This window comes from Rhinolophus hipposideros (genome assembly GCF_964194185.1).
Source record: "Rhinolophus hipposideros genome assembly, chromosome: 9".
Classification (NCBI taxonomy): domain Eukaryota; kingdom Metazoa; phylum Chordata; class Mammalia; order Chiroptera; family Rhinolophidae; genus Rhinolophus; species Rhinolophus hipposideros.
In genome coordinates this window covers 10163329-10740044 of record NC_138055.1, presented here as the reverse complement: position 1 = coordinate 10740044, position 576716 = coordinate 10163329, and the positions used below count along the sequence as shown (strand labels likewise).

General features: G+C 45.4%; 7 protein-coding genes and 1 long non-coding RNA gene across 62 annotated transcripts in view; 3 read left to right on the top strand and 5 right to left on the bottom strand.

Moving 5' to 3' along the window:
• Positions 1–23855: 23855 nt before the first annotated feature.
• On the bottom strand, positions 23856–39358 carry MB (myoglobin). 3 transcript variants are annotated; one of them, XM_081060709.1, is made up of 5 exons: positions 39215–39259; positions 36346–36490; positions 34724–34826; positions 29383–29605; positions 23856–25847 (listed from the first exon to the last, which is right to left on the bottom strand). In XM_081060709.1, exons 2-5 carry the CDS (start codon positions 36467–36469, stop codon positions 25701–25703), a joined length of 597 nt encoding a protein of 198 aa, XP_080916835.1. In that variant the 5' UTR covers positions 36470–36490; positions 39215–39259; the 3' UTR covers positions 23856–25700. The 3 variants fall into 3 exon arrangements, with proteins under 3 accessions (XP_080916835.1, XP_080916836.1, XP_080916837.1); XM_081060710.1 differs by lacking the exon at positions 36346–36490 and having other exon boundaries at positions 39215–39358; XM_081060711.1 differs by lacking the exons at positions 36346–36490; positions 39215–39259 and adding an exon at positions 34921–35057.
• Positions 39359–57015: 17657 nt separating this feature from the next.
• Positions 57016–78595, top strand: APOL6 (apolipoprotein L6). Of its 2 annotated transcripts, none has more exons than XM_081060708.1 (4): positions 57016–57197; positions 65195–65288; positions 67389–68211; positions 77195–78595. In XM_081060708.1, the coding sequence occupies exons 2-4, from the start codon at positions 65233–65235 to the stop codon at positions 77339–77341; spliced, it is 1026 nt and encodes a 341-aa protein (XP_080916834.1). In that variant the 5' UTR covers positions 57016–57197; positions 65195–65232; the 3' UTR covers positions 77342–78595. The 2 variants fall into 2 exon arrangements, with proteins under 2 accessions (XP_080916834.1, XP_080916833.1); XM_081060707.1 differs by lacking the exon at positions 57016–57197 and adding an exon at positions 57439–57569.
• Positions 78596–79346: 751 nt separating this feature from the next.
• APOL5 (apolipoprotein L5) lies at positions 79347–91442 on the top strand (the record flags this gene model as incomplete). Its single annotated transcript, XM_081060508.1, is given in 7 exon segments — positions 79347–79498; positions 82683–82848; positions 84289–84395; positions 89243–89538; positions 90568–91070; positions 91073–91336; positions 91338–91442. Coding segments are annotated over 7 exon segments (1593 nt in total).
• Positions 91443–103985: 12543 nt separating this feature from the next.
• RBFOX2 (RNA binding fox-1 homolog 2) lies at positions 103986–361113 on the bottom strand. Of its 50 annotated transcripts, none has more exons than XM_081060025.1 (15): positions 360825–361113; positions 279423–279473; positions 160278–160502; positions 144427–144573; positions 141575–141628; positions 132285–132377; positions 129432–129492; positions 126350–126403; positions 126139–126231; positions 125002–125146; positions 121237–121276; positions 120915–120956; positions 111719–111807; positions 111211–111283; positions 103986–109518 (listed from the first exon to the last, which is right to left on the bottom strand). In XM_081060025.1, exons 1-15 carry the CDS (start codon positions 361011–361013, stop codon positions 109474–109476), a joined length of 1401 nt encoding a protein of 466 aa, XP_080916151.1. In that variant the 5' UTR covers positions 361014–361113; the 3' UTR covers positions 103986–109473. The 50 variants fall into 50 exon arrangements, 48 of the variants coding, with proteins under 48 accessions (XP_080916151.1, XP_080916140.1, XP_080916109.1 ...); XM_081060014.1 differs by lacking the exon at positions 120915–120956 and adding an exon at positions 115706–115737; XM_081059983.1 differs by lacking the exon at positions 120915–120956 and adding an exon at positions 115463–115539.
• A 52103-nt stretch (positions 361114–413216) lies between these two features.
• LOC308502461 (apolipoprotein L3-like) lies at positions 413217–423164 on the top strand. 3 transcript variants are annotated; one of them, XM_081060298.1, is made up of 4 exons: positions 413217–413495; positions 417223–417549; positions 419681–419795; positions 421038–423164. In XM_081060298.1, exons 2-4 carry the CDS (start codon positions 417519–417521, stop codon positions 421900–421902), a joined length of 1011 nt encoding a protein of 336 aa, XP_080916424.1. In that variant the 5' UTR covers positions 413217–413495; positions 417223–417518; the 3' UTR covers positions 421903–423164. The 3 variants fall into 3 exon arrangements, with proteins under 3 accessions (XP_080916424.1, XP_080916426.1, XP_080916425.1); XM_081060300.1 differs by having other exon boundaries at positions 413409–413495; positions 420944–423164; XM_081060299.1 differs by lacking the exon at positions 413217–413495 and adding an exon at positions 416034–416218.
• A 17832-nt stretch (positions 423165–440996) lies between these two features.
• LOC308501983 (apolipoprotein L3-like) lies at positions 440997–446898 on the bottom strand. Its single transcript, XM_081059075.1, has 3 exons — positions 446572–446898; positions 444366–444480; positions 440997–443123 (listed from the first exon to the last, which is right to left on the bottom strand). Exons 1-3 carry the CDS (start codon positions 446600–446602, stop codon positions 442259–442261), a joined length of 1011 nt encoding a protein of 336 aa, XP_080915201.1. The 5' UTR covers positions 446603–446898; the 3' UTR covers positions 440997–442258.
• A 7898-nt stretch (positions 446899–454796) lies between these two features.
• On the bottom strand, positions 454797–544133 carry MYH9 (myosin heavy chain 9). The gene is made up of 41 exons (XM_081059069.1): positions 543919–544133; positions 513593–513944; positions 508767–508923; positions 495421–495448; positions 494569–494662; positions 490533–490625; positions 489968–490031; positions 489298–489396; positions 488761–488904; positions 487905–488000; positions 486976–487094; positions 485423–485575; positions 484297–484470; positions 482777–482950; positions 480562–480676; positions 478306–478499; positions 477825–477946; positions 476884–476953; positions 474945–475105; positions 474094–474202; positions 472925–473056; positions 472282–472488; positions 471667–471804; positions 470517–470640; positions 468387–468558; positions 467456–467668; positions 466916–467060; positions 465446–465652; positions 465115–465219; positions 464707–464859; positions 463367–463615; positions 462076–462288; positions 461744–461956; positions 461274–461435; positions 460067–460195; positions 458973–459061; positions 458736–458859; positions 458258–458466; positions 457545–457653; positions 457267–457439; positions 454797–456318 (listed from the first exon to the last, which is right to left on the bottom strand). The coding sequence occupies exons 2-41, from the start codon at positions 513923–513925 to the stop codon at positions 456201–456203; spliced, it is 5883 nt and encodes a 1960-aa protein (XP_080915195.1). The 5' UTR covers positions 513926–513944; positions 543919–544133; the 3' UTR covers positions 454797–456200.
• A 29468-nt stretch (positions 544134–573601) lies between these two features.
• Positions 573602–576716, bottom strand: part of LOC308501988 — a 17578-nt gene continuing 14463 nt past the window's right edge. The window contains exons 4-5 of the long non-coding RNA XR_013993978.1: positions 575526–575665; positions 573602–575353 (exon numbers count right to left, since the gene is read on the bottom strand). This is a non-coding gene — a long non-coding RNA (uncharacterized lncRNA). The remainder of the gene's footprint in view (positions 575354–575525; positions 575666–576716) is intronic.

The window sequence follows — 576716 nt, the reverse complement described above, 5'->3', positions numbered from 1 at the left end:
GGTTGCCTTGGGAAGGCACAGCTTCCACCAGACGTGGCAGCAGCTCCACAGCCTAGAAGGGACTCTTAGCTGGAGAGGACTTGGCAAAGCAAACCAGAACGTGCCCCTGGGGACTCCTTGGATTTAACTGTAAGAACAAAATGTCCCGTTCATCATCGGAGGGCTCTGCAGCAGGATGGACCTGATATGGGGGAACTTGGGGGGGGGTCTTGGGGTGAATTGCTGCCCCTGCCACTGAGGTGCTAAGTGGTCTTGGACAAGCCCCACCCCCTCCAGCCTCCTTTTCTCACCTGTAATTGAAGCCAAATCACCTCCAAGTTCCCTGTTAGTGTTGACACCTTATAACAATCCCAGATTTCCAGGAGCATCATAGGGAGGGGCGGGGCCATGGAGAGGAGCTGAGGAGTGGCCATAACCTCCTCAGATGGTGACCCAAGGTCGAAGGGCCTATTTCAGGCTTCAGGGCTTTAGTTGACAATGACGACACCTTGGGATGACTCCCCACTTCACATGAGTGAAAGCCGAAGTCCATCCAGTGGCCGCCGTCACCTTTGGCTCTGCCTTAACCCCACCACCTCTCTGCTTTCTCCTCCTGTCACTGCGCCGACGCTCATGCTACTCGGATCACACTGGTCTCTCAGTGTTACTGGAACATGCAGAGCAGGCCCCATGTCGGACTGCCTGGCACACCCCGTGGGGACAGAGTCCCAGAGAGCAGTTTGCAGGCTCTCGGCCTCATGTGGAAAGGTGCTGGCCCGGGTAATAGATGGCCATCAGTTGTAACCAGTTAGCCATTGGCCACTAATATAACTGCCATGGCTGAGCCAGCAAGCGGATTGCAGTTCGCAGGGGGTTGGTTGGTTGGCAGGCAGGCAGGTAGGCAGAGAAGCGGATGGTGGATTGTGGCTAGCAAGTGGGTTGGTTGGTTGGTTGGCAAAGAAGCGGATGGTGGATTGCGCATTGTGTGGCTCCTGCTCCCTCTGTCTCCAACCCTGCCGCCAGCGAGACTATAGTGGTATGAACCCCCTATCCATGGCTCCGTGGGTGTTCCTTTTTGGCCTCGCCATATCCTGCGTTCCTATGCAGGGAGCGGGACCAGAGACTGCGTGACACATGGCTCAGTGAGCAGGGTACGGCACCGGCCAGAATCCCCAAAGGGGTAATGGAGCAGTTTACATGCGTGAAAGCTTAGCTTCTGGAGGCCTGTGAGGAGCGGCACCGGGAATGGGAGGTGCGTTCTGCCTGGGAGACTCGAGCCTCTGGATGGCACACCACCCTCTCGGCCATGGAAGGTGCCGCCTTCCTTTTGGTGGTCCGCTGCTGCCTGGGGCTCCTAGAGTCATGGACATCTTACACTGAGGCCGCCACCCATTCGGACACCTGGTGCGGTGAGCAGGATTCCGGCCAGGTAGGAATGATGTCTGATGCTGGGCAGAAGGACATGTAGCCCCCACACAACGTGTGGTGCCCAGTTGCCACTGTTCTCAGGAGTTGGACGCCTGAGAAGAGGTGGCAGGACATGAATGGTTCTCCGACCGGCGTGGAGGGGGCTGTGCAGCTGCCGGAGAGCTGGACCCCCATGGAGGGGTGGGAATACGTGGGCAGTTCCCCAACCAGCATAGGCCAGAGAAAGCGAAGGTCATTGCGGTCCTGTGGGCTGGGAAGTGCTTGCTGAGCCAGCCCAGATGTGGGACTTGTAGTCCCAGAGTCCCAGGAGGAAACACTTGCTGAGTCCTCGGTTGAGGATGCGGGTGAGGTCAAGGTCATCCCTCACCCCCAGGTTGGGGAGGACTTGGAGCCCTCGCCCTGAGGAGAGGGCACTCGTTGTAGAGCCGGCGCACAGCCCTGGAGAATGACTGTGGACTATGGGGAATTGCCTTCCATCCCTGATTTGATGGACCATTTGACTGTTTGCTTGGGAACGTGCCGCCGTGTGGTGGAACTGGCGGATGTTTGCTTCCTGTGTCTCGCCGGGCCGTTAGCAAGACTGTGATGAAGGAACACATTTTGTTGGGGTACAAGCGGATGTTTACTTTCTGTGTCTTGACCGGCCGCCGTCGAGAATATGTAAGCACCTTGGCTGTGAGCCACTGTTGTTCCAGCATGGTGCCCTGAAAAACCCTGGCTGTGCCCAGAAATTAGGTGGACATTGAGGGACACCTCCGGGGACATTGCCTGAACTGGACTGGAATTTTTTCTTGTGAGCTGGGTTCCTGACACAGGGCTCCTCGCAGAAGACGCTTGTCACGTAGATTGTGAGGCGAGACCCTGTAGGGGTGGAGTGTGGGGTCAGAGCCCCAGAGAGCAGTTTCTAGGCTCTCGGCCTCATGTGGAAAGGTGCTGGATCGGGGAGTAGGTGGCCGTCAGCTGTAACCAGTTAGCCATTGGCCACTGATATGACTGCTGGGAGTGAGCTAGCAAGGGGATTGCAGTTTGCAGCAAGAGTTGATTGTTGGTTGATTGGAAGAGAAGCGGACGACAGGCTGCAGACCGTGTGGCTCCTGCTTCCCGTGTCTCCAACCCAGCCGCCAGCGAGAATATAGTGGTATGACTCCCCTATCTATGGCTCCGTGGGTGTTCCTTTTTGGCCTCACCATATCCTGTGTTCTTATGTGGGGAGCGGGAGCTGAGACCCTGCATGACACCCCGCATGACATACCCCTAGCCCAGGGAACCACGTGGTCCGTCCCTTAGGTCCTGTATGACCTGCTTAAATCGCACCCCCTGCTCCCCACCCTAGCATGCCCTATCCCCATGGCACTTTGTCCTTTTTAACACATCCTTTAATGTACTTATTTTGTTTATAGTCTGTCTTCCCAGGACCAGAATGTCAGTTCTGAGGGCATGGACTTTTGTGTTGGGTTATGTGAAAATTAATAAAGGAAACCTCAACTAAGATTTGTGCAGGAAAACCAATAGAGGGAGCTCTCATGTCTTACTACTCCTGGTCAATTACCTGCACTAGGAAGAGACAGACTTTGCATCTGCTTTACTAGCCGGTAAACTTGGCAGGTGCAAGAAAACCAGCCAATAAGAAATGCCACAACTCAGCCAATGGGAAGCCATCATCACTCTGAACTCTTACTTTCCTCCAATGAACTTTCTTTTATTTCTGTTTTTTGCTAACGACTTCCTTGTTCCACCCTCTTTTCCATAAAAATCTTCCATTTTCTGTAACTCAGTGTTTCTCTGTTTGCTAGATGAGATGCTCCCCAATTCATAAATTATTTAATAAAGCCAATTAGATTTTCAAATTTACTGAGCTGAATTTTGTTTTTTTAATAGTTCCTAGGCACAGTGTGGCATAGTATCTGAGGTTATCCGATAACTGTAGTGTGATCGTGATGAGGGCAAGGAGAAATGGAGTGTTTACCATGTGCCAGGCACAGGACGCGCTCGTAGATTCCTCATGGCACCTCCACGAGGTACACACTGTTATTATCTCCTAGTTTACGGAGGAGAGAGCAGAGGCTCGGAGAAGGAGTTTGCTCACGTCCCATTGCAAGGCTGGGACCAGAACATGCCAGAGTCAGGTCCAGGATCATTCCACAAAAGCTCACGGAATTAGCGGAGTCCCAGTACTGCCACCATGGGACCTTGATCTTGGATAAGGCCCTTTTTCTCGCTGAGCCTTGGTTTCTACATCTGTAAAATGGGACAGTAGCACCTCGCTTTTGCACGGCTGTTGTGAGGACTGAGGATGCCAATGGATGTGAATGCTTTGTGTAAGAACCGTGCATGTGTCACTGGGTGTTATGGTATCACTGTGCCCCCACGTGCATGGGCAGGGAGAGCTAGTGGTCCTCTAGATCGACCCAGAACCCCAGGATTGGTTTATGGTAATCCAGGATAATGCACTCACTGCTGGCTTAGGATCAAAGATCAAGTCCCTCCTTTCTAGGCAGTTCTTTCCTCCCAGCTCCACTACACAGTCCCTCCAGGGGACTTCTCACAGCTGTCAGGACAGGGCCATTGGGAGGAGCAAGGGGGGCAGGGACAGGAAGACCTCAGTGCTTTCCCAGGCTGAAGGCCACCAAGGAGTTGCTCTTGAATTCCTCCACCACAGCTGGCTGTTCCCGAAGTGGCTTTCCCAGACCCTGCTGGCCCCAGTCTGCTGGGTATAAACATGGAAGAGCCCCGCTCCCGACGGGGAGGAGAGAGCCTTGTGAAAAGGAGGGCTCTGGGGATTCAGGGCCCGCACACTCTCAGCATGAGATCAGGTTGCAATTCTCTTGGACAACTCCAGGTCTCAGTTTCCTCACCTAGAAAATGGGTTTGGACTAGATGATTTCACCCAAGAAGCCCCAGGACTGGAGTCCAGAAGAACAGAGAAAGCAGCCCCAGGACCTGCCCAGGAGACAGCGCCCTTCCCCCACTGACCTCTCTGAGATGGGGGCAAATTGTTCTCTAACTCTGGCCTCAGGCTCCACATCTGTAAAATGGGCTAGTTGAGCTGGAAGATCCTACAAATCCATTCTTGTTCTGCCATTCTTTTGTTATATATCTTTTATATCTAGTTATGGCTGGGAAGGAAAGAGAATTTAGTAAACAACTGTATGCCAGCTGCTTTTTGGACATTACCGCATTTGTCTGTGTATTAGTTTCCCATTGCTGCTGTAACAAATCACCACCATCTTGGTGGCTTAAAACAACACATATTTATTACCTTTGTTGACTGGCAAAAATAAATCTCCAGATAAATCCACAAGAAAAACAGTTTATTCAGGGAAAAAAGGAAAAAGAAACAAAAAAACCCACCAATGCACACCTCCAACGCAGGGCTCCCACATGAAGGAAAATAATGGCCCGGTTCTAAGATGGCTATTCTATTTATTAGCATCTCTCCCCCTGAAGTTACCACAAAGTTCAACTGGAAGTCAGGGCTAGAGAATCAACGGGCGGGGGGGGGGGGCAGCTCCACCCCACAGTCCTCCCAGCTCCATGGTTAAGCCTTCTGAGATGTCAGTTCGCTTTTATCACCTTACACTTCTGGTGGTCAGAAGTCCAAAACCCATTTCACTGGGTGAAAGGTGTCAGTAGGGCTCGTTCTTTCTGGAGGCTCTAGGGGTGAATCCTTTTCCTTCCTTTTATAGAATGGATAACGTCTTCAGTCCTGCATCGCATGGCCTTTTCCTCTTCTGCTTCCTCTGTCCCACATCTCCTTCTGCCCACTCTGAACTTCCTGCCTCCCTATCAAAAGGATCTTTGCAGTTACACTGGGCTCATTGGATAATCCAGGATAAAGTTCCTATCTCAAGACCCTTAACTTAATCACATCTGCAAAGTTCTCTTTGCCAAGTATTTTTGGGATTAGGATTTGATATCTTTGGAGGACCGTGATTCAACCTGCTACATCTGTCAACACAAATCTGTCCTGGAGCTCCGTTTCGAATCCCAGCTTCTGACAATTTGTAGCTGTGTGATCTAGGGTCTGGACCTAACTTCTCTAGAGCCGTTTCCTCATCTGTAAAATAGAGACAGTTGACTGAGGATTATTAGAGATAATACAGGGAAAGCTCTGAACACAGCGCCTGCTACCATCGTTGAGTGGACGTATATGGCAATTGAAATGGTGATGATGCTAGCTCCTCTTGTTTACTGAGGACTTACTATGTGCCAGATACTGAACTGAGTATTGAGTTTCTGTAGGTGAGCTAAATAGATGTGATCCAGGCACTCATGGGAATACCAGACTTAGAACAAATAATCACAAATAATTAGGTAATTGCCATAGAGGCTCAAAGAGGCCCAAGGTCACACAGCTGGGAAGAGGAGAAGTGGGTGGGATTCACACCCAAGTCGGTCTGATTCCCAAACCCTTGTTGTTCCATGCCACTCCCAGTCTCTCAACCTGACTGAGGCCAGCAGAGGACCCGCGATGGGAAAGAACTTACCAAATGCAGACCCAGGGCCCTGGGCATCTGCCCAAGGTTCTTCCCAGAGGAGACTTGGAGGTGTGAGGTAGTAATGACTAGTGCCAGACAGTGCTCATTGAGTCGCACTCTGGGCCAGGAGGTCGTTCGGACATTTTACATGTCACTGCGTTTCCATGATGCCCAGGAGAAGAAACGTGTTATCCTGTTTTACAGACAAAGAACCTGAAGTTTTAGGTTGTGTGACATGCTCAGGGTCACCTGGAGAGTTAATTGCCCAGCAGAGACACAGGAAACCCACTAAGAGAAGGGCCTGGCGTGGAACCTCCAAGTTCAAGTTTGCCTGCCCCTAAAATCTGTCTTTAACCCTGGCATCCCCTGCCTCTGCCAGCTGGTGGGTCTGCAGTGGGAGGCTGTGGTCCTGAGCGGTTAATGCCAGGCTGGAATTCCTCCTGCGAACAGCCTTCAGGGAAATGGGTGACCTGCTGGTGCCACCTAGTGGTCTTTAGGAAACATGCCGCTTCCCCAGCGGTTTCAAGGACCCAGAGACACTAGGAAAGATATTAATATTAACAGAACTTCCTCGTCCTCCGTCCAGCTGGATTGTTGTAGCAGATCGACAAGGCTGAGCTAAAAGTGATCAACATGACCATCCTCATTTTGCTGTTTAGGAAACTGAGGCCCAGACAGAGAACGACACACCTAGCCAGGCAGGGGCAGGCCCAGGTGGCCGCACGGACTGGCAGGGAGGTAAGGCTTGCCCTGAACATGTCCAGCCTCTGGAGCCTTTGAGGAGGGTGTGAACAATGAGTCCCAGAGTGGGAGAGACCTGCCCAGGCTCCTATGCCAGATGCCAGGCTAGGACCCCAGGTGGCCTGTCCCCTGCCCCTGCTCTATGCCAACACAGGAGCTCCGGGTCTGTTTGTGGGTAGGCCATGGGACACCAGAGTGAGAGGATGTGTTATTCCAGATGAGGTCTAGGAGGGCCTACTCCAGGGCTAAGAGGAACATGTGACTGGTAGGTGCTGGTTATGGTGGGATTTCTGAGGACAGAAGGCAGGCTGGGAATAGAGATGGACGGTCTCAGCTGAAGTAGTAACCAAATCTCCTCCCGTAGAGCTATTTCATGATTCTTAAGGACAAACATGGCTAGAGAAATCCCTTCCTTCTTAGGGACAGTCTTGGTTGGAGAAATCCCATGATTCTAAGGGATAAACACGGCTGGAGACATCCTGTGATTCTTACAGACAAACATGGTCCTTGCCCTTGAAGGTGCTTGATATCTTCTTCATTCATTCAACAAACACTCACTGACCACCTACTCTGTGCCTGCCCATGAGGGGCTCTGCGACTTCCCACAGCCCAGTGGGGCAGACAAAGAGATAACAAACCATGAGAACTGGACAAGGTGAATCGGCGAGGTCTCCAGCAGGGGCACGGGCTCTGCAGCCAGCCAGATCTAGCTGATGATACTAGCAAAAATCTGGAGTGACCAGTATGTGCTAGGTACTGGTGTAATCACTTTCTGTATATTAGCGAATGTAATGAAATCCTGACTCTCTCTTACTAGCTGTGAGACTTTGGGTAAATTATGTAACCTCTCTGATCCTCGATATTCCCATCTGCAGAATGGGAGCCATAATATCTACGTTGCTAGGTTATTGTGGGTTTTAGATGAGATGGCACACTCGCGCGCGTGCGAATGTGTGTGTGTGCTGTGCCTGGAATGCAGTAGGGACTCTATAAATGGTAGCCACCATTGAAATAATGAGTGCTATCATGGAGGGATGCTGAAAAGGCCCCACAATCTCATACTTATCTAAGTTTTATCTTAGGGTTGGGGACAGTTGTGCCTAAGGTCGGGAGAGGATGAGAGGGAACAGATTAGGATAGACCCCTGGAAAGGAGAGGAGACTTGGCCAGGGCCTGAAAAGGGGGAGGGGTCCTGCCCTCTCTTCCTCATCCTCTTCTCCTCCTTGGCTCCTCCTGCAGCTCTGGGATTCACTCCCTACCCTCCATTCCCACACCTGCTGCCCTGGGCCAGACCTCACCATCTCCTTCCTGGACCTGCATTTCCACTGGCCTCGCTGCCCCTACCCCCTCCTCCCTGCACCAAGAGGGAACTTGTAGAGCACAAATCAGTCTGTCCCTATCTCTCTCCTGCTCTTGATCTCTACCCCACAGGGAAGCCCATTCAAATGTGACGTTTAAGGCCCACCCTCCCTCCTGGCACTGGCCTGTTTCCTTACCTCCTTCCTTGTGTCCACAGAGACCCAGAATTTTAGCTACCTGAAGCTATATCCAGCTACCTGCCATTTCCTAACAGATCCTGCGGGCTCCCTCCTAGAGGGGGTCGTCTGCCTAGGATGACCGCCGCTCTTGGTTCCCTTGTCTCATCTTTCCAGATGCCCTTCCTGTGTGCCCTTCCTGAGGGAAGCCTTCCCTGCACCCCTCCCCCATGGTTTCAGGGACATCACCCCCCACACTCCAGCTTTGCTCTGACACCCCCAGGCCACAGGGTACCCATGCTGGCTTACTAGTCCATCTCCCTTACTAGAAGATTACATTAAATGAAGTGAGATCATCATTATGAAATGCTTAGGCATTATGGTTTCAACTGGGACCAGGTCTTTGTCATCGTCGTATGCCACTGTCATGTAATGGTCACAACCCTCTCATTCCCGAGCACTTACTCAGGGCCAGCACTTACTAAGGGCTTCATTTGTACTAACGCCCCCTGGAAGATAGCAACTATTATCCCATTTTATAGCTGAGGAAACTGAAGCCAACAAGGGAAGGAAATGAACATTAGAGCCAGGTAGGCCAACCTCAGTGGCCACCACACTGTTTCCTCTCAGGGCACACAGAGGCACACTGCCTCGAACACCTTTCCTGCTTGTCCTTCCTATGGCAGCTGGTTTCACCCTCAGGCCTCAATCCCAACATCTCCTGAAGAGGCCGTCCATCTGACCACTCTGCTAGAGGCCACCATGCCACCCTGTTTGTTTTACACACAGACACACACGTACACACACAGTCATTCTCAACTGTGAGAGCAAGAACTGTGATTTTGCTCACTATTCCAGGCTAGCCAGTCTCCAAGATGGTTCCCCAGAGATGCCTGCCTCCTGGTATTCACACCTTTGTGTCTTCCCCTCCCACACTGGGCAGGTGGACCTGTATCACAAATAGGATATTGTGTAAGTTATGGAGTGTGATTTCCAGGGCTTCATCATAAAAGACATTGTCGCTTCCACCTTGCTCTTGTGGGTCAGTGGCTCTGGAGGAAGCCAGCTGCCATGTCGTGAGGACACTCAAGTGGCCCTGTGGAGAGGTCCCCATGGGGAAGAACGGAGGCCTCCCGCCAACAGCCAGCATACACTTGCCCACCATGGGAGGGAGCCACCTTGGAAGAAGGTGTTCCTGCCCCAGGTGACTGCAGCCCAGCTGACATCCTGACTATGGCCTCGTGAGAGACCCGAGCCAGAACCACTCAGCTAAGCCATTCCTAAATTCCAGACCCACTAGAACTGTGTGAGGTAATATCTATTATTGTTTTAAGTTGCTATGTTTTGGAGTACTTTGTTATGAAGCCGTAGATATCGGACTCAACACTCAGCAGATACGTGTATAAATAGGTGGCTGGATGGGTGGTACGTGATAATTACAGCTCCCACTCACCTGTGGGCCCTGTGACTGAGCTGGGCACTGTGCCAAGTGATTTACAGTTGCTGACTCATAGTAAATCATCACAGCAACCTACAAGATGGCCGCTACCCTGTGCCCATTTTACGGATGAGCAACTCTGTGTGGCGAGGTTAAATAACTCTCAACATCACACTGGCAGAGCTTGAGCTTCTAGCCTGGCAGTTTGGAGCCATAGGTTTCACTGCTACACCACAATACCTGGGTGGTTCCTGTCCCAGCCCAAGCCCCCTCACCAGGAAGGGGTCCCTCCCGAAGGCCGTGTGGTCCTGCAGAGGCTGACCCTGAAGCTGAGTGGACATGGATGGCAGAGCTGGGAATGGCAGAGCTCACGGCCCGGAGCCGGGTCCTCTTGTCCAGCTGCTGGGAACACTGCCCTGTCCCCTACCTGTGTGTCCCAGTTGGATGGAACAGGAGACAGAGGGCAGCTTCTGTCGAGTCACTCCGAGTGGAACTGAGTCTCTGTGGGGGTGGGGGTGGGAGGCAGAGAGCTCGGATTCCGTCAGCTTGTCATCACCATGCTCCTTAGCCAAACAGCTGAGGTTACCCACTCCAGGGTGCTGGCTGGGCTCACCAAGGACCTCAGAGTATTCGTTCTCTGGATCCTAAACAATATGGTGGGGGCAGCACTAAAAGTAACAGTGCAATTAGGAATAGAGACAGTGGAAATGTAATGGCTGGGTGCGACGTCAGAGGGATGGCGGATGGGGGAGGGGGGTTGACACAGTGTGAGGGATAGAAATGATACATGTCTAACTAGTACATTGTTTTGTGCACCTGGAACTAATAAAAACAAAAATAAAAAACAATGCAAGATTACTAGCCCCTCTTACCCTCTAAGAAAAGGAGTCTAAAAGGGCCTGCAGGCTTCTGGGGAGCATGGAGTGCTCATGCCCACACTGTCCTAGAAAAAAGGACTGGATGGTGCAGAGCCGGGCCCGTGGGAGCGGGGAGGGGTCCCAGGGTCCTGGGCACAAGCAGCCTGGGTCTAGGTCAGGCCTACCTGTCACACTCACTCTGTGACCTCAGGTCAGTTCCTTAACCTTCCTGTGCCTCTGAAGAATTCATCTGAAAACATTGGGGTGACACCAGAACCTGCTCCCCAAGAATGAAAGAGCCTGGTGTGAGATGCGTGCTCATGAGCACCAGAATCTTCAGTTAAACTGTAGTCTTTCCAAGGACCTCTGTGCCACACAGAGCTAGTAAGAGGTAGAAACTGTCAGGGTTCAGACCTGAACACTGTCCTCGCCTCTGTGTCACTTTGCCCCTATGCGTCGTTGAGCCTTTAGTGCCTGCCACTGGGTGTGGCACCCATGAGATGCAGTCCCTGTTGTCAAGCAAATGAATAGAATGGGTTGTGGGAGCTTGATAGTGAGCTCCCCGTCGCTCCAGAGGTATGCAAGCTCAGCCTGGGAGGGGTAGGGGTCCTCGAGTGTTGGATTGGGGGTTGAACTCAGTGCATTTAAGGTCCCTTCCTGCCCCTAGATGCTAGGGTCCGTCATTGTCCTTCCCTAGAAGACAAAGAGGATGCAGGGATGATTTGATTTGTTTATAGTGGGGGAAACTGAGGCCCAGAGCCAGGATTTACTCAGTGTCACTCATCCAGCCCAAGGTGAATCTGGTTTGGGACCTCAGTCAAGGTCAGGCCCAGCTGAGTGACCTCAGCTGAGCTCACTCTACACCCCACCAGGCCCAGGGGGAGACAAAGCAGGAAGGTGAGCTCCTGCCTCTCAGTGTTGAGAGAAGGCAGATGGGTGGGAAAGAAGACACAGGACTTCGGACAGGCCTGAGGAACCCTAAGGCCAAGGGCGGTGCTCCCGGGCGGTGCTCCCAGGGCGTGCAGAAGGGATGCGGACCTGAGACTTTTCTGGTTCAATCTCCTCATCGGACAGAAGAATAAATGAGGACCCAGAGAGGAGAGTCTCATGGCCCAGATCTGCAATGTAATTTAAGGCACAGGACTGCCAAGAAAGTCAGAGGAGGGGGACCTGAGGGGCTGGGCGGCGAAGCCCAAAGCTCCAGCAAAGGGGGATAATTCACCCGGGAAGAACAGGACTGGGGTCAGGGCCTCCTGGTCTCACTCCTGGCCCTTCCCACCAGACAATAGAAATAGCCATTATTCTTCAAGCAGCCGGGATTTGCTAAGCCCTGCCCCAGAGGTTCTGCACAGATTACCTTGTGAGGTAAGGATGAGGAATATCATCACCTCCATGTCTTCAGAAGAGGAAACTGCAGCCAGAGGGTTTAAGTAACTTCCCCGATGCCACAGAGCAAGTGAGAAACAGATCTGGGAGCTAAACTCTGGTAGTGGCTGGGGAGTCCCAAGTCTTTGCTCCCACGTCACCCTGGCTCTGGTGGCCTTTTGGGGTAGAGGATGGGCCCACCTTCCTTTCCCTCCAAGGTCATCTCATCTGACCTTCAGGGTGGGACTATCTTAACTTCAGCTCCACCCTCTGGAAAATGAATCATGCTCTGGCCAAGAAGCCGCAGCCCATGCCCAGTGGGGCAGGTGGCAAAGCAGCCAGCAGGGTTGGCTCTGTGAGCCTTGAGCACCCACGTGTGCCAGCCACCCAACAGGCACCTCCTTTTTATTACAAGCTTTCTGGAGATAGAACTCACATTCCCAACACTACACCCATTTAAAGTGCACAGTTCAGTGGTTTCTGTACATTCAGAGTTGAACAACTGTCACCATGATCCATTTTAGCACCATCGCCCCCCAAAAAAACCCTGCACCCCTTAGCAGTCACTCTCTTCCCCACCCTTCCTGCTGCCCTAGACAACGAACTAATCTGCTTTCTCTCTCTATGGATTTGCCTCTTCTGGACATTTCTATAAGTGGAATCACACGACCCGTGGCACCTCTTTTTGAAGCTTAGGAGTACAATCACCTTTTGCAGTAAGATGGTATTCTCTCAATTTTGTAGGTGAGGGAACTGCAGGTCACAGTGGTCAAGTAACTTCCCAAGGTCATGCAACTCAGAAATGGTGGACAGATTTGGATTATGTCTGTCTGGATCCAGAGACCTCAGGCCACCCTCTTAGGCCTGAAGCCCCAAGTTGTCTGACAGCTTCAAGGGCATGGGGGTCCAGGTGAAGGGATAGGAGGAAGGCTGAGAGGTGGGGGAGTTCGTGGGTGCTGAGGGTCCAGGGGAGGCACTGGGTTCACCCACCAGATACCAGGGTTACAGGAAGGAAAGGAAATGGGCAGGGTAGGTAGTGGGGGCAGGTGGCAGAGGCAGGTGGTGATGACAGGTAGACGGGGGAAGGGGTGGTTGACCTTCCCCTCAGTGCAGCAATCCCAGACTCCGCCCTTCCCTGGTGACTGGCCCAATCACATCCCCTGGGGGATTTCCCCGCTGCTGCCTCCTCTCCCTCTGGAAGCAGCCCTCTCCCCTCTCTCCCCAGACCCTGGCCTGGCAGGACGACTCAGCCTGAGCCCTGGAGCTGCTCGCCCTGCTGCCTCCCCCTGCCCACACCTGTCCCTATCTGGTGTGTGATACGTAATTATCACCAACACCCAGAGGGCTGTGCCAGGACTGCCCGGGCCAGCATCCCAGGGCGAGCAGCTGTGCCCCCACGGCCTCTGGGCCAGTCTTTCAGTTAGGGCGCACTGCTCACCCCTTATTGGCAAGTCCCCTTTGGGTAAACAGAAGAACCTCACGTCCTCCTTTAATGCTCTTTATATTTTTTTAAATGATTTCCATATCTTGACCAAAAGAAGTCAATTTTTAGAATATGCTCTTTCAGGCTATTCTCAGCTTTGGACCCTCTGTCTGATCCATCCCACCAGCTCCTTGGGAACCATTGACTAAATAAACCCCTGAAGCTCAGAAAGGGAAAGGGACTTCCCCAAGGTCACTGGGCTGGGAAGTGACAGGCTTGAAGTGTGAATGTGTCCGTGCTCCCAGCACAATTGTCCCATGAAAATGGAATTCTGAGGGTGTGGTTATGGGCCCAGCCTGCCAGTGTGGGGCGGGGGGCCCTGTGACCCTTGGTGACCCAAGTGAAATGATAGCAGCAGCTGCTTACTAGGCTTGAACACCAAAACTTTATTCACTTCCTCATGTGGTAATTCACTTAGAGCCAGAGAGTCTGCGATGGAATATCAGCTCCACCAAACTTAGTGTTCTGTGACTTTGGGCAAGTCAGTTAACCACACTGAGCCTCAGTCTCCTCACCTATAAAATGGGTATGATAATAATAGCCCCCTCCTTTATAGGGCTACAGTGAAGATTAAATGAGTTAATATGTGTCCTGTGCTTAGAAAGTGCCTGGCGCATGTTGAGTGCTTGATGAATGTGAGCTAATATATATTGGTACAACAATTCCTGGTGATTGCATTATGTGGGCACAGCCCAATCCCACTCCTCCCCCGGCCTCAAGGAGCTCACAGGGAAGTGCAAGAGACAGTCAAGAAAATAGGCCTGTTATGATCCAGCGAGGTGAGGGCTGGGATGAAGTTTCTGTATAATGGGGACCTGGCCCAGACTGGGGGCCCCTCGGGAGGTCCACGGTGCTGTGGAGGGTGCCAGCTGGGAGGCCGAGGCCAGTTCTGCTGCCCACCTGTCACTTGCCTGCTCTGAGCTACAGGTTCTTGCTCTGTACGGTGGAGGTGCTGGACTGTCTCTCCAAAGACACAGGCAGCCAGACATCCAGGAGGCCACCACAGCTACCCGGGCTATTTTTACCCTGACTATGGGCAGTCCCAGCACTCTTCTTAGAATCAGAACCAGGAGGTGTGCAAAGAGCCAAAAGGTCGTGCAGCCCGACCCGTCCTGTGTCTGAGTCTGGGCTGGCTCCCTCAGCAGCCTCCTTCCCAGTCTTAGCCCGCCTGTGAAACATGAGGTGGGAGCATAGCGGGACGCCATTCTCTAAGCACCTGGCCTCAGTACATGCGGTCATACAACCGTCCTCAGCCCCACTCCGTGCTTGTAAACATTTTTATTTTTATTTTCAGCTGTTTACAAGCCACAGAAAAGTTAGAGGATTGGAGATGGAGAAAGAAGGAGGGATAGAGACTGCTCCTGAGTGACAGAAATAGAGAGAGATGGAGACAGGAAGAGCGAGAACAGAGACACAGAAACAGAGTGGCAGAGACAAAGATAGCAGTGGAAAGCGAGATCTATAGTCAAACAGAAAGAGACAGAGAGAGAAAAATAGAAAAGGATTGAAAGAGAGAGAGAAAAGACAGACACAGAGAAACAATAACAAGAGAGAACGCAAGATGGAGGAGACAGAGAAAGACAGCGGGCAGAGGTGGCTTCCCCAGCACAGAGCCCTCTGGCAAAAGGGGCCAGGCTTGGGGGCCCAACCAAGGTTTATCTTCTCTGGGCTTCAGTTTTCTCATTTGTAAACCCAAATCTGAGCTACGTGACTCCCAAGGGCTCCCTGGACTCTGGTGTTCAGACCCTGTGGTGTGAGGCATCTTGAGAAGGAGTTGGGGTGACGCGTCCCAGGGCTGCTGAGTGCAGTGGGCAGGCCTTCTGCACCCACCTTCTGCTTGCTTGTGTCTTTAGACCCACACCTGACTCTCCCCACAAGGTCCGTGGGCCCTCTCTCTGCACAGGGCAGGGCAGAAACATGTACTTCTCAACCAGGCTCCTTTATGCCCCGTTCTTAGTAAGAATCTGCAGTCTGGGACCCCTTCACTAAGGAAATAAATGAGTTCAGGGAGAAAGGGGTCCAGTTCCTGGAGCCACCCACCAGCGAGGCTGCCCTCCGTAACTCCTGTGTCATGGCTGATGGGAAAGAACAGGCAGAAACAGCAGGTGCGATTCCAGGTGCTGGGTGTGTGTTGATTCAGCTAATCCTCCCGAAGGCCTTTTGGAGTAAGTAATAAGAAATTATTATCTTCATTTCACAGCTGAGGAAACTGAGGCACCGAGTGGTGGAATAACTTGCCCCTGGGGAAGAGCCAGGGCTGGTGTGAGAGCCTGGGTTTGTGATGACCAAGGGTTGTGTCCCACTGTCTGCAGTCACACCTCCGTCTGTCCCAGTGTGGCAGCTCATCCTCACTGAGAGTCCCCACATCCCAGCACTGGGCTAAGTGTTTAGCGTGTATCACATTGTTTCATCATCATGGTGAACACTGTTACTTCCCCGACCAAAAGCCCTCCCCTCAACTCCACCCCATGTTCCTTGCCTCAAAGGTCTCATGTTGGTTTGGGGATTGACCCCACCCTGGTGCTCAGAGAAGGTAACTCCAGCCCTGGCATCTGAGGTAAGTTACAGTTGTTCTCAGACCATCATGGTGGTCTTGCCCATGATTGGCTTAGGCCTGGGCATGTGATCGAGTCCTGGAAAATGGTAGCTGGGAGGGAATCTGTCAGAGTGGAGGGAGTGGGGCTCCTCGGAAGTTTTCCTTGCTTTCAAAAGGCAACATGAAGCAGAGACTTGCCTTTTCCTGCTTTTGGATATTGGGTAAGGAAGTGATGTCAGGAGCTGTGGCAGCCATCTTGTGACCTTGACGGGAAGGCGAATTATAGAGAAGCAGACCTAGAGCTGTGTGCATGACCCTGAGCCAGAGTCCTGTCAACCCCAAGAGACATGAGAGGCAGTAATGAAATGTTGAACTGCTATGTTTTAAATCTTAGCGTCTGGAGTGATTTATTATGCAACAATAGAAATCAGAATAGTAAGTGCTTTACATATATTTGGTGAATTAAAGGTACTGGGTACATGATTAGGTGAATTTTATTTTGTATTTTTTAAGAAGCGGCCATGTACAAAAATCTAAGAGTTTCCACTGGGTGGCGGTGACTGCAGGTCCCCTGGAGTGGTTCCCCTCTGCTCCAGAGAGTCCCTCAGTGGCCTGTCGTAGACACTACCACGTAAGGTGAGAGGTGAGATATGAGTGACCCGGATCTGGCCAACCCAGTAGCCTTTGGAACATCATCCATGGCTTAGGATCCTTGCCAGTCCAGCCTGTAGACACTTAGCGGAGTATTTGGTCACTTGTCTTCAACTGACAGATTAACGGGTCTTGCCTAGAGAATGTCATCGAATGTCATCAGCCTGCCTCAGGCTGCCCGTGGGATGGAAGGCAGGTTTTAGGACACAGGTCGCCGGACAAGGAAGTGTCAGCCCACCCTAAATGCGTAATCAAGATCACCACAGGGGGACAGATCAGGCCTCCCAGTCCGCTTCCCACCCACATTTGCAGCTTGGTTGGCCCTGTTGGGAATGAGTTAGCCCCTGGATACCTTTACCCTGAAGGTAAAGCAGGTTTCCCGCTAATTTGAAAGTGGAGGCTCAAGCTGGTTTTACTTTGAAAAATGTGGGAGTTGGGGGACGGACTATGTATGTGTCCCCAAGCTGATGAGGCATGCCATGATGCTTACATGAAATCTGTACGTCCCTTGAGGCAGGGAGCAGTTAAGAGGGCAGCCCCTGAGTGTAATCCCAACTCCACCACTTCTCAGTTGGGTGCTCATAGGCAGGTGGCTTAAACTCTCTCTGTCTTCGTTTCCCCATCTGTAAAACAGGGATGGTGATTATAATGGTCAGGGCCCTCCAGAGAAACAGAACCAAGAGGATGGATATACAGAGATATATTATAAGGAATTGGCTCACACAGTTATGGGGGCTGCCTGGTCTAAGACAGGAAGGGCAGATCCCCATGCCAACCTCATCCCCACTGCCTGCACCCCTCTATCTACCTAGTGCTTAAAATCTCTTCTCGACTCCCAGGCATCTTAGCCTGGCACAGAAGATACTTGACACCTCAGAGTTATCTGCAAAACCACCCCTCATTTCTCCTTCACACTGTGGGCTCCGGCTCCCCTCGGCTGGCTCCAGATGAGACCTGGTCCATCCCAGCTATGCATCCCTGCACATGCTCTTTCGTCCCCCGTTTCCCCACTTGTAGGGATGATGAACTCCTGCCCAGCCTTCAAGACCCAGCATTCACTGATCCCTTCTAGGCATGATTGATCAGGTCTCTCCTTTCTACTTGCCCCCATCCCCTGTAGACACTGTGTTCTCTCTCCCTCTCCCTCTAGAGCGCAAATTGCCTGGAGATTTTGTCTTCGTCATCTTTTTGTTTCTCCTCGTCTAGCTGTGCCTGGCACAGAGGCGTTTGATAAATGTTGCTAAATGAGTTGAACGGTCCCAGCCAGTGGTCATGCAGCCCGTTCTTGTTTATTTCTCGTGATCGGGAGCTCACTTCTCCCCAGGCAGCCAGTTCCATTTTCAGAGGTCCTCACCCACTGTGATGGTGCAAAAAAGATGACTGTGGGACATCTACAGGACCTCCCTCTCCCAGACCTGGCCGAAAACCATTGTTTGATTATTTGTCCATTTTTTTCTCCCTCCTTCTCGTCTTCCTAAAGAGGAAGGCCACTTTTTAGTTGCTGGAAGAGAAGCTAATTTGATGTATATAATACAGTCGTGGGGGATGGAGAGGAAGAGGGGGAAATTCTCATTGACAAGGAGTTTTAAGAAGAGAGGACCTGCTACAGCAGCCATGAGGCCCGAGGGAAGTAGACAAGAAAGGAAAGGCAATTCTAGTAAGTACTGATGTGGCTTATGTACTGGGGTCTCTTTAAATGTCCTTCCAGAAAGTCAAGAATGGAATTTGTCCTTAATTATGTTGGGTTGTTGAACTGTCTTATTTAAACATGGCCCTGAGCCATGTGACTGTCTAAGTTTACTAGGGTGAGGCATTCTGTACCCAGTTATCGCTAGGTTAATTTGTGCTCAGATATAGGTTTCTCTTTGACGTTGTGACCTTTATTTGAGTGAATGCAGGATCCCATTGATGAGCATTTAGCTTAAAACCAGCCCAAGCATTGTTTAAAGTTTAATTATTATCTGTCATGTGACTTCCATGAATATTCTCCCCGACACCTCCTCCTCCAGCCCCCTATGCTGTTTGAATACCAGAACAGGAGCCAGGCCCAAAGCAGAAGCTTCTAGATCAGTGGTCATCAACCACATGCCCTCTTTATAACAAATACTTGCTAACACCCCCCTTTACTATCCTGAAATGAAGCTCATTGATACTATAAAGTACCGACATCCAATTTTAAAAATTCAAAATCATGTCCTAACTACAATATGTGTAAAGATTAAAAAAACTTTCTAATAAAATAAAATATTCTTCAGTATTTAAGTGCTTTAGCATGATGGCATAACAGGCCACGAAGCGGTAGATGCTCCAAGAATGGCCGTGTATGCAATGCTGACCTGCGCACGGGTGTTGGGTCAATGACTGCATAGTTGGGACAGGCTGGGTTTTGCTGCAATAACAAACACCCCGAGCATCTCAAAACTCCATGAGTGTGTTTCTCACTCACATCTCACGTTCTGTGTAGTGTGGGCAGGGGCTCTGCTCTTCCTGTAGAGACCCAGCTGGACAACAGAGACTCCATCTAGACAAGCACAGTCCCAATGGCTATGACAGGGGAGGGGTGTAGAGAGCGTTCACCGGCTCTTAAAACTTCCACCGGAAATGACACATATCCATTTACATTTCATTGGCCCACACACGCCATATGGCCGAACTTAACTTCAGAGGTTCCTGGCGAATGCTACTCTACCATGTACCTGAAAGGAGAGGGTACCCAGAGTACTTACAGACTTCCATGACTGCCAGAGCCGCCCAAATCCCATGGTGGCACCACCATGGGTGTGGGTGGGTGCAATTTTCTGAAATGGTGAACAAGTCTTGAGAAGTTCCCAATAAAATCTTTTTTTTTTTAAATTTACACAGTAGTTGTATTCTTGAAAGATTCTGTGTGTGTGTGTGTGTGTGTGTGTGTGTGTTTTAACAATTCAGAGATATAATGTATATATAAGTAAAATTTGTAAGTTCTAGAGTTAGGGTCTAGAATATGGGATAAATCTTCATTATGTATTTTTTTCTGCACATTCTAAAACACCCAGTATCCCTTCCTCTCTCTCCCCTCACTAAATGTCAGTATCATCACTGCAACAAAATACAAACATCCAAAAGTCCTCAGAGAGGACAAAGTGAGCCCCACTGAGAGCCACCAACCTAAGCTAATGGTTGTAGCAAGCCATTTCCAGTAGAATAGCCCCATTTGGCTTATTTCTACTAAAATATGCAGAATCCCAACATACACATTGGAACCCCATTCTACCTAATCCTTCCTCCCCCATATCTCACCCTCTGAGTCTCCAATGCTCAAAACCTGAGGCTCCAAATAACCCAGTTTCATAATTCACTAGACCCACAAAATCACACCTGTTCTCTAAGACATGTGGCGGGGGGAAGGGTGGGGGGCAGGCTGTCCTCTGAGTGTTTGAATGTGATAAATTGTGTGAACACTTTTGATGACGTGGTTGAAATCTACATTGACCATCATGTGGAAAAGGCCACTGGACAGAATATGAGAAGCTAGTGTCTCAGACAAGATATTCGTTTTCTGTGAGGAAACAACATCCTTTAACGAGAAAAATATTTTCAGCAAAGACCCTGCTCTTCTAAATGTGTTAACATAGGGTCAATATTTTGTTTCTATTTTTGTGCGAAATGCCATCACGGAAAGAATTTTTATATTCGAGAGTAATCTGTGGTCGGACAAAAGCAGCAGAACTGAAGTGGGTGAAGGTTTTGTGGCTATTTTTGTAAAAAAAGGATATACCTTTCACTTGTTTGGGAACACAAAATGAGTGGTGTGTGTGTGTGTGTGTGTGTGTGTGTGTGTGTGTGTGAAAGAGAGAGAGAGACACCACACAATGTAATATAAAATGTGAAACCGAACTTAAATTATCGATCAAACAACAAACTTGTCTGTCTGTTGTGTGGTGTACTTCACGAAGCATTTGCTATCATGTTTTTTACGTCACCTGATACCTCCTGCTCTGCTTAGCGAAAAGCCCTGCCAGGTCAAGAGCTCAAGAGGGCCCTCCCACAGCTCTTCACAATTCACTGCTTACGCACTGCCAGACCTTTCGTGTCCTCTCTGACTTCTCAGCCTGGCTCCACCCGGGAAGCCACAGTCCCAGGCAGAGTCACTGGAGCTGGCTTGGAGAGCCCATGGAGAGGTCACCGCAGCTGTCCCGGGGGCATGACTCCAATGGATTTCAGAACAACCAATAAATGGACCGAAAGCCAAGATCAGACCTAACCGTGCAGCAGTTAATGTGAACACACTCAGTGTCACACAGATGCACACACACCCGGCATCTTCGTAGAGACACTGCACTCACGGCAATGGACACACACACACACACACACACACACACACACACACACGGCTCAACTTCAGGAAACAGATATTCAGAACCAGGCTCCCCTGGTGCCTCCCACTACAGTTTACAACATGCTGTATGTCCACATGAGACACAGCTCAGTGTAGCTCGTATATTCAGCCAACACTAATTGAGCTGGTGTGATGGAGTGGGCATTGGGTCAGGGGCTAGGTATGTAATGCTGAGCAAGACAGAGGGGACCCCTGCTCTCTCTGTTCAATAGGGGAGAAACAAACAAACAAACAATCCAAACAGGTTAACAACAACAACAACAACAACCTAAGATTATAAGTATAAATTGTGATAAAGATTTCCATTTTTGAAAATATAGCAGACAAGATAATGTAAATATCTGCAGTCCTAATACCATAATAATTCTTGATTAAAAAGAAAACATTTTAGGGGTGGCTGGATGGCTCAGTTGGTTAGAACGCGAGCTCTTAACAACAAGGTTGCTGGTTCAATTCCCACATGGGATGGTGGGCTGCGCCCCCTGCAACTAAGATTGAAAACAGCGAGTGGACTTAGTTCTGAGCTGCGCCCTCCACAACTAGACTGAAGGACAACAACCTGGAGCTGATGGGCCCTGGAGAAACACACTGTTCCCCAATAAAAAATTTAAAAAAAAAAGATTTAAAAACAACACATTTTAAAAACTTTAAAAATGTACAACTGTGCTAGAAAGCAAATAAGAGAAATCCTTACTCAGAATGCAAAATGGCAAAGAGATGCAAAATAGAAAAGAGTCATGGAGAATGGTGTGAGTCAGTCCAAAGCACATCTCACAGGAATTCCAGAAGGAGATAACAGAGTAATGCAGGAAAGGAAACATTTGAAGAAATAGTATATATATATATGTATATACATATATATATATATGTATATGTATATGTATATATATACATATATATGGTATTATATGTTATAAATAATATATATTGTAAATAGTACATATATAAATAGTGTGTGTATATGTTTGTATATATATGTATATATTTACATATATATACATACACACACACACACACACACACACACACACCAGGGATGCCAAAAACATGTATATACATTTTAAGAGATGTTAACACTTTGGTCAGCGCTGCTCAAGCAGGAGTTCGCCACAATCAGAAGGGTCTGGATGCTGATGGGAACCACTTGAGCACCTCTTGTGATTGCAGGAGTCAAACGTGACTTGTATTCATCCTTTGCTATCGATATATATTAATACAGTTGTTCCCTTTCTTAAAATGTGTATACATTTTTTGGCACTATATATATATATATATATATATATATATATACACACATACATACATACATACATACAGATAGATAGATAGATAGATAGATAGACAGATAGATAGATAGATAATTACAATTTTAAATACAGTTTTTTCCTTTCTAAAAATGTGTGTACATTTTTTGGCTCTTACTCTCTGTCTCTCTCTCTCTCTCTCTCTCTCTCTCTGTCTCTCTCTCTATATATATATATATACATACATATAGTATATATATATATACATATAGTATATATATATATTACTTGTTCAAATTTAACATTTCCTATATATTTATAAAATATATATTATATATAAAAATAAATCCTATATGTTGTGTTTCTCTGGAGAGCCCTGACTAATACACCACCATTTTTGTGACTTCAGGACACAGTGACTGGGCCCCCATCTCCCCTGACCCATCAGGATTCAACCTTACCCACCCGCATACTTCCAGAACCCTCTGCCTTGTGAGCTCCCCGAAGGCAGGGGCCAGGCCTACTTCACGATGGCACCTCAGAGCTGAGCCCAGGGCCTGGCAGATCAGGCCTCAGTCAATATTTGCCTGACAAAAGCGTGAATGCGCCACGGAGTGGATTAATTTTGAGAGCCTCTCCTGATACAGTTCCCTACACATGAAACTGTCTCTTCTCTTTTGACTACTTGTCAAAATGCCCTGCTGTCCTGAGGCCTAGCACGGACGTTCCTCCTCATTCCCATACTGCAGAAGTTTTCTGAGGGTGGACACCCTTGTCCCAATCTGGGGCCTGGAACATAATGTTTGCTCCATAAATATTTGTTAAATCAGTGCAGAATAAAAGCTATTGCATAATCATATTTTTAAACACATTGGCCTGTATTTTCTCCTGGGATTTTCTTTCCTCCTTTGCTTTTTCCTCTTCAGACAGCAGGTATTTCTGTGCCCAAGGCTCAGCAAAGGATATGACCACTGAAATCAGAAAAAACAAAACAGATCTCTTGCCTGGATTTGCAGATTCAAAAGTTTAGGCCCTGAGAAGGCCAGAAAGAACATTCAAAGGGGAAAAAGATTTGGGGGAAAATCATGAGGTGTTCTTGCTTGCCAGGCTGGAAAATGATTTTCTGTACTGTCAGAAGGAAGAGAGTTGGTTCCCAGAAAAAGTGGTTCTTCCCTTGCTCAAGGCCATCCTGGCTCAGAGAGCATTCTTGTGTGAACTCAGAAAAGGCTCCCTTTCTGGGCACACAGCTTGGCCACCGGGGCACAGACTAGATCCGGCCCTTCCTAGCTCCCTTGGCCTGGCACAACCTATACACCCCTACAGGGCAGCCCTGCACAAGGCCTACTGAGCCTTACAGGGGGCGGTGAAAGCTCAGACAGGCCCGTGGAGTCTGAACACAGCTGCAACCTGTGCCTCACGTCCCAGGTGGAGCCCGCAGGCTGAAGGAGCCTTGGGCAGCCCCAGAGTTTTCTCGAGTGCCTGATGAGGACAATAAGTGAAGACCGGGTGTGGTGTAGTAACTGTGAGGACACTACCGGGGACAGATGACAGCAACGGCCAGATTGCCACCTGCCCATCCATACTCGCCACAACTGGGCAGACAGAAGCTCCTTGGTATTAGCCCACACCCCAAGGAAATGCGGAAGTGAGGTGAAACCTCAGGAAGGCTGAGATTTAAGTCTCTGCCACCCAGCCACCATGAGGATTCTACATAGAAATTCCGCTGAGTTAGAGAAAAAAAGAGTGGTATTTTGTGTGCATTGATGGCGTAAACTGAGATTTTTTTTTCTTTTATTACCTGCTGTGCTCAACAAATATTGCTTGAATGAGTGGAGAATAAATGACAAATGGCTGATACTTCTCTGCAACCCTAATCTTATTCTGCTCTGATTTCATTATCAGAGCACATGGGTCTGCCTGACTAGATTGTCAATGGCTTGAGGGCAGGGACCTGCTTACTCAATTTTAAATCCTGCACACGTATCTCTATGCAGAAGTGCTCAGGACCTGGGCGTTCCACTGAATTACTATAAACGCATGGAATTTTTTTTCCAGGTTCCAAGATCAAAAAGTACTCCTCGTCTGTACTCCCATCCTCTTCTCTCCCACCTTCTCAGAGAGCATAGAATTCCCAAAGCCTGGTGCAGAAGCAGTTGAAGGAGATGGACCCATTATTGCTGTTGTCTGATTCTGCAGACAGCACGGCCTGAAAAATGAGCCTGTTAGGATTTGAGACATGTCTACAGTCGGGAGATGAACTCTGCCCTGTTCAACGGCCATGAACTTTGGCGTGGTCTGAAGTTTAGGGCAGTGAGGTTGGGCTCATTATAGAGGGGCTGAGCCCTGGTATGGACACTCGAGGGCAGGGACTAGGAGCCCCTGGAAATTTATGGGGCCAAGTACCTGGAGCTTCCCAGAGTTGGTGCTTTGAGTCTTGAGTCTTCAGTGTTATTTGAGGTCCTTATGGCTTGAGCACCTGGGCAGACCCAGACCACCAGACCCTTTCCAGCGGCCCCTGCCCATGGCCTCTGCTCGAGCCTGCTTCCTGGATGCCACGGTCACATGCCAAAGTTTTATTCTGGGTCCTTGCCAGAATACTTACACATTCCGTGGGTGCACTTGGCCTTTGTAGATACAGATTTTGTGTCCTGGCCTGTGTTTGTAAGCTATTCCCCTGTGTTTGTCCTTTCTCTGTGGCCAGAAGGTCAGCACCTATCACTGGCTGGCCGCCTAGCTGTCTCCCCAGCTGGAGTCCCCAATGCCTTCTAGGCCACCATTTGAACCCAGCTCTGCTACTTACTTGGCATGTTACTTAGGTCATGGTGACCACTTGGCCATCTCCCCCGGCTTCTGTGCCCCTGCTCCTGCACCGATCACTCCCTATGGCAAAGGTCTGTTGACCTGTCCACTTCCCACACCAGACAAGGCTCTCTCCTCCATTCCCTGTGCCCAGCATTGTCCCTGCCACTGAGTAGTGGCCTAAGGAAGGCGGTCCTCCCCCTCCTCCTCCCACAAGTCTCTGCACACTCAGTTCCATTGTCTGCTTTCCCACCTTTCTCTTGTGGAGTCTCCCTCACTTGCTCTAGGGGATGAAACCCGCCAGACAGAAACTGTGATGTTGCAGTCTTTTATTAAAACCAGGTGAGTCACTCCATTGTCCAAGGAGGCACATTTCTCTTCCAGACACCCATCCCTCCCTCGGGCTGGCTATGGCTGTACCACCCTGCCCAGACCTCCTTCTCGTTGCAAAGGGACATTCTGCTACCCTCAAGGAGTGGCGTGATGGATCAGAGAATTCTCACGGCTGGGGCTTAGTTTATGGCTTGGATTTGGGGTTAAAGGTGAGGGTGCAGGTGTGGGTCAGTTTGGAGGTTGGAAGGATTTAGGTGAGAGGAGAATTAAGGGCGACCCAAACTCTGCAGGCCACAGTGCGCTAAGGGCCATGTGTCTCCCTGTTCGCAAGGTGACGACCCTCCACAGGGAGCGAAGCCACTGTGAACGTCCCAGTCCCCAGCCCCTCTGCCTCTCCCACCCACCTCATAAACAAGCAGACACTCAGAAGCACACTCTACATTCATGGCTACGTGAGATTCAGTCCCCGCCCTCCTCTGGCCGGAGCCCAGTGGGTGGGGCTGGGGGGGGGTGGCTTAGCCCTGGAAGCCCAGCTCCTTGTACTTGGCAGCGATGTCATTCCGGAACAGCTCCAGGGCCTTCTTCATGGCTTCCTGAGCATCTGCACCGAAGTCCCCGGGGTGCTTGCTCTGCAGAACCTGGATGATGGCATCCGAGATGAACTGCAGGGCGGGGCGAGAGGGGTGCAGGTCACTGGGCTGGGTCAAGCCAGGAGCCAATTGAGACTCAAGCCGCATCCCATCTTATCTTTCTTCCCGGGCTATTTATTGAGCACGGACTATACACTAGGCACTTCTGAGTGGTCTCCATAGATTAACTCTTCTAATCCCTCTGACCCCAGAGACAGATGGGGAACAGATGGGGAAACCAAGGCCCACCTTGGTTCAGATAGGAAAGGTTAAGCTGTGTAGGTCCCGAAGCCAGGTGGGCCAGCTCACCCACTACCCTTCTCAGCTAGTGCTGAGCACAAGGGCCCCACTGCAGCCAGGCAAGCGCTCTGGGCACTGCCACCATATGGGTGGTGGTAGAAATGCTCACATTTCAGTGATTTTATCCAGGATTTTGCAGTCAGGAAATCCAGAAATAAACGATTTCCATCTGTGTGTATTTAATTTTCGCATTTAATGGCTCAGTGTGACCGTTGCTCTAAGTCGTCTGTGGAGGAGCAGAGTGTCCTATTTCTGTGCCAAGCACAGCATTGGTGCTCAGAAATATTGGTGAAGGGAAGGAGAGAGAGGAGGAGAAAAGGGACCAGGCCTGCGGCTCACCCCCCAGGATAGTAACGTCTCACACTGGCCTTGCCATCCCCGGTGGGTTATCATCACATCCACAAGGTCATTCCCAGGAACATGGAGGTAGGAAAGTCTATAGCAAGGGGCTGCTTTAGGTCTGGGAGAGCTCATGGATGTAAAATGCGACGACTGCGCTTTGTCGACAGTTAATCAAAATTTGGTGCCGGCCACAACGCTGGTCGGTGGGTCAAGTGGTGTCGTTTACAGGCCCAGATGGAAGTGGCCAGACTGAGTTCACCTGGCAGGCGGACAGCAGAGGTGGAGTTTTGCACCCAGGGGATTGTGTAAAACCGACTGCCAGAACCAGGGACAGAGCCACTGCCTGTCCCATTTTCTCAGGGTGCCCAGGGGTGCAAGAGACCGAAAGCAGCGGGGGTGGGAGACAGCGTGCTGAGGGAGTGTCAACACCCAGTCAACACCATTTGGCTCAGAAACCACAAACACCTACCTTTGGGCCTCGATGTGGGGACATATCGTAAGCTCACCTTTAATGTCATAAAGGCAATGAAACAAAGGGGGGGTACAGGTGCTGTGGAGCAAGTCCTGTCCTTGGAGAACTTGGGAGACCCGAGCCCCAGGCCCCACGTGTGACTTCCCCTGTACAACAGGGGCTTCAACGACCTTATTGGGCACCCCAGCTCAGCCTTTCCTGAGTCTATGGCAGAGCCACCAGTATCGAGAAAACTGGAATGACGCAGCTGGATGAATGAGAAAAGACAGTTGCCCTTAGTACCCAGCACCCTCGGCGGCCCCTCACTCCCACATGAGAAGGAGGAGTTTCTTATGACGAGCACAGAAGGAGGTTTCTCGGTGAGAGGAAGAGCAGACACGAGGCTCTGTCTTAATTGTTTGCAGTCAATTACATTTGTTTGTGTAGACCCGGGTTCTAGTCCCCTGGCTGGTGGTGTTACCTTCGCTTCACCGTTTTCTCTCACTCAGCCTGTTTCCTTGTCCCCAGAGAGGGGACCGGTCATTCCAGTTGTATTCTGAGCCCACCCCTTGCCACTAGGGCTCAGCAATGGGAGAGAGCCAGGGTCTGCCCTTGAAGAGCTCACGTCCCACCAGTTGACAGCTGGGCAAACAGATAAATTATAACATAGCCGGGCAGGTGTCATGACAGAATGAGGATCAAGTACCATTGCTGGGAGGACAGGGCTGGCGGATGGAGCAGCTGACTGCCTCATGCAGAGGAGGTGGCTTCTAAGCTGGGCCTTGGAGGATGAATAGGGATTTGCCAAGAGAAATGGGGAGGGCAGTGACTGCGGTATGTGCAGGATCTTAAAGTCAGGACTGGCTTCTCATGTCTGTGATGCTGAGTGGGCTGGGCAAGCAGGACTGTTCGTATGTGATTGAGGTGGGGTGGGGGCAGGTGGGGGTGCAGGGAGGTGAGGCCGAAGAGGGTCGTGTAAATGGCTGTTGGTGGGAGATACTGGGTCACAAGGGATTGAGAGCTTGGGTTCCAGAGTATCATAGAACAAATGGTACCTCCTGGCTTATTAGCTGTGTGACCTTGGGCAAGCTGCTTAACCTCTCTAAGGCCTCAGTTTCCAAATCTGTAAAATGGAGATTAAAAAAAGCAACTTCCTAGGGCAGAGGTTGTTCATTGCCTACCCAATGGCCATTTTCTCCTTCTTCCCTGGTAACAGAATACTAATTGTATTTAGAATGGCAATAGACTACATTTTCCAGTTTCCCATACAGAGAAGTGTGGTTTTGTAACTAACTTCTAGCCAACAAGATGTAAACAAAATTGTTGAATAAGATTTCTGAGACACCTTAAACTCCTTAAAAGAGAGCCTTACTCTCTTCCTCCTGCTTCCTGTTAGGAATATGGACCAGAAGGCTGTAGCTGTAGCAGCCTTCTTGGACCATGAGTCAACTTCAAGATGGACACCCCGTGCCAAGAATGGTAGCACAGAAAGAGCCTGCAATCCTGGTGACTATGGGACTCCCCACACCAGCTCTGGACTGACTCCCTACCTCTTAACTTCTTTCATGTGAGAGGAAAAGAAGACACAATGCATTTCTAATCTCCTGGAGTAATTGCGAGAATTCCACGCAGTGATCCAGGCAAATGCTTACCATGGACCATCCTAACTGGTAGCTATCACCATTATCCCTCTCATGATTGCTGCACCAGCCTGCCTGCTGCTCCCAACCCTAGGGGTTGTACCTATCCATACAGCCCTTTATACCCCTGATGCCTAGGGCTCCCTGTCTCCACATTCCCCCTCCCACTGGTTATAAAGACAGGATCTGAAGCTCAGGCTCTCCCCAGCCCACACAACTTCTCAGCCCATCATAGGAAGTTCTAGCTAATTGCTTATGCCGAGGACACCTAAAGCTCTGTCTCTTCATCTGTAAAGACGTTGGAACCAATAGAGCCAGCCTGCTGGCCACTCCTACCCCAGAATTGAGCCCCAGCTGCTGAGCTCCTGCCACACGAGTCCTGCATGTCTCAGTCTCCCAATGGCACAGTGGTTAGGAGCTGGGGTTCTTCAGGAATAGAGATCTCATCTGAATCCTGGCTCTGCCATTTGCTACCTCTGTGACCATGGACAAGCTACTCACGCTCTCTGTGCCTCAGTTTCCTCGTCTGTTGAATGGGTGTGATAATAGTACCTACCCATGGAGAGAATCCAAGTTGCGCATCCAATGTCTAGTCTCCCCTTCTTCCTTGGTAACAACATACTAATTTGGGGGAGAAATATATTTAATCTTAATGACCCTAGGAGAAAGGCAAAGCGGGTGACAGCCCACATTACAGATGAGGACATTCAGGCACAAAGAGCAGTGACATAGGTCATCCACCAAATTAGAGGCTGAGCTGGGACTTGAATCCAAATCTCATCCTTTCTGGGCCTCTCCTTCCATCCTCCCACCCGTCCCTGGCCCTGCCTCCCACCTCCAGGTACTTGACAGGGATCTTGTGCTTGGTGGCGTGCGACTGGGCCAGGGGCTTCAGCTCTGCCTCATGCTGCCCCTTCTTCTTGAGGATGCCGCCCAGGGCGGTGAGCACGGTGGCGCCATGCTTCTTCAGGTCCTCGGAGGCCTTCATCTCGTCCTCGGACTTCAGGTTCTTGAACTTCTCGAACTTCTCCAGGGTCTCAGGGTGACCCTTAAAGAGACTGCGGGCACAGACAGGGCAGAGTCAGACGCAGGAATGCATGGTGGGATCTGGAAGTGGCCAGACTCCTGTTCAAGTCCGGGCTCCCCCACGTCCCAGCTGTGTGACCTTGAGCAATGCACTTCACCTGTCCGTGTGTCAGCGTCCTCATTCAAGGAACCGGGATAACTAGTCCCGACCTACGGAAGTGCTGTGAGGATTAACTAGATCACGCATGCGGAGTACAACACAGCAAATGTACAAATGCTTGCGACTGATATTTTTATCATCTCTTCATTGTTGAGAGAGGCAGGAAGGAAAGACATCTCTGCATTACACGCTGGCCTCGCCCTAATTTTGCCTCAGCTGTTTGGAAAGGAGCATCAAGGCTGGAGCAGAGATGGGGGCCAACGCACCTGGATTGGTTGAATACCCGCCATGTGCTGGGCCCCATGCTAAGCTCTGTACCTGCACCTCCCGAAGAGTCATATTATCCACACATTACAGATGAAGGAACAGAGAGGCTCAGAGGTATGCAGTCCTAGCTCAATACTACAGGGCTGGTGTGCAGACTGAAATCAGGTCTGAGTGACTCAACATGTCGCCCATGCCGGGGACCATCTGTGCAGCTTCCTGCCTAGGGGTCATCCTTGGCTGCTTGAATACCTCCAGCTGCAGGAGCCTCACTACTACCTATGAGAGCCATTCCACTCCAGAGCAGCTCTCGGGCTCTGATAGCTCTTCCTTACTTTGTGCCCAGGCTCTGACTTCCTGCACCTCCCAGGCGCCTCACAGTACAGGTGGGGAGGGGCCCTGGGGGGAGCCACCTGCCAAAGACCAGGTCTCTGCTCCTGCCCAGACCCTGTGAGCTGGCTGCAGAGGGACGCTGCTCATAATCCTGAGTGACCATCTCCAGCCTTAGACCTCAGTCTTTCCCGCTGTAAAAAGATAGGTGTTAGTTACAGGGAGTCATACCTGGCCCCTGGGTGGGCGTTATTTTCCCTATTTCACTCTTGGGCCAACAGAAGACCACAGCGGTAGGTGACTAGTCCTGGCTCACAACGCCGGTGAGTGACAGAGCCCAGACCTAAACCCAGCATTGGACAGTTCCATAACTCACACTATATCCCTTGGGTTGCACTTCATGGCTTTCTAATGGCTTCTGTACCTTAAAACGTTCCTCTTTTGCAGCTTCCTGGCTCTGCAACACCCTTAAACCTGACTGTGTTCACACTCCAATTTGTGTAAGTATCTTGCAACTCACTGCTGCACTCATATGCACGCACACTCAGACACACACGCGCACACACACACACACACACAAGCATACACCACATAGTATGGACAGGGAACCCCCTTCGCCCAGGAGTGTATCCCCTCTGCTTCCCCAGAACACCCAGGGCTGTCCATAGCCAGGCTCAGGGTCACCACCTCACCCTGAGTCCCTGGCCAAGCCTTGTGTGTCTCTGACAGCTTATCTCTGGCACCTTTCACCCAAGGGTCCCTGAGCTGCTGGCTATTATTATCTGGTGACAATGATCCTTGAACTCCTGCCTGACAGATGTGAGACCCAGCACCCACAGGGGAAGGCCTGAGGTCGGGACTTCTGGGAAGGAATTGGACGGAGACCATCTGGGCAGAATGGTGCCAAGGACCTGGGACCCAAGGGAGCCAGGGATCTCAGACATTTGGGGAGTCCCCAGATGTCTGGGAGAAAAAAACATGGGACTGAGAATCACAGAAGCTGAGTTCTGGCCCCAGCTCTGTCTCCAATGTGCTGTGTGACATTAAAGAAGCCACTCAACCTCTCTGGGTCTTGGTTCACCCATCTGTAAACCCAAAGGGTTGGTCTAGATGATTTCTCAGCCTCCAAATTCTAAGGCTTAACTCCCACCTCACCCTCTACTGTAAGCATAAGTCAGCCACAGAGGAACCCCAGATTTATTTTAAACAACGTAGGAAAGTTGGGCTAATAAGTGCCCCCCAGATCATTCTGCATCACGCAGCTGCCTTCCTCTCTAGGCCTCAAGTTCTATAGCTGGGTGTCCCCAGCATAGCCACAGAAGGCCATACCCAGATTTTCTCAACAGTAGCAACCCCCCAAAGGAGCTGGCAAAGCCCATCACACTGCAGAAATGGTTGGAAGCATTTTCTCTAGTGTTTTGGAAATGCCCCCTTGCCTTGTGGTTTCATCTTCAATCCTACTGTCAACTTGCCTACTTTATCACAGGTCTACAGGCAAGTCAGAGAGAAAGGAGGCCATTTCCCAGCTGTCCTCTGAACTGACACCAATCGGACACCGACAGAGAAGACTGAGGACTCTCAGAACTGCAAAAATCCTTCTCTGCTCTAGAACCAAAGAACCAGAGTGAGTATGGGAACTCATCACTAATGTACCAAGATCCTGGAGCAATATAGCACAGGGGGCAAGAGCAGATGTGCTGGATCCAAGCTGCCTGGATTTGAATTCCAGCTGTGTGACTTCGGGCCAGTTACTTGAACTCTCTGTTAAATGTGATAATGAGAATATCTACCCTATCGGGTTGTCACGAGGCTTAAATGACTTAATACATGTGAAGTATTTGATGCAGGGCCTGGCAGTCAGGGTGTACTGCATAAATATTTGCCGTCCTCCTCCTCCTCATAAGAATTTCTACCACGGTTGTCATTTCCATCATCATCCTCACAATTATAATCATCCTCATTATCACCTCCATCCTCATCATCATCACCTCTGTCATCATCCTCATCATCTCCACCAGCACCACCTCCATCAACACCATCTCCATCAGCAGCAAAATCATTAGAATCCGGAATTTTCGATTCTGCCTGTAGCTACCTTTGGCTGGCTGAGACTCTTGGACCATGTTTCCTCCCTGTACCATGAGAAGTACTGGCCACCAGCAGTGATTTTCAAATTTTTCATGGCCTTGAAATCCTTTGTTCAAATGTAAAAATAAACGAAGCAGAACAATTGGGGCAAGAGAAGGAAAGGCGGAGGCCTGGAGCCCACTCAGCAGCCCCCGCCCTCCTGAGCCCTCACTCCTGGAACCAGATTCTCCAACTGCCCTTCCAGCTTTTATTTTCTAGAGCTTTATGATCATGCGCTTGCAGCGAAGCCCTCAGCATTTTATTTACAGACTCAGCTGAACCGCACTGCCCTCTTTTACAATCAGAAGCAAGGGGGAAAATGACCTTTCCAAGGTCAGTAAGAAAGCCCAAGTTCATCGTCTGGAGCAGAACCAAGAGGCCAGATCCCACGCAGGCATTGGCAGCCCTGGGCGTTAGTAGCCTCTCCCCTGCTCCTCCCCACACCCCCAACACTGAGAAGGCAGAATCAGTTGTTATGGTCTCTGCATGACCTACAATCTAAGACGTGCTAGGGCATAGGGTTCTCTGAGGCCTGAAGGGGCCAGCAGCCTTAGGCATCACGTCTTGTCCCTGGCACCTGGCCCTTGGCAGTAGTCTCTGGTCTACCCTGGGACATGAGGAAATGTTTCTTTGATGACACAATACCCCGAGTCTCCTTCAAGACATCCAACCACTGCTTTAGGGCTGGCAGCCCCCAGATCACCTTGGAAAGACTCCCGTTCTACAAACCCGCCTCCTTCCCTGACCGCCCTGCCTCCTCTCCAAAAGCAGGGGAGGATCATGGATCTGGAGAATGTCGGGGCACTGAGAGCAAGAAGGACCCCAGACACCAAGGAAGACCATCCCTTCACTCAGCCAATAGGCAAATAGAGAGGAGTAGTGACTTGTCCAAGGTCACACAGCAAATTGGTGGCTGAGTAGTTGATGTCAACCTGGGGGGAACCTTTTGTCCAATAGAGCAGGACCTGTTGCGGACCCAGCAGCCAAATGACAGAGACAGGAGGAGAAACACATAAGAAAACACCCCCGAGGTGCCAGTTAGAGTCAACAGAGAATTTGACTGTCCTTCCTGAAGTATTTCTAGTGTGGACCACCAAAGGCTCCAACTTCAGACATCACAGCTTCCAGGACTGACTGTTCTCCACATGGGAGCTGGAAGCAGGTGAAGCCCAAGGGAGATGGAAAGGGCATTTGAGTGGGAGAGGAAAACCTGCTCAGAAGGAAGGAGAAATTCACCTGTAAGTTCAAGTGCAAAGGACATTCACTGGGTCTGTGGCAGCCTGCGGACCTTTTCTCCCAGGTGCAGCAATACTGATTTACACCCCATTATATTTGACCTTCCCTGGCCCCGAGCATGAGAGAAGCGGCCGGAGAAGAGAGTGGATCACCATTTGCGGTGGAGGGCAATGAGAAAATAAGATTCTACTTACAAGCTGCAAACCATCCTCTAGTTACAAAACTTTCTTTTCTTTGGTTTATTCTGGAACCCCTTGCAATAGAAGGCAAAATGTGTTTGGAGACCACACCATCTGGAGCTCTCAGATGCAAGACATACTCAACATCAAAAGTCACTAATGGGCCTGTGTCACCTGTTTTCTAATTATGATCTTTTAAAGGTCCCTAGGCTGGGCTTCATCGATACCAATTACTAATATTTTCTAGAACTCACTATATGCCAGAAACTGTGCCGAACCCCTTACATGCATCATCTTATTTAATTCTCACTTCTACTCTATGATGTATATATTAGAATTTCCCCCCATTGTATAGGGGAGGAAATTGAGGCCCAAAGGTCACACGGCTGCTCAGTGGCAAAGCCAGGTGTAGAGCTACCTGCCTCATCTGGAAGGTCAGGTCTTAGCCTTGACACTGGACAGATTTTAATGAACTTATACCTCTGGGGATGTCCCTCCCCTCTCAGTTCCTTTATGTTCTCATCCAATAAGTGAGGCAGCTGGGTCATGTCTCTCAGGGCCTTTGTGAACTCTGACCGTCTATAATTCCTCTTGGTGGGCTCTAGGCATTCAGGTTTGTTCATCAAGCTTCTCCCAACTGCTGACAGAGGTGTGAGATGGCTCCCCTTTCTTTTCCCGACTCTAATCCTTAACACTTAAAAGCAAAAGATAACCAAGTGAGGATATTAACAAACTCACCTAACACAGTCAACTGGTCAACCCCGGGGCGGTGGGGGGATAAGCTCCACCTTGCAGGCAAACACCCTTGATCTTTGGGAAGTAGGTGATAGGGAAATGGAATCTCTTCCTTTTACCTGATGAGGACCTCTTGTCCATGGGTCGGGATGTCAGCTTCCACCTTCCCCCAGACTTTCAGCACCAACTGCCATTCCCCGTCGCTGAGCCCCATGGCGTAGTCTGAAGAAGACAGAAAGAGCAAGTGTGGGTTGACTGGGCGTCCTGACCCTGACAGCTGGGGTTTGAGCTGCCTGGTCCCAAAGCGGTTTTATACCTTCCCTGATGCTTGAACCAGATCACTTGACAGCTTGCTCACTCTCCCCCCTCCCCCCCCCGCCCTTCATGCAGGGGTCTAATCTTTTCCTTTCTCTAGCCCTCACATGGATGCTATTTTGGGGCAGGTGCCATTGTGGGGAGGCAGGACAACTCAGGCCACAGGGAGGTGGGTGGGGGTGGTTGTGTGTGTGGAAAGAGTGAGGAGGAGGTTGGGCCACGGTTTGGAGTCAAAAAGGCCAATAGAAAGGGCACTACAGAGGCCGTTGCCAGCAGCCTGAAACCCAATTCTCCTGCCGCCGTCAGCCATCCCTCCAGAGGAACTGTCATGTTTCTAAGCTTGGGCAGCAGGTGCCCTGGGCTGGCCCTGGGGCAGTCCTAGCCCTTAGCAGTCTCCTTACCTGCATTCTGCCCACTCTGTTAGAGAGCCCCTCACCTGCCAGAAATGGTGGGAAAGAGCTTAGATGATTTCCTGCCGACAGCTGGGTGAACCCAGGCACATCCATAACCTCTTTGAGTCTGAATTTTTCCCACTCTACCCAGACAACTCCTGGCTCTGTGGCCTTGCTCAAATATTTCCCTCTGAATAGCTTTACTTGGTGTACCCCCTCAAGGCACAATTAATTGCTTCCTCCTTCCATTTACTTGTACATGGTCCTGTTGCATTGCTTATCTCACTGCACTATATTTCTTTGATTCCATTCCGGCTCCTCCATTAGTACAATTAGTATAATGCAGCCAAAACTCACAGAGACTTTGCTGGATGCCAGCCCCTATTCCAAGCCCTTGACATTTGGTAACTCATTGAATTTTCCCAACAGCCCTATGTGAGATACAGACATTATCCCCATTTAATCGAGGGGAAGTTAGGGAAAGTTGCCATGGTTGCACAAGTAATCTATGGAAGAGCTGGAATTTGAGCCCAGAAAGTCGGGCCCCCTGAATCCACTCCCCTGAATACCTAATGTTGATATTCATGTCGGCAGGGAGTCTGTTTTAGTCATTTGTGTGTATCTTGGACCTCACATGGCACCCTGTACCAGGTCTGAATTGAATAAATGTTTATTGAATGAAAAGATGGATGGCCTTGCAAGGAAGGCAAGTGAAGATGATTGGCCTTCTTTTACATCCATCCATCATCCATCCATCCATCCATGATCCCACTCTCCATCCTTCCACCTACTCATCCATCCATCATCCATCCATCCATCCATCCATCCACTCACCCACCCACCTGTCCATTCATCCTTCTACCATCTGTCCATTCATTCATCCAACACACAAGTTAGAGAGTACCTACTGTGTGTCAGAAACTGTACTACCTGCTGAGGACAACCTAACCAAATAAAACACATCTCTGTGTTCAAGAAACTCCCAGTTTCCTTGGAGAGATAAGTAAGAGGAATAACATTACGGTATAGTTTACCTAGTCCTATGACGCAGGTATACACAGGCCCTTCCTTCCATCGACACGGGATGTTACAATTTACAAAGTGCCTCCTTTGGGCAGGATTACAGCTAATCTTCATCGAATGGTCCTGTGAGCTCATGAGCGTCACCCCATTGGATAGCTGTGGACAATGAGACTCAGAAAGAATAAGTAAGTGTCCTGACTGTCCTGGGTCTGTATTAGACATGTCAGTTATGGCTACCCCATACATATAGCTCTTTCTAAAAGTAACTGCCCTGCCCCATCTCCTGCTAACGTACTGCCAGACGCAGCTGATTGGACCAGGGCTGGCACCCAGCCTGAGTCAAGCCAAGGGCAGGGCTCTGTGCAACAACCAGTGTCTATTAGCAACTCCAGTCAGATCCCGTCTTCAAAATGTGACAAAGAATGTTTGAGAAGAATTGACTAGGGGGTAGGAAATGCAGAGTCCAAGAGAGTCAGTGTCATGAGCAGCACTGAGTAAGAACCCCCAAACCCAGAGCCTCTCAGGACAACCCTGGGTCTAGAATGCCGTCCCTTCTGATGTAAAGCCCAATTACCATTTGAGGATTACCATGAGTGGCCACTTGCTATGTGACCCCTTGTGTATCCTTTCAAAGAACTCTATTTATTTGACTCAGCTGGCTCCTTGACCAAAAAGGTCAGGCTCCCGTCCCTGACAAAGTGCTCCAGAAGTCACAGATGAGTCTTAATTCAGGTCGCCAAACCCATCCACTTCAACAGTGGGAGACGCCGTAGCAAAATGAGTAGCTAAAAATGTCATAGGGATTTTCCCGGGGGCCTGCCTTCCTTCCTTCCTTCCTTCCTTCCTTCCTTCCTTCCTTCCTTCTTTCCTTCCTTCCTTCCTTCCTTCCTTCCTTCCTTTATTCGTTAACAGCCTGGAACTGAGGGTCCACTCTGTGCCAGGCCCAGCACCAAAAGGCACAGCAACTCTGAGAGGGTTTGCTCAGACCCTCAGCAGCTTCCGCCCCGGACACTTGCTGGAGGGTGAGCCCAGCTGTGTGGCAGGGCAGGGCAGGGCAGGGCAGGGCAGGGCAGGGCAGGGCAGGGCAGGGCTGATTATTATCCCACCCGGCAGTAAGGAAACAACGGTTTTGGAGATTGGAAAGCAGCAAAGCTGGAACCCAAACCCGAATCTACGGCTCTTCTCCCATGTCCAGCCCTCTGAGTTGTCTGGGGAGGATAGCCTGAATATTTAAAATCTCATCAACTCGTTACTGATGCTGAAGTGTTTAATATGAAGCTGTAACCCCTTGGCAGGCACCCACATTAACTGGCACGCTCATGGAAACCTGTGGCTGTGAAGTTGATGAACCTTTTAAGTTTTACCTTTTAAGCTAATAGGAAGGAACCGACATCTGTTTGTACTAACACATCTCTACAACAGAACAGGAATTACCTAACAGTTGCTATGGCTACCTGGAGCCGCCAGTTCTGTTTGGGGGCTATAATTATCCCTGTGAGAGCCTTCAAAGGCCTGGGGCAAGGAAGCTGGAGATGCATGAACTAGGAAAGCCAAGCTGCCTCTGTGTAGCCTTGTGCACTCCCGTAACACACTCACATGCACGCAGACACAGAGGGGGGTTAGTTTGACACCCAAGGGGACAAAACTGAATCCCACCAAAGCAGACCTGGCGAGTCCTCTTTCTCCCTTTCATATCAAGATTCCTTTGAATGCGAAAATCTGAGATTTGTGGAATCACCTTCAAGTCTTCAAATTCTGGAGTGTTGAGATCCCAGAATCAGAATTCTAGAGTGCCAAGGTCTTCAATTTTCACCACTCTGGGGACTGGGGCTCTAAATATCAGAATCATGGAAATGGAGAAATGGAGAAGTCTAGAACTACAGGCCATACGTAGTATCTTGAAGCTAACATAGGCCTTCAGGGGTATCTTGTCCAGGTTCCCACTAAGTGTAGGAATTCTTCCTGTGGCTCATCATGCAGGCTCTGCTTGAGTACTCCTTGGCGCAGTGAGCTCACTCCCTAAAACTTTAAAGGATCTTCTTTACATTGTAACAACATATGCCTTTCTGTCATGTTCACTTGCTTTTCCTTGCTCTGCTGGCTCCTTGGGGATTAGAGGACAAGCAGAGTCTCTTACACGAGGGAAGCTGCAGGCTCACCTTAGGCTTTTCTTGTTCAGACTAAACATCCCCAGAACTTTTAACTGAGTTCCCTCCCCTGGCAGGGTAAGGTAGGAGCCTGTGTGGGGAAAAAGACTGGTTCTGTGCTCTTCAGCGTCTGGCGACCCTCACCTCTTGTCACGCACACGCGCGCGGGCGCACACAGACACACACACACACACACACACACACACACACAGCCCTCCCTCGCTAGGGGCTTCCAGAACCCACTGCACGGGTTCGAGTCCCCAGGCAGCTAGCGGTGCACTGGGTCCCTCTCTTTCAAGGGGCTCAAGTACAGGCTAGTTGATCTAGGAATTGCTAGCCCTCAGGCAGCCCACTCCCCCCAGTGAATCAGGGGGATCATGCTTTAACATGCCATTGAGGGGGCCCAAAGTTGAAAAGAACGAGAGCATCTTGGCTCTTGAAAGCCAGGGATCCCCTCAACCTTAACCATCTCTCTTCCTCCTCCTCCTGGCAGCCACCCCTTTGGAGGCCAGCCTGGGCAGTGCCTCCCTCCTGCCCCCAGCTCAACTTGCTCCTTCCTGGCAGAGTCTGCCCTCCTGGACCAGGCCAGGCCAGACTCAGAGCAGGGCTGGGCGTGGAGCCTGTAGGACTCTCCCAAGGACCTTGACAGGGTGGCGGGACCCCAAGCTTGCCCCAGGCCCCACTCAGGCCCACCACCCACTCCCACCAGCCCCCTAGCAGCCACCATACTGACCACTTTTCCCCTTCTCCCCAGTTGTCCTTGTGGAGCCTCCAGCCACGCAGCAGGGCTGGGGGCGGGGAGAGGTGTCTTATAGCAGCTGGGGAGAGGCACAGGGAACTAAAAATACAGTTCTACAGCAAGGCTCCTCCTCTCCCTGGAGGCCCAGAGGGGCTTATTGGAGGAAGGCTGGCAGGGACACACAAGGATCCCAATATCCCAGTCAACATGTGTAGCCTGGGGACACAGCCTGCCTTCTGCTCTTCTGCTCCTTTTTCCTCCCCTCTTTCTTCCAGCCCCACCTTCACAACCCATCCTCCTCAATGTGTTCCCCCCTGCCTTCCTTGCCCATCTCACAGAAATAGCTCCCCCTCCAGAAATCTCCCCCTCCACTCCACCCTCTTCCCAGAAGGTGTGCCCTCTTCCCTCTCTGTGCTCCTACATGAGTGCAACCCTTTTACGTCTCTCTACTTTGGGGTATAGCTCCCCATTGCTACCTTCTGATCTTCCTAAGAGACAGGAATATAAAAGCCAGACACTCACTCTACTTACAGCACTCAGGGGGCACTGCCCTACTCAGCAGCCATTTTCAATCGACATTTTTATAAGCCTCATTTTACACAGGAGGAGACCGAGGCACAGAGAGGTTAAGTAACTCACCCAAGGTCACACAGCTAGGAAATACTGAGCACAAAATTCAAACCCAGACAAGTTTAGTTTCAGAATTTGTGCTTCACAGCTAGGAACTGGTCTAACTTTTGGATCCTTCCTCTCCCTCCTCTCACCTGTCTGACAGCACCTAACAAAGAGTCGGGTCAGTAAGCTCTTTGAATGTTCATTTTATTGAACTGAATCATTCAGGGTCTTGGCTTCCTGGAGGTGAAAGCAGACAGTTGGAAGGCTGACAATCGGTAGGCCCTGCTGCCATCTAGTGGAGGCAAGGAGAAAAGCATCTATCTCTCGCTCAGGGCCTCTTCCACTGGGTTCCTTTGCTTACCCATCCACCTCCCCAGCCAGCCAGGGTGGGGTCTGTTTCCATCTGTAGGAGTATACACATGGCACCGACCAGGGATCGTTTTCCAAATTATTAAAAGATTAATAATCCATGGTCCGTCCTCTCAAGGAACTCAAGGTCGAATAGAGGAAACACCCCAAGGGGATTCGGAAAGCAACAGGGATTTGAGCAACGGGCTATAGGAGGGTGAGAAGGCAGCTGAAGTCTACATGGAGAAGTCCTGTTGGCCGAGGTGACAACTGAGCTGGCTCTTAAAGTATTAGGGAACGCCCTGAAGGTTCTTCTAAACAGGTAACAAACTGAGCCAAAGCTCAAGGGATGCAGGGATGCCTGGGGACAGGAGTGCTATAGGCGGTGAGACCTCCCAGGACGGTCCTCAGTGTCAGAACCAGGACGAGGGGACTTAGAATGGACAGTTCAGTTCCACAAACATGTGCTCACCTGGTGCCAGGCTCCGTGCTGGGCTCTGGGCAGCCAAGGCGAATGCCACACAGTCCGCGAGCTTTGGGGGATGATAGGAGGGAGTGAGGTGTAAAGAGATGCTGACAGCACTTTATGATGAGGTCAGTAAGAGAGGCAGTTTCACAGAGGGTGAAAGGCTTTGGAATCAGACACGTGGATTTGATGCTTGGCTCTATCATGTATAACTTTTGTGCTCCAGGGAAAGCATCATAACTTTCCAGAGCTTTTGTCTTCTTATCTGTAAAATGGGGACTTTGAAAATAATTACCTATTTACCTCAAACGTCATCATGAGGATTAAAAGAGGTAGTGCATGTACTGTGCCCAGTACACAATAAGTGCTCAATAATTGCTCACTGTGATATGAGGTACAAAAGAATCATAAAGGAGAAAATGATTCATTCCGTCAAGGAACACGTAATAGAGAAGGTGACGCTTGGGTATGAATCTGAAGGGTCAATAGGGCTTTGTTTGCTAGGAATGAAGTGAGGAAGGGATACTCACTCCAAGCACAAGGACAAAAACATTTAAGGACAGGGAAGACGGTGTGTTAAGACCAGGTTTGGTGGTGGATGACAGAAAATCCAAAATACTGTGGCTTCCACAAGAGAATATTTATTTCTCTTTCATCTAGAAGACCAGAGGTGGGGACCCAGGGCCTGTGTGGCACACAGCAGTGTCAGGGACCCAGCCTCAGTCTACTTTAGTGCTCCGCCATATCAGACACATGGCCTCCACCTCTGGATCCAAGATGATTGCTTGAGCTCCAGCCATCATGTCAGCATCCAATCAGCAGGAAGGCAAAAAGGGTGAAGAAGGTTGTGTCCCGTTACTTTTAGGGACACTTTCAGGAAGTTGTAATCCATACTTCCTCTCACTGCATAGCACATGGCCGCACCTTTATGCAAGGGGGGATGGGAAATGTGGTTTTTATTTCCACATGGCCATATCCCCAGAAAAAAATCGGGAGTTCTAACCAAAACAAAAACAAACTAATATATACAGACAACAGAGAGGGAGGCAAGAGGGGGAGGTTGAAATGGGTAAAGGGGGTCAAATATATGGTGAAAGATGGAAACCAGACTTTTGGTGGTGAGGACACTATGATATATACAGAGGTCGAATTATAATGTTGTATGCCCGAAGCTTATACCATGTTGTTAACCAATGTTATCTCAACAAAAATAAAATACATTTTAGTAAAAGAAATTGAAACTGAAAAAAATGGGAGATCAGTTACTGAGAAAGAAGGGAAGAAGTTATAGTGAATGTAAGTATAGTAGAAATTTCTGCTACAGGAGTTGTAAGAAGCATGGCACGGGCAGGGAAGTACAAATATTTTGGTGTTTTTGTGGTGGAAATAGCAAGGGAGGGAGTGATGGAAGAAGCAGCTAAAGAAATAAACAGAGGCCAAGATGGACAGCCTTGTGGCGGTAAGGGCACAGAAGTTGAGATTCCTTCCAGGAGCCACTGAAGGGTTTCAAGCAGGGGAAGGCCGTGGTCTGATTTGCTGTCCACATTCGTTGCAAATGGGAATAATGTAACGAAGGGGACAAGTCTGGAGGCAGGAGACATCTCTCCCCAATATCGTGTACAAATTTCCATCCATGCAGCAAAGTTGAAAGACTTTCCCACCACCTAAATTCTCCACTGACATTTTACTGGTCTTATCTACCACATGTCTATCCATCCCTCCATGCATCCATCAATCTTTCTTATTTTTATTGCATTTCAAAGTAAATTGCAGACTTCCGCCGGCCACTTCTCCCTCAATATGACGTCCTTCAAGAGAATTCAATATTTGCATTTTTTTTCTTTTGATGAAGAATTTCCATCCAATGAAACGCACTTGTCTGAAGTGTATATTTGCTGAGTTTTGACAGATTCATACGCTTGTGTAACCCAACCCCCTATTAAGATACAGAACATTCTCATCACCCCCAAAAGTTGCCACGTGCCCCTTCCTGGTCCATCCCTGCGGCCACCACCTCCCAGAGGACACCACTGTCCTGCTGTTTTGTTTTGTCAACCACAGATGGGTTTGGAGAAGGGAGCCCTTTAAGAGCCTGCTGTGGAGCCCTTGTCTGGGGTGGGGCAGGGGCCCTGAGCTATGGGAGAGGCAGGGCAAAGGGAAAACGAAGGAAGGGGACCAGCTGTGCAGGGAAGGCAGGGGAACGGGGACTTGAGTTTCTGGTTGAGTGACTGGGCAGATGGTGGCGCCCTTTACTAAGGTGGGCAGGGCCCCCAGGAGGAGCCCAGTCTCGCTTGGGACAGTAGCATCTGAAGTGTCTGTGGGACAGCTGTCGAGCAGGCCTAAGGACACACATGCGTTCCAAAGCTTTCGCTGTGCTCTGGCGAGGTGGCATCGGGAACGTGGCCACGTTTCTCCAGCTTCTATATCCTCCCCAGCCCCGGAGCCACAGCGCTCCTGCCACCAGGAAAGGCGGAGGGGCCCTTCTCTGCTGCCCCGAAGCCACGCCCCCGTTTTCCCTAAGGGCTGCGTGTATGTGGAAATGGCACGGGGTGTGGCTACGTCTGGTCGGCAGGGCTCAGAGAGAAGCTCTCGCTCCCAGGGGGAGCAGGGCTTGCAGCGCCCCCCTTGCGGCTCCTCCTCCCCCCCCCTCCCCCCCCCCCCCCCCCCCCCCCGGCTTTCATCCTACAGCTACCTAAATATCCTTCCCTCTCCTCACACCTCCGATCCCTTTCCTAATATCTCCCCGCTTTCCTTTAAAATCAATCAAAACCCAGGTCTTAGCTACCAAAAACCCCTCTGAGGCGTCACCTCTGCAGGGGAGGGACATCAGCTCTGCACATACACCCCCACCCCAGCCCCTAGGGGACAGTGGAAGCAGTGACACAAAGTGGGAAGGGAACCCACAGCCCAGACTGCGGTTGGGTTTTTCTCTAGTCTGTCTAAAATCACACACAACTCACCCCAGCCCAGGCATTTCTTTCTCAAAACCTATGTGGTCCTCAGGAGGTATTCCTAGTCTTCCCATTCGCAGGACTTGGACGTATTCCTTGGGAATGACTGCTCTGAGCTGATTCAGCTGAAAGAACTTGCCCCAGCCCCAGCCCTAGCCCCACGGCCACCTGGAGTGGTAGCACAGAAGACCCTGAATTTATCTGGCAATCTGGAGAAGCCTCCGTTTACCCCACCCGCACAGGGCCAGGGCACCAGTTAGTGCAGAGGAAGTAACAGAATCCCCCGAGAGAGGACATTGAGGGAAGAAGAGAAGGACCCTTGGGAGCACCCTGACATTTAAGGATTGGGAAGGGGAAGAGGAGCAGGAGAAGGAAAGCTCCAAGGACAATGGGGAGCCCTGACAGAAGGTAAGGAGGTCGGTGACGGGTCAGGTCTGCACGTGGAGGGTTGGAGGTGAGGATGAATATGAGGGACTCCTGCGTACTAGGCGTGGGTGAGGGAGGAGGCACACAGAGACTTGCATGTATGGGTTAAAGCACCAGCTGCTGTGAGCACCAACCCCCAGGTCTAGAGGGGGGTGCGGGGCGGGGGTGCGGTTGTTTTTAACAGCGGCCCCATAGGTTGGGTTCCCATTTACCTCATAATCCATTGCAAATTCAGGACAGGGCTCAGTCCACAGTGATTGAGGGACCCAGCTCCGTCCCCTAGGACTTCAAAGACCTGTGATCCTTCTGCATCGAGTAGTCTCATGAGAGGAGAGAGAAATGAGTGTGAATGAAATGTTTTATCATCTCGCGGACAGATGAGAAAGAGGAGCTGGGAATCCAACATTCGTCTAAACAATGTCTTCCCGCAGAGCACACACACGCGCAATAGTTGTTAAAGCCCTTCAGACTGTCATCTTTCAGGTGAGCTGAGTTTTATCACCACCGCTAGGCAGGTGGGGACAAGGGCCAGAGGAAAGGGCTGGGGGAGGGCGACCCACCTGCTGAGGATTAGAAAGGCATCCTGCAAAGCGGGTGCTGGCATCGGGACTTGAAAGATGGTCACAGAGAGTTAGGGAAGGAGGAACGGATATGGAATATTCAGGAACACCCGAGAAGACCCGTTTGGCCAGGTCAGGAATTTTGTGACGCTGGTCGTGGCTGAGGTTAGAAGGTTAGAATGCAGGCTGTGGACTTAAGAATTTGGGGCCCTGAGGAGTGTCTGTGGTTTGGCTTTGGGCTGGGTATAGGAGAGGGGAGTCTCAGCCTTCTGGGGTGTCAGCAGGGTCAAAGTTCATCACCTCAGCCCAGCTCTGAAAGGCCGAAGGCCGTTGTGCTTCTCTGAGGAAACTTTGACTTTCCTATTTTGGATTGAGGGGGTTCAGAACTGGAGCTGGTGCCCCGCTGCGGGATCCTGGGACCGCACTTCCAGGTTTCTGACCTTGCAGCAGGAGGGGTGGGGGCAGTTTGACCCAACTGCCCGGTTAGCCTCTCCTGGCCTAGAGTGGTTTCCCCTCCACCTTGCCAGCCCTTCCTTCATGGAGGCCTTCTTTACCTAGACCAGGTAATAGACTCTTTTACTCCGTCTATGAGACAATATTCACAATTGTAATTGCTAACTGAATAATGGTTGTAAATTTTAAAAATCATGTAGTATTTAGCAGGCCCTATCCCAGGCCCCCTCTGCCACCTCCCCTCTCCTCCCATACACACAGGCACCATCTTGGAGAGGAGAAAGTGCAGTGGTGGTAGGGGCGGCGGGGTGGGGGTGGGACCCTGAGATACTAAGCACTTACCAGGAAAGACTCTGGTCCTCTGAATTGACTCATCTAAGTTGCTCCCCCCTACCCCACATAACAGTGAAGGGTGCTTGTAAACAAGAGACAATAGTACAGTAGCTTCTGGAGCCAGATTGCTGGGTTTGAATTCTGGCTTCATTGCTTGCTAGCTGTGTGACTTTGGGCAAGTTACTTAACCTCTCTGTGCCTCAGTTTCCTCATCTGCCAAATGGCAATTGTAACAGTACCTGCCTCATAGGGTGTTGTGAAATTTAAACTAGGTGAAAATACCTAAAACTATGCATGGCACAGAGTAAGCAAGCAATACACGTGTGGGCTATTGCTCTCAGTTATAGCTAACAAAGAAACCACATTTTAAAAGAAGAACCCACCTTTTTTTCAAACATCTAAGATGAAATGGTTAGGATTTTGCCTCTGTTATACAATTAGTGAGTACAGTCCCTCTCCCTGATGGACCATGAGGGCCATAAAAGCAGGTCCCATATCAGTCTTGTTACTTTCATTGCCTGGTTCAAGGCCAAGTTCATGCTGGTAATACAGCTGTACCACCCCCACTCAGCACCACACCACAAGCACCCACTATTGGCCTGGGCCCACTTAGAGCCCAGGCACAATGGCCACATTGGAGAATCCCGACTCAGAAACAGAAGGAGCTGGATGGAGGCGTCATCCTTAGGGACAAGGTCACGCCCGGCAGCAGTGACCAAACTGAACCCCATTCCCTCTGTTCTGTCACAGCCCCTCACTAGCCAGTCCATTCTCTCTGTCCCCTCTGAACCTCTCCCAGGCTTCTCACTCCTTCCATCTCCAGGCCCCGTAAGCCTGCCCTCCTGCCTCAAAATATGCTTCTTTCAAGGATTGAGCCTAGTGTTCTCCTGCCTGCTGTGCTCACGGAGAACAGGCCAGTCCATTGCCGGACCCACCCCATCCTTTCTGAGTTCTGGTGCAGAACATTTTTCCATCTCATTAGGCTGGAATTACATGTAGTGTGAGCTGTGGGATTTAGGTCACTTTGGGCTAACGAAGGTTCGCTGTGCTAGGAGCTAATTGCTAAGAAAAAAGATGACAAAGGTACAGACCTTGCCCTGGTGTCACCTAGCGATGGGTATAAAAACGGGAGAGCTCACGGATACGGCGGGAATCTTACCTCCGCTGAAGTTGAAGTTCATGTAAAAGTGTCCTCCCCTTAGACAAGGCTGGGGCCTCATGTGAGAGCCAGGGGGAGACCTAACATATTTTCTGTGGATGGCCTTCCTGGGTGCAAGGGGCAGTCTGAAACAAACAAATCCATGGCGCTGGGGAGACTAAGGCTTGGATCAAAGCAGCAGTCAAGGGTGCAAAATAATCAAGGTTGTTCAATTCTCATGATCTCAGAATCCATAGAATGTTAGAACTAAGACCATAGAATCAGCCAAGAGAAGGACCCTAGCTCACCTAACGGATTATAGATGTGGGCAGGAATCTGGTGGTTCCAGGGGGAGCCTACCACCTTCCATACTCATTCCTGAAGGCTGGGGCTCCTCCCGGTGGAAGTCAATCCCTGAGGTCCCAGGGGACCCCCGCCAGCCAGCTAGAGTCCGACTGCCCACCCATGTGAGGGAAGTAGCATGTCCACACCCACTGCAGGAAGGGAGCTGAGCTGGGACCCTGGCCAAGCTCGGGTGGCCTCTGGCCCCGTTAGTTCCTGGAGCCACCCCACCAGTTCCTTGGATACATAAACACCACCCCCAGTGGAGCAAGAAGGGCGAGTTCGGATGTCAGAGGGACCAACTCTCTGTGAATGACATGGAAAGATGCCCACTGGTCATTTTTTTCCCCAAATCACAAGTCCAGAGAGCTTAGCAGACATCCTGAAATGGATTCTTCTGTTGAAGCAGAGTGGGCGGCTCAGCCACGGTTTTGCAGGTCCATGGGGCACCCAGATGCCCCCAACCATGGAGAGTCAACTGCTTGGGAAAGAAGCCACTTTGAAATATGCTATCCAGATTGTCCCTGGGCCAAATGAGCAGCAGCCAGCTCCTTGACACCTGAGCCCTTTGTAGAGGACAGTGATTGATTGATTTGTCTAAAAGAGCACCCTCTATTTGGGCCTCATTTCTGCCTCCCTCCAACTTCCTGGTTCTGGTGAGAACCTCCAGAAACAGGTCACCACTTTTGCCATAGGAAAAGGAATGGGACCTAGGCTGAGGAACCACATTCCCCTGGCCACAGGGAGCAGTGGGACATGGGCCACAGATTAGCCCAGGGACATCTTCCCATGGAATCTTCTTACTAGATTTGGAGGGGGAGACACTTTTATAGCTACAATCCAGGAAACAGGGACATGAATTGGATTAGGCTTGAAGCTCTGCTCTCTCTGTTATGGAAAAAGCCCACCTGTACGGGGACTGAATGACGCTGGTACCCTGTGAGAAGCATGGAGTTTGGGGAAAAGGAGAGAGAAAGGGAGAGGGAGAAGAAGGAGAAGCAAAGGAGAGAGAAAGAGAGGGACGGGGAGAGGGATATGGAGAGGCAGAGAGAGAAAGGGAAAGAGAAAGGGAAGGAGAAAGGGAGAGAGACAGACCTCTGACCTCTGACCTCTGATGGGGTCCCTAATCTCCGGACCTGAAATTCCCAGAGCTCCTGACACCCTGTAGATCTCACTCTGGTTCCATGAGCCACATCAATAGCTCTCAAACGTTCTATCTATGACCAATTTCACATTGCAACCCGGGCCAGGGACACACACACAGACACATATGCACAGTATGATTATGATTGTATACATATGAAATTTTCATGAAATGATACTTACATCCTTACTATGTATGATACGTTCTAATACTTTCCGTTCTGTTTTCTTTTACTAGGAGTTGAGACCCACTAAGCTGAATTCATGACCCACTCAAGGGCTGCGACCTGCGATATAAAAACAGCTGAGCTGGATATAGCCTTCAAATAAATCCCTGCTTTTGCTGCTAGTTCAAGGTGGGTTTGTCACTTGCAACCCAAGAAAATGCTAACTAGGTAACTAAATTCTCCCCTCGCACCCATTAGCCTCCCGTTCCAGGCCCTGCTTACCCATCACAGGGCCAGACTACCAAGAGGAGTTCAGTTTGCAAACTCACTTATTTCTTGGTCCACGGAAGTGCGCTGAGGGTTTCTGAGATGTGCTTCAGTGGGAGAACTGGGAGTGGGATGGAGCGTGGTTCTCACCCAACCCTAGCACTTAGTAGTGGGGTCAGACTCTGCACCTCAGGTGTGGTACTCAAATCCACATGCCCCTGTCTTGGCAACTATAAATTGAGCCTGTGCTCCCTGCCTCTTAGAAGGACTGTGTGGATGAAACGAGACCATACATGAAATGCTCTGTGATATTGTGGTTTAGAATAAGAAACACATTTTCGGTCTTCAACGCCGTTCCTGGCACAGAGCTCCTAAAAAAAAATCCTTGGAATTTCCTAAGTGATGAGAGCGATAAACGTTATCTTGTGACCTTAATAAGGTCACTTCTGGAATGTTCCTACGACACCTGAGTGTAGGGACTGGTTGCCAGTGGAGCCAACCATGTGATTAGAGGGTTGGAGATTTCAGTCTCCCCAGGGATGGGGAGGGGCTATAGCTTTGAGTTCAATTGCTAAAGGCCAATGATATCATCAGTCATGCCCAGGTAATGGAGCCTCAATAAGAACCCAAAAGGATGGGGTTCAGAGGGCTTCCAGGGTGGTGAACACGCGGAGGTGCTGGGAGAGGGGCGCCCCGGGAAAGGGCGTGGAAGCTTTGCACCCTTTCCTCACACCTGGCCCAGTACATCTCCTCCATCTGGCTGTTCCTGGGTGATATTCTCTTATAATGAGCTGGTCATCTAGGAAGTAAACTAGTTTCCTGAGTTCTGTGAGCCAGTCTAGCAACTTAATCGAACCCAAGGAGGAGGTCACAGAAACCTCTGACCCACAGCCAGTTGGTCAGAAGCACAGGGGACAGCCCCGTCTGCAGTGTGGGAGGGGCCGGGGGAGTCGTGTGGGGCTGAGCCCGGAACCTATGGGATGGGATGTCATCTCTGGGTAGATAGTGTCAGCATTGAGTTAAACTGTAGGACACCCAGATGATGTCAAAGAATTCCTTGGTGGGGTGAGGGAAAAACTTAACATTGGAATTGGGTGCAGAATTGTACGCTCCCAGCACACCGCTCCATGTGCAATGTTTGACACTTGGCAGTTCCCGTCCCTACAACCCCACAATCACGAAAATCTGCACTTTTAATGTGGCGGGGCGGGGGGCAGAGAAGGAAGGGGAGCATTCTACTCAAGAGTCCCTCAAATCTTCCATGAGAGGCAAGTCCTGGGTGTACAAAGATGGTCAACGATGATGACCAGAGTACCTGATGACAATCTTTATTACCGGCAAGAAAAACCATTCAATCTTCACAAGAGCTCTGGGAAGTGGCTGAAATGGTGCTGGAGGGTTGTTAGGACACACAGCAAGGGCCCGGGACCCAGCGGACCAGGGGCCAAGTTCAGTGTTCCTTTCCCCTGTGACCTCTGCTTACTCTCCACTCTGGACTGGGCTGTCGGATTCTGGGGCTGCTTCCAGATGAAGTTATGGGGCAAGGGTTGGACTTTAGTATTTAGCAAATTGTGCTGTCTGGGAAGCTCTTGCTCAAACTATCCTTAAATGCCATAGGGAAGAGATTGTGGGAACCCAAGAATTTCAGGGTCAGTGCTCCTGAAGGCCCCTCCTCCACCCTCCCTGACTGCCCCGTTGGAGTTGGGTTTCTGCGATGGAGCTGCCAAAGGGTCCCTGGGCCGAGAATATCGCAGCTGTGGCTTAGGGTTATGGTAACCTTGGGCCTACAGCGCCGAGCTCTGACTCACCAGCTGGCCGAGCTGTGTGGACTTTCCTGCTGCCAGCTGCCACCGTGGAGTCAGGTCAGAGCAGCCAGTCAGCAGCGTGGCTGTCTTCCAGGTTGCAATCCCAACCTCCCCAGCAGCGCTGGGGGGGAGGGAGCGCCTGTGGGCCACGCAGCCCTTACCTAACAAGGGACCTCACGGAGCAAAGAGTGGCATGCCATAGGGGAAAGCCACATAAAAGGTAGCATCGTTACCATGTTTAAGTGCACCGTCAGTGGCTTTAAGTACGGTCACATTGTTGTGCTGCCATCACCAGCATTCATCTCCAGAACGCTTTTCATCTTGTAAAACGGAAACTCTGTAACTATTAAATAATAGCTCCCCATTCCCCCCGCCCCTCACAGCCCCTGACAATCACTATTCTATTTCCTGTATTTATTCTTTTGGGTCTGGCTTCTTTCACTTAGCATAATGTCCTCAAGGCGCATCTGTGTCGTAGCATGTGCCAGAATAATTCCCTTCCTTGTTCAGGTCAAGTAACATTCCAATGTACTACGCAGGGGCCACATTTTGTCGAGGACACTTGGGTTTCTTTAACCTCCTGGCTATTGTGAATAATGCTTCTAGGAACATGAGGATACAAACATCTCTAAGATCCAGCTTTCACTTCTTTTGGGTACATACCCAGAAGTGGAATTGCTGGGTCAAATGGTATTTTAATTTTTAATTTTTTGAGGAACTGCTAGACTATTTTCCACAGCAGCTGCCCATTTTAGATTCCCATCAACAAACCGTGCACAAGGGTTCCCATTTCTCCACACCCTCACCAACGCTTGTCATGTTCTGTATATTTTTATAATTACCACCCTAATGGCTGTGAGGTGTTGGGGGAAGCGTCACGTAGGTGACAGGGCAGCTCTCGCCCTGCTCATCCTTAGGACCTGAGATCCTAGTGGGTCCAGACATCCTACGCTGTCTTGTAGGGTCCTGTACGAGCAGTAATCCATATGCCATTTCTTCCAATAACCAGGATACATGAGTCCAGAAACCAACAGGGAGGGGAGGGAGTGATACCTCTTACAATTACACCACTTGCCCCAAAATTTTGCTTCCCATTATATGACTTGAGGCTCTACTCATCAAGAAGGTTTAGCTTAGCACCTAAAAAAGGAATATTTCCACCAGTTCACCTAGTAATGATTAAATTGGAAACTGAAAGTGTGAACTAGCTTAAAAAAAAAAAAACAACCAAGACACAGTTTTATTGAAATATAATTTGGTACCATACCATTCTCCCATAAATGTATAAGTTGATGGGTTTTAGTATATTCACAGAGTTGTGCAGCCAGCTATATAATTCCAGAACATTTTCATCACCCTCAAAGAAACCCCATGTCTTGTAGCAGTCACTCCCCTTTCTTCCCTCCCCCCATGCCCTGGCAACCACTAACCTATTTTCTGTCTCTATATATTTGCCTATTCTGGACATTTCATATAAATGAAATCATACAATATGGGACCTTTCATGTCTGGTTTCTTTCACTTTGCATAATGTCTTTGAGGTTCATCCACATGGTCGCATGTACTGGTAATTTATTCCTTTTTATGGCTGAATCATATTCCATTGTATGTACATATGCCATGCTTTATTTATCCATTCATCATTGACGATACATTTAACATTTTGAGGAATTGCCAGACTGTTTCTTAAAGTGGCTGTGTCATCTTACTTTGAGCTGGCTTTTTAAAAATTATGGTAAAATACATATAACATAAAATTTATCCCCTTAGCCAAGTGTACAGTTCAGTAGCGTTAAGTATATTCGCATTGTTGGTGAGCCACCTTTTTGAGCTCCTGAGCCATGAGGCAAATAGGTAAAAAGAGGATTATGTTGTTGGCCAACATGGCTCGCCATATTCATCGATGGGAAGTAGCCACTATGCACCGGGTGCAGGGCCAGCGATCCATGCCTGCTCGCCCTGCCATGGCCGGGGGAAAGGCAGCTGGAAGGCTACCACCACCTCGTTCAGGAAGACAGGAAGGTTAGGGTCTTCCCTTTGTGAAAAGGGCTCCAAGCTGCTGAGGAACTGGCTGAAGGCACAGGTAATAGAGGAGGGAAGTCGTGAATACCCCCCATGACCTTGAGGTTAGAACTCCTTTTTTGTCCACAAGCAGTCTGAATGAAGTAAGACACACTCCACAGTGCAGGGCTGGGCATGTGATCTCAGCTCGGCCAATCAGATTCTCTCCCTGAGTATGAAACTTGTGTGGACAGGAAGGGACCTGTGGCTGAGTCACCTGATGGAAGCAACCTCATGCGTTGTTCCCTGAGCTCCTGTTAGGCTTGCTCCCTGTTTGTTCCCAGGCATGGTCATCCAGCTGTAACGTTGAGGCTGGAGCTGTCCCCGGGGCCGTCCAAAAATTCTTAAGTTTAAATTAGCCTGAATCAATCGTACCTCTTGTCTTCAAAGAACTTAGAATTACAACTCCAGGTAGCCCACAGATTTCAGATAGTCAGCCTGCTGACAGCACCATTGACTGTGACCAGGCCCCAAGGTAGAGGAGGAGTGACAAGGACTCTCTGACATCTGGCCCTCAGAGTGGTTGACCTGTTAGGTACTCCATTTAGGTTACAAAAGTGAACGTGTTGTTTGTTTGTTAACAGCAGAAATTCTCTAAACTGTATCTTTTTGGTGTTGTTTTTTTTTTTGGATACAGCTGGTCGTTCACAGAATGTGAAAGCATTCACGAGATTCAGAAAAGTAGGAAAGCGAGAAAAGGTTTATTGGAAGTTGGACGACGAGGGTGCCTACTGCAGTGTCTGGAGAAGACAGATGGTCTGATGAGAGGAGTGTGGGCAGTTTTCCAGGACTGGGAGGTGTCTTGGTGTAGAATCAACCGCTGGTCGTTTGCAGAATGTAAAAGCTTTTATGAGATTCTACAAGAGTAAGCAGAGATTTATGGGAAGTCAAAAAGAGAAAGATAGTTCTGTTTGGAACTGGCAGAAGTTTAGCCAGGGCAGAGTCTGATGGAGACAGCTGAGCTGATGAGCAAAAATGCTGGGGTTTTACATTTTTCCATGCAGGATGTAGGGTGCTTGTCAGCTTGCAGGGAGGCTGTCATTACAAGTGTCTTCTCCTGGGAGCTGTCCTGTTCCCATCTATGATGGATGTCAGCTTGCAGGGGGTTGCTGTTGCAATTGAGAACTGCTCTGTCCCCACCTATGGGGTCTGACAATTAAGTTCGCGAATTTGTTGCCGTGATGTTGCTAACGTTTTTTGATATCAGAGGAATTATTCACTATGAATTTGTACCAACTGGACAAACAGTTAACCAAGTTTACTATTTGGAAATGGTGAAAAGGCTGCATGAAAAGTTAGACGACCTGAACTTTTCACCAACAATTCATGGTTCTTGCATCACGACAATGCACCAGCTCACAAGGGAGTGTCTGTGAGGGAGGTTTTAGCCAGTAAACAAATAACTGTATCAGAACACCCTCCCTACTCACCTGCTCTGGCCCCCAGTGACTTCTTTCTTTACCTGAAGATAAAGGAAATATTGAAAGGAAGACATTTAGATGACATTCAGGACATCAAGGGTAATATGACGACAGCTCTGATGGCCATTCCAGAAGAAGAGTTCCAGAATTGCTTTGAAGGGAACTGGCAGCCCAGTTGCTCAGAGCTCGAGCTCTAACCAACTGAGCCACCCTTCCACCCCCTGTTAACTCTTTACCTGTCTCATCGGGAAGGAAACAGGCAGAGGGAGGGACAAGAGCAAAAGGTCAGAGGGTTCCAACAGCAGTTCCTGCCCATCATGACCAAAGGTGGTATAAAAACTCCCAGCAGAAGAAGGCAGCTACCTGCAGGAACAGAGAGGATTTGGGCCGAAGCAGGAGGCCTTATGGTTGTTTAGGTAGAGAGAGGGGCTGACACACTACCATCCTGTGGATGAAAAAAGGGGGAAAGGATTCTAAGGAAAGTACCCTCTCAGGGCGATCTGATCATAAATTCCTAACTGGGCAGTCATGGTGGGTACTCACGCCCCAGGCACATAACTTCTTTATTAAAAGACTTATCTTTGCCTTAAGCAGCCCTGCCCATTGTTTCTGTGCATCTAGGTTCACACAACTTTGAAATAAGCCTAACCACCCTCAAGAGAGAACATCATCTTGTTAACTGTCCTGTAATCCAATCCACGCCTTGCTTTCTTCCACCTTCATATAATCTTCCTTTCATGCCCTTCTTAATCTCAAATGCATAAAAGAAGCAGCAAAATGGTTAGTCTCCAGAGCACTTGAAATCTAGCTCCCCAGCTAGCTCCCCAGCAGATGTCATCAGTTTTGGCTCAAATGAACTCTTATACAAAGTTCTTTAGAGGTGTGGATGTTTTTTGTGTCCATATCCCTCCTCTGCCTTGTCATGTCCACCACCCCTGTCCCCCCACCCCCCGCTGCTCCCCAGGGCCTGGGCAAGGCATGGGAGAAGGGCTGGGGACCGAGGTCTCAGGGGACCTCAGAGCATCTGCTCCCAGGGCTGATGGGATGCAGGTGTGGCTGAAAGCAGAGCACCTGCATCTCCTCAGAGCGGAGGCGGCCCCGAGCCAGCTGAGTGGACCTCAAGCCAGCAGTGGGAGGGTGGGACAAAGGAGGCCTCCGTGCAGGCCAGTGAGACCCCGGGGGACAGCCAGGCCCCCACAGCCATTTTGGGGCACAACAAACTTTTCAGGGAAGAGCAAAGGCCCTGAGAGAAGATTTGAACCTGAATTTGCCTAGACCTTCACCCCCAAGTGACTGACTTTACCTGAAAGAGTGTTTTAAATCGCAGGAGACTGAGCTACCTTTGTTATAGGAGGGTCAGTTCTTCTGCTGAGGAAGTGAAGGATCACAGGTCAGCAAGCTGGTTAATATGCAAGCAGGGTTTTTCAGTGATATGTTCTCAGGGAAGAGAATGGGCCTAGCCGAGGAGGGGGAGAGGAGAGAGAGAGAGAGAGAGAGAGAGAGAGAGAGAGAGAGAGAGAGAGAGAGAGAGAGAGAGAGAGAGAGAGAGAGAGAGAGCTTGAGGACAAATGGTTTGTTGGATGGGGTGAGGAAGTTACATTTGATTTGGTGGGAAAAGATGGTGCGCACTCTTCCATGGGAGGGTGTGACCTCCTAGGATGGGCAGGGTCTGTTCATTCATATCCTCACCTTGCTCCAGCCCACCTCTTGTCATCTGTTCTTGTAAAAACAGATCCCTGGCTGGAGGCAGTTAATCAAAGCTAGTTATGTACCAGCTTTTCTGTAGGCACTGTGGCCCCCCTCCTACCCCTCCTTTTACCACATTTTCTAACTGCTGCCTAACACCTTAAAGCAAGTTTGTTTCTTTTCAGCAGGTTGAGGGTCCTGTGGAAGCTTCAGTGAGTTTTAGGAAATAAAGCACCTCCATCTTTCTGCTCACCTGAGTGAGAGGATGCAGGTTAGTTTTCTGTCTCACCACATAAGCAGCATTTCCCTCATGTGACATGTTATTTTGCTTACCCAGCATCTCCTGGGGCTACTGCACAAGAACAGCTGTGGTAAAACCACCCCTGGTCCAACATCTGGGGCTGCTGCCAGGGAAACAGCAGGGAGGCCCGGAGAGCAGCTGTCCCCGCTGGCCCGCTCCATCTCAAGGACAGCCTCTGTTCAGAGTCCCTACGTTCCCATGGCACAGAGGCCACGGCACAGGGCTGGAAAGGCTCAGTGGCCCACCAGCCTCTCATTTCTGCTCCTGGGGCTCAGGGGACATCAGTCACTCCCCACCCCAAAGACTGGGTGGGTGGCCCAAACCTGCAAAGCAGCAGCCCCCAGTGTGGCCTCAGGTCAAGAGAGGGAGAGGATGCGGGGATATCTGGGCGTGTAAATGTGAGCAAGCCACACAGCCCGCAATCCCAGCTTGCACACACACGGAGACACACAAATCTCAGTCTAGGACGGCACTATGGTCTCATTCCCACAGACACGGAATCTAGAACTGGTTCTGCTATTTCTTAGCTGTGTGACCGTGGGCAAGCCATGAACCCTCTTGAGGTCTCAGTGTCCTCATCTGCAAAATGGGACCGTTGGAACCACAATCCTGTATCTCAAATCGTTGGGGCCGGATGTGTTTCAGAGTTTCCATTGTTTTTGTTTGTTTGTTTTTGGAAAGGTGTCTATACTGTACATCACGCAACATCCCAGCTGCTCTCCTTAGTCAAACCCTGTTCATATTTCTGCGGCGAAACAATGAATATTCAAATAAAGTGAGATACATAAAAACTATAAGCTTCAGGTCAAGTTTTACCACCCACTGAATTATGGAAAAACCTTTCAGTTTTCAGATCATTTTACGTTTTCACCTTTCAGGTAAGAGTTGTTAGAGCTTTAACGTCGCCCACCTCAGAGAGTAGGACAGTGATGTGACAACAATCATTGAAGACGCCCATGATGTGTTTGTGGGTGCTCGGCCACACTGGGCGTTGCGTGGCTGGCTCATGGCTCCTCACAAGGGCTCTGTGCCACAGGAGCTATTCTAATACCCATTTCACAGATAGGAAGTCGAGGCCAAGGCAGTTGAGGAACTGGATCACGGTGACACAGCTCCAACTGGTTGGCTTGACTTCAGAGTCCTTGTGTCACCACTCATCTGTTTTCACAGGTAGGAAGTGGAGAGGAAAAACAGCCTCTGGCTTTGATTTGTCCATTTCACTTCACTGAGTATTTATTAGAAAACGAAAGTGAAAGGGCAAGGCCTTTCTCAGCAAGCCCCAGCCTTCCCAGAAGAGTTGCTGTGAGCGTTCACATTTTTGGAATCGCAACAGTTAACCTAACCCAGTTTTAGAATCCTTCCTCAGAATAAGCCAGCAACACGCCACCCCCACTCCAGCCCTTAACAAAACTAGCCAGAGACTGTACTTTCGCCTTTTTCCTCCTGCAGCCCAGTCGCTCACAGTCCCCTCTCAAACTTGAGAGCCCCAGAGAGGTGAGTCCTATTTTCCCTCAGGACAGGCAGAGGTGGGAGGGGTGGGGGTGCTTCAGGGCCCCGGAAAGGACATTGTGCTCAAGGGGTTGGATACAGAAAAAGAGGTCTTGTCAGGGCCACCAAGATTCAAATTCCTGTCCTGCTAGTTACTAACTTTGAAAGCTTGGGAAGGTCTGAAGGTTAAATTCTTTACTGATTAATCAGGACAGGAATCTCTCCCTTACTGTCCCATTTGAAGTTCAAATGAAAATGTGATTAAGAGAGAGAGATGAACCACCAAGTTGCATCTTCGCCTCCTTTGCTTGGGGACCCCAGAGCCCTACATGGAGAAGGCCTGGCCCCCAGAATGTGGGAGGCCTTCTTCTGCCACAGGTATTTCCCTAGAAGTTCTCTGCAGCAGCGCTTTAGGGGATGTTGTCTTTGTAGAAGAAAGATACTGAGTGAATTGTCTCGAAACAGCAAAGCCAATCCCCAGTGTTTCCTGGATTGTAGGTTTATTGGGGGTAGTTGGGGGCAAGAAGGGGGGAGATGGTGATAAAGATTAAGGGGAACATCTTCAGTCTGTGTTTTCAGAATAAGTCACCTTTTCTTACTTAGATCGGAGGTTTGAGGGAGCTGGTCTGCAGGTGGAGGAAATGTTGGAGAACATGGTGGAGCTGAAGGGTCCCCAAGCAGGCAAACAAAGGCTGTCAGAAATAGGAGCTCTCAAATGAAACCATGTCGCTAATCCTCTCCCATCATTCCATCACTCTCCCAATATCACCTTCCTCTCACATCCACCCAGGTCAGGAGGGAGGGGATAGGACCTGATGGGACCAGAGAACTCCCTGACGTTGTTACTGGGAACGACATTTTTCCTCTGTACTTGTCCTCTTGAAAGAAACGCTTCAGTCAAGAGACACAGTTAAGCAAGTTGCAGAAAGCAAAGGTTATTAACAAGCCAGTACACTCTGAAATGTGGAGCAGGCTGACCCGAGGGTGGGGAGCAGCCTCTCCTTACATTGTGTGAGGCTTTTTATCCCTATGGGTAGAATGGTCTTCCTGGCCCCTTTCCACTATCTTCCTCTTGTTCTGCGGATGTGTCCCGCCCTCCCTTCTTGTTTCCCAGGGCTTAAGTGTGAGCCCATCAATTTCCCATAACTCATTGGAAAGCCCACTAAAGGGAGCAAAACCACAGTGCGTAGCCGTGGGCATCCAGGTAAGCGGATATAAATGCTGAGATGCAAATTGGCCAAAGGCAGGGGCCTCGGGTGGCCCCTAATGCTGGTTTGAGCAGGGCGAGTCCCTCCTCCTCTTGCTCATTTCTACCTTTCTACCTACCCTACCCTGGTCACCTCTGCCCTGCATGTGATAGGACTGGGGACTAATATGAAAAATGGGGAGTTATCACAGGGTGATGGTAAAGAGTGGGGCTCTAGACCAGGGTTTCTTAGCCCCAGACCACTGATGTTTTGGACGGGATCCTTTTTGGTTGTGGGGGCTGTGCTGTGCAGTGTGGGGGTTTAGCAGCGTTGCTGACCTCTATCCACTAGATGCCAATAACAGCTCTCTCTCTCTCTCTCTCTCTCTCTCTCTCTCTCTCTCTCTCTCTCTCTTTCTCCCTCCCCCAATATCTACAGACATTACAAATACGCCCTGGGGAGAAAACTCAACCCTGATTGAAATCTATTGTTCTAGACTCGTATTGTTTCCTAGCTGGAATCACACTGGGCTCTCCCACTTACCAATCGCATGATATTAGCCTCCCTGTGCCTCAGTTTCCTCATCTGTAAAATGGGGATAATATTAGCATCTGTTTCAGGAGGTCATTGAGAAGACTAAAGATGTATAAAAATGTCGGGCACAAGTAAACACAAAAACGTGACTCATTTTATAGGCTATGGTCACCTTGGAGCCAAACTCCCCCAAACAGCCTTATACACCAGAGAGAAGACACTATTTTCTACCTCGAAAACTATCCCAAAGAAATAACCAAACACGTAGACCAACAGTTATATAAAGATCAAAGATTATTTATGAAACAAAAAATATAAGAACAAAGCAAAACAAAAACTGAAACTGAAAACAACCCAAAGTTTCAACAGCAGGGGAGTTATTAAATACGTAATAATACATCCATATAATGAAATGTTACACGGCCTTTAAATATCCTTCCGGCAATTGTTTAATAATATAATGTTAAGTGACAAAAATTCACACAAAACTGTAGGAGCAGCATGAGGCTACTTTTTTTTTTTTGCCTGTAAAGTAAAACATTGACATTGTTTCTTTCTGTGAAGTGGGAGTACAAATTTCATTCTTTATTTCTAAATTTTCTATAGTAAATCTGTATTTATTAAAGTAATTAGCAAAAGGGGGTTTAAAAGGATTTTTGCGCCTTCAAAATATGTGTGGAAGGGTTTTTTTTCCCCCCTAAGTTTTTTAGAAGTAGAACCGGGAGAGGAAAAGGGAAAGGAAGATGATCATCAGAAAGAAGGCGTATTTAGGAAATACCATTTCTGCCCTAAGCTCTGGGACTAAGTGCCAAATACAGGCGAAGGGTGGAAAGAAGGCTGCCATAACCGAAGTACCATGTTTCCCCAAAAATAAGATCGGGTCTTATATTAAGTTTTGCTCCAAAAGATGCATTAGGGCTTATGTACAGGGGATGTCATCCTGAAAAATCATGCTAGGGCTTCTTTTCCAGTTAGGTCTTATTTTCAGGGAAGCACAGTACCACAAACCGGACAAACTAAAACCACAGAAATTTATTCTCTTAGTTCTGGAGGCCCGAAGTCCCAGATCAAGGTGTCAGAAGCGCCCTACGTCCCTTGAAGTGTCTGCAGAAGAATTTCCCCTTCCTTGCCTCTGGCATATTCTGGTGGCCCAGGGCAATCCTTGGCTCGTGACAGTCTGGCTTCGATCTCTGCTTCTCTGCTATCACATAACCTTCTCCTCTGTGTCTCTCTGTGTCTTCTGCTCTTTTTATAAGGACACCAGTCATTGGATTTGGGGCCCAGTCTAAGCCTAGGATGATCTCATCTCAAGATCCTTATTTCCAAATAAGGTCACATTCTGAGGTCCCAGGTGGAGATGAATTTGAGGGTCACATCATTAGACCCACTACCGGAGATAAAGTCTTTGAAAAATTTTGGTATCACAGGCAAGCACGTGGCAAAAATCACGGATACAAGACGTATAAAAGGGTATTCAGTGAAAAGCAAGCTTTCCTCTCATCTCTGACCCTTAACAATCAGTGTTAACTTTCTTGTTCATACAAATATGTGTATCTGTTTTTCTACACAAATGAAAGCATCTATACTGTGTTTGTACCCTGACTTTTTATTTACCAAGGTATAGTAGAGATCCTTCCACATCTGTTCATATAAATTTGCCTCAGTTGGTTTAATGGCTGCATACTTTCATTGCTAGATAAACCATAGTTTATTTAATCCGTCCACTTTAAATGAAATCTGGGTGGCTTTTAGATTTTTTCCCCCCTTAAAACGATGCATAATGGTGCAATGTTTCTTTTTTGTATCCGCATGCAATGGCTTTTTTTTTTTAAAATAAACTTTTTTAGAGCAGTTTTAGGTTCACAGCAAAATTGAGGGGAAGGTACAGAGATTTCCCATATAACTCCTGCCCCCACACACGCAGTTTCCCCCATCACAAACATCCCCTACTGAACCTACAAAGACACACGATTATCACCAAAAGTCCATAGTTTGTATTTGGGTTCACTCTTAGTGTTGTACGTTTCACGGGTTTGGACAAGTATATAATGACACACATCCACCATTAGAGTATCATACAGACTAGTCTCACTGCCCTTCAAATCCTCTGAGCTCTGCCTATTCATCCCTTCCTCCCCTCAACTCCTGGCAGCCACTGATCTTTTTACTGTCTCCAAAGTTTTGCCTTTTCCATAATGTCAGTGTTGGAACCATACAGTATGTAGCCTTTTCAGACTGGCTTCTTTCCCTTAGTCATATGCATTTAAGTTTCCTCCATGTCTTTTCACGCCTTGACAGCTCATTTCCTTTCAGCATGGAATAACATTCCATTGTCTGGATGCCCCATAGTTTATGTATCCATTCACCCACTGAAGGACACCTTGGTGGCTTCTAAGAATTGGCCATTATGACTAAAGCTGCTGGAAACATCCCTGTGCAGGTTTTGTGTGGACCTAAGTTTTCAACTCCTTTGGGGAAATATCAAGGAGCAAGATTGCTGGATCGTATGGTCAGAGCACGTTTAGTTTTGTAAGACATGGATAAACTGTCCTCCCAAGTGTCTGCACCGTGCAGTCACCACCAGCAATGAATGAGAGTTCCTGTTGCTCCACCTCCTCACCAGCATTTGGTGGTGTCAGTGTGCTGGATTTGGGCCGTTCTGATAGGTGTGTGCTATTTTTTTTGTTTTGTTTTAATTTTGAGATAATTGTAGATTCACAGGCCGTGGTAAGAAATATACAGAGAGATCCCATGTACCCCCTTTACCCTGTTTCCCCACCAATAACATTTTACAAAATTATAGTATAAATCACAACCAGGAAATTGAGTTAGATACAAACAACCGACCTTATTCAGATTTCACCGGCTTTACTTGCACTTGTATGTGAGTGTGTGTGTGTGTAAATAATTCTAAGTAATTTTTCACATGGTGTCCATCTGTGTGATTGCTTCCACACCCTGTGAAGACACAGGGACCCCTTGGGCTACCTTTTAGAAACACAGACACCTCCCTGGCTTGCTGTTACTTTGCTCATTCTTTTATTTTCAACTTTTCTGAGTCACTATGTTTCAGATGTAGCTCTTGTAAGAAGTGTGTATAGCTAGGTTGTGCTTTCTGACCCAATCTAAGAGTCTTTTCCTTTTAAAAGAGGATTTTTATTCTGTTTATAATTATGAAAAATGCAGAAACTACTGTTCTCCAACATAAATGGAGATAAGCACTTCACTCGCTATTCACAAGGAAGGAAAGAGAAACAGCTGTGAGTGAATTTTCTTGAAATCACAGTACCGGTTAAGTGTCAGAGAGAGCTTTGGATCCACTTTCCCACACTGCCTCTATACTAATTCTAAGGTGTTTTCTCCAGCAGGTAAAACAACTCTTCTTAGTCAGACTCCCTGTCATTCTGAATATAGAAATGAGCAGAGACACCCCTTTGAAAGTTGCAACAACAGACATTTTTCAAATCTGCCAAAGTAAGCTCCTCCACCCCAGCCGTTTCCACTGGAGGGTAAAGCAGAATCCAGTGCTTTCTAAGAGAACGAATGCAGAAGGGCCTGGAACACGTAAAGATACAAGGATACACAAAGGGCCGCCACGCACAAGCATTTCACTCGGATTCCAAAATGTCATTGCTGGTTCTCCTGTATGTAGCTGCTCTTTCTCCATCTCTTGCTCTCTTTTCTTCTTCCTGGCTTCACTTTTGGGAGCTCAGGGCTCCATCTTGACCACCCTTGGCCTCTATTACTGTGTTTCCCCCAAAATAACACCTAACTGGAAAATAAGCCGTAGCATGAGTTTTCAGGACGCTCGTAATATAAAATAAGCCCTAATTCATCTTTTGGAGCAAAAATTAATATAAGACCTGGTCTGATTTTCGGGGAAATATGGTAGGGCTTATTTTATATTACGAGCATCCTGAAAAATCAGGCTACGGCTTATTTTCCAGTTAGGTCTTATTTTGGGTGAAACACGGTTGTCATGCGGGGCGTCTGGCGGGGTCTCAGCTCCTGTTCCCCACATAAGAACGCAGGATATGGTGAGGCCAAAAAGGAACACCCACGGAGCCATAGATAGGGGAGTCAAACCAATATATTCTCGCTGGCGGCTGGGCCTGAGACATAGGAAGCAGGAGCTACATAATCTGCAACCCGCCGTTCTAACAGCAGTCTGCGCTTGCCAGCCACCATCTTCTTGCTAGCCCGATTCTCTTCTGCTAGCGTAGCCACAGCAGTTATATCAGTGGCCAATGGCTTACGGGTTACAGCTGATGGCCAACTAGCCACAGCTGATGGCCATCTGATCACAGTTGATGGCCATTTACTACCCGAGCCAGCACCTTTCTATGTGAGGCCGAGAGCCTGGACACTGCTTCTTGGGGCTTTGTCCCCACAATGGTATTACTGTTTCCCTAGGGTTCACATGCAATTTCGTGGCTTTAACTACTTTCTACACTGACGGCTTCCAAATTGAATCTCCCACCCAGAACAAAACTCATCTATCCACTGCTTATTCGACATCACTTGGCTATCTCAAACGTAACCTGCCCAAATTGAACCCTATGACCCACCCAGAAAACCTTCCGCCCTTCCCATCTCAGTAGATGGACTCTTCACTGTAACAGTCCTTCAGACCCCAAACCTGACTCAGCCTGAAGTCAGCCTCAACGCTGCTCTCTCCCATCTCACCTCCATGGGAAAATCCCATCCTGTGGGATTTTCAAATGCAATCATTCAAATGCAATCATTCTTCAAATTTCTACCCACCTGGTCCAAGCAGCTGCCACCTGTTGCTTCGACTACAGCAGCAGCTTCCTAATTGGTCTCCCTGTCCTCGCGTGCAAACCCAGCGTCTGTTTTCCAGCTTGAGTGTTCATTGTAGCATGAAAGTTAGGTCAGGGCCACTGCTCGCCCAGATGGTGCTTTAGGGCTTATTGGATAAAGCCCACCCACAGGTGGATAGACCTCTGTGGGCACATCGCTCTACAAACGGATGGCAACTCTGAGCAATCAATCAATCAATCAATCAGCCAGTCAATCAATCAATCAATCACCCCTTCCTCCAGATAGACACAGCACCTCCTTCCATCCCTGGCCCCCAGGTCTCACCACTTGGCAAGTTGATTCTGGGATGGATTTCAGAACCCACCTGCCTGCTCAGACAGGGCCTTTTGCAGTTCTCGTAACAGTGTTATTACGTCCTTGGGAATATTATTTGTACAAAGGGGCCTTATACATTGTTGCCTTGTCCTGTAAAGATGAGATTTTAATCATTATAATCAATTTGTTCATCATAGCCAATGGCTGGAAACAGCTCAAACATATCCACTGATAGAAGAATAAACAAATGGTAGTGTATTTATACAATGAAATACTGCATAGCAATCACTTTTAAAAACCGTTGGTGCCCACAACAACATGACTGTCGTGCAGGCAGTCACGCGGGGTCTCCTGTCCTGCTCCCCACATAAGAACGCAGGACATGGTGAGGCCAAAAAGGAACACCCACGGAGCCATAGGTAGGGGAGTCATACCACTATGGTCTCACCGGTGGCTGGGTTGGAGACACAGGAAACAGGAGCGACACTATCCACAACCTGCCGTCCACTCTCTCTCCGCCAACCAACCTCACTTGCTAGCTGCACTCCGCCGTGCTAACTGCAATCCGCGCTTGCCAGCCACCATCTTCTTGCTGGCCCCCCATTTCTGCTAGCGTAGCCACAGCAGTTATATTAGTGGCCAATGGCTCACTGGTTACAGCTGACGGCCAACTAGCTGCAGCTGATGGCCATCCAATCACAGTTGATGGCCATTTACTACCTGAGCCAGCACCTTTCCACGTGAGGCCGAGAGCCTGGAAACTGCACTCCTGGCTCTGTCCCCACAGTGAATGAATTTCACAGACATTATATTGTGTGAAAGAAAGCAAACCAAATGACTATCTGTACAAAGTTCCAGAATAGGCAAGCTAATCAGAAGAGTGGTTACCTCTGGGGTGGGGTGAGTATTGGCTGGGAGTGGTTACAGGAAACCTTCTGTTCTGTATAGTGATCTGGGTGGTGCTTACTCAGATATGTGTGTAATACCAACAGTTATTGAGATGAGGACTTCAGTGTGTGTACTTATCATATATAAGCTATATCTCAATATAAAATGCAAATATTTAGCCCATTAGAAGTGTTTCATTATTAATTTTATTCCACATAATCTAAAATCCCTCCACACTTGAATTTCATAAGGTTTTGTGGCACCTGCAGTGATTTTGTTATCTGTGTTTCCAACCAGAAAATCATTTGACTCCTGGGAACACCTGTACTTCTCCCATGGACAAAATGAGCACAGATGTGGCCCTACTGAGTGTACTGCAGAACAAGGCAGGGTAAGAATGCAAGGCTGGGCTTGGTCTGCAAAGGGAACCCAGAGGGATTTGTCCCTGGGAAAAGACTTTCTGCTGAAATGTCCAGACGTCCTCATGACAATAGTATTATTCATAACTCAGGCCCTGCCTTCCCATTGGTCTCCACTACACGTAGGAAGACATAGCCTCCCAGGGGGGAAGAAAAGTAGTCCACAGGATAAACTAAATACTTTGCAGAGCGAGTCAATATCTAGTCACATACACGCCATGGGGCAATGGGACGCTCAGGGAATCAATTGTCCCACTTGGGGGCCTCACCACTGTGAGACCCGGGAGGCAGGAACTCAGTGTGTTGGGCCCCCATGTCACCAAGAAGGCCCTTAGTGTTGCTGCATTGATGAATTTAAGCCCCGTCATCTGCTAGCCAGCCAACAGAGTGTCACCAGACTCCAGCACAATGTGGACCATTGGCAAATGTGTGCCGAGTGAATTAGGTGAGCTGTGCGTGTTGTGCTTCATAGAACCAGATTGCAATTTGACACAGGCTGATGCGCTGCAGCTGAAGTGTCATTTGGTTTCAGGAATTTGGTTTAATTCAAATACATAAGGCGCCAATCTGCCATTAGTTAACCACCATGTGAAAGACACAACTTTCGACAACACGCAAAGTGGTGTTGTCAATGTGTGCAGCTACATATCTATTTCTTGTTTCTCTTTATCCATGCCAACCTGACGACACACAGGGGTCGGGGGGGCTGGAGGGCGGCATCTGTAAAGTTTGGGGTTCCTCAGGAGGGTAATCCTCTGCCCCTTCATCCTGCAAGCCCCTGGCCACCTTCTGTGCTGGAAACTCATTTACAACTGCTGATTAATTGGTAACTGGGCTTAAATTCATTAATTCATTAACACTCAAGGGTTTCCTTGGTAGTATATTTGATTTTTAACCTTTTCCAGGAGGTGTGTGTATGTGTGCGTGCGTGTGCATGTGTGTGTTTGTGTGCATGTGTGTGTGTGTGGAGAGAGAGGGAGAGAAAGACATATTCAAGGGTATACACCTCAGTGGGGAATTCCTGACTGAGGAATAGCTGAAAATATGGACGCTCTTGGAACTCTGCACCCCATTCAAAGCTCCATTTCTACCCCATGTGTCCCTTTGGGCGAGTCCCCTTTCCTCTCTGAGCTTCCGCTCCCTCCGCTGAGAAGTAAAGGAGGCAGCTCAGGTCCTCTCCAGGTCCCTTCCAACTCTGAGCCTCTTCTCTGAGCCGGGGAATCTGTGTTATCACCAGGCCCACAGATCTGGCTCTGAAGAGAATGCGCCAATGGCACTTGGTATGAGGAAAGTACCTGAGGGAGTGGGCTTTGCTTCCCCTGACGCTGCTCTCCCACGAAGGATACACTCAGTTGGGCTGGGCAAGGTCCCTTAACACTTCATACTATGAGAAACAGGGGGAGGAGAGGCCTGGGCCCCTCTAGCCCTGACTTCTTTCACGAAGGACCAATTCCATCTGCTTGAGGGGTCACGTACAGCTGGCCACGTGCCAAGGAGAATGTTCAGAACATTACTGATCACTTACCTTGGCCTTCTCAGTGTGCGACTCCTGACAGAAGCAAAGACACACCATAGGGGCCACACTCAAGGGCACCGAGTGCAGGCTGCATTCCACAGTACGGCGCCTCCTGCCTCTGACTCACCTCTACATAAACAGAGCTCCCAAACTCCCACCCAACACCTGCTTTCCTCTTTCTCCTACTTTTCCTGAACCTCTCCCACCATTAGCCCCACTAGGATAGTGACATTTCTTCACTGCGTCTCTCTGAACAAGGCTGAAAATGTCCCTCAGGACTAACCACGTTTTCCACCTCTTTGGCCAAGGCTGCATTTCTCCCATTTGTCCCTCCAGACGCCCCTTTTATGTGTTTCTTCTCTTCATGGAACCAGCAGCTCCCAACAACACTCCAGGACTTTTCAGGGTCAGGTCAGAGGTGACGGAGGTGTTAGGGAGATGCAGGCAGGGTTCAAAACTGGGAGGAGCAAGAACAGCTGGAAACCAGAAGGGCCCAAGAATTTGGCTTTCCCTTCTGGGAGAATGAAGCAAAACTCTTCATTTCACCCATCCACAGGGACGAGGACGCCATTTTTCTGTGTGAAGATGAGGAGCAACGAGACAGAGATGTGTCATCTGAAGATAGTATATTTTTGCAAGAGTTTCCCACCATTAAAAGAAAACTGGAAGTGGCCGTCCAAGAGAACCTCGCCCTTGCAGACAACATCGACAGAGCCCACGAAACATTCACCAAGACCCATGTGGTGACCAGCTCCATTGCTGTCATGTCAAGTGTGATGAGCTTCCTGGGTTTAGCCCTGGCTCCAGTGACAGTGGGAGGAAGCCTGGTGCTTTCTGCTGTTGGCACAGGGGTGGGGACAGTAGCCGGGGCCACCAGCATACTGACCAAGATTTTGGAACATCGTCACAATGAAAAAGTCCAAGCTCAGGTCAGCAGCCAAGTGTCCACCTGTGACCAAGAGGTAGGGAAGCCTGTAGACAAGCTAGCCTCCTATGTTCTGACTCTCTGTAACCAAGGAAAAAACATCAAGAGCATCAAGAAGAACATCGATGCCTTGCAGCTAGCCAGAGCCCACCCACGCCTGGCCACCATTGCCAAGCGTCTCCTAACCACTGGCCAAGTCTCAGCCCGCAGTACCAGACAGGTGCAAAAGGCCTTTGCGGGTACAACGCTGGTGCTGAAGAGAAGTACTTACATGCTGGGTAGTGCGACGGCTGTCTTAGGCCTCAGCACAGAGCTGCACTCTCTCCTGAATGAGTGGAATCACCTGAAAGAGGGAGCAAAGGCAGAGTATGCGGAAGTGCTGAGGGCCCATGCCTCGGAGCAGAAAAGAAAGCTGGCACAACTCACCCAGCATTATGAGAGCCTGAGGCAGAAGGTAAGGCTGTGATTTCCCTCTTGGGTGGGGCTGGAAGGAGGAGGGAGATTTAACTGGGGCTGATGGGCGAGCTTTACAGGAGGGTGTTAAGGAAGCCAGTGCATGTGTGAAGTTTGCATGCTATTCCTGAGGACATGGGGCGAATGGTGGCCCTGGACGTCCAAAGGGTATCCGTACTCTTGGACATAATGGGGCCTGTCCTGCACAGACCTGGTCGTGCCTTCTGTGTCTCCCTTGATGTTCCTAGAGGTCCCTGTGCTGGGAATACGGTCTTTCAAGTTGTACAGAAGAGGGCACTGAGCTGCAGAGAGTGTTAGGGATTGAAATGTGTCTCCCTAACATTCCTACGTTGAAGCTCTAAGCCCCAGTGTGACTATTTGGAGATGGGGTTTTTGGGGGGGTAACTGGGGTTCAATGAGGTCACAGGGGTGCAGCCATAATCCTTCTAAGAAGAGGAGGGAACACGAGAGTGATCTCTCTCTGCTTGCACCAGCACAGAGGAAAAGCCATGTGACAATACAGTGAGACATCCGCAGGAGAGAGGCCTGCCCAGGAACTGAGCTGGCTGTCACCTTGATGTTGGATCTGTAGCCTCCAGAACTATGAGGAAATACGTTCCTACGGCTTAAGTCACCCCACCTGTGATATTCTGTTATGGTAGCCCGAGCTAAGACAGGGGACTTACAAACTTGCCAAGTTTTCCCAGCTAGGTGGAGGCAGTCAGGATGACAAAGCTGGGAGGCTGATTCAGAGCCTAGGTTTGGGTCTGCACCACACGGTGCTTGGGAACCCTCTGTAGCTTTCCTGTGATTGATGTTTTTGTTTCTTTACGAAAACTCTTGCAAGAGGAAAGGCTGTTGCAGGAAGAAAGGCTCTTGCAGGAAAAAGAAAGGTTATTGCAGGAAGAAGAAAGGCTCTTGCAGGCAGAAGAAAGGCTCTTGCAGGCAGAAGAAAGGCTCTTGCAGGCAGAAAGGCTCAGGAGCTCTGCCTTAGCCCTCAGCCAGGCCTGGGGGAAGCAGGATCCCAGGTGTCAGGTAAGGATGAAGAAGACAAGCTGAGCCCTGAGGCCTCTGAAAGGGACAGGGTGGGGTGGGCAGGGTTGGCAGAGGAAACGCCTGGAGTCTAATTGGGAGGGCCAGCTGGGTCCTGCGCTGTCAGCTAGTGAGTACTGGGAAGGTCAGTCTGTCCCCTCCTTCATTCTCCTCTGTTTCTTCATTCATTCCTTCACTTTGGTGCTAAGTCAGTCACTTTATTCTTTAGTCCCCATTCACTCTCTCCTGCATCGTGCATGTTAAACATGTATTGTTTCATGCTGGGCTCTGAATCCATACTGAGTACTGATGATTACACAGTAGGGTGTCTGATGTGAAGGGTGCTAATCTGAAAATAAAAACGCCCCCTCCCCCCCCTTTTTAAAGGCCTTTCAAAGTGAGAGTTCAATAAGAATACCTATTCTAGAATCATTAGTTCAGGCAGAAGCCAAATAATGTTCCAATTAGGATTCAAAGGCAAGGGGTGTTTATGAGAAAGGGAAGGGGACCAGTTACTGGTACATCAATAGAAGGAAGGCATTTCTACTTGTGCAGACAACAGAACATAGAGGTGTTAATTCTAAACAATGGTTTTAATGTTGTCATCAGTCCAGTAGCCATAATAACTGTCTTGTTATCTTTGTAAACAGTTTTTCAGGGGTGCAAGTTTGCTTAGGTCCAGTTCAAAGGTTATTTTGCCCTGTTTTAACATTGCAAAAGTTTGAGGCATAAGACGTTCCAGGCAGTTCCTCTGGGATGGCAGCTCCAGGTCCATTTTAAAGTGGTCCCATTTATCTTATTGTTTATGAGAGTATGTTGTATGTTCTATATCAACTCCCCTTCTTTTTTTTAATACTGATATTAAAAAAAAGGAAAGGTCTCTTGCACGACTAGTGTCCAAGCTATCTCTGCCCCTCTACCTCCCCCCCAGGAACAGGAACATAAGGAAATCAGCTTACGTTGGCCTTGGGGATCAACTCCCCTTCTGTTACTTCTCTGCTCTCTTCCTCTCCCACCTGGGCAGCAATGGCTGGATAAGATCCTTCTTATCCAGTCATTTGCTGGTAAAGTTTGCATACAAAAGGCTGTCACCAGAACCTGTTCAACCAGATTCCATTATGAAGGAGAGAGGCCATGTTGTCCCCCCAACCCAAGTTCTTGGAACTCCCTCTTCAGGATATTGAAACCTGTAGGAACATTCTAGGCTTCCCAGTTCACCAATCTTTTTTTCTTTTTCTAATTAATTAATTAATTAATTTATTTATTTTAAGTTTTTTATTCGTTTTAGGTGCACAAAACAATGTAATAGCTAGACATTTATCATTTATATCCCTCACTCTGTACTCTGCTTCTTATATATATATAAAATTGTAGTTGGCATTCATTATTGTTCAGCTTCAGGTGTACATTGCAGTGATCAGGCATCTACATCTTCCCTGAGGTGGTCTCCCTAACAACACAAGTGTCCATTGGACACCCTACAAAATCTTTACAACATTATTGATTACATTCCCCAAATTGATTTTCGTAACCCTGTAGCAATCTTGTGGTTACTGACTGTGCTTTCCAATCCCTTCACCTATCCTTTTATCCCTATCCCCCCTCCCATCTAGCAATCCTCAGGTTTTCCTCTATGTCTCTGAGACAGTTTCTGATTAGTTCATTCATTTTTCTTTAGATTCCACATATAAGTGACATCATATGGTATTTGTCTTTCTCTGTCTGACTTATTTCACTTAACATAATGTTCTCTAGGTCCATTCATGTTGCAAATGGTAAGATTTCTTTCTTCTTTATGGCTGCGTAATACCCCATTGTATAAATGTACCACAGTTTCCTAATCCAGTCATCTACTGGATTTCGATCGGCTTTTCGGTTGTTTCCATGTCTTGGCTATTGTGTATAGTGCTGCAATAAACATAGGGGTGCATAAATTTTTTTCAAGTAGAGTTTTGGATTTCTCCAGATAGATACCTAGGAGTGGAACTGCTGGGTCATAGGGTAGTTCCATTTTCAGATTTTTGAGATACTTCCACACTTTTTTCCGTAGAGGCTGCACCAATCTGCAATCCCACCAACAGTGCACAAGCGTTCCCTTTTCTCCACATCCGTGCCAGCACTCGTTGTCTGTTGATTTATTGATGATAGCCATTTTGACGGGGGTGAGGTGGTATCTCTTTGTGGTTTTTATTTGCATTTCTCTAATGGTTAGTGAGATGGAGCATTTTTTCATATGTCTGTTTGCCATCTGTATGTCCTTTTTAGAAAAATGTCTTTTCATGTCCTCTGCCCATTTTTTAATTGGATTGTTTGTTTTTTGGAGTTGAGTTGAGTGAGTTTTTTATAAATTTGGGATATTATCCCCTTATCGGATATATCATTGGCAAATATCTTTTCCCATTCAGTAGGATCACTTTTTGTCTTATTGATGGTTTCCTTTGCTGTGAAAAAACTTTTTAGTTTGATGTAATGCCACATGTTTATTTTTTCTCTTACTTCCCTTGCCCGAGGGGATATATCAGTGAAAATCTTACTCCGGGTAATGTCTATAAAGTTTCTTCTTATATTTTTTTCTAGGAATTATATGGTTTCAGGTCTTATATTTAAGTCTTTAAGCCATTTTGAATTTATTCTTATATATGGTGAAAGGTGGTGGTCCAGCTTCATTTTTTTGCATGTGTCTGTCCAGGTTTCCCAGCACCATTTATTGAATAGACTGTCTTTACCCCACCGTAAATTCTTGCTTCCATTGTCATAGATTAAATGACCATATAGGCATGGATTTATTTCTGGGCTCGCTATTCTGTTCCATTGATCTATGTGTCTGTTTTCATGCGAGAACCATGCTGTTTTAATTACTGTAGCCTTGTAGTATAATTTGATGTCAGGTATCGTTATACCTGCCACTTTGTTCTTATTTCTCAAGATTGCCGAGGCTATCCGGGGTCTTTTATGGTTCCATATGTTCCATATAAATTTTAGGATTATATGTTCTATTTCTGTGGAAAACGTCCTTGGTAGTTTGATAGGAATTGTGTTGAATATATATATTGACTTAGGCAGTATGGACATTTTAACTATATTAATTCTTCCTACCCATGAACATGGTATGTGTTTCCATCTATTTGTATCTTCTTTAATTTCTCTCTTCAGTATCTTATAATTTTCTGAGTACAGAACTTTTACTTCATTGGTTTAATTTATTCCCAGATATTTTATAGTCTTTGAAGCAATTGTAAATGGGATTGTTTTTTAAATTTCTCCTTCTGATGTTTTATTATTGGTATATACAAATGCAACTGATTTCTGAATATTAATTTTGTATCCTGCTACTTTACTAAATTCATCTATCAGCTCTAATAGTTTCTTAGTGGAGTCTTTAGGGTTCTCTCTATATAGTATCATGTCATCTGCATATAATGACAATTTACTTCCTCCTTACCAATTTGGATGCCTTTTATTTCTTTTTCTTGTCTGATTGCTGTGGCTAGAACTGCAGCACTATGTTGAATAGAAGTGGAGATAGTGGGCAAACTTGCCTTGTTCCTGATCTTAAGGGGAATGGTTTTAGCTTTGCCCCATTGAGTATGATGTTAGCTGTGGGTTTATGATATATGGCCGTTATTATGTTGAGATATGATCCCTCTGTTCCCACTTTCTTAAGGGTTTTTATCATAAATGGCTGCTGGATTTTGTCAAATGCTTTTTCTGCATCTATTGATATGATCATATGATTTTTATTTTTCATTTTGTTAATGTGGTGTATCACATTAATTGATTTGCAGATGTTGAACCACCTTTGCATACCAGGAATGAATCCCACTTGATCATGGTGTATGATCCTTTTAATGTATTGCTGAATTCTGTTTGCTAATATTTTGCTGAGGATTTTTGCATCTATGTTCATTAGAGATGTCGGCCTGTAGTTTTATTTTTTTGTAGTGTCTTTGTCTGATTTGGGGATCAGGGTGATAGTGGCCTTGTAAAAAGTGTTTGGGAGCCTTCCCTCCTTCTGGATTTTTTTGGAAGAGCTTGAGGAGAATAGGTGATAATTCTTTTTTGAATGTTTTGTAAAATTCACCTGTAAAGCCATCTGGTCCAGGGCTTTTGTTTGCTGGAAGACTGTTGATTACTGGTTCAATTTCCTTGGTGGTAATCAGTCTATTCAGGTTTTCCGTTTCTTCTTGAGTTAGCCTTGGAAGGTTGTATACTTCTAGAAAATTGTCCATTTCTTCCAGATTGACTAATTTGTTGGCATATAGTTGCTCATAGTAATTTTTTTTAAATTTTTGTATTTCTGTAGTGTCTATTGTCACTTCTCTTTCATTTCTGATTTTATTAATTTGGGTCCTCTCTCTCTTTTTTTGATGAGTCTGGCTAAAGGTTTGTTGATTTTGTTTATCTTCTCCAAAAACCAACTCTTGGATTCATTGATCTTTTGTATTGTTTTTCCGGTTTCTATTTCTATTTTATTTCTGCTCTGATCTTTATTATCTCCTTCCTTGTACTCCCTTTGGGCTTATTTTGCTGTTCTTTTTCCAGATCCCTTAAGTGTGAAGATAAACTGTTGATTTGTGATTTTTCTTGTTTCTTTAGGTAGGCCTGCAGTGCTATGAACTTCCCTCTTAGGACTGCTTTCGCAGCATCCCATAGATTTTGGGTCGTTGTGTTTTCATTTTCGTTTGTCTTAAGATATCTTTTGATTTCTTCCTTGATCTCATGGTTGACCCATTCATTATTTAGTAACATGTTATTCAGCCTCCATGAATTGGTGTGTCTTCCAGGTTTTTCCTGTAGTTGATTTCTAATTTCATAGCACTGTGGTCAGAGAAGACAGTTGGTATGATTTCAATTTTCTTAAATTTATCAAGGCTTGTTTTGTGTCCTAACATATGATCTATCTTGGAAAATGTTCCACGTGTGCTTGAGAAGAATGTGTATCCTGCAGCTTTGGGGTGAAATGCTCTGAAAATATCAATTAAATCCAAGTGGTCCAATGTGTCATTTAAGGCCATTGTTTCCATATTGATTTTCTGTCTGGAAGACCTGTCCCTTGTTGTCAGAGGTGTGTTGAAGTCCCCTGATATGATAGTGTTACTGTTGATCTCTGTCTATATGTCAGTCAATATCTGTTTATATATTTAGGTGCTCCTAAGTTGGGTGCATAGATGTTTACTAGGGTTATGTCCTCTTGTTGGATCGATCCCTTTATTATTAAATAGTGCCCATCTTTGTCTTTTAATATATTCTTCATCTTAAAGTCTATTTTTGTCAGATATAAGTATTGCAACTCCAGCTTTTTTCTCATTTCCATTTGCATGAAATATCTTACTCCAACCCTTCACTTTCAGCCTGTGTGTGTCTTTTGATCTGAAATGAGTCTCTTGTATACAGCATATACAAGGGTCTTGCTTCCTTATCCACTCAGCCACCCTATGTCTCTTGATTGGAGCATTTAATCCATTTACATTTAAAGTGATTATTGATAGGCACATAGTTATTGCCATTTTTTAATTTGTAGTTAGATTGTTTTCATCTTTCTTCTATTTACAGAAGTCCTTTTAGTATTTCCTGCAATGCTGGCTTGGTGGTGATAAATTCCTTTAGCTTATTCTTTTCTGGGAAGCTCTTTATCTCTCCTTCAATGTTAAATGATAACCTTGCTGGATAAAGCAATCTAGGTTGTAGGCCTTTGTTTTCCATCACTTTGAGTATCTCCTGTCACTCCCTCCTGACCTGCAATGTTCTATAGAAAAATCATTTGATAGTCTTATAGGAGTTCCCTTGTATGTAACCTGCTGTCTTTCTCTTGCTGCTTTTAGGATTCTCTCTTTGTCTTTAAGCTTTGCCATTTTAACTATAATGTGTCTTGGTGTGGACCTGTTTGGGTTTATCCTGGTTGGAACTCTCTGCACTTCCTGGGCTTGTATGTTGGTTTCCTTCACCAGATTAGGGAAGTTTTCGGTCATTATTACTTCAAATATGTTCTCGATCCCTTGCTCCCTCTCTTCACCTTCTGGTATTCCTATGATGTGCATGTTGTTGTGCTTGATGTTATCCCAGAGGTGTCTTAAACCATTCTCATTGTTTTTTATTCTTTTTTGTTGTTGTTGTTCCGTTTGGGTGATCTCTGCTAACTTGTCTTCTAAGTCGCTGATTCAATCCTGTGCTTCATCTACCCTGCTGTTAATTCCTTCAAGTGTGTTCTTTATTTCAATTATTGTAGTCTTTAGTTCTAACTGGTTGTTCATTATGATTTCTCTATCCTTCTTTATGTCGTCACTAAGCTCCTTAAACATTCTTATCATCAGTGTTCTGAACTCTCACTCTGATAGGTTGGTTACCTCTGTTTCATTTGGTTCCAATTCTGGAGGTTTCTTCTGTTCTTTTATTTGGGACATGTTTCTTTGTTTCCCCATTCTGGCTGACTCTCTGTGTTTGCTTCGATGTATAAGGTAGATGCCCTAGAGTTCTTAGTTCTTGCTGGGTTATCTTATGTAGTATGTGTCCTTTATATTTGACTTGCACTACTTCGTTCTTCTCCTCTGCGTGTGCTCCAAAGGTGACTCTTGTGTTGTGTATATTGTCCTGTTAAAGTTGATCTTTAATTGCTTTTAGCTTGTGAGTAGGAGGGATTGACTCCTAGACTTGGCTCTGCCCACAGCAGGATGTTCTGCTGCGTGAGGGTTGACCACTTAAATGAGGTTTGGCCTCTATGGGCTCTTGTGCCTGTAGAGAATTCCCTCTGGATGTGTCACTTGTAGGTCAAACCCAGTAATACTCTGGTTTGGTCTGGAGTTGGCCTCTGGGTATGTTGAATCTTGTGCCTCTTGAGCTGGGCCCTGGTAGAGCAAATCACCAAGCACAACAGCAACAACAAAGAAAAAACCAAATACATTCACATGTAAACAACTGATAACCCACACTCAACACAGGCAAAAATATCAAAGATACAAAACCGAAACAAGAAAAGCAGCGCTTTTGGGCTTAAGCCCACCAAGTAATCTCCAGGTTGCCCTCCGCTGTACCAAAGAGTCCTCTGCATTTTGTGCAGGCAGAGCCCCTCACCTGGTGCCCAGTGTGACCTTGGGACTGTAGTTGTAGATGAGTGGGGCTATTGGGTCTGGATGGTAGTTTTTACAAAGTCAGTGCAGTTTCTACTCTTGCCTGCACATACGCGCACTGAGAGTAACACAACCAGCCCTGTGCCCAGGTCTCCTGAGTCTTAGGGCACTTCTTCCTTGTGTGTGTGTCTGTGTGTGTGTGTATGTGTATGTGGAGGATGGGAGATTTCTGAGATGCTGAAAGCCCAGAGCTGCGTATGCCACCTACTGCTGATCCCTGGGAGTGCCTCTGCAGTTGTAACTGCCCTGCCCTAGGCAGGCCAGAAAGGGTGGGGGCTGGGGATGGAGGGGTCTTCTCTCTCCCAGCCAGCCCAGCAGAATCACACACTTCCCAGCCTCTTCCCTGAGTCAGAGCTGCAAGCCGTGTCTTCCCAGATCCTGAGCGCTATAGCTCCTCTGTAATCTGACACTACTTCTCAATTCAGGGCCAGCTTGAGTCTCTGGAAGGGCTGGGGTAGGATTGGGAGAGTGGGGTGAGGGGCCCAGGTATGGCGTTTATATCCTTTGTCTGACCTAGCGCCCAGCTGAAAGTCTCAGCTGAGGTTTCTGCCCCAAATGGTGGATATGCTGCCCCCTCAGCAGGAGAGATCAGCTGTGGGACGCAGGGAAAGAGCCCATCTCCTGGCTTTTGGGGTCTCTGTTCCATCCTGGGATCCCCTGCGTCTCCGCAGCCGCAGATGCGTGCGGCGTCTCCACTTCACTCCCTTCCCTCTTCCCCTGCTCACCCAATTTGCCCACCTTCAAGTAATCCTCGTTCGAGTCTCTTAGCTGTTCTGTGTGATGAGCAGAGAGTCCTTTGGTGGGTTACAGATGTTCCTTTTGTTGTAGGTTCTGGAGAAGTCAAGAAGACCGCTTTGCTGCCGCCATTCCTCCCTGTTCACCAATCTTAAACGCATGGTTTTTTTGTTTGTTTTTTCAGTTGCTATTTTGAAAGTAATGTATTTTACTTTAAATCTTTCTTTTTTTTTACTTTAAATGCTTTTTTTTATTTTTTCAAATTCAGGAAAGTGAAAAATAGAGGAGAGAAATAATGCACCAGCTAGGGTGACAACTGTTGGTAATTTAGCATAGAATTTTTTCCCTTCACTTTCCTTGCTTTGGGTGTTAAAGTACTGACTTTAAATAGTTGTCATTAGATTGCCAGCTGGGGACCGTGCATTATAAAGTAGATTTTTTTTCCTGCAACCTACTGAGTTTCCTTCTCATGCTTAATGCCCTCATTTGCCTACAGATCTATAATTTTTCCCTTTGGCTGTTTTTTTCACGTAGCAATATTTTCTACCATTCAATGTTCTACTTCATTTTTATAGACATTGTTTTTTCAAGTTGTAAAATATTCTTGACTGTACGTACAATCTTTTAATTAGACACATATCAGTCATCACTCTCATAGCCACCTCAAACTGGCTTATGCAGAAAAAGGAACTTACTGTCTCATATACTTAAAAAGCTTAGGGGTACAAGTGGGCTTCAGGTGTGTCTGGAGCTAGAGGCTAAAAGTGATGTCATCAGGCCTCTGTCTTTTCATTTCTCAGACAGGCTTCCGCCACATGCAGGAAAGATGTCCCCAACACCCCCCAGGTGTGCCCCCTCCCAGCTGGAAAGGGACGGGGCAAATCCCAGGAACCCACTCTGATTGGTCAGGACTGGGACACTTGCCTATGCCTGCCTGTTGGTTGCTAGGAAACTATATGGTCTGTGGACAGAGAAAGAAGCTAAATGAAAAACAACACTGGATGTCCCTCCCCTTTCTGAAACATTTAGATCATTTCAAATTTCTTACTATACATAGTGGTAAAATAAATATCCGTGTGTCAAAATCTTGCTGGGTTATTATTAAAATTCTTTTCTTAAAATAGAGTCCCTAAAGTGGGATACCCAAAATCAAGAATGACCTCATGAAGAAAAAACAGGAGTCTATTCCCCCTACATTACAATAGTAAAACAGGAAGTTTGGGAAAGAGATAAAAAGTGGAGGGGAAAGAGCGCCACTATTAACCTTTTGAACGACAGCCTGCTAGTCTTTGTTTTATAAATCTTACGATGTAGGGGTTTTAAATAGTTGTAATCCCATGCCTGGGCCATGTGTTTCCTGCTTTTGTTGCTCTCCTTTCCTGTTTTAATTTTTTCATGAGCACAACTGTAAATAAATAGCTTTTTCCACATTTAATATTGTTCTCTTGGTATATGAGCATCCACGAAGTTCTGAATAAACATTTTCAATAATGATGCTTGGCACAAAATAGTCATTACGCTCGGAGTTTTGTTTGTTTTGTGGACCGTCTGGGAAAAAAAGAAGGATGAATCAGAGAATGGAGATTTGAGACTTATCTCTGATGCTTATTTGCCTGGTCCCCTTTCTGAGTTGTGGTTTCTTCACCCATGAAATACGTGTAACCTGAGTTTTCACTCTGTGCCACTCCACCTGGGCGCAGAGCTGTAGTGCCCTGCTCACAGAAATGGAAGTCTGGGAGAAAACACCCTTGACAGAAATTCAAATCCTTAATAAAGTGTTTGAGCCAATATCGTCCCTGGTTGTCTGCTCTTCTCATTCTCAGACTTTCTTCCATCAGGACAGACGCTCCCAAACTGTTATTTCCTTGCCCCCCATGTTCTGGCCCCTTACTCCCTTTCTGAATCATAGCCGAAGCAGCTCTTCTGCCCTCTCCCTCCCTGCAATGCCTTCAACTCCAAGCTGCTCTCTGGTCTTCCCCGAAGCACCATCTCCTACACCACCTGGAATTCTGGTGAGCGAATGCCTTCAGCTCCTTATAGCTCCCCACTAGTTCAATCTGTGCACTCCTTGCCAAGTGAAGCCCCTGAACTCTCATGCTAATTGGGGCAACCCAACCCCCACCACTGCTCTCCTCTCCCTTTTGGGTTGAGTGGGACTCTTCATGGCTGCCCCTGAGGTGGTGCGGTCCCCTCCACATGGTGAGCCAGACCAGGAGTTCTGAGATGTAATCTGGATTTTATGAAGATGAGGAGGCTGCACATATTCACGTGTCCCATTGAAAATGGAGCTATCAGCTCTCAGATGCCCCTTGATATCACAACCAACACAAGGCGAAGGCTTTTCCTAAGTGTCGGGCCTTCCAAAGCAGCCAGTGAATTTGTCCTGCCCGTGCTGAGGTCTGTGACAATAGCAAACAGGTGGTCACAGTCCTGCTCATGACCTGCCCTCCCATACCGAAATTAGGGACCTCAATCATCACGCTGGATCCCAGGATGACTTGGGATGGGGGGATAAACCCCAGTGAAGCCTAGGGATCTCAGATCTATTAGCACCTGACTAGCTGTGGGTGGTCTCCAGGGGCCGACCTGTGTCATTCTGGCTCGTCCGGGGCCACCCTCACCAACCATGAGATCCAGGTGGCCCATGAATTTGTGATGAAATGCAAGCTGTTGTCACCCATAACTCACACTCCTTTGGGTCTAAAAGCTAACTTTCAACAGAAAGAAAACCAAAAGCTCATTGTGTTTCAGTCAATACACAATGTTACATTCAAAGAAGGAACCATCTGGGGGACAGTATATTGGAAAGCAATTTGAACCCTTTCTTGGTCTCTCAAGAAAATGAAAAAGGTGTATGTTGAGGGGACGGGGAAGAAGGAAGAGATAGCCTTAATTCATAGTTCTAATTCAGCTCCACAGAATTACAGTGGACACCAGACTTCCTTTCTTTGACAGGCAAGAACACGTAGACCAGTACTGTTCAATATAACAGCCACCATTTGAAATGTGGTGAATCCGATTTACGATGTGCTGTAAGTATAAAATACACACTAGATTTCAAAGACTTAGTAGGAACCAACATATAAAATAGCTAATAATTTTAATTGATCACATGTTGAAATGATAATATTTTGGACACATTGCATTAAACAAAATATAATGTGACTAGAAAATCATGGTTCTACTGGACAACATTAATGGAGAGAATAAAATTTAAAAAAGGAAGATAATTTCAATGATAAGTGGGAGGCGAGGGGCTAATCAATAACACCTCTTTTCTCCCACCCAAGTTCAAAGCCAATGAAGAAAGGGACCGGGAAGCAGGCAGGTGGAGATGAAAGTATCACCTTGAATAAGGTTGTTAGAGGAGGTGGCTTTGGATTGGTTGATCAAGTTGACTTGCTAATACTTCACTCCTGAATTAGATGGTTTTAGCCTCCTGCCACGTGCAGTACTGGACAACGTCAGGCCAGCCCTGTGAAGCTTAGGAACACAGCATCCCGAGTACTCTCAGAAGGCCAGCAATTCCCAAATTAATGTCAGCTCCTTCCTGCCAACTTGCCTGCCATGAAACTTGCTCATGCTTCCTTGGAGCTAGTAAGCAAGAGAATGGAGTGAGGTCAGGAGTGTTGCTTGGATGGAATTCCTCCCTACGGAAAGAGGAGTAGGGAAAGAGGAGCAGGGGTCCTTCTAATACTTCCTAACCTTTCTTAAATAATGCATTGAACTTCACCATTAAGTCAGCACGTGGCAATCAACCATCTAGCAAAATGGCCCTGCTCTCAGGTTCACCCAGATGCTCGCTCAGTACTGGTCACGTCTGCTGTCTGAGTCGTCCTGGGTCTACTGTTGGGCAGTGTAAAGTTTGACATCAAGAGGTTCTGGAACAGGTCAGACCAAAACATGAACCCCAGAGTTGAAAGTTTACTTTCTTCTCCCATTCCCCATCCCAAATTATATCAAGCCATGTCCAACATAGCTCTTCAGAGATTCTGCAATCAGATCAAGATTTAGCATCACGGCAGTCCCAATAGTAAAAGGCCAGTGAGAAGCAACCCTCTGTTCCGTATAAACTCCCTTCCGTTGCCAATTTCCCCGGGAGACATACTGAAATTCGATCTCCTTGCAAATCAAAGTTTAAAGGAATTAATCTGAAATCAAATCATGCTGCCCTCATGAGTTAAAAGTTCAAAGAACTCAAAATCTTTTAAAGGCCAAAAGCATCAAATTCTCTTTTTAGAGTCCAGTGTAATTTTTAGTCTGAAAAATCATCCTCCCCAAAAGACTTATTTTGTCCAGTTCCAGCTACAGGGGTCCTTTTATTTAAGTTTTTTTAACTTAGGAAAAATCCCAAACATACAGAAGAGTTCCGGACTAGTATAAAGAACCCCCGTTTTCCTTCACCCGGATTCACAACTGTCGTGCGAGACCCTGCTCCCTGCACCATTTGTCCTGCAGGGCGGCCTGCGGGGTCTCAGCTCCCACTCCCCACATAAGAACACAGGATGTGGCGAGGCCAAAAGGGAACACCCACGGAGCCATAGGTAGGGGAGTCATACCACTATATTCTCACCGGACGCTGTGCGAGACACACGCAGTAGTAGCTACACAATCCGCAGTCTGCAATTCACTCCTCTGCCTGCCAACCAACCAACCAATCAACGCAGCCCCGCGAGCCAGCCCTTCCCCACGTGAGGCCCAGAGCCTGGAACCTGCTCCCTGGGACTCTGTCCCCACAACAATCATCCAGATTTTGTCCCTGTGTCAGTTAGGAAGTTACCGCGTCTCAGCCTCAAAGCCACCCTGGAGGGCATGGCGGGCGATTTTGGAGCTGGACTCTCCTGGCGATTCTCCCTTGCCAGCTGGCTGCATGTTAAGCTGTGTCAGTGGAGGTGTGCAGAGCATTCATTATGAATACAAAATGGACTCCAGTCATTCCGACAGCGATGTCAGTCCCAAACGGACAGTGATGCCAGAGCATCCAGTGAAAGGCGGACCCAGTCAGCGGCCTAACCAGATAACTTCACACGCAGGGTGGACGTGACCATCTGGATGGCTTTATGGGACTGCAGATGGGTGCACCCCCCCACCCCCCCAGTCTTGAGCCTAAAGTCAGAGCTCTCTGACGGCTCATTGCTCAAGCCTCAGCTGATCCCAGACACAGCGCTTGAAGCCTCGCCTCCTGACCGTCTCACCCTGGCCTGACGCCCGACCCTCACATACCCCAGCACCGAGGGGACGCTCGCCGAACACCGGACTCTCTCTCTCATCCTTCTTTTATAAGACTCTGTTTGCCTTGCCTAACCCTATTGCTTACAAATCTGTGTGACCCTCTTGAGTGAAACCGCTCTACGTCGACTATTGGAGGCTATGCTCTGGCCGGAGCCTTGGTTAATGCCTGTGGGAAACTGAGTCAGCAGGTCTAGATACATGGCTTTATTCTGATAAATATTGTCTGACATTGTGGAAAGACACAAACGTGTGTGACTGCAACTTTGACAGCCAGTCCCGCTCAGGAGGGCACCTTGCAGCAAGAGGAGGTTTAGGTGTGAACTCCTTTCCTCCTTCTTACCCTGCTCAGCCATCAGGTGGCACACCAGAGGAGATCACCTCCTGCGAGTTCCATCATCCCAGAGGCACTTGCGGGTGAGTACCATGGGAACTCCATGGGGAAGCCGAGGCTTTCCCCCAACGAGGCTTCTGCCCATTGGATGCCCAGTGAGGTCAGCAGCAGCCCCCTCCACCTGGTGAGTTTTGCACCCCAGTGGGCAGCTTCCTGTTTACAGCTTTGGCCTGGAACCCCACAGCAAACATCTCTGCCTCCAATCCTCTTTAAAAATTATTGTTTACAAAATCTACCACCCTTACCTAGACGAAGCCACAGTTTGGGTATCTGGATTCCAAAACCATGGGAGAGCTTATGTGAGGCACACATCCAGCTCAGAGGACCCAAGGACAAACAGGCCAAAGTAGCATGCCAAAAAATATCCTGGGACGTGAAAACGACCAACTTGTCATACACACATACCACAGATGCTCTGAAGATCGCTCTCCTTACAGGTTTTGTAGGTGTTGCTTCAATCTTGTTTCTGTTCATATTTTTCATTTTTCTCCCTTGGGGATTCCAACTAGTATACATTGGCACGTTTTATTCCATGTATTTTTGCCAATTTTTTTTAGCACTTTGTTTTCATTTCATTTTGCTCACTTTCTTCATTTCCATCTTCAGTGTTGTTGTTTTTAAAAATAGTGTCTCTTTTCGCTTGTATGAATTCCAATAAGCATTTATTGTTGTGCCAGCTTTATTTTTCTCGTCTTGTTTCCTAAGCTTCACCAGTTTCCATTTCATTTCCTCCTGCTGTCTTGCCATGTCTTCCTTGAGCCCTCAGATTTGTTTTACGATCTTCACTGACTTTTAAAAAATTAATTGTCAAATAATTGTTCATAATTTTCATCAACTTTTTGGCAATGCTTTTCAGGTGACTGTTCTTTGTCTGCCATTTGTTTTTCTTGTTGTTACCGTCTTCCTTTTTGTCTGGTGAAAATATATATATATATATATATACATATACATACATACATATATATGTGTGTGTATATATATATATATATATATATATATATATATATATATACACATATATATATAATTTGTTTTTTTATTTGTTTTTTTAAGGAGGGCGCAGCTCACAGTGGCCCATGGAGATAGAACTGGCAACCTTGGTGTTATTAGCACCACGCTCTAACCAGATGAGCTAACTGTCCACCCCCAGTGATATACATTTTTTAATGTGGGAAAATACATATAACATAACATTGACCTTTTTAGCCACTTCTAAGTGTCCAGGGCAGTGGCATCATGCACGTTCCCATTGTTGGGCCACCATCACCACCACGCATCTGCAGAAGTTTTTCATCTTCCTGAACTGAGACTGTACCCATTAAACACTAACTCCCCAAGCCCCTCAGCTCCGGGGAACCACCCGCCTACTTTCGGTGTCTATGAATCTGACTCCTCCAGGTAGGTACCACATGTAAGTGGAATCACACAGTATTTGTCTTTTGTGACTGGCTTATCTCACTTAGTTATGTTGAAACAACTTTCCTGGACCAAGATAGAACTCATTCTGACCCAGGTGCTGTGTCAAGAAACCGAAAATCAGATAACTTTCGTGTTCCTGTAAAAGCTTTGCTTGGCCAGAAATGCAGTGTACCCGGTCAGTGAGCTCCCAAACGCAGGGCGAGCTCTGGGCCTCCTCATCCCACATGACGTCGTGTGGTCCCAGCTAATCAGGTTTGTTCTATTTGTTTCTTCTTTGTTCTTTGTTTGTTTACCCTATTAAAGTATCTTGCCTTTCACCTAATTCTGCAGTTCTCCGAATGGAGAGACTGTTCACTTCATGGAGTGTTGTAAAGTTTGTCTGGTATCACCTAAACTGTCTTCTTCAATTGTCTTCTTCGATATTTGTTTTTAACAGTTAGTATAATGTCTTCACGGTTCATCCATGTTGTAGCATTGTCAGAATTTCATTCTTTCTTAAGGCTAAATAATATTTCATTGTATGCATATGCCACCTTTTATGTAGCCATTCATCCATAATGGACACCTGGGCTGTTTTCACCTTTTAGCTATTGTGAATAATGCTTTGAACGTGGATGTACAAATGTCTGTTCTAGACCCTATTTTCAATTCTTTTGGGCACACAACCAAGAGTGGAATTGCTGGATCATACGGTAGTTCCATTTTCAATTTTTTTAGTAACTGCCATACGGTTGGCAGTGGCTGCACCATTTTCCATGCCCACCAACAATGCACAAGGGTTTCAATTTCTCCACAACCTCAGCAACACCTGGGATTTTTTCTGGGATTTTTTTATTTGTTTGTGTTTTGGTAATAGCCATCCTAGTAGGTATGAGGTGATATCTCATTGTGGTTTGGATTTGCAATTCTGTAATGTGGGGCACCTTTTCAGATGCTTATTGGCCATTTGTATATCTTCTTTGGAGAAATGCTGATTCAAGTCCTTTGCCCATTTTTTTTCATTTGGGTCGGTTGTGTTTTCTGTCGTTGTTATTTTTTGTGTAGACCTTGTGTTGGTTGCTTTCTTGCATGGATTAGCTTTTTGTGGGAGATTCAAATAAGGAAGAAGCCTGGGCTGTGTTCTGGGCAAGCACAACTTTTCCTCCTACTCTGGGACCTTCTACTTCAGGGTTTAGCCTTTACCTCCGTAGGCAAAGCGATTTGCCGGCTTTCAGACTGTTTAGAGGCAGATTCTTTCTCCTCTGTCTCAAGGACAAACTGCTTCCTACAAACAGGGCTTGTCTCACTAGGTTTCCTCACGGAATCGTGTCTCCACTGCTTCTTGGAACCAACCCAGATGTAGGGCCAATGGTACACCTTATTCTGACTATTTATTTTTATTTTTTTTACTCTATTTTCAAACAGGGATTTTAGCTTTGTACTTTGTGAATGCCCCTCCCCTTGAAGAGGGGCATTTTTTCCCCTGAAATCTGTAGTCATCGCTTACTTTTTCTGAAATCTGCAATTACCAGCATCCTTTCCACTTTTCCTCACTAAAGCTCACCCCCCACTGCCTTTGACATCCTTTTAATCTATTTTACCCAGTTTCTAATAGATGGTGCTTGTATCATTTTGAATTGCTCTTGGATAATTGCCAGGAGAAGAGAAACTGATAACTTGATCCATTGATCTTCACATCAGAAGTCCACACAGAAAGTTCCCAGCATCAGCCTATTATAATGCAGATAGGGACCAGACTTGACATCAGAAGAAAGGGACTTTTAATTTCCTCTCTCTGCTTCTCCTCCCTCATGGGGAACTTCCTCTGACAGTCTTTAAAGGATTCCGTTTATACCTCAATTTCCTACATACTGTTGGCATTTCCCAGGGTTCCATCCTCAGCTGTCTTCCCTCTTCTAAGCTCATCATTTCCCATGGGTTACACAGGATTACGAATTCCCAGGTCTGAGTCTCTATGTCTCAGCTCTAGATGAAGCCACTGCCTCTTTGAATGACTGTGGAGGTCTGTTCATTTTTTTTTTTTTTTTTTTAAGGAGGTGAAGCTGCACCTCTTCTGGCCCAGGAGCCATTGTCACCTGTAGAGACAGAAGAGCCAACGAGCCCCAGAGGCACCATGATCACAGCACCAACTGGAACCAACTCCTCTTTCCTTGGCAAATTCTTTTGACCACCATGCACTGTCTCGACCTACAGTGGGTTACACTGGAGATTGAGAAGTGACTCAGGGCCTTGAACGTGGGTGATCCCAGTTCCTAAAGTGAAGGTGAAGGTCTTAAGTCCCACTCCTGCCCTATTTCCCATGAGACCCTGTTCACACTCCTCCTACAATTAGAGGTATCTCATTCTGGGTCCCTTAGCTACAGGAACCACATTTTATGAACCCCACATCAGAACATCTATTCAGATCAAGATACAACATCTGTGGTACAACCTCTGGGCCCTGCCACTCTCGGGCTTTTGTGGCCAGTTAGGAGTTCATCATTTGTACTATCAGGATGCCCAGAATACCTGAACTTGGCCTTGGTCCAGCCACACTCAGTGGTCTTTGACGGAGACATTAGCGCAAGAGACAACACAACAGGAAAGCAGGACAGTGTCTCTCCTTTTCCTGGCTTGAGCCTGGATCTCCAGAGCAGAGTCCTCTGGCAAAATGGATTTAATAATGTGGTTTAATCCGAGAGAGCCTCTCCCTCCCTCTAAACAAAACCCAAATCTCAGGAGCACTCTGGCTTCCAGCAGACACATGAGAGTGTCTAACTGAGGACAGATGAGGGGGCAAGATGGACGAGCGCAGGCCAGTTCATCACTTCTCACGTGCGGAGAAAGGACACAGAGAGAGGAGGGGGGTACATGCATTTGCGTACAATCCTTGGACAGACGGTGACCAGCCTGTACTAGATGTGTCCCCTCAGTGTCAGGGAGTCTAAACCAATCAGATGAGTGGGATGCTGTCTTTGGGAAAAGTGAGGCAAAGCGAGGCAAGAAGGACGGTTCTTTCTTCTTCCTAGATAGTGTGATATTCTGAGCTTTCTCAACAGAAGATACATTCTTATCTACAGAAATGTGATGGAATATGAAACACGATGATTAGTGAAGTGATAAAACACAAGTCAGCGTTCTATTTTACCTCTAATGCTAGGTATAAATCACAAAAGTCTCCGAGAGTATTTACTAAAACCGGATGGAAGCGAAGAACCCATCTCATGGAGATCCAGCACTACTGCGCATGTGCCGGGTCCCCCCCACCCCACACCACCACCCCATCTCACTCTGCTTTGTTGTGCCTTAGTCCTGTTCACTCATCCCTTAACCCCGCCCGCAAAATGAAGTAGAGTCATCTCCCCAAGATGTATTCCAGGCCAGGTAGGGGAGACAGTCAGCCATGATTTTAAACATAAAAAGCTTAGTATCAGGAACTATGAGCCCTATTCTAATGTGTCCCCAGTACCTGTCATTTATCTACAGTACAGATAAGAAAGCAAAGACGTTTCTACCTTCGAGGAACTATGCCGAGCACCACTCTACACCACTTACCATGTCACCTATTCATTATGCCAGTCTGCGTAGGATATAAAAAGAGAGCAAAGAAATAAAAAAGCAGAATTCCTAAGAGAATGTGACTCAAATCAAAGTGGAACAATGATATCAATAAATAATAATAATTAATATTAAGAGCATCCCTAAGTAAAGAGTATCAACTAGGATAAAAATCAGATTTGAATAATTTTCTGCATACAACAGATATCCTGAAATAAAAATAATGCAAAGGGCCAAAATAACAGGTTAGAAAAACTCGTCACATGTAAATTTTTAAAAGATGACAGTATTCATATTTAACGACATTAATTTACCTGACTTTGCTTGTCTTTCTATGTGCTCGGCAGTGTACCTTGCACTGCATGCCTTACTGTCCACGTTGGAGATTTTATCAGGATAAAAGAATGAGAAATGAAGATGCTTCATTATTAAGTTGTTTTCATTTGATTGGTTTTTATTGTGAAAGTAGCACGTTTGCTGTACCTCCTTCCAGAATTTTTCCTTGGCCCTATATCACATAGCAATACTTTTGAGAAATCAAGAGGAGATTCTTCAACTTTTTGCCTTGAGATGCCAACTCTGGGACTTGGCTTTTCTCCACCTTTGCCTGGGCATTCCAGGCTCGCCAACGGAGCTCAGCTGAGGCATTCTACTCATGATAGAGTCTGCTGCTGGACATAAGCTGTACTTATTCTTGCCAAAGTATCTAGAAGTTTCCGTAAAATGAGTTTCAGTGCTACCCCAAACTCTCAAATGATAAAATCTGCAGAAGTCATGCCAATCGGAGTTTCCTGCCCTTTCAGGTCAGGAGCAAGCCATTCTCTGTGCCCATGTCCTTGGCTCAGCCCTCTCTCCACTGTGACCCGGCCTTCTTCCCTCTTTAGGCCCCGCCCCACAGCTCCCGTTAATCCCGTTAATCCCGAGACAGCGCAAAACAACATCCTTCACAGTTGCTGCTGGCTGATGAACTGACACTTGAACTGAGTCAGGTCCCTTCCCGTGAGCCTGTGCACGTTCCCTCCTTTGCTGAAGGCAGAGAGATGGTGCTTCCTTTCTCGGGGGGTGAGGTGGACTAGAGGCTTCTGGGAAGCTGGAGTCCTAGGTTCTCTCCCGAATGCCATCACTAACTGGATTGTAATCTAGGGGTAAGTCACGTGGCCCTTGGGGCCAGCTTTCTCCTCTGTGAAAGGGGGCAGGACTCCATGGTGACAATGTGGCAGACTCCCGCATCTTCTGTGCTGGGCCTACAGAAAACATGAGGTCAATTGCAACATTTTTTCTGAAAGGGCCCAGATGTAGCCTCTCAACTCTTCTTGCGACAATGCTCTAGACACTTTTCCCAACAATGGCAGGGGGGTTGGCACCCCTTTGCCCTCTATGTACCGGAAGATCTTGGCGAGCCTTCCAGGCCTAACATCCCACAACTCTAAGAGTTAGGTTGGAGGGAGGCTGAACTCCAAGGTGTACGGAGATGTCCCAAAGAAAACTCAGACTAAGCTTTTCTTAAAAGAGTGACTTGACGACAGGGAAGGATGTCAGAAGGCCCCTCCTGCTTCCCTTAGGAGGGGTCAGCTGGCGGGTCTACCCGAGGCTGCTCCTGGCTTTGCCCAGAGAACAGAAGACTCCAAAGCTGCTGTCAACAGCTCCTTTGAGGCCTTGGGGTTGCTCGGTATCGATAGAGTTTTCCTACGAGCCTCACTCTCCAATACCCTTAAACCCATGCCCAGTTCATTGCAGATGCTCAGTTTGGAAGACAGGGACAAAGGGGCATACAAGTCAGACCCTGTTTCGTGCTGTAGGAAGCTGACTGCAGCATCCACACAATCCAATGGAGTTGACTTTGGAAACCCCAGGCCCTGTAAGACAAATTTACTTAAAACAGTGATTCTCAAACACAGACCTGGTAGAACTCTGGTGTTCCAGGAGTGGGACCAAATTGATTCCATAAGAAAATTAAGTAATGGTGGTCTTTTTCTCCAAAATACATGGAAAACTTGAGTTAATGGAGAGAATTTTCTCAGTTGTGCATTTTTTCTTCTTTGTCACCTTTTCTCAAGACTATACATTACTCCTACTTGCCTGTTAAAACTGAACAGAGTAGAACCTATTGTTTCTAAGCCTGACCATCCTTTTGTTAGAAATCTACTTGCAGTTTCCAAAATACACAACACTGTCAAACTAAATAACAAACAATGAATCCTGCCTTATCCGAGAGATGATATTTGGGTGTCTCATTGGAGGCCCCCCACCTTTTTCTTTAGAAGTATAGCTTATTTTATTAATTTTGTGCGTGTGTGGCGGGGAATCTAACACAAGCACATGATACAAAACTTAGGAACAAAGGGGCAAACAGTAAACAGTATGTCTCCCTGACACCTTTTCCCCCAGCTCTCCTGCTTCCTTCCCCAGAAGCAAACACTGTTTCCAGGTAGATTCCCCTTTAAACATGAAAACTGAGGCATGTTCTCGCTAGGCTCTTAGTACTTTATCTTCCAGAACAGAATTGCTCACAATCCGTTATATATGTACAAATTATGTATAAGGTATATATTTACTGAGAAAAGATTGGGTGACAAAAGTCAGTAATGCGTTTCAGTTGGGTTTTATTCATCATTTTGGTATCCACATACAGTGAGTGGACTAGGAAGCCAATCTGACGAGCAGAGGGGCTGCTTTTGCTGTGCTCCGGCCATGAACACACGGCTACCTAGGGGTACAGGCCCGGCAAGTGACCCTCTACCATGCTGCTCCCCACTTGTACCTCCATTCCCAGGGCCCTGTTCCCTGAATGTGTTCAAGAACTCAGATGACATAGAAGTTTTTAGCCTCACTGGTGAGCCTGCCCCGGAGCTGCAAAAAACGATCATGTGATGTGGATTTTCCCCAGGTCTCAGGCTGGACAACATCCTGTTTGAAGAGCTGATGGAATGGGAGAAAGAGTTCATGCTGGAGGAAAATCTGTCCAAGGATGAACCATTTCTCTTATATTTTCTCTTGCATAAGTACAAGCTGAAAAAGACTATCAAAGAACTTAATACCATCGCAGACCAAGTTGACAAAACCCACAAGCTGCTCACCAAGGCCAGCCTGGTGGCCAGCTGCTCAGGTGTTGTGTCTGCGGTCATGACCGTTGTGGGTTTCGCCCTGGCACCTGTGACAGGAGGAGGGAGTCTGATGCTCTTAGCAGCTGGGCAGGACCTGGGGGCAGCAGCTGCTGTCACCAACATTTTGACGAATGTCTTGGAAAATAGAAGCAATTCGGCAGCAAGAGAGAGAGCTGGCAGACTGGTGGCTATTCCAGCAACACTGGAGTCTGAAGCTGTTGGAGGAACAAACTTGCCTGAGGTCGGAGTTCCTAGGGTTTGTGTTCAGGGTGCTGACGTTTCAGGAGAATCAGGCAACTTCATGCCGACAGGATGGCCCAAGCCAACTCTGGCTTCATGGCGACGGTCAGGAATTTTGTGATCACAGGCCCCGTGACCTTCTGGAGAGCCAGAGGGGTGCAGAGAGCTGTTGAGGGCCCAGCTCTGACCATGACCACCAGTGCCCGGATGATGGGAGCTGCTGGGGCAAGCTTCTTACTTGTGCAAGATGTGAATAGTTTCCTGCGGAACTGGACGTACTTGGAGGAAGGGGCGAGGGTGGAGACCGCGGAGGGAACTTAGGATGCTCGCCTGGGAACTGGAGGAGGAGCTGGGCCAGCTGACTGAGCTCCACGAGCTGGCCACCCTGAGGCACGGCCTCAGAGGAGACCATTACTGAACCAGGAGGTAGGAAGGGGGCAGGACAGATGGGGCGTGGTCTTCACAAAGCTGCCCTGGGGACCACGGGGGTGATCACCAGGCAGGCACTGATGCACTTTTTCGGAGGGCACTTCCCCACACCCCTCACTTAAATTCCGTCCTTCCTGTTATTTCCTGCATCCTGTGCTTTTCTCTCAACGTGCTGACCACACATTTTTGAAATTACGTGTTGGTTTGTGCGGGTGTTACTGTCTGTCTTCCTGGAGATGGCAGCCTCTGGGCGGGCAGGGACGTGTCCCCAGCATCTAGCAGTGCTTGGCACGTAGCAGGTGTGCCAGAAATATGTGTTGAATGATGTGAGTGTGCCATTTCATGACAAAGTTGACATTTCAAAGGAGTTGGGAAAAGATTTGTATTTGAAAAATAGTTTCTGTTTCTAGACTGTCTTATTGAGAGACATTAAATATCAAGATGTAAAAAATGAAATGAAAACGACTACCAGGAAAATGAAGGAGAATTTCAAAATCCCTCCTTAATTCTACAGAGGTGGTAGGATGGCACTGGGTAGCACGGCTACTGCCTGAGACCCTGGAAAGGGACAGAAGACTTTGTGAGGCTCTGAAATTCATTCATTCATTCATTTCATTCATTCATTGGACAGATTTTAATGAAGTGAGGCCTGTAACAGGGGCCAAGGGTTAAGGAAGTTTCCAAACATGTCTGTACGTGTTTAAATTCGGGAACTCATCCGAGAAAAATTAAATTCGGGAACTCATCCGAGAAAAAGTGCTACACACCTCATTGCTGAATACACTATAGTCACCTTCAAAGTAGTCCCCTTGGGAAGCTATGCACCGAAGAGAGCACCTAGTCTATCCTTCAAAGCAATTTTGGAACTCTTTTTCTGGAATGGCCATCAGAGCTGTCGTCGTATTACCCTTGATGTCCTGAATGTCATCAAAATGTCTTCCTTTTAATATTTCCTTTGTCTTCAGGTAAAGAAAGAAGTCACCGGGGGCCAGATCAGGTGAGTAGGGAGGGTGTTCCAATACAGTTATTTGTTTACTGGCTAAAAACTCCCCCACAGACAGCGCCGTGTGAGCTGGTGCATTGTCGTGATGCAAGAGCCATGAATTGTTGGCGAAAAGTTCTGGCCGTCTAACTTTTTCACACAGCCTTTTTAGCACTTCCAAATAGTAAACTTGGTTAACTGTTTGTCCAGTTGGTATAAATTCATAATGAACAATCCCTCTGATATCAACAAAAGGTTAGCAACATCGCTGCAACAAGTTTACAAACTTAACTGTCAGACCTGTATGTTGGAATCATCTGCGAAGCTAAAAAACACACTGATGAGGGGGTGGGTCCTACCTCCAGGAACAGTGATTTCATTGACCTGGGGTAGGACCCGGACTTCAGGAGTTTTAAAGGATCTCCAAGTAATTCTGTTGTGCAGCTGGATTTGGGAACACTGCTTTAAGGTGTGAGGGGCTCTCTTTTTACTCCACTGCAGCAATGTGCTTTTATACTTTGGGCACATATTCTAGCTTCTTAGTAACCAGGGGCAGATTTTGGGGGTTGTGGGGGGATAAGCTATGAGACACTAAGGTTCTTATTCTAAAAGGTCTCGCCTGCGTTTTCCTTTGCCTGTCTTGGAGCACAGGCTTAGGCCAGGCTCCTGCAGGGAACTGAGGACATGGTGAGAAAAAGAGTCTAATGGCACTTGGGGACCAACAAGGGGCCAGACTCCCATAAGTCATTAACAAGGAGGAGAGGTAAATGGTATGACATGCAGAGGACAGGGTGCTGTGGGAGCACCTAACAGGTGCACTTACTCCTGGGGTGGGCAGGCTGTGGGGGGAGGGGAGGGAGCCCCTGCTGGTGCCCCCATTTCTGCCCCCCTGACTGGACATGCTTTCCGAGCTTGTGCCCTTACCGTCACCTCCCCGGTCGGTCCCTCTGTATGTTGCCTGAGTGCATTTCCAGCCAGAGGGGCCGTTTAGCAAGTTAGTCAGTGCACAAGTATTACTGGTCACCTCTGTGCCAGGCGTCAGGCCAGGCCAAGATGTGAACCAGATGGGCTGAGTGTATAGAGTGAGAGAACTACCTCACCCAGCCCTGTGATAGCTGGGTGCTCAAGCGAACCCGCTCTGAGATCCCAATTACGCCACAGAAGGGAGTAAACTACTTCCTTTTCCTTTTGTCCTAGTTGGTCAAGCTGTCTCTGTGGAACCTTGGTTTAGCAGAGGCAGAATGCAAGTCTTCAACTAAGAAAACTCGGGGTAGGAACACTTCTGCTTGCAACAATGCACCAGACATGATGATAGAAGGAGACCTGCGGTCGTTCGCGATAACCCCTGGGACTCCAGACATACCCGGGACGGGACCAGATTTGCAAGAGACAGAGTTTCGGTGTGGATAGATGGGGCTACATTACAAAATGACCTAAATATTCATGTCAATTTAAACTGAGGCCTGGGACACGTTTAGAACACGTATGTTTTCCAAATTGCATATAACGACATAATACATTTATAATTAAAATGAGGAAAAAAAGAAACCCTTTACTTTAAAATAAGCTATGCTCTGCTACCCCTCCACACCCCTTCTCACCTGGCCCCCCGCACCTCTGGTTATAGTCACACTGTGCACGGGAGTTCATTGCTGAAGCTTGTGGTTACTTTTCCCTTCTTCTTTCTGCCTTTCTGTATTTTCAGGTGAATTACTGTCTTATAAAATGGAAAGAATAGATAATAGATATTTACATCAAAATTAAAGAGCTTTTTAAAAAGAGAACCAACTCAGTCTGCTGGTCTTTGTTTAGCTTCTTAATCACTGGAATGAATAGTCTCCCCCTCACCAATGAATGAAGCCACAGTGAGAGAAGGATGAGGGTGTGTTCACAAAAGACCATTCCCGTGATGTTAGCAATGGCTGACAACCAAGGAAGCCTAGTCTTTTGTCCTGGACCCAATTCTAATGTGTGTGTGTGTGTGTGTGTGTCTCCACACCAAGGAATTCTTTAGCACCAAGAAGGTGTCTGAGAATACAACTCAACTCAGACACTGTCTACCCAGACATAGCGTCATATTCCACCAATTAAGCATTTCATCCTACAAGACAGCTCCACTCCAGACACCAACCACAAGTCCAGTTTGTGAACTGTGCTTCTCACCAACTGGCTACAAATCAGAGGAAATCATGGGAATGACCCCCTCTTTAGATCTGATCAATTTCCTAGAACAGCTTACTAGAACCACTTACTCACTAGATGACTGATTTATTACAAAAGATATTGAAGGACACGAATCAATAGCCAGGGAAGAGCTCCACAGAGTGAGTTCCTAAACAAAGGAGCGTTTGTTCTCACGGAGCTTGGGACTGGCCTCGTGGCACGTGGGAGCATGCTGGTTCCCCCATCTGGCAGCTCACCAAACCCCTCTTTTTGGTTTTTTTTTAGGAAGGCTTCATGACCTAGGCATGATTGACGAACTCATTGGCCATTGGAGATTGATTCAACCTTCGGCCCCTCTACCCTACGTTAGATGATGTCACTCCTCTGCTTGACATCTACCCATGTTTTCCCATCTCAGTCAGAGTAAAAGCCAAAATCCTGCCATAGCCTGTAAATAGGATCATCAGGAAAAGTCTCTGAGAGCCTCATAGCTGAGCAAAGATGTGAAGGTGGTGAGGGGGCCAGTCAGGATGTCTGGAAGAGCATTCCAGACAGAGGGCTGGCAAAGGCGACAAAGCTTGGCCTGTTTAGGGAGCTGCAGGGAGGCTGGTGTGCCAGGAGAGGGGTAATGGCTTGGGGACCCCGAAGGGAGCATAAGAGATGAAGCCAGAGAGGCAACTGAAGGCCAAAATGTGCAGGGTCGTACAGGCTATGGCAGGATTTTGGCTTTTACTCTGACTGAGATGGGAAAACATGGGTAGATGTCAAGCAGAGGAGTGACATCATCTAACGTAGATTTTAACAGCATCACTGTTGTGTTGAGAAGAGAGTATAGGGGCAAAGCTATCACAGGGATACCGCTTAGCAAGTTACTGAAACAATCTTTGGAGAGAGGATAGTGTCTTGCACCAATGTGGTAACGGTGGAGGTGATGAGAAAGGGTCAGATTCTGGATACATTCTGGAGGTAGAGCCAAAGATTTGCTCACGGACTGGAAGTGTGGTGTGAGAGAAAAAGAAGAGCCAGGATAATGCCAAGGTTTTAGCCGAAACAACTGACCCAGTCAAGTTGCCATTACCTGAAATGGACAGGTTTGGGGTATCGGGGTGGGGGGGGGATAGGAGGACATCACAAGGCGCTCAGTTTGGACAGATGCCCATCACACATGCAAGTGGAGATGTTGAGTAGATGGTGAAATAGATAAATCTAGATTCAAGATGTTGGGTCTCCAACAACACATGGGTGAGAGATACAAATTTGTAAATAGATGACATATAAAATCATAAGATTGGACAGGATTATCAAAGAAGTGAGCCTAGGCACAAAAGAGTAAATGTACAAGGTCAGCAGCACCCTGGCTTGAAGAGGATGGGGAGACGTGGAGGAAACATCAAAGGAGACCGAGGAGGAGCAGCCACCGAGGTTGGAGGGGACTCAGGGGTGTCCCGGAAGCCAAGTGAAGAGACTCAAGGACAAGAGGTCAATGACGATGAGATTTGAGCGTTGACCTGATTTAGCAATATGGAGGCCACCAGTGACCTTGACGAGAGCAGTTATGGTGGAGTGGTCGAGGACAAGAAGCTTGACTGGGGAGGGGTTAAGAGAGAAAAGAAAGAAATTGGAGACTTAGTACAGGTAAAGCTTTTGAGGAGTTTTCCTGAAGAGACTTCCAGAAAAATGGGGCAGCAGGTGGAAGGGGCCATGGAGTGAGGTCAAGAAAGGAAAAAAACAATAAGAGAAGAAACACTGTGATGATGGGGATGACCCAACAATGAAGAGAGAGTGGTGGCAGTGCCCCGGGTCTGCCCCTACTTTTCAGTGCCCGGTGCCCAGGTTGCATGGCAAGCTGAACTGGAAGTCCACCTCTAGACTTCACATACCTGCCTGTACCTCTGGGTCAACTCCATCCTATTTGCCCACACCCTGGTGACACGGTTTTTAGAAACGTATCAATTTAGCAATTAAAATCTGATCTACGACATTCTACAGGTAACTTCTCCTTCTTCACACGTATAATTAAGGAAGGACAGTCCTGGGGAATCTCCTGTGCTATTCCCTATCAGCAATAAGGTTCATTCCAACCTTCCCAATCTGAGGAATCCTTGACACATCCAGAAACTCCCTGCTCCCTGCCCACCCCACCCCCCATAAAGGGAAGAACTAGTCACTGATGGTTACGATGCACTAGGAACTCTGCTAAATGCATTACCAACTTTATCAAATAACAATGGCACGTAAGTATTACTTAGCACTTTTCTAGACACTGTGTGAAGTGCTCTACACGTATTGTCCTATTTCACTCTCGCAATTTGCTACGTATTATCTCCATTTTATAGGTGAGGAATCTAAGGCATAAAGACATTAATTGTTCAAGGTCAACCAGTTAGCAGGTGGTAGCACAGGGACTGAACTTGGAATCCTCTGACTCCTGACTCCTTGCTCTTAACCACTACCTTTCACTGCCTTGGTTAATTGTCCCAGTTAGGAAACGGGGGTCCAAGAGGCTAGTAACTTTCTCAAGGTCGTACCACCAGGGAGGGGTAGGGCTGGAATTTGTCTATGTCTGTGTTTGTAGGCCTAAAGCAGGTATGTTAACTTTGCATAAGTGAGCCGATTCTGGCATCGTTTACTTTAAAAAAATTATTGGGAGATTTAGTATTTTTCACACTTGCACATGTATACCAAAATTAGTTGTCACATTTAGTCTGGAGGATTTTTCTCACGAGCATTGACCTAAACTCTTCTAGAGATTTCTGGAGCCTTGTGATTTGTCTAAAGCAAGGCTCAGCAAATCACAGTCCATGGGTCAAATGTGGCCCACCACCTGTTTTTGTAAATAAAGTTTTATTGGAACACAGCCATGCCCATTCATGTATGTGCCATCTCTGTTTGCTTTCCTGCTACAATGGCAGAGAAGTGACAGACCGTGTGGCCTGAAAACCCTAAAATATTTACTATCTGGCACTTTACAGAAAGTTTGCTGACTTTTGGCCTTAATGTTCCAAGAGAAACAACTTTTGAGTATCTAGAATCCTGGCTTTCAAAATGGAAAATTGCCATCTGTGAACAGGGAAGTCATTTCCAGAACACAGAAGGAACCAAGGGATGACGGTGATTCTGAGAGTACTTTTCACACCTGGCCCCTGCCTGTTGCAGACCCAGATGGCCCCTCAAGGGAGCTCAAGGGAGGGGTTGGACAGAGGGCTTACTGTTAGCCTCGGGAGAGGCCAGTGGCCAGCTGGGCCTGGAGCTGGGCAGCCCTCTGCCCACCCGCCCCCACAGAGCTCACCACCCATCTGTCTTTGCCTGGGCTCCTTCTGCCCCTGCAGACCAGTTCTCTCTGTATCACTCCTCAGTCAATCCCTGGCTCCATGTGGACTCTCAGCCATTTCTACGTGTGTAGAGTTGGGCAAGGCTGGCCTCACTGAGTCTGTTTTCTCATCTACAAAATGGAGACAAAAATAACAGCTCAAGAATATGGTGGAAATCAAACGAGGTCTTACATGTGAAGGCACCTGACACCATCCCTGGTATGTGGCGTTCGCTCGGCCGGGGCTCTGCTTGAAGGACAATCGGGAAGCATTTATTGAATGTTCCCCAGTGAACAGCGCTCTGGAGCAGGACCCGGGAGCTGGCACGAAAGACAGAAAAGCCCAAGCCGCAGACTTCGGAGAACTTACCATTTCTTTGGAAAGGCCATTCTATGTTTCTGTTCTTTCCATCCGGCAAAGATGCTGAAAGCACAGCAGGACAGCATGTGGACAAGAGAGGCTCCTCAGACGTGTCACTGCCTACATCTGGCCATGTGGTCCTTTCTTTGCCTCTCTCGGCCCGTTGCTCCTATTGATGAAACAGAATGCTGGGCTACCTGACCTTCAAGGCATACACCCAACTCTGCAAGTCAGAGCTTTGACTGTAAGGATAGATAGAGAGTAAGCACTGGAGCAAGGAATGAAATAACCTCCATTTGGTGAAGAAAGGTTGATGGCAGCCCAGTGGCCACTGTGTGCCAGGCGCTGTGCAAGGCCTAGGGCACAACATGAACAAAGCTGCTCGTTCTTCCTGGGCTCAATCCAGGCTCCACTACTTCCTCCACACATGACCTAACTCCACGACCTCTCTGTGCCTCAGTTTCCCAAGGAAGTGGGCAGCATAGGCAATACAGGAGTTGATCAATTGTAACTGGGTGGTGAAGGGCATGTTGAGACTTAAGGTCCAAAGCCCGGTTCCTGTCCTGTCATTGGAGCCTGGGATGGTTGTCCAGAGTCCTGGAGCCTGTGGATTGCACTCCTAATAATAGCGATAACAACAGTGATGATAATAATAATGCAAACACTTATTGAGCAAATATCCTATGCCATATATTTCTAAGCATGTGACACATATTAACTTTTAAAATCCTTACCTCGACCCTGCATAAAGTAGGGACTATTAATATCCCCATTTTACAGAAGAAAATACTGAGGTGTGCTAAGCCACTTGCCCGGGGAAGTGGTGGGTCAGATTTCAAATCCAGACAAGCTGGGTCTAGAGCCCACACTCTTAAATACTTCAACAAATACTGCTTCTCAGGGCAGAGGAGCTGACCGGATTGAAGGGGGTGGGTTTTCTCGGGCACATCCTCTCCTTGTCTGGCTCAGGAGCTCCATCTTCTGTGGAGCAGGTGGATCTACACTCAGGTCAGCGGAGTGAGAACCACACAGGGCTCTGCTGGGAGGACCCGTGGGCCTGGTGCCCTCGGCGGGCCTGGAGCCTCCACGGATCCTGAGGGACGCGGGGAGCTCCAGGTCCGCATCTGGCCTGGAGACAGGGCAGCACGCCAGGGCAGCACGAAGCACAGTCCTGGACTCAAGGAATTCAAAATGGTGCAGCGCAAAGCTGAGTGCGGTGGGAATAAAGTCAGTGCCAGAGAGCTCAGAGGCAAGAGCGACGGCGGGGCTGGAGCCTGCTGGGGCTGCTTACGGAGAACCGGCCTTGGGAGGGAAGAGGCGGACGGGAGGGACGGCATGGCAGGAGCCAGGAGTTAGCGGGAAAAGCGCGCGAGGAATCCGGTGGGGGAGGGGACCATGCGCACTCACCTTGAGTCAGACCGCATTCTAGGTCCCTGCTTTAGGGGACCTCGGTCACGTTATAGCTCGTGGTGATGAACAAGGCCAACTTCCTGCCTTCACGGAGCTTGTGGGGGTGACCTGTAAGGTCTCCTTCAGTTTGGGTGCATTGTTGTTGATTCCAAGCCTGGAAAGATGGTCTGAGGCCAGAACTGGAAGGTGTCTTCGATGCCTGGCGAAGGAGCTCAGAATTTTGCTCACTGACGACAGAAGCTCTTCCAGAGCAGGAGACAATCTGAGGACAACTGTTTAGGAAGGGCGATCTGGCCGAGATGCACAGAGCCGTGGCCCTTGAATGCAGCTGCCGCTGACCCTGTGACAGCCGCCCTGCGCCCCTCCACTGCATTTTCTTTGTAGTTACGTCTTTCTTTTACAGAGCAGCTTTAGAGCAAAATAAGTGGGAAGTACAATGTTCTCACACGCCCCCTCCCCAACCCGCACCAGTGTGGTACGTTTGTGACAATGAACCAACGCTGAGACATGCCAGCCTTTCGTAATGAGCTTTTCCACTCTTTCTCTCTCAGGAGACTTCTGGAAGCCTCCAGCTTCGGAGATGGTAGGATCCACAATCATCTACTGTGCCGGTTTCCAGCCAGGGTGCACGTTTAGCGGCACCTGCGGCGTCTTTACAAAATCCAGATACCTAGCCCTCACCAGGTCAGCTGAGTCAGAACTTCTGGGCACGCAGCTCAGTTTGTAAATGGTGGTTCTGATTTACATGTTTGGTTGAGAACCTCCAATGTACCGCCTCGAAGGAGATCAGGTAGTTTCCAAAACTGATGCGTCCTTTTCCAGACAAGCTACTGGGTGGTGCCAGCTTTTGATGCCACTTGGTCAAAACACTGGCATCATTGCCCCCCTCAGGCTTCTTACAGGGCTTTTATTTGCCGAGGAGAAGGAATTTTGCTCCATGGAAAAGACACACTTGGTGGGAATGCATGACCGGACTGTCCCACTCCTGGGACTGAGCATTTCTCTTGACCTGATTTTTACCTGGAGAGATATGTTCCATTATTAACAATATGGAGTCAGCATTCAGCATCAGGGGGGACCCCACAGAATATCTGCTCTATCTGCACAGCTCAGAGGGGGACGCCGTGGGGCAGACAGGTAGGGACTTGATCAAGAGTGCACCGTTTGCTATGGCCCAGGGAGAAATAGAAGCCTAGAATCCAGTCCTCTGCAAACCAAAAAGCATGTCATTGCTGCCATCACAATAGTCACTGGCAGCTTGGGAGCATGGAGAGTGAGGGTACAGTCCAAGGACCATGGATGGCGACACAGAAATGGGAGCCTGAGGCCAGGAACCACCTTTCTGACCCGTCTTAGAGTCAGCCTGCATTTTACGTACAATCTTCGGGGATGAAGTGTGGGTTTCACTCTCAGAAGCACGTCCCGTGTCTGTGCCTGGCCTGTCTCTGGCTGTGTGTTCCCGTCCGTGTCTCGTTGGCACCTTTGGGACAGATTACATGATGGGAGCCCTGGCCGGCGCCCCAGGACACTGGGCATGATTAATACGGTCCTTTGACCTCTGGATGCTCAGACTGGCAGGGAAAAGAGGCACACAACCCCTGACAAAAAATCCACCTGCTCCCGGTCTCCTTTCCAAGGAGTGCCAATATGTATCACCACGCCATGTTTGCAGGCCAGGGCTGAGCTTGAGCCGGAGAAAAGCCTCATAGTTAGTCTGTCAAACGGGAAGAGTTTCATGAGTGCAAGGGGTTCAAGCCAACGAGATATGATGTACAAAGAACACACTATGAGCTAAAGATGACTGGTCTTTGGATGCTCTCAGGCTCGGCCAGGGGCCAGCCCCTCACAGCCCGACAGCAGAGGTCAGCATGGCAGGTGCTGTCCCAGAGGAGGGTGGGTGCTGGAGAGCAAAGAGGACAGGAGGTCAATAGGTGCCACCTGAGCTGAGCCCTGAAGGTTGAGGATAACTGCACTTGGAGGGGTTAGAGGAGTAAAAGGAAGGGGTGCGGAAGCACAGCTTGTCTGGGGGACAGGCCCTGGTGACAGGGCAGACTGCACAGAAACCAGGTGGGGGAGGCAGCCTGCGTCCTGAGTGCAGTGCCATCCGGAGGAATTGGGGACTCCGGGAAATGGGAATTTCTCAAGGATTTTGATGTGGTCAAACGATATGGCTGTCTTTATTTCAGGAGAATCCAGGTGAAAATGTAGAGGAGGGACTGCCTAGAGGAGGAAGACACCAGAAGCAGAGGTCAGGCCACTGTGTTTTGACAGTGACTTGGAGTGTTTCCGATGCGTTAGGGCTCACGTGACCGCTTCATGGATTCTGGCAGAAGATACACGAGTAGGTCAGAGGCAAAGGACTGTATTGCTCATGGCACAGCGGGCAGCGTGAGCATTGGCTTACAAGGCAGATCTCCTTGGGCCCAAGCCCCGTGGGGTGAGGGGAAAGGTGACGTGAGCCTGGATGGCTGCTGCACACAGTAGGTCTGCGCTGCTGCAGAGGAACACTGAGGATCCACTTAGCAGGTAGTAAGCAAGCTTGTTTTTTGTCCCAGCGGGATACATTACCTTATGCCTCAAGGTTACTTGCTGCAAACAACCCCAGAAGCAGCCTGGGGGAACAGCAGTCAGGACTTCGGTGGTGGCACAGGCAGCAAGACAGGCAGGAGCCAGAAAGGGCTGAGGGGGAGTGCCCCCCCGCAAGCACTCGCCTTGGGGCTGCCTGGGAAGACTGGACCCATGTATGTGAAGGGCTCTCCAGTGCTCCGGAAGGGTCCACTGTTACCACTGGGGGCGGCAACATGGATGGGAGGGAGGCGGGGTAGGAGCTGTGTGTCACTTTGCATAAGAAAACGAACAAAAGTAATTCAACAAAGATTTATTGAATGCTTCTATGTGCCAGGCATTGGAGATATAGCAGGGAACAGACGGAAGCTCCGAAGCCCCAGGTGCTCACATCCTACGACAGGGAGACAACAAATACACCAGCAGGGACCCTTACCCAGGGCCTTGCAGACGGGACCAAGGCTGGGAGCTGACCAGGGGCTCTTTTGTCCAGAAGCACATTACGATGCAATGTACGTGGCAACAGTGGCTGTTTAGACACCAGACACAGGCGATGGGTGCTGCTGGGCAAACAGTGGAAGCAGGGGGACCAGGACCAGCTAAGGCGCCGTGGCCAGACATGCTGGCTTGCACTGGGTGGCAGTAGTGGAGAACTCACTCCCCTGGGCCTGTCACAGTCCGGCACGCAAGTGGAAGGGTCTTGAGAATACGTGGCAGTGCTGAATGCCAATGGTCAAGTGCACCCAGAAGTCTCCATTTGTTGTCATCACAAGGGGGCTGCTTCAGGGTCCTGGAGGGAGAAGCCAGATGGCAGCAGGGTGAAGAGCAAGTTAGTGGATTTAGCGGGCAGAAACTTACTCCAGAAGTTTGCAGTGAAGGAGAGGGCGTGGGATCTTGCAAAGTTAGTTCTTAATGTGTTCAAAGATCTAAGCATGCTCACTTGCCATAGGCACTGGTAGAAGGGAAAGGTTACCCACGCAGTAGGGGACAACAAAGCAAGGTCCCTGAGGAGGGAAAGGATGGGATGCAGAGCACAGGTGAGGGGGCAGCTCCTGAAACGAACGCCTCTTCCAGTAGAGCAGGAAGGAGAAGAATGGGTGTGAACGCAAGTAGGTGTCTATAGTCGTTTTGGTAGCAAAACATTCATTCTGGGAGATCCCAAGTGATGGCTTCCATCTTCTCCATGAAATAGGAAGCGTCATGCTGCTTAGAGTGAGGTTAAGGAGTTGGAGATTTACTGAGGTCAGACATTTGGGAATGACTGGCAGGAGGGATAGTTGAGGAAGCACAGGTAAGCAAGAAAAGGGCCAGGTGGGACTCTTGCCAGGAGCATTTCCTACACAAAAGGAGGCGGCCCAGAGCCAGGGGAAAGCAGGGGCAGAGGCAGCAGGCAGGTCAGGTGAGCCGACTGGGCCCCGGGGAGTGGTCGGCAGTCTGAGGCACGGTGAGGGGGGCAGCTAGGAGTCCGGGAGAGGATGAAAGGTGAAGTTGTGAACCTGAAAGGAGTTTTCAGAGGCGGAAGCATGAGAAACAGCTTCTGCAAAGACTAGAGCTCACGAGCTGGAGGAAGCCAGAGAGAGAAGCTCCCCGAGGCGCAGCCTTTTGCCTCACTGACCTCCTGGCTTACCAGGAAGAACTGCTGGTTTGCCGCCGTCTATTTTCCATCGTAAGAAGTCAAATCCAAGTTGTATCTTTAGGAGGAGGCAACAGGGATGGGGATCAATCCACACAGGACGAAGAATGGTGTTTCTCTCTTTTATTTAAAAACAGTGCTTCATTACCATTTGCAAAGGCAGAGGCAGCGCTCCTCCTTCGCTTAGAGTTTATAAAAGCCAGCAACATGATCAATAATTTATACACATGGATAGTAATACAAAAAAATAAGGAATAAAAGCTAAAGATCTAACTACTCCGACCTTCACAATTCCAGCTACTTGATAATAATAGGAGTAACCCAATGAATACTGTATGGTCTGAAAGCTACTATACAATATGATTCTTAACGAGAGGGGGAGGGAATCAGAGACTGTCACAAAGCCCTGGGGTGCTTCTCTGAAATTCGCAGGGAAACAGGACCCTGGGCAAGCAGCTCGGGTGTCCTAGGAAGTGATTCTGGGGAGAAGGGAGGGCGTGGGAGAGAAGGCAAGGTGGTCAATTATACAAGCATCCCATGTGATGCCCCCTGCCCCAAAGGTACCTGTTTCGCCATGGCAATGGGAGGGGGCTGGAGAAACTGCATGTTGCACATAGGGATGGTTCAGTCCCTGCCATGGGGGTGGGGAATGGGGAGAGGAGAGGTCTGTGGCGTTTTTAGCCTTGCAAAGATTTGGACTGAAGAGCTCCGAGACTCAGGGAGGCCAGCATGTCAGTGACAAGCGAACCCTCCTGCTCTCAGCACTCTGCAGCCCTAGCTTACGTGTGTCAGCCCCAGGTTGCTCCAGCTACTCACAAGCAGAATTATAACACAAGAGAAAACAATTCATATCCCTCAGGGAAAAAAGAGGATCAATTCATCACTCGATATATAATACAGCCAAAATGAGCTGCCAAAACAAGCACACACACACACAAATACTGTGAACAGAAAAATACCAGAAAATGACTAAGCTGGGAATCTCAATGGGGTATAGACATTGCTTAAAGCACTTATCAGTCCCCGGAAAAACCAAACCAAAAAACATTTTTTAAAAATTCAAAAACTCAGGGACCCCCTGGGACTCTGGAGTCGGTACCAGGGGCCGGGGGTGGGGAGAGAAAAGAGAACCAACGTTCCCTTTCAGCTGGCCAGTGTGAGCTGAGCCCTCACAACGCCGGCATGGACGGGACCACCAGACAGACAGGCCCGAGTTCCTCGCTGGCGGTCTCCTTAAAGGCAAGGTCTGACTTTTGGCTGATGAGCAGTTCTCTCAGTTACCAATCCCTGCCAACCAGCACTACCATGGCTGAATTGATCTACCGGTTTCCTGAGTAAACTGTAACTGGCTACAGTGCCGGTAACGTGGTGAGAACTCAGCCACTACAGCCAACTGCATCTCGAGGTCTCCCTCCACCCCGCGGCCCGTCCTTCCGAGAGCATGTGACTGAGGAATTTGAGAACCTGCTGTAGTCTGGTCTGTCAGTCTTATTTTAAAGACAGGTGCCAGGGACTCCACTCCACTCCCTAAACCAGAGGGCACGCGCTGGCCTGGGGTCCCAGCCTACTTGGGAAGGGCCCCGCTTCATGCTCTAGCTCTTGGATGGCTATTGCCTGGGTTGATCAGTAAAGCAAGTATGAAGGAAGAACAGAGAAAAAGGGAAAGGGAGGAAGAGGCTTTTGACAGTAACAAAAAAAATAATAATAGTGTTTTATGCAACAGAGAATCAAGTTTCACTGGTGTACACTACAAATGGTCAAACATTTTCAAGAGCATGACAAAATAAAAACACAAATTTACGTTTGATGTTCACCTTGCCCACTATTCTTTTCCTATCTTAAAACAGTGCAAACAGGTAACTTATGCTTTTAAAACACCACTACCCCTTCCCCACCCCCCAAAGTCCCTTTCCTCCTATTATCTGGGGGAAAAACATCTGCAGTTCTGCAAATGTTACTGTGCTAGAAGGTGGCAAGCAGCAGAGAAGGGGCTGGACTTGGCCAAAGGGGAGGGTTCAAACCAGGCCCCCTTTGCCTCCGTGCACGTCTAGTGTCTTCCAGACTGTTCCTTGCTTGGCCTCATTCTCCTGCGGGAGGGAAGGGGGTTTATCAAGCCCTCCTGGCTCATCCTTGGATTGCTTCCACCCCAAGTCCACACCTCCCTCCTACCTGGAGGCTCCGTGACTGGTTCTAGGGTGATGGGGAGTCCTGACTTATCTGCTCCGTCTCTAGGACAGTATAACCGAACCAAGAGCAGCTCAGCCCAAGGGGTCCCTTTTGAGGAAAAGCTGCTATCGTTGATTTCTATGGTACTGATCTCCACTAGCTCCTTTTAAACTAAGAGTTGAGGCCCAGACCCCCTTTTTTTTCCCCAAGGAAAAATGAGATCGGCTCAATTCTAACTCTGGCTGCTGGAGGATGATGATGAAAGTAGGTTTTGTAAAACCTGAGAGCCTTGAAAATGACGACTCACAATGGCAGGCCGGGGTGAATGGGAGTTAGACTATGTAACACAAGGAATTCTGGAAAAGACCTCAGGACAGCTCTCTGGGCCGAAAGAGGACTATTCAGAGAAAGGTTTTCACTCGCGGTCTCCTTAAAGGAGCCCAGCTTCTAAGAGTGAGATGCTTAGTATGGAAAGTCCCCATCATGAGCTGCAGTAAAGCTGTCGACGTCATCCCCGCACTGTGATTCAGCATCAGCAAGTGTTCTGGAATTATCAGCCAGCATCCTCGAACGAACGCCCAAGATGCCAAACTCTCTTCTGACTGTTGCTTAGTCCAATGGGAACGAGTCGGGAATCTACAAGCATCGATGCTCGGAGGCACCTGCTCCTGACGAAGCTGCCTGTATGGAGTCCAAGTTCAAAGGCAGGCAGGAAGGTCAATGCCGTCCCATCTAGGTGCTTACGAGGGCCCGAGATCAATGCTGACACCGGAGACCAAAGGCCCTTTCGGGAAGAGCGGAGCTCTGTTTAGTCTCTCTCAGGAAAGGGAGCTGGAGGAAGCAGTACCAGAACCAGCCAGGGAAGAGCAGCGGAAAGCCGCGGGAAGACGCGGAGCTGGCCTTCCGGTCCTCAGTCAGAGCCAGCTGAACTGAAACGCGCGCGAGCTGCCTCGGGCTCAAGCGTCTGCCTGTTAAAAGGGCCGCGAGGCTGCCTTCTCGACCTTTCCCACCCTCCCTATCTCTTTCTGGAAAAGAGAAGAACAGGCTCTTACACTCATTTTCCTACTGTCCTCCCCTGTGCAGACACACACACCACTTAGAACTTGGCCTTGTCTCCACCGAGAAGTGTGGCTTGCCGTTTTGTGAGAATGGCGCCCATTGAACATGATACGAAATTTCTGTTTCTGTAGTCAGTAAAAGCTCTCCCTCAGAAGAAAAGCGAAAGAAAGAAAAAAATTCTCCCTGCCCCCATTCCCTAGAACTGTGAAAGCCCCATATCCCATCCCCCGTCCTCTAACTAAAATATTTATATACATACAACAAAAATTGTCTTAACAGCAACAAACCAAACTTTGGCTTGGGGAGGGGAACCATTAAAAAGTGGCCAATGGACCGGGCAGTTTGGTGTCCCTTCTTCGATGCACTCCTCCCTAGAATCAGTAAGAATTGCATCGAGGCCTCTAGTTTCCTTGATGTCTCCCCTAGTTTCAGGTACAGCCTCTGTCCCCCTTACTAGGAGACAGACGATTCGGAAGGGAGGAGAGATGTAACGTACACGACAGGCCAGTCCTACCCAGATATGTTACTCTGCTGACAAAGCATGCTGGATGCCGTCATGTCAGTCAAGAACGTGTGTGGAGGCAGGAATGAAAAAAAACCCCACCAAAAACAAACCCCAAAACAAAGCCATAACAGACCAAAAGCTCCATGTCTCTGACTTACTCCCTTTAGCAGCTATCCCTTGGGTGAAAGGTCACCCTAGTACCATGTGAATAGACCAGGGAGCTAAACAGACCGCGCTTTTCTGTTTTCTAATACCTTCGTTTTGGAAATGCTGCAGGACCCTTGCCTGTATCACTAATAGCTGATTGCTAGCAGAGAATCACTTTCTCCTCTCCCTTGATAATATATACATAAAATTGAAGCCAGGTGCCTCACTGCCACGGCTGCCACATGGCTTTCTGGCCATTTCCGACCCTCCTTCAGGCCGGGAGGGGAGCAGCCCCGGGGGCTCCGCGTCTCATGCCCTGTAGTGTTCATGTGGACCACGCGGTCCAGGTGCTCAGCTGGGATGTCTTTGGAGGATAATGAGAAGCTGGGGGGTAAGGACCACGAGGGCTCAAGACTGTGGAAAGAGAAGGGACTCCTAAAGGCTCTGGAAGATGAAAATTCCTATGGCTTTGGAGCTCGTACAAAGTGCCTTGCCTGCCCTTACATGTCCTAATCACCAAAACTTCCAGGGACAGTTGACCGAGGACTCGGTGCTTTACCTTCTGCCAAGAGCGTCTTTATTATATGTTTTATACTTTGTACTGACTTTCTGATGCGAGAGAAAGATCGGGACTATCAGCATGCCTTGGTAGACCCTTTCTAATATGCCTTTCTCTTCCTCAGCCTCTTTACTGTCTTCTGGACAATCTGTACTTCTAACCCTCAAGCCGAGCCCAGATACCTGGAGGAAACCTGGCCACTGGCTATTTATTCTCCTGTCCCTGGGTTCTAAATTCCTGAATCTTAAGGACATGGGAGCAGGGTGTTAATAAAAGGATACTTGACTAAGCTGTGGTTCAATGAAAGGGGAAGAAGCCTGGCAGGAATGCTAGGATGACAGGAAAGAAAAGAATAATCTTTTTCATACTCCAGAGTTCATTCTGAGATTGGTTTCCTAATGAGGTGTTTATTATCCACAGTCTGAGAGCATGTTTGGAAATATTAATACTATAATTCCAAAAACTATGCCAACTGTCTCAGGCTGTGCGTGTAAGATGATTGTAAAAAGAATGGAGAAGACAGGAGGGAAGAGGAGAGGAAAGCATCTTTTTAATTCTCCTGCTTTGCAAGCACAAATTGCTAGCATCTCTCAACTTATGGGTTCCTGCCACAGCCCATCAGAACTGCCTGCCAAAGATCAGAAACTCAGAAGACAAGAAGAATGTCCTGCAGTGGGAAGGTCTCTTCCACTCCTGTTTATCCCCCAGCCATTCAGCACCAGATACACTTTGGTAATTCTGCCTGCTGATTTCTGATCACATACATTTATCGGCTCCTAATGTCTTTCCTTCCTCATTAACTGCCTCTTCCGTGGTTGATAGAATAAGCTAAGCATGGACATACAGACATGGAAATGCATTAATTTTTTTTTTTACCACAGTTAAAAAAAGAAAAAAAAAAAGAAAAAAAAAGGAAAAAATGCACAATCTTTGGAACAAAAGAATTAAAGGCAGAAATTTAAAGGAAAAATACATATTCAAAGAACATAGTGAGGTATAAAAAAAGTATTCTCTCTTTTTTTGTGTTTTTTTTTTGTTTGTTTGTTTGTCTGTTTGTTTTTCCTCTTCATCTTGCTATAGAGTTCCTCTACTAGTAAATATTGCAATAGCCAGGCCTCATGAACTGGGGGCTGTCCCATTTGCAGGGCTCTCACGTCACTTCAGTAGGGGGCAAATCGGCTGTAGCCACCTCGGTACAAACTCGCCTGCAGTAATTAAAGACATAAAAATAATTAAAAGGTTGATGAGAGAAGCATTAAAAATGAAGAAAATTGTCCTAAGAAGGGATTTGGAAAAACAGCTTCCTTAGAAGCTGAGATTTCTAAAACAGCTTCCTCAGAAATAAAGCAGCTGATTAGTTACTGCCTGGGGCAGTGAAGTTAGGAAACCAGCTTCTGCCTGTAAGACGCTCAAACCAGCGCTGACCTGACATTCTCAAGGAGAGAGTATGATAACGGTTCATTTCGTTATTTACGCAAATTAGCACAGAAGGGAAATTCAACGCAGTTCAAAACTAGGTCTGTCATAGTTTGATTTTTAAAAGCACAGGTCTCTGTTTACCTCGATCACATCATTACAATCGTGACCTAAAGCAGATGGACTTTACCTTCTTACGTGTTACCTGTCAGTGGAGCGCACATTACTGCTGACCATTCTCTGTCATATCCCATGTTTGAGATGGCGCTGCATTTAAACCTGAGTCTATCTCTCAACTAATAAAGCCTATTTCCTCTATAATCTATAAAATAACACCAATAGGTTGTTTCTTGACATATCTGAATTTATATGTATCTATAACTGGAGTTTTAAACTGGGCTTTATTCCTTCATTTTATCTTTACCTAATGGCTGCTCTTTTTCAAATAAACATTCCCTAGGAACACAGCTCTCCTTGGGTCAGTCTTTCAGTATAGGGCTCACGTGATGTTGGCAGTAAATAAAACCTCAGGAACTCCACCACTTTACATTATATGTCTCTACCTCAGTTCTAACATTACCCACCCTCCTTGTACCCCCTTGCCCCAGGACCCTATTACTTCCTCCCACAAATCTTCATCAGCAGAAATTCAGTGTGAGACAATGATGGGCTTTTCCATATTCCTTTACGTCTTCAATGTGATATCATTCTGACCCCCTCTCGAACACCTGTCTCTGTTACTAGGCAGGTGCGTTTCGGATTGCAGAGAATGTCTGGCAGTAGGAGGTGTCACTGCAGAAAGGCCTGTCTTTGCAGGAGCCCGTGAGTCCCAATGACTGGACATGGAGGCGTCCAGGTCAACACAAAACTACTGCAGTGAGGATTCGAGTTTGGTTAGGAGGGATTATTCTAGATGAGCTCTGTGGATTTTCTGTTTACTTCTATGAAAAGACCGTATTCTGCCACAGATGTTACTAATCAAATATCTTTGTAAGGTATTTTACAAAGAATAACTTCTAGCACTGTCTCCCAGAAGGCTTAGGAAGAGCAGGGACATCTTTTGGCATCTGCGTTTGACACTTAAGACACATTCGGTTTTTTGAAAAGCTTCCTGAGAAAATTGGAGAGTCTTATGCCCTGAAGTCTTTGCTGTCAACAAAACGATGCCACAGGTGTGCATCGAACATGGGAGCCAGGACGAAACATCAACCTGTTGCCTTCTTTCTCTCCCGAATAGTGCTGCTACTCAGGGCAGACTCACTGTTCACGTGGTTCTGTCCTTAGCTGGGCCGTGTGGCTTAGCTGGGCTGTGTAGAACACACGGGGAAAGGTGGTGATGTGAAATCCAGACAGCCCTGTGTGGTTTTAATACTTTGGTAACAGAAGGGCTAAAGTTATTACCTCCCTAGATCCTTTGTAGGCTGTCGGTAAAAGTCACAAGGAGTAACATGTTTTTTTAAAAAAATGATACTTATACTTACCACAGCGCCAACTCCATAGCTAGCGGCAGGGGCAAGGGCATGGTAGGGGTCAGCTGTGTACACCCTGCCATAACTGCAAAGAAGAAATACAATCAGGGAGAGAAAGAAACAACAGTGATAAAAAAAAAAAAGTCAAGGGTTTACTGTGCTAATATTCGGAGTAACTTGGTCTTGGAATGTTATTAGGAAACTGGCAGAGTGGAAAAAAAATCTTCCTATTTCTACTCCTAAATGCAGTACTCTGAAAAATTCTGAAGTACTTCTCTAAAATGGAAAAGAAGGGAGCTGGACACGACAAAGAGGGAGACTGGCATCAAAGCCAAGTGAAGGAGAGATGGAGGTGGAAGAGTCAGTGCCACCTGCGTGGGGCACGACAGAGGCCCCTGGGAGAAGGCCTGCGGAAGAGCAGGGTTTGCGGGCAGCCCCGGGCGAGGTGCCGCTTTGGAAGTGAAGGGAGGAGCGAGGGGAGCCGCCTGGGGACGGTGCCCGCTCGGCCGTCGGTACGTACCCGTCGCTGTAGGCGGCGGCAGCGGCTGCAGCAGCCGTGGCTGCGGTCGCAGTTGCGGGCTGCGCGTATCTGTAGGCTGCGTATCCGCCCTACAGGAGAAAAGAGAACTGACTTTACAGATACCTCTCCCCACGGGAGGGCGGACGGACACACACCCACCCACACGCAGACGGACGGACACAGGGACAGACACAAACACAGACACACACGTGGGAAGAGAGTGTTTCAAACTGCATCGGTCTACATGTTATTTCTCCAGTACAAGAGTAAGCGCCACCCGACGCAGGGATTTGAGAGCCAATTTGTGACGGTCACAAGAATAAACTGTATTCGTGGTGGCTGTTCTCAAATTTAAGAAATGAAGATAAGAGTTTGGATCTGTCTTACTTCACAGTCTCTGTTGGAACTTTCAACAGGGAAAGTATTTAGAGGAAGCTGGGAGAACCAACAGCAGTGTATGTTACAGAATGAAAACATATTCAATTTATGTGTGTTCACTTCGGATTCCCTGATGCGTACTCTGATTTACTGCTGAGAGACTCCAGCATGTAACAGAAAGCCCCCCATAGACTGCTAGGCTCCATCCACCTAGCACATCTGCCAAGAGGCTCAGATAGGCAATATTTAGAAGGAAAAACCAGGGTAAATCACGGGTTGGCAAACTTCAGTCTGGGAGCCAATGTAACTTGCCACCTGTTTCTGAAAGTAGTTGTGACAGCGACCGCATGGCCTACAAAACCGAAAATATTTACCACTTGGCCCTTTACAGAAAAAGTTTGTCAGCTCCAATCTGTATTTCAGACTCAGGCAAATCAGATTACAAATCACTGAGACTCCTTTGGCTGTATTCAAATAGATTAAGAACCGCCCCAGCCCAAAGAGTTTTAACTGCATTTATTCTCCTTCCCTAACAGATTCTGACATTCACATCCTGATTTCATAGCAAGCTCGGGAGCTTTTCTTTCAATGGTTCAAACATCCTCAGTCCTAAGGAGTTTCAAACGCTGAGGTCCTGCTGTTCCACCCTAGTTACGATGAACCTAATACTCCAAATGTTTTCACTGTCAGGATGAACCAATGCACTCCTTCATAAAGTAGTCCAAAGGCATCACAACAGCTGCCACACGAAGCAGGCTAAGAAAGTAGCAAGCCCTAGCTTTGCTCTTTTCTTTATCCTTCTAGAATTCATCTATTTTATCTAAACCTAATTTAGGTGTGAATTTTTAGTATTGCCTTTCCTTGTCAAATGTTATGTTTAACTGGTCCATTCTGACACCATTTCATTTGTGAATGACAGCACAGTTTTTCTGTAGATTAGTGAGTGCATTTCTCATGGATATCTGAAGCTTTCTGCCCCGTGCTTTCTATTTTCTATTCCTTCAAATGTTTAATTGTGCTAAATCTACACAAGAAATTTCAAATTTACTTCTATATCATTTCTTAGGATTGATAACAAGTATTTTCTAAGAGGACCCCTGCTCTTCTTAGCCATCTGATGTGCAGCTTCTAGCTTGCTGCTTTTATTTCTGTTCAGACCTTATTCTAGAAATATCTGTAATTTCTTAAAGGCTTCTAAAGCGTTTTGTTTCTTTCTTATATAAATTGTTTTCTCTTACTGAAGAAACTACAGTGAGGGGGAAAATTTACTCTTGCTCTTTAAATTTATCTGCCTGAAGTCATCAGAAGTAGCTCCAATGTACATTAAAAAAAAAAATCCCTGATTGGCTTTCAGTGGGTATGTATTATTCCTTCTGTGTTCTTCAAGGGAATCACTTAGAAAAGGCAACATTTCTTTCTCAACTATGAATTCTTCTGCAGATATTCATGTAGGTAAGAAAATTCTAATTAATGTTACCAAACCCTGGCAATGAAGTGGTAATGAACAGGGAGGGACAGACAGGGCAGGAAGCAACCTCAGGGTTGTTTGTGACCAGCACACAGCCTGACTTCTAGCCAGGTGTGTGGGAACGTGCAGGCCAGACTGACATGAGCACAGCCGTCCATCCAGGCTGCAACCTATACACATGCGTGTGTACATTATTTATAAACTCTCTGAAGTGTCTCTCTACCTTAAAGAGGAAATGAAGCAGTAAAAGCATTTGCTAAGAAAACAAGCTAATCCCGATAGTTGAAATTTTAAGCTTTAAATAGATCTGAAAGGCTTGATTTTTCATTGTAACTAGAGATGGTTTTATTAGCCTAGAATTAAAGTTTGTTACTGTGAAGTCTATAGCAGAGTTATTTTTAGCAAAACTCCTTTGTAAATCAGGATAATGTGGTCAACAAGCACTTACGTGGCTGGTCTCTAGCATTCACTCAAACACCAAAACATCTTTAAAATTATAAACAGCCAAGATAATAAAAGCAGTTAAAGCCCAATTCATGTTTACTTGAGTAAAACATTTAAAAACTGAAGTTCTGTGCCAGAGGGCAGAGGTATATATTCTCATTAAGGGATTCTGAGGCTCAAAAGGACTTGACCAGACTCAGTAACTCAGTTACTGAGGAGTGTATCAAATCAATACAGCTTGGAGTTGTATTGCTAACTCTGGAAAGAAAAAAAAAAAGAAGTTCTGAATGAGGTTCCTGATGGAACCACTGGCCCTCACTTTCCTGCAAGAAGCCATGAGAACCTCAGTGCTTTGGGGGTGATGTTATTGTTAATAAAAACCATTAAAAATGGGTCACTGTGGGAAAGAAGCTTCCTTCCAAGCCAGAAGGGTGCAGAGAGACTCTCTCTGCAGTAGTTTCCTGCTACCACTACAAGTGAACTCTGACTCTGGAATTTGAATTGGATGGGGGTGGGTTCTCTGCTATTCAAATTCAGGAAAACTGGACATGGGTACAAACATTTTATTGACAATAAAAGGCTCAAGAAGAAAACCTACATTAATTTTTTTTGAAGCAACTTTTCAACATGACTACTCTCCTGATTACTTTATGATAATGGAACTACAGAGAGGCCCTTTACAGGACGTCTATGTTTAGGACGGGCAGGTAACATTCTAATAAACTAATCTGGTGTTTCATCGAGGGCTACCCCAAAATTAGAAAAATTAAATTGTGTATCATGGATTTACTCCTCTTTGAGGTATTCCTACTCCAAAGTGTTTCTGTTACTCAACAAAATACATCATATAATATAAAACATAAGACCAAGAAAATTCGGATCCATTTATCTGTTTTCTGGATTTTGGAGTGCTTCAAGGTTCCTGGCTGAGAACCTTTTCTCAATTTCACTTCTATGAGCAAATCTGAAGTATTTTAGAGAACATGAGAACGAAGTGCAGTTTGAAACACCAAGGTTTTCATTACTGTTTCTTAAGTTTTTCAAAAGGAACAAAGGTGGGGGAGGGGGCAGGAGAGACAGAGTTCAGGCGTGGGGAGGGGAGATGGCGCCACATTTATTAATCACATTAAAAACTAAGCATGCCAACATCTGGAGCTAAAACAACCAGCAAAATCACCACGTTCAGACTCGTATTGGCTAACTCTATCTATCCCAGCATTCTCTTGGGACAGCGGTTTGCCCTAAGCTCTACCACAAGCTCAGTGAAGTACACAGCCTCAATTACTAGAGCGTGCAGCCACAACGACCTGGTATTACGGAAACAGTCAGTCACCACTCGAGTTAACATTCCATACCCTAACGACTGGCCCCTCCCCAGCCCAAGGAAATAGTAAATCTTGCCCACCCTAGCCCTGGCCCACACCACAATGTTAATAATTATAACAAGCAGTAACCCATCTGTTATATCAGAGAAGGGAACAGAGACTCCACTGAGAGATTTAGAGTGAGATGTTAACATTTCTTCAGCTGACTGCACAAACAAACAAACAAAAAAAAAAAGAGGAGAAATAATTCATTTGGAGATATGAAGTCATGAAATAGCTGATGTGTATTGCTTTTAACCATGCACTGATGCAAAACTGAAGCAACCATTAATAAAAATTAAAAAGGACATATGTATTTACACACAATCAGACCTGTTTGATCTGAAGCAGTTTGCAGATTCTATCTGTGTGTGATTTGAAATAAAACAAAAAATGGGGATTAGCATGGCCACAGCACACCCTAATGTAGGAGGGCACACACGGACAGCTTTTTGGAACCCTGATAGCTGGATAAATTTGGCATGGCTAAGCCTGACCCAAATATACACATGCCCCTTTAAAAACAGTGACTTTCTTATTCCTTTGTAATTCATTCTGAATGACTCCTAGTGTTCCCCAACGCTAACCACTCCCTTTTCACCCTTCCTGACCCTGACAACAGGCCTTTGTCCTGACACGCAGTACTCACTTGTAAGCTTGCCCTCTCAGCACCCACACCTTCTGATCCCAGTGTTCTTCTAAGGTATTTCCTGTTGTAGCACTGTGTCTTTCCACACAGCCATAACACATCCCTGCCTTCCACTTCCAGCTTTTTCAAAGGGAATGCTGTTACCTTTAAGAGCCTTTTGTTGTTCAAGTCTCGGTATTCCACGACTCAATGTCACCTCCTAGGGATTCCCTACTGCACTCTGACCCTACTTGATCGTCTAATGAACTCTGTAACATTGCCACACTGACCACGTATTTTTTCTGCACAGTTCTGCAGCTGTGTTTTAAACTGGAACAACATGGAAGGATTCTACATATTGCCTCTCTTATATCTGACCTTTATCTGCATTATCTGTTAGCTTCATCTCACGCTGGCAGACTCTCCCCTCATCTTGGTTTTAACCTACCCTTTAATTTTATTATATTTTTGTTTTAGGTTTACATTAAAACAGGACTTTGGTGAGCATGTGATGTCAAGACACCTTCGTTCTACCTGGAAGACAATGACATTATGTGACACTGAGGAGAAGTGTGTATTTCAAGACCAGCAGACAAAATGAGAAAGCTTGTTCCTGTATGTGGTGTGGAGATTTACAGAGCAAGAGGAGTGGGGGCAGGTGTGCAGGGAGAATGGCAGGTGTGATGCCACAAGCACTGCAGCACAGGGGGCAGAAATCTTGCCCACCCGGTTTGGGCTGACTGCTGCACTGTGTCACCTGTCCCAAAAGGATCCTAATTCCTTCCTGTCCCTCACCTCCTCCCCACTCCAGCTGGGAGCCACTGCTCTGGACTGCTGCTCTCTTTAGGAGATGGAGTTCTCCTAAAGAGATGAGGCAACGTGGCACCTTTGATTGTGAATAACACAGACGGGAATACAAGAACTTAATGAAATACTGCTATGCTTTTGACTGAGAGACCTATCTACTTTGAAAAGCAGTTAGGAAAAAAATTTAAGGTATTTAGATTTTATCATATTATTACTTAAAATTGGGGTTAAGAGAAGAAATTGCTAAGATGAACTTAATACCTCCCACTTGCTACTTCTACGATAGATGAGAGATCACCTTTCATGAATTAAACCTTTCGAACACTCTACTAGTCCACATCTCCCCAGAGCTCATTTCTAAAATCTTGCTGGGTACCTACATAAATAAACAAACTCAACTGTGAAAAGCTATCTACTGCTTTCTTTTTTCTAGCATCCAGCTATCAGCAAACCTTCTAACAGTGTGTTATTATCCAAACGGGCTCGTTGATCTTGTTTTAAGGTGAAAGGAAAAGAGGAAGGGAAATACATGTTTCCATTTTATGTGTAGATTTTTAAGGCAACTGCAATTTTATGTGGGAGCACAGTCCAATTACTACTATGATTTCACTATAGGGCCCAATTGGAGATTCATGAGTCCTGTTTGGAAAGATTCTACTTCCTCCCCTTTCTCATTTCTTTCACAGTAGTAAGAAAATGTCCCCAACTGCTAAGATCTCCAAATATAAAAGACCAGTTTAAGCACCACTGTTCAACGGAACTGACAAACTAAAAGAGGTGGCAGTGACGGGACAGTGCATAGAACACGCCCAGTGTGGATATGTGACAATGGGAAAGGAACATTTAATTTCGGAGGAAGTGCCATCATGTATGGAACTTGACTGTGTGCACTGCTGAGGTAGCAGGGCTTAGATCACACGCTCACAAGTCTTGATTGTCCAAAAAAGCCTCTGTTCCCATCTCTAACGTGGAGCTGGAATGGTTAGTATAATTCAATTTTTTTTTCACTGCAATCCACAATCTGATTGATTGGCAGGTCACACTGGCACTCCTACCTGAGGTATTTTAGCGCTAATGATTGGTTCCTGTAAGACTATTCTATAACAGAACACAGGAAGAGCAGTTCAAAAAACACAGCTGTGGAAGGAAAACAATCATACAAAAAGCCCGCTTAGGGGCCCACCAGCCTTTTCTTTCCTTTCGATGCAAGCATGCTTTTCACAGGAGGAGAATTAGGAGCAGTTTGTTATCCCATTTAGAAAGTGAATTAGGGTGAACCATGCCTAATTCTATCCATCACAAGTAAAGAGGAGGTGGGTGGATACAATCTATCTGCTACTCTCTCAAGTCTTATCCCAGGGGGTCACTTTACAAATTATGGGCACAATTGCTAGATCAGTTCTCCAGAGAAGAACGTGCCATAAAAGCAACAGAAAGGAAGGCAATGGCTAGCAGGGATTATGGCCTAAGAATAGAGCAGGCAAAGAGATTTTCAAAACTTCCACAACTAATAACCTAAATTAATATAACTTAAAACAAAATCAGCAACCTAAACTCTTTCACCTCATTTCATCTCTTCAAGCAATGGTTCAGCGTTCTTTTTATACAAGATAAACCCCCCACTCTTTGTATTTCTAATCTGCCCTTCTGAGCAAACAAGAGCTAAACATATCTTGACAGATTTCCATAGATGGAAAAATGTACAGAGAGAAGCAGAACAAACTCAAGGTAAAACAACAGGGTTTTTTATTTGTTTGTGTGTTTTTAAAGAAGCATCCTTAGCTCCCTCACATACGGAATAGGGCATATAAATTTGTTTTTCTCCGGGGGTAATATTTCATGAAATCTTTAATGAAACTGGGGGAGGGGATATAAAGTTTTAAAAGCTATAGTTATTTTAGGCCTCACTCAACAGTTACCTCATAATGTATTATTATTTCTCATTAGTGATTTTGGGTATCATGTCAGCACTAGTGACCACATTTTTCTTCCTAGTAACTGCTTTAAGATAGGAACTAGGGCCCAGTGGGTCAGGTGGTTGGAGCACCGAGCTCCCAACACCAAGGTTGCCGGTTCGATTCCCACATGGGCCAGTGAGCTGCGCCCTCTACAGCTAAGATTGTGAACAATGGCTCTCCCTGGAGCTGGGCTGCCATGAGCAGCCATGAGCAGCTGGTGGCCAGTGTTGAGTGGTCGACAGCCCGGCGAGAACTGCCGTGAGCAGCTGACCAACGACGGGAGACCAACTGTCTCAGCCGGGAGGAGCACAAGGCCCATAATACCAGCCTGGGCCAGGGAGCTGTGTCCTATACAACTAGACTGAGAAACAACGGCTTGAACCAGATTGGGGGTGGGGGGAGGCGGAAGAAGCGGGGGGGGGGGGGGGGGGGGCGGGGGGGAGACAGGAACTAAAAATGATAATAACATTACTATTAATTCTTTTCATCAACAAGGGGTCACAGGTCAAAAAGAATTTTGGATTACTGAATTATTTCTGTTTAGCTTGATAAGGTAATCCAGTAAGTAGATAAAAATATTCAAGAGTATTTTCTCAACAAGTACAGAAAAATCCTTTCTCTTAATGAAATCACATATTGTGAATGAAGGAAATGAGAGAACTGTCAACAAATATATGGTTGGTTGACTTAACAAGGTGGAAGTAGGCAAGTCTTAATAAGGTAGAAGTAGGCCATACTTAAAAATCACCAAACATAGAAGATATTAAAGAGGAAAAAACTTGACAAGAAATAATTCATATGGAAAGCTGGTCTAATACACCAGCTTTCGAGAAAATAACGTCGTAACATAAAGATGAGATTCATGAGCATATGAACACTAATGCATATGGGAAAATGTACATGGGAAGATCATATGTAAATATGTATATTTAGAAAAGTGTAATTTGGTGTAAAACTAGGGTTTATTTCCCTAACCCTCAAGTTTCACTGTGAGCACAGGACAAAAAATACCTTACATCACCTCTTGAAAAATCATCTGAGGAAAGATGTGAATTTTAATTAAATACTAAGAGAGGTAATGAAATAAGGATTAGTTAGTTGGCTTTTATGCTTAACTATACAAATCACTTATGTAATCCAGGGTAAGTAACAATTTCTCTAAGAAACTATCTATGAAGCGAGAGGGCTGGGACCAAATTATGGCTAAGTTTCCTTGAAGCATCTGTCAAATTAGAGCATACTTTGAAGGTCTTCTCTACATAGGACAGGTGCATATAGTCACCTACAGTACCCTGGAGGATCATTTTATCCTATCGCTACTTCCTGCAATACACAGAGTGTATTCTGAAAATGCATTAACATTTTTAGATTGCCAGAGAATCTCTGGCAGACTGTGAAAATAGTTCACTAAAATGGTACCCTTATTGATTTGGGGAGATAACAGTGGAGAAAGCATTTCCGGACAACTGTAACCTAGGCCAAGGGATAATTTCAAGCCAACAAGCTTTTCTTACAGAATTGTTTCTTAGTGATTTGGTGGTTAGACCAAGCCTGCATTCAGAAAAGATTATTTGGCGAGGTCCCAATAAAAGACTTCAAAACTCAAAAATTGTGACTCTGTCAGTTAGATCACTTTATCCATATTTTAAATAGCACGTGACAAACCAATCACATGACTTGAGCTACAGCTAGACAGTTTTGGTAGTAAATTACGTGTTAACATGGCTGGTAGAAATCAACAAATCTTGTATTCCAGGCCAGTGTCTATAAGAAGGGTCTAGGTTGCTACTTCTGCCACTCATTTCTCTCAAGATGTCTCTTTAAGAAAAGAGACCCACCGGTTGTGGACCTTTTGATAAAGAAAGGCCTTAAGCAACTGGATATTTGGTTTCCTCTCATTACTACCCACTCTTCACTGGCATCAGTTCCTTATTGCACTTTCACAAGACAGTACTCTCTCCAAGTATGTCAAACAGGAAAACACACAATTCCGACAGCACACTACCATCTGTATACATCGAGGCTCTAATGATCTAAAGAGGAATGTGAAATGAAAAGAGAAGCAGAAAAGGGAAAGAGTTGGCTTAGGGCTCAGCTAGCCTGTCATTTATGTGTGCACATGATACGACAGTAATAAAAGACTTTAAACCTGCTGATCATCTTGCAGATATTGTAGTGATCCATAGAACATCTGTAGGTATAGGGAAGGGAAAAGAATATGTCCAGTAGACTGACTCTAGCAACGACCCAGAAACCCAAAGGCTTAGTTTTTGCACCCAGGGGTAAGCGCAGTGGCAGAGAAGCATGCTTGCATTCTTAAATATATAAATATATATATCCACATGGAAAAAGAAAACAAAAATTAAATAAATTATATTTTTAAAAAAAACCAAACCAAACCAAAGAAACAGAAAAAAAAAGGCTGGCTTGTCAGGGGATGGGGTCGAGAAGGCCCCAGTGTGTGTACTTACATAGAGGTCAGCACCGTAAAATCCGTCCTGGTAAACCACACTGCAGAAAATCCACACAAAAACAAAAACAAAAAAAACAAAAGAACAGAAACACATTCCGGTTATTGAGGACGGCAGCATGCACATGCGTTCTACACAGGCAGGTGATGTATGAATACATAACCTGGGCTTGGGGCCACAGCAAGTCAGCAAGGAAAATGTGAAGGTGCACACGCACATTACACAGCTCCAGGACATGAGCAGAGGGGAAGGCGTGCAGACCTGGAATGAACCACCTGGATGGCTGGTAATCAAAGTAAGACGAAAACAATAAAGAGCACCCTCAGAGGGCCTAATGTAGCTATCGAAAATCTGCTGGGTTGGATACATCACCTTTTCATATCTGGAGTATTTTTAAAAAGAAGCTTGACCTATGAGGAAGGTTTTCTTTAAAGAGCTTCAAAAGGTATGTGTATCTGTGTGTGTGGGGGTGGAGGGGAAGTGGCAGAAAGGGCTGGCATGTAGAGAGGGGTTTAATATGAAAAAAACAAACCCAAAGAATTCCATTAGGGTGGGACCTATGCAAAAGTATGTTTCAAAATGACGTTTACTATTTTCTTTTAGTTTCATAGTAATGTGTAAATTTTCCCCAATATCCATACATCACCTGCTTTTTACCCTGCACATTAGACATGCGATAAGATTTGGCTGATCACACAAGCATGCAAAGTATTATTATTCAGCATTTTAAGAACCAATGCAACACCTTAGAAAAACAAGTCAATCAATTCTGACCAAAGTAAACACAGAATGTAATTAAAAAAAAAACACAACCAAAAATACCCACAATGCATTGCTTTCACAAGCAGAGATAATGAGCTAAAGGTTAAGGTGATTGGTCCAAGGTTCAAGAATTGAAAGGTGCAGTGGGGATCCCAGATAGTAACAATATAATCCAGAGTGGGAGGAGTAACTGGAAGATTTTAAGGGTTCTCTTTTGACTATAAGAATATTCATGGAATTCTGAAAAACACTATTGTTAACTGAAGTTCTAGGTATGACGTGTTTTATTTAAAAGAATAAAACTGAGAAGGTAGCTGATTAGGAATAGAAGAGTTTATTTTCCTGTTTAGAAAATTAATTTGTATCAACCAAATAAAATACATGACTTTTTGTTTTAATCCTGAGCAACACTAAACTTTTACAACTAAAATATAGATTTCAAAATTTTTGAGGTATTTTGTGCATATAATTTCTCTAAATGTTACTTTGGGACCAACAGACAGAATAGGGATAAGAATAAAAGATAAGGTTTTCTTCTGCATCTTTGTTAAATCAAGATTTGGCTGTTTTAAATGAGAAGATCCGCTTATTGTTTATTCAACTAAACAAGCTGGGCATTTTCACCACTACCTTTTCTGTTACAATAAACAATTAGCTAGCAAATGAGGTCATCAAATCATATTTTTACCTTGAATATGCAATCATTTATTTCCTATAGGTAGTGGGAGTTTCTGAGTTCTATTCCCAGTGACATTTTGTGGTGTTTACAGGGCAGTATGGTCATACTTTGCAATGCCCCAAACATGCTGTACCTTTGGATTACACAACAGGCAAATTACACCCATCTGTGATGTCTACTTAGCTAAGTTCTATCCATTTTTTTATAGTCTCCAATTGCAGTTAAAGAATGATATTGGAGAGTAATCTGCCTCTCAACTGCGTTTTTGTATAAAAGAGACTTGTTCGTAATGAGAAGGCTAATAATAAAATGCAAAGCACTGATGCCAAGTGGTGATTAGTTAACCTTCAACAATTTCAGAGAGGGGATACAGCGACTGTTAAAAACCATTTCTCCCACAAAGAAGAGCGGTGGCATTAAAAACATGAATACATTTTACACTAAGCTGCATCACTCACTGGGAATATTCAGCTAAATTCTAGCAGAATTCCACTATTCCCTGCATCAAATGCCACAAGGAGGCTAGAACACAATGATTAATGATGAAATTAGTTTACTAAGCTGAGAAGCAATTTTAGGCCATTCCCCATATAATACTGGACTTATTCCTTGCCATCTTCCATGTAAACAGGTGGTTTAGTTAATAAAAAAGAAAACATGGGAAATTAGTGTTCAATGTAATGCACGGTAATTGATGTGATTAGACAGAAAGATAAAATATCTTTGAGCAAATATATACCTGACTCAAGTGTGGCCAAAATACTGAAATGACCTACATTGAATAGAAACGAATTCAACCACTTTATAAAGTAACTCAGGAATATTACAAAATAAATAAGTCCCATGTTTCTGGTGAGCAGTACTTCTTTACAAACATGCCAGTAAACTCTCCTGGGTTGAAATGGAAGACACTTCATGAACAATTTTCCTAGTGTGTAGAACTTCCAAAAGGTAAGTTTTTATGTTTTACTTGAATTATTTCTTGATGAAACAATACTGCATCTTTATCTTTACTTCTTTAAAAAGAGATGTCAGAGGTTGAAGGTCAAAGGCAAGTTGAGAGAAAAAAGGATCAAATTAAAAGTAAGTAATGGCAGAAGATGGAGATGATGGAATGCATGGGATTTAATCATCTATAACTTGCAAACAAAAGCTTATTTCTAAAGCAGTTCCCTTCCAGTGGCTTTTGGAACCTGCCTATTTCAACATGCACACTTATCTGCCTAATAAAAATGCTTTAGAATTACAGCACAGGATTGTGCCATGGAGGACCTCTGATGGCAGGTCCATTTGGTCTATGACTGAATGCTGACTCAGCACAGCTCAAAGCCAAGTTCACTGTCAGAAAAGGACCCAAAGGAGGCTCTTTCCTTTTGTATTTTAACTAAGTAAGAATGAACAGGCTCCTCTGCCCCTAAGTTTATTCCTCAATAATAAGGAAAAAAAAAAAACAAACCTGTCATAGGCAGAGAAAAGATGAACACAAATGTCACATCTTTGGAGAAGGCAAGTCCTTGATACAACTAACTTATGAAAAAGTCCACTATAAAAATATACATTTTAGGCTGACGCTGAGAAACAACTAAAAACAACACCTGCCACCTTCACTCCTTCTCCCCCATTCAGTAACAAAGGATTTATTTGTTGCTATGGAATCAGTCCACTGCAGGAGACACCCTCCGTACAAAAATCAAAGGGTGAGGGACGCTCAGCTCCATTCATGGTTTTACCATCACTCAGAAGCCAACTGTAGTTTAATTCTTCCTACTTCTCCCTTTCTCCCTTGATTCAATTGGACTTGGTTCATCTTTGAATTAACCTCTTTTAATCCGTTTCCTACAAAGAAAGCAAATCCATTGTGGGTAACTAGTTCTGCTGCTCACCACCCAGGCAGTGTAACTGAAAGGGAGGGCAGGTGTGGGAGCCTCAGCCCCAACCCAGGGTGGTGATGGGGGGTGAACACAGCAGATACGGTATTGAACTACAAGCTTGAGCTCCTCTTTTGGCTCTCTGCAGTCGTGTTAATCCACATTCGTGCGATGCTGAGTGAATTCCATGCCAACACACTGCTAGTCAACACAAGACGTCTGGCTACTGTCTCGAGCCACTACCAAGAGGGCTTAAGATGGCCAAAATGAAGATTTATACAATGAATTGGTATTTGTTACATTCTGATGATGGTCTATTTTGGTTCTTGCCAACTAATCCATTAATTTGCAAATATTCATAGAATCTCTACTACGTGGCACGGCAACGTCCCAGAAGTTATAAGAGGGCCATAGTCCTTTCTTGTCCAGCTGCTTATTTTGGAATCTAATGCTTACCCTGGATAGGCGGGAATGGCTGTTGGAGGTACCGCTCGGACTGCACCATATACCGTCCGCCCTCTGCCCCTCAGATGGGCTCCTCGGAAAGCGGCCGCCGTGGTGGCTGCAGTTGGGTAAGGGAAGCCAGGAACTAAAGGGAGACCCAAAATATGACACAAATGTCAACTGGCATTCAACAGCAAATGTACAATCACAACTTGCTTTGAACTAATTGAGTAAAAGGTATGTACCACAGCTTTTCTGACAAAGAAATGCAAAGAGAGACCCAATATGCAAAAGCTAATGGTGCCATGCCTCCTTCATGATAAATCTTGACGCAGTTCCCTCTGCCCCATCCTAATTTTGGCATTACAATGTAAGCTGGTGAGAAGCAGGTCAAGAAGCTGAGAACTACTGCCGTAATAAGAGACGAGACTTCTAATTTCTGTGGGCAATTTAAAGAGACTGATAAAAACTTTGACTGGCCAATGATTAATCGTTTCCAGACATGGTTATGTGCATATAATCATCATTCTTCATAAGCATATTCACTTATGTTTTTACACAGTGCCAAATGCCAAGGCACACAATAGTCTTTAGACATTTCATCTCATTAGTCAACTTTCCTTTATCTAAAATGTTTTAATCCAGAAATATAAGGTGAGAAGGAAACTATCTCTCCTCCGTGGCCTTGTATCCTATAAAGAGGCAGATACTGTTTATGAGCCATTGAACTGGATCATACCTCTTGCCGAAGCAACATGGCTCAGGTCAAAATGACTTTCAAGATATCAACAGACCTGAGAAGAACCAATAATCCTGGAGGCTCTTTTCAGTGACACTCTACCTGAGGCCCAAAGCTGACTTGCTGAGGACATATATAACAGATTCCACAAATGCTTCTTTTGTTTTCTTTATGATAAAGTACAGACTAAAATGTTCTTTACATGCCCTCACCCCACCTCTGCCTTTTCCAACTATTTATGCTTTGTGACAATCTTCACATTTGGTCCAAGAAATTCTAGAACAGGCTAAGCAGGCCAGGGCATCGCCTCCTTTTCAGCTACGGATTACACTCAGGGAAAAAGGACAGCTTGCACGTCGCTGCCGACGCCTGACAGCCAAGTCCGTGCCAGGCTGACAGAGGCTACTTACTGATTAAAGGAATGTACGTGTTAATGCCCCCTCTTCCCGACAGGGGCACTGCCGCTTCGTTGCCTAGGGACACGTCTGCTTGGAAGCTGGATGCTGATTGCATTAAAAAAATTAAAAAATGTAAAACAGTTACAAAGGAATAGCAAATTGAAAAACAACAGATGTTGTGACAGTTAAATAGCACACACGGAAAAATTAACTTAAATACTACCTGCATATAACTCGGGGCCATATACAGCTCCAACTACTGGGCTTAATTTCCAACCTGAAATGGAAGAGAGGACAGTGAGCACTGAAGACTGCATGAGGAACACAGGGGAAAGGAGCAATGTGCCAGCTGGCTTCAGACATCTCTGGGATGATTTCTGTCTCGTATCAACTTTTCTGTAGAATGCCAGCTGGGGCATTCTAACCTTGACAGTGACGTTCCCAGACCTGATGATCTTTAAGCAGGTCTAGCCAAGTAAAGGGATAATGAGGGGCTACGGGGTGGGTAGGCAGGAAAGGGGGCAGAGAAAACAAATTGGGAGGTAGGAAGATGGAAAGGGAATGAGAGAAGGAAAAAGAAATATAAATAAATCCTGGGGTGTGGTACAGTGCCATGCACAGAACTGCCTACTGACCCGTTCTGTTTAGGAGAAGAGGCAGAACACAGTGTGTATCATTCTACATCACACTGTGATGCACTTTTCTATATATCATCTTAACACTACTTACTACTGCAGTTATTTTAATAAAGGTATCCTTTGAGTGAATTCAAATTTGACCTGGATCTTTGAACTTTATGTTCAATTATACCATGTTGATGGAATCCTGGATAAACTGAAATCTCCTTTCCCTGGGATTTAGCATTGGGATTTCTCTGCAGTTAACCAAGTCAGCAAGGAAGAGATACGCAATAGCAAAATTCCAGGTACATTCCCAACTTCAGTGCGTGTCTTCTGATATTTTAATTTGTAATGAACACAGTTAAGTTAATCAGACTTTTTAGCTACAAGATATTAGACTGCTGTCGAATATTAACTTAAACATTTAGCTTAATACTTATAAATTTTAAGTATTCCCAAACATTATGTTTGGTGTCAATTGTATTTCTTCATTCTCGTTTTTATATTTGTAGAATTATGACAAGTGTTAGAAAAAGAAAAATGTCCTCCTGCCCGCTGATCATTAAAGAGTAGAATTACATATAGTAACATTAATAAATATTTATTGAATTTTATACAATACATTATACAATTGCTTTATAAATAAGCAATCATGCCCTATTATTTTTCTCAAGAATAGTTTACTTCGTTTGTATTAGCTTAAGGGCCTAAGTGTGCCACAGCTGCTCTGTGAATATATGAATGGACAGAAGAGAAGGCCAATCATCACATTTAAATGGCTATAAGCAAAGACATTATGCAAGAGAAAACCCATTCATTATGAATCAATCCAATCCCCATTCATTATTTTACATGCTCACAGATATGCCTCATCACTATTCTACAGAAAAATTTGACAAAATCTGGGTTTAAATTCTACTCGAGTTGTAAGAGCACAAATGTGCTACAATGTCAGACAAATCAAGTGACTACAACCAAGATAAACTAAAACACTGCCTGAGAATTCACCAGAAGGGTATTTACAGAAACTTGAACACTGCAGATGCAGGTTTGGCTCCATGAGATTTGAATATTATTTTAGAATCATATTCAAACATAACCTTTTCTTTCCTACCAATGGGACTATTACTTAGGCAGTCCCTACAAATGCATACAATGGATGCACGTTATAATAATGATGTATTTATACAATGGTATGCTGTATATGTTTAGTTTTGTACAATTTACAATGTATTTTCAGAGACGTTTATGTCATTTTGACTTTCACAAAAGCCAGAGAGTGTTAAGATACGTACTACCTCTGGGACGAGTAAGTACGATACCTCTAGGGGCTTCATTTCCTAAATAATAATAAGCTAAGAGAACTGGCTTTTGATGACTTCTAAAGAGCCCACTTGTGCTAAAATTCTGTGGCTGCCAATTCATAGAACTGAAAACAGAATCAGATAGGTTAGGAAATTGGCCCACTGTCACAGAGGAAAACTGAAAAGTCAAACTGGAAGTAGAATTCCTGTCTTCTGAATTGCAATTAGAGGCTCTTTCTGCCACACCATTCCCCCTGGATCTAAAGGAAATCTGACATGCTTTCCTCTCCCTCCTTTTTTTGTTTATATTGGGCTTTTATCAAAATTCTAGACACTTCGGTTTCTGTGATAGTGAAAAGAAGAAAACAAGAGGTAAAGTGGGAAGTGATGGTATCACATGATATACCACTGATAAAATGAGCAGGGAAAATAAAATTATGCTGATTTATAACATCTGTTTGAAACGCTGGGTTAAATATATTTATTGAAGACTTTGTGGGACACAACACTAATATACTTCTACCAGCACATACGCTAGCAGTAGGTCAAACTTTTATAAAGCAATAAAAAGGGAGACATCCTCCCTTTTATTCTAGATAAACCTTATGCAGAACTCTAAAATAAACAGAGAATGGGGAGTTGCTCAGACCAAAGTAGAATGGGGAGGCCTCAGGACCCAACCCACCCAGTTTCCTCTCCCCCCCCCAAGATGGCGCTATAGAACACAATCTGCAAAGCAACGTGCACTACGGATCAAAATCATATCCTATCTCGTTAGGGAACAGGAGTCTAGGTTAAATTTGACAACTGATGTAAAAGTTCTGTTTTTGTTTGTTTAGTCACAGAAAATTTCCTTCTCAATGAAAAACATTTATAAAACTCACTATAAAACAGGTAGTCATGAGCTAGAAAATAGAAAAGAAACACACACACCCCCATGGCTGTTACCTCTAGAAAAAAGGAGAGAAGGGGTCAAGGATTATTCCACTCATGCTCAAATGAGTAGGAATCCGTAGTAAAAGTGAGAGTTGGTGGGTATCCAAGGCTATTATGGACAAGCCTATTATTATTACAAAGAACTACGGCAACTAAAAAAGAGAGCACTCGGTTGGGACCTAACTAGAGTTAATAGGTAACCTCAAATGACATGTTCACACTGTGTATCACATGACCTCTACTGAGACCGTAACACCTTAATAACTAAAAAACTTAGCTTAATTCTAAGAAAAAAGTTAATTTCTAAAAACAAAGTACCATCCTTAGGTAAAGAAAATACTGTCTTAAGACTAAAATCAAGAGAGATTCTCTGATATTTATGAAAAGCTCATATATTTATTCAAGGATAAACAACATTCTGAATCTCTTCCATGTAATCTCTTACCATTTGCATATGGTGTGACCATCTTCTTATTGGTCATTACACGTGCTGTAGCATTATTCACCTAAAAACAGAAAGAAGGGGCAGGGAGGAGTAGACCACATTAAGGAACATGGAGGTTGCTCATCCAATAACATAGCACTCAGTTTAAAATGTAAATTTCTGAGAGCATTGCTTTAAATAATTAATACAACAATATAAAATATTAATATATAGTATTTTAATTGAAGTGTTTATTAAATGAGGCTAACAAGAGTAAAATGCAGTTTCTTAGTCTCCAAATGGGAAACTGGGGCTACTTTACCACCCAATGTATTCCAAAGAAAAAATACATTTGCAAGTTCTTTGGATATCTCTTAAAGAAGTCTCTGCATTAAAGAAAATATGGGGGGAAAAATAAACTGGAAACAATTCTGTTTGCACATGAACTCTTAAGTTCATTAATAAAACAGAGGCTTCCCGTATGGGCCAAGAAATAGATTTACAAGAAGAAAATGAATTTGTGATTTCACCTATTTGAACGTTCAGCATTTTTGATGTTTGTATAAGGTTTTACTGTTTGAAGTTAGTCAATAGAGCAACTCGATTCTCATGCTGACAGTCTTCAGAACCATTGTGAATTTTCTAGACTCTGTGATCTTACCATTTATGAATCAAGTTTTCAGAAGGTCTTTAGGCAATTAAAGGAACTGAAAAAAAAAGGCACTAATGTTTCTTTTGTGTTATGGTACCCTCGTTATAGAATGGTGTAACTGAAAGCATTCTCAGTGCTAGGGTAAGTGGGAGTTACAAAGGTGGTGCTGATGGAGGAAAGACAAATGGAGCTTAGGGTACTAAGCTTAGGGTACTCCTTAGAAGGCAGGATCCTGAGGCCGTGTCAGAACCAGCCTCAAAACTCTTGTCAAGAACGATGAAGCCTCACAACAGAACTTGATTATATAGGGTTGTCAGATCATAAAACAGGCCAGTCTTTTTTAAAAAAAAATTATACAACATACAAAATACAAATATGTCCTAATTTGTCTCTTGCGATTTACATTATGATAAATTTGTATAGTGATAAATTTAAGTTATGAAAAGGCCAATTTTAGGTAAAATTGGAACTAAAAAATGTCTTAATGTCTTTTAGGATTTATATAGTGATAATATTTCTATGTGAGGAAAAGAGCTTGAAACTGCATTTACTCTAGTCTGACTCACCAAATAATACAAACATTTCACATTTAAAAAGAAAGAATGGGATACAACAATGATGAGACTGAGGGCATGCAGTTAAAAACACACACACACAAATAAAAGAAAGAAAAAAAACGATTTCGGAAAGAAGGGAGAGAGTGAAGAGCGAGGCTGACAGACAGGATTAGAATGGGGCAAGAGCTTACACCAGCTGCTGGAGCAGAACACACCCAAGCACTTAAAAGAAAAAGGGCCAGAACCAATCAGAAACCACCAGTCAGCAAAAAGAGACCAATAGCTGCATGTAACAGAGAGAAAGGGTGGGAAAGGAATAGGGTAAAGGACAGGTACAGAACTTGGGTAAAGAGAACAAAAAGGCAGGGGAAAGACAAGAGAAGGTCAGGAAGGGTGTCACGGGCAGGAAGCAGAGCCATCAAGGTCAAAGAAAGAACAGTCATAGCTCTGAACAGTATGGGAAAGAGGAAAAGTAGGAAAGGGAATAGGGGCAGGAAGTGCATTAATAAAACCAGCCAAACTGGAGTTCAGTAACTCTGAGTAAGATGTGCGGGGGGGAAATCACCATGACGTCAGTATCAGACAGCTCAGACTGCCACAAAACAATGTACATCCAAGTCCAGGCGGCATTACCCAACAGCATTGAAAATAAAAGGGGGAAGGGAAAGGAGGAGGAGCGACAAGTCAAGTCACATTTTGTAGTGTTAATGTGAGATGGCAGATGGACTTTTTCTTTCTTATTTAATTGTTCGGTCATTACATTTTATAAAGCTTCTTCTCTAGTGCTTTGGTTTCACTTACCGCCAACGGGCACCATCGCCAGCATTGTGTATAGTTACCATGGAAAGAGTGAGTCAAGTGAAGGGCCCTAAATGCTAAACCATTGGAAAGGGAGGGGAAAAAAAAAGCAAAATATGCAGACATCTTACTCAAAATGGTGGCTTTGATATTTCATACTTTTAAAAATTGGGGCAGGGCAAGGAGCCAGTTAGCCTTCGTTGCTTTCTAGAGGAGGGCTGGTGGCCACCAGGTGGCTGGCTCAGTCACAACAGGACATTCACCAGGCAGCCATCAAGCCCTGTTTGAGGATTTTATCCATCAACTGCTGAAATCCTTGATATTAAATATATTTGAAAACTACATGAATTTTGGATTCCTCCCCCCCCCCACCTCTACCATCTTCTGTTCTTTGCTTATCACGTGCACATGGAGGCGAACTGGCCTCCCAAGAGAGGACACTGGCTGGCCCCTTGATTTATTACCGGACACAAAGTTATAAATTGGATAGTTACAGACATTTGTAAAGTTAGTTTTATTTTGGCCTGATCACAGGAATTTGGAGTCTCGCAAACTGAAGCAAAGGAAAAAAATCAAGAGAGCGGAATGATGAACATTTTGGAGGAAAAAAGTAAATGAAAAATACACATACACACAAGTAAATTAAAATTAAAACCCCCAAACAACAAAAAAAAAGGGGAGGGAGGAGGACAGAAGTGTTACTTTTTATGTTTTAATGCAAGAAAGGGAAGGACAGAGACACACACACACATACATGTGTGCACACACACAAACAAGACAGGGTTCCAAATGTGAAATAAGTGAGGCAATCCACAAAAAAGAGAAAGAAGAATATAAACCAGAAATTGAATTATTGAAGACATGCACCTCGATTTTACGGCCCTCTACCACGGTGCCGTGTAATTTCTCCCTGGCCCTGTCTGCATCAGCACTATTCTCGAAAGTTACGAACCCGAATCCCTGCATGCAGCGGGAGAAGGGGGGAAAACATGCGCATCGTTATATTGAAATACTGATCCCTGGGTAAATAGAGAAAAAAATATCACAGTATGAAACTGACATCGGCAACAACTCAGCAATACGCTCCCAAAGTCACATTTTTGGTCCATGCATATTTTGTAAAAGGAAATTAAACCCGATAAAAGAATAAGGAACTGTAGTAGTTGTAATGATACTAATGTAATTAACAACAATAACAATAATAAAATAAAACATAAAGCGCGTGAGGCCAGACCAAAATTAAGGTACGGAGTTACTCGGGCCAAATTATTCAACCAAGAATCAGAGTGTTTTTAAAAAATGTCCTACCTTTATCAATTCATGCTGTTAATATATGTGTTCCTTTATATGACACTAAAACAATATTTAATTAAATTGATTAGTCCCTAGTAGTTTCTACAGGAAACCTGGCATTTAGGTATCATCATTGTACAATGAGATTTTTAGGAAGACTTATCATTTTAGCCCCACTTTGTCTCTTGCTTATATTACCATTAATTATTTGGGAAACAGGATTATTTAAGACATAATCTTGATGTATATAATGGGTGTGGTAAAGATAAGTACTCATGTTCATCTAAGCAAATGAAACTACCACCAAGCAGTGATCAATTACGACATTTCTTCAGTGCCGATTTTAAACGACCAGACTGGCACATAGAGTAAAAATATGTTTAGCTGAATTTCAGATAATTGCTTATGCAAATTTGTTGAAGTTACACATTTGTTGAAGCCTACATCTGCTATTAAATGTATTGGTAACTTTCCGTATATAGAGAAAAAAGGAATAGTCAAAGGCAATGGGAATGAGCTCTACGTTAGTGACATCAGTCGCATACTATTCAACAGGAAGAGAAGACTGTAAAACAGCAATACCATTGCTATCTTGAGTTGGGATTAATTTATGTGTGCCTTGTCGATATGCAAAACCAAACCCAATCCAACCCAACCCAACCCACGTAGCTTTAATTCATGAAGTGGACCACGGAGTTACCCTACTTTATTGTTCACATATCTGAAAATACTGTCTGGGTCATAACCATACTGTTAATTTCAACATCAGTAGGATTTACTATATTCTTATATGGTTATTGCATGAAGAATTTTATCAGTTACATTCTAGGTACTTTTTCCTTATCTTTCCACTTTGCGACTATAAAATTCTCTCAAGCTATTTACATCTGTGGAATAAAATATTCTTAGGATTTTCTGGGTAAGTCCTCATTTCTCAACAGCGTCACAGTCCCTTCAGTGTTCTTTGAACATTCCATTGTAGGAGAAGTGGAGCCCTTTATTTTTTACTGAAGTTCTGCTTTACAGCTTAATACCACGGGTACTCCTCCATATGCAAAACATGTTCTTAACTGAGATGGTAGAGTGTGCATTGGTCAATAAGATTTTATAAAAGCAACTGCATCATTTTGAAGGATTTGATTACTCCATGCTAATGACTATACGGCTGGGTGGCGATCCATGGAGGATTCCAATGGATTATGTCTACTGTCAACTTGGATATCACCACAAACACTCTAGAAAGCGCAATGTGAAGCTGACAGAAAATTTTAAACGCATGTTGCTTGGAATATTATGGGTACTTTTTAGTTAGTGCTTCCCTTAAAAACGTCAATGTGTGGAAAATATCAATGGAAACATCTTTTCAGAAACAACTTTTAGTATTACTATGTTACGTCCACTTTGACAAGTCAAGGCATACAAGGGCAAGTTACTAACAAATCATACCATTTGTCATCAACACTAGACCTGTGAAGACAGGAAACCAGCTCTCCAATTCTGGAGACTCTTCCATTAGGAAAGTTAAACCTTTTGAGAAAGGTCACAGGTAGTGATGAATTTTTATATCACATTTTAGAAGTATTATAAACTGTATTCCAACTGATTGTCACAGCCTCATACATTTTATGCCTTGGGTGAAATTAATAAATTAGGACTTGTATAACAGATTACATGGAGGCTAAAGCTAGGCTTTTAATTTGAGCATTATGACTATTTATATATATACATACATAGTTTATCTTTTAAATACAACCGTGGATAGAAAGGATAAATCTGCTGGTTTCATTTTGAAGGTAAAGAAACTGAGGTTAAGTACCCAAGCACCAACAAGGCCCAGAGCATCAACAAGGCCTTCTTCCTTTCACATACTGTGTTTCCCCGAAAATAAGCCCTACCCCGAAAATAAGCCCCAGTTAAGCTCGTCAGCCAGATGGACGCATTTAGTACGTTCTGACGATGTTCCAGAAGAAGATGACATGACTGTATTTGAATAAATGTAGGTTGTTGTACTTGAAAAAATAAGACATCCGCTGAAAATATGTCCTATTGTGTCTTTTGGAGCAAAAATTAATATAATACCCGGTCTTATTGTTGGGGAAATACAGTATAAGACTCAGTCTTATTTTCGGAGAAACACAGTAGCTGCTTCTTACAGCTAATGATGAGGAAATTAGAAATTAAGCTTTGAAATCTAAGTTCAGTATTCTATTTACTAAACTACATTAGTCCTAAAATCCTTCCAATTTTCTTTTTCAAATCTAATTGCCAAATGTGTTCTATGACCCTCCTTTCTGGAATGTGTTGACAGAACACCTAGACACAATAATTGCATATCCAAAAAACTGCAGGGTGGTGTCATCAGCAGCAACATTTTACAGTCAGCAAATGACCAAGTTTAACCTTGAAGTCTGCTCGTGTAATATTTTTCTCAATAATGACTTTAATTCTGGAACAAAAATTCACTTTGAAATGCTTTAAAAGTGTTTCATAAAGAAAGGTGCTTATACTCCCAAGGCAATGTTTATCGAGATACCAAAGGTATGAAAATAAAGCAGTCTTTACAGGCATCTTCACCTAGAGAAAGAGGAGGACGAGGCCATGTTGATACCTCGGATCTCCTGACATGAAACAGAGACAAGGGATATTTCCTCTTTCCTTTGAAGAGAAATAGGCAGAACAATGCCCCCACCCCAAGTTGTCCTAATCCCTGCAACCTGTGAACATGTGACCTTACATGGCAAAAGGGATTTTGCAGATGTGATTAAATTAATGATCTTGAGATAGGGAGATTATCCTGGATTATCCAGGTGAGCCCCATGTAATCCCAAGAGTGCCTATACGTGAAAGACGGAAACAGAAGAGTCAGAACCAGAGTGCAGCAGTCTGAGAAAGACTGTACTGGCCATTGATGGCTTTGAAGATGGAAGGGGCTACAAGCTAAGGAATGTGGGCCACCTCCAGCAACTGGAAAAGGCAAGGAAGTCAATCATCTCTTAGAGCCACAGGAAGGAATACAGTCCTCCAACACTTGGATTTCAGCCCAGTGAGACCCATTTTGGACTTTTGTCCTCCAGAACTGTAAGATAATACATTTGTGTTATATTCAGCCACCAAATTTGTGGTTAATTCATTCACAAGCAACAGGAAATTAATATATACACTTAGAATCAGTCTGTGATTAGAAAGGTAAGAAATATAACCAGCATTTTTAAAGTACTGTTTTCAAATTCTTTTCTCTCGTGTTGAAACTTTGAACAGATGATATTCTATCAACTTAACTTCATGCTTGCTAGTTATCTATCACATTTACAATTTGGTTACAAGAATGTTACTTCAAATAAAGCTTGAAAAAAAATTTAATGTCCTGTTTCTTCAACAAAATTTAGCATTTTTGAAAATGTGCCAGGAATTGAGCTAAGGATATTCACAGATTATCTAGGTTTAAAAATTTACTAATAGGAAAATATACTTACATGAAATTATGTTTTAATGTCCCTTCACTTTTGTAAATCTAATTCATATTAAGTTTGGTCATTCAGATCTTTTGCTTCGAAAAAAAAAATTAATAAAATTATGTCTAAACCTAACACATATTCCTTAGAAGAGCTTTAAAATGATCATACGATGTATCAAACAGGGAAATATAATGGCCAGTTTGAATAACTACAAAGTCAAACTAAGATTTAATCTCAATCTCTTACCAAGAGTATTTCAGGTATGTAAAGAACGTGAACAGATAAACTAAAAGTAAACTTTTATTTTTAATTAAAAAAAGATGTTGACATGTTTGTCAACATCAGCACTATCCCACAGAAATACAATATAAGCCACATATATAAAGATTTTCTATTAACCGCATTAAAAAAGTAAAAACAAGTTTATTTTAATTTCAATAATATATTTTATTTAACCCAATATATACAACACATTATCATTTCAACATGGCATCATTATAAAAACATTATTAGGGAGATGTTTAACATTCTTTCTTGTGTGCTAAGTCTTTGAAATCGGCATGTATTTTACACGTAAAGCCCATCTCAATTTAGACTCGCCACATTTTAAGTGCTCCATATGGCTGCTGTACTGGACAATGCAGATCCATATGCCTTATACGCATACCTAAGTTCTCAGTTCCCAAGGCCCTTCTATGCTAATAATTTAAACACATCAGTTTTACAAAAGTGATTACCAGCTATCTTAGCCGTCTTTTGGACATCGGAATGGGGTGCTTATGAGGTATATGATGGTGGTTTAAACTTCTTCCGAGTGTGACAAAAATTTTATCGCCTGCCTTGACCTCCATTTATCATCAAGGGCATATATGAGCCGAATAACTGTCACCTTTTTAGTCTGGCCTCAGACTGCAATAAATAACAAGCAATAGGATGAGCATTGTGAAAGTATTTTTTAATTTGTATACTCTTTGAATTTTCCCATCTCAGAAGAATGAGAAAGAAAATTTACCATGTAACTTTTAAGGGAGAAATCAAAAGCAGACGGTTCTCCTGGGTATGGCCAGAACACAGAAATTAAAAAAATACATAAAAGAAAAATAAAACTAAAAACCCATAAATGGTAACAAAAGGAAATAAATAAACTAAGTCCTTTGGAAAAACATGCACCATTAATTCAGTTTTAAGTATAAAGAAAAACATTTCACCTCAGCATTACCTATCAAATTTTACTGAAAATCACAAAGGCCAACTTAGTGCAATTTCAGAGACAGTCTTTTGATTGTATTTTGGAAAAAACAAGGAAATCCCCTTTTCATGAAATCAAAAGCCAGGGAACTAGGCAGGAGATAACCTCTGGAACAGAGAGGTTTTAGCTTCCCTAATTCCAGCCTAAATTTAAGCCTAGCCCCAAACCCAGATCCCCACCACTCCAGAAATCCACCTGAGAGGAGTAACAAGAACACATCAACTAAAAACTTGCTAGAAATACCATAATTGCTGGGCTCTATTCTGTAGTCCTGTAGTGAACTTAATTAATCATTGGCACAGTCTGAAACTCTTCACCTTCTACACATTGCGTATTTATAATACATGCGTCCCTTCACGCGACAACTATACCAAAAGTATGCTGACAAAACTTGACGGAAAATAGAAATGTTAGAATCTTTGTGTTTCTTTCTTGAATAAACTTGGTAATTATCACAAATTGTTATGGGGCTGGGTGATAGTGAAAAGGATGGTGGAAAGTCTGAATTTCAACAATAGAATACACTTTGAAAAGCAACCCGTTCTTAGTCATTAGAAGTGTCCGGCAGAGAATGCAAGGCCAAGAATACGGGGGTTGAACTAGGTGACCATTATTTAGAATTCTGTTTAAGATTCTATGTGAGAATATTAGTGAATATTGAACTATGTATGCTTTTTTCCTTTTACTTCTCAGTATACATCATGTTTCTTTTTATAATGGTTCTTAAAAAGATACTTTTTAAAAGTTGTTACTCAAAGGGTCTATAAGGAGAGCGACAACATAATTTATTGTTCAAACTGGCACTTTAAGGAAAGAAGGGGACACTATTAATATGTATATTAAGATGGTGAATATAAACTGGGACTATCCTGGCTAACCCAGAACAGATGGCCACTCTACTGACACGTTATCCTGGTCATGACTGGTGAAATTTGGAGACTCAGTAAAGCCAAATATATCCGCATAATCATTTTCTAGAGCCTGTTTGAGTACATTAGTTAATTTTTTTGGCAAGGGGTACCATTTTTCATCATATATCCTAATTGAACATTTTCAAAAGAATAGTCTCTCTGTTTCAGTGAATCACAGAAAATTAGATACAGCTGGCTTTGTGTTTTTATAAAGGAGTAAAAAGATTTTTTAAAAATCACATGAAATAATTTAAGTATATATGTACGCATGTGTATATATGTAAGTGATATATATTCAACCCATAATCTAGGTAAACCAAATCCAGAAAATGAAGGGCAAAGGAGGAAAATAAAATGTCAACATAGAAATAATTATTTCCCGGAGCATAGAAACTCTGCTTTCCAGGCATAAAGGTAGAATATTGGCAGCCAGGAAAGGGATGGGCACGGAAGCATAACAGTGTTCACCTATGTTTTGAAGTGGGTATATTGCAAAACCTTGGGCCAAAAGTCTCATTAAAAAATAAGACATGGTAAAGAGTTGCTTTTTGTTTTGGAACCATTTGGTTAAATACTGTTTTACATGTAAGTATTCCTTATCTCAGAATTATTTTGTGACTAGTTTTTCCATTATTGCTTTAAAAAAATTCAATTAAACTAATTTCTGTCCTGAAAAGCATTCAGTTAAAAGACTGAACAACTCTTAACTATGAATAACTCTTAACTAAACAATACAACCATGTAAGTCTCCTTTTCTCTGGTTCCTTTTAAGGCATTGTAATTTTATAGTCAACTCCAAACATAAAAGAAATAAGAAACTAAACTTAATTCACAAAAAGAAAAGCATTTGTTAATTTATCTTAAGTGGATCCCAGAAGAGGCATCTAGGTTTTGACTCCAAAATAAATCTCTTATTAACAAGCCTCAGAACGGTTCCAGGGGAACCCATTCCAGCAAAGAACTTTAGGCAACAGTTAAGAAGGGCAAGGATGAAGACAGATCTTGTATCAGTCCTTGAAGGAAGATCCAAGACAATTCCAAAGTCTGTGCTTTGTTTTAAAAATATTTACCAATTAGTAATATTTGTCTATCCTTCAGCAGCCCAAAGAAAAAGGGCAGTGAGGACACAGCATCAAGCTGAGAAGTAGCAGATGCTATTAGATTCATTCCCCAAAGAGAAAAGGAAGGCTTGTGTCGTTTTAAAACGAAAGTTACAGGGGAGAAGCAATTGGATTGGGTAAATTTAAAAATTTCTGGTAGTAGGCAAATCCTTGAAGTCAATGAAAGAAGCCTTAAGAAAGATCAATTTCCTTTGCTTCACAAGAATTCAATCAAATTATTTTCTTGGTAAGGAGCAAGTCCTCAATGCCTGATGAAATTATATTGGGCTTTTGGTTGGTTGTTAGTGTCTCGTTAAGGATATTTTAAATGCATACACTTAAAAACCAAAAACATTTAAACTGCTACTTTAGATAAACAGTGTTGTCAATAACCTTCACACACTCATTTTACAAACACAGTGCTTCTCATCTCTAAACCACTGTCATTTTTCCACCTTGTATCTAAAAAGGTAAAAAAAAATAAAAGCAAACTATATAACAAAAGAATAGAAATCCATCGTGAGGAAATTACAAGCATAAATAGCTTTACTGGTTACAGTTTGAATAGATTCCACTTTAAAACTACTTACCAAGCAAATGCTGGAGAAAACTCTGTATAGGCATATAAATCTTTTTTGTTTTAACTGAAAACTGGAAGCTTAAAGTATAATTACCTCTTTAATAATTAAAAAATAATTATTATGGTCAGAGTTAAACACTTTTAGTGTTGATGCATTCTATAAAGGAAGGGAATAGTAGTCAGGATCATTAAAACAGTACATACATTTGTATTAGTACAGATGGGGGCAGCAGGTAAATATAACTCTGTAGATTTGTGTTATTAATTCCCAAAGTATGGTGAAATCGGAATAAGAAATTGAAGAGACACACATATTAAGTTAAATAAAGTGAATAAATTACATTCTTAGAGATTTAATCATAGCCAAGGGCTATTTTCAAAGTTCAGTAGAGCTGACCAAATGAAAATTAATACAAAAACTGGTCTAACCTAAAAATGCAAGTAAAGCTGAACACAGCAAGGTAAATATTTATAAGCTTGGCCACAGCTGATTGTGTCTGCAGGGTATATTTAATTTGCTGAGGAGGAAGAAACCTTTCAAATAAAACTTTTGGAAATTCAGTTCATCAAATATTCTTTCATAACGCCATGGCAAGATTTTACCACTCCCTCATTCCTAAAAACACTGCTGCTTAATTTAGTGCACAAAAATTCTAAACGTGTAGCTTGGGAATTTAAAATAGCAAAATTATTAAAGGAAAATAAGTTTTAATTACAAATTTCAGTTCTTATGTAGAACACATTTATAAGAGAATACATATATCAAATTGCAAATTTACTTCATTTTTAAGCAAAAAAAAAAAATCAACTCACTGTGTTTGTGATCGAAGTGACTCTACACTCTGCAGCTTGTTTATCTGGGTATAACTTAAAGGAGTAAGTCAGTTTATAGTGAATTCCCAAGTCACTACTTTCCATATTTAAGCCTTGTCAAAATTTATTCAAAGGAGGGAGCAAGTCAATTGAATAAGTGAAATATTCAATTTGTTCTAAGCATGGTGTTTCAAAGTTCGATTTTAAAAGACTAGAATTCTCCTAGAATTTCACTTTCTTTAGTCTTCTCTCTCTCTGCCTTTAAGTAAGAAGCTTGGGCCAAATTTAAGTCTGATAAAGGACTGTTGTCTCCTACATCCTCTCCTCCTGACCACCACACTCTTCCCTCAAACTTCTCTTTTTTTTCCTTTTTTAAATTTAAAAATGTTTATTCTTTTTATCGTGGTAAAATACATGTAACACAATTTACCAACTTAACCACTTTTAAGTGTATAGTTCGGTGGTATTAAAAATATCAAATTGTTGTGCAACCATCACCACCATTCATCTCTAGACTTTTTTCATCTTGCAAAACAAACTTCTCTTGCTTCTAGCCCATCACTCTCCCAGTTTAAGTATTAGGATAAAGTTTGGCCATGTGGTAGCTTATTTTTAGAGATAATCCAATCCAAGCCAGATAGTTGGGATACTTTCTGCAAGCTTGAAAAACAGCTTATGTTTTCTGGTTACTTACTGTTTAAAATAAAACAAAACTAAACAGAAACCAAGCATACTTAATGCTGAAATGGAGCTTACCTTAGAACCACGTTCATTAAAGATTATTTCTACATCTAGGATTTTGCCAAACTGCTGCAGAGACAAAAATAAAAACATTTGTTTATGGTCAGCTTTTTATCCACATATTTCACTTTCTTCTGAAAAAGGAACAGTGTTTTTGTTTTTTAACTACTTATTTATTAGGTTGGTGCAAAGGTAATTGTGGTTTAAAAGTTAAAAATAATTGCAAAAAACGCAAATACTTTTGCACCAACCTAATAACTTCCATGTTTCTATCTGTTGGTAGGTCCCAATACCAGTTTCTGAGTTTTCTTCATCACCGAGCTGATAATTTCTCCTTTTTCAATTCACTCACGCCTCTATAATCTACCTCTAGATTGTGGAAGCTGTTTTCAGAAGATTTTCAGAGTTACCCGATTACATGCTTCTTCACATGGGCAAGATACTAGGGATTTTCCCAACTACATCTCTAATTTTTCAAATGTCTCAGTTTTAAGAAGTAAATCCTAAGTAGAAAGAAACACTACTGAAGGCTGTTTTAATCCCCCCCTTTTAATGTATGAAAGTAAATCATGTTCACTGTAAAATTAGAAAATATGAAAAAGGGGAAGCAAAAAAATGAACATCTTTAATCCCGCCATATTAGCCTTCGGGTACACAGCCTTTCTGGCTTTTCCTTAGGCATGTATCATTAAAGCAATGTTTCCAGATATTATTTTATTTTATTAATTTAATATACTATGAACAGCTTTCCAAGTCAATATATATCTGTATTATTTCTATAGGTTCCGTGTTATTTTCCATTGTACTTAAACATTCATGGACATTATGGATGATCCTACATATTTGCCACTTCTATCTTTCTGCAAATGAACATCATCAAGAATATTTTAAATAATACCTTTCTTTTGTAATTAAATATTTTAACATTTGAAAAATCAGACAAATCTAAAAAGCACAAAGCCTAAATAATTCTATTGTTAGGCAGCTAAATAGCTGACCAGAAGAGCATACACAAAACACAGTAATTATTTGGAGGAGACGTGTATATAAGGTGACAAAACTACCTGTCTTAATCAATACTTGGATGAACTCCATTGAAGAAATGTGCAGTAAATCTCCAGATATCTTTTTGGCTCACACTTCCCCTTGAGTACTGGACTCATATACCCAATTATCTATCTATTTAGCTTGAATTTCAAACCAGACTTTGAGAAATGTGTAAAAACTAAAAAATGAAAAGAGTAAAACAGAAACCATGTTTTGTCACTCGACTGAATCATTACTATCTTTATCAAAGAACATGTATTAAGAGCTCATTTTCTAGAGTAAGACTTGTGGGCTTGATTCCAGTTTCATCATTTAACAGAAAATTAGAAAAATCAAGGAAAGAGGAAAATGTCTGATTTTAGGTAGGAGGGCATTTTATTTTATTCCTATGCCTATCTTATAAAACTAAGATTTGGTGTTTTAGAGTTTGTTTTCTTTTAGATTTTCTAGTGTGTCCTTAAAATATCTTCCCAGAGTAAGGACTGCCTACCTATTGTGATTAAGGAAAATGAGGCTGAACAAAGCTATTCATCAAGTTTATAGAGCTAATAACATGGAAACAAAACGGAACCTGAAATCCCTGCTCTTTATTGATGCTACTGTCCTTCTAACCACATGGAAGGAGACAGGGCAACCAGGTATCCCCTGCAGGGAAAATTTTATTGTTTTGCACTTAGTGCCTTCCGGGAAGGGCGCCACGCATTTTAAGAAATCACTGATAACTGGCCGAGACAGATCTTCAATGGACACTATTTCTGACTTAAAAGAAAACACACTTCGGACAGATGAGTGTGTACTCCATTTTCATAGACCTCCAAAGATTAAGATTCCACATTATCTCTGGTAATTCAGTAGAGAACCTAATGACTCATACTCCTAGGAAGTTTCTTCTTTTTTTTTAGTTTCTTCTTAAATGTAAGTTAAATTCTCCAGGCTTCCCTTCCTATCTTCTGTTGCTGTCTCTTGTGTAGAGAAGGAGACCAGCTGGCTACCGTTTTCTGTGTAAAAGCTCTCTCAAGTACTTCAAAAGAACATCATTAAATCTCAACCCTGGCCTTGCCTTCAGTGTCAAACACATATCCAGGTAGTCAGCTGTGACAGAATTTTGCTCCAGGGTCTTGTCACCATGAAGTGGCCAGTCCATAAAGAAGGGCATTTGCTTTTCTGACAAAGCTCTAGGCAGCGATACTAATAAAAATTAAAAAAACCCCATTACTTCTTAGTCCTAGTTCAAATTAAGAGCTTGGTCAAATTAAAACAGGCAACAACACATGTGCCTAGAAAAAAAATTAAGATTCTCAGCAGTCATTCACTTTCCAGTCACATAAATCTTGGCTATTACAACACTTTGTTTTCATGACAGTGATTTCGGGAGGAAGTAAACAGCGAGAAGAACACAGCAGAGGTAGCAAACTAGCCCCCTCTGCCTGATATTAGATATGGTCTTGGAACTGTTGAATTATAAGCAAGGAAGTAAAAACAAAACACAGGTACTATCTGCTTTCACAGATATTATTTCATTTAATTCATAACACTCTGAAAGGTAGTGATTACTACCTTGTCCTGATTTTGTCACTGAAAGTCCAACATCCCAAGCAAACCGGGTCGCACCGTCACCTGTATACGTGAGAACGTGCAAGGCTGACGTCTACAATAAATAGACAGATGCTAGAAGAGTTTCTGATGAAAAGACCGACTGACTGTAGAATCTTTCTCAATCTATCTGTAGTTTTATCCTAAAGTACTAATGACTAATAAATATCTGGTGGATTCAATTATATTTGAACTGTAAAACCCACAAAAGGATTTCAGAGACTTACCCCAAACATCTGCCGGAGGTCAGGGTCCCGGAAACGGAAAGGAATATTAGAGACATGCAGTCGTTTAGGAGTGGATTTACTCTCTGAATTTTCACTACTTTGTGTCTGTGACTGCTGGCCGTCTGTCTGTGCTCCCCCTTCTGTCTGCTAAGCAAAGAAATAAACAACAGTGAACAAAAAATAAAGACAATTACTTACTTCACAAGAATGATGTAAAAATAGTTAAAGTCCTCCCCCATTCCAATCGTTCTCAGTGTGTCTTTAAGCAAAAATTACAGCTGTCTCTTCAAAGAGAAAAAAAAAAAAGATAGATAACTATGTTCAAAATGCTATGTTCAAAATGCTATAGTTCACAAACAAAATTTAGGTCTTTTGAATATTTAGTTACATTAGTTAAAAAAAAAAAAAAGGAAGGTAACAAAAACACTAAGTGACTTGCCCAAGATCACATGGAGATACATTAGGATAACTGAAGATACAAGAATAGTACCATTATTCTTAGATTCTTAATAGAGCTTTCTATAATCGAGATCTTTCCATTTTGAAAATGAGTCTGTTGTACTTAGTTGTGGAGAACACTGGGCTATCATTTCAGGAAATAAGGGGATATTTTAATATTTCATCCCCTCTATTAGTTCCAGAGTTTATGACTACTGGATTAGTAAAGTAGTTTAATATTATTTATGAAGAAGAGACACTTAGTGACAATGGGCACTTAAAAATTGAAGAAGCTTCTTACTCTGTAATTAATCTGTACTCTCCTCCCTCATTTCTGCAATTCCAGCTAACTTTATCATAGGAGAAACCAATCTTTCACGGCCCAGAGCAAGGCTGCATTGAGAAAATCTACTGGGAAAGGCTTTAAGGGACCCTGACTAATCAACTACACAGACATAAATGCTAGATCTGTGTATATTCACAAAGTGAAGGAGTATGAGTGTCAGGGTGCCTTTTTAATCATGATCTCTTCTGCAACATCCCAGGCAAGCGTTCATCTAATTTTTTCCCCAAAAAATCCTCAAAAAAGTTGCTATGTTGAGAAACACTTTTGACAAATATCTAACAGGTGTGACACATTCTAAGCATTCAAAAAATACTTATTTTGAAGTATTCATCTGGTAATTTAATAACCGTATGTTTTCCCTATTCTCTATGAAGTGCATGCCAAACCGGATGGCTCACTGAGCTAATTAAATCAACATACTTTTTAAACAGAAGTGAAACCTGCTGTTCCTATTATCTCAGTGGGGTTAGAACTGAGTCCTAACAGATTCTTCTGGATGACACAGACCAAAACACCTCCCTTCGACCCAATGTTCAACTACAAGAAACTGAGAATCAGAGCTCCTTTTGGCTCAAAGATGTCAGCAACCATCTTGAAACGAAGTTTGAAGACTTCAAAATATAAAAGATAATCAGGAATAAATTCTGAATGAATACCAGCTTTACAAGTGTTAATCTAAGTGATGATGGCTTTTATCTCATTCCATTCAGGCCTTCCAGATGGCTTAAATGTGCAATGATTCATGTGATATAAAAATAGCAGAAAAGGCAAGAGCTACGAAGCAACGTTCTGCGAAAGTGTAAGGTTTTCAATCATCAATCTGGGCACAATGAAGACTAAACAAAACAAATTCCATCCAAAGACAAAACTCACTAAGTTACTAGGACAGCGCCATGGACGCCCACGCAATAAGCATAATCACTCACAACTAACGCTCCTCCGGCACCTTCAGACTTGCCTCTCACATCGCACAGCAGGATCACATAAATGTTCTTCTGTCAGACTCGAAAACCACCAGACTGGATCTGCAGGATGTCAGTGTATCCCTCCGAGAAAGGTTCAAAAGACGGATTCTAGCTCCAAACCAGTTTTAAATATAACTTATATCTGTAGGCCCTGTAATCTGTAATAATGTATGTGAGGTGACAGGATAAATAAACTAATAATTACTTCAAAGTATGGTGCCCAAGCTACTTATTTGCTGCTCTTAAAATTTTTTTAACAGCCCTGGAGACACAATATAAGAGGACAGTTAGAAGCCCGATTGGTTAATTTTCAGGCGTTGTAGTGAACGCCTATATATTTTTAAAAGTATGAAATCTTTCATTTTAGAAAGATTGGCAAGTAGAAAAAGTGAACTATCATTTCCAAAATTCTCAAGCCTCCTGACTTAGTATAAATTTTTAAACTGAAGTTTAACATACAGATAGAAATGCACAGATCATAAGCATTACACCTGAATTAATTTGCACAAAGAAAATACACTGATGTAAACATCAAATTAGATCAAGCGACAGAACTCCAGAAGTACCCTCAGGCTCCAATCCAGTCACTCTTTTCCTCCCAAGGGTCACCACTATCCTGACTTCTAACTGCATAGATTAGTTTTGCCATTTTTGAACTTAAAAAAAAAAAAAAAGGGTTATCCCACAGTATGCACTCTTGTGTCTGCCTTCTTTTATACATATTTGTTATACATGCATTGCTATAATTCAGCCATTATTTTTTCATTTCATAAACCTACAGAATTTATTTGAATTACTTCCAGTTTTTGCCTATCAAGTCCCTTGTTACATATTTTATGGTGCACACTAGCATGCATTTCTGTTGGGCGTAGATGCACCTGGAAATGGATCTGCTGGGTCAAGGGTATGTGTAAGTTCAACCTTAATAGATACGTGGCTTTTCCTAAGTGGCTGTATTAACTTATACTCTGCATATGAGAGTTCTAGTTGCTCTAAGTATTCTCATTTTCATTCTAATTATTCTGGTGGCCGATAGCAGAATCACAATGTGGCTTTAATATGTTTTCTTCTCTTTAAAATTATGATCCTTTCTCCTTTCCACTTACAGAATTTTGTTGAAAAATTGGAATTCCTTGTAAAATAGCAACTATTTCTTAAGTATATACTATATGACAGACCCATGTCTAAGTCTTTCAATAGTAATTAATACTTAGTGTTTACTATTTACAGACACTGGCCAGCGTATTTTACGTCTTTAATTAATGTAATTCTTTCAAAAGCCTAACAGTAGGGTTTTTGTTTTGTTTTGTTTTAACTGAGAACATAATAGGTACTCTTTTTTTTTAAACCCTACTTTTCAGATAAGGATTCTGAGGAATAGGAAGACTGCCTAGGTAATGGAGCAGGGATTTGAACACAGGCAGTCTGGCTGTGTGTATGTATTTAACCACTATATTATATTGCACTTTAAATGTACTGTTTTTAAAAATTTTCCAACAATCTATGAGGCAGGTACTATTACTATCCCCGATTGACAGAGGCAGAAACTGTGGCATAGAGAGGTTAAGTTAGTTGCTCAAGGTCACATATGAAGTGGCAGAGTCTTAATATCAGCCTTTTTAACCTTTTTCGGAGAAATACACTGACATCCTGCAGATCCAGTCTGGTGGTTTTCAAGTTTGATTGAAGAAAGTTTATGTGCAATGTGACAGGCAAGTCTGAAGGTGCTGGATGAGAATTCCCAACGAGGCAGCCCAATTTCATGTGCTAAACCACTTACTTTCTTGCACTGTATCCACGCTCTCTTCATTTCCTCTCTTTAGAAGGCTGAACATGCGTGGATCCCATTTTCACTTTCTCAGGACCCTCACCTGACGGAGCATGACTTCTTCTGGGTGGAGGTAGGTACTGGGGGCAAGGGACAGGGAAAGCTCTACAAGAGGTGACATATATCTACACCTGGAGGGAAGAGGGGCAGGTCAGGCCACGAAGGGGAGAAAAAGCCAGAGGAAAGAAAACCAGCAAGGCACACTGAGATTTATGAAGGAAAAAAGCCAAAGAAGTACTGAACTGATACTCAAAGGAGCTGAACAGCAGATTTCTGTACAGAGCGGACTTAGGAATAGGAAATACACATTGAACGCAATGAAGTGAGATCATATTTCCCATTCGACATTCTCAACTTTAAGTTTACCTCAATATAGACTACTAATTGTTGAAACAGACAAATCAGAGAGAAAAGCAGAAAGTTTGTAGCCTTTATCTTTGTGAAAAGTGGACAGTTAAAACTGTTCTGGAGAAAAATCTCAGTCAATAAACATTGGTTTGCTGTATTTTCTATTGTTATTTGCTGAGCAACTTTACTGATGGTGTAAACAACATCCCAAGGTCCTGTCTTTCCTTCTGTGGTCATTTTCTGACCTAATTTATTCACTGGGCAGAGGATGAAACAGAAGAGGCTGGAGTCTGTGTCCTGAGAGTTTATACTGAGGACTGACAGCCGCACTGCTTGATGCAGTCCTATGACTAAAGTCCATGCATCTACTCTGTAAACAACGGGCCTCCCCACTGAGGTCCAGCTATCTGTCAACACGGCAGAGGAGCCCAGGGCTTGTTACACTGAAGAGCAAATCAGATTCTTGTCTCAAAACCTCATTCTAGAAACGAGGACTAAAACTGTTTTGTTTTGATAAACTTTCAAAATTCTTATAACTGGGAGATGAATTAATTGTTCTGATTTTTCCAGGAGACAATGAGAATATTTTAACTATTTATACATTGTGAACAAATGTTCTGTTATGGCCCGAAAGATAACTCTAAGCAATACAATATGAAGTATTATTTTCCAAGTCTCTACCGTAATAAGACATAACATATAATCTGAGATACTAAGGAATCTCCTGATTAATTTAGGAGTAATATTTTGATTTATGAATTATCCAATTTCTTCAATAATTAATTTTCCTCTGTTTTCTGAGATGTCTTCATTTCTTATTTTCACCTCTGTAAGGCTGAAGGGAAAGAGGAAAATTGATTCAGCACATAAATTTCTTGAGAATCTGATTCAAATCTAAACATCCATTAAGCCAAGTCATTTTTAAATGATAGTTTGACTAGGTATAGAATTCTAGGTTGAAAAAAAAACCTTTAGAATTTTGAAGGCAACTCTCCCGTATTGTCTAGCTCCCAGTGTTACTGTTGAGAAAGCCGAAGGCATCATGATTCCTGTCTCCTTGTATGTGAATTTTCCCCCATTCTCTCATTTGTAGACTATCCAACTATGTCTATCCAACAGTGATATGCTTAATGTGGGTTTATCTTATTTTGATATATTTAGCTAGGAATTTCATCTCTTTTAAGTTGGAAATTAATGTCCTTCAGTCCTGGAAAGTTTTCTTGAATTATTTCACTGATGATTCCACCCCATATATTTTGTCTTTCTCTCTTTCTGGAACTTGTATTATTAGATACTGGATATTCTGGACTGGTCTGCTAATTTTCTTACGTCTTTCTTGTATTTTCCATCTGTCTGCCTTTTGACTTTTTCCTGGGATACAAGTCTTAATCCATTATCTAAAAACTTTGGGGCCAAATGTATATCAGAGTCCAGAATTTTCAGGATTTTAAAAGGCAATAATGGTGTATAACCCATAATGTAAAACCTTCAATGACACTTGGGGCAGTGATAGTTCTTTAGCAAAATATATGCATATTCACATACATGGGATAAAGACTATATGTAGATTGTGAATTTTGCTGCAAATTAATGAAAAATCATTTGATTTTCAGAACTTTTGGATTTGTGGATAATTGTGGATAAGAGACTACAGACCTCTAGTCGGTTTCAATTTCTTTTGGATGGGAATTGGTCTTCAGTCAAGGTTTGTGAATCTTCCTCGTAAGATGAATTAGGTATTTTCAGTGTTATAAAGTTAGTCACATATAGTGCAAGGGACATGGTTCAGAAAACTGCAAAATTCAAGATTAAACTTACCAAAGTATAGTAGATGTTTCTATTAACTGCTGAAAGCAGAACTGTCGTGTAAATTGCCATATAATTCATGTAACTTTGAAATTAGGCAATTATTAACAACGTTTTCATTTAGGAAGATTCACATTGGTTTTATTAAAAGAACCAGATTGTGCCCCAAATGGAGTCCCTCATGCTAAGCCCCCTGTCAGCAAACCAAAACTTAACTAAATTTCTATGCTCCGTTCTCCCAGAAAAGGAAGGCCTAAGTCAACCAATCAACACTTGCCTACTCAGCACAAGTTATCTGACCGGGTTCCAAGATTTCTCTTTGCTCCATTTAAGAAAAGTAACCCCGCCTTAATCAATCAGCAAATGCCCAGTATATACAACTTCCTTGTTTCTGTTCCCTTCTGCCTATAAAATCTCGTCTTGTACAGCTCTTTGGAGCTCCTGTATATCTGCTAAATTGTTTGCTATCTGATTCATGAATCACTGATCAGTGTAATTTACTCAGTTGAATTTTGTTCTTTAACAGTTTAAAATTTGCCCAAAAGTAAAACTTCATTAATTTTTCTATATCCCACTATATCAAGTCTGAATGGTTCAAATTTGTATAAAATAAGACTAATGGATTTTATACCCAAGAAAATTTAATGGAAAATTCATTGACCAGAATATCTTTAAAAGTATTTAAAGGACATATGTGTGTATATGCTTCAAAAATCACAGTGCAGTATTTCCCAAAGGGTAGACTGCCAGTTCTGCAGGATATTAATTGGTATTTTGTAGAAAGTGGGTTTCTACAATACTGGACTGAACAAAGTTTATAGGTTTCTTGTGAATTTTAAAAAGGGAGAACTCACCTTTCTCCCCAAACATGTATTACACATATCATTCATTCATTCATTTTTGTAGAGCAGGCTATAAAATTCACTTTGAAAAATACTGTTTTAATCAGAATGGCTCTTAGGGCACTAGCTCCCAAGGCTGTGAAGGAAGAAAATGGCAAAAGAGAAAAGAAATATAATTGGATGGCCTGTTAATCTGTATTGTTTAAAAGTCAAGGGCTGCCTGTAACACTTTCTTTGAAATAATTATATACTAATAATATCATTGCTAATATTTATTAAACATTTACTATGTGCCAGGCATTACCTACTAAGGACTTGCTATTCATTTTCTCATTTAATCCTAAGAACAACACTATGTGGTAGGAACTATTATCGCCATTTTTACAGATGAGGAAAAGGGCATTAGAGTTATAATTCTCTTATGGTTACACATTTAGCAAATGGAAGAAGCAGCTGGGAGCTAAACTCAACTCAATCTGATATCCAGCGCTCAAGCTACCTAATCACAATATTGTATAATAAAAAAGTTTTTAAAAAAATACTTTTTCTAATTCAGTTTTTCCTGATAATACTTTAGACAGTGGGTTGGGACACTTTTCAATGTCACTTCACAGTGCCTTAAAAAAATAAGGAACTACAATCCATGCTGATCTACAAATTAGATCTGTTAGCATTTAAAGCATTTTTATAAATATTTATAATGGAATATATGATGGGTTAAAACATGGTAGAATTAGATCATGTGAACTTGTTAAAGAGTAAAAATGTCCTAGTATGATAGAATATTTTTTAAAACAGTGAAATCTTGGCCCATGTGCTTATTTACTAAAAATCAGGGTATTTCACAGTGCTAAAATAACTTAATAATAAAAACACTTGTGATATAGTAAATATTTTATCTAATGCCACCATCAAATAATTTGGAGGGGTGTAGAAAACAGAATTTACTTCTATATAGAACAATTTTTTATTTGAGGAAAATTACTTTTAGACTTAGTTATTTTAAAGGGAAATGCCTAAGCATTTCTTCCATGTATTTGAATACTGCCATGACAAGTGAAATTCTGAGAATCTAGTCCTGTCTGGGCATTTAAACATAAACTAACATTGTTTACCAATAAACTAGTAATTCAGTTTTCTTCAGAAAATCTCTAATTCCATTTTACAGTGGGTCAAAGTGCTATAAAAAGGAATTACAAAAGGCATCATTTGTATATGTAATATCATACACTGATTATCAATTCATACTGTGAAACAAAACCCAGTATCACACTGTTAACCAAAAATCACAGCAAGTCACTTATTTTTATAAACAGGAATTAAGAATTATATAAAAGTTACATGTAATATATACTAGTGAAACACACATAGATGATCACTTCCAATTTTAAAAACTTTATGCTTAACTGATTCTTTAATTTTAATGTACATTGTCATTTTAGAATGAAAGAAATCTGTTAGCATGTTCTAAGTTCATAGGTTTCAAGTTGAGGAGTGAGTGGAAGCTAAGAAGATAAGACCATCCCTCTGGATGCCTTTTTATGTTTTATAATTTGCATGGGGAGGCAGAAACAAAGCTTGATGGGAAGCAGATTTCCTGAGTCTCAGCTCTGTTACCAGCTAGCGGAACCTCATTCAAGCCACTTAAGACTGCTGACCTCTGCTGTCAAAGGAAGGCATAAGATGATTTCTAAAATTCATTTCAGCTTTAAAATCCAGTGATTCTAATCAGAGTTTACTGACTTCAAAAGATAGCACAAAATATTTACGAAAAATGTACAACTCTCGTAGACAGGATAAGAAAAACCAGGCCTTCCAATTAAGCACGTCTTCATCCTCACCCTAACCTGGAGAGCGGTAAGGCTCAGCAGAGCCCAGTATTACTGTTGCTAGCACTTTTTAGGTATAGTTTCTTTTGGGGAGGATGAGTAAACAAAATAATGAAGGCTAGCAAAGGAGAAGCAGCAATAATCAAGAAGTTAACAATAGGAATGTTCTAAACGAATGTCTTGAGTCTTACATGAACCCAAGGGCAATGTTCTCTATTTGAAAATATCCTTGCCAGGCTCTGAGTGTGGTTTTCTGTACAATTCTGGGCATTCTCAGACCAGGATACAGTTTTCTCACGGATCCCACTTTGAAAGTGCCAAATGGCTTATAGGCATCAAAACTCCAGAGCTGGAGGGCACAAGTAATTCTACTTCAGGGTAAATTGATAACGAGCGTAGATCGGGTAGGTTCAACATCCTCTACCTTTTATTACTTTGGGAAAAGATGAGGCCCCTCTTGGAAAAGCAGACGGCTGGATGAATGCATTCCCTTGCAGTCCCAGGTCTCTAACTTTAGCCTGGAAAGAGAACATGCTAATGATAGCACCTCTGCTGAAGGCTGAGCATGATACGGCCCAACGACATGCAATGTAACAGAAAGATTTGGGCTCCTTTTTCCCTGTTCCGTTCCAGAGGTCCTCATTTGGACAAATGGGCTGTGACTTCTTGGCTATGTTTTTTTAGAGGGTCACCAAATCCACAAGGCACCTTCAAGTAAGGGAGTCAGCGGGGAACTCCAAGAGAGGATGGGTAGACTGATCTTCGGATAGCAGAGAAGTACAAGAAACTCTGGCTTCAACTCCAGAGAAAGGGTGCATGACAAAGTAAAGGAACTAAGGATGACAGACAGTATGGAGTCTGAGCTGCATTTATTAAGAGCTGTGCTTGCAGGCACTCCAGTGAGTAGAGCTGTCAAGTCTCCAGCTGACTAATACCGCAAGGTGACCCCTCAGCTCTCTCCTCAAATCTCGGCTTCAGGTCTACCAACGACTCTGTTCAAGTGCTTTCAAAGATACAACTAACATCAACTCTACCAATCAATCAAAGATGCTAACTCTGCCTTTATAAGCTTCTTTTTTTCATTCAACAAACACTAAACACATATACCAAAGGGAGCAATAAAAGGAGGACAAGTAATAGTTCCTGCCCTCAAGAAATACATAATCTACTAGGAAGGCAGAATACATATACAAATATAAACCTCACATCTGAAGATTATTCCCCAAAGCTTGTTTACTTCAAATACTTCAGTGATTTATGCCTGCTGACATTTATAAAGATATCTAAACATGGAGGGACTGAGGTCCTTTCTTCTCTGCAGGCAGGCGCAGTGATAATCAAGTCTCTGCAGACCCAGGTGGGGGACCCCCTGACGGCTACCTCTTTTGCTAATGCACAGCATGGGACCAACCGACTGTCAACAAGCTCTCATCTTAAGAGTGCAAGAAGTTTCTAGTCCAACGTTAAAATCAATTTCTAAAATACATTTTAGAAATAAAACTCCAGATATCATTGCTTATTTCTCATTTTTGTATGAGAAGTCCTTTCTTTCTGTTCTCTCCATCAACAAGATGGAATTATCCAACACGAACAAGATCTATTTTAAAATACAGCTGTAACTCACAATAAAAAGCACAAATAAGTGACAACAATTTGGACAGCCAATTTAAAAAGACAGTTGAAAGCAATTATCTTGAAGAACTATTTAAACAAGTAATTTCCAAAGCATTTCTAATTTATTCTCACTACAACCCTGTCAGCTGGGCATTATTAGTTTCACTGATAGACGAGGAAACTATAACTTGGGCAGTAAAATGATTTATTCAAGATACAGTTATTTCATAAGGATCACACAATCTTTGACTCTGATCTCATTTTACTCATCCAATCAGCTGTCAAATCCTGTATATTCTACCTTCAAAATTTCTCTTTAATTCATCCCTCCTCTACATAACCACTGCGAACCCCCAGTCCAGAATCTCATTATCAATTCCAAACACAAGACTCTTTCCTAACCAGTCTCCCTGCTTCTCTACTCATCTTGTATACGCAATAGATTAATCCGGAAGCACAATTCTCTTACATACTCTTCCCAATCTGTACTCAGAGACCCTTCTCCCCACCTTATTTTCCATTAGTATGGACCAAACACCCAAAGCTTCAGCCCAATGAAAAGCCATGCTTTTATTCAGACAGTGTGATCCTTCGCATTCCTCCAACTTCGCTTTGAGAAATGACTTTCCTATTCTTCCCACCGCCATCCCCGCATGTGCAAATTCTAATCACTGTCAATACAGGCCCAGATCAATATCATCTCCACCAGGAAGCCTCAGCTTCTCTCTCCTCAGAACTCCCCTGGCACACCTGTATCTTCTTTCACTTTTTTCCTACAGGAAGTATTTACTGAGCAATTATTAAGTACCAGGTATTGTGATAAGTCAGAAATGCAAAATGAAAAAAAGAAAAGAAAAAAAATGAACAAAGAGAACTCTGTCTTTAAAAGTTAGGGAGATATATTGTAATAGCTATGTGCTATGTCAGAGGGGTAATAGACTTGGTGGGGTTGTCACTTTGTGACAGGTATAAATGTCTTATTATGTTTTTTGTACACCTGAAACTAATTATAAAATTTTTAAAAACGTTGGCGAGGGCCGGCCCGGTGGCTCAGGCGGTTAGAGCTCCATGCTCCTAACTCCGAAGGCTGCCGGTTCGATTCCCACATGGGCCAGTGGGCTCTCAACCACAAGGTTGCCAGTTCGATTCCTCGAGTCCCGCAAGGGATGGTGGGCTGCGTCCCCTGCAACTAAGATTGAACATGGCACCTTGAGCTGAGCTGCCCCTGAGCTCCCGGATGGCTCAGTTGGTTGGAGGGCATCCTCTCAACCACAAGGTTGCTGGTTCGACTCCCGCAAGGGATGGTGGGCTGTGCCCCCTGCAACTAGAAACGGCAACTGGACCTGGAGCTGAGCTGCGCCCTCCACAACTAAGACTGAAAGGACAACAACTTGAAGCTGAACGGCACCCTCCACATCTAAGATTGAAAGGACAACAACTTGACTTGGAAAAAAGCCCTGGAAGTACACACTGTTCCTCAATAAAGTCCTGTTCCCCTTCCCCAATAATAATAAAAAAAAAAAAAAAAAAACGTTGGGGAAACAAAAGTGAACAAAAACATCCTACCTTATAAGTTCCACAAAAAGTGGTCAGCTCAGGAGTCTGCCTGAGCCTTAACTGAGGCATCCACAAAGCTGGTTTGCCTGGGAACGGCAGGTGAGGCTTCCCAGCAGAGCTGAGCCTCGGACTGAGCGGGAAAAGACGCACAAGTCCCTAAGAGGACTGATGCACATACACGTTACCGTCTGTTGCTGAGTTGGGGGGGTGGAGGGGGAGAACGCAGAGTACAGACTCTGAATTCCCCAACCGTGAATCCCCTAACATAACACAAAGGGCTATCTTATGAACAACAATAAAATACTGTTGTGGAAGCAATTTTTAAACTGAAAAGTATTACGCAAATTGAAGGGTATCAGTTATTTATAAATAGCGATGCTTCCTATCTACCTTTTGAATTTAATTGGCCACAGGAATTACCAGACCCATTTTAAGAAACATAATTAGATAGCAAAAGTTTAACAAAATAATCTATAATATTGTCAAATCCAGGTATTATGATATACTACTCAATCTCTCTACACACACATCCCCTTGGAACACACACGTGTACAGCTTCTAAAGGCTTAAACACAACAAATTCACATTCACATTTAAAAATACACTTAAAAATATAAGAAGTATCTTCAACCAGAGCTTCCCAATAATTTCCCATTTTATTGCTGGCAACTTTCTAAATTACAGAACCTGTGCTATCTCTGTTTGTAGATACAACTCTAAGGAGATTTTCCATTTTCTCCTCAGCACCAATAAATTCACAATCTATAGTATACACACGGATTCCTAATTTTATGTCAATGTTTCTTTAGGAACTCAAATTAATTGATACAATGCCAAATTATATAGTGAATAGTTTCTAATATGGTTGAGGAACAGAAAGTCTTAACTGTATATATTTATTACATTCAGGGACAGACTTGCCCTTAGCACTGTCATTAGAAACAATCTGGTGGTCTGAAACAGTGGGAAACGGTGGCAATAAGGAAAACAAGAGAAAGGGAAATGGGCAGTGGTGAGGAGGTGCAGTGAGTAACTGAACTACCATGAAATGATTCAGAGAAGGAACTTTTGGCTATGATGGCATGAGCTGCTCAGTGAATCCTCCCCTCAAAACAATGCAACATGAAGAAAAACGTTGAACAGAAACGTTTTCAAACATTGAAAAACGTTGAACAAAACTGCACAAAAGTGTCCAACAGTCATGTTAGGATTCTGGAAATCACTCAGAGAATAATAAACATAGAGAATAATAAACAGAATAATAAACAAGAGAAATTTCTTGAAAAATTGCTAGAGCTTAGTATAAGATCAGCAGGCGTTTACATACTTATCGCCTGGGCTAAATCCACCCCTAACCCCACCCCCCCATCTCTCAGCTCTGCTGGGAGAACTAGGCTTTAGCACAGGGCTGGGGCCACAAAAACCAGGAGCTCTGTTGCCAAAAGGGGTAGACTCAATTGGTGCACTGGATGGTGGGGGTGGGGAGGGCAGTAGGTAAACCACACCTTTGTCAGCTAAACGTAGCAAACTTGGTAGGAATCTAACAGGGGAAATACAGTTCTTCTAGCTTGAGGTGGTCTAACTGGGTGATTGGTGGGAGACCCTGGAAATGTGAGACTCACAGAACAGCTGAATATGCTCTCCTCACTTTCCTCACTGACTACGCAACTACACTGATGAGGAGCGGAGACAGGGATGGGGCCCAAGAGAAAGAAAAATCCAAAGCAAACTGGCTTAACTCTGAATGAGTTTCCCAACCCACAGGGAGAAGGACTGACAGAGGGTGGAATGAAAGCTTTATAAGCTTCAGTTGCTCAAGCATAACCTCTGCCCAAATCACTGGCTGACCACTAAGCTATGGAGACAGGAGTGACTTCTAACCAGGCTAAAAAGTCAAAATGAGAGTGAAAATCACTAAGCAGAAACATCGGTGGCTGAACACCACGGAGTACTCACATTCTACAGTTTAAGTCCAGGCAAATGATTTAACACACACATATACAAACCTTATCATGGCTTAAAGACTACATAAAGCTCTTCTTCTGATAATCTGATACAGAAATGGCAAAAAGAAATCTAAAAACTAAAGATAGATCTTTCTATGCAAAGCACAGAACATTTTTATCTTTGGAAATATACCACGCAATCCCACAAACAATGTGATACAAGGTGTGATCAAACAATACAGTGAATTTAAAAAACATTTATTACAGTAAAAGAAACATTGCTATCAATCCCCTTCAAAATACTTCCCCTAGCTTTGAACACACTTATCCCATCACTCTTGCCACTTTCCGAAGCAGTTGTGGAAGTCCTCTTTCGTGAGTTGTCCTGTTGTGCTGCCTCGATGTCCTGAATCATTTTGACTTTGGGGAAGAGCCAGAAGTCACACGGTGCCAGAGCCAGTGAATAAGGAGATGAGGATACACCGTAATGTTGACAGAAATTGCCGTAACAGAAGTGATGTGTGACACTGAGCATTGTAATGATGGAGGACGATTTATAGCACAGTTTAAAACATACCTTTTCTCAACCGTAGCTCACACCCAACTGACTCCACCAAACAAGTTGAAATTAGTCACACACTATTAGTAAGGTTCAACACTCCACTTCCTGTATTGAAGATCCTTGCCCCTCCGTTGGATGGCACTCAGCAGCAGCATTCACTGTATTTTGCGATCACAACAGAAATGCTCCGTGTCACACATCACTTCTGGTACGGCAATTTCTGCCAAATAAAAACATTACAGTGTGTCCTCATCCACTTTATTCATTAGATCTGGCAACCATGCGACTTCTGGTTCTTCCCCAAAGTCAAAATAACCATGAAAGGTAAACGTTTTGAATCAATTCAGGACGTCAAGGCAGCCAAGACAGTGCAACTAAAATAACTCACAAAAGAGGACTTCTAGAACTGCTTCAGAAAGTGGCAAGAACATTGGAATAAGTATGTTCAAAGCAGGGGGAAGTATTCTGAGAGGGATTAATGGCAATGTGTCTTTTACTGTGATAATTTTTTTTTAATTTAAACATTCACTGTATTTTTTTGTCACACTTCATATGTGTGACACATACCTATTGTTAATTTAAGACATTTCCTTTACTTTTAGCAAATTAGTAGTAAGAGGTAGGCTGGGGCCAAGGATTAGTAAACCAAGTACAGAGTTTGGATTTTATTCTGAGTATATTAGGGAATCAAGAGAGTTAAGCAGGGAAATAGCATTATTTTCATTAAAAAGAAAAAAACCCAAAACGTTATCTTGGATGCTATGTGGAGGATGGAATGTTAGGCAGCGGTAATATAGGAAATAAGTGATGAGGCTTGGGTTAGAGTGGTAACGAAGATGATAAACACCTTACATAAATTAAACTCTTTAAATCTCCTAACAGCCTAGTTAGGAGGCGGGTACTAGTCTTCATTTTACAGACAAGCAAGCCAAGGCAGAGAGTAAATTACTAGCCGAAGGTCATACTGCTAAGTAGGGCCACACTGGCACTCAAATCCAAGAACTTGGGCAGAAGAGCTGAGGTCTTAGTCATCCACACTATCCAGCTACATTCTTAAGATAAAGAGACTGAGGAAACAAAATGTTTTAGAGTTATGGTTACCACGCCTTGCTAATGAACTGAATGTAGACACGAAGTAAATAAAGAATGACGGATAGGTTTTGCTTAAGCAACTGGATGAATTTAGTAGTATAGTTCTATACAGAGAGGACAGAAAATAAAAGGAAAAGGGGTCCTAGGATGCAGGCCTGGAGTACTGCAACACAGAAAAACTGAACAAAAAAAGAGGAACCAGGAAAAGAAACTAAGAAAGAACTTCTAGTGCTTAGGAGGAGAAGAGGGAGTTGTCACAAAAGCCAAGACACGAAGTCTTTCCAGGAGGAGGAAGGAGGCTGTGTGGGACGCTGCTGAGCAACTGTGTACGATGAGAACAGAGAAGGGACCAGGAGATTTTGCAAAATTCAAGTTCCCGGTGAAGTGGAAAAGAGCAGCACCCCTCTAAGTGTACCCTCACGTTTGCACTTACCTTCTTATACTGTCTGTTCCACCTCTGGGCTGTAAACTCCTGGGTGGGGACTGCTGAGTTGTAATTCTAAGTCCTATCTTCTAATTACAACACTTAGAGTAGAAGTGAAATTACATAAATGCTACGTAGACTAATGTAAGTGCTAAGTTAATTCAAATCCTACCAGGGTTTCTGGTAGGGTAATTACAGTGAAGATTTCAAAGACGACACCCAGCCTTCCACTTTCCATCTGCTAGTTCACATACCGTAAGAGACCCGTTCTGTGTGCTGGGTGAGTTGCTGCTCTGCTCCCCATGGGCCTGCGTACTTCCGTAGAGTGTCAGGTTATGCTCACTGGTCTGGCCGCCGTAGTCCTGAGTGTGTGGCACTCCGTATTCTGTGGGGATTCCATTCTGCGGAGGTGGCGGAAACGGGATGGCAGTAAACGGCTGAACCATTGCGTCAGGAGTTGTTGTTGGCTCCTGGTTACCCTAAAAGAAACAGTGAGAGAGCGAGGAAAGAAGAACAAAAAGTGACTTTAAATTCTCATTACATAACTATTTTTAAGGTGAGTATATAAAGTTTTCTGAATATTCTCTCACTGCTCAGGTAGAACACTTACTGCCTCAGGACTGGGGAAAATATTGCTGTACATATACACACATACATACAGATGCATGTAGATACAAACACACAGCCAACTTCAGTCAATTTGTGGTACCGGACAGGCCCATGACCATATTAAGGTTGACTAGTTACCAAAGGGTCAGAAATTTTCCTTTAAACCAAGTTTTAAAAAAATGCGAAGAAATTTCTCATATCAGATCATTACTAGTATTTTCCTTAGGACACTCTATTGCTTCAGTGATTCTTAGGGGAAAACAAATCAATTTCATTAGATCACAATTCACAGAAACAGGTAGAATGACATTACAAATTAAATTCTCCAAACCAGACAATGTAGACCTCTAGATTTTAAGAGCATGGAGTTCAGAAGGAAGTATATTATTAAAAAATGAATCTTTGCATTTCAAGGTAGAGATTTATTTACATCTTGTCTACTAGGTTAATAGTAATATTAAAAACACACATACACAAAAAAACCCTTAACTTAGAAATACTAGAAACAGACAAAAAATTCCCCTGGCAAAAAAACTTGAACGAGTTTTTCACAATTACTGCTAGCACTACCAGGCTGACAACATACACAATATCCATTCTCAGATGCTTACTTGGGATCCAGTGTGATATGTATCAATAAAGAATATGCAGTAACTACAGGAAACCCTTAGAAGCTATTTTGGCTCCATAGCCCCTCTCCTACTTGTGCTCTGGCTTTAAGTTCAGATACAAAAGAGGTGTTTAAATCTGTGTAAGAGATTTGGCGAAGTCCTCCCTTCTCAACAACTGACCTCCTAACTTCCCATTTTACTCCATGAAAAGCAAAGCCATTAGGTTACTGAAGATATACAAGTCTGCAAAGTCTTGGGCCACTGTCCTGGAAGTACTTGGCAGAGACGGCCAAATGCTTCAAAATGTTAGCACTTGGAAAAACTCCCTCCCACCCCATATTTTAGACACCGAATCATTAGGGATCAAAGAAAAATCTGGGTTTACGTCACGCGGTTTCCCTCATAGTCATGAGCCATCACTCCCTTCAAACAAGGAAGTAATCACTCTTTCTCTCTCAGTCCCAATTTTCACCTCAATTCAAGAGCAAATTATGAATTTGACCTCAAAGGCAAGGGAAGTAAAAGCTAAAACAAACGAACGGGATTATATCAAACTAAAAAGCTTCTGCCAGATGGCTCAGCTGGTTAGAGTATGAGCTCTGAACAACAGGGTTGCTGGTTCGATTCCCACGTGGGTCAGTGAGCTGCACCCTCCACAACTAGATTGAAGACAACGAGCTGCTGCTGAGCTTCCAGAGGGGCGGCCTGATGGCTCAGTTGGTTAGAGCGCGAGCTCTCAACAACAAGGTTGCTGGTTCAATTCCCACATGGGATGGTGCGCTGCACCCTCTGCAACTGAAAAGATTGAAAATGGCAACTGGACTTGAAGCTGAGCTGCGCCCTCCACAACCAGATTGAAGAACAACTACCTGGAGCTGATGGGCCCTGGAGAAACACACTGCTCCCCAATATTCCTCAATAAAATTTATATTAAAAAAAAGCTTTTGCATAGCAAAGGAAATCGACAGAGGCAACCAATCGAATGGAAGATATTTGCAAACAATGCCTTTGATAAGGGGCTAATAATCCAAAATATATGAGGAACTTATACAACTCAACAACAAAAAACAATGGGCAGAGGACCTGAATAGACATTTTCCAAAGAGGACATACAAATGGCCATTAAACATGAAAAAATGCTCAACATCACTAATCATCAGAGAAATGCAAATAAAAACCACAATGAGATATCACCTCACCCCAGTCAGAATGGCTATCATCAACAAGACAAATAGTAACAAGTGTTGGAGAGGCTGTGGAGAAAAAGGAACCCTCATACACTGTTGGTGGGAATGCAGACTGCTGCAGCCGCTATGGAAGGCAGTGTGGAGGTTCCTCAAGAAATTACGAATAGAATTACCATATGACCCAGCAATCCCTCTCCTGGGTATCTACACCAAAAAATCTGAAAACATTTATCCATAAAGATATATGTGCTCCGATGTTCATTGCAGCTTTATTTACTGTGGCCAAGACATTGAAACAACCAAAGTGTCCTTTGACAGAAGATTGGATAAAGAATCTGTGGTATATATACACAATGGAATACCACGCTGCCATAAGAAAAGATGAAATAGTGCCATTTGCAACAACATGGATGGATCTTGAGATTATTACGCTACACAAAGTAAGTCAGAGAAAAAGTAGAGAACCATATGACTTCACTGATATGTGGGATATAAAAGTGAAAAGCAACAAAGGAACAAGACAAACAAACAAAGAAACAAAAACTCATAGACACAGACAATAGTTTAGTGGTTACTAGAGGGTAAGGGGGGGTGGTAGAAGAGGGTAAACAAGGTCAAATATATGGTGATAGAAGGAGAACTGACTGGGTGGTAGACACCAATGCGATATACAGATGATGTAGAATAGAATTGTACACTTGAAACCTATGTAACTTTACTAACCATTGTCACCACGATAAACTATAATAATAATTAAAAAAGAGTGGATTCTCTACCTACTGAGAGCTGCAGGAAACTGAACTTTCAGCAGCATTTTCTAAACATCATCCCGGGCTTTCAACATTAACTTGATGGCCATTACATTCATACTCTCCCAAACAAAATGAATCCAAAACTGCAGAGAGATCTCACACTATTTTTAAAGGAAGGTTCAACCATCATTACAGAATAACAATCAGTTATTCTGCAAAAACTAAAACAGAACAAATCTACAAAGGCTGTTGTAAATGGAGAAATAGACGATCATGGATTGGAAAGCGTGATGTTCTCAAGAGGACTGCGCACTTCAAATCCCACACGCACCTGCTCAAAATCTCAGCAGGTACTTTTGCAGAAATTGATAAAGTTGTTACGAAAATTTATATGGAAACACAAAGGACCTAGAATAGGCAATTTTGAAAAAGAACAAAAATTGGAGGACTTACACCTGATTTCAAGACTTATTATAAAGCTACAGGAATCAAAACAGTGTAGTACTGGCTTAAAGGTAGACAAAGAGAAGAATAAAATAGAAAAGAAACCAGAGACAGATACATGCACATACAATCTATATTAAGGCATTGAATCAATTCAATGGGGGAAAGACAAGTCTTTTAAAAAACAGAAAAACTGAATATCCAACGGAAACAATATAAACCACACCTCTTATCTCATATATGCAAAAGTTAACAGACCTAAATATTAGGGCTAAAACTATAAAAGTTTTAGAAAAACATAGGAATATCTTCACAACTTCATAATAACAAAGGATTCTTGGAACACAAAAAACAAGAATTCTTGAAGAAAAAACTGGACTTCATCAAAATTTAAACATTTCTGCTCTTTGAAAGGCACCGTTAAGATAATAAAAAGACAAGAAGAGATCAGACAGTATTCACAATACATATATCTCACAAAGGACACATACCCAGAATGTAGAAAGAACTGTTACAAATCATAATGCAAAGAACAAAGCATTTTTTAAAATGGGTTAACGACTGACAACTTCCCACAGAAAGATATACCAATGGGCAGAAAATACACGAATGGGTAGCTCAACATTAGTCATTAGGGATATGAAATTAAAACCAAAAGAGATACCATTTTACACCAGAATGGTTAAAAGACAAAACTGCAAATGTCGACAAAGCTGTGGAACAACAAGAACTTTCATACATTGCTTATCAAAATGTCAAATGGCATATCCACTTTATAGAACTGTTTTGCAGTTCCATTTTTTTATCAAGTTAAAATACTCCTTACATATACCCAAAAGAAATAAAAGCGTATGTGTACAAAAACACTTGTATGAGAATGTTCATGGAGGCCTTATTCATAATAGCCCCAAGCTGAGATCAACCGTACTGGAATCAATAGGAGAACAGAAAAACAAATTGTGATCTATTCACAAAATGGAATACACACAGAAAGGAATGAACTTACAACATGGATGAATCCTAACAGTGTTGAATGAAAAGAAGCCAGACACACAAAAAAATACCTACTGTGTAATTCCATTCACTTGAAGTATAAGAAAAATAATAGGAAAAACTAATCTATAGTAACAGAAATGAGAAAGTAGTTGTCTCTTTTCTGGGAGGTAGCGTTGATTGAAATTCGATATTATGGAACATTCTAGGATGACCGAAATGTTATGTATCTTGTTGTGGGTAGTGGTATCAAATAGTTCAAGTTCATTACATTGAACACTTGGCAGGTATGTTGTTATATGTTAATTGTAACAAAAAATAATATAATAAAAAAATCTGTTAAACTGAAATACATTGTCATTATTAAAAATCAGAAGATAATTGTATCCATCGCTATTAATTCTAACATGTACAATAAGACAATAAAAATAAAATGGAGATAACATTATAAGAAACAAGTTATCCTTACAAATAAGGCTATATACTTAGAAAAGCCAAAAGAATTAACTACAGACTAGTAGACCTAATAATAAAAATGTCAAATTTATACATAACTATTTTAAAATTAGCAGTAACCAGTTATTCAAAAGAGAAACAAAACTTATGTTATAAGGGCCAGCCCGGTGGCTCAGGCAGTTAGAGCTCCGTGCTCCTAACTCCAAAGGCTGCAGGTTCAATTCCCACATGGGCCAGTGGGCTCTCAACAACAAGGTTGCCAGTTCAACTCCTCGAGTCCCACAAGGGATGGTGGGGCCGCGCCCCCTGCAACTAGGACTGAACACGGCACCTTGAGCCGAGCTGTCTTCCAGATGGCTCAGTTGGTTGGAGCGTGTCCTCTCAACCACAAGGTTGCCAGTTCAACTCCCGCAAGGGATGGTGGGCTGCACCCCCTGCAACTAGCAGCGGCAACTGGACCTGGAGCTGAGCTGCGCCCTCCACAACTAAGACTGAAAGGACAACAACTTGACTTGGAAAAAAGTCCCGGAAGTACACACTGTTCCCCAATAAAGTTCTGTTCCCCTTCCTCAATAAAATCTTTTTAAAAAATGGAAAAATGACAGTATATATCATTTAAAAACAAACAAACTTATGTTATAATATAAAACATATACTACAGAACAAGACCTACATAAGAAAGATATATTTTGTTTCTGGAGGAATACCTAATAAAAAATGTTAATCCTTCCCAAAAATAAAATATATACCTGATGTCAAGTGCAATCCAAAGCAAATAGTGTCTGGGGAAGGAAATAGGAATAAATACTTTTTTAATTTGTATATGAAAAACTACTAAGAAAGTTTGGAAAAGGAAAAACTGTGAAGTAGGGCATGCTCTATTTTATATTAAAACTTGCCATAAAACTGTGAGAATATATAAAGTTAAGAATACAACACTGATAATTCTAAAACAGATTCAAGTTTATATGGAAACTTAATAGAAGATAAAGGTACCATTTCAATTTAGTGGGGAAAAATGGTTTATTTATCATATGGTATTTGTAAGTTGGCTACCCATAAGAAAGAAAATGAACCCCTCAGCTCATACTCCATCCCCCAAAACTCCAGAAGGAATAAAATCTAATATGACAACTAAAACTATAAAAAAATATGTATTTTTAAAGTTGGGAGACTAACTGGGGTGTGGAGAATTCTTAAGTGATATAGGTAACCAAAAACCAGAAAGGAAAGAGAAAAAAAAGTCCAATTTGGCTATGTAAGTTAGGAAGGAAAGAAGAAAGGGAGGGAGAAACAAGGGGGGCGGGGAATGGACTCCAAACTCAAAAGTAAAGCTAACTGGGGGGAAATATTTGCAACAGGTAGGACACACACACACTGGATTTTATCATCACTAACGCAAGAGTAAGTTACCTAAATTGCTAAGAAAACACAACAGAAAAAGTAAACTGAATAATTCAGTTATTAATTGGTAAACTGAACAATTCACAAAAGATGAAATACAGATGGCTGATATGATAAAAATGTGCCATCTCAGTAACAAATGGAAATACATACTAACAGCAAAATCAGTGTAATTTTTTTAGCCATCAAGTCAAAAGAAATGAAAGACAGTTTTAGTGAGGTATAAGTGGCACACAATCAACTGCATCTATTTTTTACAGTGTACACCTTGATAAGTTTGACATAGATACATGCACACACATGAAATCATCACCAGTCAAAACAGTGAACATATGTATTCCCAATCCCCATGTTACCTGGTGCTCCTAATTATAAGCATGTGTTACCTTTGTGATAAAGCCTACAAAGGATTTTTAATATAAAAGAGAATGACAAGAAAGTGTAATCAATAAGAGGAAGTCAATACGCTGAGGCACTGAATTGTTGCTATTCTTAAGAAAGTGACAGTGACATTACTTAGTGATAAAGATTCATAAGTCTTCCATTTTAAAGTTACACAGCATCAAATTTCAGCTGTCTCCAGTGTCCAAGAATCATTTCTACACGATACTAAAGATTGCTTTACATAAAAGTCTTCCCTGTGTTTACTTCGTAGAGATGACGTTATGAAAAACTTTACATTTTTACCTATAGTTTTTCAGGGAAAAAGTCTATCTTTGTAATTCATCACTGTTTTAAGTTCTTTTCATGATCTCCAGGGTCGGGTATTGTAGATGATTTCTCCGTAGCTACTCAGGGTGTTCTAAGAGGGAAATCAAATAATTTTCTCCCTTCTCTTTCCAATTATTCAGTACTCTGTTTCTTATTTTTCTACCTACCTACCAACCTACCTACCTGAAGCATGCTGCTTCAGAAGCCCTCACAGGATTTCCTGGCCTCAAGATGGATATGAAAGAGAAAATTCGAATGCAGGTGGATTAGTAAGTGAAAGAGAAATGGAGCACCAAAAGCCTCCAGCTCCAGGCGTAAACATAACTTGTAGGACACAGGGAGAGTCCACTGAGTAAGGGTGGGTAATGGCTAAAGGACAGACACTTTCCAGTTAGGAATAATGGGACAAAGGGGACATCAGTGCTCTGCTTGGGCTCCTCTCCAGCCTCCTCGCTCCCCTCAGCCCCGAGGGAATGCCCGTTGGGCACACTAGCAACTCTCCCACAGGGGCAGTCCTGACAAAGCTGGCTTTGTCAACTGAATAAACAATTAGCAGTGGGAGAGGGGGGAAGAAAGGTACAAACATCCTACAGGACCCACTTATAGACTTGGCACTATGTTTCAAAGAGACACAGACGGCAGAGGCGGAACTGTTTCCGAAAAGAAGGGAAATGTAAGCCTCGGTCACGAGGTCAAGAAGAAATTCTTGGTAGATTATTTTGTTACTTACAGGAATTTTTTTTTTTAGCTTTGTTAAACAAAAACAAGCATTATATTTATATACTATGGGAATGAAACTGGGATAGGAGTGATTTCACATTTTATCTCGTACACTGCAATGTCTGAAAATTTCCCCAAGTATTTATTATTAAAAATGTTACATGGTTGTCGATTTCTATTAAATTTCCAGGCCATATTCCAGAGTTATATGTTCAGAAGAGAAATATTGTAGCCCCCAGACAAACTATGCGATAACAGTTCACGTGATTATTTCTAGTCAAGAATTTACCTCTGTACTTGCATGAAAATGTTTTATTTTTAATACCACAGTCTAAGAAGCATTAGTATATCTCATCTGAGGAAATAAATTAACTAAACACCTACGATGGGTGAATAACTGTGGCAGGCACTGAAGGCATCAGAACAAAAGTTTGAAACATGCCTCTCAGGAATTTACAGTCCCATTAGGGAGGTTACTGTCAATATGCAAAGCTTCAATATAAGTCAGAGCAATGTACCCAAATTGGTGACACAAAGGTTTACTATTGCCTACTAAATACATTCTAAAGTCCTCTAGACCCTCCCTTACCTGTGTTAGCAGCTTACATTTAATGAGTGCTTATTAAGTATCTAGCAATACACTAAGCACTTCACATAGTGATTCGTTCCATTCTCACAATCCTATAAAGTGGGTATTCCCATTATTCTCCTTTTACAGATAAAAACTGACATTTGAAAAGGTTAAGCATCTTATCAAAAACTACTCAGCTAATAACTGGCCATGAGCAGGCAGACTCAGATCCCAATCCAAGCCAATTTTAAAGCGGGAGTTCCTGGTCACTACTCTATGGGGCATCTCCAGTGGTGTCTTCAGGCATTTTTCACTCCGGTCATATCATACACAAACCCCAACTCTAATTCTGTGTTGCAATGAATCTAGACTACTCAATACCCCTCAAATATGGTGCTTTCCCACACCACAGCCAGACTACCACATCAGGGATCAATGTTTCCCCATGCTGCATCCTCCCGTCAAGAATATTCATGTACAGGGCGGCCGGTTGTCACAGTGGTCAGAGTGCAGTGCTCACAACACCAAGGTCACCGGTTCGATTCCCACATGGGCCAGTGAGCTGTGCCTTCCACAGCTAGATTGAAAATGACGACTTGACTTGATGGGTCCTGGGAAAACATACTGTTTCCCAATATTCCCCAATAAAAATTAAAAAAAAAAAAGAATATTCATGTATATTGAAAAACTTAGCTGGCCATAAAGGATCAACTCGATTCCTCTCCATGAAACTATATTCCTAGAAAGGAAGTATGGTAGAAAGCAGCGGTCGGCACTTTTTCTGTAAAGGGCCAGATGGTAACATTTTAGGTCTTGCAGGCCGTGTGGTCTCTGAGGCAACTAGCTCTGCTATCGTAACACAAAGGCAGCCAGCCACAGGTGTCTTTTTCCTTCAAATCACATGTGGAAACGGAGGCGATACATTATCATACATAGCCTTCTGGTGTACAATGTGAAATATGCTAAATGTTTTAGTTCTAAATTCAGATATTTTATCACAGTAAACAGTTCCCATCTAACAGGAAAAATGTGTAACCCAAGGACCAAGTCTCCCATCTTTTTATTGGTGTATTCCCTCACCCACAGCCATCTCAGAGCGCCAACCAGGACCTACCTCTGGGTGACTTCCAAATAGTTTTTAGTCTAACAGGTCCTTTCCCCCAAGCTTTCATGGGAGGTAGAGTCAAAAGAAGAAAGAGCATGAGCCGAAAAGACACACCTGACTTTAAATTCCATCTATCCCTCTTACCAGATATGGACGAATGACTTACTGAACCCTTTCTAGCCTGTTTCTTCATCTGCGAAATGGATTGCTCACCTCAGAGGGCTGCTGTGAGGATTAAATGAGGACAAGTGAAACTCACTAATGTGGTGCCAGTCTGCTCCCTAACTAGGTTTCTTTTTCTGCTTCCAATTCTTCCAGGGGCACATTTCCAACTCAAACCGGACCCTTTCACCCTCAGTGTCCCACTAACATTACAAAACAAACTCGGTTATGTCTAAAAAGTGACTTTATTACCTACTCTCCTTATTTCTTCTGATTGAGCTAACCATTTTTCCCCCAGTCAACTAGACTTGAAACCTCTCCTTTTTCCTTTACAGTATTTTGCTCTATATATCGAGTGTCCTAATATCCTAATCAGTTAGACATTGATGACTGTAAGTACTATTTTTTGGTAAGTAAGGACTACCAAAATCAGAACAGGGATTGGCAGAGTCATAGCTTCTGTGAAGGTAACAGCACGTGAGATGTGCTAATGGGAGGACAGTCAAAGCACGGAGGAGGAAGGGGCTTCTGCAGCAGACTGGAGAAGACCCCTGGGCCTGAAGAAGCGCAGTGGGCACAGGAAGTGGAATCAGGGACGTTGTGTGGTGGAACTGAAAGAATCTGACAGTCAACCAGTGACAGGGAACAGGCAGAACAAGATGGTGTTTTAAAGATTTGTAGCAGCAGACTCACTATTCAGGACTTACTAACCCACTCACCTTTGTCCATTCTTTAAAGAAAAGTTTCCTCGTTATTTACAAGTCATATTGCTTGGGGTAAAGGAGCCTGTTTTGTTAGTTTCTTAAGCACGGCCTCTGTTCCTACTTAATTATTCTGAGTATTATTTGAATCAATTATTTACTGATATTGAAGCATCTACAACATGCTACTTGTAGGAGTGGAGGGGAGACACAAGGGCAAAAATAAGACTTTGCTTTTGTAGGACCAAATTTAAAAGGTAGGAAAGGCACATAAAACTAATAATTACGTCAACGTTATTTGTGATACAAACAAAGCTAAGTATAAAGTATTCCAGGAGAACACAGAATGCCCCCAAATATAACTTGTCTTCATTTTTCGAGAATAATTAAAGTCTAAGTAAGCTCAGAAAGAGAAGGGTATTTTTGTTTGTTTATATCTTCCTATTTATTTTTCAACTTCATTCTAGTTTTTTAATTTGGTTATCCTGCGTCCCTCTTACATATCTAATTGGCTATTGTGTTGCTTCTAGTTAACAGACTGCAAATCGTGTCTTAAGAGAAAACTGTCCCAATTCCCATGTTACATCTATCATCACACTGGGTCACCAATAGAAATAGATCGATACCAATTTTATTTACATCGCCATACAAAGAATCACTTCGTTATTCAGAGCACCTTTCAACTAGTTCATCACCACTGCCAATGTCACCAGTCATTTTCCTAATGCTGTAGATAAATGGAAATTCTCTAGGTTTATGATAGAAAGAAAATATTTTTGTCTTTCAGCATTTTATAAACTACGTCATTTTTATCCCCTGGGATTTGCTTAGATAGGCTCCAATTTCAGACTCTATCTGTCTTTGGGAAAGAGTTTACAAAAAGCTTTCAGTTGAGAGTGCCTACGGAAAAGCCCATCATTCTTCTCAGCTCTTGTACTAAAAGCAGTGACTTCTGCCCAGGTATCTGTGACCCAAGGGAAAAAACAGAGCTATGTAACTGTTATCACAGAAAGATAAGGACAGAACACTGGATTAAAAATGATCTAGAAGCAATTAAAGTAATTTTTAAAAACTATGTAGAAGAATGACAGACCAACAACAAAACCCAGATAAATAAAACGAATGAATACATGTGTACAAAGACCCATTTACACACACATCCATTTACTAGACAGAAAGTGAAATTCATTTTAGATTCCCAATTTACCCAGATACTTAAATTCAACAGTAGCAAAAGTTAATTAGATAAATATATTTTCTCTTTCACAGTGAATATAAATTATATCCAGAGCCAAAAGATGTCAGACAATCTGTAGGTAAATTAGAAATTGGGAAGGAAAACCTATACATGAAGTTTCCTCCATGCAGTTAATAATCTCCAGTTTTTATGTTCAGGTTGAATTCCAACAGTTCATTTTCCATTTGGTTGTCTGTAACTTAGTTGATGACTCGGGTGCCAAAGAAGCTAACAAAACCAGACTTAATTATTATATGATAATAATTATGGTAATAAAGCCAATCACCAACCGAAATATTAAATGTGAGGGAAAACACTGTCTGATTCCAAGAAAGGAATCCAGGAACAAACACATCTATTCCTGCTGCAGTCTCACCAATAAGATCACACACATACACGCGCGCGTGCGAGCACTAACCCCGCGCAGTATGGACCACTTCCACTATACCCAGCCCCACACCCACAAACTCATCTTTTACCTGCTTCCTTGGAAGCAGAGATTCCCATATTTTATTGTGTATAGCAATCACTCTGGTTGTTAGAAATGTACATTTTTTTTTATTAGTTTCAGGTGTACAAGACAAGGTAATACTTAGACGTTCATCATTTATATCCCTCACACTGTGAACCCCCCTCCCCCCATCCACTATCCCTCCGACCTCACACTGAACCATCACATTATATATATAAAATTATAGTTGGCATTCATTAATGTTTACCTTCTGGTGTACAATGCCATGATCAGGTATCCACAGTATCCCTGAGGTGGTCTCCCAAATAGGACGCATGTCCATTGGATACCCAACAAAATCTTTACAACATTATTGAATACCTTCCCCAAATTAATTTTCAAAAAAAACCCTGAGGCCATCTTGTGGTTACCAGCTGCTTCCAAATCCCTTCACCTTTCCCCTTATCCCCAACCCCCCCCCACACCCATCTAACAACTCTCGGTTTTTTCTTTGTGTCCCCAAAACTGTTTCTGATTAGTTCATTCACATAGTCTTTTCTTTAGATTCCATATATAAGTGAGATCATATGGTACTTGTCTTTCTCTTTCTGACTTATTTCACTTAACATAATGTTCTCTAGATCCATCCATGTTGCTGCAAATGATAAGATTTCTTTCTTCTTTATGGCTGCGTAATACTCCATTGTATAAATGTACCACAGCTTCTTAATCCAGTCATCTACCGATGGGCATTTTGGTTGTTTCCATATCTTGGCTATTGTGTAAAGTGCTGCAATAAACATAGGAGTGCATACAGATTTTTGAATTGGAGTTTTGGATTTCTCCGGGTAGATGCCTAGGAGTGGAAATGTACATTTTTTTAAATCAAGATCCTTTTCCCACAGATTACGATTCAATGAGTTGGAGTAGGACCCTGTACTCCAGGTATAGGTACCACACTGAGAAGGACTGTTTTAGAGGTTTTTGGCTGAGTGGAATGAGAGAGAATGCCCAGAAGAATCTACACGCCTAGAAGGCAAAGATTAGGAAGGGAATAGGTCAAGAGAGGAAGAGGTTAGGGTCACCGTGGCCATAAACGTAAACTATCTGAAAGTAGAGGACTGCCTTTTTACATGGAACCCACAGATGTAATTAAACACCAGTGTTTTCAAAAATTCAAACCTAATGAAATGCAAGCCTAACAATGGGTCCTTCTTTTAGCACAGGTAGGACTGAAGGATCAGGACCCAGCGTGTGAGTGTGCTACAGCCACGTGACGGAGACGCAGTGCAGGAAGGAATTAAGTGCAATCTTGAGCTCTAGCAACCAGACAATAAATACAAGTAAATCAGGAAATACAATATGCTTTACCTTCATGCTTAGAATAAAACTAAGTTACAGGAGCTCATATATTCATATATGTAAGTCTAAGGACAGATACAAATCGCTCGCGCACGCGCGCACACACACACACACACACACACACACACACACACACACCTCTTTCAAATTACCCAGAGAAAAGCTAGCCCTACCTTTCCCCAGAGGCTGAGTTCTGCCATATCAAAGCAATGAATATTTAAACAGAAAAATAAATATTTCAGAACAAAGTCATTCAAACCAATAGTCTATTAGGTTAAAAATGACGAAACCTGTAACAGTCTTAATATCTCCAACCTCTTAAAAGCTCTTTCCTCCATATCTCTTTAAAGCAGTATTTAGAACCTCAAACATCCATCAGTCATGCCTTCTACCGGCAAAAAGAGACAAGAGACATTCCAGGCCAGGTACCTGCTTCCTTGGAAATGGAAGGCCCTACACAAAATTAATAATTGGCTGTCTATTCTCCTCAATGTAACTGTTGATTTATACAATGCATGGGTGATTATTCTTTTTCTCAATCAAACATTTCACTACAATTTATTCTTTATTTTGTCTTCACAGACAATTAAGTTTGCATTTTCTATATTAAAGTGGAATATCGTTGAACATGGCCATAACTCAGTTTCAGAATAAAACATCAGCAAGATTTCGTAGTGTCTCCTGAGTCATAAAATTTAATTACTTAAATTTAATTATCCTTCATAGATTTTGCATTGGATGTTCTATTGTAAGTCCACTTCTTTAAAATGAACGATTCATACAATATACAATAGTAACAGACAAAATTTTCCCCATACCCGTCCTAGAAAACTGCACTTTGTCTTGTCTGCAAACAGTTACACGATGGTTTATATTTCCTCTATTTGTTTCACAGGTGAAGCCCCTCAGTGGATCAGGAACTGAATCATATACTTCTTCATCATAGCTTCCTCACCAAACCATAAGCACACAGTAGTTGATATACAGAAAATGCTTACTAAACTGAATTAACCAGGTAGTTCAATATCTGCTTCGAAAGGAGAAGGTCCGTAAAAAAGATAGAAACCTTTCCCTCCATGGCTTTAAGAATTCTGCAGAAAGCTTACTATAGCATAATCATTCATAAATATTTGCCACTGATAATGAGTTATTACAGTTCTATTAAATACATATACTATCTAATAAAAAGGCGACACATGAGAGTCCGCATTATGTACTGTGGGAAATTAAAAAAAAAAAAAGATTCTGCTCTCACCCAGGCTATCTCAAGAATCTGTTAATAGCTCTCCTTTCTTCTAACTCTCCTTTCTTTTAATAGCTCTTTTCTTCTAACTTAACCTTAACCTAATCAATTTCCAAGCAGCTGTTAGAATGATCTTTCTAAAATAAATCTAAATCAGATATTGTAAATTAATCCTCTTCATAAAAACCCTACACTCCTCAATGTCTGCAATCTCCAGCCCACACATCTTTGTATGGAAGTCGTGCCCTTGCTTATTTCACCTATTCAGCTTCAGTTCTTGCCATCAAATATTTATTGAGTACCTATCATGTGTTAGATACTTTGTTCTAGATGCTGAGGAAACAACAGTAATTAAAAGGACAAGGTTCCTGCCCTATGGAGATTTCATTCTAGAAAGCAGAGGCAAATAAGAAAACAGGCAAGCAAAACAAGAAATAGATGGTGTGCTATGGACAAAAGTAAAGCAAGAAAGAGAATCCAGAAGTACAGGGGTTGGCTGGAGGGACAGAGGCCCGCTATTTGATACGGGTGGCCAGGGAAGGTAATGTGAGGAAAGCCTAAAGAAATTCAGGGAGCAGGCCATGCGTCTACCTGGGGGAAGAGCGTGCCACACAAAAGGAACACAAATGCAAAGGCTCAGAGATGAAAACATGCTCCGCTTAATCTAGGAACTAGGAACAAGGGGGCCCACGGGACGGAACTGGAATAAGCCAGGAACAGAGTGGCAGGAGATGGAGAAAGGTGGCAGTGCGGAAAGAGCGATGTCAGGGAGAAATCTTGTAAAGCTTAGGCCACTGCACGGATTTGGGCTTTTCCTCTCCAGTGAGAGTGCCGAGCAGAGAAGAGCTATGGTCAGACTTAGGTTTTCAGTGGATCACCAGCAGAGGCAGAAGCAGGCAGACCAGTTAGGAGGCCATCACAATAACCCCGCTGAGAGATGACAGGGGCTCGGCCCAGGTGGCACTTTTATGTGTGTCAAATCCTGGAAGACTCCAAATCCTGGAGGGTGCTGTTTCACCCTCCACTTTCTTTGCACCTCTATCCTTTCTGCTTCGAAAGCCTTTCTCCTTTCTACCCATCTGGCTAACACATACATACTCTTTAATATTTAACTTGATCACCTACTGCTCTCTGAGGTTTCTGACTCACCCAAATAAAAAAACCTAATTCCCTCCTTGTACCCACACTCGAACCTAATTCTTTATTGTAATACTTCTATTACAATTATTTGTTTACACATCACTGGCCTCTGCAGAACAAGAACTCTGGATGGCCGGCAACTCGGCACAGGGAAACAATGAGATGAGAAAAGGAAGGCAAAGTGATCTGTTAGAAGGACACTACAAACTCTGACGGGACCCGAAGACTCTGAATCTGAACGACAGCAGAGGCAGAAGGAAGGAGATTAGGAGGTAAGTGCTTGAGACCATCCCAAGGCAGTCAGCAGAGCCTGGCGACGGCGTGGGGAGGAGTAGAGCACTCCTAGATTTCAGTCCTGGGGACTGTCTGATAATGCGGAGTGAGGCAAGAATGGGTGGGAAAGGAGACAGGATCAACTGGACAAGTCCAATTTTCTTAAAAAATTATCCTGATATAAACTGCTAATTAGATTTTATCTTTCCATAGTTGAAGTTCATTTTTCCCCCAAATGCATTCTAAAAGATCTCTGATATTTATTTCTAGGGTGTTTTGGGTAACTTATTTTCCGCTTTTAAATTTACTTTTTATTTTCATCAAATTAATTTATGTAAATGACAAAACAAATGGGTAAAAGAGCGTGTGATAAAAAAGCAGCATTCCCTTCCCCTTCCCTTAGTCAGCCCTCTTGGGAGTGACCTTCGTTTAATAGTTTCTTAAAAGGCAGAGGTTCCAAGGCCAGAGGCGGCCACGGGGGTTAGTGACTCTTCTCACCTTTCCATGCTTAGATGACATGTCATTCTGCAGTTCGGTGAACACAGAATGTAGGACCTGGCCTTCCTGAGACAGGCCACTGAAGGGGTCAGGTATGCTAACTGCTTGTATAGTAAACTGACCAAAGGGGGAGGATCAGGAGATGAGAGGAAACCAGTAGGTAACATACCTCTTTCCACTCTCCCTGTGGATGGACTGGGCAGCAGAGCAATAATTCTATACAACCTCTCTGAAGACTTCTACTGACACCAGGCAATCAGCGTCTGGTTTTCACTCCCCTGCCTTCCCTCCCCCCTGCTTTCCTGAGATTACATGCCCCAATAAAGTATCAGCACGTGAGATTTTGTCTCTGGCTCTGTTTTCTAGGGAATGTGGGCTAAGGAAATCATCTGGGTCTTATCTTTTGTATTCTCTACCTTTGCATCTTAAAGCTCTACATTTGGGGAGATACTTCAGCTTGATTTTTCTATCCTTGTAGGGCATGTTTGCTTTTGACAATTACATTCTCAATCCCTAACTTTCTCATTTTCACGTTCTCAAATTGCTCCCTCTTCATTACACCCAGTACTGATTTTACGAATGTATTATCTTCTTGAATCTGACTATATTAGTCAGAATGCTTCTTTAAACTCTCCTCTGTTCCACAGATAGTCTGTTTCCCTTAGGGTCAGGTTTTCTTTTGGTTTCTTCTGAGCTCTTTCTGCTAAAAGTTTTTCTCATATGCATCGGTGCCCCAGGTATGAGGACTTGGTTAGCAGGTGTGGGTTTCCTCTGCTGTTGTACAAGTAAGTCTGTTTTCTGATTAGGTCTCTCCCTGGAATTAAAATTCTGACTGGGAACTCAGTATGAGATAAGGAAAAGCATGGTAACTGGCAAGCTTCGTTTCCAAGGAAGCTGCGAGGAAAAGAGTGGCACGACCTCTTCTCACATCCCCCAAATATCAGACTTAAGGAAGGGGTACCATTATCTAATACAAAAAGAATTAAATTTCCCCGAACATTGACCCAATTCTTTGGAGCCAAACAATTTTGGATTTTTATTTATTTATTTGGAGCCAAACAATTTTGGCTTTTTATTTATTTTTCTTTTTTTAATGTTGGAGAAAGCAGGCAGCACAGTAAGTTCTGGCTACTTCCTTTGGGAAGGGGTTCGAAAGGCTGCAGCAACACCAAGCAATTGAGTTATCCCCTAGCAAGCGCACACAGAACTGCTGTTTTCTAGCCCATCTTCACTCCTGCTCTGAGCCCAGACACATGTCACGATTCTTGCTGGGCAGACTGGCTGTCACACCACTAGCAGCCTGCTTGTACTAATTGTCAGGCTTTACTTTCTCCTCCATTTCATCCACCAGGTGGTTCCCATTTGCTTTAACTTTTCCAGAAATTTATTTAACTCTCTTGTTTATTGGTAATATCACCCTTCACCCTTTTCTATTTGCTATCACAGGTTGATTTCTTTTTGTACTTCTGTTCCGTTATTTCAGTGGCTCTTACAAGAGACAAGCAAAAGTATCTATCATCTTGACCCAAAAGTCGTGATTTTTTTTTCCTGCAAAACATTTCAACCATAAGTAAGCTCCAGAATTTCAGGTTCCTTTTTAATTTTGAGAAAGGACCGAGTTAATGAACTTCTATGTTTCTTTAAAATAATCCTTTAACAACACTAAGATTTACTAAAAGCAAATTGGAGAAGCTCGAAGGAAAACATAAAGTGTTTACTACAATTCTTCGAATAGCCCTTGTACTTAATGCTTTAATGCATTAGACACATTTTGATTACAGGAAGCAAAGCAATAGAGAAAAGTATCAGAACTAAATGTGTCTATAAACTGTGGTCCCAGTGCCAACGACAAGTACACCCAGCGCTGTGTGGTAACCGTGATTCTACGGCCTGACAAATACAAAAGACTTCCAAGGGTCTAATCACTCTCAGAAAACAAAACAAAACAGAAATCAAGTATTTACCAATTAGAATGCCTAACTCTTCACCTCCCTCCTCCTTCACGAATGCAGGGGCAGCTGTGGCCAAGATCAGAAGGCAGTCTAAAGGGAGAAAACAGCCCCCGTTACCCCATCGATCTCTAACACAGGGATCAAAAAGGCACGGCACGGACTGTGACCCTTCGGGCAGGAATGGCAATGAAACATAAACTAGTGACTGCAATATTTAATCCTTTATCACAATGAGACAAACCTAAAAAAGGAAATCGAAGTCCTACGCTGGAAGAAGTCATCAAAAGCTATCATAAATAAGCTGTTATTATTGAACAAGAAAACCTGTCTCGGACTAAGGGACGATATCCAACTTAAGAAAGGTGGCACGAGAAAATTGAGAATGGAGGTCTAAAATCAGCTCCTCTAGCACCAAAAAGTTGTTTATAATTTAGTGGTTGCTTAGTAACAAAGCATTCCCGGATTTCACACCACATTTCCTACCTTTCCATGTCAAGTCAAATGCTCAACAAACAAAAACAAAAAATATCTTCAAGCACACTTTAAAAAAAAAAAATCTAAAGGCGTATCTATTTCTTCTTCCCACTTACAATCTTCCACACCTAGAACTTCATGACTGTCTCGTTATCACAAAGCTTCATTCAAGAATAACTTTCCAGAAAAGAATGCCCAAGATACATGATTTTTACTTATTTTAAGGTTCTCTCTCTCAGGAATGAAGAGCACACGGATTTTATATTTTAGCCTCTATAAATTAAACATCTTTTGTTTAATTTTTTGTTCCCCGGAGGATGCTCTGAAGGTAGAAATAGCAGACAGAGACCAGGGCAGACTAGCTGCAGTTCTGCCATTACCTTGCTACGTGACCTTGGACAACTTCACTTCCTCTCTGGATCTCTGGTATCCTGATTTGTAAAATAAAGGTCACTCTAGCTCTAAGAATCTATGATTCTGTGATTAAAGAGGCCTTACCAAAGGGGCAGCAGACAGTGAAAAGGAAGAAACATTAGGTACATCACGATGTGAAACGAAGCATTTTCTTCTGTAGCAGAAAGAGTCAATCAACAAAACGCCATGAAGCTGTTTATCTGGTCCACTGCCAAAAATGGCTAAGAGCTACTCTAAGCAGCCAATCCTTGGATTTCTCCCCTAACCCTGTACAAATGTTCTCACAAGAAATACTAAACCATTGAGCTGTAAAACCTCTGTGCTGAGATAAAATTTCAGGAAACTAAAGTTGTGTATAGAATAGTCAAATCGATCAAGTCTGCACTTATCCCAAAAGAACCTCAGGCTCCAAGAAAATTAGCAGACATTTCTCCAGGTTTTGGCTATCGGTGAGTTACAGGGATTATTCTTATGTAAAGAAAAAGTTAAATAAATATTATGGCCTGTACTCTTCACACTATACTTAATGCAATGGCTAACACCCAAAACAGGGGTAGAAATAGTACAAAGTCGGGAATAAGATAAACATGGCTTTGTCATACCTCAATTGTTGTTGTCTGTAAAACGAGAAGGATAGCTACCTAATGGGTTATCTGTAAGAATTAACTGAGATCATGTATACAAAATTATTTGCTTCTGGCTTAAAAAAAAAAAAGAGTGGTAGAGATAATAATCATCATTATCGTGAAGGAAAAAGAAAAAAGGGCAAGAGTATACATAGTCCCCAACATAAGACCTAACAGCTGAGTTACAGCCGTCAAGTTCTTCGTGTTGTTTTTTCCCCCCATAAACAGTCACATCAATACAAAGGGGGGAAATCACAATCTTCTTTCTAAAGTCTTCATAAAAAACATAGGCTAAGTGAAATTAAGCCAAACAAAACACATACATTCCCAGTTTCTTAAAAATGTCTCCAGGTTCCTCAAGGAAGAAAAGTTTAAAGCATACACTTGGATAAACTTTTGGTCACAGCCGCTATGCTAATAATAGTCAGGCAACCATTTTAACTGAAGTTAAGAAAGCTCTATCTAAACAGTGCCATCCACATTCTTTCATATTTTTCAATGATCATCATTTTCACAGTCCAAAGTGCCCCCATCTTCTACACTGTTTATGTAAACAAATGGTACTCAGATTTTTCTCCTTCCTTATCCTGATAGCATTGAAATGATAGGTTATCTATTGGAGGAAAGGGTCTTTTTTCCTTTTCCACAACAGACTATAAATCATGCTGAACTACAAAAACATGGAAACCTTACTTTCCCTGTGATCTTGTCCATGTATTTTTGTTAAAGAACTATTTTTACCTTTAATATGATCAGTCCTAGGCTTCCTGAAACTATTCTACCACTGAATCTCATTCAATACTCAAGAATTCGGTTCTAGATGCAGATACGTGTTTCCCCGAAAATAAGACCTAGCAGGACAATCAGCTCTAATGCATCTTTTGAAGCAAAAATTAATGTAAGACCTGGTCTTATATCACATTATATTATATTATACCGTGTCTTATAGTAAAATAAGACTCAGTATTATATTATATATTATATTATGTTATATTATATTATTATATTATATTATGCTATATTACCCGGTCTTATAGTAAAATAAGACTGGGTCTTATATTAAGTTTTGCTCCAAAAGACGCATTACAGGTGATTGTCCGGCTAGGTCTTATTTTCGGGGAAACGCTATAATGTCTTACAGAACTCCCACACAAAACAATACATGCCAAGGCCTTTCCTCTCACTTTTTCCACCTCAAACTTTCCAAACTATTTCTTTCTTCATCTGAACTTCTCATGGTATTTTATTGACATTACATTCATGTAATTTATCACATTATTCCATCTTGCATTTTATTTATTTATGCATCTTATGCATTCTACTCCTTGAAATTACTGTTCAGCTGATTTTCATTCATGTATTAGGAATATATTAAACGAGATACCACTTAATTTTCATTTAAAAATAAGTGGTCTCCCTTCCACTTCCAATAAAGATGGAGTAACAAGGACCATATTGATCTTGCCCTCTCAAACAACTAAAAAATCAGAATGAAATACATGCAACCACAGCACTCAAGACACTATATAGTAGACAAAGCAGGACAGTGAGCTGAGACAGGCGACAACTAAGGTGAGCTTTGTAACTGCCCCAGCCGATGCCTGGAGCAAGCTCCCCGGCTGTGACAGAGAGAGAGGGAAGCCCGGCAGAGCCTGGTGGTCTCCATGAGTTGAGAGCATCAAGCCGGGAGTCTAGAGAAGCCAAGACAGCTCGAGTTCACAGAGAAGAGGAAAGCTGCAGAGGGAGAGAACACTGAACTACAGAGGGTTCCCCTCAAGTACCCAGTTAAGCAATGGACACTGCATGTATGTGAGGAACTACCTGAGGCTGAAGGAAAGACCACCTGCCAGAGTTGGAGGGAATAATGTTAGGAGCTCACTCAGAGCCAGGAATAGAGCCTCTTCCCAAAAATGAGTGTGAAAAACCTGATAATTTAAGGAGCATCCGTTAGGCTACTAAGAAGTCTTGTGTCAACAGTAGGGGAAAATTAACCAGAGACTAAACAGAGCTCGGGTTATATCTAACAAAACCTAAAAATGAGACGTGAAAGGATCGAACTCTTTCAGCTCAAGAATATGTATAGAAAGGGTAAAATTTGGGCGGCCAGATGGCTCAGTTGGTTAGAGCGCGAGCTGTGAACAAGACGGTTGCTGGTTCGATTCCCACATTGGCCAGTGAGCTGTGCCCTCCACAACTAGATTGAAGACAATGAGCTGCCACTGAGCTTCTGGAGGGGCGGCCTGATGGCTCAGTTGGTTAGAGCATGGGCTCTCCACAACAAAGTTACCGGTTCAATTCCTGCATGGGATGGTGGGCTGTGCCCCCTGCAACTAAAGATGGAAAACGGCACTGGACTTGGAGCTGAGCTGCGTCCTCCACAACTAGATTGAAGGACAACGACTTGGAGCTGATGGGCCCTGGAGAAACACACTGTTCCCCAATATAATTTATTTTTTTTAAAAAGTAGCATGCGAAGAATCTAACTCTTGGTTATCTTGAGCGGAAGGAAAAGGAGAAAGGGAGATGGCTGTACTTAATATACCACATTTGGTTTACTCACCATAATTTGCCAAACCTTAAGATTTTATTGTCACCTTTCCACAGTTGTTAGGGTCATGCTCTTCTTGACTACTTTCCTGACTTCCCAGGAGACTAAAGCTCCTATGACACTTACCCACATGCTATCTTCTGGGTATACACAGCCTTCCAATGGAATGTCTACAAGAGATTTATGTGTTCTCCAAATAGCTGTTTACTCCCAAACCCTTGTTTCTTCTAGCCAAATAAAGCATCCATTTCCAAAAGTACATTATATTTTAAGTATTAACTGATTTAAGTTAGCACTAGGATATGTGTGATTACTCGATTATCCTGTTTTGCATTTCAAAAAGAGGGCTCTGTCAAAGCATTAACATGCATTTAAGTCGAACCTTTAAGGCAAGAAATTAATCATGTGGGAGAAAGAGGTATTCTGGCCCAAAGTAATAATACATGAAAAATAATATATAAAAAAAAAAGTATGAAAAGCAAGAAGGTATAAAATATGGCATATCTGGGGAATTGCAAACGGTTCAGATTTGGGGGTAGGGTGTAGGGAGAAAAGAAGTGAGAAAAAGGGAAGAATCCTTCTATTTTCTTGGGCAGGAAATGAACGAGCAGGTCAGGGGTTTCACTCTGATCCAAGGTTTCACAGAGATCCAAGATGAACTCAGTTAAGTCAAAACTCTTGTTTCTATCACCAAGCTATATGGGAAAACCTTCCCTATACTAAAAAAATAGGGAGGACCTGCATCCCTTTAAGTCAGAGGCTGGCAAACTACGGCAGCTGGTCCATCACCTGATACAACCTGAAAGCTAAGCATGGTTTTTACATTTTTAAATAGTTGAAAAAAAATTCAAAAGTAGAATATTTTGTGATACATGGGAATTGTATGAAATTCAAATTTCAGTGTCCATAAATAAAGTTCCACTGGGACACAGCCACTCCCATTCATCAATACATCATTCCACTTCTTTCATGCCAGCAGCAGAGCTGAACAGTTGTGACAGAGACAGCATGGCCTGCAAAGCCAAAAATATTTACCATCTAGCCATTAACAGAAAAAATTTGTGGATATCTTCTCTGAGTTAAGAATTTTTCAGAATCTCACCCCCTTCACTTAAGTTCCAGTTTGTCTCTTCAAAACTTGTTACAAGGGATCTCATAATCAATTAGATAAAAGAATATAGTAATATTCGTGGATATAAAAATATTCTTTTATAATTTCATAAAATGATTGATTTACATTACCATATTGTCCTGTAATTCTGAATGAATTAAGTATCTCGTTATGATTTTAAGTTACAATTTTAAAAACTGTATTTCCTTTTGTTAGCAGCAGTCTAGCTATACCTATTTCCTAAACCATTAATTTGAAAAGACATGTTATTATAATATTCTGCAACTGAATGCCTTCTGAAAAAATTCAAGAGGCATGATGAAAAGAATAAATATCCCAAAGTAAGCTAATCTAACAATATTTCTATGGTATTTGATTTATAATAAGTATTATTAAGTCAGAGTATTTTTAAGGGTTTAATTAATTTTGTTGTTGTTGTGTTTTACTTCTATTCTCAATAATGTTTTATTGTTGCTACTGATTTAAAAGACCCTAATTCCCAATTTTGGTTTTCCAACACTCTTTTGATACAATTTCGAGATCTCAAGGCAAGTGATCAAATTTACGTTTGCTGATTTTCAATATGTTATTTGTTGGTCCACCTGAAACCTTTGAAACACTATTTCTAAAAAATAAGTTTAAACATGAAAATTTGTGTTAGGTAACCTTTGAGTCATCTGGGCAAGACCCAGAGGTTGAAAGACAGGTGGATTCTTGCCAGCCAGCTGACAGCAGGTTTTATAATGAAGTATTCTGCTGAAGAGTCGGGGGCAACAGCCCCGCATTTTTCAAGTTATAAATCGCTGACAACACTACATGATCAATAAACTTTGAAAACCGAGTAAAGTCAAACATGTTGTCAGAAAACCCCTACTAAGAACAAAGACATACTTAATAATACTCATAACGGATATTTTATTGAATTAGATATAAATGATAATTCATATGAATTGACCTTATTAGTCCAGGACAGTGAGACTCTGGAAACCATGTTTTCATATCTATGAGGAATAATTCAAGGAAGTAGATAAGATGAGCCAAGAGAACAGAAGATTAAAGGGAACACTTAGCCATTATCTTCAAATATTTGCTTTTTATGAAGACGATTAAACCACTGTGTGATTCCGGATGACAGAACTAGGGAGAGTGAGAAGACAATAATGAAAACAGATTTTTAGATCACCATATGGAAAACGTTTCTACTTTTTAATGGCCAACAATAGAACTATTTATCTTATGAGGCTGGTAGCGTAATGGAAGAGCGTACAAGTTTAGGATTAAATTGATCTCAAGTTTGAAATGTATCTGTCTGCATCCAGAGCCATCAGGTTGCTTGACATCTCAAATCCCAGTCTAACGTATGAGAAAAAAATAGGAAAAACACCAAACTTAAAAGGTGACTGACAAGTGATATGAGAGAAACACAATTGTTACGTACGTAAATGTGATTTTTATGTAAAATTGGTGCAAAGCAGGTATGCAAAATAAAAAGTTATTATAATAACACATACATGGTGGTTAAGAAGAGGGAAGCTGGAGCCAAACTCCTCAGGTTTAAATGCAGGCGTTGCAACCTTGGGCAAAAGTAACCTCTCTCTACTCCTGTTTCCTAATTTCTATTGTATGGACATTAAATAGTACTTATAAGGTTGCTGAAGGAATGAATGACTTTATATTAGGCATTGGCAATAGCGCCTATTGCGTAATATGTGCTCTGTAGTTACCTATTATGATGATTATGCGATAGTATAATACTGAATTAATTTTATTCAATAGTGAATTCCGTTATTTCAAGCATTCCATCAAAGGCTTGTCCAAGTCAGAGATGAGAATTCCAGAAGTGAATCAGAGTCTCAGCTAAATTAATGTATTCACACATTCAACAAATATTTACTGACTAGTATAGACTACCTACAAGAGGCATTAGAGTACAGTGACTAAGAGTACAGATTCCCAAGCCAGTCTGTGGATATGAACCCTCACATCTCTTAGTATAATAGCCATTTACACTTGGGCAAGTTAACTGACCAATATATGCCTTAGTTTCCTCTTTTGCACTACAGGCTAACTGCAGAGTTGAGAGGATTCAATGAGTGAATGTAGGTAAAGTACTTAGAATAGTACCTGATAACCATATATAAGAATTAGCTAGTTAGCTACTATTCTGACCACATCCCAGACACAATTCTAGACACCAGGAATATAACCGACTGCTGAAAAGGTCCCTCACCTCACAAGTGTTATATTCTTTGGTGGAGAAGGGGCACTGATAACAAACAAACATGTACCAAGTTATACATGCACTAAAATCAGTGATAAGAAAAAGCATGGTCGGGGATAGGGAATGACTGGAGAGTTCCGATGAGATAGGAAGGTCAAAGGCGAGCTCTCCTTTGAGAAACCATGTGAGTGTCTGAAGGAAGAGCGTTGTGGGCTGAGCAACAGAAGGAAAGGCCCTGAGCAGGAGGATGTACGCGTGTTAAGGGAACAGCAAAGAGACCAGTGTCACTGGAGCAAAACACGGGAAGAGAGGGCAGCAGGAGGGAAGGCGGTACAGCCAGCCAGGTTCCTGATCATGTGAGCAGGGCCCGAGAGCCTGGAGTAAAGGACAAGGGATTTTATTCTGAGCCTGAAGGGAAACAATTATTATAGAAGGGGCGACAAACCCAGACCTCCATTTGCAATGATTCACTCTCGCTGTGACCTCTAATGAATTATTTGACGCCAAGGTTTCCTGAATTTCATCATTCTTATAGTAAGAGAGGAACAGTCAAGCATCTGGGAAATGGAAATAATGTAGCGCGGTGGCAGACTGCAGCTTTCTGCATGCGTAGGGGAGGCTGAGCATGGAGCCCAAGAGCAGAGTCACTACCTTCAAAACAACAAAGCATTCATTGGCTGCCGGGGAGCACCCATTTGTTTGTTAGATTTCACGTGTGAAGTGCTGTGAGGAAATATTCAAGAAAGATTTGACAGTCATTTTGGAATGTTGGGGCAAAAAAAACAAAGAGCGAGGAATTATAACTCCAGAAGGGAATGCTGGAGACACCAACAAAGTCAGATTCCAGAGAGGCAGAGTCCAGGAGAAGGAGCGGTTGGTGGGCAGCGGGGGGCTGTGTCATCACTGCGGTGCCTGGTGAAGACCTTTCTGAATCATTATCACACACAGATGGCCAAGAAACAACCCCAGGTAAGGAGCTCCATGAACACAAGCTAAAATGTGAGTACTCTGTGAGCCAAAAGTCAAAAGAGAGATGAAATTGTTTCCACATGGCAATCTGTATAGATATGAGTTCTAAAATTTTCAGGTTAGAAAACGGGAGACACAAAACCAGGACTTCGGGCTCTGCCCCAGTACCCAGGAGGGGTGAAGCGTGTCACTCACCTTTCAACATGGAGACGTCCTTTGTAGCAATACAAACTTGAACAGCAGTTGGTCAAACCCTAAGCTTACCTACTCTCAATTACAAAACTAAGGAGAAAGATAAAGGAAAAAAACAATAAAGGGAAGGGGGCAGAAAAGGGTGTGTGCTTGGGGTGGGGTGGGTGAATGGGAAGGAAAACCATTTAATGAGTCAAAATTGCTCAGATTTAATCACATTTATGGAATTCCGGGTATCTTTTCAGGAAAGCTAAGTGATTTTTAGAATAGCAGTATTTTTCAAGAGTCAGTCTTGGTCTTGGCAAGGAAATGGTTATAACTGAAGATATGGAACAGTGCAGAAGAGTTCAGAAAGAAACCAAATCTCTGGAAAAAGTGAGGCTTTTTTTGGTTCATTGTAAAGGAACATAAATTAGTCTCCAACCCACAATCTCCGCCTACCCCCCCCAACTTCCCAGAGTCCTGCGCAGCCCACAGAAAAGTAGAAAGTGTGCCAAAACAAATAGTGTGGGCCGAAGCTCTGTGGATGAGGGTGGGTTGAGGTTCGGGTGGAACTGGCAGGCAACCGAATGGAATCACTTTAAAGCAATGCCACAAAATGGAGACTAATCACAGAGGACTTGCAACATTCACAGAAAATGGGATATGCATAGCAAAATCGTAGGATAGATTCCCTACTCCAACTCATTTCAAGAAAACAAAAACAGAAAGGATAGGAAAAAATGAAACAAAGCGAAACATACCTGCTCTCTTATCTGTCTTTAATTAAAGCATAAAATACCCTCCCTCTTCTCTTCTCCCAACCACCCTGGAACAGAGCAGAGAACTGGCAGCAGCTCAGGTGAAAGACTTCAGCCTTCCAGCTACAAAGAGGGGAGATAGCAGACAATGGAACTGGTGATTCATTACAAAAGAATACACTCCAGAGCGGCCTGCTGCCACATGGGCTCACTGCACTATTTAAAGGAACAGCAACCCCCTTTCCAACCTCCCTTATTCTTAACACCTTCCCTCCTCTTGGTCCTGATGGAAAACAGATTTGGAAGAAAATGCCAGCAAAGCACTGAGCTGTCCAAGAAAGGGAGGGCTTTGTGTTCCACAGAAACTGGCAGTCTTACACTATAGTGGAGTACCACATTTTCTTTCACATCCATACTGTAAAACCTTATCCTCTCTGCCGCGTATACTTTCCCTTTCAACAATAAATAGTATAACTGAATCTGAGTTTGGCTAAACATTTTTTTAAATTAATTGGAGCTGGGTCATCTGCAAATTTGTTTTTCTATTTCACACATTATGAGAGTGATTTTTCCTCTTTTCTGTCCTTTTATTCCACATTGTTATTTTCACAGATGTGAGCAGATGCAATAATTTGATTCACATGTTCAGATATGAGAGTATCTAAGTGAAATACTCCTACAAAATATACACGAGCAAAAGATAAACATAAAGTTATAAAAAAAAATTAAGATCGCATGGGCACATCCATAATAGAATTCTGTGATTAAATTATGATTTGTTCTTTTTTTTTTTTTTGAAAAAAGCAAAGCACTGATGACTTATTGTAAATCATAGAGCAGTTTGCTAAACAGGCCTTATAATACTAGAGCACATATAATAATAAAGTGGACACACTCTCCAACTACTGATACAGGTCCAATATTGTATGATGGAAATGCCCACTGAAAGCCATTCTTCTACCAAGTGAGCGATGGAAATTAAGGCATACAGAAATGTTGAGATCCAAGATGCAGAGAACCTAGGTAACAAATGGTGAAAACATACCTAAATACTTTTCTGAATATAGTAGTCAAGACACTATATGTAATAATAAACCCACTTAACTTTGATAAACCCTAAACAGTGTAGGCATTTTATATTCAGAAAGCTTATGTGACAGATCATTATCGTATATTGGGATTAGCTGTCTGTCTCAACAAACAAACAAAAAACCCCTAAAAAACGAAAAACACCCCTTCCTCTCAAAAAAAACCCCATACAGATCTAATATTGTATGATGAAAACGTCCACTGTTTACTTGTCCCATAGGACAAGTAAAGGTTCGGTCCACGTGGTTTTACCAAAAATGATATATGTTGTATTAACATAGAAAATGTAAACAACAAATATGCTGGAATACTGAAAAGTCACAAAACTGAGATTCTGTACTTCCCAGTTATATAAATTCAGGATGGGCAAAAGCAAGTTACTTGTTTCCTTCAGCATTCAGCATATCCTGAGAAAATGATAAATGCTTTTAATTTACCTATTAAACTTGTTCGCTGCCAAGAAATCCCCTTTTCCCATTTCTATTTATCTCTTTCGCTTCATTCCTAAAACTACAGTCTCCTTAAATACAAATTATTAAGACCACAATATTAAGTGCACATATTTGCATGTGTGTTCTAACTTGCGCTTACACATGCTTAACTAGCCCCTCTGGAAAGTAAGGGGACATGTTCCAAGCGGCCATGATAAACCTGATTATAAAAAGTCCTGGTTTAGATAACTTTTTAACTGATTTAAAAATTTATACAGTGAAAAGTCAAGGCAATGATAAGCCTTCAGTAATAGCTGAGAAAGAAGAGAGCTAATACCCTCTAATATTGCCAGTTAATGAAAATTGAATGAGGGCTCCAAGGTTAAGAAGTATCATCTCCCAAACAACAAAGAGAATAAAGAAATAGGTTTTCTCTCTTAGGGAAATTTTTAAAAAGTAAAGCAATATTTCAAAAGAGTTAATTAGGCTGACAATGAAGGGATAAGAAGTGGAAGAGAAAATATTTCAAGGGTGTCTTCACTTTCCAAAAGAGGGAGGGGTTTTTTGATAATCTCCAAACTCAGGTCTGGTGAAGAATTACTTTGGAAAGAGATATTCTTTGAAAGTTCCCTTTGCTCTATCTAAGTCACGCTGGGAAAATTTCCCTAACGCTTTCCCTCCTTCCAAATAACACTGCGGGGCATTATATAACATTTAACGGAACAGGGTGCCAGCTCCTAAACCCATGCCTCCATCCGGATGGCTAGCTGACTCTCTCGCCCTCCGGTGGTGACTTGAAGAGGCAAAGACGAGAGAATACAAAAAAAGGACAAGCTCCTTAAAAGGAAAGCACTGTCCAGTGATGAAATTTCCCTACAGAGGATAAAAGCCTGGAGTGAAAATGATCCTAAATCTGAGACTAAAGGACATGAGCGTTCTACAATGCAAATGATTTCTCATTGATCAATCACAGCCTCGCCATTCCTTCTCACCCTATATATAAAGTGAAAAGGGTAAAAGAACACACAGAAGGGTGCCAACAAGAAAAAAAGCACTGCCAGGGGAAATCACGGCAGAGCATTCATTCACCTTTCCATTTGCCAGGGATGACTTGCTAAAATGCAGATGAGACATTGCCTGGCGTAACCAAAGACACCAAGAGAGATGGGGAGGGAGAGAGACCTTCCATTTCCCACTCCCTCTCCTTCAAATGCCTTTTAATACCCCTGTGATTGTCATTTATACATTCAGATCTGTTCTCCTGTCAGGGAGGGCTCTCTACCTGCCTCTGCTACACCTGAATGCGCCTAAGGTTCCCATTGAGAACATCCTTTGCCAGTAACAAAGGCATGAAAATGAAACATATTTTCCTAGTCTTCATTTTTAATAAGCCATTTAGAATGAAAGCAGCACAACTCCAAGTCTATAGCCGATTCTGAGAAACCAAAGTGAATCAGGAATCAGATTTCCCTGTAACACATTCTTCTGCAATTCTTAAAAGGAAGTCAATCTCTCTCCCCTCTTTCTGGCAGTCTACAAGAATCTCTTCCTACCTCTGCAGTCTCTCTCTCCCTCCCTCTTCTCAGAACCAAGACAAAGAGGTAGACAAATCCCCACAGGGTCTTTCCTGAGCTACAGCTGCAAAGTACAGGAAACAGGAATCGGCTATGGAGCTGGTGGCGGGGAGGAGAGAAAAAGGTTCGGATACACCTCTCTCCCGGTCTCTCTAACTCACAGCACACACAGACTTTTCAGCTGATAACAATAAATTTGGCCTTTTCTAAGAAGACAGTAATACTTAAAACTCTGCTTACTATACTACGCCCCCATTATCTTTATTTAGATCCCCCAAACGGGAAAAGCAACACGCCGAGGAAACGCAAATCTTACCTGAGTTACCATTTTCTTTTTCTCCATAAACCAAACGAACAGATGATGAACACTTCCAAGCAGTCGAGCTGGGGCACCCCTTCCGCAGCCTTTTTCCACCCCCCACCCCCCCTAAGCTAGCTATGTAGGGGTGGGCAATTGATTTCCCTTTATCCCGTCTTCCTTCCTTTTTCTTTCTAGTGTTTCTTCCTTTCTTTTCTCTTCCTCTCTGGCAGTCTCTCCCCCTCCTTCTTTCTCCAGCTCCCTCCCATATCTCAGGCAGATGGCTGAAGGAAGCCCCACCCCTGAATGCCTAAGGTAATTAATCAGAGTAGAGCCCCACCTCTTCCTCCTCCCAGCCCCTCCCAGCAGGCTGACATCTCCCAACTCCAGAAACAGGCCTGCTGGAGAATGGCAGTGTGGTGTGTGTGCTTTGCGCACGCGTGTATGTGAGTGAGTGAGTGTGTGTGTGTGTGTGTGTGTGTGTGTGTGTGTGTGTGTGTAGGGAGGAGGGAAGGAGGGAGCGCAAGAGGGCGGGGCAGGCGCCATGTGCAGGCATATTTTTACGGAGTGAGTATCTGCGATGGTGGTATTAATTATGTAGCACTGGAAGCATTCGGAGATGCTTACCATACTTAATACAGATTTAAAATATTCTACCCATGAATATCTGATAAGAAATGAAAGAAATTATTTTTTAAAAAAACCATTTCCACTGATGTACAGTTTATAGATGTAGTGGATTTAATGAAAATTGTGAAAAGCTGTCGAATGACCATTGACTGGAAAGGTTTTTCAAGGAATGGGAACACGCAAGAATCGGCTTGTCCTAAACCAGTCTAATGAGTGCAAAGGACTAACCGAGAGGAGGAAGGTAATTAAAACGCTTGTTCTTTCTACTGTAAAAAAACGTGGGGTTCTGAAAAAGGTGCCTACAAACATGACTGTTTAAGAAACTTAAGGTGGATACAAAGGTGGATACAAATTTGACTGCTTAAGGCTTCGAGCTTGATTAAAAAATTCTGGTTAACTGAGACTTCACCCTTTGTGTTCCCCAGCCTTCTGTGTTTCTAACTCCTTTGAAAAAAATAAACCTTTCCTTATATATACACGGGACATCTGTGTCATTATTATAAATAATAGTTTATATATATGTATATGTATGTATATATATATATATATATATATATGGTTTGGGAGAATGTTTAGTGAACATAAGAGTTTCATTAAAGTTCTTTTATTAAAAGGACATAATGGAAAAAAACATCAAAGATGTGATTCAGTCCAGAAGTCCTCACTGGGCCCTTTACAAGTAAGTAATCTTGGAAAAGTCCTAACCTCTGAATGTAAATTTTACAATCTCCCTACTTCGTATTATTAAATATTTAAAAAGAACAATGTGTAAATGTTTGATGAGTTTATGATGTTTTTCATATCTCACAAAGAATATCTAAATTTTTAGTATTCTAATAAGATCCTAAAGGATTTTGTTATATATTTCAGTTATGGTGTATTTATTATATTTATAATCTCTTACAATAACCCAAAAGAGATTAATTCCCAAATTGAGCTTCCTGTTTTTAAAATAAACACAAATCTAAATTAAAAATCACAAATCACATTGAGAATACATAGTTTTTTGCTATCTCTATAAAAAATGTTTGGCAAAATGTATGACCAGGCTTTTAAAAATCTAGTGTAAAACAATGTCGGTTGGCACGTTACCGATATAATATCATCATGCTCCCACCCAAATTAATAATCATTTTAACAATTCTGAACAGAATTCAGGAACTACCAAACAATCTATAGAACCTGGAGAAACTGGCACAATCACAGCTATTTACTAAGTACCTACAATAAGTCGGACGATATTTGTGGCATTTTACAGATATCTGTACACCTTTCCTATAATCCATAATATATATTAAAAAAACATGCATCAAAGAATGGCATCTTTAAATAAAAGAAAAACAATTATAAGAAAAGAGATAGCTCAGTACTAGGCTTGTTCTTATTTAACATTTTTAGAAATGATCAGGAGGATAGAATATAGTGCGTTCTCTGAATTTGCAACTGAAAATCCAATCAGAGGGAGATAAAATGCAGTCAAGTTTTTAAAAGACAAAGTGAGTAAACAGAAAAGAGGTAGGTGAGTTTCACTGGAAGCAGAGGCAACCCAGTGTATTTTTGAAAAAATCTAAATCATATTTATGGGAAAATGTTTTACATTTTAAGTTCTAAAAGAAGAAATAAACCTGAGAATTAATCATTGTATGCCATTCTTTGAATCCATGGTCCACTACAGTAAAAGGGGCAAAAACCCTGGAGTTCCAAGATGACAGACTCCGCCCTCCCCCTCCCCCCAAATACCCTTATGACAGCAGCAGCTATCTTGAAGCTTGTGTGTGATGGCAGCCTCCACACATATAAAATGACAACAAGGCCCCAATAAGAGGGTTTTTTTTGTTTGTTTTGTTTTTTTTAAATAAAAAGGCAAAAGAGAGATCCCCACATACAGTATGACTAGACTAGGACTAGCATAAAGGTTTCCTTAGGCCTGGTATTTATGCCTCTTTTCTACATTTAGGACCAACATTTTCTACTGCAAATAAGCTTATAAAAGTATCATTACCATACAGTTAGTATGAGCTCAAGTAAAATAAATCCTAAAATGATTTCTACAAACTCACTGAATAACAGGATCATAGTGAGCAGTGTACACACTCAAGGCGATTCTGAAGTGTGTCCCAGACTTTAAAAGCTAGCGTCATAGAGGACAACTTGCTCCCTGGTGCCCGAGAGAGAGGAGACTGGATCTGACCCAGCTGAACAACGGGCATTCCGGGTAGCTTCATGTACCCGGTAGTGCACCGAGGAGAAACTCACTTCAGGGCATTTTCTGGTGGGAGGTGTGGGTTGGGGAGGTGGACAGGCAAATACACAATAAGAATGCCAGCTAAGGAAGGAGACGACATCCACCTTCATGGATCAATCCCTAGCTTCCATCACAGTGCCTGGTATATGGTAGGTACTCAATAAATATTTGTTAAACAAATGAAGGAACTTCTCCTATGTGTCTCAGTTTCTTCATTGCTTCCTCAGTGTTTCATGCAATCCCCAGATTCCTTTCCCCTGATACCACTCAATGGAAATTTATCTTACTGAAGTCCCCAAAGACCTCCCATGGCCAAATGCAGTGGACATTTTCAATCTTCTTTGATTTATCTGGCATTTGGAATTCCCTCCTTTAGGAAATTCTCATTCTCAGCTTCAAACGATACCAGTCTTTCCTGATTTTCCCCTTTCGGTGTTCACTTGCTTTCCCCATCTTACTTTTCTCCCTCTGTCCACCCTTTAAATGTTGGTATTGCTTGAGGTGCCATCCTCAGACCTCTTTTGACTGCATACCACAGATTCTTAACCCCAGGTGTAGAGCTCCTCACACAGGCACCCCGGTGGAAATTTGTTTTCTTATGTGCATTCCTGTGCAAAGGGGATCCACAGGATTCATCAGGTTCTCAAAAGGGTACGAACCTCAAAAAAGTTCAACACTGCTGAACGCACTTGTTCCAGGTGATGTAACTCACCCCATCGCTTATGTACCACCCATTTACCCTAATAATGCCCACATGTCTAGGTCTGGTCCAGATACCTCTCCTGAATTTCAGATCAAAAATATCCAACTGCCAAATGATGGTCAACTCCATTTAGATATCCTACAAATTTCTCGAATTTAGAAATCCAAAACTAAATTCTCAAAACTGAATCATTATTTAACAAATGTCAGAGTGCCTACTACATGCCAGGCACTGTTCTAGGCACTGGGGAAAACAAGCAATGAACAAAGGCTTGGATTCTAGTACTCATTCTACCATGTCTGTTTTCTTGGTGAATGGTTCAATTTCATGACCAGTAAAATAGCTACATTTCTTGAGAATTTACTTTGTGGTGGCTTCCTATGAAGCCACTCATCTTCTTGAAGAGATATTTTAATCTCTTTTTTAGAGATGAGGGAATTGTCTCTCTGCCGCCAGTAGACCACTCTTCCCATCCAAACTTCTCGCTACTGCCAGAGTGATCTTCCTAAATGCAAATCTCATCATGCCACTTTCCTGATTAAAATCCTCAACTACTCCCCAGAGTCTAAAAGGGGGGGAGATCCTAACTCTTAGGTAGGCACCTACCACATGATCTGGCTTCTGGCTCCAGCGCTCCTGTCAGTCACTGCTCCCGCCCCCACCCTGCTCTTCTCTGTCCCTACCCCACCACACTGAACAACATGCAGTTAGCGCCTCAACAACACCGAGTTTCTGTTCTTTTTCTGTTTTCTGTTCTTCTGCTTCTATCTGGTTAGTTCATCCTTCAAGGCTCCCTTCAGGGATCCCCTGCTTCAGAAGCCTTTCCTGACCCTACCTGCTCCCACATCTGGGGTAAGTACCCCTTATCCGATCTGTGCCTTAGCGCCTAACCCATGGTTCAGAATTGTTGGGGTTATTGTTTCTGTGTAACTATGACTGAACAATCTGAGGGGATTGCTGAGGGGAGGAATTGTGTGTTTCTTACCATATCTCCAGTCCCTAACCCAGGGCCCGACTACATATTAGGTAAATAAATGTTTGTTGAAACCAAACAATAATGCCTTGATTTCTATCAGTAGCCATTCATTTATCCATATATGGGTACCTAAGAATAAAGAGTACTTATGTGGTTATCAAAATATTATCAAAGCATTCTTTTCTTTCAAAAGAGTAGTTGGCAATAGCTTCAAAATTATAAATTCACTTCAGTACCTTAGAAATGTGAAGCTCTGAGGAAGATGTATAAAAAGGGAGAATGGGAGAAAGGCCTTATTTTCAACTTTATTATAAGAATTCAGATTCTAGACAAAATAATACTCATAGATTTTAAAAAGTTGCAACTTTAGGTGCTCTGGCTCTTCACAATTTTACAGAGATGTGACTCAACTTCTCTACCTTCCACCCACACAGCAGCTGTGCTATAAAAGCAGAGCCAAGAGTCCCTGACTAGAAGGCAGGTTTTTCTCATCCTTTCCCGTGCTGCCTCTGACACCCAAGTGAAAAGCAACTTTAAAAGGATGGTATTTCCTGCAGTAATAAAAACGTGTTGGTATAAAAGCTTTTCACAGCATGCCCTCACACAATAACCCCAACTAAGTGTAAATAGCAATTTACACCTGATAGATATTAAATACCTTCTCAGAAGCACCTCTAACACAATACCACTTTAATATCCTTTGGCCTCCACATTCCCTTTAATATAAATGAAGCTAAATTATAGCTAACTATTAATGTCCTAGCTTCTTTTCTCTAGTTTAGGCAGGGTTCACTTATATAGAACCGATTCTAGAAAATAAGCTGAGAGCAGAATTTGAAATCAACTGCTCTAGACCTTATATGCTTCTAAAAACCAAATAACCCTCATATTTATTTCTTGTCCTCCAAATTCAAGCCTTTAGAACAAGACCACAAATAACATAACACGAAGACACACGTGAGACCAGAGAAGTTAGAAAACATCACTTCATAAATTATTATCTGGATTTGGGTAACATACGCATATCTTTAAAATATCCCAAACTCTAGATAACTAGTCATATAATACGATTGAAATCATATATGTATACAGTCTCTGTATTCTGTGAGAGACTAAGGAAAAAGGTTCTTAGACAACTATTAAAAAGGAATGGGATGTAAATAAATTTATCAATAACCAGAGAATCAAGGAAATAACACCGACTAACCAGTGAAAACTGAAGCGTGCTGTTTCTCCGATGTTAAAATATGCTGGGTCTATTACTAAATTACTGGAGATTCTGCTGTCTTTTTCACCACTAAATCCCTATGCCTGGCACACAGGTACTCAAAAAACATTCCCAAATGAGAAATTAAAGACTATCTACCTCCCTCTCCATCAAGGCCATCTGCCCTCAGAGAAGTGGAGAACTAGGGACTAACTCACCCTCGGACAGTCTGCAGAGCCCAGCGCAGGCTGGGCAAAGGCATGTCCTAGGAACTTTCTTCTCTCTATCTTTTAGGTGCCTAACATCCTTAAGCGGTACTTGGCTGTCCTAAACCCTCAAGTCAGGACACTTAGCTACAGGTTCATTCCCAATAATGCAAGACCCTGCTTCTTCTTCCTCCAACTGCCCCACTTATCTCAAAATGCTAATCAGTGCCAATGTGTTCAGTGGGTGATAGGTGACGTAAACTGGCCTCAGGAAAAACTGGGAATAGACGAACCCCTAACTGACAGCAAGTTACATTTCCCCCCAATTTTTTTTATTGTGGTAAAATAAAAATAACATAATTTACCATCTTAGCCATTTTCAAGTACACAGTTCATTGGTTATTAAATATATTCATACTGTGCTACCATCACCACCATCCATCTCCAGACTCTTCATTTTTTAAAACTGGAACTCTGTACCCATGAAACAAGAACTCCCCATTCTTCTTGTCCCCAGAGCCCTTGGAAACCACCATTCTCCTTTCTGTCTCTGATTCTGACTATTCTAGGGACCGCATATAAATGAAACCATCCAATATTTGTCTTTTTTGTGGCTGGCTTACACCACGTAGCATAATATCCTCACGGTTCTTCCATGCTGCAGCTTACTTAGAATTTCCTTCCTTTTTAAGTCTGAGTAATATTCCATTGTGTGTATATACCACATGGACACTTTGGTATATACCGTAGGACACTTGGGTTGCTGTATCCACCTTTTGGCTATTGTGAAAAGTGCTGCTATGAACATGGCTGTGCAAATATCTCTTCAAGATCCTGCTTTCAATTCTTCTGGGTACATACCCAGAAGTAGAACTGCTGGGTCATATAATAATTCTATTTTTAATTTTATGAGAAACCATCACCCTGTTTTCTACAGCAGCTGTACCATTTTACATTCCCATCAACAGTGCAAAAGGGTCTAATTTCTTCAGGTCCTCACTAACGCTTATTTTCTGTTTTTTTGACAGTAGCCATCCTAACAAGGTATATTTTAACCATTCGGTCAGAGGCTGTACATTTTTAATACGAAAGTATAATTTCAGGAACAGTTTGCTCAAATAGATTTTTTTCTGGGCAGGGAGACTATACTCATTGTCTTCTAAATTATATACAGCAAGCTCCTATCTACTTACTCTGCCTGTATTTGAAACTGATTTGGCCCAGATTTGGTTCTGCAGAAATTATAACTAATAAAATAACCAATTTCAACTGCACAACTCTTAAGATAGGCATGATTTTACTAACAATAAGAGCAATGAAAGGTCAAGTGCCTAAAATATTTTATTGCCTTATGTTGAAGAGACTCACTTTGTTTCATCATCTCAACACTAGCAATTCTAGAAATAACAGCTGACCCTTGAACGACGCCAGTGTTAGGGGCGTGTGCCATCCCACCCCACAAATCCCTGGGTAACTTTCGACTCTACAGTGTGCCCTTCATATCAGAGGATTCAACCTGGGCGTACAGTAAACAGTATTTTGATCTGCAGGTGGGAATCCACAATTGGAAATGTGGAATTACTGCTTTCCATCTGGGGTTGGTTAAATCCATAACTGCGAAACCCACAGATAGACACAAAGGGCCGACTGTATTAACTGAAAAAAATTTGCGTATAAGTAAACCCGCACCTTTCAAACTCATGTTGTTCATGGGTCAACTGTACTTAATTTTAAAAATAGGTGCAAAACATTTAATTTAAAAATACTATTCAATCATGTCCTCAATAATTTCCAATTGCACTGGTACAGAACCACAAGTATTATTCAAAGAGGAGCTTTGACTTACCTAAGTGTAAGAAAATAACAAAAGCTAAAAAGAAAATTTTATAAGCATAGGTAAGAGTTTGAGTAGCAAATAACAATCTATTACCCACTTATAAATGCATTGAAAGAAAACTGTTACCTTAACAGAACTAAGAAATAAGATTATAAAATAGTTTCGGATCTTTCAACTTGAAATTGTTTTTTCAATCCCATTAATTTCCCTGATACTCTTAAAATTTAAGAGAGTGTCCTCTTAAATTTTAACATCCCATTACTTGCATTTCTAAGTTACCTTATTCAGATAGAATAAACCTACTAAACGGAGCAAAGCCAAGAAAGTGTTGTTTTAAATCCTGAACACTACATGTACCAGTACTAAATGTTAATGACCAAAAAGATCTGGGGTGGCAAATTCATTTTATCATAAATTAATAAAATATTACTGCAAAAGACCTTATCAAAAATGCCACAATTCCTAAACAGGAACTCTTCAATCCACCCCACAACTTTTATTTTTGGGGGGAGTGGCCAATTTTCAAAAAACTCATTTATATATAATTATTTTTTTCATATATTTCCAATACTTCCATTTTCTTTGGAAACACCTATTTTTTTTCAGTGTTTTTCCTCAGGCAGTTTTACCTGTACAAGTCCCTTACTTTGCTAGTTGGGTCTCAGAAATTTACTGTTCACAGATGATTCTCTTCGAAAGCACATCAATATTCACTTGTAAGAAGCTTTGCTTCTACTCTAGTCTCATGACACTCCCAGGCTTAAACTGCCCTATTATTTTATGCCAGTGGAGAAATGGTTCATAGATATATGAGATCCACAAACATATCAAAACCTCATTATGGTAAATATAATATAGTCTTAATTTGAATAACAAAAAATTGAAACTGTTATACAGTTAATATAAAACATATAGTATATAGACTACTGGGTCAGAATCTAGTTAAAGAAACATAACCACATCCCTCCCATATGACTTCAATACCGATAGCTTAAGACTTGAATGAGAGCTGTTTACTCTGGAGAGCTTCCCCAACAGGTCCAATTAAAAATAGCTTGGTTTAGCCTTTAGGCCCAAAATACCTTAGAAGATGTACTGGTTAGTCACTTCCTTTAACCCTCTGCATTTCTATCCAACCTAAAACTTAGGTGCTAATTATTACAGAAATGGCCAAAGAAAAAAATAATTAAATGCCATGAAAACACAAATAAACTAAAACAAACTGAGAACCCAAGTAATATCTATAATTCAGAATTAATTGTGTTAACTGGAAACTTTTTTTATGTTCCTATTCTAGGCTTTCAGCACCGTTAATATTTCAAAGAATCCATGACAAATAAAAGATCGCCTACTCCAATCCCTTCATTTCATAGACAAGGAAAGTGAAGTCAAGGAAAAAGAAGCTACGTGAGCACGAACACGGCTAAACTATAGCTTGAACCAGAATTCAGGATTCGTAACGTCACCTTCATTCACGCTACTGCTATTAATTTAAAGGCCAACAGATAACGTAGGAATATGCTCGATAATGGCCTAAAATTTTGTGATTCTAGATTTCCGCAAGTTAAGAACTAAGATGTCACTAATCCCATCACAAAATAGTCTAAAATAAAATGTTAAGCATGGAAAGTGTCCTCTACTGTATATTATCTTTCTGAAAAATAAAGCGACGACATTTGGGAACTGCCATCTGTGCTTCTCATCTACTCAAAACGAAGCCTAAAGTTTACTATAATATGGTGGCTTTATGTTGTTTATAATGTCAAGCCCACTCTGTTTAAAACACACACGTGTGTGTACACACACACACACACACACACACACACACACAGACGGGCTTCTCTGTGAAGTATCAGAACTTCTGGAGTTGAAAGCAACCATCCCTGCCCAGCCTTCAATATGACATAAAACTCAAACCTCCTGTTAGAGCAAATTAGCAAAAAACATTGGGACGTCTACGCCCTGAATGGTACCAGGTCAAAAGACAGAAAGCTTATAAGCCTTTCTTCCCACCATAAAACTTTCACATCAAACAAACAGTATCTAGAAAACAAGTTATAACCCTGAGCTTACCTGGACAACAGGATATTGATAATCCATACAATACACACCATACATAGCAAAGGGGAAAAAGAAATCTTCAGGTAAAGACAGTACCAAAAGTGTCTAAGCTCTTGTCTTGTTTGAGCTGGCTGTCCTGTCCCAAAGGACTAGGTAGCACCAAAAGATACTTAGCTGACTTGCAGTCTACGTAGATAGGTATGCTGGCTCAGATGGCGAAGTGGGAGCTCGGTTCAGCCCGGGCTGCAACCCCAATAAGATTCAACACTACACAGAAGAAATGTTCAGGAAAAAAACAAAAAGCTTCAACTGAGTTACGAGTTATACACCGAAAACGACACTAGAGATTTGCTGTTACTGTTGGTTTTCCTGACAACTCCACCAGAAACTCAAGAGGCAGAGAATGACAGCCAGGAAAAGGAACATGGGCTCCTTAAAGCGGCACGCAAAAACGGTAGGAAGCATGAGGTATCCAGGAGCCAAAATGATATATACGTTCCAGGATTTCAATGCGTCAGAGGGAACACTCCCAATCCAGGACATGGAAAGGCAGATGGGACTGGTATTATTTCTCTATTCCTTCTTGGGCAGGACCATGCGCACGCGCGTGCACACACACACACACACACCCTTCTCAATGTCTCCGGCAGAGACAGGTGTTAGGATTAACTGTGTAAAACCCTTCTGCTATGGAAAGGAATGGGAGAAAAAAAGAAGTCACACTGCTCTGCTACACGCAGTAAAGAGATCCCCTTTCATGATATTGTACGTTTGTGTATCACTTAACACCTCCTTCACTCTGCTTTAACAGAGGCTAGGACAGCTGACAGGATCAGCACTAAAAATGAGGAAGGTGGCCCCAACTCGGAGGCAACATGAGTCCACTGGAGACCGTCAGATATGCAAGATACTCTCTCAGCTGTTCCAATCAAACATGAAAGGATTAACTCCGGCTGCCTACAAAAAGGTGGGGGTGGAAAGGTCTTGTCAGAAAAGCCAGTTGCTTTTCTCATTTTAGGAAGCTGCTATGCCCGCCCTCCCATTATATACAAACACACATGTGCGCACATATTTCTATAACAGATATTAAAAACACTAACAAACATGGACAGGTGTTAAGTCAGCCTGACAAAGCACGGCAGGTTAAAGAGCTGGATTTCAGAGCCTCCACGGTCCATCTGAAAACCAGGGAACTGCTAAGTAGTTCTTAGAAAACAGGACACAGAGGGAGAAGAAAGTGAAAATAAATGCTTACTAAGAGACACACCATTTATAACTATTGCTCCTAAGAAATCCCCTACTTGGGGCAAACATTCAAAAGTTCAAAATGATGCACAATTCTAAATTAGTTTTGGGGGTTACGATCTCCCTAATCTTGGAGAGCTAGTAGTATTATAACATGTTTTAGTAAGATAAAACTGTGAGGATTCAATGCAACTGTGATGAGGCATTTGTGAGAATACATGTATTACCGTGCCCCCCACTGGTGTGCTTTTTCTCCTTTTATGGTCATTGCAATTTATTTTAGGATTGTTCTGAAGGAATTGGTTTTTAAGAGTCAAAATGGCCTTGGTACAACTAAGACAGTCTCTTCGTTAAACATTTACTTGAGATCAGTTCTAAGAGATTAGAAGAACCACTATAATGTACTAGATTATCTTCAGATTAGCGGTAGTGAGTCTGTGAGAAATCAGTGCAGTCTAATTAAAAACATTTACACACATACGGTATTGTGCTGAGCACAGAGAAATGGGCAGCCCTGTTGTCAAGGACTCTACAGTTTATGGGAGAAACACACAAGCACACAGGTAAAACCAAAAGGCAAAATGATGTTACAGCACAAAATTAACCATTGCAAGTAACTTCTCTACAGAGGGCTGTGATAATGAACTTCGGCTGAGAAACCGAAACTTTACGAGTTGACAACTGATTCGATCTAAACCTGAAAGTGGTCCCAGAACAAGTTACTGAGGGCCTAGTCCATTTCTGAAGCTTTAAAGTCCTCTGGAGGACAGATCCATACCTCAAGGTGAAAGATGTGACTGAGTATGTTGCTGAATAATGTGCTGAGTGTTAATTTCATATTTGTAAATGCATGTATGTATCTGTATGTTAATCAAAAAATTATGTATGTTTATAAGCTTTATGTCACGTATGTTATGTTATATATTTATGCACACACATAACTTATTGGTTGACACACATACCAATTTATGACATATATTACATGTATTATATACAGTATATATATTTATACACACACACAAATATTACAGACGTTAGACAAAACCAACACCTCTAGGGGGTGGGATGGTGGGAAGGGAGTTGGTTTTCATTTATTATGTTAGAGATAAACTTCTTATTTGTTCCAATGCATTTAAATTAGCATTTATTGCTCTGATAATTTCCTTTTATACATTTAAGGGAATCAGAACAAATTTTATTTTGATTACAAGTACTGTGAAAATTAGTAATACTCCCTGTCTCTAATTTCTATCATTACTTTTGCTTTACTTAACATGATAGCTGGCTATAACCTCTCATTTAAGCCTGGGGGACATAGATCAGAATCAATCTCAATCATATCTAGATTCAGTCCAAACTGTACCCAGCTCTAGTTCCAATAGCCTTTCAGAAAAATGGCAAAATAATTCAATATTTGAATTATAACTCCCTGTATTTTTTGCCTTTTTACCCACCTGTTACTGTAACATTCTCAACTCAGAAATTACTGTGATTCCCTCCCTCAGAACAGACTGGGTATTTCCTTTAAATTTTAAATACTATCATATTTACTCAAAAATTCCAGCAATAAAAAGACTCATTCTCCACAAAAAGTTCTGAGTTATTAGCTGACAATGCCAATTTATACCATTTGAAAAGGTATACACTACGCAATATTATGAACGCTTTTATAGTATGAAAGTTTTTGTGTTCTCATCAATTAGAAACACGAATACAGAAAATGGCCTTTTATAGACATTACTATATATCTCATTAGCAGAGACACGCAGGCCATACGTTTCAACACCTGGCACACTTAGAACATGTCTGTTAAATAGAATGTAATAATATCAGAGAGAAACAGACCTATGACGTTTAGAGCTAGATATCTAGAAACTTGCCCGAGACTTATGAAATCTAAACATTGCTAAGGATGAAGGAGACAATGTTAACACATGCGGCTGGGGCCGGAGGGCAGGGCTGGTAACACTGCAGCGCAATCTGCACCATCTACAAACCCAGCGACCTAAAGACTTACTAGGTACTGGGTAACCTGTGAGGTTCTTCTCTTCTTTACCTTTCATTCTTGTTTTCTTCTCTCCCTTTCCTTTCATTCTGCCTGTGCCACAATCCTACCAAGCCTGTTCAAAGATACTCGTTAGGCCTCAAGGTAGAATGTCTTAGCAAAGATCTCTGCTCTAACGTATAACATTGGCTTCAGTAGCAATAATTTTGGAAGGTTCCAAAGAGTGCGGATAATATAGAAGTTCAAAGAGAGATAGTGCTTGAGATAGACAGATAGATGAGGATGGAGGGAATGGGGGAAATAAAGATCCATATGTAGGTAGGATATGTAGTTAGAAATATGTAAGGCTTACTTAGGGATCGGTGTGACCCGTCCACTTGACTGGGGGTAAATAGTGGGAAATGGCAAGAAAAGTAGGATGGAATCACTGTGGAGGGGCGAGGACATCAAGCTATGTACTTGAGACCTTATCTTTAAAGATGGTCAGAGAGGGAGAGAAGCATTTTGTGAAAATGTTCTGGTGGCTGCAGGAAGAATGGAAAGGGGAACAACCGGAAGGCGGGGAATGGGTTTGAAGTTATAGCAGGACATCCAATAGGAAGTGTCTAACGAGGCCTCAGCCCCAGAAGAGAGCAGTCAGAGTTAGAAATGAAGATCCAAAAGGAGTGAGGGGGGAACACCCAGGGCCACAGTGTGCTTCAGATTCTTTTCCCACACTTATCCCTCCACAACATTTACTGAACATCAACTATGTACTGTACTTCAAAAAAGAAAAGATACTTAGAGAAGGAAGCAAAAGAAAGGAAGAGAGGGAAGGAGGGAAAAAGGAGGAAAAGGAGGGGGCGGGAGAGAGCGAGCAAAGGGCTGAAAATAGAACCTTAAGGAATACTCACTTTGAGAAAGCAGAAATAGCAACAAAGGATAAAGAGCTTATGCAGGATCGTGCACTATTCACAAAAGCCAGGACACAGAGGACATGTGTTACTTTTCTTCGATCCTGCATCCCTTATACCAGCGAAAGTATTTCATAAATGGATACCAGAGATGAGTATATAACAACGTCAAGTAGAAAAACAGGTTAAAGGGAATGCGAATTTAGAAAAGATGACTGAATTTAGCAAGTAGGCAATCAAGAGAAGTTTTGAGAGAAAGCTGTTTTAGTAATATCAGAAAGAGGATGGCAGCAAAACTGATAAATTCATGATCAGAATGAAAAAAGACACGATGCCTGCAGATAAACTTTAATAAAACTTTCTATCTTGGGATACTTCTTTGTCTTTCAAGTGGCAAATAAAGTACAAAATAATCACAGATGCATTCAACTACCCACTATTACCTCTATTAAGGTGACTATATCTTGTTTTGTTTTTTGCCTTGGTGCCTTTGATCATACTGTTTCCTTACCCATTTCAAAATGTCCAAATCTTAAAATGAACCCCTTCTAGGCCGACCTTAAATGGTATCTGCTCCACGAAGCTCTTCCTGATTACTTTCAAAAATATTCATATGAGAGTTCTATTGGTTCTAAGATACTACGAGAATTGAATTTTCTACACCAATGGAAATGCTTTAAATCATACCCACCAGAAAACAGCAAATCACAGTTAAGTACAGAAAGACTCCTTCATGTAACACATGGTACAAAAAGAAGAATGGGTAAGCCATGCTATGGCTGAAATGCATTATTCTACTTAAAGTGAGGCACAGGGCATGCAAACTCTGCAGCCAGAAAGTAGGCCAGAAAGTAACATACTTGTTAAAAGTGTCTTTCCTTACTCTTTCATTCTAAATCCATACTACTCAGAAGTAAAATGTATCCATAAATAATAGGACAATAGGCATTCATTTTAAATCCAGAAAGATAGATAGTACATAAAGGGTAAGGAATAAAGATAAAGATCAACTTTTAAAGCAGAAAATAATTGTCAATAATCTAATACTGTTAGGAAAATATGTCTACAAATGATTGCACATACACTATCTGACGTATTAGGGCCTTTTACCCTCCACAGAAACGTTTATCTCAACTCATAATATCTCTGTGGAAGATTACGAAGTGGTCACAACACTTCACACCCCCTCCATCAAGAGGTGGAAGTTTTCCTCCACTCCTTGAATTTGGTCTTGGCCTTGAGATTTACATTGGGTATTGAAATATTAGCAAATGTGATACAAGCAGAGGCTTAACGTGTACTTGTGCACTGGGGCTCTGCCTCCCTTGCTGCTCTCTGGAATTCTGAGGCTACTGTGGGAAGAACCATGACGGATGGATAAGAAACCACGTGGAATGGACATGAGCTATTTCAGTTGAGCCTCCCAAATCAATGAGCTTCACAAATGCTGGACACAAAAGTGAGGTTATCCTAAAACACCTAGGCTCAATCAACCCAGACTAGAAGAACCACCCAAATTCCTCACCCACAGAATTACGAGCAGATAACAGAACAGATTGACATTGTTTTAAGCCATTAAGTTTTGGGGATGTTTGTTACGCAGCAAATCCTAACGGATACACTCTGTCACTGCATAGCATTAAGAAGTACGCCTCAATTTGACACCAATACCTCACTGTCTCAATCACCGCAGGCATAACCAGGCTGTGTCATTCCTCCAACTTTGTTATTCTTCTTCAAAGTTGTTTTGGTTATTCTAGGTCCTTGGCATTTCTATATGCATTTTAGAATCTGTTTGTTAATTTCTATAAGAATCTTGCTTAGTTTTTGATTGGGATTACTGTGAATCTCACCATCAGTCTGGGGAGAATTAACATCCTACGAATCTCAAGTATTCCAGCTCATGAACACAGTATATTTCTCTACCTCATTCCACTCTTAAGAAATGGGTTTTTAAAGCTTCTAGCCATCTTTTCTCTAAGCACATAAAGCAACCAAAAGCTACACCCGAGGTCTGTGATACCCCACTATGACTTTTCTGAAGGTGACTAGTCCCTTAACAGTCACATTCCTGTAAGACAGTGTGGTATTGGTGTCATGATAGAAAAACAGATCAGTAGAGCAGAATAGAAAGTGCAAAAATAGATCGACAGGTGCAAAGGCAATTCAGTGGAGAAAGAACAGTCTTCTCAACAAATGGTATTGGAACAACTGGGTATCTATCCCATGCAATAAAAATGAACCAAGATCCATACCTTATACCATATACAACATTTAACTTAAAATAGACCACAGACCTAAAAATATAAAACATGGAATTGTAAAAACTTCTAGCAGTAAACCTTTGTGACCCTGGATTAGGCAAAGATTTCTAAGATCTGACACCAAAAGCACAATTGTAAAAGAACAAATTAATAAAAGGGACTTCATTAAAAACTTCTGCTCTACAAAAGACATTATTGAGAAGAATAAGAAGACAAGCCATAACTGAGAGAAAATATTTGTAAAGCATATACCTGATCAAGGACTTGTATACAGAATATATAAGAACCCTCCAAGTTCAACCATAAAAAAAATCCAATTAAAAAAATGGGCAAAAGATTTGGACACTTGGTCAAAGAAGATACTGGGATGGTAAATAAGCACTTGAAAAGATGCTCAATGTCAGTACTCATTTGGAAATAAAACACACAACCATACCACTACATACCAATTAGTATAACTAAAACTAAAAAGAGTGACAATACCCAGCGTTGACAGACTACGGAGGAACAAAAAGTCTCAAATACTGCTGATGGGTATGTAAAATGAGGAAAGAGTTTAGCAATTTCTTAAAAAATTAAAATTACACCTATGATATGATCCATCTATTCCACTTCTGAATATTTAGTCAAGAGAAATGAAAATACATATCCATAAAGACTTGTACGTGAATACTCATAGCAGCTTTATTTGTCAAAGCCTAATGCTGAAAACAACCCAAAGGTCCTTCAACAGATAAATGATGAACAAATAATGGTTTATCCACAATAGACTTACTTAGCAATAAAAATAAACGAACCACTGGTACAGGCAATAACACTGATGAATCTCAAAATAATTATGCTGGGTGAACAAAACCAGGCAAAAAAAAAAGTATTTATTGTATGCTTACATTTTTATAAAATACTAGAAAATGCAAAGGCATCTATAGTGACAGAAAGCAGATCGCTGGGTGCATGGAGATGTGTGGAGTAGGGGAAGAGTTAGAAGGATTATAAACAGGCACGACGAAACGTCTGGAGATGATTAATATATTATCTTGGCTGTGGTGATGATTTTGTGAGTATATACATATGTCAAAACGTAATCAAATTATAAGCTTTACATATGTGCAATTTATTGTATATCAATTATACTTCAATAGAGCTGTGAAAAAACCAAAATAAATGAATTCCTGTCCCGTTCACTGCAATGAGTTTGCGGAGGGCTAGTTATTTTCTTTAGGGGTTGGGGGTGGACTGGTAAAAGGAGATAGGGAAAGCCACCAGCATGTCCTAAAACATTACAGAGAAAACATAATAATGAGGAGAATTATGGGGATGGTGGCAAATTACGTATGCAATTTAAGCAGAAGTAAAAAGGCAAGTTTTTCTGAAAATTACTTCTGCTTAGCATAGGTTAGATGTCTGGTCCGTACCCCCTTAGCACTTGCACATACGGTATATCCTTTTCAACTTGTCACACAGTAACAACTTGTCACACAGTAATTTCAGCCTGTCCCCCTTCAGGAGGGCAGGGACTACATAGCCTGGCTTATTCCTCAAAGACTGCCTGACACCTAGCAGAATGCCTGACTGGTGCACATAAGCAATACAGCGCGTGGTTAAGAGTTCAGGGTTCTGAAGTCAGACCACCTGGATACAAGCTGTAGCTGCCTTACTTTCTAGCTGTGTAACTTTGGAAAAGTTATTTAACATCTCTCTGTTATTTAACATCTCTCAGCTCCTTCATCTGGAAAGAGAAGATAATAATACCCATCTCACAGGGTTGGCGATGATTGAATCAGTCAACATACGAATAGCCTGGCCATACAGTGAGTACTGTGTCAGGTTGGTGCAAAAGCAATTGCGGTTTTTGCAATTATTTTTAACCTTTTAATTTGCAACTACTTTTGCCCCAACCTAATATTATAGCTGCCACTACTGTCATCATCATCTCCAAAAATTTCAGAAGGGCGTTTAGAGGAGATTCAGGATTATCTGATTTATGAAGCCAGATCCACCTAAGGAATAAGTGGCCTCAATAGGAAGCAGATAGTATGTAAAGAGCTATGTAATTGGGTTAGAAAGAGGAAAGGCAGTGGAGGGGGAGAGGAAACTCTGACACTTACCTAGTATGGGGCAATACATTTCTGTTTAATGAATTAATCAAGTGAGAAGGCCATGCTTGACCAAGAAGGGACTATTAATATGCAAAGGAACAGAGAAAGTACAAGTGATTTTTATCCCAAAGCAAATCTCCTCAAGTGCAAAGCAGGTAACATGTACAATGAGAAACCATTCCCTGGTGTTCAAAATTTAACAAGCTAATCAAAAGGAGAGGCCATGGGGTCTTGAACGTAGAACTGCCTCTCTTCCTGGATTGTGTTCACCATGCTGTGCCTTCCAGATGAACCATCAGGCACCACCTGACTCTCATCCCTGCCGGGCGCAGGGGCAGGGCTGACAGCAGCCATGCAGCAGTGTGGGAATCCTTGGGTTGGCACCAGCCCCTTGCTCGATTCAGACCTGTAATCTCTTCTGACTTTGATTTAATGCAGCAATTACTGGTAATGTGGTTTGAAGGAGATAAATGCCCAGTGTAGCCTGCTGTCGCTTACTCTGCTCACGATGCAAGAACATTTTTTAATTAAAATTCTCTTTATGATAAAGGAGCTGCTTCACTGAATGTTTCTGTGCAGCCCTGATATGGAGCTTCTCCTAAAGAGGATTAGAAATCAAAGTTGCCTCTCCTCACTTCTGGCAAAGCATGCACACGCAGTCACTCCGTCACCTAAAGTGATTCCTTAACCCTCAATTTTTCCCATTTATATAATTAGATCCTGGTAGCAACTGCTTTCCACTTCTCACAAGCACAATGTCAGCATTACCGGATTGCCAATAATGAAGACATCTCTCATTTTTTTGCAAAGACAGTCCCTTAATTTCCTTTTAAATAAATATGCAAAGTACACATTCATAAATATACATGCATAAACATAAAAAGACTATCAATTTCATTTGGAAAAAATAAAGGGTAGATGAATATAAAATATCAATAGTTCTAAAGCCAATTTTATTTTAATTCATAATATAATGGTTTACTATACACCTTTTGTATTTAGGAATCCTTGAGTAATTGTGATAAGTGAGATAATCATAAAAAGACTAATATAGAGGCTGTCAGGATTTTTACCCCCTGAATATAAAACCATCATGTTCAAGCAGTTTAAGGAATCTACATTAGATACTCCAATTATTAGTCAAAAAAATAATAGCAGCAACCACTCAACAACTAGAAGGGAGAATAGTAATTACATGGGCACTCAAGAGAGATCATTCGGTACAGGTTTTGTTTTGTTTTGTTTTGTTTTGTTTTTAGTTTCAGGTGTACAAGACAAGGTAATACTTAGACGTTCATCGGTACAGGTTTACTGATTTCAGAATCAATTAGCAAAACTTTTGATCCAATTACAAAATTTCCCACACCTAAAAGCACACACATGGTATATACACACACGCACGGTTTGCTAGGATATATTTTTTTGATTGCTTGGAGAGGGCAGTCATTGACAATTACCCTTTAAAGAAAAGAAAGAAAGAAAAAAAGAGCACAAAGTCCAAATCAGTTATATTCTGCAAAGTGGAAGGAAGCAAAGATATCCAACACCAAACGTGTTGTTTTCTTTTCCTAAGGCACACAACACAATTTCAATGTGAAGGTCAAAAGTTAAGAACTGATATTCTGTTCCACTATCAGAGAGCGGCGTCTCAATTATAATAATTCAGCTAAGAGCCTCTAAACTTGTATAACATCCCCCTTGCAGAAAGGTGCCATATGCCTTCTCAGGAAATCCAACACCAGCTCCCTTCTCAGGAGGTCTTGCCAGGACCTACTTTAGTCTCAGGTGCAAGAATACAGAACTGATGTCATCCCTGCAATATCAATGTTACTCTGAAGAAGTATGTATGGCTCTAAAGCTCTTTGTGAGAAAAAAGATCTTTTCCAGAGAGAAAGATATCTTTGAAAAAACAACGAATATATGCTATATATAATATACACCTTGGCCCTTGGGAAATTGGTTTGGCATAATTAACAAGATAAAGAGGGATTTAGGATAAATAAGATGAAAGTCAGTCTGATCCTTACAGGATTAAACCCAAATTCCTAATATGAAGCCAATGATTTTCAAGATCAGCAGCATATAACAGGATTAAACCAATATCGGTTTTGTTTTCATCCTGGAAACAATCACAGTTGGCAAATGCAGACACAGAGCACCACCTCAGCAGTTAAACAATGGAGGAGAGTTCAGGGCTAAAAAAGGGGGCCCTTACTCCAACTCGGCTTGCTCACTGCCCTATTTCTACAAGTCCAAAATCCTTTACGTGTAATTCCAAAGTGTACAAAACTTGGAAAACTAAGTTTCTTTCTTTCTTCTTCATTCCCCACCCCAACTGTTTTTTTCAGTTTGTGGTGGTGGAAGAGGAACTATTTGGTGATAAAATGTGACCTAAACACCATGATTGGTGTGAATATTCAAAAATATTTAGCAGCAAATATATGAATAAGTGAGATTACAAGGTGTTACCTCATTTTCCCTCTAAAAACCAAATGATTAAAAATTATGATAGACATCTGGCCCCAAGGGTTTCAGATAAAGAACTGTGGAATTGCATGAACTTTCCCAATGTGTAGTTCTTCAGCTTAAAACCATAACATGCATGATGGCAAATCAGGAAAACAAATGAAAACTGCTGATACAATAAGCAACAACATGCCAAATACTAGTCACCAAACTGCGACAAAAGCCTAAGTGGACATGCACTGGGCACAAATTAGACGAGACAGACCAGCTAGAACCATGTATGTTGCAGACTGATCGCTGCATTTTAATAATGGCCAGAAAAGCAGTTTATTTTGAGGGAAATTTCTCAAAACTCTGGTTTAGGGGTAAATTTTTAAAACTTGCCATCAATCAAAGGCAAACAGAAAAACTTTGGGGGGATACATCAGAAAAGATACCATGAAGGTTCTATGCAAGTGGCATAATTAGATAAATATCTAGTTCCTGAAAACCTTTAGAGATCTATCATTCTTAGAATTTAATTCCTAAAACAATTTAACACGGAAAGGCAATTTGGACAACAGCACGTGTACCATTTATTTCTCTTGGAACATTTGTACAATAAATTTTCAAACTCACATTTATATATATAAATTCATTTTCAAACACCATTTATGTCTCTTGGACCATTTATATTTATACATTAATTTACACACATTTCTCTTTGTCAAAAATACTATCAATTAACATAAAACTAGTGACTTCTGCTTCCAGGAAAAGTACATCCACTTACCCCAATTCCTCCCACTAAGTACAATTTAAAACCCCAGATATTTGATGTGGTAAACAAATATAAGAAGACTTTTAAAGGAGGAGGGAAGAAAGCAAACTGGATCAGGACTTCAGGATATATGGTAAGTTCCCTGGGTTTTCTTTTTTCCCTAAGAAAATAGAGCCTAGACTTGGAGCTAAAGAACCTGGAAATGCCAATGGGAGCAGACATAAAAAAGCCCCAGCAAAAGCCTGCTCTCTGCAAGGAAGGACAAGGAAAGGGGCAGCCTAGCAAGACAGAAAATTTTAGACTATCCAGCCAAACCCCACCTCCTTCCCATCCACATCAGCAAGGGCCAAGTGGGGAGCCCTAGACTCCTACCCTCACTAGGCTATAACCAAGCACCCCAACACCCCTGCCCAAGTAATACTAGAAAAAAAGAAGTAGGGAGCCAATATGTTCATCCCCCCACTTTTAGGGGAAAAAAAAAGTAGAAGAAAACCTTTAGGACCTAGGACTAGGCAAAGAGCTCTTGGACTTGACACCAAAACATGATTCATAAAAGGAAAAACTGATAAATTGGACTTCATCAAAATTATAAACTTTTGTTCTATGAAAGACCCTGATAAAAAAGGGAAAGACAAACTACAGAGTGGAAGAAAATATTTGCAAACCATATATGCGAGAAAGGGCTAGTATCTAGAATACAAAAAGAACTCTCAAAATTCAACAGCAAAGAAACAAACAACTGAATTAGAATATGAGCAAGACACTGACACCACCAAAGAGGGTACACCAGTAGTAAATCAGCAGGCGGAAAAATGTTTAGCATCATTAGCCATTAGGGAAAACAACGCAAATCAAAGCTATCATGAGATACCACTACATATCTATCAGAATGGCTAAAATAAACAAACAAATAAAACAACAATGTCAAATACTGGTGGGGATATAGAAAAACTGAGTAACTCATATATTGCTGGTGGACATATAAAATGGTACAGCCACTCTAGAAAATAGTTTAGCAGTTTCCTAGAAAAGTAAACATGCAATTGCCATAGGATCCAGCAATTACACTACTGGGCATTTATCCCAGAGAAATATTCACATAAAAGTCTATACACAAATGTTTATAGCAGCTTTATACATAATAGGCAAAAACTGGAAACAACCCAGACGTCTTTCAACATGTGAATGTTTACACCAACTATAGCATACCCAAAACACAGAATACTACGAAGCAATAAAAAGATACAGGATCCCCATCAATGTCCTGGTGACGACATTGTACTATAGTTTGGCACAATGTTACCACTGAAGAAAACTAAGTAAAGGGCGTATATGGGTTCTCTCTGTATTATTTTTTACAACTGCATGCAAATCTACAATTATCTGAAAAGTTTAATGAAAAGGAAAGTCTATCTGCTGTTATAAAGAACATCACTGGGACAAATGGCAAAATGAAATGTGGGCTGCAGATGAGATAACAGTATCTGTATTAAATGCTCTGGTTTTGGAAACTACCATGGTTATCTAAGAGACCGCCCTTGTTTTTAGAGAATAAATATGGAAGTAATGTATTTGGAACTAAAGACACATGATATACACACATACAAATACATACATACATACATACACACACATACATGTATTTTTAAATTTACTCTCAAAAGGTTCAGAACAATTCTAGAAAGAAGAGAGACTAGTAAAGCAAATGTGGCAACATGATAAAAAAAACTTTGGAGAGTGATAGATATATTCATTATCTTGACTGTGTCACAGGTGTCTGCCTATGTCAAAACCCCATCAGTTACCACTTTAAATATGTGCGGTGTATCTACAATTACCTCAAAATAAAGGTAAAACTACTTAGCACTGTAATCCAGAATGATCTGAATACATCTGCCAGCAGCTTTATATTTGATGTCACCCAGAATACCACAAAATGATTATGTCTAATACTCATAATTATTTGATTACCTTTATTCTTGGAATCACCAAAACATTTTACAGGCTTTACAATGTATTCTTTGTGTTCACTAGACACATAGTTGCTCACATCATAGGACAGAATCAGTATGCAGACGCCTCCTCATAACTGCTTTTTATTTATTACTCATGTTTCTTAAATAAATTAAAGATTGTTGCTTTGGTAAGGGCTATTAGAACTTAAGAGACATTTCCTCTGTTAATATGTTTGATTAGCTTTTTGAAAAATTAGTATTTTTTGAAAATTATTTTATGATGAAAAAAAGACTCACACCTTCCATTTAATCATCACTTTGAATTAAGTTTTTTTCTTTATTACCTCCAGAGTAAGTTCCCTTCAATCACCTTAGCCAAAAACAAAACATGAATATCAAGCAACAGACACACTTTTAGACATCATTTTACCACTGTAATATGCAACATTGTATATCATACCACTTTTTAAAAACTAGTTTTTATATGACCTATATAAACTGTTAAAACTGAGTGGGACGAGGGAAGATTGACTAAGACAGAAGTACTGGTTCAAATCAATTAAGGACCAATACATATTAACACGAGTATGTATACAATCTGTCTAGAAAGTCTGGGTTAACACTAGAGTACTTGTTACTTCCCACTTAAAACAACAATGGGAAAGGATTTTTCTTGGATATGTTGGATCGTCTTTTAAAACTGAGACAACATACATAAAATTTCTAAAAAAGTGATCATCAAAATTATGTTTCTTATGAAAATGTATCAGAAAGTATATTATTCACCACCCAAATCACAGAAATCTAGGAAAATCAATCCCTAAGTCCTAAAATGTTTCTGGGGGCAGGAAGGAGTAACTGTTTTACTCGCTGTCTCCTTCCTTGCATTCCAGCCGGGTTGTCTCACTCACTGCGCCAAGCTTCGGGCTAACCAGTTTAGGAATTCATTCCTACCTTCTCCAACAACATACAGAAGTAGGTCTACGACGAGGCCGTGGACTGGTTCAACATCCAAATCAAGCCTGCTGTGTATTCCAGCACCCACAATGGTGCGTGGCACACAGTAGGTTGCACAATGTATTTGCTGAATAAAAGGGAAAAAAAAGGACGAAAGAAACGGTATCCGAAACTATTTACTAGAGGGTCCTTGAATGCCCAGCATTCAGGCACCTTACCCAAGAATTGGATCGCATCAAAATTCACCTGCTAGACTAGTCTCCCTGGATTCCAGACTCGGACTTGCGCGTGGACCTTCATCATCGCTTGACCTTTCTGTTCTGACTCAGCCCCAGCAAGTAAGCCCACTCTGGCTCTAGTTTTCTTACCCATACAGGCCCTCACTCCAAATAGATCACCTGGATCCAGCCTGCTGTTTCCACCTAACTACAAAGCTGCTTAATACAGAAACACCCAATTTCACACAGCCTCTTGACCTTGATTCCGTCTGGTAGTTCTACACTACCTGTGATTTTAGTGTGCACGTTATGCGATTTGGAGCGATTCTGCATTTGTTGCTTTTCAGTATCCTACAACTGAGTTGGGTAGCAGTATCTTTTTATGATGCATCCTTTTGTACAACAGGATAAATTACTTGCTCTTAGTCACAGTAAATGACAACGTCTAGATTGCAGCTGATTTTCCAGGATCTTCTGTCTGGCCCATTAAATGCCATACTTCCTAACTCAGCTATTTCAATTACCTTCAATGTTTTTAAAGAAGTACTAAGTAAAGAGACATGAAAAGAAATTAAGTTCCTTAAAATGTAGATTCTATTATTGGCTGGTACAGGTCTAACATGCATACACATTTTTACCTTAAATTTAACCCATTCAAGTGGTATGATATACAATGTTGCATACTACAGTGGTAAAATAATATCTAAAAGTGTGTGTTTTGCTTGATATTCATATTATGTTTGTGGCTAAGGTGATTGAAGGGAACTTACTCTGGAGGTAATAAAGAAAAAAAACTTAATTCAAATGCCAAGCAACTTAATTCAATTCACATGCCAAGCAACATTAATCATCTAAGAATGTCCAAATATTTCCTGTGGCGCCAAGTTCACTGTATTCTGGCTAAGTTTGGAGTGTAGCGGATGACAGAAGAGTTAATGCATTCTTAACATGGTTGGGTTTCACGGGGCCCATGAGTCTCTCAAAATTGTGTGCAAAATGTTGGAAATAGTACTGTTCTGTAGACCTGGTCCAGAACTTTCATTAGGTTCTCAATGAGGTTCAAGACCCAAAATAAAGACTAAGAACCAACAGGCCAGAAAATTAACAGGGTTATGAGGTAATTCCTTCTTTATGACACTATTCCATTCAAACACTCCTATTTTTCCTTGGTGAACAACAAATATCTCTAATTTCACCGTTTTCCCCAAGCTCATTTTCTAATCCTACCTCTTTTGAATGTTTTCCTTTGATGAAGGGGACTTTACTTTCATTTCTAACCATCATCTCCTTTCATAAACCCCCAACCCCTTTCTCTTCTATGGACCAGAGACCCAAATATTAGCTCCACTATAATTCTTTCAAGTCAGGGACCAACTGACAAGAAACATTCCAGCTCCAACATTCCAACTGTCTTACTAAGGGGCTAGGCCACTAAGAGAGAGCTTTTGTTTTGTGTGTGTGTGTGTGTGTTCTGTTTTTTATTAAACAGTTGTTTAAGCCAATCTGGCTTCGAATCCTCCAGGGAAATCTGGGGTCAGGAGTCTTCTGCCCCATTTTGGTCACACCCAAACTGTCCTCATATCGTCCCACAGCTTTCAGTCTGAACATGTTTTAATGACATACTTCTACTGCAGACTTAACCAACGTGGAAATTCTTTTAGTCACTGAGAAAATTAGAGACTCTAAACCAGTGTTTCTTAACCATGTGAAAAACCCTTGTTCTACAATATTCACTCACTTTTATCTTCTGACTCTTCCATCAGCCCAGAATAGCACAGACAGCCTTAATTTCTGAAATTTCTTTTTGACTTAGAGGTTCAAACATTCCTTTTGAACTGTATAGTATCCTTCACCCCAACCCGGAGATTCTGAGGTAACCCTGCTCCTCATTCCTGACTACTGAGACCACTACACAGTGTGTTCACATGGACTTTTGTGGAAGGTCCATTCCAAAGGTTCAAAATCCATCTATATATAAATGTCATGGACAACAGACAGAGGCTTTTCAACTTCTGTTTCATAAGAAAAACAATAAAATCGAATACAAAAATGGGAGTTTTTGGTTAACTGAGAACTGTCATATGTGAGAATCAACATCGTAACAGAGCACTAACCTATAAATATGTGATGACATTACGAGTATCCACCACACGGCAGAGTGCAGGCACACAGTGCAGAGACTTGGCTGCATTTATACAAAACATGCTTTTCTGGACAAACGGCCGATAAAAGCAGGTTTCAATTTCCTCTCAAAATACTAGGGGATATTATGTTTTTAGGCATTGACTTCCAGTGATTTGAACTTTTAGGATTTGTTTGGAGGCAACGAGGAGTTTAATGAACTATATTCTTTTGACCTTTTATTCAGAGATGTGTAAAGAAACATGATTTAGTCCACTTACCAATGCAATGAGAGACATGGCTACAGAGAATATGAAATTTAAAGAAAACAGCTCACTGGGGCTCTGAACGTGTTCCAGGTTGTCTTTCCTCTTCTTCTCATTGTTCTTCTTAATTTAAAATCTTTTCCACATCAGAGCCAGCACTATTTTCCCCTCCCCCTGCTTTACTTGCTTCCACTTAGTTCCATATTTTTGAAACTGTTCATTTGACAGATTTACTCTTCTTGCTCTTACTTCTTCATGCCAGTTGGCTTCCATTCAACAGTATCCTGGGGGAGTTGGTATGTTGCTACCTCCTTTGAAAACTATTGGAAAAGGTCACTATTTTCATTTCTGTTAATTACCTAGGGAGAGACCGATGAAGGGAAACTAAACTTTGGCAGTACGTAAACATGTTTCCAAGACCTATGTTCTGAACTACAACTGGGTTTCCCTGAGTAATCAGTGTCGTATGGTTGGAGGAAAAGGGAACGAAAGACATGTGGAGGTAAAAGCAGGGGATTTTGAAAAGTAGGAAGATGTGGAAGGCCCAGTGCCGAAGAAAAGGTGTGCTAAGCAACAGTTAAGAGGAGCTTCAGATGAATAGGTTATCAGCATGCAACACCAGAAATATGGGAAAGTGGTGAAATCCTGGGAGCAACAAATTATTAAACTGAAATAAAGACTGATGGAGGTGGAAACGGGGAAAAGACTGATCTCCCACAGGAAGAGGCCAATGATCAATTCTTAAGGATAATCGAACTAGCCTAAGCTGAGCTGTTCTTGTTCGAGGGGTTCGGCATGAGACGACAGGACAAATCTCCCTTTCTTCCTAATCAGATGGGAAGGAATACCATCAAACTCAAAGCAAGAGAAAGAGAATCGGGATCCAATGAATTCAAAAAAGGCACTAGCAAGAAATGGTCGCAGGCGTCCTTTGTTAACTGAACTGGGGTTCAGTGTTGGCATGCGGCCCGAAGAAAAACTAGCACGCCACCATGCACCAGAACAGAAAGGCCAGGCGAAGAGACTACCCAATCTAAAAAGGGTAATGTTTAACCCTTGGCACATGGGTAATGAGGCATCAAATTATTTAAAGACCGTGCTGACCACTGGGAAAGTAACGCCTCAACATGAGGGCAGACTAAACTCTCTAATTTAGAGTATAGACTTGAACTTGCCAGCCTTCTGTATCCAAAGCTGGGCAGGGCAAGGGTAGGCAAAGACTGACGGCTCTAAGCAAGATAGCATGCTCGAGTTCAAATCAGTTCAGCATCTCCTCCTGAGTACCTGGTATGTGGAGGTGCTGAGCTCTATGCTAAGTGCTGGAACACAGAGAATTCACCCGACTTGAAAGAGTTCATGGGAGAAACCACAGTGGCTTGTCCATGACCACTAAATAGGGTTGCTGTTAGAATTCGATGTGTTAACGACCTTAAAATGTTTCGTATAAAGCCTGGCAAATGGTAGGCATTCAAAAATCAGTAGCTGCTAACCAGCAACCTTATAAATATTACCATCATCACTACACTACCTATTACCATGTAGTAGGAATAACAGATTTTTATTTTTTTATTTTTCAATTAGAGTTGACACACAGACATTCGTTTCAGGTATACAACAGTGATTAGACATTTATATAACTTACGAAGTGATCGCCCTCATAAACCTAGTACCCATCTATCTCCATACACAGTCATTACAATATTATTGACTAGATCCCCTATGCTGTACTTTACAATCCCATGACTGTTTTCGTAACTAACCATTTTTACTTCTTAATCCCTTCACCTTCTTCACCCATCCTCCAACCCCTCTCGCATCCAGCAACCAACAATCAATTTGTTCTCTGTGAGTCGGGTTAACAGATATTTAAATTCTAGAAGAAACAAATTTCAATTGTACGGAATTTGTTTTTGAATGGTTTGTTTCTTAAGACTGTGCCCATCAGACTAAAGATTTATATTAAAACTAGGAGAAGACCCCTGCCCACTCATGATCTAGTTCCTACAACAGTCTTAGCGAAACCGTTTCTGGCAACCTTCCTCCATCAGTCACGGACATGTTACCACCAGCAGCCTCGCATCCACGTTAAGCAGTTTTCTGCATCCCGTGAAGCTGACTTCCTACTTTGTAGTTGATATTCATAAAAGGAGAAAAACTACTGAGACTGCAGAACAGCTACCGTGTTTCCCCGAAAATAAGACCCAGCCGGACCATCAGCTCTAAGGAGTCTTTTGGAGCAAAAATTAATAAGACCCGGTATTATGTTTTATATTATATTAATTATGTTATTATATTATATTACATTACATTATATTATATTATGCTATATTACCTGGTCTTATAGTAAAATAAGACCGGGTCTTATATTAGTTTTGCTCCAAAAGACGCATTAGAGCTGATGGTTCAGCTAGGTCTTATTTTCAGGGAAACACGGTACCTTCAAGTGTGACAGACCAAAAGAGAGAAACGAGAAGGGACAGCACAAGGACCGACCTTCTCTCAAGAGTGAAAAATACATCTTTGCCATCATCATCAATTCGAGATTACTGATTTCCTACAACGAACACGTGCTATAGTAAAAGGACGCAAGAAGAACAACAGCCCAGCCTCCTCAGGCTAGAGTCTAAGAGACAATGCTGAGAGAAAACTTCCCTGGCAAAGAGCAGCGGACGACAGGAAGACAAACCAAATGTATTCTGACGTGACTGAAAAACCATTTCATTTAGAGTAAATTTAGCTTACAAGTTTTCAGGATGTTTAACGGGGAAGAAATATAAAACATTCTATCTCCTGGTTAAACTGTTAAAGAGCTAATAACTATAGTGAACTTATTTAATATAAATAAATTCTCAGGAAACACATCCAATTCAGGGAAGGGGTAGATGGAGAAAGGGCAGCACATGACACGTAAGAAAATACACAGAAACAAAAAGAAAGGTAAAAACAGAGGGGAAACATGGCACAAACAATCCTAACTGTATCAGAGGAAGAGAAAATTAAGAACAGAACTAATATTAATTGAGTCCGAATGAACCATAGCTATCGATCGGTTGGACATCTTTGTTTCCTGGATAAAGAACTTGTGCTTCCCAAGGTTAAGTCATTTCTTTGGGTTTACACAGCTAGTCAGTGGCAGGCCTGTGAAGGTGGTGAAGGAACAGTAGTAAATACTCACATTTTTGATGAATTAAAAAGACATATTGTGGTCTGAATATTGTGTGTATCCCTCTTCCCTCCTCGCCACCACCCTCAACACACACACAAATTCACAGGGTGAAGCCCTAACTCCCAGTGTGGCTGTATTAGGTGATAGGGCCACTAAGGAAGTACTTAAGGTAAATGAGGTTATAAGGGGCTACCTGATCTGATAGGATTAGGGTCCTTATGAAAAGAGACGTCAGAGAGGTTGACCCACGTGGCCATTGCTCTCTCTCCCTCAATGCACAGGAGGACACAAGAGCGCCCAGGGAGATAGATGGTGGCAGCGACAAGCCAGGAGGAGAGGTCTCAGGAAACCTACCTTGCAGGCACTTGATCTTGGGTTTCTCAGCCTCCAGAATGGGAGAGAGGTTTCTGTTATGTAAGCCACCCAGCTTAATTTGTGGTAATTTGTTGTAGCAGCCCTAGCAGACTAAGTCAAGGAGCACTGAAGGCCTTTGGCAAAGTACTCAAAAGGAGAAGTCTTAACTTATTCACTAAACCTAAAACATAAATACATCTTACCCCCCTTTTTGGTTCTTTCCTTTCTGTTAGAGAATGAAAATAGGGCCATGGTCTAGGTGTAGTTGAAGCAAATCCAGGTACCACTTCCAGAGGCAAAGCTTCCCTACAAGCAACCCACACGTAGTAAAGACTCGACAAACTTTCAATCAAATAATGAGAGGTTAAAACTTACTTCTGTACTTAGGAAAGTAACCATATCCTTTACTGAGTCCCCACACTATACGCCACCAATTGCAAATAACAAATACTCAAAGGCACGAGTGTGTGTGCATGCAAGTGCGTGCGAATGTGTGTGTCTGCTTGTGTGTTTCGCAGTCCATACCATATAGAAGTAAGTACATTGCCATTTCAGGAATCGGGCCAAGTCCCAAACGCCCTTTTTCAACTTGTCTACTTTCCTAGCCCCTTCTTATCCCCTTAGGAGTTTACGCTTTGACATTTAAAATTTTACATTTTACTGGCAAAACAAAAAAGAATTTTTCACTATCAAATTTTAAGAACTCTGCCTAATATATTTTGTTTGGTGAAATAGTAAAAATAAAAGTAAAAAGGTTTATTGCCCAATTTTAACATGTTTTTTAAATTGTAGTTAAAAATCAGTTTACTTTTTAGTGAAATGAGATAAATCTTACGAGTTCAAAGGAAAATAAGTTAAAAAAAATGAAAATTACTAATATGCAAAAGTAGAAATCTAACACTTTCAATTATACCTGGTAGTACTGAACTTTCCCAAAACAGTCACTAGCAATTAGCATGGACTTATTAATAACTGATGAATGAATGGGCTAAATATATAATTGGAAAAAAAGATTAAGAAGAACTGGAGTTTATCAATACGTAGGGGGTATACTTTTTAATTGTCTTAAATTAGTTAATGAAACATGCCTAGAAAAAAGATTATACCAAGAAAAGGGAGCAAAAAGAATACCGTTCTCCTTGTCACATTTAGTAGGTAATAATACTACAGCAGCATACCTTATAGATGAAGGCCCCTTAGTCTCAAAAGAAAACCTCTTTAAATGAACATCTAAATGGGTCCACTCACCTGCTCTGAAAAGAACATTATAGCCAACATAAAATGGGTCATATTCTACAAATTCTTCTGAAATAAAAATAAACAGAAAACAAGACAAAACAGCAGCAAATTACGAATAATGCCAACGTAATACATGTTATTCTAATCATCTTTCATGTGGGTTAGTAAAAGACACTGAATTTACTATGAAAACAGAGGCTCCTAGGCAGACTTAGAGGAAGGAGAAGAAGTACTTTCAAGGGTTTCAGTGACTGGTACAAATTTTTTTTTTTTTTGCTACAACTTTTAAAAATATAATTTCAATTTTATTTCAACATCTACATTTTCATTTTCCCGGATTCGAATATAATTTTAGTCAATCAACCATAAGGAAGGTAATTCTTTTTTATTTTGTAAACGAATAAAGAGATGGAGACAAGGAAAAGGGAACTGCAGATTTAGAACAGAATGAGGAAGGGAAAAGTAAATACTTAATAAATACTTGCTGAAAGGAAGCAGAAAGGGAGAGAAAAAAGAAGACTGTAGATGTCTTAAAAGAGTGCTGAAATGGAAATAACTAAAGTTTAAACAGCAAAAGAGAAAGATGGAGGCAAAAAGTAGAAAGACCCAATATATCCACAATATTTTTGAAGGGGGAACACAACCAGGGCTAAGAAGGAGACTTTGAATCAGAAAGTTCTCAGTACTGCCACCAGAAATACAGCTGGTTCAGGACGGCTAGGATGGGCTTAGAAAGATTAACAATTGTAATAATATATATTGAACATTTACTATGTGTCAGGAACTGTTCTGAGAGCTTTGGGTGGCTCAAAACAACCCTGAGACAGATACTGTGTTTGTTCTAATTTCTAGATGAGGAAGCACAGTAATGAGCCAATGTCACCAGGACAGAATGCAGCAGAGCCAAGTTTGACACCTAGTCAATTTGGTTCCAAAGCCGGCATCATGAAGTACTGCAAACCATCACACACAGGGACAAGTGGTCCCGAGTAAATGAGAGAGAATGACTAATGACACACAAGAGTTCCACACACGAAATTCCTATAGTTACTAAGTATCCTGATTAATGAAAAAGTAACAAGTTAGAAACTCTCTGGAATGTAGCACCCATTTGACAAGTACTTCCAGAGCATCATTCATTATTGGTCACTGGGGATTCAGCAAACAAACAAACACAAAAAACAAGGCAAGAAGTCTATAGGAGACATTAGTAAAAAAAAAAAAAAAAAAAAAAGATGTTTTCATAATATACTGGAAGACAGTAAGGGCTGTGGAGAGTTTAAAATAGAATGACTGAAAACGAAGGAATAGAAAAGGCAATATTTGAGCAAAAATGTGAAGATGAAGAGTTAGGACATAGATTAGATATCTGGAGAAGAGCATTACAAGTGGAGGAAACGAGCATTGTACAAAGTACCTGGCAAGTTGGAGGACCGGCCAGAAGACCAGGGTGAAGGGAGGAGAAGAGAAATAGGGAGAACAGGACATGAAAGTCAAAGAAGTCCGTGGGAGCCAGCTCAACCAGCCTTGTATGAACTCTGCTTTTTCCACATTAGTGGATTTTTGAGCATGATCAGATTTCTATTTTAAAAGGATCATGTCAGATGCTGTGTTCAGAATAAATTACTTGGGAGTGAACAGGTGGAGCAGGGAGACCAGGTAGGAGACTTACAATAATCCAGGCAAACAATAATCCAGGCAAGAGAGGATGGTGTACTGACCCAGGACAGAAGTATTAGGTTGGTGCAAAAGTAATTGCAGTTTAAAAGGTTAAAAATAATTGCAAAAACCACAGTTACTTTTGTACCAACCTAACAGCAGAGCTAGTGAAAATGGGTCGGATTTAGGTTATTTTTGAAAGCGGAAAGGATGTGATTAGTAAGACTGGAGTGAGGGAAAAAGGGAAGTCAGGATGACTCCAAGGTTTTTCTGGCCCAAGCAACAGAAAAATGTCATCAGCTGAGAAGGGGAAACCTGTAGGTTTTCCCACAGGTTTGCCAGTGGAGGGAGGCAAGTAAAGACCAGGAATTAGGCTTGGACAAGTTAAGTGTGAAGTAACTATTACACATGGAAATGTCAAGTAGGCATCTGGATATCAACTTCCAGGGAGAGTTCTGGGCAATAGTTAAACATTCGAGAGTCATCAGCATACAGATAGTTAAGTATTTAACCCTTGGTATGCCATCAGAGTCTACTAGGCCCAACTTTCCTTTTTTGAGCAGTTCTATAAGTAAGTTCTATAGGCAGTTCTATAAATCATAAAATAATTTATATTTTTATATCACTTATTCTTTCGTAGTGGCATTTAAAAAAGCGAATGTTACTTAAAAAAATAAACTCATTATAGCCTACAATTAACATGGGTTCCTAGAACCCTTTTATAAATCTAAGGTGTATTAAGAAATTTTAGGGATCTCATTTTTCCTGTATCTTAAAATATGATTTGCTATCAACCTTTGCTCATTAATTATTCCTAACCACGTAAAAACATGACAAAAATAATAAAATAACAATGGCATACTCACTTAGAAAATTATGTAACAATGAAATAAATCATCACTGACACATCGTCCAGTTTTCTTATTGTGTGAAGGGTTTATCATCTTTCAAGAAGACATTAAAGAAGACTGAGACACCGTCTTTACAGCTGGCTTAGTTTTCACTGAATACACTTATAAACTCAGTTTTTCACATCCCACCCATAATGACAAAGAATAGAAAAACAAACACAGGAAAATGTTTCACAGCCATTAAATGAATCAAAAGATGAATGCAAACACAGATAGCCTCACTCTAAACTCTCAAGATGATGGTGAGATTTGATATACAAGCAAAATCTCGAGACCATGACTCTTTAGATTATTATACCCTAACCTAGCATACAACCTTGACCAAAGTCAAGAATCAATACTGAGTAATATATCTCTAAGAACAAAAGGGAACCATGTTATTCTCGTTCAGTTCAACAGAAAGAATTTCTTCATGCAGTATTTTGCAACAAGAACGATGATTATCACTAAAACGACACGTGACAGTGTTCTTTCATCTCTTAGAATGTGACAAAATTTACTTGATGGAGTTTGTGAGTGGCCAAATGCTGACGATAGATAGGTAGGTAGACTGGAAGGAAATGGATGATACAGAAACGAAAAAAATTCTTTGGGTTGATCATTCCAAAATAATGTTTATAAATCTAAAAAATTGTAATTATGGAGCAAAGAAGATATCCTTTGTCTCTTCAACCAAGTCATGTATTGTCAAAGATTTTTTAAAAATCTTTAAATATTGCATTTAGACTGTATGTGCAAGAAGAAGAACCAGAGGTAATAAGAAAACTAGAAACTAGAACTTATTAAAGGTGTATTTGATATTTGGAATCTGGGGTCAGAATTTGCAAAATGGAGGTTGATGCATGGCAGCTCACAAGCAATTAAATGAAAAAGAAAGTCACCTTTTGAGGTATATATGCTTTCAAAACCAGGAAAATAGGGCATAGAAATGCGGACAGTATGTGTCAGTGAAACAGCATGTATATGGAAGACTTGGATCCACACAGGCAGAGATTTCCAAGGAGCAAGAACACAGGCGGAGAGGGCTCAAAGCAGTGCGTGCACTGGCACAGCACGTAAAGCTTACGGCATAAACGTAACTGAGTTTCAGAACACGTTTGGCATTGGCTTGAGTGCTTACTCAGCAAAAACCTTGCCTCAGTTTGCACTATAAGGAAGAATAGGTTGAATTTCAATGCATTTTCACAGACAAAAAAAGAAAGAGAAATCAAGAATACATTATTTGGATTTCAAGGAGATTTGATGATTCTTTCTGTCCTAAGACACACTATTAAAGTTCTTCTCAGCTCAGTGCTTTCTCAACTTTTAACATTCAAAAACCGCTGTTAAAAAACAAACAAACAAAAAAACCTGAAGTGATCTTGTACTAGGAACTAAGGTAAAGGAGGGGCAGGCACAGAGGTAAGAGTTAGGATCTCGACTTGGAAAAGTGACTGGAGGATAGATAGCCTATGTGTCTTTCTTCAAAATAGTTGATATGTTAGTACAGTGAATGTTTTTATTTACAGGAAAAGCTTCAATTATAAGATTGTAAACTAATAAGAATTCCTCACACAGCTAGTAAATGAACTTGCAGGAATAAATACAGAACTAGGAATAAAATGTCTACCCTCCCAACCATAAGCATGAGACTCGGAGACTATAGCAAGAAAGAAAGGTGATACAAAAAGGATAGAAAAACATGAAGTATTGCACACACAAAAAGATTTTTAAAAATCAAATGTGATTTGTAGTCATTGCGATGGTGGTATGTAATTAGTTGCATGAATGCATATTTTTCTTCTTTCTAATAAGGTAGTTTTTCACTATCACTTCTTATTTCTTAAATTAGTCATAAGCGCTAAACAATATAAAAAGATTAGAGAGTCCATTGGACCCAGATGATAAATGGTTTTGGCTATTTGTCCTGGTTAACCGAGAGCTAAAGCAACGAGACTAGATGAAATCAGTAAATCAAAGAATCCAGAAAAGTGGTCCAAAGACTTGGCCCAGATATTAAAACTTGAACACTTCTGAGTAGTAAATGCGAGTGAGGTGGGAAGAAAACTGGGAGTATGATGTCCTGGAAGACGAGTATCCAAGAAAGTGTCTCACAGAGGAGGGAATGACCCGCCATGTCATGTCCTATAGACGGTCGGGTAAGAAGAGGACTGACAGCTGACCACTCAGCTGAACAGCCCGGAGGCTACTGGCCATCTTGACAAGAGCCATTTCAGTGGCGTGGCAACAAGGAAAACCTGACTGAGCGGGTTTAAGAAGGCACCAAGGAGAAGAACTGGTCTGACAAAATACAATCGACTCTATCGAGTTTTGCTCTAAAGGAAAAGAAATTTAGCAACTGCTGGCAGAAAAGTGAGGTCAAGAGTATTATTTTAAATGGGTGAAACAGCTTAATTGTGTGTTAATGGGACTAATCTAGTCAAGAGAAAAAACTTAATGATCCCAGAGAGAAAAGAGAGATTCGCTGGGTCCATGTCCTAATAAACCGGCTGGCTGAGGTGCGGCCCGGTCTACGACTGGGGGGTTGGCCTTAGATGGGAGCACAACTGCTTCGTGTTTGGTGATAGGAGAGAAGTTTGCCGGTGGTGCTGATGGTGCAAGGTGGATAAATGCAGTGGTGGGAAATCCGATCGCCTCAGTTGTCACACATGTCCTGTGCTGACTATAAGACCTATACAAACGCCAAAAGAAGTGGACAACGTAGTGACAGGCATGGTGTTCAGCGGGAGCCTGGCCTCAATGGCATGGTATCAGGGTACTCGCCCACTTTTGGTTTCTGTTACTCTGAAATCTCTTGAAATCTCCAAATGGCATAACTTCTTCAAGGGGGGGATGGGAAGCACAGAGGAGTCACTGGTCTGCAGTGATTCTGAAATGTAGCTGGGCAAAAAAAGAGAAAACAAAACCAAAACTAAATAAACAAACAAAACATGAAATGTGGCCGGGCAATGGCTGGGTGTTCCTTGATTAGGTCTAAAGGCTCTTGCCTCTGAGCCATCCTTCCTTTTTCATGAAAGGTAGCATGTGTTAGCAGCTAAGGAGTTTTCTCAGCCTACCAGAAGAATTTTGGGGGTTCAACAGTCTCTTTTCATTTTGAGCCATTTCATTTCTGTCCTAGCTGCAGTGGGTCTCCTGTGACTCTATCTCCTTGAGATTCACTGCATTAGACACTGTATTTGTGTATATAAATAGCTTCAAGATAAGTCCATAGAGCTTTCTCTACCTTAGGCTCCTGCCAAAATGGCCAGAAGCCCCAGTGTTTGAGGGGGCTTTTGTGTGACTCTTAAGGTACTACCTTTGATTTTTCTCAGGTCTTAACAAAAAGTTTTACAGCCAGACCCTCAGATCCATCTTCAGATTACCATTCTCCTGGCAGTGCCCTTGAACTGATCTTTGCTAGGAACCCAAGCAGAAAGGCTGAGAATTTTGAAAATCATCAGTATGTTGCTTGGCAATTTACATAGCTAGGTCTCTGGCTCATTAGGCCCTTTTTCGGCTTCTCATAAACCACACACAAGAGCGCTGCTGAACTCCCTGCGCCTGCAAGGACCCCTCTCCCCTAGTCTCCTGTCCTTTAAAGCCCTCACTGCATGCAACCTCTTCAAAGTTCCACACTTTACCAACAACGTGTTAGAGGTCCTCTACTCTTCTACAACACTCTCCCCAAAGTCCACTGCCCGCTTCCAAAGTCACTCCCACATTGCAGACTTTTGCTACAGAAGCACCCCACTTCTGGTACCAAATCTGTAGAGAGAGAGAGTGAGGGAGGGCAATCACCCAAGCTGAACGCCACGGTATCTTTGCGACCAAATCTTGGGAGTGACACCCCATCACTTTTGCCATATTCTGTTAGTTCGAAGTGAGTCACCAGGTCCATCCTGCACTCAAAGGCAAGCGGCTGCACAGGGCCTGACTGGGAGGAGCAGGGGGGTCGCCAGGGCCACCTACAGCCCTGTGGACCGCAGACCAGGTGACAGACAGCACAGCAGCTTGTTGGCTAAGAGCGCTGGCTGGGACAAGACCACTGGGTTTGATTCTTGCTTCCACACTGTAAGATGCAAGAGGAACATAAATAATAGTGGTGAGAGGATCTAACCCAGTGCTTCCTACACAGGAGGCACTTGGGCATTCCTGTCCTCTCCTGCTGTCTAATCTCAAGTGTTTTTAACAGTCTTGAAAATTTCTCTGGTGTGGGATGCAGTCTGCAAACACCCCACAGCAACACGGTACTGAGCAACATACAAAACACGATTTTGACTTTGAATGAGTGCAGGAAACTTATTTCAATAAACTCAATTTAATAAAATTAAACAAGAAAACTAAAGGATAAAAATAAACATCCAGAATTAAGGAACGACAACAGTGGGGAGCACACACAATAGCAACTGTTGTTCCCCAAACATGTGCTCGCCCCACCTTCCCACCTGCTTTTAAATTGTAATGTTTAGTAAGACTTTCAAGCTAATCTTGGCAAACACATTGTAGCGCTTTTTATCTAACTGGCAACGACAAGCACAATAAATAGAATAAATAACTCATTAAGAATGTCTTCATGCAGATGTCGTTTACCTGAGGACCAGCATTCAACAATGTGCCTGGGTAATGCTATCGCCCCCATCGTACAGATGAGACACAAGGGCACAGAGACCTCGTGACTGGTTATAATCACATAGCAGGTTAATGACTGAGCCAGAAACAGAACTGTAACCAGCATATGACGTAAGACACAATGAAGCTATCATCAGTTATTTCTGATTTTCATGGATATGGCAATCTGGCTCAAACAGCCAGCGATTAAAGGGTTCATCTCACACTGAGGAAAAATAACTGTGGACCAAAAAAGAGGGGTTCTGCAGAAAGTACCCTCACAGGGAGATCCGATCATAAATTCCTAACTGGGCAGGTCCTGGTGGGCAGTCACGCCCCAGGCACATAACTTCTCTAGTAAAGGCTTATCTTTGCCTTGAGCAAGGCCAGGCCGACGTCTCTGTACGTCTCTGTACATCTCGATTAACACACCTTTGAAATGTCCCCTTTCAGACTCCTCCTTCTAATACCTGACCACTCTTTCAGACCTTCCGAAGCCTGCAAGAGACCTCATAATCGTAACTATTTTGTAATCTGATCCCTCGTCTTGCTTTCTCCCACCTTCATGTAATCTTCTTTGTGTTCCCTTCTTCATCTCAAATGCATAAGAAAAACCCTAAAAACTGTTATTCTCAGAAGCATTTTTCTCAGTCTGTTGAGATCTTCCTTCCAGGCTTCCCCTGTTTCACTCAAATTCTTACACAAATTCTCTACAGGTTTGGATGTTTCTTATGTCGACAACTTGACAGTTATTTTGAAGAATAAAAGGTAGATTGATTTTTTTAAACCTCTGATTTAGTGGTCTAGATTCAAATAAGCAAGTAAAACACCACAGGAGTTAATACGTAAATACAATCGTACAGAACCTACAGGTTTCAGTGAAAGCAAAACCCAGTATTTCAGTTGGACACAGCTGCATAGACAGTTCATTACACTAAGAGTATCTAACTTTTCAACCAATATTTGTGGAGCATCTGTTCTATGCTGGCCTGTTATTACAATTACTGTATGTTATCTCACTTCGTAATAGTGAACGATGCCGAGAAAGCAATTGTGAAGAGGAGCGGCAAGCTAACATTCAGGGGAAGAGAGCACAAGTTTTAAAAGCGGCACGTATTTCCATCACTGCCAAAAGGAACAAAGGGACCTGAGGTGACAGGCAGAGGTTTCTTTCCTCAGGACCCGCTGTGTCAGGCATCTGTGACTTGGGCAGTTCAAGAAGGAAGTGAGTGCATGATAATTTCTTTGGAAAAATAGCAATTTCTAAGTGATTCAGCTTGATTATCAGCATTTATTATATATCTATTTTGTGCAGCAAAACGAGGATCCCAAGAGTCATGGGAGTTGTGGCCCCCAGCCGCCCCTGCCTTCGCCAATATATGTGCTCGGACCTCGCTGACTTTCCACCCCCACCCCCCAAAACATACAATTTAAGATCCACAAACATGAATATGTACTTAATTGGTTACAAATTTATTCCCTAATTCATAAATTTGAAAACAACAAAATTCCACATTCTGGTTTGAAACATGATAAAATATACTCGTTGAAGCTTAAATGCCATATTAAAACAAATAGTATAAAAACATACATACCAAAACAAGGCAGCTTTCTCACGCAGCTGGAAGCTTATCATCTTTTAGCATTCCCGAAGGAGGCTTTCCTCTCTGCTTACCACTTTTATTCACGCCCAAGGCCTTTTTACCTCAGGCCGGGGCACCTGAACAACTACAACGGCAGCTGACTTCCCTGCGTCTGGGCCCTCCGCAAACCATCCCATCCACAGAACCCAGTTACACGGCACTATTTCAAGAAAGTTAAATATTGTTATACTGAAAAATTTTTTAATAATTCCGATTTTCTACCAAATAGTGATCTAGTATATTTAAGATCCTCTAGTTTATCCATCAAACCGTTTCTTTCATTTGTCTTCTCCAACGATATTGGTCTCTTCCCTATTCCCCAAACTGTCCTTCCACCCTTCTTTTCATCTCACAAATGTCCAATGCGTCCCTACTACGTGCTGAGCATCTTTCTAGGCACAGGGGGACACCAGTGCCTTCAAGGGCTCACCCTTTAGTCGGAGGATGAGACGTGAAACAAAGATACAACAAGTCAGATAGTGGGGGATGCTATGGAGAAAAACAAAGACAGGGGGACAGGGATGGGAAACACAGTACGAAGGGCTAAGGAATTTCCAGTTACATAGGACATTCATGGTAACATGACATTTGAGTACAGATTTCATGTAAATTAAGCGTTCATGCTGGTATCTGGAGAAAGAGCAGGAGGGTAGGCAAGTGATAAGCCTCTGAGGCCAGGGAGTGTTTTATATGTTCAGAAAATAGCCAGGAGTGAGAAAAAGACAAGGTCGCACCCAGCCAGGGGAACAAGTCACACAGGGCCTTGTGGGCCTGTGTAGGGCATTTGACCTTTATGGGGAGTGAGATATGAAGCCACTGGAGACTTCTGGGTAGAAGAGCAATATAACGTAACATTTAAAAGGACCACTCTCCCTTGGGGAGGAGGTTGGGGAAGAAGAACAGAAGCAGGGAGTTTAGTCAGAAAACTGTTATAATAATGTAGGCAGAAGATAATGGTGGCCTGGGTCAGGAAGAAAGCAGTGGGACTCCGGGGCAGTCAGGTTCATGTTCACTCTTGACACGGCGCCTTCGCTGATGCCAGTTCTCCATCCAGCTTGTCTCTGTGTATTCCTGCCAGGATCTAGCTTAAATTATACCTCCTTCCAGAAACCTTCCCCAGCCAATCCCACCTTTAATGACTGCCCATTTTTCTGAGAACTCCTGTTGACAACTGCCCTGATTGGCATGCAGTCTTACACTTACTTATCTATTTAACTCTTGTGTCCTTTTACCATTATCCTTGAGGAAAAAGAAAAAAACCATAATGTACAACTCTTGGTATCCTCCTTTTGCTGCATAAAATAACTATTTAACAAACGCTTGCTGATAATCAAACTGAATTACTTAGAAATGTCTATCCCTCCAAAGAAATGATCATGTACTCCCTTCTTCAACTGCCCGAGTCAGAGACGCCTGACCCAGCTCTCCTGAGGAAACCTCAGCCACACATCATCTGGAGCTATGGTTCCCAATAGCTGCTTACTCAGCCACAGCGGGGTTCTCTGGAATAACATGTGGGCTCTGGACCAGCAGCAGCAGCATGGCCTGGGAATTTATTAGAAATGTCAATACCCAGGTCCGCCCAGATCGAATGAATCTACAACTCTGGAGGTGGGACTTGGCAAGCTGTACCCTGAGGCACAACAGTTTGAGAACTATTGCTCTCGCTTAAAGATTCAATGCATGACCCTGTTTTTCCACGGTGTTTCTGGAACATTTCCAGTCTGGCTCGTGTCCTCCTTCACCTCCATCCTCATCATCAGCCCAAGTCTTCCAGATGGCTCAGCCCATACAGCGCTGTACACCCTCGTCTGACCCCATCTCCTGTTCTTCCTTGCCCTCCCGGACCCTTGAAGTCATGAGCCACCACTCGCAAACTTTTCAATACTCTTCCTCTCTTATCTGTGATGCTTCCCTCACCGTTTTGCTTGAAAGGAAACCCGCCTGGCCCTGAGAACACTGCTTCTTCTGCTGTGAAAGCATTGCTCATACCCATCACTGACCTCCGGCAGGGCAAGCCGCCTCCTTGCTCCCCGTTACCATTTAGTGTTGGACCATTCAGGTATCCTCCTGGCTTTGCAATACGACTTCCAAACCACTTCTCTTCCCTGCACACAAACTGCAGGTCCTGAGTCAGGTATCACCGGCCGACCTGCTCCCGTCTTAGCACGGGCTCACTGTCTTCATCCCCTTTATTAGTCTCCTCACCCTTGGTGACTTCTGCAAACACATCGATGATTTATCCAATACTTTGGCCTCCTCGTTGTTCTCATTTTAATGTCTTTAGCACCAACTATATTTTTCCACCACTTCACCTAGGCCATGGCCATGCCCCTAGCATCATATCCTAGCGTTACCGTCACCAGTAACCACGCCGTCGCCCTAAATCTCAAGCATTCTCCTCTCACTCCATCAAGCTGGCTTGCTCTAGTAGTTTTCCCACACCAGCATGTCACCCTCCCTAATCCTCTAATCTATAAATTGATTCTACCACTTTTTCACTATCCCTATTCTTCCTCATGTTCTTACTTCCCTCCTAAGCCAGTTTAGATTCTAGGATCCAAGACTATACATAGTTCTTTTCAAAAATCTTTTTCTCTTGCTCTAACTCAAGGTAAAATCTCAGTTCCTGGTTAAATCCATCTATCTACTTATTCCTCTCTTGCCTCTAAACACCAGAAGACTGTTGGATAAAAATCACGCCACTGACTTGCCACCACTGAAATCACGTTTAGGACCACGGATCTCAAGCCTACTACACCTCACTAGTAAGTTCACTTCCCATTTTTTGAAATGATTCCTATTTTATATCTTGTCCTCTTTTCCTCAAATCTGTACTAGTTCTGCACTCCCCTATATGTCCACTTTCAGCTATGTTCATCTAATATATTATAAAGAAAGCAGACACAATCAGAGGACTCTCTTCTGTCTGAAACCAATGCCACCAGCCTACCTGGCTCTAAACCCACACTCTGCCCTCCTTCCGATCAAAAAGAAAAAAGTGCTTCTGGCCTTGTCTAAGGCCCCTCCCTCTTCTGTGTGCTGCATGTAACACACTTTGCTCCTCCAATTAGCCTTTCTTTACAGCATCTTATACAGAAATAAGAGCCTCTTATTGGTCTTTCCTGATGATACAAAACATGCCATCATATCACCTACGTTTTAAAAAGCCTTCCTGGAACCCACACACCCACCCAGTTACTGCGCCAATTCTTTGCTCCATTCCACAACTAAACAATACTGTCTCATCCTCACCTACCAATGAACGACTCCAGGCCTTCCTTCTGGCTGTTTATCCCCAGCATTCCAAGTAAACCAGCTCTTACCAAGTTCACCATGACCAACATCCTACCAAGGCCAATGATCTGATCTTCAATTATGCAAAGCCAGCACTTCCTCTCCAGAGTCTGTGATATCAGACTTGCCTATTTCCCTCCTACGCCACCCAATTCTCGGTATCCTTCAGACCTCCACGGAAATGCCTCAGCCCTATTTTCTAGTCACGTTTTCTCCCAAGGCGTTAAATGTGCACTGATGAATCTCAACATTATACCCTCAGCTCACATCTCTCTTCTGAGCTCCAGACTCGTATCAAATTGCCACTCGTCTTCTCCACCTGGATGTCGAATAGACATTCCAACGTAATGAGTCCAAACCATGGACACTGTTGTTTCCGCGCCCTCTTCGTTCTGTTGTAAGGAAATGGCCCCTCCCCTCTAACTCCTCAGGCCACAAGCTGAATGACGCAGACAGATCCCTTCCATCTCAGCACACGTCTTCAGTCCTATCAAGTTGCCCTCCAGAACCTAAGCCATCACCACGCGCTTAGACACAGCGACAGCTTCCTGGCCTCCCTTATCACTTTTCCTAAAGAAAGTCCCTCTCCTGCTTAAATCTTCCAGTTCCTCCCCATTTTAACCAGAACACAATTCAAATCGCCACCATGGAGAATGACCTGGCCCTGGCCCACCGCTCCAGTCTTATCTTACTACCTTCTTTTTGTTCTCTACACTCCAACCTCACCACCCTTCTTTTTGAATACTCCAAACGCATTCATGTTGGAAGACTCTGCATTTGCTACTCTTTCTGCTTGTAAAGCTTCCCTCCCGTTTTGACAAGAGGGTGTTTCTTATCATTCAGGCCTTTTGCACCCTAACAGCTAAAGCACTCAGGTTCACAGTATCTTGTCTTCTCTGTAGTGCTTATTCGTTCCTGAAATCATATTCCTTGCTTAGGTGTTTACAGTTTTCTTTCCTCAGTTAAAAAATGCACTCTATGGGAAAGAACTTTGTCTTGTTATGCTCTTTCCCAACCTGAGAAAGGGATCAGCACACTGTAGTCATGCATACAAGTGTCAACTTCTGGAGTTGCGTGTCATTTATATAATGATTTGTTTAGCCCCTTACAATTTTCTGAGCCTTTAAAGTAGGCATCAAATCAGTTTTGCCCAAAGTATAAATACAAGTTCTGCAATAGAAGAATTGGTATTTAATAATGGAAGCTTCTTGTTATCTTTCTAATATATAAGTCTGATCATACCTGATCCTGCTTAAAATCCATCAATGGCTCCTTATTGGAACAAACAAAAATCTTAAACTGCTCAGATATTCTGACCTCTAAGTTTAAATTTTCATCCACCACTATGTCACTCATTTGATACATACAAGCCACATGTATTATATGTGGTTCCCAAATGTATACACTTGTTCACCAAACTGTTCCTTTTTGGAAAATCAATCACCCTTTCTACTCCTCACCCACTCTGCTTTGTCTATCTCCTCTCCGTACGCTTTTCTGAATTCCTAGATGCTGTTAGGTCTTCTGTCCTCTATCTGCTTTGCTTCCTGTTACCTCCCTACTCCTAAAGCCAATTCCATCTTCTCAAGCATAAGAGCAATTATCCTTTTTCTTTTTTCTTTTTTACTTTTTTAAGATTTTATTGGGGAAGGAAAACAGTGTGCTTCCAGGCCTTTTTTTCCAAGTCAAGTTGTCCTTTCAATCTTAGTTGTGGAGGGTGCCGTTCAGCTTCAAGTTGTTGTCCTTTCAGTCTTAGTTGTGAAGGGCGTAGCTCAGCTCCAGGTCCAGTTGCCATTTTTCTATTTGCAGGGGGCGCTGCCCATCATCCCTTGTGGGACTCGAGGAATTGAACCGGCAACCTTGTGGTTGAGAGCCCACTGGCCCATGTGGGAATCGAACCGGCAGCCTTTGGAGTTAGGAGCAGGGAGCTCCAACCACCTGAGCCACCGGGCCGGCCCCTTTTTCTTCTTTTATGTACTCCATTTCTCCTCCTCGAATGGATTTATTCAATTAGCTTTTAGACATGATCAAGTCTCTTTTATTGAATGTAAAACAAATAAACCTTTCTCTGCTCCAGAGTCTTCTAGCTACGCTGTACATTCCTTCAGAGCCCCACTTCCCCAACAATTGTCCACACTCATTATTTCTGTTTCCATTTCCTTGCCTCCCCGTGACCTCAACTGACTCCACTCTCAGGTTTCTGCCCTCATTGGTCACAGAAGTGACCTTTGCAAAAGTCACCAATGACCTCCACGTTGCTAAACCCATGGGCATCTTTCAGTTCTCTCTTCCTGCCACTCTTTTATCTTAATTTCCTAGTGTCCTGGTTTTCGTCCTGAAGAACAAGTCCTCTGGAACCTTGTGTCCTGCCTCCTTTGAAGGTCCATCTTCTCTACCAGACACGAGCGTCCCTTCCTGTGCTACATTTTCTCCTATAAGCCATTCTCCTCTTAAGCCACGATCATACCTGCCCACAGCTTCAATTACTATTGCCCCTGAAGATTTCTCACCAATTTTTGAGATGTTCAAGGGGAAATCCTGCTTAGCTAGTTGGTTAGCTAGGTCTGGAAACACAATGAAATCTAGAGGCTTAACTATAGTTACCCCAAATTACTAAATCCAAAATCAAAGGCATGAGCCCTTCATCTTCTCTCCTACAAAAACCACCCTGGTCCTCTTCCTTGTCAATTTTACCTTCTGATTTCCTCTTACACAGTTCTACTCTCTAGCACAAGCTATCATTATCATTCTGTCACTTAGGCTACGACACAACAATCGCCTAATTTCTCTCTGCACTCTTACTCCCCTCTCATCTGTGTAGATATCTTTTTAAAAAAACAAATCTAATTATAAACTCTACTTCACCCTACTCCCATCCTACTTAAAATCTTTTAATGGCTTTTCATTGCCAAGTATCTATTCAGTCTGGCCTCAGATGTTATCTGAACTAAACTGTTTCTACATTTTATGATAACTCAATTTACTATTAAGTCTAATTCTCTAACTGTATAGACCAATTAGAATGGTGAAATAATGATAAACAATGAGTATTCAAAGATTAGCCTAACTATAACCTGAATAATAAAGTGCTGTTTTTATTAGCATTACTTTACATTTGTTTAGTACAAAATGCTTTCAAAAAACGTTAACATAGACTATCTCAATAATCTGTTAGGTAATCAGCCGTTATAAAGATCAGGAAACTAATGCTAGAAAGGCCATCCACTGACAAATGGCACCACCAAGACCAAAAATCATATCTTTTGACTCATGGACTCCATGATGTCCATGATTTATGATAAAGCCATCAGTTATACTTTATTTCTAAAATGTCCAATATACGTTTTTCAAAGATTACTCTATTCAAGTTCTCCTAAGAACCAGCATATCCTTTTCACAACCTTGAAAATCAAGGTATATGCAGTTTAGTAACTTGCCTCAAGTAACTAATGGATATAGAAACAGAATGCGGGTCATCTTATTTTCACTTCTCTACTCTAGCTTGTATCATGCTGAATGGTAGCAATGATAAACCGGACACTACTGAACAAACAAAAGAAGGTGTGATGCAATAAGCTCCGAGGCCAGACAGATGAGGGTTCAAATCCTACCTCTGCCAATTCTAGATTGTGTGACTTTAGCAAGTTACTGAAGTTTGTGCTTTCTCCGCTGTAAGAAGATAATAGCTAACTCCCAGTGATGCTGACAGCTAAGTGAAGTATATGCCTAACATATGTTATCACTCAATGAACAGTTTAAAATAAACAAAACAAAACCATAGCTTCTCCCAAAAGAGGACAGTGTGAAAAGAAATGAGACATAGAGTTTGAAAAACAGATGGGGGAATCAAATATACAGTGATGGAATGAGAACTGACTCTGGGTGGTGGAACACACCAGTACGATATATAGATGATTATTACAGAATTGTACACCGGAAACCTACGTAACTTTACTAACCATTGTCACTCCAATAAACTTTAAATAAAAACAGTTTTAAAAAAGGTGGGACTGAGTTTCCAGCTCCGCCATTTACTAACTGTAATGCGACTGTCTCTCTCCTCACTTGTACAACGAGATGCTACTTAGCCCTGCGTCCTGCTGTGAGGATGAAATGAGATAACGTATAAAAGCACTTTCTTAATTGAATAGCATCATACAAAAATCATTATTATCAGTGTGCACACTCTCTCTATCACTGTGTCATCAATTCTTTGAGGACATGAGCTGTCTTCAATCATCTCTGTGTCTGGAACAGCTGGTAGCACAGTCTTCTCCCATTACCGGCATTCATCAAATGTTGGCTGAACTGATTTATTAAGAAGACAGGATTAACCTATGACAAAACAACAGCTCAAAATGAAATCCAGACGTTCATCCATATAGAATATGAGGAAAGAGAGCTTGGTACCAGTCTAGCTGAGATTAACTCAGACAGGGAGACTGCATCCCAACTTCCGGGAATTTAAATAAGTGGCCTATTAATTTTGTTTACTGGGTATAAATTGTAGAATCATCAAACAAGTAAGTTGCCTCAGTACAGGAATCATGTGTATGTTTCCCACCCTCCTCCTTCCCTGTTTTGGACAATGAAGAGAAGACAGAATAAAAGAATACTTAATAGTATTGCACCCCTCCGAAAAGAAGTTTAGAAAAAATAATGGGGATGTTCTCCATCAGGAGGCAACTTTAATGAGGGTCCGCTAGTCACAAGTACTTAAAATGCTGATCAAAGGGAGACATGTTTCACATAAAAGTGGTTTGCGTTTATCAAAATTCTCCCTACATGAATTCAAAGACATCCTTCCGCTAGAGAAAACGCTCTGGGGTAGTGAGTAGTCTCTCTATGCAAATGTTCAAAGCGAAACGTTGGCTTACAGTAGTTTTTCTTAAGCATCTAATATGTGCCATCCACTGTGTTAAGCATGTTTCATAGATTATCTCAAATCTTCACAATAATTCTGCGTGATAGGCATTATTTTCCCTACGTGATAAATGAAGAAACTGAGGTTCAGAGAGGTTAGGCAAGTTGTTCACGGCCACACAACTGAAAATGACAGAGGTGGCGTTTAGACATAGTAAAGTCTCTGGAAGCCGTAAGTTTTGCACCATACCATGCCATCCACTGATGCTACCGAATTCTCTAAAAAGGAAGGTGACTCAATAGGAAAGTGGGGAGGAGATCTGGCAAAGAGACACATACAGAGCACACACAAGATGGCATTCCATCTCGGAGTTCTAGACACACAGGAGCAAATTAACGAGCCACACCTAACTCACAAACTAAGATGCTGGAGGAGCTGTAACTTCTACTCTTCAGCTCTTGAGGTCCTACAAATGTCCACACCACTCAGAGATGCTGACAACTGAACACAGGTCAGTGATTTTTCTAGAATGCGCAGAAATAGTGCCTTTAACTCACTGCTGGTACCAAACCAAGCAGCAAATGGAAGTGATACATGTTTCACAGCTTTGTCACGTTTTCCAGGATCCAAACATTTTTGCACAATTGGGTGTTTTTGTGGCATACGGACTGCTCCACAAAATCCACTCCACAGAATTTTAGAATTAGAAGAGGTTCTATTAGCTTCGGGATATAGAAACTAGGCTCAGAACAGCTCAGTGATTGCTCAATGTCACACAGCTGGGTACTGGCCTAGACAAAACTCCCATCTCCTATTCCTCATCCAGTAAGTTTCCCCACAGCAGCTGCTCGGTGCCTCCCACTTAGTACTTGACCACCTAGATTTCCTTTTCTATACCTGGGTGTTATGCAGGCCACAGCCCCTTCTGGACATTTTCACTAGCACTGGGCTAGACGATGCAGATAATAAAGAGATAGAGCTGACAAACATTGTGCTCTCCAGACAGTGCTACCCAAACATTCAGTTGTCTTGCACACACAGAAAATGGTAATATCTGTGTGGCACAAAGTGGCAACAAATTAGAGTGCACATGGTGCGGGTGACCCGGGGAGCGTAGGTCCCACCTGGCTGCTCCGAGGGTTGAGCGGAATAGTTATTTTCACATACCTGCAACTCAGTCCAAACTGTGGCCTTTGGGGGGTAAGCTCTGTTCTAGGGCCGGTAAGTGAAGGTGACTGAAACAAATGTACAAATATGTGGAACAGCAGTGCAAAGGAAATAACTGAGGAGACTGTCATTGTCTGCTTCCATCAAACATAAATGAGTGGAAATGAGATTAATTCAATTTGCTTCCTTTCATAACTCTTCTTACAAACAAATCCAAAGACAAAACAACCCATCCTCTGGTCAAAGAGAGCTGATCAGTCCCACTGACGAGGCTGCGAAGACCCCAGACACAGATTCCTAGTTCACAGGGAGATGAAAACTACTGAAAGCACGTAAGGGTGTCAGAGAAGTTCTTTGACTTCTTACAAATACTACAAAAATAAATCAAAGAGGGGAGGAAATTACATTTCAAGGTCATATTCAAATATGAAGGGAGAAGCAGGAAAAGCCCCTCCCAACACACACACACACCCCTCTGTGACCAAACTCTGTCTCAGGAAACCTAGTTATAATTCTGCCTTCTAATATTTATAAATTTAGCCTGCCTGAGCCAAGTAGGTTTCTGCAATTCCAGACATCTAGGATGAAGGGCAAAGGGCAAAGTGAAACTTTCAAAAGCTGGCTTGTCGCCAAGGGCATCACGTCTGGGAGACTCCCTTAGCAACACACAACAGCTCAAGAGAGGACACCGCCATCTTTGTAAGGAACTGCAGATGTTCTTGTTTTCACAACTAAAAGCAGGGGTGATTTTTATCCCCCCTGTATTATTTTCCCTGTCATTCTCCTAAAAGTTATCCCATTTCCTAATTTAAAAACCTCTCCAATCCCAGTGTGTTTCCCTCCATCCCAAATGCCATAGTTAACAATAAATTAAAATAATGTAAGGTATTAAGTTCTTGGCCGATATAAAATATCTGGTTATTAATGACTATTCTAGCTGCTATAGGCTTGGTTTCTAACTATGGGCAAGTCATTCTTTGTGGCTTACTTACTTCCCTCATAAAATTTTAATAACAACAGTGACCTACAAGACTATTGTAAAGGACAATAAAAATGATTAGATAAAAACTTAGAGAAGCTTATTCCTTATTAAGAATCGCGCCACCTATTGGCTCTCAATATCTAAAGAGATGGTTTGATTAGCAAAGTCAGTGTCCCCCACACAAAACACAGGTGGCTCCTGCCCCACCAGGAAGATGGCAGCTCTGGAAGGGACAGGCTCCCCAGCTGCCCCGTTCGCCTACTGCAAACCTACCAGCAAGCACAGAGGATGGCACTGAACCGGGAGCTCACCCTTGCGCCTAAGTCTAACAAGATAAACAACATTTTTTAAAAAACAACCAATGTCACAATCACTGCTAGGTTTGAAAAACCTAACACCTGGGAGTAGAAGGGGACATGGCAGTCTGTGCTCTGTGGGGAAGGCCATTTGTGCAAGAACAGAACCGCAGCTTTCCACTCCTTATATGTGCAAGTGCAAACCCTCACCCACAGCACTCTGTACTCACCCAGAGGTACATCATGTCAGACCGGGCTGCTCAAACTCAGCGGTCAGATGATCCTGGACTGCAAAAAGGCACTTCAGTGAACTGGAGGAAAGGAGGTGCCAGAATGGGGGGGCTACGGTTCGGGGTGGGAGAAACCCCCCCAAAATCCCTTGAGTTTAAAAATCTAAAAAACGACTGGTCTCCTCCCCCCTCCTCCCTCCTCTCCAGCTGACTGCTCTGTTGTTCTCTCTCCTCCCTCTCTCCCTCCCTCTCGCTCCCTCTCTCTCTCTCTCTCTCTCTCTCTCTCTCTGGGAGTTCCCAGCCCCGTGTGTCAGATGTGGAGTGTACAGCACACTCTCTGTATTTGCCTTCAGGGAATCTGTCTCTGTCATTCTACTTCTAGAAACACAATCATCACTCATAGAGATTATTGCAAAAGGCAGGGATGGGTGGGGTTAGTAATAAACCACCAGCACCAGTTTCTAATGCTAAAGATAAACTAGTTTAAGATGGGTTCTTTAAACATAAATGAAGCAATCAAAAAACTCTGACCTCCAAGATCAAGGGGAATGAGCCAAGCCTCCCCTCTGCCCCACTTCTTCCGCGGCCCCTCGCAGAAGCCAAGCGTGAACACAGAACCTGCTCGGGGCCCACGTTCCCTCCCCAAAAGGTCGGCCTTGCGCCACTGTTCTTGATCAAGTCTCACCACTGCTAATTCTGAATCTTAGAAGATTTTAAAACACAGGAAAAATGCTATAGAAACTTGAATAAGTTTTCCTCTTGTTTGTTACCACTGCCCTCGACCAGACCAACAGAGCCGCCCTTCTGAAAGGAGAAAGGAACAGGTTTTCCACAGCAAGTGGATTCTGAGCCCCTGCTGTGTGGCAAATTCTTTATTAGGCACGGGTACAGCGCAAGGTACAAAGCCTGGGCTTGAAATCTGGGTCTGCAATTACTGTCATCATGGCCTGGGAGAAGTTATTTCGCCCGCCTAAGCTTCTGTTTCCTCGACCAAAAATTGGTACAATACTCCTTTTGGAGTTGTTGGAATTAGATCGCATGGCGTAAACTATCTGCCGTGTTCCTGGTGGCCACGCTTTCTAACTGAGTTCAGTTCAAACGTTTATTAAGCATTTCCCGTAAGCCAGGCATACACTTATCCACTACATTCAATGGTGAACATCAAATCATCTGTCCTCACGGTGTTTATTCAGAAAATAGCTGTCTTCTCCATACGCCAATGCCCACGCTCTTTCCTTACTTGCCTACCCACTTCTCCATGGGCAAGTCCAAAAGCCCACCCCCGCTGTGTAAGTGCCTCTCCCGTCAGTGAGCCTGGTGCGGTAACAAGACATTCCCTACTGCTGCCAGTTGCCATTGCAGGTATTCATGTACCTACCAGTCTTATCTTCTTAGCCACACCTTTCAGGGTACAGTTCCTCTATTTTTGGCCATGAAGTCTTTAGCATAGGACCCAACACACAGTAGGTGCACAACACGTTCTGTGTTTTGAGAAGTATTTCACTCCTTTGACTCATTAAAGTAAAAACAAAATAAAACAAAAACAAAAACAAGAGGCCTACCGCCTTCCAGCTGCCTCGGGGTTCTGTTTCCCTCAGACATGTTCAAACAGCTCTCTCCTGCGTATAAAATCTCCAAGTAAGGTCTGCGAGTCTCACACTGGAGGCCGGCCCCGCGCAGGTCCAGGTACATTCAGACTCCCACCTAGTCCCACCCCCTGCGATGCTCAGGCCCGAGTTACCTGCCAGGTGGAGTTTCTTTTTCTCTTAGGGGGAAAGTAAAGTCCACACTTTTCCTTTTCTTCTGCACTAAATATGTGCATTTTCTCTCCTCCCACCTTAATCTCCCAGCTCATTTAAACTTGGAAAGGCAGGGTAAGTATTCTTTTCGGCCTCACCCAAACCTTTTCTTTTTCTTTATGCAGAACGTATCAGCTTCCTCTGAAGATAGCTCCCTCATTTCCAGTAAAAAAGAACTTCCAAGTCTAAAACTTGGAAGGGTCTTTTTAAATAGGAAAACCAATCTTGACTTTCCATAAACTGTTATTTAGAGTCTTTTACACTGGTGATGCCAAAAAATATATAGTTTTAAAGATGTTCTCTATGTATTACTTTTCGAAGTTGAATTGAACTATGATAGCAGTGTGTAGTATTTGCTCAAAAGATGGCGTTAATCAAATAAATGCTGGTGTCCTTTCATTGTATTACAATTTTAATAGTTTTTTCCTTTCTTAAAATGTGTATACATTTTTTGGGCACCCTCTGTACGTCTGTAATCAATATTTTTATGCAACTTTACTCTCTAGTCACCACACCTCCTATACTGCATTCGAAATAACTATATTAAAATCACACTAAGAGGTCCTAGTCCTTCCAAGCTCTTTGGAGACACAAAATTGTTAATATTCATTCTTAGCAAATATAAAAAACCAAATACAATAAAATTTCACATATCTGTCACTTGATGGTGTTTATCTTTTAAGCAAGTTTAGGATAGGATAAAGATATCCCTACTCTCCTGGGGGATATCTCCTGGAGCAAAGGAAGAGAAAAATACATAGAGAAAATAGAGCCTCAAAATGAAATAAGAAAAATCAAAATATGTCACAAAAACTGACAACTACCTCCAAAACTCCCATGAGCAGAACCATTATAAACAGGAAGAGTTCATAAATTCCTACCCTAAACTAAATGCATCTCTTCCTTCCCTGATCATCATAACTTTAATTGGGTGGATACCCTGGTCAGAAATCAAGCTCTTCTGTGTGTTTCTCTCTCTCACACACACACACATACACACCCCTCCAAGAATCCACAGACAAGCTAAGTGAATCTTTTCATTCATGCTCCTGCATGCCCACATTTCCCTACCTTAAAAAAAAGGAAGAAGAAGAAAGGAAACAAAGAGGTAGGAGGGGAAAAAATTGTCTCAAGTCATTGAAGTCAAATAAGGAAACCTATGCTTTATAGCTATGCAGGATTCAGATTAAGAGACACAAAGGTCTAATAATTCCACACTAGGAAGACACTCTGAAAAGGACCCCATTCTTACACAAAGGATTAAGATGCACACGTACTTAATTCTATCAGGAGAACATTCTATTAGACTGCCTGACTCAGAAGCGTATCAGTATCAGCCTTTCTATTAGTTCAGAGGAAAGAATGTGTGAATTTGAGCACCAGAGAAGGGACTCTACCAGGGAGAGCCCACAGGGGAAGTCTGGCATACTCACTTCTGAGGAAGGAAAATCAGATTATGTGGGACAGCAATTATGTGCTGCCAGAAATTCTACCCCTATAGCACATCCTGAATCCCTGCTTCTGAGAGTGCTGGACTTCGTAACGTGACGAGGGTGGAGGCAGAAAGGGTTTGGAGCCATGTTTTAGACTCCTGCCTCCAAGTCTAATGAAACTATATGCTTTATGCACGTTTCTCTGTAGGTGTAAAAGGCTGGTGGGGGGACGGTGTACATCTGGGGAGCCAACACAACTTCTCAAAACTATACCCGAGAAATCAGGCACTGAAAATTTTTCAAAAGAAATCTGAGGCAACCCTCTGTGCATAATTTAAGCTCCTTCCACTTTTCAGGACTGGTAAAGACAATACAGACTCGCCACAACAATGAGCTACAGAAATGGGCAATATATGGTCCAAATGAACTTGACTTAAAAAGAAAAGTTGAAAGAATGGGGCTCTTTTAACCTTGTTTCCTGTCAGCTTAAAATAACAAGGATTCCCACAGGGCAGTTCTCTAATAGAATTTTGCTGCTGGAAATGTGACCCAGGGACCAGTATCAGCAGATTAGCATCAACTGCGAGCTTCTTAGATATGAAGAAGCTCAGGTCCCACCCTAGACTTACAGAATCAAAATTGGCATAACAAAAGCCCCAGGTGACTGACCTGCACATTTAAGTGAGAAGCTGGTGTGGACAGAGCACTGTCCTCACACAGCAGCAGAGACTGTTGGAAGAAAGGGGTGGAGGTGGTTGCCACCACCAGTTACGGGATTTGAACCACTAGGAAGACTAGTGAGTATTCCACCCCTGCTCGCTGATTTCCGTGTCGCACCAGCTCCTAGTTATTCAGAACGTATTATATGCCAGGACTCCGCATGGATGATCTCATTGCATCGTCACAATACCTCAGTAAGGTAAGCGCTCCTTTGCCTTTTTCACATATAAAAGGAGATTGCAGTTTAAAATGGTTCCACAATACTCATGGTCTCACAGCAAGTAAGTGAAGGGGCCAAAAGTTGAACACAAGTTTGTAAGACTCCAAGATTGTCTCAATGACAACACACTTATTCACTGATAAAATCAAACCAGGACTGCCATAATCATTGGAAAGTTTACTCTGCAGTCTGCCTCTGCCCATCTCCGAGACGCCAAACAATAAATGATGGAGAAGAGGTTTCGGACACACTGTGTGTGAGTTTCTGGTCAAATGGGGCTGCTATGGCTGACGTCATTAAGAGAATGGTTCCAGAAACACCAGTGAACTGTGGTTACCTTCGACAGTGTCTAATAAGAGCTCCAGGTGCAGACACGAGCAAAGGGTACATCTCAAAGCTCACCTCTCAGAAAAGCTACGGGCAAATAGATGATTTGTGAGCGCTCTTACCCCAGATCTTAGGGACCTCAGAGCGACCATCCCTAACGGAGAAAAATGTATTCTCTTAAGAGCTCTATTTGTCCTTACTATGTTTCAATCATACACTCAAATAACCTCCCATAACTTGCTCTGGTATCTCCTCCACTACAGTTTTTGACCTCATGAAACCCCTTATCCCAACCATCTTTTCGTTTATCTACCACCCACTCCGGTCTCGTCTCCCACTCCTTCCTTTCTCCAACTTGAACTCCATGGTCCATAAGTACAACCCCTCCCTTGTGAATACCCTCGATCATTCGTCCTTGCCACCACCACCACTTGTCAAAGCTCCAGTCCAGATACAACACTGCCTCTTCTGTGCCTGGGCACAAGCAGCGGAATGTTACCGGAGGAAAAACAATAATCACACAACGCACTGACTGACTTCACTACACATTCATGATCACAAACCTCCACTGCGTGCTGACAACGCCAAGCAAGCCTACGAAAGCCGCCCTGGTAAGCCTTCCATCTCACCAAAATGACTCCTTCTGACTTGCTCCTCAAACCTACTTCATTCTCGCCTCACCACCCAACTCTGAGCTGTTGCTCTCTCCAAGTATCTCATGTTAAACGAGAAGCATTCGGTCTCTCTGCCCACCAATCTATCAAAGCTAGAAATGCATGCAGCTCCTCCTGTTACAATGAAGGAGAATCCGCCACACCAAAGGCTCATTTCACTACTTCTGTTCACGCCCCACCCCCTCCGGAGCCTGTGGAAGGACCGTGCTGCTCTGATAAGCAGCCACTGTCCCCGCATCGTCCACCCATCGCTCCCCTCTCCACTCCTTACTGTCTTGCCAGAAAATAAACACATGTCCATCTTCAGAAAAACCTCCCCTCTGCTCTCACACACTGATGGGGACAGTGGACATGGTGTCACCACTCTGGAAGTCAGTGTGGCAGTATGTATTCTGTTCTGAAATGTGCATCACCTGGAGCTTGACAAGTTTGCCTCCAAGGAGCCTGTCTTGGAAAATCCCTGTAGGAGTAGAAGGAACTACACAGTGGCAATCTTTAACAGAAAAAAACTTCAAAAACATAAATGCCCAATACTAGATAAGTGACTAAGTGAAGCATGGTTTTAAAGATACTCTCCTTCGACCCCTCACTTCCCCTCCAGCTCCCTACCATTTCCCTGCTTACCACTTCACAGTAAAACTTCTTTAAGAAGTTGTCTGTCTGTCGTCACTTCTTCACCTCTCATTTCTTCTTCAATCTACTCAAAATAAAGCTTCCAAGCCCTCCACTCTGTTAACCTAACTGGCCAATGTCAACCAATTACACGTGACTTAATATAATGGACATTTTGCTGTCCTCAACTTCTCTGACCTCATACCAGGATTCAATAACGTTGGCAGCTTTCTTAAAACATTCTCTTCTTCTAGCTTCTGCAATACTAGAATCCTGTTTTCTTTTCCCCTACGTCCCTGATTACTTCTCAGGATCTTTTTCTGGCTTCTCCCTCAACAGACCTCTAAAAAGGAAGTGCTCCTTGGGGCCCAATCCTGCATCATCCTCTTCTCTCTCTGAGTTGTCGCATCCGTTCCTATTGCTTCAAATACCATCAGCAGGCTCCTAGTTACAGTTAGAGCCCTAGCCTTGACCTCCTCTCATGCCCCAGTATCACTATGCAGCTGTCTCCCACGCAAGTCCAACGTAACATGCACAAAACTGGGCTCTTAAATCTCCGCCACCGCCACCCGTGAAACCTGATTCGCTCTTGCTCTTTCCTTCCTGAGTAAGTGGTGCCTGGCAATTATAAAAGCCAGAGCCCCTACCCTTATTACCCCTCACCCCTTATATCAAACCCACGGGTAAGTCCTGTGTGCCTGACTTCCCTGGGTGTCCACTGCCCCACCTTAACCAAAGCTACCATCACTCTTTCCTACACATAACAAGAGCTCCTCCACTCCCTTCAAAACATTCGTAACAGCAGCCGGAAGGACTTCTTAAGACGAAAATCAGATCATATTACTTCTCTGGTTCTACAGCTTCACGAAGCACTTAATTTTTTTTTTCTATCCGAAGTCCTTATAATGGCCTTTAAGGTCCTTTATGATCCGCTAAGTGGCTGCCTTTCCAGCCTCATTTCATATCATTATCTCCCTTTCAATCACTCTGCTCTAAAAACAGGAATCTTGTGTTAGCTCCTGATCTACAGCAAGTCCATCCCTCTCCCTGGCACCCCTGTAACCCTCTCATCCCCTCTTCCTAAAAGCCCTCCTCATCCTGCCTTCATTCTCTGTAAGGCTGGCTCCTTCTCATCTTTCAGACCTCAGCTTAAATAACACCTCCTCAGATAAAAGGCAGCCGACCCCTCAGCTAGTTGGAGCTCCATCCCCACAGCCTGTATTTTCTAATATTGCGCTCTGTTTACTCTTCCTAACAGTTACAAAAGTCTACAATTAACTTATTTATTTGTTTTCTTATTTGTTACAGATTTCTCCATTAGAAAGTAATATTCTGTGTATAGTACATACAGCTGAGATCTACTATGGAACATTTTATCCCTTGACTTTCATTAGGGAAGGTCAAAGTTACTTGGAGGAGTTTCTGGCACTCAGGCAACTGTCTAACCAAGTCCTATAAATAAAGCTAGAGTGCTACTAATTTTTCCTTGGTTACCCAAAGGACTCAAGTTTTATTCTAGCTACAAACCACAAATACATGCCAACACCAGTAGCTTCAGAATGTCAGTTTGAAATAATGATAATATTAATATCAAAAAGCAGTTCCAATCCAGTCATTTACTTTAAGCTAATTTGAACATAAACATTCCAAAATGCCTCCTTTCCAATACTGTAAATGTATTTTGCTCAGCACAGTAACCTAATAGCATCTCCAATCTAAGCTCCACTATAATCGAGCTTGCCGTGTAAGAGTTAATTATCTGTAGTCTGTAGCAGGGGCGTCCAAACTTTTTTCAACGATTTTCACCAAGGGCCATATGCGGTAAAATACACAAACAGCCAGGCCACTCCCTCGAGGTGAAGTACGTATTGCCTCACCGGGTTTATTTAAGTAAACTAAATATATTTTTGGAATTTGCCGCGGGCCAATTAACAATGGATTGTGGCCCGCAGTTTGGAAACTCCTGGTCTAGAACCATGCATCCAACAGCGTGGCCACTAGTTACATGCGGCCATTTGCATTTCATTCCATTTCAATTAAAAATTAATATTAAACTTGCAGTTCTTCAGTCATACTAGCCGCATTTCAAGTGCTCAAGCACCGAACAAGGCTTTGGCTATTCTCATGGACAGAGCAGATACCGTGTTTCCCCAAAAATAAGACCTAGCCGGACAATCAGCTCTAATGCATCTTTTGGAGCAAAAATAAATATAAGACCCAGTCTTATATATTATATTATATTATATTATATTATATTATATTATATTATATTATACTATATTACACCCGGTCTTACATTATATTAAAATAAGACCAGGTCTTATATTGATTTTTGCTCCAAAAGATGCATTAGAACTGGTCCAGCTAGCTCTTATTTTCGGGGAGACACGGTATAAAACATGTCCATTGTCACAAAAAGTTCTACCAGACAGAGCTGTTCTAGACCATGGTGATAACCAGGAAGCAGAAGGCCCTCTATGGTAAGTACTCAGAATATCACAATGTTCATATACGATCCTCAGCAGAAAAGCTCTGCCAGGTTTTCTCTCTAAATCTATTTATTTTTATTTCAGAAATTTTTTGTCCTTGTTGTCTGGCTACTTGCCCACCAAATACTAAAGCAAATTAGGAAAGGGAGCTAGGAAGCAGTACGGAATAAGTACCAGAGGAATGAGGAATATTATATTAGAGGCAGCCACATCAGGAACAAAGCAGACCAAGAGGAAAAAAAATCTAAAAACCAGGTAAGATATCAAAAAGCAGACGTAGGTCAAAATGAGGCCATACAGTAAGGCAAAACCAACAAAAGCTCCTGAAATATCACTCATTTACAGTCCTAAACGATAACTGATGTTGACAACAATGTTAAGCCATTAAGAAAAGTGTCCACTATTATACTATTAAAAGCAAATAAATTATATGGTTACATAGTGCATTTTAGAAGGATTTCTTCCATCCATACAATCAACAGTACATAGCCTTTGGGGGAGGGGACGAGGACTTCAAATACTGGGTGAATACTATATATCTTTAAGTGATTAAAAACAGCTTCAGAACAATGTGTAGGACAGTACCACTGAATTTAAAAAGGATGAATTATACACAAAAATGTAAAACACTGCTTGCCTCTGGGGAAAGACTCTGGGGAACTCCAGAGAGGAATACGGGAGCAACTTTCCACTATGTGACCACTTTGTACCTTTGGAATATTGAGTCAGATAAATGTATTATTTATTCAAAAAACAGTAATCACCTTAAATTCAAAAAAAAACGAAGGAAGGAAGGAAGAAAAGTAAGCAAGTTCTCTCTATCCCCAAGAAATGTATAATCAAATGTCTTATCCAGGCTGCAAAAAACTGTTACACTTTTTCCTTTACCAATAACTAATCAGCTAAATATCTAACACATATTCTATTAGATCTTATTAAACAGCTAACTATACTATTTGAAGTCCCAATAAACTGATTTCGAAAAACTCAAAGTTGAACTTAAAACAGAAACCATGACAATCATTATTAACTAGTATTAACTTTTTAAAAAAATGTTTGCATGAAGATATAGACATTTCAAGAAAAAAAGTCATCTTGTTGGATAATACAACCGAGATGGGTTGGAAAGCTCCCAGGAGAGCTACAAGAATGGTCTCCTGTATCACATGGTTAGGTCACTCGGACAGTCCCGAGATTGAGAATGCAAGTGGTTTCCCAATATCCTTTCTCTCCTTCTTCCTTAGTAACAGACAAAAGCCCAGTTTTCATTCCAGGACATGACCATACACACCCTCCAAAACAGGACTCTATCTCCCAACCTCAGCTGCAGGGACGTATGGCCATAAGACTACGACGTTCTGGCCAATGAGCAGTCAGCAGAAATGTTACGTGGGACTTCCTAGGAGTCTTAAGTAGAAACTGCTTCACGGAAATGTGGGAACCATGGCTGGAGGTGGGGCAACTCTCTGGGCCACGTCCTCCAGGCAGAAGCCAGGCGCAGTAAGGGTCCCAGGTCCTTGACAACCTCGGAGCAGTCCTCGACTGCCTACTTCCAAATTTCGTTTTCATGAAAGACAAAAAAAAAACACCCTTCTCTTGTTTAAGCCACTTTGGGGAGTGTTCTGCTTTATGCAGCTGAACTTAATTCTAAGGGATGCTTTCAACAGTAAAGTATTTTACTGTAACTTACAAATCAAAATTCAATTTCAACTGAAACAACACAAAGCTCAATATCTTAAGAGTGAACAAGCCTGACGATGAGGCCAAAAAGTCAACTAAATTTATTCCGCTAATCTACTGCTGTCCTTCACCATTCTACACAAAAATGATAGAAATAAAATTTTATCTTAGTTCCTGATTTCTAGTAATGAAAAAAGAAAAAATGTCAAACATACCAGGGTTGCCAAAACAATGTATACAAGTGGACATTTTGGTCAATGTTGCTCAAGCCATAGTTCGCCGTAATCAGAAGTGTCTGGACGCTGATGGTAACCACTTTGAGCACCTCTTGTAATTGCAGAAGTCAAACGTGACTTGCAGTCGTCTTTTGTTACCGGTATATATTGAGTACTACAATTTTAACACAGTTTTCCTTTCTTAAAATGTGTATACATTTTTTGGCACCCTCTGTATACACACACTGTCATTTTCATCGTCTGTAAAATGAAGAAATAATGCCTGCATCGCAGGGATGTTGTCTGACCCAAATAAAATTGAGTACATTAACTATTCAGTAAATAGCATTATATACTATCATTACCATCACAATTACCACTATAATGGCTGATAGGTAAGTATGAATCACAAAACAAAAATCAGATGAAAGCAATTACATAGACAGAAACTTGGGTTTGGGGCCCAAAGAATTCTGGGAACTTATGAAGCCTCTTTACCCAACCTATTTTATCTTACAGAAAACACATCAAGAACTTCTTTAAAGCTGGGAGGAAAAATGGGAGTTGAGTGATTTGTAAGGGGAGAAAAAGAACAGTAGTAAAAGGTTTAAAGTGCTTAGAGAATATGACACATTTGAAATATATAACATTGTTTTAGCATTTCACAAGTTGTCAATATGCAGTCCAACAAATTTTAAATTGAAGCTAGCAGTCTTTTCCTTCCACAGTATTATTCATTCAAAACAAAAATACTAAACACATGTATATAGTTTCTACTGAGTGTACAACAACCTATCGTTTAAAAGCGGGATGCCATCTTTGAGAAATACAGATGGTATGTGAGGTCCTCTCGATGCAGAAAGACGATTTTTAACCTATGCACTAAGGTACAGGCGGTATATTTAAAACAAAAAGCGTTAATCTCTTTCGTTTTTGCACTTAAAAATGTTTTAACTTCTCCAAAACATGCTTTGAAGTCTGAAAAAAATAAATCAAATGGATTCACTTCTGGGAGCCATTAACTCGTCTTTGAAACCATTTCTGGCGGCTACTTTAATCCATACCCACACTGCTCATGAGTCATACTGCACTGTGTTGTTCAATGCATTGTATTTGGAAAAGTAATCCATGCTCAAGTGACTTTGGGAAACATGTGTTAAGCAATTTTACTATTTGTCAGATTTCAGCTTTTCGTAATCTTCTAACAGGATACTAAAATTAATAGATGCTTTTTACTAATTTCAAATATACTCATAGGAAGAAAACAAGCTATTCCGGGGTGTCAGAGATTAAGCTGACAGGCACATAGATGCCGAGAATTCGCCGCACAATTTAAAGGGCTACAGACAGGATACTGGGGGTGTGAGAAACACACTCTGGCAGCTTTGAAGGCTTTTGCTCCCCAGAAGGGATACCAAAGGTACTGCAGATTTATATACCCCTCTGCTCTGAATAGCCATATTCAAGCAGCTTTTATTAAGCAGTAAGATTTCTGGAAAATAAGAACTACTTTACCTTTCCTAGATGATACATTTATAATGCCTATTTAAGAGTCTAAACATGTAACTGGAGATTGAAGGTTTGAACTAGCAGGAAAAAACTGAAATAAGATTAGCTTCTGCAAAGGTGCTCTACCTAACCCATGCTAGACTGGACCAGACCATTTCATCCCAGTTCCAACCAATGGCTTCAATATCAAAGTTCTCCCAAAAGTTAGCACATACCAAACTCTAGAAACTTATTTGCGGGCTATGACTATACTTTTAATAACATAAATGAGTTCAGTGGGACTTAAACTTTGATCATTTCTGAAACATAGTTTATTTTTAGTAAATATAATAGTGCCCCACATGGGAAGCTACAACCATGCCAAAAATTTTCTGAGGAGATAAAATCCTATTTATAGACCTATCAGTTGCTCCCTGCTTAGGTTGTAACATAGTTTCCACTTTAAGCCTGATATGACCTCCCCTGACTTTTCTGGTCTCTAATGTTCTTTTCATCCTGAAGTTCCTCACATTTATCTATTATCTCCACAGGGTACTTAAGTTAAGCTACTATGGAGTGGAGGGAAGGGAAAAAGAAAGAATCTCTCACCAGAGACCTTTAGGTAAATTTCAGGAAAAGGGGGAAGAGAGGAGTTCTTCATTTGGTGAGCTTTTGGGGAGGGAACCCCACAAATATTCAGCAATCATCAAAAATACTGCTACAGAAGTGAGCCATGCATATGGCAAATGGGACTACTGATGTCTTTATCTGTGTATGATTTAGCTGAAAGTTGTCCATCTTTTAAAAACCCAACAAGAATAAATGTGAAGGGCTTTCTAAAGTAGAGAATATTGTACTCAGGAGCCAACCAGGGAACCAAAAGATACACGAGATTTATTAAAATTTTCTTCAAAATTTCTGATATCTTCAGCTGTTGTTGTTTCACATTAGCCACTGGCATCTTTACATTCCCCACTTAAAATGCTAATTGGTACCTACCCCTCTCCCCACCCCCGGTTGCTGGATATGATTCCATCACCAACTCTACAAGGGTGTCTTACCCTAATTCAGTGAACCATTTTCACTGTTTTCTTTCACTAGTAGTGGCATGACCCATACCCAACTCACCCAAGCCCTGCCCCACCCCATACCCTGGTGAACTTGTAAATTAACCCTGGCTGTAACTGCTCTGGCAAACCCTAACCCCTTTCATCTCTGAACCCCAGTAAAATTTGCTGTCCCGGCTTCACTTATTTTTTTATAGTCTTAAGTATATACTGCCCTTTGTTGTGAATTCCATGTTTACAGGTCTTGTATCCTGAATGAGACTGCAATTTCCACTTAAGTATGAACCCCTGAACAGCAATGACCGCGTCTTACTCGTCTCAGTATCATCAGCGTTTTGCCAAGTGACTGGCATGTAACAGGCACCCAGTGAACACTTGTGAAATCTTTGTTAGGCTGATCTGCAGGGTGAAGACAGTGCAGTAAGTATACTTCCTTCGTGTGAACCCCTCACGGCACTCAACTGAGAAAGCCCACAGAACGGGAGTAGAACAGAATCACAACCAAATCCTGAAAGGAGGGAGAAGCACATTAAGTGACAGCAGCCCACCCTCCACAGGAGCCTTGCCATCACCTTCGGTGCTCAAAGAGATGGTGAACACAGGAGGGACCAAGTGAGGAGAAAATGATAACGTTTTCTTACGCCAAGAAAACTCGACCTGCTTTTCTCCATCTCCCTCTGTATCCCTTACTCACCCTCCGAGGCCTACCTCCTCCTGCCCACCCTCACCCGCCGTGAAAGCCCTAACCCTCCAGTAACTGATGAGTAGCTAGGTATTTAGCATTTTCTCTTGTAACGAGAAGGGATGGATTTAAGTTTCAGAAAATAATAATGCAAACTAAATATTGGTAAATTTACCCGATTATAAAAGTTGGCAAAGACCAGAAACTGCTTCTTTAAAAAATGTTTTCTGAATGTGAAGTTTATCATAAAAAATGGTACTTCCCAAAAGACACGGCTTTTCTGGAGTGATCAGAGTTGAGGCATGGGCATGGATGATTAAATGAACTCTCAAGATCAGTGTCCAGAGGCAGCATGGAAAGTACTGAAGAAAGAACTTGGGTCTGGAAGTGAAACAGACTTGGAATCCAGTTACCAAATCACCACTCACTAGCTGTGATCTTGAGCAAGTACTTTAACTTCTTCTAACCCCTGTTTTCAACTAAAGCTGTTTCTTCATCTACAAATGCAGGGTTATTATGAAAATTAGAAATAATGTACATAAAACACCTAAGTCCGTGCCTGGCTCAACGAATTACAATTGTTAATATATTTGCTTATTGTCATTTTTCTAAGCCCACAACAAAAGACTGAAAACGCCTCCTTGGCAAATCTGACATTTTAGGGTTCCTACTAGAATTTATTTTAAATTGGTAGCAATAGAATATCAATAAGAACTCACTTAAAGATAGCTATTTTGTCTGTAATTAAAAGTAAAATCTGCAGAAGAAAAACACAGTGTTCCAGTGGGCAAGATGTCCCTATGAAAACCAGATGGCTAGGGTCATTTATAAGGACTATAGTGAAAACGCTTTTAGAAAGGGGGAGCAGCTAACGGGGGACAGTTACCATAGGGTTTTGGGTAAGAGTAAACCCACTAGTATAGTATCTGTGCCACTGAAAAGCTGTGAGTCAAGGAGTGTGTGTGTTTTTAATCTCCTCAAAATTCTACCCCTCCCTTAAGCCAGAGATACTTACCTGACAATCGCAAACCCAAGACAAAGAGAAAAGGAAGCACCTGCAGCTGTGTGAGGAAAGGGGCCGCTGAGGAGGTGGGACAGGCTGGTTAGACAGGGAGAGACCCTGTCTATGGAAGAAAGGGAATACTAGTGGCTCACCATCTTCTTTTGCTGTTTTCAGGAGACGGCAGACCTGCTCTAGCAACAGGACTGTGAAAGGGGAGCAGCGCTTTGCTCCTTCTACAGGACAGGACATTCAAGCTCGTGGCATTAGAATGAAAATGCTGCAAGGACTTTAGAGCTCTTCTAGCCAGCCCAGTGGCATGGAGGACAGTCTGGGTGTTAGAGCCAGATGGGCCTTCCTAGGTATTTGACCTTGGGCAAGGTGCACAGCCTCTCCAGCCTTCACTCTGCTCATCTATACAATCAGGTGAACAGCACTTGCCCTGCTGCAGAGGGCAAACTGTAAAAAGCCAGCTGTTTCAGGGTAGGCGCCCAATACAGATGCCGCGCCTCCCCCACCCGCAGGCTCGCAGTGAATCACAGGCTGGTGGCTGGCACAGGTAGCTGTGTCCTAAAGGTTCCTTCTCCCTTTCCTTTCCTGCTAACGTAGCAGGGAGGGGAATCAAGTCCAAGTAGGGAAAGGAACTTTCCCAAGGTTACACTGCAGGGTACTGGCAGAATTAGGGATTAAAACCCGCTTCTTCGAGCTCGATGCACCTTGCCTGTTAGTAACGTTCCCTTGGGGACACGGCAAGCTTAGCTTCCCACTCTGTGGGCTCAGCGAGTCAATGCGAACAAGAGAACACACTAACTGCAATATCAGCAGTATCCTGCGACCAGACACCCAAGAGTTAAACCCCAGCCCCAGCCAGGCTGGGAGAGCCGCAGTTGGGCCGACTCCTCCAGGGCCAGAGCGGCACTGAAATCCATTCCTCCGTGTGATTGGTTGGTTCCCAAAGGGGTGGGGAAGAGGCAAAGGGAGAAGAATGTCACCCGATCCCCACGGGTAAACAACAGCAGGAGCATCTGCTCAGGTTTTCAACTAAATCTGTAAAATATTTCTGAACACTTGACCACCAAACTCGTAAGACTGTAACCTCTGACCTTCATGAACAGGGGAGCCCTTGTTCTGTAATGACCAGATTCTTGGTAATACAATCTGGACAGACAAATGCAAAAAGACAGTTTAATATTACTCTAGCACAAAATTAGTATCCAACGCTCATGCTCTCGGTGCTTGAAATCAACACCGCCGCCATCCCGCCTTCCCCCTCGCAGTCAGAGAGGAACCAGCCTGCTTCTTCTGCTCCACCATTGTTCTCAAACCCTGCCGTTTCAAAAACATGCCAAGACTACACAATCACATTTCCTCCTCTGAATTTCTTTCCATCCTCTTTAAGAGGAGCCCCCTCCTTTTTTAAAAGGGTATCTTATTGCAAGATGTAACCTCTCCGTAATTATATTAGCACACATGTGCAGAGCAGAGAGAAGGGAGGGTTTGCGGAGAGAGAAACCCAATACCTTGCCAAATCCATTGGGAAGTCTGCCCAAGTTATTAATCCAGGACGGGGCCACTTAACCGAATTGGTTGAGGTAATGCCCTTCAATCCTGGCTACATTCTTTCCCCCAGGGGAGAATGCAGGAGGGGCCTGTCTCCTCAAAACCTTATTGTCCCCAACAACTCTCTTCTCCCAGAAGTTTCTCTCTCCTATTTCACGGGTGTGCACAAAGTATTTCAGTTCTGAGCAGAGACTGAGAGGCAGCCCCTCAGCCCCAGTGCACTTTGGGCACTCCACAGGACAGATCACTGCAAAGCCACCGGAAACTTCATTCCCTTTGTTCTTACACAAGACTACAACGAAATTCAAAAGTTCCAATAACTGAAACCTGGGGGTTGAGGGGACAACTACAGTAACACTGAAGAGAAAGCCTCCTACTGAATGACTAAAACGAGAAAAACTTTAAGAAACCAAGTCAGTCCAGGGACCAATGTGAGCCCGCCTTAGTGTGGCCCAGGAAACAGGACTAGGATCCCCCAAGCCATCCGAAACTGTGGGCAGACCCACCTCTCAGGATTGGGTAGACTAGGAATGACCTGAAACCAAGGTGGCCTCAAAGAGCAAAGATTCCTCCACACGGGGCCAAACAAAGCAAATGAGCTTCAGGGAATCGCACAGGCTCCTCATGTCTCCCCTTTGTTTCTGCTCTATAATCCCAAAGCTCAATTTAATCTAAAGTATGCTACAAATGCCCTCTGCTAGCACAGATGTCTCATTTATAAACCTCGGGGAACATAAGTGACTCAGCTCTCTTTCGCAGGAATGCTCAGCAAATTAACTACACAAGAAGGTTCCGCATGTTAAACACACAGGCTTCAGTGTCAAGCAGGCCTAGGTTTAAATACCTGTTCCACCACTTTCTAGCTCTGTGACCTAAACCTCTGAAAGCTCAGTTTCTGCATCTGTCGAATACGGCTTCTACCATCTACCTTATTGGGAGAGTTGTTAAGAACAAGGAATTGAGGGTATATGTGTGTACTTAGCACAGTACTTGATGCATAGTAAGCATTCCATAAATAAATAGTAGTTGTTACTATAAATTATGACTGAGGACTATGAAACAACTCCTATAAAGAAATAACACTGCCAGCCAACAACTGTAAATAGCAGGAGAATGCCGAAGTTTATTTAATGACTCTATTGAGCAATGTGCTAGGCGCTAGGGAAGAGTGAAGGACAACCTCTCCCGTAGGGCAGCTTGAGCTGGTGAGAGCAGACTCGACGGAAAGGAAGTCACGGGGGAGGGGGAAGGGGCTCAGCAGGGAACCATGACTTAGCCTACGTGTCCACGGGAAATGCGTAAGTCCAGTTCAGCAGTTAGGGTCATATTAAGTAGATCTATTAGGGTCATGAGACGGGAGTGCTGGAAAGCAAGGACCGTTCTAGAGTTCTACACACTAAGATTGAGAGGGGAGAGTGGGAATGTGGACAGTGGAAGGATTTTGGTCTTTTCATGTTATACCAGGCAAAAATTATAATAAGCATGGAGTTGGCAACCAGAAGCCCAAATTTCCAGCAGGCCCTATGAGATCACTGCGTGTTAGGTTAGTGCATATATATATATAGCAAATAGACATGGGGATCTCAAGGAATTACAATCATGCCATCAAAAACATGCATACTCACTGGACACTGCACTGGGGAGACCGGAGGGGCTGGGTTCTACTCGTCAGTGGCACCCACACTTATACACCTGTGCTCTTGTTCTTTCTCTCTTAGAAATTTTCACCATCTTAGAAATTTTCACCATCTCTTAGAAAATTTCATTTCTCTCTTAGGAAATTTCACCAAAATTTCAACCCCGAGCTGTGACACTCTCTCACCCACACCTCAAAGGCAGCCCTGTTGGTGGAGGGGAGCAGGACCAGGCCCCTCCTTGGTCCCCAGGTAACAGCATTATCCTGGGATTGGGAAAGCACTGCACTGAGAATGAAGGCTCTGTATCACAGACCCAGCTCTGCCACTAGCGGGAGCTCCAAGAATATGACTATCTGCAGCCTCGGGTGTGTCACCTAACCTCTCTGCGACTCAGTTCCCTACCTGCAGAACAAGGACGAGGTCAGGAAATCCAGCTCCAACATTCAAGGATTTAGGACCTGAGGGTCAAGTTATGTTCCCTACCCTGATCCTGTGTCAGCGTTGGGCAGACGGGCCACGGGAGAGCAGGCTGTTAAGATAAGTGATTACAAGCCATTCTCTAAAGCAGATGAAAGTTCAGGCACAGCAGAAAGCCAGCCACAGCATTTCTGGAATACAAACTAGAAGGTTTGGGGACTTATAGTACTGGCCCAGACCACTCATTTTATGAAGGTCTGGACTCTCTGTTCCTTGGATCGTAAACCGGAAAAGAAAACCACAGAAGGCAATGGGACAACAGTAAAGTGACCTGGAACCTGGAAGGGCACATCATCTGCTGGCCAAAGGAGCCCTCCCTCCACGACACTGAAAAGGGCACACAGAGCCTCAGAGTAAGCATTCATTGCAAAAACACAGGAATGACAGTTGCTATTTCTGGCCAATGGATCGGGACCTGAAAAGTGGGTGTAATCTCCAGTGAACAAATCGTATAGTCTGAAGTAATCTTGCAATTGCCAGCACTCAACAAACTGGCAGCTCTTTAGAGAGAACTCTCTGGGGACCCAGAGCTGCAGTAACCAAGGGAAATGTACCCAGATTAGATCAGCAAAGGCCTCTCCGGTTCCACAGGAGGTATTGTAGGGGGCAATGGCACTGGCCAACACACAAGATTTACACAATGAGCTCCCTGAATGCTGCACGTGCTCAGGTCACAAGAGCTCCCGCTTTGCTACCAACGCCTTCTAAGCAGCAGATGCCAAGCATCCTACTTACCTCTGCTTTCAGTTACAATTCCTCAAGAGAACCTGGTACATTTGGCTTTCACACTCGTTGCCCATTCCATCCATTTTAAGTTAGGAAGAATTCTTATTTATTGTCCCATTCCCTTTATCTTTCTCTTCCCAACATAAAACCTAAATTAACATGTAATATGTCCGTAGAATGGAATATTATTTGGCAATAAAAAAGAATGGAGAAATGACACTACAACTTGGAGGAACGTTGAGAACATTATGCCAAGAGAAAGGAGCCAGACACAGAGGACCACATATTATATTGAGTCCGTTTATATGAAATGTCCAGAATAGACAAATCTATAGAGACAAAAAGTAGATCAGTGGTTGCCTAGGGCGGGGGAGGGGTGGATGGGGTGGTGGTTGGGGGGATAGAAGAATTGGGAAATGATGACTAAGGGGTACTCGGCTTCTTTTTTGGAGTGATGAAAATATTCTCAACTTGGCTGTGGTTGTGAATAACTGTGTGAACCTCCTCAAAGCCACTGGACTGTATACGTACTTTAAATGGGGGAACTGTACAGTATGAACTCAGAGCTCATAAAGCGGTTAAAAAATGCTTCCGAGGCATCACAGCCTTCTCTAGAAAGGGACGTTTCACGAGAGCTGAGTCTTCCGGCCATCCCGTTTCTGAAGGCCTGCCCTCACTCCTTCCTGTCTACTACTCACTGTGCCGCCCCTGCCCCTTGCTCCGCTGCGGTCTCCAACTCAGGCTTACACCTTTCCTGGGACAACAGGGCGGGATAGGAGCCTTGCTGGGCTCTTAAAGTCTACCCTTGGCCCAGCCCGGTGGCTCAGGCGGTTGGAGCTCCATGCTCCTAACTCCAAAGGCTGCCGGTTCGATTCCCACATGGGCCAGTGGGCTCTCAACCACAAGGTTGCTGGTTCAGCTCCTCAAATCCCACAAGGGATGGTGGGCAGCACCCCCGGCAACTAAGATTGAAGACAGCACCTTGAGCTGAGCGCCACTGAGCTCCTGGATGGCTCAGTTGGTTGGAGTGCGAGCTCTTAACAACAAGGTTGCCGGGTTCAATTCCCACATGGGATGGTGGGCTGCGCCCCCTGCAACTAATGATTGAAAATGGCAACTGGACTTGGAGCTGAGCTGCGCCCTCCACAACTAGATTGAAGCACAATGAATTGGAGCTGATGGGCCCTGGAGAACACACCGTCCCCCAATGGTCCCCGATAAAATTAAAAAAAAAGTCTACCCTTGCCCTATCTTGACTTTGGTGTCCTTCCTTCCACATCTAGTTTTCCTCTCTCCCTGAAGAGACGGTAAAATCACTCCCTGCCCCACGTCAGCGGCTAAGACCTGCCACACCATGAAAAAGGAATGAAGATAAATGAAACTATAAAAGCACAGGTTTGGGAGTTTCAACAAATCTGGGTTCCAGTCAAAGCACTTGAACAAGTTACTTAAAGTCTCACTCTCGGTTTCCACCTCCATAAGATGGGGAAAAACGCTAGCTAAAGCATCGATTATTATAAAAATTAAATGGGAAAATCTATGTAAATGATTACTATGATGTCTGGTACACGGACGGTACTCAACAAATAATACTCATTATTCATAGAAGCCTTAGGCCCAGTCTTGTCATCCTGTCATCCAGCACGTCAGGCTCTACATAAAAAAGGCAGCAATAAAAGTAGGCCACTGGCACCATCACATTATTTATAATCATTCTTCTGACTAGTTGCTTTAACCCACCTCATTCACAGCTCCCTAGTCCATTCCTAATATTTACGGATTTCTACTTCACCTTTTCTTTGTCCTGTTTCTGGACTCAGCTTAACCTTAACTGTTGGGCTTCGTACGGTCCCTCAGCGCGTGGCCCCTCCTCAGCCATAACCTGCATGCGTCACCTTAACGATAACACTTAAAGCACTGTGGGTAAATTGTTTACCCAGAGAAGCACACCACTCCTCCTAAAAGCCTAGCACGGAATCAAAACAACTTAACACGGACATTAGAAAGAATTATGATGGAACCTTACAATGGAATACTAGGCATCCACGAAAAATGATGATGTAGAACTAGTTAATGGCATGAAAAGATGTTTACAATAGATTGGGAAGAAGCTGGAAACATATTACAAAAGTTTGTACAATGTGATGACATTCTGGAAGGAATTTAAAAACGTGTGTATATGCAAATACAGCTGCACAGAAACAAGATTAGACCAACAAACAATAAAAAGATAAAGTTAAATATATTTTTAATTTTTTCATTTTATTCTTTTGATTTGCTGTATTTTCCAAGTTTTCTTTGATGAATTTATATTACTTTTACAAAAAAGATTTTAAGGATGTTTAAAAAATGAATTGAAATACTACAATGCCTCTTAACGTTTTCTTAGCAGACACTATAGTATGACTCTGGAGCCGGAAAACCCAGGCTTTAAATCCCCGCTCTAGCACTTATTATACATATGACTTCAGCAGTCACAGAAACCTTTTAGACGCAGTGTTCTCATCTGGAAAGTGCAGGTAAAGATGACCGTCCTAGCAGAATGCCTGGCACGTGGACTTTCAGTAGGTCTCAGTGTCTTTCCCTGGCCACAGTTCTCAACTTGAGTGTGCACCAGAATCAGCTGGAGAGTGCGCTGAATGGGATGGCTGGTTCCCAATCTCCCAGCATTGCGGACTCATTAGTTGAAAGGTTGGGGGAAGAGACCATGAATTTGCATCAGTTCCCAGTTGATGGGGGCGTTGCTGGGCGGGAAACAACACTTTGAGGACCTCTGCTCTAAGTAGTAAGAACAAAGTCTTCTTACAATGTGCTATCCAGATACTAAATCTCTTTCAGAACAATTTTCCAGAAATACTTGCTCACTGGATACTGAATTAAATTAGAGCCTAATATTGTACATTCGCCCAAAAGCCCAGACTTTTAATTTGGGATCATTCATTCCAAGACCTCGAGGGAACAAGGTTTTCCACTTGAAATGGAAGCAAATAACAATTATTAGGACTGCATTCAGAATATCCAACTTAACGTGGGATAAGTCATCTGAGAATGTGGCCACAGATAAAACAAAACGACAGAGCCAGACCTAGCACCACAGGCTGCTGCCCTGTGCCCTGTGCCCTGTACCCGGCTGAGAACGGTCTCCAGTGTCACAGAGCACTCGCTTTGCTCTGGGTGCCCTCTGTTGACAAAAACAGACATAGCCACTTGCTCCGCTGCGCCCTCCCTTTTCTCCTCCCATCCCAGGGGAGCCAACAGTCCTTCCAGTGTGACTCAGACGTGAGGAAAGCTTCCCAGTTATGAAATTTTCCTAAGTCCATACATAGTCAGCATAGGTCTTTTCTTCCTCCAGTTTTCCTAGTCCCCTTCTCTTTGTACCTGCAGCTTATCTCCAAACAAATTAATTGCCTCAGGAGGGCAGAACAAGAAGTGAACAGAATTTATCAGAATGGTATGTAGAATTTAAATCCCAATTGCGTTTCACGCCAGAGATGGCTAGCATTAGCACAGCGGGAATAACTGCTTTTGTAAACAGTATCCCATACAATGTGAAACCCTGTTGGTATTAAAAAAAATATACTAACTGGTGAAGTACTTAGAGTTTCTATTCCAAACAACTAAAAGTGGAAAGAGAGAATTTTAGAGCTGGCAAAGATCTTTGCTGTTATCATCTCCAACTTCCTCATTTATGTGAGGAAACTGAAGGGCCCAAAGGGGTATAGTGACATATACAAAGTCACAAAATTAGCGTCAAAGCCAAGTTTCCTGACTCCCGCATGACTCACGGTCTTTCCACTATATTATACAGTCTGTATTTAGATATTCTTTTCATTTAGTCATTACCAAGACAAGGATTAACTGCCTTTTAACCACTTCATAGAGAGTAAAGAGTGAACTAATGAACATCTAGCTATTCCTGAAGGAGGGAGGGGAAAAAAATTCTACCCTTTTCTATTGTGAAAATTAAGCCTTTCCTACTATCAATACTTCCTTAATAGCAATTGTTTCTAAATTAAACTATTCTTCCCAGGGGCAAAAACTGTATTGGTTATCAACAAACAATGTCTAAATCAGGAATTGGCAAACTCTAGCCTGTGGCTTGTTTTTGTACAGACCATAAGCTAAGATTTTTTAATATATTTTTTATATCTATTTTAATGGTTGGGGGGAAACAAATCCAAAGCAGCATAATATTTCATGACATGTGAAAATTATGTGAAATTGAAATTTCAGTGCCCACAAATAAAATTTTATTAGAACACAGCTATGCTCATTTGTTTACTATTATCTATGTCTGCTTACTTGCTACAGCAGCAGAGTTGAGTAGCAGCTACAGACACTGTATGGCCCAAGAAGCCGAAAATATTTTCTCTCTGACCCTTTACAGAAAATCTTTGCCTGTCCCTGTTCTAAACTGATAAATGTGCTGTGTGAACCTTCCATCGAGTACCAAGTACTTACTGGGTGGTCAGTTCTATGGAGGTCCAGCCGCAAGCTCCCCACACCACGTGTATAGCAGGAGTCCTGCACGGGGTGAGGGCCCACCTGAATGGCCTGACAACCACATCTCCCCTCTAGAGCAGCAGAGGGTTCAGTGCTGGGCTTTGGCATGTTTTTTAGTTACTATTCATCAGCATTCTCCAAGAGCAGTCCCACTTTACAAACAAGGAGCCAAGCCTAAGAGAAAAGGGAGCTGAAATGTCGGGCCGAACGAGAATCTATATCCAGATCTGGGTGGCACCAGAGGCCTCTGATCACTCCCCAGGGGTTTCCAAACAGGGCTCCTGGCAGCTAAGGGGCCCCCTGGGCACAAGGAAGCCCAGAGACTGGGACTCCAGGCCTTGAGTATCCTCCACTAGGACCACTCCACTTACATTTTTTATATGTTATTATTTTGAAAAAGAATTTGCTGCTGAAAAATTTAGTCTGAAGGCCAATATATCTCTTCAAAACGAAACCTAAGTTCCATGACACTTAGTACCGTCTTTGGCAAATCTATCCCAAAACTGGAAAGCTTAATTTCCTCATCTGCCAACGGAGGTTAAAACTCTGGCGCCTGCATACAGACCTCACTGGGGTCTCATCAAGATCAAATGAGAATGAATATGAAAGTGTCATATAAACTATATAGGATCACAGAAATATAATACAGAATTATCATCTCCTCAGTAAAGTGCTGGGGAGGGGAGCAAATAGGGAAATGATATTTGTCGCCGACCAAAGAAAAATCAAACATGCGAGTAAAATGTAAAATAAATAAACAAACAAACAAACATTCAAGTAAAAGTAAGTAAAAGAAATATGCACAGTAGAAATATCACAAACTTTGAAATCCTGATGGTTGCCAGATGGGAGGGGGATTGAGGGAATCGGTGAAAAATGGGGAGGGATTAGGATGTGCAAATTGCCAGTTATAAAAACAATCGTGGCAATGTAAAACACAGCAGAGGGAATAGTCAATAATAGTATAATAACTGTGTATGGTGTCAGATGGGTACTAGACTTATTGGGGTGATCACTTCATAAGTTATATAAATATCTAATCACTATGTTGTATACCTGAAACTAATATAATATTGTGTATCAACTATAATAGAAACATTTTTAAAATATTTTAAAAAGATAATAATAAACTTTGAAATCTCATACATTTAGATTTAAAGCCCAGCTTCCCAGCTTTGGGTAATGACTTAAACCTCCTTGAGTTTGGTTTCTTCACATGCAAAAAGGATGAAATAAAATAATACTTTTTAAATGTTCTGCACAGTGCTGGCACATAATCAGTGTTCAATACATATTAGCTATGTTCATGGGGACCCTACACACTTGTTCCCCTGAATTTAAGACACACCTGCTAGAATCCACATACGGGCTCCCTATCCCAGTAACGGCATAACAGAATTAAGAAGCTAGCAGCATCCTCACCTTAGATGCTTCTGCGAGCCACATGACACTGCAAAGCGTGTGAGAGCACAGGCTGAAGGCGCTCGACAGGAACAATGAGAGAGCCTAATAATAGGAGATACACAGGCAGGCCTCTGTTGAAAAATTCTACTAATTCAGTCAGGATATTTATTGAGTGTTTTAAGAGCCTTCTATGGCTCCATAATGACAGATTTACATTTACTATCCACTTGACCAAACCCATTAAAGTTGTAAGAGGCCCTCTCTTGCTGAAGATCAGATATCTAGCTTCTTAAGTATTAATTTTTCATATCGCTCTGGAAAAGCAAAGGCAATAAAAACCTAGCGGAAGTCTGAACAAAGTTGTTGTTTTTTCCTTTGTCCACAGGAAAAAAAAAATGCCAACAGAGTAGTCTATTTCAAAACGCTAAAGATAAGTTTAGTTTGTAATTCATTCCCTTTACCAAATTCTTCCGGAGCATTTACTTTGTGCAAAGTATGAAAGAATATCAAGAAGTATGATGGGGTGCTTGTCGTCACAGAACTAACTGTGTAGGTCATCAAACCTGCTCCCCATAACCTAACAGATGGCAATAAAGCGCCATTACTAAATAGGAGGAGTGTGCTTACAGTTCAGTGGACATTAAGAGTCTATGCACAAATAGGCACACAAGGGAAGGCTTCATGGAGGAGGTAGCATCTGAAGAGCGATTCAAAGATGGACTGTATTTAAACATGGAAAATACTGGAAGGAAAGAAATTAGAATGAAAGCCCATATCTGATTTCAAAGCTCTCCTACCACACCCCATAGTGTGGCTACGACACAGATGGGAAAAGATTGGGGCCAGATCAAGGAAGGCCTAGAATTCATTAAATAGTCGTCAACAGATAAAAGCTAAGCACAGTAATGAGACCCTAGTGAGATAGATCAGAGCTGGGCCTTTGTTTAAATGCATGATTACACAGACCTTGCTGAAACTATTTTCTGGTGGCACCATATTTTCTAACACAAGAACTTGAGGCATCTATTGTATTCCCAACTCTCTAAATAAACCCTAAATCAGCTCAGTGTAATGGTATACAGCTAATGCTACTGAGAAAATAAAAACATTTCATCTGTAACTGAAACACAAAACTATATTGGCCGCCAACTACGAGGCCTTTTCCCTTTTATTTAACTAGTTGGTTTCATTCTAAATCATCTGTTGAATGAGTTGGATTCATGTTGTATGGTTTGGATTGTTGTCTGTTGAAGAATAAAGCGTTGAGGAGATATATATATCAAGCTTCGTAAAAGTAATTCACAAAATGGTAGCCAGGGCTGGTGGTGAGACCATCTGCTACTTGGTGGAACTAACCACTAGAGCAAGAATACGCTAACTACTTGGCTGCCCTAAGCCATTCTACACAGATGAATTGTCTCATTTTGAAAATTGCTAATAAAGGAAATTCTGTAATTTTCCTTTGCAAACAGTCGCAATGATTAACAATCTTGAGCCAGGTAACTCTTTTTAATGGCCACAATAAAACCTCTCATAATATAAATCAATTGCCTATGTACCAAGTATTAGGTCAACCTATTAGAAAGCCAAGCAGTGAAGTTATAATCCATCCATTTACAAAATACATCAGCAATTTTGTCAAGAGTCATATATGAGCTGCTCTGACAGCCTGAAATCACAGCAATCCTAAACTGAGCAAAGAGGCAGAGGTGGGGGAAGGAGTCCGACTGTGGCATAAAAAACAGGATGTGACCAAGACACCAGGTACAGAAGGGAGATGAGAAAAGCCAGCCATGCTTCTGGCTCAAGTCACGCGTCCATCCACACAGATCCACAGCAGCCCGGATGGATTCAGAAGTAAGAAGTGATAAAAGTTCCCATGTTTCCACAACAAAGCGTGAAACTCCCCAGAAGCACAAAATCAAACCCATTATAGCCAAAAGAGCTCATAAAGGAAAAACAAGAAACGTGGGCCCAGAGATGAGAAGAGACTTTCTAATTACACGGAAAGCTAAAGGCAGAGAGGTTAAGTGCAACATCACAGCATCAACCAATGAGTCACTCTTGACCTAGAAAATCTTTAAAAATGTAATCCTTACCGAAGTAAGTACTATTATCCTCACTTTCACAGATGAGAAAACTGGGCCTTAAAGAAGTTAAATAACTTACTCACAGTCTTCACATTATTTCCCAAACTTACTTGACCTGAACTTTATGGAAATACTATCACTACAGACAATCTGGTAAATGAGTTCAAATGATTAGAGGCAATTAGGAAAGATTTCATAAAGGTTAAGTTGTGGTCAGGGATCTTGAAGGATATTTAGGGTTCAGCTGAGAAAAGGAGGAACATTTCAAGCAAAAAGCACTAGGAAGAAATAAATATCCAAGCCATGTATTTGAAGGGCTGCGAGGAGACCTACAGAGCAGGAGAAACATGCGCAGAGGGTAACTCTGAGCCCGGGAAGTGGGAGAGAGTCTTGCATGTCTGGCTCAGTTTGGACCAGATTCTGTTCAAGTCATAAAAGTCTCAAAAACAACTCTCTCTATTGACACTGCCAAGACCTATAATGAGTTAGGTAAATAAACTTACACATATTTCATTTCCCTCACACAGACATATTTTTCTTGAAAACATGGCAAAACTATGTTCCTGAGCTAGCAATTTCAAATCCACAGATATAATTCATTTCACATGGTGAAAAACTAAGAATCAAAAAGAAAATGAGGAAATAGACAAGCAGAGATTGAGAACTAATCATTTCCTTAGAAAGCTTCCCAAAGGCCTCTTTCGTATAAAATAAATGAGAAAAATGATTTATTGACCCCATGACATGCCTGGAAATTTACATATGCTATCTCTAATCTTACAACAACCTTTCAGAGTAGATCTACTCCTATTTTATAGATGAAGAAAAACTGAGGCTCAGAAAAAGAAAAAACCTGCCCAAAGTCATACAGCCTACAATGGCAGAGCTGATACTTAAACTCAAAGCCAGGATGTGTGGGTGGTTGGGTGAGACAGGGTGAGAGAGAGGGAGAGAGAGACAGGGAGAGGGAGAGGGAGAGGGTGAGAGAGAGGGAGAGACAGAGACAGGGAGAGGGAGAGGGTGAGGGAGAGGGAGAGGGAGAGGGAGAGGGAGAGGGAGAGGGAGAGGGAGAGGGAGAGGGAGAGGGAGAGGGAGAGGGAGAGGGAGAGGGAGAGGGAGAGGGAGAGAGAGAGGGAAAGACTCTACAGAGGAATTTCCATGAGACAGCCTTACATAGAAGCTACAGTGTCTTAGTTACAATGAACCTGGCTGACCCTCTACCATACCACATCCCTTAGGACACGCAGAAGGCAGCATAATTTGTCCTTTCTTGCCCAAACGTGCCTGTCACTGAGGATCTGGAGAAGGCTGTGTCAGCCAAACAAAGCCGCTAGAAACCTGCCAATCTTCCTTAGAGCAATCACTAGGCCTGAACAGAGATAGTCAAATGTCTGTTTACTGTCTCTTTCACATGTATAATAGTTATGTAGTTTATTCAAACTTAGCAAATTAGGATGAAACATAGTTATGTTTTTTATTGAGGCGAGGGGGGAAGATTTGTCTTGTAAAATCTTATAACTGAAATAAAGTATCCGTAAACTGTAAATATAACAAAGAACCCATAACCAAAATATATAAAGAACTCTTACAACTCAATTAGAGGACAAAAACCAAATAAAAAGGTGGCAAAAGACTTAACCACACGTCTCAACAAAGAAGACAACATATATATGGCTAATAAGCACATGAAAAAGTACTCCAAATCGTTAATCATTAAGAAAATAGAAGTTAAAACCAAAACCACAATGAAATACCGCTATACACTCACTATAATCAAAAAGGTCCATAAAACCAAGCCAATTTGGAAAACAGTTTGGCAGTTTCTTTAAAAGTTAAGCAACAGCTTACCATAAAACCCAGCAATTCCACTCCTAGAAATCTACCCAAGAAAAATTAAAACATATGTCCACATAAGACTTGTACGCAAATGTTCATAATAGCATTATTCATAACACCGAACTGGAAACAATCCAAATATTTTTCAACTGGTAAATGGCTTAACAACACGCTTATATCCGTACAATGGAATATGATTCAGCTATAAGAAGTAACGACGTAGTGAGACTAGCACAGGAACAAACCTGAAAAACATTATGCTACATGAAAGAAGTCACACACAAGACTACATGCATTTCGCAGATTCCATTTAGATGAAATGTCCAGAAAAGACAATTTTATAGAATCAGAAAGCAGATCAGTGGTTGCCTAAGGCTGGAGTGGGAGTGGAGACTGACTACAAAAGAATTCAAGAGAATTTGGGGGTATGTTCTAAATTGGGGGGACATGTTCTAAAACTGTACTGCAGTGATGGTGGCAGAAGTGTGTGACATCACTGAATAAGTACGCTCGCAATGAGGGTTTTATGGTATGGAATGTACATCTCAATAGTGCCCTTTTAAAAGTAATTACTGAATATATATTTATTTATTTCCTATATATTTATGTACAGTGCAGGTGCCAAAAATGTACACATTTTAAGAGATGTTCTCTATGTACTACTTTTCGAAGTTGAATTGAATTACGTAGCAATGTGTAGTATGACGCTCGCTCAAAAGATGGCGTTAATCAAATGAAAGCTAGTAGCGGCATTCGTTGTATTACAATTCTAATACAGTTTTTCCTTTTCTTAAAATATGTATTCATTTTTTTGGCTCCCTCTGTATATTTAATAACTCCAGGGGAAATAAAAAGTATATGAGAAAGGGAACGTAATCATATTTTATGGTTCAGCTATAAAATACTTAGTCATAACATAATCATTAAGCAATCATAAATCAATAATGAACACTGATTTAACCAAAAAAATGGTTTCTTTGAGAGTGTCTATAAAACTTAATTTCTCATCTTCAACAGTAGGAAGCCAAAGAAGTGTCTAAAATTGATAAACAGCACAATAAGCACGGTATTTAAATACATAGCAGTAAGCAGCAGATGAAATAAAATGGTGTTTTCCAGGAGGGAAAAGCTTATAATCTATTTGCAGAATGCAATCACAAGCCTGAGGCTGATCACGTGGGTTGAGAAAAGGGCTGGAGAACGTGACGCCGCCGCATTCACCAGCCCTTCAGCCACTAGAGGGCGCAAGGCGACACCACAGAAGGCCCTCAACCACTCGTGTCAGATACTGGGAGAAGCACCGCCTGAATAAACCACACATAAAGACTGGAAGTGGGGTTCTGGGCAACCTAGCAGGAAAACAAGAAAGTGCATTCATACTTTCTGTAATTTAAAAGTAAATCAGAAGTATTTTAGTTCAAAGTGGGGAGGGCAGTTAGAAAATTACAGATTGTGAGACACAGAAAGGGTATGAAACATTTTACTTCTGAACCAGTCATTTTAAATCCTGAAGGGGATGGGTGGGGTGGAATAAAGTTTCTCACTCAACAAATAAGTTTAAGCTCTAAATGATATTAAACACAACAAATGATAAAGTTATTGCCTAGACAGTTTTGAGGTTGCATTTTTTTTTTTGGCCCTCCTAAAATTCATTCTTCACAACAATCAGCATGTTGTTTTTTAAAAAATGTAAATAGATCATGTCACTTCCCTGCTTAAAACCTTTCAAAGGCTTAGCATTAAATTGAGGACAGTATTCATTTATTCATTCAACAAATATTTATTGATCTCCTACATGCCAGGCTCTGCTCTAAGCAAAATCCCAGCTCACACAGAACTTCTGTTTCAGTGGGAGAGACAGACAATAAAATACCTGCACTAGAGAATTTCAGATAATGATTACAGATGTAAAGAAGACTGAAGAGTCAATTTATGTATGTGGCCAACTTTGGATTGGTGCGCTCAGGGAAGGCTTCCCTGAGGAGTAAACTTTGTACCAAATAAGGAGGAAGAGCATTGTAGATCTGAGGGTGGAAGATACCGTGTTCCCACCGGCGCAAAGCTGGGATCACGCTTGACAAGTGCAAGAATGGACAGAATGCCCATGGAGGCCAACTCCGTCTGTAAAGAGCAGAGCTATGGAAACAGAATTACAGAGGTAGGCAGTAGGCTCACGTAAGAATACTTCTAGGTGCATATGATGGGATATTATTCTACCAAAAAAAGAGATGAAGTACTGACACATGCTACAACATGGATGGATCTTGAAAACACGATGCCAAGGGAAAGTAGCCAGTCGCCAAAGACCAGATATTGCATGATTCCGTTTATATGAGGTGTCCAGCATAGGCAAATCCACAGAGACAGAAAATAGTGGTTGCTTAGGGCTGGCGTGGAGGGATACGGAATAGGGACGTGACTATGTTTAAGGCTGTATTTCAGGACAATTATTAGAATTCTGTTTTCAAAACTACACATTGCAAGTTATTAGTGAGTCCAGGAAATCAATTTTGGTCAATCAATTGTTGGTCACACCAACAATTTTTTTAATGGGATGGAAAGTATCATAGTGTTTAGAACATAATAAGGATAATTATTACTTGGCAAGACTAATTTTAAGTTATATTCACACATACATGTGTGTGCGTGCACAATGGGTCACAATGTAAAACGTATTGCTTACTAGTGGTTGCCATCTTTTTTTGAGCTTGAAAGCACTGAGCGAGAGCTTGAATATCCTCACCATGTCTCTTAGTCCAACTCTCCCCAAGAGCAGAAAAGTAGCCATCATTTCTTTGCCACCAAACCAAATGAGTATGAAAGAAAATGCATTTGCTATTGTCTATGGCTCCCAATCAAAATATCAAAAATCCCTGAAAAAGTTTATTTAGAAAAAGTTGGACTAAATTAAAGTCCACCCATGGATAAAAGGGAGAACTGGCTAGACAAAAGGAAATTTTTAAAAATTCTTAAGAAGAAATTCCTTTGGAAAAAAATATATCCATCCCTTAGGTCATTTTAGTCTATACTCTAAAGTAAAAGTAAGGTTGTCACTCTGAATTTAAATCTCTAATTTTGTAAGTCTGACAATTAAGTTCAGAACTTGTTGCAACGAGGTTGCTAACCTTTTTGATGTCAGAGGAATTATTCATTATGAATTTGTACCAACTGGACAAAAGTTAACCAAGTTTACTATTTGGAAGGGCTGAAAATGCTGCGTGAAAATGTTAAACGACCTGAACTTTTCACCAACAATTCATGGCTCTTGCATCACGACAATGCACCAGCTCACACGGCGCTGTCTGTGAGGGAGTTTTTAGCCAGTAAACAAATAACTGTATGGGAAGACCCTCCCTACTCACCTGATCTGGCCCCCAGTGACTTCTTTCTTTACCCAAAGACAAAGGAAATATTGAAAGGAAGACATTTTGATGACATTCAGGACATCAAGGGTAATACGAGGACAGCTCTTGATGGCCATTCCAGAAAAAGAGTTCCAAAATTGCTTTGGAGGGTGGACTAGGCACTGGCGTCGGTGCATAGCTTCCCAAGGGAAGTACTATGAAGGTGACCGTAGTGATATTCAGCAATGAGGCATGTAGCACTTTTTCTAGAATGAGTTCGCGAACTTAATTGTCCAACGTCGTATGTCAACTTACACATCTCAGGTGATATTCCCACTTTGTTTCTGTAAATCATGTGAATATATCCGTCTTGTTCATGGACAAGATGCTTTTCAACAGAATTTTACGAAACTGAAGGGAAAAATTCTTAAGGAGCCACTGACTTAGCATTTAAAAAATCTAATAAAGAGCTTGACACAATGACATTAATCTTTTTTCTTTATATTTAAAATACAAAAAGATAAATTGTGGACCATAAACTATTTTAACAAATAAGAAAAAAAGAAAACTTGACACAAATAAGTTTTGAGGGACCTACAGGTCATATAAAGTCCTTTCATGTTGCTATTTTCTCCAAATATTCCATAATATCTTGTCACACTAGCAACAGAATATCCCCGGTTCCAAGAGGGAACACTGACAGGAGAACACAAAAGGGAAATCCAAGTCATGGCGGCTGAAAATCCGAGGTTCAAGTCCAATTCTGCTACTTACTACCTTTGTAACATTGGGACATTGATTTAAAAATCTCTGCTTTGGTTTCCTTGTCTACAAAATAGGGATAATAGAGCCCAACCTAGCTCGCAGAGCTATTGTGAAGACCCAAACTGAATATACATGGAAGCACACACGATAAACTGTCAAGTACTTTACAGACATTCGTTTTTATAATTTACTGATATTCCCAATTCCATAGCTGACTCAATACCTGAGCCCCACCTACAGTCTGTGCTGTCACCTCTCATCTCAAATGCGAACAGCGATGTTTTGTTCCCACACCGTGTTATTAGGCAATGAGCCATCATCGCAAGTCCTGATCACATTTGTTAAGAGGACGTTCGCTGCGTTTCCTCCATTACAGCTGGAGTGACCACACGTCCCATTCATCCGGGTTTGTCTAGGACTGTTTCCACATTACCATCCCTTCTCACTTTCAAAAGTGCTCCAACTTGAATGATACGTTACAAGGTCACCCTAATTATATCAGACATAAAGTTGTGGCACCAAGAGGTGACAAAGGGCTGGCCTTAGGATTCCCACTGTACTTTCCAGGAGCCCCTGAAAGCCATCCAAAATAAACAAACAATGTTAGCAAAAACAGTAAGCATGCTGGGCAGAACCGAGCCGAACCAAATTGCTGATCCTCGACCCCTCCTGTACAAAAACTCGGGAGCTAATGCCCACAAATATTCTCTGGTTTAAAACATATTACAAACCCACCAAATATTCCAGTCTTAATCAACACTTGAGAACTCACATGAGCACATACACATAATCACAAAGAAAGTCGGCGAGGAATCTAAACCACGACACTGTCTCGTCAACCTCAAGTCCTGCATGGCCTTAGATAAAATATGCAGCCTTTCTGAGCCGCTTTTCACCTCTGCAACGACGTCCTCCACTTCTACAGAGAGACCGCATTAGCGAGCCCAGTGAAGTGTTTGGAGTGCTTCCTGAAAGTAATGGACTGCCATCCCCTACAGCTAGCTGTTAACTGACTGGGAAAGAGGCTGAGGTAACCTTGCATAAAAAAGCAAAACCTCTACAAGGTGAAGGGTATTTTTCCCCCTCCTTTTCTTCACAGGTTTTTAATTCAAATCTGTTGCCAGGAGCTTCACAACAGGACAAAAAGGGTCACTGAAACAGGTAAACGCTGGTCCACTTCTGCTAAGGAACTCAGTTGTAATAATCTTCCCAGAGGTCATGGACTCCTAGCTCTACGGGTTAGCCTCGAAGGACCTATGAAGTCCCCAAATGGTAAATAAAGTAAAATGAATGAGCAGGCAGACCTGCGCACAGCCACACTTCTCTGGGTGACTCAATAATCCCCAGTACAGAGGGAAGTGTCCTCGACAAAGAGAAGACAACATTCAGTTCATATTTAGCTACCTACTTGTCTGGTTACCTTGGATAAATCACTTTAATCTCTGAGTGTCTCAGTTTCCTTAGCTTTCCAAAGGAATATCTGGTTGAAAAGATGGTTGTGAGGATGAGATGAGAAAACATTGACGAAAGTGCTCTGCGGCAATAAAAAATACTGTATATTTTATCGCTTTTAAAATCACCAGTAGATGCTGATAAAAATCCTTTCAGCAGCAATAGATAGGCGATGGTTCCTATCTATTTAGAAAGGAACAGCAAAAGAATAAGGAAAGCAAATAATGACCCACAATTAAAATTCACCTTCACCCCACCCACCGGATCCTGGAGTTGAGGAGCCAAACCACTCAGGGGAGATGTAAGATCAGAAGTTCAGTTTCTGCCCAGCTCAGGCTGCTCAGCGACCAGGGTTTCACACTGATAAATGCCTCTCAAATCTCAGAGCACAAAGTGAGAGTTCACAAGGTTAGGCACATTAATTAGCAGCACTCATTTGGATTCTGTATTCATCAAACACAACAAGCAGCTATTCAATATTTGCCTATTTGCATTACTCTAAGATCTCTAATGCAAAGATCTAGCCAGAGTACAAAAAAAAAAAAAAAAAAAAAGCCTAAGAAAGTAACCTAAAATAAACCTGTCACCATCAGAATGTGCTTCCAAGTAAATTAGCAGCTTTAAACCATGGCCAAGGTTCTGCATAGGCCTACAGCAGAGAACGTCAGAGTAATGAACGTGCAGGTTACAGAAGTGGGTCCCTGCTGCAAAAGGAAGGGAAAATAAAGTACTTCTAAGAAAACAGACTCCCTTTTGTGCTTTAAAAAAATTCCTCTTAATTCCTTTCGCCTGGTTCCTTATCGACCTGTAACCCCCACAGGAAGAACACAGCATTCTACTGTACCCTTCTAGATTCTTTTCAACTCAGTAAGTCTATTCCCATACCTCAATTAGTTTTACCTTCCTATATCTAAAATAAGCCTATATGCGAAATAAGCAACATTTTATAAATGATTAAATATTTGCATTAGTATGCAAGACTGAATTAAGAGACTGACCTTGAGCCCGTATGTTTTGAAGGGTCCCAGGTGAAGCACAAGGATGAAAGAGAACAGACCACTCCTTTGGAGAAGTCCAGACACAGGCTGTGCTGCGCAACAGCACCACCTGCAGGGAGTTCTAAACACCTGCCCAGCCAAGCCCAGCCTTAGACCTACACAATCCAAATCCTGAGGGGGAGAGCTCCACGCAACAGTATTTTTTCTGATATATAAACAGGATATAGAACTACTATCAAAGGGCATGAATGTCACAGCTTACAGAAACTCTAGGGCAGACCCAAACCAGGAAGAAAAAAAACCCTCTACATTCTCTTTAGATTTGGGGTAAATGACTATCTTTCACCAAAAACGTTCATAGAGCCAATCTTAAATTCCAAAGGTGATGATCCCACTGGGAGATGAACACAGAGATGAACAACCTTTTTTCTCTCCCTGTTTCCATATCCCTCCGAGGGCCATTCTGATGCCGACCCAGTACCAAAATTGCAAGAATTGGGCAAATTCTCTCAAATCTGGAAGGCCCCCCAAAGAGAGGACTGTTGATTATGGGGCCATCCTATTTTCAAATCAGCTGCAGGGATTTTGATGAGATTCATTCATTTCTAGAAAGGGGAACTACTATACCGACTTTGGTTTCGCACTCTGATGACACGTATCCCTTGGAAAAAGCCTAATAATGGTGGCACCCTTTTTCTGACAACTCTGTAAGGACTCTTGGATAAATATTCGAAGATATTTCTAGAAGCTACCCTTTCAAGGCTCCTGAAGAATGTCAATATCCCCAGACAGCAAGGAGGTAAGTTTCAGAGGCTGTGTCCTAAGCCACACCGTCTCTGAGGCAGCCTTACTTGTTCTATCGTCACTCTGCTTTGGTCTCATCTGTTCACAGCTTCCAATAGCAAAAGACAGGGGAAGCATTTTATACACTCACCTAAACCACACACAGCATGTCTCCCAGGAAGCAGTTCTGCTCCAACCCACAATAGAGCCTGAGCTTTTTCCAGTCATCCCCGCTATCTAACAAAGAAAGGCAGCATAAACTTCCCTTTCTCAAGCAAGCCTTCCCTGATTAAAACCATAAGGCTGAATTCCCCCAGGGAAGAGAATGGAATTTTCTTGTTGTAGATTATTGCAGGACTCAAAAAAAAAATCTGTGCAGGCAGGAGCTAAGTAGCAGAGAATAAAACAAGTCCAGCACTTAGAATTATGAGGCATCAAGAAAACATGGTTGAAAAATGATTATATAGCCTGGAGAGAAAAAAACAAAAGCAATTATGACTGCGCTTAAGTGATTTTTCCCCTGGAATATCCACAATTTCAATAACATGATTACAATACTTTTAATACACACACACACACACACACACACACACACACACACACACACACACCATCTGAGTTCTAAATAGCAGATACCAACCTGGTTGTCCCGTGCTGGGAATCCATGATAACCTGGGGTCAGAGGCTCGTTCTAAGAGAAAGAAAAGAAAAATCAAACTATAAGATGAAAGAAAATGGTCCAAATAATCAAAATCATCCAAATTGATCAAATATAAATTCCAGCACTGGATGTTAAGGTGTTCTGTTGCTATACTCCACTCTACCTAACTACATACAGTTCCCAGTTCAGCCTCTACCATGGCAAAACACAAAAACAAACAAGAAAATCGGTATTTGCTCATGAACACTATTCATAAACACTATTTTCCTCCTTGTGCAGCTAAATCTATATCATCCTCAGGATATCTCAAACAGAGAACTACTGGGATTTGAGGAAGAACAATTCTTAGCCTCACACTGTGGGGCTTTAGCGTCCCTGGCCCCTAACCACTAAAAACAATCTTAAGAAAAACAAAGGTGAAGGACTCATACTTCCTGATTTCAAAGTTTACTACAAATTACAGTAATCAAGATAGTGTAATATTGGCATAAGGACAGACATACAGACCAATGGAATACAACTGAGAGTCCAGAAATAAACTCTTATAGTTATGATAAATTGATTTTTGACAGAGTGCATAAGAAAAAAGAGAAATCAATGAAAGAAAGAATAGACTTTTCAACAAATGATGCTGAGACAACTGGATATCCACATGTAAAAGAATAAAGTTGGAATTCTATCTCAAACCATATACAAACTTAACTCAAAATAGATCATATACCGAAAACCATAAAACTCTTAGAACAAAGGTCATCATGACCTTTGATTGGGTAATAGTTTCTTCAATATGACACCAAAAACACAAGTGACAAAAGAAAATTGGATAAACTGGTCTTCACCAAAATTAAAAACTTTTGTTCTTCAAAAGATACCATCAAGTCTGAGGATCTAATTGTACAGCATAATGATTATAGTTAAAAATACTTTATCATATACTTGAAAGTTGCTAAGAAAGTAGATCTTACGTGTTCTCCCCACAAAAAAGAAATGGTAATTATATGACATGACGCAGGTGTTAGCTAATGATGCTAATCACTCTGAAATATATAAATGTATCAAATCAACACGTGCACACCTTAAACTTGCACAATGTTATATATCAGTTATAGCTTAATAAAGCTGGGGGCAAAAAGACACTCATGAAAAGACAACCCACAGAATGGAAGAAAATATTTGCCAATTACATGTCTAATAAGAGACTTGTACTCAGAATATGAGTATATAAAGAACTCTTACAACTCGACAACAAATAGACAAATAACCCAAATTTTTAAATAGGCAAAGGATCTGAACAGGAAGTTCTCCAAAGAAGATATACAAATAGCAAATAAGCACATAAAAGATGTTCAACATCATTAGTCATTAGCGAAATGCAAATCAAAACCACAGTGATATAGTATTAATATTTCACACCCACTAGGATGGTTATAATCAAAAAGTCAGACAATAACAAGTGTTGGAAAGGATATGGAGAAACTGCAATCTCGTACATTGCTGGTGGGAATGTACAATGGTACAGCCACCTTGGAAACAGTTTGACAGAACCTCAGAATGTTAAAACACAGTTACCATATGACCCAGCAATTCCACACCCAGGTACAATCAAGAAAAGTGAAAACAAGTCCACACAAAACCTTATAAATAAATGTTATTTATAGTTCATAATAGCCAAATAGTATAATAGCTTAGTTCATAATAGCCAAAAAGTAGAAACAATCCAAATGTCCATCAATTGATGAATGGATAAAGTGTGGTATACCCATAACTGAATATTATTCGGCAATTTTAAAAAGGAATGAAGCACTGATATAACATGGATGAATCTTGAAAACATCACGCTAAGTGGGAAAAAATCAGAGACAAAAAGCCACAAATGTGTGATTCCATTTATATAAAATATCCAGAATGGGAAACTCCATAGAGAAAGACAGTGAATAAGCAGTTCCAGGAGCTTAAAGGGAGGGATGGGGAGTGACGACTAATGGGTATTAGGTTTATTTTTGGTAATGAAAATATTCTGGAATTAGATAGTGATGATGGATACACAACTCGATGATTATATACTACAAACCAAAAGGGTGAGATTTATGGTCTGTGAATTATATGTCAATAAACCTATTATTTAAAAATAATAATAATTATGGCAATGTTGGCTATTTTCACACTAATTTTTACAGGGGAGACATACAGCTTAACTGTAACCAATGAACAGTCCTCCTTCCAAACTTTTAAGTGTCTTGTTTGTTCTGGATGCTACAAATTTATTTCAACACCATGCCCTACAAATTCTAACAATGATGATGAAAAAGATAATGATAACACTAGATACTGAACCACTGATCAGGTATGGTAGTTTCAGGGTGGAGGCAAGAAGGAAGAGAAAGCAGCGAAGGGGAGATAATAAAGCACAGATACTATGTGGGAAAGCCAGACCTTCAACCCACGTCTGTTAGACTCCAAAGCCCCTGTTCTTTCCATTTATCAAGTTCTCTTCTCTAATAACCATTCCATATTATTCCTTTACAATGAGTATTTCAAGGTCATCTGAGAAGGGAATTACATGATTAAGAAACTAACCAAAAACATCCAAAAGCAAAATTAACAGATTCAGTACTCCCAGAGAATGTCCATGTATAAGCCATATTCTTGGGTTCAACAACGTAGAAAACTTTTTATAGGGAAAGAAAAGCACAATCCTACAAGCCAGTACTGTCAAAAACTTGACTAGCAAAGACAGATGCAACAGGCGGTATGGAGATGTAGCAGCGGAAATGAATCTACGCCTCCACCTGCCTTGGCAAAGCACTACCCTTCTCTGTGCGCATCGCCCAGATAGGCTATTTGGAACTCTGCAGCCCCAGAAGATGCCACCTTTCTGAAAGTGGCCTGTACGTAATGACAAAGGCTCGCTCTCTCTTTCAACTTCACCATGTATGTAGCTCTCCCTTCAAAATGCATTAACATGGCATGTTTTTGAAGATTATAGAAATGGATCCTACTGTAAGTATTCTTTAGCAATTTCCTTTTTTTTGTTGCTCAATATTATAAGATGAATTTCACTAATTTTGACTACTGTCAGTTTTCTAGTTTATGAACATATCACAATTTATTTACCTGTCTTATTTCCCCATCAATATGTATTTAAATTGTTTCCAGTCCTTTTCGTTTGCACTCACAAACCACGTTGCCTATGAACATTTTTAGATTTGAGATACCTTTTCACTCATGAGATTGGAGAAAATGAAAGCATCACAAATTGGCAAGATGAATAAGTAAATAGATACTTTCACATCTAATAGCAGGATGTAACCATATTAGGACCACCGTTTTGCAAAACAACTTAACAATAATTATTAAAATATTTAATGCACATACCTTCCTGTAATTTCACATCTTTGATCTCTGTATCTAGAGAATCACTTGCACATGTGCTCAAAGAAACATGTGCAAAGATTTTTCAATGCACTGCAGTTTGTAATCATGCAAAACTAGAAAGAACCTCAAGTCTCCATTAATAATAATAGGGAAATAGTATTGTCAACTATCGTACTATTTCAACATCCTCTGTGTAAGTCTTTTGAAAGATAAAAATCCCTATGAACTATCTCAATAATATTAAATGATAGCATAACAATCAGTGTGGCATTTTTTATCACAATATAAAAATACGTATTTCTATATGAGTATAAACAAGTAATGAATGCATAGAAAAGATCTAGAAAGATACACAACAAACTTCTAACAGTGGTTACCTCTAAGGAGAAGAATAAGATTTGTGGAAGGCAGAAAGGGCATACTTTATCTGAATTGTTTGAATTTTACAAAATGTAAAATTCATGTATTTCGTAGAGTATTAAAAAGAACCAAAAAAATCACTATTACCAGTGTTTCAGGTTTATAACTTACAAAAACACTTTCACATAATCTTATTTAGTCCTCACACTGCAGAAAATCGGCTTTCTAACCCTCATTTTACAGAAGACAACACTAAATTTCAGGAAGATTAAGTGATTTGTTTGAGGCCAAATAGCTAATGATAATGGCTGAGCTGCCATCAGATTTAGGTCTTAACTCTACACCCAGTACTTCTGCTACTTCATGACAACTAGAAAACAACAACAACAAAACATTCCCTGGTCCAGGTAGTGATGATGAGGATTGCCTCAAGACGTGCAGATCTGAGGCTGTAATCAGTGTGAAAATAGTAACCAACATTTAGAGCAGAGCTGGAACCACAAGACAAGCTAATGGAACACCTGGGATAGAAATCAGATGTATCGAACTCTAAGGAGGAAAAGTCTTCAGCAGCTACCATATGTGCCCATACAGGAGCTGCTGGCCCCGTAAGACTGAAAGAGTTACAAACTGACTCTGCCTAGGCCCAGAGGCTGCTCAAAAAGAAAAATACTATATAAGAAGTAAAGTACCAACCACAAGGATCCTTACTGACTAGAGGACAGCAATTAAACCAGTTTAGAAGCTTCTAGTTAGTGGACACGTGAAAGAGTAACAGACGGATCCTTAAGTAACTGGCCGACAGAGCAACTGTGATGGATCGTGCATGTACAGTGGACACAGAGCTGAAGAAAAATGTCGCCTGACTTTTGTATTTTTCACTGGCTGCTTAGGAGCTCCCATATGCACCTATGTTTGAAAAATCCATTTAAGCAGAAAAATCCTTCATTTTTTCAGGCAGAGTGAATGGAACAATTGCTTTATGGCAGCATTGTGCTGGAATCCACGTACTTCAGGAGCTCAGAGTCATAATAATTACAAGATAATGTGACTGACACCACATAACCAAAGTCCACAAAAAGAACTGCAGGACTGCAGATGATCTTTTTTAAAAGTGTGTGTGAGAGTGGGAAGCAGATAAAAGCCTCTGACCTCAAGGCAAGATCTCCAATGCTATGATGGATTGATGCATCCTGAAAAGACAATTTCAAAGCCACGTTTCGAAAAGTATTCTGAAAAATATCAATATCATTTCTAAATGATCAGCCAATATACTTGCTCATTCCAAATTAAAATTACCCAGAATACTGCGCCTGAGAGGAAAAACAAAAGTACTATTTCCTTAGGCATTTTGAAAATAGTTAAAAGAAAGGTGCTAAAAGAGGACTTAACCACACTGAAGATCAAACGACCCTGCTTCTGTTATAAGAGTGTTTCTTACTACGTGTTTCCCCGAAAAGAAGACCTAACCGGAAAATAAGTATTAGCAGGATTTTTCAGGATGCTCCTAATATAAAATAAGCCCTAATGCATCTTTTGGAGCAAAAATTAATAAAAGACCCAGTCTTATTTTCAGGGAAATACAGTTGGGCTCATTTTATATTACAAGCATCCTGAAAAATCATGCTAGGGCTTACTTTCCGGTTAGGTCTTATTTTCGGGGAAACATGGTATCTTCTATCAGTAGGAGCAGGGTGAAGAAAATGGAAATGCACAATGAAAGTTACATTAAGCAAGTAAAAACAAAATTTAAAAACCCACCCTGTTGTCTTTCTTATGTGACTAACAAAATCAAACCCCTTTCACAAGATGAAAGAAAAATATTGAGAATGGAAGAAAATAAATTCTTGTCACCATGCACTTTTGGGAGCAGAAAATAAAAGGAAGCAGAGGGAAGTAAGAAATGAAGCTGTCCTCTAGAACCAAAACTGGACAGTGGTAGTACAAGCCCAGACTTTTCACTGACTTACTCCCAGTTGAAAATGAATTGCACATTATCTGACATACATTTAACAATGGAAGGAAAGATTGATTTAGACCATCCTGGCCGGGGAGAAAAAGCAAGTCAAGTTTTCCAGGATATTTCACTACCTTGTTTTGCAGCCAAAGTTACTGTTTTTCAAGTATTTTTGAATTGGGTCATGGAAGGGGACACCACAGAAACTGACACTATACCTGAAGTCCATATGCAAAAGTATCAGCAATAAGTACCTTTGTCTCAGGAAGACAGACTGCTAACAAACCACAGGGCATCGTGCTGCTTCAAAACCACACAGGGTTCAAGGTACCCAAAGACAAGATAACATCTTATAAGGGATATGAATCTGGTAGTAGCTAACAACATAGTCCCGGCATAAGGTCCGCTGGTAACTGGTAAACCACGCTTTCATGCACCGATAAAATAAAACATTATTCCACCTACCATCAAGATAACTGATGATTTAGTTTTTTGTGACACTCATCACTCCATCTCAAATACCCTGCCTGGTGTTTTTTGTTTTGTTTTTTAAGTTAAAAATGCCCTGGTATAAGTAGTATTTTTCATGTTAATATCTGACACAGGAATTTACTGGGTCCTCACAGCCCACCTTTGAAAGAGACTATAATTTCCCCTTTTCAAAACCAGTCACAGGTTTCTAAGAAGTAACCAATCAAACCCCTTTTCTTCAAAGGTGAGGAAACTGACTTAGACAATTGCCCTGTCCATAGTCGGTGAACTAAGGAGACATAGAAGAGGACTAGAACTTAGAACTCTTAACTCTCAAACTATGTATGCTACTCATGCCTCAGACCTGCTAACTGAAGGCAAAACTAGCTCCATTCCTGATGCACTAGAGAAAGTGTAGACATTGGGAATCAAAGAGATGGCGATTTAAATACTGGCTGTGGGGCCGGCCCGGTGGCTCAGGCGATTAGAGCTCCATGCTCCTAACTCCGAAGGCTGCCGGTTCAATTCCCACATGGGCCAGTCAGTGGGCTCTCAACCACAAGGTTGCCAGTTTGATTCCTCGAGTCCCGCAAGGGATGGCAGGCAGCGCCCCCTGCAACTAGCAACGGCAACTGGACCTGGAGCTGAGCTGAGCTCTCCACAACTAAGACTAAAAGGACAACAACTTGACTTGGAAAAAAGACCTGGAAGTACACACTGTTCCCCAATAAAGTCCTGTTCCCCTTCCTCAATAAAACAAAATCTTAAAACAAACAAACAAATAAATAAATACTGGCTGTGTCACTTCCTAACTACATCACTCTGGTTAAATTGCTTAATCTCTCTGAGCCTCAATTTTCTCAATTGTGTAAGAGATAAAGAGATAACTCGGGTGAAGTTTATGTAGCACAGTATTTAACATACAGGAGAAGCTCCAGAAAAAAATCCTTCCCCACCTCTATGGCTATCAGTTGCAAATGACTTGAGAAATTGAATCAATCTATGGGACTCATTCCAACTAAGTAACACATTTCTAAATAACCAACCTTCAATTTTTCTTAGCTTATTCTAAAGTCAGTTCTTTAGGAATATGTGCCAAATGGTCAACCAGCCTCACTGAAGATGTTCAAAAACTAGATAAAAATTAGTGATGTTGGAAATCGATTCCAGGGTTCAATGAGAGACTGAATGAGATTATCTCTAAGGTGACCAAAGCAACTTTGCCTTTTGTGACATAAATGCTTCATACAGCTAAGCAGGTCACTGCTGGGATCAATTCACATTGGCTAACACTCCCAGTTCTTCCAATTTCCTTTACAAATCCACCGTGTTCTTACTTATTTTTTACTTAAAATTCAATCATGATAACAAAATTATATTTTGATGTACATAAGTAACATATAATAAATAAAATTCTCCTTCAATCTACCCTTTCCGGTACTAAGGTTTGAGATCATACTACAAATATGCTTCAGCAGAGTTCTTTTTCTTTTTTAAAAAATTGTGATTATATATACGTAACATAAAATTGGAGAAAATTTTCAACCATTTTTAAGTGTACAGTTCTGTGGCATTAAGTACATTCACACTGTTATGTAACCATCACCACCATCCATCTCTAGAACTTTCTCCAACTGGAACTCTATACCCATTAAACTCCCCAACCCCATACCCCCTGGCAATCACCATTCTCCTTTCTGTCTCTATGACTTTGACTATTCTAGGTTCCTCATATAATTGGAATTGTATACTATTTTTCCTGTTGTGTCTGGCTTATTTCACTTACCGTAAGTCTTCATGGTTCATCCAATGTTCAGCATGAGTCAGAATATCCTTCTTTATAAGGATGAATAATATTCCATTATATGTATATACCATATTTCATTTATCATTCATCCGTTCATAGATACTTAGGTTGCTTCCACCTTTTGGCTATTGTGAATAACGCTGCTGTGAACATGGGTGTACAAATATCTGTTAGAGTCCCTGCTTTCAACTCTTTTGGGTACATACCCAGAAGCAGAGGTGCTGAATTATTGGTAACTTCTGTTTAATATTTTGAGGACTCACCATACCCTTTTCCACAGCAGCTGCACCATTTTACATCCCCATCAGCAATGCATAAGAGTCCTAATGTCTCCACATCCTCACCAAAACTTATTTTGTTTGTTTTTTACCATAGCCTTTCTAATGGGTGTGAAGTTGTTTTCTCATTGTCGTCTTGATTTGCATTTCCTCTATGATTATTGATGGTGAGCATCGTTTTATGTATGTATTGGCCATTTGTATATCTTCTATGGGGAAATGTCTATTCAAGTCCTATGCCCATTTTTTAATAGGGACATTTGTTGTTGTTGCTGTTGAGTTGTAGGAGTTCTTTTTATATTTTGAATCATAAAATACGTGATTTGTAAGTATTTTCTCCCATACGTGGGCTACATTTTCACTCTGTTGATAAATGCCCTTTGATACACAAAAGTTTTTAATTTTCATGAAGTTCAATTTATCTATTTTTTCTTTTATCTGTGCTTTTGGTGTCGTATCCAAAAACCTAGTATTGCCAAATTCAAAGTCATATTTTCCCCCTATGTTTTCTTCTAAGAGTTTTATAATTCTAGCTTTTATGTTTGGGTCTTTGATCTATTCGGAGTTGATTTTTGTATATGGTGTAAGGGAAGAGAGTCCAACTTCATTTTTTTGCATGTCTTACTTACATTTGAAGTTTCTTAGATCTCTACTTGCCATCTTCTGGTTTCTGAACATCTGGAATTAGATAACCATTCTACCCATGTGCTGGTTATCAATTAACTGATTCAGCACCAAATTCACCTTTTTTGACTGCTCTGTGAAAATGGATCTGGGCCCTTTAAACATTCTTCCAGCATGCATGATGTCAAGCTTTGTCAGTAGAGGGCACTGAGAAGACATTTTAGGAGAAAAGGATTCTGCTTCCTGGCCCCAGTGTACTTTCTCAGCAGCCTTCGCCTTCCCAGCTCCTGCAGTGCATAGCAGCCAGCAGTACCCAGCAGCCAGTACCCTCCCCCAGGAACCCCTCATGGGCTGTTACATAGCAGAGTGCAGACAAACCCCTGTGAACAGCTTTCCCCAGTATCCTAGAGGGTAGCTTTCTGGCAACTTTAAAAAGGCAGATTTCCAACAAGTTCTGCAAGTCTGGTAGTATCACAGGGACACACTTCTGTGCCACTCAGAGAGCCACAGCCACGCCCTCTCCAATAAGGGCTAGATCTCAGTCCCCGGTGCGGGGGACAGAGGAAGCGGGAGAGAGCTCTTCTTCTGGGGGCTTTATCTCAGCCCTGGGGTAACATGTAATTTTATACTAATGATATTAATGATATTTTATCATGTATCGATCACATTATTATATTACATTATCTTCTGTCTGCTATTATATTACATCTGCTATTCATTAGAGTTTACTTTTTACAAGCTATTCCCTAATTACCAAAATTAATATAAGACCTGATCTTATTTTACAAAAATTAATATAAGACCTTATTTTACTGTAAGTAAAATAAGACTGGGTCTTATGTAATATGATATAAGACTGGATCTTATATTAATTTTTGCTCCAAAAGATGCATTAGAGCTGATTGTCCAGCTAGGTCTTATTTTTGGGGAAACACTGTACTTCAATCATCTGTTGTAGTACATAATTCTTTATATTACATTCTGAGTCCAAATTACCGTGTTTCCCTGAAAATAAGGCCTATAATATATTATAGTATAGTACAGTACAGTACAGAACAGTACCGTATAGTATAGTATATTAGACCCGGTCTTATATTATAGTAAAATAAGACCGGGTTTTATATTTAATTTTTGCTCCAAAAGATGCATCAGAGCCGATTGTCCGGCTCGGTCTCATTTTGGGGGAACACGGTACTTGTAGTCTCTCTCCTGATTGAACCCAGACTTATACAGGTGAGCTGAAACAAAACGTTAACAGCCACTTAACTATATACAGGACAGACATTATGCTTAGTGTTTTCTATACATTATCACTTTGTTTTCTCACTAAAACTCTGTGATATATCTCTGTATACTTAAAAAAAGGTGAGGCTCAAAAAACTATGCAATTTGCCTACAAAAATCCAGGTCTGTCTGACAGTAAAGTCCCTGCTGGTTCTCCGCTATGACAATTTATTTTTCTTCACAGAACCTAGCAACACTTTTTAAAGAACTAAACATCTCTGCACAAGGAATGAACGAACACAGCAGACCTAACTGCTATCCTTGGAAAGGGCAGCTTACACGGCTGGCCTCAGCTGGTGTCTAGCAGCTTACATGTCGGAGCGGTTCTCTTCCCAGAACTGGTGGGAACGGTTCGCTGTGCCTAAGCTGTGCACACACTATGGCTTCTGCTGGACAGCTGCTTTCCTTCTGGGAGTCTGGAATTCAGTGTGTACTAGGCAGAGAGGGTGGCTCTATGAACAGCCCTTCCCTCTCACCCCCCAAAAAGAAAAATCTCGGCACCAAGTCTCTAATGAGCTTCCCTGGTAGACAACCAAGTCTCAACTCACTGCTGACGGAAGTGAGCACATTCTGTGTGACTCCACTAGGAGAGAACTCTTAGAAGCTTGAGCCTGACGTCTTCTGGACTTCACCCCACACACATTTTCCCCTTCTGATTTTACTTTATATCCTTTCACTGTTATAAATCATAGCCATGAGTATGACTATATGTATGCTGAGTTCTGTAAATCCTAGTGAATCACAGCACCTAAGGTAGTCTTGGGGACCCCCGGACACAACCTACAACATGCCACACATTTTATTAAATGTGGAGGACACAAAGATGGACAGGGCCTTCGCCCTCAAGGAATCTGCCAGTTTATTTAAATTTCCCTTCTTTCACTTCTCTGATCTTCATTTCTTAGTCTGTTCACCACTTAAAACAGATTAGATACATTTCTCTGAGCTAAATTTCATTCTTAGTGCTGAAGTGATGCTAAATATTTAATATGTCCATCAGGCAGAATCTGAGATACACAGCTCTAATAAACTCAAAGGCCGCACAGTCTTTTCTCTCCACTTTCCCCATCTCATTGTGTTCCTCATTAAAAATACATCGACAAACCCTTGTACATTGCTGGTGGGAATATAAAATGATGCAGCTGCTACAGAAAACAGTTTGGCGATTCCTCAAAAAGCTAAATATAGAGCTACCATATGGCCTAGTAATTCCACTCCTACATATATTCCCAAAAGAATTGAAAACAGGTACTCAAACAAATACTTGTACACACATGTTCATAGCAGCTAACAGACGGAAACGACACAAATGTCCATCAATGAATGAACAGATAAGCAAATTATGGCATGTACATATAAAGGAACATTATTCAGCTATGAAAAAGAACAATGTACTGGCACATGCTACAACGGAGAGCACCCTTGAAAACATTATGCTAAGCGAGAGAAGACAGACACAAAAGGTCGCATACTGTGTGATTCCATTTGTGTCCAAAAGCAGACTGGTGGTTATGAGGGCTGGAGGGAAGGGGAAATGGAGGATGACTGCTGAATGGGCACAGACAGGGTTCTTTTGGGGTGATGAAAATGTTTGGAATTAGAGAGGGGTGGTGGCTATACAACACTATGAGTGTACTGAATACCACCAAATTGTTCACTTCGGAAAGGTTAATTTTATGTTATGTGAATTTCACCTCAATAAAAATTGTTTGGAAAAGCAATGCAGTGTACACCACGGTGTAAAGGAAGAAAACTAACCTTCCTGACCTTATCTGAATGGGTACTTGTAGCTTGAAATAAAAACATCTATGACTTCAACAGATACAGATTTTAAAAAGTGCTGTACCTCAATATATACCCTGGAAAACTGAAGACTCAAAGTGTTTCTGATGCAGTAGAGTATGTATAAACGTTCTTCCAAAAGCATAGAAGAAAACATGTTTCTAAAATACTATATAATTTTATATGTAATTTTGAATATGCATGCATAAATAAAATCAATATTTTAAAGACATTTGCCTATTTCATCAATATCCCTAAAAGTATATACATTTAGGTTGGCCCATACTTTCAATGAAAAAACAGCATAAATCTTTATATTCAGATTTTCCTCACATTCAGTCATATGTAGCACATATACATACCTTTTTTGTTTCAATCTAGAAGGCTATTATCCCGAAATGTTCAGTGATTACATGTCTCAGTGTTGAGTTTGGGTTTATGAGTGATATACATTTTTTATTTTGCCTATCTGTATTTTCTAATTTATCAACAATGAATGTGTATTATTTTTATTTAATCATCAAAAACATGAAGACAATAACAGCATCTCCTCACAAATGCTGTGAAGATTAATGAGATAATACACATAAAACCCTTAACACAGTATTCAGGATATCGTAAGTACACAATAAATGTTAGGTAGTATGGGTATTATTATATTTATGGATTTGTAACCATTCCTCAGGATACATGTCTTTCATTATCTAAGGCAAAAGCATTCACCTTAATCCAGGCCTGAGTCACCTGAGTCCAGCCTAAATTATGTAATAATAGTTTCTTAGCTGGACCAGCAGCCTCCATCCACCTCTTCACAATTTTCTTACCAGGGCCAGGGTTAATTTCATAAAACACCACTTATATCATTCACGCCCAAGCTAACGGCCCCCCACTGCTTAGACAATCAAGTACCAAACATCCCAAATCGGGCCTCACCTGGTCATTCCCTATTTCTCCCCACTTACTTACTCGTTCAACAAACATTTACTGAGGGACTTTCCTGTGTCTGATACTATGGTAGAAACAGAAAGACAAATAAGTTATCAATTCTTCTCTTAAGGAACTCATAGTCTAGTAAGAGAGAGGCATGTAAATAAATACAACAAGAATCATGCAATAAGATGTAAATGTAAGGCCCAGAGGGAACAAGAGTACATGGTTGATAATGGCGTGAGAAAGGCATGAAGAAATCACAAAGAAGGGAACACACAAGAGGCTAGATATGAATGGAGTTTGGAGGATGGTGGCCAATGGCTACTTTCGAGATACAAACTTGACTCAATTTACTTCCTATCTTAGGGTGTTCTCCTACTTCAACTCAATCTAAGTAAAATCTAGTGAAGTCCTTTATCTCTTCAAAATGTAATCCCCATAATCCCTAAAGCTCAGTATTTTTTCCAACTGTGGGTCAAGACCCATTGATGACTTATTTAAGAGGTCTCAACCATTATTTAAAAAAAATTAGGGCAGCAGTTCTCAAAAGTTTTGATCTTAAAGTCCCTTTACACCTTAAAAATTAAGATCCCCAAAAAGTTTTGTTTATGTGAGTTATAAGTATTGATGTTTGCCTATTAGAAACTAAAACTCAGTAATTTTTAAAAAATATTTGTTAATTTGTTTTATACCAATAAACCATTACACTAACAAAAATTTTTATGAAAATAACTACATTTTATAAAACTAAAACAAAATTTAGTGAGAGTAGTTTCACTGTCTTACATTTTTGCAAATATCTTTCATATCCAACTTAATTGAAGATGGACAGATTCTCCTATCAGCTTCTGCATTCAATTTGTAATGATACGTTATTTTGGGAAATAAATGAAGAAAATTTGGCCTTCCACAGACATGTATTTGGAAAAGATCAGAGCATTTTAATAGTTTTTTCACATATCTATGGATATTCTTCCTTAATACTGTACCAAAACCTGAAAAGTAACAGTTTCTTAAAAGTTAGCTGCAATGTGGCACCTGAAATCCTATCAATAAATTTTTCATACTCTGTTCGATTAAAATCTATTGGTCTGTCTTGCATTTTGAAGGGATTTTTACCAATCATGACTATGTAACATTACACATCATTCATTTATAAAATATCGGTTCAGTAAGTTATAAAGCTCTTCTAAATTTTGATACATTTCATGACATAATCTTTAAAAAAATCACATTCACTCAATCACCGTCAATCTCATCAGAAAAATCTTTAAGCACTGGAGCTGTCCAGCCCATTATCCAGGACACAAGTTTTCCAAAAATCTACTTTTGCTCGAGCTCAAATTTTATCATAGGGAACAAATTCTGTCATTGTTTTCCTTGAAATGGCAGGCTCACTTCATTCGTTTTAAATAAAATGTCTGCCAAATACCTAATCTGAATAACCACAGTCTGTCAGTTTATTTTTCAAGTAAAAATGGTATTCCATGAAAAAAAGTGGGTAGCTCAGTTGGAAACTCGAATAATCACAAGTGTTTTTCCTTGAGACAACTGTCATACTCAGTATGCAGAAATGCCTTATGTGTATTACCCATTTTGTCACACAGAATATTAAAAAGACGTAATCAGGGTGGAGACTGAATAATAGTAATAATTTTTCCGGTTTGATCAACAACATTCTGGCTTTTTTCTTTTCCTCTTTTAACTGCAAGTCTGTGCTGGTGAATAATATAATGACGACTACTACTAGTACGATTTGGTGCCACTGCTTTGATTCATACGAGGGTGTCAGCAGTTTTACTCATCGTCGCTGAAGCGACATCAGTGCAAATGTGGGTACAGTGGAAAAGGCAAATAACATCTTACTACTATTACGAAAATAGTTCTGACCCCGAAAGAATGTTGGGCACCTGGGGGTGTGTCCATCACCCGACCACTTTAAGTATCACAACACAATTTTTAAAAAGAATCAACTACCTCACACTGAGTAAGGATATGAATTATTTCATGAAACTTAGTCACATAGGTACAGATAAATATTTAACTATATACTAGATTGTAATATAAAATGGATCTCTTATCATGTATGGGTCAAGAAAGCTTGCAAAACACTCCTTTAGCCCATAGCAATTACTTCCTTCTTAAAACTACTATAGCATTTACTGAGCACTTGAGTTTATTCCACCACAGACTAATCTCTAAATGTATTACGCATATGCCTACGCCTCCTATTTCCAAAGCTCTCAAACTACATCTTATACATCTTTGTATATGCCCCCAATGATACTAGATATATCACAGGTTCTCAAAAAAAAAAAAGTATTAAACTCCCTCATCAGTGTATTATGGGCCCAAGAAGCAATCTGTGTGTGGCATACTAAGCCCACAAAAACTTCCTAGTTTTGACATGTCACGAATAATTGCATGTATATTGAGGCACAGAGGGGAAAGTACAGTCGTTGGCATCACACTGACCTGAGCTATGTCCTTGACACACTTACTAGCACCATGATCACAGCACGTCACAAATTCTTCACCTCTTAAATGAGAACATGACCTACCTCCCAGGGCTGCTCCAATGATCGAGTGAGACAATACATGCAAAGTGACTTGTACAGTGCCAGTCCCTTCATGGGCCAACACTGCTAAAGAACAGTAATGATAATAAGACACGAGGCCTTCTTCATACAAAACACTTCATCACATACAAAACACAGGCAGGCCCAACAATCACAGGATCACAGATTTTGAGGGAACTACATAAGTCATCTAATTCTAATCCAGCTCCTTTCCCTGCATTCTCCTCACCTTGGCCCACATTCACGCACACAGACAGACCGTACAGATAAGAAAACCACTTAGCACAAGGTTTTAAATGTCTTACTCACAGTTAATAGAGCCAGCGAGGGGCAAACTTAGTGTCAAACCATCCTCTTCTTCATAACAATCCCGCTAAATAGATGACAGTAATCCCTTATGATTGATAAGGGAAACTCAGCGTCAGATTTACGAGGTTAAATGATATGTCCAAGGTCTCATAAGCTATAAATACCAAAAAGGGGCATGGAACCCAAGACTCCAATTGCAAATGTGGGGTTCGTCCAACCATAACTTAGAAGGCTGTCAAAGAGCATGAAATTCACTTTGTGCAAACATTGATAATTCTTTGCATTTCGATCTGAATAGAATAACTGATATGGTTATGTGAATACTTATTATAACTAAATATGTGAATTGATAACCACCAACAAATTAGTTTTGTGTTGATATTCAATTCAAACTGGTGTGTCACTGAACTTCACAAGTTTTGGCATTGAAAAAAAGACACCACTTCATTAGCCTCATCAGAGCACAAAAGAAATATATCCCAAAGGATAAAGCTACGATGTTCAAAACAGCCCTCTGCGATAGGCTAACACGCTGAATATCACAGTCTTAATTTAAATTGATACTTTTACCCAAGAGGTCAATTTGGACAAAATAAAGTTTATTTTAACTGGTGTGTATTCACTATTTCAATTTCGCTTTTGTAAGGGTCTCATCACTCCCATTGCTATTCAACACGATGTCAAACCAGCTCTGTTGCTTATCAGCAGTCAACCTAGGGCAAGTTACTCAACCTTTCTGATCAGTATAATACGTGTGCTTGTGCCTATACCTTGCAGGGATGTTAAGTAAGATTAGGCATAACGTACAAAAAACACGTAGAAGTGTACCTATCCTACACAAGAAAGCTATTATTATAACAATTTTTATTATATGTTTTGAGTTCACAATTCTGTCTTATCCCTCAGTCCCCTGAGATTTGTACAATTGAGTGAAAATGGACCTTTTTATTTCCTAGTTCTGCTGTTGCTTCCAATCCCTACTGTCTACGCTGCCAATCCTCAGATCTAAACTGTCTTGCCATCTACTTCTGCTGTCCTCACAGCAAGTCCCTGAACTTGCTTTTATTGTATTAATTCCATGATCAGAAAAAAATTAATACTCATTACTTATCAATTCAATGATCTTCTGATAATTGCCATGCTAATTCTTTGCTGAAACTAGTCTGAAAGACTTCATGGGGGGCAGACGGGGGTGGCTCAGTTGATTAGAGCGCGAGCTCTGGAAAATGGGGCTGCTAGTTTGATTCCCACATGGGCCAGAAAGCTGCACCCTCCACAACTAGAATGTAGTCAATGAGCTGCCATTCAGACCCCGAGTGGCCAGATGGCTCAATTAATTGGTTGGAGCACGGGCTCTCAACCACAAAGTTGCTAGTTTGACTCCTCGAGTTCCGCAAGGGATGGTGGGCTGTGACCCCACCCCCCACCACAACTAACAGCAACTGGACCTGGAGCTGAGCTGCACCCTCCACGGGAGACAGTCAAAGGACAACAACTTGACTTGGAGAAGTCCCGGAAGTACACACTGTTCCCCAATAAAGTTCTGTTCCCCTTCCCCAATAAAATCTTTTAAAAATATATAAATAAACAAACAAACAAACAAACAAACAAATAAATAAATAAATAAATAAATAAATAAAAGACTTCATAGGAAACCCTCTGAATTTATTCAGGGTTCTTTTCCAATACCATTTAAAAAAAAACACACACTAATTGTTTTAAATATATGGTCAACATTTAAGAATTGCTAACAGAGCTGCCTCTCTTAGATCTCATTATACCTTGATGCCGGTACCAGCTCAACTATTCAACTCCTATAATTCTTCTTCCAGCCCTGTTGGATAACAGTCTCCATTAAGTAAAAGGCACTTTGTAGAAAAGGACAGCGAAGAAAACTATACGTACACTTCTCTGTAGTACAATTAGAGGTCAAGATAGCTGAGAGAAGGGCAAGAGGCAAGGAACCTACAGACAGGTTGGTACTGGGTGTCCCCTGGCGGCCCTTTCTGAGGGGACAGAACTACTATACGGGTATCATTGAAAGGCTGAAAGGGAGGAGAAAGGGGAAGGCAGTAGTATATATAAGCACTGCAATATTCTAGATACTTTATACGTATTATTTCATGGTCTAGGTATTATTTCCATTGTCAGGTGAGGAGACGAGACTCAGAAAGATGAAATGACTGGGCCAAGCCCAAACAGCTAGTACATAGTAGAGCCAGAGTCACAATTTTCACAGTGCTCTTCCCATTCTGTGGTACAGTGACTTCGTCCAGAGAAGCATTTATCCTCAGGCCAAGCAACCGGGAGGGGAAGTGCATGCTCACCTACACATGGGCTTAGCCAGACCGTTCCTCTTTCTCGAGTGGGCGTAAGTGAGAAGTAATGCATCTTTAACCTGCAGTTAGTACCCAGTTACTCCCCTTGCTAGAAGAAAAGCAGTGTTTCTCAAATTTCAATGTGCATACAGGTAACTGTAGGGGATCTTGCTAAAAATGCATATTGGGATTCAGTGGGTGTGGGGTGGCCCCTGAGATTCTGCCTTTCTAACAAGCTCCCAGGAGATGATGCAGCTTCCAGCTTCCAGTGCTTGGGCCATACTCAAAAGAGACTACACTCAGTAATGGTTCCCAAACCTGGCTGATCATCAGAATCATCTGGAAATCCTTTAAACACTATAGATTCCTGGGGGCCCCTCCTTCCAAGACGTTCAGTGGTGTCTGGGACCTTCTACCTCATAATTCTGTAATTCAAATAAATGCACCGTTATTTGACAATAACCAAAATAAGCTCTGACTGAGAACACACCAACTGCCTCGATGCCTCCCGTGTAGCTTACTGACCCCTCACCACCCTGGACGTCTGGAACTCACAGCACTGGCATTCCTACTTTATACTTTTACATGCGGAAACTAATGCACCAAGGGACGGTTCCTTGTCCAAGGTCAGACAGGGAGTCGCAGAACAGGCATTCAGACTGGAGCCAATCTGATTCCAAAGAGTCTGTGCTCGCAGACACACTCATAAGCCTGCTTCCCACATTACCCAATGGTAACAGGCACATTTGAACAAATACGTCCAAATGGGTCACCTCAGAAGATGTCACCCTGGGTAGGTTATGTGCTTATTCCTCAGATGCTGCCATCATTCAAAACATTGCAATTGCTAAACTAAATAATCTAAGAGCTCTTGCTCTGAAAATGAAAATACCTTCAGAACCTAAACCTACGACTTTAAATATCTTAACTGGGATAAAAGATCATCATCTGAGCATAGATTTGACTTCTGACAATCCTGAATCAGGAAAAGCCATTCAAAGAAACCTTAGTGTCTGATCAAGCTAGGTATTTTTGTAAATAAAACATTCAGTGTTAGGTACTGACAATGTTTTCTTCATCACTCATCTCTTAAGCCGATTCCAAATGAGAAATCTATGTTTTGCGCAACGGCTGTGTCACCAGAACCAAAGTGACTATTTTCAAGGGCAGAACTCATTTGGAGGCACAGATTCTGTTGTATGTGTTTAAAAGGAAATTCAGCCTCTCGGTCATTCTAAAAGAACCACATTTGCCCTTCACAATCAGTACGAACACGCACACATATGTTCACCACGGCTGTCTTGAAGCACGCAGTCTTCCCTTCTGCCGCAAAAACAACTGCTCTTATTTTCTTACAGATTTTTCTAATAAAAAGTGTGTTTTATGTACACACATCCATTCATAGAAAAAGAAACATGATAATCAGGTATTAGCGAAGCATTTAACTGCATGCAGCATCCTAAAAGGCATCACACAAAGGCAAATATATATCCAAAACGTATGCACAAATACCCTCACGTACAGGGATAAAGGCACACGCAAATACTACAGGAATATAACTATAAAAAGACATTATATTCTACATCTAGATTTGCTCCTTTGTTAAATGAATACGTCCTTTTCCAACAAAGAAAACATTCTGCAAATTCAGAGTGATTTACAGATTTTTACAAAGCAGGCATTACTGCAGAGCAGCACAATTCCACACAACCAACCTCTCTGCTTGAACTGGACTCCCCACACCTTACTGAAGCCACAAATTCCCCTGCACAAACTCCCACTCCACCCCCCCACGCACACCCAACTCCCCACCAACCTCACAGGGGTTCCTGGGCTGGTCCATGGAATCTGATGACATCACTCTCTCTTCCTTCCTGGAATTCTAAACCCTGCTGCTCTCCCCTTGCACACAGCTACCATCTCCATGGCAACCTCACCTCCTCCTGCTTCCCCATTGGCTTCACAGAGCAGGATACACAAAAAGGTTTTCCGTTTTTCCCCGCACCACCCGCCCCCAAAAAATGATGCTTTCAACAGGAACCTGAGCTAAATTTAGCTACTTGGGACTCAGAGTCCTATGACTAAGAAAACACAGAGAAATGTCCTCCTTCCTACATTCCATCCTCCTCTCAAGCCCACCCCAACGTGGCTGCTTCACCTCCTCCTCTCCGGCCCCCTCCCCAAAAGCAATATTTGCTGAGCGTTAAAACAGCTGGACTGCCCCCATAGAAGGTTGGCACACACAAAATATCTCACACCCACCTCTCCTCTCAATGAGGGAACCAAAATAAAAGCACGCAGCAGTCAAAAACTGATGTGCCGAGCGTCAGTATTCGCTGCTTCCTTCCATCCCAAGCTACGCCGAAAGGCACAGCAGTCTCTAACTTCTTAAAAGACCGGATTCTCAAGCTATTGGCTTGATAACATTTCCTCTACCAGAGGGGAAAAAAGAGGAGGAAAAGGGGGAGGGAAGTGAGGGAGAAAGACTGCATATTTCAGTGACCAAACACGCTAAGCCTGGAACCACAAATCCTGGGTCCAATTTTCCATCCCAGGGGCTGACCTGCTATGTAAATTGGAGCATGTTCTCACATCCTTCATCTAAAAAGCAGCTCCCACACAGGGATGCTGTAAGAATTACTGACAAAATTAATGTAAAGTAGTGTAAGTCCCTGGGCCAAAGGGACTGAATAAATAGAGAGTAAGCTGACATCATTAGAGTGAAATTCCTGTGGATATTTGTGGATATTAACAGAAATTAATAATCTGCAGAGGAAGAACATGAACTTACAGAAAATTATCCTTTCATAAGCATAGATATACCATAAAATGCACATAATTTCTTGAACCATAGACAATTCCTTAAAAGGTGTCTACTTCTAGAAAAATCCAGCCTCATACACCAGCCAATTTTTGATTACTAACCAATTTTGGAGCTGGCCCTGTTTTTTCTTTGCTTAGTCCTGACTCTAACTTGGAAATTGCTACTCACGCTCCCTAAATGATGACTGAATATGGACCAGGGCTTCTTTTGTCCAGTTCAGGTGTCCACCTCCCATTCGAGGGAAGGCATTTTTCTCTCAGAGCCATATGTGATAGCTGAACACTACCAACCGGGCAGCTATATCCTACATGACTTTAAAGGAGAAAGCATCAATTGTCACCAAGTAGGAAAGGCTCCAAGGAGGTCAGAGCCTTGTAGTATGACAGAGAGTGGATTAAAATAAGACACACCTGGGAAAACTACTGTATTTTCGGTTTGCAGGGCAAAGACTCAGCTCCAGGGCATCAACTCTCCAGTGAAAAAATAGCCATGAATGGAAAATGACTTAGTATAATAAGAAATAGTCATTTACCCCAAACAGAATTTAAACAATTTGGAACATTTAGCAAAGTCAAAATGTCCCACTAGTTACCACACAGGCATCCAGAATAAGCTTCCCAACTGCTATGGAAAACACCAAAGGATGCAGCGTTTGCTAATAAACAGCTGAAAGTCACACTGGGGGACGAAGAAGGGAGGGCGGAAGGAACTCAGTCTGATTAGCCCATTTCTGAGATATGTGCTTTCTTATCTTACCCCTTGTGGCTCCTAACAAGCCACTGCTCGTGTGAAACCTTTCCTGCGTACCATCACTGGTCAGAAAGCTCCACAAGCTCCCCGTGAGAAGCACTCTTCCAAAAGGCCTTCTTAATGCCTAAAAACAAACACATCAGTCACCTTATTCTACAATGGGAAGGCTGAAGCAGCGCTTCCAAGACTGCCTATCAGATCAATTACTGAGCTTGACTTATGTTAGTTACCATTATGAAATCTATCAACAATACCTGGACCGCGTGAGCTACTGCAAATAAAGCTCTAGTCACCTATTCCTTTCATGCAAGTGAGCATTTGGGGCACTTATTGTGTGCCAGGGTTTTTTTTTTTTTTTTATGGGTTGTCATTACTTCTCAAAAATAAAACCAAAAAATGGCAAGTTGTATATATTCTTACCTCACTTTGCAAATAGAAACAAGAGTTCTAGAGATGTCAACATGACCAAGGTTCTATAACTCATTTAATATTTTTAAAATTGAAGATTCAACCCAGATCTGTTTGGACTCCCAAGTTTGTGCTGTTTTCTACTTGGCCTCCCATTTACAGACTATTGGGATTAGAAGGAAATATTTAGAAATCATTTTGTATCTGTGTGTTCTTATGTCATCAATAAAATATAGGTTGCTTGACATCAAGGTCAAAGTCATACTTTTTATGTATTACTAACAGTATTGAACCCTAAGTGGGCACTCAATACTTACTGATTTATTATTCTAATCCCACTATTTTAAACTTCTGGACTAATGGCAATGATTCTACTCAGATCTTTTTAAATTAAAACTGGCTTGAGAAATTAAATGCTGAAGGGAAATGACAAAACTTCAAATAACATATTCCGGAATTTAATTTTATAATATTTGAAATGAACAAAACTATCGCTGTCACAATGCCTATACTGGCCCAGCTATAATGTCCTGATACCTACACAGTCTCACCTACTGGTTTTAATCCATAAACCCTAATGCAGTCAGCATCTATACATTAGATTTATGATTTCTAAATTCTGCAATTAGAACCAGAGCATTTCAAAGTACTTCTCCAGGGAACCCACTAAAATTAAATCCGCTGATTAGAGGACAACGCTAAGGAGGCCAAGGTCAAGTGTCTGGTCCCAACATGAACCGGCCAGCATCACCCTCTCCTACTTCCAACAATAGGCGCCCCGTTGTAAATATACCCCTGGGTTTACTGAGAGATTAATGCAAAATAGCACTTCTTTTGAAAAAAAATTAAAACATGTATCTACCGATGTCAAATATTATAATTGGCTTTTATCCTTTAGAAAATAGCTATTGTCTTTCAGACAATATGGTCATCATTTATCCTTTCTTTCAATATTTATTGATTACCTACCACATGCCAGCTGACAGTCTCCAAAGGCTAGCACTGGAGGACAAACACAGCTACAATGTGGTATGTGATATAGCAGAGATTTATACAGGAACGGCGAAAGCACACAAGAGGAAATGACTAATTCTAGAAGGTGTCACGGAGACTGAGCTCCAGTTCACTTAGGTCATGAGGCAGGTATGGTTAGGGCCTTCCACGGAGAGAGAATGAAAATTCCCAAGGTATGGTCATCAGACATGGCAAACTTAAGAGAATTTTCAAGTATTTTACTAAGGTTAGGTGGAGAATTGAGAGATATGCCCAGTTGAGAGAAGACAAGACAACATCTTATAGGTTTTCTACCTCATACAAATTAAGTTTTCCTGAAGTGCCTTACTGTAAGTTAGGTTTCCATAGAGTAAAGGGGGAAAATCTCAACACCATGTGGAGATTTCTTCTCTTTACAGTATCCATTATAAGAATAAAGATCAATAAAAAGCTTCTGCACAGCAAAAGAAACTACCAACAATATGAAAACGCAACCTACAAAATGGGAGGAAATATTTGCAAGTCATATACCTGATAATGGGCAATATCCAAAATATTTAAAGAACTCATACAACTCAATAGCAAAAACAAACAATCTGATTATAAAATGGGCAGAGGATCTGAACAAACATTTTTCCAAAGAAGACATACAGATGGCCAACAGGTACATGAAAGGTGCTCAATATCACTAACCATTAGAGAAACGCAAATTAAAACCACAATGAGATACCACCTCACACCTGTCAGAAAGGCTATTATCAAAAGATAAGAAAACACTGAAGGTTGCTAGATGGGAGGGGGGTGGGGATGGGGAAGCAGGCAAAGGGATTAGAAAGTACAAGTTGGTAGACACAAAGTAGTCACGGGGATATGAAACAGAGTATGGGGAATATAATAATGTTGTAAAGATTATGGAGGGTGCCAGGTGGGCACTGGACTTATCAGGGGACCACGTCATGGGCTGTGTAGATGCCTGACCACTGCGCTGTGCACCTGAAGCTGAAGTAGAATAACACTGAACGTCAAATATACACACACACACACACACACGCACACACACATATATATATATATTAGTTCATAGGATGTAAAGTATAGCATAAGGAATATAGTTGATGGTATTGTAATAGCTATAGATGTTGTCAGAGGGGTAGTAGATTTGGGGGGGTTATAACTTTGTGAGAGGTGTATATGTCTATTACGTTGCTTTGTACACCTGAAACTAATTTTTTTAAAAAGACAAGAAAAAACAAGTGTTGGTGAGAATATGGAGAAAAAGGAACCCTAGTACACTACTGGTGGTAACATAAATTATTGCAGCCATTATGGAAAACAACATGGAAGCTCCTCCAAAAAATTAAAAATAGAACTACCATATGATCCAGCAATTCCACTTCTGGGTAGTTATCTGAAAGAAACAAAAACACTAATTTGAAAAGGTATCTGCACCCCCATGTTCATTACAGCAATAGCCAAGATGTGGAAACCATCTAAGTATCCATCAATGGACGAATGGATAAAGAAAATGTGGTGTATGTATACATACTGGGATAATATTCAGCCATAAAAAGGAAATCCTGCCATTTGCAACAATATGAATGGACCTTGAGGACATCATGCTAAGTGAAATCAGTCAGAGAAAGACAAATAGACAAATACTGTAAGATCTCACTTATATGTGGTATCTTTAAAGAAAAAAAAAATTTTTTTAAATGAACTCACAGATACAGAGAACAGATTGGTGGGTGCCAGAGGTATAGGGTGGAAGAAATGGGTGAAGAGGGTCAAAAGGTAAAACTTCCAGTTATAAAATAAGTAAGAGACGGGGATGTAATGTACAGCATGGGGACTACAGTTAATAATACTGTATTGTAAATTTGAAAGTCGCTAAGAAAGTAGATCTTAAAAGTTCTCATCACAAGAAAACAAATCTGTACCTGGTGGTGGAGGTTAACTAGACATATTAGTGATCATTTCACAATATAGACATACATCAAATCATTACACTAAACTAACATAATGTTATATGTCAATTATATCTCAATTTTAAAAAAGAACAAAGGTCAGAATGAGGTGCATTCTTTTCAAAATGAAGCTGTTAGTGGCTGAGAATCCTTAATTAAGAGGATCCTGTCTGCAGAGCAACATCCAAATTTGCTGCCCTGTGAAGCAGTGAAATTTCCAGTGAAAATTTCCTTATTCTACTAAGAGAATTGGTTTAAAAAGTGATCAGTGGAGTTTATTCAATCAATGTTCCCTTCCTATGGCTGTGTGAAGCTCTCAGAGTGCTGACTATCTGAAAAGCAAATTTAGATTAATAAAAGAAGCATCATCATACCCACACCACAACCCTAACATAAAAATACATAAAGTATGTACATACCCACATCCTGCCAGCTTTGACAGGCAAAGGATTAGCACATGTATGAGAGGAAACCTATGTATCAGCTGTCGCAGTCATAGGATAAAAGTAGAATCAAATTTTTAAGTAAACTTTTTAATGACATGACTATATGACATATAAAAATGGGGAAAATCTAAGTAGATTCCATAAATTTCTACAAAGTGACCCACCCATGTAACCAGCATCTAGGTAAAAAAATAAGGAACACGACAGGTACTCCTGAAGCCCCTCTCATGCCTTTGCAAAGTCACTCCTACCTGGCTGCAATGATGGCTGCAACACCATCGATTTGTCCTGCCTGTTTTGAATTTTCGATAAACGGAATCACACACTATGTACTCTTTCATGCTTGCTTTGTTCACTCCATATTGTATTTGTAAAATGATCCAATAGTTCATTCATCATCATTACTGGAAAGTATTCCATTTTATAAATATATCGATTTATTGAAAAACATTTCAGTAATGTTGGAAGGTATTTTGTGGTATTTCCAGCTTGGGGCTATTACTAAAAAAGCTGTTACATATATTCTTGTACATATCTTTTGGTGCACATATGAGTACGTGCACATTTCTGTTGGTTATACACAGGCGTGGAAATGCTGGTCCTAAGGTACACTGATGTTCCTTCCACTTTGGGAGATTCTGCCAACTGCCAGTTTTCCAAAGTTGTACCAACCTGCATTCCCACTGCAAGGCATAAGGGTTCCTGATGCTGAACAACCTCGCTAAGATGTGGCAATGTCTGCCTGCTTCATTTCAGTTATCCTGGAGTATGTGTGGCACTATTTCACTGCGGTTGTTTGCGGCTGATGAATGATGTGGACTGCTTTTTGGGCACTTGGATATCATCTTCTGTGAAATACCTTTTAAAATATTTTGCCCATTTTTTTACTAGGTTGTTCAAAGATTGATTTATAGGACTTCTACATATTGATTTGTAAGAGTTATTTCTATATCCTGGACACCAACCAGATACGTACGTTACAAATATCTTCTCCTACTCTATGGTTTGCCTTTTAACTTTCTTAGTGGTATCTTTTAATGAACAAATATTCCTCATTTTAATGCAGTCAATCAATCATTGTTTTCCTTTACACTTAGTGCTTATGTCCTGGTTCAAGTAAAGACTACCATGAAGATATTCTCATATGTTTTCTTCTGGAAACTTGAAATGCATTATTTTTAAAATTCCCAGGCACATTGTTTTATACAAAATGCACAGGTGAAGTTTTCTTCCACCAAATAGATCAACCAACTCAAATAATCTGTGAATTGAGCATGATCACACTAAATTAAATTCATTCAGTGCCTCTTCTGTGCCTGAGACTGTGTTAGGTGCTACAACAAATAAAGGGGATATATATGTAAGAGGTGATCCCTGACCTGAGTGAATATTAACCTTACCTGGTGGCATGATACTCAAATATTAGTTGTGTCTAGTGATTAAGTAAAACTCACTGAGGATTTTGACATCATAGCTCCAAAATCATAAATAATCTTCCACCACCCTCAGCTCTCCCAATTTCTGTTTCAATAGGGACAGTAGGACCAAGGCTTTACTTTATTACTGCTACTGCTTCTTCAATGCACACATCTAAAAATCATTTACCAGTCTTCATCAGGGTACAGCAAAGATCTTAACAAGAGCTACCTACTCAGTATGTGCACAACTACCTAAAAGAAATAGCTGAATCTAGAAATTATGCAATTTTTCCCAGACTACACAAAATTATCATTCCAGCTAGAGAAGAGTGGGGCCGAAAAGGAGAAAACATATATATATGTACATATATACTCTGACACCCTCCCACAACCCCACATTTTTTCCTAAATGTTTTCTAATTTTCTTGTCCATCATCATTTATCCTTTCCTTTCTGGTCTTGAGGAGAAAGGTTACCTTAAGAAAGAAGAACAACAACAACAACAGCCAAACTTGAGAAAGGGTCTCAGTGAGTTAGAGACCAAATATATGTGCGTACATGACTCCTATTTTATAAAAGGTAATTAGGGGAGGTCAATTCTGAGACGAGAAGTTGAAAGGGGTTAAAGAATCGTCATTAAACCAATTTAGATGAGCAGAGAGTTTTTAAACCAGAGTCACTGAGTTTTATTTTGTAACAAGCCTCAAAATAGAATTGTGCTGCTCTTCCAAACATGCGGAACAGGAGGGAAAAGAACAAGTCTGCTAATTTTAGAGGTCAAGGTGGACCAGCTGCTTTATAGGCTGGGCTTCTAGGCCGTAAGCACATTTTCTGAAATGAAGCAAGAATCCATTAACAGAGCTTAAGGGATGACCCTCAAGCTCAGGTAGTTTATTACCTTGTTTACAAGAAGAGAAGAAAAGAAACCTATAGAATTAAAACTCTTTAATGAGGAAAATGTTCCAAGTTAGTGCTCTGACCCAAAATAATACGCAAAGGCATAACGCAAAGGCTAAGAATTAAGCTCTTCAACAGGAACCATCATTTCCCACGGTATTCATTTGCTCAGCAAACTTTTACGATATGTTCACCTATTATGGTCTCACGGCCTAGGCACCATGTATACACAGTGTGAAAAACAGACAGTCCCTGCCCTAATGTGGTTTAGTCAAACTGGAGAGGAGACATTACACCAATAAGCAAATATCTAGCCACCAATCACAATAAATATTAAAGAAAATGGGGGTAAATGTACTTTAGGGTTACAAAAAGGCCTGCTTAGGAAGACGACATCTAAGCTAATGGGAACACAATGAAAGGAATCTTCAGAGTGACCACAACCAAGATGTCTGGTTGATTCACCCCTATCGTTTCTGACTCATTTCTTCCAACGTCAGCTATTGTCTCCACCCCCACCCAGTCTATCCCTATATCCTCAATGTTGTCTCTGCTCAAATCAGCCAGATTTCATGGGATGGCCGGCCTGCAGTGAAACAGCATCCGGGCGCTCTGGCGGCACAGCACGCAGCATCTGACAAGCGCGCAAACCCAACACAGCAGAGCTGGCTGCAGAGGTGAAGCAAGCTCTCAAAAGCCCCTCACACAGCTCCTTCCCCACAGCCTTGGAAGATGTGGAAAGGTGTCTGTCTGCTCTCAAGCAGGGCCTCTGCCTTCTGGCCATTTCCAAAGAAGCTTCTGTGCAGCTGCATGTCAATCTGCAATTATCGCAATAAAAAGTGCAATTAAAAAACACAGCAGCTTTTAGAGCCTCAAAGCCTCTCTATAAACAGTAACTAAATGGTTCATCTCCTTCCCCTCTCCAGTATCAGCTCTTTATATGTCAGAGGCATAAAGTTAGCACGTCTAAAAAGGGAAGAGAATAACAATAAGAAGTTTAAAATGATCTTGAAACCAATTTTTAATCACTCCATTCCCCTTAGGAAAGAATTTCTTCCTGAGAAGAATATAGGACTCACATACAACTCAGGGTGTGGAAGAACATTTATCACCTTTGGATCCGGAACGTAAGGGGCTGAGCCTGTCTCCCCGACACGTACGAGCTGTAGGACACTAGGCAAGTGCAGTGTCCTCATCTGCAAATGGAAGGCCACCTCATATTAAGTGAGATAATATGATTTTTGGCAAATTATAGCCACTCAACAAACAAACAAGCAAACACCTCAGGTGCCTTCTCTTCTTCACACCTAAAGAGGGATTTTTAAAAAATAAAGGGAGATTGAGGACGTTATTGCAAGCAGCCGATGGTTAAAAACATCAGGTAATTCTGCGTTAACGTCAATGCTATATTGCTAATACTCACTCATCAGGAGGGGGATCAAGTGACGTGTCTTAAGAAATCCCAGTTTCAAATACTCTGATCCATTATTCCCACTAACACCAAAATATTCCAGAAATTGAAATATTTCCATTTCCAAACCATATCTCCCAGACGACCTCGTTACCTAGAAATAGCACAAAACTTTTTCATCAGACAACATATTCCACACCGGACTCAAGGAAAAATGTGACCATCATACTTACAAGAAGATAAAAGGGGCACTAAAAGTAGACAGGTCAGGAGAACAAACCAATGGTGCTGAGAACTTTATGACTAGATCGTATATTTTCACATCCTATCCTAATAAATGCACATTTATGCAACAACATGAACACCCTGATGGGTCAGACTGAAACTGCGCAGCCCCCGAGGCACCCCGGGAACCACAGGGTTTCTGCAACCGTCAGCTAGCTCGAGAAAGAAGCCTGCGATTTGAATACCAAGCATACCCTCAGTCTAACAGGCGTCTGAACCAAAAAAAAATTAAGTTTATACGTAAAATATATTCCGGTGGAGTCTGGAAGGCCCTTAAGAAGAAGCCAAGGTCCCTGCAGCTGAGTGGCACCACAAAATCCTCTTGGAACCTCTGCAGAGCGCCTGAGGTACTGTGCAGTAGTTGAGAAGCTGGCCAAAGTCCCGTCTACATCACAGCAAAGAAGGTATGCTCCCCTGGCAATAGTGCTACGCGGGACCTGAGTGCAAAACACCTTGCTCCCTCGACTGGGTATAAGGTCACCATCAAACTCGCCCTTTGGCACACAGCCAGAAGGGGCCAATGAGCCTCTGTTTATAACGTTCACATCCCTGTGCAATATTCTAAACCCTTTGAAAAGGGTGCCAGGATTGAAAAAATAAAAAAGTAAAGAGTGGCTCATTTTTCCAAGTTGGCTTCACATTCTCATGTTCCCAACATCCATTTCCAGCAAACAGCTGCCAGGTCCAGAAAAAAAGCCTTTCGGCATCTGCCTTTAATTTGGCCATTCCGCCCTCCTCCCTCTCTCCTCCTCCTCCCCCTCGTCCCTGCTCCCACCCCCCACAGGAATAGGGCAATACAAATATGCATATTCATATAAATTTTTTAATATTCCCTGAAAACAAATGGAGAGGAGACCAGGAGGAAAGGAGACTAAAATGGGGAGGTGAGCAGGGCAGTGACAGATGAGGCCCCTAGAGAGCCCCAGGTTGCTCTTGCGCCCCAACAGTCAGGGCTGTTTCTGATTAGGTGAGTACAATTGGAGGGCTGCACAGGAAGTGCTCAGGGGGCCCTCTCGGTCAGCCCCGTCCCAACCACACTGAAAACCTTTGTACTGCAGCAGGCCCATCTGGAATCAGTTAGGAACAGGCTCCTAGCAGGCCTTTCCTTTAAGGGGGGGAAAAAAACAAGGCTGAAAGCACTAGGCTGCGCTTTCCCGCCTGCAATCTTCTCATCCCTTCCCCCAAATCACCCTTCAAGCACGTTATTCCATCTCACATTCTGGGGTCACCATAAACAAAAGAGTCACATAAGAATATGAAGCATTCAGAAAGCTAGCTAGCATCCTCCCCAGGCCTGGGGACCCCAAGAAAATTACAGCATTCTTGCAACTAAAATCTCATTTTACACAATTTTGGAACGTTTTAAATGTTATTTTTAGAAATTCGAAGAGGCCTGTTTTTTTCTTTAAGCGTTTAAATGAAGCATGTCCTTTATGAAATTTCTTTCATTTTGTTCTGTCTTCTAAATCACAAAAAAAGCAGAAAAAGAGAGACACTTTGGGATGGTTCTCCTAGCATTCCAAAGGAAAAATCTTTTTCCACTCACATTCCTCAGTTACACTGCCAATATTCATTTCTGCAGGAAATCGGTCTTTACTGACGCTTTCTATAAAAAACCAGAACTTCTATGTAGTGTGGCAAATGCCTAGAACTAAGACTCGGGAAATCCAGAACAGTCCTGACGCCCGTTCGTTAGCCCCGTGGATAGGAAAAAACTCCTTCATCTTTCTGGGTCTGTTTTTTCACGGGTGAAACATGGCGGAGAAGCAGATTCTCTACGATTATTTCCAGCACCACCACCCCCTCAACTTCCACACACCTAACAACACATAAGAGTACACACACAACCAGCCTCCAGCTTTACCTAGGAATCACTTTTAGGCAATTTTCTTACTGCCCCCAAAGACCGTACAGGAAGGGGTTGGCTACATGGCGGGGAGAATGGGCAGAGGCCGTCAGCTCTTACGGCTCTTCTAGAAGCCACATTCTCTGTCTTCACATGGCTTACTGATAGCACAACCAAGGCAGGAGTAAAATGCTTACGGACAAATACTAGGCTAGTCATCTGCGCCCAGCAACCTGATCAAAGAAGTATAGCGCGAAGACCTGCAGAATTAACTTCACAAATAAATGACTGAAATATAATTCTGTCCTTTGTGCTTAGTTTAGAAGCCTCTTATTTATTTAATTGAGCTCAACAAATATTTACTGAATCTACTAAGAAGGCCTAGATTCTCTGAGGAATACAAAAAAGAATCAGAAATTGCCTTATCTTCAGGAAATTTATAATCGACAGGAGAGACACAGGAATGCTCAAACGTAATTTTAGTCCAAGACTTGCCAACAATGAGGCACTTAGAACGTATTGTGAGAGCGCCCTGGCTGCTGCTTCCTCCAAGCACAATCCTGGAGGGCCATCCCTTTTTAGAGCTCTTTCCCTTATATTCTTCCTTCCTTTAAATTGTTAGGGTTCTAATAAATCTGAAAATTATGCTTCACCATGAAATGTAAAGGCTGGCATTATAAACTCTCTAAATAGTCACAGGGTTCAATAAATGTTAAATAAGCAGCTTCTACCAAGAGAGAGAGAGAGAGAGAGAGAGAGAGAGAGAGAGAGAGAGAGAGAGAGAGAGAGAGAGACCTACATAAACCAACCCCTGACCCACATTTGTCACCCGTGCAGGAGCACTGAAAACGTCTCAACAGTTACGCCTAGGGCAATCGGAAACCAATTCTTGACCCGAGGCTGGTATCTAGACATTAAGAACCAAGCAGTGGAGCCGGTGAACATTTTGCAACCACAACTGGATTAGAACTGCCGTTGGTGCAGCCTTGCCCTCAGCCATGAGCAGAACAGCATGAATTACTATGGATCCCAAGTAAGGTTTGGGGCAAGAGGCCCCTACCTACCGTGTTTCCCCGAAAATAAGACCTACCCTGAAAACAAGCCCCAGTTACGATCGTTAGCCAGACGGACGCATTTAGTACGTTATGACGATGTTCCAGAAGAAGACATTACTGTATTTGAATAAATGTAGAATGTTGTACATGAAAAAATAAGACATCCCCTGAAAATATGCCCTGATGCGTCTTTTGGAGCAAAAATTAATATAACATCCGGTCTTATTTTCGGGGAAATACAGTATAAGAGCTGGGCTTATTTTCGGGAAAACATGGTACCACGAAACACCTGCCTTTATCTCAGGTGTGTGCTTGATGTTTCCCGCTTAAGTAAAATGGTCAAACAAGGCTCTAGTTCTTAGAGGGCCCATTTTGCTATTTCACACGTGGAAACAGAAAGAAAAATGATCTTATAAAACTGAGACCTCTTTCCTTTTCCTATCCTCGGTCACCAGAAGGCTGGGTAGGCTCCTTTTCCTGGGCCACTGCAGAGGGTATCCCATTCTGGGTCAGCTCCCTAAAAACAGCTTCCCTTCAGTGAGGAGTTAAACTACCCATTCCCTAAACCGGCAAGACTTCAAACACACTGAGCGAGAAGAATCTATGACATGGGGTTCCACAAACAGCAGAGCCACTTTTCCTGGGGGGCCTTGGAAAGTTGAACTGTAGGAGGCGCCCCCAAGGGATCTGGCCCACTCTCTAAACATGAACATATTTCCAATTGGGTACACTGAACTTGGCAGCTCAGCTGGCTCCCAAACCAGCTCTGAACAAAACTGGACTGGTCAGGAGTCTCCGTGGCAAACAGCAGCAGAAGGGGCCAATCCAAACTCTCGGCCCTGCCAAAGAACTGAAGCCTTTTCCTTAAAGGGAAAGGGCTTCAAGGTGAATGTTCATGTGTGTGTATTTGTGAGGAGAGGAAAGGAGTTTTCAGACTTTCTGAATTCCAACCTTCAGCTAACTTTATTTCCATAAATTCCTTTTCCTGTATTTGTTCTCCTCTGCAAGGACACCAGCATTGTGGTAGAATGTAACACAAAGCAGGTTAGGAAGCTATAGAAAGGCTGCCACAATCCCAGCACCACACTGGACCAAAGGAGGCAGAGAGACGGGGGATTCACCCTGATTGCTCCCACTTGAGGGCAGTTTGGGGCCTTCCCCCGCGGTCCTCGCCTTTCCCTATGGCTCCAACGCTACCTCGAACCCTGTCACCCCTGCCATTCCGAATTCCACAGCAGGGGCAGCATGGCACAGGACAGGGCTTCTCAACTGACTGTGGCAACCCTTTCCTTTGTAAGTTTCCAGTCCATCATGGAGCGATACTTTTGCAAAATGCAATAAAATGAATTACTGGAAAAAAACGAAATTTTAAAAAGACACACGAAACACAAACTTTTTGTTATTAGATTCAACACTATCAAGTTGCGGTAAGAGTCTCAGCGCTCACAGTCCATTTCTATGCCTATCTGGTGGCCAATCGGTGATGAGCAGGGGACCAACATCAGCCTATTGGTGACACTACAATCAGCACCAGTACAGTGAGAAGAGAACTAGCTTTGACGCCACACAACCCTAGGATTCGCCACACAACGAATCCCAGCTCAATCACTAGTATATGACTTTGGCCATATCACTTAATGTTCTGAATCTCAATTTCTGCATTTGTAAAACAGAAATGTACTGTATCGTCAGATACTTTGCAGGGTTACAGAAGGACTAGAACATAATGGTAAGGAGCCTAGCACAGTGCCTGAATTAGACCAGGAATCCAACAAGATAATTACAATTCCTATCAGGTTTCTCCAGCTATTTCCTTTCATCATTCTCTTTTAATCCAAAGGCAATTCCAGTTCCGGTAAATCCTAACCTTGGGAGTTAGTATTTTCATAACTAATGATAATTAGCAAAAGCCAGATCTATGATGTCTTATTGTCTTTAGTATCCTTTCCCTTTTGGTGTCAGGAAGAAACAAACATTCTTCTTCTGCTAAAAATTCATTCCCATTTGATTTCTTGTGTTTTCTGTTTAACCCAAAATATAATTCAATTTGATTTTTAGTCAAACTCTTACCAGTTCAACCACCAATTCTGCTGCCATTCCAGCTTTGTTATATTTTACTAAACATTTACTATATACAAAAAGAGTATTTATGCATCATGTATAGATATAAAGAATAACAAAAACATGTATCACCGCCATTTAGCATTCTCGCCCCCCTCCCCGACAGTCCTTTCCCCTCTCATATGCTGCGGAGGCCCTTCTTCACAACTCTTCCTAAAGATCTTCATTTAAGGTCCGGCTCCACCACTTCCTGACCCATATCATCTTCCATAGGTCACGCCCCCTCTCTAAGCCTCTCTTACATACCAAATGAGTCTCCCTGCTTGAGTTCACGTAGGTCCGACACTTCAGCACACTCCATGTGAAGTCCCCCTGGCTCCTCTCAGGCTCCTTACCTGTTTATTTGAGACAATTCTAGCAACGGTTCTCCCAGCCCTGAATTGACAACTGAATTCTCACACCAAAGGCTGGCCACCACCCTCACTGTCCTCCTTTCCCCTCAGTCCTTCCTTCCTTTCCTCACTAAGTTCCCTTCAGTTGCTGGGTAGAGGCAGTTCTGAGCCCCCAAGATCTCCACTGCCCGTCAAGCCCAGATTCATCCTCTTACAAACATGTCTCTTGGGTCCTCACAGCATCGAGGCTATATGGAAAGCCCCAAAGAATCCAATCCAACATTTTTATATACTAACGACACTATGTTTATCATTTAGACTAACAGAATGGGAGAAAATATCTGCGAACACATCATTGATAACGGACTGGTAACATGGATATATAAAAAACTCTCAAAACTCATTAAGAAAATGAACAGCCCTATTAAAAAAAAAACAAAAAAGATTTAACAGACCCATCATCAGAAAGATATGGATGGCAAATACGCAAATAAAAGCTGCACAACACCATAAGTACTTAGGGAAATACCAATTAAAACCATAAGGAGATATCACCACATATCTATTGGAATATCAGTACATACCTATTGGAATGACAGATTATTTGTTTTTAAACTGACAACACAAGATCGTGAAAGGATATAGAGTAACTGAAACTCTCATACATTCATTATTGGTGGGAATGCAAAAATGGAAAGCCACTCTGGAAAACAATTTGGCGGTTTCTTATAAAGTTAAATGTGTGCTTAAGATACGAGCCAGCAATTCCATCTCCAGGTATTCACCCAAGAGAAATGAAGACATATGACCACACAAAACCTATATACAAATGCTTACTGCAGCCTTACTCACAATTGTCAAAATCTGGAAACCACCCAGAGTACATCACCTGGTGAACGGAAAAGTAAATGGTGGCCCAGGCATAAATAATTCTCAACAATTAAAAAAAATGGAACAAATTATGGATACATAAAACAGCAGGGATGAATCTTAAAAAGAACACAAAGTAAAAAAGCTGACTCAAAAAGCTACTTAGTATACGATTCCATTTATATGACATTTCAAAGGCAAAACCATAGGAACAGATATTAGATCAGTAATTGCCAGCAGGATAAACCAAAAAGGGACCCAAGGGAACTTATTGTGGTAATGAAAGTATTCTATATCTTCACTGATGCAGTCACTACATGACTATGTTACATTTGTCAAAACTGACAGAAATGTAAAAGGATGAATTTTTCTACATATATGTTATACCTCAATAAACAAAAAAATATGACCTCCTCAAAAACTAACAACAGCCCCCTTCCGTCGGCACAAGAGAAGAGGTGGGCACAACAGCTAAGGACACAGGTGAGAAGAGGACTTAGGAGGACGCACAGGCCGGCGCGCCCTGAGGCCCAGCACAGAGCGCCTGGGGGAGCTGAGTGGAAGCTGAGGAGTGGCAGGAAGCTGACAGCAGAACCGGCCACAGGCCCCACTGACTGATTCCAGGCCGTGAGCAGTGGAGTGTAGAGACAGAGAAGATAGTCATCGTGCTGGGAAAAATGGCTACACTGAGCAAATAAATAAAACGAAATAAGTAAATATGCTGAGGATAAGAAGAGCCAAGTTTCTCCCGACTCGAGAATATATTTACAAAAATGGAACGAGGTTGGCTAGATTTAAGATGGAGTCATCACCGTGAAGTCTGGTTTTACAATATAAAACTCACTGTTTTCTAATATAAAATACATAACATATACATACATGCATATATCTGTACATACATATATACATACATACACATATACACATTCAGAACAAGTCACAGATGTACATGTGTGGTGTATGTATATGTATGTGTGTACATATATGTGTTGTGTATACACATACACTTACATATATATCTTCTAGCTCTTTCTCCTGAGAGAGCCTAGTGGCAAGGATACCCCAGTAGCAACATGCATACAGAGCACCCAGATTCTGGTTTCTAATTACTACCCTCCATTTAAAAGAACCAAGGATCCTAGGAAATGGCTGATTCCGGGGCTATGGCAGGAAAAGAATAAGCTAAGCTTGAAAAACCTTCTTGTGCCACCAAGTCAAGACAAACGTCCCATGAATGACTGGGACAGGTCAACAGTACAAAGAAGCCAGCGAAAAGCAGGTCCCACTGGCCAAACTGGGGACAGCTTCAGGATCAGAATAATTATACAGATGGATTGCAATCCACTGAATGCAACAGGAATCCATGGGTCCACACTGACAGAAATAAACAAATGAGAAAGAAAAACTCTTCCTCATAGTAGAATGGCAACTAACAAATATAGACAGACTGCAAGAAACACAGAATTGCCATTTGGCCACCACCGCAGAAGTGGCGGGTGGGCTCAGGAAGGAGCTGTCAGTGGGTGGCAAGTAGCCTGGTGAGGAACGGGCCAGTGCCATCATCTCAGAATCTCTTTCCACAAGAAAAGAATCAATTATAAAAGGGAAAATGGTAGATTTCATGTGGAGAAAGTTGGCAAAGGCCAAATAAAGCAGGTGACAGAGCTCAGCAGCATGGGTGGTGAGGCAGGCAGGCATCGCTTGCTTCAGGGCTCACACTGAGAAGAGCACGGCGTCATGCCTGTGCTGCTCCTGCCAAAAGTGATCTGACTGTTGTCATGAAGAAACAGACAGACCCACACCGACGCCGTGAAAATGTCAAGGACGTGAAAAAAACGGCAAAGACTAAGAAACTATTCCAGACGGAAGGAGTCTGAGGAGACACGTAACTGCATGTAACATATATTCCTAGAGAGGGTCCTGGACCAACAAAGGAGGAGACGTTACGGGGACAACTGGTGAGACATTAATGGGTCTGTGGACGGACGGTGACGCTGGGCCAAACGGGTTTCCCGATTTGGAGAGTTACACATGGTTACACAGGAGTCACTGGGCCGCATACGCTGCAGTGTTTGCTCCCAACAGAGTTCAGAAAAGGACGAATGATAAGGGGTGTGCATGTACACATACATACACACACAGAGAGGGAGGGCAGGAAGGAAATAAAATTAACAACTGGGGAACTGGAGTGAGGGGAATACAGGATTTTTAAGGGGTTTTTGTTTGTTTTTGGTTGTTCTGGCAACTTTCCTCTAATTGTGAAATTATTTCTAAATAAATTATCAGGAAAAAATAATAGCCATCTACTGCCAGGAACTGTGCAAGGCACAGTATCTTTTATCCTCACAACAAAAGCTGACCCTAAAACCCAGAAGGTTAAAACGCTCCAGCTACCAAGTGCTGGACCCATCCGAACTGAAGTCAAACTCTAAAGCCTTCACTCTTCCACCACACCACACGGCCTCCTTCAACACACAGGGGTAACCAGTGTTTACTGAGGGACGTGCCCACATCTGGATGATGATCTGGGGATGGAAAATGAATCAGAACATCCGCCCTCCAGGAACTAAGTCTAAGAGAGAGACGGTCTCATCAAGCAGTAACGGGTTCTAAGTGCTATGGTTTGCCTTTACCAGCAATGTTGGTCCTCACTCTGCAGCAAATCCAGTAGGACGCATGAGAGGGTGGAAGGTCACTCCTGAGATGTACATGTAGGACAAATAGACCAATAGCCATGATGGAATGCGCCTAGGTCATGGAAGTGAAAGGCTCCTGTCTGATCAGCGCGCGCGCGCACACACACACACACACACACACACACACCAAGATTTGAACAATCCTGAAGAAAAAAAGAGGGGGATTATATGAGTATATTTGAGGAGTCTCAAACTGTTCTTCCCCTGAGGATTTCATCATCCCCAGAGGCATTCTGTATTTCATTTAAAGGGGTCTTTTTCTAAAAGAGTAGTGGTTGTGGTGAGATTAGAACTGTTCAGCCCAATTACGAAACTGAATTACTGCTTGAAGTCATACCCTTGTTTTCTAGTGGTTTTCTACTCAGAGCAAAGACACAAGTCTTGCGTATGAAAGAGAGCGAAAGTCTGAATCTCTAGCAAAGCACCAACAGTCAGGTTTACTGGGCACCCTGCTTCAATGACTTTGAAAGACAAATCTACCCACCCCAGAGGAAGTGGGTTTCACCATCAATTATGTCCAAATTAAGTGGTTTTCTTCTAGTTATAAATCAAATGGGGGCAGAGGGAGTGTTGTGCCTCTAGGTATTGCCCCAAGTTTTGCAAGTAGCTTGGTTTCAGACATCATGTCACTGAAGGGAAAAAGAAGGGCCCAGGCTACCTACGCACACGGGTAACAGCAGGGTCCAGGTGACAATCCCTGCCCTCAGAAAGCTGCCTGTTGAGCAGAGGAGACAGACAAACAGAAAGAGTGCTGCGGGACATCTAGCAAGGATGCCTTCTAGACTGGAGTGAGGCCAGGGTCAGGAAAGGCCTCCTTGCAAAGGGATCACCATTTAGCTGAGATCTACGAACAAGAGAGCATGACCCCGAAAGTGCCAGGTTGGTGTGTTTTATTTGATGAAGAATTTTCTGAGTGGGCAGATAAAAAGCAATACAAGAAAAAATGTGTACAAAAGCAGAGAGGGGAAAGAAATAGCAAGTGATTCCATCTTGCTGGGACATACATACTAAGAAAGAAGCTTTAAGTAGTGGAAAAATAAATGTTTCACCATCACAACAATTCTATGGTTTATTTTACTAACGAGAATACTGGGGCTTGAGAAAAGTTAAGGCAATTGGACAAGGTCACAACAAACAAATGGCAGCTCAGCTATAAAGTCCATCCTCTTTCTTTCTTTCCCCCTTAGAGTTTTACCCAGAATGTGATTAATTCCTTGGATTCCCACACAAATCACCTTTTCTGTGGATATTCAATCCTTGGTATTTAATACTTTCAAAATCCAGTCACCAAAGTTAACTTTACCTCCATTTGGGGGGTCAATCCCTCAGTAAAATCTAATATACTCATTTTTATGTTTTCACCAATATGCACTTCAATACAAAAATAAAACATTTTTTTCCCTTATCCTGCAGAGGCCCCAAAAGCATAAGGCAGCAGGCGAAAGACAGCCCGCACAGAATTCATTGTATACTCTGCAATGCACAACACATCGGCATCTATTCTATCTGGCAGCAGGAAGAGATGGATGCAAGGACCCCACAATTAGCCCCGTGGAGAGGCCCTCCAAAGGGAATGCAGGCGTAAGAGCGACAATAAAGTAACGCAAACAGCCGTCTGTACTTACGGCCAGTCACGCCAGGAGCTTGTAAACACCCACATCCCTAATGCCTCCTGCTCCCCTCATGAAGGTGGGCCAATTCCTCTCTATTCTTTTCCAACCCACATAATTCCAGAGGAATAGAGAAAAATCTGCTGCCAAGAGTGGGAAGCAATGAAAGCTGCTGTACTTGGAATAAAAAGACCGAAAATGAAGGGTCCTAACTCCCCACCTTGTGTTTTATCCACTAAACCAGCGCTGCCCCGTTTCTTCTAAAACACAGAGATGTGGCTCCTGTTACATCGCCGAGCTCCTGTCCCCTGATGCCCACCCTGCCCGAGCTGCACTGGGTACCCTCTGCCCCATCCCCACATGTACTCACCTCTCTCATGGCCCTCACCACGTTACCTACCTGCTTGGTACCTACTGCCCACCACCTGCAGGCGCCTGAGGCCAGGCACGGCCTCGCAATCGGCCTCCTTCCACACCCTCAAAGCCAGCACAGTGCTGGGCAAAGAGGTGCTGGTAAAGGCTCTGGGGGTACACACAAGAACTGCAGAATGAGAAGGGAAGTGCACGGTGGAAAAGCAAAGGGCTGCACAGTAATTTGAGGTCTGATGGTCCAGGCTATCTGAACAGAAGTCATGGTACAGTCTCTACATTGGAACAATATGTTGAATGACATAAGACATAAGAAATGACATTTACATAAGAAAATCATACTTTAACAGCCACTAATAGATTTTAGTATAAAAGATAAAGCTAAGAGTATCATTAACAAAAAGAATCATAATTATTAGTGTTATGTCCCCAAAAACAAAACAACAACAAAAGAGTGTAGTCTGTGAGACTCTTTTCTGGCCTCCATTTTTCTTTCTTTCTTCTTTTTCTTGGAAGCTTATTTGCCCACCACTGCCCCTTAACCTCTGCACTCTCCCCTCCCCACTACAATTGCCAAAACAAAAAACAAAAAAAAACACAATGAATGTATTGCCAATACCCAAGCATACTGAGAAAGACACATCTCCTCAGGTCTCCCAAGTTTATCTTCAGGGTTGCTGGCAAGATAAGCAATTTGTTCCCAGTTACAGCAGACTTCTTCTGGGAGATGAAAGGAGTCAACAACTCAACATGATGCTGGAAACAATAGAAGACCTTAAAAAAGCATACTTTGCTAGCACCATTTCCCAATCTGCCTGCAGCTCTGCGGCTATGAGGATTTATCAGGCTCTTCTTCTGCTCTCATCCATTAGGAACTTCCCCCCCTAGGGACATCTGTACTGGAATCTTCCTTACCAAGTCTATTTGTGAAATTCAAACAGAACCTGATACAAAGGTTAAGATGGGAAAAGAGTCTGGTAAGGTCCTGGGATTGTTTTCATTTAAACCCTTTGGCCGTACTCTTTCTTGGATTTTTTTTTTACACTGAAGAAAACTACAATTACTTTGGAGAGGTGCTGATTTTTACTAGACTATACTTGGAATCACTGGCATAAGATGTCAGAGCTGAAAGCAACCTCACAATAACCTCTTCTTATCCACACATTTATTTCACAGATGGAGAAAGGCCCAGAGAAGTAAGTGCCTAACTACAGTTACAGAAAGGAATTCCCTAGAATGTCAGATCCCAAATGACAAGAGTTGTATCTCATTCATCCCCAGGGTCCAATACGTGTTCAGCACTTGATAAATGGTTGATGAACTGAACTAAATGAATGCAACGAATTAGGGGGAAATCGAGGCCTATGATCCGTGATGCTTTACTTCAAGTACAGTGTGTTTTCACCATATGTGACTAGAAAGCTCGGCTCTATGGAGGGTAATTCACGTGTATAGCAGACACCATGGAATTCAGGCTCTCTCCCTCTGTCGTTCACTCCCTTTATCTCTGACACCATCTATAAGATTTTCAACCTCTTTGTGGTCTAACTGCTCTAAAAAGCATACAACACTTCTAGACCACTTTCCTAAAATACCATTCCTCTTCCACCCAGGTCCCATGTTAATAATTCTCTTCAATTCCTTCCTAATCTTCTCAATGACTGTCTTCTTTGGGATGCCTCTCTGTACCTCAACCTGCAACAACCTGTCTCCCTTCTCTTGTGTGGATCCCCCTAAGCCAATGCTTCTCAACCTTGGCTGCGTACTGGAATCAACTGGGCACGTTTGGAAAAAAAAGAAACTGATTCCTAGGTCTTCCCCCCAGAATTCATGGTTTAGTTGCTCTGGGTGGGGTATGGCCAAGGAAGGAAATTTTTCTAAGCTCCCTAGGTGAGGCTAATGCACAGCCAGTTACCACTGCGAACCTCTGCCCCACCCTCAGGAATTCACCACTGGGTCCATTATATACTCTAAAAATAACTACTGCTGGTTGTTCTAGACTTGCAAAATAGTAGACTGCTCTGCACCGAGGCACATGTTGGTAGAGCAAAGGCACATTAGAACCACACCCTTGTTTCACACCTGCCATATACTAATACTTTGGTAAATATGTCAGTAAAGCTGCATACAACATTAATGATAATGAATGGCCAGCAGCCTCTGAAAGACTACGGAGGTGGGGGGAAAACTGTACTGGAGTTTTCTGACTCAGAAACATATTTAGTTTGATTTTTTACCAAGGATGCAGAGTCCTTCAAATCCAGATGGTCTTTCTGTATCAAAAATAGCTTTTTGTGACCAACCCCAAATGAGCACAAGAATATGCCATGTATTTTCATGCCTCCATGCCTCTCTTTGCTCGTACCAATATCTCTGTCTACACGGAAAAACTCCTATCTGTCCTGCAAAGCCCAGTTCAAATGCCTCCTTAAGTCATTCGTTCAACAAACACTGAAAATCTCCCAAGTGTCAGCCATTGTTCTAGGTACTGAGATACGACATTGAACAAGACGTTCTCACTGGTCTCACGATGCTTACATTTTACTTGGGAGCCCGACACTAAACAAGGAGACAAAGTAATTCCAGATGGTGGTTAAGAGACAGGAAGAAAATAAAACATCACAACATGACACAGTAATGGTGGCTGGTAACTGTCCCCAGAGACAGACTCACTGGGTATCTCAGGACCAAATCAGGACCCGGGGCTTCACCATAGCCCTCTCTACGCTCCCAGTATTTACTCTTAGTACATACACAATGAATATTTTGAATGAATGAAAAACATAAATATTTTCAATGAATAAAAAACATAAAGGTAATACAAAAGCTACCTTAAAAAAAATAATCATCCACACCAAGCACATTCTCTGATCACAATGCTTTGAAACTGGACATCAACTGCAAAAAGAAAGCAGGAAAAACCACAAATATGTGGAGATTAAACAACATACTTTTAAAGAACAACCTGGTCAAAGAAGAACTAAGAGGAGATATCAAAAGATACATAGAAACAAACGAGAATGAAAATACCTCCTACCAAAATTTTTGGGATGCAGCGAAAGCAGTTTTAAGAGGGAAATTTATGTCATTACAAGAAACAAGAAAAATCCCAGATAAATAACCTCACGTTACACCTTAAAGAGCTAGAAACACAACAAATGAAACCCAAAGTTAGCAGAAGAAATAATAAAAATCAGAGCAGAACTAAATGAAATAGAGAACAAAAAGACAACAGAAAAAATTAATGTAACAAAGAGCTGGTTTTTGGAAAGATTAATAAAATTGACAAACCCTTGGTTAGACTCATTAAGATAAAAAAAGAAATGACACCAATAAACAAAATCAGAAATGAAAGGGGGAATTCTCACAGATGCCACAGAAATACAAAGGATCATCCAAGAATACTATGAAGGACTATATGCCACCAAATTCATTAACCGAGAAGAAATGGACAAGTTCTTAAGAAACATATAGCCTTCCAAGGCTGAACCATGAAGAATTGGAAAATCTGCAAGGACCGATCACCAGTAAGGAAATTGAATCAGTCATCCGAAACCTTCCCAAAAGCAAAAGTCCGGGACCAGATGGCTTCACCAGTGAATTCTACCAAAACTTCAAAGAGGACCTAATACCAGTCCTACTCAAACTCTTCCGAAAGAACTGAAGAAGCACAGTACTCCCTAACTCATTTTATGAGGCCACATTACCCTGATACCAAAACCTGGTAAGGACAACACACAAAAAAGAAAATTACAGACCAGTATTTCTGATGAATACAGATGCAAAAATCCTAAACAAAATTCTAGCAAATCGAATGCAACAATGCATTAAAAAGATTATTCATCACGACCAAGTGGAGTTCATCCCATGGGCACAAGGATGGTTCAACAAAAAAGCTATTAGAAACAATAAAAGAATACAGTAAAGTTGCTGGCTACAAAATCAACGTACGAAAGTCCATTGCGTTCCTATATACTAACAATGAAATCTCAGAAAAAGAAATTTAAAAATAATTCCTTTTGCAATTGCAACAAACAAGAATAAAATACCTAGGAATAAACTTAACCAAGGATGTGAAGGACCTATATGCTGAAAACTGTAAGACATTTTTGAAAGAAATTGAAGAAGACACACAGAAATGGAAGGCATTCCGTGCTCATGGATTGGAAGAATCAACATAGTTAAAATGGCCATATTACACAAAGCAATATACTGATTTAATGCAATCCCCATCAAAATCCCAATGGCATTTTTTAAAGAAGTAGAACAAAAAGTCATCAGATTTGTTCGGAACCACAAAAGACCCCGAATAGCAAAAGCCATCTCAAGAAAAAAGAACAATACTGGAGGTATCGCACTCCCTGACTTTAGCTTGTACTACAGGGCTACAATAATCAAAACAGTATGGTATTGGCAGAAAAACAGACACATTGACCAATGGAATAGAATTGAGAACCCAGAAATAAAACCACATAAATATGGACAGATAATTTTTGACAAAGAAGCAAAAAACATACAATGGAGAAAAGACAGCCTATTCACTAAATGGTGCTGGGAGAATTGGATGGCTACGTGCAAAAGAATGAAACTGGACTGTTATCTGTCACTGTGTACCAAAATTAATTCAAAATGGATCAAAGACTTAAGCATAAGACCTAAACAATAAACTGCAGAGAAGAAAACATAGGTACTAAACTTATGGACGCTGGGTTCAAAGAGCATTTTATGAATTTGACAACACAGGCAAGGGAAGTAAAAGTTCAAATAAGTGAATGGGACTATATCAAACTTAAAAGCTTCTGCACAGCAAAAGAAGCCATCGACAAAATAAAGAGGCAACCAATTGAATGGGAGATTTTTGCGAACAATGCCTCCGATAAGGGGCTAATATCCAAAATATACAAGGAACTCATGAAACTCAACAACAACAAAAAAAACAACCCAATTGAAAAATGGGCAGAGGACCTGAAGAGACATTTCTCCAAAGAGGACATACAAATGGCAAATAGACATATGAAAAAAATGCTCAACATCACTAATCATCACAGAAATGCAAATTAAAACCACAATGAGGTATCACCTCACCCCAGTCAGAATGGCTATCATCAACAAGACAAATAGTAACAAGTGTTGGAGAGGCTGTGGAGAAAAAGGAACCCTCATACACTGTTGGTGGGAATGCAGACTGGTGCAGCCGCTATGGAAGGCAGTGTGGAGGTTCCTCAAGAAATTACGAATAGAATTACCATATGACCCAGCCATCCCTCTCCTGGGTATCTACCCAAAAAATCTGAAAACATTTATCCATAAAGACACACGTGCTCCAATGTTCATTGCAGCTTTATTTACGGTGGCCAAGACATGGAAACAACCAAAATGTCCTTCGACAGATGAATAGATAAAGAAGTTGTGGTATATATACACAATGGAATACTATTCAGTGGTAAGAAAAGATGAAATAGGACCATCTGTGACAACAGAGATGGATCTTGAGATTATGATGCTAAGTGAAATAAGTCAGACAGAAAAAGCAGAGAAATATCATATGATTTCACTGATATGTGGTATATAAAACTAAAACAACAAAATAACAAGACAAACAAATGAAGAAACAAAAACTCATAGACAGACAATAGTTTAGGGGTTACCAGTGGATAAGGGAGGAGGGGGGCTCTAGAAGAGGGTAAACAGGGTCTAACATAGGGTGATGGAAAGAGAACGGACTGGTGGTGAACACACAACATAAGATATACATGATGTAATACAGAATTGTACACCTGAGATCTATGTAACTTTACTAACAAGTCACCCCAATACATTTTAATTTCAAAAAAAAAAGACAACAGCCAGAGGACATGCAGTTGGCCTGTGGTGTCACTTCATTCAGGGTGGCATTCACACGCTCACTAAAGTGAGACCAGAGCTGCAAACACCAACTTTGCACAGGAACAAAATAAATCATAGCAACCAAAATAAATAAATAAATAAATCATCATCGTCATCATCAACTAGGAAGAGGCAAGAGACTGAATCCTCTCCTAAGGTTGTCCCACTACCTACAAGATTTGGGGCAGTTCCCTCCCTCTCTGCTATAAAATAAGCAGACTGGATTAGAACAGACTGTGATGCTCACCACAGGTAACGTAAAAAAATGAAGTGCGCTGTTAGAGACTAGTCCTGGGGCAAACGGGCCACTCCAAAAAGGAACAAGCACCATCCCGTCCCACAGAGTGTGCCACGCAGGGATGCGAGCCCAGTGTGCCTCGGAAAGCCAAAAAGCTGGATTTCATGTAAGCTCTCCCAGTGTTTCGGGTTAAATCCACAGTCTTTAGCCAAACGAAACCTCTGTGTAAGGGCCAGACGATAGGCCTCCAGCTTATAACCACTGGACCAGATCATCTCTAAACCCTCCGAGTTCTAACAGTCCAGGGACCTACAAGGTGGGATCAAACAATATGATGCACGCTTAAATTTTATAAAAATTTATTACAGTAAAAGACACATTGCCATTAATCCCCTTCAAAATACCCCCCGCCCCTCACTTTGAACACACTTATCCCACCGTTCTTGTCACTTTCTGAGGCAGTTCTGGAAGTCCTCTTTCCTGAGTGTCTTTAGTTGCGGTGTCATAGTTGCCTTGACGTCCTGAATCATTTTGACTTTGGCGAAGAGTCAGAAGTCACACGGTGCCAGATCCAGTGAATAAGGTGGATGAGGACACACCATAATGTTTTTATTTAACAGAAATTGCCGTAACAGAAGCGATGCGTGACAGGAGCATTGTCATGATGGAGGATGATTTACGGCACACTTTAAAACACACCGTCTCTCAACCGTAGCTCACACCCCACTGACTGCACCAAACTAGTTGAAACTTGTCACACACTGTTACTAAGGTTAGATGCACTGCTTCCCATATTGAAGATCCCTGTCTTTCCGTCGGATGGCGCTCGGCAGCAGCATTCACCGTATGTTATGATCACAACGGAAAGGCTCCATGTCACACATCGCTTCTGGTACGGCAATTTCTGTTAAATAAAAACATTACAGTGTGTCCTCATGCACCTTATGCACCAGATCTGGCACCGTGTGACTTCTGGCTCTTCCCCAAGGTCAAAATCACCATGAAGGGTAAATGTTTTGAATCGATTCAGGACATCGAGGCAGCCATGATAGCGCAACTAAAGACACTCACGAAAGAGGACTTCTAGAACGGCTTCAGAAAGTGGCAAGAATGATGGGATAAGTGTGTTCAAAGCAAGGAGAGTGTTTTGAGAGAGATTAATGGCAATGTGTCTTTTACTGTAATACATTTTGTAAGTTAAACATTCACCGTATTTTTTGATCACACCAAGTAGAATGACATCTTCTCAAAGAAAAACACTGAAGAACAGACAACAGGATTAGACAACAAGAAGAGAACAGTCTCCTTCTCCTGAGTTCCAATCAGATCACAGAAGAGTGTTCTTCATAATTCATCAGGAAGTACAATGTTGGTACCTGGAAAGAAAATTATGTATCCTGGGCAATAAAAAGAACAATCCAACCTCTCCTTTAGACTATAAAAGCAGCAAGGTCACTATGTTTTCAGTGATTTGGAGCTGAACTGTTGTGCTTTTGCCCACATATGCTGAATAACTATTCCTAGCCTCGGCCATCAGGAACACTTAAGCAGAAGGACAACTCGTGCACACGCGCACACACGCACTTCACAAAGCAAGGAAATCAATTATGCTCAAGACTGGCAAGATGCCCCAAAGACACAGCAGGAATTTGATCTGAACAGCAGGATGAGGAAGGAGAATGAATAATTCAGACTCCCCGATTCACTTAACAAAGTTGTGTCAAGCACAAGCTGAGACCCAGGGTTTGTGGACCGAGCTCCCTCAGCCGAAAGGCAACACGAGCTCACTGCTGAATGGAAGCCAACTGTGCCTGCTCGGAAGGTGGGAGAGGGAAGAAATGACAAACTTGCACCTAGAATACATCAAGTCATTCTTCTGAGAGCCAATTCATCATAACAGACCACACTTAAAAGCAGACGATGTTTTCCTACTGTCATTAGCAAAGGAAAAACGAACATGCATATTTTATTTATGCCCACCCTCTTTAAAAAGGTCTCCATCAGACTAGAAAGCCAAAGTGAACAAGATAATGAGGAAGGCCAAAGAAAACCGTATCAGCTAGAATCACTGAAAGTGTACAGACATCTTCCCAACCCCTCCTGTCCTACTTCCAAGGTTGAAGAAAGTTACCACCATTAATTGTCTTTAAACAAACAATCATGACCAATTTATAAACTAACTAGTTACCAATTACTTAACCTAAGTTCCATGTGACTTTTAGACACAGGCAATGCTGAAAACAGATTCAGATGTATCCCTAACATTCATCGGTCATCATATACTCTTTTTTTGGAAACCAGGACTTCGTATAAAGATTTTTTTTTTAAAGCTGCTACATAAGTGAGCTAGAAGAGAAAAAGGAAGGTAAACGGCCCACCTGTTTTCCTGTGTCCCTACGATGGGTTTGGCTCTTTATCTTCCATTTTCGTTTGTTTTTTCATGACAAGAAGAAAATATTTGCAATTATTCAGCATTTAAATCTCTCAAATCTATGATACTCATTGGTGCGAGTCATTCTTTCAGTGTTGCATTTGTAAAATGTAACTTGCAAACAAAACACCAAAAATGTATTAACTTCTAGATGCCTTGGTATTCAAATTGTGTTGGTACAAAAATCAATGGAAGAGAACACATCTAAGGGGCTCCTCAAATCCTCTGTGAAGATACAAAGTCTCTCTGCAATAAACAGATCCTAAATTTTATACTGGCTGAGCAGAAAACATTCCATCAAGCAATTACTAACACAAATAAATGTGCTCTAGAGTGAGCTCACACTTTTAAAAACCATTTTAAAAATTAACCTGATTCCTCAAAGTTACCAAAAGCAGTAACTTCTCTAAAATTTAAATGGCTGAACAGGGGATGTTTCAGCCCTAAAAGCAAATTAGAAATAGCAGTTTAAAAAAAAAAGTAATTAAATAACAACCTGCTCCTTCTGGTGACAATAACCAAATTTTCCCATTTGCATAAGGTCAGCCCCTAGGAAATTCAATCTGTCCGCCCGTCGTGAAGAGGCTTGTGATACAACAGCAGTGACTCAAACCAGAGACCCCATCAGAGCAGACAGTGACGACACCAGATGGAAACTCTTTGCTCACATTCTGTTACAGATCGTGCTCCAAGGGTTCATAAGGCACATTCCCAAGAGTCACAGACAGAAAAGGGCCCCTGATGTCCAAACGCTTAATGACTGATACTTCTAGAAATCAGACAATATCGTGTTTCCCCGAAAGTAAGACCTAGCCAGACCACCAGCTCTAATGCATCTTTTGGAGCAAAAATTAATGTAAGACCAGGTCTTGCTTTACTATAAGACCAGGTAACATAACATAACATAACACTGGGTCTTACATTAATTTTTGCTCCAAAAGACGCATTAGAGCTGATGGTCCACCTAGGTCTTATTTTCGGAGAAACTCGGTATACACACGCTTACCTGCCATTTCTTTTATCAACAAGGAGTAAGGCTGTGTTAATCAGTTTTAACAAGCTGGAAATGGATGACTTCCCAGAATAAGAATGAAAGTTACTCTTATTTGGTGAGGTTAAGCAATGGTATTTTTTTTTTAAGCTCCCCAGATAATACTAGTGGACAGCCAGCATTGAGAAACTTCGGTCAAACTAATAATAAGCCTTGAAACAAACTAGCTAGGGTTGCTTAACTCAAGAAGTCAAGGATAATACATTAAAAGGAGGTTTTGGACTTTGAATAGCACTTTGTTTGAAATGATTACCTCTAACAAAAGAACCAAATGCCACTCAGTGATCATTCACCTGGAATATCTGAGACCTGTATTCTATACAGATAAGGTTCTTTCAGTTGTAAAATCGTATAATCTATCCAACCATTAACCATCCAATAAGTATTAGACCTACTATTTATCAGGCACTCTGCCAGGTAATGAGAATTTAAAAAGAAAAAACAATCAAAGCCTCATCCCTTCCCTCAAGGAACTTAGAGTTTAGGAGGTCAGAGTAAATCCGGCACTTATAATACAGTGAGATAAATGCTACCAAGGGACAAGTACAAAGTGTATGACAGCAGTCAGGAGAGTTCCTAACCCCATCTTAGACATTCTACAAAGGTTCCCAAAGAAAACCGACCTCCAAATCGAAATCTCAAAGATAAGGGTTAGAGCAGCCTAAGGTGGGAGGAGAAGTATTACAGAGGTAACTTCAGGTGGAGCCGCAGGTCTATGTATGAGTGGGCCCAGGGTTAGGAGAGGAGGTAGGAGCTGATCACCAATGTGTGTTAATGGGACTGAGGGCAATGACGTGACTAGAGCTGTTTCAGAAGGCTCCCTCTAAGGAAGATCGGTGCAATGCAGTGACGTGGAATGGGAGGGACGAAACTAAAGGCACAGAGACCACAGGGTAAACGGTGGCACCAGCCACTGAGTTGCACAAGGGCAGAGTTTTGCGGAGAGGTCAGCTTTGGCCGTGCTGGGTTTGCAGTAACTATGGGGCGCCCAAGTGCAGACGCTCACTGAGCAGCTGGATACAGACATCTCAAGTGCAGGAAAGAGATCTAGGCTAGAGATAGCAATTTGGAAGCTGTCAGCATACACAGGATAAATAAAGTCTGAGCAATGGATGAGCTGGCCCAAAAAGAGCATATATAATAAAGACAGAAAAAGGCCGAGAGCAGAATCCTGACTAGCAGCAACTCAAGTGCTGGGCCAAGGAAGGAACTCAGCAAGGGCACCAGCAGAGGGAGGGGAAACTTTGAAAAGGAAGATGCTAGAGAAGCCAGGGGAAGAGAGCTGTCTCAAGGACGCAGGAGACAGAAAAGGATATTCACTGGATTTAGCCACAAGAGGGTTATTGGTGACATTGGGGAAAGAGTTTCAATGTTGTAGTTGAGGAAGAAACCAGACTGCAGTGGATTCAAAGGGCATAGACAATTATTTCAATAAGTTGGTGCATAGAAGGGAAATGAGTGAAAAGGATCTGGAGGGAGAGGGAGACTAAAGGATTAAATATGCTAGATTTCATTTATTTTTAATGGGATAAGCATGTACAAAGTTGATTTTTAAAAAGATATACAGGGGCAGCTTTTAAAATCTTAGAAAGAGCTCTTTTCCTCCCTGGCTGCTTGAGCGTCGGCCGCCATCATGAACGACACAGTAACTATCTGGACCAGCAAGTTCATGACCGAAGGACTACGTCAACGGAAATAAATGGTCACCGACGTCCTTCACCCTGGGAAGGCCTAAGACAGAAATTCGGGAAAAACTAGCCTAAATGTAAAGACCACACCAGATGCCATCTTTGAATTTGGATTCAGAACCCATTTTGGTGGTGGCAAGACAACTGGCTTGGGCACGATTTATGATTTCCTGGATTACGCAAAGAAAAGTGAACCCAAACATAGACTTGGAAGACCTGGTCTGTATGAGAAGGAAAAGACCTCAAGAAAACAGCAAAAGGAATGCAAGCACAGAATGAAGAAGGTCAGGGGGACTGCGACGGCCACTGCTGGTGCTGGCAAACAGTGAGGTGGAGATTGGATGCCAGGAGGAGTAAAGATTCCTCAGTGACTTTATCTGTGCTGATGGAGCAGATTTTTCATGAGAGGACTAATAAACTAAGAACGAACAAATGAATGAATGAATAAATCAATCAATCTAGGAAAGAGATACAAGTAGGATTCACCATAGAAAAGAAGAAAGATACATCTTTCACTACAACATACGAAGTTTGTAGGTTTGGTGGCAGAAAGTTAAGAGTTCTAATTTGATGGCTTCTATTCGATCTATAAATCACAAGGCAAGATCTCTTGCTGTATGTGAAGGGAAAGTGAATACAGGGCAACGAGGAACGTTTGACCCAGCCATTGTGGTAGCTCCCCAAGAGAGGTCACTTAAAAACAGAAAGACTGCCAGGCAGACAGGAGTCTAAGGTCCAGGAAAGGTTGGGAACCATGAAGGCAGACGGCTGTATTGATCTCGGCCTGGGGTTTTGCTAGGGAGGTAAAACAAAATGAAAAGAAAGAGAGGATATTGGCCAAAGGGCACGAAATCTAAACAAGGGAGGGAAGGAAGCAGAGAAGGGGAGTTAACAGGAAGGCAGAGAACACAGAGGCAGAGAAAGCCAATGCAGTGGGTTTCTCACTGACACTGGAGAAAAGACGTGGGGGAAGAAAATGAACGAGAGAACTGGAAGAGTCTTAATGAGAAAACAAGATGCCTGTCTTAACTTTCAGAAACGAAGCAGGTCCAGGTTGACAAGACCCAGGGTGCACCCTTAAAAGTGAAGTGCGACTGGCATCAGGGAGGTGAGTAACTGAAGATGAGCGACGGCAGCTGAGCTGTGGGGTCCGTCGTCCACACACACCGGGGTCTCCCACAGGGACCACAGGACTTCAGGTAGGAAGGAAGCCCACAATCCACGTGCCAACGCTTGTTGTTGTCCATGAGGAAGAGCGACAAGGCAGTTAATAAATGACAGCGCTTAGGAAGGGAAGAGGGTCCATTAGCCAGATTACAAGAGCTTTAAAGGAGGAAGGAATTTCATCCAAGGGCAGAAGATTATACTGAAAGGGGGAGAGAGGTCAGAATTCTGACTTCCCCAATGCAGGAGAACAAATAACACCCACTACGAAGGGAATGTGATGTCCTCAGAAAGAAACCCAATTCAGTTCAATGAAAAGGGTAGAAATAACACGCTGTGAAAAGGCAGAGGAGGAAGAAGTTTGTTGACTATGTAACAGGGAAAAGGGGATAGTCTATGAGGGAAGGAGCCACTGGAAGGTCAGGCCAGGCGAGAAAAAGCAGGAAGCCAGGCCATCGTCAGGCCCATCACAGCCATATACAGATAGCCATCGCCGCTCACATCCTGGATGCTGACCAAGGAGTGCAGAGTGGAAAGGAACGATCTGTTTGGCTGCTGCAAGGTTTCTTGAAAGGTTTCAAAGAAAGTCCCAACAACTCCTGAATAGAAAATTGGAAGGGGTGCAGGACTTGGGCCTTTTGACAGGAGTCCGCATTTGCCAGGTTTACATGAGCGTCTCGAGGAGTCAGACTCTAAGTTGAAGACCAAAGCAGGGTGATCTGAATCCCAAGTGACCCACCATATATTTAAAACAACGGTGGCCTCTGGTAGCTGGAGAGAGGGGTCACCCTCGGGCTCGCCAAGGAAGAAGCCATGGCCTAGAACATCTATTTTGCCATAGCAGACCAGAAAACTCTCTGGGTGGAGTCAGTTACATGAGGTGGACCCATTCGGGCTGACAAAAACAGACACCAGATCCGGGCTTCTGGTACCTTAAGAACAATGACTGATCAACCAACCAGTAGATAACATCAACGAAATAACGAAAGTCTCAAGAGTCAAGAATTTTGATGTCGCTAATAAAAAAATTAATAAGCTAAACAATTTTTTTACAAATCTAAATATGTAATTGTTCCTGTGTGAAGTGCTTTACTTGCAATATCTCATTAGTTTTCACAACTCTATGAGATGGAAACTTACTAACATTTCATATATGAAGGAACTAAGCCTCAGAGAAATTAAGAAACTTGCCCAAGGCTATAAATTTATTAAGCAACAGAGCCAATAGGTCTCTAAACCCCAAACTCTTGACCACTGAACTCTATGCCTAACCAACTATACCAGAGAAGATGGCCAAAATATCTAAGTACATATCCTCTTGAATATACAATTCAAAATATAGTCATTATTAGAGAGAAAACAAAGAAACAAAAGGCATGGCCCTTAAGAAAATTAAGTCTGGCTAGAGAGACAAAAGATGAACACATAAACGCAAAACAGCAATAATTCAAAACTATATTCAACTACAGCAGGTCCTCGAATAATGTCCTTTCGTTCAATGTCGTTTCCTTGCAACACTGATATAATGCAGTAGGAGCTTAAGTCGTGCTTATTATCAATTAGCATATGGTAAAATTGTTTTTATTATACATCATTTCACTTCAAGTTGCAGAACCTACCAACAACGGTAAATGAGGACTTAGTGTACAAAGATTATGACAAAAACAGGGATTTAAAAGATTGCTAGATTCAATAGATTCTTCAAATCCCTTTAAGTCTCTTTCCAAGGCAACACACTTTCTAACAACCCACTCATCTAAGTTTTCAAACTTCTCAAACACAAGAGGTGTCAAAATCCTCAGGAAATCTCTGAGTTAATCATACCAAGACATCAGGAACAAAATGACGTTAAGTGGTTTGAAATGAATACCTGCTTTGCTCAATCTTGAACCCTATCCTAATCCACCTTCCCCTGCTATACCCAGTTTCCTTGTGCTAAAGCTCCATTCTGACCCAGAGCAGACAAACATTGGCCCTCACTGAGTATGTGTACTGGGCCACTTATCCCGTCATTTTCGCCTCACGCCTCAACCTGAACTTCAGAAGCACAGACTGTGGGCACACCCTGCCCATTAGTCCCTGAGCAGCCGTATGTTATCAGACCCACTGTTGCGGATCGCTGTGCTTGTGTTCAAGTCGCCTTTATTTTACTTAATGTCTCATTCGCCTCCCTTCATCTCCTCACACAGGCATTTTACCATCTCACATCAGCATAAGCAGGGTGAGTGCAGTACAGTAAGATATTGACAGAGGACAACCACATTCGTATCATTTTATTATGGTATATTGTTAGACTTGTCCTATTTTATTATCAGTTATTAATCTCTTCCTGTGCCTAATTTATAAATTACACTTTACCATAGGTACGGGTTATAGGAAAAAGCATAGTATACGAGTGCATAGAGGTTGGTACTATCCGTGGTTTCCGGCATCCACTGGGGGTCTTGGAACATATCCTCCGCGGATGGGGGGCTGCTACATAAGTCAGACTTTGCATCCTCAAAATGCATGTAATTGCTCCAACTAAGACTGCTACTACAGCACTTGCGGGTGAAATGGACTTCAGCCATTAGACTCTGACCCTCACCGGAGGCAGGCAGTGAAAGCAGGTATGCTAACGGAAAAACAGCAGAAAAAAGGTAGATGTAGTACTTTCAAAACATGCCCACAAATTCTTTGATACCACTCCCTTCAAGAGGTAGAGCCTAATTTTCCTCCCCTCGAGAGGAACAAGACTTTGACACTTGCTTCTCACAGACAAAATAAAGCAGAAATGACAGGGCAAACGTCAGGGACGGGATCATAAAAGGCACTACCACTTCCTCTTCACTTTCTCTCTTCCTTGATCACTCACTCTCAGGAAGCGAGCTGTCATGGAAGGAAGGTACTCCAGGAGCCCAAGGAGAGGTCCACGTCAGAAGGGACTAAGGCCTCCTGCCAACAGCCAGTGAGCACTGACTACACACCGACAGCCACGAGATGAGCCACCGGGGAAGCAGCCCCGCCGGCCCCAGTCGGCCTTCAGCTGCAGCTACAGCCAACAGCTTACATAAAACCACACGAGACCCTGGGCCAGAACCACAGCTACGGTGGCTCCCAGACTGCTGACCCTCAGAAACTGTGAGATAATAAATGTTTGCTGGTTTAAGTCAGTAAATACAGAATAATGTGTTACACAGCAATAGATACAGAAGGCATGTTGTAGCACACTGGATTGTGAATCCCAAACTATCAAAAAGGTCCCCCAAGGTTCTGGAAACAGGTACCACCAGAGAGGTGTAACGTCCTCTTCTGCTTAGAGCAGTGACCTCTAACAGAAATACAATGAGAGGCAGAAATATGGGCCATTTACGTAATTTAAAATTTTCTAGTAGCCACAAAAAATAAAGGGTAAAAAGAAACAGGAGATGTGATTCATTTTAATAATATACTTTACTGGATCCAACATATCCAAAGTATTAGCATTTCAACATGTCAGTATGAAAACATAGTTGATAGTTTTCAAATCTCAGTGAAATGTGTTTTTGTACTAAGTCTTTAAAACCTAGTATGTCTGTTACTCTTTCGGAGCACCTTCAGTTCGGACCAGCCATAGTTTAGGTGCTCGGTCAAGCTTGTGGCTCATGGCTACCGTATTAGAGCAGGTCTAGGCAATATTTCTTCTGCAGCCTGTTCCCCTTTTAGAAACCTGAGCATAGAGCCCCAAGAGGTCAAAGGAAAGAATTTTGTAATTACCTAAAAGATCCTTTCTCTTTTATTAACCGAGATATCTCGTTTGCATAGGTTCTGAAGCTGGGAAGGATGGGCCCTCATAGAAGGAAAGAGGCAGGGAAAGGGCAACATTTAATGTGGGAAAGAGGGACCACCTTGAAAAAACGAAAGGAAAAACAAAAAACAAAAAACTAATTCTATTTGCAAAAACATCAACACCAAGAATCAGAGTGAGTACAAAGAACATCATCCCCATTTTCAGGAGATATTTCCCTCAGCATTCGCCCCCAGCCATTACACACACAACCCAACATCCATCTGAAAAGGAAAGATGCAGTTTGTTCTGAAGTGGAAAGTATGGAAGGAAATGAAGAAGGGGAAAAAAAGCCAAAGAACATTTGCTGTCTCCAAAAACACTTTCACCAGCTGACACGTTTGCCGCCCCTTTCCAGCAGTGTTATCTTCTAGGATCACTGCTGTACCGGATGACAAAACAAACCCAGAGCCCTCAGCAGACAGACAGTCACCTCAAAGAGAAAATCCACTCCTGCAGCACCAGAGCCACCCTCGGCCTCCTCCCGCTCCTACTGCTGAGAAGCCAGACTGAGACCATTGTGGAAAAAAGCCCAGTTGTGTGAGTCACTGCAGCCATCCCGAGGGGCCTGGGCGAAATCCAGAGGACAGCTGGAAACAGCTGCTGTGAGATCAACTCCAACTGGGAGGGAAGAAGGGAAAGAGGGTGAATTCATCGTTTATTACACATGATTTCATGCTGGCCTCAGAAAAGCTGGTTTGTATTTTCTCTCCCAAACAAAAAGTTTCTTCTCCCTCCTTAAGATTCTTCTCCTAATGAAGCAAGCAACAACTGATTCACCACTAAAAAGCCCCCGAGACCATGATCCAATGCGAGATACCACTCCCACCACGTGTCTCCCATAATGCAGGGTAAACAAGAATCCATCAGGTAAGGAAAGAACTCTTAAAACGTACTTGGAGAGGCAAGACACCTCTGACTTGGATAAAACTCTTTTCAAAAAAATTCACCAGGAAATATGAGGCTGCTGACATCTGGCAGAAAAATAACCCGAGGGGAAAAGGGGTTCCACTCTCATTCCTTACATGATAGTGTTATAAACACTGTGGAGTAAGGAAAAGGAGGAGGAGCCAGAAGAGCATTTCGCTGCACAGAAGGTATCCAGCCTCTAGACTTCTAGACCACTTTTCTACCAGCCAAAAAGATGCAGAGCTTCCTTCACACATCAGTCCTGGAGGTCCCGCAGAAAAGGTGGCTGCCCCCGGTTCAGATACTGCACTAAAACGACAGTGTAACCACAGGAGCCTGTCCTAAACAAGAACTTCTCAGAGTGCAAAAGGGAAGAAGAGGGACTTATAGGCACCTGGCACAAACCAGTATCAGTGGGCTCTGTAACGAGACGGGGTGGGGGGCGCTCAGGAGCATTCCCTTCCACACCGTTGGTGTCCACCCAGACAGCCATCCTTCAAAACCCCAGTGCCTACAGCTCAAATGGCTTTGATCAACAACACACACTCCTGGGGGGACAGTCTTGGATTCTTCAGTCATTTTGGGCATTCATGCGGTAGAAGCAGTTCATATCCTTCAAATTCACCAGCCAAACAATCCTTGAGAACAGAAGAACTGTGGCCTTCAGAAGAGGTCTAGAGAGATTTTTAAAAGCCAAGGAAAAGCCCCTTCAACACTCGCATCGGCTCACCTGCCACAAGTAACACTGTTGCCAAAGTAAGATACAAAGATTCAAAATATCCCTATACATTCCCTTCTCTTTCACTACAGAACTTTAGTTATTTCTTCCACACACAAAAAAAACCAAACAACTAAGTATTTAGTCTATTACATTATGTACAGCACCTCTTGCAACTAATTTCTAAAGCCAGCCTTGGAGATCCTGTAAGTGGTGGGAGAGACAGAGGTGGGGGGGGGAGGGGTGGGACAGAGGGTCTGAGTCACCTTCTGGGGCCAGAGGGAAGTTTCCCTTGGCCCCCCAGGTTGAAGATCAAAATAATGACAACTTCTTTAAAAAGAATATAAAGTCCTAAAAACTTTTTCACTTTCTGCAGCTTACATTCTGGGTCCCCTTTTTATTCTCCTTTATGTTTCACCTTTCCAAGCGTACAGCAAATCTAGAAAAACCACCGTGGTACAATTTTGTACTAAACTTAGTCTTTCTCACCTCCAAATCAGCAGGGTGCATTGATCCTTTACCATATTTTACACCATCAACTTAAACTGTTATTTAATTTACGCTGAGTTTATCCGTCATGAACCCAATGAAATCAAAAGCCTTTACAGAATGTCCCCTGGCTCTTACTCTTCCTGCCCAAACAGAGCAGACCCTCAAACAGCACCTCTTGATGTTTTCTTTTATATAAAATGAGTGCAGGGATGAGAAGGAGAGACTAGATTCAAAATGCACAAAATGAGGAAGCCACAAAGGTGATTGTCTCCAGAAGCAGCCATCCTCCAGAACTAGAGGAGACGCTTTGGATCAAATCTTATGAGAAGATGACATCTGACTCTTTGCATGCCCCCCCCCCACACACAGATAGCTAACAGCTAGGAAGCCACAGCCACTTACAGTGTCATCTCTTATCCTTTAGTACGTATTAGATACCCACAATAACTTCCTTTCCAATTAGCCCACAGTGACAGTCACTGCCTTGATAACCAGCAATGATTTTAATAAGTCTCGTCATCTGTTTTCAGGGCAACTTAAGGAAGCCAACAGATAAGAATGTCCCAGGCCAGCTCTGGTGGTCCGTGATGCTAAAAGGGTAAGAAGGGGTTTATGGAAAGAACTTATCATCAGCTAAAGGTCAGAGTGTATTCAACTCAAATGTGTGCATGGTAAAAACCGCAGGATTTTTTTAAGGTGTTTTTTTTTTTCCCCCAACCAAGGCAACAAGAAAAAAGAATCACAATTAGGGTCTAAGGGCAAAGCACAAACTGCTTTCTATAAAATAAGTGATGGAAATAATTAAACATTATACATGAGAGGGACTTATCATGTAAGTACTCTGGTTAACTATACATTGTTGGACACGCACTGTTACTACCCACGCTTAGCAGACAGGGAAACAGACAGGGAAGAAGTTAAGCATCTCAGCTCAAGGTTGCACAGAAGACGGGTATTCAAAGACAGAAACCGGACTTCTTAAACGCAGAATTTATGCGGAGAACATCTGTCTTAGGCCTGAAATACGAACACACAGGAATGCACTAATAATTTTATACATTTCATGTCCACAAGCAGGAAATGCAAGTTACAGCTCATAACAATGCTAAAACACGTACACTATATTTAACACAGAATTTTAGAGCTGGAAGGGATGGCTAGACAATAAACCAATATAATAACAATTCCAACCACACTTGCATCCAAGAAGTTCAAAGCACTTGGCTTTAAATACCATGTATATGCAGCATGAGGAAGACTGCAAAGCTTTAACTTTTGCACTTTGGGGCTTTATGCTAATTCAGTCTTTGTATTACAGTTAACTTTCTTCTAAGAAAAAGAAAGGAAAGGAGAGCAGGGAGGGATGGAAGGAAAAAAGGAAGTGGGAGAGAGTGAAGGAAAAGAGGAAGGGAGGGAGAGTGAACAAACGAACAAAGGAGCCCAAAATGTTTCTTCCCTCCTGTGATATGAACAATTCACCCCCCTCAGATTCTCAGTATCTGCCTTCCTTCTGTCTGCTTTCCCTCGTTGCCCTCTATCCTCTCTGGGTTTTCTTTTGCTTTCTTTCTGTTCACAATCCTGGTTTCTCTCTCGATCATCATCTGCGCTTCTGTCCACCTTCCTTCCATGTCTGCCCGCCAGCCTCTTTACATCCGTCCCTGTACCTGCCTTCAATTCCACATCTCCACATGACACACAAGTAAACCCCACTCAAAAACATACGCGCGATTTGCAAGTTCTTTAAAATGTTAGAAATCATCTGATCGAACCTTCTAGTTTAGGAAACTGAGGCTCTGAAAGATTACATAATTTGCCCAATGTCACAAAACTAATAAATGATGGAACTCAAACTAAACTCCAGGTTTTCCCATTAAAGCACTAAAAGCATAGAAACTTATTGTTAAATCTGAGTTGAGAAGGTCTTTCTTAGAAAGAAACAAGACCCAAATGTTTAAAAATAAATACTGTACATATTTGATTACCATGTATATGCAGCATTAAAATGTTTTTGGCCCCCACACACACATGAACATGTGCATATACACTTACATACTATAAATAAATTCAAAAGACAAATGACAAACTGAATGGGAAATTTTCCAACGTGAATGACAAAGGTTATTTCCTTAATTTGTAAAAGCTCTTATTAATCAGTAAGGAAGGAAACAATTCTTTCAAACCTGAGTTCTTGACAAAGATATACAAATGGCTTTTGGTATATTTTTTTTAAAGATCCCTTATATTACAGAAATACAAAGGATTGAGATACCACTTTTCACTTATCAGACCGGTGAAAATCAAAGAATGGTAGCAGAGTTTGACCAGACGGCAGGAATTCGCTGTTCGTAGGAGCATACATTTTGGAGGCCGCTTGGTCATACCTATCAAATTTAAATGTACATACCCTGAGAAGCCCAGCAATGCCACTCCTCAGAATCCGTCCTCGTGTACTTACCTGTGTGTGCAAGAACATACATACGAGCAGCACTGCTTACAGTAGCAAAAGACTGGAAACAACCTACATCTAGCGATAGGAAATGTACAAACAAATCATGATTTAAAAACAAACAAACAAACCTTACTATGTGGTCATGTCAAAAACTGAAGTTGATCTGCATAAACTTAAATAAAATGTTCCCCAAGACGTTCTGTTCAGTGAAAACCAACACAGGGCCGTTGGGCACCCGAAGGGGTTACATCCATGCGTACGTACATGCACCACATTTCTCCAGAACGTACCAGAAACTGAGGTTTCTGTCACACTGACACTCCGACGGGAACTGTAGGACTCTTCTAGTTCTAGAACGTTCCTAGCTTCGTACGTTCTTCCCCACTGGTAACCTGCAATAACCTTCTTCAAGACTCAGCCCCACTAGCTCTCCTTGAACACAGTACAACAGGGCTTCTGTTCCTTCTCGGCCCCTTCTTTGTCTCCTATCAGCTCATCAAATGGACCCCTTGGTCCCCCTTCCTACACCTCGACAGCTTTGAACTTGCTTTCACTCTTTCAATATTTCTACATCCTAACATTCACTAATTTTTCCGTAAACCTACCTCACAGCCTTCCAAAGCCTAAAGGTCATCATAAGAGTTGGTATTATTTTGCTACTTGCTGCTTTTCTACCAATTCATTTCATTCATTATTCAACAAACATCTATTGGGTGACAGTCGTATAACACGGATTATAATAATATATCAAAAAGAGAAACCAAACCTGGTCTCTGCTGCCTTCATCGACAACCGTTCTTTTGAAGTTAACGCAGGGTTTGTCGCCCTCAGCACTACAGACATTTTGGGCAGGGTAATTCCTCAGTGTAGGGGTACCCTATGCACTTTAGGGTGATAAAGCACCATCCTTGGCCTCTCCCCACTAGATGCCAGCAGCACCGCCACAGTTACAACAACCGAAAATGTTTCCAGACATGGCCAAACGGCCCCGGAGACGCAATGCGTCCCCCAGCCGAGAATCACTGACTTAACACTTGTACATCATCCTCCTCTCCACTTCCTCAAGCATGACTTTCTCTCACTCGCCCCGTGATTTCAATGCTTAGCCCTCAATAATTTCAATTTAGAAGGGTGACAACCCTTCCAAAGCCACCAAGCTCTTCAACCTGTTGATTTCCGGGGGCTTCGCCTCCACCACCATCGCCCGTTCCTAGCCACTCCTCAGGAATCATCACCAACCAAACTCTTCTAACATCACCATCTCCTATCACAAGGCCCATCCTGTCTTCCACCTCCCTGATGCCCCCTGGCTGCCCCAGTTTCCTGATGCCCAGCCCAGGAAGTGTGCACTTGGCCACTCGTGGGCTTCTGCGGACTTACGCTGTGATCAAGTTGGGAAGCCACCAGGGCCACCTCAATCCCAGCGGGTACCTAACTGACGTTAGCAATCCTTTTAGTCTCCTTTTTGATGGATCTCTATTACACTGCAACAGCCCCTACTTCTAAAACTTCTCTCCTCAAAGTGTCAACACCTCCCCTGCCTCCAGGCCACTATTCCTTTCTAACTCAAGGAGGACATGAGCTCCGTCACCTTTCCTTCTCATTACCGCATACACATTTGATGCTCAATAACGACGCACTGTATTTATGAAGGAAAAGCATCATAGCTTTATATTGGCTGGATTGGAAAGGAGACTTTTTAGGAGGGGAAAAAAGCTCTAAATTTTATTCTAATTCAAAATTGTATTCTATTCTAGAATACTAAGAAACCATAGGGAAAAAAGTCAACATGCCTCTGCAGTTTCTCAAGGCTCCCACCAGCAAACAAACAATGGCACCTACTGCTGCTGCAAAGGGGCCCTCTGGGTAGTCACTAAACCACATGCAGGTTTTAGAAGACATATAAAATAGAGACTCCAATGGTAAGTGACCATACCGCAAATAGAAAGTATTTCCCTTAACTGTGGGTGAATCTTCATTACAACTGAATGAGATGCAGAGAAAGTACCTTAACAGATGACGAAGTATCAATGGCGAGTCCACATGCAACAGACAGGCCCCTGTGGCTCTCTGTGGAGACTGACAAATATTCCCTGAGAGTAAACATTGCTCTGCAACAAGAGATAAGGGCTTGAAATAATTAATTAGCATAGGCAACTGCACAGTATCTTCAGAATTAAATGTCCCATTTTCACCTAACCCTAACGCCGTCCACAGGTGCAAGTTTACCTTCAGAAGGAACCGGTAGCATATAGAACACACTCTCCTTAAAGAAAGCGCTAGGTCCCTACTGAATCTAAGGAAGAACACATCCACCAGCTTTTGTCTCGTGAGGTAATCATGGAATAAGAAGCTTGGCAAAAGCTTTAGCAAAAGAGAGCCAATCATTTCTCAAAACGTGACCTAAACTTTTTTTCTTGACCTTCAGCTTATGGCAGCTTAGACAAGTATCTTAAAACCATTTCTAGTCAGCCATTTTTGGTAACTTGTGAGCAAAATTATTTTTAGCTGAAAAAAGTTTATTTCAATCCCTCTCTCATAACTCAGAAACTTCTGACCAGGTTTGGTTCAAGCTTTCCAGAATAATCTGTCTTTGAGTGGATTCAAAGCATAGAACATTTCAGCTGCGAAGGAAAACTTTCTCCTCGAGAGACATGAACAAACTGTGCTAATATACAAGGTATGTAAAGAAATATCACTTGCCTATTTGCCATCTACCCTGGTATACTATGGAGATTAAGCACATAACATTTATAAAACTTTTTGAAAGCCTCTGGTGGACAAAACATTGTTGTGACAGCAGTCCATGCTCTAAAGAGCAAACCGTATGCCAGCATGGTAGAAAGGGCTTCCCGTAAATTTAAATATAATTAAATGGAACATAAGGTTCAAGCTGTTTCCATGCAGCACTCGAACTGATTCCAAATGGAAGGGAAAAGACAGCTAGGAAAAAATTGGTAATTCGGCTAGAAGGCTGAACAACTACATACTCGTATACACAAATCATCAAATACAGGCTTTCTCTGTTCTCTCCTACTCTTTTTATTTATTTGGGGGGTGGGGGGATGAACAAAGTGTTACCACTGTACCTACCACTAAGACTCCCAGCTCCTTCAATGGCAGGATAAGCCAATCACCGTCATCCAGGCAGCAAAGAGAAGAACGGTACGTGACTGCAAGGGATGGCAGCCAGCCTGCGGATGAACTATCTACCAACGATACTTGGGGGCCATCCCCTGCCCGCATGCCCTCCATCCAAGCCCACTGAGCCCCCTGCAGTCCCTCTCATGCGTGTGCTTGTACAGACTGCTCCTTCCACCTGGAATGGCCTACCCCTCCCTCTCCTTTGCTTGCCTAACCCCTGCTCACTCACTCAACACTCAGAAATAGCTCCTGCAGGACACGCTCCCTGTGCCCACCACACCCGGCTGAATAAGAATCCCTCTGTGATTATGCTCCCATAGAAACACTGTACTCACTGCTATCTAGGGACAGAAGCTCCTATATTTACCATCAGGTTAGGTCTGGAATGAAAGAGCACCTAAGTCCACTGGTTCATAAAATTCCAATGAAAAAAATCCCAACTAACCCATGAGTGCACATGTAGTGAGGGAGTATTTCTTAAGAAACCCGCAGAGGCTTATGGTAGTGGTTCTCACTTGTTTTATTTCTTCTCAACTCACTTTATGATTTGCACTTGATCCTTAATAATTTTGCTGTTGAATCATTCGTCCCGTACACATATTCAACATTACCTCCATTTTTAACCACCCCTTTGTATCAGCATTTTCATTACAATCAGAGGATTTTTCTTTAATGAGTAAGACCGTTAATAATAAATATAATAAGACATAGTTAATAATAAATATAAGCACTGAAACACCCTGTCTACCAATGAACGATGTGACAGACAAAATTAAAATAACCTATGCCACCACTAGCACCATTTTTTCTTTGTGGTAAGCAGAATTGGCACACTTTTTCTCCAACACATAACTTTATTCATTATTTTATGAAAATTATCAAGTTCAAAGATCATCAGTACAATAACTCCTGTACTTATCCCCATGTAATTTTAATAAATTACTTTATTTTTACAATACATGCATGTACTACAAAACTCAAAAGGCATAAAAGGTATACCTGAAAATTAAGTCTTCACCTGTACCCCTAATTCTTGTCACTCCATACCTAGACCCAGAGGCACCACTGTTAGTCTCGTGTTTCCTCGCAGTCTACGTGCATATGGATATATACTTTTTTTATTAGACAAACAGTAGTAAACTATATGCTTTTCTGCATGTTGACTTTTTGCACTTGATATATTTTAGAATCATCTATGTCCTTTCATATAGAGCTGTCTAATTCTTTTTAGTGGCTGCGTGGTATTCCATTTTATAAATGTAACTTATTTTAGTTCACAAAATTCCTGTCAAAGAGTTTTTGGGGGGCCGGCCCAGTGGCTCAGGTGGTTGGAGCTCCGTGCTCCTGACTCCGAAGGCTGCCGGTTCGATTCCCACATGGGACAGAGAGCTCTCAACCACAAGGTTGCCATTTCAATTCCTCAAGTCCCCCAAGGGATGGTGGGCAGCGCCCCCTGCAACTCAGATTGAACACGGCACCTTGAGCTGAGCTGCCTCCCGGATGCCTCAGTTGGTTGGAGCACGTCTGCTCAACCACGAAGTTGCCGATTCAACACCTGCAGGGGATGGTGGGCTGTGCCCCCTGCAACTAGCAACGGCAACTGGACCTGGAACTGAGCTGCGCCCTCCACAACTAAGACTGAAAGGACAATAACTTGAAGCTGAACGGCATCCTCCACAACTAAGAATGAAAGGACAACTTGACTTGGAAAAAAGTCCTGGAAGTACACACTGTTCCCCAATAAAGTCCTGTTCCCCTTCCCCAATAAAAATCTTAATAATAAAAAAAAAAGAATACTTTTTTGGTTTTTCAGTCTTTTGCTATTTCAAATAAAGCTGTAATGTTTATTCTTACACACAGATGCAAGAGGATCTGTAGGACAAATTCCTAGAGATGAGACTGCTGAGTCAAAGGATTTGCATTTTACATTTTAACAGATGTTGCTAAATAGCTCCCTTCATGGAGGTTATGCAACTTTTTACCCCTCCAGCAATATCAGTATTTATTTTGCTACCTAAAGCCTTATCAATACATTGCGTTATGAATTTTTTGTTCTAATGTATAGTTGTTCCAGAAACTTCCCCAGAGGTTCCATAAGAATGCTCCTTTAACTCTGTAACCCCAGGGTCTATATGCCACAGCATTCAAACGTTGCTGAAAGAGTGAATGACCAAGCAAAAGGGTAAGGGCTTTTGCACAATGAAAGGTTTACTTTTAATATAAAGAACAATGACAGTGATTTAAATATTAGCATTTTTTCCCTTTCAGAGAGGGAGAGAGGGAAGGAAGAAAGGGTGGACGGATGGATAAATTTTGATCTAAAATGGTTTTTCTAGAGGTTTTAAAAAAATCAGTAAAGATTCATACCTGTCTGAAATAGGTAAGTACTATCCTACCTTAAAGTAAGGTATATGGCCTAACTTCAAAATGTCAAGAAAACTGAAGGGCCTCTAATGTAACTCCCAGAGGAGCAGCAAGACTTCTCTGAAACTGCCATGGGATACTGAAGCTTCTCACAGTAATATTGCTTTTATACACAAGTTTCCAAAAATTTGACTCTCATTGTGTATTGTGCACAACTGCAGAATTGGTTAACATGTCATTGATTTGTTTCTGTACACTCCCTGGCATATTAACACTAAAAAATCTCTCCGTGAATAAGATTAATACTGAACTCTGCAGCCCCACCCGTTAGCATGTTCGCCGTGGGCTCTGGGGCTCCTGCCTGCTGCTGTAACAAATTTCCAGGCACGTTATATTTCCTATATTAGAGCATTTAATACAACAACCTTATGAGATAGAAACTATTATCCCCACTTTACAAGTGAAAAAGCAAAGCACAGAGGAGGCAAGCAACTTGCTCAGAGGACACAGCTAAGCAGGTATCGGGACAGAATGGGAATCCCTGTCCGGAAGTGACAGGGAAACACCCCCGCGGTCTGATACCAGAATGGGTCCGCCTACCCAGTATCTGAGCGCAGTGTGGTGCTGGTGTGGTCGAGTGGCACGTGGAGCGTGTGTTCCTAAAGCACTAGGCTTGGCCACACGTGGGCTCTGTGCATCCGTCCATCACAGCAACTATCACACGGTGGTAAAACGACCCGTGTCCACGTCACTTCCGCACTGCAGACTCCCGTCCTAGCCATCACTGTGCCTGGCACTACCCGACTCGATAAATTCTTCAACTGGGTTTGGGGTTAAGAGGTGCAGGAAGAAAGTCTCATTTCTATTTCTTGGGTTTGCACTTATTCTCAATGTTGGTGCTCCTTCTGCTTCCGTGTGCTACCCTGTCCTAAAACCCATCTCCTCTAAGACAAGATCTGCTTCTCACATTGTGCTGCTTCCCTCGAGATGCTGGCCGGGCTGCTCTCTCTGCCCTGGGTAGCTTCTGGGAGCCCTGACACACCAGGGACCCACACCGTCATTCCTGCTGGGTAGGGGCACTGGCAGTGCAGCTCCCACCCCCAGCAGCCAGCAGCCTGGATCAGTGGCTCTTATCAGGAAGATGGAGTAATTTGAACCACCTGCCAACCCATCTCTCAACTGCTAAGACAGGCGCTTTCTGCTATCAGGTTGCACAAATGCCTGGAAACCTTACACCGGGTGTGAAGGGAGAAGCAATAGGGGAAACAGCACAGCATCTGGTGCCCTGCCTGCTTCCATTCCCTGCTCGGGACCAGAGAGGTCCAGCAGGCCTAACTCACTCACCCATGAAGCCTTGGGACCACAAAGATCGTATGGTGAGATTAGCGTCAGCAGACAATGGAGGTCAGCGCTGACCTGGAGTGTGACTCCCGTCCCACCGGCCGTGTTCCCCTAACCGCTGGAATGCTGCCTCCTCCATAATGTCCTTGTCAGACAAACATCCACCGCAGAAGCCAACTCCGAGAAGCACAGTTTTATTTCGTATCTTTAACTGCAGGAGTCTAGTGAGGATAACTGAGCTACAGTCAAGCCTCACCCTGAAATCCTTAATTCCATGCCGGAATCAGAATCCACTACTGTCCAGTAAACAAAAGAAAAGTATTCCCTGTTTGTTGAACCACATCAAGTTTCAGTGGCAGAAATACCCCAGGGATGGAAAGCACTCACTCAGTCCTGGCACTTTCCACAAATATAGAGGCTAAGTGATACCAACGGCAATTATGGCTGCTGAGACGCACACACCGAGAGGAACTAAATCTTCCTTTCTCACCATCCAACACCAAACTTGGCTCGCTGCACAGCGTCCTAACATCAGCGAACCTTCAGTCAGGATCAACCTGGGCATTTTGGATATGTCTGGTATAAAAGACGTCATACTGAATAAAATCACACTGCAGTTAGATTCTACGTACAAGGACTCAAGGCAGATCCTGAGTATCACTACTAACTCTACGAATGACAAACAGGACATCTGACCCAAAATGAGCCCTCCTAGGGCAAAAAGACAGGCCCAGGAGCAGCTGACTGGGGCAGGTGGAGAGCTGAGGAAGCCTATCATTGACTCAGACATCTTTAAAAGGTATCACCAATCAGGAATGTGTAAGGTACTCATATGACGGAATAGACATGCAAATCAGGTCTCCCATCCTGTGAGCCCATGTTTCTAAAACAGAAAAGCAGACTCATACTTTATGAGATCCTGTATTATGTCATCCTTACCAGAGACCTTCGGGTCTAGTCATTTCAGTAGGCCAGCACAGAATAATCCTAATTCCAGAAACCTAGCAAATAAAGAAAAAACACTACAATCTGATATAAAGTAATCTCCAAATACAGAGAAAAGCAAAGCAAAGTACAGAATAGTATGTATACTATACTAACACCCAAATAATTAACCATACTGATTGCCTCCAAGGAGAGACACCAGGTACCGGCAGAAGGCAGGGAATTTTTTACTCTTCAATCTTTTGCATATTTTGAATCACTAACCGTGTGAATGTATCATATGCTTTAAAAATAAATGTAAAAGAAAAGGGAAAAAAACTCCATATAAGAAACTCTCAGAGAAATCACACCAGAATAGAAAAGACTAAGAAATGAAAGATTCTATTCAGCCCTAAAGCCAAAAGTTTGAGCTTATTGCTTGCTCTCAGATACTCTGTCTGAGCCATAAAAATGAGAATATCATCTACTTTAACTAACTGAAGCAGAGAGCTGGTCCAGGTAACTTCTAGATGACTTCAGCTCTTATGATTTCATACTACCCACCATTTATGAATCCATTGATTTATCTAATGTTGATCTATTATTTGATCAATAATAAAATCAGAGATGGAATAACTTTGAGGCAAAAAAAAAAAAAAAACCCACCATATCTACTCGTACAATTCTCTCATTTAAATTCCCCTGAATATGAACTACAGGAAAGGGGGAGAAACACCTAAAGTTCCTAATACAATGCTTAGCACATTCAAGTACACGATAAATTTTAGCAAAATCCCAATTCAAAACATTGGCTATATCTAAATTATTGAAGAATGAAACTGGGGCCCAGTATTGACATCAAGTTCTACATGAATCAGCTTTCAGGTAATGGGTAAAAATGTCTCCAATGTTAAATATTTGTCATGCAAAGACAAGAAAGTACATATTTGCTCCATTCCTCACGTATCACACCCCTTGTCTGAGGAGGAAAAGGCACTGGCTAAAGAGACAAGATATAGGTAAAGCATCAGCTTTGCCACTTCCTGGTCAGGAGGCTTAGAAAGGTGTATTTTCACCATCTGAAGAATCAACTATCTTTCCGGGTTGTTGTAGTGAATAAAGACCTGTGTCAAAGCACTCTGTAAACTGTAAAATGTAATCTAAATCTAAGAATTGAGTATTATGTGCAACTTTAGTCACCGTGCTTCAAATCCAGAGATGGCGATTACAGAAAAAGCAACAAAAATTATTAAGGAGAAATTTTTAAAATATTTATATAAAGGTTGATTTATTTTTTTCAACATTCACTGAGTTCCCTATTATCATATATCCCTGACACTAAAGGAGCTAAGGATACAAAGATTAAGAGACTGTTCCAGCCTTAAGGAATTCAAAAGACACTGGGGTACAAAAATATCAGGCTGGGTAGTAATAATTAAAAATGGTTATTATATATTGAACACCTACTATGTGTCAGGCCCTGAATTAAGGACATTACATACATCATCTCTTTTCATTCTTACACTAACCCTATAATTAGTTTTACAAGGGAAGAAGCTGAGGCTTAGAAAGATTAGGTAACTTAACCCAGGTCACACAGCTACAAAGCAATAAAGCTGGGGCCTCCAACTCGGCTGCCTGTCTGCAAGCCCATTCATTTTTTTGTAACTTTGGAGTAGGAAAAGCTTTCCTAAGTATGATACAAAAGAACAGAAACCACTAAAGAAAACAGTAACAGACCGTGTTACATTTTTTAAAAAATTAATGTCTGATATCCCGAGATATCCCGAATGAAAAAAAGGTGCAAGAGAAAGAGGTGAGTAGCTACTGTTTGTGTATAAAAAGAGGGGGAAATGTAACATAAGAAACTAACAACAATGTTACTTGTTCCGAGAATGGGTACAGGGCAGATAGGGAACAGGGATGTAAGGAAGATGCTTCACTAAATACATTTTTATAAATTTAAAGGCACATCTGCTTATGAAAAGCAAAATGCAATAATAGTTAAGAAAATTTTATTTAATTTCCACAGTTACTTGATTTTTTTTCCAGAATAATACCTATTATCATTTCTCAAAGAACAATCAATGGAAAACAGGTTGGGATACCCTGAATCAGATTGTTTCCTTGCTTAAAACAGAATACTAAACCAGTCAAATTTTTCAGGTTTCTTTGAACTCCAGGATACTGCTAAGCAAAACAAGTATTTACTATTTGCTTAAAACTAACACTGCAGAAAATAATTCTGGTATGGCAAATATCCAGAAAGGGTAAATGATCCCTTCACCGAGCTCATGAAAATCAAATTTAAAGGCTTCTTGAAACAGGTTTCCTGGGATAAAAGGCAGAACCTGCAGGGTAGCTCCCACCTACCGCAAACTACTCCGAGAGAGAGAGAAACACAAAGCAAGCATAAAGGGAAACTGTACACATACACAGATACATGAGGCTGTTAATCACAGCATTTTTATACAGCTGACAAAAATCACTAATCGTGCCTGATCTGATAAGGCACTTTTCTGAAAGGCTTCATAACATGCCATCATTAACCAACTTAATTTCAATATTGTAAAACAACCAGTTCAAAGCCAAAATGTTGCAGCAAAAAAAAAAAAAAAAAATCTACTTAGTATGACAAGCAGCTAAAGACCTATAACAGAAAGTAAGGGGACAAAACACGTGCCTATAATGCATAATGAACAGCAGCTGGGGATGGAGAGGAGGTAGCCAACAGAAATATTAACCTCTAAGCCCCAACACAGGCCTTTTAAATACGACCGGCATCACTTCAAAGTCCACGGTGATATCTGAATTAGCCAAATCAGCTTAGTAAAAGGCATGAGTCAAATTATGAATACAACATACAAAACGTGCAGTAAAATCTGTATGTGAGGAGCAAACACAGACCCATGCAATGGACCACATCCGTGACAGCTGGATAGCACTGTTCTCCATCCTCTGACCAGTCCGTCTCCGCCTCTCTCAGAGATGTACAGCGTAAGACCAGAGTTCTACTTTCAAAACAAGCACTACCAACTCCCCGTGAGCTTTGCCAAAGCTCGCCCTGTGAGAGGCAGCCATTGTGGGGACTTCCTGAAGTTCCACAAAGTGCTCAGACCCACTGTGCCAGCCTCGGACAGTGACCGTGTCCCTGGAAGCTTGTATGAGGTGCAAACCAATGAGCTCAGCTTTGTGGGCGCTGAGAGCCACCACAAAACATCTTCTCATGCTGCCAGTTCTTGCTTTGAAATCACACACTCTTACTCCCTTACCCCCTAGAAACCAAGAAATAACAGGTGAAAGCTGTCAAAGCCACATACATGTTCAGACTGATTAGGGGACAAGCCAGCCTGATTAGAGGATTCTTTTGCACAGGGCTGAAGTGTGGAGAGGTGGGGGGGACTGAGTAAGAAAGTGAAGGAAGGAGCTAAACAATTCCTGCTTCTATCCAAAATTATTGCCCACTCTCCTCAGAATTTCTGTGGAGCACTGAACTGCAGAAGAGAAAAAAAAAAAATAATAATAATAATAATAATAATAATAATAACAAAAGGACAACTTAAGGCTGTAAACGTGACTATAAAAATCCCCAAGACAGGATGACCTATGAAACTAAGCTCCATGCTAACTATGCAGCTGCTTTTCTACTTGCCTAACAGTCCAAGAAAAATAGAGCAGGATCATAGAAGCCCACCAACTTCCAGGAAAATGGGAGTCCTCTTGACTCAGGACAAGCCACACACCCCAGAAATAAATCCCTAAATGAAATCCATATAGGTCTGCTTTGGAAATCATTCTGGCTCACAGCAAACAACACCCACTCCTCCAAACAGCTGCCAATTTGCAGAGGAAAAAGCGGCTCAAAATAAAGCAACTGGAAGAATTTCCCATGAGCCTATGTTCCAAGTGTTCCAACTCAAGCAGTAGCTGAAGCCCACATTCAAATCCCACAGCACCCCCACACTGGTTCGACCACTGTCGCTTCTGCCCCCACCCCAAAATCCAGAGCTGAGAGTCCCACAGCTACCCCGGCCCATCCCTCCCAGTAAAGCATGCTTTGCTTGTCATACTCCCAATTAGGATCCGACGAAATCGATGTGGCCAAGAAGAAAAATAAACAGTATGCCTCCTGAAAAGCCACATGCCTGGAATAAAACATCCAATCCTCAGTGCAAAATCTCTTTTCTTCAGCAAAGGAGAAACCAAGGAACCAGCCTCTACATGGGAAAAATCCCACATACCAGGATACTGTCTGGGGACTCAGGTCCCTAAAAAAAACCCAAGTATTATGGTTGAACACACCCATGGGGAAGTCTAAACTTCAAAGGCTCAGTTTCCACCCTTGGAAAAATGGGTTTTTAAGCAGTTACTGAACCATTATCATTTGGCAATTCAAAATTGTCATCTACTTCCTAAGTGGTATTTATCACGTGTCCTGTGCCTTGAATCCTCAGCTAAAATTTCTAGATGCCACGTACGTGCAGGACACATCAGAAGGAAATCATATTACTGGTTGCTCTCTCTTTCGTTCCCTTCTCAGAATCTGCTTTATTCATTCAGACTCCAAAAAGCCAGGGGCACTACAAAGTACACCCGTTCACCTCCACCTTTGAAAGGGACCCCCACTTGAGCAGCCAGCGCAGTCTCCAGCTTGGAGAACAGGTAAGCATTACACAAGAATACAAATCAGAAGCTGAAAGGGAAGGAGGTGGGGAGAACAAGAGCCAGTGAGAGACGATTCCTGCAAAATTCTTTTATGACTCTATCTCCAAAGCTGAGATTTAAAGGAACTGTATCAAGCTTCCTTATTTTCAGCATATCCAATGAGTAATCTGAAAAAGAGCATGTATTTTGTGAGGTGTCTCAATATGGAATTTTTCCTGCATCCATAAAAACAAGCTATAACAGCTTATGAAATTCATTGCTTGAGAAGGGAAAGTTTAAGGTCCATAGTTGATCAAATGGGCTCAGGCCCAAATGGTGGTAATACATCCAACTGCAACACTCCACAATCTCCCAGCAGCACTGTAGAAAGCACATCAACGGACTGACTGCTTCAATGAGCTGGAACAGGTTGGCTCTAACTGCCCCTTACTTGTGTGGTTCCTCTATTTTCCTTAACCACACCGTCACAAAGGCACTTTTTACACATACAACACATGCATTCAATTAATATCTGAGCACAGGAAACGAAACATCAGGTTGCCATGCCCACCCAGCACATTCAGCAGTTAAATTCCACCCCAGCTTCTGTTTTCAAAGACTCCCTCCCTCACCTTTAACCCAGTATCAATGAAAAAAAAGGTACCATTCACAAATCCCTTAACACCCAGTCTTCACTTGAGCTGGAAAGCAGACCAAGGGCCAGACCCCCCAGGGAAAATCTGGAGAAACAATTAAAGCCATCTGCAGGCCCCAACTGAGGAGCAGGCCCCAAGAACAGTGCTGAATCCTAGGGACCCCAAAGGACCCTATGACCTCACAGTCTGGGTCGGGGTGGAAGGGCAGACATTTAAACAAATGTTAATCGAAAAAGTCCTAAGACAGAACTATGGACATTATGTTTTGGAAACCAGCAGGAATGTGGGAGGGATGGGAGCAGATTCAAAAGGTTTCCAGGAGAAATCAATATCCCAACTGATTCTTGAACATTGAGCTTACAAATGAGAGAGAGACAGGAGGCAGGAATTTCAGGAGGAACAGAAAGAAGAGGAATGTATTAGCAAGGGTGGCAGTGTGCTCAAGAAACTCCAAGCCCCTGAACGGGGTACTTGGACGTGAAGAGTAGAAAGAGATGAGGCTAGAAAGGCAGGAGAAGTCAGGCCAGGAGGACGTGGTAGGCCCAACGAGACACTGGACTTGATCCTGAAGTCAAAGACAAGCTACCAAATGATTTTACGCTCTTTGTGATGGATGACTGTTAGTCTGGAGGGTGGGTTTAAAAAGACTGGAAAGAGACCACAAGAGACAAAGGCATCCCAGCTCAATTTCCACACACCAAAATGAGAACAAAAAGTGCCATCTACTATTTGATGCAACATATTTAACAAACCGTACAAAATTGGAAACACATGACATTTTCACTGCTCTTGCGTCCGTGTGCCATCAAAACAGCCAGGGCATCTGTCAGCCCCACTCCCAGTAAAGATTCCAGAGGTTCCATGAAATGTCCACACACCTGATTCAGGCTCTGGGATACTTCAGTCCTCCTTTCAGTCCTCAGCAAAGAAGTAAATGTCCCGTCTTCCTCTAACCAGAGAGACCACAATGGCCAGATCCATTTCCCTCTTCCACCCGGAGCAGCAGCCAATTAGGTTTCCCAGTTTAGCACACCTCTCTAGTGGTTCCCAACTCAGGCACTTCATCAGTGGGCAGTGCGTTACCCGCGCCACGCTGATCAAGCCCTGAGCAGGAACTCACCGAGTGCTGCTCCAGAGCAGGTTATGAGGGAGGCAAGAAATAAAGACTTCCTGCTGGGTTCCATGACAGGCACTTTAAATAATCGTGGTTACTCTTTATAGCTGCTCATTAGTGTACGTATTAATTCTCGCAGTTCACAGATATGTAAACAGGAGTTCAGATGCTAAATATCTTGTCAAAGGTCATTCAGTTGGCAAGTGGAGGAGCCAGTATTCAAACCCAAATAGGAGAAATCTGAAACAGTGTTTCTTTCACTGTAACAAACCTCAAGTCTATATGGGTAACAGATATAATTATATAGTACGTTGCTAACAATAACAATATCTCCCTCTTTAAAAATTGAGAGGGGACCCACATCACACTGTCTCGGATTAAGGGGTCACGCAGAGAAGTCACAATTGAATGATCACAACTGCAATCTCCAAATGCTACCTAAAAAGGTCATTCCTGAGCATTAGTGACCAAAAAATGTTCAGACTTCAAATAATCAGAGCAACTTGGCTCTACTCCAAAAACATATATCAAGTCCTCCATACACTTTCCCCTCAGAGTCCCTAAGACGACGTTTTGAAAAAATTCGTGGCTGGCTTTTCTCTCTCTCTCTCTCTCTCTCTCTCTCTCTCTCTCTCTCTCTCTCTCTCTCCCCCTCTCCCCCTCCCCCCTCTCCCCCTCTCCCCCTCTCTCTCTCTCTTCCTCTCTCCCTCTCTCCCTCTCTCCCTCTCTCCCTCTCTCTCTCTCTCTCTCTCTCTCTCTCCCTCTCCCCCTCCCCCCCTCTCCCCCTCTCTCCATCTCTTCCTCTCTCCCTCTCTTCCTCTCTCCCTCTCTCTCTCTCAATTGCCCAAACTACTTTCCCCACCCAAATTACAGAAATATGTCCAGGATTCACTGGGCAGTTCTGATCCGATTTGCCCCAATCCTGGCTCAACCAGCTTTGCATTACCCTCCTAACTAGATCAGCGCCAGCCAATGGGTTTATTCAAGCTGATCTATGATGGATTAGATAATGAAACCTTAGCCATGTAAGCTGCCTGCGTGTATTGGGGCTGGAGGGGAGAAGAATAAGAAACTCAATACTCCTAGAGGCCACCTAAAACACCAAATGCACTTGTCAACCCTCGCTGCATCTGTTTGCTCAGGCTCCAATTAGGGCCATTTCCTTCCCATCATTGCTGCTGCTCTTCCCTATCCTGGGAGGAAGTGCACACCTGCCCCAGAATAAAGACATTTACTATCTGTTACAAATGCATAGCAACAAAAATTCAAACAACTCTACTCACTGAAATGACCATCTTTATTGTTTCTACAAGTAAAGCCTGACGTCAAACTGATGGCCTGAAAGATGTCAAACCAGTAAGTCACTAGCAACATTCTTGCTTATGCTACGTAGTATAGTGAGCTCTTTCTCTAGTCCTGTGGTGCTGAAGCCTGTCTGCACTAGTCTGCTTTCTACCAAATGAAAGTTAAATCTCTAGTTAGCTTCTGTTGTGTTCGCATGTCAGTGTGATAGAGAAAATGACAAGGGGGCTAGAAAATGGGAGACGGAGTTGGGAAACGAATTCAACTCAGGCTAATTTCTGGAATCACCCTGAAGAATAATTCTACTTTGAATTCAGATCTGAATCGCTCCTTCTCAAAGATATTCTCAGTTTTACAGTCACAGTCTTCCTTGTGAAGCTTGAAAAAAATTGGTCCTTTTTATGTCACTGCGTCTGTTTCTGCATCCGGCAGTATTATGGGCTGGATGTCTGTGTCACCCCAGGATTAATGTATTGAAGCCCCAGCCCTTATGTGATGGCATTTGGTGGTGGGGCCTTTGGAGGTAATTAGGGTGAGATTAGGTCATAAGGATAGGCCCCTTGTGATGGGGTTAGTGCCCTTTTAAGAAGACTTCTCTCTCTCTCTCTCTCTCTCTCTCTCTCTCTCTCCCTCTCTCCCTCCATCCCTCCCTCCCTCCCTCCCTCCCTTCTCTCCTCCTCCTCCTCCTCCTCCTCCTCCTCCTCCTCCTGCTCTTCGTCCTCCTCCTCCCTCTCCAGGAATATGCACCCAGGAAAGGCCATGAGAGCACACAGCGAGAAGACAGCTGCCTACAAGCCAGGAAAACAGCCCTCACCAGACAATGCATCTGCCAGCACTTTCATCCTGGACTTGCAGCCTCCAGGACTGTGAGAAATAAATTCCTGATGTTTAAGCCACCTAGTCTCTAGTACTTCGTTATGGCAGCCCGAGCAGACTAAGACAGTAGAAATAAAAAATTCAACAATGTTAGTGAAATACTGTTTATGATTATTACTTGGAAGGAAAGCACTTTACTTGTATAACTCTACTCAAATGGTAGCACCATGTTCAGTTTCAGCACCAAATACCAAACGAGAGTCCAAAGAGACACCCACCTCGGAGGAAAGACTCCCAGGACCAGGGAAGATAAACTATTTCAGGAAACACAGCACCCACATAGCAATTAAAGGCTACCTGGAGCTCCTTCCCTGAGACCAGGTAGAAAGTCTTTCTTCTACTAAAATCAACGACTAATATGAACAACTGCTGAACCCACTTAGCTAAACGGGAGTTAGGAGTCTATGGTTCGAGGCAGTTAGTCGACCACATACTGATCACATACCAACATTTCACTGCCATCCAGAATTTTGCTGAAAGCTATAAGTAATAATTACGGTGCATCTTGCCTTACACAGCAGCCAAGTTCCCGGAAAGTTGCACAAAAACTGAACTTTTGTTAAATTGTTTTTATTCTCTAGAAAAGTTGACCAAAAGAATTCATTCCCCACTATGTTTTAGAAAGTCCAATTTCCATACATATCAGACTTGCTTAAAGTGAAATGAACCTCTAATATGTATACATGTGACTCATTTAACCTTCCACTGGGTTAGAGTACAACATTGCCAAGTACCCTCTTGAACAACTGCATTTCTCAAACCCTATTCCAGTTTTCAAGTTGAATTTATCTGTTCCCTCCTACTCCATGGTTCAGGGTTATCTATTTCTATACTATTTCCAGGCTTGTACTGACTCCTCCATCCACATAAAGCTTCTAGATCCTGTCCTTAAAAGGACCTACGCTCTCTCCCTTAGGGTTCCTTGTGAGCCTAAGGACTTTAACGTAAGTACCACAGACTCTCTTGGGTTCCCCTATGGTCCACTTTGGGAAGTACTGATTTACTCCAAAAGCTCAGTGGCTGTGTCTCAACAGGGTTTAGCTTTGAAGTCCACAACTTAGAGGTGAGGCTCCATTTTATAAGCAGCCTTGGGAAATCAATCCCGGTAAATTACTTTCTTCTGTAAAAAAGGGATTAATCCTTTGACACTCAAAAGATTGAGGATGTTCATGAAGGTACACTCCCCCTTAAATTTCATGATTTTTCTCTATCCCATAATTATTTGTAAAAAAGGTAAATTTTAACTTCAACTTAACCAGCACTGCGCACTTACAACGTACCCAAAACTGTTTGGTATTATTAATACAAAGAAGTACAGTTCCTGTCTCCTAGAAGCTTAGTCTCACCAGGGAAACAAGAATAACAAAACAATTAAGGGACAATACACATGATGCATGAACAAGCATTGATATAAAGGAGACAAGAGGGTCTGACTGGTGTGAATCATCTGGTGTTACCTTCAATTATACCTCGAATTTTAAGCTCCCCAGAAAGCCTTCCTTGACCATTTCAGCAGGAATGACCATCTCCGTCTTGTGGACTGAGTGGCACAAATCCTCTAAACCATGCAATGCCTTTTGGCATGCATCTCCCCTGTGGTATCTCCACTCCTATTTCTCTGAACTTACAAAAAAAATCATATATATATATATATATATATATATATACACACATATATACACTTTTTACAACTTTTCACTCATTTTGTCTCCCTACCTAGATTGTAAGCACCAAATACTTTAAGGTCAGGGAACTTGACATATTTTTTTAGAAGGTAACTTAGAAATCATCGTGTACAACTACTTCATTTTACAACTAAGGAAATAGATGCCACAAAAGAAGGGATTTTCCCAGAACCATACAGTTAGTTGAAGGCAGGGGACTAAATCAATGATGATATGAATACCTGTGTGACATGGTATGTTGGAAATACAACAATGAGAATGCATAAAGTGAGAAATAAATAAAGATCCATAAATACACAGAGTGCAAAAACCATTCTCTGTGGGATACTTCTAAGTCGCCCATCTGTACCCAAAGGACCTAATCCACTCTTTCCTCTGCATACCCCGGAGTCCCTATACATGGTTCCACTTCCAAATATTACTGTCCTTAGCCAATTTGAAGGCAACCAGCAGAAAATGGGCCCCAGGAGGAAAGGTGGGGGAAAGGGAAGAGTCTCGCTGTTAACTATGATTGCCAGAAACAATAAATGAATCCAGACAGACACAGATACATGCACACACCAAGTACTCATCCCGTCTTCCCTCCTTACCATCCAGTACTAACCCACCTCACCTGAAGTCTCCCCATATTCCTTTATCTATATTTTTCCCATGGCCCTGAGCTTTCACTTCTCACAATCCCTCTGCTTGAAAGAGTTCTAAAGGAGAACAAAAGCAGGCAAACAAAACAAAAGAATTCAAAAATAAACACCAAGAGGATCACTGTACCCAAGTCAACAGAAGTTAAGAGTGGCCTCTGCAAAGGAGACCAAGAAGCGCACAGTAAACACGCCAGGCTTAAATACAGCTCGGTCTGTAACACAGGAAGTCAGGCAGAGCCTTGAAAAGCAGGAGCAGAGCACAGGAAGTCTTTTAGCACTGCAGAGATTTCCAAGAGTGGTGTAATGGAGAGAGCACGGGAATAGGAATTAGAAGACTAGGCTTCCCGTTCTAGTTTTACTACCAGGTTAACTGGGTGGCCTTAGGCGAGTCACCAATCTCCTCTTGACTTTTGAGTCCCCACCTATAACATGAGATGGTTAAAACATTTGGGGACTTGAATCCGATCCAAAAAAAAGAAAAAGGAAACTATTGACATCCCCCCCACCCCTAAAAAGTGCAAGTAAACTATTTTGCATAAGTCTCGCAAGTCTGTCCAGGTTTAGAACCTCCCGGAAAAGATGACGTCGCTGGTCCCTTCTAACATTCTATGATCCTAAGAGAATCAGGCAGATGAATAAATAACTGCTGGTAGATGAGCCCCCACCACCACCACCACCATTTCATAGCAAGTATTTTCTGAACAAAGACGAAATCCTAAAACTAAAGCTTGTGAAGGTTGCACATTCGTCCTCAAATTACAAAGCCCACTGCCATCATACTCCATGTCCCGTTCCTTCCCCAAATCAATCAGCTCCTCCTGGAGCCCACACTCAGAAGCCAGTCTGCTGACAGCCCCATCCGAGCTCTTTCCCACCCGAGACACGAACGGGCTGGTCGCAGCCCCCGCTGTGGGAGACGCGACGGGCACCGTCCGGGAGGGACACATGCCCTGCGTCTCCCTTCAGACCCATTCGCACGGTCCACAAAGTTCACGCGACGGAGCACCACGGGGTCCCCGCAAGACTCCCAGACGCGTGTGCTTCTCGCATTCCTCGTGGAACTGATTTAACCCGCCATCGAAGCCACATCCCCTCTGGGCTCTCGAGGAGTTTTCTGGCTTTTGATCCCTCTTTTATTCTGGGCCACTCCCCGACCCCATCGCGGCGTGGGTCCCCGGCGGCCAGAAGGTGCTCCCCCTCGGGAGCTGTCCCGCCACCGTGCCCTGGTCCCCGACGCAGCCCCGACCCGGGGGCCCCCGGCTTTCCCCCCACCCCGAGGAACTGAGGACGCGCGTGGAAGACGTGGAACCCTCTCGGCCGCGTGCGAGTCCCCCCGAAACCCACCCCCGCGGCGTGTCCCCTCTGCCCGCAATACACGTCGCCCCCGCCCCCCGCCCCGCCCGCACAGGCCCCGACCGGCCCCCGCCCCGGCCACGCGCCGAGCCCGCGCCGCCCCCCGCCGTCACCGGGCGCCCGCCCCGCGCGCTCACCTGCATCCCGCCGCCGCCGCCGTCGGCCGCCGCCTCCTCGGTGCGCGGCCGCTTGCTCAGGCCGGGCTCGGCTCCGTCTCCTCCCCCCCCGGGCGCCGGCAGCTCCAGCTCCGACTCCCGCTTCATCCCCCGGGCGGCGGCGCCGGGCCCGAGCTGCGATGGCTGCTGCGGCTGGGTGCCTTCCGCCATCCGCCCGCGCCCCCCTCGCCTCCGGGAGCCGGGCGCCCCGCGACAGGCCACCTCCCCCTGGGCCTCGGCCCCGACAGTCGCGACAGGCGGGCGCGCGCCTGCCCCGCCCCCGCGTGCGTGCGTGCGTGCGTGCGCGCGCGCGCGGCCCCGGCGCTCCTCGGCGACCGGCGATCGGCGTCCCGGCTCGCGGGGTCCTCGGCGCGGGGCGGCTGGCGGGTCGCGGCGGGCGCTGCCTCGCGCCCCCACGCGCGCACGCGGCCCACGGCCTGGCCCGCCGCGCGCCCCGCCTCTCGCACTCACGGAGCTCGCCCGCCGGCCCGCGCCCGCTCCCTCGCACCGTCCCTCACAACACGCCGGGCCGAGGGAGGAAGGGGGCGGTCCGGGCTCCCGAGCCTCGGGGAGGGGTGTTTATTTGGGGGGAGGAGGGGCTCGAGGCCGGAACGAGCTGACTGGCCGGGATCCTCCGACCCGCCACTGTGGCAGCACCGGGAAGGCGGGGAGAGAGAAAGGAGGAGGGAGGGACCGGGATCTGGGACTCCAGCCCGCGCGGGAGGCTGGGGCGGGGGTGGGGCGGGGAGGGCGGGGCGGGGGCGGGGCCGAGCCTGCCGAGGGGCGGGGCCAGCCCCCCTCGGCAATCTCCGCCGCCTCCTCTCCTGGCGCCCGAGGGAGGCCGGGGAGAGATCAGGACAGTTCGGGAGTCTCCGCCAGCGGCGAGGGATTGTCCTGGAGGCGCCGTGCGGCTGGGTTTCCAGCTAGCGCGGAGGGGGCGGAGTCTGTTTCCTTTAGGGGCGGGGCCATGGCCTAGGACAGGCGGAGCTTGAGAGGCCCGAGGGCCGGCTGGCTTCCCGACTCGGGAAGGGGCACTCTGTGGGAGGGGGCGTTTTGCCTGCTCCCTCTCCCGCGGAAGAATGGGGATCTCGATTTGGAAGGTGCAGGAATGAAATCACCACTACATGGCTCTCCCCAATTCTAAAAGCTTTGACTCTAATAATAATAATTATCACATTCCTGATCGTCTTAATAACACCTGATGTTTGTAAGAGCTTGCACAGTGCAGTTTGCACAATGCGTTCACAGACCCGTTTGGAAGCGATGGTATGAGCAGAGTAGATACCAGGAACTCCTTTACATTGATGATGAACGTGAAGCTTCGTTAAGTCCTGAAGCTAAAAAGTGGCAGATCCAGCTCTCAGGACATCGGATCATCTTTTCTCTACGCCTTGCTGCCCGTGTAACACTTTGTTAATTTCAACTTTCTGCAATTAGAGATGCCGTGCAACCGCTTCTTTCTCCTACCAGTCTGTAAGGACCAAAAGAGCATCTATTTTCTCTGGGTTCCATATTGTGACCTGTACGTTACAGGGATACAGTTATGTTGCATGAATGACTTGGATTCTACAAACAAGCTTCATCTCTTTGGACCCCTGACCATCATTTGTAAAATGGGGAGATGGTTTAGATCAGCGGTTGGCAACCAGGGGCAATTCTGTCCTTTCCCCCCTCTCCGCCAGGGCGTTTGTCAACTGTCTGGAGACATTTTGGGTCATTACAACTGAGGGGTGCCACTGGCATCTCGTGGGTAGAGACCAGGGATGTTGTTCACCATGCTTTGATGAACAGGACAGTCCTCACAACAGTTATCCACCCCAACATGTCAACAGTGCTGAGATTGAGAAACCCTGAGTTACATGATTTCTAAGGTCATTTCCAGATGGGTCTATGAGTTGTCCTTTGACTTGGGTTTAACCCGCTGAAACAGTACAATGGTAAAGATCCTTGCTTTGGAATCAAACCAACCAAGGTTTGAGTCCAAGCTTTCCCATCTACCACCCATGTGATGTTGGACCAGCGATCATTTAAGAAGTTCTATATAGAAGGGGTATGGGGCCTGCCGACTGTTGGAAGGGAAGACTGAAGGACTTGTCTTGGAGCTGAGTTTTCATAGCTCATTGTTTTTACCTAGTCTGTGTCCTAGCTCAATAAAAATAGCCACGTTTTGGCTCTGCCACTTAACCAGTCATGATGCCTTGTGAAAGCTACTTAGCCTGTCTATGCCTTAGTTTCTTCATCAGAAAATCAGGATAATAATACTACCTTCCTGAAAGGGTTCTTGTGAGGATTCAATGAATTATCACACATTAAGAACTTCGAACAGATTGGCCTATGATAAACATTTAATAAATGTTTGCTATTATTATTGTTATTGCCATTATAATTTTATTCACATCTTAAATGTGAGCGAGAAAAATATTCTTATCAAGATCAAAGGATATCATTATCACTACTACTGGGTTTTTTTTTCAATTACATAAAGTGGGGGGTGGGGGTCCCGCTAGAGATTAAGATGGGCTGACAAATCTCCCCAAGTCACCCCTTAGTGCAAAACTATATTAGGCAAGTCATTTATTTTCACTAAACCTTACATTCCTTGTTTGTAAGATGACAATACTAGTTACAGTGTTGTTCTAAGGATTAAATGAGACAAAATAAAGCACTTAGCACAGCGTGGAACTGCTTAACAAGTGGTCAATATTTATCACCTAATTTGTTTAGTGATACTAAGCTACTGGTTAGGGGCTCATGGGGCTGGAAAGAGAAGCCCAGGCGTCTTCTACTACTGCCATTTGGGCCATCAAGTTGGAAGTCCAAGTGCCTGAAAGGTTGTACTTGAGCTGAATTAGTCCCAACCTAAGGCAGGGGTCTCCAGTTGGCAGTGCCCCCTGGGCAGATAGGGCTTAATCCTGTGCAACCAAGCATGCGCATCATAGCTCTGAAGAAAAATCAGGATGTTTCTTGGTGGCCTATGGAACAACAATGGCTTCTTTTGTCTAACCTAGGGACATCAGTGGTTGGTTTTCTGAAATTTTTACTTATTAAGCTGGTATCTTGAAAATTCTTCTCCCCTCCCTACCTGCCTTGCCAAAATACTAGAATTTAAATGACTCTAGGTCCTTCCTGGGCTGCTCCACGACCCAGCAAGAAATAAGATTTGGTATCAGGGCTGCTTGTGACTCAAATTATTGTTAGTCAAGTAGCACACATTTCCCTGAGAAATAGAGCAATGTGGTATAGGAATGTTTGAATGACCAGGCAGAACAAAGGGAAATTGAACCCTGTCCTGTAAACAAGCATTAAGCTTTTAGAGAGAGCGCGCGAATAGAAGCCTATAAATAGTAGAAGAGGCCAAATGAGCCTATAGTGACACAAAGACCAGGATCGTTTTTTTCATGTACATCTGCAGCCACCTCTTTGGGAGCAGGTGGTTATAAAATATTACAGAGGAAGAAAACAATTAAAGAATATTTTCCTAGAAAGAATTTTTAGCTGCAGAAATTACTGAAGTCCTAATGTTTATTTATTTATCCATTTGACAAACTATGGGCAAGAGTCTGGGATATCAAAAAGAATAAAATTGATTCCTGGTACTGAGGAGCTCAGTCTGGGAAAGAAAGGATGAACAAATAAAAAGACAAATACACACCTGAAACTAATATAAAATATTGAATGTCAACTGTAATTGAAAAATTAAATACACAGAGAGTGCCAAAAAAAGTATACACATTTTAAGAAAGGAAAACTGTATTAAAATTGTTCTACTCAATATATATTAATAACAAAAGATGAATACAAGTCACGTTTGACTTCTGCAATTACAAGAGGTGCTCAAAGTGGTTCCCATCGGTGTCCAGACACTTCTGCATTACAGCAAACTACTGCCTGAGCAATGTTGACCAAAGTGTCCACTTGTATACATTTTTTTGGCACCCCAAGGTTTTGTGTGTGTGTGTGTGTGTTTTAAGAATTACAATGCATCATGAGAAGGAGGCATCTCTCATAGCGGTCAATAACATGGACTCTGGTATCACACATGGGTTTGAGTATGACTTGGCCATATATTTGACCTTGTACAAGATCCTTACCACCTCTTAGACCCAGTTTCTTCATTTGTATGGCAAGCACTGGTAGTTCCCAACCCTTATATCCTCTTATTCCTAATCAGCAGAACCCCCATTTTATTCAGGGAAGAAATCTTTCCAGCTTTAAAAAGAGAAAAAATATATATATAAAAATGTCAGGCTCCCTGGCAGCTGAAGGTGGTCACATAACACAGTCTGGCCAGCAAGGGGTAGGTAGGCGATAGCATCCCTTCCCAATTAATAAGACAAAACCACAAGAAGAAAAGGATCTTTGCCCTTCATCCTTTGCCCTTTGCCCTTTCCCCTTCCCCCTGCCTGGAACACAGATTGGAGAAACAGCAGACATCTTGTCTTCAAAGTAGCAAAAGCTATATGCTAAGAATTGTATTACGGAGCCATCATACCAGCCTTAGCCCCTCTACCTCTAATTTATTGTTATTTGAGCAAAATACATTCCCATTTGGGTAAGCCACTATGGACAGGTTTCCACATGCAGCCAAACTTAACTCCTGATGTAATCTGTAAACCAAGGAAAATAATAGTATGTCCCCTGGGGTTCTCTTGAGCATTAAATAATGTATGCAAAGCACTTAGCATGACACCTGGCTCCCAGACACACTCAATAATGGTAACTCACACCTTGTTACTGCTATTATTCCTCCTATTATTTTTATTAATACGGTCTTTTTTATATGTGCTGAAAGCTATAGGAGCATTTAGGAAGCTGTCACCACCGTGCTTGGGGAAGACAGGACATACTTCACTGAAAATCTTATATTTGAGCTGCGTCTTTAAAAATGAAGAAGAGTTTCCCAGGATACAGTTTCCAATTAAAAAGTGAGCAAAGTCTTATGTGCCTGCAAGGGCTTAGGAGGAGTTTAGTACTGTTTGCCAGGAGAAAACTCCAGTAGAATAACGCACTCCCTTGGGGTCAGAAGACTAGGCCCAGAGTCAGGACCAGCTATGGTCACCAAACTGAGACTGAAAGAGGTAGGTGGGTACCAGAGCACCTAGCCACAGGGCTAGTGGGGGCCCGTAGGAGGTAATCAATGTTATGAAAGATCTAGTCCAACACCATTTATTGTTAACCCAGTATTCTGGTGACTGACAGTCATCAGACAAACTACTGGTGTAAATCTCTGTGTTTATAAGCTTTTTGAGAACGCGAGCACTTTCATAATCCCTTACTTGATATTTATGTCCCTAGCACCGAGCCCAGATCTTAATACAAAATATGTGGCTATTCCAATAATCATAAAAATATTGAAAAACATAGCCCTTGACCCCATTGCCCCCAGAACAACAGATAAAGGCCCAGAACAGAGCAGATGACCTTAGAATGCTATCTTAACCATGTACCCTTCTAAATAAAGACAGAGCACTCTGGGGCTGGGTCCTTCCCCCAAATTTATCATCTCTCTAATCAGAGAGAGAAGAATAGATATAAATAGAAGACAGCATTTTCTACTCCAAAGTTTTCTTTTCCCAAAAAAAGAAAGGCAGCCAATACCCTGGATAATTCATTGGCCAGAGGAAGTGGAAGTGCCATGTGGCTGGCTTATCCGGGAGCAGATACAGAGCGTAATGAGAAACTGAGTTCGCAAAAGGGGAAGGCGTGAGGTTTAAGCCTCATTAGGACTACAAAACCAGCCTTTTCAACACAAACTCCACGATTGACTTTGACCTCCCTTCCCTACCTCCCTCTGCTCATGGTGTTATTGAACCTGGGTTTTTCCTATAGGCCAGAATCTTGCCAAGCCTTTTGCCCTTCACATAATGTGTTTGTCTGGTTTCTATTTCTGTAGTTTGATGAAGGATGATAGCAGGGTATTGAGTTGTTGTTTTTCATTTAGTGCAGTCGACGCCCTCACCCTGCCCACTCCCCCCACCCTGCTCTCAAGTGGAGTTTTCATTGTCTGTTTGGAGCCTCCTCCTAGGTTTTTATTGCTTCCTTACAGAATGGGGAGGGGGGGGGCATTTAATTTTATTTTCCAGGCTCTGGTATACATAAGCTTGTGTATCCATCTTTTCCACAAAGAATTATGGTGTTTTGAAATGGGAAATGACCTCAGAAGTGAAAGGCGGGAAAGGTTCCCATATTCACTGAACCCCTAATATGTGCCAGGCTCTGAACTAGGTGCGTTCATTTTGCATTTAATCCTCACAGCACATGCACGAAGCAGGTAGTATTACATCTCATTTTACAGATGAGAAAACTGAGCTCCAGAGAGGTGAAACGACAGGCTCAAGGTCACACAGAAGGGTGCCTGACAAAGGAACCCGTCCCCCTTCTCCAGGCCCCTTCCATGCCTCTCCAGGCTTTGTGGACTTTTTAGGGTGTTTTAATTTGGGTGGGTACAAATCTGCTAAGGAAACTTTATTTCTTGCCCTCTGAAATAGAATTGAACTATCTTGATCCTGCATCCCCTCTGGGGCATAACCTTCTAGACCTTTGTTGTATCGGATTATTGGGTCTTCATTGTCCCCGCCGGCATATCCTCAGGTGTCTTTCTTCAGGTCCCTGTCTAGCTGTCACATCGATGCCAACTGGCCTCCACTGAGCTATCCTGTCTCCTCGTGGTTGATCCGCCCGGAGCGCAGCTTGCCTGGGGCCTCTCCAGGAAAGGCTCTGTCTTAGTGGCTTCACACCTCTGTCAGGGGCATGGGAAAACCCTGGCTGTTCCTACACTGCTCTGGCTGTCTCGGCGCCCTGTTGTGTAGAAACACTGAGGAGGCGACCCAACTCCTCATACCCTCATTGGAGGAAAACACTGCAAATGTGCCCCTCCAGGACCTCGGATGGAGGCAGAGGCAACAACCTCTCCCTCCAGATGCCACACCTACCTGGAGCTCGGTTTCTCCCTCCCTCTCTCCTCCCCATGCTCCATCTAGGACGAGGCAGGAGGCCGGTGTCCTCCAGGCCCCCCCCACGACGCTCTATCTAGCTCTTGTTCTCAGTGGCTGCCTCTCTCTCTCCTCATTTGCCTCATGTGCCTCTTCTAGGTGGGGGACACAAGACTCATCCTGACTGATTCTGATTCTGGCAAAAATCACTAAATTTTGTAGGGCATGAATTTCACCACCAGAGAGTCATGCAGGGTTTAGACTTTGGGAGTTAAAAAGACCTGGTTTAGGAAACACAGAGACTTTCCTTTCAAGCCATGTCTTTTAAGGTCTATTTGGGAATTCAAAAGCTCAGACCTACTCTTCTTTCTCTTTCCATTTCCTCTATAACAGCTTTAATCCTGAAAGGAAGGGAGGGTGCGAATGGTTGGAAGACACCTGGGAGAGGGAAAACAGAGAACTCAAGTTAATATTTCTGTGGCAAAGACAATCTCTGCACCATTTCCTCCTCCTGCAAACACAGTGAGACAGTTCTCAGCCTCCTTTGCTGTTGGGATGGGAACATGTGACAACATGCTGGCCAAAGGCATATGGGTAAAAGCAATAGAGGCCACTTACAGGCCTGGCCCCTGAAAACATCCCTGCCAGTCCTCTAGCCCTCTTGTTCTCCTCCACAGCAGTGGTGGAAAACATGAGCTAAAGACAGTAACATCACAAGAGGAAAGGAACCTGGAGCCTGAGTCATCAGTTGGAGGAGAGCTACAATAAGAAGCTGCCCCACCAGCAACAGACTGTGGTGTGAGCAGGAAATGAAACTTAGTTGTGTTAAGCCACTGAGGTTTATGTTTGTGTGTGTGTTTCACAGCAGTTTATATTATTTACTCTGATTAATAAAATGCCTAAATATTGTTCTACCTCACAATTAATGCACAAAATATCAGAGACTGAGAACCAGAAGCTTGACCATTTTGATTAAAATCTACGAAATTGAAGGTGCAGAAAAGGACAGCAATTCTAAGAAACAAACTTAGTATTATCTTTGGATAATATTCAAAGCTGGATGCTGAAGGAGAATGATGGGAAAGAAAACCAAAAAAAGGCATGTTAGTCCCTTCTTTCAACCAACCTGGTATAATACCTACAATGTTGAAATGCTTAATAGGTAATGACTAATGAATGAAAAACCTCTACTAAGCTATCAACTCTGGTTAAACCCAGGACATTTACTATTTTAAGTTTTATGGGGAAGAGCAAAGAGGTAGAGATAAAGAAAAGAGAAGAGAGGGTGCCTGGGAAAATAGGGAATAATGAGAAGGCAAGGTGGAAATAATTTTCCAGAAGGCATGTACCTTTACCCAAGCCCACTTTACTTAAAACAGTGCTTATCAGCCAGAACCTTCTGTAATTTCGCCCTCTACATGCTCACAAATATATATAAGTAAAGTTACAATTCCTACTTATTATTGACATTAACATACCAAATGAAGCTGAGCACGGAAAATGCCACAGTGAGAGGCAGGCAGAAGTCAATAGGTTGGAAAAAGCCATTCTGTCCCTAAGACTTAGAATCATGCAGAAAGACTTTGGGGGTTCGAATGCGGCTCAAGACATAGCGCCTGCCTTCTCTGTCAAGTCAGGAACCAATTTAGGGATAGACATAGAGAGGAAATCAAAATGATTTATTACTAATAAACACTAGGTTTGAGTGGGCAGCCAGATGGATATGCCATGAGCCTCCACTCTTGCATTAGGTAAACGCAACCACCATGGCACTGGCATAGCTGAAAAACTGCAGGCTGCCCCCCAGCAGGGCAGGCCCCTTACTGCACGGCAGAAAGCTCACCAGAAACCCCCCTCACAGAGACCAACAGATTTGAAGAAAGAGTAAGGAAGAAGCTAAGCAAGCCACGGCCTGGTCTTCTTCCCAAATCACCAATCGGGTAAATCGCCTCTTCTATCCGTCAGTTACGGTTAGCTAGAGCAAATACTTCCAAATTCTCAGGGGCTTACAACCACAGAGATGTCTTGTTCACGTATCCATTGTAGGTTGGCTGTATGTCTTCTTCGCTTTGGGCCCCAGGTGGATGGGCTGGTCCGTGTCTTGGTCATTACGGGTCTACCTTACTTTATTATTGCACTTTGCTTCATTGTGCTTCACAGATGCTGCATTTATTTTTACAGATTGAAGGTCTGTGGCAACCCTGCGTTGAACCAGTCTATTGGCACCAATTTTCCAACAGCATCTGCTCACTACATGTCTCTGTGTCACATTTTGGTAATTCTCGCAATATTTCAAAATTTTCATTATTATTGTACGTGTTATTGTGATCTGTAATCAGTGACCTTTGCTATTACTATTGTAATTGTTTGGGGGCACCACGAACTGTGCCCACGTGAGACGGTGAACTGAATCTATAAATGTTGTGTGTGTTCTGACTGCTCCAATGACCGGCCATTCCCCTGTCTTTCTCCCCTGCTCCCGCCTCCCTAATCCCCGAGACACAACAATATTGAAATGAGGCTAACTGCTAACTCTACAATAGCCTCTAAGCATTCTAGTAAAAAAGAACTGTGCACATCTCTCACTTTAAAGCAAAAGCTAGAAATAATTAAGTTTAGTGAGGAAGGAATTTGGAAAGCCAAGACAGGCCAAACGCTAGGCCTTTTGTGCTAAACAGTCAGCCAAGTTGTGAATGCAAAGGAGAAGTTCTTAAAGGAAATTAAAAGTGCTACTCTAGCGAACACATGAATGATAAGAGAGAGAAAAGCCTTATTGCTGATATGGAGAAAGTTACAGTGATAGATAGAAGATCAAACCGGCCACAACGTTCTCTTAAGCCAAAACCTAATCCAGAGCAAGGCCTGACTCTCTTCACTTCTATGAAGGCTGAGAAAGGTGAGGAGGCTACAGAAGAAAAGTTTGAAGCTAGGCAGAGGTTGGTTCATGAGGTTTAAGGAAAGAAGTCATCTCTATAACATAAAAGTGCAAGGTAAAGAAGGCAGCAAGTTATCCAGAAGAGCTAGCTAAGATGATTAATAAAGGTGACTACAGCAAGCAACACATTTTCAATGTAGGAAAAACGGGCTTATATTGGAAGAAGATGCCATCTAGAACGTCCATAGCTAAAGAGGAGAAATCAGTGCCTGGGTTCAAAACTTCAAAGGACAGGCTGACTCTCTTGTTAGAAGCCAGTGCAGCAGATGACTTTAAGTTGAAGCCAGTGCTCATTTACCTCTCTGAAATGCCTCCTAGAGTCCTTAAGAATTATGCTATATCTACTCCGCTTGTGCTCCGTAAGTGGAACAGCAAAGCCTGGATAACAGCACGTCTGGTTATAACATGGTGTACTAAATATTTTAAGGCCACTGTTGAGAGCTACTGCTCAGAGAAAAAGACCCTTTCAAAATCTGACTGCTCATTGACAGTGTACGTGGTCACCCAAGAGCTCTGATGGAGATGGACAATGGGATGAATGTTATTTCCATGCCTGCTAACCCAACATTCATTCTGCAGCTCATGGCTCAAGGAGTAATTTCAACTTTCAAGTCTTAGTACTGAAGAAACACGTTTCATAAGGCAATTGCTGCTATAGATAATGATTCCTCTGATGGAACTAGGCAGAGTACCCTGAAAAACTCGGGAAAGGAGTCACCATCCTAGATATTGTTAAGAACATTCATGATTCATGGGAAGAGATCCAAATATTAACATTAACAGGAGTTTGGAAGAAGTTAATTCTAACCCTCAGGGATGACTTTGAGACGTCAGTGGAGGAAGTCACTGCAGACGTGGTGGAAATAGCAAGAGCACTAGCATTAGAAGTGGGGCCTGAAGATGGGACTGGATTGCCGCCGTCTCCTGATAAAACTTCAATGGGTAAGGAGTTGCTTCTCATGCATGAGCAAAGAAAGTCGTTTCTTGAGATGAAATCTGCTCCTGGTGAAGATGCTGTGAAGATCATTAAAATGACAACAAAGGATTGAGAATTTCACATAAACTTAGCTGATGAAGCAGGGGCAGGGTTTGAGAGGACTGATGTCAATTTTGAAAGAAGTTCTATTGCGGGTGAAATGCCATCAAATGGCCTTGCATGCGACACAGAAATTGTTCATGAAACGAAAAGTCAATTGATGCAACAAACGTCATTGTCTCATATTAAGAAATTTCCACAGCCGCCCAACCTCCAGCGACCACCACCCTGAGCAGTCAGCAGCCGTCCACATTGAGACAAGACCCTCCACCAGCCAAAAGATTATCACTCGCTGAAGGCTCAGATGATGGTTAGAGTTTTTCAGCAATAAAGTATTTGTAACTTAATGCATGTACATTTTTTAGACAAAATGCTTTTGCACACTTAATAGACTACAGTATAGTGTAAACGTGACTTTTATATGCACTGGGAAACCAAAAAATTGTATGACTTGCTTTATGGTGACACTTGCTTCACTGTAGTGGTCTGTAACCAAACCTACAGTATCTCTGAGGTTTGCCTGTACTCTTCTGTGGCAGAGGGAAAAGAGGGAGGGTGGTGGATCACAGGATGGAAGGGGCACACCTGTGCTTTCCTCTCGTTCCATTGGCCAAAGCAAATAACGTGGTCAAGATTGCCCCCAATGAGGTGGGAATGTTTAATCCTCCTGAAAGGAGAGACAATGAATATTTTTAAATAATAATTGAGATAATAATTTAAATAAATTCAATAATTCTATACTCCTTCCGCCAGGGGGAAAATGAAGATGTGGGAGTCGCTTTTTCCAATCTATACCCAAAGGCCAAAGGGGTAGTAGCAGATGCCTTTGTTGCTGCATGAATATCCCCTTGGCCTACCATGGAAATCATCTGTGGATTCTGCAGACAGTTCCCACACATTCCACACACGTCACCTGCCCCCTCACTCGGACACCTGCCAGAGGGCTTTCTTTAGCTACAGAAGCATGCTTGGCCATGGAGCCAAGGATTCCAGGAGCACCCGCAGGGATACCCCTGGACCAAGGAGGGACCAACGTTGGTATATAAATTCCCCATGGTCCTCCCCTCTCAGTAGAACAGCAGAGAGGTGTTTCTACGCAGTCTCTTAGAGGACCCACAATGGAAGTGAGCACCAGTTGCCCACAATGGTTACTGGCTCATAAATGTGCCTTTTCCTCTCTAGTCTTCCTTCCCCACTATGCTTCCTGGATCACAACCCAAATAAACACTGCACCCAAATCCCAGGGTCGGGGTCTGTTCTGGAGAAACCCAACTGTACCAGGGATGAAAGCTTCTCCTATCAAAGACCTACTTCCTAATCTCTCATCGGGCTCCAGCGATTCTTCTGTTGTCTCAGACTCAGAGCACAAAACAGACAGTGTGGGTGCAAAATTCATCTTAAACAATAACTAACACTTTCCTTTTGGCTGGAGCTGCCGTCTTCTAGTAATTCGCCAAAATGACCAACACAAAGGGAAGGAGCAGAGGCCCTGCTAGGTGCTTTCTAGGAGAACATGGAGTTGTTCCTTTGGCCACATACATGTAAATCTACAAGACAGGTGACATTGACATTAAGGGAATGGGTGCTACTCAAAAGGAACGTCCCCTAAGTGTTCCCATGGCACACGGGGACGAGCCTACAAGGTTACCCAGCATGCCAGTGGCATTGTAGCAAACAAACAGGTTAAGGGTAAGATTGTTGCCAAGAAAATTGGTGTATGTATGGACCATATTAAGCGCTCTAAGAGCTGAGATAACTCCCTGAAATGGATGAAGGAAAAGGACCAGAAAAAGAAGGATACCAAGAAGAAAGGCAACTTGGGTTCCTTACATTAGCAGAAGAGCCAGTCTGCTCTACCCAGGGAAGCACACTCTGTGAGAACCGAAGGAAAGGAGTCTGAGCTGCTGGAACCCGTTCCCTATGAATTCATAGCATCGTAGGTGTAAAACTAAACCAACAAACAAATAAGAGACCTCTGGCTATATATTTTTTAAAAAGGAAATAAAATAACGAATATGTATATACTAAGCACTTTCCTCTCTTCAACCTCACTATTTAATTCTCCAAATAACCCTGTGACGTTGGTATCATTATCGTCCCCAATTTTGTGGATGAGGAAACTGAGGCGCGGAGGGGCACTGGCTGTGGCCATCCAGTGCCAGCCCCCCAGCACTCTTGCGGAGGCTTCTGGCTTCTTGTCAAACCACCTTGACTTTGCGGCTATCTGGGCTGGTGCGAGCCAGTCTCCGCTTTAGACATCTCGGTGCCTCCCTTTCTTTCCAGCCTGTAATTTAAGATTTCCCAATTGTTCCTTTGTATCCATCGTCATGCCTCATACACAGTTCACTCACATTCAACAGATGTTGGGTGGCTCTTAAGTGGAGGATTGTTGTAGGCGCGTGGGATACAACAGAGAAGAAGACGGACCAGGCCCCTGTTTTCACAGAGCTTGTTTTCTAGCGAGAAGAGAGGGGAAATAAGCATTTGATAGTGATAAATGCTACTCGGAGAATCAGAAGATGGTGATGGGACTGAGGAAGAGGAGTGGGTGGCTATTTTCCTTTGGAAGACCAGAGAAGTCTGCTTCTCTGAGAGGGTCACTTTTAAGCTAAGAGCTGAATAACAAGATGCCAGCCATGGAAAGGTTTGGGGGAAGAACATTCCACCCAGAAAAGAAAGTGCTGGCGTGGAGGTAAAACTAGAGGGTGTTAATTCTAACAGTCGTCTTCAGAGTGGGCTTTGAAGAGTCCATACAAAGAGCTTGGACTCCCAGCTCGATCACAACCCCTTCTCTCTCCATCACCCGTTTTAGCTTGTTCTCTCTCAACACTGCTTGGAATTTAGAAGCTGCCCCCACTCCCAACCTTGGTGAAATGAACTGCTCCTTCAAGACCCCACAGTAGCATCGTAGCGTATCCCACAGGCACGGCACTGGAATTCTACATCAGCTCTCTCTCATTCTCTCTCCAAGACTAGGAGCCCCTTGGGGGCTGGAATCTCTATCTATCATCTATCTATCTATCATCTATCTATCTATCTATCTGTCTGTCTGTCTGTCTGTCTGTCTGTCTGTCTGTCTATCTGTCGTCTATCTACCTATCTCTATCTCTATCTCTCCTCCCCACCCTCCACTCCAGCATTTGGGAAGATACAGGACACACAGTACTTATGTCAAGAAATGCTGTGAAGAACCCTTTCAAGGCCCATTTGATACATAGTCTTGCTCTGTGAAATCTTTCCTGATGCCTGCTTCTTCCCACTCTCATCACACTCCCTTAGCATCTGCAAGTTTCAGTTATGTATTTAACGCATTGTTACTCATCATTAACATGTCTGTCTTCCCCTCCCGCTGTACACCAAGGGCGGCAAACCCAAATGCCCACAGGTCCACACAGGGATGGCATATGACTATAAAACAAGTGAAGGCAACAGGAGGCCAATGGAAAACTAATTTTCATGTAATGCTGGAAATTTGGATTTTTTTATGTGAAATCTTTAGATATTTAAAAGTTGGTAATTAATTATTTGGAAAAGTTCAGTGAGTCCTCAACTGTAGGAATCTCATTTCATTCCTAATGGTATTCTCAGTATCTCACACAACAAATGACAAATAATAGTTTTTCAATAATATTATATTTGTTGAATAAAGGAAACAAACTTTATTAGATCACCTCTTCTCATTGACATTCACCTAAGACTTAAATTGTCATCAGTTGGCTTAAAAATTGGATTCCAGATGAAATGTTGGGTGGGCTTAGTTTTCTTTGTTACATCATGTGATGGCATTCCAGTTTGTTTTCTTTATTACTCCAGTATCCCAAAGGATTCCAGTGGCCTTGGGGTTTTCACCGCAGGAGATCAAATGTCTCCGAAGCAGGCTAATTTCCACAGGTTCACACACTAATCAGACAGATAACTGATGACTAAGTGCTTAGAATCCAGAAACGTGGCATTGACATTAGTGGAACGTGGCATGTTAACACTGGAAGCACTCTTAGCCATTACCCAGGGACTGACAAGCCTCTAATTGCATAGCCCCGACTAGCAGAGGAAGAAACTGATTTGGAAAGTGACCCACCCAAGGTCGTGATTCTTGGGCCCACGGCATCTCTCCTCCTGTCACTGTTCCCTTTGGTTCTTCTCAGAAAGGAGCCACATGTGCTCATCGCTCACCATTTCTAAGACAGTGACCAGTCCTTGTGAGAAACACCCAAATATGTCATAAAGGCCTCCAGACTAGTCAACGGCGTGGGCTGGCTGTAGACTCTTCTTGGAACAACGCCAGGACTGCTGCCCTGAAAGTGTTTCTCGAGAAACAGAGAATTAGGTTGAACACAAACATTTAAGGGCGTCTGGGAGATGTGAGTCTAGGGGGTGGGGGAGTTCTACCTTTGTATTACTGATAACACCTCACAGAGGGCTTCCTGTGTAACGGTCTCTAAGTCCATGTTTGCTGAGTAGTACCTATTAGCACTGGGCATTGTTCTCAACAGCGGTTCTCAAAGTAGAACCCTGGGTATTCCTGGGGGCCCCTGAGGCCCTTTCAGGGAGTCCTCAAGGTCAAAAATATGTTCATAACAATATTAATGTTATTTACCTTTTTCATTGTTATTCTCTCATGAATGTCCAGTGGGGTTTTCCAGAGGCTATGTGACGTCTGACAGCTTATAGAATGTATGTTTGCGATCCTTCTGTTTTGAAATGTTCTGTTTTTATTTCAAATATGGTTAAATATCAATAGTTATAACCCATATAACAAGAGTTATTTTGAAGTCTTCAATAATATTTAAGAGCATAAAAGGGGTCTTAAAACCCAACATTTTGAAAGCCACTATGCTGGAGGATGTAAGAAGCTAATAAATACTATACTATAGAAGAAGAAAAAACTAGAGTCAGGTAAGGGGAATTAAAAAAGCCTGAGGATGACAGGAGGTAATGGAATCAGGGGAACGGTTATGGGAGGGGAGGCGCAGCTTACAGTATTAAATAGGCTGATACAAGTTGGCTCAATTCAGAAATAAACCTACAAATGAAATATCTGATATCTCTGAATTGCCTTTAAAGTTCCCTCATTTGTCTTAAGTTTAAAATTCTTATCGTGAATTGAACCAGAAATAGATAAGTATCTATAATGATGAATGTACCATTTAGAGAAATTGGTTCAGAAATAAGAACATTTCCAGTAGCTTTAAAATCCCACTGTGAGCCCCTCCGAGCTACACCCCACTCCTCACAAAGGTAAGCCCTATTCTGACTTTTGAGTTCAATATTCCTTCGCACTTCTGTGCAGTTTTACCATCTGCATATAGATAGGTGTGTAACAACACATGACATATTGTTCCATTTTGCATGAGCAAGAAGCAAGCTCAAACCATGATGAGGAAGGGGCAGTATTGCTACTGATAGATTTTCCTCTCCCAGGGGAAAATGAACTGGACAGCATGGGGATCACAGTGTGTCTCCCTCCAGCTGTTTACAAGAGATGCTTTTAGGGATGTCAGTGAGCATGACCAGGGCGTCTGAAAGGCTGTAGGGTGAGCCACGTACTGTACGCTGGTAGAAATTCATTCACTGGGAGGAGGCTGCTCCATTCTACTTTGGTTTTGTTTTTTAGCTCCATGACCTAGCTCTGGGTCTTGGGAGCGGGTGAAAGCTGAACACATATGGGGCCGCCGTGGGAGAGCAGGAGCTCCACTAGCACCTGGTCACCGCAAGTCAGAGCTAGAAAAGCAGCAGAGCTCCGCTTCTCTGGGCATTGTCATCCTCAAGCTGGGATCCTCGTGATAATGCCCAAAACACATCTGTCTACCGTGGTGCCCCGAATATAAGACCCATCCAGACCATCAGCTCTAATGTGCCTTCTGGAGCAAAAATTAATATAAGACCCGGTCTTATAGTAATATATACATATTATATTATATTATATTATATTATATTATATTATATTATATTATATTAATATATTATATGTTATGTTATGTTATGTTATGTTATGTTATATGATACCCTGTCTTATATTACTATATAATTTACTATATATTACTATAAGACTGGGTATGATATAATATAATATAATATAATATAATACATAATACAATACCAAGTCTATAAGACCGGTATAATTATAATATAATATAATATAATATAATATAATATAATATAATATAATATAATATAATATAATATATAATACCGAGTCTTATTTTACTATAATAAGACCGGGTATCACATAATACAGTATAATATAATGCCAGGTCTTATATTAATGTCTGCTCCACAAGACGCAGTAGAGCTGATGGTCCGCTCCGTCTTGTTTTCTGGGAAACACGGTGTGTGCCGAGCCCCAGGACCCCCTCTGGACTGGCTGAACCGGTTTCACTCTGAGTCTGGAGTATCTATCAACTTAGTGATTTACGCTCTTTGGTGTGGTGGAGCTTACCCTCCAGTAGCTTGCTGAGAAAGGCTGAACAGGAAAGTATTTGGGGATCTCGGATGCCTAAAAACGGTTTGTCAAACCATCAGACCAGTTTGACACCTTCACTGAGAACAGAATTCTGTATTAAAAGATTATTTGCATTCAGACTTTTGAAGGCAGTAGGTCATCCTTTAGCCCTCAGTGTTGCTATGAGAAGTCTGAAGCTGTTCAAATTCTGTCTTTTCTTTTTCTCTCTGGAAGATTGTAGAATCTTCCTTTTATCCCCTCAGTGATCTGAAATTTCTGCGCGGTGCCTTGATTTGGGTCTATTTGCACCCATCATGCTGGGCACTTGGCCCTTTCAGTTTGGAAGTTTGCATTCTGCTGATTGTCTCAAGTTTTCCATTAACGATTTTCTCCCCTTCATTTTCTCTGTTCTCTTCTTTGGGAACCCCTATTATTCTGATGCTGGGTCTCCTGCTCTACACTTCCATTTATTTTTCTTCTTTTGCATTTTCAAGCCTTCGTCTTTTGGCTCTGATTTCTAAGATGTTTCCTCAATTGGATCTTCCAGCTCTTTAACTAATTGTTTTTATTTCAATCAACATGCCTTTAAAAGCTCTTTCTGAACCTTTGTTTTCTACTGGTACCCAGTTTTTGTTTCAGTTCAGGGGTGCAGTTGTCTTTTCTTATCTCTCTGAAGACGCTTTTTAAAAAACTCCCTGCATGGCGTCTGTGTCCTCCAGGTTGCATTTATCCTGTTTGTTTTGGTCTTTCTCATCCATGTTCAAGGTTTTCCTCAGATACGAGGTATCCCTTAGTTCTGTTGTCAACAAAATGCTAAAAAGCTAACTGAAAGCTTTGAACACATGGGAGACCATCCACTTGGAGCTTTACAGCAGGACTGTCTGGGGGCCTATTTGTTGGGAAACCCAGTATCTCAGTGTTTTGAAGTCTTTCCTTTAAGCTAAGACATCTTCCAACACCCTCCATGGAAGGTAAAGGTTTGGTTGCCAGAGTTCTAGAAACCAAGCTGAGAGGTGAGGGGTGGAGCAGTGGGGAGGCGGTGCTTCAGCATTCAACATTAAAACACATACGGTTCCTTTATTCCCCTTTTTTGTGCAATACCCGTGTCCTCAACTGAGCATCCCCCAACCCAGAGAAGCTCTGCTTTACTCTCTCCTGAGAATAATCTTCCAGACTTTTCCTGTGTGGGATCATTGCAAAGGAGTGTGGAGTGGGAGAAGGGATCCAGGATCTAACTGCTTCCGAGATAGCTCCCCCAGTCCTTCTTATTTTAGCACCCCTACCCATCCACTCAGAGGACCTGGTGTTGCCAGGTTTTTCGTCTTGGACCGAATCTGCTGTGTAAAATTGGGTTTGTGCTCAACCCTTCCCACGGCTGCTTTGGACTCAGCTTTCCCAGGCTTGACAAATTAGTTACCCTGTCATTCTCGTCTTGTGGCTGTGGTTTTCCCATCCTGTTTTCTCAACGTTGTGGGTTTATTATTTTTTTTCAAAAATTCCTCTTTCAGAGGTAGCAGTGGGGTTTCAGGAAGGAGTAAAATTAGATGCATGTGTTCAATCTGTCACTGTAACCTGAACACTACCCTAAAGTCCTGGGATCCAGTCTGTCCCTGAAATTCCAGGCACTCTGCTGAAATCTGAGAATACAGATGTGTTTAGAACACAGTACCCATCCTCACAGATATCGGTTAAGCTGAAAAGAGGCAAACACTCAAGGAAACGGAATACAAGTCCACAATCCTTGAGGGTCAAATGCATCTTGGATTTAAGAATTGATCAGATTTTAGAAAGATAATATGAGGCAGATGCCATTATTCTCATAGTATACCATAGGGGTCTGCAGCAACACCTGGGAATCCAACACATTTTTATTCTGAAACATATGGGTATTCACATTAAACAGGCTACAAAAGAGAGAGAGACTATTAACAGCCTCACATCTCTCCAGGGCAGGCTTGAAAACTAAATGACTTCACAAAACAAACTAAGACCAGTTTTCAGCCTGGGAATTCTGAGTTGTTGATCAGGACCTGCGAACCTCTACAATGCATTAAGTTCTACAAATGAAGTATGTACAAAGTACAGTGGGTATATAGACTGGAAGGCTTCACAGAAGAGGTGACATTTGAGCTAGGCCTTGCAGAACGAGTAGGAGTTCACCAGAGAGAAAATGGAGTTCTAGGCAGAGTGAGCAACTCAAGTGAAGGCCCAGAGGTTTGAAGCCTGAAAGAATGTCACTTTGTTTCCTGCTCCTGGAGAAAATGAGCTGCTAGGCAGCTTGGTTTCGGTTCTAGAGCCAGGTGTCTTGCCACAGGATGAGTTCACTCTTTCCAGAGAAAGCATGACCTTCAGTAGGGATGGAATGGTAAGAAAGACGGGGCTGGGGAGGTTGGCAGGGCCATGAGGGCATCTGGACCATGCCAAGAAGTTTAGGCCTCTCCCTGTAGAATTTCTCAAAGTGTGTTCCCCAAGCCCTTTCAAGGAGTCCAAAAGGTCAAAAGCATTATTATAGTAATGCTAACACATTACATATTTGCTTTTTAAAAACTTTGTTGACATATGCAATGTTGAGTAAAACTGCTGGCATCTTAGCAGGAATTAAACTGTACAGGCAATCATTTTATGCTTCACCACGGGGCACTTGCAATTATTTTAAAAAGCTTGCTTTACTTAGGAATATCTTTGATGAAACAGTAAAACTATGATTTTCCTTAAGCCATGATCCTTGAGTACCTGACTTTGCAATGTTCTGTATGATGAAATGGGAAATATGCATAAAGCAATTCTGCTCAATACCAAAATCATGGCGATCTCCAGAAAAAGCACTGGGGCACTTGTCTGAGTTGCAGGTGAGACTACCCCTTTTTCATAGAACACCATTTCATTCGAAAGAATAACTGCTAAAAAAAATATATGGTTATTCAGATTTCGATATTTGGCAGGCATTATCTTGAAAATGAATGCAGTGAGCCTGTCACTTCAAGGTAAACAACTGACAGTTATTTGTTGCCAATGATAAAATTTGAGTTTTTGAGCAAAAATTAACGTGTTGGAAATTTTACACCATGGATTTGACAGCTTCCCGATACTCAAAAGAATTTTCTGATGAGATCAATGATAATATTAGTGTTAATATTAACTAATGAGATTTTCATTATAGTAATGCAATGTGCCAACATTCCAAAGATCTGCTTAAGTTTGGGACTCGATATTTTTTAACAGGACTAATGTATGACGCTCCAAAATCATTCATGGATAAAATGTCTATTAAAAATGGAAGCTAGATCAATGAATTTTAATGTAACAGAGTAAGAAAACTTCATTGATATGGTTTCAGATTCCACATTGCAACCAACCTTTAAGAAACTACAATTTGTTGAGTTTTGGTATGGTATTAAAGAATATTCACAATTATCTGAAAGGGCTATTAAAATACTCTTATTTTACCAAGTGAGTAGTAAAGTGTGAGGTCCAATTTTCTTCATAAACTTCAACCAAAACAACATATTGCAACAGATGGATTGTGGAAGCAAAGATGAGAATTAAGCTGTTTCCTACTTAAGCCAGACAATAAAAAGAGTTGCAAAATTATAAAATGACGCTATATTGGTTACTGAATGTTTTTGTTTTGGAAAATTTAGCTATTTTTCACATAAATATTCAGATGTAATGGGTTTCCTATTTTTATTTTTTAATAAGTATTTAAAATATCCTCACTTTAAATTTCTAATATGGTAAATATTGATAGTTATCACCCACATAAACAAAAGCTCTTTGGGGTTCTCAATAACATAAGAACCATTGCTGCAAGCAGAGAAATCCATGGCAGATTTGAACAAGAGTTGAGATTTTGTTCTAGAAAGATTCTTCTAAAAGCAATGTGGAAACCAGACTAGAGTGGAACCAGGTTGCGGGCAGATGCCCCAGTCAGGAAGTGAGAAGAGATGAGGAGAGAATGGAAGTAGCAGTGGGGATGGGAGAGGAAAGGATTTTTGAAAGGAACATTCCAGAAATAGAAAAGTCAAGACTTCTTGATAATCCGCATGTCCCCACCCCACTCATTGTTCCTACCACGTCAAGCATTTCATCTACATTCCTCTTAGTCTTGGTGACGTGTCCAATGCATGTCAATCTTAATGTGTCCCAAAATAGACTCCTGATTTTCCCCAGCCCAGGCCTGCTCCTTACAGTTTTCCCCATCTTAATAAGTAACAACTCCATTCTTCCAGTTGCTTCGGCCAAACACCTTGGAGCCCTTAAACCCAGCAGTAAATCCTGACAGCAACACATAATCCAACCGCCTCTCAACATCCTTGGCTACCTTTCTGACCTCGTTTTCCACTACCCTCTCCCTTCTTCACTCCCCTCCAGTCATGCTGGCCTCCATGCTGACCATTGATCATGCTAAGGACACTCCTACCTCAGGGCCCTTGCACTGGCTATTCCCTCTGCCTGGATTGCTCTTACTCCAGGTATCCACATGGCTCACTCTCCTATTAGCTTCAGATCTCTGCTCTAATGTCTCCTTATCAGAGAGGCCTTCCCTAAACCACCAAGTTTCCTCTCTGCATCTTTCTGTACCCCCTTTCCCTGCCTAGTCTCAATCACCACTTATGTTATGGATTTATTTATTTACTTATTTTTATTAAAATAATTTTTTTTGTTTTTTAAGGAAGGCACAGCTCACAGTGGCCCATGCGGGGATCGAACCGGCAACCTTGGTGTTAACAACACAACGCTCTGACCAACTGAGCTAACCAGCCACCCCGGTACGGATTTATTTTTGCTTTTTGTACATTTTATGCTTCCCTTTAGTAGCATATATGTTCTTTGCTAGCAGAAATGCTTGAAGTCTGTATCGCCAACACCTAGATAAGGCTTGGCCCAGAATAGACACTCAATATATATTTGCTGAACAAATAAAGGATTTGACATCTTCATAAGTTTTTTTGTTTAGGAAAAAAAAACTTTGGAAACCACTGATCTCTGGATGAGGTCATTTGTGTCTGACACAATTCCTTCCGAGATCAGCCGAGATCGGGCGCGTTCAGGGTGGTATGGCCGTAGACAGACACAATTCCTGATGGTTCCTGGTGCAATGGTGAACATTTGCAGAGCCCTTACTAAAAACTGCCCTAACTGTTTTTCAGCTATTCATTCTCTCATTAATCTTTTCAGCAACCTGTGAAGTAGACGCCGTTATTCCCATTTTATAGATGAGGAAACTGTGGCAAAGAGAAATTAAGTAACTTGCCCAAGATCACATATCTAGTTGGTGTCTCAGCAGGATTTTGAACCAACCGGTTTGGCCCTGCTGTCCACAGCTTAACCACTCTGCCATGATAAACGGATTTGGGAAGCCCCTAAACATTTATTAAGAAGGGGATGGGCCATGATCTCAGAGGTGCTTCCAGTTCTACGGGTCTATAACATTGAGATTCTACTTATCTACACTATTAATTGATTACTTAATTTATAAATAAATAAGTATATTCCAAATTAGATATATAGTTATATATAAATACATTATTCATTTATACAACAAATATTTATTTTTTGCATGCTACATGCCAGGTGCTGTACTAGGTATTTCACATACATGTTTAATCCTAATAGGTAGGTAGTATTATGATGCCCATTTTATCATTGAGAAAACTCCTAGAATTTATGATCTAACCAAGGGTCATGATGATACTAGCCAAAACAAGATTCCAGCCCTGGTCTCAGGTCTGCTTGTTTTCAAAACTCAGACTTATTCCCTGATCCCAACCTTCTTTTCTTCAAGCATGGAGGGAACCTGTGGGATCTGGTTTGCTTGAGGTCCTGATAAACTCATCGAGGGAATTGCATGTTCAGGGGACAGGGCCTGCCTCTTGACCTCCTGGGCAAGACTGGAGTCTGAGGGCACCAGCCTGGTCCAGAAACCCTGGCTGGGGAGTTAGTGAAGGAGAAAGCATTTTGACAAAGCCCCACGAGGTGTCACTTTTTATTCTGATCCTCTCCTTTCCCTCCAGCCTGCTCTGACCAGTGTCAGTCACTGCGACATAAATTCCTCTTCATTAGCAGAGAGCCAGGCCCCGTGATGCCGGGTAATTGAACAGCCGGTCCTTTAACCATCGGACCCTGAATACTCACAAGGGCTGCCTTCCAGCCAGGCATCTCCGAGTGGTCTGCAGAGGCTAATTAAAGCTCCGTCAGCTACATCAGGGAAAAGCGAGGCAGGCACAATCAACTCTAAACCCGTGCTTATTCAGAGACTCAAGTGAGGGGGGCAGAACTCAGCCTCCCTGGGAGGCGAGGCACGGTCACATGACAGCTGTCCTCCTGGCTGACAGTGCAAATGAAGTCACAGCTACAGTAATCCCTGGATCACAAATTCTCGATGTCCCCACCCACCTACTGCATTACAGGAAGTGTAGTCTTTTCCTTGGGTTTTCCAAGAACGTTCAAGGGTGTGGACACGTGCCCGAGGTCCCGGTGGCGCGCAGCCCGAGAGCGGAGCAGCCGAAGCTCAGTCACGCCCCCTGGCGGCGGGTCGGTTGCTGGCTCTTTTCCGCTGTGCAAAGATGTTGTGGGCCTCCATCTCTGTTTAGAGCAAATGGGGGCCCAGGAAGTACCTTCACAAGTATCTTTTGAAGTGAGAGGGAGAAGAAAACTTCTTTCTTTTGTGTTACCCTCTATTCCACAGCAAAGCGTCCAGGGAAACGATTGTTTCCTATTATTTCCCCCTATTTCCTCTGGGGGGCGCGCGCGCACTGCCGGGACCGGTTTTGAGGTGCGGGGCTCCTGTGCTTGCTTACCTGTCTTTTTCTCGCCGCCACTTGGTTTGGCTTGAGATGCGCTAAGCTCTGGGAGATAACACAGATTCGTCGTAAGATTGGCGATGTGAGAGCAGCCATCTCAATGACGCTGGAAGATCCCAGAGTTCCTGCATCCAGCATGGGGCAGGGGCAGGACGAGAATATTTCTGGGTCAGCTACTGTTCCAAGCACTTTTTACGTGTTCTTACCCATTTGATCCTCACAACAACCATAGGAGGTGGATACTATTATTATCCTCATTTCATAGTCTGGTTTAGGGTAGTTTAGTAATTTTCCCAATGTCCCACAGCTACTGACGGCAGCGCAGGATTCAAATCCAGGCTACCTGGCCCCCAAGGCCATGCTCCTCTCCACCACACTGTGATGGCCAGCAAGGAGGCTAACTGGCCTGAGACAGCCCAGGAGTCTAGCTGGAGAGGACAACAGAGATGGAGGTTGATGGTCAGTTTTATGGGTCACTTTGGGTAGGCTATCATCCCCAGTTACTCAATCAAATGCTCTGTTGCTGTGAAGGTATTTTGTAGCTGTGATTAGTCTATATAATCAGTTTAAGTAAGAGAGATTATCCTAGATCATCTGGATGAGTCTGATTCAATCAGTTGAAAGGCTTTAAGACCAAAACTGAAGCTCCCCTGCAGAAGCGATTCCACTGTGTGGATTGCAGTTTCAGCTCGTGCTTGAGAGTTTTAGCTTTGTTGGCATCCTTCCCTACACATTTCGGACTTGCCTAGCCATCTTCCACAATTGCATAAATAAACCTCTTGCAATAAATCTCTTAATATATCCTACTGGTTCTGTTTCTCCCGTGGAAGCCTGACTGATACAATGACCAAAGAACCAAAGACCAGACAGATGTGAGCCCCTGTCGACGGCTAGCTGCCGCCCTGGGGAGAGTTGGGAAATCCCCAAATTGGCTGAGATAAGTTTCCATCATGGAAGGGAATGGAGAATCAATAAAGAAACTTAGTTCAGATGCTGAAAAATGAAGAAAGACAATTTGTTGGCACTCCCAAATTTATGGGCTAAGTCGATTTGCACCTACTGCATCATTTTAAGACCCTATACCTGCTTCAGGGTGCAACAAAAGAACAGAGACACAATAATACTAACCAAAGCATAATAATAAGAGTATTACTATTTATTATCAGGGGTCCATTATTGTGCTTCACTTACATTATCTGACTTAATCCTCACAACAACCCTGTGAAAGCATGGCTACTCGCCCCTTTACAAAAGAGGAACTGAGAGCTGGAAGAATTGCCCCAACGTCCCATGGCTGGTGAGTCAGGACTCAAGAAGCTGACCTGTTTGCCTCCAGAGCTGTACTTTAATGACTATGCTATACTGGCCTCTGGCAAAACGACTTCAATTCCCCCATCGGACCCACCATTTCTCCTTCAAAGCTCCCAGAGACTCCCACACGTATCAGCTACCACAGCAGACCTCTTTTTCTCCCTCTGGCATTTGTCTCAGGTCCTTTGATCACCCCAGGACTCACCAGGAGGCTCCCAGACTCTGTCGGTGTCAGCTCTAGGCTGAAGATGTTGGCTTGTGTCATTGCCTTAGGGCTGGATCACAGATCCCACCCCAATGGACTCCAACAGCCCACCCCACAGTCACGCCCTCCTTCTTCTTCCTGACCAGCAGCACTACTCACTATAGCCAAAAGGTGGAGACAACCCAAATGTCCAGCAGCTGATAATGGATGGACAAAATGTGGTCCATCCATGCAATGGAGTATTACTCAGCCCTAGAAAGGAATGAAGTACTGATATAAGCTACAACATGAATGAACTTCAAAAACATTAGCCAAGTGAAATAAGCCAGACACGAAATATCACAGTGTATGATTCCATGTATATGAAAGAGCCAGAATAGGTAAACCTACAGAGGAAAAAAGCAGACTAATGATTGCTAGGGGTTCGGGGGAGGGGGAATGAGGAATGCCTGCTTAATGGGTACAGGGTCTCCTCTGAGGCATGGTGAAAATGTTTTGGAACTAGCTAGACATGATGTTTGTGCAACATTGTGAATGTACTAAATGCCACTGAACTGTGCATTTAAACATGGCTCATTCTATGTTATGTGAATTTTGCCTCAATAAAATACATACCTACATACGTAAGTAATGCTAGGTCATCCCTGTACATCCAGTCATACTGCTTTTTCATCTGACTGATTTTCATGTCGGCCATCTTCTCCCCAGGACCTTGGCACATGACCCCTAGGCTGGGGCTGGGGCTGGGCTAGCAGGTGATTTGACAGCATTGCCCTGGTCTGCCGTGAATTGCCTTTCTCCACTGGTCCCCATTGGGTCTTCCCTGGCAGGTGGGGAAAACAGCCCTTCCAGAGGAGTGTTCCCATCTGGTACCTGCCCAGGAGGATTAGAGTATCTATTAATCAGGGCTTTTCCTTACAAGCAACAGAAATACACTCCAGCTGAGTAAGCAGAAAAGGAGCTTATTAAAAGGATATTAACTCACGGAATAGGTTGAGGGGCTGGCAGACCTGGCTCGATGCTAACCTTCCAGAATCAATGCCCCAAAAGGCCATAGAAACCGCGGGATGAGCAAAATGCCACCGCCTCTGCTGCTCCACTAGACATTTCTGCACCAAGGATTTCAGCCTAAACTGAACTCCCGCAGCCACCCTTGCGGCACAGACCCTCGATCCTCAAGTCCTCACTTCCTTCTCCAAGCCTCCCCGAGGCGAGTCTGATTGGTGGAAGTGGGGTCATGTGCTGGTGCCTCCGCTGTAAGGAAGGCTGGGGAGCCAACGTTTCTGTGTCCCGCCTTGGGAAGATGGGGCTCATAAGGCTGCAAATTTCTCAAATATCACAAGGTGTTGAAAATGTGGTGGGTATACGGAAAACGTGACAAATAGTGGCTACAGCTTTGTTCCTCCACTGAAGGGCCACATGGCAGCCCTGGCTCATATGACATTGTCTCTCTCATGAGGGCCTTCTGCAGAGACCACCCGGCCAGCTCTGGGTTTTGCCTGTCCAGAGCCTTTACTCCTACCCCTGGCCCACACGTGTAGGTCTCATGGGGCCGTCGGTCATAAAGTCCATCCATCCTACCTCCCCTAGTTATGAGGTACGTCAGCAACTCAGACCAGATCAACCACTGTATTCCATTTCCTGACAACAGTGATTGTTCCAAGGGGGGGCCGTGACCAAATCAGTGCCATTTAGAATTTTAGAATTTTCCCTGGGATTGATAGGATGATGATGATGATGTGGGGGTGGGGGAAGGGAAACTCTCGTTTGCCCTGGAGTTGTTAAGTTGGGAGGAAATTTATTTATTGAAGCTGGTGGCCATCTTTCCCAGCCACATGGAAGAAACTATATGCAGTAGGAGAAAATTCGGTCAGCTGAGAGTGAAGCAGAGATGAGAGATGGTGAGACAGCCAGGAAAACATGATTTCATCTCCTGGATCCAGCTAATCCTGAAGCCATTGCATCTCTGGTTTTTACTTACAAGAGCCAATAAGTTCCTTTCTACAGCTTCAGCTAGTTAGAGTTGGATTTCTCTCATAACCGAGTCTTTGTAATAAATAAACCCCCTACTATCTAGTGGGAAATTTACTATGAAGCACTTTTCTGTCTATTATATTCTCTGATAGTGGATTTTAAAGCAAGGGGGGAGCTTTAATAATAAAAAATAATGCCTATTATTCTCCCATTTTTACATAGAAGAAAATTTGGCCTCAGAGGGGTTAAGGATTTGGCCAAGGTCACACAGCTAATTGTGGTCTGGCTTGAATTTGAACTCAGTTCTGCCTACCTTCAAGTTCAGCACTGTTCTAGAATTCTATAATCAAATTTTATTTTTCAGAACTAATTGCATTCCTCATAGTTTTTCCCAATCCTTGGTGTACTCAGGTCTCTCAAAGTCAACTCTTAGCTCCAAACAATATAATAAATAACTGAAATATTTTATGGAGTTATTCTTCCTGCGGTGTTTTCATTTTCAAACTGTGTGAGGGCCGAGGTATAAAGCTTTGAAGTAGAAATTTTAATCACTGATTACAAATGTGAGGGACATAGAGCTCCTGGAACGTCAGCCCGCATACCTCCACTTACGGGATACCCTAGCCCTACAGGGGGCCTTTCCCTAGCTAGAATGCTTTTCCTGGGAAACCCAGGAATCTGGATGGTAAGGGACACAGTGTCAACATGTATTTGGAGCCCTACATAATTCATGGGACCCTACAATTTTGAGCACAGCCTCATCCAGGTTGAAACTCTCACTAAATCAGGTCAGCACATGGAGGTTAGTTATTTGGGAAGGAAAGGTGATAGAAAAGGATCATGGGAATTAATATTCATTGAGTACAAGCCAAGGATGGCAAATAGAGTTCATCTCCATCCTCACCTTCACTCATGCATTGACAAAAATGCCATTGCATCTAAGATCAACTAGTAATGTCTGCCCTGGGTGCAGGAGAGGGCCTGGTAGCATGGCCTTTTCTGGCTATGAGCCAGGCAATTAATCCCAAATTTTTACAACAATCTTTGAAGTGGGAGTTACTTGTCTTATTTTCCAGAGAAGGAAATTGAGGTATAGAGGGGGTGTTACTTACCTCTTGTGGAAGCTCCTAAGTGGATGAATCTTTTAAAATTAACAAATAAAATAAACAACACACTACCACAACAAAAACAGCAACACTACTTATCATTTACTGCGTGTTTATACATGCAAAACACTATATTAAGCCTGCGGTGTTATATTATCTCAGTTCATTTCCCAAAAGCCTAGTGAGGTAATTTGCCATTTTACAGGTGAGGAAACTGAGGAGCTGAGAATCTAGATGTCGTGACCAATGTCGCCAGCTAGCAGGAAACGGAGCGGAGGCGAAAGCCAAGTGTGTCCAAGACTCTAGTTCCTGCAGTCCCATTACTTCACACTGGTGTATTTTCATCATGAGTTGCTGCTTGGTAGGGGAGGGGGATTCTGAGAAAGCGATGGGCTAAAATATGACAATGTGACAAAAACTGACATAACCCCTTCTGGAGAGGCTTTCTAATAACTCCTTCTGCAATGAACACGTGATGGGGGTTTCCACATATCAGGCTTCTTCAGGGTGGGGCAGGTCCGTCCCCTGAGGCCAGTCACCCCACTTAGACTTTTTGAGCACCTGTCCTCCATGGGGGTCAGCCCACAGCTCCTTCAGCCCCACCCACTCTGGCCTTTACCCATCTGGATGAGTCAGAGGCATACAGAACTTTCTGCTTGAGATGAACGCCTTGGGAAAAATCTTCCATTGTTTTGTATCCAAAACATGAGGCAGCTCAGGGCTGTGACAGGAGCGTGTGCCACTGCACCTGGATGGGTGACCTTGAGCCAACAGAGGGTTCTTCATCTGGAAAGCAAGAAGGGTGGCCTACGTGACATCCAAGTGAGTTAGTTGCTCTGCACTGTGTGACATGCCTGAGTCCATGGATGGTCTCTGACATCTGTCTCAGACCCTGTTCATTCTCATTCTACACCCCCCCTCTCATTCTCATTCTTGCCCTCTCTCTCTCATTCATTTCTGTCCCTCTCTCTCTCTCATTTTTGTTATCTCTCCCTCGTTCTCATTCCATCGCTCTCTCATTCTTGTTCTCTCTATCTCCCCCTTGGCTAATAAGTGTTCCAACATACAACTGAAATTTTTCAAACAAGCAGCAAAATTGAATCCATTTTATAGTGAGCCCCTATACGTGTTAGACTCCACCTTCTTCTCTTCACCTTGTATCTCTGGTCACCACTGAGGCAGAAAGCCCCCAAGCACACCTCCCTGAGGACCGCAGAGGGGGTTCAGTCAGAACACCCTTCTTCTCCCCACAGTTCACATCCCTCACGCAGCACCCCACCCCGCCCCCCGAGATCCAACTCCTTTCTCCTTGTTGGCAGCCATCTTTTCAGCCGTACAAATGTTTGTGCCTTGCTGTAGTGACCCTCGGTCAGACCCTCCGTGCCTTTCTCACACAATGTAGAGAGGAGAAAAGCTTGCTGAGTGGCAGGTAGAATAGGGCTCCCAAGTTACTCAAAAGGTCATTTTGTGCCAGTCACTTGCTACATACTACAATTCGTATAAATGTCTCCCCCAGAGATGTGGAAGTAATTCATAATCGATGTAGGAACTCCAGGAAGTTCCACGAAAGCCTGAAAATCATTGTGAGCACAGCCCACATAGAGCTGTAGCTAGCATTTATTGGTTACCTACTGTGTGTTGGGCATTGTGCAGGTCACACATATTTCCTCGGCAACCATATTAGGTAGGTAGGTATTGATTATTATTACCTCCAATTTCCAGTAGAGGAAACTGAGGTACAGAGAAGTTAGGTGATTTACTCACGTCCACACAGGTAGGAAGGGACGGAATGGAGATTTATACCCAGTCTAGTTCTAGTGTGTGTTTTTCATCACTGGCCCCCACTGTTCCCCTGAACTTGTCACAAATGGGCCAGGTATTTCCTGTGCAGTAACATTTGAGCAGGCACATATATACTTACTCTAATACGACTGACATCACGGTCCTTTTTAACCTACTTCTTTCACTTAACCTATTTAACCATTTCTATTCACATATTCATCCTCAAAATAACCCTATGAAACAGATATTGTTATTTGTCATTTACAGATGAGAAAACTAAAGGCTACAGAATTAAAGATGGAAAATGGAGGCTCAGAGAGGGAATGACTTGCCCAAAGTCATGGTGAGTGGTGAGGTTGGAACTGAAACGCCTGACTAAAGCTGGTGCGCCCCACCCCCACCCCCTGCCTCCCACACCAGGGGTGAGACCACTGTGGGCGTGGGGTCGAGGAAGGCAGCAGGGAAAAAGCTTGCCCGGTGGGAGGGGGGCGGGGCACCCACATTATTCAAGAGGTCACTTTGTGCCAGTCACTTGCCACATACTACAAGGTTTTCTCCAAACCTTCCTAAATTAGATCGCATTTGAGCTGGCAGCTGAGGCTTGGCTGCTTGCTTTTTCCTCCTCCATAGAAGCCAGGGCCACTTTGCATGCATATATCCCCATCCAGTGGGGACACCTGCCAGTCTTTCAAGATGGGAGACTGGTCATTTCCCAGCACAGACCCTGTGGTCAGCCCATGGAGGCCAAAAAGTTGCAAGGGAAGAATTCCAGAGCTCTCCCCGCGTGGGGTATCGCCAGTGTTATTGAACTGAAAAGAGTCTGGCCGTTGGATGCAGAGCAGAGCCAAACACTGAGCACCGTTTTGCTGTGGAGACATTGAAGCAAAGTCTTGGCAGGTGGCCCAGCCAGGAGACCGGGAAGCTATTGCTTAACTCCTGAACTCCCCGATGGTTTTTAATCAAGGGTTTTTAAAGGCCAAGATTGAGGGTTACGCATTAGAGGTCACGGGCGAAGCTGATTGGTTAGTTCCTGGGCAAGCTTCAGTGGTTTTCCTTTGTCTGATGTGTTTAGGTCCTGATGTCATCTTATCTAGAGCTCTCAGCACTGTGGTTGGTTGGATGACCCATCTGGCTCAGGGTTGTATGTCGGTGACGTTATCTTTGAAGCAAATGCGGAAAGTAAACATCTTGTGCACTTTGTTGTTGTTTAAGCTATCATTACTTTATGCTTAATGATGAGTAGCTACATTTTTCTATTATCTCAAGCAAAATGTACTTTTAAACATGCTTCCTGGATCTTATTTTACAGGCCTCTAGAATATGACTAACATACTTTCTTAATCTTTGACTATAAGTTACATGACAACCAAAGCAATTGAAACATTTAGTTAAAGCCTATAGTTATAGCTCTAAACGCTAATCTAATACCTAAACGTGTTCACTGTTAACTGTCGGTTTCACCAGCCTGGGTGCCACTGACTTGCATATGGGCTTTGGGCGAGTCCTTCCTCTCTCTGAGCTTCAGGTTTCAGACTTCTAATCCTGTTTCTGCTTTGAAGTTGGCCCCAATCCCTGCTGCGCCCCAGAGCACCTTCCAGATGGCATCATCTCTGGGTCTAGAGGAATCTGAGTGACCTTGACCTCTTTCCCACCTCTTACCTCATGTCCAAAACACAAAAGAAGAGCCCAAGAGTCATACGAATGGCTGCATTTAGGGAGCATGTGTCAGGCATAGCCCTAGGTGCTTTCTGTCTATTTACTCATTTGTGCCCATCAACAACCTTGTGAGGCACGTTCTATTATTATGCCCACTTTACAGATGAGGAAACTGAGGCACAGGGAGGTGAAGTGATTTGCCTGAAGTCACACAGCTGGTTTGTGACAGTGCCAGGATCCAAACCCAAGCCTCTGGCCTCAGTGTTCATATGCTTAATCACCTCCCACACTGCCTCTCAGACCACAGGGTGATCGTCTAGCTACCTCTTCTTACAGATTTGGAGTCTGAGGCCCAGGGAAAGAGGGCGAGTCACCCACAGTCACCCAGGTAGTGGGAATAGAGCCTAGTCCCCCAAAGCCCAGGCCCCTGGGTCAACTACCAGTTCCCACCTTCCCCAGGGAACGTGGCCACTCGTATTTGGTTCCTTCATCCCTGTGACTCAGAAAGTGGGGGAAGAAGGGGCTGTCCAGTTTCTGTGACACTCCATCTAAGGATAAGTCTAAAGGGACCTCCCATCAGGGTCAGACATTTGCACAGTGTTTCCCCAGCCTGTAGGGACAAACAGACTTCTCTGTCTCTCCCAGGGGTCTGAGTTTGCTGTGACTGGTAAGGGATAGGCTGTTCTCAGGAGCTCTCTTGTCTTGATGGTGGTGTGTGTGGGGGGTGGTCCTAATACATCAGGGAACCCAACCATGTGAGTTACCTTGGTAACCAATGTACGTACGTATACACAGAATTAAGTAAGACCTATCTATCATAGCAACAGCTGTGAACAACAGCTCCTACCTAGCTACAATGTTTTAGATATTTAACAAAATTATAAGATCCTTTAGTGGTAGTCATAATTAGCAAAATATCATTTATATAGTACCATAAAGAACTATGTGTCAGACACTGTTCTAAGTGCGTTATAAGTAATTACAATCCTTAGTGACATTCTAAGGAAGGTACTTATTATTTCCATTTTATAGAGGAAACTGAAGCACAGAGACAGGAACTAACTTGCCCAGAGTCACACAGCTAGAAAGTGGCAGAGCCTGTAAACAAACCCAAACAGTCTGGCTCCAAAGTCTGGGCTCTCAATCACTAGATGACACTGCCTCTTATGTCATTCTTTGTCCTTCTGCAATGCCTAACGTTTCCGTGCACCTCCATAAATGCCATCTCATCCGACTAACAAGATTTGTGAGGCAGACATGCCAAGAACAGTGTATTAGCTCTCTCTTTCAGACTAACAAATTACTCCAAAACAACAAACATTGATTTCCTCACCGTTTCTGTGGGTCAGGAACCTGGGTGCAGCTTAGCTGCGCCCTCCTGCTCAGGGTCTCAATCAGGGTGACAGCTGGGACCATGGTCTCCCCAAGAGTCAGCGGGGCCGGGATTTGTTTTCCAGCTCATTCAGTAGCAGGCTTCAGCGGGACAGAGGGTCTCAGTTCCTTGTCACGGGAGTTTCTGCATAGGGTGGCTCACACCATGGAACCTGGCTTCATCAAAGGGAGTACGTGGGAGAGAGAAAGAGCATGCCCGAAGAGCGAGACGGAAGTCACAGGCTTTTAAGAAATTATTATTGATGTATTATTATTGTACTCAAATATGCATAACACAAAATATACCATTTTAACCATTTTGAAGTATGTAATTCAGTGGCATGAAGCATAGTCACATATAGCAAAACCATCACCACCAACCATCTCCAAAATGTCTTCATCATCCCCAACAGAAACTCTGTCCCCATTAAACACTAACTCCCCCTTCCCCCTGCCCCCCAGCCCTGGCAACCACCATTCTACTTCTGGTCTCTATGAATCTGCCTACTCCACGGACCTCATACAAGTGGAATCATACAGTATTTGTTCTTTTTGTGACTGGATTATTACACTTAGCATCATGTTTTCAAGGTTCATTCATCTTGTAGCATGTGTCAGACTTTCCTTCCTTTTTTTCCTTTTCTAAACATCGTGGTAAAAAACATACAACATAAAATTTGCCATCTTAACCATGTTAAGGGAGCAGTTCGGTGGTGTTAAGTACATTTATATTGTGCAACCCATCTCCAGAACGCTTCATCTAGCAAAATAAAAACTTTTTATCCATTAAACAATGACTCTATTTCCCCTTCCCATGCCAAGCCCCTTGTAACCACCATTCCACTTTCTGTCTCTATGAATTTGACTGCATTAGACAGCTCATATAAGTAGAATTATACGAGGTTAGATAATTAAGTTCACGAACTCATCCTAGAAAAAAATGCTACACACCTCATTGCTGAATATCACTACAGTCACCTTCAAAGTCCTCCCCTTGGGAAACTATGCACCGACTCCAGCGCCTAGTCCACCCTTCAAAGCAATTTTGGTACTCTTTCTGGAATGGCCATCAGAGCTGTTGTCGTATTACCCTTGATGTCCTGAATGTCATCAAAATGTCTTCCTTTCAATATTTCCTTTATCTTCAGGTAAAGAAAGAAGTCATTGGGGCCAGATCAGGTGAGTAGGGAGGGTGTTCCAATACAGTTATTTGTTTATTGGCTAAAAACTCCCTCACAGACAGTGCCGTGTGAGCTGGTGCATTGTCGTGATGCGAGAGCCATGAATTGTTGGCAAAAATTCCGGTCGTTTTCATCGAATTTTTTCACGAAGACTTTCAGCACCTCCAAATAGTACACTTGGTTAACTGTCCAATTGGTACAAATTCATAATGAATAATCCCTCTGATACCAAAAAGGTTAGCAACCTCACTGCAACTAGTTCGCAAACTTAATTGGCAGACCTCATATAATACTTGCCTTTTGTGACTGGTTTGTTTCACTTACCACAATGTCTTTATCGTTCATCCATGTCATAGCAGGTGTCAGAATTTCCTTCCTTTTTAAGCTTGAATGACACTTTATTGTGTGTGTATATACCACATTTTGTCTACAGACATTTGTGTTGTTCCCACCTGTTGGCTGTTGTGAATAAATGCTGCTATGAATGCTGTTGCACAAATATGTGTTGGAGTCTCTGCTTTCAATTCCTTTGGGTACATATATATCCAGAAGTGGGATTGCTGGATCCTATGGTAATTCTGCTTTTAACTTTTTGAGAAACTGCCATTCTGTTTTCCACAGCAGCTACTCCATTTTACTTTCTCACCAGCACTGCACAGGAGTTCCAATTTCTCCACATCTTCACCACTACTGATTTGCTATTTTCCATTTTCCTTTTTTTAATAGCCATCCCAGTGGTTGGGAAGTGGTATCTTGTTAATGGTATCTCTTTTATAACCTGATCTCAGAAATTACATCACCTCAGTTTTGCTGTATTCCACTTATAAGAAGCAAGTCACTAAGTGTGACCCACACTCAAGGGGAGGGGACTATACAAGGGTCCAAATACCATGAGGTGGGATCCCTGGGAGCCATGTTAGAGGGCTGCCTGTCACAAATAGTATTACTGTAAATAATATTTGTATCATGCAAATTATATAAATTATATATTTTTTAAATATAAGGCACCATATTCATGGATCTGGGAACCTTGTGTAGTGGCAAATATATGAACTTTGTGGCCAGAGAGATCTGGATTCAAATCCTGGTTCCTTGTCTGCTCAGCTGTGTAACCTTGAGCAAGTTACTTGACCTCTCTTCGGCTTGGCTTTCTCATCTGTTAAATGGGAACAAAAATATCTACCTTGAAAGATTATTGCAAGAATTAAATGTATCCTACGCATTGGAGGAGTTCAATAAATGATATCTAATCATCATCATCGCTGCAGCAGTAACAAAGCTAGTGATGGATCAAAGGCAAGCCTGGGCGCTTTTCCCTCAGGGTGTCTTTAGCAATATGACCACAAGATGGCAGCTGCTATCGCACTATTTACCTCTCCTTGTTGGTACAAGATAAAAAGGTGTGTGTGTACAGTAATCTCTAAGCGTTATTTTTGGGAAGGAGAAGCACATGAAAAAATAATCCCACAATCCCTATATTGACATTAAGCTATACCCTTTCTTTTCTGCTCCAACTTCCGTGACCTATCTTCCATTCCTCCGCTGCTCCCACCTCCTGCAGAGGACGTTCCCTTCCCCACATCCTCCTGAACGGACTGGCTCCTGTCAGCCCCATGCGTGCAGTTCAAAAAGCTTTCTCAGGCCTCCCATTGCTCAAGCTTTCCCTCTGCTTCATTCTCCTCCTGTCAGGTCTCATCTCATTCTAGAAGCCTTTCCTGACCTTTGCGCCCAGATTCCACGTAGCACAGGCCTCTTCATCCATGCTCTCCCTGTCACAGCCCTGAGTCCACCCCTGTAAACTCTGGGCACAGGGCATGGCACCCAATAGATTATATGGGCTGATCGTCATTCTGAAAACAATTATTGTTTCCCTTCTTTGTACCAGGTGTTAGATGCTAGGGACCTGCTGGTGATCTTTCTTTGAATAAACACCAGAATCCTGAAAAAGAGAGCTTCCACCAAGGAGATCATTAGCCCTTAAACAATCAGAAGGACCCCGTGTCTCCTTTCATGTTTTCATGGTGTCGCCAGGTAAAACACAGGATGCCCAGTTAGCTTTGAATTTCAGATAAAAAGTAAATACTGAGTTTTTTCAGTATTACTATATCCAGCGCAATATTTAGGACATATTAAATAATTCAGTAAATAATAAATTAAACATGTCCTAAATATTGCATCAGACATATTAATACTAAAGAATTGTGTGTTGTTTATCTGAAATTCAAATTTAACCGCTCACCCTGGGTTTTTGCCGTTGCCTTTTGGTTTGTGTCAGTTTTTGATAAATCTGGCAAAAGTCCATTTTTGCACAGAGGAAATTCAATATGGCAATATGACTACATCTCCATGAAGGCCCAAGCCTGCTTCTATGTAGAATCAAAGGTACTTTGAAGTTTAATGAGCCATTCTTTTTTAACCAGAAATCTCTCTTACTAGGTGATGATATGTTTTCTGACCTTCTTGCTTATAAATTCAGACTCCTCTCAGAAACATTTGGCGTGATTTATGGGAAAAGCTTTGGTCTAAAGTAGAGTCATGGCGGGGAGTGGGGAAAGGGTGGGAGGTAGAGGAGAGGGTCCTTTCTTTAGTTACCCTCAAACACCTTGATAGTCTTCAGTAATGGAGGCTGGGACAGGATGCTGTTTTTGCGCCTTGCTGGCTGCATCCCAGGCAGGCCGCCCATTGCCCTGATTTCATGGGTACATTGAGCCCATCAGAGGCTCCTGAGAGGTTGCATACAAACCATTACAGCCGGTGGGCTGTCAGCTCATTCTATACACTCTTGGGGGCAATGCAGTGCAAAGAGCACTGGATTCAGAGTCCAGAACATGAATCCTAGTTCTGGCTCTGCCACCTGCCAGCTATCTGGGTGACACTCATTCTAAGGTCATTCATTAATCTGTTAATTGGCTATTAGGACCTTAAAAATATTATGCAACATGAAAGAAGCCAATAACAAAAGATTATATATGGTATAATTCTATTTGTATAAAACATCAGAATAGTCGAATCCATAGAGACAGAAAACAGCTCAGTGGTTGCCAGGCGCTGAAGGAGAGGGAAATGGGGAGTGATGGTTAATGGGGACAGGGTTTCTTTGGGATGATGAAAGTGTTCTGGAATTAGATGGTGGTGGCATTTGCACAGCTCTGTGACTATACTAAAAACCACCAATGGTACACTCTAAAAGGACAAATTTTATGGTATGTGAATTATATTTCAATAAAGCAGTTATAAAAAATGCATAGCCCACCTTGCTTTGCTTTACACAACTTATAACCCAAGAGGCCCATTTAAAGGAAGCCAGGAAGATGGGTAATGAAAAGAATGGTATAAGATGAAAAAGGCATCCCCAGTCCAATGCCTTACCATGTATTTTTAAATTATAAAAGTAGAACATGTTAATCAAAAATTATAAATAATATAGAGAAATAACTTAAAAGTCTCTTAACTCTCACTCCTCAGAGGTAACCGCTGTTACAATATTGTGAGTCTCTTTATTTATTAGGGGTTTTCATTTCAAGCAAAGATATCAGCCCTGGGGGATGTGAGCAGCAATGGAATTCATTGCAAGGGTACGAGTTTGCTCAATTCTGATATCCCAGAGATTCAAGGTCCGAAGCTGATCTGCAGCCTCACGAGGGCACCACTCTTGGAAGAGGCAGCTCTAAGCATTTCTCCTCAATCACTCAGGCACCGGACCCCAGGGTCGGAGCTCTCCAAGGAAGGTGGACGCCTCTCTGTAGTGTCCACTCAAGACCTGACTTGTGATTGGACAAGCTTGGTTGTCCAGAACCAATCACTGTGGCTGAGAAAAATTGGTGTTCTAATTGGCCAGGCCTGAGCCCCCATGTTGCAGCCCTGGGGGGCGGTGGGAGGAATAGAGTCTTACCAAACCACAAGGATAGAATGTGGGGGAAAATAGTTCCCCAAGGGAGGTCTGGGTGTGATTTCCAGAGGACAGAATGAATGTCTCTGGACAAGCAGAAGTGGTTAATGTCCACTATAGTACCCTTCTAGACAGAAAAGGTAGATAGATAATTAGGTAGATGATAGAGATAGATAGATGATAGATAGATGACAGATAGATAGACAGATAGATAGATAGATAGATAGATAGATAGATAGATAGATAGATAGATAGATAGATAGAAGATAGTGCTAGAACTGGAGCTGGATACAGATAGATATATTAGGTTGGTGCAAAAAGAATTGCGGTTTTTGCAATCATTTTCAACCTTTTAAACCACAATTACTTTTGCACCAAAATAATAAATACTGAAGGTGCCAAAAAAAATGTATACACCTTTTAAGAGCTGATATCTATGCTCAAGCAGTAGTTCGCCATAATCAGAAGAGTGTGGACGCTGATGGTAACCACTTTGAGCACCTCTTGTAATTGCAGAAGTCAAACGTGACTTGTATTCATCTTTTGTTATTGGTATACATTGAATATTATAATTAGTACAGTTTTTTTCCTTTCTTAAAACGTGTACACATTTTTTTGGCACCCTTTGTATATAGAGATAGAATAAATACATCTGTATATATACACACAGAATTATCTTTATTTTACAATAATACAGCATTCCGTAACCTACTTTATTTCCTTCAACATTATATTGAGCACATATTGAAATATGTCTGCTGATTCTGCTGGTTCTTTCTTATCAGTACACACAGTTTCCTCGTTCTTTTTAAATACCTCCATATTATTCCATTGTTTACATGTACTTTAATTTATTTAATCCTTCTTCTATTGATGGAAATTTAGGTTGCCTCCAGTTCTTGATCAAACACCAAAGAAGTGAGCATTCCCAGATATTTCTGATGTCAAAACTAGACTTCCACATCTCGTTCCACTATTCCGTGCAACGTTTCTCTAGCAACTAGAAAGACGTTCACCAGAGTCCAAGGGAAGATTAGCTCCCCATGGGTGGACTGGTCAGGAAAGACTTTATGGAGATGGAGATAGAGCTAATTCTTGAAGAATGAAGGAGAATTATCCAGGTAAAGAAGAAAATAAAGGGCATTCCAGGGAGAACAAAACGAGAATAGTCTTCATGAAGCTGAACTTCTGTAGCTTGAGTTCCACCTACTGTTTTAGGTTGTTTTATCTTGAAATTAAGAAATGTGAAACAACCATTCTATCGTGCTTATGGGTTCTATGGGTCAGAAATTTGGGACAGCTGGACTCTGTCCCACAATATTTGGGGCCTCAGCTGGGAAGACTCAAAGGCTTAGGGTGACTTGGCAGGTGAGGTCTGCCATCATCCAGATATGTCTTCACTCACATGCATGGCAGCTGGGGTGTCAGCTGGGCCGCACATGGCCTCTCCATATGTCTCTTCACATGGGCTAATTTGGGCTTTCTCATAGCATGGTGACTGGGTTTCAAGAGTGAGTGTCCCAAGAGAGCAAGGTAGAAGTGCGTGGCATTTTTATAATCCAGCCTCAGAAGTTACATAGTGAATTCTGCCATGAGGTAGTCACAAATGTCTGCCCCAGATCAAGAAGAGAAGACGTAAATCCTACCACTTAATGGGAGGACTGTTAGGTTACATAAATGGTACGGATGGCAGATATTGTTGCAGCCATTGTTGGAACATACAGCCTGCCTCAACATATCTTATCAATGCGTTACATTAAAGGGAAACACTAGTCTGATATCTAAATCCTTACTGTGGGCTCTCGATAAAATGTCAAGGATAGGCAGTGGTGGTGGGGGTTAATTTTATAATACCCAGCAGTGCTTCTTTAAATGATCTTGCTTGGGCATTGAATCAAGATAATAGACCGAGTACATGCTTTTACCACTACTCTCATCCTCAATCCCTAGCCATGACAGAAAAGAAATATTCAAAAACAATAGATTCATAATAGAGCTGGAAAATCGAGTGGCATTAGTAGACCACTAATGTTGAGGAATCTCAGGACAGAAATCATATAGAATCAATTTGTTGGAGGAACCACAGCTCAAAACATGTGCAGGAGGGGAAGGAAGGCTGTGGCTAGTGTGAGTCTTTCTAGGAGTTTTCCACATCCGAGGCAATAGATCTGAAGGTCTTGGAGTCATCATTCAGGTGGTTGTCTGAGAGCTGGTATCTAGAACAACAGGTAGGTTGACCCTTTCCTTTACCCACTTGCCAAGCAGCAGGCAGCAAAGACACTGGGCTCCAGACCAGAGCAATGTGTCTAGGACTTGGGTAGAAAAAGCAAGAGACAGCGCAGTGCTCCAGGCACCTAGTAGAACCCAGGAATAATCTAAGGCCCTCTACTCCCACAGACAACTTCTAGAACATACTACACTTTTCTCTTCCCCACCATTGGCCCCAGTCATGCAACAAATTTCCCTGAAATCAATTTGAAAAAACAAACAAACAAACAAACAAAAACCTGAAGAGAAGCACCAAGCTCTACAGAACTACAGAAGATAGACCAGCATTTAAGGAAATGGAAAGAAGTTTAATAAAGGTTGTTCAGTGTCCTCAAAGAAAGATGAGAGGAATAATGCACCCATGAAACAAGACGTATGAGGTCTGACAATTAAGTTCATGAACTTACCCTAGAAAAACTGCTACATACCTCATTGCTGAATATCACTATGGTCACCTTCCAAGTCCTCCCCTTGGGAAGCTATGCACTGATGCCAGCGCCTAGTCCACCCTTCAAAGCAATTTTGGAACTCTTTTTCAGAGCTGTTGTCCTGAATGTCACCAAAACGTCTACCTTTCAATATTTCCTTTATCTTCAGATAAAGAAAGAAATCATTGGGGGCCAGATCAGGTGAGGAGGGAGGGTGTTCCAATACAGCTATTTGTTTACTGGCTAAAAACTCCCTCACAGACAGTGCCCTGTGAGCTGGTGCATTGTCGTGATGCAACAGCCATTAATTATTAGCAAAAAGTTCAGATCATGTAACTTTTTCACTCAGACTTTTCGGCACTTCCAAATAGTAAACTTGGTTAACTGTTTGTCCAGTTGGTACAAAGTCATAATGAATAATCCCTCTGATATCAAAAAAGGTTAGCAACATCGCTGCAACAAGTTTGCAAACTTAATTGTTTAACTTCGTAGTACATACCCTGCCCATGTCTCCTCACGTTTTCCACTTTGAGCCACAGAGAACTGATCCCAGCACCTGCATGTCTTTGCCTGAGATGTCTTTTTGGTTTTGTTTTTCTTTCCCCTGGTGGCCTCCAGAGTCCTGTTTGCCAACTGTGTGCCCTGTCTGAAGTGCTGAGGAGTTAACACCCGCTATACTCAAAGCAGCCCTCAACCCAGGGCCAATGAGACTTGGTCTAAATACCCCTCCGTCAACCCTTGGGTGGCATAACTCTGAGACATGTGGTCAACACTTGTTCCCAGGGTTTGCAGCTTGATTAACTGTGGTAAACTGACTCGATAACACACCCTTAACTGGCTGCCTTCTCTTCCCCACTCACTTCCCCACTCATTTCCGCACTCTCTTCCCCACTCATTTCCCCACTCACTTCCCCACTCACTTCCCCACTCTGTTCCCCACTCACTTCCCCACTCTCTTCCCCACTCACTTCTGCACTCTCTTCCCCACTCACTTCCGCACTCTCTTCCCCACTCACTTCCCCACTCACTTCCCCACTCACTTCCCCACTCTCTTCCCCACTCACTTCCCCACTCTCTTCCCCACTCACTTCCCCACTCTCTTCCCCACTCACTTCTGCACTCTCTTCCCCACTCACTTCCCTACTCTCTTCCCCACTCACTTCCCCACTCACTTTCCCACTCTCTTCCCCACTCACTTCCCCACTCTCTTCCCCACTCACTTCTGCACTCTCTTCCCCACTCACTTCCCCACTCTCTTCCCCACTCACTTCCCCACTCACTTCTCCATTCTCTTCCCCACTCACTTCCCCACTCTCTTCCCCACTCACTTCCCCACTCACTTCTCCACTCACTTCCCCACTCTGTTCCCCACTCACTTCCCCACTCTCTTCCCCACTCACTTCCCCACTCTCTTCCCCACTCACTTCCCCACCCTCTTCCCCACTCACTTCCCCACTCACTTCCCCACTCACTTTCCCACTCTCTTCCCCACTCACTTCCCCACTCTCTTCCCCACTCACTTCCCTACTTTCTTCCCCACTCACTTCCCCACTCTCTTCCCCACTCACTTCCCCACTCACTTCCCCACTCACTTCCCCACTCCCCCACAGGCAGTTCCTGGCATCACCTCCTAAATAAGCCACTTGAACTCAGATCATGTTTTATGGGTTTGCTTATTACAGAACCCAAACTAAATCCAAGAAACAGGCAGTTATGAAGAAGAAAGTAGGTAGATAGACTGGATAACATAATGAGCATAGACAGATAAAGAATTAGAAGAAGATAACATAAAATAAAAGTTAAGTGACATGGGTAACAGATCCAGAGATCCCAGTACCTGTCCAAAGAACAGAAATAATTAAAAGGAAGAAATAATCCAAGAAATAGTAGAAGAAAATCCTCCTGGGCTGAAAAAAACAAAACAAAACACAAATCTTCAGATTGGATGGGGTATGAACAAAAAAACAACACATCCTGATGAAATTTGCAAACGCCAAGAGTAAGAGAAAGTCTGAAAACCTTTGCAAAGATAAAATAGCAGGTTACCTACAAAGAGAGGAGTTTTGATAGGACCAAAAATTGCATCAGTGACATGGAAGGCTAAAAGACCATGGAACCAGCCCTTCTAAGTTCTGTGGGACAGTGTTTGAAACAGAATTCTATGCCTAGCCAAAAATCATTTATAAGAAAGGGGGAAATAAAGACATTTACAAACATGTACAGAACTTAGATCCACTTTCAACAAAATGAAGATGAGTCCAAGAGCAAGGTGTGTGGCACAAATATCAGAAAGCCGAGGCGTAACCATTCCCGGCTGTCGTATCTCCACGTGCAGGTGGCCACCGCTGGGACCCACAGAGGGCTTGCCCTCCTCTGAATTCTCCTTTTTCATTTCCCGTATCGCCAATTTGAGATTCAATCGTACTACCTGAGAGATCGCATATCGTGTTACAGCAAACCACTGCCTGCTAGCATTGCAGCTTTGCTATTCATGTGTTGCCTTGCCTTCCTCCCTCGATTAGAAACTTCCAATTACAAGGAGCATAGTCACTGAGCTTTAACAAATATAATCTCTCTCTTGTTTCCCTGAGTCTAGCATCCTCCTGTTTCCAGCTTCTTTCCCATCTAACCTGCTCGAAACACCCTCTGAAAACTCAGTCGGCTGGCTTTTCTCCTCCCTTCGCCCCTGACTCTTCCTTTCCAGCTCCATTGTTTCCTTCCCCCACCCCTCAGCCCTGTCCCCATGCCCTTGTGTGTCATCTCTGCTTTCCCAGGCGTTCTTCTGTACTTATTCTCCTGATCAATACAGTACAATCAAAGCCAGCAGCCCACCATATGCAGGCAGTGTTCTCAGCCCTTTGTGTGGATTTGTGAATTCTCTTTTCAGAGCTCTTCTATGGGATAAGAACTCTTATGGTCCACTTTTCAGATGGGGGAAACCAAGGCACAGAAAGGGGAAGCAAGTTGCTTGAGGCCCCATAGCAGTTGCTAGGTGGAGCTGGGGTTCTAACTCGGGAAGTCTTGCTCTTATTCTTAACTGTAGTGAATTTCTGAGGCCTTGGGACATCTCACCCCTTGTCAACCAGTCAAGGCCCAGAGATTGAAAATTGAGTAGGATACATTCAGGGGTCAGTGGGAGAATAATGGGCAGAACTAGAGAATTAAGATGGTAGCTAAGGGGAGACAATGAACGAAAATTAGTTTGGACGGTGGGCTACACAATAGAGTGGTAATCTGCGACATGTGTAAAGTTGCAGAGTTTACAAAACAAGCATGTCAGCTTGCTCATTTCACGTTTCGCTTGATTCTCATGGCAATATTTAGTGAGAAGATTGGAGGTAATCATTGCTCCTGACATTTTACAGATGAGGTGTCTGATGCTCAGAAGTTAAGTGACTTGCTCAAGGTCACAGAGCCAGGAAATGGCAGAGCAGGCCCTGGAACATTAGAGCTACCTGACTCCAGGCACAAATAACTGGAGCAGAATGTGCTGAGTTGCGGCACAAAACTCCAGTCAGAGCTCATGCACGATTTCCTAACCGATCCTCAGCAGTTACAAAACACGCTGTTTCTATTAATATACCGACTGTTGGTCTTCTTGGAAAAGACCAGTAGCATTTTTGGTTAGGGTTCCACAACAGAGAAATTTCCTCCTCCACCCATTCCAGCCCAATCACTATTGCCCATGCAGCTGCCTGCCCCTCCAACAATCCAAGTTCAGAACAGAGACCAGGCAGGAGAGGAGAGGAGAGGAGAGGGAAGGGAGCAGGAAACCAGAAGACGGTCTTTGGAGAACTATTTTCCATGACACAGGAGTGACTTCCACTCCACTTCATCTGGTATTTTTAAGATGTTCTACGTCTTTTTCCAATTACCTGGTGGTTAGAGAAGACGGGAGGGGAGGAGGGGACAGTGTGGAGGGGCCCGAGGCAAGGACCCACCTTGACATCTCTGAACACACTGCGTGAGGCTTGTGTTTTCACAGACATGTTGCTGGCAAAACAAATACCGTGTTTCCCCGAAAATAAGACCAGGTCTTAGATTAATTTTTGCTCCAAAAGACGCATTACGGCTTATGTTCAGAGGATGTCATCGTGGAAAATCATGCTAGGGCTTATTTTCCAGTTAGGTATTATTTTCAGGGAAACACGGTCGTGACCCGCAGGCTGCCTGGAGCCAGAAAGCCAGCCCCAGGGTGCACTCTGGCCTTTTGCTTCCCTCTGGGCTGGGCCTTAGCACTGCTCCAGGAGTGCCCACCAGTCCGCCTGCCCCATATCCCTTCTGACCATGTAGGAACTTCTCTTCAACTAGCAGTTTCTGAGTGTCTAGTCCTTGCCTGGTGCTGCGAAGAAAAAATGAGTAACGCCTGGTCCTCATTCTCGAGGGCTTTGCCATTGGCAAGGGAACCACACGTGTGTTTCATGCCTCTAATCTGGCCACATGAGTGAAGCAGAGGTGCCCAGGGGCCTGTGGGGCTCAAGGAGCTGGGGCCCTGCTTCAGGACAAAGACTTCTGCTATTGGCTGCTGCTGGACTCAAGGCTGGACAGCCTCCTAGCTGTGTGACCCGGGGCAAGGCATTTGACTTTGTAAAGTCTCTCTGTGCCTCCCGCTGTGAAATGGGAAAATAACAACACTCACCTTGCAGGGTTGTTGAGAGGAGAAGCAGCACCTAAGGGATAAGGCAGCTGTTTGCTAACGAGTCAAGATTATTATTATCACCACTCAGGGCAGACAGCACGAGGAAAGAGTGGACTGGGAGCCTGGGAAGAGGGTAGTGCAGAGAGGAGGGCTGAGATCTGGAAAGGGAGGAGGGGGAGGGTTAAGCCAACCAAAGCACCCCTCCCCCTAGTGGCTGGGAGCCAGAGAAAACGTTTGCAAGGGAGTGGAGGTAGGGCTGGCCCAGTGGGAGGGGCCTGGGGCCAGGGTCCCAAGTGTGCTGGGGAGGCTGTGGATCCTCCTCTGGGTCCAAACTGCCCTCCCACATCTGCCCAGAAGGCAGCTTCCTGCCAGGTTGGGAAATTGCTTTGGCCTGGAATTTTTCCACTTGGGGGTATTTGGGGAGCCAGTTTCCATGTTAAGAATGTCCAGTTACCAACATTCCTGAAACAGATGCAGAGGAGACAGCTGTGGATTGCACAGTCTCCAGGGTGAAGGGTGGAGGAGGCAGGTGACACAGGAGATGGATATGCCAGAACCCCCGCCCAGGGTTGGGGGGCACCCGAGAGCACCCTGCCCAGCCCACTACCTTACAAATTAGGAAGAGGGAAAGGACCGTGAGCTTTCACTCTGCTTTTGTCTTAGAAGCCACTCATAGCAAAACTTTTCCCGGCCACTGAAAGCACAGGCTAAGGCTTCTTTGTTGTTTGTTTGTTTGTTTGTTTGTAATCCCAAAAAGTCATTCACAACAATCCTTTCTTTTCCTTTCTTTTTTTTATTGTATTGGCTACTGGCATGCCTTTTTTATCTTAATAGACTATATTTCATAGAACAGTTTTAGGTTCACAGCAAAATTGAGCAAACAGTATAGGGAATTCCAATAAAGGACCCCCCCACCCCCCGCCACACACATACACACATACACAGCATCCCCCACTATCAGCATCCTGCAGCAGAGTGGTACAATTGTTACACCTGATGAGCTACATCGATACATCATCACCCCAAATCTATATGGCACATTTATATTTTACATTTTTTTGCTATCTTCATGGTCTGTAGCACTTTATTTTCTTTTTGTATGTTTCATTAACATTTGAACTTCTTTTTATGTTCAAAGCACTGAATTTTAATTTGGAAAGTGAAATGATTCCTGTATGAGGTCTGCCAATGGTCAAAATGGTATTGCCCTTAAATCTGCATGCCTTACCTTATTTTTGCTGAGTGAAGCTCCTAGGGGCCATGACTGTGACTACCAGAAGTGGCTTTGGCTGCACCTCTCTAAAAGCTTTAATGCGAACTCTGCTCCTTGAGGTGAGATGGTCTCATCCTGATCTTGGTTTCTTTGGCAGAGTGGAGGAAGAAGCCACCCAGAAGAACATGGCCCTAAAGAAGATCCGCTTTTACAGTCTATTTCTCACTGGCACCTGGAGTCTCCAGGGATCCCACAGGACTCGGCCAAGACTACCTGGGCTCAGAGCTGGAGGAGGATTCGTGTGTGGGTCCAGCCTCCCAAGCTGTGGTGTATCCCCCAGGTGTGGGATTTGGATGCAGAGCAGCCCTCAATGGCACTAACCACTCAGAAGAAGCTAGAGATGGATCTGAAGGGGGGAAAAAGCTATTTGACAAACATCTTTAGGCTTGAAACAGTGGCAGGAGAATAACAAAGGAAATGTGTCCTGCCGTGTAGTCGGGGCTGACCTGGCACAGTCGCCAGTGTCGGGAATGGTGCCGGAGCACCAGATTCAGGTCAACAGGGAGCTGTAGAAAGTACAAAACACACGCGCCTGGGCTGATATGTACACGGTGACCGACACTGCCGAGAGAATGCTTTGTAGATCCCAACGGTCAAAAAGGGGTAAAACTGGTGTAAGATAAAGAGGCATTTTGTCCTTAGTTACTACTTTGCCCTTTTAGTGAAGCTGGGAAACCATGACATTGGGTGAAAAGCAACCACAAGTTCCAGTTGGCGCTTGTCCCTGTCAGGGGTGGGAGGGCAGATGGGGGGGCAGGTGGGACACGGGAGGCCGCTGGGGTGGTGGTGCCAAGCGTGTCCTCCCCACCCCCAGGCCCAGATGAAGGACTACATGCGTGAGCTGGACGACACGCGCGCGTCCCGTAAGGAGATCCTGGCCCAGGCCAGGGAGAACGAGAAGAAGCTGAAGAGCATGGAGGCCGAGATGATGCAGCTACAGGAGGTGGGCGGCCACGGCGGCAGGGTTGCTGTCCTCCGGCCACGGCGGCAGGGTGGCTGTCCTCCGGCCACGGCGGCAGGGGGGCTGTCCTCCAGCCACGGGCGGCAGGGGGGCTGTCCTCCGGCCACGGCGGCAGGGTGGCTGTCCTCCGGCCACGGGCGGCAGGGTGACTGTCCTCCGGCCACGGGCTGCAGGGTGGCTGTCCTCCGGCCACGGCGGCAGGGGGGCTGTCCTCCGGCCACGGGCGGCAGGGTGACTGTCCTCCGGCCACCGGCTGCAGGGTGGCTGTCCTCCGGCCACGGGCGGCAGGGTGGCTGTCCTCCGGCCAGCAGGTGGCAGCTCAGGGCCTCCACCGGGCCGGGCGGAAAACAAAGCACCCAACTCCAGGAATGAGTGGAGGTGGTTTTCATGACAGACTTCCCTGCAGGGTTTATGAAGGAGCAAGGCTCCCTGTGTGATGAAAACAAGTGTGTGAATTAAATTGTCACCGTTTGGGGCCAGCTCCCTGGCATGAAATGAGGCTCTGTGGTAATCACCACCTCCTGCTGTGAAGTCCTCCTGGTGAGGAGGGCCCTTCCTGGCACAAGTGCACAGTCCCCGTGGCCACCTTGTGTGTCAGACATGAGGCCCATGGAAGCCTTCCCAGGACCTGCTCCTTGCTGGGCCAGACATCCAGGCACGTCCTCGTCGCTCTTGTCTGCCTAGCATTGCTCTCCTGCCTGGACTTGGGGGTGATCCCTCCCTCCATGGTCACATGTGGTCTCTGTTTAGCCGCCCTCAGCCTGGGGGTGAAGCCCCTCTCTTCCACCTGGCTTTGAGAGACCTCGCACCCTGGTCCTAACTCAGTGTTTTTTCCCCACAAATGTGGGGAAAAATGCTTTTTAAGAATTTATTTAAAATTTTTTAAATTGTGATTAGATACGTAACAAAGTTTACCACCTTAACCATTTTTAAGTGTACAGTCAGGGGCACTGAGTTCATTCCCATTGTTGTGTCACCATCCCCGCCATCCATCCACAGAACTCTTTCATTTTGCACAACGGGAACTTGGTCCCTGTAAGACAACTCCCATTCCTCTCCTCTCAGCCCCACAACCACCCTCCTCCTTTTGTCTCTGAATCTGACTATGTAGGTCCTTCACAGAAGTGGAATCATCAGTATTTGTCTTTTTGCGACTGGATTATGACCCTTAGCATAGTGTCCACAAGGTTCATCGTGTGGCAGCACGTGGCAGAATTTCCTTTTGAATGAGAATAAGATTCCGGTGTGTGTATATATCAGTTTCCTTACCCATTCATCCACTGAGGAAGCTTAGGGCGCTTCCATTTTGACTCTAATGAGTAATGCTGCCAAGAGCTTGGCGGCACAGATTCCTCTCCAGACCCTGCTCAGTGCTTCTGAGAATACACCGGGAGGGGGACTGCTGAACCATGGTCATTCTGTATCTAATGTTCTGAGGAGCTGCCACACTGCTTTCCACAGTGTCTACATGCTGTTCTTCCTAAGGCCATACTCCAGCACAACAGTGACGCCTGACAAGAATCTCCTTGGTCTCCCGACTGCCTGGAGCATAGAGGTTGGTGGTGCCACCCCGCTCCCCACATGCCCGAGAGCCGTCTGGGGGTGCGGCTCTCACAGGCCCCTCCTCCCCCCACCGCCACTCCTCACCCCTCCACTTTCAGGGTCCTGAACTGGAGGGTGCTTCCTGTCTCTGGGCTGCAGCCCATCTGCAGCAAACCTAGTACAAGCAGAGGGCCTTTCAACTTAAAATCCTCAACTGGATCAATTGCTCCATTACCTGTTTTAAATGGGAACCCAAATCTGTTAACTCTGAGACTGTGTGCGATTCTCTTAGTCATTAACTATTCATTAAAAGCAAATGCACAGTATTTGTCGGGACTTCAACATAAAACTCTTACGGTTTGGGTTGGACTTACTTGCCATCCTTATTCTGATCCTCATCTTTCCTGAAGCCGACAGTTGTTACTCAGGCCCGATTCTACGACCTGTGGAAAGACAGATAGGATTGTCCAGGAATCATACTGACAGCCTGTAGTGAGTGGCCGGGACCAGAGGCCACGTCTCCTGCGGTGACCAGGTGCTGTCAGCATGGAGCGCAATTCCCAGGGCTCTGCAGCCTGGATGCCTGTCTCTGCTGCCACTCCCATGACTGCAAAGGTCCCTGAGTTCCGTGCTCAGTGTGAGGCTCCCTACCCACCCCCACCAGCCCTGTGACAAGGGGGGACAGCACGGAGGTGGGTCCCTGTTCCGGAACACACAAGTCATACTGTCCAGTCTGTCTGAGCCAAGCGCACCTCCCCAGGGGTTGGAGGGGCTGGGCGGGGCAGGGGTGGGGTGGGGGAGCTGGCTGTGTGCCTCTGGCTGCTGAGCCTCCCGTCTCCACCAGGGGATGCTGCTGGCACGTGCCAGATCCCTTTCTAAGCCATTTGGGGGTTACTTTCCCCCTGAGCTGGGATTGCCTTCACAGGGGGCTGAGATTGCTTATTGACGGAAAGTTTTGGCCGAGACGCTGACTCTAGAGCTGCAGTCATCGTAGGGGACCTTTCTTGTGACGCTGGGGGTCAAGTTGAGCCCATTTAATAGTCACTAGATCTTCTGGGTCTCTAAACGGGGGGGGGGGGGGGGCGGTTGTCTCAGCTCATGTCCCCGGGGTCAAGGGATGCCTGGCTCTCGCCACAGTTTGACTGTGCAGCCCCATGCCGGTCACTTCACTGGACATCGAGTCCACGGGTGTCATCTGGAGTCACTGCATTCTCATCAGGGGATCCTTATGACAACAGGCCACAGCCATGTGGATGTTTCATTGAGTGCTGATTCTCACAACGGTTTTATTTCTATGACAAGCTGCAGTCATGCTAATGAAAGGAAGAAGAATCAGAATGAAAGGCTACAGGAGGAAAATGACAATAAATAACTTTAAACAAGTGTCAAAGGTCCAATATGAAACTTGCGTTGAACCGGGGCCCCTCCCCTGAGTTACCTGGTGAAAACCACTGCCTGTGCCATCACCTTGGCTTCCTCTTCTGCAAAATCAGACCATCCTCCTGGCTCTCTTAACAAGGTGATTTTAAGACTAAAATGTAGTGCGGTCCTTATGCAATAGTATCTATTATTCTTCAGTCCCTCCCTGGAAAAATGGAGGTGTCCTGATGCCCCATGCACGTGGGCTCGGGATGAAAGGCCCTGATGGGAGGGCCAGGTTGGCCCCCCTGGTCCACTCTCAGCCCCTCCTGCCTGGGGCAAAGCAGAAAACCCCACCAGCCCCACGACTTACAGACTATGGGACATTTATCTGTAAACTGAGTTGATAATTCTTAGAGCTGATGTGAGAAAAAGGAAATGCATGGAAGGTGCCCACACAGTGCGTGGCACGCACTTCCCCCCTCATCCATGGTGGCTGCTCTGCTCAGGAACCAAGCAGGAAACAGAACGTGCTTTCTGTTTTCAGAGTTTTCTGTGTCACCATGACACTAAACTTCCTACAAAAAAGTCCTCCGTTTGGAGAGAAAAACAATCTGTCACCAAAAGGAAATAAGCCAGGGGAGAAACTAGCAGGGTTTTCCCTGGGAGAGAAGTTTCTCTCCCAGAAACGTCTGGGCCCACCCAAACAGCATTGACCACCAGGGATGGCCTCCTCGAGCAGGTCACCACAACCCAAAAGCACTGGTGCTTTCCCTGCCATCAGGACAAGCCGAGAGAGAGACCTGATCAGAAGGGGTCAGGGCAGACACAGACACCTTGGCTGAGCAGTGGCCTTAGGGAACAGGTGCCAAGGGAACAGAGCAAGCAGGAGACAGTGGGCTCTGCGGGGGGAGGCACTGAGGGGCTTCCCAGAGGAGGTGATACCAGATTTGGGCTTTGAAGGATGAGCGTGATTTTTCCAGGTGATAGAATAGAAGCAGGTGCTCTGGCAGAACGACCTACGTAAGCAAATGTGTGGGAGCTGCATGGGTGTGGCGTTCACTAGTAGCGGGCATGCAATCCAATACCCAAGCATGCGATGTGCACGCTGCGTGTTCAGGGCGGGTGCTCATTGCTGGTGACAGAAAGGCAATGGGGGCAGGCGTTTGGGAGAGTGTGTGGAGGGAGGAGGAGCAAGGGGGCTGGGAACAAGCCCAAGGGGTGGGGGAGTAATTGGCCAGGGTTCCACTCTGTCAGTGGCAGGTTTTCCTTCCAGAAGCCAGAGGCAGAACGGGCTGAGCGGAGAAGGACTGCATGTCAGGCCTGAGGTTGCTCCATTCAGCGCTTCAGCAAGGAGGGTGGGACGAGTCTAGGGTGGTGCCTTGTGTTTTTTGATCACTTGTGTCAGAAGTGGGGCCTTTTGCTTTCACTTTTGGGTCCCTGATGTATCTGGGCCGGAAGCTGGGCCTGATCATTGTACAGACACACAGCCGGTGACTGGATCTGCAGAGCTAAGAACAACTGGGTCTTGTTCCAAGTCAGCCAGAGGAAGACTCCTTGGTAAGAGGGGTGGGTAGGAGGCCCACACTCATCTCCTCATCCTCACAACCCTCTAGGATGAGGACTATTCTCACCATTGTATACATGCAGGAAACTGCAGCTCAGAAAGGTCGGGCAAGCGGCCTGAGGGCACCCATGGAGCAGTGGCAGAGCGGGGCTCTGAACCCAGGTTTATCTGTTTCCTCCTCCCCCTGTGGTCCTAAATAGTGGAGGGGGAGGGAACATCCCTTCAAATGGGTTCACAAAGCTCCCCTGGCTTAGCTCAGGTTCAGGGCTATCTGAGACAGGAGCCGGTGACCCCAGGAGGAAGGTGGATGTTGGGGTGATTTGGAGGAAGCAGAGCAGGTGGAGGACGGCAGGGAAGTCAGAGCCTCTGCTCCCTGTGGCTTGGCTGCCCTGAGACTGTCCCCAGCGGGCTGCTGGTAGGCTGAGGGGGACAAGGGATTTCTCCTGAGATGGGGGAAATCAAGAGTTTGTTGCACACACCGTGTCTCTGACTGTGCTCAGTGCCAGGCCCTGAGGGGAAACCCAGGCCCTGAAAGGGGAGTGACTTGGCCCAGGTGCCATGATGGGAGACACAGGAAGATGGCAGGGCGTTGGTCCCCACCCTCCCTGGCCCTCAGTTCAGGACTGGGGGCGGGGGATGGAGAAGCAAAAGGTGGTCTGTGTCCTGATTCGGAAAGAGGGCCCCGAGGTAGGGAGTGAGAAGGGCGCCCCGCAGGACATCTGCTGCATGACCCCAGCCTCCTTGTCTTCCAGTAAACACCAAACTGTAGCCGCGAGTGTGACTGTCGAGTGTGAGCTTACATCTGTGTGTTCACTCAGGCAGCGGCAAACCTGGAGACGTTTGATATAAAACCACATTTCTCACCTTAAATAGCGGTGTCGGAAGCTGTTGGCCTCCACTCTGCCCTCCAAGAGCTGTGTGACGCTGAGCAAGTCACTTCCCTAGGAATTATTTGCTCCCAGCTCTTACCCATTTTTAAAATTGGTTTCAGTCTTTTCATGTCGATTTGTAGACTCTTGTGTACTGAGGCTTGTCGGACACCTTCGCCTGCAGGACGAGCCCCATGGGGGTGGTCCTGGCCTCTCCTTGAATTCTGACTTGTTTTATGGCGTCCTTTGCAGTCTTTCATTTTTCAGAGGTCAAATCAATCAACCTTTTCCTTTAAGGCTTCTAGGATTTGTGCCTTGATTAAAATGTTCCATCAGCTCAACATTTGTGTTACCGTTTGTCCTATTCCGTTTGTCGTATTTTTCTTTCTGGTTTACATTTAGATCCCTTTGGGATTGACTGATTGATTGATTTTGTGGAAGCTGGTTATTTCTCCAACTCCTCCTCCTGCTTCTCCTCGTCCCCCATAATGCAGGACATATTCAATGGGTACCTACAAGAGTGAAAAAGGAAATGATTTATTATGTGCCTTCAAAGGAGCCTCCAGTGCAGTGAGAGTACCTACCTGTGGCAGTTTGTGAACCTGAGTGGGCGGGGGCTGGAGGGGGCACCAGAGCTGCAGCCCTGGGCCCAGCCACCCTGGGGGAGGGGAGGTTTGGAAGGTCCTGCTCAGGGCACAGGCATCATTTGGATTTTAGCCAGGACCCATGTTTTCCCACATTTCTCTTTCTCCTCATATAAAAATATTATGGCTGCAGTAACAAGACAGGAGGAAATGAACGGAACTCTCAGAAATCAGGTAGAACTGTCTAAAGTACGTTAGTGTGAAATCTGAGTCACAGTTTTATTTGCTTTTTGCCACCAAGGGCTTTTCATCAAGAGTGACAGGAGAAACAAAAGGAATGACTCAATGGCGAGTGAAACTGTGTGGAGAGAGGCTGGTTGTTCTCTGTCCCAGTGGTGGTTCCCACACTGTGGGTTGTGGCCAGGCTGTGCCGGGAGGGCACCCCGGGAGCACTGGGACTGGACGGGGAACCACAGGGGATGGAGACAGAGAATACACAGGGCCCTGTGTTTGCAGGTATAAACGGTACACACCTCAGTGGCAACAGGGAGAATACGACTTACTATTTGTAAAGTCTTAGAGCATCACCAGGCCAGAACGAAGCCCACAGATGTAGGCCACTCTTATCATTAGCTATTATTTCACCTGTAAGCGCCTTTGCTAACCTTTCAGCCCGCTCTCTGGAGGGGTACTTGATGAACACTCTGTCCCCTTCTTAGACAGTGCCTAACGTCATCAGCCTTTGCATTCTTCCCTCATCTCCCAAGGCAGGACAATCACAAGAAGAACTGAGAGAAACTCTATAAATAGATCTGTTTAAAAACCTAGTGAGAACGGGTAAGATGGGAAAGATGGGTGCCCTCATGTACTGTGCGTGTAAACGTAAATTGGTACAATTTGTTTACATAACAGTGCGGCTCTAGGTATGAAAGGATTTTTATATGTTGATACCCTCTGACCCAGTTCTTCTACTTCCAGAAATACCTTAAGGGAGATAATCTCAAAAACAGGCAAAGTTCTATGCCAGGAAAATGTCTTTTGCACCATTACTTACATAGATTTCAAAACAACCTGAGGTCTGACAGTTGGGTGAGGACAGCAGAGAAGACCCGGCAGCGTCAGGAGGGCTCGGAGCCCTCAGCAGGGCTGCAGGGCTGGTACAGGGCGGAGGACCCCAGGCCCTTAGGGGCTGAAGGCTCTTGCAGGAGCAAGGAGAGCGCAGCTCTGAGACGGTGTGCCACCAGGAGACTTATCAAGACAGAGGTGTGGACAGAGGGTGCGAGACCTCATTTTGGAACGAGAAGAGTCACTTACAGGGAAACATATACGCATAAATAAAGGGAGTGGGGCCAGGTCACCACGCATGTGGGATTTGGATCAGAAGCCTTGGGCTCAGGTCCTGACTCTAGCGCGACTGTGAAAACTTGGGCGAACCTCATTTTACGTGAAAACCTAGACTTTGCGATGGTTTCCTCCACTTTAAAATGGGAGACACGACCCCACCCGCCACGTGGAATGTGAGAGCCTGTAATGAGGGAACACGGAAGGAGCCCTGCCCTATGTCCTGGTATAGAATAAACTCCTGGTCGTTCGCAGAATGTAAAAAGAGCTTATGAGATTCTACAAGACTAAGCAAAGATTTATTCAAAATCAGAAAGAGACAGAGTTCTGTTAGGAAGTGGCAGAAGTTTGGCCAGGGTAGTCTGAGAGGGACAGCTGCGGAAACAGAGCGGTAAGACAGATTCGGGCAGAAGTTTGCCAGGGCAGAGTCCAATAGGGACAGCTGCCCCCATAGAAGGAACGCTGGGGTTTTACATATTTCCATGCAGGGGGTAGGGTGCTTGTCAGCTTGCAGGGGGCTGCCGTTACAAGTGTCTTCTCCTGGGAGCTGTCCTGTTGCCATCTATGATGGATGTCAGTTTGCAGGCGGTTGCTGTTGCGATTGGGAGCTGCTCTGTCCCCACCTATGATGAATGTAAGGTGCCTGAGGGGCCAGCCTGCAGGTGCACTGCTAGCGAGGGGATTCAGAGCCAAGGGATGGATGTTTAAGCTCGTTCCTGTTAACTCTTTACTTGGCTCACCAGCATAGACACTCCATCAATATCAGCTCCATCAACGAGTGAACTCAAATGTTCCCAACCTCAAGTAATTTCTGAAACGTTCCCTGCCATCTTCTATTCTGTGTTTGGTTTTATTGCTTCTTTGGTTGTATTACTTCGCAGATGACCGTCTCCTTGTCTGCTTCTCTTCCCCTTGTGTCCCAACAGGACAACAGGACTCTGACTTGGCTTGGAGGGTGCTTGAATGAGATGAGGAACGTTCCTTAAATAGCAGCCGGAAGTCCCCAGCAGACAAACACCCAGGGTCAAGTCTATTCTGGCGTTTGCGGCCGTTCCCGAGGGAACCACCTGAGACCTGGCCCTCGCTGCTCTCTGTCGCCACAGCTGGCTCAGCTCCATCCCACAACTTGTTTCCTCGTCCCCAATTGTGAAGCAACACCTCTAGCAGCCAGGCACAGACTGGAGAGCTGAAGGGAAAAGTCTGACACCACACTGCTGACACCATGACCTCAGGAGCCCGCGGGATCTGCCCAGGTACTCAGCTTGCTCTTCTCTGGCTGGTTCCTTCTCGTGACCTAGAACTGGGGGTGGCACCTCCACGCTGAGTTATGCTTCACAGGGATCAAGAACCTGATGAGTGTTCTGGAGCCCCCAAGGGGGGCCAAGGGGAGCCCCCTCACCCCAGAGTCTATGGGGGAGCCTGCTTTCTGGTCCTCTCCTCAGCCATGGCTGAGTTGCTCACTGCCTCCCTCCCCTGCTGCCCATCCAATGACTCAGAGGTGAGGCCAGGTGGACCACAGGGAGGTGGGGGCAGCAGAGGGGAGACTCTTGACCCCTCTACCTGGAATCTGATAATTCCAGGTGAAGAACCTCCCACCTCCCCAGTATCTGCTGCCCCCTAAGGCTGTGTTAGGGCCCTGCCCTGCCTTCCCATTAGAAATACCTGCTTACCAGGTGTGACTGCCTCAGGCAGGAACAACTTCTATTGATCTCAAATACCCCTGCTGAGGCCCAGCTCTGTTATTCTCAGTCCCCCACTGCACCCCACCCCAATTAATAAATATACCGATTTAGTGCTGTGGTTTCCCTCCATCTAATTCCTGGTTTCCTTTCTTCCTTACAAAGCAGGAAAAGAAAAAACAATGCTGCACCCACTCATATCAACACTAGGACTGCATTGACTTGTCAACAAATGACCCTCCCAGGAGCTCCTGGGAGAGGAACATACTTGTCCTGTTGCAAGATAAGGAAGGGGAGGAAGATCAGAAGCCAGGATCCCCGGGCAGGCTCCAGGGGCCTTGATGGGGCCCTGGGACACTTATCCTGATGATAAGGAAGTTGATCTCTTATTTAATATAGGGCCAGCTTGGGTTCAGAGGTGCCAACGGGGAGCTGTGTCCCCTGAGACCAGCCAGGAGGGCAGAGAGGGGATGGCAGAGTGATCACAGGATTAGAGCTGAGTGTCCAGCCCCCCACCATCTGAAGACCCCTCCAGCACCATTGTGGAGCGTGTGTGAGTAGCAGGAGGAATCCTCTTTCCACGGCAGTTTTACTCAGTGGTGTGTAGTCTGGAGCATTGGTTATGAATGTAGAAAACCCCATAGGGACGCTATAGGGTAGAATGTACCAATCACAGGAATTTTTAAAACAAGGAGACTTCAAAGTAATGTCAAAGATATGTCTGACCGTGGCTCTGGATTCAGCCTCTGAGCTTTCTGCTTGCTGGCTTGGGGTGGTCACTTATCCTGAGTTTTGCTTTCTTCTTCTGTGAAATAAGAATAGTAGCTCTTTGGTGTGTGTATATAGCAGGAAACAGATTTTACATCATGTCCCAGCACACACAGAAATACATACTAGTCCCCAATCTCTTGTCTGCAATTCCATAAACCCCACACCCCTGAAAACTCACATAGTTTTGGTAACTCTTTTGGGCAGTAGTCTTGCTCTGTACTGACCTGTGACTATAATCATTATATTATTCATCCCATTTAATGTGAATATTTATTTGTTTCATGTGCAAACATGAAAGCCTTTGTTTACAGGGTGGTGCCCAGCCCCTCCTGGAAGGTGGTAAGCAATATGCCATACGTGCCCTGTACTAGCTCAACGATTAAAACTTCTGAATTCCTAAACACACCTACATCCAGGAATTAGATAATTCATTCTGGAGGCTGCAATCCCAATTCAAGGTGCTGGCGGATTGGTTTCTGGTGAGGCCTCTCTTCCTGGCTTGCAGATGGCCACCTTCTTGCTCTGTCCTCACATGGTCTTTCCTTTGTGCATGGAGAGAGAGAGAGAGAGAGAGAGAGAGGAGAGAGAGAGAGAGAGAGAGAGAGAGAGAGAGAGAGAGAGAGGAAGAGAAGAGATCTGGTGTCTCTCCTATGGTAAGGACACCAATCACATTGGATCAGGGTCCTACACTTATGACCTTATTTAGCCTTAATTACCTCCTTAAAGGCCCTGACTTCAATTACCGGCACATTGGGAGGGTCAGAGCCTCAACATATGAATTGGGGGGGACACAGTTCAGTCCATCACACCAGATGACTCCATCAAAAGTACCCCAGGTGACAGCTGCTCAGGAAGATTAACGTTTAAACACCTTACATTCAATACCATTTACTGTTTGCCACAATTTCTTCTGAACTTATGTTTTTCTTTCCAGTAGACAACAAAAGCTTTCCTGATGACATTGAGTTTTTGCTGAAACCATCGAGCACAGAGAAACTGCAGAATGAAGAAGACTGGGAGAGATATGGAGCTGAGGACGGATTCTCCAGGTAACCTCCAGGGGAGTCCCCAGGACTGTCACCCACATGTCTCCCCTTTGCTGGTTTGCTCTGGCAGGGACACCTCTTCCAGGCAGTACCCTGTGGTTGGGGTTGAATATATTCCTTCTCAACAATCCATGAGAAACGTTTCCTCCGTAGCACTGCCTGGCAATGAATGCCCTCGGGTTGAGAAGAGATGATCTGCAAGGGGAAGGTTACGTGACCTTGGGCAAGTTATGTAACTACTTTGTCTTTATTGGTTTAATTTTACTGTGAGGAAAATAAGAAGATGCTTGTAAAGTGCTTAGCATAATGACTGACACATAGTAGGTGCTCCACTAACATTAATTTTAAAAGATTGCTGAGTAAAGATAGGGGCCAAGCATCTTCTCCGTCAAGATGAGAGCCAGGCAGGATTTCCTTTGGGACAACCCCAAAAGTCCTGACAGAATCAGTTTTGTCCCTGGGGATTGGGGCTAGCGCCCTGTTTCTCCCTATCTAAAACGTTGTACAAACCTGCAGGATCCTGCTGGCCCAGAAGGCAGAGTCTTTTTCAACCCACGCTTCAGTGTACAGAGATTTAATGGGGCTCGATCACGTGCTTCCCACATGGCTGACCTGTATCACCAGCCCCTCCTGGAGGTCAAACGAATGGCTTTAGTTTCTAGTTCCTTTGTAGGTCAGGACTGATACCATATAACCCAAGGCCTCCATCTGATACATCATTGTGTCACACTGCCCGGTGACCAAGGCCAGACAAACAATGACACTCCTATTAGTTGGGACATTCTAGGAGCCCAGAGATCACTTCCCAGCAGCTACAGGCAGAGAGCACACCTCTATGTGGGTCAGCTGAAGTCCTCACCAGAATCTAAGATTGTCTGATGAAGGTTTTGCTGCTCCAGCCCCACGTCCCTTTGTTCATCTACGGAGTTCCCACTCTACAAACACTTTGGTAGTGACGGCCTTGACCTTCCCTCAAGTGAAACGCCATCTTTGTCAGATACTTCCCACGTAAGAGCTTCCTAAGAGGAACTTCCTTATTCATTCCCAGACTGAGTAAGTCCTATGGAGCATCTACAAGGTAGAAAACATGTGTTGAACATTGAAAGAACAAGTCTTTACATTTGTAGAATTGTTTTCTCTTTGATTTCTAGGAAAGCTCTGTGATTTCTGCCAGGTGGACCTGACGGGGCCCATTGGCAGATGAGCAAACTGCCTGTGTTAAGCGCGTGGCCGTCTTTCTTCCAGGGAGGAGGCAGAAGCACGATATGAAGTCTTGACCCAGCGGAAAAGAGGCATGGCCATGGAGGAGGAAGCCATGCTGCGACAAGGCCAGCAGGACAGGGAGAGGTTTCTGCGCGAGTTTCCGCAGGTGAGACGGGAGCTTGAGGAGCGCATAGGAAAGCTCCGCGCACTTGCAGACAAGGTTGAGAAGGTCCACAGGGACTGTACGATCGCCAACGTGGTGGCCAGCTCCACCAGCGCTGTGTCTGGCATCCTGACCATCCTGAGCCTGGCTCTGGCCCCCGTGACAGCAGGGGCCAGTCTGGTGCTTTCGGCAACTGGGATAGGACTGGGGACGGCAGCTGCTGTGACCAGTGTGTCCACCAGCATCGTGGATTATTCAAACAGCTCATCAGCAAAAGCCGAAGCCAGTCGCCTCATGTCTACTGACAGCGACAAAGAGGAGGTGGTTGTGGAGATTCTAAAACACAGCACACCCAAAATTGTTTCCTTAAGTAATTCTGTTGAAGCAGTGCAGGGCATTGTGAAGAATGTCAAGGCCTTGAAGCTGCTCAAAGCCAAGCCTCTCTTAGCAGCCGAGGCCAAGTCCTTCATGACCGGAGGGGCAATGTCAGTCAAAAGCGCCGAGGAGGTAGAGAAAGCTTTTGGGGGTACTGTTCTGGCAATGACCAAAGGCGCCAAGATCGCGGGGATGGCCACTGCGGGTGTCGGCCTTCTGCTAGATGTGGTCAGCATCGTGCAATCGTCAAAACACTTACATGAAGGGGCAAAGGCAGAGTCATCTGAAGAGCTGAGGCAGCAGGCCCAGGAGCTGGAGACAGCATTGGAGACTCTCTCCACCATCCACAAGATTCTGCAGGAGGCCTGACTCTGTGACACCAGAAAGCGCAAGGAGTGGGGACGTACACGGGACAAAGGTGTGGAGATACCTTGTTAGAGGGGAATAGAAGGCGGGGTAAAGTTTATGTCAGGTGTGTCAAGGAGGAGGAGGGATGTGCAGCTGGCAGTAAGGGAGAGAGGGGACTAGACGGTGAGGGGAATGGGCAGAAATAGTCTCTTTTGGACTAAAGAAGACATTGGGGTCATGAATGTCTTCTTTAGAGACACATGGAGGAATAAGCCTCGAGAAGGCCAGGAATACTAACAATTTGAAAACGGGAGGATGCTAAATAGTTTGAATTGTTGGAATATGGGGGAAGTAAGAGTAGCTCCTCGATAGACCCTTCCCATGGTCTAACGTCCCAGCAAGAATGGAGTCTTTCCCACGTGGTGGCCTTTACCCTACTTTGTGCTATCAACTCACCTTTGTCTTCCAGAAGGGTCCTCTTGGTTAGACAGTGACTTCTTGTTGTTTTCTAATTGTTTTCATTTATAGTAGACATAAAATACATATTAGTTTCAGGTGTACAACATATTGAGTAGACATTTATATACCTTATGAAGTGATCACCCCAATAAGTCTAGTACCCATATGACACCACGCGTAGTTACTGCAATATTCTTGACTATAGGCAATGGCTTCTTTTTCTATTTTTAATTTTTCTATTTTATAATATGACAATATGATAGTAGTTTCATGTGTACAGCATAGTGATTTGACATTTAGGTACCATACAAAGTGGTCACCACGATAAGTCTAGTACCCACAAGACTCCATCCAGAGTTATTACAATACAATTGACTATAGGCAGTGACTTCTTCCTGATGCTGATGATGACGCTGGCAGCCCCTGGTGGTGCCGGTGAGGGCCGGAGGGATGCTGATGATCACGGTGGTGGTTACGACAGCAAAGGGGCTGGAACAGTTGACAAGTTGCAGGAGCTCTTTGGGGCCAGGCTGATCTGAGCCACCAAAGAAGCTTCATGAAACTCCAAATGCTGTGTTGGAGCACTGGTTGATTTGAAAAAGAAAAGAAACGCGAAACCAGATGGCAGCAACAGGTCAAGTAATCTTGTGAGGTGTCAGGGAGGTCTACCAGCGTGGGGCCAAGAGACATAGCCTCTGGGAGCCCGAGTCTTCTTATCAGTTGTTGGGGGGAAGGTGCTGGATGAGATGATACTTGAGATCTCTCTGGCTCTCCCCATCTTGTGTTCTCTAGAGTTGGTTCAATAAACAAGGACTGATACACGGAGCCTTTGTTGTGTTCATGGGGGGCTCACCTGGGCTCTGGATGCCTGACTTCCCTTTCCCATGAGTCTGTCTTCCAGGATCTCAGGGAGCAAGTCTTCCATTGCTCGTCCTGCTCGCTCACTGGCCCCTGCTTTCCCATCCAGTCATGTCCCTCAGATTTTGGTGCCCATCAGGCCCCACTGGGACACCGGCGGGAAGCCTGTGCACATCTGTCTGGGGCTGAGGATCGGCGTGTTCCTCACCCAGAGGCTGGGACCCAGGACTGACAGGCAGCAACCAGGCTGATAAGATCAGAAGGGCTTGTGTGCAGGTGTGAGAGGGTCATCGATAAATAGAGGGAGAGAGCGAGAAAGCCAACACCAAACATCCTCTCTGTGGGGACAGAGCCAGGAGTGCAGTTTCCAGGCTCTCGCCCTCACGTGGAAAGGTGCTCACTCGGGTAGTAAATGGCCATCAACTGTGATCCGATGGTCATCAGCTTGGCTTGTTGGTTGTCAGCTGTAACCGTTGAGCCATTGGCCACTAATATAACTGCTGTGGCTACGCTAGCAGAAAAGGGGGGCTAGGAAGAAGATGGTGGCTGAGCCTGCAAGCGAGGATTGCAGTTAGCAAGTGAGGTTGCATGACAGAGAAGCGCATTGCAAGTTGAAGATCATGTGGCTCCTGTTTCCTGTTTTCAAGCCAGAGGCTAGCGAGACAATAATGGTATGACTCCCCCATCTATAGCTCCATCGCTGTCCCTTTTTGGCCACACCATGTCCTGTGTTCTTATGTGGGGAGCGGGACCAGAGACCCCGCATGACACCCTACATGACACTCACCTAAGCCGTCCTCACATTTCACCTAGACTATGAGCCTGTTCATGCTGTCGCTGGTGTGTCTGCAGCTGTACTGACCTCCTGAGGACAGAAGGCTGTTCTGTTCTCTGAGACGCCCTGGAATGGGCTGCCGCCTGGGTTCAGAGGGGGGTTTCCTTCCTGTGAATGGACAGTTTCTCTGCTGCCATTTGAATGGTTTCTTGGAAGATGGGCCTGCTCTCCCCTGGAGAAGTGGTCACTGCAGGTGAAGAACCTCAGCCCGGCATTGAAGGGAGTCCATGAATGGCATAGAGGGCAGTTCTTTCCTCTCTGGGGAGGCCGTTCAGAGAGCGGGCTGCTCCAGGCCCGGGGTTCACGGTCACCCACCTGGGAGGACTGCACTCTGCTCTGTAGGGCACGTTCTCTGCCTTTAGTGCTCGGGCTGGGAAGCGGTTTGCTTAAGCTTTGGGCAGCTGCTGTCGATTGAGCACACACTCGGGTCCAGCTCACTTCGGGTGGGGAACTCAGCTTGAAGGCCTCCCAGGTGTGGAAGGTGGGCCTCACATTCAGGGGCAGTGGGCTCTGGAGACAAAGTCAATGCCAGCACTACCTTCCCGAGAGGCTGGTGGGCCACGCGCCCTTGCCCCCTTATTCTACCCCCATGCTGAGGCCTCCTGCTAATGGTTCCTGGGTTATCCCACCCAGGCAGAGTTATCTCAGACAACTGTAGCTGGGTCTCCATAATCCTAGAAATTGGGGTCAAGTAGGGCAGCAAAAGCAAAATGGTCAATACCAGGTATCAAATGCTGGCTTAGGAGCAACGCAAGTAAACAAAATGTGTGCTCCTGGAGGGAGAAAAAGGAGCGTATAGGTCAATATTGGGACAAATAGCAAAACTCAAATGCTGGCTATGCATTAGATAATAATATAGGGCTGCCACATAAAATAAGGCTGCCCAGTTAAAGGTGGATCTCTGATCAATGACAAATAATTTCTTACCATAAATACATCCCATGGAATAATGTATATACTTATACTAAAAAATTATGTGTTGTTTATTGGCACTCTACATTTAAATGTAAATACTAAATCAAGCAGCCGTATCATATTATTGCATAATGTAAACCCCCCTGAAGTGATAATAGCACTGGAATTACCCAGAGCGATATCCATCTTCCTACGAGACACCCAAGGAAGCACTGAGGGGTAAACCGCCCAAATACCTGTGATTTACTCTCAAATGGTTCAGCAGAAATATGAATGGTCATAATGAAATTAATAACAAGCAGTGATACAGCATGTAGCAAAATGCTGACCAATGATGATTGGAGAGATAATGAGGCAAACAGTTGGTACTCGATAGATGCAGCAACTTTAACATTTGCATGGAGCTGCATAGCTGACAAGGAAGCGCAGGACAATTTCCCCACAACGTGTCTTTGTGGCCTGATTTTCTATGACTCCATCCATGGCAGCCGCACCAAAGCGCTCCTGCGTGCCGATCTACTCTTGGGGGCTGGTGAGGTACATTATGGCCCCTCCACAGGGTGGCACACCACGTACCATTACGGAGAAGGGGAGGTACATTTGAAGGGGACGAACCCACTGATCAAAAAGATGCCCAGAATGTTATTAATTGGGTTGAATGTTCCGTATAATGCTATTAATATGGAACCTGTGTAAAGTAGGATGCTTTCATGCCACATTTGAAAGGATATTGCTCAACACGCACGTGGGCACGCACACACGTATGTTAGGTGTGTGCATGAGCTCTCTCCTGCAACGACCCCGGGGAGCTGTTAACACAGATTCCCAGGGACGGGCCCAGTGGAGCAGGCAGGCTTTTGCTTTTCTTTTGACTCTTTCTGTATAATTGGCATTCCCTACCAACACGGATTCAGTGCAGTTTGGCGTGGCCCCGGATCACAGCGCTTTTCATGGCTGAGCTCCACCTCACACAACCCCTGTGCAGCAGGCTGCAAAGTTTGCATTTTATGGGTGAGAAAGGTGAGGCACTGGCATGCAGGGTGTCAGGCAGGGTCTCCTGTCCCGCTCTTCACATAAGAACGCAGGATGTGGTGAGGCCAAAAAGAAACACCCACGGAGCCATAGATAGGGGGGTCATACCACTATAGTCTTGTTGGCGGCTGGGTTGGAGACACAGGAAGCAGGAGCCACACTATCAGCACTCCACTGTGCTAACTGCAATTTGTGCTTGCCAGCCACCATCTTCTTGCTAACCCCCATTTGCTGCTAGTGTAGCCACGGCAGTTATATTAGTGACCAATGGCTCACTGGTTACAGCTGACGGCCAACTAGCCACAGCGGATGGCCATCCAATCACAGTTGATGGCCACTTACTACCTGAGTGAGCTCCTTTCTACGTGAGGGCGAGAGCCTGGAAACTGCACTCCTGGCTCTGTCACCACAGGCACAGAGAGATTAAGTAACTTGCTTGAAGATGTACAGCAACTAAGGAGTGGCATTCCATAGTGTAACGCAGGAGTCGCCTCCTGGAAGGTTCTTGGATTCGTGAGGCCGAAAACAGACAACGAGGAGAAGGTAAAGGATTCATACCAGAGTGATATTCTCAAGGCAGCTGATTGATACACAGGAATTAGCATCTGCAAGATCTGCAAGATCTGCGCTTGCTAACATAGCCACGCAGTTATATAGCATACAGAGCAATAGTCGCTTACAGCCAGCTGGTTACATGGGGAGAGGGGGCGTCCAGGGGGTCTGTGCATGCACGAGCCACAAGCCGAGCCAGTATTTTCCCACACGAGGCCGAGAGCCTGGCTCCACTGCTCTCCTGGCCCTGTCCCAACACATGGTCCCCACTTTTACCTACTACGTGACACTGTCTCTTCATGTATTATTTTATTTTTAATCTATTTTAAAAAATTCACTGCAATGTTCCGCTACAGGACATATCTTTATTTCTTTATATGATTTTTTCTTTTTAACAGAAAAAACAAATAGCCTACGAGGAATTGTTTCATTATCCGTAATTCTTATGGTTCACTGGTTGCTTCCATCCCTCACTGACCACGGCCTGATGGGACGTACAGGTGAGGGAAGAACATGACTTTGGGAGTCATGTGACCCCCTTTCTCATCCCAGCTCTGCATGAATGGCAGTGTGACCTCGGTCAGGCTCCTCAGCCCTCCTGGCCGCTGCCCTGCCTCTGTCTGCAGAGTTAGGATGGTGCTGACCTCCCCGGCCCTCCTGCACAAAGAGCCTTCGGCTCTCTCCAGTCTATTTTTGCCTGCCACCTCTCCCAGGGACCTGTGGGCCTGAGCTAATTTCCCTGGCTGGCCCCAATCCAGGCACTCACGTGCAGAGAACCAAGCTAATGAGGCCAAAGTCATGGGCCAGTTATCAGGTCTTGGAGGAATCGTGGCTCTATAGCCAGACTGCGGCTCCCCCACCAGTCATGGGGCTCCGCACAGGCGGAACCCAGGGGGATGAAGAGAAGAAGCTGGCTCCTGACAGTCATCATGTCCAGTGGGAGTCGCTCAGTGCCCGGGTCCCAGTCACCCTTTGTGGCTGCAGTGTGTCCCCATGTCACACTGACAAGCCAGGGACTTGAGGAGTATGTGCAGTGGGGCAGGGAGGGGACCAGGTGGTTTATCAGGTGCGTCCCCCTGCCTGCAAGCAGACCCAGCCCTGGTCAAGCCAGGAAGATGGGAACAATTCTGTTTCTGTACGGCTAAAGTGGAGGGCACGTCCACATTCTCCCAGGGTCCCCACTGAGCGGCTTCCCTCTCTGTGAGTCACGTCCATCTTCCTATACGGGGTGACGTATGGAGGCCTTCCCCTCTTACAGTTCTGTCAGCCACAGGTCTGGGGTTGTCTGGTTTCTTCACTGCCACACCCCTGGCACCTAGGTCAGTGCCTGGCGAACATACAGTAGGAGCCCAATAAATACTGCTTGAGGGAATCCGTTCACCTTTGTCCTAGAGAGAGGCTTTGGACTCTGTCTGAATCAGCATCACCTACGAGGTCTCGTTGGTTGTTTCCTAATATCCCTGTTCCAAAGGGTCAGGAGAAGCTTGAAACTGAGTGAAGGCTGTAGGAAGAAGGAAGAATTCCTTTCACAGTGTGCTACCGTCCCCTCAATTTCAACATTTTTGAAACTTGGAGATTTTTTACTCCAAGGTTTTCTCAGTTCAGTTCAGTGACTGCTTGCTACGAATTATTATATTATGTTATTAATTTTTAATGAAGTTCTTACCATCAGCCAGGCTTGGAACTAAGCCTAAGTATTGAGTCATTACATTTTCATAACGGCGCTATAATTGGACAGTACCATCATTCCCATTATGCAGGTGAGGACACAGGCAGACCGACATGCAGCAATTTGGGGAAACTTACATGCACAGGACGTGCTGTGGCTCCATCCACCTCCAGCCCCACCTCCCTCCTCGCAGCTGGTGGCGCTCAGGACCGCCTGTGCCTGCCAGTGTCTGTCTCCCAGGTGCTGCTGATTAAAGAGTCAGCGATTAACCAGGCGTGGGTTCTACCGTCGGGTGCGGCCACACCACCACTCCTGCTCAGCAGTGACAGGGAACGAAACATGGAAACCGGCAGCAGCCTCAGTGAGGCTCCTGCGAGTCGTGCTGAGTGTAGAAAGGCCATCCCCCAGCGTTTCATACTGGGTGAGTCCATCACGTCACATTCTTGCAAGGACAAGGTCACAGTCCTGAATCTTAGATCAGGAATGCTGAGGGCTACGGAGGCGTGGAGGTGGGACGGAGGGAGGAAGGTGTGTCTCCATAGGAATCCTGTGGTGCAAGGGTTGTGTCTGGACTGCATCTGTGTCAATATACTGGCAGTGCCACGGAGGAGCAGGCAAAGGCCGCAGCATTTGGTGCAATGAAATAGAATTAGCAGCCAAGGGCCCCAAAGGAGGAACGGGCTGGTTGTGTGCTAAAGGTGTGTATGTTTGCATATGTCACATTTAAACGTTTCCTTTATCTGCCACATTTGAAGTTTTGGGAGATGCCTCCATTGAAGGAAACTGGGCAGAGGCTACATGGATCTCTGTGTATTATTGGGGACAGCTGCAAAATAAAAGGCTTATTGTACAAAAGAAGGACGCAACTCCTGCTCTCGGGGAGCTCACGTCTAGGGAATGAGACCTCATCCCACATGCCCAGGTCACTTCCGGACAGCACGGTGGGGTGACAGGGGAGACCCCAGCCCAGCAGACACGGAGGGCTTCCGATGCAGCCATGGTGGAGCTGAGTCCTCAAGGGTTAGCAGGTGAGAGCGGAGGGAGGCCATCGCAGGCAGGCAGGACAGCACGAGCAAGTGGGGCGCTTGGGTTCTCTTCCCGCAAAGTCACCCCAGGGCCCACAAGATCTCAGACCATTCCCGATCTCAGGCCATTTCATTGCAAAAGTGCATAATGCGGGCTATTGCCCGACTGGCACATAAAAATCGTCGGTGATGGACAAAATTATCGTCCTCAGTTCTTTTTCAGCCTTTGGTGCCTGCTCTGATCGGCAGAGCCCCGTCAGAGGAGTAAAAGCATGAAGATTCCTTTGTGAAACACCACGCCAGGGGGCGGGCGCCTTTATTCAGCCTGACACCATCATCTTTCACGTTCAATTTAGTAAAAAAGCAGAGGTCAATGCTCTTTCTGTTAAGAGACCATTTCTTTCTAAAACACCGGGGTTCTTTTCTTCATAGGCCCAGCACTACTTGAGGAGTATATAGAATGGCAGCTTAGCGGTGGAAAGAGCGAGGGTTTGGGGGTCAGAAACCCTGCATTTAAATCTCAATTCTACCCCTTACGAGCTATGGGCTTGACCTTCAGTCTCTGAGTCTTAGTCCCTTCATCTCTATGATGAGACTAATTGTACTAAACAGGCCACTGATACCAAATACACACGACTATGATGGGTATAACGAGAAAACATTTGCCAAAGAACCCAGGGTAATGCCTGACGATAGTAAGCACTCTATAAGTGCCTCATTATTGTCAACAGTAATTGTAGCTTAGGTAAGAAATTAGAGATGTGCACCCTTCGCTGTGCTCTGGGAATAGTATCATGATTTCCGGGGCTTTGCTTGCATCAGCCAGGATCGTCTAGTGTTGCTGCAGTAACAAACACCCCCAAAGCTCAGTGCTTTCCGACAACAAAGGTTACTCCCTGGTATTGATACGTGTCCACCAGAGATCTGGTGCAGTTCTGCTCCTCCGCTTCCTTCCTGAACCCAGGATAATGGAGCGGCCCCTCTCTGGAACACTGCTGGCAGAGGAAAAGGGTCTTATGTCAGCACGAAATGCTGTGGATTAGAATTGACACACGTTACTGTCCGTGTGTCACAAGTCCGTGGTCAGAGCTGGTTACACATTCCCACCCAACCATAAGGAGAAGGGAAGAATAATCCTCCCAGGTGTCTACATGCAGGGAAACCAGGAAAACATAGCCAATAGCCCCAGGGGCTACACACTGCTTTGAGAACCACTGCGCAGCCCAGAGGGAAGGCTGCACAGTGGGAGGGAGGCAGGAGGCAGAGGGGGCCAGGAGGACACAGAGGGCCTGGCGCGGAGTGTGATCCTAGGTCAACGTGCAGGGCTGAGGCTGGAGGAGCACCGGGCACCTTTCTCATCAGAACCCGACCCAAACTCACCCTGGCCCACCTGTTCTGCAGGCCAATAGCCAGCCCTGCTAGGGTGGGAGTCCCCACTCTCCGTGTGGATGGTGAAGCTGGATGTGACCTGCTTCCCTGGCCCTCAGCTGAGGGGCAAGGCAGAGTCACACAACACTGTTTCTCTGCCCCCCCCCCCTTTTGTGCTCTGCTGGACCCTAGGACCTACTGAATCTTCTAATAGCTTCGGGAGTCCCCTGGGAGTGTGTGGTGTGCTCTCTCCCTGGCCCTCTCCGCTCCTTCCTGGTGCAGCCACTGGCCTCTCCCTGCTCTGGCTCGTGTATCTCCTGTTTCTGCCGACGACGTCAAAAGCAGCAGCCCTGCTGGTATTGTCCTCAAGGTCCCTGGGCTGCAGACGTACCGCTCCAACACCAGTGATGTTTGTGCTGACAGTGCCCCCTCCCGTCCGGGCACAGCCTGCTGGAAACGGCCAGAGCTGTGACTGGAGTCCTTCCCAGAGGATTCGGTGTGAGTCCTAGCCCAGGGAAGCTTGCTCGAGGGGCCGACATTGCATTTCCAGCAGTGTCCTTCATGACCCATACTCAGTGCAGCGAGAGCTGTGTGACCCTGGGCAAGTTACTGCTCTTTCAGGGCTCAGTTTTTCACCTGATAAATGAAGCTAGGGTATCCTGCCCTGCTGGACCCTGCCGGACTGTGAGCACCCAAGGAGGATCCGAGTAGTGGCAGGAGAAGGAGTGCCTCAGTAGGTGTGAGAGGTGAAGGGAGGAAAAGCAGGATTGCAAACCCAGAGACCAGACAGGAAGTGGGGTGAACTGGAATCTCAAGCTGGCGACCCAGACCCAGCTCAGGCTGCTGAGCAGATGTGAGGGTGTTACCGGCGCCCTGGGTTCCTGCGATCTCCCAGGATGGAAACCCAGAACGATCACCACAAGACAGTTCAGGTAAGAGGCAAAAGTTTACTATCTTGTGCACGAGGGAACCAACACCGAGAAAGGAAAGGTCGGGGTGACTCCTTGAGAGAAGTTGGGGCAGGGTTTTCAAGGGAGCTGAGCGGGGTATAAGCTACGTCCAGGCGAGGTTTCTCGGAGCCTGTGCAGTGCGACACATGCGTCTTCGTGTGTTGCATGTGTCATTAGCGCAGTAATTCTCCACCCCTAGGTGTGACTTTTAGTATTAATACTTAAATTAGGGAAGGGTCTCCTTAGGGACACTCTTGGGCCTCCCTGTGCGTGTGCGGTGACAGAGAGCGTCCTTGGTGCTGGTATGAGGATCTTTGTGGTTGGCTCCCAAGGCTCCTTGACACTGACCGGTGGTGACCTAGGACGGACGTCCTTGTGAAACCCGTCAGGCTCCAGCTGCGGACCTTTCTAACTCAACAGCAGGAAGTTGCCCTCCTGTTTCAAGGGGCTCCTGTTGCCCATCTCATGTTTAAAGAATTATAGATCATTTGATGTGAAATTTAAATATTGGCAACTAAATCTTTAAATGATGTAGGTACAATGACATATACGCAAACATTCACACACACACACTCACACACACACACACAGTGGCTGGTCCCATACAGTGCACAGCTACCAGCCAATTTTCTACTTCGGGGTTTAAGTTGCCAATTGTTTTTTTGTTTTTTGTGGGTTTTTTTTTTTTTTGGCCAATTATTATACCAAATGCTGCTTCTTTCATTTCTTCCTTCTCTTCAACACCTCCATAGTATTTCCTAGTGAGAATGGACCCTGATTTATCTACTATATCTGAAGGACAACACCTACCAGATTTCCTCAATTTCTTTTTTTATTAGGAACAATGGTGAGCTGGCAACCAGCTCTGGGGATGACAGGCCCCCTCAGACACTACCCAACCCAGAAGACTCCTGGAGTTTGGCTTCTGTGGTCTCCACTGAGGACCAGATCTACACTGGCTCCTTGATACAGGAAGGTGAGTCAACTGTGGCAAACAGAAGGAAGGAGAAGGTGCCTTTCCAGTCACACAGGTCAGCGAGGACACTGACTTACATGAGCTTAGGGGACAAACTAGAGACCCCGCAGAGGTTTTCTCACTAAGGCCAATGCGTGTAACAGGCCTGTATCTCGCCCCCTGAAGATCACAAAGGATGTGTGAGCAGCTTGTCAGGGTGGGTACCAATTCTCACAAGAAACATGAAGAATTGATTTGCTGTTTGGAAATGCTCTGACCAGGGAGTGTCCCTTGTTCTGCACCATCCATCACTACCTGCCCATCCAACATTCAGGAGACAGATTTTACATTGGGGGCCTTGGCTTCATTGGAGGAGACACGGAGGGTTCGCTGAAAGAGACACTTGAGCTCACCAAGCGTTGAAGATGGGGCTGAGAGTAGCTGAGGCAGAGGACCACACCTACAAAGTCCTGAGGCTGGGAGGGAGGTCCAAACCAGACCTGAAGTCCAGAAGCGGAAAAAGGTCAGCGTGAGTTACCAAGGACACTGCTGGAACTGCAGCGTCGGCCCCTCGAGCAAGCTTCCCTGGGCTAGGACTCAGGCCGAATCCTCTGGCAAGGACTCCAGTCACAGCTCTGGCCGTTTCCAGCAGGCTGTGCCCGGACGGGAGGGGGCACTATCAGCACAAACATCACTGGTGTTGGAGCCGTACGTCTGCAGCCCAGGGACCTTGAGGACAATACCAGCAGGGCTGCTGCTTTTGACGTCGTCGGCAGAAACAGGAGATGCACGAGCCAGAGCAGGGAGAGGCCAGTGGCTGCACCAAGAAGGAGCGGAGAGGGCCAGGGAGAGAGCACACCACACACTCCCAGGGGACTCCCGAAGCTATTAGAAGATTCAGTAGGTCCTAGGGTCCAGCAGAGCACAAAAGGGGGCGCAGAGAAACAGTGTTGTGTGACTCTGCCTTGCCCCTCAGCTGAGGGCCAGGGAAGCAGGTCACATCCAGCTTCACCATCCACACGGAGAGTGGGGACTCCCACCCTAGCAGGGCTGGCTATTGGCCTGCAGAACAGGTGGGCCAGGGTGAGTTTGGGTCGGGTTCTGATGAGAAAGGTGCCCGGTGCTCCTCCAGCCTCAGCCCTGCACGTTGACCTAGGATCACACTCCGCGCCAGGCCCTCTGTGTCCTCCTGGCCCCCTCTGCCTCCTGCCTCCCTCCCACTGTGCAGCCTTCCCTCTGGGCTGCGCAGTGGTTCTCAAAGCAGTGTGTAGCCCCTGGGGCTGTTGGCTATGTTTTCCTGGTTTCCCTGCATGTAGACACCTGGGAGGATTATTCTTCCCTTCTCCTTATGGTTGGGTGGGAATGTGTAACCAGCTCTGACCACGGACTTGTGACACACGGACAGTAACGTGTGTCAATTCTAATCCACAGCATTTCGTGCTGACATAAGACCCTTTTCCTCTGCCAGCAGTGTTCCAGAGAGGGGCCGCTCCATTATCCTGGGTTCAGGAAGGAAGCGGAGGAGCAGAACTGCACCAGATCTCTGGTGGACACGTATCAATACCAGGGAGTAACCTTTGTTGTCGGAAAGCACTGAGCTTTGGGGGTGTTTGTTACTGCAGCAACACTAGACGATCCTGGCTGATGCAAGCAAAGCCCCGGAAATCATGATACTATTCCCAGAGCACAGCGAAGGGTGCACATCTCTAATTTCTTACCTAAGCTACAATTACTGTTGACAATAATGAGGCACTTATAGAGTGCTTACTATCGTCAGGCATTACCCTGGGTTCTTTGGCAAATGTTTTCTCGTTATACCCATCATAGTCGTGTGTATTTGGTATCAGTGGCCTGTTTAGTACAATTAGTCTCATCATAGAGATGAAGGGACTAAGACTCAGAGACTGAAGGTCAAGCCCATAGCTCGTAAGGGGTAGAATTGAGATTTAAATGCAGGGTTTCTGACCCCCAAACCCTCGCTCTTTCCACCGCTAAGCTGCCATTCTATATACTCCTCAAGTAGTGCTGGGCCTATGAAGAAAAGAACCCCGGTGTTTTAGAAAGAAATGGTCTCTTAACAGAAAGAGCATTGACCTCTGCTTTTTTACTAAATTGAACGTGAAAGATGATGGTGTCAGGCTGAATAAAGGCGCCCGCCCCCTGGCGTGGTGTTTCACAAAGGAATCTTCATGCTTTTACTCCTCTGACGGGGCTCTGCCGATCAGAGCAGGCACCAAAGGCTGAAAAAGAACTGAGGACGATAATTTTGTCCATCACCGACGATTTTTATGTGCCAGTCGGGCAATAGCCCGCATTATGCACTTTTGCAATGAAATGGCCTGAGATCGGGAATGGTCTGAGATCTTGTGGGCCCTGGGGTGACTTTGCGGGAAGAGAACCCAAGCGCCCCACTTGCTCGTGCTGTCCTGCCTGCCTGCGATGGCCTCCCTCCGCTCTCACCTGCTAACCCTTGAGGACTCAGCTCCACCATGGCTGCATCGGAAGCCCTCCGTGTCTGCTGGGCTGGGGTCTCCCCTGTCACCCCACCGTGCTGTCCGGAAGTGACCTGGGCATGTGGGATGAGGTCTCATTCCCTAGACGTGAGCTCCCCGAGAGCAGGAGTTGCGTCCTTCTTTTGTACAATAAGCCTTTTATTTTGCAGCTGTCCCCAATAATACACAGAGATCCATGTAGCCTCTGCCCAGTTTCCTTCAATGGAGGCATCTCCCAAAACTTCAAATGTGGCAGATAAAGGAAACGTTTAAATGTGACATATGCAAACATACACACCTTTAGCACACAACCAGCCCGTTCCTCCTTTGGGGCCCTTGGCTGCTAATTCTATTTCATTGCACCAAATGCTGCGGCCTTTGCCTGCTCCTCCGTGGCACTGCCAGTATATTGACACAGATGCAGTCCAGACACAACCCTTGCACCACAGGATTCCTATGGAGACACACCTTCCTCCCTCCGTCCCACCTCCACGCCTCCGTAGCCCTCAGCATTCCTGATCTAAGATTCAGGACTGTGACCTTGTCCTTGCAAGAATGTGACGTGATGGACTCACCCAGTATGAAACGCTGGGGGATGGCCTTTCTACACTCAGCACGACTCGCAGGAGCCTCACTGAGGCTGCTGCCGGTTTCCATGTTTCGTTCCCTGTCACTGCTGAGCAGGAGTGGTGGTGTGGCCGCACCCGACGGTAGAACCCACGCCTGGTTAATCGCTGACTCTTTAATCAGCAGCACCTGGGAGACAGACACTGGCAGGCACAGGCGGTCCTGAGCGCCACCAGCTGCGAGGAGGGAGGTGGGGCTGGAGGTGGATGGAGCCACAGCACGTCCTGTGCATGTAAGTTTCCCCAAATTGCTGCATGTCGGTCTGCCTGTGTCCTCACCTGCATAATGGGAATGATGGTACTGTCCAATTATAGCGCCGTTATGAAAATGTAATGACTCAATACTTAGGCTTAGTTCCAAGCCTGGCTGATGGTAAGAACTTCATTAAAAATTAATAACATAATATAATAATTCGTAGCAAGCAGTCACTGAACTGAACTGAGAAAACCTTGGAGTAAAAAATCTCCAAGTTTCAAAAATGTTGAAATTGAGGGGACGGTAGCACACTGTGAAAGGAATTCTTCCTTCTTCCTACAGCCTTCACTCAGTTTCAAGCTTCTCCTGACCCTTTGGAACAGGGATATTAGGAAACAACCAACGAGACCTCGTAGGTGATGCTGATTCAGACAGAGTCCAAAGCCTCTCTCTAGGACAAAGGTGAACGGATTCCCTCAAGCAGTATTTATTGGGCTCCTACTGTATGTTCGCCAGGCACTGACCTAGGTGCCAGGGGTGTGGCAGTGAAGAAACCAGACAACCCCAGACCTGTGGCTGACAGAACTGTAAGAGGGGAAGGCCTCCATACGTCACCCCGTATAGGAAGATGGACGTGACTCACAGAGAGGGAAGCCGCTCAGTGGGCACCCGGGGAGAATGTGGACGTGCCCTCCACTTTAGCTGTACAGAAATAGAATTGTTCCCATCTTCCTGGCTTGACCAGGGCTGGGTCTGCTTGCAGGCAGGGGGACGCACCTGATAAACCACCTGGTCCCCTCCCTGCCCCCACTGCACATACTCCTCAAGTCCCTGGCTTGTCAGTGTGACATGGGGACACACTGCAGCCACAAAGGGTGACTGGGACCCGGGCACTGAGTGACTCCCACTGGACATGATGACTTTCAGGAGCCAGCTTCTTCTCTTCATCCCCCTGGGTTCCGCCTGTGCGGAGCCCCATGACTGGTGGGGGAGCCGCAGTCTGGCTATAGAGCCACGATTCCTCCAAGACCTGATAACTGGCCCATGACTTTGGCCTCATTAGCTTGGTTCTCTGCACGTGAGTGCCTGGATTGGGGCCAGCCAGGGAAATTAGCTCAGGCCCACAGGTCCCTGGGAGAGGTGGCAGGCAAAAATAGACTGGAGAGAGCCGAAGGCTCTTTGTGCAGGAGGGCCGGGGAGGTCAGCACCATCCTAACTCTGCAGACAGAGGCAGCGCAGCGGCCAGGAGGGCTGAGGAGCCTGTCCGAGGTCACACTGCCATTCATGCAGAGCTGGGATGAGAAAGGGGGTCACATGACTCCCAAAGTCATGTTCTTCCCTCACCTGTACGTCCCATCAGGCCGTGGTCAGTGAGGGATGGAAGCAACCAGTGAACCATAAGAATTACGGATAATGAAACAATTCCTCGTAGGCTATTTGTTTTTTCTGTTAAAAAGAAAAAAGCATGTAAAGAAATAAAGATATGTCCTGTAGCGGAACATTGCAGTGAATTTTTTAAAATAGATTAAAAATAAAATAATACATGAAGAGACAGTGTCACGTAGTAGGTAAAAGTGGGGACCATGTGTTGGGACAGGGCCAGGAGAGCAGTGGAGCCAGGCTCTCGGCCTCGCGTGGCTCGGCTTGTGGCTCGTGCATGCACAGACCCCCTGGACGCCCCCTCTCCCCATGTAACCAGGTGGCTGTAAGCGACTATTGCTCTGTATGCTATATAACTGCGTGGCTATGTTAGCAAGCGCAGATCTTGCAGATCTTGCAGATGCTAATTCCTGTGTATCAATCAGCTGCCTTGAGAATATCACTCTGGTATGAATCCTTTACCTTCTCCTCGTTGTCTGTTTTCGGCCTCACGAATCCAAGAACCTTCCAGGAGGCGACTCCTGCGTTACACTATGGAATGCCACTCCTTAGTTGCTGTACATCTTCAAGCAAGTTACTTAATCTCTCCGTGCCTGTGGTGACAGAGCCAGGAGTGCAGTTTCCAGGCTCTCGCCCTCACGTGGAAAGGAGCTCACTCAGGTAGTAAGTGGCCATCAACTGTGATTGGATGGCCATCCGCTGTGGCTAGTTGGCCGTCAGCTGTAACCAGTGAGCCATTGGTCACTAATATAACTGCCGTGGCTACACTAGCAGCAAATGGGGGTTAGCAAGAAGATGGTGGCTGGCAAGCACAAATTGCAGTTAGCACAGTGGAGTGCTGATAGTGTGGCTCCTGCTTCCTGTGTCTCCAACCCAGCCGCCAACAAGACTATAGTGGTATGACCCCCCTATCTTGGCTCCGTGGGTGTTTCCTTTTTGCCTCACCACATCCTGCGTTCTTATGTGAAGAGCGGGACAGGAGACCCTGCCTGACACCCTGCATGCCAGTGCCTCACCTTTCTCACCCATAAAATGCAAACTTTGCAGCCTGCTGCACAGGGGTTGTGTGAGGTGGAGCTCAGCCATGAAAAGCGCTGTGATCCGGGGCCACGCCAAACTGCACTGAATCCGTGTTGGTAGGGAATGCCAATTATACAGAAAGAGTCAAAAGAAAAGCAAAAGCCTGCCTGCTCCACTGGGCCTGTCCCTGGGAATCTGTGTTAACAGCTCCCCGGGGTCGTTGCAGGAGAGAGCTCATGCACACACCTAACATACGTGTGTGCGTGCCCACGTGCGTGTTGAGCAATATCCTTTCAAATGTGGCATGAAAGCATCCTACTTTACACAGGTTCCATATTAATAGCATTATACGGAACATTCAACCCAATTAATAACATTCTGGGCATCTTTTTGATCAGTGGGTTCGTCCCCTTCTCCGTAATGGTACGTGGTGTGCCACCCTGTGGAGGGGCCATAATGTACTTCACCAGCCCCCAAGAGTAGATCGGCACGCAGGAGCGCTTTGGTGCGGCTGCCATGGATGGAGTCATAGAAAATCAGGCCACAAAGACACGTTGTGGGGAAATTGTCCTGCGCTTCCTTCTCAGCTATGCAACTCCATGCCAATGTTAAAGTTGTTGCATCTATCGAGTACCAACTGTTTGCCTCATTATCTCTCCAATCATCATTGGTCAGCATTTTGCTACGTGCTGTATCACTGCTTGTTATTAATTTCATTATGACCATTCATATTTCTGCTGAACCATTTGAGAGTAAATCACAGGTATTCGGGCGGTTTACCCCTCAGTGCTTCCTTGGGTGTCTCGTAGGAAGATGGATATCGCTCTGGGTAATTCCAGTGCTATTATCACTTCAGGGGGGTTTACATTATGCAATAATATGATACGGCTGCTTGATTTAGTATTTACATTTAAATGTAGAGTGCCAATAAACAACACATAATTTTTTAGTATAAGTATATACATTATTCCATGGGATGTATTTATGGTAAGAAATTATTTGTCATTGATCAGAGATCCACCTTTAACTGGGCAGCCTTATTTTATGTGGCAGCCCTATATTATTATCTAATGCATAGCCAGCATTTGAGTTTTGCTATTTGTCCCAATATTGACCTATACGCTCCTTTTTCTCCCTCCAGGAGCACACATTTTGTTTACTTGCGTTGCTCCTAAGCCAGCATTTGATACCTGGTATTGACCATTTTGCTTTTGCTGCCCTACTTGACCCCAATTTCTAGGATTATGGAGACCCAGCTACAGTTGTCTGAGATAACTCTGCCTGGGTGGGATAACCCAGGAACCATTAGCAGGAGGCCTCAGCATGGGGGTAGAATAAGGGGGCAAGGGCGCGTGGCCCACCAGCCTCTCGGGAAGGTAGTGCTGGCATTGACTTTGTCTCCAGAGCCCACTGCCCCTGAATGTGAGGCCCACCTTCCACACCTGGGAGGCCTTCAAGCTGAGTTCCCCACCCGAAGTGAGCTGGACCCGAGTGTGTGCTCAATCGACAGCAGCTGCCCAAAGCTTAAGCAAACCGCTTCCCAGCCCGAGCACTAAAGGCAGAGAACGTGCCCTACAGAGCAGAGTGCAGTCCTCCCAGGTGGGTGACCGTGAACCCCGGGCCTGGAGCAGCCCGCTCTCTGAACGGCCTCCCCAGAGAGGAAAGAACTGCCCTCTATGCCATTCATGGACTCCCTTCAATGCCGGGCTGAGGTTCTTCACCTGCAGTGACCACTTCTCCAGGGGAGAGCAGGCCCATCTTCCAAGAAACCATTCAAATGGCAGCAGAGAAACTGTCCATTCACAGGAAGGAAACCCCCCTCTGAACCCAGGCGGCAGCCCATTCCAGGGCGTCTCAGAGAACAGAACAGCCTTCTGTCCTCAGGAGGTCAGTACAGCTGCAGACACACCAGCGACAGCATGAACAGGCTCATAGTCTAGGTGAAATGTGAGGACGGCTTAGGTGAGTGTCATGTAGGGTGTCATGCGGGGTCTCTGGTCCCGCTCCCCACATAAGAACACAGGACATGGTGTGGCCAAAAAGGGACAGCGATGGAGCTATAGATGGGGGAGTCATACCATTATTGTCTCGCTAGCCTCTGGCTTGAAAACAGGAAACAGGAGCCACATGATCTTCAACTTGCAATGCGCTTCTCTGTCATGCAACCTCACTTGCTAACTGCAATCCTCGCTTGCAGGCTCAGCCACCATCTTCTTCCTAGCCCCTCTTTTCTGCTAGTGTAGCCACAGCAGTTATATTAGTGGCCAATGGCTCAACGGTTACAGCTGACAACCAACAAGCCAAGCTGATGACCATCGGATCACAGTTGATGGCCATTTACTACCCGAGTGAGCACCTTTCCACGTGAGGGCGAGAGCCTGGAAACTGCACTCCTGGCTCTGTCCCCACAGAGAGGATGTTTGGTGTTGGCTTTCTCGCTCTCTCCCTCTATTTATCGATGACCCTCTCACACCTGCACACAAGCCCTTCTGATCTTATCAGCCTGGTTGCTGCCTGTCAGTCCTGGGTCCCAGCCTCTGGGTGAGGAACACGCCGATCCTCAGCCCCAGACAGATGTGCACAGGCTTCCCGCCGGTGTCCCAGTGGGGCCTGATGGGCACCAAAATCTGAGGGACATGACTGGATGGGAAAGCAGGGGCCAGTGAGCGAGCAGGACGAGCAATGGAAGACTTGCTCCCTGAGATCCTGGAAGACAGACTCATGGGAAAGGGAAGTCAGGCATCCAGAGCCCAGGTGAGCCCCCCATGAACACAACAAAGGCTCCGTGTATCAGTCCTTGTTTATTGAACCAACTCTAGAGAACACAAGATGGGGAGAGCCAGAGAGATCTCAAGTATCATCTCATCCAGCACCTTCCCCCCAACAACTGATAAGAAGACTCGGGCTCCCAGAGGCTATGTCTCTTGGCCCCACGCTGATAGACCTCCCTGACACCTCACAAGATTACTTGACCTGTTGCTGCCATCTGGTTTCGCGTTTCTTTTCTTTTTCAAATCAACCAGTGCTCCAACACAGCATTTGGAGTTTCATGAAGCTTCTTTGGTGGCTCAGATCAGCCTGGCCCCAAAGAGCTCCTGCAACTTGTCAACTGTTCCAGCCCCTTTGCTGTCGTAACCACCACCGTGATCATCAGCATCCCTCCGGCCCTCACCGGCACCACCAGGGGCTGCCAGCGTCATCATCAGCATCAGGAAGAAGTCACTGCCTATAGTCAATTGTATTGTAATAACTCTGGATGGAGTCTTGTGGGTACTAGACTTATCGTGGTGACCACTTTGTATGGTACCTAAATGTCAAATCACTATGCTGTACACATGAAACTACTATCATATTGTCATATTATAAAATAGAAAAATTAAAAATAGAAAAAGAAGCCATTGCCTATAGTCAAGAATATTGCAGTAACTACGCGTGGTGTCATATGGGTACTAGACTTATTGGGGTGATCACTTCATAAGGTATATAAATGTCCACTCAATATGTTGTACACCTGAAACTAATATGTATTTTATGTCTACTATAAATGAAAACAATTAGAAAACAACAAGAAGTCACTGTCTAACCAAGAGGACCCTTCTGGAAGACAAAGGTGAGTTGATAGCACAAAGTAGGGTAAAGGCCACCACGTGGGAAAGACTCCATTCTTGCTGGGACGTTAGACCATGGGAAGGGTCTATCGAGGAGCTACTCTTACTTCCCCCATATTCCAACAATTCAAACTATTTAGCATCCTCCCGTTTTCAAATTGTTAGTATTCCTGGCCTTCTCGAGGCTTATTCCTCCATGTGTCTCTAAAGAAGACATTCATGACCCCAATGTCTTCTTTAGTCCAAAAGAGACTATTTCTGCCCATTCCCCTCACCGTCTAGTCCCCTCTCTCCCTTACTGCCAGCTGCACATCCCTCCTCCTCCTTGACACACCTGACATAAACTTTACCCTGCCTTCTATTCCCCTCTAACAAGGTATCTCCACACCTTTGTCCCGTGTACGTCCCCACTCCTTGCGCTTTCTGGTGTCACAGAGTCAGGCCTCCTGCAGAATCTTGTGGATGGTGGAGAGAGTCTCCAATGCTGTCTCCAGCTCCTGGGCCTGCTGCCTCAGCTCTTCAGATGACTCTGCCTTTGCCCCTTCATGTAAGTGTTTTGACGATTGCACGATGCTGACCACATCTAGCAGAAGGCCGACACCCGCAGTGGCCATCCCCGCGATCTTGGCGCCTTTGGTCATTGCCAGAACAGTACCCCCAAAAGCTTTCTCTACCTTCTCGGCGCTTTTGACTGACATTGCCCCTCCGGTCATGAAGGACTTGGCCTCGGCTGCTAAGAGAGGCTTGGCTTTGAGCAGCTTCAAGGCCTTGACATTCTTCACAATGCCCTGCACTGCTTCAACAGAATTACTTAAGGAAACAATTTTGGGTGTGCTGTGTTTTAGAATCTCCACAACCACCTCCTCTTTGTCGCTGTCAGTAGACATGAGGCGACTGGCTTCGGCTTTTGCTGATGAGCTGTTTGAATAATCCACGATGCTGGTGGACACACTGGTCACAGCAGCTGCGGTCCCTAGTCCTATCCCAGTTGCCGAAAGCACCAGACTGGCCCCTGCTGTCACGGGGGCCAGAGCCAGGCCCAGGATGGTCAGGAGGCCAGACACAGCGCTGGTGGAGCTGGCCACCACGTTGGCGATCGTACAGTCCCTGTGGACCTTCTCAACCTTGTCTGCAAGTGCGCGGAGCTTTCCTATGCGCTCCTCAAGCTCCCGTCTCACCTGCGGAAACTCGCGCAGAAACCTCTCCCTGTCCTGCTGGCCTTGTCGCAGCATGGCTTCCTCCTCCATGGCCATGCCTCTTTTCCGCTGGGTCAAGACTTCATATCGTGCTTCTGCCTCCTCCCTGGAAGAAAGACGGCCACGCGCTTAACACAGGCAGTTTGCTCATCTGCCAATGGGCCCCGTCAGGTCCACCTGGCAGAAATCACAGAGCTTTCCTAGAAATCAAAGAGAAAACAATTCTACAAATGTAAAGACTTGTTCTTTCAATGTTCAACACATGTTTTCTACCTTGTAGATGCTCCATAGGACTTACTCAGTCTGGGAATGAATAAGGAAGTTCCTCTTAGGAAGCTCTTACGTGGGAAGTATCTGACAAAGATGGCGTTTCACTTGAGGGAAGGTCAAGGCCGTCACTACGAAAGCGTTTGTAGAGTGGAAACTCCGTAGATGAACAAAGAGACGTGGGGCTGGAGCAGCAAAACCTTCATCAGACAATCTTAGATTCTGGTGAGGACTTCAGCTGACCCACATAGAGGTGTGCTCTCTGCCTGTAGCTGCTGGGAAGTGATCTCTGGGCTCCTAGAATGTCCCAACTAATAGGAGTGTCATTGTTTGTCTGGCCTTGGTCACCGGGCAGTGTGACACAATGATGTATCAGATGGAGGCCTTGGGTTATATGGTATCAGTCCTGACCTACAAAGGAACTAGAAACTAAAGGCATTCGTTTGACCTCCAGGAGGGGCTGGTGATACAGGTCAGCCATGTGGGAAGCACGTGATCGAGCCCCATTAAATCTCTGTACACTGAAGCGTGGGTTGAAAAAGACTCTGCCTTCTGGGCCAGCAGAATCCTGCAGGTTTGTACAACGTTTTAGATAGGGAGAAACATGGCTCTAGCCCCAATCCCCAGGGACAAAACTGATTCTGTCAGGACTTTTGGGGTTGTCCCAAAGGAAATCCTGCCTGGCTCTCATCTTGACGGAGAAGACGCTTGGCCCCTATCTTTACTCAGCAATCTTTTAAAATTAATGTTAGTGGAGCACCTACTATGTGTCAGTCATTATGCTAAGCACTTTACAAGCATCTTCTTATTTTCCTCACAGTAAAATTAAACCAATAAAGACAAAGTAGTTACATAACTTGCCCAAGGTCACGTAACCTTCCCCTTGCAGATCATCTCTTCTCAACCCGAGGGCATTCATTGCCAGGCAGTGCTACGGAGGAAACGTTTCTCATGGATTGTTGAGAAGGAATATATTCAACCCCAACCACAGGGTACTGCCTGGAAGAGGTGTCCCTGCCAGAGCAAACCAGCAAAGGGGAGACATGTGGGTGACAGTCCTGGGGACTCCCCTGGAGGTTACCTGGAGAATCCGTCCTCAGCTCCATATCTCTCCCAGTCTTCTTCATTCTGCAGTTTCTCTGTGCTCGATGGTTTCAGCAAAAACTCAATGTCATCAGGAAAGCTTTTGCTGTCTACTGGAAAGAAAAACATAAGTTCAGAAGAAATTGTGGCAAACAGTAAATGGTATTGAGTGTAAGGTGTTTAAACGTTAATCTTCCTGAGCAGCTGTCACCTGGGGTACTTTTGATGGAGTCATCTGGTGTGATGGACTGAACTGTGTCCCCCCCAATTCATATGTTGAGGTTCTGACCCTCCCAATGTGCCGGTAATTGAAGTCAGGGCCTTTAAGGAGGTAATTAAGGCTAAATAAGGTCATAAGTGTAGGACCCTGATCCAATGTGATTGGTGTCCTTACCATAGGAGAGACACCAGATCTCCTCTCTTCCTCTCTCTCTCTCTCTCTCTCTCTCTCTCCATGCACAAAGGAAAGACCATGTGAGGACAGAGCAAGAAGGTGGCCATCTGCAAGCCAGGAAGAGAGGCCTCACCAGAAACCAATCCGCCAGCACCTTGAATTGGGATTGCAGCCTCCAGAATGAATTATCTAATTCCTGGATGTAGGTGTGTTTAGGAATTCAGAAGTTTTAATCGTTGAGCTAGTACAGGGCACGTATGGCATATTGCTTACCACCTTCCAGGAGGGGCTGGGCACCACCCTGTAAACAAAGGCTTTCATGTTTGCACATGAAACAAATAAATATTCACATTAAATGGGATGAATAATATAATGATTATAGTCACAGGTCAGTACAGAGCAAGACTACTGCCCAAAAGAGTTACCAAAACTATGTGGGTTTTCAGGGGTGTGGGGTTGATGGAATTGCAGACAAGAGATTGGGGACTAGTATGTATTTCTGTGTGTGCTGGGACATGATGTAAAATCTGTTTCCTGCTATATACACACACAAAGAGCTACTATTCTTATTTCACAGAAGAAGAAAGCAAAACTCAGGATAAGTGACCACCCCAAGCCAGCAAGCAGAAAGCTCAGAGGCTGAATCCAGAGCCACGGTCAGACATATCTTTGACATTACTTTGAAGTCTCCTTGTTTTAAAAATTCCTGTGATTGGTACATTCTACCCTATAGCGTCCCTATGGGGTTTTCTACATTCATAACCAATGCTCCAGACTACACACCACTGAGTAAAACTGCCGTGGAAAGAGGATTCCTCCTGCTACTCACACACGCTCCACAATGGTGCTGGAGGGGTCTTCAGATGGTGGGGGGCTGGACACTCAGCTCTAACCCTGTGATCACTCTGCCATCCCCTCTCTGCCCTCCTGGCTGGTCTCAGGGGACACAGCTCCCCGTTGGCACCTCTGAACCCAAGCTGGCCCTATATTAAATAAGAGATCAACTTCCTTATCATCAGGATAAGTGCCCCAGGGCCCCATCAAGGCCCCTGGAGCCAGCCCGGGATCCTGACTTCTGATCTGTCCTCCCCTTCCTTGTCCTGCAACGGGACAAGTATGTTCCTCTCCCAGGAGCTCCTGGGAGGGTCATTTGTTGACAAGTCAATGCAGTCCTAGTGTTGATATGAGTGGGTGCAGCATTGTTTTTTCTTTTCCTGCTTCAGTAAGGAAGAAAGGAAACCAGGAATTAGATCGAGGGAAACCACAGCACTAAATCGGTGTATTTATTGATTGGGGTGGGGTGCAGTGGGGGACTGAGAATAATAGAGCTGGGCCTCAGCAGGGGTATTTGAGATCAATAGAAGTAGTTCCTGCCTGAGGCAGTCACACCTGGTAAGCAGGTATTTCTAATGGGAAGGCAGGGCAGGGCCCTAACACAGCCTTAGGGGACAGAAGATACTGGGGGGGTGGAAGGTTCTCCACCTGGAATTATCAGATTCCAGGTAGAGGGGTCAAGAGTCTCCCCTCTGCTGCCCTCATCTCCCTGTGGTCCAGCCTGGCCTCACCTCTGAGTCACTGGATGGGCAGCAGGGGAGGGAGGCAGTGAGCAACTCAGCCATGGCTGAGGAGAGGACCAGAAAGCAGGCTTCCCCATAGACTCTGGGGTGAGGGGGCTCCCCTTAGCCCCCCTTGGGGGCTCCAGAACACTCATCAGGTTCTTGATTCCTGTGAAGCATAACTCAGCGTGGAGGTGCCACCCCCAGTTCTAGGTCACGAGAAGGAACCAGCCAGAGAAGAGCAAGCTGAGTACCTGGGCAGATCCCGCGGGCTCCTGAGGTCATGGTGTCAGCAGTGTGGTGTCAGACTTTTCCCTTCAGCTCTCCAGTCTGTGCCTGGCTGCTAGAGGTGTTGCTTCACAATTGGGGACGAGAAAACAAGTTGTGGGATGGAGCTGAGCCAGCTGTGGCGACAGAGAGCAGCGAGGGCCAGGTCTCAGGTGGTTCCCTCGGGAACGGCCGCAAACGCCAGAATAGACTTGACCCTGGGTGTTTGTCTGCTGGGGACTTCCGGCTGCTATTTAAGGAACGTTCCTCATCTCATTCAAGCACCCTCCAAGCCAAGTCAGAGTCCTGTTGTCCTGTTGGGACACAAGGGGAAGAGAATCAGACAAGGAGACGGTCATCTGCGAAGTAATACAACCAAAGAAGCAATAAAACCAAACACAGAATAGAAGATGGCAGGGAACGTTTCAGAAATTACTTGAGGTTGGGAACATTTGAGTTCACTCGTTGATGGAGCTGATATTGATGGAGTGTCTATGCTGGTGAGCCAAGTAAAGAGTTAACAGGAACGAGCTTAAACATCCATCCCTTGGCTCTGAATCCCCTCGCTAGCAGTGCACCTGCAGGCTGGCCTCTCAGGCACCTTACATTCATCATAGGTGGGGACAGAGCAGCTCCCAATCGCAACAGCAACCGCCTGCAAACTGACATCCATCATAGATGGCAACAGGACAGCTCCCAGGAGAAGCTGACAAGCACCCTACCCCCTGCATGGAAATATGTAAAACCCCAGCGTTCCTTCTATGGGGGCAGCTGTCCCCATTGGACTCTGCCCTGGCAAACTTCTGCCCGTATCTATCTTACCCCTGTGTCTCCGCAGCTGTCCCTCTCAGACTACCCTGGCCAAACTTCTGCCACTTCCTAATAGAACTCGGTGTCTTTCTCATTTTGAATAAATCTTTGCTTAGTCTTTAGAATCTCGTAAATTCTTTTTATATTCTGCGAACGACCAGGAGTTTAGTCTATACCAGGACATAGGGCAGGGCTCCTTCCGTGTTCCCTCATTACAGGCTCTCACATTCCACGTGGCGGGTGGGGTCGTGTCTCCCATTTTAAAGTGGAGGAAACCATCGCAAAGTCTAGGTTTTCACGTAAAATGAGGTTCGCCCAAGTTTTCACAGTCGCGCTAGAGCCAGGACCTGAGCCCAAGGCTTCTGATCCAAATCCCACATGCGTGGTGACCTGGCCCCACTCCCTTTATTTATGCGTATATGTTTCCCTGTAAGTGACTCTCCTCGTTCCAAAATGAGGTCTCGCACCCTCTGTCCACACCTCTGTCTTGATAAGTCTCCTGGTGGCGCACCGTCTCAGAGCTGCGCCCTCCTTGCTCCTGCAAGAGCCTTCAGCCCCTAAGTGCCTGGGGTCCTCCGCCCTGGACCAGCCCTGCAGCCCTGCTGAGGGCTCCGAGCCCTCCTGACGCTGCCAGGTCTTCTCTGCTATCCTCCCCCAACTGTCAGACCTCAGGCTGTTTTGAAATCTATGTAAGTAATGGTGCAAAAGACATTTTCCTGGCATAGAACTTTGCCTGTTTTTGAGATTATCTCCCTTAAGGTATTTCTGGAAGTAGAAGAACTGGGTCAGAGGGTATCAACATATAAAAATCCTTTCATACCTAGAGCCGCACTGTTATGCAAACAAATTGTACCAATTTACGTTTACACGCACAGTACGTGAGGGCACCCATCTTTCTTTCCCATCTTACCCATTCTCACTAGGTTTTTAAACAGATCTATTTATAGAGAGAGTTTCTCTCAGTTCTGCTTGTGATTATCCTACCTTGGGAGATGAAGGAAGAATGCAAATGCTGATGACCTTTAGACACTTAGAAAGAGAAAGAGTGTTTATCAAGTACCCCTCCGGAGACCTGGATGAAATTTTAGCAAAGATGCTTACAGGTGTAATTACAGCTAATGATAAGAGTGGCCTACCTCTGTGGACTTTGTGCTGCCCGGGTGATGCTCTAAGACTATAAATAGTAAGTCGTATTCTCCCCGTCGCCTCTGAGGTGTGTACCGTTTGTACCTGCAAACACAGGGCCCTGTCTATTCTGTCACTGCCCCCTGTAATCCCCCCTCCTGTCCCAGTGCTCCCGGGGTGCCCTCCCGGCACAGCCTGGCCACAACCCACAGTGTGGGAGCCACCACTGGGACAGAGAACAACCAGCCTCTCTCCACACAGTTTCACTCGCCATTGAGTCATTCCTTTTGTTTCTTCTGTCGCTCTTGATGAAAAGCCCTTGGTGGCATAAAGCAAATAAAACCTTGACTCAGTTTTTACTTTAGACAGTTGTCGTGCGGGGCGTCCGGCAGGGTCTCAGCTCCCGCTCCCCACATAAGAACGCAGGACATGGTGAGGCCAAAAAGGAACACCCACGGAGCCATAGATAGGGGAGTCAAACCAATATATTCTCGCTGGCGGCTGGGGTGGAGACACAGGAAGCAGGATCTACATAATCTGCCTAACAGCAGTCTGCGCTTGCCAGCCACCATCTTCTTGCTAGCCCCCATTCTTTGCTAGCGTAGCCACGGCAGTTATATTAGTGGCCTAATATAACTAATATGGCTCACTGGTTACAGCTGACGGCCAACTAGCCACAGCTGATGGCCATCTGATCACAGTTGATGGCCATTTACTACCTGAGTGAGCACCTTTCTATGTGAGGCCGAGAGCCTGGAAACTGCTTTCTGGAGCCTTGTCCCCACAACAGTTCTACAGGATTTCTGAGAGTTCCATTCATTTCCTCCTGTCTTCTTACCGCAGCCATAATATTTTTATATGAGGAGAAAGAGAAATGTGGGAAAACATGGGTTCTGGCTAAAATCCAAATGATGCCTGTGCCCTGAGCAGGACCTTCCAAACCTCCCCTCCCCCAGGGTGGCTGGGCCCAGGGCTGCAGCTCTGGTGCCCCCTCCAGCCCCCGCCCACTCAGGTTCACAAACTGCCACAGGTAGGTACTCTCACTGCACTAGAGGCCCCTTTGAAGGCACATAATAAATCATTTCCTTTTTCACTCTTGTAGGTACCCATTGAATATGTCCTGCATTATGGGGGACGAGAAGGAGAAGCAGGAGGAGTTGGAGAAATAACCAGCTTCCACAAAATCAATCAATCGATCAATCCCAAAGGGATCTAAATGTAAACCAGAAAGAAAAATACGACAAACGGAATAGAACAAACAGTAACACAAATGTTGAGCTGACGGAACATTTTAATCAAGGCACAAATCCTAGAAGCCTTAAAGGAAAAGGTTGATTGATTTGACCTCTGAAAAATGAAAGACTGCAAAGGACGCCATAAAACAAGTCAGAATTCAAGGAGAGGCCAGGACCACCCCCATGGGGCTCGTCCTGCAGGCGAAGGTGTCCGACAAGCCTCAGTACACAAGAGTCTACAAATCGACATGAAAAGACTGAAACCAATTTTAAAAATGGGTAAGAGCTGGGAGCAAATAATTCCTAGGGAAGTGACTTGCTCAGCGTCACACAGCTCTTGGAGGGCAGAGTGGAGGCCAACAGCTTCCGACACCGCTATTTAAGGGGAGAAATGCGGTTTTATATCAAACGTCTCCAGGTTTGCTGCTGCCTGAGTGAACACACAGATGTAAGCTCACACTCGACAGTCACACTCGCGGCTACAGTTTGGTGTTTACTGGAAGACAAGGAGGCTGGGGTCATGCAGCAGATGTCCTGCGGCGCGCCCTTCTCACTCCCTACCTCGGGGCCCTCTTTCCGAATCAGGACACAGACCACCTTTTGCTTCTCCATCCCCCGCCCCCAGTCCTGAACTGAAGGTCAGGGAGGGTGGGGACCAACGCCCTGCCATCTTCCTGTGTCTCCCATCATGGCACCTGGGCCAAGTCACTCCCCTTTCAGGGCCTGGGTTTCCCCTCAGGGCCTGGCACTGAGCACAGTCAGAGACACGGTGTGTGCAACAAACTCTTGATTTCCCCCATCTCAGGAGAAATCCCTTGTCCCCCTCAGCCTACCAGCAGCCCGCTGGGGACAGTCTCAGGGCAGCCAAGCCACAGGGAGCAGAGGCTCTGACTCCCCTGCCCTCCTCCACCTGCTCTGCTTCCTCCAAATCACCCCAACATCCACCTTCCTCCTGGGGTCACCGGCTCCTGTCTCAGATAGCCCTGAACCTGAGCTAAGCCAGGGGAGCTTTGTGAACCCATTTGAAGGGATGTTCCCTCCCCCTCCACTATTTAGGACCACAGGGGGAGGAGGAAACAGATAAACCTGGGTTCAGAGCCCCGCTCTGCCACTGCTCCATGGGTGCCCTCAGGCCGCTTGCCCGACCTTTCTGAGCTGCAGTTTCCTGCATGTATACAATGGTGAGAATAGTCCTCATCCTAGAGGGTTGTGAGGATGAGGAGATGAGTGTGGGCCTCCTACCCACCCCTCTTACCAAGGAGTCTTCCTCTGGCTGACTTGGAACAAGACCCAGTTGTTCTTAGCTCTGCAGATCCAGTCACCGGCTGTGTGTCTGTACAATGATCAGGCCCAGCTTCCGGCCCAGATAATCGGGGACCCAAAAGTGAAAGCAAAAGGCCCCACTTCTGACAAACTCAAGATCAAACAAATACGGGAGGCTGGGTTCTTCTTGCCAATGCAGTGAAGACTCAAAGGTCAGCAAGCTGATTAGAGTGCAGCAGGGTTTATTAGTGATATGTTCTCAGGAAAGAGAACGGGTCTTGCTGGGATGAGCGGGAGAGGCATAGGCCCCCGTCCCCCTGTCCTGAGGTCTTGTAGTTTGCTGAGTGGGCTGAGGGAGTCACGTAGAGATTTGGCAGAAAGAGGTGGTGTGCACTCTTCCATGGGAGGGTGTGACCTCCTAGGATGGGCAGGGTCTGTTCATTCATATCCTCACCTTGCTCCAGCCCACCTCTTGTCATCTGTTCTTGTAAAAACAGATCCCTGGCTGGAGGCAGTTAATCAAAGCTAATTATGTACGAGCTTTTCTGTGGGCACTGTGGCCCCCTCCACCACTCCTCTTCCTCCCACATTTTCTAACTTCTACTTGATACAAATACACTACCCAGCAGGCACCACCCTGGGCCAGTACTGGTTTTGAGAGCACATGATTCCCCTGATGAGAATGCAGTGACTTCAGACAACACCCGTGGACTCGATGTCCAGTGAAGTGACCGGCATGGGGCTGCACAGTCAAACTGTGGCGAGAGCCAGGCATCCCTTGACCCCGGGGACATGAGCTGAGACAACCCCCCCACCCCCCCACCCCCGTTTAGAGACCCAGAAGATCTAGTGACTATTAAATGGGCTCAACTTGACCCCCAGCGTCACAAGAAAGGTCCCCTACGATGACTGCAGCTCTAGAGTCAACGTCTTGGCCAAAACTTTCCCTCAATAAGCAATCTCAGCCCCCTGTGAAGGCAATCCCAGCTCAGGGGGAAAGTAACCCCCCAAATGGCTTAGAAAGGGATCTGGCACGTGCCAGCAGCATCCCCTGGTGGAGACGGGAGGCGTCAGCAGCCAGCTGAGGCACACAGCCAGCTCCCCCACCCCACCCCTGCCCCGCCCAGCCCCTCCAACCCCTGGGGAGGTGCGCTTGGCTCAGACAGACTGGACAGTATGACTTGTGTGTTCTGGAACAGGGACCCACCTCCGTGCTGTCCCCCCTTGTCACAGGGCTGGTGGGGGTGGGTAGGGAGCCTCACACTGAGCACGGAACTCAGGGACCTTTGCAGTCATGGGAGTGGCAGCAGAGACAGGCATCCAGGCTGCAGAGCCCTGGGAATTGCGCTCCATGCTGACAGCACCTGGTCACCTCAGGAGATGGGGCCACTGGTCCCGGCCACTCACTACAGGCTGTCAGCAGGATCGCTGGACAATCCTATCTGTCTTTCCACAGGCCGTAGAATCGGGCCTGAGTAACAACTGTCGGCTTCAGGAAGGGTGAGGATCAGAATAAGGATGGCAAGTAAGTCCAACCCAAACCGTAAGAGTTTTATGTTGAAGTCCCGACAAACACTGTGCGTTTGCTTTTACTGAATGGTTAATGGCTAAGAGAATCGCACACAGTCTCAGAGTTAACAGATTTGGGTTCCCATTTAAAACAGGTAATGGAGCAATTGATCCAGTTGACGGTTTTAAGTTGAAAGGCCCTCTGCTTGTACTAGGTTTGCTGCAGATGGGCTGCAGCCCAGACAGGAAGCACCCTCCAGTGCAGGACCCCAAAGGGGAGGGGTCAGGAGCAGCGGTGGGGGGAGGAGGGGCCTGTGAGAGCCGCACCCCCAGACGGCTCTGGGGCATGTGGGGAGCGGGGTGGCACCACCAACCTCTATGCTCCAGGCAGTCGGGAGACCAAGGAGATTCTTGTCAGGCGTCACTGTTGTGCTGGAGTATGGCCTTAGGAAGAACAGCATGTAGGCACTGTGGAAAGCAGTGTGGCAGCTCCTCAGAACATTAGATATAGAATGGCCATGGTTCAGCAGTCCCCCTCCCGGTGTATTCTCAGAAGCACTGAGCAGGGTCTGGAGAGGAATCTGTGCCGCCAAGCCCCTGGCAGCATTACTCATTAGGGCCAAAGTGGAAGCGCCCTAAGCTTCCTCAGTGGATGAATGGGGAAGGAAACTGATATATACACACACCGGAATCTTATTCTCATTCAAAAGGAAATTCTGCCACGTGCTGCCACACGATGACCCTTGTGGCACTATGCTAAGGGTCATAATCCAGTCGCAAAAAGACAAATACTGATGATTCCACTTCTGTGAAGGAAGGACCTACATAGTCAGATTCATAGAGACAAAAGGAGGAGGGTGGTTGTGGGGCTGAGAGGAGAGGAATGGGAGTTGTCTTACAGGGACCAAGTTCCCGTTGTGCAAAATGAAAGAGTTCTGTGGATGGATGGCGGGGATGGTGACACAACAATGGGAATGAACTCAGTGCCCCTGACTGTACACTTAAAAATGGTTAAGGTGGTAAATTTTGTTACGTATCTAATCACAATTTTAAAAATTTTAAATAAATTCTTAAAAAGCCCCTCCATTTTGGAAAAAGAACACCTGAGCATTTTACACTTTCCGAGGATTTTCACATACATAACCGTACATGTGACAACAGCCCTGTGATGAAAACATTTGTTATCCCTCTTTCAAAGAAGATAAAACTAAGGTTTGATGGGGAGAAGTGGGGAAGCTGGGTTGGTCTGTTTCTTGTTTCATTTTGTTTCCTGGACCGTGCCACTTCCGCAGAGGAAAAGAAATCCTTTAAAACCTCAAGTATTCAAAAAATGCCATTTTCTTCCCTAAATTCTCCGTGTTGACTCGAGCTGAGTCAGAAATCTTCAACCACCGTTGTTCAAGGTTGCAATAAAGCGGTGAAGCTGGAACCCAACCCAGGTGGGTGTAACGTGACAATGAATGTGGACTAATTTTGCAATCTGAGAGCTCCAATGTCATTGAGTGGAAGGAGGAGCCCCAGCCCCCCAACCCCATCCTCTAGTGCCAGGCCCCACCTCCCTCTCGCGACATCTCCTGCTGCTCCCTTCTCAGGCGAAGTGCAGCATCTCCTGCTCAGAGGCTGGACAGGTCAGCTGTGGAGGCCTGGGGGATGTTGTGTCCAGAAGCACACAGCTTTCCTTAGCGGCCATGCTGGCCGCACAATGGCCCACGGGTTGCTGCTTGAGTCCACACCTCGAGTCTTGTGGGTGCCCTAGCCCCTCTCGAAGGAAAAGTCTTTCCTCCCTTCCCTCCCTATGCAACTGCAGGGGCACAGTCTCCCTTCATTGCCCTTGTACTCCAGGGGACTGGCAAGAGGCCGGTTTACGGCAGCCTTTGTTAAGAGAATGAACAAATGCTCTAACAGTCCTGCTCCCATGCCCTCAGGCCTACTCAGCACCTCCCCATTCCTGCTGTAGGACGACCCTCTGGAGGGCAGGCTTCACACTGTCTGATGACTAAGAGAGCCCCAGAAGTCAGTACCTGGGCCTTGTCCCTCTCCTGGTCCAGCTCAGTGTCAAGCAGAGTGGGTGCTCAGTAAATAGCGAACCATGTTTCCATGTGATGCTTTCAGCATCCTTAAACCTGGCCCCGCCTGCCCTTCTCTTTCCTTTTCAATCCCCACCCCATCCTGTGCCCCAGCCGTGCCACACTCCTGGAAGCTTCCAGATCAGAAACAAAGCACAGTCCCTTGCAGGCCGTCTCGGGCAGACAGACAGCACCACACATGGCTCATAGCACATGATACTGTTTATTGTGACGCTCAGTGGGAAACATCTGTAAACCAGCTCACTGCAGTGGTGACAGCTGCAACACATGCTAAGGCACTTTTATTATATAAAAAAGTGTGGCGGTGCGAGTTCCGCTCACTCCTTAGTGACAGCAACTGGGACCTGAATTCAGAGCTTTTTAGGCATATGTAGCTTTTACATATCTTCATGATTTGTTGAGTTTGTTTCCTTTAAAAAAAATGCCTTCTTGCCATAAGTAAGTCTAAATGCAGCATATACAAAACAGTTAGGAATACAGGTAAATTCAGCAACCAGTGTACACCAGTGTAAGACACGCTGCTCTCTTCTAAACAAGGTTCCAAAGGAAAGGCAGTGATCAAGACTGGGGATTTTATCATTTATTACAAGGGGGAAAAAGAAAACCTGTATTTCTTCTCCTTTCAAAAATACCTGTGCAGATTTGAAATCTCTAGAGTCAGCGGTGCAGACGCACTGCCCTTGGGCCGGTCCTAGGTCGTGTGGCAGGGCCACGGGCCCTTTCTGATGCTCTGGCTGTCAGATTTGGGACAACTCCCTTAACCATTAAATATATTTGGTCCCCAAGAGTATTGAGAGAAGCCACTGCTGGCCTCTCTGGCACGGCCCCTAGGCCCTGCCTGCTGGGCCCAACGGCCTGTGTGGCAGGGCAGGCTGCCCTCGGTAAAGGAGGAACGGGGTCATCATTGCACTTGAGACGTTTCAGATTCAGGAAGGGGACAGTGGCGCTGCCCAGTGGGGGCGGGTGGGAACCCCCCCTCCCCGCCCCCAGCATTCTGTGCCCTGCACAGCGGGGGCAATCCCTGGGTTTGCTCTTGCCAGACCACCCAGAGCCCACGGGAGGGGGGGCCGATGGGGCAGAGGGTGTGAGGTCACCGCGTGTGATTGCCAACAGCAACGACGGGCTGGGGAAGAGCTGGTGGCGGAGGAGGGAAGGAGACAACTCTTCTGGGGTGCGAGGCTATCAAAACTCCTTGTCTGCAGAAAAATAGATTCATAGAAAACTCTTGCCCATCCCCGGGGCCTGTCCTTGCCTCACCATCTTGTGCTTTTTGGCAAGAAAGGGCCGAAGACCCTGCAGGTCACTCTGTTCCTGAGCCTGAGGCCCAGGACCCTGACTCTTTGGTATCAAATTCTGGGGGAAGAGGAGCGGGAGAGGCGGCAGCAGAGGAATCCAAAGGCCCTCGACAAAGCCTGGGGGTGGGGCGGCGCAGGCCCGAGGTCCCCCGGTCTGGTGGGGGAAGTCCCAAGAAGGTGGAGGGGTGCCGCGGGGAGGCGGAGGGGAGGCCGGTCCGGGCAAGGAAGGGGGAGGCGGAGCCATCCGGTGGTCAGTGGGTCTGTCCCTCCGGCTCAGGCAGAAGGGAGGACGTTATTCGGCAGCTTTGGGCTCAGCCCCGTCAGCTTTGCCATCCACCTCGTCGTCCGAGCATTCACCAGCGCCTTTCCGGGCCATTCGACGAGGCACGACAAATGGCAGGTCCCCACGCCTGGGGGCAGAGGCAGAGAGTCAGAGGGCCAGCAGCATGGCCCCAGAACAGCTCACACGTCCCAAAGCAGTCTCCATAGGGAAACTGGGTGCCTATCCCTCAGGGAAAAGCCAGGCAGGGGCCCCAGGACAGGACGGCTCAGAGAGCCGGTGATCAAAGCTTCGACTTTAAGCCAACACACTAAGCAAAAACCACCAGGAAGCCGGAACAGAGGAAAAGGGGACAGGCACAAGAATAGATGGAGTCGTCGTCTGCAAAATGCCACCCTGCGCTCAGACTTAGTACGAAACAGGTGAAACCAAGTGAGACATGAACGACTGTTTCCACAGAGTTTTCTTCTTCCCATCACACGTAAGAAAACTGATATCACACCCTGACTAGAACGTGTGCTCTTGCTGATTTCCAGCTTTAAAATGGGATTGCCATGAAAAGCAGGTAAGAAATGAGAGTTTTGGAGAAACACACCCTCTGCCTCAGCCACTGAATACTTCTTAAGTGTTATCTTGCCCTTGAGAAACGCAAAGAAGCCCTGTCGCTCCCCCACGGGCACCCTAAGATGTCAGCAGCTCCCAAGCGTTCAGTGGGCACGGATTTGGGGCCAGGAAGCCAGCAGGCTGCGTCAGCACCTTCCCACTGAAAACACCAACATCGAGGTGTTGTCACCTGCTTGGAGGAGCCTGGCGAACAGACTTTCCAGGAGGGCGGGATCAAGTCCCTGGGGCTGAGTGTTCATGCAGAAGGCTGGGTGGGCTCCAGCCCTAGAGGTAAGTAGACCCGAGGAGCAGCGGCTCCCTGAGGGGCACTTTCTTGCCATGAGCTCTCTGCTCCTTGGCGTCTACTTGAGAACGTAACTGACCACAGGAGCGCCGTCTCCGGAATGGGGGTGTTCAGGACAAACCAACCGTTCACGGAGAAATCACTGCGGGAAGGGGCAGGGGCCAGGCTCACCTGAGCTTGTTCTTGAGGGAGCTAACCTCGCGGTTCATGGCATCGGCGGTTTCGGTGGCGTCCTCCAGCTCGCGCTGCAGCTTCCGGCGCGAGGCATTGGCCCGCTGGGCCTCCTCTTCCGCCTCCTCCAGCTGCCGCTTGAGCTGCTTCAGGCGAGTGGACGCCTTGTCGGCCTGCGGAAGTGCGTGGCAGTGGCCCTGGTTAAGGGCTCTGGGCGAGGGGGCCCACCCAGCCCTGGGCAGCCCTGGGGCCGCGTGGCTCCACCCACACACACACACCTGGTCCTTGAACTGTTCGGCGTTCCTGCGCTCATCATCCACCTGCAGCAGCACGTCCTTCAGCTTCTTCTCGGCCCGACGCACCTGCTTGCTGGCCGCCTGGCGCTCCCTGCGAGGCACACACACGGCGGCTCAGCGCGTCAGCCTCCTTCACAGGTGTGGCTGACACACCACAAGCCGGGCCATCCGTTCCCGGGGCTGTACTGGTATTTCCCCCACAGGGGGGTCTTGATGCCAAGGCGGACAGACCCTCTTTACTCAACACCCACCATGAGCTCTGTCTTCTGGGAGCCACTGTGACCAGCCCCATTTCACAGACGGGGAAACAGGGGCTCAGGGAAGGGAAATGACACATCTCAAAGAGCACATATGCAGCTGGGAAAAGGGAAAATTGAGATTTGGGGTGCAGTGTGACCCCCCCCATCACCTCCAAAGAAGTCTGTCTTGCTGAGCCTACAGACCATCTGTCCAGGTGGAGGGGAACCCCGACCTCTCTCTGATGCAGCCCTCCGACACCGTCACCAAAACCCCAACTTCAGAGGTGGGCGGTGGCTCCTACGTGAGGCCCCAGTGGAACGGAGGAGGGCCCGTCAGGATGAGAGGAAAGAGCGTCTGGGACTCAAGGGACAGGAAGCTGGTTCCTGACCGGACTCCGGGAAAGGCCCGCAGAGGGGCCTGTGGACCCTGCCAGGTGACAGGCGAGGGGCACCTACTTGGTCTCGTTGTCCAGTTGCTCCTCCAGCTGGGCGATCTTGGCCTCCAGGGCAGTGATGGAGGCCTTGTACTTGGACTTGACAGTGCCCTCCATCTCCTGCAGCTTGACCTTCAACTCCTTGTTCTGGCGCTCGAGCTGCTGCCGAGCGTTCTCGTTCTTCTGGGCGTGGCTGCGTTCCAGGTTCAGGTCGGTGTTGATCTGGTCGATCTATGGGAAGAAGGGCTGGTGACCAAGAGGGACGCTGGGGGCCCAGATGGCAACAGAGGTGGGACAGCCGGACCACAGAGCCCCTATAACACCAGGTACTGGGGTCCAACCTCTAGGCCCTCCCACAAACGGGGCGCTACCCATTGGAAGGTGCCAGGGCATCCTCCCCTAAGCAACCAGGGGGCAGCAGGCATTGCCGAGGGGGCTCTCAGGTCCCGCGGCCCCAGCCTGTTGCAGAGGAGATGCCCCGGGGGGCCGAGCCCACCCACCTGCAGGTTGGCCTTCTTCAGTCTGTCGTTCACCAGCTCTGTGTTGCCCTGCTCCTCCTCCAGCTCTTCCTCCAGCTGGGCAATGCGGGCCTCCAGGCGCCGCTTCTCCTCCAACGCCAGGGCTCTGGGCGAGGTCAGGAAAGAGTGAGAAAGAAGGGGCCTGTCCCAGAGGCGGGATGCCACTACCCTGACACCCACCTTCACGTAGCTGAAGGTGCCAGCGCATGGCTTACTCACCCTTTGCCGCTGCTATTGGCAATCTCGTCAGCCAGCTCGTCCCGCTCCTGCTGGGCCTGGCGCTTGGCACGCTCGGCAGCTGCCAGTTCCTGCCGGGAGAGCCAACGTGTGACCTGCTGGGGCAGCCCACAAGCCCCGGCAGCCTACCGCTTCCATTCCTGGTCCTGTGCACTGCCAGCCGCCCCAAGCCCCTGGCCTTCTCCTGTAACTGCTTCCTGGGCCTGCCTCTTCCATGAAGCCCTTTCTCATGAGCCCCTCTGGCTCACAGGACTGATTCCTCCCTCTGAGGTCACAGCTTAGGCACCGCATGTTTACAAAGCCCCCACATCTAAGTGCTAAGAACCAGGCCTGGCCGAGGATGTAGAGATAAATAAGAAACTGTCCTGCCCTAACAGGGCAAACTGGTCCCTCTACGTCCCAGGTAGACCAGATGTCAGGAGGACTTAGCGATGTGAGTTAGGACCAGGGTGCGAGGTCTCTGAAAGCCAGGTGGAGGAGAGGGGCTTCACCCCCAGGCTGAGGGCGGCTAAACAGAGACCACATGTGACCATGGAGGGAGGGATCACCTCCAAGCCCAGGCAGGAGAGCACGGCCAGGCAGACAAGAGCGACGAGGACGTGCCTGGATGTCTGGCCCAGCAAGGAGCAGGTCCTGGGAAGGCTTCCATGAGCCTCATGTCTGACACACAAGGTGGCCACGGGGACTGTGCACCTGTGCCGGGAAGGACCCTCCTCACCAGGAGGACTTCACAGCAGGAGCTGGTGATTACCACAGAGCCTCATTTCATGCCAGGGAGCTGGCCCCAAACGGTGACAATTTAATTCACACATTTGTTTTCATCACACAGGGAGCCTTGCTCCTTCATAAACCCTGCAGGGCAGTTGTCATGAAAACCACCTACACTCATTCCTGGAGTTGGGTGCTTTGTTTTCAGCCCGGCCCGGTAGAGGCCCTGAGCTGCCACCTGCTGGCCGGAGGACAGCCACCCTGCCGCCCGTGGCCGGAGGACAGCCACCCTGCCGCCCGTGGCCGGAGGACAGCCCCCCTGCCGCCCGTGGCCGGAGGACAGCCACCCTGCCGCCGTGGCCGCCCACCTCCTGTAGCTGCATCATCTCGGCCTCCATGCTCTTCAGCTTCTTCTCGTTCTCCTTGGCCTGAGCCAGGATCTCCTCACGGGACGCGCGCGTGTCGTCCAGCTCACGCATGTAGTCCTTCATCTGGGCCTGGGGGTGGGGAGGACACGCTTGGCACCACCACCCCAGCGGCCACCCGTGTCCCACCTGCCCCCCCATCTGCCCTCCCACCCCTGACAGGGACAAGCGCCAACTGGAACTTGTGGTTGCTTTTCACCCAATGGCACGGTTTCCCAGCTTCACTAAAAGGGCAAAGTAGTAACTAAGGACAAAATGCCTCTTTATCTTACACCAGTTTTACCCCTTTTTGACCGTTGGGATCTACAAAGCATTCTCTCCGCAGTGTCGGTCACCATGTACATATCAGCCCACGCTGTGTATGTTTTGTACTTTGTACAGCTCCCTGTTGACCTGAATCTGGTGCTCCGGCACCATTCCCGACACCGGCGACTGTGGCAGGTCAGCCCCGATTACACGGCAGGACACATTTCCTTTGTTATTCTCCTGCCACTGTTTCAATCTTAAAGATCTTTGTCAAATAGCTTCTTTTTTCTCTTGCAGAAAAATTCCAAACTAGGATTCCCCGTGTCCAAGGGTGAGACTTGTTGGGCTCAGCCAGGTGGTACTAGGAGAGCTCCCACCAGCACCAGGCATCTGTGCCCTTTGACGTTGGCAAACGCAGGCGTTTGAATTTGTTCTAGTGCTGGGTGTGCTGTGGCATCTCAGAGTTGTTTTTAATTTGTTATTTTTTAATTACCGGTGAGGTGAAAACTTCCCCAAGTCGTGTCCCCGCCCCTTTGAAGCACCAGCTCCAACCTTCTTCCCTCATCGGCCATTAGGCTGGCCTGGGTCAGTGCAGGGCCGTACCAAGCGTGTTCTGGAAATCTGCCACGAAATGACTATCTTCCACAACTCCACTGCACAGCTGGGTTTAGACCTGTCTTTGTTTCATGTACTCAAAAGCACTGATCTTTCTGCAAATGTGCTTTCGGACTATTTTTTTCCCACTCAGCCTCTGGGCCTCTGATTCTCCATCTGCGAGATGGGGCTAAGGGCACCCAAGACAAGAGAGAGGAAGGAGGCAATTGCCCGCATTCACCGGCCATCCCACTAGTGTCCCCACCCCACCGAGTGCGGCCCGATCCGGTGTGGTCCGGTCTGACCTCACCTGCAGCTTCCGCAGCTGTTTGATGGCTTCGTCTCGGTTCTTGTTGGCGGAGTCGATGTGGGCCTCCAGGTCCTTCAGGTCCATTTCCAGCTTCTTTCGAGCAGCCACTGCCAACGAGCGCTGCTTTCTCTCGTCCTCCAGCTCCGCCTCCATCTCCCGCACCTGGGGAGATGCCCACAGCTCGAGAGGCTGGACTCATACACAGACCCACCTCCAGCTCTGAGCCCAGGTGGGCTTGGCCCAGTCCTGTGGGATCCCTGGGGCCTCCAGGGTCCAATGAGAAATACTGACCATAAAAACCCTAACAGAGTCACTGACCCCCCAGGACAGAGGACTGGAACATAAGGACATGGAAAGAATGGTCGAGGAGGCTTCTACAATCCAGGTAGAAAAAAGAGAGAAAGGAAGCCTGCCAGGAATCAGGGTCCCTGCCTGGCTCTACCCAGAAGGAGCAGGAGGGCCACACGCACCTGTCGGACCAGCTGCTTCTTCTTCTCCTCGCTCTGCTCATCCCGGCCCTGCAGGTCCCGCTCGAACTGGGCCTTCATGGCCTGCAGGTTCACCTCCAGCCGTAGCTTAGCGTCCTCGGTGGCCTGCAGCTCATCCTCCAGCTCCTCGAGCTGGGTTTTCATCTCCTCCACCTGCTGCTCCAAGGCCCGCTTGGATTTCTCCAGCTCGTGGACCTGCCGCCCACAGGAACCCAAGTCAGGAGCGGAAGGACAACAGGTCCCCAAGGTCCCGGCCTCAGTGCCTGTTCACCCGCTAATCCTGTGCTGTCCCCTCAGCCCCGCCCAGTACTCACACTCTTGCCCACGTCATCCTTGGAGCTCATGAGGTCCTCCATCTCTGTGCGGAACTGCTTGTTGAGCCTCTCCAGCTCTGCCTTCTGCTCTATGGCCTCCTCCAGGGCTCGGGCCAGTGACAGCGCCTTGGTCTCCTTCTCGCGGGCCTCTGCCTCAGCCCTGTCGCGCTCCTCTGCATACTTGGCAGAGATGGTCTTCTCCTCAGCCAGGAGCTGGGAAAGAGGTGGGCGCCATGAGGCTCGGGCAACAGGCTCCAGCAAGAGCTCAGAGCCTGCTGACCTCAGGCAGACAGCGTGTCTGGACCCAGGCTCCCTGAGCAACGAAGGTGCCCAGGTGCTGGTTCTGAGGGGCGGGGACCAAGATGACCAAGCACAAGGCCGCTGCCTAGGGAAAACCAGCTGATTCCAGGGGTGACATGTGCTGTCCAGTGTGTGTCCTCACAACTGGAGGAGGGGAGAGGTTGCCTCTGCAACCATGCTTTAAAGTCTCTCATTTTTATCACTTAATAAGGATTCTTTATTTCACACAGTGCCCATTCCATGAGAACCCACAGGAAAGGCTCTGGTTCTCCTAACAACTGGTTGGCATTTACCTTGAAAAAAATGTGACATTGGCACATTAGAAGCCCAAAGCCCATCTGTGGCTTCCTTTAAAGATGTGAGTTTAATTCCTCTGGTCTCCACTCTCTGCGTGGACCCAACCCCCACTAGGTCTTATGTTCTCACCTTCCCATTCCCTTTGCCCCAATCCCTTATTTATTCCATGGACCTATTTCTTAAAGGGCCAGAGAGCAAGTGCTTTAGACTTTGTAGGCCGTGTCTATGTAGGAACTAATCGATTCTGCTCTGACAGCATGAAAACAACCAGAGGTGACAGCGAAGGAAGGAGTGTGGCTGAGCCCAGTACACCTTCATCCACACCAACGGGCGGTGAGCGGCACGGGGCTGGTGTGATGTATTCCACTTTTCTATCCCAGCCCACCCTCTGTGCCTCTGTAACCTGCCTCAGATCTCTTAGAATGAGCAAGAGGTATGAATACATGAATACAAAATTCTACATAGCAGCAACATCGGTTCATCATAGAAAATGTGAACAATATGAGAAACCAGAAAGGGGAAAGCCGCCCCTAAAGAAGATGCTGGAGCATTTTCTTGTCAGCCCTGTCAACAAACTAGAAACTGCTCAGGGCCTCCCCTGGGCGAGGAAATGATGGGATCCCAGGGTTCGCTGGTTGTAAGCGGCCTTGGGCTAATGCTGGGGTGTTTGCAGAAGAGGAAATAAGGCACACACCTGGTCAAACTTCTTCTGCTTCTTCTCCAGGGTGGAGACACTCTGCCGCTGGTGGTCCAGGTCCACGAGCAGATCGTCCAGCTCCTGCTGCAGCCGCGTCTTGGTCTTCTCCAACTTGTCGTAGGCGGCCACCTTCTCCTCATGGCGCTGGCTCAGCCCTTCCAGGTCCTTCTGGAGTTTCCTCTTGGTTTCCTCAGCAGTCTCCAGGCACCCCACGCCATCCTCCATCTTCTTCTTCATGTCGGTCACCTGGGCAGGAACAAGGAGTAAGGAGACACCCAAGAAGGTTCAGGTAACACACCTGTGCCTGGGCCGCTACCCCATGAACAGGGGGCCAGGGAGCCAACCCAGTGATGGAGCCTTCCTTCTTCCACCAGGGCGAGGAAAATGGAGTTTCTGCAGAGGTCGTCTGCCTAGTGCATGGAGCCAGGAGAAGGCCAATGCCACAGGTCAACTTTGGGGGGGCCTCTCCATCGTGCCCTACACCAGGCCTCTCGTTTACAAAGACCGAAGCCCAGAGGAGGGGGCATCCTCGTCACCTGGTCCCAGGCAGCAGAGCCAGTACCCTCTGGGGAACTGTGTGCTGGAGGCAGGACCACAGGGTCCATCCCACAGCCCCTTCTGCCACCACGCGCACATGCTGCCCACTCCGGCCCAGACCACGGAGCAAACCCAGCCCGTCCTGACTTGGCGCAGACCCTCTGGCCTGGCGCATTTAAGTCCCAAGACAGAAGCCAGAACAGGGCTCTTGATCTATTTTTGGTCATGATTCAGCGACAGTCTAGAGCAGACCTAGACTCCTTCTCATAATAACCTTCTGATACGACAAGACAAAATATATAGGACTGTCAGGAAAGCCGGTATAGGAAAATTGTCAAGTATTTTTTAAAGCTGTGGATCAGTAACCCATGTGCTTCTTTACTAGCACATAACATAGCAGCCTCCTACTGACATTCCCAAAGCCCTGCCGTGGCTGGGACATGGTGACCGGTGGTTTCTGGTGAACAAGGCCACAAATACTGCTACTGCCAAGGCTTGTTGCCGCCATTCATAAGGAAGGACATGCTAGATGTCAGCTAGACACTGGTGAAAGAAAGATGTTCTGTCTCCTCCCTCCAAGGTCACGGATCCCTGAATTCTACCTGGGGACTCAGGGATAAGAGCCCTGGGCTGGAGCGTACAGGAGACCTCCCCCGGCTTCAAGGCGGGGCACTCAGTGGGTAGGGCTATGCCCCCGGTGTCTGTGTCTGGGCAGGGCCTGCCCCAGCCTACAGAATCCAACCAGCTTCCCGGAGCCGTTAGGAAGCGCGGGGGGTCTCGTGGGGGCGCCAGCACCGAACCTGGGCCTGGAGGGTGGCTATCTGCTTCTCCAGGTTCCGTTTGGCCTCCTCTTCCTCCTCCAGCTGCTCCTTGAAAGAGTTCTTCTCGTCTTCCATCTGCTTCAGCTTGGTGCTCAGGCTCAGCTTCTGCCGGTTCTCCTCCTGCAGCAGCTCCTACACCGAGGACGAGAGGGGTACAAGGCTCAGGAGTGTGGCGTCAGAGCCTTACGGTCCCCACACCTTTGACAGGAGGGAGCAGCTGGTAAAGAGCTGGTGGTGAGCCAGCAGGACTGAGACCCCGTGGATACAGGGGAGGACAGGACATCAGAGCTCTGGGACCGAAACCCAGAGGTCTGGCAGCTGATACTGGGTGGGCAGAGTCCTCCCTCCCAGGAGAGGTCCAGCAGCAGGGACGCCCGCTGCCCTTACCTGTGTGTCCTGCAGCTGGGACTCCAGCGTGGAGAAGTCCTTGGTGAGCTTGCTGGACTTGCTGTCAGACTGGGTGAGAAGACCTGTCACATTGTCCAGCTCGACCTGCACAGGGGTGGGAAGGACAAAAGCCCATAAGCTCAACCATGATTGCTCTGGCGCCACCTCGGCGCTTTTAGGCAAAGCTGGACCCGAGTCCCAGGCTGAACCCAGCAGCCTTGCTGCGGAACCAGTGAAGCAAGAGAGCAAGAGCCCCGGAGATGTGGGCCAAGACTGAAGAAGAGCTGCGGAGGGACCGCTGCCCGGGCTCGGGCGGCGAGGGAGGCCTCACCTGCAGCTTGGTGACCTTGTCGGCCAGCTCCGTGCGCACTCGCTCTCCCTCGGTGAACTTCACCTGCAGCTCCTGCAGCTGAGCCTCCACTTTCTTCCGCTTGTGCTCTGAGTCCCCTTTGCCCTGAAGCAGGGCCTTCACCTCGTTAGCCAGCTCCCCTCGCTCATTCTCCAGGGTCTGCTTAGCCTTCTCAAGGTTGGCTTTTACCTGGTAGGGACGGAAGCGAAGGCGTGAAAAGGGGCACCTGTGCCCTGACGTGAGGCTGGTTGTTCTAATAGTCCTGGAAGAACCACTGGGTCCAGATCCAGAAACTGTTGTCTCTGCAGCAAAAACAATGTTGGGCACGTTCAGGGGACAAGGGGCCAGCAAGAGCCCTGGCCTGATCTGCCCTCATCACCCAACAAGTACCTGACGCCCAGCACGTGTCCTCACCTCTGAGGACCCCAGCGTCCCCACCCCTCACACAACCCCCGCCCAGCCTCCCTCATGGGTGAAGGGAACGTTCAAGTGCCCCACGGCATTGCTGATGTTTGATTCCAGTGCTAATATTGTAGGGTGAGGAAAATTGTAATTATTGTTAGACAGCAGCCAATAAAGCCTCTTTGAAATTTGATATTCAAAAATACTAACATAATGCTCTTCCAAAAGAGTAAAGTGGAGTTTATGGAATAAAGGGGACAGCCCCATTCTAGTCTGCACCGAGATGCCCACAGGTCATGGGCAAGGTAAACCAGAACCCGTGTGAATGCAAAGGCATGTTGGGTAAAAACAGCTAAAGGATAAAGAAAGGCTTCATCCTGTGCAGAACCAGGTGGAAGTTTAAGGAAGACAGGTGGGCAAAAATATTTTATAGGCTGCCACACGGAAGAGCCTTTGACCTCTTCGGCTGACGCCAAGAGTGGCTGTGAGCTGGGAGCCACAAGAGACAGGACATGTCCTGTTAAGGAAGTGCCCGGGCATCAGCTGCCTGGCAGAGAAACCAGCTGGGGGGACTAATATGCCCAGAGTTTCCCAGGAAGACTCCGGCTGACCACTTGCTGGGGAGGTTCTAGAGGACCTTCCGAAAGGGGACCCTCAGGCCCTCTGAAACTCAGTTTCAGGGTCACTCCAGTTCCTTGAAGCTTTCTGGCCTGGCAGGTTGTTGAATAGAATAATACGTGTACTTGAACTTACTGAGCCCTTACTATCTAAGTGCTTTACATGCCATCAACTCCAATTCTCACATAAACATGTAAGACAGACCTAGCATTAACCTCCTTTATAGATGGGGAAACTGAGGCACAGAGGTTTGTACTTGCCCAAGTCGCACGGCTGCTAAGGGCTGGAGCTGGACTCCGACCCAGGCAGCCTGTTGCTGGAGCCACTCAGCTCAGCGGGACTGGCAGCTGGTCTCCAGGAGGGCCCCTCTCCTGAAAGCAGCACGGCCCCCACCTGCAGTCACGGAGCCCGTTTCTGGGGGAGCCCACGCACCCGCTTTGTCTGTTCCAGCTGCTCAGCCAGCTCCTCCACAGCCTGTGAGTGCTTCTGCCTCATCTCCTGGATCTGGGCCTCGTGGGTCTTTGCCTCATCCTCAAGGGTCTTCTTCAGGATGTTCACTTCTTGTTCACGTTTGGACCTGGAGAGAAACGCCCTCAGAATGGAGGCCAGGGACCCTGGAGTGATGCTCCCCTGGGGCTCGTCCCTGCCTGCAGAGACACTGGCCGCCCAGGCAGCTTTTCTGTCTGTGGGCCTCCCTCCTCAGCTCTCCATCCTATAGCCCAGGCTATACCTCCTTTGGACAGGCTTCTCTGTACCTTGACACCCTTGAAGCCTATCCTATCTCACCCAAACCAGGTTTTTCAATAGGTCTTCTACTCAGTAGAGAGAAGATGCTGAGGACCCTTCAGCTTCCATGCCTTCTGGTACCTGATAATAAGGCCACAGTGGACGTGCAGACACCGAGGACCCACCCTTTCCAGGGTACGGCCTCCTTTTCCCTGTCTGACTCAGCCAGTTGGCCCCGCGGCACACCTGAGCTCCTGCTGAGCAGCTGTGGAATCCAGGGTGTCCTCCAACTCTGTTTTCAGAGCCTCCAGCTCTTCCCCGAGGTCCCGCTTCTGCTTCTCAGCTTTATTCCGAGAAGCACGCTCAGACTCCAGGTCTTCCTGGAGTTCAGAGATCTGAGATTCCAGCTCGCGGATCTTCTTTAGGGCCATGTTCTTCTGGGTGGCTTCTTCCTCCACTCTGTCAAAGAAACCAACAACATCAGGATGAGGCTATCTCATCTTCAAAGAACAGAGTTCGCATTAAAGCTTTAAGATTTCACTTTCCAAATTAAAATTCAGTGCTTTAAACATAAAAAGGAGCTCAAAAAAAAAAAATAAAAAAAAAAATAAATAAAATAAAAAGGAGCTCAAATGTTAAACAAACAAAAAGGAAATAAAGTGCCACAGTCCATGAGACTGCAACAAAATAAAAATACAAATGTGCCACAGATTTGGGGTGATAATGTATCAATGCAGTTCCTCAGTTGTAACAAATGTATCTCTGGTGCACATGCTGATACTGGGGGGGGGGGGGCTGGAGGGAAGGTTTATTGGAATTCCTCATACTCTGCTCAATTTTGCTGTGAACCTAAAACTGCTCTAAGAAATAAAGTCTATAAAAAAAAAAAAGAAAGAAAGAAAGAAACAGAAAAAGCATGCCAGTGGCCAATAAAGTAAAAAAGGAAAAGAATGTTTATGGTTGGGTAATATTGAAGATGACTTTTTGGGGATTACCAACAAATGACAAAGCCTTAGACTGTGCTTTTAGTGGGCGGGAAATGTTTTGCTGTGAAATGGCTTCTAAGACAGTAGCAGAGCGAACGCTCCCAGCTCACTGATGCGCCAAGAACCAGGGCAGGAAGCGTCAGGAAACGCTGGCACTGGCCACCCATGGGCAGGCTGATGCGGGGACTCACCTGGCCAGGGCAGCCTGGAGCTCCTCCTCCTTCTTGGCCAGCTGCATCTTGAGCTCGGCGATCTGAGCCTGGAGCTCAGCGATCTGGTCGTTGAGGTCCGTGGAGTCTCCTTCCAGCTTCCGGCGGGTCTTCTCCAGCTCCTGACGCTGCTTCTCCTCTCTCCGGAGGCGTTCTGAGAAGGACGGACGGGGAGAAGCCAACAGAGCCTCAGGGGTCATAGACTTTACTGTCTTTGTTTCTCATTCTTACATAAATACTGCGTATTTATTCTAAAACGTGTGAAGTTTAAAGACTCCCAATACAGACACTTGCACCAACTCCTGGATGAAGGAAAAGAACATTACCCGCCAGTGAGCTACCTGGTTCCTGTCTCTCCACCTGCTGACCTTCCCATCAGGGGAACCACTTTCCTGAAGTTTGTGTTTATAACTCCCTCGTTTTCCTTTAAGGCTGTACTGTATCTGTGTCCCTAAAAAATGCGTCTAGTTTTGCGTGAATATGAAGTTAAACGCAGTCGGTAGTTTAGGGTCAGGGTCCAGTGGGCTGTACAATTCCTGTTATGACGTCCCTTAGGTCGTCTCCTTACCCTTACTGTGCCTCATCCGAATCACAAGGATAAAAGACAACCTCCTTCCTTAGGTGGTGGTGAGCCTCACGAGAGTTAGTATCTGAAAGCACTCAGACCAGTGCCTGGCCCACAGCACGCGCTCAAAGGGTTCGTGACTGTCATTCCTTGTCCTGCCTTCGTCACTCAGTATGATCTTGAGATTTAACAAGTGTCACTGCAATTGATCCCTTTGGACTTCCGTCTGGCATTCCACTGTATGAATAGTGGATTTATCTTCTACTCTATGACTGACAGGTATTTCGGTTGTGTTCATTGGGTCCCATCACGAACCAGGCTGCCGTGAGAGTTCTTGCCCACGACTCCCACTGGAGATGGGATGAGAGCACTGGGTCGTAGGCACACAGAGCTTCAACCTCAGGGGGCGAAGCCAGATGGTTTTCCTGTCACCTGCCAGTATACACTCCCACCAGCAGAGTGAGTGAGTGTGTGTGTGTGTGTGTGTGTGTGTGAGTGTGTGTGAGTGTGTGTGAGAGAATGTGTGTGTGTGCGTATGTGGGTTCTGATTGTTCTATCTCTGTTAATCCTTGCTAGTGTCAAAGTTCATGTGTGCCAGTCCAGTGGGCGTGCCACTCCTAGACCTCTTGGGGGATGGAGCCTTTCAGGTGAGGGAACAAGTCTGTGGGAGGAGGTCTCTATCAGGACCTCCATTCCCCTTGACGACCTGACTCACCTCGTCCCACACAAATGTGGGGAGCCCAGCGGGGCCATGAAACCAAGCCGGGAAAATCTCCCTGGCAGTCAGCCCGCATCATTTCAGCCCAACATCCACTGGGCATCAACAAGTGCCCTGGACACACTAGGGTCCCCGCGTCTCCACAGAGGGGACAGTGATTTCTGGCAGGAGCTCAGAGCTCTGGGAATTCCCCTACCCCCACTTGGTCCACTCCTCTCAAGGGGCAGGAGCAAGGGGTCTACAGACAATCACACACCTGTGTGTCTACCCTGCCCTCACCATCACCGATCCCCAGGGCACAGGGAGACAGACACGATCTGTCACCAAGCCCCAAGTCAAGCAATGACCTCTCACAATATCAGTCTAGAATTTTCCAGTATGCACCATGTATCCACATGCATTATGTAGTGTAGTCCTCACAAATGCTCTTTCACTGTGTCCCGATAGAGGTAAGAGAAACCAAAGCTCATGGAGGTGAAGTAAAAGGTACAAGATTACACGGCTAGTAAGTGGCAGAGCTGCGGGTCAACCTAGAACCTCTAAGGAAGTCTCAACAGCTTGTGAAATGTATGGTGCACGACAGCCGGGAAAAGCCAGAGCCATTCTCTGAACGCTCTTCACTTGGGGGAACCTCCCCAACCTCACAATGGCCCAGAGCCCCATGGGGACCAGGTGCAGAACCCTAGGTCTGAGGCGGTAGCTGGCTGCTGCAGCCCCCGAGCCTCGCCCATGCAGAGCGAGCGTGAAACCCGCCTGGCGCTCCCACTCCTGATAGCGAGACCCAGGCTGGCCCTGGAGTGGACGCCTCGGCTCCCATCACCCCTCTTACCCTCCAGGTCAGTGATCATGGCCTCATGTTTGTTCTTGAGCTTGGCAAGGCTCTTTGATTTCTCCTCCTCTTCCGTGAGGTTGGTGGTGAACTCAGCTATTCTGTCTTCCAACAGTTTCTTCTCCTGGGGGTGAGGGGAGGGTGGTCAGAGCTTAGGTCAGCTGAGCAGATGCTTCAGCTCTCTTCAAAGTATAAGTCCCCCAGAAATTCAGGTTTGGAGGGACAAGGCCTTAAATACTTGAATCAGTAGGACTTCGTGGATCAAAGGAGTCCCTTTGGAAGGTCACTGGCTCCCCTGAGGTAGCTGGATAAACTTCCCTGTTGTATAAATGTAGGTACCCAAGCCCACTGGCCCTGTTACCCCTCTGGGCTCAGGTAAGAAAGGCTTCCAGGTAGCGGCTAGTGTTGGTGAGGGAATTCAGGCACGAAGGCTCCACCTTCTCCACGCCCCGTCTCGCCCACCCAGTGGGCTGTGACCTCCTCACGCCCCTCAAGTGCCCCAGGCTGCTCTCCTCAGTGACTACATTGTGTGGCCACCACTAGAGTCCTAATCTCAGTAGGGACACCCCCACAACAGCGACCACATAGCATCCATAATAAATACACGCCGCCACTCAGCGTGAGCGGCTCCCTCCCTGAGTTAGTTTCGGGCAGACATCCTGCCACTGCAATCCCGACCCCCTACCCTCGGGGGATCAAGGACAGCGTTCTGACCCTGCCCTTCCTTGTCCTTGAACACAACTCCCAGCTTTCATCTGCTCACTTAGCTGATGGAGCCAACCTGGTTCTCAGAAGAAAGAGTCACCACCTTGGAGACAGCTGAAGGAGAGGCACCCCCACCTTAACACCAAGCCACCAAGATGCCCAAATCCGAGCAGTGACTGATACGTGATGGTTCAGCTCTACCAAGTCTCGGGTCTCAAAAGCTCGTGAAGAGCTTTACTCAGGAGAAATATCAAAGCTTTCCCTCGGGCCCCACTCAGTTAGGAGAAACATCCCCTCACATAAGACCCCGGAGCCCCGAGGCCACAAGACACCCAGGAAGAAGACACCACTAGGGAGCAGAAGCCACAGGGCTGCAGTCAGGAGACGTGGGGAGATGCACGGCCTGCTCTCCACAGCCCACATCGCTGCACGCCCGAGGCCTCACCTTGGCCAGTTTGCAGTTCTGGTCTTCCATAATGATTTGGTCTTCTTCCAGCTTCTTCAGTTTGGCCTCGGTGGTCACCTTCTCCAGCTGCAGCTTCTGGCGGGCGCTCTCCTCCTCCTCCAGCTGCTCCTCTAGCTCCTACCACCAAGATGGAGAGACTGTGAGGAGCGCAGGCCCAACCAGTGCAGCGGTGTGGCCAAGAAGTGGCCCAACCCCTATTCGTGGGGTCCCACATTTAAAACGGGGATGTGTGGACAAGAACCCTGGTCCAATCACGTAGTCGCTTGTTCTGAGGTGCTTCCTTTGGCAAACTTCCCGCCAGCGATGACGTGGGCAGAGGGCACAGCTGACTGTCCCCGCTCCTCAGGCCAGCTGGAGCAGGACCGAGGGAGGGACAGTGAGCTGGCCTTGGTGCTCACCTGGGCAGAGCACATGTGTGAGAAGCAGCCGCCCCACAGAGACCAGCCCGAGGCCGCACCAGTGGACAGAGCTGAAGAGTGCACCTCCCGTGGCACCTGGCTCACCTGGCTGTGTGCTCCCCAGCTCCGGCGCCGCCCCGCACCCGTGTCTGGCGCCCACCCCCGCCCGCTCTCCGGAGGGGAGGCAGAGTGTTACCTGGATGTTCTGCTGCATCTTCTTCTTCTCCGCCTGCAGGTGCTGGCAGCGCTCCTCCTCCTCTTCCACCCTGGCCTCAAGGTCATGGCAAATCTCTTCCAGCTCCTGCTTCTTGGCGGTCAGGCGGGCCCGGAGCTCCTCAGCCTCGGCACACAGTTCTGTTTCCGCCTGGAGCTGCTCCTGCAGCTGTAACTTCTCTGCCATGAGCTGCAAAGAACATGTGGAAAACGCAATCTCCTTGCAACCTGCTCCAGCCACTCCAGGACAGATGCAGACGTTCTCCAGCTCCAGCTTCCGGAGGGAGAGGACCAGGCTGACAAGAGCAGTCTCCATCTCGAGAGTGCGTCAGCTCCAGGAGGCACTTTCGAAACACCACATCCTTTATCCTTTACCACTTTTGCGTGAGCTGTACACCAAGAACCCTAGGAAACAGGCTCAGAGAGGCCTTGAACCCAACAGGCAGAGCTTCCCATCCCATCGGAAGGCCTCCCTCCATCACACAACCTGAAGGAAGTCTACAGAGAAATTAACCATTTTTCTACAGTAAAATAGCTCCTTCAACTCCAAACGTGCCTCGCCTACAAGTGGCCAGCAGGTGGCAGCACTGGAGCAGCTGCACCACTTGGGCTGAGTCCACACTCACCTGGGATTGGAGCGTCTCCATCTCTGTGAGCCTGTTCTCAGCAGCCAGCTGCTTCTCTCGGACTTTCACCAACTCCTCCTCCTTGGCCATCATCTCCTCCTCCTGCCGGCTCACCTGCAGCAGCGGCTTGACCTAGGAGAGGAGATGGAGACAGATACGCTCAGCTGAAGATGTGTGTCCCAGCCAACAAGTCATGAAGCTGTCCCCTCACCTGTGGAAGCGTGAGTTCATGAATGAGGGGTAACTAGGCACGCTGTGGGGTGCAAACGGGTACAATCTTTCTGAAAATCAATTTTGGATGCTGTATGCCACAGATTTCTGACTCTCTATATCTGCATGCACGTTCATGACAGCATTGTTTATTATGGAGAAAAATTAGGACTCAGAAAAAGACCCATCACTGGGAAAGTAGCCAGATAAATTATGAAACATTTCTAGGAAACAGTATGCTTTTTTTTTTAATGATACTCATGAAGAATTTTAAATAGAAAATGCAAAATACAAGACTGTTTATACAAGTCAGAGCTCAGCTATGTAAGAATGTATATAGTTTACATAGCAGAGACTTACAGGACGTTAAAAAAGAAGACAGCGGGAATAAATATTGAAACAGCTATTCAATATTGATGTTGGCTCGGGGTTGAAGAGATTATGGGTGAATTTTTATTTTCTCCTTTATGCTTTTTGTTAAGCCTAACTTTTCACAATTACCACAATCTATTATAGACAAAAGCAGACAACTTCAATAATAAAGGGGTTCTTTTAAGCTAGGAAGGACCTGTCTAGTTGTGTGCAAGGATTCTGACTGGCTGTCCATGGTGGCCCAGGGGTGGGGGGTAGCAGCGCACCATGACACGTGAGAAGTAGCAGGCAAGGTCTTTACATCTTGGAAGCTGCTGTTTGAGCCACTCTAGCCCAGCCCAACAGCAGACCATGGATGGCCATCCACAGCGGACAAAAGCCATGGCTCACGTGCCTCTCGACCCCATAGGGCAGGACAATCCCGGGCTCACGCTGCTGGGCCCAGGGGAGGAGGCAGAGTGCCCCGCCCAGGGGGCATGAGTCCTGCACGGAGGCCAGCGTGAGGCCTGCTCGTGCTCTCTGCCACGACGGAAGCTGGCAGAGCTCCACCCGGGGCAATGGCGAGGGAGGGCCCTTCCAGGACCCACCTTGGTGAAGAGTCGCCACCACTGCCAGTTCCGCAGCTTGAGGTAGGCGGCGCAGTTCCTCTGCAGGACCTTCATGGCCGTCAGCTGCTGCTGCCGCTTGGCAAAGGCCCTGCGAAGAGGGACACGGTCAGCACTCAGGCCAGGGGACGGCAGACTTCGAACCCATCAGTCCTGCCCTCACTCCCAGAAGCTTTTCTGGAGAGACAACCCCTGCCTGGGGCCCCTCAAGACAGAGGTGTAGGGAAAGAGGCTGGCCTTGGGGTTGAGTCCCATGGGTGACCTGGCAGAGGGTGATAAGATAACCCTCCTTCACTGAGGAGCACTTGAGCTCACGGGCTGAAAGCCCCTTGCGCACTAACTACAGATCCGAGTCAGGCGTGATCGCTGGTCATTCAATCAGTCTCCTGACTTCAGTTTCCCTCCCTCAGGCCACCCCCAGAGCTCGAGCGCAGTCACAGGGGCTCCAAGGACTGACGTGCAGCTGCGACACCCACTGTCCTGCAGCAGGTGAGCCCCCGACTACCAAAGAAGCTGCTCCTGGGAACTTGGGGTACTCTGGGGACTGCCAGGCTCCCCAACAAGGGACACAGCAAGGAATACCAGTGCACAGGAGCTTTCGGGGCAGGCAAATCCAAGCGCAGTCACCTGTCCACGTGGTCACTTTAAACATCAAGCAGAAATCCAGGAAGCAGGAGGGCAGGGAGCCATGTGGGCCTCCCTCGGGCAGACACCTGACTGGCATTAGGGCGACCGAGGCCACAGCTTCCTAAGTGCCCTTCTCCACCAGCACAGCTCGGGAGGCCCTGAGTGCGGGCCGGGCTGGGTGGAGGCTGGCGACTCCAGGAACTCACTTTCTGGCCAGGTAGCCCCTGCAGCAGGCCTGGAACCCAATGATGACGTCAGTGATCTTCAGGTCCCGCTCCTCCTCCAGGTGGGCCAGCACACCAGCCCGGAAGAAGACCTTGCTCTGGCCGATGCGGTAAAGGTTGCCGTCGAGCTCCAAAGCTTTGATCTAGACAGGGGAGAGCAGGCCGTTTGTTGTGTGCCACCCCGCAGCCCTCGACCAACACCAAGAGCCTGCCTTAGCCAGGGGAGCGGCTGAGAGACAGAGTCAGTCCTGGAGCTGCTGCTTCTCTGCTGGGTATACTGTCTCCCGGGGCTCGGGGGTGGGGGGGTGCTGGGAAGAGGGGCAGGCGGGTTCCAGCACGAGGCAGGGTGACAAGTCAGAATCGAGGAGAAACACAGGACCTCAGGATTAAAGGGAACTCAAAGGTCCTCCTCTTTCTTCTGCCTGCCGCCTCTGCACTCTCTAGTCATGCGCCTCAAACGCCCAGGCCACCACCCTCCAAGCTAGGCGTCATCATCGTCATCACTGAGAGCAGCACGCACTCCAGAAAAGGCCAGGCCCAGGATCAAACACTAATTAGGTGATCCCGGGCCTTAACCTCTATGAGACCACGTCTCTTCGGCTATAAAATGGGAACGCTTTAACAGAAAAACTTTAACGAAGCAAATCATAACATAGTGGAGATCTGGGAACACAACGGGAGAATGCAGGAAGTGCCGAGCATAGGCTTAAGCAGCAATGAGCACTGAGTACAGTTCAGCCACCATTGTTATTGGTGAGAAATTTCAGAACAATAACGAGGTCCTCTTGTGGAGCCCACCGGCAAGGGTCTGTCAGCCTGGGAGAGAAGGGATTTAGGACAAGCTCCGAAAAAGTGGAGCCTTCAGTAGGATAAGTGGGATCTGGGGACCCTTGGTGACCATAAATGGCTCTGGCAGTCCTGGATGAGGCCCCGGGAGGAGAAGTGAAAACCAGGAGAGGTGAAGCCAACGTGGGCATCTCCCCTCCCTGCACAATGAGCCCCAGGATGTGTCCGATCTTCCACGCACAGTGGGGAGAGAAGGGGAACTGCCTGTGTCTTAAGGAGGGACACCCTTCACTGGCCAGCAACCAACCAAGTCTCCTTGAAAGTGTGGCCCAGACACCAGCGGGAGGCACGCCCCCCACCCCGTCCACCACACCTTTTTTCCCATCAGCTAGTGAGCGTCAGAGAGCAGGGACCTGTGTGTCTTCTCCCTCCGTTTCCTTGGCCTCATTCTCCCTATCACTTAATTCAGTGCTTTGCACACAGCAGGTGTTGAATTTTTCTTCCCTTTTCTCTTTCCTCCCACCAACCTCCCACCCCCCAGCCTATCGTCTCCCTCATCTTCTTTGGAAAGAATGCAGGGAAAAGCAAAAGCAGTGGCTGCTAACGCTGGACCCATCAGAAAGAGGACGCCTACAAAGTAGAAAATGACAGGGCGAGCTACCGCGGGGTCTTTGTTCACTCAGCAGAGTTCAGCGTGCTCACTGCTGGTGCGCACTGCTCCAGGGGAGGAGGAAGAGCGAGAGGAAGGGCCCGTAAGTGCTTCAGGCTGACCCTGGCGGCTTCAGGCCAGTCGCGGGCTCTGGGCTTGCTGTCCCGGCTGCGAGCTGCCCTGCCAACCACACTGGGCATGAATATTGGGAGCGTGAGCAAGAAAGTAGGAGAGTGTGCACCAAAAGGGACTGTCTCACGTCAGAGCTCTGCCATGCCACAGCTTTCATCTCCACACCACCCTGGTCCCACAAGCCACCCATCACTATCCGAGGGCCAAAGGGGCTGCCACTCAGGACAGCTGGCAGAATGAGAACCGAAGCAGTGGACGGCCAACAGAGCACGGGCGTCAGCTGACGCACAGGGCACCCATCCAGTGGGCATGCACCAGCCAAAGGTCCTCCCACACAGAGGGAGCTCAACTCACCATGAGCACACACGCCTGCTTCCCATCCATGAAGCCCTTAGGGATGGAATTTGGTGTCAGGATCTCATATCTGAAGAAAAAAAGGGAAGCTGGGTCAATTCACCCCTTGCTTCAATTCCACATGGCCTGGAATATACGTGAGAAAGGACCATCCCTACAGTGAAGCAGACGTGAGATTCCTTTCACAAAGTCTAATGAAATCAGACGTTCAGCATAGCTCAACCTGCTCTTTCCTTAGGCTGAATGACACAAGGAAGGTTTGGTGTTTTCCAGAAAGCAAATGGAAACTCACACTGGACTACTTCACTCACTCATGGGTGAGCTTTAGGTTGGGCTTTCTAACTGCTAACTGCCCCATCTCAGCGTCTGTAAGCCCGGAAGGCTCCTCTTCTCTGAGGTAACGCAAGGAACTGTTATGTTAGTGAACGGGATGGTCCAAGAAATAGAGGCTGAGTCATGATGGCACCTGACACTAAAGAGTCCTTAGGCAAATAGGAGCGCCACCAATCTTCCTCTCTGTACACATGGCAAAAAGCTGCAGTGCTCACCATGGTAATAAAAGTTCAACTGAAGCTTATAGCAAATAAACCATGTGAAGTAATAAAAACACCACGGGGTGGGGCGGAGCTGCAGTGTTCTGTGACTTCCATTTCCGTAAAGCGCCTCCAATACCCAAGTCTCTGACTGACCTTCGGGGAATTTCTTTTCACAGCTCCTCTAACTAGAGCAGGCGGCCCCAGGCCCCGCAGTCACTAGGCGTGAAAGCCAACAAGATGACTTTCGCTTCAGTAACAAAAGGGGGGAATCCCATCTCACGTAGCGGGTGGAGCATGGAAGGAACGTGTGTGGAGCTGGCCAGATGTCCACTGGACACGGCTGAGAAAACGGCTCCCTCGCCAGAGGACCCTGTGCCGGGACAGACGGGCTGAGGCCCCGCTCACCTCTGGCGAAACTCCTGGAAGACCACCCGGTTGGGGAAGCCCTGACGGCAGATCCGAATGCCCTCGAGGACCCCGTTACAGCGCAGCTGGTCCAGCACCAGGTGGGGGTCCAGTTTGCCAGCCTGGAGGAGAAAACACACGTATGTGGTCTTGCTTCTGTGCCTAGGAATTCTGTGCGAAAGGCTGGGTGGGTCCCTTTGGACTCAACAGGGCAAAAGCTCCCGGCACTCACTGCAGCCCACAGGTGTGGGCACCTAAGTTACACCTGCAGGCTCCGGGAGAGGCCACGAGACAGTGTAACCAAGTGGAAACGCGAGCTACAAATGGAGCCTCTCCCAGGAGAGCCTGCAGCCAGCCTGCAGAGGCACTGCACTGAGGGCACTCTGTGTGCTGTGGGGGAGGAACCGCTGCTGCCGGGGACAGACAAGGGCCGAACGCTGCACGCGTAGCCTGCCCATGCCCAGCGCCCGAGCGGACGCACCTTCTTCTCGTGGTTGGGGATGATGCAGCGAACAAAGTTGGGGTTGGTGTTCCTGAGCGTGGCCATGAGCTTGGCCAGCTGCTCCTTGTAGAGCTGGCCCACGGTGCGGAACATGCCCTTCCGCGTCTTGAAGGCCCCGGGCAGCGCCGTCTCCGACATGCCGGCCACCTGGTCCAGGCCAATGATGCGATCCACTGCGGACACCAAGGAAACGCATGTGAATACCCGGTGGGGGTGGCAGGACAGGGAACAGACATCGGACAGAAAAAGACGTGCGACGACGGAACAGCAGGACCCTTTCTGCTTCGAGTCCACACCGTCATCTCCAGATGCCGAGACACTTGACCTCGAGAGCAGGAAGCAGGAAGGGGAAAGGCTGCAAAGCTGCTAAGGCAGGTCTGTCCCGGGGAGTGGTCCTCTGGCTATGTTCACGTCACCTATCTTCAGCGCACTTTGGAGGCTCCTATTCCCAGAGAGACACGAAAAAGCTACCACTGTGTTTTAGAACAGTGAGCCTTGCTAGTCCACCAGCCTGGCTCTGAGGAGGTGTTAAAACTTCTCTTACAGAATCTTGTGGTTCTCCGCTCACCGTTAAAAGAAAACCTTGTATCCTGAGTTCCCGCGGCCCTTCACCTGAGAGCGTGGCACTAGGAGTCAGAAGGCCAGAGCGCGAGAGCTACTCTGCCATCGTGTCCAGGACTGCTGAGCCCCTCTCCTGAGATGCCCCAGGCGGAGCTCTAAGCCAGGGACCCAGAGCAGCATGTGCTGGGGTCAGAGTGTTCAAAGGAACCACTAACCAACCGTGACGGTTTCAGGGTCTGAGGACCCCTCACGCCCTGTGGCTCGCTTTGTCTCGTCGCTCACATTTTATCATCTAAACCGACCCTCCAAGGAAGTCGCCCTCGTCAGTGCAGCTCACACCCAGAGCAATAAACTGAACTGCTTCCGCCAAGGCCAAAACAAAAAGAAACAAACCCAAAGCAGCCAGTGATTTAAGGTCGGTTTTAAGTGGGAGCCGACACTGAATTTGAAGACTTCCACTGCTGGACGTAAAGACTAAGAATTCTGTTGACAGTCTGTTTCCTACTCCTTTGTGGCCCGATCTCGATTACTTATTTGAAGACAGCAAAAAGGACAGACGTTTAAGACAAGCTGGGACTGAGGAAGGACCCGATGAACCAATGAAAACTGGGGGCGTTTCTGACTTCTGAACCCAGGGCCCATTTACTGGCCACCAAAGGTTTCTGGGAGTCGGGGGCTGGCTTGTGAAGGCTGGTCAGCTTGCCGGGAGGAAGGTCAAGTGTGCCCCATGACAACTCGTTGTTCGTGTGAGCCTGTCCTGGCCCCTGGAGGCCCCGCCCCCAAGGAGCAGGCGCTTGCTGCATGAACACACAAATGCCATGTTAGCTTTCATGTGTGCAAGCCCCTGGCGTCATGCTAGCACGTAAACCTCATGCAGAGACACCCACAGCCACTGAAGCAGTAAGACGCCGCCTTTAGCAGGTGGAGCTCTGAAGAGGATATGGGCTTTCCAACAAATGTTTTCCTTTTAAGGTCTATAACGTGAAGTCCCCAAATACCCAAACACAGCCCGACTTCCCTAGTTTTCTACAGGATGGCTGCGGTGGGCCAACGGGGAGGTGCTTGCCAACAAGCCCAGGGCAGACGAGGGAAGGGGCGGGCAGGCAGGAAGAGCCAGCGGTACGAAAAGCTCAGCAGCGTCTGTCGCACGGCTCTGGGTGCCCCACACAGGAGGGACGCCCCCCAGGGGGCCGGTCACCTGGTTCTAGGAGGAGAATGGGAAGCGCTGACAGAAAGAGGCTCTCTGAGTGCTCTGCATCTCTGCAACAGAGAGGTTAAAGCAAAACCCAGGCAGGGAGGAGAGGAAAGTGACAGAAACTGAAAAAGCCCCACCAGGCTACCAAGGAGAGGTGGGAGTGCAGAGGTATGGGGACGGGAACCTGCACGGCCAGCCTTCGGGCTGCGTGCGACTTCCCAGGCGTGGAAAGCGCTGTGGCTCGTCTGTGGCCAACAAAGCCCAGAGAAGCTCTGACTACACGGCGCGCTCCAGGACACTCAAGGCAGCCTCAGCCCTTCGGGTTGAGGAGACACAGTCGAGGGAGCTCCAGCAGATGGAAATCCCCCAGCCTGTGGCAGGTGGAGACAGGCCCCTTGTTTTGTGGCCTGGTGGCTGCTAAGTGGGGAGCGGCCCAGCCACAGCCACAGGGAGACCAGGGCGGAGGGCAAAGGGCGTACCATCCTTCCACAGCTCTGAGACGAACTTGTCCGACGACTGGTGCAGAAGCGTGGCGATGTTGTCATTCAGGGGATCCATGTTTTTCATCAGCCACTCGTCGGCTTTGTAATCCACCTGCAAGAGCCAGAATCCCAAATCACACGCTGCGCTGGGGACGCAAGCGCTCACAGCCTCTCGGAGGACAAGCTGACCCCACAGACGGAGAAGTTACAAAATACAAACACGCCAAGACCCAGGTGTCCATCCCTAAGAAGGAAATGACGAGTGACGGGCAATGGAGTGACAAAATGATGTCCTCTGTGGTGTGACGTCGACAGAAAAACATTTAAAACAGTGCAAATGCCCAGCAAACAGGGGACTAAGACAATTACGGGCCAGCTACACAACAGAATGCTGTTGTCTTTTCGGTAATATGAACATAAAGAAAATATCCTAGAAAGACATACACCAAAACGTGATTGATATTTCTTTCTAATAACAGGACAAGTAATGTTTGCTCTGTCTTTTCAGGATGCCTGTTTTCTCTAGTGAGCATGTATCATTCTCATCTTTTTAAAAACATGTTCTTAGTAATACGAGTACCACGTAGCATTTTTATTGCGAAGACCCCAGAACAATACAAACAGAGCGGCAGGCGCCCTGGCCTCCATCTAACGCTCACCACGCCCCAGAGGTAACTGCTGTTCTCTGGCCAGTGGTCCTCATGAGCCCTGCTATCAATGACAACACACATGCCATCGGCTGTTTTTCCTAGAAGCAGAGTTACCTCCTGGGAGACGACAGAGCCCCAGAGCTGGTATCCTGGCCACGGGGCACAGCCAGCTGCTCGTCCTTGCAGCTGCTGCAGCGCAGCCCCGGTGTGGATACGCACAGCCACTTCATCGTCCAGAACCCCCACCACCATGGGCTTCAGCTACGCCCTGTCTTCTGTGTTATAAACAGCACTGCAGTGAAAGCCCTCTCGGAGGTCTCTGTGCATGTGCGTCTAACACAGGTGGCAGTGGCGATGCAGGCTCAGAGAGCACCACCTGAGGTAACTATAGAAACAGGGCTTTTCCGTTTGGTTTTTTAATGGGTAGTTGACAATCAAGAGTTGCTTCAGGAGCATGAGGAACCAGAGGAGCGCAGTAGGAGGCCGGGCAGTGTGGGGCCACGTGCAGGAGCAGCGGGCGCGGACCACGTGTGGCTCAGGAGCAGTGCTGTGAAAGCTCCTGGCTCTGCCCGAGGACGGAGCTCAGCCCGTCTGATCACACGTTCGTGTCATAATCAATTATGTTAGATACTTCATGCAAGGAGAACAGCTTGCTGAGCAAACCAGCTTTAGTCTAAGCATGGACCTCTCCAGACTCAGGCTGCGCCTGCTCAGTTAGGTGTAAGCCCCAGTACCGAGCAAACTGAAAGCCGTGTGCCAGTTAGGTGTGAGGGGGTTCTGCTCTTTCGTGGCTGGGTAGCCTCGGCACTAACAAAGCTGTCACCTACGGTGGTGGCTCTCAAGCAGGGCAACTGTGCCACCCCACCCCTACGCCCCACCACGAGAGCTATTTGGCCATATCTAGAGACATCTAGAGACAGCCAGAGATGTCTCTAGACCACGTGTGGTGCTACTGACCACGCGTGGGTAGAAGCCAGGATGCTGCTGAACATCCTCCAGTGCACACGACAGTCTCCGACAATCAAGACCAGTGGGCCCATGCCGTCGTAGTGCGGGGGTGGCCGGGCCCCGCCCAGAGCACTGGCCTATGCCCAGCACTGGGCGCTGAGAGCTCACTGAACACATGTAATCTCGTGCAGAGTGCTCACCCCCGCTTTCCTACATGAGGCAATTAGGGCTCAGCGAGGTTAAGTAACTGGCCCAAATTCACACAGTGGCAGAGCTGTCATTCAAACTCCAGAGCCCGTGCCTTTAACACACAGCTCACTTCTGTACCTGGAAAACGAACCGAATAATAATACAAACAACATTATACGTGTCTGAGTACCTAACGGGATTGCTGCAAGCTTCTCATGAAATGGAATGTGTGATGCTGCTTTGCAAGGAGGGAGAGTCGCGTGAATGCTGACGACCGCCCCCTGGCCCCTTCTCAGATGAGCCCCTTGAACAAAAACACTTCGCCTCTATCCCCGGCCCTGGGGCTGCCTGGCTCGTGGTCTTACAATCGTCTCCACTCTCCCAAGAAGGTGCAGCTGGTACCTTCCTGTGTGTGCTCTCCTCACCTTGCCAGCATAGTGCATGATGCAGAAATCCGCTTTGTCCTTCAGCTGCTTGGGCTTCTGGAACTTGGGGTGAGTGCCCTGCTCCTGCACCACCTTCTCCACAAAGCTCTTGTCGGTGGCCTTGGGGAACCAGCACTCCTCATCCAGCAGGGCCAGGATGCCAGGGGGGCCTGCCTGGAGGAAGCACAGCATCGGACAGCTGAGTGTGACCCGGGAACCCCACCTGCGCCCTCACAAAGCCAAAGCCTGGCTTTCAGAACCCCCAGAATCTCACTAGAAGGTGGGTGGCACTTCCCTCACTACCACCAAAACCAGAAAGCACTCAATTTAAGATTCTAGTTAAAAAGAAACTTCTGGGGTCTAGGCTGTGGCCAACACACCTTAACCCAATGACCCATCACATAGGTCTCCAACGTTAGTGCTCTGAGATCACCTGATGGGCTGGATGGGCCATGTAGACCCCCCCAACCCACGTGCCCTCACCAAGCGGCCCTGCCCCTTGAATCACTCTGTGACACCACCCCACACACACTGTGTCTGCACAGCTATGTGGTGAGACGTGACACTTAGGACAAGCCCCTCGAGGAAAAGAGGGTGGCAGGTTCCCGAGAGCCTTCGCATACTAAGTTTATAAGACAAGAAAGCAGACTCAGATGTCGTGGAGACTGGCTGACAAGACTCAAAGCCATATGGGTTCTTGTTCATTGGAAAACTCGACTGATTAGATCAAACGCATCACAAAAGTAAACTGTTTCATGTTAGTATCGTGGATACTTCAACACAGCCCCCCAACCCTGAGCAATACTTTAAAAATGCACAAACTTCTCTCTGGGCCTTCTGATCAAGTAGCATTTCAGTGTCACTCCTGTGTACACATTCTCCAACAGCCCAGGATTCCGGGAAAATGTGAGTTCAGTGCACTTAACGCTAATCAAGAAGTAACCCAGAAACAGCTCGGGTTCCAAGAGAGCACAGCCCCCCAAACCTACAGCGCAAACAGGTGACCCAAACGGCACCTGGCAAGAGCTTTCAATACAAACGGATGGAAAAGGGGAAGGGCTTTCTAGCTACCACCATCCACCACCAGCCTTCTGTGCGCCAGAAGCCCGGGTGTTGTGCTGGTCCTAAGGGAGGGCGGACTGTACTTCAGCACGTGCCCCAGGAACGGCGTTCAACACCCCGGGTCCTCCACACAATCCCACGCTACAGCGAGAGCCTGTGGGGCTCGGATCTCACTACACAAAAGCATGCCTGTCTCTTCAGGATAAAGAAAGGCTTGTTGAGCCCACCCCTCAGGTAGATGCTGGGTACTATTCGGGGACTGCAGACCGGATACCCACAGGCACCAGCCACATCCCCACCTGGTCAGCAGCTGCCGGAGGCTCCCAGGCACCAGATCTAAGCCCCAGGACTTATCTCTCCAGGTGGCACCGACAGGGGAGGAGCTAGACACCCACAAGCACCATGGAGCGGGAAGTGAGGCGAGGGCCCCCGGAAGGGAGAGCAGGACCGGCTCTTACTGGCTTCTCAATGAGGTCGATGCAGGGCTGCAGGTCCAGGCCAAAGTCGATGAAGTTCCACTCGATGCCCTCGCGCTGGTACTCCTCTTGCTCCAGGATGAACATGGTGTGGTTGAAGAGCTGCTGCAGCTTCTCGTTGGTGTAGTTGATGCAGAGCTGCTCGAAGGAGTTCAGCTACAAGGAGAGCGAACAACGTGAGGGAGATGCCCGAGGCCACACCGCCACCCTGGGGAAGGAGTGGGGCCCAGATTCAGGAAGGACGTCCTGGGGCACCTGGATGGTTAGGGGCCTTCCCTTCTCACACCAGCAGCGGGGTACTTTCTGGGCCCATGGACCTCTTTAGCAGCCAGTAAAGCCCTTCTCAGAATAACGTTTTAAATGCACAAAACAGATTACAAAGGAAAGATGTTGAACTATAATATCAAAATACTGAGACAGAGTGATACATTGTGCTTGTTTATTAACAGGCACGAGCTATGGACTTAGTAAGTAACTTGCAAAATTTTGAAGTAAAGATGAGCGTAAATGATGTCACAACATCTCTGCCACAACTCCAGCATGATATGAAAACCTCTGCTTTCCACTGGGAACACATCACAAGCACCACTAGTGCAAGTGTGGTTTGCGTTGTCTGCTCAATTCACAATAGGAAAAAAAAAAAGCATTAATTCAATGAGAGGCAAGTGGAAAAATAATTTTTCCCTCAGCCAAGTTCATGGATCCCCTGGAAATCTACCATGGACCGCCCCGCGCCCCCAGGTTAAGAACCACTGATTTACCACAATGGTCAGTGTTTCCTACGAGAGCTCAAAGTCTTTATGACATCTTGTCCCAACCCTCAGGAGATCTTTGCTGGAAGAATAAATCCACAGAAAGCACCTCCACATGACGCCGCCCAGGACAGCATCTAACCAAGTCCACTGTCTCCAGCATTTCTGGTTGGCAATGGGCACACTTGTTTAAGCTTAAAATACGCCCAGCGGATGTCTCCTATCTCCGTGCAAGGAAGGAGGTGGACAGCTCGAGTTGCTGTGGGACCACTGGAAAGGATTCACGACAAGGGGCAGGCAGCCCAGGGGCTGCGGAGGCGGCGAGGGGGGCGTGAGGGCAGGAGGGAGACGCTCACATCAAAGATCTCGAAGCCGGCGATGTCCAGGATCCCGATGAACGAGGCCCCCTGCCGCTTGGTCTTGTCCAGGGCCTTGTTGATGCGAAGCACCAGCCAGCGGAACATGCGCTCGTACGTGGCCTTGGCCAAAGCCTCAATGGCGAAGTCGGCCTGCGGGGAGGGACCCAGAGGGCGCAGTGTCAGATACAAGGAGCTCTTCAACCTGTACCCTTTGCTGGTAATGTCCCCTGGGGGGCCCTGCCCCAGAGAAACAGCCCTAAAGATGGAAAAAATGCTTCGTGCACGAATACGTTCACGGCGATGTTATTTAAAGTGACGAAAAGCTAAAACCTAAAGAGCCAACAATTCGGGCAGAGTAGACATACACAGACATTTGCAAAGACCTTTTTAAAATAAATGGCGACCTAGTGCAGTATCTCTACAGAAGAAATGACAAGACGTCTGAGATTTGCTTCACGTAATGCAGTGGGGGGTGGGGGCAGATAAGGTTAACGATGAGAGCCGAGACCGGCCCTGAGTTAGTCACCCTGGGGGCTGCCTGTGTGATGAGCCCCTGGCGCTCACTACACCTGCCTCCCTACTTTTCTGGCAAATGTTCAACAGGTTCCATAATAAAAAGCCAGGGTGACACCAAAGTTTAAAAAAAAAAGAAAGAAAAGCCTGTGGGGAAATAAAAGGCTGCCGAATAGTTGTCCCTGGGTTAGGACTACGTATGGCAATTTTCTTCCCTTGTCTGGACTTCTCTGTATTTTCCGAATCTTAAGTGTTGAATGCAGCATTTTCATAAGAAACAAATAAAGGTCCTTTAACTATTAGGGAAATGAACAGTTGGTAATAATTAAGCATGCTGTCTTTCAAAAACAATGTTCTTGGCTTCGGTGGGCTGGCCCTGCAGAGAATCATCTGCGGGATGTCAGCAAAGCAGCACGAGGAAAGGAGGATGGCACCCTTTGGAAATAGGACTGATCAACCTGAGCTTCAAAGTCCTTTTGAGAGACAGGAATAGCACATTAAAAACGCCCATCGCCACGAGAGAAACTAGAAACCACCAACAGAGGGGAACGGTGGCCAACGGCCAGGAGGGACCTCAGCTACTGGGGGAGGCGGGCACATCTGCGCAGCGCAGCTGAGGGAAAGGCTCCTGCTCGTCTCTCACCACGGGCAGCAAGACAGCAGGTGGCGGAGACACAGCCGGTTGGCATGAGCCTCGAGGAAGGCGGGTGCCGCCGCCACCCTGGCACAGGACGAGTCGTGCTATAGAAACACAAGTTCTCTCTTTAGACCAGACAGGACAGGGCCTAGACCTTGCCAACCAATCGGTCTAAACATCAACTCGATGCCGAGAGGCCCAGTGCAGCCTAAAGGCCCTGCCTAGGGATGGCCCTTCCTGGGTGAGTGACCTTGGCCTTATTACGAAACTTCTCAGGGGCAGCTTCACGTTCTTAATGAGGTAAACACCACATTGCTCCCCGCGCTGCTGTGAGGACTGACAGAGAAAAGCCACGCGACAGTGCCTAACACCGTGGCGCCCCACCAGAGGGCACGCATACCTGTTCCTTCGTCTGCGCCTTCTGGACGTAATCCCGTCCCACCTTGATGCGCGGGGTGAGGATTCCTCTGGTGAAATCGGTCACGTTGATACCCAACAAGTGGGACACCTTTTGGGCAGCTAATATTTACAGTAAGGAAGGAAGGGATAAAAAGTTTTAATTAAACCTAAGAGAACAAGCTTCTCTGCTCAACCTGGGAAGGGAGAAGAAATGTGTGCTGGTAACCGAGCAATCATTAGCAGGACAACTGGAAACTTCCTGCACAGGGCAGACACCCAGCTCGCCCCTTCGCCCCAATGGCCATGTGCAGGCCAGGGGCACGGCAGAGAGGGACATGTCCTAAGGGGCCCAGCACTGCTTCCCCTGCACAGCCCTGGCTACATCCGCCGGAGCAAGTGGGCCCTACCCTCGGGTAGGACCAGAGGAGGCGGCCCCACCTGGCGCCAGTGCGAGGGGACGGAACGGCACGCGTCCCACAGAGGTATCCACACACCCAACCCGTTAAATTTTTTGAAAAGCCACGAAGAAGGGCACATTACAGCTGATCGCTTCCATGGCGTCATACGCAGCGAGCCAGAGGAACAGCAGTGACCGAGGCACATGCGTGACGAGTGCTCACAGGTAAGGTGAGCACTGACTAAGCTGAGCGACAGCAGGAATCACTGTCTGACTAACAGACAATGGTGTGGTCTCAGGAATGAATGAAGGAAGGAAACCCGGTCCCTCTGATCACAGCTTTTCTAACTCATTCTGCAACTTTATGAAGAAGTGGCATGCTCACGTGTGTTTCACAGAAGGTACCGAGTGACAGCCAGCCATAAACAGTACAACACTAGAGAGTACAGATGGGGACTCCGACCAGACGTTCACCCGAGCCCATCCCGACCCCGGCACCTGCCCCGTCCTTCAGGCGGGGCCCACAGGGTTACCTGTGTTGTCGGGCATGGAGGCCTGGTCGGTGTTGCGCTCCTTCTTGAAAGCGATGTTGCCGAGCTGAAGAACTCCAGAAATGACCCGCAGCAAGCCTAGGGGTGCAAGCAAAGGCGGCTCAGAACAGGCAGGGGTGACGAAGCCCTGAGCGGGGCCTCGGTCTAGTCCACGTGGAGGGCCCCCCACCTCCCTACTGGGGGGCTCTGTCCCCAGGCCTCCAGCAGCCCTGTGCTCAGATACGGGCTCCGTGAACACTCCCAACTCTTCTAACACCGGACGGAGGACGTGCCTCTAGCCCAGGCACAGGCTTGTTTGATAGTTTTCCCGCAACACCGCCACACAACGTCCATTTACATATTGTCTGTGGCCAAGCAAAGGTGACTCCAACCCGAATGTACTCTCCCCAACTTTCTAAGACAAAGCCTCAAGGCCCCTTCACTCTCCATCTAGGGAAATGGGAAGACACAGGCAGGTTCCACACGTTGTTGAATCCAGGCCTCGCTGAGGTGAAGACCCCAGCCCCAGCCCCTTCCACACTCTGCCAAGACAGGCAGGATATTCCACTTTCAGCAGACGGCAGGTACTGTAGCCGTGGGCCCTGGCCCTGGGCAGTAGGCACCTGTCCTTCCTTCCCCTGTGTCCAAACGCCTGTGGTACCACAGGGAAGAGATAACCCTGAAACTCCAGCCTGGGATCCTATCTCCCACACACTCGAGGCCTTCCTCCCGGCCCCAGGGCTCCCCAAGAGTCAGAGCCAGCAGGAAGCTCTCCCAGGCCTGTCGGCTGCTGTGGTGCCCCGGGGGCACCATGCCCAGCCCCCCGCGCCCCTCAGCCACAGGAGGGCCAGCCCTGTACCTATTTGCTCATCCTCTGGGATGCTCATAATCCTCATGGCCTCCATGGTCTCCTGGAACAAGTCCTTGTCCTGCTGCCCGGGGATGGTGACGTGCCCATTGGACAGGAAGCGGTATTTGTTGTACGGCTCCAGCAGGAGGTCAGCTGTAAGGGCGGAGGGCAAGGACGAGTCAGCGCAGTGCTGAAACCTGAGCTTCTAGTTAACACTGAAACACTGGAGGTTTGGGAGGCCGGGCGGCACCCCTGAGCCCGATACCCCAGGAGCTGCGGAGTAGCCAGGAGCGCTGACTTCCTCGGTGTGCGAGACTGACACGCATGGAGCCGGGGGCCGTGATTCACAGCTGCCCATGCAACCTGCCCTGGCTTTTCTCGGGGGCGCTCAGAAACAGAAGGCCAAGTCCTCAGGATGGCCCAGAGAACAGACCTCATCCTGGCTTCTCCTCCTCCACCCAAGGCGAGTGTTTTAGTTTCCCAACTGGAACGTGGGCACCTCTGTGCCCAGCAGCCCCCGGGACAGACAGTGGGCCCAAGACTCACTTTTCAGGTGCTCTCCAGCCCCGGACAGGAGATAGTAGAAGATGTGGAAGGTCCGCTCATCCTTGGCTTGGCGGATAGCACGAGATTTCTCCAAAAGATCTTTGCAAACATTGAGGAGTTGTGCAAACTAGAGGGAAGGCAACCCCTCCACTTTCCTCCATGCCCGTGAAAAGCAACTGAACTTCAGCAGGCACAAAGAACGGCACAAAATGGCAAAATAAAACAAGAGCAAACTCTCTTGGCTCCAGGGGTGTATGTAGCTTGTCCAAAGAGCAACTCTCACACTTGGAAGCCTTGTCTATTCCAAGGGCCCCTTCTCACGAGCCAGTGGAGATCAGAAGACTCCCACCAGCAATGGCTATAAGGCCGGCGTAGAAGAGAAATAAATTAGCACCCATCCCAACTCCACCCCTCTGGGAACCACACTGGGTACCCTTCAATAGTTCCACCCCATTCTAGGCTGAACTCTATCCTGCCAATAAAGAGAAACCTAGCTCTGAGTTGGGTTTTCAATGAGCCTCTCCTGGTACTTTTCTGATGCCACAGATGAGGTGTCATAACAGGCCCACAAAGGGGAAGCCACCGGAATCAGGAAGCCGCTGCTTCTTCATCAGGGTCACTTCCTCCCCTCCAGACCAACAAGTCTTATTACAATTAACCAGAAGGATACAAGTCTCAATATTGGCTCCCACGATGTAGCCATTGACATCAAAGTTGATGCGAATAAATTTGCCCTAAAGAAAGACAATGAAGAGATGAGACGCCCCATCCCCTAGAACCTTTCTCCTGGAGGGAGAAAACCAAGAGGCTGTGCTCATGTGTCTGGCAGCCAGGGGCCCCGCACCCCACAGCTCACGGGTACTCAGGGCTCAGAAGTGCCACACTGCTTTAAGCCGGGAACCAGGACAAGGCCCAGTGATGCCCAAACTCCTCTGAACAGGGGAAGAAGTGATCCCCACTGCCTGATCAGGCCCTGGCTACGAGAGGACAGTCAAGGGGACCAGCAGGGGCTCCCCACTCCCTTGCTGGCTTTTTGCCACCTTGAACAAGCTACTTATGCAGGGCCCACCGACTGTGGTACGACCCAGACTGCTCCACGCGGCAGACCCAGGAAGCACCACACCTGACTCTCCCTCACTTTGAAAGAGAGAGGACCCAGCTGGAAGGCAACACGCGCCAAAGCTCTGGGTAGGAACCTCTGGCCCTCGAGCGGGGGCGTGGCCGGCGCTACTCACGAATCTCGAAGAGTTGTCGTTCTTCACGGTCTTGGCATTCCCGAAGGCTTCCAGGATGGGGTTGGCCTGCAGCAGCTGCCGCTCCAGCTCCCCCTGGAAAGGAACCCAGAGGTGCAGTGAAGGCCAGGCAGCGGCTCAGGCTGCCAGAGCTGCTCCTCCAGGCGGAGGAACGGTGGCAGAGCCTTGTCTACACGATGGACGTGCCTGCAATGGATGGCCCGCCATACCAGCCTCGGCCTGGTCCCTGTGTCACTCATGAGCGGCCTTTCGGCCAAGCCTCCAGAGACCTTGACTGGTTTGAACTCACTTCCCCGGACCGACTGAGCAGCAACCCTAGAAAGAGAAAGCGGGTAGCTCCCCCAACTCCAGGAACCTGCACAAGGGCTCAAACCCTGGAGGACGCGCTGGAGGGCAGCACGTGCACCCAAAAGAGACGGAGACACCATTCCTTCTCGGGACAGTCTCCCTCCCAGGTACGCCGGCCTCCCTCTGCCCCCCTTGCCTCGAATCCCTGCCCAACACCCACATTTTGCTTCCTTTCCATAGGACAGACCCACAAGAGACACAAGCTCATCTCATCCGTGTCCTAACAAACACTGCGTGTCCCTTGCTGGTCCCGTCCTGCCACCCCCCACACCTGCTCCCAGCACAGCAGGTACCTGAGCATGGCATCGACAAGGCCCACTGTGGCTTCCAAACTGTTTCTCAGTAACACCGATACACCCTGCTTGTGGTCTCACGATGCTTTGTGGTTGACAAAGCACACCCCATGCCTGGGTACTCATGATCCCCAGGGTAAGCAAAACAGGGAACCCTACTTCACAGAAAACTGAGGTTCAGGGAAGGGGAATGATCTGCCTGAGGCTATGTAGCTGTCAGCCAGCAAAGCAGGAATTCGATTTCAAGTCTTCTACCAACGCCTGTCAGTCACTGCCATTCTCCCGCCCTGCCCTAGCCCCACTTTGGGGCACTACCTGTCAGGTCAGATCAACCTCGGAAGCAGCCATTGTCCTCCCAGCACACCAGACAATAACTGACACTGGCTGAGGAAAATACAGAGCTCGTTCACCTTCATACCTGGGTACCCTCCAGGGGGAAAGAAGATCGCATAAGGGCCAGGCAGGGTTCTGTATTTATTAGCAAGGCTGGAGGCAAGCCAGGATTTTACAGGAATAAAGGCTGCCTGAGTGATGAAAAGGAAGGCTAGTAGAAGCAGGAGAGTCATGGACCACAGCCTTCCAGGCACACCTGCCGCAGACGAGATGTGTCTGCAGAGCACCGAGGATGCAGGAAGTCCACCAGAGACCGGACAGGGCCCAACATATCCGCCACCCCTTTGCCCCCAGCCCCTGAGCTGGGGGAGTCTTTCATCTCCGACCATATATCTTGGTGGAGGGTCAGAGCAGCCGGGTCAAGGGGCAGGGGTCAAACACCCACAAAGGAGGCTCTCCTGGCACCAGTGGTCACAGGGCACTGGGTTGCCACCCCCGGGGCTAGGGTGGGCCTGGAAGTCAGCAAGGCAGCCCACGGGGCCAGATCTGGATGAGTGCTCCTTCCACACCCACGCAAACATTCCTCTCCAAACACAGGCCAGGCGGCCGGGCTGGCTGAGCTACTCCCATTCCGGCAGACAGATGGGAGCGGGGCCCTGACCGAGCCTGCCACTGCCCTGGCTTAGAGGCAAAGCTGAGACCTCTGTCCCGGGACCACAGGCTGTTGCCACGGGACGCAGGACTGCCAGACCAACGGGCACAACCATTTGGGATTCCAGAGCCCAGCTCCCTGCTGACAGTGGTGATGACTAATCTAGGGGTTTTTCTTTACTGATGCCTACTTGGGTTCAGAGGCGTCTTATTTTTCAATGGAATTTGCATAATATGAAATTATGAGGTTCTGTAGGCAGAGTGTGCTCATGAAGTTTGAAAATCCCAATCCGGTTTCTGAAGGGCTTCACTGGGTGGTGTTTCTGACAGTGGGCTACAACCACCTGGGAAGTTCCTTTGCCCAAGTTCTGCTCTGCCAACCTGCGGCCCTGCCAAAGCCCAGTCTTCCCACAGCAAGGTGAGGTCTGGGACGTCCCCGCAGGCGGTCTGGGGTGAGCAACTGAGTTGCTGCAAGGGGAAGAGAGCGCTCTTTGCCACAGCATGCCATGACAGGCCTCAGAATACAAGAGCAGTAAACCAAGTTCAAGAGTGTCTCATGGTCCAGCTGTGTGTGGGAAATCACTGTACAGCTTAAGGCAGGAAATCAACCAACCCCATCAATAGCCTTTGTAACGGGAGCGCCTGAGGAGGGCCTGAGCAGCGACCGGAAACCAAAGGCAGCCCTGGACACAGCCAGCAACAGGGACCCACCACACACAGCAGCCTGAGAAAGAGGATGTAACAAGTTTGCTCCCACTTCCCACACCCCCTGCCACATGCCATCTTGTCTGAATGTGGGGGGCCTGCCTTCCCCTCTACAGATGGAGCCCCAGAAATAAGGCAATGGGTCTGTAACTGTGCTCCTATCTCGGCAGGGACTCCAAGGTCACCTTCCAGAGATCCAGGCACATACTAGGCATCCAATAAATAGTTGGGAAATGGATTTTACTGCAAATTCAGAGATGGAAAACCACAGCTAGAGAACTCCTAACCTCACAGCCCTGTTTTTAAAATAGGCTTCCTAAAAAGAATGGAAAATGGGGTGTGGAGAGAGGGAGCAAAAGAAACTTTATTAGTTTCTAAATATAACTCCAGACGCCCCATGGAAAAAGATTCCGAATGGCTTAAGAAATGTGGCACATAAAAAATTACTTTTGGTTCCATTCCAGAAGACTGTGCTCATTAGGACATTCTGTAGGACACGCCCCAGGTCTGCATGCAAAGAGACACACACCGCTACTTACTTATATGAGCTGCACACAGCACCCCTGTAAGGGGGAGCCACCCAGATGACTCAGTTCCCCCTGGCAGCTTGAGGGGACACCACGGACATTTAGATTCCGCAGGGAAATTTAAGAGTGTGTGCTTGAGAGAGACAGAGAGAGACCACTACACAGGCATGCTTCTGACCAATCACCCCCAACTCTGGGAAGTCCAATGGGGGCCTTCTGGGCACTGCTTGGGAACAGCACAGTGGTGGTAGATGAGGGGCCGGCCATCTCCATCGGGTCTAGAGCACTGAGTGTGTGGGGTTCCGGGAAAGCAGATTCCCCACCCACTGTGCCTCGGTCAGGGTTCTGCCCCGAGCACGACAGCTGCTATGTGCATGGGGAATTCTGGGCAGGACCGGAGTTTCTGAGAACAGCTAGGTGAGGAGATCCGTAACCATTCTGCAGGAGTTGTCATTTCAGAGTGCACGAGAGGTCACTGTGTGTCACACCCAGCCCCCCTCCTCCTCCCAAGACAGTCAGTGAGCCGAGCCTACGAGAACAGTTCTAGGCGCAGAAAGTGACAATGGTGTAGAGTGAAAAGCTGCTTAGAAAAAAATACATAATTCAAGGGCACACGATGATCAAAACACGCATTCCTGGTGCAGAACGTGCAGTAAACGTGCAGCTCACCTAGCGAGGACACTGCTGAGGTCCACCACAATCCACCAAGAGGGAGAGGGGAGAAAAAGGGACGTGAGAAGGCTTTCCGATTGCCCTTTCTCTCTTCGCTAGGGGGCTGTCCACCCAGAGGCATTTCAACAGCAGGGAAGAGAAGCAGGGAGTCAAATGGAGGCCTGCCGAGGTCCTGCAAGTCTCCAAAGCTTGAGAACCAAGTTTTGGAATCTCTCTTCCGACCTCAGAGGTGGAGGCCACACAGCAATTAGCTGCAAACACCAGGAGCGCTGCTGCACAGAGCCCCCAGTGGTCTCGTTTCCATAGCAACTCAGAAAGTTGGGAGGCTCAAGGAGAAATGGGATGGCTACCACCAGACCCACTCCCAAGACAGCCACGCTGCAGCCCCAACGAAAGCGGGCCCAGCCTCTGCTTCGTTCCCCGAACGCTCTCATTTAAGCCAAGCCATGAATCACGCTCGTCCTCGCGGGGAGGGAGGCCCACACTCACCTGGTCCTTCTTGCTCTTGTGGGAGGAGGCCACATGAGCCAGGTACTGAATGACTTTCTTGGTGTTCTCTGTCTTGCCAGCTCCAGACTCACCCCTGCCAAGAGAGCCAAGGAAGTTCTCAGGGAGACGTGGCCAAATCCTTGAAGCGTCCCCCTCCCCACTGCAGGCTCTACTGCCCACCATTCTGCTGAGCCCCAGTGAGAGGCCCCACACCTGGTGGCAAAGCGGACCAGCTAGTGCTGGAATCCTCATGCACTCGGGCCACTTCCCATGGCCCTGAAGAGGCCTGACAGTAAACTTACAGCCAGTGCTGGCCCAGAGCCCTTGGCAGCCTTTGTATCCAAATGTCTTAGGAATCACTTACGGCAGCTGTGAACTCAGGGGTCAAAGGCACTTATACGTGTTCCTTCGAAACTGCACTTGAAGGAACGCTCTGTACCACTAACTCCGTCAGCAACGGGGTTTATCTATCTCCTTGTTAAGTCAGAGGGTGAGGGTGGGAGGCCCAGCGTCCACGGCAATCCAGGTAAAAAAACCATGCTCAGAGCCAGAAGGAATGCGTTCTGGAGGGGCCCGCAGTTGCCACCTGCGCTCTGCTGAGGAAACTCTTGCTTTTCCCCACTAGAAACCCACCCCACTGCCCACCGGCTCCTTTAAGGAAGGCATTTAAATCTTTGCCCATGAAATAAAGCTCATTCATGCTTGGGACGCCTGAGTAGCCCATCCCTTGAGGGGAGGGGCAGGGCATGAAGTGGGGCCCGAACTCATCAAGCTCAGTTTTGATAGGGTTCCTCAAGGGGAAGAGCGGATTAGGGGGACACCCGGCCCCACCACCCTGACAGAAACACTTACGTGCACAAAATGGACTGGTCCTCTCGGTCTGAAACAAAGGACACATCGCATTAACTTCCACTACATGTGAAAGCCTCCCACTCTGGCTTCTGAAGAGCGGCCTGTTTCCCAGGAGGGAGAGCCTGGAACGCTGGTTGTGCAGGGGACCCGCCACACCAGGCCAGCACCTGCTGGCCCGACACCTCACTCCGAGGAGGGCCATTCCTAGGTGGCAGCACCACCAGGCAGCTGCTCCCTCCTCCAGGAGCTGCCTGCCAGCCTACCTTTCCCGTGACACCAGGAATAGTTCTGTCTCTCCCACCTCTGAGAAAGTCAATCTGTGTAAAGCTCTCCAGGAGTCTACCTGACCCTATGTGTTTATAGCAGGGGGTTCGGGCTATTCAGCAGGCCTGTAGCAGGTGTTTTAAATACTGTCCCCCTTTAAGCGAGGAGCATCAGTTAAGAGGCTGGGTGAGGGGAGTGGCAGATAAGGCTGGCTTTATAATGGGCCAGCCGTGGAGCAAGAAGCTGCCCTGGCCACATGCCCAGCCTCCTGGAGCCCAGCCTCCTGCTGGGATGGGGGCTAATAGCACAGGCGTAAATAACATGCACGAAAGCACCAGTGTGGTGACGTGGAAAAAACTCAGTAACGTTAGTTTAAAGACAGCTTGTCAGAATCACAGTTTCTGAAGCTCGTCAGAATCACAGTTTCGGACCAGTGTAGTTGACCAGTTGGTCTCCAGGCAGGACTGTCGGGAACTTTGGGCACCTACCCCCAGCTCTGTGAACTCACTCCCCTTGGATCCAGGAGGAACAGAAATACCCCCACTGTGCAAGCTAAGTTTGACAGAAATGCTTTACGACTTTTGGGCTGACCTGTGTCAATGTCTAATTTTCAGCAACAGCTGAAAATACAAACTCATTTTCCCCCCCTTTTCATCCCACCCCATGTAACACCCTGCAGCCCACTTGAAGTCCAGCCTGAATCCAGGATTGGGCTCCTTACTGGTAACTAATATTTGAGCTGTAGAGAGGTATTTAATTCCCCAGTTTCTGTTTCCTTATCCATAAAGTAAATATGCTTCTAACCCCCTGGCAGGATTAGTTTGAAGAACAGAAATAACACATAAACGGACCCGCATGGTACCTGTAAACAATGCAGTCCACAAAAGGCTGCTGCCTGTTTACTGCCCATCAGGAAGTCGCCCTGACGGGTGGGTGGTAGCGGCACTGCCAGGGCAACACGAGTGCCAGTGGCTGGCAGTGGCCCTGGTTCTGGACAGAAACCGACGCTGGCCACCAGAAGACACCCTGGCTTCCACAGCCCAGCCAGACGCCCAGGACAGGCCCCAGGAGGGTGACTCGTGGCTCCCTGTGTGCGTGGTCTCAGGAGAGGGATTTGCAGACACAGGCTCTGTCACCTGCCTCTCGGCAAGGTGAGCCTGCGGGGACCTGATCTCACAGCACCCAGGGCTGGGTATTTACTACCAGGTCTTCTCCCACCTGCGGGTCACTCGGGAGGGAAGGAGGGAGTTGGGGTGGGGGCAACTAAAACTGACGCAGCTGCCCTGCCCTCTTTTGCAGCCCCCACCTCCCTAAGAAATAATGGGGAGGCAGTGCGAAGGGAACTCGTCTTCACACAAACCCCTCCCGCCCACCGTGCAGCCGCTCAGAGCAGGGCCCAGAGGGGCAACCGTGCTGCCCCCGTCGCGACTTTCCCACATAGCAGAGTCCTTCATGGCCGCAGCCAGGGCTGAGACAGTCTGGACGAGACAAGCAGAAAGCAGAGGGAAGGAAGCACAGGAATGAAGGCTGGGCGGACGCGCAGTCCCACTGCCTTCCCCTCAGCGCAGTTTGGGGACCGACAGGATCTGGGACAAACAGGGTGACCCAGGGCCCCAGCCTCACTGCACCTTCCTGGGCCGGCCCCGCCTGCAGACGTGTTTAGTCATCGCTCCCAAGCGGGCAAGACTGTACCTGCACGTGCTGGCAAGGGCCGGGGCAGCCGCGGCTGACACTACCGTAAAAGGAAACATTCCCATCCCTTCCAGAAGGAACCGTTTTCCCAGAACTGTCGCTGGGATGGCTGGAATTCCTCTAATTGTGTGAAAAGGAGTCAGATGCTGAGCTGCTGAACAACAGGAAGCAGAGCCCCCAAACACACACGTGTGGGCACACACACGGGCACGTGCACACACAAGGACAAGCGACCTGGACGCACGCACGCATGGGTACACGCACACGGAGAAACACAGACACGGCATGGACGGGCACAGGCACACACACATGTGCACACCCAGGGACGTGTATACAGAGAGGCACACAGGCCTGTACACACTTCAGATTCTAATTCCAGAGCAGATTCGTTATGTAACCTCCACCCCCAGCCCCTCCTCTCCTCTGACCTTCCACCTCTAATTCCTGAAGCCAAGATAGCACTGTCAACACAGCCTAAAAGGAAATACTTCGAAACTTCCATTTTTCACTAAAGAAGGCCTGATTCGCTTTGCCAGAACCTTCATGCTTTTGCCAAGAGAACTGATGGGAGCCTCACCTCTTGTCCCCACCAGCTGGCGCCCCAAATCCACCTGCCAGCGATGAATGACACCATGGCGCCTTTCATCCGGAAAGAGCTTTCTTTACAGTAGGTTTGGGTCTGTTACCCTGTGGCCTCACAGTAACCTTAGGAGGCACAGGGCAGGCATTGCTCTGTTTCGCATAAGCCGCCTCTCACACCTGTTCTGTTCCCGAGCTCAGACGCATCTCTTCTGGGCAGGGGAATGGTTAGAATTCTCACCCATCGGCTCTCCGCCTCAGTTTCCCCTGCCAGACCCCTGATGCATTCTAGACCCCCTTATCACTCACTCCGTAAGCCCTTCCCTACACAGTCCTCTCACGACATCAGACACGCAAGAGTCCAGCCCATTCCACTGTTTTGGCTCAAGTCCTTATTTGGACCCATATGGACTGCAGGCTCATTTGAAAACGCCCTTCCTTCCTCCACACCGGAGGAGACAGACAAACAGACAGGAACCCTGCAGGCCGGACCAGGGGAATGCACCCTCCAGAGACAACCCTGTTCTGGGAAACAGGCTCCCCGCCGGGATGGAGGCCCTTCACCTAACCTCGGAGCCCGAACCCTCCGCCCAGGCTCTACTTCGCTACGGGTGCGGGTACAGCCAAGACCATGACTCTCTGCTGTGGTTTTCAATGCTTTTAAAATAAACAGCAGCCTTTCCTCAGATAAAATCTTCCCGAATCCCCAATATGAAGCAGGAGACAAAAACCAGAGCTGCTTAGGTGGTGGAGACAGGGTTCCTCAGAGCACACGTGGACAACCACTGGTCCACGTGTCTGGAGCAGACGAAAGGGAGAGAGCCATGGGCTGCCTGCTCCAGAGCTGAGGTTCCAGCCCTCACTCCGCACTCCCCCTCGTGATGCCTGGCTCCTGGGCCTCTGGGGAATAGAGGGCAGGCCTCCCTGGCAGGGCCACTCCCACGACTGAAGGGAGGGCGTGCCTGAGGAACAGGCACAGCACAGGTGCTTGGAAACGCTGAGCCCTCTGCACCTCCAGCTCTCCACTGCTCACCTTCCTCAGAACAAGAAAGGTTTTAAGTTCCGTACTCAGTGAAGAGGCCATTCCCTCTCCTGATTTGATTTGAAACCCCAGATGCCCGGAGGCCTTTCCGAGATGAAGCAGAGCTCCAAATGGACAGGTGTTCCCAGCTAACTCAGAAGGCCCCAGCTCAGGGGGAGGAGGGAACACCTGACCACAGGTATTTCACCCCAGGTGCAGCCTTCTGCTTGGGGCCTTATCACTCACTTCCTCTGTGAGAGGAGCTGCCGATTCTTTCTTTGTCTTTCTTTGTCCATAAAAGGCCACGAGGCTCACACAGTAGTGACATCAGCCCCGACAGGAAGTACAGAAGGAAGAGATCGGGGACTGACTCATCGGAGTGCTGGCTGAGATAACGCCTCCTGAGGTTCAGACAGAGCTGCACTCTCTGGGCACACGGCGGGAAGGGCGCCCTGTTCCCAAGACCCATCTTCAGGTCAACCAGGTTTCTTGAGAACAAGAAAAAAACGACTGCAAAGGGCCGTTTCAGGTTGGGCAACACGCCTGCATGGGGTGAGCCTGACAGGATGACCCAAGACAAACAGGCCTGAAACCTTCCACCACCAAAGGGCTCTGTCTTTCACGACAACGGCAGAGCAGACGCCTGGGTGGCTCACTGTGGGAATCCCTGCTCCTTGTGGCCCGGGACAGGCAGCAAACTCCTGCCTAGAGTTACTTCTCCCAAGGGCCTCTCATGGACAGCTTCAGGATCTCAACAGGCCAAAGTACCAGTGCACTTGGGCCAAAACCAAGTATAAGATGTGGAAAGACCTATGGGTTCGAGCTCAGAACCTGGGGGCTAGGAAGGCTCTAGAGAGCGCCTGGTTCGATCAGCGGTATCTAGAGGTCAGGAGGAACCCGATTACTTGATCAAAGTCACACATGCTGGGCCAAGAACCCAAACCTCTGGATACCAAGGGCTTCCACACAGCGCTCCTCAGGGCAGGGTGCTGTGCCACCTGCAGCGCTGCCCCAGTGCCGCACAGAACGGGCCATCCACACCCAGTGTCACATGGGGCCTTACAAGCTGTCTGCTCCTTTCTCCAAGGCCAGCCCAATTCACGAGCTTGGGTTACAAGCACTTGGAAAGCAGGGAGGTGAGAAAAAGCAGGTACAAAATAATGCTCCGTGTTAGCTGAGGCTGTAGGTGGATGCTGGGCCTCGAGGGCCGGTGTCATGAAGCTGCTGGCAGGCAGCCTGCCACCCCCAGCACACAACGTGGTCACCAGTAACGTTCTCTCCAAGGCACAAGGCAGGCCGTGCACAGGGAGACGCTCAGTCGGCGGCAACCCAAGCCAGAAGCCAGCCGGACTTGGCCCAGTGCCTGCACCCATGCGCTGCTGCAAGTAGGGCTGTGGTCTAAACTCCGCTGAGGAGGCCCAAGGCCCCAGTTACAGGAGGCAGAGAACGGGCAGCCCTCCCCAACAGGCACCCTTGATAATTAGAAAGAAGCCTAAGGGACTGATCTTAGCTTTCATTATGTCGGAGGGCAAACGAGGCCCCAATGTCTCCCAGCCAAAAGGCATCCAGCAGCTCACACCGGTGAGCTCCCAGGGCACAGGCAAACCTGCCAGAAACCACGGCTGGTTGTTTATCCACCTTTCCCATGGGCGGGGCTAGGAGCGAGAATGTTCCCTGTGTGGGGAGGCTACTGAGGCAGCTCTGACAGGTTTGTCAGGGTGGAGGGAAATTCAAACCCTACGTGTGAGTGCTGATGGCCCCAGCAAATGCCACCAGGACGGGGGAGTGGGGAGGGACCTGATACCCTGAGGTCAGTTCTGCCCAGCTCTTCAACATTCCCCTTGGGGAAAAGACAAGACAGGAGGCACCCTGGCTGAGTCCCACGCAGAGAGGACTAAGGCTGGGATCACAGGTCTGCAGAGGGCGGGGCTCTCAGTCAGGGAGACAGGGGAGCGCAGGAGGGGAGGACAACCGGCCAGGTAACAGGGAAGGAGACAGACGCGGCCAGGCGAGCTCAGGGCCAGGCCAGCTCAGGACAACCTTGGCTCCCGCTGGAGGCCTGCAAACAGAACAATGGGCTTTGCAAATGCCCCTTTGATGAGTTGGGTCAGCGTTGCTGGAGAAGAGCAGGAACTTTCACTCTAGATGAACAATAATGGCACGAGAAGACGCTTCCTGAAGAAGCCAGGGGCTCCAGTTGCCTTGGAGAAGGGGCAATGAAATGAAATGAAAGGCGTGTTGGCGACTTTTAGCCGGAATTTGCTTCCGGAGCACGCATGGCTTCCTTCCTTGGTTTTCAGCTTAGACCTCCGCTCTACTGCATCTGTGACCCGGCTTGAGAAACAAGAGCTTCATCAAGAGTCACAAAGCCCGGTTGGAAAGACAGCCTAAGCCTCAACCAGCACTGCTCGTTTGTCAAAAGAACACCTTGCGTCCTCAGAGTTTATTACAAAGGGGGACACGGGGCCAGAGCTTTGGTCAAGACTAGAAGAATTTTACAGAAGCCACTTACAGAATCCTGACTTTTACCCCTGCAACTTTCAGCTCTCTTTTCTCTCTTTAGTTTTAGGAACTTATTTTTTATCTCATCTGATAGCCTAGTTCCAGAAATCGGGCAGAGGGAGGAAAGTGACCCTGTTCTCCAAACGCGGCCCTGACATCCTGCACACAACACGACCCTCCTGGAGTCTCAGAGCCAGAACTTGAGAGAACAGGAAACATGGGCCGGTAAGCAGCGTGCACCAGGCCGCGAAAGGAACGCATCAGGGAGGGTGAAAATCCAGAGCAGCTCAGCCATTACACTTCGCAGGTGAGTTTTTGTTGTTTGTTTTGGGGTAGCAGTAACAAGAGACATGGGCCAAGTTTTCAACCACCCCCAAAGTTTTGGGTTCTAAGAGGGCACTTCTTTCTTATCTCCCACTTCTGCCAGCCCAGAGAAAAGCACAGTGGGCCTGTTGGGTTGAATTAAAAACAAAACCAAAAAAAAACAAGCCCAAAGCTGAATTCTTGAAAAGGACCCATTAAGCACAAATTCCTCTTCCAGAAAAACCATTTTATAGAAATGAGACTGACAAGCATGACCACATTATAATTAAGCAGCCTCATTCCGGGGGCTGGTCTTGCCTTCTGGGCGGCATGACAAAGCAGCCTCCTGGGTCGGCCCTAGGAAAGCGCCTCCTGATCCGGGCTCTGGAGTTTGGGGGGTGGGTCTGGGGCTGCTTGTCACAGAGCCTCTGTTTCCCTACCAGTCTATCAACAGAGGACGCTGTCCAGTAATGCTAAGAATCATCTCCAGAGCACGCAGGACATTCTCCTAAAGTCCCACTGAGGCCACGTCGACCCAAAGGCCTCCCGCTGCCCGCTCCAGGTCCATGGACAAGATCAGACAAGTTGGAGACCGTGTCTGCTGGCACACGCTTGTGTCTTACATGGTCGCTGCAGGGAAGGCAGCTTTGACAAGTCACTTCCTGTGCGTGCTGCTACCCAGAGCCTGAACTCTCTCAGAGGACGCTCTCTGAGGAGAGTTAGAGACCCGCCGGAGGAAGCGTCTGGTTATCACCTTCATGAGCAGTGGGAGCGTGGACTGAAAGGAACACGTGATTTGCAGACGGGGACAATTCAGAACCTGCATTGTCAGACTCCTCTTGCTACCTTCTCAGGGGCACTTACCAAGGCCAGGTGCCTTGTTTCATTCTTATAATAACCTAGCCAAGTACGTTTTATTAAGCCCAGGAGGTAGATGAGAAAACAAAGCCCAGTCAGAGTAAGTGGACTTGTCGGACCCCGGTCACGATCAGAAGTGACAGAGTCAGACTCCGATTCAAGTCCAGCCCAAATCCCGTGCTCTCTTCTCCACACCACACTCCTGTTCACACGGCCAGTTTCTCCCTAAAGCTAAGACCCTTTTTGGTGACGTATCACAGAAGGCTATGTCATTATCAAAGCCCCTCGCTACCCAGCACCCTCAAGGCTACATGGGGTGCCCCTGTATCCTGGACGCTCACTCTCTTCCTGAAGTTTATTTACCTGACTCTCCAGACTGGCCCTTGACCCCTCCTCCAGGCTGGGTTACGACTAGCAAATAGGTCCTCAGCTCCCACGGGTACCACGTGCGGGCACAGAGCACAGCCCTGGGGGAAGCCGACGCGACCTCCCCTGCACACGGGCGGACGGCCCGGCTCAGACCTCCCTGCAGACAGCGGGCCTTTGTGAGCCAGTGGCTGGTCAGGCTCACTGGCAGGCCCGAGCCTCCTGGCTGGCACATTCCTGCTGAAGTGGAGTCATCATATCTGGGGCTTTCTCAGCCGCCTGGCCGGCTGAGTCTGTTCAAAGTCATGCTTTACTGTACCCTCGAAGCATTTCCCAGGCTCTCACTAACACAGCACTCTTCCTCGCAAAGACCTTGGAAAGCAGACAGCTCCACGGGAGCACCAGGGCAGGAAGAATGTGGAGAGAGGGGAAGGAGGGCCTCTTCTCCTCCAAACCAGCGGGCCAGACAGAATTCCTCCCCACACACCAGGAGAGCAACGAGGGACAACAGAACAACACCCGTGGGGGATGGGCACCAGGGCAGGTCAGGAGACCCTGGTTCCAGGCGCTCTCTTAAGGCCTTGGGCCACGTCCGTTAACATTTCTGGGCCTGTCCCTTTTCCTGGGAATTAGAAGGGTCATACTCAGATGTGAAGACAGCGCTAAAATTCTACCCTTCCTTATTTACCCAAAAGGGTTAGGCAACCACGGAGAGAAATGTGGACACTCACGGGGCACTTTGAGCAACGGCGCGGGGACAACTGCCCACTTCTGGGGCAGCTTCCGCTGAGAAGCAGAGGTAGGATTAGCACAGAGCTAAGGGTTAAATAGCTCTTGGGTGCATTAAGGCCTGGAAGGAAAGCAGGCCCTGCTGCCACTCCCCCAGAAGCCTGGGAGCTCATTAAAATACCAGAAAGCCACTGAAAGTGAACCGAACCTGGCATTCTAACTAATTAACACAGAAGAGTATTTTTTTTTCTTGCTCTTAGTCAGGAGATAAGTGGGCTCAAGTCAAATTTTATAACTGGCCATTTCTATAAGAACATACACTTTCTTGTCCCCAGAGGGAGACCCAGAAGGCCTGGCCCCGCAGGAAGCCAGGAGAGTCACTTCCCGGCCCAGTCACACCTTTTACAGACCATGTGCTGCTTCCCCCACATTCCACAGGCAGCCCCCTTGTACCTGCCCGGGACAATCCCTGTTCCCGACGAGGGCTGATGTCTACCTAGCAAGGAAAACCACAGAGTTTATGCTCCCTCAGCCTCCCAGCCTCAGACAATTCAAAGCCTTCAGCACGTTACAGAATCCTAAGACTCAGTTCAATCCCCAAGACAGGAAGACCCATTAAGGTCCATGACAACAAATTAACCAAACGGGAAAGCCAAGGTTGGGAGGGTGAACCAACTATGTCACCACAATTTTAATTAAACCCAAGGCTGAGGATTAAAACAACAAACAAAACTGTGCCGGGTACAACTGGCCTGCACTGTAACCACTTATTGACACACACTTGCCAGCCCTTTCCACAGGATCTGACCACCACGGCACCTTTCCGGCCAGCCCAGGCCTCAGTGGCCACACCTTCACCTCTGAACTCCCAAGACACCTGCTGCAGTTGTGTTGGCACCAGGTGTAGGTAACAACTAGTCTTGTTACATACTGTGTTTCCCCGAAACTAAGACCGAGCCGGACCATCAGCTCTAATGCATCTTTTGGAGCAAAAATTAATAGAAGACCTGGTCTTATTTTAATATAACATAAGACCGGGCCTTACACAATATTCAAAGGTACCTCGATTTTCAAACGTAATCTGTTCCGGAAGACCACTGGAGTTCTGAAATGTTCGAAAACAGCCGACAGCTTGGCCTCAGGACCTTGCACTCAGCGGAAGCCACGTGACATGTTTTACTTCAGAGGCATGTTTGAAAACCAAAGCATTTACTTCCAGGTTTACGGCCTTCGTAAACCGAAATGTTCGTCAACAGAGACATTCGAAAACTGAGGTATGACTGTAATATAAGACCAGGTCTGGCTAGGTCTTATTTTCGGGGAAACACGGTAGCTACAGCCACAGATCTCTGCGAACAAATGTCCCATCTCCCCATCTGGATTGCCAGGGCCTCCAGTGCCAGGATAATGTACTAGAACTCTTGGTGTTCTAGCACTTTCTATCTCTTATCTCCATGGCCTAATCCAGGGCACCATATGCTGCCATGCCCCATCCTGTGCCCATGGCAGACAGCACTAATCTATCCCAGCATTCCTTGGCACTGAGATCCTTACCAACACAGGGCTAGGCAAGCCAACTACTGATTGATGGGAGTCAACACTCAGGGTAAAACCAATCTGCAATGTAGTCCAATGGTTCTCAAGTGGGAGCAATTGTGCCCCCCAGAGAACATGTGGTAGCAATGTCTGGGGACATATTTGGTTGTCACCAGAGGAGAGGGAGAGTGGGCTGGCATGTAGTGGGTAGTGGCCAGGATGCTGCTAAACATCCTACAATGTAAAGGACAAGTACCTCGCCCCCCAAGAGAGAATTATCTGACCTGAAATGTAAATAGTGGCAAATCTGAGAAACCCTGACCTAGCTAGAGTAATCATATAATTTATCATCCAAACGAGAATGGTTCTGAAATTGAAAGAGGGTACTAGTAATACTAACTCCAGGACAACAGGCATAAATCAGGACTTACGAACAAACCAGAGCATTCAAGAGATGAAAGACAAAGGGAGGTCCCTAAGAAGGGTCAAAAACTCATTTCATAAAAGTCCCCAAAGCCACCAACTTCCCTATTTGCCAGAATGTTAGTATGTCACAAGCCAGTCAGCTCAGGGAAGAAATCTTTTTCTACTTCTTGTTTACAGAAAAAGCAGAAAAGGAACTGTCTGGTTGTACCTTTTAAGATGTGAGTGAATAAACCTGTCACCCCTCCCCCAGCCGCCAAGCCACGGGGGCCTTGTGTGCTAAGAGGGGAGCTCATCCTAACAGCCTGTGACCCCGAGGCTCCACTGCTGAAACCTGCCCAGGGCGAGAACCAAGAGCTCCTCTCAGGAACTTTCTTTACTAGTGAACTATCTTGTCACAACAGGGGCAACTTCTGTTAATTAACTTCCTCCCGCCCCAAGAACAAGACACCTGTTGCTAACTGCTTTCCAGGTCAACTGTGTACAACGAGAGGGGGGTTGGAAATATCCTCAGTCGGTCAACATGGGAGGTAAAGCGCTGCCGTAAGTCCAACATTAAGCTGAAGGCAAGTGAAAACCTCTCCGACTGGGGATTAGAAAGTACATGGACCCAGCACCTGCACAGAACGTGAGAAAGAAGCACCAGGACCTTAGGCCGCCATGCCTGCAAATGAATTTCCTACCCCTGGTCTCCAACAGATGAAAATACCCACTTGCTTGCCCTCATAATTTAGGGCGGCTCCTCGGTTGCTACCAAGGCCATTCTGTTATGGCCAACACGTCCTGGTCAACACAGAGGAAAGCTCTCGCCCTCTGCATATTCCTTTTATTTTTTTTCCAATTATCTCCAACCCACAGAGCTAACTTTTGCCCCTCAACTTGAAGTCCAGTTCTAATAACTCCTGGCGCTGTGCTTTGCATCGTTACTTTACTTTTCTCATAAAAGCTCGCCTAAGAGAGAAGAAAGCCCACTCGTTCCAGGCCAGCACCCAAATGTTGGGAGCATGCCCTGACTCAGCAGTGCAGAGCTCAAGATGACTCAGGATGCGATTCTTGCATCTGGTCAATTGAGAGAGAGAGTCAGGAGAAAACTGACTCAGAGCCGCCAGAGATAGGACAGGCTCTTCTGGAATCTCACAGAATGTCCTTCCACCAGAGTTCTTGAGTTAGCACTTTGAAAAAGGCTTCCTAAAAAATAAAAAAGAAAAAGAAAAAGGCTTCCTACTTTAAAACTAGAAGGCTGGCTGGCTTCCTCAAGGAATTTTGATAGACGTGAACATAACCGAAAGGCTAGGCCGACTTGTACATCCTACATACTTCATCAAGCGTGGCAATGAAACACCTTCTCCACAGCATTATGTGTATGGTACAAGACAGACCCACATGCTGCCATTTGAAACCACTAAACCAGAGACAAGGTAGTTCACACGACAAAATTCATTACCATCACTGCCTAGATTGATTATAAAGTTGACAGAAGGAAAGAATACACATGGAATAGGACACGAAAAACCACTATCAGTAGAAGATGTGACCATACAGCCCTGCCTGGAAGTCAGGCTAGACTCCAAATTACAGGAAATGGCACCATACGCCAGGTGCCTGGCTAAGCTCTGAGACTATAAGGGCAACGTGAGCCCTGCTAATGGCTAGGCGAGAAAAACAAATATTTGAATAAAGTATCACCAGGGCTCCGATGCAAATCCAGCTCAGAGATCCTCCCTGAGGGGCGGTGTTGCTTCAGTTGTGTCTTTAACTTTAAAAGAGTAGGGACTTGCCAGGCATTGCAGGCTGATGGAGCAGGTACGTGGTTTGAAGCAGAAAGGCCAGTTAGAGACGTAAGGAGTTCCATGTAGCTGGGAAGTTGGAGAGGAGGCAGGAGGCCAGTTACAAAGGTCACTATGGGCAGCTAGAGAGTTTGAGTGTTATCTTTGGGGCAATGAGGCATCTTCTCAAGATTTTTCAAGATTTTGAACAGGGATTGGATCAGATTTGCCTTCTAGAAAGATGACCGCCTGGTGGAAACACAGAGGAGGGCTCTATTAAGAGTGAAGGTAAAGAGACCACAGCAATCATGCAGACAAAAAATTGTGGAAGCCTGAACGAAGTAAGGCGGGGCCACGGGGACAAGAGGATCAGAAATATGAAGAGAGAAAAATCTATAGAAAGTGCTCACTGGCTTTGGAAAAGGGGTGAGGAAAAAGAGAGAGAACATAAGATGAGCCATCTTCCAGGCTTAGATGAAAGAGTGGATGGAAAAACGGCAGTTGGGAGCAAGTGATCAGGTGACAGTGTGTCGGGCCTCAGCAAGAAAGTGATGCTATTTGAGTAGATGGGACCGCCACCCAGAAAAATACTGGAGTGAGCGGACAAGACGTCGAGCAGCACCGATGTGTGGGGGAGGGGGAGTAACAGGAGAGAACCGCGTAGATGGGGAGGACAGAGATTAGGGGAACCAGACCTCACGGGAAGGAAGGGCTTTCGAAAGGGAGTGGTCGAGATTGTCCAATGCTGGGGAGAGGTTAAGTAAAATGAACAACTCATGAGTACAATGGATTGCGCCAACACGGAAGTGAGGGTGACCTTTGTGGGATAGTCTGGAGAAGTAGTGGGGCCAGACATGCACAGATACTTCCTCTAGAAAACTCCACTGTGACAGGGCAGAGAGCAGAGACGAGCTGGAGGGGGGTGGGTGCAGAATTCAGGAAACTCTGTGTCTGTTTTTTCCAATGGGAAAAACTCAAGCGTGTTTCCAGACTGCAGAGAAGCAAGAAAGAGGTGAAAACCAAGGAAAAAAGGGAGTAACTAGGAGAAGAAGGGGCCCAGCAATGAGAGGACCGGTGCAGAAGCTCTTGACAAGAATGAGAAACTGGGAAAACAATGAAAGCGTCTCTAAACAAGTCCTTTGCCAGCCTCTGGAGTTGACTCACACGATGGCTTACAGACCCCCGCGGTCACTTCCCACAGCGCACATTAGCATGGATCCAGCCACTGGATCCCTGTGACGAGCGAGCGGCCCCGACCAGGAAGGCATCCCAGGAAGGCATCGACAGCCACGGGGAAGGCCACTGACCTTGCATCATACTCCTGTAGGCGGTGTCGGTGATGGCGTAGATGTGAGGGGGCATCTCATGCCTCTTCTTGCCCTTGTACATATCCACGATCTCCTCCGAGTAGATGGGCAGGTTCTTGTAAGGATTGATGACCACACAGAACAGGCCTGAATACGTCTAAAGAGAAGAGCATCAAATGTGAATGGGTTAGGATGCCTGATTCTCCGTGGCATGCAAACTCGGCGGCAAAGTATTTGCAGCCTTGGAGGCTGTCAGCCTGATGTGAAAGTGTTCCCTGGAGCCCTCGCTCTCCAGCCCTGCTCCAGCGACCCTGCTGCAGGTGTGGGGGCATTGGAACCATCTCTGCTCTTTCGGGGAGGGTCCTCCCCCAACGGCATGATGGCTGCCAGCTTTGCTTGTCGATGAGCGTACGCATCGGGCAAGATCTGTGGCAAGCTTCACGGACAGAAGTCCAGTTACAAAACTTGGATCCAAGAACAATGAGATGTGTTTGTCATCGTGAGATGCACAAAGACAAAAGGATTCAGCTGCAGTGAACAAACTGTGTAGAAACACCAAGTATTCTATCCTGAAGGACTCTCAGAGATAGTCAAGCCTAAATTTTCCCAGCTTTGAGAAGAACTCACTGTGCTCCTTAACCAACCAACTAGATCTTTTGGGGGCTAGAAGATCACGAACAGACAACTCCCTCCCTGGAAACTTCTAGAGACATTCACATGACAATCTCTCAAAAACTTAAAGACCACTTTTATCTCCCCTGTGGGCCCTCTCCAAGACTCAGGTCTTCTGTTAAGGGAAATCCAATTAATCAACACCCAACACCCTTCATACAAGGCACCCCAAAATACACTCAGGACTCCAAGTCTGACTTGACCACGTTAAAATCAGACCCTGGAGTCAAGTGTCCTGAGTTCAACTCCCGACAAGGACAGATTTCTTAACCTCTCTCTCCGTCCATGTCTTAGTCTGTAAAATGGGGACAGGCAGATGTCTACACCTCACCGAGCGGCTAACGTGCTTGGCATAGCACCCAGTATAGCCTGGAGGGGAGCTCCAAGTAGATCAGGAGGACAATTTCCGGTGGCAATGGTATAGACAGATCAGTCCAGGCAAATCCATATTAACCTGTGGCTACTCATTCTTTTTCTAAAATGTTCCTGCTATGTTTTCCTCTAAGATCCCTGTTGCCCACCAAAAGAGAAATGATAAGAGTCCCAACAACGGGGAGAGACCATCGAGACCAACCAGATGACAGTGTTCAGTTGGGGGATACAGCTAAGCATCTGGAAAACCCACACCCCCTCTCCCTGGGAAAACGCACCATCGGCCCAGAAGGCAGGTGAAGGAGGCCGCGCGCCGTGATTCACACACACCTGCAGCCACAGACAATTAACAGCAGAGCTGGGAGCAGAGCGGGTCTCATGCCCCCAGTGCAGACCCCCTTGGTCATGGAGGCCAGCTCTCTGAGCTTCTCTCATCTTTGCTGTCCTCATTACAAAGTGGCCTCCACTCTCACTGTCCAGTTTCACCCCTCGGTCCAATAGCAGCCAACATCAGAGGGGCTGCACTATGTGTTAACCCAGCCCCTACCCACCCTGCCCCCTCCATTCCCGCCAGAACTGAGAACGGATCTTGTGGCTGAACCCACAGACAGGGTCCACCCAGGAATCAGCCATGAGGACAAAGGATCTGCCCAGCACTGGCCAAGGGCTATGGCACTTGGGCGTTCCCGGCAACAGTGAGACTGAAAACAGAACTCCAGAGGGACCCCCATCATACACTGCTCTGCGTGCAGAAGCGCAGCTGAGTTTGGACATGAACAAGTGGGTTCGGTTGCCTCTTCTGTTTGGAGGAGGGGACGCAGGGCCCTGAATTTCCTTCCTTCCTGGGATAATCAGTCATTTGTTTTCCCTCCAACTACTCTTTTTACAAGGGACCAGAAAAGCTCTGAAGCAGAGGTCCATCTGCACGTAGAGTTGGCACCCTGTGGCTCGGGCATGACGGGAGGAGGGGCGTACAGCCGAGACTCCTGTTTTCTGTCTGTGACTATCGGGTGGGGACGACACAAAAGGCCTGGGGGCAGCGAGGGCACCCCAGGAGCTCAGAAACACGCGAGCTTTGTTCCTGGGGTTTGAGAAAACCCACACTCTAGGAAATGCAGCCCAATGAAAGCATTGAGAACACATGGCCACACAAGTAGGGCGTGCCACGGAGCCAGATGTTTGGGAACAGCTGGTGGTGACAACAGACGGGGCTGCGGTTACTAGCACAGGTTACTAGGACAGCCGGGTGGGCAAATGGTCCTGTGGAGAGTCCAGTAGGGTCTCAAAGTTCTCTGGGCTAATGCCATCAAATCCGATGGATGTGATCAACCTCAGCCCTGGGGAGTGAGGCCGGAGCTCAGGTGGGAGGACGGCGGCTCCACTGGAGCCCCGCACTGGATGCTCGTGGAGGCGAGACACTGAGCAAGAGTCTTTGCTCCCACATGGCCACGCCAGGAAGCTGCTCCATTCACAGGCCACAGAGGCTCTTTGTGCCCGACCGCCCCGTCCCAGGGCCTCACCCCCCGAAGAAACAGACAGAGCAGCTGTGGTATAGAATTAGCCACACGCCCACAACGCCAGGCAAACATGCTGCACAAAGGCTCCTGGTGTCGCAATTTGGAACGTCGTGTGCAGAGAGGTGGACTGTGAATGGGGGGGCAGCCCCTGCCTAGGCAACCCCACTGAGTGGCTTTGATCTCCCCACAGCTCTGCACCTGCTAGGGCCTCCATTAGGGCAACTGCAGAGACAATCAACTTCCCTCTGGTGACGACACTTAGGAGGAAGCTGGTCTGAGGCAGGAGGAACTACACACGGGAGGTGACAGCCTAGGAGCAGAAATGGCAGTTGATGCCTCCAGCCAGAGTTCTAGAGAAAAAGCTCAGGTCCTACCCACCATGCCTGCCTACTGAGTAAACCCACACTTTCAGACAAAAGATGAAGCAACCAACATTGAATGTGCTTGAACAACTAATACCCCTATTTGTGGCAGGGAAAGACCACCACAAACGGTTATCGGTGATCGCAGGCCATCCCGCCTGTTTCATGCTCAGCAAATCTCTAACAGGACCCACGGTGAACAGTGACACCAGTAAAAGGCTGAGCCCAGGGAGACGGGATGCTTCCTCAAAGCCCTTCATTTTTTTGCAGGTCACTAGTTCTGAATGTCAGAGGTTAATACCCCTAGGGGGAGGGGCTCTTAATTTGGTCCAGACAATATTCTCACCACGAAACAGAGGTAACTGGGTGGAGAATCGGGAAACCTGCATTCCAGTCTCAGCACTGCCGACACCTTGCTGGGTGACTCTGCGTCAGCCCCTAGTCCTCTCCAGGCCTCCATGCTTCCCACCGGCCCTATTAGAAGGTTGGGCTAAGCCGGTCTCTACAGAAGGACTTTTCAAGGTACACAGTTCTGTTATCTCCTTGTTGATAGGCCCTTGACTTATCAAGCTCATCCCCAAAGGGTGGTGAGCAATGGCAGGAAATGAGGACCTCACTATCACAGACCAGTTCATTAGTCAGCAAGATAACACAGTCTGGCCCGGCCAGGACTGCCAGGCGATCCAAAACGGCCCATGGCTCAACAGAGGGCTTCGGCATGTTACCGGGCACTCAGAAGTACCAGTCCAGTGGGGTAAGGGAAGCACCCTGGGGAAACGTGTGCTGAAATCACCCCTGAAATTGTACAGAAAATAAAACGGTTGACTCTCTGGGAGCCGCTCGCCAACCCCGTAATAGGATGAGCCCAGCGTCTCCCTTTAGGACAGACATATAGGATCATGAGCAAACTCCTTGGGCCAAGACTTCGTCTTCCCACCTATAAAATGCGAGGGTTATAATGATCTCGAGATGTTTTCTTCCTCTGGGTCAAAAAAAAAAAAATGGTGAGGCCTGTTTTATTCAGCTCCAAGACCAAGGAGTCCAGGGTGAACACAACAGAATAGTTAAATAACGAGCTGTTTTAGAAATAATAAGAACCAGATATATTTCTTCCTCACTGAGAACAAAACCAGAAGGAAACATCTTTACACTGAACAGAAGAAGTTGGGAGAGACATTAGAAGGAACTTTGTGACATTAGGGCCATAAGAGCTTGGAGCCTATTACGAAGGGGATGGGAAAATGCTCATCTCTTGACATTTCCATAATAGTGATGAGCCGTCCTCCTGAAAATCCAGCCCCACTAGCTAGAGGGAAGAGAAAAGTCTGCTCCTTATCTTCTGCATGCTCTGGGCCTTTGCACGTGCTGTTCTCCGCACTCTAAGCCTGGCGTGGAACCAGCCTAAAGTGTTGGATGGGCTGGCGTTTCAAGTCTCCCTCTTGGTGGTTACCTCTACTCAAAGCACATCTCCAAGGAGGTAAGCCACACCCACAGGTTTGGGGACGAGGGGGGTTGAGGAGGGCACGGGGTAGTGCAGGAGGAAGAAGATGGGGAACCAGGTCACGGCATTCCCCTCTTTGACAAGGAACTGACCACACTGGCCTGACTCTTCTTATCTCCACCAAGACTGAGGACCAAGGCCAGGGGTGACAGCACCTCACACATGTCATGTTCTCCCTACACCTGGTCAAACACGGGCTTCTGGTTGTTTCTGGCTATGTAGAGAAGAAATACAAGTCAGGCGATGAGAGCATTCCATCAGGATGTTCAGATGCTCCAGTTCCAGGACGCCGCCCCAGCATTCCTGAAACCCAGCGTTCCTTAGGGATAGCACCCAGGATGTGAGGCGGGTGGGGCGGCCGGAACCTCCCGCCCGAGTCCTGAGCCCCTGAGCCCCACTTACGTAGATGAGGCCTGAGTAGTAACGCTCCTTGAGGTTGTGCAGTACCGAGGCTTCATTGAGGCACGTGAGCTCGGCCATGTCCTCCACCTTGGAGAACTTGGGCGGGTTCATCTTCTGGATGTCGTCCTTGTTCACCTTCACCTTCTTCCCGTTCTCCACCAGCTCCACGATGGCCTCCTCACCCACCTCTTCCTTGAGGCTGGCGGGCTCAAAGCCGCTCTTGTCGGAAGGCACCCATACCAGCTTCTTCGCAGCCCAGTCGGCCTGGGCCAGCGGGTTATTGATGAAGTTTTTATCCACATAGAGATACTTATCAGCAGCTTGCTGCGCCATGGTGACTTACAGCCAGGACCTAAGAGAGAAAAAAGGACATTAGATACAACTCACTCCATTAGCCACACAAGAATGTTAACATTCACCTCTTATCTGTGCAAACGGCATAGCATTCCAGTGCAGGGAAACTATATAACCAGGCTGTACAATTTGCCAGAATGTTCTTGCTTCTACTACTTTTGGGAGAAAAATGTCCATCCCTGAGAAAACAAATTGGTGTCAGGAATGCTGTAAGAAATTAATGGTTACGTGTATCTTAGGATCAATACACAATCAAACAAATCTATAAACAACTATTATGCCAAATGATGAGCGTTAAGAGTCTCAAAGATAGGGGTAATTCATCACTATCCTGTGCCCGCTAAGACAGGAAAAGTGACCACACAATTTAGGAGAACTTCTGGGCCGGCCCGGTGGCTCAGGCGGTTGGAGCTCTGTGCTCCTAGTACAAAAGGCTGCCGGTTCGATTCCCACATGGGCCAGTGGGCTCTCAACCACAAGGTTGCTGGTTCGACTCCTCGAGTCCCGCAAGGGATGGTGGGCTGCGCCCCCTACAACAACAGCAACTGGACCTGGAGCTGAGCTGCGCCCTCCACAACTAAGATTGAAAGGACAACAACTTGACTTGGAAAAAGTCCTGGAAGTACACACTGTTCCCCAATAAAGTCCTGTTCCCCTTCCCCAATAAAAATCTTTAAAAAAAAAAAAAGAGAGAGAGAACTTCCAACCAAAACAGGTTTCTAATTAGTCAAAAAAAAGGCAAGTGACTACAACCACACATGGAAGTTTCCAGTTTAAAAAACTTTTTCTTGTTTCAGAGTCAACCAAGAGAAGAAAATAAAACACCCATATGTTGCCAACAGATTTTAATTCCATCTTGATAATACAACGCAAAGAAATAATGCGAGAAGAAAAGAAGTCAGGCTCTAGGAAGCCTCATGGAGACTAAGAGTGCTTCCCTTCTGGCACTAATGTGAAAATACAACCCTCAATGTGTGGGCCAAAACTTAAGCACAAGTGTGTTTGCTTTTTTTGAAAACTCAATCGCAAAATAAAGATGATGAAATAATAATCCCTTACACCTGTGTGGTTTTGGCGTTCAGGAAATGCTTTCACACATATTTCGCTATCTCGAAAGATCCTCGTCAAGACAAGCCTGTAACTGTAAGGTGGGTAAAGGCATGTGTTATCATCCCATTTTACGGATGAGGAATAAAAAGCTTGTCGAGTCACCCAGGGGAAACTCCGGACTCCTGGTCCTGTGGCCTTTCCATGGTGTAACCACAGAATTTATTCCTGCTCAAAGCCTGAGGTTCGGATCAGCTCCCAGGAGAGCTGCTCTGAGTGAACCAAAAGCAGGACTAAGAAACCCTGGTCTAGGACATAGCCAGCCATGGCCACCAGAGGCACAGCCCAGAAGCTCACTGCCTAACTCAACACAAGCAGGCTTTTCCTTTGTCAGATGAAGGTCCCCCACACACACGCCCAGGCCCAGGAAGCCAGGAGGACCCCACATCCAAACCCAGAGTTACACAGGTTTTCATGCTTCCAGATTCCAAGAGGGCCTTGGACGCCAAGGCAGCTGGAGGCTTGGGAGGGAGAGAACAAAAGGAAAAGTCTGGGCTGCCCAGGCCTTCTTATCTGGGCTCCTTAAATGGTTTCCAGATCAAGGCTGAGGGGCTCCCCTGGACTCACTCCAGGAGAGGCTGTTTTCCAGGAAATCTGCTTGCTCCCGCCACAGGAGGAAAGGCAAGTCCAAGGAGAGAGCCTGGCAGCCTCCCCAGCCCCCTCAGCTGGTGGCTTGGTTTACATTCCCAGCACGAGCAAACCTGGCAGCCCCTCTAAGAGCAACAGAGGCACCGTCCACCTGCGAGGACCACCCCCCAAGAGAAGGCAGGGCCCAGACTTCGGCAGCAGCAAACAAGGCATGAACAGGACAGCTGTAAGCCACCCAGCCAGCCCTTGTCTTCCGTGGGGATTAGGGCCTGGGGTCTGGTGTCCAGGCAGGTGGCAGCACCAGGGCACCACCAGCTTATGTCCGCTGTCCTTGCTTCCGCACTGGCCAGGCCATGCAAGCAAATCAAAGACACCTCTTTGCCGGAGTAATACCAGTTGTCCCCTGCCTGTCTGCCATCCATCTGACCACTGCCAGTCGACCTCTCCAGTCTTAGCGCCCGGGCTCCCCAAACCAGTGTCCGCCTCATGTCACTTCCCTGCTCCAGACCTTGCAGAGCGCAGGGTCTCACAGGCTGCTGGTTCTCAATCTGTCTGCAGACCTCAAACCCATAAAGGACTAGACAATGTCCCATCCACATACAAAAAGGATTCACTTGAACCCTGCCCCCCAAAATCCTACGTCTGCTGCTGGTAAGAGCCCCACTCCCCCAGCCCCGTGAAGGCACCTGAGGACATCACATGCCCTTCACGGGATCCCTCCAAGAGAAAGAGGGAAACGGACAGTACGAAGCACCTACCTACCAACATCAGGCTCGTTCTATTCCCTACCTCACTGAACCGTCAATCGCCCTGGAAAAGAGCTTTTATCACCTCCAGCCTATCATGAGGACACAAGCTCGGAGATGGCAGGTCGTTGGCCCTGTCTCCCAGCCAGTCCTGCTGCAGGATCCTAAGCCTAATCCCCCAGGCCTGGGCTCGGCCCAGGACACTTATGTCTGGGATCTCACAAAAGCAGGCAGGCTGGCGTTGGAGCTGGGCCGAAAGTGGGTCAGTTGAGTGGGACACGGGGAGTGCAGGGGAGGCACCCACAGCACCCAACAAATACTTACTGAGCCCTATCAGGCACGCGGGGAGGCTGAGACAAGCCTCCCAGTGTGGACCATGTGGCCCGTCAAAAAGCAGAGCACACTCAAGCTCACATTCTCCCTCCTCCGGCCTGAGGGCTGCTCCTCTCCTGGCCAGCAGCCTGTCAGGGAAGGCTGAATGGCTGGCCCTCGTCAAACTCCATTTCCCAGCAACACCAACCTGGTGGAATCCACAGCAAAGAACCCACCTGGTGGTCCGACATCACGGCAGCACCCGGGCTTCCTCCAGGCTGCAGGCCCCGGTGCTCGGCCTACCCTGGAAATCCAGGTAAACCGCCCAGCCTTTTCACAGGTGGGTCTGCGGGAAGGCCACAAACACGGCAGCGGCTGCCCGGAACCTCCCCACCCCCCTCAGCTCCCGTTCCTTCTGCCCTACCTACCCTCAGGCCTCAGTGGGAGGGAAGGGGCAGCTCTCAGAGGCCGAGGGGCCAAGCCATACTTCCTATAAGGGAGGGGGACACACTGCATCCCCACAGAGCTGGACTAGCACCGAAGGCTGCACCCCTCTACCTCCAGGGGCGCCAAGGGCCCCATGGACAGTGGGCTTGAGGAGTCCCCGCTCACCTCAGCGCCTCTCTCTGAGCAGAACTTTTCACTAAACACCGCAGGGCCCGCTGGGCCACGCGAAGGACAATACTGTCTGGTTTCAGCAAGTCTGCTGAAGTGACATGAGGAGTAGCAGAAGCAAGATCAATCCACGAGCGGGACTGATGGGGGGGCCGGCAGAGGTCACGGCAGAGGTCACGATAATCAGTGGGGATGCCCTTAAAGCCCTGCCCACCCGGACAGCATCAGCCAGTCAAGGCCACTGGCCTGCAGCTGAGCTCCCGTTTCCACTTGAGTCAAGTTAGGAGGCTGCCAGGCCCCAGGGGCTGGCCGGTGGGGAAGCCAGGGATGCAGCCAGGTTACCACTCAGCTCTCAGGATGCAGGTGGAGTAAGCAGCCACCCAGGCACTGTGAGGAATGAAATCGGGGCACTGGAGCAAGATACTAGGGAGGCAGTCTACTAAATGCAGCAGTCGGCACACAGCCCCTTCTCCTGCTAAATAGCCTCTTTACAGTTTTTTTAAAAACTGCATGTAATACAAGTATAAAGGACTTCAAAACGAAAGAAAAATATCCTCCTAAATTCCTGACCCTCTCTCTCTCCAATACTCAGTTCTCTCTCTCTCTCTCTCTCTCTCTCTCTCTCTCTCTCTCTCTCTCTCTCTGTCGCTTTTTAATGGTCCTTTCTAGTCCTGGCTCATAGAAACACGGGATTTTTAACCATCAGAGGCAACGCGCGGAGTTCCACATTTTGTATTTTCCCCACTTCTTACGGCCATTTCCACATAGGGCCGTAGTTTGCTTGTTACATGTTCCAGGTGACGGTGCAGAGGCTGTAAGAGGGACTCCGTGACTCCATTCAGTCACACAGCTAAGGATACAACACCTCAAACCTAGGACTCCTAGCTCCCAGACCTGGTTGTTGGCCATTTTTAATAGCTGCATGATAATCCAAAGTGATTTAAAACAAAACCCTAGTTAGTAGTTTTTTCCCCTCTCATTTAGTGGACCACCTTGAGATAAACTCCCAGAAGCGGAGTTACTAGAGCAAAAACCATCCAGCATTTTTATGGCCCTGACCCATGTCATCGAAATGTTTTCCAAAATTTGGGTTGACTGGTGTGCACCACCACTTAAGCAGGGTACCGCATGGTAGCAACCACACCAACACCAAGAAACTTGTTCACTGAAAAGCTCAGTGGCTCGGAGGAGGGACCCTCGGGAAGCCCTGGGAATCTGCAGGACTCCAGCCAGCAAGGAGTTAAGGAGAAAGAAGGCAGCGCCCATTGGAGACCAGATCAGGCTGAGCTGGCCCTTCCCATGCGGCTTCCTGCGGGTGCCAGTCCAACTCCAAGAAACCCAAGCAGTTGCCTTTTTAGGCCATAATCGGGAGGACACAACCAGAGGCTAAATTAGGACTCTCAGGAAATGATGAAACTACTGACAGTAAATAGGTTAACCAAAAACCTCTGCTTTCAACCCAAAATGTAATTCCTAGATTATTTGTCTCTCCCCCTCCCCCCAAACATCCATTTGGACCTTTTACTCCTTCCTGTTTTCCCATAGAACCCCCTCTCTCCTTCCCTCCCTCCCCCACTCCGGTTCTCTTCTTACTTAGTAGCTGTGTGCTTGCCTGCAGAGAAACTGCCAGCCCCTTGTAGACAGAATTGATTCTACTGGACAAGCCACTGGTCCAAAGACTATGAGCGGTCCCATTCCTAGACAACTAGGACATGTAACGCCTTCCAGGGGCCAAGTTCTAGGCTTGGAACTTCCAACTCGGCCCAACTCATCTTAACACTACCAAGAACTGAGAGCCTGCTGACAAGCATTCCGTTATCTCACTCAAGCCGCAATCATCTCACAAAGTACAGAGCATCGCATTCACTTTACAGGTAAGGGAAATGAGGCTCAGACCGGTCTCAAAACCCAGGTTCAAACTCAGACCCATTCGGCTCCAGAGCCTTGCTCAGTTTCCACTTAAACTGCCTTCCCTGGGAGAGATCTGGGACTGTGGGGAGAAAAAGAACTGAGAACCCTCTGGTTTAGCAAACCAGTAAAACACACATTCACTTGCCAACGCAAAGCTGCAAAGCCCATTTCCTTATGCTACGGGTTTGTACAAGGGACTCTTCACACTTCCACCTTAAATCCACCCAGCCCCTGGAATCCTGCTCCAGCTTGATCCCTGATGTAGGACGCAGGCTTCTGATCATTTTTTCATCCCCGCATCCCAGAGAATACAGGTGAACATGACCCTTCTCTTTCTCCTTACAGGCACTGCGTTGGAGTTAAATGAAACTACCAAGGTGCCCGGATTCCATTATGAGAGCAGCTGCTGAAATAATAAAGACATTTTCAAACCCAGTAGATTTACTTATTTAATGAACCACATCATACTGAGGATCTATATGCAAAAAAAACCGTGACAAAGGTATAAAGAACCCAAGGAGTTTACAATGTCCTGGGATGACACATACCACTGAACTGCCAATCTGGGGCTTTACTGTAGAGTGCAGAGTGGACACAAGCAAACTCCTTGGTTTTCTTTCCTGTTCACTGCTGCACCCAACACCAAGAAGGGCAGGAGACCATTAGATAGATTTCCCATTTGGCTTAAGAGTAAATACTAGCTTGTGCACATGCCACTTCTCTGGCTCAACCTTAAATGCAGGTAATATGCCACCTTCCCTACCTCGCAAGGCTGTTTAATTCAACATACACTCATCAACAGTATGTAACAAGGAGACAGAACACTTGTCTTTATGGAACATTCACGGCAGGGGGAAGACCGTGCAAACAGCCAGCTCTACACCAGACTCTGCAGGAAAGCAGAACAAACACGTGCTGCAGCAATGCAGAGGAAGGGGTCATTCATGGGAAACTTGGAAGCTCAAGGGAGAGTGTCATGGAGGAGAACACATTTAACTGGGTCCTAGACGATGGGTAGAATATTGACGGGGAGGGGAAGAGATGGTAGAAAGTATTCCCGGCCAAGGGAGAAGCTGGTGTAGTTTTTCACCAACCATAAAATGATGTGATCAGATAAGACAGTGTCTCAACCTCAACTCCATCAGTGTTTGGAGCCAAGTCAGTCTTTGTTGTGGATTGTGGAGGGCTGGCCAGTGCATTGCAGGAAACTGAGGGGCCCCTCCGGCTGGACTCCGTAAGCACCCTGTCCCTGGGCGTCACCACCACAGATGTCTGCAGACATTGCCAAAGGTAGAGAAGCACTAATTGAAGGGGTTACTACCATGTTTCGCTGAAAATAAGACCTAGCCAGACCATCAGCTCTAATGCGTCTTTTGGAGCAAAAATTAATATAAGACCCAGTATTATATTATACTATGTTTATTATACTATATTACATTGTATTATATTATGTTATATTATGTTATATTATATATAAGACCCGATCTTATTTTACTATAAGACCGGGTCTTACAGTAATACTGGGTCTTATATTAATGTTTGCTCCAAAAGACGCATTAGAGCTGATGGTCCGGCTAGGTCTTATTTTCAGGGAAACATGGTAAGAGCAAATGTTGTACAGAGCTCAGACCTCTGCTTCATAAATACTCTCCCAACTCTGAAGCGCACAAGTCAAATCTCTTTAAAACAAAGATGTCCTCAAAGCAAAATGATTCCTAGAGCCCAAACAATGACAGTCACAGGTGGTACAGACGCTAAGGAGAGACTGTCCCTTGTAACACACTGTATTTTAATGGTCTGCCCAGAACCCTCTACTGGATTGTACTCAAAAGATTCTTTTTTTCTTTTTTTTAAGATTTTATTGGGGAAGGGGAACAGGACTTTATTGGGGAACAGTGTGTACTTCCAGGACTTTTTTCCAAGTCAAGTTGTTGTCCTTTCAGTCTTAGTTGTGGAGGGCGCAGCTCAGCTCTAGGTCCAGTTGCCGTTGCTAGTTCCAGGGGGGCGCAGCCCACCATCCCTTGTGGGAGTTGAACTGGCAACCTTGTGGTTGAGAGGATGCGCTCCAACCAACTGAGCCATCCGGGAGGCAGCTCAGCTCAAGGTGCCATGTTCAATCTTAGTTGTAGGGGGCGCTGCCCACCATCCCTTCCGGGACTCGAGGAATTGAACCAGCAACCTTGTGGTTGAGAGCCCACTGGCCCATGTGGGAACCGAGCCGGCAGCCTTCGGAGTTAGGAGCATGGAGCTCTAACCGCCTGAGCCACCGGGGCCGGCCCGAAAGATTCTTAAATGCCCAACTTTCCAGAAAAGAATCAGGCAAAAGAGGCAGATGTGCCCCCCCCCCCCCCGAGGCAGGGCATAACCCTCCTGCAGAGCCTCCACCACAGCAGCTCAGCCAAGTTCACCTGCATCCGGAGGTCCAGGCAATTAATGGGAGACAGGCAGGCAGCAGCCACCCTGGGGTGCGGGGGGCCTTGCCCCCGTGCTGTGCCAGCTCCCCCGTCATCACCTGGGAAGGCCATCAACGCTACGTATTGAGTTACTTTGGGAAATCAGAATTCGCCCCAGGGATTCTACCCAGATGAGTGTTTCCCTCCAGAACTCTCCCCAGGCCGCTGAGGGTGAAGCAGACGTCATCTCCACCTGGAGCACCATGAGCACCATCACACTGACCCCTGCTCCCCTCTTCTCCCCTCCCCCAGCGTTCACGTTCTTCTGGGTCCTGATCGCTGAGACAGACGGTCTACCTGGTCACCCAAGACAGTCCCTATACCCGGCTCCCTGCTCGTCCAGCAAGCACTCTGCCAACCCCATCACTGTGCGCCCTCCAGTCCAGGCCCGCGTGCCCCCCTTTCTAGACGGCACAGCTGCCTCCTTACTGCCCTTCTCCTAAGGCTTCCTTTCACCTGCTTCAAATCCACCGTGAGGTGCCTTCAGGATGACTTGGCAGCTCCATTTCTATTCATGCTATTTCCTATTTTATTGGTATTATCACCAGTTCAAAACAGTTCCGTGACGACGTCTTCTCCAGAATAATCTCGAACCACCCTGGCATGAGTAGGCCCTTTTATGAGTAGGCCCATTAATCTCCTCCCGGGCTCCCAGCCCTTCCTCTCCCCTTTGCCCTTCTTCTCTGCCACATAATGATTCCTGTTCACATCCTGCTCTGCTCATGCCTCCAGGCCTTGGAAGAAGCCTTGTGTCCTCTTGGCCAGGAACCTTATCTCAAATCTCAGCTCAAATGCTCTCTCCTCTGGGAGGCCCTCCCTGGTCATCATGTGTAGTTTGATCTGAAGACCAGGCCGGGGTCTCATCCATCCTGAATGCCAATGGCTCGCACAATACCCGACCCAGAGCAGGGCTCCTTAATGTCTCCTGAATGAAGACGTGAGGAACAAGGCAAAGATGAGGAAGGCAGAGCGATGGTCTGTAAGATGCCAGGACATCTTGGGCTGTGCCAAGAAGGCCAGAGAGTTGGAAAGCTGAAGTGCACAAAGCTGAAGGCGAAAGCAGCCACAGGTCACAACTATCTAATGTGTGACAGAACCCAGGCCATTTATGAACTCATTTTTACATCCCCCAAAACAAGAAGGGAATAACAGCATACTGGGGCTTTCAATCCACAAAGAGAAATAGGAGTAAAGATAATTTATGGGTCCCCAAGAAGCTTTTCATAAGGTTGAATAAACCAACTCAGTTTTCTGGAACCTTCGAGTGTGCCCTGATTAACCCAGGTGGAGTCCCCTGCCACCTGACACGCCAGACAAGAGCTCAGCTGGCGAGGACTGCCAGGGCCTCTGCCCTTGTTGGAATCCATGTAAAGGCTCAGGCTGCCCTTCCTGCCTCTCCTGGAGCCCTCGGTCTGCAAACACCAAGCATGTGTTGCAGGCACCAATCTTTGGTACCAACTCAGCAGGGACAGAGCTTAGAAAAATCATTGTCGTGGGGGGCACTGATCCTTCAAATCCCAAGATAAATGTTCAGAATGCCCCATGATGGAATGGAATGGGTATGAATTTGGAGTCAAACGTACCTGGGTCTGAATCTCCCGCTCACAATTCCTGTGCCCTTGAAGCTGTTAGCACCTCAGTCTCCTAGCTCTAGAATGTTCCCAGCAAAGAATCCAACACTTACCAGGAATTCCCCTCCCCACTCATCTCTCTTGTCCTCCTGAATTCATTAGTCCTAATCCTCCCTAGAATGACACCCGGGGCCCATGAAAAGCTTCCAGAAGTTTGGTGACTCTTTCTCCAAGTGACGTCAGTCCACAGCGAACATGGTACAGTAGGGTGACTACTAAACAGTGATTCTGCATGAGGGAAAAGGGCTTCAAGGCCAAGGCAAGTTGGACACGCTGCCACCCACGGCCATCCCACAGAGTCACAATGCACATGAAAGGTCCTGAAGCCTGCGGTAAGGAAACCCACTTTGCTTTGTCCAATAAGGCTTAGTGCCCAGGAATATTGGGCAGGAGACTATTTCTCGACACTGACCTGGGAAACGCAGGTCTCGACACTCACCTGGGACGTGCACGAGGTCAGTGGAAGAAGAGCTGGATTTGAGTCTGGCTCAGCACTGACCAGCTGTGTGACCTGCAGACACCACCTGCGTGGCACACAGATGCTGCTATCAGGCTCCAACAAGGTAATGGCCACACAGGAGCCTCCCAGTATAAAGGCCAGGCTATGAGAGGACACTTATCTACAGAGTCAGCCACTCTGCATTAGGGCCAAGTTTATATGCGCCCCCACCCCGAGGTGCTGGCTCTCTGAGGACTAGGAAGGGGGAGGGTCCCCCAGAGCCCAGACACTGCAGAGGACTGGGAGGAGGCAGAGCGCCCCTCCCTCCCGACCTCAGGAATGCTGTTTGCTTACAGAAGAAGCTGGGACTTGTTTCCCTTAGCAGTATTCCAACCGCAGCCCGTGCTGATGCTTCGCAGATAAGGAAACCAGACCAGAGCAGGACCAGAGAGGAATTTAGCACCAGAGCCCCAGAACCCACCCGCTTTGCCCTTCCCTCCTCAGAGGCCCATGGAGGGGCTGCCCAGGACTCCGAAGAGAAGGCCCGAGGGAACACTGAGAAACGTTGTTGCCTGACTACAGAAGGGGAGGCCTGTGGTCATTCTGACTTTACCCTGCACCCAAAGAACCCAGACCTTCAAAACGGACACCAGAATTTGGGGCATAGATTCCCCTCCAGCTATGTGTATAAGGAATGGGGCGGGGCGCTGGAGATGACACTGGAGGGGATAAACACAGCAGCGTACCCCGATCTATCACCATGTGGAAGAACTGGGTTTTATTCTAGGGACGAGGGGAGGCCAGCACCGGAGGTGGGAGGTGGGCAGGGTGACATCATCCGATTTGTATTTCAGAAGGATCACCCTCCCTGCCCTCAGGGGGTGAGGTCAGCAGTTGGAAAGGACCAGAACTAGCCAACCTAAGCGAGGACGAAAGAGAACTCTACAAGGAGGCTAGAGACAAAACGATTAAATGCCCCGAGAGGGACAAACGAAGCACAGATTTACCCTCTGATCTACTACCCCAAACAGCCTGGCTCAGGGAGAATACTGGGAGCCACTGGCCCACCGTGTCATGTCCGCCCGAGTGACAAGTGCCCCAGCGACTCTCCCAGGAACACTCCTCCAACAGATCTCCTGCAACCCCCAAACCAAAGTGCCCGACTGGGTCTCTCTCCTCCACTGAGATACCACCCCGTCCTGAGGGCCACAGACACACGGCGTGGGGCACAGAAGCTATTTCAGAATGAATGAATGAATCAACTCATCATTCAGGGCAGAGAGCAGTTAGAGCTTGAAGACAGCCCCCTTCAGAATGACAGCCCTTCCCACGTGAAGAGAAAGATCCCCGTGGCCTTCAGAAGCCAACCAAGTCCTTCCCGCAATGCCTCCCAGACACCCTGCATTCTAGCCATGGCTCGCTGAGTACGGCCACTCCCAAACCCAGTGATTTTACATGAGGGAAAAGAGTCTTTGCTGCTGGCCGGCACAGGCGGCCCTTCCTGACACCCTAGTATATTATCCACCTCGGTCCCTCCTTGCCCCAGGCTGCCTACAACACAGTCTGCCCTGTTTCAGAACCACTGCTTCTCTGCCTGCCCCAGCTTTGCCCTAGAGCTACTTGAAGGCAGGGGCTGCCTCCCTTCTTAGGTGCTGACTGATGGCCGAGCCCTGGTTACTGCGGAGGGAGGGGCCTCATCACGCTTGTTGAGTGAGCTCCTCCAATGCGTGGGTTTACAGCTCACACCGGGTCATCCGGGAACCTGGCTACCCAAGAGATCATCATTCCAAAGGAAACCCCTCTAATCTAATGTCGAGGGAAAGAGAGCGAGGCAGGCAGGCACGTGGGCACCAGGTTAAGCAGCTTTCACTCAATGGGAAGAGACCACGCAGCCACCCGCTGGGCCTGTGACTCAGAGGCTAAATCATGGCTAAGTCATCTTCACTGGACCTTGACTTGGCGCTTAAGTGGTTCAATATTTGCATAGTGAGATCACACCTGTGCTTCACCTACCGGGTAATGAGCTTCCACTCAGTGGCCCAGGAACTACAGCCAAGAGAAGCAAGTCATTTCAGGGGGCAATCAATATCCCCTCCCGAACAGTGAGGCACAGATTCTGCCCTCAGACTCGCCCCCAGGTTTGACAAGGCTGACAATTGTTTGGCTGCCTGCCCGTTAGGAATGTTCGCTGAGCACACCCGAGCCTGCCCTCCCGCAGATAGCATCTCCGGAGCACGCTAGAGCTTCCCACTAGAGCTTCCCACACACGCACGAGGGGCAACTTGAACCCTTCAGGTTCCGCAGCGAAGTTATTCTTTCCCGTTGGTCCTGCTGAGAGCACGGTTTTCCTTTCCTCAAGCATGCGAGCACAGTTTGCTGAAACCCAACGCAGAAAAATAACCTCACTGCAAAGACTTAATTATACGGCCGCTGTCTCGCTGGGAAAGTGCTGGCTTCCTGAGTCCACATGGTGACGGCTGAGAAACCCAACGCGACATCAGAAACTACAGACAATTTCTGAAAACTACTCAGCCCAGAACCTATGAGGCCTTCAGCAGCTCATTATTCTCTGAGTGATATTTAAATAATACAAAAACAAAACAAAACAGAAGAGTGTAGCTGCTCACAGCCACTTGACCCTGGTCCCACCGTCCTGGGAGCTCCAAGGCCACGATGGGTCCCAGTCACTGCTGGGTGCCCACTGCCCAACATGTAGGTGGCTGAATTATGTCTGATGAACTGAAACAACGGGGAAGGTTCCAGTCTCCCACAAGGTCCAAACTCCAGGGATGGAATCAATAGGCTCTCTGCCACCCATTCTCCAAGCACCTAACGTAAAACCCAATAATCCCACATCTTATTCTCCCAACATACGTGACTCCTGGGGTTCATTTCCGCTTTCCGTGAGCAGCAAAGGCCTGGAGTGGACCGAGGCTCTTTGCAGCCCTCCGGTACCACACCACTGCCCTCCCGCCTCTCACCCACCCTGCCCGCTAAATCCGAGGTTCACTAATCTTCATTTTGTCTCTAAAAGACATGCCACTGGCCAGGGGTCAACAGCAATCTTCCTGAATTGATCAGGAGGCCATTTAAGTTGCTCTGCTAATGAGCTTCATCACTGAAAGGAGACCTCCCAAATGGTAATAACTTATTCATGACTTTTACAGACAGCATCTTAGAAAGAACCTGAGTCAGGAGGCAGCCAGACTGGCTGTGGAATTCCAGACCCATCACTTAACTAACAGAACAAACTTTGCCAAGTTGACTTGGCCCCCGGGGCTCGGTTTCTCCATTTGTAAAACGGAGGTGCTACCAGCCCCCCACCCCTAGGACAGCTGTGAGCAGCAGACGAGAGCCGGCCCCATCTCTGCAATGTGGTCGGAGCACTGCTCAACTCAGAACTATTGTGAGGATCGAAATGAGCTAACGAGGAGTGGTGCTTGGTGGTGCCCTGGGCCTGCCAGCCCCCCGCCCCCACAATCTTTGCCTCTTCTCTCAAGAAGTCTGTGTCGCCACTGAGCTCATAATGAGTCAGTCCCAAGCGCTGCCCTCACACAGCCCACTTTGGGGGGTTTGAAGTCACATCCTGCCTAGCCTAACTCAACATGATTTATTCCACCCCAGGAATGTAGCTCATTTCCCAGAATTTTGTCAAGAACTTTTTAAAGACTTTGATTTGCAAGGGGCTCCATTTACAGGCTCAGCGGGAGTGGCTGAGACCCAGCTCAGCTCAGATCGGCAGACGGGAACCACCAGTCTGAGCTGAGCCAACCTGCCAGAGCGTCTCATGCTGGAGTTGCCAACATGTTCTATTCATCTCAAACCGCAGTAAAAAATAATAATGATAATTAATTTAAAAACTGAATCACAAATATATACAAACATGTCCAGCAAAATGAAATTCACAAAATGATAGTCTATTTTCCATTCGAGTCTATTTTATTTCATTTCTAAAAATGCTGGTTGCCACCCACTCAGGTAATTTTATGACCCCCCAATGAGTCTCGATTGATAGGCTGACAAACACCAATCTGACTCAACCTTCACTGGGCAGATGGGGCTCAGACTGGTCCAGCAACTCCTCCAAGATGACACAACAGGTTAGGCAAAGCAGCAGGTCAAAGCCAAAGCCAAAGGAAGGTCTGTGGGGAGCATGTTCCTCTCCCACTGCTCCCATCATTTGATCCCGACCACCTCAGTGAAGCCATGGACCCTGTCCCAGCTCCCTACCTTCCTCCTTAACAAAGAGAGACTAAGAGGCTGGGAGGTGGAGGGGATGGTGCAACCTGCCCGGATGTGGGGGATGTGGGGGCGGAGAAAACTTCCTTGGAGCACCTGGAATACAGGTAGAGATCACAAGGAAAGAAAGAAGAGCCGAGAACAGATCAAATCTCCTATGGTCAAAAATGTCACCATTCTCCAGGCACCAGCCCCAGTTCCAGCCCCAGCCGCACACTGAAGAGACACCCAGCAGAGATGTATTAAAGGTTTAATACAAGAAATATCCCATAGGGGTGGCCGGTTAGCTCAGCGGGTTAGAGCGTGGTGCCAATAACACAAGGTTGCCGGTTCAATCCCCATATGGGCTATTGTGAGGTGCGCCCTCCTTAAAAAAAAAATGGTGGGGGTGCGCAGCCCGGTGGCTCAGGCGGTTGGAGCGCTGTGGTCGCTGGTTTGATTCCCACATGGGCCAGTGGGCTGTGCCCTCTACAGCTAAGATTGTAGCTCCCTGGAGCTGGGCTGCTGTGAGCAGCTGGAGGGTTGGTGTGAGCTGCCGTGGGCTACTCTGTGCTGCGATGAGCAGCCGGCAGCCAGCGTGAGAGGCCGTGAGCTGCTGTGAGCAGCAGCCGACTGACTGCCTCAGCCGGGGGGAGCGCAAGGCTCGTAACACCAGCATGGGCCAGGGAGCTGTGTCCGACACTAGACTGAGAAAACGGCTTTAACCGGATGGGGGGTGGGAGGGAAGGTGGAAGAAGGGGAGAAAAAGAAAAAAAAGAAATATCAGATGGGAGAGGAAAACCAGTAAGCTACAGAGGTGAGACTGGGGAAAGTGCTCTGCACGTATTTACCGGTCGGGCAGCACGTGCTAACGCTGTAATGAACAGACCCTCATGCCTCCATAACACCCTGCTGATCACGTGTCTGTTTACACACACCTACATGCACATGTACTCGCTCCACAAACAGGAAACCCAAAGTCCTCATCTCTCTAGATCAGTGTTTCTCATCAGTTTTAGCCATCAAGGAACCCTCTGAAGGCTTTGAACCCTTTGCATACCATCTGAGGGGGGCTCACAGAGACCCCCAAGTTCAGCCCATGGGCTCTTTAGGAGGCCCTGGTTACAAGCTCAAAAGCAAAAAAGTGGCCTCCTCTCCACGTGAACAAAGACAAAGGAGTCTCTTCCTCCATTACCCTCCAGAGGGTGAAGCAGGATCTCACAAGACGTCTAGGGGAGCAAGGCTGCAGTCAGGACAACTCAACAGTGAGTGTGTGTGGGCAGCAGAGGAGTCGGGCTGCGGGGGGGTGGGGGGGGGACAGGAGGCCATTCCGCAGGCTCTGGACCACCCTGGACGGCAGGGACAAGACATCCAAAACTCTCCTCCCTCCGTTATCATCCCTCAGGCCTGTTCTCCCAATGCCAGCGCTGGGCACACAGGCTGTAGGGCAGAGCCAACTCTAGAGAAGCCAGGGTGGCCAAGCACCATCCCAGAGCCTTCAGCTTCCCTGGGGAAAATGACCCCAATACAAGCCATGGAGTAAAGATAAAACCCACTTATTGAGGCCGGAGCGCCTGGCTCTACTGCGCCTCCCAAATACCCTTCACCCAGTTCCAGAAATAAATATTTTAAAGAAGAAAGAAAACCACTTATTTCACACTTTAGAGAATATGACATTGCAGTTTCCTAGAGCAGGCTGTGTGGTGGCCCCTGGTCTGAAAGGCAGGCCAACCCCGCTGTCCTTGAGCAGGGAGCCTGGCCACACGGGTGACCTCACGCGTCCTTCACCAGGAAGCTAGCTGCTGCTTACTTTACCACCCGCCAGGGATCCCTCTTTTGCCAGAGCTACAGCCCGGTTCCAAAGGGGCCCAGGCTGAAGGTGCACATGACAGAAGGAAGAAGCAGCAGCCCCTGCCCTAGGGAGCTGCCAGATTAGGGCCACCCCACCCTGCCCAGGGAGTGACCCACCCCCCAGACTGTGCACACACACCCCCCCAGAGCATGCGAGATCCACTCAGGCTGACTGGATGTGAGCACTGGAGTGTCCACGCACAGGTTGAGGGAATCTGGGAACGTTATTTAAATGTTCTGAACCTCCCTTTCTCCGTCTGTCACCTGGGAATCACAAGCCCGCAGCACTGTGTGGACAAATAACAGCTACTAATGCTTAGTTCTGTGATTTCACCTGAGAGCTCACTAACCCACACAACAAGCCTGTGAGGTGGGTTCTACTGGTAGTACCCCATTTTGCAGCTGAGGAAGCCCAAGCGCAGAATGTTTGAGTGACTCGCCCCAGGGCACACAGGGAGTGGCCGTGGGGTCTGTACCCGAGGTTTCACTACAGCCCCAGGGTCTGCTCCTGGACTTGCCTCAGAGCACATGCAGGGAGGCAGCAAAGGCAGAGGACAGACAGACAGCACTCAGCCATCGGTCAGGAACGGGAAGGAGCCAAAGGTGGCCCCCGGTTTTCCGGCACCAGAACCAAAGCAGTAGACGCGGTCCTCCTGGCTGATAGCAAGCCCTTCTGCGACGCAGCGGTGCTTCCCTTGCAAACCGTTTTTAACCTGATTTCTCTAAGACAGCAATGTTGGGGGTCGGGGAGGAGTATTTCTCCCCCGCCCTTCCCAGCTGTCCCTGCAGATCCCACCCAGGGGCCAGCACTGAACGCCCTGTTGTGTCAGTGTCTCCTGACCTGACCACGACCAATTCGGAATGTCCCAGGTCCAGGAGAACAAAGGCAGCCTGGTAAAGGCCTGACGAGCTGGAGTCCGGCCCCAGCCCCCTGATCTTTGCTCAGGTCCACAAAGGAGTATCACATTCTTCAGATTCTTGTCTGAAAGCCAGAGGGGGGTGGGGTGGGGGGAGGGGGCACTCCAGGATTTCAACCTAAGGATAATTAAAGCAGGGACTTGTTTCACAGGAAGAGGAGGCCATCCTGTTTCAGCCTCTCTAACACACTGGTCTGCCTGCGTGTGGGATACCACGAAGGGCTGCACACACAGGCTTTACAACCTGGCAGTGCCCCAGGCCCAGTATCCCCAGAGTGTCCTCAAGGCTCGAGGCACGCGGCTAGTAAGTGGCAGGGAAGGATGCTGAACCTGGGAGGGCACTCGAGTCCTTCCTCCCTGACAGGAGCTTTACAGCGGGCAAGGACGTCAGCACGCCAGGTAGGTGTGGAGGAAGGAGGTGAGACAGTCGGAGGTGAGAAGTCTCAGAGCTGACGGGGACTAGTGAATTCCAGTGCTCAGTGGCAAGTCATTAATCCCATAATGAGGCATTTTTCATGAGTACTTGGCAGGACACAGCCACCTCCTCCTCACCCTGGCAATCGCAGGAAACGGTGGGTGGCAGGCCTGGCCAGCACTGGGCAGAAGGCAGGCTGAGAACAGCATGCTGGTGGGCTAGGAGAAGGAGGCCTTAGAAAGCTGAGGGAGAAGAGCTCAAGTCCCCTGCAGGTACCAGGCACACCTGGCCACCCACCTCCACCTCTCTCCACTGACTTGTCTCGGATGGAACCGGGAGGGCTGTACTTTATACTTGAAACCATGAGCCAGTGGGGCACCGGGCCTCTGCAACCACTGCTTTGAAACTTTGTACAAAAGCATGGAAGTCTACAAAACTCCCAACTTCACAAACATTATCCATAGGATGGGTGAAGTGGATGAGAAGACAGGCACGGCAATTAATTGGCCTGAAAATTAGAGGAGCGGGGAGAAGATCTGAGATCTTTCACTTGCTATCTGGGGCACTCAGGTTCCTTGAGCCTCAATTTTCCCAGCTATAAAATGGGAACATGAATGCCGCCACCCTCATGGGACTGGGAAAGTTTAATTGCAGTAACCTGAGTGTGACTTCAAACTTCATAGTGATAGAAAAAAACAAGATTAAAATAGTTTTTTTAAAAAATAGATATATTTATAATAAACAGCCTGGCACTTTGTACAAATAAAACATACAAACAATAAAGCTCAACTTTACTGAGCTCCAAAACCCTCTGTGGTAGTTCTCGTTTTCCTCATTCTGCACCCAAGGAAAACAGACAGGATGCAGAAAAGTTAGGTACCCAAAGTCGAAGACCTGGTAAGTGGGAGATTCAGGATTAGGACAGAGGGTCTGACCCCAGCGCCTGCTGCCTATTTACATAGGTACCAGGCTTACACACGCCATGGCATTTAAGCCTCAGAAGCCACATGGAGCTAAGTGACGGAGCTGATGTTGTCTATGTGAGGGTCTATGTGAGCCACACTTGGGTATGAATACACTCACCCATTGCTCAAGCACACAGTAAGTGCAAGGCCTAAGCCTAAGCCTATTAGTGGCAAAAGAGCTAATAAGGGAAGCGAGACCAGCACAGGGAAGTGTAAAGTGTCACCGGTCCAAGGGAAGCTTTCCCTGCAGCCATCCCACACTCTGGCCAGCAACGGGTATTTTACGTGTATACTCCTGCACCAGTTTTCTCCACATCTTACTTCTTGCCGGTGTAAAAACAGTGTTTGGGGCTCCTCAAAGGGGAGAGGCCATCCCCAAAATGCATGGCCCCACACGAACTGGGTGGGGGTGCCATCACTCCTGTGAGGAAAGCAGAGCCATTCGGGAGTTGGGAACAGCCATCCCAGGAAGCCAGTTATTAAAGCACCCTGATCAGAAGTGGAGCTCAGGAGCAGAGAGGATGAAAGAGGGATAGAAGGAAAAGGAGCTCTGGTGAGCCAGGAGCAGGAGGGGGGCAGAAGGAGAAGGTATGGGACTGACTTATTGGGGGTCTGCCATGAACTGAGTTCATGAAAGGCTTAGATCCCCAAAGGACACCAAGAGACAGGTTTCATTAACCATATTTTACAGCTGAGGAAACTGGGGCTCAAAGCAGTTAAATAAACTGGTAAAGTAGAACAAAATACTGGCGAGCTCATCCCTCCCACCTGGAGGAACCAAGTGACTATCCCTGGATTTAGAGAGTCCTCCACTGAAACCCCCCCCCTTCTCCCCTGTTCTGGGCTGAACTGTGTTGTCCCCCACCCCCTCAATTCCTATGTTGATGCCTTAAACCCCAGGACCTCAGAATGTGACTATATTTGGACAGCGTTTTTAATTAAGTTAAAATGAGACCATTCAGATGGGCCCTCATCCAACTACTGTCCTTATCAGAGGAGGAAATTTGGATACACAAGGTGGGGAGCACAGAGGCTCATGCACAAAGGAAAGACCCTGAAAAGAGGCAGCAAGAGCCAGCCCTCTGCAAGCCAAGGCCAGAATCCTCCGAGGAAACCACCCCACCGGCACCTTGACCTTGGACTTCCGCTTCCAGACTGTGGCTCAGTACGTTTCTGATGTGGACGCTGCTGGGTCTGGGGCCCTCAGTGCGATGCCTGTGGGACTCTGTCACCCTCAGCACCGACCACCACCCGGACCTGCTACGGTGAGCCTGCTTCTCTGACTGCTGTCTGCTTCTCCCCACTAGAATGTTCACTGCAGAGGCTTTGGGTTTTACTCAATCCTGTCTCCCAGCACTTGATACATATTTAATGAATAAACTGTGTGAAATGGAATTTAAACCCAGCTGCTGCTCCTAAAGTCACCCACTCTCTTCCCACACGCCCGCTGCCTCCTTCTGTTTTATCTAATTCTCTATTCCTGATACCCAGCTCTCTACCCTCCAATATTATAGCAGCAAATAATTAAAAATAGTATAAAATCCAAGATAATCTCTAGCCTGTAATCACCAGTCAACAGTAATGTAAACAAGGTGACAGGAGACAAATTAAAAAGATACACAAAGGACCTCACCTCAGCTACCAGGGAACATTCTAACCTATCCACTGCTGACATCCCTAGCTTGTTTTAGTCTTATTACTGATTTTAAGTCAATACATAAAAACAAGCTTAGGTTAAGGTTTAGGGTTTGCTTTTGGTGCTCTGAGTGTGTACTGAATGGGGGGCATTGAGTGACAGCGCTCTCCCAAACCTCAAACCGGAGAGGCCTGGGTGGGACTGAACCAAATCCCTACTGCAGGCTGGAGAGCAGACTCGAGGTTGACAAAACACAAACACCATGGAAGTGTCCCAGTGATCAGCTCTGGGGTCCACCGCTGGCCCTCTCATTCCTTCAGTGGGTGAGGTGGGCTCCTTTCAGAACTGACCTCTGCTACTCTCTAGGAAGACAGCAGAATTCAGGTGCCGCTCCCTGGAGCCAGGAGCTGAGGCTGGGGGGACAGGACAGTGGGGGGGTGGGAACGAGGAAAGGACATGGGCAAGGAAGCCATTTCTCAGGAATGAAAGAAAACAAGAGAGCAAAGACACTGCATTTGGGTGCCTAAGCTCCTGACCAGCCATCTTCTCCCGTGGTGGGCTGCCCAACCAACCCGCAAATAACACTTACTCTACTAAATATCTATGCCCAAAGCAGCCACTAGGATTCTGAAACATCCTCTTTGCAACAAAACTATACTGTTGCAACGTGTTGCTACAATGAGCCGCAGCGGAGGCCCAGCAGCCGGCAGTGGCTTTTGGACTCTTCCGAGACCCCACCTCACCCACCTGCTGCCTCCACCCTCAGCTGCCTCCTACCCATGGTTCCCATCGCCCCAGCGCCCCGCTGACCAGGCCCTGGGAGCCTCTGTCCCTCACTTCCTCCCAGGGCATTTTCCGGCCCAGGCCTCCTGCAGGAACGACTGGGAAGCGGGCAGGTGATGGTAGACCTTCCAATTAGCCCAGTAAGATCTCCCAGGCCCACATTCCTAAGCCTTCTCAGCCGAATGACAAAGTGGTTTTACCTGTTTTCCAGATTGGGCATGGAGCTGCCACTTTCTCCTGGGCTCGCTTCCATCACAAACCACAATACCAGAGTGAAGGCGTGTTCTTCCCTGGGTCTAGACCCTGAGCATCTTGAAGGCAGGGCCTATGATGTCTCATTCATCTACATCCGAACCACCTAGCAGTTTCTGCCCTAGACCAGATGCTCAGGACATATTTTCTAAATAAATGAATTTCCAAAAGAGTCAATAAAATCCAGGGAACTTTCTGGCAATGTAAGTAATGGTTCTTCTCCTCTGTACCATGGCCATTAAAACAGTAACTGTGGAGACTGTTGTAACATAGGAAACGTATTCTAGCACTGAAAGAGTACCTGTTCTGCTCAGTTTTGTACCATATGTATGTATGTATGGATATGGATAGGAAGCCCTGAAAGACGCCAACTGTAGAGAGGGTGAGGGGTGAATTTGCTTCTTGCAAGCTTTGTTATTAATACTATTGGTGCTATAAACAATGCCCCCCCCTTTTTTTCCTTTAAAAAGAGAACCATTCCAGTAACAATTATCTCTCTCAACGCTCAAGAAAACTCTCACCCCAAGTCCTTCAGCTGGGAACAGCCTGCTGATCACATACCCAGAGGGCACAGGCAGGATCCCCAGCAGCCACTCAGGGGTTAAAATCCTGGGAGTGGAATCCTACACTCCCACATTTCCCAGGAAATGGCACAGGCCTTAATGGGTCATTTGGGCTATATATGAGGCTGTCAATAGGGGTTGGGCACAGGAGAAGAAGATATCTTTTACCAGCCCATGACTCAGAGGGCCTCGGCGACCTGAATCACCCCAGAACAAAGCACCACCAGAGTCTGAGTGACTGAAAAAGGTCCCAGCCCATCTCCCCATACGTGCTGTGCCACATCCCTGCTTTTGTATCAGCTCAGATACCGCCTCCTCCAGGAAGCCTTCTCAGACCCTCCTGGGCCCCCCGCACTCTGTAGATGGCAGGATACCATCAGCTCCTGGAAACAAGGGCCCCTGCTTCCTTCATCTCCATATTCCCAGCACCCAGCCCAGTGCCTAGAATAAGCTCTGAGGAGTAGTTATTGAATGACGGTGGACAGACGGACAAATGAAGAAGGAAGCAAGGAAGGAATTCAAGTTTGCTGGATGCAAGTGGGCTGAGGTCAAGAAGAGCCCCTGGTCAAGGTGGCTCGTTGGCTCCCCAGTGAAGACCAGCCCGGGGCCAGCCACCAGAGCCCAGGCAGGCAGAGCTGCCAAGACTGACACTGCCCGGCCATGGTCTTTTAACCTGCCCTGCCTTAGGACCAACCCCACACATTGGAGAAACGGCCAGTGGTTAGACGTGAGGTCCGTAGCCAAGGCAACACTAAGGAACTGGCCACCTGGCTGTGAGCAGCCCTGCACTGTGGAACAGGAGGCCCCATTCTGCCATGGCTCCGAGCTCTCTCCTTTCATTAATGCTCGGCCACTGGTGAGAGGAGGGGCTCGGGGACCGGTCCAACCCCTCACTATCAAGCCCGGGAGTGAAGGGCCTCTACAAGGTCACACTGCAGTTTGAATCCCTGCTCAGGCTCCTTATCTGGAACATGGCGATAACTTCCTACCTCATGAGAATGAGGTAAGACAGGAAATAATTCCTGCAAAAGCGCTAGCACAGGGCCTGGTACTTAGCAAATGCTCAAAAGTTGACGTGTTTTTATTATTATCACGGCGGACTTCCCGCCAGGCATCCCAATTCCCAGGCCAGCGCCCTTCCATTGAGCCTCCTCCTTCCTTGCCCACCTTCCCTCCTCTGCCGCCCAGGCAGGTCTAGCCTCCAGAAAGGTCGCTCACAGTGCTCAGCAATCCCCAGTCGCTCAGGGCAGCACGGGCCTGCTTCTTGGGGCAAGTCCCTCTCCCAGTGTCCCTCTTAGAGGGGAAGGCTCCTGAGGACAAGGGCTGGCTCTCGTCCTCCTGTCCTCCTCGTGGCACCGTGCAGACAACACAGCAGGACCCCAGGAGTCTTTGTTATTGACCTGGCAAAGAACTTTGGGATCAACACTCTCATGAGCAATGGGGTGGCTCTTAAATATTACAAAATAGGCAGAAACTTGAAAATGGTTCCCTGCCACCACCTTTCTCACCCTGAGATTCCCAGACAAGTACCTTGCATCCACGCTTTATAAAAGGGAGAGATCGTTAACTAAACGTCACTCCAAAGCTTTGGCTGCCGGGACCTCCCAGTCCCCAGGCTTACGGGCAATGGCGCCAATGAGACCTAAACACCACTCGTTCAACAAGGACCAGGCGAGAACCTGGGAGCCAGAGAGGAAAAAAGACGCTGCCTCTGACCTCCAGGTTCTCACAGTCCATTAGCTTCTACAATCCTCTCCCCCTTCCAGACCAGTTAGATTAAGTCACCCCAACTATTCCAAATGCTTGTCTTTATGTTTATCAGACAGGAAGCTGCCTTGTCCAGCCCAGTGACTTATTGTAAAACAGGAAATGCGGCAGCTTTTGAACACAGACAACTCTAAGTAAAGGTGCCTCTCTCTCCTGCTTGGGGACAGCCTTTTGTCAAAGGCTAAACCAGCTCAGACGGAACAAGTTGAATGGCACCGTGTGGTAGGAAAGATGCAAAGGTTGCAGGCCTTGAAAAGCTCAGCATCCAAGCCCAGGAAATCTTCTAGCAGGTTCCTCAATCATTTCCGTCCCCACATCTTGTTATCAAGAGACAGGCTTATTAGGGAAATTTAAAATCCTTAAAATCCGAACACAAATTTCCTACCATCTGATGATGTTGGTGATAACATGAAAAAAGGAGGAAGGGGAGAAAAAAAGAACTGGAACAATTTGCATATATTTATATGTGAATTATGACAAGTCTAAGAAAGCAGCCATCTCCATGTGCAGATGAGGAAACAGGTTCCAGAGAAACAACTAGTAGGAGAAAAGGCGAGAGTCTGGTCCCAGATCCCCCGGGCCCCAAAGCCCTTGTTTCGTTCCCTCTACTATGAGTTTTGTACTGAAAATACAACAATCAATCATTCGCGGCATTAAATGACTTAAAATTACTAGCAATCAGGACTGGCTACTGGACAGTGGAAAGCCAGGGTCGCTCTCTGAAAGGCCCACCCTGTGCCTGGCTCTACCCCATGTGAAATATTGATTTTTGAGCTGTGGGAACTTTCAGCCTGAATGGCCCTATCCAACTGGAAAGAGTTCAGAGAAACCCGAAACACCTCCCACCCCATTTCTTAACCCTAGTGCCCCACCACCAAAAAAAAAAAAAAAAAAGAAAAAGATTAAGGGTGTGGAAGAATAGACTCTTGAGGAAAGATTAAAGGAGTTGAGTATGTCTTGCTTGGCTAAACAGTATATAAAAGGGATGATAACAGTTCAAAAACACTTTTAAATAAGGCCACATGATTTTGAAAGAAAGGCAGGAGGGTTGAGTGAAACCAGGGGCCAAAAGCTTTCTTCTACCAACTAACAGATGAGCATGGGCAACCACTCCTCTAATTGGGGGAGAAAAATTACACTATCCTTAAGATCCTTTCCAACTCAGGCATTCCCTAATTCTAAGCAAATTCAGTAGGGAGGGTTTTACTGTCCTGTTGATTTTTCTTTTAGAAAATTTTTTCTTTTAGAAAAATCACTTAGAATTAGAGTTAAAATGAAAGGAAAAGAAATCTAAGACACAAGTTCCCAAAATGTAAATGCCCTTGGAAGTGACGGAGGGCCTCCCTTAGTCCTCCGGGCAGTACTGTAGGACCCGAAGGACCAGGACCCCTGAGAAGCACCAAGGCAAAGACGAAGGTGGGGGGAAATCAGCTCCACCTTCAGCTTCCCCACAGGCCGAGGCCCAACCTGCCCAGGCAGGAAGCCACACCCTTCAGGGGCAACTTCCGGAAGGGCCTGTAAAGCTCCCTCCAGCCTCAGGGGGAAGGTTCCCGGTGGAGGAGCCAACAGAGCTGGGGAAGGAGGCAGCTACAGAAGGCGCCACTGCGAGACCCGGAGGCTCAGGCTGGGGAGAAGCTCCCCAGAAGGGCTTGTCCTCAGCCAAAGGCCAGCCACGAGCCTTTTCTGGGCTCAGTGTGCTGTGCCCCATTCTGGGTGCTGAATCACCCCAGGCTTAAGAAACTAGTCAGCAGAATGGGGGCCTGAGAAATTCCAACAGAGGCCTGCCTAAGTTACTTTTTAAAGAGAAATGCATCAGACACAAGAGGGCAGCTCCCCTCCTGCTTCCCAAATATTTGGTACCATCAAAGCACGAAGTGGGGGGGTATAGGCCAGCCTCCAGCCTTCAAACCCATGTGGTAGTAGGCCCATTTTAGACCCAGGCTCATTTTGTATACGCATGTGTGACTCATGCCATTCCTCCAGGAGGCCCAGAGGCAGCCTGGCAGGGACACAGGCCTGCCCAAGACCCTAAAGGGGTCTTCCGCTGCCTTCGCCACGGAAAAGAACCCACTCAGCAGTCAGCAGAGCCGGCAGCTTCTCCAGCACCCACATCAACCAAGACTAGACCGCCTTCCCTAAGAGAATGGAAGCCCCCCCCAATTCAAAATACCTTTCTGATCACATTTTCTCAGGAATTTGGGCTTTTCCACTGTTATTAATACACAAAAACCACAGGCCAGATGGCTGACGGATAACTGGGAACAAAGTGGGAAGGGGCACACTAGTGGTTGCAGTGACCCCAAGTTTAGAGGACCCAAGAGAATAAAGGCCTGGTGTCGACTTCTGATCAGGGTGGGCTCCCCAGGAAAAGACCTCGGGTGATCTGGAGCCAGGGGAATTGTGGGAAACCTGGCAAAAGGTTATCCCAAAATACTTTCCAGACACACTGCAGGTTTCCTTTTCTCATACAGCAAAGAAAAAGCAATCATCTACCATTTTCCAGCATATGAGGGAGTAGATCAGAGTAGACATTTGTTTAAGGGGTTACTCTGGTGATATGACATCATGGAGGAAAAAACAGTACCCAAAAATGTTCCAACCACAATAGCAAGTCAGTCCATTTTTAAAACCTTTCCTCCTTCCTTGCATACAGTAGGCACTCAATATGAAACTTGGAATCTAGAGCAATGCATTTGAAAGTTGAGACCTACGAGATTGGCCAGATAAGTAATAAAAATACGAAAATTTTAAGTTTTTGATTATTTTAGGGAAATACGTATAAAAAGGCACTTAGTGAAAAGAAATGCTCACAGACACACATACCCCGGGCTCCACTCCTGCTTCCTGGGCCCTTTCTAGAGACAACCACTACTCCCAGGGTCTCGGCATCTTTCCGTGCAGAGCTCAGGTGACATAGCATATTTCACACAAAGGGAACACCAGCTATACTACTTTACAGTGTCTAGTTTTTTCCACTTACAACATATCCTGGAAAGCATGCCTTATCACTGCATCTAGAGCAGCCTTCTTTTTTTAAGGGCTGTAAGGATTCTCACTGTACAGGGGCGCCATGATTTATTGGACCCTTTTGATAGACAGTGAGCTTGTTTCCTGTCTTTGTCTACGCCAATGCTGCAAACAATATCCTCACAGCTTTTGCACATTTACCTGTGGGATGCATTCCTAGAATTCAGACAGAAGGACTACGCTTTGACAGCTACTGTCAAACTACCTTCAAAAAGACAGTTGTTACAACCAATTTTTCAGTTCCCTCGTGCTCTTGGGCATCACTAGTGAGCACATACACTGTTGTGATGTCTTCATAGGCGATAATGGCACTTGCTACCAAAATCAAATGTTCCCCCAGCCAGAGCTGGAAGTCAGGTCTCCAGACACTCAACTACAATGACCTTTCCACGCCACCCTTTGGCCGTGTCCTAGATCATGGGAAACCATGTTTTAGAACTAAAACCGCAGTTGCTTTGCACACCCTCTGCCCAGGCCAGGGCCCTGGACCAAGTCTGCTCAGCATAAGCTCATCACCAAGTGAATCCAAAAGTATCGGCAGATGGGCCCCAGAACCACTTGTGTTACGACTTGGGCTTCTGCACACACCCAAGCACACCTTTTCAGAAGCAGAAAGATCACTGAGCCAAGAAAACCATCTACCCCTCCTCGACTGTTTCCTCCCCCTGACAACCCACGGAGTTAAGGCTGAACATTTATATATTTTCTTAAAAACTTACTAGCCACGCTCTATCGGGCCCTTTACATACCTTATTTCTTTTTGTTCTCGCATCTAACCCTAAATGGTAGGTGTCACGATTCCCATATTACGGGTAAGGAATAGGAGGACACAGAGGACCCTGAGGCTCGGGAAGGTTCTGTGACTTGCCTAAAGGCTCGTAAAGCTAGAAAGTGGTGGGGTCAGGATCGGAACTCTGCCAGTTCCAAAGCTCAAGACCCCACTCTTCCCAGCTCTCAGAGCGGAATTCTGTAAGTCACAGGAGCACTGCTTCCCAGGGGCAGCCAGGGTTCCATTCTGCTGTCACCAGAGGACTTGAACCCAGGGGCTCAGGGCACCAAGGGTTAAGGCTCATCAAGGGTTAAGGCCGGGAGGCAGAGACTCCGGGGCTGCACAAAGAGAAATTGCACTTCCTGCCCCTGCGGGCAGAGATGCTGTTTTATGCTCGGCAAATTAGGATGTTTGTTTAATTAAGACGACACACAGATTTTGTTATTCTAAATATTTCTGGAACATGATGCTTGGGAGAAAGCTGTTAAAGCAAGGGTTTTTCTCCCCCCTTTGCTTTGGGTTTCTCTGTCTCCCCCTCCAAGAGCAGGATAGGGCCCGCCTCTGAGGAAAACAACAGCCAACCCCTCCTCTCCGTTTGAAATAAAGATGTCAAGCTGGTAAGGGCTGTCTTAAGCACTTTACTGAAGGATTAGCTACAAGAGGAAGTGAAGAAAGCACAGCTCGCCTGGTTTCTAGCAATACCCGACCAGGCTACACAACAATGCTGCATTTTTTGAATGTGCTTTTCTCCTTCTAAAAAGCTAACAGATCCTTGTTTTGTTTTTTCTGGAGCAACAAGAAGCGAAAGGCAGGCTGTGATTAACATGCGACCTTCATCCTGCAAGAGGGAGGTTGTCCCATCTCCAACCCCTTAGGTTAAAAAGTTTAAAAATATAGAACAGAAAGCCGGGGCCCTGACCCTCTCTTTCCTCTCCCGTCATGCGCCCTTCCTTCCGACACGCAGCCCCACAGAATACACCCCTCAGGCTGCCCCTCCCCAAGCACAGGCTGCCAGTCGGGGCACCTGGATCTGCCCATAAGCACTGCCAGGACTTGCTGACAGTGAAGAGTAGAGCTCTTTGGTGTCACCCCGCAGACATCTGGGGGGCACAGCGGCTCTCAAATTACATCGAGCAATCTCTTGATGCTTTTAATTACCCCTCCATTATCCACTAACTGAGTCCTCACTTTCCAAGACCCAGTGCTTGCCCTGAGTTTGCCAAACCTGCAATGTGCCCCTTCCTCGAAGCGGCTTCCCTCCTGGCCCCAGACAGACGTGGCCCCTCTCCGGAATTCCTCGAGTCCTTTGTCTATGGCATGCTGGGGACACTCATCACAGGCTGCCTTTGTATTTCAGTCATTGGGCCACTATTTCCCCTTGAGGAATGTAAACTCTCGAGCCTCAGGATGGGCTGGCTCCTTTCTCCAGATCCCAACGACTCACAGTACCTTTCTGGGGTCTCCCTCATCTTCACCTCACAGGACAGTCATGCACAGATTTGTCTCAGCCGTCTCCTAAGTGTCCAAGGGCAGGGGCCAGGTCTTACTCAACCTCACACCCCCACCACCTGGCAGAGACCCGGCACGGAGAAGCCAGTTAAATATTTGCTCAGTTACACATCTGTGTACCCACCTCTCACCCCAGCAGCCTGGTATATGAACTGACTAATATTAATCAGGCGATTGTCTCAACAGGCCTGAAAGCAGCCTCCCTCCTTCCCGAAAAGGAAGTCAGCCACCAGGTGACAGTGGGTGGGAAAGGGCCACAGCACTGCGGGAAGGCCCTAAGGCCCCCTCTCCTTCCAGTGACCCAAGTTCCCCCGAACCCCTGTAAAACCCAGGCCTCTCGAGCGCCCCGAGGGGGAAGCGCGCGTCTCCAGACCCGGGACTTCCCGGGAACCTTCCTCCTCACTCGGCTGGGTGGGGCCGCAGACAGCAGCCCCGGCGCCCACCCCGGCGCTCCCCCCGGCGCCACCTCCAGGCCGGCACCCTTTTCCCGGTCCGGGCCGACCTGAACCCGCGGGGCTCGCGGGGGGAGGGGCGGCCCCGGGACAGCCCGGCGGGAGCGCCCCCGCGCAGGGCAGTGCGGGGGGTGCGGAACACCCCGGATCGGCCCACGAGCCACGATGCCACAGCCCGGGCGTCGTCCTCGGGGAGCAGCACCCAGCTCCCTGCGCCCCGCCGGGCCGGACGCCCCAGGTGCGGAGGAGTCAGGTGCGCGCCTGGCCCCGGCCGATCGCTGCGGGCCGTGGGCTCCGGGGCAGGAGTCACAGTCCCCGGCGGAGGGGCCGCGGGAGAGCGGGGCGGCGCGTGCGGCCGGGTCCCCGCCGCGCCCCCCCCGTGCCCCCCGCCCGCGCCCCCGCCCGCGCCCCGCCGCACCGCCGTCGGCCCCTGGCGCCCGAGCGCGCGCAGCCCCGCGAACGAGGAAGTCGGGGCGGAGGGCGGAAACAGCCGAGGCAGCGTCTGCAGCAGACGGTCCGAGTCGGACTCCGGCGGACGCCCTGACAGCTGCCAAACGGTCCCCGCCCGCCCGTTACCTCCGTCCGACGAGGCCTGCAAACGTGCAGAGCAGCCGAGCCCCGAGCGCCCCACCTTGCCCCCACCCGTGCGGGTCGCAGGGACCGCGGCTCCCCGGAAGGGGTTAAAAAGTTTGCCCAAGTTGGGAACTGGGCGAGGCGAGGGCGGGGCGCGCGCCCGGGCGGCGGGGGGAGGTCGAGGCTGCCGGTGCCCGCCGGAGGCGCGCGGCGGGCGGGGGTGGCGGACACGCGGGTTTCCGGGGAACGCCGGCCCCGAAGCCTCCCTCGGCCCCCAAGGCCTCGCTTGCAGACGCGCTTTCCCCGAGAGTCACGCAGGGTCCCGGCGCCCCTCCGGGGAGGATGCGGTATCCCGGCCGCGCGGAGGCCGAGCACCGCACGCCGGTCGTTGCGCCCCACACGCCGCGAGTCCAGTCGCCGCCGCCGCCCGCCTGCCTGCCCCGGGGAGGGACCGGCCGGTGGGGCTTGCTCACCTGAACCTGGATCTGCCCCGGGGAACAGGCGCTGCTTCTCCCGAGAGGGCTTGCTCGAGCGCTCTGGCGACGGCGGGGTGGGGCGAGCGCGCGAGGCGGGAGCTGCAGCAGGTCAGCCTGGCTCAGCCTTCCGTGCCCTGCCCAGGAACCGCGGTGATCTGCGCGCCTCACCGCACCCAGCTCGGCTCCTCGCCGCCTTCCCGCCCCGCCCTCTCAGCCGCCCGCCCATTTATCGCCCGGCTCAGGCTCTGGCTCCGGCTCCGGCGCGGAGCCTGAAGGACGACCCCGCCCCCGAGCTGTCTCACCCACTCCAGCCCGTTCCCACTTTTGATGGACAGATGTGTTCGCCTGTAAAAATGGATGGGCGGAGCCTACGGGTCCAGATAGATGGGGAATTCATCATCCGCCATCCGCCCACACCTCCACACTCTCCACCTTCCTCCTCGCTTCCTAGGCGGGAGCCCCGCCTCCTAGGGCGTGTCCAACGGACAGCCAGGTTCCAAGAGGACAATTGATTCGGTGGAAATCCAATCAGGAGGAGGAGGCTCGCAAGGATTTTTTTTTTTTTTTTTTTTTTTTTTGGTGCATTGCCTGGGCGGGGTCGAGGCCTGGCGGGAGTGGACTGGAAAGGTCCGGGATTCTCACACCCCGCCCAGCGAGCTGTTTTCCCTGTCCCATGTCATCCTACCAGAACAGAAATTAAGTACCATATATGGGAAAAGTGCTATTTTACATAATTATTATGGCCTGTGGGGCGGACAAGGACTCAGCCCGGGATCTGTTGTGGAAACCCTGCAGTTCGATTCTATAGTGTGGGCACACTGCTGTCTTTCAGCCTCCAAACCTTTGCTCAGACGGGTTCCCTCGGCCTGGAAAGCACCTCCAAGCCTCTGTTTACCTTCACGTGATTTACTCGCACACTTCCTTTTAGGTATTTGTTACAAAACGTTTTCTTGGGCTTTTTTTTGTTTTTTAGGTAGTCGAAGAGTACTTTTTTTGTTATTACTGCCCATTACAAAGTTAAATTTTTTTAATTTTTAAGAGAATTTGTACATTTATCTTTTAATTCACCTGGAATTTATTTTTATTTTGGAGTGAGGAGGAAATCTAATACAATATTTGCAACAGCCAGTTGTTCACACACCAGTTTCTCCACTGATTTCAGGTACCACCTTCATCACCTATCCAACTCTTACAGCATGCGCTTGGATCTGTTTCTGAGTTGTATCCATTGATCTTTCTGTGTGTTCCTGAGCCAGTTCCACAATACTTCGATGACAGTAGCTTTCTAATACATTTTATATCTATTTTATATCTAAGAGGGCAAATCTCTCATTACTCTTTCCTTTTGGACTCTCCTTCCTATCGCGACTAAACTCTTCCAAATAAACTTCAGAAAACGTTTATGATCTAAAGGCAAAAGAAAACTGGAAAAAGATTTTGCTCCAAAGAATTACTACCAACAATATATAAAAAGCTCTTCTCAGTCCATAAGAAAAAGCCCAAATACTCCAAAATAAAAATGGCCGGAAAAAAAAAAAAGGGAACAGGCAATTCAAAAAGAAGAAATTTAAATTGCCAATAACTATGAAAAAAGAAAAACTGTCATCAGAAATGCAAACAAAACAACATAGGATGCCATTTTTCACCTGTCAACTTAAAAGAAAAGAATAAAAATGCCCACTGTTGGCAAGGTTTAGAGATACAGATGGGAAAGTAAATTAATCAATTTTCTTTTAGAATCCATCATTAAAAAATTGGAAAAGTGCACAGATATGGGTTTAAAAGTTCTTTTCAACATTGTTGATAGTCATTAAATATTATAAGTGTACAATATGAGATTGATTAAATTTTGATACATCCATATGTTGAAAAATGCCCAGAAAGTCATTAAAATTTTAATGCAGATTTGCATTTACTGATTTAAACTATACTGAGGAAACGCAAATTTTAGAATGCTATTGTAGCAGGATTTAATTTATTTTTGTGTACTCTGTGTGTGTCTGAGAGAGAGCGCGCGAGAAGTTGAAAAGGCTTTATAACAGTATAAATAGGGCAGAAGAATTGTGACTGATTTTTTCTTTTGCTTATCTGTATTTCTATCATATATCTCTTACACAATTTTTCCAAAAATGGAAGAAAAACACTCACTTCGATGTCACCTCTTCCAAAATGTCTTCCCTGACCCTCCAGGGATCTAGAACACACAGAAGGCTGGGCATAGAATGGTCCTGAGTGAAGGCTTCAGCAGGACTCAGAGAGCACCTGTTTCCTCACCTTCAAAATGGGCGTAATCACTGGGCCTTGCCCAGCCCTCAGGACTGTCGGGAAGAACCCAGAGACTTGGACCTGAAAGCAGTGTACACTATGACAGAGCATTAGCTTGTTGTTATTGTTGTTGTTGTTGTTGTTGGTACTCAACAGAGTGTTATGGATAACATCATTTCCATTTTCTTCAGGAGCCCCAGCCTCCTAGCACCACGCTCTTCCAGGGAAATGAGGTCACTAAGAAGATGGAAGTCCTCTGTTGCCCAGGCCCTGAATTCTTTCCTTGCCATTCTCTAGCCTAGATGCATCCATAACTAAGAAAGCCCTCCTACTTGCTGTCCAGCCTCACCATTCCCCCATCTGCCGAGAACCTGCACCCTTCATGGTGTCTATTCTTGTAATAGTTTAAAAAATATTTCATCTATTTTGTCTGAGTGTTAAAATATATTATATTTTAGATATAGAAAATACTAAAGAGAAAGAAAATAAAAATCACTCAAACCTTACCACCACAATATAAAAATTATTAACAGTTTGTTATTTCCTTCAAATTTTTATATAACCATATTTAAAATAAAATTATACAGTCACCTGATTTATTATAAAGGTGCCCCTGCAAATAAGTATGGAAAAGATGGTCTTTTTAATGAATGATGCTAGGTAAACTGCACAACCACATGTGGAAACATGAATCTTGACCTCTACCTTCATACCACTGACAGAAATAGTTTACGATGGATCAGAGATATAAATGTGAAAAGTGAACAATAAAACTTCTAGAAGAAAGCATAGGAGAATATTTTCATGACCTTGAAGTAGACAAAAAATTCTTAAACAAGCCCCCAAAAGTGTAAACCATAAGAGATGATTGTTAAGTTGAACTTCATGAAAATTAAGAACTCTGCTCATCAAAAGGCACATTTAACCAAGTGAAAAAATCAAACCACAGACTGGGAAAAATCCTTATAATACATAGATATAACAAAGGACGCATATCTAGAATTTATCAAGATCATCTATGTTAACAAAAAGACAATCCAATTGTTTTAATGAACAAAGATTTCAATGAGCACTGTATAAAATAGAATATCTAATTAGCCAGTAAGCAAAAGAAAAAAGTGCTAAATATCAGTAGTTATTAAAGAATGCAAATTAAAACCACAATGAGATAGCACTGTCCCCAACCAGAATGACTAAAATTAAGATACTATGTGTTGTTAAGAATGGGGAGCTACTGGAACTTTCATAAATTGCTTTCTACAACCACTTTGGGAAAGTATTAATCCGTGTAACTACTAAAGTTGAATATACGTGTAATTCCCTATGATCCAGCAATTCTACTTTTTTTTTAACTTTTATTTATTTGTGTTTTTCCAGGACCCGTCAGCTCCAAGTCAAGTAGTTGTTTCAATCTAGTTGTGGAGGGTGCAACTCACAGTGGCCCATGTAGGGATCAACCGACAACCTTGGTGTTAAGAGTATAGCACTCTAACCAACTGAGCTAACACCCACCTCCCCCCCCACACACACAGCAATTCTTCTCTTGAGTCTATACCCAACAGAAATGAGTGCTTAGGCCAACAAAGGCATATACCAAAATGTTCATAGCATCTTAACATGGCCGAAAACTAGGAGGAGAAAAATCTATGAAGAGTAAAATGGATAAATTGAGTATGTTCATTCAACTGACTATCACACAGAAATAAAAAGAACAAACTAGTATTACGTGTGAAAAACAGGATGGGTCAAATTACCTTGAACTGCTGAATGGATAAACAAAATGTGGCATATCCATACAACGGAATACTATTCAGCAAATAAACAGAATGAAGTACCAATACACGAGGCAACATGAATGACCTTTTAATAACATTATGCTAAGTAAAAGGAGCCAGTCACAAAAGCCCTCATGTTGTATCATTTCATGTATTAATATATGAAATGTCCAGGGGTGGCCGGTTAGCCCAGTTGGTTAGAGCATGGTGCTGATAACACCAAGGATGCCAGTTCGATCCCAGCATGGGCCACTGTGAGCTGTGCCCTCCTTAAAAAAAAACAAAAGAAATGTCCAGAATAGGCCAATCTATAGAGACAGAAAATAGATTAGTGGTTGCGAGAGGCTAGGGAGAGGAAAGAATGGGACGTTACTGCTAATGGGTACAGGGGTATTTTTGAGACAATGAAAATGTTCTGAAATTAGATCATAGGGATGATTACACAACTCTGTGAATATACTAAAACAACAAACAAAACACACTGAATTGTATGTATACTTTAAAAAGTCACTTTATGGTATATTACTTACATCCAATAAAGCTGTTATTTTTTTTTTAATGGATGAATCTCAGACATACTGTTGAGTGTGAGTTTAGATACAAAAAAAAAAGGAAAGGTAAATACTATATGATTCCATTTTATGTGATGTTCTAGAACAGGCAAAATCAATCTCTAGTGACAGATATTGTGCTCCTTGGTATTTCCCCAAAGGAATTGAAAACTTATGTCCATACAAAACCTGCACAGGGATATTAATAGCAGCTTTAGTCATAATTGCCAAAACTTGGAAGCAACCAAGATGTCCTTCAGTGCGTGAATGGATAAATAAACTGTGGGACATCCAGACAATGGAATATTATTCAGTGCAAAAAGGAAATGAACTATCAAGCCATGAAAAGATATGGAGGAAATTTAACTGCATATGACTAAGTGAAAGAAGCCAGTCTGAAAAGGCAACATTCCATATGTTTCCAACTGTATGACATTCTGGAAACGGCAAAACCATGGAGACAGTAAAAAAAAAAAAAAAATCAGTGATTACAGCGGTTGGAGGGAGAGAAGGAGGGATGAATAGGCAGAGTACAGAGGCTTTTTAGGGCAGTGAAACTATTCTATATGATACTCTAATGGCGGATATTTTTCATATTCTCTCCTCCTCATCACTAGATTTCTCCAGAGAGTGAGCAATCTGCATCAGGCCTTGTTCTCACTCACCTCCGGCCTCTAACTCTCCATGTCACTGCTGTTCTCCAGGTCAGCAAGCTAAATGCCTCACTCAGGCCTTGTGTTCCCAGGTTGTATTGAAACTGCTCAACACCCTTCCCCCCAACACAGGCTCTCCCAAAACCCCCCAGAGAGACCAGCCACCTTCCTTGTTCTCCCTCTGATGATTGCTCCCCAGCCCGGTGGCCAGGGTGGGCATACACCTGGAATGCACAGGATTCTAAAGAAATTGTTTCTTCCAGTTGGTTAGTGTATGTGTTATACCTGTTGTTAAATACTTTAAATATTACCTTTCCCCGAGGCTCGCATTTATTGAGTGTTTTTCCAGGTGGCCAGCACTGTGTTTTTGTGTAAGCATTATCTCATTTAAGCCTCACAATGCCACTGTGAGGTTAGATATGAATATTATCCCCCATTTTACAGATGAGGAAGCTAAGGCACAGAGAAGTTAGGTGACTTGCCAAGTTCATACAGCTTGGAAGTGGCACAGCCAGATTGCAGCCCATGCCTGCAGACTTCAGAGCCTAGGTGCTAACCACACTATGGCACCCACACTTCTCAGCTCTCTTCTCCTCCCTTCTCGGTCTGTATCCTCTTTCTTGCGCTTCTAATCCAATCCCCCACTTTCAACTGCAACATCCATGGGAGTGACTTCTGAATCCTTATCTCCAACCCAGCCTCACCCTGACAGGGAGTCTTTTATTTTTTAATTGTGGTACGATACACACATAACATAAAATTTACCGTCATGAACCATTTTTAAGTGTCCAGATCAGTGGCATTAAGTACATTGACAATCTTGTGCAACCATCAGCACTAAAACTTTTTATCTTGCAAAACTGAAACTGTATACCCATCGCACACTAACTTCCTACTCCCCCAACCCCACCCCAACCCAGCCCCTGGAAAACCACCATTTTACTTTCTGTTTCTATGCACTTGACTACTCCCCAGGTTCCTCACATAAGTGAAATCAGACAGTATTTGTCTTTTTGTGACTGGCTTACTTCACTTAGCATATTATCCTCAAGGTTCATCCATGTTGTAGCATGTGTCAGAATCTGCTTCTTTTTAAATGCTGAGTAATGTGCCATTGTAAGATACACCACACTTTGCTAATCCATTCATCTTTTGATGGATACTTATGTTGCTTTCACGTTTTAGCTATTATGAATAGTGCTATGAACATGAGTGTACAAATATCTCTTCCAGACCCTGCTTTCAATTATTTTGGTTATATACCCAGAGGTGGAATTCCTGGGTTATGTTTGTTCTATTTTTAATTTTTTGAGGAACTTCCATACCGTTTTCCACAGTGGCTGCACCATTTTACATTGCCACCAACAGTGCACAAGGGTTCCAATTTCTTCACATCTTTCCTCACCAATCTTTGTTTTCTGGGTTTTGTTTTGTTTTTTTGATAGTAGACATGCTAATTGGTGTGAAGGGGTATCTCATTGTGGTTTTGACTTGCATTTCCCTAATGATTACTAATTGTTGAGCATCTTTTCATATGCTTATTAGTCATTTGTATATCTTCTTTGGAGAAATGTCTATTCAAGTCCTTTGCCCAGTTTTGAATTGAGTTATTTGAAAGAAGAAAAAAGAAAAAGAAAAAAAAAGAATTGAGTTGTTTGTTTTTTTGTTGTTGAATATTAAGAGTTCTCTGTATATTCTGGATATTAATCTCTTATCAGATATATGACTTACAAAGCATTTTCTCCCATTCCGTGAGCTGCCTTTTTACTGTTTTGATAGTATATTCTGATGCACAAAGTTTTTAATTTTCATGTAATCCAGTTTGCCTATTTTTTTCTTTTGTTGCATATGATTTTCATTCTTTTTTCTTACGCTGCATAATTTTTATGCTAAGATAATCCATCCTAGACTAGACATAGAATATCTTTGAAAGGATACACAAGAAGTGAGTAACAGTGGTTTTTCTTAGAAAAACTGAATGGCTAGGAAACGGGTAGAAGAGGGAGCATTTTCACTAAAAACAAAACAAAACAAAACCTTTATATCTCTTAAACGTAGACTCATATGAATATATTATCTATTTAAATAAATCAAATTTAAATATGAAAACATAGGCTACAAAGTGAAATGTAGATATAAAGTAATACTCATTTTTTAAGTTAGAAAATATAAGAAAAAGCATAAAGAAAAACATCGAAATCACCTATAGTTCTTTCTCCGAAGATTCTCGGTGTGTTTTCCTATTGTTCAGCGTCTAACGATGAACTCCCACCATCCCCATTCTTGCCAAACCTGTCTGCACGCCTGACTTCCAGGTCTGCTCAGGTTTCCAGCCTCTCCATGCCAACCAGACTCAAACCCAGAGGCCTCCCTTGTCCTCCCTCTTCCCTAGCTCTGGCAGCCTCTGGTCTTCTCACCACCATCTCACCCTGCCTTCCTTTCCCTCACTGCTCCCCCCAACTCTGGTACCTCCTCCCCTGCAGACCATGACCTTAGCTTCCCAGCAGAGCCCTCCCCCACTGTCTCATCCTGCTTCCTCTGGTATTTTCTACGTCTGGAGATGGATCTTCCTGAAGGCCAGCTATGAACATCAGCTCAGCACAGACTTACTGAGCTCTCGTTAGGTGCCAGGCATGGTGCTAAGCACCTGGCACACGCATTGTCCTATTACATGCTTATCTCAGTCCTTTGATGTGGGTACTATTATTCTCCTTCATTTCACAGATGAGGAAACTGAGATTCAGAGGCCTGATGTAATTTACCCAAGACCATACTAGTTCTCTCAGGTGCTAATAACAACATTGGAATTATCATTGCTTTCATAACTCTCAACCACCCCGTTGTTATCACGTTTCTCTCCTTATTTTACAGAGGAGAAAACTGAAGCACAGAATGTTATGTAACTTGATCAAGGTCATTTGCCTAATCCCGTGTTTCCCCGAAAATAAGACTGGGTCTTATATTAAGTTGTGCTCCAAAAGACGCATGAGGGCTTATGTTCAGGGGATGTCATCCTGAAAAATCATGCTAGGGCTGATTTTCCAATTAGGTCTTACTTTCGGCGAAACACAGTAGATGGTGAGGCTGGGATTTGAACCCAGATACGCTAGCTGCACAAAAACCAAAACCTCTCACTCTTCTACACTGTCTCAGTAAATTTGTCCCTGGCCCTCAAAGACCCAAGGGTACATTCTGACTTTCTTGTGCCCAAGAACCTTCCCAGTGCCTCACGTGTGAATCCCAAACTCCTAGCCTGGTTTCCTGGGCCCCGTGCGATTGTCCTCAATCTCCTGCTAAGCCCTGACTCTCCCTGGCCCGCCACAGCGGCAGCTCACTGTGCTCTCAGCCTGCCCATTCTCCGCACTGGCCACTGTCACAACACAGCTTTCATACCTGCTCAGACAGTTCTGCCCACTGGACCCTTCCCCACCCTGAGGACCTGATCCCCCACTAGAAAGTGACTTCTCCCTCCACCCGACCTATGGCCCATTGGCATCTCTCTGACAGCACTTCTCCCCTTCTGTCATGGGGTCTGCCTTGTGTTGCCTGGGTCAGAATCCAGACTCTGCCGCTTACTGAACCTGCCTGTGCCTCGGTGTCCTCATTTGTAAAATGGGGGTGATGATAGTCCTTGCGCAATCAGGATGTTGTGAGGATAAAATGACTTCATATACGTCAAGCACCGACAACAGAATGTGCCAGAAAGCATTGGATATCATGATGACGATGATGCGTCTTCCTCGTATCTCCTCTAGGAGGCTTATTTCTCAGTCCCCCAAAATCTACGGGCTTATTATTTGCAGGCCTTGTGCCAGTGCTAATCTCTGCCCTGATGCTGCCCACACAGGTACTGGCAGGACAGCCTGGTGGGTGCTGCAAAGACCTAAGCAGCCTAGGGTGCTCTATGGGGCAGAAGGGAGGCATGTAGGTGGATGGGCAGGAAAAGCTTACTCCAGGCAGGAAAATGGGGTACAAGGCCCAGAGGGGAGAAGACACACTCAGTGTCCGGGTGGGAAGAGTCAAGGGGGCAAGAAGGGTAGGAAGGGGCAAGGAAGGGCTTGATGCAGAAAGTGCTGTCCTGGGACCAGCAGCATGGCCACCTCAGCCTCAGCTAGGAACTGGTTAGAAATTCAGGGTCCCGGCCCAGACCCGCTGAACTCAAATCTGTGCGTTAACAAGCCCCCCAGGCGGTTCAAATCATCTCAGTGTCACAATCCCTGGGCTTAATAGGTGTTCTGTGGTCCTGATGACCAATTTCCACTCCAACAACATTAGATTCGTGGGAGAGATTTACATTAAATCAATATCTCAGACAGTGGGTCCCGAGCACCCAAATTGTAGAAATTCGTTATTCATTCAGCAAAAGATTTCTGAGCCCAAGGACCATGCCTTTTCCTTCCCGAGAATGGCACTCAAGGCCTCTCTCTTAGGACGCACTCAACAAACACTCACGAATCTGGTGCAATGGCTCTGTGCCCAATTTACATTTTTCTGTCTAGAGCCCACCTTGGTCTCCCTCCATGCCAGCACTCAAAGATCCACACTACCCCCCACCCCCACCCCACCTCCGCCTCTCAAGACTTTGAGTGTGAGAGCTCCTTCAGGAGGCCTCTCACATCCACCCCCCTGGTACGATGCCCTCCTCCGTGTTCCACAGCACCTGGGCCAGCTTCTGTCATAGCACCCTTATGCTGTCAGCTTGCCTGCCTCTAGACAAGGAATCAGGAACTTCCCAGAGACAGATCAGTGCTTTGTTTGTGCTTGCGTCCCCACGACCTGGCATTGTTAAATGTTTGTAGAGTGAATGAACAAATAAATAAGCTAATAAAAATGAAAATAATGTATGTGAAAGCACTACACCCATGCTAGTCAATACAATTATTCATTTGTTTTTGTCCCATGGTGTCTTACCACAGGTGGGTGCTGGAGAAGAAATAACCATGCTTCTGGTTTTTGTTTTTGTCTTTAAGGGATTTATTGAGATGTAATTCACCCATTTTAAGTATACAAGTCAGTGGTTTTCTGCATATTCACAGAGTTAGGCAACCATCAACACTATCTAATTCCAGAACATTTTCATCACTCCAAAGAAAACCATAGCCCTTAGTAGTCACTCCTCATTTCTTCCCAAATTCCTTCCCCAAGTCTAGGCAACCGCTATCTACTGTCTCTTTCTACAGATTTGCCTTTTCTGGACATTGCATACCAATGGAATCATACAATATGTGGTCTCTTGTGTCTGGCTTCTTTTGCTCAGGATGGGTTTTAAAGATTCATTTATGTGGTAGCACATGTCAGTACTTTACCCCTTTCTACGGCTGAATGATATTCCATTGCCTGGATATACCACATTTTCTTTATCCATTCATCAGATGACAATAACCCATCTTCATGCAGAAACATAGCATTTAGCTTTTGTAACAGCATTGTCATGCCATCTCGCTTAATGTTGACATTTGCTGTTTGAGGAGTGTTGTGGTGTGTTTTTTTCCCCCATTTTGCAGACGAGGAAATGGAGGGTAGGGTGAACAGTTGTGATTTGCCAGAGATCATAGGCTATTAAGTGGCAGTCATAACTTGAAGCACTTTTCTCTGCACCATTCTGCCTCCCTCTCCAATCCAATTTATGTCAGATGTCTCTTTTCCCCTCATAAATTCACTTTTTATGGCATCCACAGTACCCTATGGCCACCAGGACTTGCATACACAGGTTTAAGAATGTGCTCAGGGAGGGTGCTAAGCCTTTATCTGATCTGGATTTATAAGCCAAAGGTCTGCCCTCCTTCCAGCCTCAGTGCAGACAGGCCATTTCTGGGTCCTGGAGGTGGGCGGGTGAGGGTACAGCTGAGACAAGACCCTGTTGCAGGAATCCTTGACCTTGCTGTCCACCTTGCAGAAAGGGGACCTCTCCCACCTACCCTGGGGCCACTCAGACCTTCCCAGGACCACTTCCTTCAGTTTGCCACACCCCTTCCTCTTCAACCACAGAGAACTTTAAATAAACACACCTCTTTCATAGCGCTGATCCACTGTGACACAATTACATGTTTATATGTCTGCTCCCCAAAACCTGGGAGCTGCGGATGTGAAGGGTCTTAATTATCTTCGTATCACAGGAACTGACACTTCACAGGCAGTTGGTCAGTATTGGAAGAATGAATGGATTGGCCTGTGTTTTAATAGTAATGCCTACTAGCTACTGTGTGCTTCCAGAAGACATTTTATCCTGACGACAGCCCTGCAATATGGTGTCTAATCTCCTTTTTGTAGAAGGAGAATTGGAGACTCAGAAAGGTAATATTTATAAGCCCAAGCCCTCATAGACAATAAGAGACAACCGGGATTTAAATCTAGAGACCTACTTGTCTCCTAATATGCTGCTTTTTACCACCAGTGGGGCCTTCTTAGGGCAAGTATGAATTAAGAATCAGGTGTAGAATTGGGAGTGGATGACTAAAAAGAAAAAGAAAAAAAGACAAAATTGCTCACAGCTTCTCAAACTTTATTTGCCTGTGATCTCTGCTATTAAATCCCACTTCAGATCTCAAGAGAGAAAACCAGCTCAGAGACGTTGAGTAACTAGCAAAACACACAGCTTAGTGGGAGGACCAGCCCTCGAGGCCAAGCCTGCTCTTTTCCAAGGGCAGGCTTGCTTCACTACACCACAGCCGCTGTGTCTTTATTCCACTATGCATTGTTCAGGTGGAAGGCTTGGTTTCCACTGAGATGCTTTAAAAGGAAATGAATAAATACAAAATAGTATTGAAATGCAATACAAATAGTATTGGAGAAATTGGAATCTTCATACATTGTTGGTGGGGTGGTCAAAAGGTACAGTCACTTTGGAAAACAGTGTGGCAGTTCCTCCAGGTACTAAATGTAGTTACCATCTGACCTAGACATTCCACTTCTAGGTTTACACCAAATGAAAACATGTCCACACAAAAACTTTTACATGAATGTACGTGAACGTCCACAGTAGCATTATTTATAACAGCCCCCCCAAATGGAAACAACTGAAATGTCCATGAACTGCTGAATGAATACACAAAACGTGGCACGTTCATGCAATGGGATGTTATTTAACAATAAAAAGGAATGAAGTTCTGATGCATGTTACAACATGAAAGTAGCCAGTCACAAAAGGCCAATAGTGTATGATTCCACTGATATGAAATGTCCAGAATAGGCAAATCTATGGAGACAGAAAGTAGATTAGTGGTTGCCAGGGACTGAGGGAAGGAGGGGATGGGCAGTGATGGCTAATGGGTATGGGATTTCTTTTTGGGATGATGAAAATGTTCTGGAATTAGATAGTGGTGACAGTTGCACAACTCTGTAACCATACTAAAAACCACTCAACTGTATACTTTAAAAGGGTATATTTTATGGTACGTGAATTATATATCAACAAAGCTGTTGTAGAAAGAACAAAAATTTAAAAAAAAAAAATGGAATGGCTTTTGCCTTTCCCAGTTCCCCGGAAACAGGTATTTGAAGGTGAGAACCACCAGCCAGTGCGCTTGTCCCACACCCACGCTGTGACAGGGGGCATGGACTCCTCTCAGCCTGCCCAGCACGGCACCCGCAGCCATGCTTGGCATGTTTGACTTGGTGTGGGAGTGTTTCTTGGCCTCTCTTCCCTTCAAGGGTGCATTTTTAATGTTTGGTCTCGTATTACTTCTGTGTGGCAAAGGACTTTATGATCATACTGTATCTCTTGCTGGGAGGTCAGGCCATGTGGTGTGATATCCATTCCAAGAGGGGGAAGCCATCTTGGCAGCCCAGTGCGTAGTGATGGAGTCAGGATGACATCACAGGATTTCAGGAATTTGGAGCAAATGCACCGTAGACCTCCCCCCCTTCCCAGTGCCAAGCAGCTGGGATGTAAAGGCAGGCACCTGGCTCTCACACCCAAACATCTGAGTTTGAATCTCAGTGCCCTCACCGACTAGCTGGTGGTCCTGAGCAGTCTCTTAACTGCCTGGAGCTTCCATGTACTCACCAGAAAAAATGAGGGTGATGATTCCTACCTTAAGGACAGGGACAGGATCCTGGACATTCAAACTGTAATCCGTTGAGCCCAGCTACTTCAGCATCACCTGGGAGCTTGTTAGAAATCGCAGGCCCTGCCCTTGACCTGCAGAATCACAATCTGCATCTTAACAGCATGTTCAGGGGATTTATATGCACAATAGTTGGAGAAGCACTGGTGAGAATGAAATGAGATGAAATGGATGTTATGGTGTTTTGTTGTTACATAGAAAGAAGGCTAAACTGGGGTCTTAACTCTGCCACTTCTGGGCTGTGTGATCTTCAGCTAGATATCGGACCATTCTGGGCCCCTCGGTGTTTTCATGCAAGATCGGTTTGATTAGGCTTATCTGATAAAATGTGCGTCAGACTGAATTACAAATGTGAGAGGCCTAGGTGTGTACATGGTTTTCTTGACCCATGTGGAGAGAGAGTGACTTGCAAGGTTCTGGAGATCAGAGATGACGCTTCAGAGCAATGCTGAGGTATCAGACAGAGGGACAAAGAGCCTGGCAAGCAGAGAAGAGCGATTGAGGAAGCACTGCTCTTGCCCAAAAGAAGCCCCTTCACCTAGAAGTCATTTAACCAAAGGAAGTGGTGACAAAACTACAAAGTGCTATTGGGCAAGGTAAGGAGGTGCCAGCAAACAGGGGATGTAGGCTCATAGCAGGGTGCCTCCTTGTCCACAGGGGGCAAAGGTAACAAGCTGCTGGAAGCGTGAGTGCCAGGGGTGCCCATGTCCAGACTTAAGGTGGTTTCCAGGGGGTCTGGAAATTTCTCCTCTGCTCACAGTCTTTCCATCCATGGTTTCCCACAGCCTTAGGAGGACAATGGCAGTTGACATTTATATAGCACTTACGTTGTGCCAGGCATTTTCTGAGAACAGTTTCTTGTATTCATTCCTGTAATCCTCACTATAGCCCTAGGAGGTAGGTCTCTTTAGATTTCCCATGTTACAAAGGAGGCCACTGAAGTCCAGAGAGGTTAGTAACTTGTCCAATATCACAGAGCCAGCTTCGAGCTCAGGACATCTGTCTCTAAGACCCCCTTCTTAGAAACTCTTCTACTGCTTTGTTGGTGGTTGTTTTTGACTAAGACTTTATTATTTAGAGCAGTATTAAGTTCACAGAAAAACTGAGGGGAAGATACAGAGATTTCCCGTTTATCCTCTGCCCTCCCCCATGTATAGCCTCCCCATAGTCGACATCCCCCTCCAGAGTGGCTGTGATTTATAAGAAATATATATATAGTCATTCAGATATCTAGAATATATTTCCCATATATATTTGCTCTTCATCCAAAGTTCCCTGCTCACAGCTCCTAAAACCCTTGGAATTTCCTAAGAGATGAGAACATCAAAGGTATCTTTTGTTATGTTAAATACTGTGACTTTTGGACCCCAACCTAAGGATGGGGACTGCTTGCTGGTGGAGCCAACTGTGTGACTAGAGGGTAGGAACTTTTTTTTTTTTTTAAACTTTTATTTACTAAGTGTGTTTTTCCAGGACCCATCAGCTCCAAGTAGTTGTTTCAATCTAGTTGTGGAGGGCGCAGCTCACAGTGGCCCATGTGGGGATCGAACCGGCAACCTTGTTGTTAAGAGCACCGCGCTCTAACCAACTGAGCTAACCGGCCTCCCGGAGGGTAGGAACTTTTAGTCCCACCCTTAGACCTCTGGGGAGGTGAGAAGAGCTGGAGGTTGAATCAATCACTAATGGCCAATTATTTAGTCAAGCATGGCTTTGTAGTGAAGCTTTCATAAAAACCCAAAAGAATGGGGCTCAGAGAGCTTCCAGGTCAGTGAACAAACACCTGGAGATTCAGTGAGGGTGGTGGGCTCAGAGAGGGCATGCAAGCTCTGGACCCTTTCCCCATGCCTTGCCCTGTGTATCTCTTCCATTTGGCTGCTCCTGAGTTATGTCCTTTTATAATAAACCAGTGATCTAGTAAATAAGTGGGTTTCCTGAGTTCTGGGAGCAGCTCTAGCAAATTCATCGAACCCAAGGAGGGGCTCATAGGACCCTCCGATCTGTAGCTGATGAGTCAGAAGCACAAGGGACCACCTGGAGTTTTGCCTGGGGTGGGGTAGTCTTAGAGTACTGAGCCTTAACCCTGAGCCCTTCTCTCCAGGTGGAGAGTGGCAGCATTGAGCTGAATTGTGGGGCACCCCGCTGGTGTGGGGTGCATTGCTTGTTGATATGGGATTATAGAAACTGGGAGATGAAATGGCTCCTGAGGTCACACAGACAAGAGCCCAAACGAAGACTGAACCCAGAATCAGGTTCTGTTTTCTGAGCTACCTCAGAAAACAAGCCGAACTTGTTGGGTATGGCTTCTAAAGTTTGCTACTGGTTAGAACTCAGTCGCCTAGGTAGAGGCCAGCTTCACCACTCCTGGAGAACATAAGAAGCTGCCCTCACTCTCTTCTGACCACTAACCATCTTCTCTCCCCGCCTGCATTGTCCCATTCAATTCAACATCCACTTGCTAGGCACCAAATGGACACATGACTATGCCTTCTCCCTCAATCTGGCTGGCGTATGCCAGATATTGCATGGTGCCCTCCTTACGTCATTCAAGTTGCTCCTAAAATACCACCTCCACACAACCATCCCTCACCTCCTAATACAGATGAGAAGCAGCATCCCTCTCTAGAGTAGTCCCTTTCCCCTGCTTTAGTTTTCTTCATGAGTTTGTCACCGTTTAACAAATTATACATTGTGCTGGTTTATCCACGTACTCTTTGTCTTTCCTAAAATGTAAACTCCAGGAACACGGGAACTTATAATGTTGGTTCCCTGCTCTATCCCCAGCGCCTAGACCAGTAGCTGGCATAGAGTAGGTGCTCAGCAAATATTTGTTGAATTAATAAGTGACATTGGGCCAAGGGTGTGGTGCTGGTGAACCAATGGGGACTAGCAGAAGCTGTGTTAGTGGACATTCTGACGCGGGCATTCAGATGAGTGCAAACGGGAAGATCAGAGGAGGCAGAGATCAATTCTGACTGGGTCGGGGAGACAGCCTCCGAGTGATCCCTGAAGGCTGGGTGGAACTTCAAAGACGGAGGTGTAAGGAGAGAGAGCATCTGTGTGGAGGGAAAGGCAAGGGCAACCTTGCAGGGGCAGAAAGGTGGGTTGGGCACAGAGACCAATCTGTGGGACTGTAGCTTTGGGTTCAGGTTGATGGGCAGGTGGGCAGAAGGCCAAGGCAGGTTGTAGAGGGCTCTGAATGCCAGGCAGACGAGTTTAGAGTTTGTAAGTTTCTGACAGTGTTCTTAGAAGATCTATCCATCTATATAGCTATGTCTATTTATCTACACACACATATGTGGAATACACACATATATACATCTACATAGGAACCTATTAATTTAAAACATATATGTAAAATTAAAAATTAAAACTAATGTATATTTTAAATTTATGTTTTAATAGGCGCCCAAGTTTCACAATTTGGGCATAAAAGGTTTTATGATGAAAATTTCCCTCCCACTCCTGCCTTCCCTACCCCACCCCACCCACCCCACCCACCCCACGCCCAGGAAATGTGCCCGTCCCAGTAAGTGACCAGTGTTACCGTGTTTTGTGTTTTGCTCCAGCAGATTCACAGTTACAGCGACACCTTCCTTGTGGAGCAGCAGTGAGGGGGGTGTAAGCAGCTCATGCCTCTGACCCCTGAGGAGGGCGGCCTCATTCACTGCTGATTGTGGGCCCTTCCTCAGGCCTCTACCGGGAAGTCCTGGGAAATCCTGCGCGCTCCACTCACTAACAGGTGGATTTGATTGAGCCCGCCCGCTTCTGTGGCATGAGCCAATCGAGCACATTATGCAAATTTATTCAATTCTACGCCCCCTACAACAACCAATGATTGCGGAGGTGCAACAGGTCAGCCAGGTTCCCATTCTGACTGAGCTCGGAGAAGTCGGTAGAATTTCTGCCTTGGGCAAAAAGAACTGGGAAGCTGCGGGAGCTGGAGAAACTGGGACTGGCATTAAAGGAATGCTGATGGCACTGAATTTCAGAAACTGAGGCTTGAAGGATTGCTGGAGGTCATTTGCCTAACCTTGGGGCTGATCCTCTCCCTCCCTCCACAGTCATTTCTTCCGGGTGCTCACTTAGGCTGCTGAAATCACTACCCTGTTTCCCAGAAAATAAGACCTAGCCGCACAATTAGCTCTAATGCATCTTTTGGAGCAAAAAATTAATATGAGACCTAGTCTTATATGTTGTACAATATCCGGTCTTATAGTAAAATAAGACCGGGTCTTATAGTAAAATAAGACCGGGTCTTATATTAATTTTTGCTCCAAAAGACGCATTAGAGCTGATTGTCCGCCTAGGTCTTATTTTTGGGGAAACATGGTATCTGCAGACATGGACCAGCTGACAAAGCAGGACACGGCTTCATCAGAAGGAGCAGATCAAAGGTCTGCCTACTGAGTGTTGGGGAAAGACCCACAAAGATTCAGACACAGGCTCAAATCCTGCCTCTACCATTTGTTAGCTGTGTGACTTTGGGCAATCCGTGTCAACTTTCTAAGCCTCAGTTTCCTCAGCTGGAAAATGGGAGTAATCACACTACTACGTAGTCTCCCTGCTCCGATGGGAGGGTTGATGGGCCTAGTCAAATGGAAAACGCAAGGGATTTCCATCTCTGCAAGCCATCGTGCCTGATAATTAAAAGAGCATTACTTTGAAGCTAAATAGACCAGGATTCAAATCCTGATTTTCCCAGTTACTTGAGGTATGACGTTAGGCAAGTCACCTTTATCTCTCTGACTCACTTTCTTTAACTCATAGAAAATTCCACGGGCTGTTGCTAGGATTAAATGAGTTAAGTTTTATAAGGCACTTACTTGGCACAGGGCCAAGATACATTTGATGGCTAGAACCATGCGAATCCTTGGAACTTCTGTGTCATCATCTGTTTTCCGGATACAATAATGTCTTCCCTGCCTGCCTCACAGGAGTCTCATATGCCTTAAATGTCTTGTGACACAGTTTATAAATAGAAAAATATTACACCAGTGTTAATTAGTGACATTGCAAGGCTGCCAGCACACTGGTAAAAGCATAATGTTGGCCCTGGCTCTGCCTTTTATTCTCTGTGTGACCTTGGAAAAGTTATTTCTCCTGTCAAAGTGTCAGTTTCCTCGCCTGTAATATACTACCTTTATATACTACCACTGAAGACATTACTAAGATGGTATATGGAAAGTACCTACTATATGTCTAGCACACAACAAATTTTAATAGTCAATCCTATTACCGGCAAGTTTTTCTTTAAATTTCCCTAGTTTCTGATTCAGGAACTGGGAGACGAGTAGAATAAGACGTGCTTCTCACTGTACATCTTTCTGTATCTTTTGACTTGTATAATGGGAATGTGTTTTTTTAATAAATAAAATTTAAATGGAAAAGGGAAATATAATAAATTAAGTAAATATAGTCAATCAAAATCAAAACATAGTAAATTAAAATTTAAAACTAATATTTAATCTCATGGGTAGAGGCCTTGTTGGGGGTGAGAAGCCCAAATGCAAAGCATAACTCGGTGTCCACACATATCAGAATTTATCATGGAAAGGCATGGTTTTTCTCTAAGATCAACAGGGAAATTTTCTAAACCCCAACCAGGGGTCACCTCTGAAAGGAGTGACCATCCATTGCTGTAAACATTCCCAAAGCCACTCTGAAGTCATGTTCCATGGAAGGGAATGACCTCGATTTGGAAAGCCCTCAGGATGGATTTCCCTCAGCATCAGAGGTATGTGAGACTCTGGGTGACTCACACCTCCCCACTGGAGTTGCCCTCCAACCTTGATCAAGGATGAATTCCTCATTTAGGAGCAATAGCTCTCCACTCAGCACAGTGCCTTACATGGGTATGAACTAGCCCTGAGCCATGCAACCCACTCACACCCAGACTTCTCCCACATGCTTGGATGCCTCCGGCCTTGGCCGGCCTACCTGCTCTTCCTCCCCTGGGCTCACAGTCTGAACTGAACCACTCTATTCAAGAGGCTCCCATTCAGCTGGAGAAAGGAGGGAAGAAAAACATCAAGGCCCAAGCCCACTTTCTCTCCTATGCCCACAGTCACATCTTTGCTGCATGGGGCAGTGACCCAGCAGGTCAGGTTCTGCTACACTAATGTCAAGGCAGGCAAGAGAGAGACGGATGGGCATGGGCTTTTAACTGCCTCACCCTGAAAGTGACACATGTCACTTTCACACATCTTGGTGGCCAGAAATAATCATGGGCCTCGCCCAAGCGAAAGGGTGCTGGGGAGTGAATGGAATATTTGGTGAGCATTGCGGCGCCTGTCAGAATCTCTCTGCTCAGCCTTTCGGCTAATATTCACTGACTCTAGAATCAGAGGACATTAGAATGGGAGGGACCTCAGGGTCATCTTATCCAGTGAGTTGCACAAGCAAAAACACATCAGAATTCCCTGAAGTTGTCAAAAACACGAACTCCTTGGTTGTACCCCAGACCTACTGAATCAGAACAGTCTAAGGGACCAGGAAATCTACATTTTGAAAAGCTCACCAGGAGCAGCCAGGTTGGGGACCCACAGACGAAGTCAAACCCCCTTTTACAGATGAGGAAGTTGACACTCAGAAAGGAATAATGACTTTCCCAAACCACACAGGGAGTGAATGACAGAACTTAAACCAGAATCTAGGCTTTCTGGCCAGGGCTCTTAACACTATAGTTGTCACCTGTGGCTTCTACCTGCCCTCGCTTTTGGTGAGGTGCTTCACCAAAGCACCTCAATTCTGCTTTGGTGAGCCACGAGTCCTCCATCCTCAGTCCAAGAGGGGCTGACCCACTTCCCAAGTCTGGAGTGGGCACATGACTCAGACCTAACCAATCAGAATCCCAGGATGTGTTCTGAGAAGGTCTTGAAATCAAATCCGAAAGGAGGAAGGTCGCCAGGCCAGGATGTTTGCTGGAACTATTTAGAGAAAGAAGCTCTTTTTCCACTGAGGTTGCTAACTGGTTTGATGTGAGCCTCGAGCAGCTGGCTGTCTTTGCTATCATGTGGGGAGAGCCTGCCTGAAAATAAGCCCTGAACAGAGGAAAGCAGAGCGAAGGGACCCGGGTCCTCATAGCTTCATCCCATACCTGTTTCTTCACTTACACAATAAGGATAATAATAGCACCTAGCTCAACAGAATTGTGGTGAGGTAGAAATGACTCATACAAAAAAAAAAGTATAAGAATGCCAACAGCAACAACAACAGATAAATAAATGACTTCATACCAATAAAGTGCTTAGAACAAAGTAAGCACTCAATAAAGTTAGCTATTATTTTCATACTGGTTACTCTGGAGTGAGACTGGATGAGAGAAGGAAAATAATGATTCTTTCTTTTCTAAGTCTCAGTCTCTTTCCCTAAGTTCCACCAACCTAAAGACACTGGACTGTCCATGTTTCAAGCCATAGGGTACGCTGGTAGAAAAGATAAGTGTCACAGCCAGCCAGCAGGGGGGCTTGAACCCATCCCCTCCAAGTGCTGCTGTGTGACTTTGGGCCAGTTCATTTACCTCTCTGTACCAGATTTTCTTCATCCAAGAAATGGGTAAACTACAAATGGGTAAACTACCTCCTATCTTACGGGTGGAAGTAAGGATTAAGAGAAAGAACATAAGTGCAAGGGCCTGGCCCACAACAGGCACCCCACACACATCCATCTCTTTTTCCATGAAGCCGCTGGGCAGTGTGTTCCCTCACTCCCCAAGCTGTCACTGATTTGTAAGGGACCAGAGAAATGTTGCCTCCAAGGACTGCTGCTTCAGCCCACATGACCAGGCCTTAACGAAAGGCCACCCACTCTTCAAGATTTGCAGAAAAGCCTTTGCCTTCCTTTCCGGGCCTCCGATGGGGGTCAGGGAGATGCCCAGGGAGATAAATAAAGAGGGAGCAAAAATAAAACCCAAACAGTGTTTACTCTGAGATGAAAGTGCATTGCTAAACACTAACCGCAAGGACTGGTGGACAGAAACCACATGTTGGGGATGCTCTGGAATGTCACAAACGACAAGGGTAAGAATAAGCTTCTTGGGCCTGAGCAGGTTGGGTTGGGCCCCTTCTGATGCGCCCTGGCACCTTGCAGTCCCGGAGTTCATGATCAATCACACCCGACCTCACACAGCCAGAGCCATTTATGTGGCCCCATGCCCACTCACTGTTCCTGCCTCTGCCCCTCTCCTCTGGGGGGCCCCTCTGCCCACCTGGAGTGCCTTTGCACCCCGCCCACCTTAGTCTCAGTAACTCCAACTCATCCATTTAGACACCACCTCTGCTGGCAATCCTTTGCTGACCCCACCCCACACCCAGACTCCCATACCCCTATGTTTATCTCTATCATCGGGATTCTACAAACATTGCAATTATCTGTGTACTTGCTTGTCTCCCCTCCATACTAAATTGCAAGCACTTAAGGGTAGTATAGTGTAATGGTTAAGCACGTGGACTTTGGAGCCAAACTGCTAAGCTCTGAATGCTGGTTTCCCAGCTGTGTGACCTTGGGTACGTTAATTACTCTCTTATGCCTCAGTATCCCTCTCTGTAAAATGGGGATGATCTTAACAGTACCTGCCTTATGAGGCCTCTCCAGTCGCTATGTAGGTCTATTCCAATTGTGCATTCTGAAACTGGGGAAGTAACCACAGGATGGTTGCAGGGACCCCACATGGCCAAGTGTGAGACAGACCTGAGCTAAAACTCCATTGATCACCTGACTTCCATAAGCCTTCACTCTGACTGGTGGACCATAGTGAACCGTAGTGACCATTTTGGATCTCCTGGAATTAGTAGTATCAGTTCAGAGCCAGAAATGTATGACTATTTCCCTTTCTATAATGCACAGTCACCCATATAAATGGCCGGAAGTCCCTTTGAGGAAGGCTGGAAGATTAAGAGCATAACTTTTTGGCAGTGTAGCGGAGTCCCTCCTCCAGGGGGACCAGACCCCCGCTTCATTCAAGGTGTCTGGTTCTGTAAACTGGTTCAAGTCTTGGAATTGATTATTGTCCTAGAGTTCTTCCACTTACACAGATCAAGTAAGAATTTAGTAGACTGCCCACCCATTTGTTTTCTAGGGACACCATGATCAATTAGCCAATGCCATAAGTCTCTGCGAGTTTAACGCATTTAAATGGGTTGATAGAAAGCACTAGAATAGAGCATGCCACACTACACGCAAGATAGAAGTGCTTTTATCATTGTCATTTCTCTTTATGCTCCCCGTGCCTGACAGCAAGCTGGCGCTTAACAAATGATTACAAAATAGGGGAATGAATGGGCCCATGATCTAAATGCAGCCGGACTCTCCTCTTGAGACGTAAGCAATGTTCACCTGTGATTCAGGTAAGCCTGGAGGTTCTGGGGCATCCAACATGGGCCTATCTGCATGTGTCTGGGGAGACTTCTGGGAAAGAACTCATTGGAAGGTAACAGAGTCCACACGTAGAAGGTTGGTTTGAGGCCATGGGGCCAACGCCAGAAGGGAGTATTATGAACACAGAGCAGAGCAGCCTGGGATGTGACCGTCAGATTATCTCCGCTAGGCTTAGTTATTTGTTTGTGAGTATAGTTACATGTTTTTATTTTGCTTCGAAAAACCTCCAGCTACATAGTCGAGTTGACATACTTTCAGGGTATGTCAATCCATCTTTGGTAGTTTCTTACTTAGTATTTTATGTTTTCCTTCTTCTTTGATCCCCACTCCCATTCACCTCCCTAAACATGTATGAATCTTGTCCATTTTCTTTTAAGGATTTCTTACATGTGTTTTAATTTTCGAAGATTAAACCTCGCTCTGTTTACTACGTGGAGGTCTACCTGTCCTCGTGGTTGTTCGTCTTAGTTGCTGTTTCGTGCAGCTCCCTAGCACCCGCCTGTTAGCTTTGTCACCAGCACTGCGGACTGAACATCCCTGTCTAAGTTCTCTCAGGGATTTTTATGAGAGTTTCTCCGAGATGATTACCCAGGAGTGGGATTTCTGGGTCACAAGGCGTGCCCATATTTAATTTTGCCAAATAATGCCTGGCTGCTTTCCAGAATGGCTCTGCCAAGTCACATATCCACAACGGTGCGTGGGGCCTCCCATCCCCCTTCACTTTCACCAACACTTGAGAGTATTGACTTTTCTTGTCTGAGTGATGGGAGGGTCAGGAGCAGAAGCTGATGAAATCTAAGCACTATGTTCCCCTCACCTAACCTCCCAGAGGTCAAGCTGCCGGGGTGGGGGCATAAAACTCACTGCAAAGGGACGGTATTGTTTAGAGGACAAGGCTGCTGTAACGTGTGGACAACATCGCTGTTACAATAAGACACAGAAGAGTTTCTTTCTCATGTACCATTCCTAGGACGTGGTCCAGGGCTGGCACGGCCCCTCCCCAGTGCAGGGCACCCAGGCTCCCTCTATTCTGTTGTTCAGCCATCCCTAGGGGGTTGCCTTTATTCACATGCCCTCAAGCCACAAAATGGCAATTTGTTTATCATTCCAGACAGAGGGAAGAGAGAAAGAGAGAAGGGCCTGGCACACTCCTTTCCTATTAAGGGCATATGGTAGCCAGCCTCTAAGATGGCCCCCAGGATCCCTGCCTCCTGGTGTTCATGCCTTTGTTTTGTCGCCTTCCATACCAAGCAGGGCAAATCTGTGCAACCAATAGGATATTTTGGAAAAGACAGCATGACAGTGAATATGACTTCCGAGGCTATGTCATAAAAGACATTGTAGCTTCCACCTTGCTCTCTTGGGTCAGTGGCTCTGGAGGAAGCCAGCTGCCATGTCGTGAGGACACTCAAGTGGCCCTGTGGAGAGGTCCCCATGGGGAGGAATGGAGGCCTCCCGCCAACAGCCAGCATACACTTGCCCACCATGGGAGGGAGCCACCTTGGAAGAGGGTCCTCCAGCCCCGGTCGAGCCTGCAGGTGACTGCAGCCCAGCTGACATCCGGACTATGGCCTCGTGAGAGACTCAAGCCAGAACCACGCAGCTAAGCCATTCCTAAATTTCAGACCCACTAGAACTGTGTGAGGTAATATCTATTGTTGTTTTAAGTTGCCATGTTTGGGGGAAATTTGTTACTCAGTAATAAATAATTATACAGGTCACCACTCATGAGATATACTCATCATTTTCACTTACATCTATTGGCCTTACTTAGTCACATGACCATATGTAGCTGCAAGGGAGTCTGAGAAAGGCAGTCTTTAGCTGGGCAGCATTGTACCCAGCTAACAACACTTCAATGGTTTCACTTGCCTGAGGCAAATCCCCTGGCATCTCTAGGACTCTATCAGCCCACCTGTGAAATGGGTGTTTTGGCTTATGGCACTGGTTTTCAAAGTTTTATGTTTAAAAGTGAAAGCTTTCTTCCAAAAAAAATCTTACACTGACACAGACACTGTTAGTACCCCAATATTGTGAACCCCAGGGGACTTCTGCCAGCATCTGTAACATTTTGCTAGAGCTCAGGGGCTGAGCTTTTGCTAGAGTACATGAGCTCAGGGGCTGGAAGTGCTGAGAAATGAATACCCTCTGAGGGGAATTTGTAATTAAATAGCCCAGTGCCCTCACCCCTTGGGCGGGATGACTGGGCATGCATGTTCTACCCTGGCTCCCAGAGGTCTGCCGTTTCCTGCAGTGGAAATTGGCTTGATAACACAGCTTTCTCCATTGCCTTCCCTCCCTGTCTCACTTTCCCACTCCCTTACCTAAACTGCCTGGAAACACAATCCAAATAAACGACTTGTATTCAGATCCCTATCTCAGGATCTACTTCTCCTTCCAATCAAGTTAGAATCCCAAAATGCAAAGCAATAACAGCTGACCTTCGTGGAGGGGAGGGCCTGCACATGGACCTTGAGTGATAAGTAGATTTTGAAAAGGGAGTAAATAGAAAGACACAACTGGAGAGCGAACCTCATGAACCAAGACACCAAGAGATGGGACCCTGAGATGACAATTTGCTGTCCCCATCCTCTGTGCTGACCAAGTCACACAGTGGCAGTTCTCTCTGTATCTTTTCTCTTCACTCAAAACCATGTTCCTCTTTTGACCAAGAAAGTAACCCAAAAAGGATTGTGGTCACTTTCCTATCAGGCCTGTGGTGGAGGCAAAGGACACACATCAGGCCCTTTCCCCAGCTCCCATGACCCCAAGCCACTTCTTCAATGAGGACGCCCAAGCCCCACTGGGGACTAGCCCAGGGCACTTCCCTGAGTCAGATGAAGGAGCCCCAGGCAGTGTCCTGAGGTTAGAGTCCAGTGCATGCTGAGCAGTGCGGTCCTAGGAGACAGGGCTCGGAAGGGAGTCCAGCTGCCCATTGTAGAGTGGCCTCACACTGTCTTTATCCTTCTGAACTTCTGTCTCTTCACCACATACCAGGATCACAGGACGGGATATGCGAAAGGGCTTCATAAACCACAACATAAACAGTCATACTGTTCAGCTGCGAGTTCTCATTTCAATGAAAGCAAAGCCCTCTCCTAGTCTCCACTGTGTCCCAGCATCTGGCACAGGGCCTGACACATGGGAGGGGTTCAGTCAAAGCTTGCTGAATGAATGAATGCGTGAACAAATGAATGAAAGTTTGGATCTGTTGTCTAGCTCAACAATTCAACCCAACAAAGTATCGCTAAGGGCCTACTATGTGCCAGGAGCTGGGCTGGGCACTGAGGAAAATCATAAATAATAAGGTGAGATTTCTGAACTTTAAGAGCTTAGAGCATAAGAGGGGAACAACCTCTTTTCAAAGTCCATGTACGTACTCCTGAGTATCCTCTGCCCATCTAACTTGAATCTCAGCTCCAGGTCACTACTCAGGCTGTGGTGGCCGAACTCCAGGGCGGCCCTGTGATCCCACGTGCCGGTGGTTACACCTTTGTGTAATCGCCTCCCCTTGGGTGTGGGGAGGGCCATGATTTGCTTCTAACCAGCCAAATGTGGCAAAGGTGATAGGGATGCACATGAATATGTGTATATGACTCCCTCACAGAACTTGTGACATTCTTCTTGTGAGGAGGGTCTGTCTCCATTGCTGGTGTCGATGAAGCAGGCAGCCATGCTGGGGAGCCCATGTGGCAAGGAACTGAGGGAGGCCTCCTGCTGACAACCAGCAAGAAGCTGATGCCCTCAGTCTGACAATAGCAATGAACTGAGTTCTGCCAACAACTGCATGAGCTTGGAAGTGGGTCCTTCCCCAGTCTGGCCTCAGATGAGACTGCAGCCCCAGCCAACACTCTGTCACCTTGTGAGACCCTGAGAAGAAGATGGAACTAAGCCCTGCCCATATTCCTGACCCGCAGAAACAGTGAGATCACAAATATTTGTTGTGTAAGCCTCTGAGTTTGTGGCAATTTGTTACGCAGCAGTAGATGACTAATACATCCATCCTTCCTCCTGAAATACCCTCATCCCTATTTACCAGCTAGCTGGTCAGTCTTCTTTGGAGTAGGCACATGTTGCTTTTGCCTTCCCAGCATCTCATTTTCTCCCTCAGGTAACACAACCCAGTTTCCATGTGGGGAACCCCTTCCCTCCCACTGTTGGTCCAATTCTTTCTTATGGGGCTGACTCCACCCTCTGGCTCCAGGGATTGCCCCGTGACCCTGGAGTCAGCCAATCAGAATTTTCCCTTCATCTGGCCATCAGCAACAGATTCAGGGAGAAGGATGTGGCCCAAACTGGTGTAGCAGAGTTAACACTGGGCTTTTTCTGAGTTTGCTAAACTGATGGAATACAATACTGTAGTTCTGTGGGCTATTTGTTCCACTGTACAGAGGGGACACACTTCGAAGAGGGGCCAAAAAGTAGGAAAATAGAATTGAGATATGGATGGAGACATACCCTCATGATATTGTTCACTCGAGCACCTGGATGGAGCCTTGCCTGAACCAAGTGATCTCTGGGACATTCTGCTGATGTGAGTCAGTGAATTCCATTGTTTCTTTAAGCCACTTGAGTCAGATTTCCATCACTTGCAAAAGAGAAAGTCGTGATTCATATACTCATCTCTCTAGATATAACTCAATAACCTCCCTCCTCAAAGAAGTCTGCCCTGAACGCTTCTCTCTGCTACAGCACTCTCCCCACTTAGCATTTCATTTCATCCTCTCCTGTTGTTCTTCAGCTTTCTGAGAGTGAGCTGTAACACTCCAACAAGATCTCAAGCCTTTTTAAAGATCTTCCGCTCGTGACAAGCACACAGTAAGCAACCAAACCAAACCAAACCAAACAATATGTCCAGAGTCAAAATGCAGTGTTGTAAGGAGGTGGCTAAAATGCAAGAAAGGTCACAACCCTGCGCCGAGCACTGGAATGTGTCAGGAACTTTCAAATAGGCTGTCCTAGTAATTCCCCAGAGCTTTAGAGGTAGTGGTGCAGTTGGGAGACTCAGGTGCAAACAGTGGAATCCGTGCTATCTAGAAACTAGGCAAGGAATTTACTAGAACAGTGGTTCTCAGACTTGAGCAAGCATCAGAACTCCCTGGAGGGCTTGTTACACACAGATAGCTGGGACCCACGCCCAAGGTTTCTGATTGAGTAGGTCGGAGGTGGGCCCAAGAATTTGTATTTCTAACAAGTTCCCAGTATTGCTACGGTTTCTAGCTGCAGGTCCTGGGATCACACTTTGAGAAACACCGAATTAAATGCTATTAAGAAGATTATAGGACGAGTTGTCACTTCTGGTATCAAACTCCTGAGAGCTCCTTCCAGGTGAGTGTAAAGTGATAGGGATAAGAACAACAGCTATATTGCGAAGCTCACTCACATTTCGGAGCTACAGAGCTCAGAGAGGGGAGGGCATTTGCCTGAGGTTACCCAGCAAATAGATATTGGAGTTGGATTTGAATTCAGGTTGGCCTGCTATCAAAGCCCAGGCTTTTTCCATGATAAAGCCTGGTTATTTAAAGTCTTGCATGCCTCCATGAGAAATTTCCCTGTCCCAGAGGCATATATTAAGACTCTTAAAAATTCTGGATGTGATTGGAGAAGGGAGAGCAGGGGCTTTCCTAAGAGTCTGTCACAAGTCAAGTTCCCAGGGGGAGCTGACCACGCTCCCTAGCTGGGCCCAGCCAGCTTCCTCCAGGCTCTAGCACTAGGCCTGGCTGATACCAACCAAGTCATCAATGGCCATGATGACAATATTTATTGGTCGTTTGACGTGGTGGTGACCCCAGGCCTACAAGCCTCACAGCACAAACACGTAGAAAACCTACAAGAAAATCTGCAAGGTTCGGGAGACTCCAGTGTTTTCTCTGGGCCTCACCTCGTTCTGTGTCTTTGTCTCTGTGTCTCTCCCTCTTTCTTGCACACTCTTACTACTTTGTCCGTGTCTTTCTTCTCCTGTTTTTCTGACTCTTGCCTCTTCCTCTATGAAGCTGATCCTCTGTACTCTTCTGTCACCTCTGGCTCTGTTTTCCCGTCTCTGTCTCTGTCTCCGTCTCCCTTCCCCTTTGCCCTGTCCTTCCTCTTCTCCCTGCCCGCCTTCCTCTCTTCTCCACCTCCCTCTTTCCCTCCTCCCTCTCCTTGGAGCTCCCACACAGAGACCCAGTGGCCTGAGAGACAAGGCTCCCCAGGGGCCCAGCAGGAAGTGCAGTTTCCCCTCTGACCCCATCAGCTGGACATGGGAGATGCAGCTTTCCTCCCACCCTGTCCACTCAGGCAGGATGTGCAGGCTCCCTGGGGACTCAGGATAGCATGTCTCACTTTTGAGGGGCTCTAAGGACAGCCTTTACCAGGAGCGTAGAGAATGAGGGGCTGGGCTGCGGCCAGGTGAGCAGGGGAGGAGAACCCCACTTTCACTGAGCACCTCATGGGTCTTGGCACTAGACCAAGTCCAAGGGGTGGGGCATCAAAGGCCAGAACCCCTTTCCTGGAAGACAGAAGGACATATAAGGGCAAGGAGCTGGGGGCGGCAAGGGGATGGGTGTTGTGCAGCAAGAACTGAAGCTTGGGAGGCAAGAGAGGTCTCTGCAGAGGCAGGGGCTTCCGGGATGTCTGGGAGGATAAACATCCCCATGAATTTGCTCTTCATTTTTCTTTATCTTTTTTTTTTTTTTTGAACTCAATATAGTTTTACATCCACTGGATGACCATCAGGACAAATGACATGGTATGTTAGAAAGCGTTCAGGGGTCAGAGTCAGAGGTCTGCTATCAGAGTCAGAGGTCTGCTATCCAATTCCATTTCCACGTTGCTGTGTACACGACCTTGGACAAGTCACATCACCTCTCCCAGCCTGTTTCCTCAGATATGAAGTAGGTGTAAAAGCCCTGCTTATTATCGTGATTGTAGAGAGATGGGGATTAAAGGAGCTAGAGATAGGAAACTAACATTTACTGGGCTAGTGCTGCTGTAACAAATGAGCATGAACTTGACTTAAACCATACACATTTATTATCTTACAGTCCTGAAGTTCAACACAGGTTTCACTGGGTTAAAGTCAGGGTGTTAGGGCTGCTTTCAGAGGCTCTGGGGAAATCCATTTCTTTGCCCTTTTCCAGCTTCTAGAGGCAGCCCACATTCATTGGGTTCTGGCCCCTTCCTCCATTTTCAAAGGTGGCAGCGTTGTCCCTCTCTGACCATTCCTTTGTCACATCTCCCTCTGACTTTTCTTCTGCCTCCCTCTTCCCCATTTAAGGATCCTTGTGATCACATTGGGCCCACCCAAGTAATCCAGTATAATCTCCCTATTATTTTAATTGAGATATAATTGACACACAATATTGTATTAGTTTCAGGTAAGTAACATGATTTATGCATATTGCAAAATGAGGCCCATAAATCTAGTTAACACCCATCAGCTCACAGTTACAGTTTTTTCTTGTGATGAGAACTTTTAAGATCTTCTCTCTGTCACTTTCCAATATATGATACAGTATTGTTAACTATAGTCACCATGCTAATCTCCCTATAAAGTAATAAACAACCTTAATCCCATCTGCAACTTCAATCCCTCTTTGCCAGAGACCTAACTATTCACAGGTGTCAGGGATTGGGACATGACCATCTTTGGGGGGCCATTATTCTGCCTACCACATCTTGCTAAGGGGGAAGTTTTTACAGGCCCTAACTCATTTTCACCTTCCCCCAAATCCTGGGAGGGTAGTGTTAACCCATTTTACAGATGAGGACATCGAGGTAAAGATTATACCAACATTAAGTCGTGGAGCTGAAATTCCAATCCAGGTCTGTCTGACCTCACAACCCACACTCTTCCCACGTCACCATAATCTTCTCAAACCCTCAAGATACTGCAGAAGAGTGAGAAGTTATTTCATTCATTTAACCAATTTGTGAAGATCTTACTATGTGCAAAGCAAAATGTTGAATTCTCTGGAGGGATGCGCAGAGGATTAAGATATAGGCTCTACCTCCAGAGGAACGTATAATCTGTTGAGAAGACATACCCAAATGCAGGGAGGAGACCGGGGAGAGAGGGTGAGGGGGATGAGAGGAATGGCCTCTTGGCTGATGATTAGAACCCAGTGTGGGCGCCTGGTTTTAGGCTTCATGTCCAGCTCTACTGCTTCCTAGATGTGTGTCCTGGAGTAAGTGAGCCTCATCTGTAAAGTGGAATAACGACAGTCACTATTTCATGCATAGTATTGTCTATTGTGAGGCCTATAATGTTTGCAAAGCTTTAAGCAGGTGCCCGGTGAAGTCCATAAAAGCAGCTGTTGTCATTATTATCAGGATTCTGACCAGGATTCAGGGATAAATCAGCAAGACAAATGGCACGGATGCTTGCAAATGTATTCTTTTGAGAGAGAGCTAAATAGAGCACTGAACAGGACTCTAAAGGCCAAGTCTGGAGTTCTTGGTTGCACCCCCAGTGATCAAGCAATGATGAGCTAGTGGCTTCTTTACTCAATGCCTTGGTTTCTTTGTCGTGAGACAGGATAATAAAGCCTGCCAGCCTCTGGGTTTGTGTGAGGCTCAAACAGGCTTAAATCCAAGTGCATTTTGCAGGTTGTAAAAGGCCATCCAGATGTAGGAGGCTGTCTTCATCATTTTCCCAGGAGCCACTGCAGGATGGGGCAGCCAGCGCGTCTCCAGGATGAGGCACCGAGGTGTAATCCTCTAGCGAGCACTGTATGAACAGTTCACGGTCCCAGGGACCCAGCAACACTCTAGGCGTACAGCGGTATTGTTATCGAGGCTCAGAGAGCCTGGGTGACACGTCTGCAGAGTGGGGTTCGGGGTCTGGGGCAGGACTGGGTCTGCAGCAACTCCACCTGTCCCCTCCCACCCACTTCAGGGGTAAATTTAGTAATCCTGGGGCAGGCCTGAGCACCCACTCACCCCAGGCGTGTCATCCTGAAACCTTCCTGCCAGCAGGGCATTAGAGGTAGGTTGATTACTCCTGTGGTTTTTCAATGTATCTATTACAAGTGAACCGTTTCTCCAAAGGACACCCTACCTGGAAGCGCAGCGAACATGACCTGTGAAAGGGGAAACTCGTCACTGTGGCCGAAGCCCTTCCTGACCTGTCCAGCCTCATGTCTTCCTGTCCCCCACCCCATGCCCCACAGCTTTGGGAGGCAGAGCTTGTTTCCTTTAAGCAGGCCTCGTTCACTCCCCTTTCCAGGCCCTTACTTCTCCTCCTCCCTCCCCTGAGGCTTCCTGCTGTGGCTTAAAAGGGGTGGGAGGGGCCTGTGACGTCCCACTCCTGGCCCTGCACTTATCTGCTGAGTGCCCTTGGACCAGCTGCCTACCTTCCCTGGCTTCAGGCCTCACCTGTGGTGTGGATATGTGATGACAGTGTAATTGCAGGGCTGTGAATAAATGCAGACCATGCAGTAGTCGGCTTCCGGCAGCACTGGCACCCAGGGCCCTCTCCACGCTCACTGCTCACTTCACAGCACCGAGGTCGCAGCCCAGGTACAGCCCCTCACAGCGCCCTCCTTCGCTGATGCCCCATGTCTTACTTCCCTAACCTGCCCTCACTCATCCACTCAACAAATTCAGATGGAGAGCCTCCTCTGTGCCAGGCTAGGCTGGCCATCTTGAGGAGACTCACAGGAAGCTGGCAAGGCAGTCCTCTGGGCAGCTCTGCAGACAGCATCCCAGCCTCCAGGGTGGGAAGTCCCAGGAACTCACTCTCTAACGTTCTAGGACTCCCTGGGGCTTCCTGCCTTGGGGCTTGCAGGGCTCAGGCCTTAGCCCACCAGCCCCCAGGACCTGAGCTTTTTGCCAGCACCTCCGGTGGGCACTGGCTGCCCACTGAAGGAGGCGGGGAACCTGGGCAGGGTATCTGGGTTCAGACTTAATTTTGCTCCTCTGGGGCTGCCCAGTGCTGAGCGAGAAGAATGGCCCTGGCCTCCTGACTCAGGAATGCAGAGCATTTCTTACCACCACTAAGAAGGAGGGGCCCAGGCCTCCTCTTCCAGCTCTGGAGGATCCAGATTGTTTGCTAAAACCACAGCCCTGGAGCGGTCTGAGGGGAAATGGAGGTCTGGGGCCTGAGGGCAGAGATCCTAGCTCTGATTACTC

Excerpts from the sequence above, each read along its gene's own strand:
- MB (XM_081060709.1), bottom strand. The coding sequence starts at position 36,469 with ATGAGCTCACAGGACCATTCGATGAAGATTAGCTGTAATCCTGCCCAA. Across the intron at positions 29,606-34,723 it reads GGACAAGAGGTCCTCATCAG|TCTCTTTAAGGGTCACCCTG; the intron begins GTAAAAGGAAGA and ends CTGTGCCCGCAG. Across the intron at positions 25,848-29,382 it reads TCCCTGTCAAGTACCTGGAG|TTCATCTCGGATGCCATCAT; the intron begins GTGGGAGGCAGG and ends CCCGCCCTGCAG.
- APOL6 (XM_081060707.1), top strand. The coding sequence starts at position 57,521 with ATGGAGAAGGCCTGGCCCCCAGAATGTGGGAGGCCTTCTTCTGCCACA. Across the intron at positions 57,570-65,194 it reads GAGGCCTTCTTCTGCCACAG|AAAATCATTTGACTCCTGGG; the intron begins GTATTTCCCTAG and ends GTTTCCAACCAG. Across the intron at positions 65,289-67,388 it reads GTACTGCAGAACAAGGCAGG|GGACGAGGACGCCATTTTTC; the intron begins GTAAGAATGCAA and ends ACCCATCCACAG.
- RBFOX2 (XM_081059983.1), bottom strand. The coding sequence starts at position 361,013 with ATGGCGGAAGGCACCCAGCCGCAGCAGCCATCGCAGCTCGGGCCCGGC. Across the intron at positions 126,232-126,349 it reads TGGCCCCGAGTTATATGCAG|CATCCAGCTTCCAAGCAGAC; the intron begins GTAGTATTTAAG and ends TAATGCAATCAG. Across the intron at positions 111,808-115,462 it reads TTCTCTGATATAACAGATGG|GGCGGATACGCAGCCTACAG; the intron begins GTTACTGCTTGT and ends TTTCTCCTGTAG.
- LOC308502461 (XM_081060298.1), top strand. The coding sequence starts at position 417,519 with ATGACCTCAGGAGCCCGCGGGATCTGCCCAG. Across the intron at positions 417,550-419,680 it reads AGCCCGCGGGATCTGCCCAG|TAGACAACAAAAGCTTTCCT; the intron begins GTACTCAGCTTG and ends TTTTCTTTCCAG. Across the intron at positions 419,796-421,037 it reads GCTGAGGACGGATTCTCCAG|GGAGGAGGCAGAAGCACGAT; the intron begins GTAACCTCCAGG and ends TCTTTCTTCCAG.
- LOC308501983 (XM_081059075.1), bottom strand. The coding sequence starts at position 446,602 with ATGACCTCAGGAGCCCGCGGGATCTGCCCAG. Across the intron at positions 444,481-446,571 it reads AGCCCGCGGGATCTGCCCAG|TAGACAGCAAAAGCTTTCCT; the intron begins GTACTCAGCTTG and ends TTTTCTTTCCAG. Across the intron at positions 443,124-444,365 it reads GCTGAGGACGGATTCTCCAG|GGAGGAGGCAGAAGCACGAT; the intron begins GTAACCTCCAGG and ends TCTTTCTTCCAG.
- MYH9 (XM_081059069.1), bottom strand. The coding sequence starts at position 513,925 with ATGGCGCAGCAAGCTGCTGATAAGTATCTCTATGTGGATAAAAACTTC. Across the intron at positions 472,489-472,924 it reads TGGAGACGCTCCAATCCCAG|CTCATGGCAGAGAAGTTACA; the intron begins GTGAGTGTGGAC and ends TGTTCTTTGCAG. Across the intron at positions 471,805-472,281 it reads AGATGCAGCAGAACATCCAG|GAGCTAGAGGAGCAGCTGGA; the intron begins GTAACACTCTGC and ends TCTTGGTGGTAG.